The sequence below is a fragment of the Anguilla anguilla genome, chromosome 4 (genome assembly GCF_013347855.1).
Source record: "Anguilla anguilla isolate fAngAng1 chromosome 4, fAngAng1.pri, whole genome shotgun sequence".
NCBI lineage: Eukaryota > Metazoa > Chordata > Actinopteri > Anguilliformes > Anguillidae > Anguilla > Anguilla anguilla.
The window spans coordinates 53,580,123-54,138,741 of record NC_049204.1 but is presented as its reverse complement, the minus strand read 5'-3'; the positions used below and the strand labels follow the sequence as shown (position 1 = coordinate 54,138,741).

The 558,619-nt window shown below is 39.8% G+C and overlaps 6 protein-coding genes across 11 annotated transcripts; 3 read left to right on the top strand and 3 right to left on the bottom strand.

The window, feature by feature from the left end:
• Nucleotides 1-62,339: 62,339 nt before the first annotated feature.
• On the bottom strand, nt 62,340-87,028 carry LOC118224532 (receptor activity-modifying protein 3-like). The gene is made up of 4 exons (XM_035412027.1): nt 86,684-87,028; nt 73,733-73,762; nt 72,989-73,148; nt 62,340-64,838 (listed from the first exon to the last, which is right to left on the bottom strand). Exons 1-4 carry the CDS (start codon nt 86,733-86,735, stop codon nt 64,583-64,585), a joined length of 498 nt encoding a protein of 165 aa, XP_035267918.1. The 5' UTR covers nt 86,736-87,028; the 3' UTR covers nt 62,340-64,582.
• Nucleotides 87,029-100,846: 13,818 nt separating this feature from the next.
• LOC118225760 (polycystic kidney disease 1 like 1) lies at nt 100,847-124,361 on the top strand. Its single transcript, XM_035414659.1, has 51 exons — nt 100,847-101,008; nt 101,129-101,353; nt 102,246-102,365; nt 102,595-102,763; nt 103,449-103,688; nt 103,819-103,951; nt 104,127-104,330; nt 104,590-104,771; nt 104,967-105,170; nt 105,494-105,657; nt 105,750-106,220; nt 106,710-106,874; nt 107,090-107,263; nt 107,571-107,648; nt 107,936-108,078; nt 108,286-108,406; nt 108,519-108,642; nt 108,728-108,920; nt 109,392-109,448; nt 109,642-109,860; nt 110,186-110,446; nt 110,806-110,919; nt 111,043-111,188; nt 111,351-111,451; nt 111,573-111,765; nt 112,053-112,136; nt 112,257-112,464; nt 113,080-113,186; nt 113,408-113,624; nt 113,838-114,011; nt 114,660-114,779; nt 114,987-115,056; nt 115,149-115,252; nt 115,375-115,564; nt 115,943-116,081; nt 116,606-116,690; nt 116,961-117,149; nt 117,372-117,490; nt 117,621-117,731; nt 117,896-118,019; nt 118,225-118,308; nt 118,851-119,029; nt 119,226-119,460; nt 119,713-119,817; nt 119,952-120,092; nt 120,383-120,517; nt 120,858-121,088; nt 121,372-121,533; nt 121,974-122,141; nt 122,908-123,053; nt 123,306-124,361. The coding sequence occupies exons 1-51, from the start codon at nt 100,891-100,893 to the stop codon at nt 123,817-123,819; spliced, it is 8,460 nt and encodes a 2,819-aa protein (XP_035270550.1). The 5' UTR covers nt 100,847-100,890; the 3' UTR covers nt 123,820-124,361.
• A 1,665-nt stretch (nt 124,362-126,026) lies between these two features.
• LOC118224743 (protein disulfide-isomerase A4-like) lies at nt 126,027-132,322 on the top strand. The gene is made up of 10 exons (XM_035412405.1): nt 126,027-126,408; nt 126,924-127,101; nt 127,232-127,437; nt 127,684-127,822; nt 128,604-128,809; nt 129,370-129,528; nt 129,677-129,828; nt 130,636-130,792; nt 131,036-131,269; nt 131,678-132,322. Exons 1-10 carry the CDS (start codon nt 126,327-126,329, stop codon nt 132,091-132,093), a joined length of 1,929 nt encoding a protein of 642 aa, XP_035268296.1. The 5' UTR covers nt 126,027-126,326; the 3' UTR covers nt 132,094-132,322.
• Nucleotides 132,323-136,868: 4,546 nt separating this feature from the next.
• On the top strand, nt 136,869-160,248 carry LOC118225181 (histone-lysine N-methyltransferase EZH2). 5 transcript variants are annotated; one of them, XM_035413267.1, is made up of 21 exons: nt 136,869-136,931; nt 137,157-137,276; nt 146,789-146,912; nt 147,542-147,670; nt 149,923-150,042; nt 150,359-150,479; nt 150,656-150,838; nt 151,747-151,849; nt 152,367-152,530; nt 152,688-152,785; nt 153,335-153,575; nt 153,997-154,166; nt 154,655-154,749; nt 154,896-154,939; nt 155,069-155,194; nt 156,631-156,809; nt 157,307-157,402; nt 157,664-157,745; nt 157,833-157,913; nt 158,239-158,323; nt 158,662-160,248. In XM_035413267.1, the coding sequence occupies exons 2-21, from the start codon at nt 137,254-137,256 to the stop codon at nt 158,720-158,722; spliced, it is 2,325 nt and encodes a 774-aa protein (XP_035269158.1). In that variant the 5' UTR covers nt 136,869-136,931; nt 137,157-137,253; the 3' UTR covers nt 158,723-160,248. The 5 variants fall into 5 exon arrangements, with proteins under 5 accessions (XP_035269158.1, XP_035269157.1, XP_035269162.1 ...); XM_035413266.1 differs by having other exon boundaries at nt 136,891-137,276; XM_035413271.1 differs by having other exon boundaries at nt 136,892-137,276; nt 147,542-147,643; nt 154,899-154,939.
• A 538-nt stretch (nt 160,249-160,786) lies between these two features.
• LOC118225180 (cullin-1) lies at nt 160,787-192,544 on the bottom strand. The gene is made up of 22 exons (XM_035413265.1): nt 192,283-192,544; nt 180,483-180,883; nt 175,078-175,255; nt 173,535-173,702; nt 173,392-173,442; nt 173,082-173,172; nt 172,315-172,478; nt 171,783-171,945; nt 171,431-171,561; nt 168,066-168,173; nt 167,840-167,946; nt 167,323-167,371; nt 167,035-167,166; nt 166,248-166,365; nt 164,518-164,594; nt 164,219-164,350; nt 163,552-163,644; nt 162,959-163,006; nt 162,458-162,540; nt 162,188-162,293; nt 161,840-161,953; nt 160,787-161,554 (listed from the first exon to the last, which is right to left on the bottom strand). Exons 2-22 carry the CDS (start codon nt 180,620-180,622, stop codon nt 161,474-161,476), a joined length of 2,334 nt encoding a protein of 777 aa, XP_035269156.1. The 5' UTR covers nt 180,623-180,883; nt 192,283-192,544; the 3' UTR covers nt 160,787-161,473.
• An 8,122-nt stretch (nt 192,545-200,666) lies between these two features.
• cntnap2a (contactin associated protein 2a) lies at nt 200,667-512,031 on the bottom strand. 2 transcript variants are annotated; one of them, XM_035415431.1, is made up of 24 exons: nt 511,524-512,031; nt 384,292-384,402; nt 375,673-375,866; nt 356,417-356,564; nt 353,193-353,396; nt 351,720-351,904; nt 345,983-346,126; nt 343,186-343,444; nt 333,036-333,185; nt 326,932-327,094; nt 316,453-316,559; nt 315,020-315,139; nt 310,742-310,942; nt 272,334-272,490; nt 269,654-269,781; nt 250,385-250,555; nt 241,030-241,248; nt 235,049-235,285; nt 232,032-232,262; nt 230,289-230,422; nt 225,365-225,458; nt 205,511-205,741; nt 201,371-201,445; nt 200,667-200,896 (listed from the first exon to the last, which is right to left on the bottom strand). In XM_035415431.1, exons 1-24 carry the CDS (start codon nt 511,609-511,611, stop codon nt 200,697-200,699), a joined length of 3,951 nt encoding a protein of 1,316 aa, XP_035271322.1. In that variant the 5' UTR covers nt 511,612-512,031; the 3' UTR covers nt 200,667-200,696. The 2 variants fall into 2 exon arrangements, with proteins under 2 accessions (XP_035271322.1, XP_035271323.1); XM_035415432.1 differs by having other exon boundaries at nt 200,697-200,896; nt 201,371-201,442.
• Nucleotides 512,032-558,619: the final 46,588 nt, after the last annotated feature.

Here is a 558,619-nt window from a genome sequence, read left to right as displayed (position 1 = left end):
ATGCCAGAATGTGGGATGGTAATGCATCATGCCTGTCTCCAGTTCAACACGTTTCCCATGCTCCTCCAACAGAACTGTCCCACATCTGACAAATTACCGTGACCTGGAAACCTGGAAAAAGGATCAATTAGAAAGCCAACTGCGATTCAGGCCTAATTGCCCAATCAGTGCCCGACCTCACTAATGCTCTTCTGACTGAATGGAAGCAAATACCTGCAGCAATGCTCCAGCATCTGATATAAAGCTTTCCCAGAAGAGTGGAGGTTGTTATAGCAACCATAATGCTCTTAATTTTGGATGAGATGTTGGATGTCAGGTGTCCACATACTTTTGGCCATGTAGTGAACGTAGCATATGTATACAGAAGAAGCTCCTTAGTTTTAAAACTACATTTTAGCAACAATGTTGAATTTGCTCTGGGAGATGCGTGATATATCTGTCAGATGATGTGACAAATGCATCCAATAACTGCAGTCGTCAACTATCATTATCTAGGCATCACCACCTGAGGCCAGTGACATGATCAAATGTGATACATTTAATATCTCATATTAAAATTCAACCACAATGAAAATTATCTATTATTTGGAGATTAAATAACGAAATTAAAAACTTTTTCATATCAAAACTATACACTGAAATGCAGCACTGGAATATTCCACCTGTTGAGACTCCATAAAGCATTTTTTTGTCCAGAAAGTAAAGTGCTATGTTTTAAACACAGCCCATCACCCAGGTAACACCATCCCAACTGTCACGCATAATGGTTGCAGCATCATGCTATGGGGTTGCTTTTCACCAGAAAGGACTGGGAAGCATATTGCCACCAATAGCATGATGGATGGAACCAAATACAAGCAAATCCTCGAAGAGACCCTATTGCACTCTGTAAGAGATCTACATGTTGTGACAGGACAATGGCCTAAAGCACTAAGCAAAAGCTATAAATATATGACTTTTAAACAAAAAGATCAGTATCCTCGAATGACCCTTAACTGAATGACCCTAAATAGTGGTATGGCCTGAGAGGTTTTGTGTTGACTAAATGCTGTGTTGGCTAACTAGCGTCATCTAGTTTATGCATATTGCCTCTATCTGGTTTTTCATATATCCTCTTTTGTATGTATACTTCGATCAAGTACTAATTTCTTGTTGTAGATTCTGTGTCCCAGTGTCTCTGTTGCTGCACAGGGATGCAGAGGGAAGATCATCCCATGCTGGCCTAACAATACCACTTTCAGCAGCATCCTGAAAGGCTTTCATCCAAGCACTCACCATGTCCACTTACCTTCAGCCATCAGGTAAGAGCAGCGTGGCTAGTGGAATTCAGTGGAATTCAGAACCTTGAGTGAACCTGAGCTGCTGTGTCATTAGTCTTCCTGGTGGAACCCTTTAGCACAGCAGGCTAATCATATCACATTTTGCACAGAGTAATACATTTCTATTTGACAATATTTAAAAATGTAAAGACTGTACCACTCCTCTTCACTCATCACTACACCCCTTGCATGACCATAATCTGTTGATGCCTTAAAGATCCTGAACAGACAATCATGTACAGAATGAGCCTAAGAATGGGTGAGAGAGGGTGATGAGGTGCTCACCCACTAGGCAAAGTGGGAATTTAGCAAAAATGGAACAGATCACTAGGATGTTGTCTGCCTTAAAGTCCCCCAGCCACTCTGTGATGTGAACAGTCTGATGCATGCATATTCTATAATGCAATACAAAATAGATTTGTGTGTTGACATATCTGTCAATTTGCAGAAATGTATTCAAATACATGTTCAATTGTGTGCAACAAATTACTTGATGAATTAATTAATGCACACATGTTAGCGTACTTTGATCTTCTTAACATTTCATCAGTATCAGAGTATCAGTGTACAACCTCGGGAAGATAATGTCTGTACTACAACAAGTTATCTGCGCATTTCCAAATACAGTATCGTGGTTTGGATACACCCCTGCACAATGCACTCAGCTGACATCTAAAAAATTGAGAAAGACTAGTGGTGCTGGGAAGGGGGTGATCACTCAGGTTGCTTAGACAGTGCTTCCGGCAATGAAACTGTCATCTCGCGGTAAATTTAATGCTTCATCTTTAGCCACCAGCTCTGCAGTCACTCCTCACTTTTACAAGCCCCCACCTCCATCTCTTTGATTAACTCGATGCTTTCTTATCTCCCTGCGCAATGCCCTCCAAACGTACATACATTCACATCTGAAACCCCAGCCATTCCACACATGCTGGGTCAGCAGAAATCCCATGAAAGAGCACAACTTTGTTGTCACGTTGTAGAACTAATCTAATCTAATGAGGTTCTTTGCAGTTGAAAGCAGAGCAACTAACATTTTACAAATGCAAAAGTCACTAATGGAAATCTTCAATTGGAATAAATTAAGAAAAAAGGATCAAGTTCTTCCTCTCTGCCCACATTTATGGATAACTTGCACGTCTGATGCAATTGAGCTGTTTATGCCAAAGAAACGAATTACACTTTAGACACTTTCTCAGAGAGCATTCCATTATGAGGAGAACCTGAAAATGATTACTGATCTGAGTGTTTCAGATCGAAGAGCTATACATATACTTTATTTATGGTCCACAGCAATTATACAATTGCAAAATGAAAGTTTTCTAGAGCTCTCCACCAGTAATCTTCTGAAGTGTGAACGCTGTCGCATTGCAGACAGTCTGACCTAAAGTGAACCGAACAGGAGGAGGCATGGTGTGACTGAGGTGTGTGTAACTGTATTTGGATTGCAAAGAAATGCTTCAGGGAGCACACAGGCTGACAGCCACCACCCCAACTATGATAGTCTACTCTAGATAATTCTAGCAGTATGATTCTCAAATTCTCGTTTACTTGGACAGTAACTGTCACTTGCCTGCAGAACGCCAACAAATCTGACCAGAAGTATACCCTGGACTGTATCAATTTTACAAGAAAGCAGAGGGTTAGACACCCTCTTTTATCTCTATTTCAGTTCATTTATTTGGCTCAGTTAATTTACAGCAGCATTATACTGCGGCATTCTACAATATAGATGCAACATGAGACATATCTGAAGGCAGTGTTGTCATCGGGGCCTTGAATGGGACACCATGATCTGAGACTGTGGCGGCCACACAGGCAAATTTATTCATCTGCGGGAAGTAATGTACTGTATCGCTTATGTTGAATGAACAACTCAATACAGGTTTTTTCAAATTTTATATTTTCTAAACCTGCTTACCCCTGGGACCATGTCTGGACCAACAACATTAATGAGCAACAGAATTCTATCACTGAATCAGTAGAGTGCCTCAATTTTCACTCAGCAATGTCGTTAGTTATATATCTTTAAAAAACAAAAGGATATAAATTGAAATGTTAAAATTTTCAGTTACAGATGGTGATCTCATTTCGCAACGCTATCTTTCATTTCAAAGGCTACAACTTCTGAAATAAAATTTCCAATTACAGATGGCGATCTCATTTCCGAGTACATTTCAAAAACAATGCATTTCACTGGTGTGACCTAGCCACCAGGGCCCACGAGAAGGTGCGGCACTATTTATTATTCTGATACAAACAGACAGCTCATTTCCAGAAGATAACATCAGTCACGATGGCCTAAGCAGAGCCATGCTGAAAGTCCTTATTGTTTCTGACACCCAGGGGAGACGTTCTATTTCGTTCGCAGGAGCTAAAAGCCTGTCAGTCAACAAGCCAGCGCACAGTATAAAGCAGTGCCATTTGTGTGTACGAGGGATGGAGGGTCTGGCGCTCCTGCTCCAGCCCCAGCTAAGGAGGCCTCCAGTAGTGGGAGCACTCCATGTACAACCTATCCCCAATGGGTTTCGGGGCTCTGATATGGCCTGAGACTGTTCTATACTTTAAGAAGATACATGTAATACTGGTGGAAACCTGCAGGAAGGGACCATGCCTGTCTTTTCATGTAAATAGCTTATTTAGTTCTAATGCCTACGAGCTGATCCTGCACTTAAACAAAGAGTTTTGGGGTCTTTGTAACCTTTGATAAAGCAAAACATTATCAGAAATAGTAATAACCTTTTTTGATAACCTCATTAGTGTTACTAACAACTAGCTTGACATGTACTTGGTTAGTTACAAATGAAATACATAGGTTCGTCACATTAGGATGATCATTTTACAAGAATAAGAAATAATAATGCACATAAACATGTCTTGCTAAGAAAAGCTACTGGCTATCTATGTATAAATATAACAACAGACAAAATATGTTTTAAAAAAAAACATCAGACGTCAGAGCAAAAGTCAGACAAATAATTTCATGTTCATAATAAGACCCCACTTTTTGACAGACTGTCAGCTTCTTAAACAAATAAGGTGATGTGCATAATCGCGATACCATCTTCTGAAAGAACCTCTATAAAAATAAAACATTTCCATATTTCAAGGTCTGGTGTCACCTGCTCTCAGAGAGTGAAGCAAAATGAACCGCTCGGGATTGTGAATGCTCAGAAGGATGAATTATGCCTGACTAAAAAAACAGCAGTTCAAAAATGAAATTATCTTTAAAAAGAACAAAAATAAATGATTTCTGTTCACTTTTAAGAACATGTAGCTCAGTGACAGAAGCACTGTACCCATTTACCTCAGAGAACATAATTATCCTTTGCTCTGTTATTATTATTTTTAAGAATTTATAGATCATCTGGAAAAAAGAGGCAGAATAATTGCATTCTGGTCTGATCAAAGGGGTCATTGCAGCTAAAAGCCAAAGATTTTTTTCCTGCTTCTGATTTCTCCCATGTAAAATTGCCCCAGGACAAGGGCTAATGAAATATGAAAGAAAACCATAAGATGCTGCAATTAATTATTTTGCACATGTCCCCACACCCCAGAGTTCTATTCAGCTTATATGTTTTCCTTTTTCTTCCTTACCTACAAAGTATATGTCTCTCATTAAGTGATGGAGGATAGTCATTTCATACATTTCTGTTGTTTTCAGTTTAACTCATCAGTCAGTTTAGAGTCACAAACTCATAATATGTATTGTTGCCATCAACAGCTGAATGCAAATAGCGTTTTCAGCACAGGCTCATAATGCTCTCATATGGCGCCACTATCAGTAATCTAATGAGAAACCCACCTCTCTTGTCTGGATGAAAAATACAAACAGCCAGACCTTGAAAATCTGAAGCCAGTGTTATGAATATTAAGGCTGAGACATGCATCTAAATGTCAGAATGCATTGTTCTAGTCTAAAAGTTCATGGTTTGCTTGTGGCAATCTCCATAATGTTTAATGCCATATTTTGCAAATACAAGCAAAATATTATACAAAAAAAATGCAGTTCCATAAAATGTATGCCACCACTGCATAATGCCCTTTAAAGTAATATACAGTGGGATTCAAAATTACAGGCACCCTTGATAAAGATGGGCATAAAACACTGTATAAAGGGAAAAGGCAATGGGCTATATTGCATGCTCCTTTAAACTATATACAATTGCATACAGTAAAAACTATTACTCTGAGATAAAGAAAGAAAAAACTTATTTTAAAAAAGTAACACTTTTACTCCCCTAACAAACATAAAACTGCAGTTTTTTCCCAACAGGTCATTTTTTAAATAAGGATTGTTCCTGCAATCTGGACTAAGTCCATATTTTGCATTGTTGGAGTCTTGTCACTCTTCAGTAGATTTTTTAAAATCACCAACATATGGATTAGTTCGTCCATAGTCCCATGTCTTTTGTTGCGCAGAAAGTCATCTCTGTTACTCTTACCCATTTAAATAATTTAACAAAGACACTTGGATGTGTGCTGAAATTGCTGACCATGTAAATCGAAGGACAAATGAAAAGGGAAAAATCATTATCTGCTTGCATGTAAATTGTCTCGTGGAATATTTTCTCACAGAAAATTTTGGTCTTCATTGTGGGCAAGTGCATTTGATCTCTGCCAGCACCTTCAATCCTGGGGCACTGGTGAAAAACCAATTGCCTGAACAAATCTGCGGTCATGCCTACTTGTACATAAAACTGTCTAATTTCATCTGCATGCTGCTTTTAATGGATATCCTATTTCAATGACCCTATTTATGGGATAGTAAACAGTTGTGTGAGAAAAAAAAAAATCCTCAGGTGGGTATTTTTATGGCATAAGTGTATTCATGCCAGACAACTGGCCTTGCACCTGACTGTTTAATGACCGTATTTGAGGGAAAATAAACGAAATAAAAGATTGAGCAATGGCTTTGACAATAACCTAAATGAGCTTTTGGTTTCTTGCAAGCTCTCTGTTTATTGATTCTACTGGGATTGAAACTTTAAATCCCCAGCAGCACATGTCACCAGCCTTCCAAATTTCCCTGTATGCCATCTTTCTGCAATCTATTTTATCATAATTCTTATTGTTTAATCTCGCTTAACACTGTTGTCCCTCATTGCTTGCTGTTTTACCAATAATCCCCAGGAAGAAAATAGGGACAAGTTAAAGCAATGAAAGAATACCAGTTAGTCATGTCACTTTAACTCAAAGACAAGGTACACTTATGAGATCCAATAACAAACCATTTAACCGAGTGGTAACCAATCCTGTTCCTGGAGATCTGCCGTCTTGTGGGTTTTCACTGCAACCCTAACAAAGCACACCAAATTTAACGGCTACAGATCCTGTTGAGTTGCAAATTAGGTATGGCAAATCAGGGTTGAAATGAAAACCTACAGGATAGTAGATTTCCAGGAACAGGATTGGTTACCACTGATTTAACCGGAGTGAGAAAGTAAATTTATGTTAACAGCAATATTTTTTGTTCAAGAACTTTAACTGTACAATTTGCCCTTGAACCGTTTAGTATGTTGGATATTTTTTATGCTGAAAGATATGCACTTGTCTCAGGCCAGTGAGAGAGAAAAGTTTTTTCATTCACACGAGTGGATCTCTGTGCCTGTGCTTGAATCTGGGAAGAGTCACGGAAATGTCAAATGCTCTTGTCACTGAAAAACCTGAATACTGAGTGTCCTGGCAAGAGTGGTATTTTGGAGTAAGGTCTTCCTCATAGAGCCTTCTCAAGGTTTGTGCATTTTTGACAAGCTGGGAATATCTGACATCCTTTTAAAAATGTCGGTCATGAGGCATATTGCATATGGTGCTGTATGAAAATATTTGTTGTCAGCAAAAAAACTTTTTTTATTATGATTTTACTATTCCCTTTATTCTGACTCTCCGGGGAGGTTTGTCATCACCAAAAATCACAGCCAATTTGGTGAAGCGTGTCAAAATCCAGAGAGAGAGGCCGCAAAATATTTTTAAATGATATATTTTTATATTTAGAATCATTTTCCTTCTTGAACAGCTGCATGCTTGAATAACTGAATCACTGGCATGTTGCTCTCAAGAGGAACAAAAATGCATTGTGTGTCCAATATAAACATTGACCCATACTGTACAAACAGCTGAACACTGCAAGTTCCTTTTATGTGTAGCTATGCTTGCCGTTGCTCTGTGAAATATATTAATGAAACGTTCACAAAATCACTTGCCAAATTGACAGTAATCACAAAAGATTCCACTTATCAAATAACACCTGCTTTTTTGTAGTTTTCCGCCTTTTTAATGTGGTGTGGATTCAACATTATTACAATAGATCAATCCCTAGAATGAGTGTAAGGAGTTTTTCCTATATTTTTAACTGGCCTCCAGCACAGTTCTACAGATGTGCTACTGTTTTATTCTTCTGATCCTTCCTACAGTACATTTGTTCTTACCATTTTAGTTTTTTTTTTTTTTTTTTTTTGGAAACATGAGAGACCTAATGAGAGTGGTTAAACAATCAAGATTGTTGGAAATAATCAGGAAGCAGCAGGCACCACATATCAATTACTCGCCAATAAAAGTAAATTAATACGCAGTAAAAAATAAACAATAAAAAAAATAAATGCATCCATATAAAGCAGGTTTTTGTTTTAGCCCAGCGCTAAAAAGACACAGTAAAAGAAAAATGGATACATATAAGCCGGTTCTTGTTTTAGCCCAGCAATAAAAAGACACAGTAAGAAGACAAATGCATCCATATAAAGTAGGTTTTTATTTTATCCCAGCACTAAAAGGACAGTAGGCCTACAAAGAAAAATGCATCAATATAAAGCCGTTTTTTGTTTTAGCCCAGCACTAAGACACCTGATTCTACTTATGGTCTTGATTGAAGAGTGCAATTAGCTAATTAGTTGAATCACAAAGTTAGATTTTATTTAACTTTTTTGTTCAAGTTAAGTATTATATAACTGCTCTCATTTTTAATTTGGCCATTTCCGACTGCTTCTAACAAAACCAAACATGCCCCTGTACAACATTTAACAATACTGTAGCATGTCCACAGTTGTAAATAATTGAACTGAATTTAACACAAGTGTTGCTTGTAAACATCATTGTCAATCATTCTCTGTGCTTAATTAACAGCAATTACTTGATCAACTTAGATTATTGTTTTGATATTGGATAATTGGTTGAGAAGTGGTTTGACAAAGAAGCTCACAACTTCTGGCAGACGGAGGACTGAAGTGCCGTTCGAGAAAACAAAGGGAGACAAATTGGGCCCTGTTTCACATACGTGGCTAACTCAGTTAACCCGATTACTTTGTTGATATTTTGAGATTAACTCAGGATTTTCGCAGCACTGCAGTTGTCAAACTTCAGAAACATTCCTCAGAAATTAACGTTATCAGTAGAACTTCCACTTCATGCCATACTTCATTCTAATCAGAATCAGAATCAGAATCAGGTTAATTACCAAGTAGGTTTTCACATACAAGGAATTTGTTTTGGTCTGGTGGTGCATAACAGTGAACATAAAATAAAATAAATAAAATGAAATAAAATAAAATAAAACAAACATAGTACAATAAACATAAACATAGTGCAAACAGTAAACAGTAAACAATCAAGATAGTGCAAGGATAAGCATAGTGCAAGGGGACAAAGTGTTATATTAAGTACAGGTGCTATGTCTGTTTGGTGTCTGTGGGGGTCAGGATAACAGACAGTGTCAGTGGGGGTCCCGGGCCTTGTTGATGAGGCCAGCTGCAGTCGGGAAAAAACTGTTCTTGTGTCGTGAGGTTTTGGTCCTGATGGACCGCAGCCTCCTGCCGGAGGGGAGTGTTTGAAAGAGTTTGTGTCCAGGGTGGGAGGGGTCGGCCACAATCTTTCCTGCCCTCCTCAGGGCCCTGGAGGTGTGCAGATCCTGGAGGGATGGCATGTTGCAGCCAATCACCCTCTCAGCAGCGTGAATGATACGCTGCAGCCTGCCCTTGTCCTTGGCAGTGGCAGCAGTGTACCAGATGGTGATGGAGGAGGAGAGGATGGGCTCAATGATGGCAGTGTAGAAGTGCACCATCATTGGCATTGGCAGGTTGAACTTCTTCAGCTACCGCAGGAAGTACATTCTCTGCTGTGCCTTCTTGATGAGGGAGCTGATGTTCAGCTCTCACTTGAGGTCCTGGGTGATGATGATGCCCAGGAAGCGGAAGGACTCCACAGTGTCGACTGGGGAGTCACACAGGGTGATGGGGGCGGGTGGGGCTGGGTTCTTTCTGAAGTCCACAACCATCTCCACTGCCTTTAGAGCGTTGAGCTCCAGGTTGTTTTGGCTGCACCAGGACACCAGATGTTTAATCTCCCACAATGATGAAAAGAATGGTTCAGAAGATGAATGTGAATGTGCACAATGTTCTGGGGATGGAGATATTTATTTCCACAAAGGACGGCGCACAATTCAGGATGAAGTAAAACCGAAACCGACATATTCAGGCTATTCTCATAGGTTATGTGTTGTTGTTACTATTCATGTTATGAAATAAAAATGTGACTATGTATATATTCTACTATATTGAGTTTTACATATAACTGTAGGAATATAGCCATTGCTGTACAGGCATTACAAAACCTACAGTTATTCTCAAACTGTGTTTGATAGATTCACAAATTCCTACTTCCCCGCCATGCTGAAAATGCAGCTGGGCTAGTTAGCAGACTAGCCAGCCTATGGATCATACTTTATTGGTTCCAAAGGAGGTGTGCACCACCGGTGGTGTTGGAGGACAATCCTCCTCCTTGCCAGCCAATATCTTTGGAATTACAGGTGGTGGGCCAGGTTGTGACAAGCAGGCAGCTGTGATGTACCTGCTGCTACTGCTAGCTGGCTGATGGTCTGGTCTGGGAGCGGTGCTGTGGCTAAGGGTTACCTCAGCCTCTTCCAGACTGGTGCAATCCATTGACAGTGCTTTACAAAGGCACTGAAGGCACATTTTGAAAGATGGCTGCCTCCCTCATGTCCTTTTCTTTCTTTAATTGGCATTTAGCTGCTCCACTCGGTCAATGCATAGCTAAGCTCGGTGAGCAAGTTAAGGCTAATTCGAGTTTAGTGCTCACGTGCAGTCCCTTGCTGCCTCTTGCTATCTGCCACTAATGTCTTAATTGATTGGTCACTTCATAACCACAAACCAAAATCAATGTTTTATTCAATTTCAAATAATTATTGTATACAGTCATTGGCTTATATTTATTTCAAGTTTTTTTTTGCCATTTTGTTGGGCCCCTGCATTAATCCAGCTTTGATTCTAGAATAACACGTGAGACATTGTTAAAGATTAACATTTGTGTGAGTTGATTGACTTCCTTGTAGAATAATGATAACATATTCCTCCTACAGAATGCCAGAGACGGGTACTCTGCATACATTAATTTATAGCTCATAATAACTAGGATAGGATCCTGGCTCAGGATCCTATTACTTGACTGTACTGGCAATTCCATTTTGTTATTACCTGTAGACTTACTGGGTAAGGGACTTGTGCAAGCAGTCTCTTGCTTAGAGAATATAGAATTAAATTCTCACTAAGAAACAATTGAATCAAATCAGGTAATGTAGTTTTGTTGATGACAATTGGATATGCCCATTCTTCAAAATGCACTGATATATGTGTATGTGCCATATTCAATAAGCAGCAAGATCTCTGATATAGAATACCTAATAACAATGATAAAAAACCCACTTAGCAAATAATAAACCATCAAACAAAGAGAGGAACAAATCAATCATAATTACAGCTGTGCAAATAACTTTTGTCTAGTTACTGCATAGGGATGAAAACTAGGGCGAAGAACAACACATACAGTTGATTCCTTGAAAATGTTTTGCATATTGCATCCTATGCAAAGTGTTTGTGACAAACTATGAAACGCTTTCCATCCCTTCTGACTGGCACTGTTGTGTCCAATTAAAAACATCGACATCTTGCAAATAGTGTTGCTCTAAGGCCATAAATTACATTGATTGAGGAAACAAAATTAATGACGACAGGTAATAAACCAGACCATTTAGCATGGTCTTCATGTCACGGACCATGTAATAATAGTAGGAGATGTCAGGAGACAGCTACCAAAATCTCATACTAATTTGTATTGTGTGTACCAGGATGGACCAAATATTTAAAATCTAACATTCATCTCACTTTACCAGGTTTTCTTTACGGTATATGTGTTAAATATCTGTTTGGTTTGAGTTGGTCTTTTGAATTTAAAACTTTTTTTTACTGTACTTATTTATGCTGCTTTTAGTGTTTTCAAAATATATATATTTCATAGTGATATCTACATTATGATGTACACTTCTGACAAAAATGCCTACTGACTAGATATAACTGACAGTATACCTAGCTCAGTCAACACTTTCAAAAACAAATTTAGCAGCAATTTCATGGAAAAATATATAATTTCACTTCCTGTTTGAATTAATTAATTAATTTAATTAATCACTTACGTTTTAATTTGAATAAGCCCTGAAAACTAACAAGTGACTAACATGAAACATGCTGTTGAACTGAATGCTTGAGAAGATTTATGCTTTTGCAGCTGAATGTTATTAGGAGCCTTCAAGCAATATCCACATTACTTAAGATCATCTTTATTCCAACAGGCTTCAGCATCTTACAGCATTTTACCTCTAATATATGGACATGTACCATAATACATGAAGAAAAAGCTGTACTACTCGTACTCTTTCCAAAAATTCACAGTATTGAGGGTGCTAACATATCCTCCACAAAACTTTAAAAGCTTAAAGGCAGAACGGGTTTTGGGTGCCGTACATGACCCCTGGTTCAGGGGATGCCTGTTGTCATCATGTGTTAGAGACAGTTATTGGCTGTCTTAGTATTAAAACCCCACCTCGTTTCTACACAGTTTGTACTGAATTTATCCCTGACTATGTTGAGGTAGTTTAGCTGCTGTTGATGATCTTACAGTGTATGCCACTGTCATAAGGTCTGAAATATGATATGCTGCTGTGTAACTATGACAACACCATTAAAATCAAACACCTACTGTAAGGGGTGTCGTTCAGACCCTTCCTTCTCAGCAGACATATAGGCAACTGACCTTTTAAAAAGTAACATTTACTTGGCTGCTCAGAGAATGACAAGATTGCAATGTCCAGAAGGCTAGCCAAGCAGTGTATCCTCTAGAGCACCCACCAACAGAAATAAGGAAACTGGCCTTTTATAGGCTGTAGGTTTTCCAGTTACCCCAAATAGCCTGACCTTCATTACACAACCCTTAAGACAAATGTCATGTCTGCTAACCAATCAAACAAAAGTGACCCAGGACAACACTCACTGTATATTAGCTATGAGGCAGAGAAGGTTAAAGTAAGAGATCACTCCCAGAACACACCTGAACTATTAATGGCTGCCACGACTGGAACAGCAATCAGCTGAAAGTGCTGACAACAGGAATGTTAACCCCACCCTTTATGGGCCCTTGCAATATGTGCTGGCAGCAAAACTCAGTGGAGTGCATGTTGCATTGTCCTGACTCACTTTGATTCATTGTATAAATTCTTATTGAAGAACTTTTTTTTTTCAACTCAGGGATACAATGGCCTGTTTCCGAATTCCAAATAACATCCTTTTGGGTAAAAACTGCAACAACTGTTTTAGGAAAAACGTTACTTTATTCTCTTCTGGAAATTACCTTTGACCTTGGATATCAAGTGGACCAAGCTCAAGATATTATGTTTCATAAGAACATGAGTAACCATCAGTCTGACCTCTGGTAACTCATTTGCAATACTCAGTGGACATTAATATTTCCAATGGGATAATATTTTAGAATTACTGTTTTGTTGAAATATGAGGAACATGTGGTTTGAGTTAAATTATGAAATCTGAACATAGGATCCTGTAATTTATACATTTAATTTGTCAAATTGTGAAATCACAAAATCTTGGCTCAGGAAATGTGTGCCAAAAATGAGTCAAAGAGCAAAAATAGCAGTTGGATGTGCAGAGGCTGGGTTGTGCAGATGTTGGGTGGTGGACTGCAGACTTGCAAAAAAAAACAGGTGTTTCCCTTTCCTCAACAGCTGCTGATTCCACATGGGAATTGCCCAGAAACACAGAACCAACACTGGGGGCTCTTATCAGGGCTCAGCACAATTCCATCGTCAGAGTACATCCAAGTGCATCGATATTTCCATTAATAATTTCATTGTTTAATTTTTTTTGTGTGGTCTGTAATAGTATGCCAGTATAAAAATACAACTGTAATCTCGAAAAGCATCTGCCAAATTCTTAAACTGTAAATAATACAGCATTCATGAGAATTACAAAAATAATTACACAACTATGATAAAATGATTATGAATGCTTTACATATTTTGCTTATCTCACAATGTTATGGACATACAGAACATATCCATTAATGCAAATTGACCACTCCAAAATACTGTACATTCATTCCAACAAAACTATATGTATTATGTCACCTCCCAGAATAGATCAGATCTGAGGATCATTGATCCATGACTGCAGCACAACTAATTCATAATGCATTCAAAAGCACTCCAAAAAGCCTAGGCAACTGTTACATTAAGTGTTTATAAATGCATTGTATCATTCCTGATATATAGTGTTATTATCTCATGACACTGAACTGTGAATATTTGATTAACAAAATATTAATAATAAAATGGAATGACCCAAATATGCCAAAGCCTAACGTTATTTCTGGGAATGCTATAAAGTACCACAAATGTTATCCCATCAATAGTACAGTAGTCATTTGTATTCCTTATTTGTGTCATTATAGGCAGAATTGACAAAAACGTTATCAAGATGGTACTTATGATTCAGACTTAATACGAATTAACTATAAAATATAAAGGGGGCTAATTATAAATGGTAAATGGTTCACAGAAGGGTGCACATCTACTACCTGCATAAAGATAATTCAATATTCAATTCAAGTCTATTAATTCATTCATACCTGTGAATTGAAGTAAACATCTAGAATACAGTAAATGAAAAAGTTTACTCAGCTAGCTAGCTAGGTACCTTAGCTACACAGTTGAATCTTCAGCAAAGCATATTATTCAAATGTAAATATTTACCTTGACTGAGAGATCCACACAAGAATTCCAATGCCCTTGTACATCTGTACCTGAGCAAATGGCAAATAAAAGTCAAATAACATGTCTTATGTCTACCTGAAGTAAATCTCTCAAAGTCATAAAGAGCTTCCTGTATCTAAAGAAACAAGGTGTTTATAAATGAAAGCACAAGGAATTCATATACTGGTAAGCTTTTAGATTCAGAAGCCAATATTGTAGCACAAATCATTAGACAAAGATGACCATTCAATGATTCCAAGACAATCATTAGACAAAGAAATAAGGCACAGCTTCAAAGCCAAGATCAAGGTGTTTGTGTGAACAAAGACCCCAGCTTTCCATTAACAAGATGAAAGCACTTTTCTTCTGAGAGATGGTAATAATGGGACTTTGCCATGGAACCCCAAATATAGCTATACAACTGCTTTAAAAAAATTTGTTTGATATAATGTCAAGAAATGGGTTAAATATTATCTTAAAAGGTTGTTCCACAAGCAGGTGCACAGCCATTTTAGACTAGACATACAAGACATTTTACTCTGTCCTGATTGATGGCAGGTGAATAGTGCTTTAATTTTTAATCTCTAGCAGTTCAGCTCTGTGGCAACTCCTGGCACAGATGCAACAAGGGACAGTGGAGCAATAATAGTGTGTCTGTCTGTTCCCTTTGACACAAGTGGAACTTTACTCAGGAACTGTGAATCATTCAGGCACATGCACAGTGGCCCATCACCAGTACTAATGGCTTAACAGGCTGCAGTGCTGCCAGAGTTCAACACGCTGCGTCCGCCATTGTTTCTGTGCAATTGTTTATTTACCATTTAAAAATAAACCGTCATGCTTTGTTAGCTGTTTAGACCATGATTTAAATAGCTCTTTTCCAAAAACTCTCCCTCTGCCAAGGTAATGCGACTAGTTACGATGAAGGAGGGGGAAAGAGAAAATACAAATTGCGTTACAAATTTGGTATTGGGTTTGGATAGAAAATGCCATATAAAAGAAATGAAAAGACATGAGGTCACAGAGTCCATATATGCACATCAATGGCCAGAATTGTACTGTATGAGTGGCTAGTGGAAAATCAGTATACAGCACTTCTCAGAATCCAACATTCTAGTATGTAATTTCACATCATTGTTGTGCCTCTTATTGCCTCAGAATAATTATGTAATATGCTCCATCATAATATGACCCTATTAGGTATTGTGTGACTGTTCTTTTCACCTTTTCAATATGGTGCGCTTCATAAAAAAGTAATGAAAAGCCATCCATCCGGCAATGTACCAACAGAGAATTTTGTAGTTGAAAGATTCAAAGGAATAAAAACAATGCTGGGTGGCACGGTGGTGCAGTGGGTAGCACTGTCGCCTCACAGAAAGAAGGTACTGGCTTCGATCCAGTTATTATTGGTTATTATTTTGTCTCCGGGGATAGCATGACCCACATATGAATTTTATTTTGAGGCTACCTAATGATGTACCCTCCAGACAAAACAATAACATGGTTTGTTGTTGATCAGTCCTTTTGATATTGAGCACTACCAGATAATGTTAAACTAGCTTGGGAGAAGATAACTAATGCAGTTAATGCATGTAGCTTGCATATACAGTACTGGTGCAAATTGTGGAAACACTACCATTTAGTTCTATTAAAACCTTTCTGTTTTTCTTCCTTGGAGCTATTTTCATCTGTAAAATGTATTCAAATTATCTTCTTGACCATTAGTGCTAAAGACGTTCTGTGATCATCAGTAATTTGAAATAATGTACATAACCCAAAAGACAATTTTCTTTCTTTCATTAATATTATCTTTTATGTAGAAAAATACTGGACAAAGTGCTATATGTAAAAGCTGAGATACATTAGCTGCTCAGTTATGTTAATACAAACTAATACATATAGGTATGTGTAATGGTTATTACTTGTTTTACAGAAAGTCTAATTGTTTAATTTTTTTGTTTTATGTTGATATTTACATTTATTACAGTACATATTACATTTTATTAAGCCAAAAAGAGAAATTGTTGCTAAATATTGCATTAATCATCAAACAGTTTTTAAATGCAGCCTATCCATAATTTGTGCCATTACTGTAGCTATCATTTTAACTGCAGTCACTTAATTAATATGAAAAGATTGTTCACGTTGCGTTTAACGTCATCCATCACATTACAGATGGTTGTAAGAAAAAGAATGAGATACAGTACCCTATGGATGACAGTGCAGTATAAGAACAGGCAAAAACAATTAAAATCAGGAATAAATACTGGAATCAAAATAAGAAAAAAGAAAAAAGACAATGAACAATAAAATTTGCATTCTTTCTTCATGTGAGATTTATGTCAAAATCTCTATGCTATGAACATGTGTGCATTGCATAGCAAAGCCCTGAAATGAGCAATCTGCCATAAGATGGGCTGTGACTTGCGCCATGGATGTGATCTGAGCAGGTAGGAGGCGAGGGCACAAATTCCAGACTAGACACCAAATTTGCAATAAGCTGCACCAAAATGTCAGTGCTCTGCTCGAACTTGACTGACACACTCCCAGCAGCGGCCTCTCACTCTCTCACTCTCACTTCAGCACATGGCGAGTCATGCAATTACCAAATGGCTCAGGTGCATCAAAATCCATGAGGAGAATACCACTTCGCCGGCAACATGCCAGGCGCCAGCTGGAAAATAGAGCCCATAGGCTTAGACTGCATTCACACAATCTGTTTTTCAGTGAGTTCCTGCCTGTAGATTTAGGAAAAGGAAAAATGTGAATTAAGAATAGGGAGAAAAAGAAGAAAAGGACAATAGAGAGAAATTAAAAAGGAAAAAGTCAATTGAACACCATTAGTGAACAGTTTGCAGATGCATGTTTTTCATCAAATAAATACTATAGTACGAATACCTTACAAGATACCACCCCAGTGACCAGCATTGCACTTCTTACTGTACATTATATAGAAGTGTCAGGCATTCATGTAACGATTTTGTAAAAACTCCACTGCAAACAGTCCACCTTTGCCTGATTTCAGCATTGTGGGGCAAGAACATACTTAAAGAATGATTCCAAAATAATTCTATTCAGTAAACCTGTGGAATTGTGATCTGTCTTAGAATTACACTGGGAAGACATGATTGTGAAGGCTCACTCAGCTATTCTCCAGAAACTTGCTAAAAGCTGTTGTCTTTCATAACGCTCACAGTCTGTGCAATTTGTGTCAGCCATAATCTCTGAGGAGAACTTTAGAACTCCCTAGATTGCAGCATGCAGCCTTTTAAAGAAATTCCTGACCTTTTACATCGTTGAATGTAACATTTTTGCTCCCATGAATGCCTATTAAATGCTAGGATAAATATTTCGATCACTCTAAAATTTCCTATAAAAACAACAGAAGGTTAAGTTGTTGCGAATGCAGTCATCATCCATACAGTAACCCATCTATTGCTACCTCAGAAGTAATAGTACAATATAGTACTTGCACTATATTTTACATGCTTTTGTAATTGTATGTTTGTCACTGGTGTTCCATCATATCCTTCTGTCTTCACTTCTTAAAAACAGCATCCCAAATGCTCTTGACTTGGTGTAGCAAAGCTTCCATTGGTCCAAACCAACCTGAAAAGACTGTGTTCTTGTATGGTCCTGGGCATTAAAAGTGGAGCACACATAAATTGCCATTGTTTCAGCTAAAAGTGGATTTACATATATTTTATAACTAGCGGGAAGTGTTCCAAGCATTTTCAAAGATAGATATTAGAGGGGATGAGCCCCTGATCTTTCGACATGTCACTCACAAGGTTCTCTCTGTTCATCATCATCATCATCATCACTAAGAATTGAGCGCAAAAAGAGAGTACACATTATGAAGACCATTCTTTATTGTAAGCAGCAGAATCTAAGGATAAAAGTTGATGGGAAATTAATGGCTTTCTTTGAAGTGATCAAATTGATATTCAGTTAATTTAGTCTAGCAAGACAGAAAGCCTCTCTCATTATATGTATTAGAGGTTTGTGGTGTCTGAGAAATCATTATACGTGCCATAGTCCGCTTGCATAAAACTGTTAGAAATTATTTACCAATTTTAAAAAATCAGATAATTTTTATTTCAGGGTTTCCATAGAAAACTAATGTAGCATAAAACCCACAATATCTTTCAAGGTTCTGCATTCTAACTGAAAGATTCACAGCTGCAGTTTTGCTTAAGGCACCATACTGTAGTGTATGGTTGAGCCCCACGGCCTCTGATCAAATCTGGACCATGCCAGCGCTGGCTGGCTTTTTGTATGTTGCATCTGCACCTCAGGGCTGCTAGTTTTTGTATATTTGTGTTATGCACCTCAGGGCTGCTCCTTTTTGTTTTTGCATTTTCTTTTTGTATTTGTGTTTTGCACTTCAGGGCTGCACGTTTTTGTTTTTGTATGTTGCATCTGCACCTCAGGACCACTCCTTTTTGTTTTTGTATGTTGCATCTGCACCTCAGGGCCGAAAGTTTTTGTTTTTGCGTTTTCTTTTTATTTTTGTGTTTTACCGTACAGTAGAGTTCACAATGGCCATGAAAAACGGTTTGTGCCGAAAAAAATTGCTGGGGCATGCCAGAGCTAAAAATCTCCTTCTGACAGTGACTGACAGTGAATGTCATAGCTGGTGCTTGGTTGGTCAGACCTATGTGTGACACACAACAGGTTCTCTGTTCCATATGACACCATTGTCACTCAGAAAGCAAACAATTAGGCACAATACATTTGATGAGTGCAATGTGATTTGGATGAGTGAGACTGCAGCACAGTTTAATATGCTTTGCTACAGCAGAGTAGAAGCTTTGGGAGTTTTTGAATCTTATTTAAAGGCATAATATGCAGGATTTTAAACTTGAAACTATTATAAAATAACCATGCTAATGCATATCTATGAGGCACTGGCAATTTCCCCCAACCCGCCATGTTACTTTCCACCAATAATCAACCACATGTAGGAAACGGGAAATATTTGGAGACCATGATGAAATCAGACCAGTAAGAGCAGAAAGTATGATATACTGTATACATAAAGCAATGTTATACATGTTAGTCAACTGGCGGGTTTTGGATGGAGGCAGAAGATGCCATGTACTCAGGAATCTCATTCCAGAGCCTGCGAACAGCAGTGCAGAAAGACCTGTCATCCTTGGAGCAGAGTCTGATCTTGGATACAGCAAGCTTGCCAGTGTCAGAGGGGTGAATGGGGCGTGCTCGGTTGTAGTGGTTCAGGAGTTCACAGACGCTGTGAGGAGCAAGACCAGACAGAGTCTTGCAGGTCAGTAGAGAAACTTTGAACTCTATCCTGGTGGAAGAACAACTCTTTTTTTTGACATGATTGATGTGGGCTTGACAAGAAAGAGAAGAGTGAAAATAACACCAATGAAGAGGGCCTAATATTGCTATCACCCACAGTGACACTGAGGGAGGCAGCTTTTCTGAAATTATACTTTGTTCCAATAAATATCAGGTCAGACTTTCTGTCGTTTCACTTCAAAAAGCATCCAGCTTTTGATTTCCTCCAGGCAGTACAGTACTTGCCTAAGCATTATGTGACATATTGCTAACATATAAATTTAGTGCAGTGGACCCTGCAGTGGACTCTTGAGATGTTCATGTGTGACTGGTGCAGAAGTTGATTGACAATATCCCATGCAGACAAACTCATGTCAGATCATTGCGGTAAGATTCAAATCTCTGCAGTGCGACATCAGGCAGTAGTCATTCTGTTGCAGGACAACACCAGTCATTCTGTTCAGGAAGCTTGTGATTAACTTTTCTAGCACAAAAGTAGCGCAAAGATCCAACCGTGGTAAACTGAGAGACCACAGCCAGCAGCAAATCATTACTGATTCTGTCCAGGGCAATTTCACAACTGTGCTGTGCTCAGAAACCAGACTGGAGTGGTTCTAGCATATCATTGCCATACAGCTTAACTGAGATGTCCCCCCACACCCAAGTGCTAAAGAAAGGAAAGGGAGATTGGACATTTGACAAAAATGATTGAGGTTATAAGGACAAATGTCAGTTTTCTTTCTTTCTTTTTTGAGGTTGGTATAACTGCAGCAGTTTTTATCATAAATGTCCTAGTCCAGTGTGTCTTGAAAACAGTATTAAGAACAGGTGGCAGAACAGATAAGCATGGTTTTATCAGTGGAGAGCAGATAGAGTTCAGCTGACACATAGTAGATTTTATTTTCAACATACAAAAGGTCAGGGGAGAGGGAGCCGAAAATTTAGAGAATGAGCCAATCGAGGGTGAAGGTGGTAATGTGAGATAAAAGACAGATGAAGTACAGTCGATGTATGTCCTTCATTTTGAGTTCCTTATGACATTGCCCAGCAGATGGAGATGGAGATATGACCACGGTTTAAGAGGGTTGCTCAAGCTTGTTGACCACTGAGAAGGGTGTCATTCTTAGTTGAAGTGCATATCTCTATATGATCTCTTTATGCTCTATATGATCATTGATGGTCAGAATGCACATATGCAGTGAGGCCTATATTCTGCCACTGCCATAATAATTGGCAATTGTAGTGCACAGCTACTACAGAATTGTACAGTACACAGTGCACTGCTTGATGAAGAAGCATGCTCAGCCAGAGAAGAACACAGTCACTGAAACTTGTGTCAGGATCTTCTCTAAAAAAGGGGCCCAGTATAGGAATTAACTGGTTTTCAGCAAAGATGATGATGATGATGACTACCTGATATCATATGAATTGTATAACAATGTAGTGCACTACAGTAAATTTAGGTTATGTGGCTCTATATTTTCTCTTCAGCAGTTTTGACTGCACATTTCACTTTTTAGAGGAAAATAAATAGAAGACCTGTCTAATATGTCCATCTGTCACTCAAAGATGCCTTTGCTGTTTAGACATGCAGAATAATATTATGAAATGACAAACAGAGGAGCATTTATATACAGAAGCAAGATTTAATGGGGAAGCCCCATCAACCATAACATTTTCTACTTCATCAGTATCCAGCTCTGTAAATCCTCCACATCGGATTGATCCAAATCATTGAATTCAGTCATGTCTAACATTAATAAAAAAGTAGCCAAATACCTGAACAATTAACTCAGTAAAGGAAAGCTGCCAATGTTCACTTGTTCATTTGAAAGGAGATTTTAAACATGCAGAAAGCACTAAGGCTACATACATCTTTGTTTAGGTCCATTATGAAAATTATAGTCTTACTTCATGTACTGAAGAGATGAGCTCAGAATATTTTGGTTGTCATGGGGATGCTACCTGACGTTTTGGTCTGCTTCTTCTAGTCGCTTTTTATTATTTTTTTCTTGCCACTGAAATCCAGGGACCTATCACACGCTCCCTGTTGAGACTTCTTGAAACTTTCTGGTGCAGAGAGCTGTCATGTCCTCCAACAGCTTGAGAAATCTACTGTTTGTTTTGCATTTCCCTCAGTGGTTCTTCATCCGCCTGTGGAATGGGGAGTGGGGAGCACAATACTGTATCCCCATAAAACAATAAACACTATCACTTCAACACTGCTTATGGTATGGTAGAAATTAAAAAGAAAAAAGTAAATTAAAGAAAGTAAAAAAAAAATGTTATATGGGTTTTCAGAGTGTGAAAATAGGAATCAGAAAGAATGGGGTAAATTGGAATTAATTTAATCAATTAATTTAAGAAAAGTAAAACTTATCTGCTCCTCTGAATATTTTCTAAATTGTGATATCCTTTTTAATTTGTCATATCTATGTAAGATAAGCAACAATATTAAAACATACCAATTTTGGCTTTTTGGCAAGTTTATATGCTAATTTACTGTGTGTGTGGGAGTGTGTGTGTGTGTGTGAGGGGGGGGGGGGGGGGGGTGGTTATTGACTGATACTAATTTAGATTCAGCTGCAGAGGAGCTTTAGTCTGTGCCTGGTACAAAGGGCGCAAAAATGAAAAGAAAAAAAAAGTAGTTCTGCTCTCAGAGGAAAATTCCATTTCCTCACTCTGTCTGAAACCCATCAAGAAAGGTGGTCTGCCAGTCTGCAATTCCATTCCTCTAAAGGGAGTGCCATCAAGTTCTTTAAGCTGCAATTTCAGTGCTGCATTAACCAATTGTGCTTTCTTGATCTGGAAAGAACTTAAGGTGTCTTTGTACCTAGAAAAATATCTGCTGGGATGAGAGTTTTTTGTAATCTCAATAGGGTCATCAATGCCAGAGCACACATGGAGGACACATGCAAAAAATAATGTTTTCCTCTGAACCCCCATACTCATAGTATCTTCTGCGTACAAAAAAAAAGGGATTTGGAGGACAGCCTCGAGACAGATTTTATGCTCTGAAGAGTTGGCAGCAGTACACATTTTACAATGCTATACTGTCACATGTAGGTTTCTGGAATGTTGAAAAGCGAATATCATCACCAGAGCCATATTAACCCAACCTTTCAGCCTGTGACATAATCAACATTTTTAGTTCAGTCCCAAAAATACTGATTTGTACTATTTTTACCACTGCTTAATCTTGACCAAGTTTGGGCTTGCTGGCTCTGCTTTTGCCGAAACTGCTTTAAATTCAAACCAAGCTAACCCTCTGAGTCTCTGGATCTCCATTTCTGGCACATACTGTATCTATCTTTCATCTATTCATATTCCCCATTGAGTGACTCCATGTTGTGTATTTGTCCACAAAGGAAGCTAGAGGTTATAAAAAAGATTCTTTCACCCCTCAGTATGAGAAAATTTCCATGATTCTTAGCATTTTGAATGATTAATTATAAGCATTCTATCCTTAAACTAGCATCCTGGCCTAGGTCTGCAGCCATTCATATCCATCCCTTTACAAACTGTACCATAATCCTGACAGCAGCATCATGTTACACTGTATGTCTGCAACAGAGGCAATGGAAAATATATCTTTGTTCATTGTATCAGAACAAATTGTTCTTATTTCTGTAATAGTACACCAGAAAAAACATTGACATATATTCATAAATGTTTCTTGTCAGATGAAATAGAAATGCAAATTGAGCTGTTCATACTCTTAAACTCAGTGGGAGGTTTTCCAGTTGGTTTGGTAATTTCCATGAAAGACAGAAGCTCATCTGAACATCACTGAAGAAATCATAATGTCTTTTTGTTTCTAAAATGGTGCTATGCCTACACTTACCACTAACTTCAAGGATTTTATTTTTTAGGGATCACTCATTTTTAGATATTTGCAATAATATCAAACAAAAACTAGATACTCCAGACGTTTTATATCTGCCTCATTTACAGTCTGAATTTGTGGGATGTGAAAGGCTTCATTCTGGCATACAAAGACTTCATGCTTGATTATCAATTTATTGATGACTGAAATTTTATTATTTTTCAACAGCTCGACAGACTCAGCTTATATTCAAATGTTTGAAAACTGCATGTTAAACACTTATAAACTTCTAAAATACCATCCTAGCCTTTGGAAATGGCACCATAACTACGTATGTTCCTGTCACACATTTTTATCATATTTCCATTATGACAAAAATCTAAATCTGCCATCAAAGGCCATCTTGATTTACTATTCCTTGTACTATTTGTAATCCTCAAGAGACCTGTGTATATTTCTGCTCATGTTTTGTAAAAGGCATGCCGCACAAGGGCAACAAATCAGGGTTTTTGTTCTGTTTCATTCTTTGCGGATGAATTGACATTTAACCTTGGCCATGAGGGTGAATGGGCACAAGTAGAAATATGCTCGGAGACTAATAATAGATTAATTTCCTGTTTCATTCTTTAGAAACTTGTCCTCCTTTGTGGGATAACAAGAGCTGCCCTTTCTTCTGCTTGAATATGATGCCTAGCCCTCAGTACTCCACATTAAATACTGTTACAAATGCTTGAAAAGGTTTCATTTTATTCATTTAAATGACACATCGTAGTCAGACACATTGCAGTGCAGGATCAGTGCACTTCATTGTGATCAAAACTATTGATTTTTTTATTATGTCTGCATGCAAATATTGTGGCCAGTTTGAATTTGGCCTGGTACTGTAACATCCAATCTATAGGCTATTTCTATTAAGAATTTAAATCAAACAAATGTTATATTTGGACTACTAAGTCTATTTTGATTAAATACATGTATTCATGTTTGATACAAATTGGGCACAAAAATAATGTAGTTATTAATTTTTCTGTAGCAATATCTTTCTAAAACAAACGTTATTATTCAGTATTCATTGTTACAAAACACTCAAAATAAAGTGGAAAATAAAGGCCGATACTTCTGAACTGTAATATAAACTGCGATGACTGAAGGAAACATTTAGCAAGCAGGCAATTGATTAAAATCCAAGCTTCTTGGATTTATTGCCTAAAATGCATACAGTACATGTTGTGTAATTTCTGCATGGTGAAACCAAAATATATAAAAAATACCCTTTAATAAAAGCTATGAATCTGCATTTTAACCACACGTTAATTAATACTGTAGTCCCTCCATTTCATGGCATCATAGAGCCAAATCAAGAAAAAATATGTTCTTGTCCCAAAAATTATGGAGTTCAATATATATATATATACACATACACACACACACACACAGTGAGCTCCATAATGTTTGGGACAAAAACATATTTGTTCTTGATTTGGCTCTATGATGCCATGAAATAGAGGGACTGTGTATAAAAAAGTGCTGTAATTTCACATTTTCTTATTCATTTGGCGCTGTACTTCACAATTTTTGATTTGTAATCACACAATTCAGATGTGGTTTAAGCATTTATTTAATGGCGTTTTTATACATTTTGGTTTATCCATGTAACAAATTACAACACTTTCTTTATAAACAGTCATCCCATTTCAGGGCATCATAATGTTTGGGACAAATGGTGTTTATAGATGTTTCTGATTAGTCAGGTGTGTTCAGTTGTTTCCTTAATGCAGCTTTAAGAGAACTTTCAGTATCTAGTTTTTATTGCCTTTCGAGTCTGTCATTGGCATTTGTCAACACGAGGACCAGAGTTGTGCCAATGAAAGTCAAGGAAGCCATTATGTGGCTGATAAATTAAACAAAAACAATCAGAGACATAGGCCAAAACTTAGGCTAACCAAAATCCACAGTCTGGAACATCATTAAGAAGAAAGAAAGTACTGGTGAGCCAAGGAAAACCTCTGTGGTGAATACAATGAATTTGGAGGTATTTTGGTTGAACTTGAGCAGATACGATGCTTCAGTACTCTTCAAAAAAAGTACACACTACGCTAAGAAATGTATAAAATCGTTATGTATGAACAACTGAGAATATAATGCTTGGCACAAGTTAAACAGTAATCTATTTCATATAGATCACACCATTCAGGTTGTTGGGTATAGCTAAATCTGTTTAATGTAGTTATGAAGTTCAATTTTCTGTTTTTTATGGATCTACTAATGGAAGAAACATTGTAGAATTAAATAATATATGTATATATCTACAGCATACTGTTGCAAAATCAGTTTTAAAAATAATAATAATATGGAGAATCTGCCAGTGCACTGTAGATTGCGTACGTTCAACTTTCCTCACCAGGGACATTCTCACTGACATTATAAAATGAGCGAGTGAAACGGCTGTCAGGAACAAATCCTCTCATAGCTTTATTTAAGACTTAAGGGAGCATGTGCGTCTCTGTACATTTAGTCCTCATCAATGCGAACGGAAATGCTTCCCGAGGCCATGTCGAGGACCTGTCTTCTCACTCTCCGTGTTGGATCGATTGCTTGAGGGAAAGGCCCAGGCTTACATAAGCCCACCCGGAGGGGCAAGCGAGGGGGGAGAGGCGGCCAGTGCTGCAGTTCACTGTTGCCTCTCCACACATCATTTATTTGAATCTTCTGACAAGAGGGAACAAATGCAGGATATCCCGTACCCTATGCAAAATGGTCAGGAGAGGCACGTCATGCCTTAATCCCGTCCCTCAGACAGGGAAGAACAAGGACTGCGCAGGCACGGTTTCTGGAGGCTGCAACTGCTTTCCATGATCACCGGTGGGTGTTGCTGCCTTTTCGCCATCTGGTGGTGACATGAATGTACTGACATTTACTTGGGGGAGTCGCTGACTCATTCAGTGTGAGCAAGAGAGAAAGATGGACGTTGTTTACAGGGCTGCTTAGTCACAGTCAAAACGTGCATGTGTGAAGAGTTGTAACATGAAGGTTCTGACGGAGAAATGCAGTAAAAACACAATGGTGCTGCATGTGAAACTGAAGATGTGAACAAATGCAGAATAAGCACAATATGAGGATTTATGAAGCTGTGACTCATAGTACTCACCCACACGTCACCCACATAATACTCACCAACACTTCACCACATAATACTCACCCACACATCACCCAAATCATGCTCACCCACACATCACCACATAATACTCACCAACACTAAACTACATATACTCACTCACACGTCATCACATAATAGTCAACCATACTATACCGCATAATATTCTACCACACTTCACCACATTCTATTCAACCACACTTCATCACATAATATTCAACCACACTTGACCACATAATACTCAACCACACTTCACCACATAATACTCAATCACACTTCACCGCATTATATTCAACCACACTTCATCACATAATACTCACCCACACGTCACCACATTATATTCAACCACACTTCACCACATAATACTCAACCACACTTTGCCCACGTGACATTCACCTAGAATTCACCCACAGAGCACTCACTTTTTTGAGGGGGAAGGTCAAGCAATTTGTCATAGTCCCCTTGTCGCTAATTTTCAGGTTTTATACAGGAACGTTTGATTTGTGCAGGTTCAACAAACTCTGCCACGCATGACAATTCCAGTTCACTGCTTATAGAACCCTGTCAAATTAAATTGGAGGTGTGGTGGTTTTTTAGCCCAGATGTGAGATAAATCAGTCTAGCCAATTTGAAGTTCCCTTCAATGTGATCTTGCTGGCCATGACTCTGGCGGATGCTGTCTATCGGGTTTGATGTCATAAATCTAATTACAGCCTCACCATGATGGTCACAGCTCCCTTTTGTGTCTTGTTATGTGTATTGTCTTCTTCTAACGTTTACGCCAGGGGGCCCTGAGAGGACGGAGTCAATGTAGCATACTGTTCATTCAGACAGTGTCTTTTTCATTCAGTTGCTTCATTCAACAATTATTTATGGATGTACCAATACAAAGCTGGTGAAATATATCATGCTAACATGTTTAAGTAATCCGTTTCATTACAGCAGTTCCAGCAGAAAATGAGTGCTAACCTAATACCTGGCAGGTTGCAAGTGCACAACACTGTAGTACTGCTCAGTTCTAATGCTCTCCCATTACAGGAAGTGGAGCACACTTAAAACGCATTGAAAATGAGGCCCAGCACAGAATGAGAGATTGCATTCCAGAGCCTTCTATGTTTATGTTCTGTTCTTATTTTTATGCTTGGGATCGTGCTCATCTAAATCATTTGATCTCACTGTCTAAGCCATACTGCGAAGTCTTTTCGGATTTCATGGTGTATTGAGAAAACGTTTTTCAAGATCACTGCCATTGTCTAGTGAATGTGGTTGCATGATATACCATTTCCAAATGCATCACATTTAGAATGACACCTCTACCTTCCCTTGAAGTCTGTTGCACCCACTAATTTTGTTTATCTTCTGTTTATTTGGCATAACTGATCTTACAAAAGATGAAAAAAAGGTTTTGCTGAAATTCATGTTTCCGGCATTACCAGAATGTACTTAATGCTGTTGACTGGTTGATCAATTGTTTACTTACAAATTGCATTACATGATGCACTAATAATTGAAGCTTAGTTTAATCTTTACATTTTTCAGAAAATAAAACCCTTTGGTAAAGGTCCATTCAAGTGTTGAATTGGATGCAGTTAAAAAGACTACGCAAATTGCCTTTTCATTTGGAAACGCTTGATAAAGCAAAAACTTTCCACAGGTTTTGCAACCCAAGTATTAAAACCAGCCAGAATGCTTCACTGAATGAACATTGTCCATCAATAATAATTATTTTCTTGCCCTAATGTTTTGTACAAAGTCTCCATCTTCACACATGTTAAAAATAGCATCTGTAGCAATGTCCTTGACAGTTGCATTTAACATGTGTCACAGAGATCTTAAGCAAGAGAACTACTCCCTTATGCTTGTGTCCTCGAGACTGTAGTTGCTCCTTCCTGTCCAATTGATTGAATAGCAGAGGAAAATGAAAACGTGTCTCACACAACATGATAATTCTGCCTGTTTTCAATATTCAACCCAATATAGATCCTTGTCTCCTCATACAGCATTGGGGACAATGTCTCATTTACACTGAAAAATAAATCAGTTGGACAAACAATTTTTTAGTGTCACTGGATACCATTTACAGATGAGCACAATGCACTTGGTCTCACCAATGTGACAAATCAATAATGACAGTTTTAAGACGTGTCCAATGTGTGGCACATTTACCAATTCAAACACAAATGTGCCATGGCTTGTAAATATTTAAATATGATTGCTGGGGAAATTGTCTCTTGCAACTAAAAATAGGGTATGAGACAGAAAATTTGCTTCAGAATGGCTTTTCCAAATTATACAGCTATACAGCTCCACAGAGATTAATTACATGTATTCTGCCTTCAACAAATGTGCTAGAAAAAAATGTAAAAGATTCAACTGCTCAAAGTTCAAATAGCTGCAACCATTAACCCAGCGTAGTGCAGTTTATCACCTTCCCCAATCAGAGGTACTGGGAAGATGTTAAGCTTGCAGGAATTTGCTGAGTAATGTACAGGATACCTGGCACTTTGGCCTGAACTTCTACAGTAAGTGCAGAGAGGGAGATGTAGCTCCCTTCGATGCAGCTAAAGAAAGGGGTGCACAACTCTAGCCCTGAAGAACTGCGGTATCTGCAGGTTTACGGGGTTTCAATTCAATCAGCAGCCATCTTAGGCCTTGGAAACCAGGTGTGTCAACCCTTCAGCCAATTTGTGACTTAAATGAAGGACTTTAGTACTGAACCACCAAAACCTACCCTGCACACTGGCCTGCAGGTACTGTAGTTATACAACCTCGGGCTAGAGCATGTCCTCTCATTCATTTTGCATGTGTTGCTGCCCAACGGTGTAGCTGTACTACTGTTGACAATTCAATTCCACTATGATGAATAAAAACTGGCAACCAGATACCTTAAGAACAGAATTCACGAATGGCATTTTCAATTACTCTTGGGCCTCTGAGTAGATAGAATACCAAAAGGGGCTTTGTTAGAACTGGGAACAGTGCTGAGATTCCTCAGACGTTGTGATTCTTACAGTGTCATGGCAGCCTGGCTGTTTTCCATATTTTTCCTATCTGAACATGTATTGTGTCTCCAGATCCACCCAGGAATTAATGGCCATGTCACACTTTTAGAGGGAAGCAGAATGCACAAGCATATAACACAATGTAGGGAACTGCAGTTTAAATATGGAAACGTATGAACAATGAAAGTATCGGTATGATAACAATTCTTAGACATACCACGTACACACACACACAAGCATTCAGTAAGCTGCCTGGCTGCCAAGAAACAATTGACAATATACAGTATGCTAGTTATGAAAGATAAAGGATTTAAAAATTAAAATAATGGAAAAGTGAAAAATATTTGAACTAAATTGCATTGCAAAGACACCGGAAGATTTTTTTAAAATAAATGCTCTTCAACAGAAGGAAATTGTTTTCCTTTTTAATATCCCAGGCATTATTGGGCATATGTAAGTCAAGAAAAATTTACATCATTTTTCATAAAGTGAGAATGCAACCTCTATAGTACTGAGAAATGTAAATTCCTGTGACTTAATCCAATTATAATTTAAATATTGAAGCATCCGTCATAATTATGTAAATACAGCTTTAGATGGATGTAGGTCAAGCAGTACAATGGAGCTCTTTATTTGAAATGTTCTAAATTGGGCTGAAGATGCATTTCATGTCTGGTATCAAATATTTAAAAAAAGAACATGTTTTCTTTCTTTTTCATAACTGAAAGCCTCCACAAGGTGCAATGATTTGACAGTAAACCATAACTGAATGGCACTATGATTGTCAAAGATTTGAGGATAAACTGAAAAAGAAAGGTTGCACACTCGTACTTCTATGCAGTATTTAATAGCCAAAATGTACTCATCAGGGCTTTAACAACAATTATTTCACACATACATATGGGTTTCTAACATTGAATTCACCTGTGAGATGAAAAATAAAGACCATATGATGCTGATAAAAACCTGAATATATTATAGAATTTAGAAAAAGAGCAAACACAATTAAGTAATTATAAGGAATTAGATACAAAATATTTCTAAAAGCTATTCAATAAGAATTAATTTAGAAGCAGTACATATCCTGCACATACACCATGGTAAGACCAGATGCCACTATATATTGACCTACAAATGGACAGAATGAGATGACATTAGACAAGAGTCAGTACATGTTCAGTTACAAAAGATCATCTTGTAATTATATATATTTTTTACAACTTCAAATTTTATTTATCATGAAACAAGAAAGAATTTAAATTATGTTTCATTTATGTTTGTGATATTTTTTTAATGCAGGGGTATCTGGATTTTGATGACATCACTTCATAATAGTAACTGTTCTGCAAATAAATAGAATTAATATGTATAAATAGATTTGAAGCAACCATCTGAGCATCCTGGAAAGTTATAATAAAAAACTGCAAATGATCTGTTTGTCCTCAGTCCTTTGTGTCTACAAATCCCTAAATACAATGTTATGCTCCACATTTGCTTTCTTTCAGCAGATTCTAAATTACTTTTAATTAGATGAATCATACCTATTTAGAGGAATGTAGCCATGAATCATAGCCCTCTCAGCAAATATGTTGTGATCGGAGAGCAGATTAAGACTCTATGACTACAAGGAAGAGCTTCTCCTAATGGGATCTTCATTCGTAGCCCCAGGGTTGTAGGGTTTACTATGGATGAAAGATGTTCCTTCTCACCCAAAGCAATAAACATGCTTCCTAAAGACGATAACAACTGGGGAAGGGTGTAAAGGGTGTGCGTGCGGTGCGAAAATACTGTGTATTAATGATGGATCAATTCTGCTGAACTACAAATAATGCTGTGCTCTTGCTCAATCCCTCAGGTCAAAAACATCTAAATGTGCTCTTCCACGTGATGGCCACAGTTCAGGGAGCAGACCCCCTCTGAACACCAGCCACTGAAAATGGCGGATAAGCCTCTACAAAGAGGTGCCTGTCAGGCAGGGTGTACAATCTGCTAGCAATTACTTTTGGCGGGATGCGAGCAACAGCATCTGGAGCAAGTAAATGTGTAACCTCTGCCTAGATTGGAGATCCTGGAGTGTGTCACCTTTTCACTAAATTCACCCCAATTTTCTCGTCATTGTCTTGTTCCAAACCTGCTATCTATTATGCATCATTAGGCCAATCACTAAATGGAGGCATTGGGAGTGTAGTGAGATATATTTAGCCTGTCTAGTTCCCAGGCCCTCTTTAGCTTGATTAGAGTGGTAAGGATCTCATCAATCTAGCATGATGGGATCCTTACATGGGTAATGAGCATGGGCAATAGACAAATACAGGGAATATAAATGCAGGAATTCTGCCAGTCAGATGGTTCTGTCCTTAAATCAATAAGTGCTACAATTGATCCAGTTTAGTGAGGGCTGGAATTGAACTCAAGGGCACATCGATATTGCAGGCTCAGGACTGCAACAGCCCTGCTTTCAGCGCAAGAGCAAACATCATATCCCAGTGTACTCAGAAATATAGAGTGTCTTAAATAAAAGGAAAACTTGTCTTTCCTTGAGTGCCATTTTAATCCAATAAAAATAAGCTCAATCTGGATCCTGAAATCTGTGTATATACAATGTCGTGAGAAAATATTTGCCCCCTTCCTGATTTCCTCAATTATTGCCTATTTGTCACACTGAATTGCTTTTGATCTTTAGACAAAATATAATATTAGACTAAGGGAACCTGAGTAAACACAATGCACAATCAAATTGGATAAGAATTGATTTAAAACCCCAAACCGACAAAACATATTGGAATAAATATGGCAGATAAATTGTAAAATATTGTGGAGAAAAGAGATGTCCAGGGAATGTAATTGTTGAATGCTGCCAGACAAGTTTACTGGTGCAGCAGTGTTTCGAACTGGAGAGGTCATTGTTGGGTATAGCTTTTACATGGTAAGCTTGTATATGGCCCTGTATTGTGTATAATACCTGATGATGACCTCTTGAGTTTGAAATGTTGATGTGCTATTCAGCTTTGTCTGAGGCATTCAATACATGTGCAAATATATTTTCTTCACCAATATATGTATTCCCCTAGCACCTGTGAAATGTTTGGATGAACCAGTGGGTCAGTGGTAAAACTTTTAAAAATGTAAAAACAGTAGAAACCGTTCATTCAAAAGCATAAAAATGTTCATGTCTGTCACAGTGTCCTGTCGTTTTTTTTTAAAGCATGTCATACAGAATGATAATGCCAGCCCCTGGGATGCAAACATACTGCCATCTCTATAAAATATTGTGCCAGACATTTGTGAGTCCAATAAACCAGTAGGTATGACCTTGATTCTTCTTCACAAAGTTGTACAGCAGCTACCATCTATTTGCCTGCCTCATTCTCCTTGCTTCACATATGCTGGGTAAATATCATGTTCCAGATTTGGTTAGTGTGCCCAGACCACCAGTAATGGTATAAATATGTTTTACTTGCTGTCTCAATGAATCATAATTTGATTAAACATACCTACATTGCACACTGAGCGAGCATATTACCAGATTCCTTTGAATGCTCGGTCTTGATATGATACAGTACATTAGCTTGTTACCAGAAGTGGTTCAATGGCCTAGCACATTGTTGGTAAGTGAAGCTATATGACTGCACAACTACAGTATCTTTCCTGTGTGACTAAAATATTATAACATTATAGCAAAGGAGAATTAATTCTGCATGCCAATTTCCTTACAGCTTAGTGTTCTCATATTTTTTTATTTACTTCACTCGCCTCAGCTTTATTCTTGCTTGATAAATAAATTGCTTTTCAAAATAATACAATAATTAGAGAAATGATGTGGCCCTTTGTTTTATGAAAGAATGAGCGCACATTCACAGTAAGTTATGAGCACTATAAAACTGCACAGGGTCAGGTACTGACTGCACTGTTGGATTGTCAGGAATCCATAAATCACATTAATACTGAAATAACAGCCCTGTGACTTTCAGCTTGCTTGGGCAATGTTCCTCAAAGTCACGGCGTTGTTATCTTTCTAACTAATCTACTCTGAGAGCAGCTTGGTGAACAAGATGTATTAAGTTTCTCTGAAGTCAAGTTCTTCTTAATGAAATGGAGTATCCCTTTTCAAATCATTTGCACTGGTCTCTAATGGCAAAGGCAAATAATTCCATTTTTTTTTTAAATGAAAAGCTGTGATGAACTGGGCTGTTGTGTCAAGCGGTGTGATATGTTGCTGAATGACAGGGAGAACAGTAGGTTATTCCATGAAGGTTTGGGGTTGTGCCAGCATTGAGAAGATTGCAGGCTGTATTACTGATGGCCAGATTTGTACTTTTGGTATACCCAGGTGGAAAATGGCAGGTAAATTAATGTTCCCCTGTAAAGACGATGTCAGGGATGGGGCAACATCTATAATGTCAAACAACATTATAAATAATGTTGGCTCATGGTCACTCTCAACGCGAAGCTACTGTGCCTCCCTAAAGCCATCCAATAACCTCCTTGTGTGGGACACATGAAGTCTGAGAAGAGAAATATTGTCTTCACTAAGTTTGCAAAAAGCAAGTTTCTCAGTACTTGAGGTGACAGAAAAATGCAGACAGTGTTAAATTTATTGATCAGCCACTATTCAGAAGTTAAAGTAAGAAAGGATAGTTTCTTCATCAGTCATATTTTCACCGATCAAAGAAAACTGTATAGATGCTTGGTTTTGAGATAGGTAGGCGGGTGCAAAGTGAATAATACGATAAAAATTGTATGTGTACTTACAAATCCAGAAATACAAAACCCTGTGTAAAATATAAACACAGTTCCACAGACGTTTAATTTTCAGCCATGAACTGCTTTATTTGTGTGGAATAGTTTGAGTTAACTGCTGACTGTAAATTAATTTGATTTTTTTTTAAATAATTGATGAACAGGAAACAAATGTATCTGCCATTTCAATATTAAGTAGTTTGTTGCAGTTATTGAAAAGGATTTAAGCCTTTTGCATGTGAAATAAGAGGCAGGAGGATCTTTTAAAAATGGCCATCCTCATGGTCACTTCATGGTGGATGGCTTCTTATCAAAACAGCCAAAAAAGCCTTCCATTTCAGCCCTTCTTTCCTATCTTCTTCTGATAGCGGCACAGAGTAACTGTCTTCTAATGGGGCCAGTTACCAGGCGAACAAAACGGTAGGACATTTAAATTATTTTCCATTACTATCTGTCACCTTTTATTGCAGACTAATTAATGGAAAACTGGTGCTCACAATAGTCTAATCTAGCACATGGCACAGAACTGGGGCATAATGGGGATGAACGGTTGAGTAATTGTTTACAGTTTAGAATGCATTAGACATGTTTTTCCCCAAAACTTTCAAAGTATTAATACAGATGGAGAGCATTTTTTCCCAATTATTTGTTACCCTTTGTGTAAAAGGACAGTTTTTGAATCGTAAAAAAAAAACAAAAAAAACATCTACAACAAAATGACAGCATTTGTATAGCTGTATGTTCCCAGTGAGTGCGTAATGTCACCAAAAACATGAGAACATTCTTAAAATAATCGCATCTTTTATAAAAAAAAATAACAAATAATTCTTTAGTATCTTGTTTTATATAAATATTTTCCTCTGTTAATCTTGTAGTTCCACAGAACAGGCTTTTGTTTCTGTATGTTGCAAGGTCTGTAAGAAATTTTCACAACAGCAGCTTGTCTCATAGCTGAGCAAGATCCCTTTATGAAACAGCTTAATAGGTTAATGTATTACTGCAGACACTGACAAAAGCTGCTGCTTGGCAGTCTGGAGATATTTTGTAAGAATCGAGCAAATGACCTCTCCTTAGTTTATGGGTCCAGTCTTGCTGGAGAGGGTTTGTGGTTTGATTAAAAATGGAGCTTTATTCTGAAAACAGACCCAGAGCCAGGTCCTCCCCCCTCCCTCTGCAGGCACGACTTGGCCAGGACCCCTTGAACACTTCCTGCAACAATGCAGCAACCGCGCTCAGAAGGATGTATGCCGACATTCTAAAATTAGGTCTGGCCCTCTTAGGAGCTCCCTTAAGGGACTGCAATCTTTTACCCTTTAGACAGCGACAAGAAACATGCGTACTTAACCCTGTAGTGAACAGTCGCTTCCAACTGCATCGTTTATTCCTTATTTTAAGATGAAGATGAGAGGATCATCTCTTTCTTTTCTTACTGCTCCATTATTGCCGACACTTGAGCATTCTTGTCGATGATTATTTGTTGTTTGGTAGAAAACAACTTTGATAAAAGTAGATGGTCTTGTCTTACTCTGCTCTGTCGTGTAAAAATTTTCAAGGAAAGCAAAGAGAAATATTGGTGGTGCAGTTTTGCTCTGACAAGTGAAGAGTTCACAGCTAAACTGAAATGAACATGTACACCAAAAGACAAAATACTTTTGTTGTTTAAAATTTTTTGCTGCTGTTTTTCATTGATTTGTATTTATTTTCATCTTACTTTAGCTTGTGTAGCTACATAAACAAAATTTGTTCAAGGGAAGTAATTAGTGAGTTACGAATAGGAGATCAAAATGAACTGTTCATAGGTTTTCTGTTGAAAGTCAAATACAGTGGACTCCAGAATTATTGGCACCCTTGATAAATATGTACAAAAAATGCTAAAAAAAAAAAATTGCTACACTAAAAAATACAATTATTGACATAAGCTTTATTTTCCAACATGTGTAAACTAGTGTGCTTGATTAATGATTCATTGGAATCAACCAAAGTCTTACATTTTTTAATAAAATTAAAAATTAAAAATTCCCCAAAAAACAGGTTCCACAATTATTGGAACCCCTGGTTTAATACTTTGTGAAAACACCCCTGGCAAAGATAACAGCCATGAGTCTTTTCCTATAATTTGTGATAAGTTTAGAGAACACATTTGGAGGGATTTTTGACCATTGCTCCATGTAGAACTTTTCAGAATCATTGATATCTTTGGGTTTGCGCTTATGGACCCCCCCCACTTCAATTCAGACCACAGGTTTTTGATGGAATTTAAGTCTGGAGACTGAGATGGCCATTGGAAAACATGGATGTTGATTTCACTTAAGCATTTCTGTTTAGATTTTGATGTATGCTTGGAGTCATTGTCCTGCTGGACAATCTACCTATGACCAAGTCCTAGCTTCTTAGCAGAGACAACCACATTTTCTGCCAGAATTTCATGGTACTTTGTTGAATTTGTTGTGCCATTGATCTAAAATAGTGCCCCGGGACCACTGCCAGCAAAACATCTCCAAAATATCAATGACCCACGTCCATATTTGACTGTATGTATGAGGTGCTTCTCCTGTATGCATTCCTCTTTTGCGCCAAACATATCGATGATGTGTATGGCCAAAACGTTCAATTTTGGTCTCATCTGACAATAGCACTCTCTTTCAGTCATAATTCCAATGAGGTTTGGCAAGCTCCAGATTCTTGGTTTTGTTTATTGTGCTCAGTAAGGGCTGTCTTTGTGCCACCCTTCCAAAGAGTTAGTTGGTATGGAGGTGCCATTTTATGTTTTTTTTTAGACTTTTTGACGGCAAGAAACAAACCAAACTCTGCAATCCTTAAACAGTGATCCTTGGGTCATTAATGGCCTCCCTCACCATCTTCCTCACTGTCCGTGGGAACACCATGCACTTGCTTCCTCTTCCTGGCAAATTTGCAACTATTCCATATGTTTTACACCTTTTTATTATTGCCCTTACAGTGCTAAGTGGTATATTTAACCGTGTATGTCTTTTTTTGTACCCATTACCAGACTTGTGACGGTAAATTACCATGGGTCTCTTCTTAATTGACAGTTATTTGGCTTTTCCCATGCTGATGGATGACAAAGGGATTTTGTATGCTTGTTACCTCATTTTTATTCTCTAGTGTAACTGGAAGTGATGGAATGGCACAATATAGTTCCTTTAGACTGAGATGAACTAAATTAAGTAAAATTGTATTGCCAATTTGATTGGTTTTACTTACAATAATTGTTAGGGGTGCCAATAATTATGGCACCTATGGTTTTCAGAAAAAATTTTATTACTTAATGAAAAAACATTGAAGCATGAGAGTAAATGTACTGAAATAAAAGTATATAGTTTTCCCATATGTTTGAACATAACATATAGATTATTATCTGTGTCATTTATTATATGCAGCCTTTTTTCTTCATTTTTATTAAGGGTGCCAATAATTCTGGAGCCCACTGTACATGCTGTGACAGTTGGCTGCATGGTTCTGTTTTTCTCTATTTGCTGTTGTGTTGGTTGGTGGGGGTCACTGGGAAATGGGCCTGGCCTATTGTTGGAAATGTGCCACTAGGCTTAAAGTAATGACCCAATATTATCTCTTTGAAAACTGAAATAAACGTTTTTACATTAAGCAGTATCGTTGTGCAGTCAAGGAAGAAAATTCACCGTGCAAGATAAATCCAAAAAAACTGTATAAACTGTAAGAATGGCTGAAAACTCAATATGATGGTCTCTCAAGCAAGCTGATGTCCATTGTGCTGCTCCTAAGTTAAATCAGTGCCACTTCAGTTGAAAGTAATGAACCAGATGCAAAGGACCTCATAAGCACAGATTATATGTATAAAGAATTAGTACGGTCCCTTCCAAAAAAGAAGAAAGAAGTTGAACGATAATGCTCGGGCTTGGTCTCTTATAGACAATCCTCCTCTACAACAATATCAAAGGAAGCCGTAAATTAGAGCTGACTGTATACTGTGCTGCGGATGCATCAGAAGACTTTGAGAGCGTTTTCCTTCCAGGATCTATCACTTCACTGCCAAATGGCAGAAAACGTCCATTGGCCTAGGCCTCCAGAAGGCAGCTAATTGCGTTGTCATGTATCCCCATGGAAACAACAGCTGGCCACTGCCAGACTTACTTCCTGTTTCTCAAGAGATTGATTAGCCTAATACTATGCCGAGTAGCATTCTTTCCTTGCCTAGCATGCAGGGTTAAAAGCCATGTTTATTTTACGGCCAGGCAAGGCAAAGGTTGTTTCAGGGGGTGCTTGCAGTAAAATTAATCAGAAATGCTGCAAAGGTTGAATAGCTACAAAGGGTTTTCTTTCCGGACGTGACACATTAATCCAGACAACAATATTTTTTTTCTCTCCTAAACACAATAGCATAAGTGAATTTCAAGCCCTTCCCTTGGTCCGTCTGCAGGGAGAAAAAGGGCCAAGTGCAGCATTTTGTTTATTTGTTTGAACTAATGCCACAGATATGTGAAAGACATCAGAAGGTCATCTATTTTGATCAAAGCCGACTGCGAGCCATCGTCTCAAGCCCACCTCCCAGTGAGGCTGTCAGCAGATGTGGGGTGACCTGCAGCGTGTGCTCTTGGGAAACTTCACCTTTCACCTTTCCCACCACTAACTGCAAACCACAAACTAAAGGATATGTGAACTATTTTAAGTAAATAGCTGGGCATTAAAAGACAGTTCAACTAGCCACAAAGGATTACGCTCAAGAGTTGCTGATGCATGCCTATGAAATGTGCTCAAGTTGTGAAAAGCTGACAGTATATTCAGCACTACTTTCTGTGAAGTAACTCTAAACGAGGTGGAACATAAGGATATATAGCAGTTTTAAAAACACTATGTACAGTAAGGGTAGTGTATGTCACTGTTCAAATAATCAGTGATATTACCATAGTAGTTTAGGGTAATGTCTCTGGTGATAGCATGTACATCAATATGTTTTACCCTATGATAGTCTATGCCAGTTGGCTTATATTTTAATTAAAGTTTATGCAGAATTTATGGAGGGATCATGTAGTTTATAGGATTCTCCAAAGAAAACATCACTATCTGCTTTCTGTGGTTGGCCTGCTTCATGATGGAAGGCCTATCTTTGTGTGCTATCATGAGATTTCATTAATCACAGCTACAAGTCGAAGAGCCTCATAAGGTCTGTGCTTTCAGCAATGATGATAAAAATGATTGGCTGCTTGCAGCAAAACTCTTGTTGCATTCATGTGTCTGACAGATTTTCTTTCCACATGAGGAGTATCCCATGTCTTACATTGCTTTCATCTAGCCTGCTAAATGTTTTAGATAATTTTCAAAAATGAGTTCAAACACAACAGTGGTTTTTAGCCACAAAATTATTACCACTCTTTCATCATAAATTGCGGACTTGGAGATTTTAATCTAGTCTGTGTGCAAATTATGTGAATTCAGATTTTGGATAGTAAACATTTCAATAATAAGTCTGGTACTTTCACCAATAAGCCTGGGTTAATAAACAATGTAGTTGTAAATAAAGCATTCATAGGTGCATTTGTGCATGCTAGAGTCAGAGGGATAGATGAGTGAATTGGGTGTGTGTGTGTGTGCGTGTGCGTGTGTGTGTGTGTGTGTGTGTGTGTGTGTGTGTGTGTGAGTGAGTGTGTGGGAAGAACAGCTGTCCACATACAGCTTATTTCCTGCGTCCTAAAATATACTTCCATTCTTTGACAAACATAAGACCACATGCACATCCAGACTACATTCCTCTCCTATTTGTGAAGATGTACCCTGGTGGTTACTTCTATTAAACACAGCATTAACCTTTGTATGTCTGCTTAACAGAAATGTAGCATTGTTTTCTTTTAAGGAATCAATTTCCCATAATAAACAAGACCTTTTTTTTTTTTTTAGTATTTTTTGGTGGGGTGGGGGCTGGGGGGTAGGGATGGGGGGGGGGGGGGATTTGAGACCTACCAGAGCTACCCTGCTTCAACAGGAAACAGTGAAGCATTTACATAAAACTGGTAAAATGCAGATTGTGAATCCTATTAACTTCTCAAGAGCCATTAATTGCAGTACAGAGTGGATTTGAATGGACTCTAACTAATTAATTTTTTTTTTGTTCATGTTTGATCTCCAATTCTATTGAATTCAGTTATACCTGCCTGGAGTTTTGTAAATGTCAGAATAAATCAAATAAAATGAAATAGAAGTCTATGGTCTGCTGTTCCTTCTTGCTCTTTAACTTTCTCTTTGCTTTGTGATTCCCTCTGGAATGCTAATCCTTAGGAAAGAGGAAAAGTGGCCCTTTGTTGAGAACATACATTTTTAGACTTGGGAAAAACCAGTGAAAATGAAAATGCTTTTACAGGTGTCTTGAAAGAACCCAGTAACCCAACTATTCTGTCGTAACATCATGAGATACCTGGCAAGTTGCTGTCATTTCATTCCTCACCAATTAAATAAAATAAAAATGAAGATACTTCAATGCACCTGGTATGCTGCCATTATATTACACATTCATTATTTTGTGTATAGTATAACTGTAATTGTGTCATATAAACAGCAGCACAGTGTAGATACGCTATTTCAAAGACAATGAGTAGGACACATCCCAGAAGGAACAATTGTTCTCACAGCAAGTTTAAGACATCTGTGTCCACAAGTGCTTTGAATGAATGAATGAGTGAATGAATGAATGAATGAATACAACAACAACAAGCAAACAGGACACAGTTTATGAAGTTTTGCCCAAGTATCTTGCATAGAAACTTTAATTTCCCTAATGGTGCAGTTCTTGAGATGTTTTAATGTCTTTAAAGAATTAAGAATAGTCTGAAGTGGCAGAAGAAGGTAAACAAAACTCCCACTAGGAGGCAATTTTAATAACAACGGATTTATCTTGTGGTTATGTGGGGTCCTTGAGTACTCTCTGTCCCTTAGGCTATGGCATCTGCTGTACACTCTACAAATTAAGTTTCAAGTTCATAAGAACACACACACAAGCACACGCACACGCGCACGCACACACACACGCACCCACTCAAACTTCTATAAGTTCCTTAATCAAATTAATTTAGACAATTTCGAATTTTTGTGCTGTCTCACAATCTGCCTGTGATTGATGGCGTGACAAAGTTTTCTCTTCTCGACGCATTCAGAATAAGAAACTCAGCGAGGCCCCGCTTTGGAGAAAGCTGCTCTTTCCACGCTGAACGTTTCTCCTCCTATCAGTCCGGCACTCCATCACGCTAAATGACTGCATCTACTCCACACCGCCGCTAAACGAATAGTCTCGCAAACGCCCACGCCATCCTCCTTACTGAGCCGTTATAAAGAGCCTGCAGGGCGCAGAGTGCAGGAATCCCTGCTGTGTTTTTTATGGGAATTGTTTTTGGTTCTGGGAACGGTCGAGTAGGACGGGGTCCAGGCTGCTGCCGACTTTCGGGTTCCCTCTCGGTAGTCAAAAGAGTGATCGAGTGGCTGGAGGTCCTATGCAACCGCGCATCGGTGGCACGTCGAGATGAATGCCCAGTGAACCGTGCGATGAACTAAAAACTTTAAATCTGCCACCATTACGTCAGTGCAATTCTATGTCATATATGTATATTATTTTCCTCCAATTAATGAAACCCTACGTTATACTTTTCACATATAGACAGCGTCCTGATCACAGAGTTAATCTAGTTCTGTTTTATGCAATGATAGAGCTTGAAAAAGAGCACATGATTTTCCATGCTGCACTGTCAGTGCTCCGGTCCTGAGTAAGGCTGTAATTTCAGTTTAGGAATTTTGTGGATGCCAGAAGATGTGGACAATTAGTTGTAACTTGTAAGTCACAAGGAATATCCACTATTGATGCAATATCTCACAGAACCAAAGCACATAGAATGCTTTAACAGGCATTTATTTTACACTGGTTGTGATCTAGTTTGAGAGAGTGGGTAAATAAAACATTAATTTGTTCCCAAAATCATAACATTTTCAAATTTAGTAAATTATCAATTGCTTTCTTGGTGGCATTAATGGTTTTCAGTTAATCCAATTTTAGCTTTTGTTTTCTGTGACACATGTACAAAGGCAGCATGTGTCATACTGTAATTAGCTTTTCTAATAATAATATGATAAACTATTTAAATATTTAGCAGTTTACCACTGTGTTTTAATCTCCCCGCTTTGAATAATGTTTTTGAACTCCTTGATTAAACGACCACTTTAGAGGCAAGCATTGATAATTAGCATATGCTTTCATGTAATTTTATTTGATGCATGTTACGTGCAATACATCAGATCTATATGCTAATATGTACTGTATCTGTCCTAATAAAATAAACATAAAACAGTACATGCATGTGTGTTCTCATGTTCTTTATATTTAGGGAAGATGTCCTCCCTTAGTGTCATTTTTGCTCTGTAAAAGATAGGAGAGGAGAAGCTGCTGAATGGATGCTTATGGGGGCTTGAACTGGACAAGAGGCCATTGTCCGCCCTGCTACATTTTTCCATTACAATGGAGGCTTCCGGTGAGATCTTAACATTGGCAGGAGGGGCTTTGTGTATCCTAGATGTTTAGAAATGGTTATGAATGTGATTTGCTACAACATTGTTATTTTTATAGAATTGTTATAATTATTTTTCTTGAGGAGGACAGTCCTCTGTAACAAGTTGTGATGTCAAAATAAAGTGGTGCTTCAGTGGAAAACTCGTGCCCAGTTCATAAACACAAACATCTATTACTGGTATCAGTGATTAGTGATGTCATCCAGAGCTGCCAATCACTGAATGCAGTTCAGTTCAGTGTTTTTCTCTGTTTACTGTACATATAGCCTCATGTGTTCTTGAAATACATATTTTCAGTAAACAATAACAAAGATCATTATTTATATGCACATTTACATTTTATCTCCATTCAGATACTTTTTGTTTTGCTTTTTCTTTTCTAATTATTTTGCAACTTTAAGGGCTTTGCTTATCAGAATACCTAAATTAAGCACATTGTATCCTGAAAAAACATGAGTTTAATTAGATTTGATCCCATGGGTTTGAGAGGAGAAAATGCCATTGCATCCCACTCTCAGTTTTAAGACCACACAGTCAGCCAAACAAACATGCACATTCATTATTCCAATACAACAGTAATCAAAACATTTCCTCATTACTAGAGATAAGACTGAAATGGTCTGGAGGAGTCCCATTCATTCTGAGAGATATACATCATCATAAAACATGCCCGACTGAGCCTTGACCTGGGCTGGGGACTTAGTCGTGGGAACTTAAGAACTGCAGATCTGCACTTGCTTGAACATGAGAACTGCTGCTGCTTGGGGCTTTCAGCTTTTCCTGGAAGCAGTCCAGAGACAGGGAGAAGAGCACAGTGCTCTGTGGAGGGGCACACCCCTGGAACCAATCAACTTTTGTCTCAACTTTCTAAAAAAAGAAACATTTGTGTTTAATGGCTAGTCAGGCGTTGGTTGCATCCGTCAGACAATATGCACACGCTCAGTTGTATCAGTGGACCGACTTAATTTTTGACTCTGTGAACCTGCACATTATACTGGCAGCACAGTTAAGTTGTTATATCTTGGTTTGCCGGAAGTTCTGATTCTGGTTCTTCTGAAAAGCTTACATCCCACATCATAGTTTACATCTCACCCATGCACTCAGCACAGACAGGCTCCCTAGTTATAATCTATAAACCCCCGCCTAAATTAAAAAAAAATGTGTTGCTAGTAGCAACAATGTCCTCGCTTGCTGATTCAGCTCTCTCTCTGCTAATGAATGTCATACATGTACGTTGTACTCAACACTTCACTGTTTGTGTGAATATGCAAACTCTTCTGCTTGTGGGGCTATCGTGCTGGAATGGTATAGAGTGATGGTATAGAGAGAAGACCACAGCAAGGAATAACTTGTTTATTGAAACCTGCCTTCCATGGATAACAGAACTCATTTCAGTGGCATCTACAAATGAAACAGAAATACACTGCACAATTAATCAAGGCAAACACATCAAATCACGCTGATTATATCCAACAGTAATGCTCTTAACCAAAATAATTGTGATTAATAAAACTGTCAAAATAATATTATACCCTGTCATTTGCAGTGATAAACAATGCAATTTGTGCTGATTTATGTAATTAATCTGTATAATTTAATCCATCATTCTTTACATGAATGAATTTTAATACTGGTTGGAAATTCAACAATTTGCAATCATCAATCATTTCTAAGATCTAAGTCTAACCTTTTGCTGATCAAATATTATTACATATTAACTGATTGTGAGCATGTTTCTTATATCAAAAAATAAAATGCTTATTTGATTTTCTGAAGGTTAAAAATAATCGAAAAATGATATATTATATACTGTAATCACAAAATTAATTAGTTACAGAGCCTTGTGCAGAATAAATAAATTAATGAATAAATAAATAAATAAATAAATAAATAAATAAATAAATAAATAAATAAATAAATAAATATTATTATTCATTATGATTCATTGGCACCAGTCACTTTGTGTCACCTTTCTTCAAGTTTCCTTATTTTTAAAACATCATTATTAGGTCCTTGAATAATTTATGAAAATTAAATTATATCTTGAAATTTTTATTAAGAAAGTGAAATTAAACCTTTAAAAACGGCTATGTGAAACCATGCAAGTCAAATGAAAATACAAAATGTGTAGTGAAATTTAAAATGACGTCAATGGCAAGTTTTTTTATTTTTTATGTTTAAAAAGGGAGAATAAGTAGATAATTTTGAAATGTGCACATTGCACCTGCTATTAATTTTTTGTCCTATCACAAATGAGCTTTTCATCCCACTGAGATGTTTGAAAGTGTCAGTAGTCACCTTTCCCCCAAAAAGTTCAATAATAGTTGATGACAATTAATGTGGAAACTGATAAAAGTTCTTTGTTCTTCAACGTGTGTTTTATTGCCATATTTCTGAATCCCACACTTAGAAAGCTAGGCAACTTATGGAAGCATTGCTTCTGAATCCGTGTTGTCTGTCCAAGATCAGTAAATCACCAGCCTCATTTTTCTCCAGTTTTAGGGAGACAGAATGCAGACCCAAAAAGTCTAAAATTTTAATCTCATCCCCATAACAAAGGCACATATTGAGGGACTCAATTCTAAAATACTCCGTATCTCAGTCCAAGTTTCACAGAGTGTGGCAACATCAGAGTATAACAAGCATGTCAGCTGCTTTTATGATCCATACTGAAGGGTGGTTATACAGTACAAATCCCAGTGTCTGTGCTCCATTTAGAAATGAGCAAGAAATATAGCCATCTTTCTCATACTGCTCTCATTGTAGAATTTCAGTAATTACAATAACCTGTTAATTCAAAAAACACATTGTAAAAAAAGATAATAGTGAAAAGGATCATTTAGGACTGTGTGACAACACCAAGGAATATATCACGTTTTACCAAGACATAGACAGGTATTCACTGGAACATAATTTATTGTGTAAGTCACCCATACACCCACTCCTCCAGCATTTCTCAATCTATTTTACCAACAGTGTTTTGTGCTTTTGAAAGGTCAGGCATTCTTGCAGCCTGCTCAGGAAATAAGCTAGAACATTTAATTATTGTGATAACATCTTGGCTGCCATTCCATACTGTTTATGTGAGTTTGCCAGTCACCTAAGAATTTCATCTACAATTAATTTTTTGCCATCAAGATCTGAAGTGGTTGTTCTAAAAGCTCTCACAATACTTTCATAATTTTATTTGATTTGTGTCATATTATCAGGTCAACTGACCAAAACCCGCAGCTGCTGTTGTATCTGTACCAGGGACTAGGTTTTGCTTGTGCATTATTATGTTCATAAGAAAGGCAGAGGGGGAGGATGCAATGATCCATCTGTCATTAGCTGCTCTGATTTAATTTTATTAGCAATAAAGACAAAGCACAAGCCAAATAGCTTACTTTTGATTAGCCCATAAAAAAAACACCAAACATACATTTTGCCAACACAGATCGTTCATATCCTCTTACATTAAATTAAATGCTAACCATAAAATTAAACATAATTTTGAGCTTGATGATAAATGGAACGTGCACATACATACTCATCATACAGAAAAGTGAAGAATACACATTTTTATTTCCTATAAGTTCTATAAGGTTAAGGCAGAGTGGTTGCATTGCACATTGTGCTGTCAGTCTGCCTGCTCTGAGCAGTATGGCAGACCACCTCTCACATAGCAACTGAAGATTGAAATTGCTGAGAAAGATTGCATGGCACATTGGATATATGGGTTGAGATGACTGGTTGAATCCCCAGGGAGCAGCTTGTTGTAACAGATTTAATGCTTGTGTGGAGAGGACTGCAGTAAGAGATTCTTTGATTTGCACCTGTGATCCTGGGTTGGATTTGATGTCCAACCACAAAACATAAATTTCACCCAGCAGTGCAGTAACTGTGTCTTATTGTATTTCCCCAAAATATATATTTTTAAGACGGCAATAAAGGCCATTGGATTAGATTTAGTGGACAACCTAAATTGAACATAAAAAAGTTCACTGACAGTGTAACAGTTTTCTATCAAACTGCATGGCAGCTTCTTTGCAATTTACACCATTTAGCCTTCAGAAATGAACATGCCAACATTGTCCCCTTTCTCCACTGATATTTTCCCTTGCACTTAAACAGTTGCTCAAGCTTTTAGACAAGAAAATATTTTGTCTCCTATTAAAATCGGACAGGTGTAAATTGCTATTTTTCAATACACTAATGATATCTTGCTTTATTTTCTTAAGATTGGACACTCCATCAAAACATATGCTCTCCTTTTTGATACTTCCAGCTTATGGCCAGGTTATATGATAGACTGGAGAAAGTTGACTTTATTTCTTTTTAATTCAGCTGCACTACATCTGTTCGCTCTTTCATTACATTTATTCATTTAGCCTACATACTTCAGGAAAGCCGTATACCATACTGGTACACAATTCTAAAAGTGAATTGCTTTCAACTATTGCAAATAATCAACATTGGTTTCAACAGATGGTCTATTCTTCCATCCTTGCTCTTAGCAAGAATTTCTGTTATAAAGATGAATATTTCTTCCCAGGATTAATTTTTTCAGCTCTATGATCCCACATTCACCCACCTAACTCATTCTGGGATAAGTTCAATTCATTGATAAAAATAAAAAAAAATCTACATCTATAATGGAAACCAAACAAGAATAAAATCCACATTACAGCAGGGCAAATCTTCAGGTGACTTATCCATTCCTAATTTGAAATAGTATCATTGGGCTGTTCAATTATGTCTCCTTCAGGCATTGTTTGGTTCTGCTCCTTCTGCTAACTGTCATTCTCTTGAGAAAAGGCTAGTCCTCTCACACTATTCAGAAGACATTCTATTCGACAACCTATTAGTGAAAAAATGTATTTTAAATTCTGGACCCATTATAGCTAATATGGTCACTGCTTGCCGTGCGGTAGAATGGTTCATGAACTGTGGGGAAAGATGGCATTAGCATTGCATTACATGTATTTAGCAGAAACTCTTATCCTGACTGATTAGCACTTGACTTCTGCTTTCATATTGGCAAATAACCCCTGTCATCCCCATCTTGGCCCATCAAAGGGATTTACATATTGGGAGATTTATTTGGTCCTGATGGCCTGCTGTTTCCAGGATTTAAAGTCATTTCATAACTTAGCAGGCTCCTCTTTATTTTTATTCCTGAGGCTGATATACAGTCTCAATGCCTATGAAGTTTCCTGGAATAGAACCCCTGTCATCCACCCCTTATGAGAATGGTGTACTGATAATGCTGAGAAAAAAGGATGGATATCTATCATTTACACTCACTTACATGAAAAGAGTTATAAACCCCTTGAGATACTCCATTCCTGGAATTATTATTTACAGTCTCTCAATATACCGACGACATGGGATGACATTTGGCTTAATGGTGCCCTAGCCCCAAGGAATCCAGATCACCAGTGATTACACTTTAAAACATGCCATCACATTCATATAGGCTCAAAATACGAGATCTAAAATTGTCCTCTCTTGTGAATCTGCACGAATCAAAATATGTATCTGTCATTGTGATGGACAGGGGAGTGTAAAATCCAAAAAGGGAGCCCAGGGCCTGTATTCAAAAAACATCACAAAATATGAATACTGGAGTCTTCATCATTTAAAAAATCTTTTTGCTAATGACATAAATGGATCCCACTCTGTCCGAGATCTTCATTAATATAAACTGCTCATACAGCTTGGATAGGGCCAGTCTCACAGTGCCATCTTCAGAACCATGGAGAGCTACCTCTCTATAGAGAGAAGGGATGCTCTGCAAAGTGCCAAATGGGACCACAGGTGAGTATAGCTGGAAACAAGAAGGTAAGAGGCCCCTGGACACAATGGTGTTGATAGGTAATGTGTAGGAAGGAGTACATTCACTTTTCATTCATCTTTTTCAGCGAAAATGTATGTTTTAATCATGCAGCTTTTCAGACATGCTGCCCTGGGGTCTCAGTGCAATACTTCTCAGTTCTCACATCATCAACAGGTTCAGAACATGGAAGGCAGACAAACTGGTTGAATGTAGAAAGAAACCGATTTGGTAACAGATTTAATGACAGACTCAACTATGAAATCTGAAATCTGTCGGATGGCACATCAGTCTGGAATGAAACATGGAGGTGCAGTCTTAGACATTTGCAGCCAGCCAAACAGCTAGTAAATCTGCCCTCCTGACTAATGGAGGAAGCTCAACCCACCTGTTGGTGCTCTGAGAGATGCACAGGCAGTGTGCAAAAGTGTCTGTCTAAGCAATCCCGTCCATGTGAGGATTAACAAAGCTCAGGGTATGCTGAGCTTTTAAGTTAAAGGAAGCTCTCTGCTCAGGGGAGGGAGAACACAATGATTCAGCTGGAAAAGTGGTACCATCTGAATTAAAACCTGAAAAATGAGGGTGAGGTGCAAAGCCCTGCATTAAATATAATTAGCTGGCATGCATCACTAAGTGACATTAAATGTAATATTCCCAGCTATATGTAAAGGCCTTAGCAAATCAAGGAGTGGGCCAGGTGCAGCATGCTGGCAGTTCTAGGGCAGCTAGCCTCTTGGGATGAACATTCTGCTGACAGCTACTCTCTGTGTCCCACCTCTATGGCTCTTTCTTCAGTTTTGTAAAGGAAAGAACAACCATTTCTGCAGGGCAAATGCCCCCCTCCCCTCAGTACCACCGTTCTGTGAATGATAAGGGAGAAGACCTTCCCTGCATATCATTGGTCCCCAGAAATGGGCCAATCGCCCAGCCTTAAATGTTTCCTGTTCCCTCCTCATAGTAAGAGCAACATCATTGTTGTTTGTTTTCGCTTTTCGTGAGCTCAACCCGCTGAAGGCACGGAGTGGCTGAGCCTCCTGTACGCCCAGGCAGAGGCGCTTGTGAAAGGCAACAAGCTCCTGCAGCCAGCCGTGGTGCTATTGTGTTTTGTTGCATGGTGGAACAGAAGCAGGATGCGGGCCAACAGTTAACCTAAACAGTTTTTATCTGGCTGTATACAGAACGAATCTCAACAGACGAAAAGCACAAACACCAGATAAGGACGGCACATCCTTCCCAGGCTGAGCAGCTGAGATGTGGGATGTGGGCAGGGAGTTAAATAAAGCGCTATTGTGTGAGAGAAGCAACACAGCCATCTTCTGCATTCGCCTTAGTGGCGGGAGAAGCACACCGTGGAGGTAAAATGTGAGTCTGTGGATTTCAGTGGTGTTCAATCAAAGAATACTGTCATTCCACAGATCGAAAATCCTAATGCTCCATTAGATGGTGGGTGAAAAGTTCTCTGTCTGTAGGAGCAGGAATAACAAGGCCAGCATATCCTGTCCTAGTAATGTTTTTATGTGACACTATAACACTACCCATTCTATTACATATACTGTATATAATGGCTGTTGTAATTAATAAGCTTTCCATTCTATAGGGTTAAAATAGTAGTTATTTTCCTCCAACCAGTTATAGTTTCTTCAGGGAAACTATGCAATTTCTGACATATGATCTCTTGTTCATACTCAGATGAGAAAATCTACTACAATGAACACATATGTATATGTTTAGCTGGTAAAAAAAAAAAAAGAAAGAAAAAAAAAGAGGTCTACCTTTAAGCGCATTTTACAACAACCATTTAACTTTTTATACAAGCACGACAAGGTATTTTGTTTAAGGGGATCTTGTCTTTAAAAAGCTATGGTTTCCATGGCAATGTCATGTGTAACATTTCTGGTCTTGACTGAGCTGGTGGTGTTTAGTAAATACTGACTTCAATACATGTATCTTTTTAAAATGTGACTGGCACTAGCAGCTAAAGTGACCAACTTACTGCAGCCAAATGCTTAATTTAATCGAGTGCCAGCATGGGCTATATCACACATGGTTGTATGATGCGCAAGTTCTGGTACAGAGTATTGTCTTCCTGTAATATCTTCTCGGAAATCTATGTGAATGACTTACTGCCAAATTAGTGAAGTACAAAGAACATCTTTACTGCCTTTTATACATGTATCTCTTTAAAACGTGACTGGCAATGGCAGCTAAAGTTACCAACTTACCAAATGCTTAATTTATCTTGAGTGCCAGTATAGGCTGCATCAAACATGGGTGTTTGAGCACACAAGCATCTAGTACAGAATGTAGTTTTCCTCTCATTGTCTTTCTCTGATATCGGCCTGAAGGGCTTGCAGTGAGCAAGGTAGTGGAGCACGGAAAACATGAATAATGACAGATTTGATAATGCAGAATAAACAGGTCATGGGCACCTAGCCCAAGGGGATGGCTTGATAACTGTATCAACAGTAACTGTGGCATGCATTTATGCATCAGTAAACAAACTACGCACTGAATCATTAGTCACATCCTCAGAATTGCTTGGAGCAATCCGGAAACAGGATCCTAAGCAAGAGTAATATGCTTAAGTCTGCCTCCTTATTGATGACTCCACACCGCGTTTCCCATGTCCCTTATCTGGAGAAATGGCTTGTCTGGTCGCGTTCAGCAGTTCCAGGGAATTTCGGCCGAAATGAAAACGTTGCAAGTTTGTGACAGCTGCAATTGGGTCCGCAAAGTAATCTTCCTTGCCACAGCCCATCACTGCTGCCTAGCCTAGCTGGAATTATGCAGAACGATGCGAGAGCAGAGAGAGCAGGGGGATATTTTCATTTCTAAACCATAGTTAACCACCAGATGAACCATTGAATGTATTTTCAAAATTGTTCAGTTAAATTTATATTTTCATAAACATCTGATCTGTGATAGATTGGCAGCCTGTCCAGTGTGTATTCCTGCCTCTTGCCAAATGCACACTGGGATAGGCTCCAGCACCCCCCGTGACCCTGCTCAAGATAAGCGGGTATAGATAATGGATGAATGGATGAACATCTGATCTCTTTTACATTTAAAAGATTGTAGTTTGTTGGGTTTTTTTTTTACTTTGGGTAGTTTTAAGTGAAATCCAGGTAATTATGTTATGATGCAAATATTTAAAATATATTAAGATCTGAGACAACACTACTTTGGAGGCTGAAAATGAGAACTCAGTTCATAGCTCATTTTGATCCTCTTCTCACTCCATCAAAACCTTTCTGGATTGCCTTGTCTATATCTCCCCTATTACAAATATCTGTGATTCAAATGATGCATGATTGAAGATAACTAACAGTGCTTTGAAACTAAATATTTTGAGGACTGAAATGTTTTCCTTTATAGTATATTAAAACTGTGCCTGCACTCACCAAGGCAATTCGACTCTGAGGGCATCTTAAAATTTCATGAAAAAATATCCAGATGAACCACTCCTTCCTTGCACCCCTTTTTCCCTGGCCAATCACGGGTGCCATCGTCCACTTACACAGGTGCACAATCAGAGTGAAACCCTCTCTCCCTTCTAAATGACACTGAGCAATCATGCACTGCCCCACAGGATTCCCTGCCATCTTCACTGCACAGAGGTGAAAAATCCATGTCCAGAACAGTAAAAGTCCTCCCCAGTATTTTGTTCCTGTCACCTGGATGTTCTAATTACTGTAATTGTTCAGCCAGGAGGTAGAACTAATCAGTGAAAGCAGCTGGCTGAGTTTATGGGAGGAAGAAACACATGGCAGGAAACATGGCAGGACTTCCACCAGGAATTCCACTTTCCACCTCTGGTGCCTCTGGTCGAATCTGATTCTGGATGAAGGGGCATATCAGTGCACAGAGAGCTTGTGCTTTTTCTAGAGCTGGGTCCTCCAAGGCATACCTATTTTAATTAAATGTTGAATAGTATAACAATGATTTATTGCCAAAGGTTCTCTTAACTTTGAACAGTCTAGCCTGGTCTAGTAATTCTTTTAACACAAACACATTTTACATTTCACAACAGTGGGCAAAGGAGCAACATAGGAATGCCTAAGCAATGGATTTTTATGAGGGTCTCAAGGCAAATTTCAACCTGCTGAAAGGAGTTTGGGCTATTATTATTCCTACCCAGAAATTGCTTGCTATATGATTTGTTTTAAAACCCTATATCTCTGGGAGTGGACTCAAAATTGATTACCTAGAAATTGTGGTTTCCTCTGTTTTCAGATTATCCTTGGTAGCCAGGGCCCATTTCAATGTTGCTGACATTTGAAAGTACTTTAAATTACATTTAAGATTTGTGGCCAGAAGCATGGTTGATGGTCACCACATTGCCTGCTGTCACTCACAGTTCAAAAGAGCATTTTCAAAATTGTTTTGTAAAAGGAAAAACCCAAATTTGGGAAAGAAATGCATCAGTAAAAGCTCTGAGGATAATCCAGGCAGTGGACTGTTTAACAAAAGATAAGAACTAATTTGTACACCTGTAACTAGGTGCATGTGGTACCATATTAAAATTACAAATATCTGTGTCATTTCATCATCTATACAAACTTAATTAATATTACAGTGATGCTTTTCTTACGCAATGCAGTAATCATACAAATCTCTCTATATAATTATAAATATGGAAATGTGCTGTTTTGTACCCTGGTCAATGCATTTCTCTAAAAGCCAACCGCTCATTTACAATAAATTAGAGTAATTCTTGATATCATACATATTGCTGAATTGCTAGATGCTTGACATATATCCATTTCCATCCGACTGCTATAAAGCAGAATAATCATACTCACAGGGAAAGTAAGCACTAGTAGAACTGCATATAAACTTCCATACCATTGGTCCATGGTCACAGACAGGCTGAATTGTCATCCGTTGCAATATTTACCTTCTCCTGAGTGCGATTAACAGTTACCATTCCCTGCGATTGTAAATATGCTATGTGAATTATTTGGGACTGGCAGATAAACAGCTCTGTAGACTTGGTCTTATGAGCAGATGAACTGGAAACCGGGAGTAATCAGTAAATTCCATCAATAATCCAGTAAATGGATGACACTCATTCCTGTGTGAGGGAGTTGATTGCAGGAGCCATTCTGGGACTCCACAGGCAGGGACCAATAGAGAGGCTGTGAAAAATTAGCTCTGACATGTTTTGACCATACACACCAATGGTCTTGTGCATGGCCAGTACGAAGTCGCACAGAGTCGTGTTTCAGGGAGGGCGACGGATGATTGCACTGCTTGTAGCAGACTGCTCTGCACCTGGAGATGAATCTATCGCTCTTTCAGTGTCCAGAAAGGACAAGAGAAGGCTGCCGGCATGAACATGCATTCCAAGTATGCAGTTGATTTGCATTACTATACCCTCAACGACATCTTGGAATGCCTACTTGTGGCAGTTCTCCCTCAAAATCTGCCTGCTGTGGCTCTGTTTATCAAAATCATTTCCAGTATTTTCTCAGTCTGGGAGCTGAATTGTTCTTTTCAGAGATAAAAATGCTCTTATATAGCACATGAACAACTATGGTAAAATCGGAACGTTAATTCATATTAAAATTTACAAATGTCCCTTTGTCATTATAGGCTGCAGGTTGTAAACATAAAATGAATACGCTACTATAAAATCACTTAATCAGGTGTTGGGACACCACATAAGGCCAGAATTGGTATGTATGCATGTCTTCCATTTTCCAGTGTCTGAAATTCTCTTGAAGGAAAATGACATGAATATTCTGCATGAAACTCAATCAATTCACTCTGACCACATATGGATAGGTGGGCCACAGCCACCTACATAATACCCTGGCCCACCCATTTATCTTGACTGAACCATCACATCCAATTGTGAATGCCCAGCTGTGTAGTTTTGGCCCACCTGACTCTATGCAGGGCATATGGATAGAGCCAGGAGCCAAGTCTATGCTGGAGGAACAACTGGGACTTAAGTGTTAGATCCACGATATAAAAAGTTGCAAGTGCGATCCGTACCACATTAATAACTGATGTAAATCAAGTAACCACACAAGGACACCCAAACAGTTAGAAAGCGGATTTCACAAGTACTATAATGTGTCATGTTTTATGATGCAAAACACAACGTTTTAACCATCAAATCATCCTTAATGAGATATTTTCTGAGCAAGGACCATGGCAAGTTTTATCTTCTCTGCTACATTACTTTAAATTTGAAGCTACACATTGCCTCTGTTGTCTTAGTTGTCTGAGCACAAATATTAGTGTCAAGTTATCTCCAAATTCAGAAATAAAGTAAAAGAATAGCTTTGTTCTCTCTCATTTTTGAAGTTGAGCAAGCGCTGATTCAACAGCATTAATCCAAATCTTGCCTGTCATTTAACAAGGGATCATTTTCATCATGCACAAATAATGGTGCATGACTAATAATTACCAGAAATAGCAGCCATTGAGCTACAGATTAAATTGGTTCAATAGGCTAAGCTACAAATTTACTATGTATTTCTTGGTACAACTTTATCTCAGATCATAGAACTGAAGCGTTCCATTGAAGTAACATGGGTTTTGGAGTTGCAGAAATCTGCTTGTGTCTGTACAATGAAACAGACAACTTACATTATATATTTGTTTCCTCCCTGGATGTATGCTCTTGCTATATGTGCATGTATGGATTTTAAACTGTGATACAATAGCATGTTTGCTTACATTAAGGTAAAACTGCAATGCAGCTCTGTTCGATTAATCCTCCACAATCATCTTCGGCATATTTCAGCTTTCCAAGTTTGACATGACATTTTGCTGTTCATCAGCATATATTGTTCCCTTTATAGCTGGCATAGCCTCCATAGCATGTCAATTTGGAGACATTGATCATGCCACAAAACAGGGGCATTGGCTTGTCTGGGTCTACGTGGACAATTTGTATTTATGATATACTGCACATGCACAAATGAAAGGCTTTGCATTTAATTTAAATTCATTAGAATTTTCCTGGGTATTGAATTCCTTCCAGATTTTTTAAGATTCATTTCACAGCAGCCTGTGGTGCCAACTCTCAGAATGAACACAGCAATCTTTAATCCAGTTCATTAAAAATTGAGAAATGAAATGTTCATGTTTGGGATTAGATAAATCCTTCCTCATTGTTTTTGCCCTTTATTTTGCCCCTAATTCTATTGTGTGTTTAGGGGTTGCAGTTCCACGCACAAGCTTTGTGCAGTGAAACGAGACCAAGGCGCTCCAAATCGGAATTGAAAACGGTCTCGTAGATTTTTTTGGGAAAAATAAGCCTACACAGTAAAATGTACAGTGTTAATTCAGCTCAAGATTTGAATTAACATTGGACATTTTGCTGTTCAGGCCCTTAGCAGATATAAATTGGATGAAAAATAGTGCATCTGGAGAATAGTAAAGTGTATCTGCATGAATAACTACCCAAACTACTAATCCTTTCTGTTATATAACATGTTTACTGGTACTTTTGGAGGTATCTGTGAAGAAAAAGCTTCTGTAGGGAGTAACCTTATTAATTGGTAATAAACAACAAAAACCTTTCCTCTAAACAATTGAATTACTTATAAAATAATATAATTTCTAATTTTTGGGGAATATAGCTCATTGCCTGTGTTGGTTATTTTATATTTCTTATTTTTGGTCATCTTTATCAAGAGCACAAATAATGATGCTAAATGCGCATAAAATGGGGGGACTATAAAAAGGGCTCTATTTCCTACACAGATCGCCCGATATGGATGTAAATTTGGTGTTCTTTAACCTCATATTCATTATTGTTCTATTTCAAATCCAATGTGCTGGAGTAGCACCAAAACAACAGACATCGTATCACTGTCCCAATTTCTTCATGAGACATCCCTCTCCTTCACCTCATATCTGACCTTTGCTTTTGCTGCACAGGATTGCACTTCCAGTACTATGTCCGCGGCCTCATGCGTTTTTCCTTGGTGATAATGGTGATGGATACAGTTTTGATGCATTTTGATTGAATAACATTTTTTTTTTTTTTTGCTATGGTAAGAAAAAATATCACAAGATACATATCCCATGATTTTGATTTTTTATTTTTCAAATGGTTTTCTTGATACTATAAAAAAAAAAAAAAAAACAATATCGGTAGCAAAGGAAGACCTTTATAACTTGTATGCTAGAAAGGTTTATAGTAAAGCATCATGAAGTTACCTGTGTACCAATTCCTTCTCAAGTGTCATGACAAACCTCACTTGTATGGTGATTAAGAAAACAAGAGAGTCAGAAAGTAGGAGGGAAATGAGAAATGCCATGATCTGAACATGAGGGCAAGGTGCATCACCTCAGTATATAACGGGCAGTCCAGAACTTTGAAACAGGGAGAGACTACAGCAGGAAACAGAAGAGGTCTTAAGGAACGGCAGCCCGTGAAGCCATGAGGGGGATCTGAGACTGTTCTGACCTGTTCAACCGAGAAACAATACATCTCATACTTCATATTACTGGCAAATGGCAGTAGGGCCAGTTCTTAGCACCTCCATTAACAAAGGTTCACAAGTTCAGATGCAGTTTTTGTGATTCTTGGAGCAACTAAATATCCAGCCATTTATCTGTCAGAAACAAAAAACAAACCTTTCAGTACTAGAGATTATGATCTACGAATACGTTGTTCTAAGACCATATTGATTTTGCCCTGCCCTGTTTTCCTCCAGGGGTTGTCTTACTTTTATAAAAGAAAATATTTTCTCTTTAAAAAAATAAAAAAAACTAATGAATACAAAAAAGAAAGAAAATGTGTCATGAGGATGTGAGTAATACGTGCCCTGCACTCTGAGGTGAACATCAGGAACTGATAATGGGCATAGTGAATGACAAACAAGCTGCCATTAACTAGGGCAGAGCTAGTGGCCTATGCCTTACAAGAGAAGGGTGGATGAGCCCAGATCCAATGTGAATCAGTGTTTTCTGACACTCAGTGTTTTCAGTCAATATTTAATCAACGCTTTCTGACACCTCAGAAAGAAATACAAAACAGAAACGTAAAACAAGTTTGTCACAGTAAACAAAACTGGACATACACTGTAGCAGGATGATAAAATCCATGGCAAATCTAAACTGGAATTAGAGAATTTTTTAAAAATCCTTGAAACAGTGTGAAGCTTGGTATATACCTACACATGTCCATTACAGCTTGAGGACCAGCCTCATAGCACATTATGGAAAAAGGGCTGCATACTGTGGTGCTAACATTGCATTGTGCTGCTGCAATGTCATGAATTATTATCTCTTCACAAATGAGCAGTGCAATGAATAAAAATAAATCCCCAGAGACATAAGATGAGACCTATATGCTGATACCTGCAATCAATCCAGGGAAAAGTGTATTTAAATGACACAGTCAACAGTAAATGATGTTAATGGCAACGATGGCCCTCTAACAATGCGGGGGAGTGCAGAGAGTTTGTGAGGAAATGCATTCCATGATTAGATGCAGAGACAATGCCAGCTGCTACAAGTGCACAGAAATGCAATCATTGGGTTGTTTATTTCTTATTTTTATTTAGCATCAGCTATCTTGAAAATCTAACATAACATAAAATACACATGAATTCATTTGTATGTACATATGCTCGATGCATTCTCTTCACTCCCCACTCCACTTGCTTAATACCACAATACCAATTGATATTTTATCATTTAGCAGATGCAGTATCTGTGTTTCCATAACTTCCAAGATCACAGCAAACGTGCACTTATCATTAATCACGGATTACCAAGAAATAGTTCATCTATGTCACAACTTGCATATTACACATTTCATACATGTTAATTTTGTGTTTAGGACAAAATCTATTTTTATAAGGTCAAAAAGCCACAAATGTAATATAATTTAAAGTTGCACATCAACACAGTTATGATTTGTACTTACATTTGGGTTGAAGCTATTTTCATTTTGAAATGAAACAATAAATTGTAGTACTCTTTTGTCGTTCTCTAGGGTTTGTCTGATAGTGTTTGTTTAAAAGTGGATTTACAGTTGAACATTGCCATTGACTCCAGCTTTATTTTCAAGGAAGATGTTGAGATTTAAATTTATTGTCAGAAGTTGATTGGTAAAATGGAGTGGAGTGAGAAGCACATAATTATGGTACAATTCCAAGTACAGACCACTGTCTTGTTTTATGTTCCAGAGTGTGGCAAGGCATCAGAAGCTCTCAGCATTGTCTCAAGTTGCTAAGCATCAGTTCAATGAAGTCTCTTCCATCGCCACTCTTTATTGCTCATACAATAGCACAAGCAATACATGTCTGCATATATTATGGCCTTTTTGACATTGGACCAGATGGTACGAACACGTAGTTGTGATGGTCGACACGCAAAGCGCATTACAATGCAAGACATCCAGAGCCTGGTCAAATTTGTTGACTTCGGCTAACATCAGCACCTTTAACATTAGGCATTACAAAATGGTGCTTCAGCTGTGGTCATAATGGCTTGTGGTATGTTAAACTGCATAAGGGAGGGAATTCAGAAGACAGCCAATAGAAATGCTGATGTCGCTCCTTTCTTACGAAAGACATTACTTTCTGTGTCCTGTTCTCAGAACCAGTTACATGGGGCTGGTGCTAGGTTTTTGGTGTGTTAGGCAAGCCAATGAAGAGCAGTTCTTCTGTGTCTTCCAGTGTTACAGAAATCATATTAAAATATGATAGGGTCTTGTGCACACTGTAAGGGTGTGCCAGACATATAAAATTAGGAACCAGTGCCCTTAGCAGTCAGCAATATTGCCACCAATCTCAAACATGTGGTCTACCAAAACCAGTTAGAGGAAGCAAGGTTTGTACTGAGGCCAGCCTCAGCATAAATGGCATGTGTTTTCTGTAGAAGGCCCCGGGTGAACTACAAGACAAATGCAAATAACAATGTGGCCAGTAATTCATTTATCTGAGGAAAAATCAAAGATTCTGTACTGCTGCTCAAAGAGCAGAGCAGGGAAAATGGCCTCTAATGCCAGTTAAACGTACTTACGTGTGTGTCATTTTGAGTGCCTTTAAATTTATTGCTTTATTGTACCAGATTTCCTCCTATTGTCAGCCTTTGTTTGAGTTTTGACCTCAGTGACATAATAAGCACATGTTAAGCAGTGATATGAATTCTATGGAGAAATAATGACTGTATCACCGTTGTTCTGATTTTCTTTCGAAGCAATTCAGTTTGGTCTTAAAAATATTCAAAAATATTGTGTTTCCCTTGGTCTTTTTCTGTTTACACAGTTATTGTTTAACCATCACAATTAGACATCTGAAGCATTATAAACCAGAGAAATAATGGATACTATTGGACTGTGGGCGGTTAATATGAGCCCTTTGTGAGAGACGTTATGAGTAATGTTCCTCAGGAAACAGGAGAGTTCATTGCTTGGGGAACTGTTTTCACACACTTAACCCTTACGAAAAAAATCATTTGAAATTTACCGTACTCACTTGTGAAAATCAATTTCCACTGAATTTAACATTTCCATATGTGAACTGAAATATTCACAGGCAAAAAGAAAATGTCACATGTTACACTTGACATTTTCACATGTGAATGAAAATTTCAACATACAAAAACAAAACGTGACATGAAATAACCTGAAATTCCCACATGTGCCTGACTTATTCAAATGTGAATTACAATTTTCACACGTGAAAGCAAAACGTTACTTAAAATAGCATAGGTTACCTTTTCCTGCTCTCATCTTATACATTTTTGTGTTCACATGCAATTCTTGGACACGTGGTTTCTGAACATGCAATTTTTTCCATAAGGGAATGTGGACATCAGCAAGTACTGACATACAAAGTATTGACAAACCAGGCACCAAGTATTTTCTAAGGTTATGGTTGCTTGGTAACATGCCATAATCTTTTTTTTATTATTATTATTTGGGTATATGTGCAGAAAGAAAAGACAGGGTTATAGGGTAATGGTATTCAAAGTCCAATTATTACCAGTCTGCATTTAGAGTTAAACATATGATGTTGTCTTTTTTTCAATATTAATTTCATTGCAACTAGCTTGATTGGAACCAACTTACAATTGGCCATGTAACCAGTTGAGCAAATGTTTCTGCTTAGAAGATCCAAAATTACATTCCATTGTATCTGGGAGCTCCAGGAAGTTACTTTAATAATAATAATAATAATAATAATAATAATAATAATAATAATAATAATAATGTGCTTTGTGTGTTTTAACTCTTTAATTGTGACCATATTATTTGCATTGCATATATATTTGCATATATTTTTAATAGATTTTCTCTCCTTTATATGTAATATTGCACTGGATGATCAGTCCACTTAAACAAGTGGTCTGTTTGGGTCTGATTAATGATCAAGATTATCACAGATACTTGTGCGCACACTTGCTTCAGCAGCATGGGGTTCATTACGTAAACAGGAAAAAACCACCAAAGGCATTCTACATGAAAGAAAGTTCCTTTGATTTCGGTCCCTTTTGTACCGGCAAGTCAGGATGCACCACCCTCAATCTAGAAGCTGTATGTGGCCTCAAAATAAAGGCTAGAATTGTCCTTCAACAACACTAAAGATAGCAAATAGTCTCAAAGGGATTACACAAACAGGGTAAAACAGATTAATACACCATGTTTCAAAGGATGGAAGCTGAACTTTGTATAGAGTGTTGAGCTGAAAGAATGGAAGGTATCATTAACTTAATTAAATGTTGAACTCGAAAAAATGTTCTCTCATCATTCCTATCTTATCATCCAAAACAAAATTCAAAAACTGCTGCTTGGATTCTATGCAAATTGCAATTTAAAATATAATTATTACCAAGAGTTACACAGCACTTCCCTTCTGCGAACACATTTAGTTGCTTTTGGACAGTAATTAATAATTCAGAATCTCCTGCAAAGTCAGTGTTAATGCTGCTGAGGCAGCATAATCGCTCTCAAAATCCCTCCAGCATGATTGTGGCACTGATTCTGGTTCTCTCAATAAAATTAACCATCGGAAATTGCAGCAATTCGTTATAAAACCCACATAAACGAGTTTGGCTGCTGTATGGTTTCAATATTTTTTAAAAAACCCTGTTATGATGCAACTCATTTCATTACGATCCAGGCTTTGGAAAGCCTCCTCCAGGCTGTACAGCTTGTCTGCACAGAATATTCGCAGCTCGTGTTAATTGTTTGCTGCACTGAGCCCAACCAGATGAAATAATACCTTTGTGCATGGCTGGAGGGGGAGAGGAGGGAAGGGAGGTCGTGCTGGGGTCATGTGTACGAGACCATGTTTGTGTGGGAAAGGGGAAGACCAGGGCTGGGACAATGAGACCCTGATTTGGTGTTTAAGAGCTGGGATCACTGAGAGAAGCTCTAAAGTGAAGAGAAGGATTCTAGAGCTCTAAAGTGAAGAGAAGGGCTACTCCCAGACTACGAGGTTCATGAGGAAGAGTACTGATCTTTATATTGGTCTGTTTAAGAAAGAAAAGGGCTATTTCCTCAGGTCGCCGCACGTACCTAAACAAACACACAGAACCACACACACACACACATATGTTCCTGGAGGCAGAAACATCCTTTTTTTATTCGGGTTTATATATACAAAACAAAGCCTGGCTGACAGGGAAGGGCTAAAAGCAATGCAGCTGCAGCAGCATTGCCGTTGGTGGCTTAGTCATAACAATACAGAGCGGGGAAGTATGGCACTCTCCACAGTTCCTGTAGCTCTCTTGGTAAAATCATAGCCAGCCCATTTCCTTTAATTCTTTGCCTGCTCTGGGAAAGACGCTTATATCCTTCCTGCAGTTTGGCGCTTAACACTGGTGGCTTGGGGGAGTCATTCGTAAGGGCACGCGGCAAGACATTTCTTCAGAATGTACCATTGTCTTTTGTTTGTTTCTTGAGCCCATTTACAATATGGAGCTGTTTCTTTTCACATCAATAATGCCCCCTTTGTCATAGTATTTCATTGCAATATTTTTTCACTGTACAGCATTCAGGTTCTGGACATTCAACGTGATTTTGAGACATCTTTAATGTGTTTAGTTTTTCAAATTCACAATTAAATGGAAAAATATCATTCTTCGTTTGATACAGAGATTTGTTTTTGAGATGAGATTGTTGTCTTGGCTGAGAATTACCTCAATTATATATCAATTTTTGGCATTCTTTAAAAAGTACAGAGCATCCCATACCATATTATCACACCTAGGTGGTGAATACATTCTTCCTTTCATATGTGAAGCAACAACCAATCTTTGTCACTGTGAAATCCTTGTTTAGCTTTTCTTCACTGTAGAAATAAAAATTTGTTAGAAAATGCTGTTTTTCAACAAGTCACCATCTGTCTAAATGCATCCGTGTCTCCCTTGTGGAAATCAACAGAATTTAGTTTTTTTTTTTAAGTTTGTCTCACAATCTGTTTAAACATACCCATGCCTCTAAGAACAGCAGGAAACGCAGAACTCCCCCCCTCCTTCCTTCTATCTCCCTCCATTTTTCAATAAGCTGTCTCATTCCAGTCCCAGATCACCCCCCCCCCCCCCCATCCGTTGTGTCAATTCTATTAGCAGTATGATTGGAGGCCATCAAATCATTTATATATAAATGTAATGGGCGAATCTCTCTTTCATATTACGCTTTCAGTTTGCTTTTTAGCTTATGTACCTCACCAATAATCAATATATGCATTCAAAATTTAAGTCAGATTCAGAATTACAGTAACAATCACAGCAGTTTTTAAGAAGAATGTCTGTAATTATCTGCACACACCTTTGCCACCATTTTTTTTTCCAGAAACAATAATGTAGTGTGTTGAGAAGACAGAGTGCGGAGGGCCTGGATTTAGACCACCGACTAACTAACTTTGTGCTAATTTTGCGTAATATTCAATGAAGTGACTAATTCTAAAGACTCATTTAATTAAAACATTAAATAGCAGTACAGTACATGAGACAATGATTATTACTACAGAGTCAAAATTTGATGGTACAATACTCTGTCTAAACTGGTCCAAAGTCAGAGACTGGTCCTCTCACCTTACTGCTTGTGTCTCACCTGAACTATTACACACAGAATTAAATTACAGTTAGCTTCAACAGAAACCATGTTGAATTTTCACAATGTACACAGTGCAATCACTGACAATATTCACTCATAGTGGGGTCTCAACGAAGCCTCGAAACAACAATAAAGTAATAGCTTCCACAGATGCATGTTGCAAGCAGCTACACAAAGACAATGCAGTCATCTGGCCACAGTGGGAACACTGCACTATACTACAGTTTTGCAGACCTTAACGCATGAATGAGCTGCTCTCTCTTTCCTGGAAGGAACGTCCAGCTGGTGAAGAACAAACTGGTATTCTTTACAGTAGAGGGCACTGTACATTTCAGGGCTCACAGCCCTCACTCGGAGTTCTCAGTTCAAAATAACCTCACTGAGGGTATATCCAGTCTATTCAATAACCAAAAATAGTTAATGAAATGATACAGGCTCTTGTCTGGCAGTTCAGAGTCCAGTCACAGTTCACATAAGCAAATGGGTCTCTGCTTTACATGTTTCATCGAAGGACATGTTCATGAAGGCTCGTTTTGTCTCGAACCGGGCCATTAGAATGCCCTGGACTTTCTTCAAAAGGTTTTGGACGGCGATTTCATTTTTGGTCCCTTTTAGTCCCGCCCTGTGTTGATATGCACAAGAACGGATGAAGCGATGAGTTGCGCTGCGCTGTGACATCACTTCCTGGAGGAGGGGTGAGCGGAGGGATATGAGGCCACACAGTGGGTCCGCAATGCTAAGCCATGATGTCACTGCGCTTGCTGCACCACACGACCAGAGCGATCATGGCCAAGGTGAGGACGACCGGGACGAGGATGAGGATGGTTAGAGTGTCGTCTGGAGGGTCCACCCAGATGATTCGGTCTAGGGTGCAATTTGAGAAGAAGTGTTTGTGGATTTGGATGATGTAGCTTTCCACTAGCGGGTTGGGCCAGTAGCAGCCTATGTGGACTGCACTATCCTCTGTGCAGGTTGAGAAGAAGTTGTATTCCCTATGAAAAAGCAGACAAAACATATAGTTTTCAATGAAACAATAGATGCTTTGTATTCTATGGTACAGTGCAGTATCTTATGGCATAAGTGACTTTCTTCCTTAATGGGATTCATTACTTTTTGGAGATTCTATATTTCAGTTTTAGTGTGCATTTTCAACTGGCCCAGACCATTTTTGTGTGTGATGATGGATGTTCCATGAACAAGATTCTCACAACCTATATAATAGCTGAAATAAGGACACTCACCAGTCTGTGGTTTAAAGGAAGAACATACATATTAAGTAACTCAAAAACAGCTTGTAAAGCAAAGCTATGCCTGAATAGGTTGCAGCCTACTGGGCTGCTTTTAGACTTGTTAACTCAGCATGGCATAGATTTGACTGCAGTACACTTCTGTGTGCTTATTATGTTTCCACTTCATGATTCTGTTATTATATAACCAACCATCACAAGTAGATAATCTCTTAAAGACTAGTCCTACCCTACACTGAATCAGAATGTTGCATGATTTTCTGTGTTATCTCTGTTCACATAATATTTCTACATCCCAGGTTTGCATCAGTGAAATCTCACCCGTGGCTATAGCTTATGAATACACAGAACAGGATTCTCTCTCTTAAATAGTGTTTAAGGTACAGTAATTCATATTATATTAAACATTAAATGCAGTTTATTTAGTTCTTGAGCAGCATATCCACAGCTTCACCTGCACACTCCAATTCCAATGGGAATAATGGACTCTTGACCTGAAGGACATTTCATGAATGGAGTCTTCTGATATCCAGAGTATATAGTATGATGAAATGTACAAAAATAAATGAGGGCAAAAGTCTCTTAGTTCAGTGCACAGTGCTTTGAGGCTTTGGTGCGGCAGGGAAAATCTAACAGCTGCCACATGCATTTATGAATGCCAAAATTTGCACATTTCAGTCATAATTTATATTGCACAACACATCCATTCCATAGATTAATGTAGCTGTAAAATGCATTCTCGGTTTACATGAGGTCAGTTATTCCTGGAAGAGAACTTTGCTGCGCCTCAAATTAGAGTAGCCACACAAAAGTTAGAGTTTGTTGCATAATGCTAATGTGGTTAGAATTACATTTGAATTCTGCAAAGGACCGAGAGGTACTAAAGCCTACAATTTATGTTAAGAACCTCATCATAGTTGCAGAGTCATGCTGGCATCACAAGTTGCCTGGATTCACATTTCTGTTGTTGAAAATGAGGCACATTATTTTGTTTCACCCATACATAATTTAGTGGACATGAATTATGTCCAACAGCAAGGCAGCTTCTATAGACAGGTATGGGACGATGTTAAGATTCAGGTTCTTTAAAGTGGTAGTTTTCTTTCTCAGCTATTCTGATAACATTGTAGTTTTATGCATGTTTTTGAATGGCTCAGGCCATTCTGTGTGTAATGAAGGATATTTTTCTGGTGATCTGCCTCCTTTGCAATGGCTGGCATTGGGAAATTTGGGGATTCATGGAGCAAAAAAATGAACTTCAAGTAAATCCAAAGCAGCTTGTACAATGGCATTATGCCTTCAGAGGGTGTATGTGCATACACTGATTATTCTTCAAAAATAATGTTTAATCATATTTTTGGTTAAAACTGTTTCCTATGGTGTATGCAACTTTAAAAGGACAGAAAACTACTGGCATGATGCAAAAACATTTGTGTAGCCACAGAGGTACCCGAATCATATTTTTTGCTTTAGAACATAAACCCTTAATTGACCCGATACCAAAAGCTTCTAAAGCTGGCAGGTCATCAGAATCTCCTGCGGGTTACTCTCTTATTGCACATTAGCAACTCCTCTGTTCAATCAGCCGTACAAAACATACAGCCTTTTGGCAAAATGGATTCACAGCACAGCACAGCACTGTTTCTTTTCACAGTTGTAGAGTGGAAAAAAAGCAGTGCTGAGCTCCGTAATGAACATGCTGGTCTGAAACTTGTGAAATTGCGGGAGTATGGTATAACACTGGGACAAGCTTGCAGTGGGGCATTCAAAAGTAGTTGAAATCGTACAAAAATGACATTTAAAATGTCCAAAATGTTGGTTCATTGAGATGAAAATTTGGTGGCAGCAAGCAACATATTCCAAATTAAACATTGTTTATCAATATGCTTTATGATCATGCTCAGTTTCTCCAGATTTAAATATATCAAATTAATTAATTGAATCCAATTAATTAGCTATGCATTATTTAATCTAGCATTAAATGCACTCAATGTAGCCTGCGTATAATATTCCTTATCAATTACTTATGTAAATAATAAACCAGCTGTGGTATTGGGCACAATAATCTTTTGCAGTAAACAACTTGATTTTATCCATCCATTCCCATGCTATCATTGTGCTGTCTCATTGTACTGTATTTACAAACAGATTAATAATGCCAGTGAAAGCTACATATTATGAGGCACAGAAGTCTCTTTAGCCCAGAGATCTCAAAGTCAAATCCTGGAGGAACAATTCATGCGCCGGTTTTTCATCTGCTCATGCATTTAAGTGCTTAATGTAACTCATTGACTGGCTAAAGAGTCTGCACAACTTGTTTTCCAGGCCTAAATTGGCTGCTGATTGAAAGGAAATTTAAAAAACCGGAAGATACTGTGACGCTCCTGAACCCTGCTTTGGTCTTTTTTCCAAGAGATTAGGTTGATTGATATTTACAGATATTAAGGGTCAAGGGTATAACAATCTAGAGTATGATTGCAGGTGCCCTTGACCAAGGCACTGGCCTCAGAACTGGAGTTGGTCCCCGGGGGCAGCACTGTGGCTGCCCACTGCTCCTAAGTAACTAGGATGGGTCAAATGCAGAGGACAAATTACCCCACGGGGTTCAATAAAAGTGTATCTTAATCTTAAAAAGTAGTGCATTTTGCAATATTCTAAATCCCAAAGTAAGACTCACATAAGTTTATCTAAGGGCACTTTTATTTTGACCTGCATGGCCAAGACTTATAGATTCAGTACAAATTTTGTTTGTATTGATGTTTCTGGAAAAAAGTGCACAATTTTAAAAAACATAGTGTCAACACCTCAATGGTGAGTTGCTATTTAGGTTTGCAAAAAGGGGTGCAAGGTCTATGGACCATGCAAAAATATTGGACAAATAGCAAAGGGCTTGACATACATATGAAGCATGTCAATTATTGCTGTGCATTTTTTTTTTCATAGTTTAAATTTGAAAGAAATATTCTTGACCTAAAGTTGGTATTAATCTTGAGACGATGAAAAGATGGAACGGAAAAAACTGACATCTGTTTCGCTGAAAAATGTGGTACACTACACCACAAGGGATAAAGAACAGTGAATCTCAATAAAGGCATAATTAGTAATAATTGTTTCATAATATTGATCTCATAAGCCTTTTCTGCTTTCATTTTCATCATGAGACAGCTTCACTGTTTAAAATGCATGAAAATTATGTACAATTATGTACTGTCCGTGCATAGTAAGTACACTGATGCTTATCCAAGCGTATTTCTTTATTGGGTGTAACTAACCACAAAATCCCTTTTCCTAGTTACACTCTATATTATTTCACAGTGAAAAAAGACTCCATAGTAAGATCCATTAAAATGTTAATTAGGGTGTACATTAAGGAAGTTCAAGCAGAAGTGGCTTTACTCACTATTTTTTTCAAGTAATGACCAGCAAGAACATTGTTGTAAATTGCTCTTTGAATGAATAGAAGCAGGTTAAAAAAGAGTGAAAATAATAAATTTAGGATTTCATATTTTCAGCAGTGATAGTTAACTACTCAGATGGACAAAAGCAACAAGTCATTCAACACATTTACTATGTTGAGGTCTGATAGGAGAGGGACACTTTCAATCTTGTAAATCTATTCTCAGCACCATTAAAGTTTGTGTGATGTATTCAGTCATATGTAAGGAAAACACTTGTTCCTAGCTTCCCATTCACAGACCAAAATGTCCAAAAGATGTCATAGCTATAGTTCTAATTCACTTCTAAAAAAATGAGCATACGGTTATGAAGATGGACCAATTTTAAAATTGTGAAGTCAGTTACATACTATTTGTAACACAAGCGCTTTAAATAAAGACAAGAACCAAAAGAATAAGACTTCTCAGTTACATTAACGTTATATGTACGTTTTAAAAGCTGTAAAAGCCGTCATGTGTGACAGCAGTGATTGGAGATATCATACTCAATTCTGGACAGCTTATTTATTCAACCCTAGAAAATCTAAAAATATCCAGCCAATCTAAAAGAGGAGAAAGTTTGGGAAATAAGCACTAATTGAGGCCTATGGCTGATGCATGATGGGCTAAGGTCAAAAATGACCCCTGGGGATATCTGGAACACAAGGTCTGGAAAACTGTTCTCTCTACAGTGTGTTTCACTAAATGCGTCCTGCCCCCGTCCACCCCCTCCCCCAAATCTGTTTGAGAATTGGTGCAGTAATGGCCAATTTTTTATGAATCAGACCCACAGTGAATTATTATAACTGCATTTTTAATGGCTGCTCTGGTGTCATTTGGAGGCCACTCAAATCCGATCAGTTGACCTTGGAGGATCATCTGTTAGCAGAAAGAACGACTAGCCTGATTATTAGCGTCAGTTAGTCTTCATTACGACAGGATGTGGCCCTACTGTGCATGTTCTGCGAGGGCAGTATTCAAAGCATGCTGTGCTACATTTTAACCCTGTCCAAGACATTTCCCTGTGTGCTTCCATATTTAGTGACAGCATAACCGCAGTAGTGACAGCAGGTCAGGCACAGACAGGGGAGTGAAAGAACCTAGATTTAATTGATAATTATCCTGAACATTTTGTTATTGTGATGTGCCTGTTTAAATAAGGATCACTCATCAGGAGCATATTCATTTTTAACTTGACTGAACCTAATATGGTGGATAATCCTTTCAGTATTCAACCTGAATTTCTTTATATATACTTTATATAAACACAAACACACACACATAATGTATGTAAAACCAACTCAATAATGCTGGTACACAAGACAATTATTTAGACTAGAATCATCTGCAAACTGGTGTGGTCACAGAGGACACAGAAGGATGTGCATCATTATCCACTAAATTAGAATGCTACTGTTCATTAAGTAGCCTTTCCTTCACCTACCCACAACCCACTCCCACCAGCCTCTGAAGCAATAGCCCCCCATGACTACATGCATATCAATACTTTCACTAAGACAAACCAAGGCTGAAGTGCCAAACAAACATCTGGAATAACATTTTCCTTTGAAAATGAGAAATAGTTTTAAATATGGAGTTTCTTAAAATTCAGTAAGTACTATTTTTGATTCGCATTTGAATAGTAAATATGATATAAAATGCATAGCGGTTGCCCATTGGTGAAAAGAACCACTTAATCATTTTTGAAAACATCTGACTTAAGAAGAAAAAGCAAGTGAAACCAAACTAATTTTACTTCACACTTTCTGAAAATCTATGCTATAAGAATGTCCTGAAACTTCAATATTTCTTTTTAATGTGATAGCTGAAAATATCTGATTTGAAGGATCTTAGCCAAGGACTATTTATCTTTAAAATAGACTTCTCTTGGGATTATCCTCTCTGTATAAAGAATGAGTTTATCCTGTCTTCCCATAAGTATCTTGTAACATGCCCACACCAGTGATGCATGCATGATTCACATGGAAGGATACTAAGCTTATTTATAGATTGATGGGACAAATTCATAAACAATCCCACATTAATAGATCATCATTTGGATAACAGCCTGGTGGTTGAAAATGACATCATTTCCACAAAGCCTGAAAGTCAAAGGTGCTATGGCAGCAGCGACCATTTCCCTGTAGAGAAGATGTCTGCATCGTGTAAACATCTGGCTCTCCTAATGAGAAAGGACACAGCTGTTCTCTGCATGTGCCTTGAGCCAGAGGATGGAGATGGCTTCTCAAACTAACCTCCATCATGGTGGCTTTCAATGTGATCCACCTGCTTCATCAAAGAGACAAACTGAGTCTTTTCAATTCTCCAAGCTGCAGTTGGACACTTTACATGCACTTTACTTTCCATGCTATTAAGGTAACAGTGCCCAGCTGTATGAAAACTGCTTTTCAGTCTATCATGAACAAACAATGTAATGAAGTAGTTTTAAAGCTATGTAAGTTATCTGTGCAGTGTGAGTAGCTATAATATGAGTAGCTATAGCTCCCCTGTAGTACTGTGCGACCCACTATAACAGAATTTTTATTCAGTTCAAATACTGGATGCACGCAGTTCGTGCACACAATCCAGTGATGTCCAAGGATTTTCTGTGTTCCGCAGGATTATCCTAAATCATGTAAGTCATCTCACAATTATTTTTCTTACTAATGTTATGAGGTGGAAAAAGTCTAATATATACATTCAGTGTTTCAGACTTTGTTGTAATGTTATAAGTTTGGTTCTAACAGGTTCAGGTACAGGTTAGTTTTTTATTTATGTATTCATTAGTATTCTCATTAATGTGAGACTTGGACAAATATAAAAAGTATTTAAAAAGTACAAAACACAGATATACTGTATATTTTTACAAATATGTACACATATTTGTAAAATATACATTAGTATAAAGTTAGTACACTTTTTTGGTTATAAATAGTAGCAAAAACTGGATACCACCATGCCATACATTTGTGTGGTTTTTTTTCATACTCTGAGCTATTACCATGGGCAACCAGTAATCAGAGGTCTCCATTGACAATTCAGTCAGACACCAAGTTCAGATGCTTTTGACACAAAAGAAAAACCGAAAAGAGTCTGGCAGGTGACTCCGGAAGGTATGATATCCTAAAACTGACTACGACAACAAAGTCAGTGGGTTTAAACCAGGCCTGTCAAACTGGAGGGTCGCAGTGTCTTTGTGGTTTCCTTTCAATCAGCAGCCAATTAAAGCCTAGAGAACAAGGAGTGTGAACTCTTCAGCCAATCAAAACTTAAATTAATCACTTTTGCTGAAACACACAGAAAACCAGCAGGCACTGTGGCTCTCCGGAAATGGAGTTTGACACCCCTGGTTTAAACCAAAGAGCAATTATTTGTCCAATTATTGACCAGGGCAAGGCACAGGTATTTTTAGAGCAGTAGTCTCAACCAGTTTCATTTCAATAAGAGAAGAAATCTCCCATACAGCCAGAGATACATGAGGGGGTGGGGGGTGAAAGACACGACAGACCCATGCTGGCTCAAACAGTGGCCGCAGGTGCCACACTGGCCCCTGGAACCCAACGTTTGTGTGGGCAATGCCATGTCGTGAAACTGCATGACTAGAATCTGGGCACCAGTGGCCTACTCTCTCAAACAAAACATCTTGTGATATCCACATTGCCTCTGGTAGAGACTCTTGATTCACTGTAGTACAATTTCAAGTAAAATATTTCTATTCAGACTATGTGAGACTATGACAATCACAGCCTATGTGTAATTGCTGTTTGTAATTTGTTCCCTCTCACTAATTTATTCAGCTCCTTTCATCTTTATTTAACCTGCTGCATTCCCTGCTTTATCACATTAAAGACGATGCTTCAATGGGCAAGAAACAGCCTTTTTGTGAAACACTCCCTCACCAGGGAACAGGTTTCATTTTCATAGTTAATATACTTTTTCTATACGTTTATTACTAAAAACAATGTAAGTTATGAAACCACTACATGACTAGGTAATAATAAACATATTATTAAAAATATGAATGATGCAAAATTGTAATTTGGATAGGACAGAGCCATTTGTTTCCCAGTCCAAATTGTCCACAACAACATTTGTAAGATGGTGTTTCAACCGGCGTGACAACTCATGTTGTCTATTCTTTGTGGTAGCACAAGGGAAACTGAATTAGCTAGGTAAGTAAGGAAAAGCCAAGTGGTGAAGTTATCATTCACTCCTATCAAGCTGTTTGAAGTCAGAACAGGGGCTGATTATTTATTCACTTTTTAGGAGCTGATTGGCTCTGAGGCCAATCAGAGAAGCTGTACAAAGATGATAAAGATCATATAAGGATATAAAGATATTTATGAACAGCATGGAAAGCATGGGTGTTTTATCATATTATGTTAATTATAGTGTTTGCTTGCATCTCAGTGCATATTATTTTTTTAAATCAGATGTGCACACAGTGTGGAGAGTTCTTACCTGATAAAATGTGTTAAATTACACCAGTTCTGGGGGTCCACTAGCTTCATATCGCTCTTGAAAATCTCCCCACATTTCTCCATTTCCAACAGCAGAACAGTGTCATTGCATATGTTCACCCTGGGCCTCACTGTGGCCTTGGTGTTTATATTCTCTGTTGCTGGGATACAGAAGAAAAAAACATTTTAATGCTAAGTGCACACTGATGGATACTTAAAATCAATAAATGTTTATGATGATTGAATTTAAACTGAAAAGTCTAAATTGAAGTTTCGCAATAATTCTGTAGCACATTTCGGATTTGATTGGCAGTTTGTTTGAACAATGGTACAAAAACAAATCTAGTAAGTGCATTTATTTTATTCATTCTGAGATTAGCCAAATTGATTAATATAAGCTTTTGGAGATGTATTTTTTCTTAATCTAGATAATGGCCATTATTGAATGAGCATTTGTCTTAAAATTTGGTTGAGGATTAAAAGAGAGTGTTCATTGTAATCTACAAAAAGATAGCATGCAATTGCCAATGTGAACTTGCCAAATTCTTTGTGAAGAAAAAAAAAAGAATTGCATTAATGTGTATGTCAAAATGAGAGACAAATACAGATTGAATCAAGTCAAGCCAATGTCACAACTTTGATCCAAAAACCAGAATAGCAACAAAGCTATTCCTTTTAAGAAACCCTTAACTCTCATATACCTTAGAAAATGTTAGAAATATAATGAGGAAGAAATAGCTCTTACCTGACAGCCCACTTGTCATTAAGGTGTTCACTGAAAGACAAAAGCCCACAGTCAATCTGTAACCATGACAACAACTATGGCACTTTTTGACATCAGGTGTCAGAAACCTGAACTGTCTCATTATAAACCCATTGCATGAGAAGAGCAAAAATAATGAATGCAATATTTCAAGAGTAAAAATAACCTTTTGAATTATTTTATACAAACATTGACAATTAATTGGCATCATATTTTCAAAGATTCAACTGAATAACAATCCAACAAAAATTTGCAGACAAACATATATAGGAAAAAGAACTTTCCCAGATTTAAAAAAAAAAGTTAATTAATTGTAATAAATCAAATCCAATGGTAAATAGAAACACTGTTATAGGCATGAACTGTTTTGAAATCAAGGCGGTTTAAATTCGATCACGATAAACAGTGCCTCCCTTAATGGCCAGTTACTGGAAGCAGACACACACCATAAATACCGCTTACACATTCTATAAGTAGCAGACAGTATTTGAGTAGATGAAATGCTGGGAGCAATGCTTGGCTCTGTGTCACTGCAGCCCGACATCACTATTCTCTTGTGACGGGGGTATCGGTCAAACTCTCAGCCCACACCCCCCCCACCTCACCTCTGAGGGAATGATGAATATTTACACTGTCCTCTGCCTTGGGTTACTTCATGTAGTGTGCGGCCATGAATACTAATGTCGCTTGAATTGTATCCCCACCAGGAAGCCCAAGCTTTAATTCACTTTGCAATAATCCAGCTTACCCCCCACACACAGCAAGGAAAGGGACCAGCATGAAGCTCTGGGATCAGCCTCACATGGAGTGTGTGTGTGCGTGTGACACTGCCACCAAAAACAGCTGAGCCAACACCTGAAATCCCCGACAAACATGTAAGCACACTTCTACCCTTACGCTGCACTCATACAATGAAACGCCTTCTTTGCTTTCGGCTTGTGGTTTACAAGAACTTCCTATTTCATCACTGGGAATAGCTGAACTGAAGTCAATGAAGGAATGAGAGGGCGCAAAGGACTGAAACACGTTCAGGCCGTTGTTCATTTCAAGCCCACAGGGGAACAACTGTTATTTTGTGACACACTAAATATAGCAATTTCCTGCATCAGGATACAGAACCGTTCAAAGCCAAAAAGCCTGTGATCCTGCAGCATGATAAGTTCAAACGCTGGTAGTCCGGAGACCAAGGTAACAAGGGCCATCTTGTGAAACTTTTTTTCTTTCAGAAATCTCCTTTCTTCCCGCCTTTAGAAAAACGTCTCTCCCACTTAAATCACTAAAACACAGCGGGCTGTACTTGGAATCTGAGACGTGGGAAGCTCTGGATTCCTGGAGAGAGGGCAGAAAATACTATGTTCTCAAAAAAGAGCAAGGGTCATTTGTGCTTTCTCACATGCAAGATATCTCTGTGACTCACTTATTAGGTGAAGGATTATGTAATAGGGTTAACACTTGGTTTAGAATAACCACCAACCGCCAGTTATGAAATCACAGCGAAACAACAACAGTTAAATGTGAAATAAGCTTTGATGCTCACCATGGTGACATTAATATTATACGCTGTGTGTGTTTTGTCATGGCACTTATTGTAAAATAGATTTCTGTCTTTGTGAGACTTTTCGTAAATAAAGGTTAAAAGCATTAATAAATATCTTTAATATACAAGAAAAAGACAAAATTGTAAAATGCCAATATTTTGCAACACATCAGGATTGTGAGGCATGTGTAAATTTCACATTTCATACTGTATTACCAATGTTCCTGTACAACCTAAGATTTAGGGAAAAACAAAATGTGACAAACTAATCAATTTTAGCACAACTCAGTGTGTACATATGATCTAGCATTCTCACAGGAAAAAAGTGTGTTCACACAGGATGGCAAGCAGCAAGTAGGGTGTGCAGAAAAGTGCATTTACCAATTTACCAATGATAAATTATGATAAGACTCTGAAATAATGACAAGGGACAAAAGAATAACATGTTTGTGTCACAGACAGTTCACAGAAAGAACACAAAGATAAAGAAAAACAAACCACTTCACAATCTCTCTCTCTGTCTGTCTCTCTCTCACTCTCCATCTCCTACTGGGCAAAATGTGTTCATTTGAAATTGTTTGTGATGTTTAGCCATTATTTGTGTACTTTGTGACATTCGGCAGGTTTTCTTTCTCAAAAGTTTCCATTCCCTTTCCGCACAACAAAAGCAAACAACCATTTGGCTCGACAGAAATCTAAACGCTTCAACAAAGACCTGACGCTTAATGAAACACTTTGATACTGTGGTCAATGTGTCTTGTACAATTGCTGTATTACTTCATACAATAAGTTATTTTTCTAAAACAGTAGAAATGCAGTAATGCCAAGAATATCTTTATACATATGCGTTTTCAGTAGCGCAGCATTAAGTGCTTCTCTCTGACATAAAAAAAACCATTATGAGATAAAAACAGTGACAATTTCACAGGACTGTTTCTGCATCATTAAAAAAAGGCTGGTGACTCATGCCAGGGTTCAAATAACATTTTTCCTTATTTTGAATCTCAGAGAAATACAAAAGTGAGTAATCATTGAAAATAAAAGAATACTGTCTGCATTGAAAGAAGTTACATTGGAGTAATTGCCAGCATTTAGGACAATCATTGGTTGAATCCAGGGTCAACTGAATCAAAGTACTGTCTCTGGCATTTGCATATAAAATCAGTTTTGAAGTACAAAGTATTATAAATGATGTTAAACAGTTTCTGTGACCGCTATTTCATTTGACTCAATGGGGAAGGTAAGAGTATTTAGAGCATTTTTGTATGTTTCATGAGTTTTACCCGCGTCACCGTGAGCATGGGTCCACATTATGTCGTAGAACAGACAACATGAGCCTTACACCACAGATGTTTGTTGCGTGTAGTCCCCTACACTTCTACCAATAATTTAATTCACAATGCAAGAAAACTGTTGCCCATGAATTTATGGGAGTACCACAGCTTCTATACCCTCATAGAAATGGATCACACTGCAATATATTTTAATAAATTATTCCAACACACCACAATGTGTGGACAAACATGAAGATTATTAATGCTTTGAGATGCCACAATTTGTTTATATTGCTGTGATATATATTTATCGCTAAATTTTCCAGCACTCCATATATTTATAATATAATGCAGTATATTACACAAGTATAGAGTCAAATTCCAGAATATTCTGCATTGTCTGTTTCTTAGTCTTGTTATGGAAAAACACATCAAGCACATCAATATCGTACAAAAACTGTCATTCACCAGAAATTAAATTTCCGTAGCATGTGATCAGGTCTGTAACACAGATTCTTTCCTCCTACTGTAGTTAGTGGCAGGTGCACAGACAGAAAACAACTCACACCTTCTGAAACTTGGCGCTGTTTAATATCATCATCAATCAAGGTTTAATCTGGACTTGCGTAACCAACTTGAGGAGAGCATTTTAGAATGCCTGGCAGGCTCTTAGCACAACCGAGAAGGCAGGAATGTGGTACAACTTGAGAGACACTTCCAACAAGGATCCATCGCCTGTTTTGCACTCAGGGCTCACGTAAACTTCATCTTTATAAAGGTTTCACTACATTGGGGAATGGTGTCTAAGAGGCTGAGCCAATTATTGATGGCCTTTATGTTTGTACCCTTAATACTTCAAGGTAATTCGACAAATTCTCCAACAATAAGCAAATTTGTAATTGCCTCCATTCATTTCAATAAGTGACGATCCTTCACGTCTGCAAGGCATGTTGGGATAGCTGGTGATAGCTGGTGAAGCAACCAGAAGGACGTGGAACGCGGCGCAATAACCAATCAGATTAAAGATCCAATGTGTCAATTGTCCCCCATAAACCACAGAAGTCGGGCATGTGTTCTGTCAGGAGGACTAATTGTCTCTATTATTTGACATAGGCATTTACAAAGCAACGTGTCAACAACACTCCTATGTGACCGCCATAATGCAAAACAAGCAACTTTCTATTTGTCATGTCAGTCATTTGGTAGTTTTGTTAGATTTTTAGCAAATTAAACGTCTTTACTGGCCATAGTATGTAAGCGGACTACATTTCCATACAGCATTAAGTACAACGACATCCGTTTCCCTTTTATTACACCCACAAGCAACTGACTGTGGGAGGCGAGAGCGATGCCAGGCAATCTCGTTGAAGGATGTGTGGCTTTACCCTAAGAATTGCTACAGCATTATCGCCATGCGGCATGTGTTACTGTTGTTGTTACTTCACAAAACACATCACACAATCACCAAGACCCTGACATTTTTCCATGGCAACACACAACATGTGTATGGCCCACATCACACTTGTTTTCACTGTCCAAAAAATACAAGATGGAATAGCAGCTACTGTGGGTTCTTATCTCTGTCAAATCATACAGAGACTCAATTGCAATGTAAATATAAACGTTGCTGTTACTTAATGAAGTGAGTCTGTATTCAACAGCCAGTAAAATAAGAAGCCTTGGTCAATGTTTGATTTAGAGCTATTATGCCTGCCTTAAAGGGATAGTCCACTTTCTGGGGTATCTAAAGAAGATATTTATCTGCCAGCTTTACAATAGCTGGTATAGGGGCATTGGCGTGTTCATACTTTAAAGCAAGAAAAAACACTTCAAGCTACTCCAAAGCAGTTTGTGCAGTGATGCTATGCCAGTAGAGTTTGTACACACATATATTACACAATCTTCTAATGACTTACTATTACTGTATGTTAAAACCATTTCCTATAGCACAGGGATCTCAAACTAAAATCCTGAAGGGCCACTGTGTTTGTTTGTTTTTCTTGTGTTCCAACACTTAAATGCCTAATTTAAGTCAAATTAGCTGCTGATTGAAAGGAAATCACAAAAACCAGCAGAGATGGTGGCCCTCCAAACTGTAGTTTGAGACCACTGCCTTAGCACATGCAACCTGAGTCAGCTGTACTTATGGAAATAACTACCACAACATAAAAATGGATACTTCTGGTCATAATTGTGCATTAAAGCAATAAAATGAATGTGTTGAAATGTACAGCCTCTGCAAACATAACGCCGCTACAGAAGTTTTTTTTATCTGCAATTAACCATAAAGGAGTGCTAAAATGAAATTTATCTCTCCTTTTAATCTTAGGTCTGTGTGCTACTCAATACCTGGACCCAAGACCAGGTGGAAAATGAAGAGTCCACTAGCTGTTCATTCAGCTGTACTCCCAGTGAAATATAAGCCTACATATTATTGAGAACTGCAACTGATTTTGGAATGTTTCTAGAATGTCACGCTGCTGAGGGTCAGGAGGCCTTGGTTACATTCTCTGGATATAGGGCAGAAAACACGATGTAATATTCCTAATAGTCTGGAATCATATTTTAAAAAGGAGGTTAGGCACTGAAGAAGCTTTGAACAGAAATAAGCACAGTGACACTTTTCCTCAGAGTGAAGCTGACATCAAACAATTAAAACTTTAGGCGCCAATAGTCAAAACAAAATGGGGTAGTGGGGAAACTAGTAGCTAGCTACCTCGTTACTAGTTTCCCCATCTTTCATAAGTACTTTCCTCATCTTTTATTTGGATACCTTTCTGTCCAAACTATTTAGCTACCTCATTCATAGTTTCCCCGTCTTTTACTTAGCTACCTTTCTGTTCAAATGACTTATCCTTAGTTTGACAAATGAGGTCAAAATTTCCTCAATCTACTTCTATCGCGGTGAACCTATTGGATAGGACACCAGTACCTGAAATTTCATGTATCCCATCTAGACACAACCGTAAATAGTGTCATAGTCGTGTCTGGAATATTTGTACAAAGAGTTGCTGAACTCGTGCATATTGTCGATCACGCAGAGAAATGTGTTCACATTCCTGGCACAAAATTTACTTGAATTTGGGTGTCAACAGAGACTGTTTCACCAAAGTATCTCTGCTGTCAATGATCCTCAGTTGTGCTAAATCTGCACGCCCCTCACTGGTGTGGTGGGACCAAAAAAACAAAGAACATGAAGTTTATTTTAAGTATACTGACCACTGTGTTTGACTACGTATTTGCCGGTGGTTCATTTAAAAAAAAGTTTTCACATAGTTTTGAGTATACTGCCGATTTTACTCTCAGTCACTCTTACTTTCAGTTTTGAGCCTGGAATAATTGAAAAGCCATTATATGCAGTTTGTGCATCTGTGTGTGTATGTGTGTGTGTGTGTGTATTTAGAGTGAGCGTGTGAGTGCGACAGAGAAAAAATGAGAGAGTGAGCAAGAGAGAAAACTTGGGAGTGCCTGTGATTTATTTTTGCAGTCCATATACGATCAAGCTAAAGTGTTTTCTTTGGGAAGGAGGGGGTTGTCCCTTGATGGCTCTTGAACTTGTGTGAGCTGTTACATGTTACATGGAAAAACAGGAAGTTTAAATGACATGCCACCTATGAGAATAGTCTCCGTACATAGTTCCCAGTCAATCAACAATGTTGATCTTTAGAATTTGTATAAACAGTTTGTGGCACAGTAGCATTTATGTGTATGTAGCTATTGATAATTTCCTTACTAAATAGAAGGCCATTCAACTTGCATTATGCCTTAAATATTAATAAAAATTGGTGTGTTTCACAGCTTTACCGCTTTGATTTATAATGAAGCCAGTACTTGTGCGTTGAAAACCATTGTATCCGTGTCTGTACACAGTGTTTGACTTTAACAGGAATTACAGCCTCTCTGGTTTTCAGCAATTAGACCTAATGGCAGATCCAAGTTCGTTTTGCTTTCCAGAAGCACAAATAAACAAAGCATTAATTATTGTATAAATAAGCTACCTATTTCAATTTATCATTTGCTTTTTCACTGATGGAACTCGGATTGTCTTGCATCCTTCGATTGATTCAGCAATGTGGGTTTTCAAAAAGGCAACATGGTTTTAGCAACTGAAACCCAAAAAGTTATTTGTTCTTACAGCCATTGTTTGGTCTATGTGTGGTGGGCTTAATTAAACTTTTTCAAGTGGGGTTCACTTTCAAATAAGCTGTTTTTTACTAGAAATTGTTTTACCTTCATGCTGTGATTACTTAGTGCTGTAAAACAAAACAGGCTGTGGTAGAAAGGAGCAAATTCAATTCTGAATGTGACTCACCTCCAAAGATCAATCACATCTAAGACCTTATGTAATTGTTACACTTTGACAAGACCTTAAATTCTTTGTAACAGTCCTTGGTGTCTTTGGACACATGCACCAAGCAGCCCCAGCAGAACAGGCCTGTAAAGAGCAACAATTTGAGTGCACGTCTCTAGTTGTTGGATGCCTGCGGCTTTGCCGTCGATATTATCAGCTATATTACCTAAGATTTATTTTCTATGCCTTGAAATAGATTTTGGTTTCCACCCATTGCTTGGCCACTGGCTGTTCTGTAACTTTGAAGACTGTGTGGAGAAATCTGGGCTATGTGCGGTTGTTTACATTGGCCTTCATTGAGCCGACAAAAGCAAACAACCAAATGAAGCTGCAGACAGCAGATCAATAGAGAGCAGCAACGGCAGGATACACCTGTCAGGGCAGCGGGTGATGCGTCGACCAACCGTATCACAGCAGGGGAAAGTATAACATAGACATTCCGAGCGTCAGTCAGATGATGATTACAAGGTATGCGAAAGCCATCCCTCCGTGAAGCAACAGACCAAAACCATTCTAAAATAAGAGTTGGCCATGAGTATGAACATTTTATATCTGCGCAGGAATTAAGTGAAAACTGAGTAATCTTCTATACAAAAACTAAAGAGTAGACAGAGATTTCTGTCCATGGTTGCAGAACAGCCTTTTTGACATTTTAAGAGCAGTTATGACAGCATGTTTTAAATATTCCAGCATTTGTTTCAATACGCTACTGTTAGTTGGTAAGTAGGCTGCCATGTAACTGTAACTCAGTCTCATGACAATGAATACAAATAAGCACCCAGGGTCTCATTTTTTACCCGGTGACAACAAGAGGACATTGTTGTGACACTGCATTTGATTAATATTCCCATCTTATTTAAATTATCCCAGACAGCCTACACTCCCCTATTGTGCAACTGTCGACACACTGGTGCTGCTGAGATAATCCTGTAAAGTCTAAATCACCTAGGTCCTGTCAATCAGTCTGATGAACTCAGTATATTAAGCCTATCTTTAAATTCTAACTGGAAATCAATGACTGAGCGGCCTGTCCAGTTTCTGGGGGAGAAAACTACACATATAAAACCACATCAAAGTTGCAGAAGAATTAGCTTTTTATAAACAGCAGTGGTGGTGGCAAAGAAACTGAATAACTCTTGCAGAGTAAAAATCACAAAGGACGCCTAATTGCAGGAACAGGACACCAAATCACACATACAGCCCTGACAAAGGTGTAACATCACCAGTTTTCAAAAGTTGCATTTTACACAGCTAATGTGTTGGTTAGCACATATTCCCAGTTATTCCCATATATTCCCAAATGTATCTCCCCGCATAATGGTCTTATACAGTCCCTGCAACCACACATACCATCATGTATTATCAAATGTAGATATATAATCAAATATAGTATTGCAGCCAATGTCTGAACAATCTAAATAAATGCCCTTGTGGCTTCCTGCTCAAATCCAATGAGAAACGACGGAGACATATCGTAATGACCGCATCCTAAATTGAACTCCCACTTGTCTGTTGAACACAAGGGACAGGCTAAGACAGGGACTTGGGAGGACCCAGGCTGACAGGTCCTCTTAAAAGCATCTGTGGAAGACTAGAAAAGCTGTCTAACCTTGGAGCTGGGAAAAGTGTAAGAAAGGCAAGAGACCACTGAGGAGGGACAAGGATATTGCAGAGATCATGAGCTTTGCTGCACTTGGCAAACAAAAGCAGGAAAGGAGTGTTGGTGGACGGCCATGATGTAGGGAGACAGAAATAAATAGACCAGCTGGAGGAAAGAGAAACCAGAATGAAAGAATGACTGGCCAGCCCAAGGACAGATTTCAGAAGGAAGAGCTGCATTAACCCTTTCTGACCTATTGGATCCTAAATGATGGCGCCAAAACAATTACGGGTGCATTTGTATAAGTCAGTGTCTCAGGAAACAAGCCAGTCTGGTCCCAGCTAACTTTGTATACATGGTTACCAGATGCTAGTCACTTGCAATATTCATTCCATATTGCCAGTTTACATGATGCATATCTTCACAGACAAGAAACCCCCTTTTCCCCACATATGCTGTATATGTACAGTACATATGCTGAAAATGCATTGTAAACATTTTATGTGTGTGGAAGCCAAAACATGTCCCGTCCCATGCAATGAGTTGGCAGAAGCCAGGTGACATCATTCTTTCAATGTATTAAAACCTCACTAACTGGAGCCTGTCGCCACCCCCCTTGTCTGTCTCTTCCTGGCTCTGAGGGAGATTCTTTTTCTGAAGGATGTTATCCTTGACCATGCTGCCAGGGAGCTGGGAAACATCTGGCTTGAGATGGCTCATACAGCTTAGAATACCCCTCATTTAAAGTGGCAGTGAGGAACATCAAGCAGTTTCATTCATTCTTAAAAGCCTTCAGAACATAACACAGCCCTCCATTACAGAGATGCGGACACTGACGGGTATGCCGTAAGCCCATGTGTTTAAATAAATACCTTCTGTTTAATGGCACCCGATCATTTAAAACTGCTTCCAATTGACCCCAACATTACAATTAAGAAGATGGGAATTTTAAATTGGTCCATTAATGACCTGGTTGAAACAGGGAAATTATAGTGCTTGTGCTTCTAATTCTGCACTACTGTGTATCCATTTAAAATGACTATTGTGTATATATCTTACACAGATGCCAAGTGCTCATTTATTTATTGCTTTTTAATTTTCTTCCAACATCCACCTTACCCCCGAGCTCTGCAAATAGCAATAGGTAGGTGACAAAACTCCTGAAAAGTTAATTTCTCAAGAAAGGTTATCCAATGCTGAGGGATCTGCAAATGCAGACCATCAAGTCTTATACAGAGCATTTGCAGAGTTCACGCTCACAATGCAAGAACAAGCATTGAGCCCAGCCTCAGTACAAAAAGTGGAATGTCTGGTCTTTTCAGCGGAAAAACAGGACAGTTCTATGAGGCGCTAAAACATTTCTGCTCTGCACAGTGCTGGTTGCCATGAAGATTACCATTAAGAGCTCCATCAGTACCAGGAGCCAGAGATTCAGGGATCCCAGTTCATCTGTTTAAGACTGATATCATACAGGGTTGCTAGATGTCCTGAGCTAAAAAAATTGAACTGCATAATAATGTCTTTTGGACATTGCCACAGATGTAAAATTACAAGATGCAAATAAATTTACAGACTCTACAGAGATTATTATTATTATTGTTTTTGTTGTTGTATTAGAAAGGCAGGGCAACAATGCTACTGCTCACCCTTGGAGAGGTTCAAGTTTGATTCAATGGTTGTGAGAGAAAAGTCTTTAAACCGAGACTAAAAAGAATAGATTTTATGGCTTTTCATCAATATAATGAATCAAGTTTTTTGTATAGTTGATAGAATGCGCACAAAATACTGTTAGAAAAATACAATTAGTCCGGTGTCTATACTTGGACAAGGAGAAATTCACTTTCAGTTGAATGCAGCTTCAATTTAAAGACCTACACAGTCCCTCAAAGGCCCTCTTTTGCATAACAGAATAGACAGTGTGCCTCAAGAGCTGCCGTCACACTGAATTAGCTAACTAAAATTTTCCTCAACCTTTTGAAAGTTAACAATGTTGAAACATCCATTATTGTGCAAGGAATAAGGCTCTATGTGCTCAAGCCCACAGGTCTATGCAGAGCAATGAGGGAACTGTCTGACTGCTCCTCAATACCGTTTCTTCTCCAACTCTGCCCTCTTGCTGTGACAGAATGAAAGCCAAAGCCTTTGGTTCCCCTGCAGGATTACATTCATTAGCAACAATAGATTATAGGACGCGCTGATCCTTTTACATTGCCACAGCACTGATGTAGTTCTCTCTGAGCCCGTAGGCGAGGCATATGTGAAAATAAGATCGGCTCTCAACCCGTTTTATTTAAACTGGGAATGCAGAAGAGCTGTTAAAACGCTGGCAGCATTCAAATACAGCCTTAACCTTCGAAATGACATGACACTGCCTTCTCAAGAGTGAGCCAATCACTCCTTTCAACAGGAAATGTATTACTTGTCTTCAGAGGTGTGAACTTCAGTCACAGAGGTCATGGAAATCTGATGATATGAATTAAAGATTGATGTGGCTTTTTACAAGCTCCTACCATGGCTGAAGAACAGTGTGGGCAAAAATATTGTGATAATCACAAAGAGTGGTGACATAGGCTAAGTCTATTCAAACCCATCGTCTTTTTAATCAAATTGTCCCTAATTCACTCGTCACAAGTCAATGTCAAGCAATTCAATGCAGATTTGAATAGACAGTTTTTTTTTGTGTGTGCAAATAACACATTCAATTTTATATCAACTGTTTATATCCAGTGTTTTCTTATGAATGTTTGCTCTGTACTGAGATACTTGAAAAATGTTTTGTCTTTTTGAAAGGTGGATTTCTGTTTCCTGGCTGCTCTTGGTTTCAGTTTTGAAAATCATTCAGTTATGTTGATTTAAGGAGGGCATTCCTTATTGTTTTGTTGGTTTAACACAAAACATCTGATAACATTCTCAGATAATATGTAATGCATATTTGTAATGTACAAGGCTCACAAAATTAAATAATTTAAATCATTCTGGAAATGTATACACAATCACAAAAACGTCCCTGGTGTACAATGGTAAGTTTTTATTTTATTTTTATTATTTTTAGATCAATTAAACGTCAACTGTCCTGGTGGGGTCATAAACCTTTGTATTTTCCACAAGACATACTTTATCACAAGGTGCTTGCCAGTAAAGGTCTTTTCCAGCCACTGAATATAAGCGTATTATTTCAACATCACTGACCCAAAGCCAGCACATTACATTGAATTGCTCCAACCATCAACTGCAGAACAAGAACAAGTCACACACTAGAGGAACATGATTAAATATGAAGAAACATGTCTCCATATGTTTACCAAATTAATTTAGTTTTACTGTGCAAACAAAAAAATGGAAGCATTCAGGTTCCTTATGAACAACCAAATGCAATGTAACTGCTCATATCTGAGTTTATTAATGGTGTTCATGTCACTTCAAGGTTTGCTTATTTGACTCAGAGAAAATCCTTAAAGATATTCGTTATATAAGCGTGCCATCATTAACATTCAGTTATAACACCTATGTAGCCTACAGTATGTACGAATCAAAGAATATTACATCACCTTCCATTCACTCAGCCTCAACCTTAACACAGCTGGCAGTGATGGAGATGACCTCAGGTAAAACGTATTAAGCTGCGCACTATTACAGAACATTTTAAAAGAGTATGAACACAAATGCACTTAAGTGCGGCAAAATGTGAATATAACAATGAAATTATTCGGCTTATATGCTACTTATTTCTGGTTTATATTATTGAAAATTATAATCACAACGCTAAAACATCGTCAATACACGTGTTGCTATCTAGACAACAGCATTAATATTACCATGCGCTAAACAAAAAGCGATGTGTGCAAACAGATAACCCATTCAATATCCATAAACAACAGCTCACGTCTTCATGCTGCAATTTGAATTAATCTCAGTGTCAATCATTTTGCTGTAAATAAATACAAGTAGTCTATTGCAGAGATGTTTTATCACCGCTGTTGTGATCAATGTATAACGTCCTAAACTAGCATGGCATAAATAATGAAACTGTCGGGTATTTTTACACTACATCATGCCAGAACATCAGTGTCTCCGATCATTAAAAAAAAAAAAAAAAAAACCCTATCAACAGCATTTACGATATAGCCTATATTCTACTAAACATGGAATAAATACCCAGTAAGCTACTTACCAAAGATCCCGACAAGAAAAAGTTTTAGCACAGTGAGAGTATTTGTATCCATTACGATATAGATGAAGTTCCCACCACACAAATCGAATGCATTCAATTGGGTTTTAGCTCCGTAGTAAATGTCTGTTGTAAAACATGTTTTTCCTAATTGACAAGATATTTCAACATATTTCAAGGTTGCTTGTTTCCCTTTCCACTCCAATTGATATTAGCCTTGCCAACTAATTTATCCGAAGCGATTTATTTAGAAAGGTGTAAGCATAACCATTTTCTGTACTGCACTATGGACTTCTTGGTGCGGAGAACCAGTCAAGTGAGGGGCTGCGAGTCATCTAATAGTCACAGTGCACGAGCGCAAGGACGACGCGAGAAACGCCTGCCCACAGAGAGAGGAAGAAGGAGAACAAGGGGGAGGAAGGGTGGTGTGCGTTGTGTGAGAGAAAGCTCCCAAGAGGGAACGCTCAATGCAGTATAGACTATATTAGCCTACCTAAACCTGTGTACTTTTGTTGCCAGGGATGTTCTGCTCATCATAAGAGAGTTCATCGTAAGATAGTAACCGGGGAACTCTACTTTGGCCAGATCAATTGTAGATCAATTTTCAATCCGCTTCAAACAGAATAATTCCATCTGAATTTTACAGGAATTGGCCTAATGTGCGTGTCTAAATTAATCGCTTTATAGGCTATAGGCTTTTGTAAGCATGATTTGTAAGTAAGTTGAAACCAAATCACTAATTATAACTTTTCTAAGTCACTGAATTTTGATTTGACACTTTACCTCATTTAAATGTATCTTCTCTGGTACTCTAAACTGTGTTCCTGCTTTATGAATTAAACTGGTTATTCTTATTAAATTATCCAATCAATAGCTGTAAAGCTGTAAACAGTAAAGTCTTGAAGCTGAAAGGCAAGTTAGGATGATATTTAAACATCCTCACTTCATGTTCTTTTCACTTTCCGATATGACCTCAACTTCCCAAAGCAACCACAAGCTGAATTAATCTTGTGTGGGAGACTGCATGTGGTGGTAGTCTTGTTTGGAAGTAGTAGCCTACAAGCTTAAGGCAGGTGATGCCAGACAGTGTATGCACTTCTGGCCCATCACCTCACCTTAGCTTGGAGTGACAGATATTTGTTCCATTTGGACCATCTGTTCCTGTTATTGGTCTGAGACTTTGGTCAAAGCTTGTGTAGCACAATTGCTTGGAACTACAAAGCATGCTTTTCTAATCCTTCTCCTATTCAATTATAATAATGTGTTTTTTTGTGGAAAAAGCTACCTATAGATATGTGTTGTTCTTCCATCCTTTCTGTTGTTCAAAATCGAAGAATGCTATATGAAAAGGATCACTTTAGCGTAATAAACTTTCTGCAGCAGCCGACAGAGATCCTTTGAGAATTGAAAAATAAAATGTATCTTTTACTGAAACATAAACACACACACACACATTATTGGGTAGAGAGTAGGTCAGCCTAGCGCACAACAAGTAACCACAACACCCTTTAAGTGGCATAAATCTTTGGTTTAAAAGATGTCCAGGCAGACTGCTTGTGGGAAATCACCAACATGTTTTGTATCCTGGATAGGAAAAGTGTTAATGTTCCACAAAGATGTTAACTATCAGTTGTTGTACTCTGCCACATGAGTGGACTGGAGTACCTGTTTGCAAAGTCACACCAGCTGGGTCACACTACCAGTTCCCCTCTAGTATTTGATACAGGGTGGCTACAGGGTGCTATACTTTTGCACCTCTTGAGCATGTTGCAGTACACTAGTTACTTCTTAGGTAAAAAATGTTGCATACCATCATACACTGCCTAACATAAAACTTCTCACCTGTATTCATAAACAGTCCCTAACTTTGCAACTTGGGCTACCGTTGGTACAATGAAACAATACCAGATGTTTCTGTGTATCAATCTGTGTGCTACTGAAAGCTGTGGGACCTAAAAAAGAATTGCGACCATCAGCACCAGCTAGCTTCTGAAACCTGCTCAGCTCACATATATCAGTCTTCTGCATGATGTGCTGGATTTTCGGTGCCACAATACACTGTATATCCTGCCCAGTGTGATGGGATGGCTTAATCTCTTCATTGAAAGATGAGGTCAGTGATCCATGTATGCCAGTGGAATCACTGGCCGCCTTGGAATGATTGGTGCAGGCCAGGGCATGTGAAGGCTTGATCTTGCCAAGGCTAACAGCCTACGTCTTCGTACAAAAAAATTCCTCGTTTTCTGAATATGAAATTTGAATACTGCTCTTTGGCACCCAAAGTCACTCCAAATTCAGCCCACATCTATTATTATGTATATGAGGACCACTAATATATGGAGGATAACTAACTAATACATTATATCTGCACAATAATGTGCACTTCTCTTTATTGCTCAGAATAACACTGACAATAGTGCTAGCTAGTTTTCTAATCATCAATGCATTTTCTTTCACTGCCAGACAAGAAAATTCAACTGTATTTAATCTTACCTAAAGCCTGAAAAGGAGATTAGCAAAATAAAAGCTGCATTCCAGCCTTTTAAGTCTTAGCCTGGCATAACAGTAGGAAATCAAATACTGATAAAAGTGACAAGGAGAATATGGCACCTTCGCTGCAATTACACATTTGGCCAATAGAGGCTTCCATAACTCCAAATGCCATTTTCATCTTGAGCTCAATACATGGTTATCACTGCTACTGGTTCAATGTATGAATAATTTAGAGCTACTGTAAATGGACAGACAATGTCCTTGAGTCAATTTTTTATTATTTTTTATTTTTTCATTATTCTAAAGCAGGGGGTGCCCAATCTTAACCTAATAGGGCTGAGAGTAACTAATCATGGTCAGCTAAGAACTTTATAGGTAGATTCAGCACCCACAACTGGCCTGGCCTAGAGTGCTCTGATTCCCTTCCTTCATTGGCAGTGAACAAAAAAGTTAAATGAAATACACTGCGCTAAAGCAGTGTATTTAACCTGACTTCAAGATTTGAATCTAAACTGCAAACCAGCATGCTGGCAGGAATGTTTCTTTGTACTGCACAACTGCATTTTGTACAGGTAATTATTTGCCATAATATAACACCAAATTCAAGAGACAATGCATGAATTATTGAAAATCAATGTGCAAAATCCTCGCTTAGAATAGAATAGAAAACTTTATTGTCCATTAAATATAAAATAAAATGGAAATTTTCCTTCAGCTCATTGCAAGTGACACAGACAAAGGTATACACAAATTTTAAAAAAAACATAACATCAAACACTGGTCAACCGTAAGGTCATTATAATTATATAATAATATAATAATATAATTATTGTTGTAATATCACAAAACTTTAGCTCTCTGAGTCAGGGAATCAGTGTACTTCATTATATCCACCACACTCTCAGCAGAATAATAGTTCTCTTCATTTTGCTGTTGGTTCCACACCAGCCGTATTCAATAATGGCTGTAAGGGATGAAAAATAAATTAAAAAATAGAAGTAGGCTACCATTGCCAAAGTAAAAATAATGGATGTTATTATAAAAATTTTAATTTTGAAATCAGCAGAAGATTTTTTTTTTCTGTAGTTCACTGGAGAAGTTAGGAGAGATATGCTTTAAGTATAATTATCTACAGCTTTAATTAACAAGTGGCGAGGAATGATAAATCAATCAAAACGGTTCCCAAATTTATATTTTGTAACTCATTACGCTTCTTAATATTCTTCTAAATTATTTTAGTTGAGTTTAGTTGATGGATTTCCTGAACAAAGTTACGAGTGGTTAACCTTTCGCAGGCAGCCCAAAGGACTTCCAAAATGTGTTCACAATACTGTACTTCACTTTCTTTCCTAATGGACACCATTGGGATGGAGTTTTACCATTACGATTTTTTTAGTTGATAAATGATTCCAAATGATGGTGCATTCCTGTTGTGTAATTTTAATTGAACTTATTTTCAACTACACGTAACCTATCTGCAAAGTTCGTACTGATTTCTGTTCCTGTAATTGAATCAGCGAAATGGTCTGTCACTTTTAACAGTATTGTTCTTGGATTTAACGTCTACGTGAGACAGGAAAAAGGAATACAGTGCACCTGCATTTTTAGCAGGATTAGTGGAAAACACGCCCAACTCTCATCAGTACTCGAAATAAAAGCAGTTGCTATTCTAAGCATCCGTCCCGCACGTGTAGACCGAAGTGGAGCAGGTGTCCCGGAGTGATGTGAGCTCGTGGATAAAAAAAATGTACCTTTTCGAAATGGCACGTTTGTCCCATAGTACGACCCTACTGTATATCTTAATATTGTTTGCTCCTGTTGCTGCTGTGAACGACAGAGGAATTGGTGAGTGCAAAAAATGTTAATGAAACGTTTAATTTGTTCGAACGAGCTTTTTGACTTCGTGGTGTTTCTTTGCGTCGTTGCTAGGCGTACATGGGACTTCACTCCGCCTTGGTCAGGTAAAACTGGTCAATGAAATGTTTAGTTATTCGCGTATTGCTCATTTAAATTTTATGCATTCTCTCCAAAACGTGGTTTGCTATTTGAGGGAATATCACACCTACTCTAAATAAAGAATTACAAAGACATGACTGAATTTTCTCACATTTGCCTTTTTGGTTTAGCCTGCAGGTTTGGAAAGAAGATATTTTTCTGGGTTCAGATTTAGATTTCATATCTTATTAAAGTGTCAGGACGTTCTGTTATTTTCTAATCTACATGACTCTAAAATACATTTTAAGGCTCATTTAAATAATAGACCGGTACATTGTGCTTATAATAACCAGGAACAAATGCACCCTATGCACTTGTTCATGTTTGCCTTTTTAAAATGTATGTATTTTAAAATGCAGTATATGACTAGGAAAAGTACCTAAGGGTATGTGAAATGCTACATTAGTTTTGTGTGTATATTCCTAAAACACATAGTGCACTTCTGTTCTATGGCCTCACTTACACACTGATTGTGAATTATTACATTTTTTTTTGTAGACGTCTGCATTTGCAGAATTGTAATGCAGACTGTGTATCTGTCCTCTCCTAATACAGAGCTAAGGTGGTATTTGGGCTGTCGTGAATGGAACTCAGATGGTTCGTTTCAAGCACACGATGGACAAACACTTAATCCTGCCCTTTGCGCAAAGCATTGTCTTGATGAAGGGTAAGGGAAATATTTAAGCATTTGTCCTTTTCAAAATGCATCATTACAGACTGATGCAGATCAATATCACAATGTTCACGGGTGGCTTTCTTGTTATCTGGTATTTGACACGATGTGTTGACATGAACACATCTGAATTATTGGGGCTAGACAGGGCCATTCTCACTTTACACGCTAGTGTGTGTGTGTGTGTGTGTGTGGCGTTTCATGTCAGGCAGTTATGTGGGTACTCCAATGTGATAAAGGAAATATGACGAAGCAGATCACCAACACAATGACATATCTATGATGCTAATGGCTATATCTTTAAGCAATAGAAACATTTAATATGTGAAGATTGGCAAACAGTACACAGTGGTATTGATATCTATGATAGCATTACTTATAAGAAATATAGGAGGAAAGGATATATATGATTGTTTGTTTTGATGTGAGGCACAGATTTTACTGGGGGGGGGGGGGGGTGGGTGTTCTCCCTAAGCAGAGAGAAAAGTTGAGATCTTATAAGGAGAGTGAAACAAAGAGGTTTCACAGTAAATTCAAATTGAGTAATTTTACACCAGTTACTTCAAAACAATGAAATGCTTCTTCTCGAGGGGAGTGCAGTGAACTGCTCAGAGCATTTCCCAAGACCAATATTGGAGTCCAGACCATGTTCACCAAAGTATATTCCACATCTTTTATTATGCAGTTGCCCAGATAGATATATGGACAGGCATATACCTCACAGAAGAATGATGGCAGTCTACTAACCTTGAAACAGAGCAAGATGCATTGAAATAGAATTACAGGTGTAAGGTAAAGATAGCACTGAAAAACTGCTGTTGCTGTTGAATGTGCTGATTTATTGTTCAATAAAACATCACTTCACCTTGCCCATGGACACTGAAATCAAGGGTGAATATAGTTCTAGTTTTAATATGAGAAGTTAATCTCTTGGTTCGTTTCCTTTGACATTTAGCTTTCAGTGTAGGTAACAGTAGTACTAGCTGTTGCTGGGAATTAGATTTGTGAATTTATATAAAGGAAATCTTTATTTAATCACGAAATCCATTCATTCATCAGAATGAATAAAATGGCAGCAGTGTGAATGAACTGAAAGAAATGTAGTTTCATTTCAGAATGTTATACCCTGAATCAATGTGTAGCCCTTTTTCGTGTGGTTACATTTCTTCAGGCTCCCTCACATAGAGGTGAATTAATGATTTTGAGCAAACTTATTAAGTGGTAATTCATTCTGTTTAATTGCATTAGTGGCACATAATTACATTGATGTATGTTCGCATTGTGATGTTAAAGGAAAATTCCAGGCTAGAAAATTTCCTTTTAGCTTGAGCACTTATGTCACTAGTAAACATGTTGCAGTGATGCACAATTCATTCCAGGCTTTATTGTCTGGTATTTGTAATATAATTCACTTTATCATTATTCACAATATTTCACAGTATTTCACATGCTATCCTGTCAGGCTTCTGGATATGCTCCTGTATTACTTGGAGCTACTCTCACCACCCCCCTTTATCCCCCAGCCTGTCTAGCTCTCTCATCTCCTCTTCTGTGTACTCTGGCTCGAATAAACAAGGCTCCAATCTCCTCCGAAGTCAAACTGTTGCATTCTGCATTATTAACGCTGATAAATCAGTATGTCCTTTTGATAAATGATTGATTTCTGTCAGTAGGAGTATTGCAGGAAGTTGATTTGTGGGAATTCAAGGTAAAACCCCTGACTTCCCCAAATTAAACTGCACTGTACCTGCTGCGGCAATATAGCCATGTGATGTCAAGTCATCTAAGAACTCGAGTCTAGCTGCAGAAAAGTGCAATATAACACAACACTGGAAAATAGACCTGGGATTCATTTTGCATCACCAATAGGCAAATTATAGCAATGTCAAAGTGTAGGTTGTGGCAGCAGGTGGCAGTAAGATAAATGAAAGCTTGCTCCCCCCACTCCACAGGTATGATATAGCAGCCTTGTCCAGGGACATGTGCCACTGCAGTGATCAGACTGAATTGTTTTTGGAAAGTTGGCACAAGAACAGCACTGAGACTGTCATGGGTGCGGACAGTCTCACTGGGAAGATGTACAACACAGGATGGTGAGTTTCGCTGGTTCAGGAAGTCTTCGTTTTCCTGACCACAATACTCCTTTAATGAGCACTGGCTGTAATGAGTGCTGTGTCATACACTGCTATGGTTTAGAAGTGTTCATTTCAGCAGTGTCTATGGTGACTACTGCATAAGTGAGTAATGAGTTCTGCTGAAATGGCCACTACTGAAATGATCACTACTGAGATTAGCACGGCTGAAATAAGCACTGCTGTAAGGTGTGCTGCTATAAGGAACACTGCAGTGATGAGCACTGTTTTAACGAGCCTTTCTGTAATTCTCTCTACTCCAGCGAGTTGTGCGATAAAGGCCCTGTGTCAGGCTCTGAGGATCCCCCTGGAAACACCTCTCATGTGTCACCGTCTCCTCAGTGTCCCACCAGGTGTGCCATTTTCTTTTCATAGTAGAAAGTGACGTAATAAAAATAAGCAAGAGGAAATATCCATACAGTGTACAGTTCAATTTACCTATGACCCTCCCTAACCCTGGTCGATGTTATCCTACCAGCAATTATGCAGAGGTACTAGCCACAGTTATCAATGGCATATATTTGATCACAGATTGGGGGGTCTATCAATGCACTAGAATATTTACAGGATGAGCAGCCCCTATTAGAAATTTAAACAATTTTTAAAGTAGGATTGCTATCATTAAACAACATTTGGAAATGCTGAGCTTACGAATGTGAAACAGTGTATTACTGCTTGCTACCGATTTCCTGAGATATTTTACCAATATTGAGTGACTTTTTCTATTGTTTCAGGTGTTCAGGTTCCCTGTGCTTGCCCTATGGGGTTGACCCAGATACAGCAGCTGTCTACAGAGCTCTGGGACCTTATATTCACAATGTCAGCCTGTCAGTCAGGACTGAGAGGGTGCAGACTGATAGATATTTTCTTCTAGAGGTTTCTGGATATTTAGCTTCCCCTCATTGGCAGTCCATAGGTGAGGTCATTGCACATTTAACATGCAGATCTCAAAGGTGTACAGTTTTATGAAAATGATGAACTATGTCCCTTGCAGGGAATAAGCTCCATGCATTCATTTTCCTCAAATGGGAGTTAGCAAATAATGCACATTGAATTTATAGTGTTGTCTTCTCAATTTTATTACTTTTAGAAGTTTAGATTTTTGTTATTAAATAGACTGCATCTGAATTCTTGCAGGAATACAAGGGTTGAGTGCAGAGGACTTTTCATTAATTGACATTCTGTTCAACTGGACGCCTGGTGGTCAGAGCACATACAATGCCATTGCATCAGATGATGGCTTCTTCACTCTTTCTCCCAACTGGATTCTGGCCAACCCTGAAACTTACCACATAGGTATGGCAACAAGAACATATACAGTTGTGTAGGAAGAGGGCATGCATACAATTAGAAATTCTGCCACCTTCGTAGAGGTGTCTGTGGCACACTGCCAATGAAACCATGTGCTCTTCTGTGTTCCTGTTCCATAGATGTAACCGCTAGCAACAGTATCTCCACACAGTCTGCCGGTGTGGAGGTGACTGCCTTCCTGCCTAGCCCAAGAGCACTGGAGGTCACAGTGTTGCAAAGACCCCAGGACATCCCCTCCTGCACCCCTTTCCCAGTGGAGGACACAGATGCCCTACAGAAGGTCTTCCTAGGGGACACATCCATTCTCAAAGCTTTTGTGGCCATAGGAGTCAGCCTGGACTTTGTCTGGCTTTTCACTGATGATGCGCATTCACACCACTCCAAGGCCGACTGCCTCTCTCACCCTGAGTGCTTGACTAGCACAGTGGTAAGAAGATACACCTTTATTCACTGCTGCAATAGCCTTGGTGTAATATTTCGCATTTAAATATTTTATGTTTATTTCAGAACCATACATTTGAAAAAGAAGGGATTCATACAGTTACTGTGAATGTCTCGAACATCTACGGTTGGACTCAGAAAACTGTCCACTTTGTAAGTACTCAGTTTCAGTGGAGATGGCAGTCAGTTCACCTGTCTTATTCATTTCATTGCTTGTTTTGATTTTGCCATCTCCCTGTTCAGGCAGTAGTGAGGCGGGTGCTGTCCAACCTGACCCTGGAGACCCGGAGTGGGTACGTGCTGGCAGTGGGGCAGGAATGCTCGCTCGAGCTGAAGGTCTTCACCACGATACGCCAGCTCCTCTCGTTCAACATTACCCTGGAGCCAGGCTCCGCCCACACTCACCGGCTGACTGACAGCTCCCCCGATCTGCAGGCCCCCGGCCATCTGCGGCTGGTCCACACTTACGGCCCAGGGAGCTGCCTGCTCAACGTGCGCCTCTTCCACTGCTACAGCGGCGTGGGATTATTTCCTGTTTCCGTTACTGTGTTTTCCTCTGTTTCCATGGCACGTGCCAGCCTGCTCCACCCCTTGCAGGTATTCATGCCTATTCTTGACCTAAGGCCAGCCCTGACCTGGAGCACGGCGATCCCCACTGGGGTCAATTCCACCCTCATTGTGGTCACCCAGGCGGACCACACTGGTTCCATGCTTCTATGGACAATCTCCAGCGGAAATGCGACCATTATGAACCAGACCACCGAGGACTGGTTCCTCGTGCTCTCCCTGAAGGACGTTGGGCAGTACAATGTTAGTGTGAGAGCTTTCAACCCAATCAGCAGCGCCTCATTTCACACCCCACTGCTGGTCCAAGACGTGATATCTGGCCTGTCTCTTGTTAGCCTGAGCCCAAAGTATGTCCAAACTGGTTCCGTGGTCACTGCGCATGCCACCGTGGCTGCTGGGTCCAATGTGACATACCTCTGGGGGTTTGATACAAGCTGCAGCCTCGTGACAGCCTCAGGAACTGCCTCCCACGTGTTCAGCCAGCCTGGCATGTACTCAGTTACCATGACGGCAAAGAATGATGTGAGCCAAATTCAGAGCAATTCCGTGGAATTCGTCATTCAGGACCCCGCGGGTGGCTTGACTGTACATATACCAAGAACAGCGGCAGTGAACAACAAGAACATGATGTATTTCACTGTCATGTCAGGAACCAACTTGACCGTTAGCGTGTTTGTCAATGAGTCTGTCATTTATAGCAATGACAGCTACATGGCGGGAGTGGAGGTGAAGCTGGCTTTGGTTTTTGAACAGGAAGGGACAGTTCGGGTGTTGGTCAGTGCCCACAATCATATTTCCTCTGTCAACAGCACTGCCTATTCCCTGGTGGTGCTAAGGCTCAATGTGGTCACGATAGAACAGCTACAGGCATCAGTTGTGGGAGAAAATGTCATTCTTGTAGCAAAGGTCAATGGTAAGTAACCCATAATGTGTGCTTTTGGCAGTATGTCACATTAGCCCAGATATAATGAGAAATGTGGGGCAGTCACATTGTTCAAACGTCATAATTTTCTTTGAAAATTCATTTCAGGGATAATTTGAGGTAGAATTATAGTTATTTGATTTCTATAATCCAGACCCAGTGAAGAACAATGCTTTAGAAAAATATATTTGTGTAAATAAGCATGAGATGTTTAAAATCTGATGGGTTTCCATTATTGGACACACTAAGTTGGGTTTGCTTTCATAGCCAGCATTAAAAGCTTCCATTCAAGCAAATAAATTATAATAACAAGCCTTTCTTTAATTTGAGTCCTGCCACACAATGTCTGAAAAACAAAACAAAAGTGATGCTCTGTAATATATTTAACATTGAGAGCTGAATACTACATATTTTATGAGCAGTGAATGCCTGCTTGCATTCTATTTGATAATATAATCAAATACATTTTGCAGCTAATATGGCAAAAAATCAGAGAGCCTTTGTTTTAACATATTTAAGTTCTGAAAAGCATAGCAGACCTTGAATGTTTCTAAAACAAATAGTTTGTGCCCTGTACAAGCTTTAAGACTGTGTACTGCCAAGACATTGGTATACTTGCAGCAGAAATGCAATTAATGAGGTGTCACTTTCAAGAATTTCACATTCTTGACTACCATCCAAGAAAAGCTGAATTTCACCATCCCCTAACATCTAAAAAAACCGCTTTTGGAAAAGCCTTGTCAGTTCATGAAACAATGCTTTGTTAAACAGTTTTTGTCTGCTAAATCGGCAAAATCGTTGATGGCGTTCCATTTAAACTGAACATATGATTCAGGGTTATGGCTTGGTTCGGTAAAGAAGGCTTATTCTAAATTACTTGCTTTGTTGCAGGACATTTGCTGGCAAACATAAATCTCATGTACGTATGGACCCTTCCTCACAACCGTACGGTTTGCTCAGGCAGTCCTGTGGTGTCACTTAGCTGTGATGAGCTTGGCACTCGCCCAGTGAATGTGAAAGTGACAGACTCCGCATCAAACCTCACAGCTGGAGCACTGCTGAATATAACTGCGCTCAGTTCTGCCCCCTTGCTGTCACATCCTGCTACGACTGCAGTAGGGAGTCCAGTGCAGTTCTCACTCAAGGTACGCTTTCCAGAATTGTGCTGCCGCATATATATCTCTTTGAATTTATTGATGTTCGCTGAATCTTGTTGCTTGTTTTTTTGTTTATCACATTTCAAATCCACAAGCCATAAAATTTTTTGTTTACTTTCAATAATTAAATATTGATGGAAATTTCAGGTTCAGTTATTTTCATATTGATGTTATTGAACATTAAATCTTTTTTAATAATAGAAACATAAAATGAATGTATGTCTTCCAAGGGCTCAATTTTTTGTAATGAATCTGTGTTATGCTACAAGAGTTCATATTATGGTACTTGATCCTCTGACTACTGCAGAATTTTTCCCCTGGGAGTCGAGTGGATGTTAGTGTAGGTGATGGAAGCAAAACAACGGTATCATATTCTTCTGCCGAAAACAGGTGTGTATGTAAAGCACAACACTTTTAAACAAAAAATGTGATGCATAGTAAGAGTGTAGTGCAGTTTCCCCAAATAGTCACTCACAGTAGAGAGAACTGCCATGCTTTTCAAAATAATGAGCTCATTAGGGATAATACAGCCACTGAATCCATACGCTTATGTGTAATTAACATACAGTGATCTTTTGTTTTACAGCTTCTTTTATACTTACCCTAAGGCTGGACTTTACCACATCACCGTGGCCTCAGACAGAGGAGAAATGCTGTCTTCAGCTATAGATGCTCAGGACCCCATTGAAGGTCTTTACCTCATGGGCCCTAGACAGTTTAGCCTGCCTGTCAGGTATGTGCAGTATTTATGATTACGGCTAATAAGACTTCAGTTGAATAATGTTTATGCCAAAAACACTGGAGTGAGCTATCCTCAAGCAGGCACTGATACTAGCTACTTCACCTGGAGTTCCCTCCAGGAAAAATAAAGTTGTTCTGTTCTATTTGTTTCTATTATATTCTATACCTGACCTTAATCACTGTCTAAATCACTATTTATTTGTGGTTTCAATTGAATAATTTTAAGTTTTGTTCTGTGGTCTTTGGGGAATAAAATCAGAATAAAAGCCAGACGTATGCTGTTTTTGTTTTGTCAAAGAAATAACCAGATCCATTATTATGTCTTATTTCAAATTGCAGCCAGCTTGTACCATCTCTTGTGACTTGGGAAGCTACGATCTCTCGAGGTTCCAGTTTCATATACAGGTGGAAACTCACTAACAGGAGGGACAATATTTCCTTTATAGGGTCTGATCAGGTGTGTCTTTTGCACTTACGTTTAATTTGTAGTATCTCTACTATATAACATTCTGCTGAATGTATGAAATTATAATTGAATGTATTGTATCCTTATTTCTTGAGTTAGGTTTCCTGGTAATTTGTCTAACCGCCTCCTACCTCTGTCCCAGTTCACAGTGGAGGTAAATGAGCCAGCCCAGCTACAGGTGGAGGTGACTGTGGAGAACGAGGTCAGCCGACTCTCGGCAAACCTCTCCGCTTCTGTCTTGTATCCCTTCGTGAACGTGTCCCTGACGACCGCTCCGACACAGCTGGGACAGGCCAGCCTTGTGATGCTGACCGTGGTGCCACCACAGGAATATGTCCTCCTGATTGACTTCAGCGATGGCCACAGAGTCGTCTCCTCCTCAAGGGAGCACACCTCCGTGACAGACTGTTCCCTTTCCCCAATGTGTTCCGTCACCTTCTCCTTCCCTCACACATACGCCCGCACCGGTCAGTTCCACCTGTACGCGACAGTGTCCAGCGTCCTTGGTGCTGTCACGAAAACGGCCCTGGCAGCAGTAGAGGAACCTGTCGAGGGTGTCCTGCTGACCCTGACCACGTCCCCTACGATCCACCAGTCTGAATTCATCAATGCCACTGCCTCAGTGCGCACTGGCAGCGACATAACCTTCCAATGGGATGTCACCATTTTAGAATGCAGTGTGCATAGCCACAGTGACAGGTAAGGACCTCCATATACTGTAACATTCACTTTGAAGAGAGAATTATATTCACTTTGGCTTTCAAGAGGAATGTGATGTTCAGTAATAACCAATGTAAAAATATATATTATCAAGGGAGACTGTATGTATTTACAGTTTTAAGTAAAAATGATTAGTTCCATAATGGTTTCATTTAAGTGAAGAGTATAGCTGATTCTTGCACGTCCTCTTTAAGTGACTCTCAATGTCTTTTTCTATATTTATTACTACTTTTCATAAACATATTGAAGGCACCTATGTACTTTGTCGTGGATACGTGTGCTAAATTAGTGCAATGTCATTTTTAAATTTAACTGTTGTTCCTCTCTGTACCCCTCAATTCTTCACAGAAACACAAGCACCAGTTTCCTGTCATACCAAGCAGTGGTTCCAGGAACCCACAATGTGTCTCTGATGATCTTCAGTCCCCTATACACCAACCCTCTCATCAAACATCTGTCAGTTAAAGTGTGTGGTCCAATCAGCAGCGTTCAAGTCCAGCTCCCTTCTAACATGGATTACGCAGTGCTCCTCCCACAGCCCAGTGGCTCCCATGCAACCCAGGACCTCCTGTTCAGTGCTTACACCTCTACCATGGATGTCACCTTCATGTTCAGTTTTGGAGATGGCCCACCAGCATTGCATGGGAAAGGAGCCAAGCATCAGGTCTACCCTGGAGCCTGGTTCTCTAGATACCATCGGTTCACTCAAGGTAAAATTCCACGTCAGTCAGACGAGGCTTAAAAAACGCAATGTACTTCTTAATTGCTGTATCAGGTTGAAAGTCAAGATAAAATGTCTCCCTTGTTTGACATTTTTTATTTATTTACAGAGGGCACCTTCATCATAAGAGTCACAGCCTATAATGAATTCTACAATGCCACTGAGGTTCAGTGCTCATTTAATGTGGAGAAAATGCCAGCAAACTTGCACCTGACAGCAAACTCCAGCCTCATACATAAAGATGAAGTCATTCTTTTTAATGCACACTTAGTACAAGGAACCAATGCCACATACACTTGGAATATGGGTGATCAGACAACTTATGTTAACGGAGGTAAATACGTTTTTATTTCTCTTTTCCGGCAAACATATTCTTTCATCAATCTGTACTGTACCATCTACAATTGTTTGGGGGAAAGTCACTGTAGAGTTGTTTACCACAACTGTTTACATTACATTACATTCATTTAGCAGACGCTTTTATCCAAAGCGACGTACAAATGAACACCACTTAAATAGCACCAGGTGAAGCTACTCGAAATTAGCTCAACAATACGGGGCAGTTAAACACCAATCCCCACACAGTTTCACTAACGCCTTTAACTAACTAACAACAGCAAGTCAACTACAGATATTCTCAGCTAACGCCCAACTAAGCTTGCTGACTAGCAACAGTTGAGACAAGTTTTAAAAAAGATTAGGCTACCTAAATTACACACAACTATGTTCTCTAACTAGCAACAGCAGAAACAAATTAAGTTATGATACGCTTATCTGAATCGCGGGGGACGGCAGAAGCGACGACACAATCAGATGCACACTGTTGAACCACAGATGAACACCACTTAAATAGCACCAGGTGAAGCTACTCGAAATTAGCTCAACAATACGGGGCAGTTAAACACCAATCCCCACACAGTTTCACTAACGCCTTTAACTAACTAACAACAGCAAGTCAACTACAGATATTCTCAGCTAACGCCCAACTAAGCTTGCTGACTAGCAACAGTTGAGACAAGTTTTAAAAAAGATTAGGCTACCTAAATTACACACAACTATGTTCTCTAACTAGCAACAGCAGAAACAAATTAAGTTATGATACGCTTATCTGAATCGCGGGGGACGGCAGAAGCGACGACACAATCAAATGCACACTGTTTACAATGATCACAGTATTGAAAAAGTTAACAGGTAGCAAAGCCATAGCTTTGTGTTTATGTCCCCAGGGTCTGTGGTCTCTCACTTGTTTCTGGCTGTGGCAGTCTACAACGTGTCAGTAACTGCCCAGAACAGAGTGGGGAGCGTGACAGCCAGCACAAGTATCTCTGTGCTTTACAGGATACAGGGTATGTACACGCCACACTGAGTCGAGCTCTGTCCATGTCCATGTCCATGTTTTACCACTTAATTGTGCAAACACACTGTACATACGTAGCTCTGTCCATCTCTTTGTTTGAGTGCAGAGTACTTGCATGTTGTTCTGACACACACACTGCTTAAGATTGACTGGATGGAGATGCTGCCTCAACAGATGTTGGTTCTTTTCCCCCCAGCAGTTAATTTTGTGTGTTTCAGCTGTTGGGATCTACACAGATAAACGGGTCTATGCCACTGATACAGCTGTCACTTTCCTGGCCGTGACGCCGGAACCGGGCCCATTGGAGTTTCTGTGGTACTTTGGTGACAAACCACCACAGAGAACAACCTCTAAATCCATCACTAAGAGATATTACGTCCCTGGCAGGTGCAACAACGCTAGAGTTGGCTTCTCATTTGTTAGCTGAGAAATTACTATTATTCATTGGCGATGATGATGATGATGATGATAATAATAATAATAATAATAATAATAATAATAATAATAATGTATTTATTTGTTAAATAGCTAATTTGTTCATGCTTGCTTTCATAATTTGAATAATTTCATTTATTCTCATCTGAGACAGTACAAGTTATCTGGTAAAGCAAGGCTGTTGTTATTTGAAATTCAGACTTACAGATTGCATGTGAAAATTTCTAAGAATTTTCTAATGCTTTTTTGTTTGGTATTGCTTTGCGATGTTATTTTTTAAGCTGTACATCTCACAAGTCAATTCCCTAACAGGCTTTACTTGTTTACAGTCGTTCTAAGGTTTTCAAATTTGTATTTACCTCCCATCTGTAGGGTTACTTTTGATCTAAGAAGGGGGAAGGCCATATGGAGGCTTCTTTGAATACATTTGCATTGTTTCACCTTTCTGCTATCACCTTGATCCCTTGTTGAAGCTCAGTTTTAATGGAATTTTTATGTTTTTTTTTTTTAAGCTGCTTGCACCAATAACTAAAAATATCACAAGTGAAAAAAGTGAAAAATATCAGCACAAAAGGCCATGATTACTTCTTGTTCTGCGCTATCTAGAACACAAATGGCATGTTCTTTGATTTTTCAGTTACAATGTCATCGTCAATGCCTCCAATGGCCTGAGCTCCTTCACCTCAGACATCTATGCCATAGTAATCCAGCGAGAGGTCCAGTCCAACAGACTTGTATTCGATGCCTCGGTGATGCTGAACACCAGCGTGACCTTCAACTGTAGGATCAACCGTGGCACCAATGTCACTTATCACTGGAGCTTTGGAGACGGCACCAATAGAATTGGAAGGAACACCGAACAACACGTCTTCCACAGGTTGTTGCTCCTGTGGAGGTTGCATTTTCAACCAACCATCTATATTTAAAAGAGAGCGCATTCGGTCCTTAATTCTATGTAGCGCAAGTATAATGGAAAGATAATGTGACCTTTTTTGATCTGACTTCAGAACAGGCGAGTTTACTGTGGAAGTGACCGTGTCGAACCTGGTTAGCTCCGCCTCCCTCATGGGGCAGGTCTTTGTGGTTCGTCAGCCCTGCCAGCCTCCTCCAATAAAAAACATGGGTCCCCTCAAAATACAGGTAAAGTGCCTCAAGCCGGGGCAAGACACGCTATAGCCAGGTTGGTCCGGGTGGGAGTGCGGAGGTGTTGGTGAAGCCTGTATGGAGCTTGTGGATGTGGGATCAGATGAGACCACACCACAGCCTGAATTCCATGACTCCTTACAGCCTCACATCTTTCCCCATGACTCTGCAGGTACGACGCTACCAGACCTTGCGGCTTGGAGTCACCTATGAAGGAGACGTCCAGTGCAACATCTCCCAGGGCCTCCTTTACAGCTGGGCTCTCTATGAGTCTGGTGGGCTACGGGTGCAGCTCACTCCAGTCGAGACCCACCAGCAGAACATTGAGCTGCCAAACAACTTCCTGCATTACGGCACATACACGGCAATAGCTAAGGTATGTGCGTTTACAATCTCCAGATGAGAATAACGGGGTATTTCTTTGAATTTATGCTTATGTCTGTTTCAATGTAATGGGAGGTCATGGTTTGCTGGTGGGGGCTCAAGAGAAGGCTAAAGGTCTCTGGATTGAACTAGTATTTTGTATTGTGGGTTCTACATAATAGCCCTCAGGTTTAGAGACTGTACTGTAGATCTCTCCATTTTGAAAGGCAAAACTGCATTAGCATTGAGCTCTCTCTCTCTGTGCCCTGCAGGTTCAGATCCAAGGTAGTATTGTGTACAGCAACTACACAGTCCGCATTGAGGTGGTGCCTAGCCCCCCCATTAGCCTCATCTATGGAGGTACAAACATCTTCATCAGTAACAGAAACAGCACCATTCTCACACTGAATGGACAAAGATCATATGACCCGGATTACCCTCAGAGCGTCCTGAGGTATGGCTGACATCCAAAGTAAAATACACATTGTTTTAGATACCAAACCCCTAAAATGAGTGGATATTATATTCTTTTGGTGTGATGAATGTGTATGATGTAATTACCTAATGATAAATTAAGGAGGCCTAGGCTGTACTGCAGTTTTAGTACCTTAGCTATGCACTGATATGGTCCCTTGGCCTCTTTCCACAGCTTCATATGGAAATGTAAGCCAGTCAGTATAATTCGGAGCCCATGTTTTGATGAGAACATTCCCACGTCCTCCTCTGTGATCACGTTCCCGGTCAGTTCTCTCAAGCCCAGGTTTGACCAGTTCCAGTTCACGCTCACCGTGCAGAGTGGAGATCGAACATCCACATCTGAGGTGTTTATAACCATCTCGCCAAAGCTGAACAGGTGGGTGCCACAACTCCTGCTGTACAATACTTTCATCTTAGAGCCTTTCATCATCTTTGGGTTTATGTGCTTATGTCAGTATTTAAAACACCTTTCTTTTGTTTTCAAATGTCCTATTTTCATCTTGCAAGGTGAAGTTCCAATATGTACTGTGTCAAGTAAAATAAGTATGTTTTATTGATTAATTATTTGAATAATTGGTTGGTTGGTTGGCTGGCTGACTGATTGACTGGTTAATCGTTTTTGTATTATAAATAGCATTGCAAATAGAATTATTTGATACTTTAATCATGCGTCTAACCTGAAATTGGTCTTCTTTTCAGGAAGGTACAGGCTTTTTGCTACCAGTGCCAGGGGAACACAGTGAATTGGAATGAGCAGTTTTCTGTTGAAGCTCATTGTGAAAGCTGTGGCATTCCCCCAATAAATATTTTCTATACCTGGAAACTTTTTCTGGTGAACGCCTCAAGTAAAGTCATTGTTGAGGGTAAGTGAAGCTAGTTTTTCCTGTCTTGGCGACACCACCTGTAAATTTGTTGAATTTATATGATATCTTAATTGTGGTTCTGTTTCCTTTAGTTCCTTTTTGTAAGAATGTGGAGCTCAGTCTGCCTTCCAGGATTTTTGATGGCCCTAGCTTCGTTCCATTGCCAGAACTGACTCTACCCCTGGAGACAACCTCTCAGACCCCTGGTATTTCCTCTACTGTCACTGTTCGTCCATCAGCAGCCATCTTAACTGCCCCTCAAACCCCTCCTAGAGTTTCTACACTCCCTGCTTTCCCTGAGACACCTGAGATATCAGAGCACCCAGGACCTCAGAACCACAGTGGCACTGTAACATCATCAAACACGACCAGCAACACCATGGTCCCTAAACCAGCCACAGTTCCAGCTCTGCCCACCCGCCCTTTTATCCCCTTGTTTCCCCCCTTTCCCGCGTTCTTTCCTGAGGAGAACCAGCCCTTGGGGGGTCGTGCCAGACAGAGGAGGTCAGTCGAACCTCAGGGACCAGACTCCGCCCACGTCCATCTGGCAGAATCTGCAGCAGGTATATGAGTGGACAGTATGCAGTCCACTTCTAATAATAACCAACGAGCCTTTCGGGTCAGGGATAAAAGTCATCAGAGAACTCTTCAAATCTGTTCTTTCAGTTTTTTAGTTTCTGTGTTACATGAGTAAAAACACTCACCGCTTGTAGAAATTCAGTCAGCCAGTCAATAAATCAATATTTTGTTTGGCAGCATTTACAAACTTTGTATTACACAGTACTTTACTATGAAAAAAATTCCAGATGGGAAATAATAATATTTGAGCTATCCTGGGAAAACAGGAGAATTATTTCCTGACCCGTAACTCCTGGGAATTACTGGGATTTAAAGATTGAAAAATAGAAAGATAGCTCATTAAGACACTGAACCCATACTGACACAGACAGGGAGAGGCCTGTACAAGCGGCTGTTCCCATAACAGCTGGCTCTGCATATCAAATTTTTCATTATTTCATTAGACCATTGTCTTCCTGGCTATTTAATTACAGATTCTGGGCCTCTGCCTGCTGTGCCTGGGGACTACAGCATCCCTCTTCCCCCGTACTACGTTTCAGAGTACACTGTGTCTCCCGATGATGACATCATCACAGAATTTCCCATTGACTCTGACTTTCCCCCTATCTTTGAGAGCAGCAGTCCCATTGGGCGCCCAGGTAATCAGCATACTTGACTGCCTTTGTAAATATGAATGTGACATCTTTGGCGTTGATTTCCCCCTATGGAGAGGATTTATGTATTTGAAAGAATTTTATATGCAAATTGATTGAAAATGACATCAGAAGAATATCTGTTCTGATAACCATGCCTTTGTGTGTGTGTGTGTGTCTGTGTATGTGTGTGTGCATGTGTGTGCATTTGTGTGAGATAGGAGCGGGGTCAGGGAGCTCTAGTGGGGGTGATGTGATTACAGGCTCCAGTGGTGGGGAGGGACACAATCTGGTGGACCCCAGTACTCTGTTACTGACACGCCCTGAGAAAACTCTGCTGGATCTGGACAGAGAGCTTATCGACTCTGCTGTGTTCCAGACCCTCGTCTTCACAGGTACATGTCACAGTGTATTACTGACCACAAGCACTGACTGTTGGTCATTCAGTTGTAGAAGGGTGGCTGGTAACATGCTAAAATGTTGATCATAAAAACAATAAGGAAATCCTGAGCTAAAGTATGAGTACAAAATGGTGCTTAAGTAATTTACTGGTATTATTATGCTGCATGGCTTGCTATTTTTGTTATTCATTCGCAGCTATGCAGTGTGTGATCAGTTGTTTCCACAACCATAGTTGTTTCACAGTACATGAATTCTTGTTATGGTTTTGTATCCATTCTCTTTTGTTTCAATTCCATTCAGGCATATCCTCCCCTGTCGTCACATTTAAACCCTTCGTGTTGAAGGCAAAGAGCCTTTATATGCTGGAAGTGTCTGCAGGTAAGTCAAAACAGGCAGCGGGTCACTTTCTGGGGCACTCAGGGGTTGTGGCCTAAAGAGATTATTCTTCAAGTCATTTCTAAGCAGATTGTCATTTTTACAGTTGTCATATTTATTGTCAAGTAAAGGAAGAACTATGAGAGAAAAGTCCTTGTCGTTTTTCAGCATGACCTTGGGCATGTATTATACCTGGTTAGAGCAGTTTTACTGAAAGGCGTAGAAGGGCATTGGCATTTAGACCTGTGCTATGTGTGTCTCTTGCTGTGTTCTTTTATCATTGACAGCAGACTCAGAACAGGCCCTCCTGGGGAAGACCCAGCTGTTCTTCTCCACCAATGAGATTCCTCAGGGAATGATCTGTCAAGTACAGCCTAGTAAAGGCTATGAGATCCACACAGATTTCAGCATATTCTGCACCTCTGGGAAAGAGGTAAATATATTCTTACAGACACTTCATCAGTGAGTATGATAGGACACATAAGTTAAATATTTTTGTTCTTCAAGTAATGTCCTGACAATACTCAGTCATGTTGCTATATGTAGACAGCATATTCTTTTGTGATAGATCACAGGGCACTTAAGTATGTTTCACTCCTTTTCCTTCTGTCTGCCAATCCCACAATCCCCTATCCATTAGGACCTCCTTTATGAGTACAGCTTCAGCATAGGCAACACCCCAAGGAAGATCCTTTACCAAGGCCGAGATTTCCAATACTACTTCAACCTTCCATCTGGAGACCCAGATGATGACTATAAAGGTAAATAACTGGAAAATTATTGTAGGAGATAAGGGTTTCAATTCATTAAGTAGCATTTAGATTTTACAACTTCCAATTAAAAGTTAATAACCATGCCTTGTACTTATGTCAGTTACAGTATACACTGAAATACGGAACAGATTTGGAAGTGGAACCAAACCATGCCCTGTTAGTGTGAAGGTGCTGCCGATTTTCCAGAGGAACGCACCATCTGTCCACAATTCTGAGATAGAACTGTAAGGCACCACACATCCACCACTGCTAGTCTTTTTGCTGTTAGCACAACAGGGATTTTTAACCTCCATCTGCTGGTGTTTTTAGCTACGTGCATGGTTTGAGGAACCTCACCAAACTCGTGCAGATGGGCAGCTATGTTGAGATTCGCAACTACATCCTCCTGCTGACCAGCGTGCTAAATCGGCTGAGTCAGGAGTCCACTGCCTCCACAGAGCTGCAGACCGACACAAGGAGTGCCCTCATCTCTGCAGCATGTGACCTCACTATAAAGGACGAGGTAACAGCAACACAGTCATCCAAAATCTATTAAACTATTTCCACTTGAAGTCCCTCTGATGTAAGCACTTGCTGCTCTTTGTACATTGTGTTAGGAAATCTTTGTACAAATATTGAACATTATTATTATTATTATTATTATTATTATTATTATTGAAAAGGATTTTGTTTCCAAACCAAATCTTTCAGACTGTCCCCAATTTAAATGGAATCATTTGAAAGTTTTTATTTATGTGATCTAGCAAGCACTTGCTGCTCTTTGTGCATTGTGTTAGGAAATCTTTGTACAAATATTGAACATTATTATTATTGTTATTATTATTATTATTATTATTGAAAAGGATTTTGTTTTCAAACTAAATCTTTCAGACTGTCCCCAATTTAAATGGAATCATTTGAAAGTGGAAACATTGTTTGTTCTTATTTGGCTAAGCAGGATTTTTTTTCCCCCACAATCTTTATTGTCTTTTAGGGAACACTGGTTGATAATATTGACATGCTTAAGGAGCTTATGAGTGTCACTGAGCAGGTAAGTGTATCTGCTTCCAAACTGAAAGAGTTTATAAAATTGTATTCATGTTGAGTGTGGACAGCTCTGTCTTTGCCCTATTGGTACATCATCCATTTGGTTAGCATGTTTACAGGAAAGCAGGTTTCTTTTCCAAATCAAGGTTGTCACTCAGCATTACGGCCATGTGATTTCTGTATTGTCTGCATGGAAGGTGTCGTTCCTAAGCGCCAGGCTGGTGACCCGACGCATTCAGGATATGTCAGCCCGCTTCGGTGCACCCAGCATGCCGCTCACCTACATCATGGATGAGCGGATGATAAATGCGCTGGTGTCTCTGCTGTCCCATGTGCTAGAGGCCCAGCTGAGCTCCCCCGCGGGGGGAGTCCAGCTGATATCTGACAGCATCCGCACCACTGCCCACCTGCTGCTGGTGAGCGCTACACGCAGCCCACACAGCCGGCGGTACAATCACACACTGTTCCATCACCAGAGCTCAGCCAATTTCACAGACCTCCTCAGATTAAAATAAAAAAAAACAAAAACATGTTTTTCTAGCTTTACAAAAAAAATTATCATTTTTTTATCATGAAATACTGATGGTCGTAAACTTTGCCTGATGCATTTCTCATTTTTTAATCACTGAAACTACTGAAGGGAGTCCTGAACTGGCAAGAGATTTTATTACATTGAATATATAGTATCGTATGTGCTTGGTTTAATGAAAACCCTTTTATGTTCTTTTCTCTGGCTTGTAGAAGTATGTGCTCTTCAACAAGGTCTCTGAGCACAATGTGAGCACCAGCCTGATGGAGCTCAAGACCAGCCAGTACAGCAGCTTCCAGAACATCGCTAACAGCGTGGGCTCCTGCACGTTCTACCTCCCTCATGTGTTGGGTTTGCATATTAATGGGTGGAGTGGTACAACCCACAGTACCAACCCCCGAAACTCCTGCGTTGTCAGCCAGCTGATGTTTTTTAAACAGAACCCATACTTCCGGGGCAATGCACCGGCTCAGGTGAGGTCCTGCATAGAGAAGAACATGGTAATGTAGTGGCCCATATCCTGAAAACATAGCTAATGAGCAATAGACTAAGCCCTGCCTATTGCAGATGGGGTCCCCAAAACTTCTCCTGGAGAGCCTGCTAGAGGTCTGCTAGGTTGTATTTTCATCTGAAAATCAGTAACCAAGAAACCAGATGAACTGGCATAACTGTGTAATCAGCTGCTTTTATTGGTCAATTCAATGCTAGCAGCTGTGGCTCCTGGTATAGAGTATAAAAACTCCTGATTTTAAGAACTGTCCTGAGTGACAGTTCAGTCTTCCGCAAGCGTAAGGCCTATGAGGTGAGCATGATGACTCTTTTTATTTCTCAGATTAAGGGCAACGTAGCAGATCTGAAGCTGTACAACTGCACCACCAGGAGAGAGATCAGAGCGCGTTCTCTTTCTGCACCCGTCAACATCGAGTTCCAGAAAAGGGACAGAAATGTACGGTTTGGGTAGGGCTCCTGGCATCAGGAGCCCAGTGGGAAATAACAGTAAGGATTTTTTGTTGTTGAGTGCAAATGATGAGTTGGGAAACGAATGCTGAAGTTTCTCTCACTGCCGCAGGAGAGCAACTGCTTCTCTCTGCTGCGCAGTCACATGAACATTCATCAGTTCAACGTGACACCAGAGAACCTGCGGGAGGCGCTGCAGATCACCATAGAGTTCACCCGGCCGACCAGGCGGACCTTTCCCATAATGCTCCTTTTCAGGTGTGTGAAGACTTCCCTGGTGGCTGCCACAGAACATCAGATCAAATTGTCCAATTTTCTTATTAAGTAATTTCATTTCTTCACAGTATACTCACGCTGGTATTACACAACAGCTGTGTCATGGTGTAATTTGTGCTTATATTTCTCCTGCTGTTTGCACAGAATGTTTGAGAGGCCCACCCCCAGCTTGTACAACACTCAGAGGATTTATGGCTGGGAAGGAAACACAGTCCACATCTTCCTGCCTCCCTCTTCCCTGAATGGTGTGTCTTTAATTCTGTCTCCCATCCCAGTCCTGTGATACTTTTTTTAAAATGTGATAATTCTGTATTTCTAAACATTGCAGCAATTTGTTTCAGTTTGTTTTAACTGTGTGTTGAACAGATGCAGGCACTGGTTACTTGGCCCTCCTTAATGCAGACTACAGCAGAAGTCCCTGGAATAAGTATATATCTAATGCCGTAAACTACACCCTGAGGATTGAGTCCACACAGTGTTTATCCTGGGATGGGAGGGAGTGGAAAACTGATGGATGTACCCCTCTGGAGGGGATGTCCTCTGATAAAGTCAACTGCAGGTATAGATGGGGCACGCTGTCTAAAAATGTCGTCACCCTCACAAAGCTGATATTTGCACCATAAATGCCACTCAAATTGTGTGAAATTAAGTTAATACAACTTTAGTTCTGTCCTGTGAGGGTCAGTTATTACAGTTATGAAGTTCATCCATCGTGATGCCTTATGTCATATGTCAAATGGTGTTCACTTAAAGACAGTAGATTATACATTTGATTAATAAATACTGTAATGGTATCATGTTACTATTGCCTGCTTCAGAAATATATACAGTATTTTATTCTTTCAGTTGTAACCATCTGGCAACATTTACGGTGGCTTATCAGGAAATACAAAGCCATCATGAATTTACCGATGTGTCTCAGTTTACTGGGTAAGTAAAAATCCAATATCCTCCCCACATAGGCCTAAAGCATTACTTTTCTGTAATTTAATCAATACTGCGTTGTAATGTGAGACTCTTGCAGTGATGTGATATACCCTTATCTTGCAGCTTCTTCGATAACCCGATGCTCTGCAGTGTTATAGCAATTTCCCTGGCAGTCTACTTCCTCGTAATGATAGCATGCAAGTGGTCTGATATCCAGAGGGACAAGATGGCGGGTTCTGTTCTGCTAGAGGACAACAGCCCATCGGACAGGCAGCTGTACGCTGTCACCATCGATACTGGACTCCGCTCCAGACCCACCATGACGGCCAAGGTACGAGAGCACGCAGCACTCCTGCCAAGCCGTGTCACACGCTGTCAAACACACGCAAAGTCCAATTGAGTGAATGCCAGTGTGTATGTACCAGCTGTCACATACAGTGAACTGTAGCAGCACTGCTATGCTTTACCGTGCTGTGGTTTCATGTGGGGTAGTGATTTTGAGTATCCACTGGGCCACATCAGTGCTCAATGTTGTCTCCTTGAAGCAACTGCTATAATTGCAAGTCATTAATTTTATTTTATCTTTACTACTGCTATGGGCTAGCCAGCGGAGGATGTGCTCCCCCTCCTCCCAAGATATCTTCCCATTGGGAGGTTTTTTCTCACCATCATTTTAGCGTTTCTCTTCCCATTGAGGGGTTTTTTTTTTGCCTCACGTTTTGTTTTCAGGCTTGGTTTTTGCCAAATGTTCCTTTTTTTCCTTTCCTGTGAAGCATCTGTGCAATAGTGCCAGCGAAAAGCTCTATGCAAATAAAATTGAATTGAACTGAATTGTCCTGCATGTTGATGCTCTCTAAGGTCCTCAGTCATGCTCATAAAATGTCCTTAATGAAGTATGCTCTGCTTCCTATAAAGGGTGGGTGATTTGTGGTGTGTGCCTTCTCAGGTACACATTGTCCTGCATGGTGAAGGAGGAGCCTCACAGACAAGGGAGCTCAGCTTCTCGGACCAGCTTCTCTTTGACAGGAACTCCAGGCACACTTTCATCCTGAGGTACCACGTCTATAGTCCAGTCCTGCAGTAACTATATAAAACTCCATAAGCCCTTCAAAACTCCCTGAATATACAACTGAATTTGATTACATTTTTTATTCACGGGGAAGGCATTAACAGCACCTCATTCGCTGTAGCCTTTTGGATCGGGTTGAACCGTGTGACAGTTGGCAGTGTGGTGTTGAAGTGTCCACTGTAAGTGACGCCAGCGTGTTCCTTAGCACCCCAGACAATCTTGGCCCCATATGGAAGCTCCACCTCTGGCACACTAACGGCGGCCCCTCACCCAGCTGGTACCTCAGCCACGTGGTGGTGAGGGACCTGACGAGGGGGGGCAGCTGGTTCTTTCCGGGGGAGTGCTGGCTGGCCGTGGATGAAGGTGACGGGAGAGTGGAAAGGGAGCTGACCCCTCTAACTCAAGGATTGGGGTTCACGAAGGTAGCCCCGCCCACTCTGATATGATGTGAGCACATAATGTGTCTAGTTTTACTGTTATGCAGTTTTACTTAGTTTTACTTTAATTGGATGCACAAAATTAACCATGGTGGACTCATAATGGAATCTCTCTCTCTCCCTCTCCCTCTCCCTCCCTCTCTCTCTCTCTCTCTCTCTCTCTCTCTCTCTCTCTCTGAATGTGTGTATTTTGAGCAGTTACTGCACTTGAAGCTGACTGAGTACCTGGAGGACTTCCACTCATGGGCGTCGGTCTACAGCCGCCCCTCCCACAGCAGGTTCACCCGCGTCCAGCGCCTGAGCGTGTGCCTGCTGCTGCTGGAGGGGTACATGTGCGCGAACGCCGCGCTCGTCTCCCTGCAGAACGACCAGGTGAGTGAGGAAGAGAGTGCGCCAGTTCGGATACCAACACCTCAGTTCCGACTCGTCTCCAGTTACACTACAGGCAGTTGGAGCGCCGCCACCTCTCAAATTGATTTCACCTTTCTTGGGCCTTGCTCTCTGGGACTTCCTGCTCCAGCAATTTGCATTTTGATTTTTATGGGGTCATCTCTAAAGTCAATATATTCATAAACTTCAGAAGCATATTTTGTGAAAGTATTCACCCATAATATGAGAAAAATCCCATTAACCTTTGAATAATGGGGTTCCTTTTGTGTTGTCATGATAATACGTTAGGAAATAGAGTATTTTTGAAGGATGTCATCACTGTTAATATATCTGTAGTGAGTTATTTTAAAGCAACAGGATCAAATATCTTCACACATACTCGTACTCACATTTATGTGGTTCATCAGCTTATTGACCTTGATGTACATTGTGTAGTGTTTTCCCCATTAAAATATATTGTTTATCAAAAGTGTGTCACCAAGGTGAAATTGTACCCTATATTGCTTTAAAGCATCTTTGGCCAGTAACCGTGTGACCTTTCAGCACTACTGAATGCTAGACTAAAAGGTGTGTGTGTGGTGTTCTTAATGGTCTTGGTCTGCTGTGTCGTTTCTCACATGATGTTGGCAGTACACCGCGGAGCTGGGCCTCATTGACGTCTCCACCGTCTCCTTGGCGACTGGGATCCTCAGCACGCTGGCGGTGCTGCCAGTTGGGGGTCTGGTGTCCCTGCTGTTTCGTCTCTGCAAGGTCAGAGTGTCACGCAGCACTTTCACACCACCCGATTCGCCCGTCCTCTCGCCCTGTCACCAGCATGACTTATGAATGACATCAGTGGCAAAAAGCTGCTTATTTTCTCCCATTTGCCACAGCAGTAGTTGATGGTTACTTTGGCATTGGAAATCAGATAAAATGAAAATGTCCTTTCTTTGTGTTTGCTTTTCCTTCAAATTACAGGCATCCGGCAATAAGTATTGTTCTAGACAGCAGTACAAGACTAGAATCCCTGAAATATACTCTGTGGAAGGTGAGAGATTGATATGATTTTTGTGTGAAAGGTGAATATTATAGCTGTCCACAGCTCAGGGCCATCTGGTGACTCATTTGTGCTCTGCCCAGCTCATCGTGATGCTCTGCTGGTTGATGGCAGCATTTCGGAGTCCTACCTGTCCTGTCACAGCCTTCAGGAGTGTACGCAGGAGAAATGGAGAATGCAATGCAAGGTTCCTTTCTTTGTGAATGAAATTTTTAAGAGTCTATTTAACTGAAGGCTGTTTACGGCCATTTACATAGCCGTTGTTAGGATGGTGTTCAGTCCCAAATCAAACACTCTGGGTTCCCCCAGAGAGGAGTGGTGGAACGGCGTTCCCCTAGCCAGGCATCCATGCGCTACAGAGAGCTCCACATGGAGAAGCAAGGCCAGGCCACTGCATGGAACAGCTCCGGTGGCTTTGAGGATGGCAGCAGCAACAGCAAACCCATGGATAAGGACTGCAAACAGAGCCAGCACAACCTGCAGTCCGGCTGCACTGCAGGTATCTGAATACACAAGGAGCGGTCCTCCACCAGCATGTTACAACCTCAATCTGGGAAGAGCAATGAGGAGCTCTTGTTGTAATGGGCTAAGGGCTAATTACCTTCCCTTTCCCTGACTAAATTGGCAGAACATAACTGATAACTGTAGCAGTAAATCACTGAGAAAGTCATTTACTGAATTCCATTAAAGTGAGTGACATTATGATAAAACAGATGGGCCAAACACATTATCTTTGGAAATAAAAAGCCAATAAAATGAAATAAACAAACTGCCCACATGCTACAAAGGCATTTGAGTAGTAGTAACTGGTGCTGAAAAACCCATTACCTTTTTAAAACTGTTCTGTCTTCTCTTTTTCCTCTCCATGTTTCTCCAGAGCACAGCTGTGTGTTGGGCCAAAGGGAACATAGAAGCAGTAGAGTTGTGCTGCCCTCTTGGTGTCGCCATGTTACGTGGGCCCTGTGTTCGTCACTGACCCTCGTCTGCATTGTGATCACAGGAGGCTTGGGACTAAGGTAGTGACCCCAGCTCTTTACCTTTACCTTACTGTGCGCAGGGAAGCCTGAGATATTCACCTTATCCGTTGTTTCAGACGATATTCCAAAGACACCACTTGGACATGCTGTAACGGTTGCTCTGTAAATTTTGCTCTTGCGAATATCATAATAAAGGGGCAGTAGAAAATTATTACCTGCATTAAATCTATGAAAATTGACCTCTCATGGCCAATGACAAAGAAGTATTTATAGGATTCTATCTGAAATGTTTGTCAAAAATTATTTAATACCTTCTTGTTGGTCTTTGTTGTCTCTTTTTGGAACTTGTGCAGCCAGTCGTGAAGTCATGACAGTCTGAATTTTGACCATGTTTGTTCCTATGAGCACACACCCTGAGCTGGCCAGAGGAATCTGGTTCCTCCAAAGGTTTCTTCCTGTATGCCCTTCTACAACTATGCCAGGTTGTCCTTGCCACTGTCACCTTCTTTGTCAGATGCACTGTGTAGATACATTATCAGATCTTGCTGTGTCTTGTCCGGCAGATTCAGCCCCACAAAGAGTCTGCTGTGGATCCACTCTCTGTTCTTCTCCATGCTCTGCTGTGTCTTTGTGGTCCAGCCAGCCCTGGTAAATGGTCAGATCTTTGCATTTTGGATGTGAAAAGTAGTAGCAAATGCTCTGCCTTGATTGTTTATGGGTATTTTCTCCTGCTTCATTTCCTTAAATATCCCAGTGTAGATTTGTGAGGCAAGAAATATTTGTGATTTATGTATGATATGTTATGATATGTTACAATATAAAAAATAAAAAAATTCTAATTTTTTTTTTTAAATCCCTGTTTAACTGTTGTTTTCAAAACTATTAACTGATTTCTGAAGTCTGATTGTTTTCACTCAGATACTCATCATTGCGACTGCAGTATCCTTGTGGTACAAAGACCGATGTGACTTCTACTGTTGCTCTGATGAAACTGAAACTGCGGGAGGACTGCAGGAGCACTGGAGCCACAATGGAGGCCGTCTGTCAGAAATCTACCCGCTCAGCCTCCACCAGCACCCTCAGAACCAATACACACACTTTGACAGGGTAAGACTATAAACTGTCCCCTCAGGACCTCCAACACTATGAACTAAATGAAAAAATAGTGCTGTACGACACATTTCCATGGACACAGTGTAGTTATAATTCTGAAACGCAGGCAGAATTTCTATTCATGTGCACATACCTATTTATTCCATTTCTGATTGCCTATTCTTTAAAATAAGATTCCTTGACCCACATGATGATGGCCCCATTTTTGATTGGCAGGTGTTAGCAGCCCGTCAGAGAGCCCGTCACCTGCGCCTTACCCGCCCACCAACCCCAGCAGACCTGAAGGACACTCGAGACCGGATGAAGAAGGAGCTGCTCATTCGCAAAATTCTCAGGTCACCATCCAGGGTTCAGTGCAGATTCCCTGTGTGACAATCATTCCTGCATCTCTATTCACAGGATAGTGAATTTATCCACACATACGAGAGATTCCGATTCAAACCAAACCCTTCTCTATTTCTACAGGGAGGCCATATTGTATACTTTCATGTTGTCTCTTCTCCTGTTTATCACCTATGGAAAATCCTCGGAGAGTCAGTACCAGCTGAATCAAGCTGTCAGAGCTGAATTTACCAAGTAAGCGACCAGATTAATTGCACTGGTTCTCATACACTGTTTGACCTATAATAGCATCATTTCAAGTTTAATGCTGCAGTCTTGAGGTCGCCAAAATGATTTTCTATTGCTTATGTTTGATTACCCAAGCAACAATATTGCATTTTCTGTTGGATTGTTTCCAGGAACCCACGCAGTATCTTTCATGCCATAAAAACCCACAACGACTGGTGGAACTGGTCTTTAACTGCTCTACTGGAGGGACTTTACTGGGACACTTGGTACAATAAGGCCTCTACTAATACCAAGGTGCATGTCAAGGTTCATGTTCCTTTGTTTCTGTTGAAAAGCTATTGCATCTGACCTTTCATTGTTATTTTAAAAAATAAATCTGAATTTGTGTCATACCTGTCATATTTTCTGAAAACAAATCACCGAGTTTTATTTTCCGTCACAATGTGGATTTGTGTGTAAGTGTGTTTGGGTGTGCATGATGATTAATTTACATGTACAGGCAGGTGCTGTCCAAGGCACATGCATTCTGATTGGAGAACCAACTTTAAAAAAGATGGAGGTGGAAAAGAAAATAGTCTGCAAGGTAAGCATTCGTGATACAATATAGACGATAAAGGAAAAATATCTCAGTACCTGTTCAAACTGACTTGCATGTTTCCTGGAAAAATTAAACTAAAAGGCAAAATTGTAATAGACAAATATGAACAGTAGATGGCACCCTAGTTGCACTTTTAAATGTATCACATCCTCTCAGTAGCAGTTATCTCAGTGTACAAGACAGCGCCACGATTGCAATTATAATTATGATCTTTTTCGCTCCAGTGAGCCAGTTAAAATGGATTTGAGTGTTCATGACAATGCCAGAGGTTGCTTGAAAGGATGCTGATTAAACACTAAACAGACACACTAAACAGAGACACACTCTCCAAAATCACGTCTAGTCCAGCTCAAACCATTAAGACAATTAAGACAGAAAATTACTGTCTAGTGCTTGGCTGGGTTTTTTAATGAATGATCTTCAACATGGTACCTGTTACCACATAAGCCTTTGTGCAGTAGGCTACACCATCTAGGCCCTCTGCAGACTGGCCTAAGAATCATAAGCAACAAACACTCTGTCCCAAGGTTCCCAGATCCTCCAAAGGCCTGGTTCCTGAATGCCTCCCTGCTCACAGCCCAGGGGAGAGAGTCTTGGGTCAGCCAGAGCCTTCGACTGACCCGGCCCTCTCAGGCAGCCATCGCCACTGCGGACACGTTGCCTGTTATGAGGGGGCGGGGACTCGGGTCAGCCTAGGACCAACCAGGTCTGAGATGTCCTTATTAAGTCTGACATTATGTGTTATGAGCTCTTGTTTTGTAGTGTGCACATAAAAACCAAAAAATGAGCATTTCAGAACCAGATTTAGAATTAGCTAGCTTAAAGAGATAATCGGCCTTAAATTATGTTGTGTCTTTACTTTCCATGAACACAAACCTAAACACTTTTACTTGCATTATCAGGGCTGAAGCCTCAGTCCGGCTCCAGGAGCTGTGGGATAGAGGCTGGCTGGACAGGTACACCCAGGCGGTGATGGTCCAGTTCACCCTCTACAACCCCCCCACCAACCTCTTCACTAGCGTCTCCCTGCTGACTGAGCAGCCCAGCGCAGGGGGCCTGCTGCCCTTTACTTTCATTGAGTCCATAAGGGTCTACCAGACTGCTGGCCCCCTCCATTACGCCATCATGGCTTGCGAGGTGAGAGCACATGCTTTTTCCCCCCGAATTTGGTATACCCAATCATCTTTCAGTGCTCGTTTCTGTAACCTCGGCTGTTGAGTTGGGTGAGTGTAGACAAGCATGTGATGTCAGCCGCCATTCCTTACTAGAGGAAGACACTTACTGTGCAACTTCACAGGTGATGGGATGCTTTTCAGTGCTTTATCAATCCTGGCAGTGAGCAGGGATGATTTTTCACCGGGCCTTTTCTCTCCCGTTTCTGTTCCAAAGCTCCTCTTCCTGCTGCTCATACTGCTTCATCTCTACCTTCAAATATTTACTATGAGCCAGAAGGGACTGTTAGCATACTGGCGGGACATACGGAACTGGCTGGAGGTAAATATTACCACCTCACTGAATTAATACTTTCTGCTTTTATTCTGTTTCTACTTATATTCACCTTCCAGTGAGCATTTCTTGGAAATTGTACATTCTTTTAATTTGAATCAATGAATGTGCTTTTTTCCTAGGTCACCATTATCATCATTAGCCTTTTGTATTACATCTGCTATGTGAACCACTTCATTCTGGCTGTGGAGATAATTGACCTCTGGCAGAGAGAGAACTTCAAGTCATTTGTGGATCTTGGTTTCCTTTCCTCTTGGGAACAGGTTAGATGAGGTGTCAGATGGATTAGAGATGCAAGGCTTTTGCCTACATAGCTGCTGTCATTATTGTGAATTTAAAAACGTACTAAATTTTTAATTCTTCACAGAGTTCTACCAGGATGCTATGGCTTTTTCTAATAGAAATACAGTGGAAAATGTTCGCTGTTGATTGTTTTATGAATCATACAGGAATTGGCAGTACAGGTTTTCAGTCATTTTTAAAGTTTGTGATGTTGAGGTCCAGTGGACTTGTCATTTTGCTCCTGGAGTTCCTGACTCTTTTGTGCATCCAGCTCACCCGTTGCCTCCATGGTTTGATGCTCTTCCTGCTCCTGCTGAGATGCGTTTTCCTGCTTCAGACGAACAGAACTATGGCTCCTTCTGTGACACTGCTGAAGCTGTCCTTCAGAAAGCTGCTGTGGCCCCTGGTATAAAGGACATACCTTTTATTGAGTCTGATACATGTATCTCTAAAACAGTTACAGGCACAAACTGGATGAATCAGTTACCATTATAATGTTTAAAAATGTATGGTATGTGGAAGTGTGTTCTCTGGTTGATTACAGTATTTGCCAGCATTTGTACTACAGTAATTTCTAGCAAAATTCAGAGAGGTGGTATGAATTATTATGAGGGGAAAAATAACAATTATGCCATTCTCTGATTTCATCTATGTTAAATCACCTCAGAATATGCTCGCATATCAGTGGTGAGACTGCACTGTATATAAATACATTTTTTTTCTAATGGATTGTTGGCATGTTGCAGGTGGCAGGTGTCATCCTCGCGATTGCCTTCGCCAGCTTGGGGAATGTGCTCTTCCTGTCCAGCTCCTGCCACTTCAGCGGTCTGATCCGGTCCTTTCAAACTGTCATCACACATTGCCTGGGCATCAGCCAGCTGAAGGCCCCGTCCGCACTCTACCAGCCCAATAATGGCTCGGTCACTCTGCTCTGCGGCTCCTTCCTCTTCAGCGTGTCCATCGTCTGGACAGCACTGGTACAGCACATTAGCAATGGTCAAGGAGCAATGCCACATTTCATTTACTTGTGATTTTTCACTGATGTAAGGTTTATGTGCCAGATGCTTTTAACCGAATCAGAAAAATGCTAAAAAATATGAAAATGTTTTTGATGATGAGTCTGAGTTTTCTTTGCGGGATGGAGCAATGTGTGATAGAGGAAGTGGGGTTTTCAGGGTCCAAAACCATGATGCATTGGTGTGGACGTAATTTCATGTGAATAGCAATCAAATTTTCAATGTGTTTTCATTTATTTTAAAGATTACAGGAATCCTCACCTCCCTTGCAAAAACTGCAAAGAAGACTTTAAGCAGAAAATATCTGGTGACTTTCTCAGAGGTAGCAGCCTACACTCAGGACAGGCTTCTCGTGTTCCTCGGAAAGCGCAAGGAAAATTGGAGAGATAACCACACCCAGAGAAGTGTGAGAGCTGAAATACTTCAAAATCAAATTCACTTCAGATTGTTCACAGTTACCTTAAATATATCTAAACTTTGAACAAAGTATTTAGTTGCATGATGACCCTTCATGTGTTTTATAAGATTATTATAATCTGCACTTTTACTTAGCTGATGAACTTTGCCCATTGAAAATGTTCACTGAGATTTGTAGAAAGTGGGTATTGTCAGTGTTCGGGGGACAACCAGAAAATTAACGATTATGGATTTGATTGTCTCTAGTGCTTATTGGTGTTGTATGCCACTGAAGGTCAATGGAGGTTAAGAGATAGACATTGCTTATTCCTACAGTAGTGAATCATAATTGCACTGTACTGTGCACTGTATTGAGATGGTTCAAAAATATACATCATGCTGCCCTGACAGTGAGAAATGGCATCACATGGCTGTATTTCAATGTTGTAGCACTTCTACTTTGATGAATTTGAGAACCTTGTGGACGAGCTTCTCTTCCGGGTCAACGCCCTGTCCAATAGCCTGCACCACACCCTCCCCTGCGGAGAGCAGGGCTATAGGGAGGGGTACAGCCCCCCCATGTCCCATTCTGAATACATCTACAGCCTGAACTCTCAGGTATGGACCCAGACCTACTCCATCAATATTACCTCTTCTCAAACTAACACTAATGAATAGCAATGCATGCAAAAGTACATAAAATAAATTATTTAAACCCAAATTTACTGCAATATACAAATCCTCTTTTTTCTCTTTTTTTTGTATCCCCTGATGAAGGCAGTTACTGCCGATACGCATTGGGTTAGCCCAGAATAATAAAGGCTTTTTAAATTGCTAATCTGGAGATTGAGTGCCTTGGGATTTTTTCTCTCTTTCTTACATGGACACGAACCCCACCTCGCAATGAGCACCTCTCCGTTTTAAAACATTTTTAAAGCCAAGGCAGCATTCTTTTTCCTTCTACCTCTTTTTTCTATGTTCCATTTTGTGGCAATGCTTTGTGAACAAGCAGTATTTTAAGTTGAGCTTTGAGTAATTAATTATTTTTTTTTTAAAGTTCATATTTGACCATAAAAATGTAATGTGTACTATTTACATGTACCTTTGCCAAGTAGAAATTCCTGTATTATTTGCTTATTATTATTAGTCTTACTTGTGAATAAAGAACATGATATAACAAATTTACACCATAATTTGTACTAATAGGAAGGAAATAATGAGATGTGTATGTTATGGTATAGATCTTCTGAAAATGAGCAGCAACTTAATTATCTGTGAAAAAACTAACCATGATTTTGAGAAATGCATTTAACAGAGAGTGTGCATTGCCATGGGAGATAAAAATTGTACCATCATAAAAATCTTGTTTCTATATTGTTCATAGCGAGCAATTTCCAGAGAAGACAGAATGCGGTCAAGTGTGGGGAAAAGCACATCAGAAATGGAGGAGATGATCTCAAAGAACAATCCAGATATTTACCGTTTATTACTGCCATCTGGGGATGACTCATCCTATGAAAACAATTTCAGGTAAACACTCAGTTGTAGGAACAGTGGATTAGCAAGATATTTTTTCCTGGAAGTATCCTTTTGCTTTCATTCATTTTAATATTCAGTGTATTATAGAAAAAGACAGATATTCTTTATTAAATTGTTATCGGTTTACATATCAGGTTTTAATTCCTATACATTTTAAAGTGCAAGCAGTGGTCTACACTGCTTCGCTGTAGAATGCCAGGGCATAGGACTTTAAATGATTTTTTTATTTCTTTTGTGCCACAGAACAAAACTTGAGTTGGAAGCATTGTGCCACCTGCAGCAGAGCCAGCATAGTAACCGAACAAGCTCAGGGGGTTCTGTGGTGTCCAGCGGTCCCCTTCACACAGAGCGCCCTGAGGGGGTGTCCACATGGGCCATCCCTGAGTCCTCAGCTGTTCTACCAGGCAGCATTGAGGCCCCAGAGACCCCCAATGGAACGTCGCCCCGCTCAGACCACTACAACCTGGCGCAGCTTGGGGATGACTTGCCTCATGTCCTGTGTGGGGCCAGGTGTCCTGAGAAACAGACGGCCCTCTCCGGGACTCTGGAGAGCCAGGTGAGCCGCTCCACCACTGACCTGATGGCCAAGAACCGCAAGCTGCTCAGACGATCACACGCCACTGTTATTCGGCCCCTGGGTGGAGGCAGGGACGGAGCGGTCAGCCAGGAGAACTTAGAGGCCGGGTCCACACTCTGTTCAGACCCAGAACCATCATCACTGAAAGCTGCTTTTTGGACAGAGGAACCCACTGCTTGAGACTGGTTAGAGGGAAATAAAATGTTGGATGTGGCAGAGTCCAGTGGAAAAATGGGGTGACTCTCAGTATACACCTGACCTCTGTACGCTCATTTTGGACAATGTTCTGGTTTGTCAACGGTTAAGAATGCCAATGTCTTGTCAGAAAATATACCCCACAGAATGAAAGCAGTATATGCTTTCATAGTGCGTGAGAGATGAGGAATAGCGCCCATCTGTCTGGCTTGAAGGCTAAAGGACAGCAAATGTGTGGGTAAATTCAGGAGATCACTGACATATGTAAAAATGTTGAGTAAGGCAAGCCAAATTATAACACGGTATTATAATAATATTATAATACACATGTGGGTGATATATGAATGTTTTCTGACTACAGTATAAGATAACCTAGGTTTCTTATACTTATCTCATATTAAATTTTTCAGTCAGTGTATGCATAGAAAATGGTTTCCGGATTTATTGTATCATGATGTGATTGTACTTTAAAAGGGCTCCCTAGAGAATACCATATTTATTTCCAATAAATGCTGACATGTATGACAGTGCCCTTTCTGGTTGCCTTTAAATGCATTGCATTTATATTGAATTACCTTTTTCCATTCCATTTTAAAGGGAAAGAGTCATTATGTTATATTCTCGGAAATAAACTTTTCCATATAAATGAATTGTAATTACATGTAAATAAGCTAGCAATGCTGTTGATGCATACCAGTATATAGCTATATAGAAAGTTAAAATGTGATTGGACACGTGTTATTTTGAGTAATACATGCATATTTGTGCATGTATCAAAGCAAAATGTGTGTGGAATTGATGTTCTTCAAAGGTTGTATACAAAATATACCTGAGTAATCTTTCAGAATTAATGTAACGTACACTTATCAGTAACTTTCACATATTAATAATAACCCTAAGTAATAATTATAATGTGTATAGAATTGTACAGTAATCCCTTTCATACCTAGTGCTTACACCACACTCCATCAGCTTTCTTGGTTCAGTATTTCAGATTGTCAACAGGAGAACACCACACCCACTTAAAAAATAACCATCTTTTTCCTTGAAATGTATGTTATAACTCTTGATGCCGTAGTCACGTTAATATATCTCATTAATGATATTAAAACATAAGAAAAATCAGCTTGGGCTGTGTCCTGTGACATTCTTGAAAACAACATAGCCAGGCAGGACTACAAGACATTTAAAGGGACAACCATATGAATAAATATGGCATCTGACATGCATCAAGACTACCTTTAACTAAAATACATAAAAAAATATACAATAGTACATATCTTTTGTAAGTTATTTGTATTTGCGTCGCATGATTGAAAGTATAGGATATTAAACTTTCGTATACTTTAGTATATTGGACCTTCTGTATACACTCTTGTACAATTCCCGTGCAATAGAGGCAGTAGCAACAATGATCAACTAGAAGTCAGTACAACTCCGAGGTAGTAGCAACAATCATCAACTAGAAGTCAGTTGCAGTGTGGTTAGCCCCGTGAGACCCAGCGTTGCAAAAATGCAACGTATCTTTTCTGGCACCCTAGAGACACGATTTTTTGCCAAATATCAGTTTACAACAACGTATCCCAGTTCCCAAGGCTCTATACTATATTTTAGCATCATGTTTGGAGTGAAACATGTTCAACTGTTACACAGAGAGTGTTTAGAGCACACACAACATAGGCTCCCCAAAAAGATCCCCTTTGTCTCTCATAACATCAGGATTTTCCATCCCTTTCTGCAGAAAACTAAATACATATGGGGAAAAAAGCATAGGAAATGTGCCGGGGAACCCATGGTGGAAGAAACTTCCGAGTTAGTCAACAAAAATACGTCATCACTGTAACACTATATTGTTATAAATAGTTTTGACTGCTGAATGTCACCAGAATCCCCTCAGAGCCTCCAGCTGCACTGACTCATCATGTGCTGCATATTACAACTACAGACAGTCAGTAGCTAACGATTTTCATGGGGCTGCCAGTTTTGAGCAGGACCCGAAAGGTTCAGTATACCAGCGCAGCATTTAAACAGTGCTGTGTCTCGGTTTTAGGTGTGAGGGAATTTTTGTGGAATTGTCCAATAAGATAATTATTGTCCAACTAACCAATCGCGCTTTTGAACGTGCCGGATTCCCTGAATCGAGTGGCATTGGACGATTGGTGCAAAACCCCCACTGAAAGCCAATGGGATTGTGGCAAGTCAGTGTAGTTCAAGTTTGACACCCTGCTTTTCAGTAAGAAACCGTCCGGCAGTGCAGTCAGATTTTTTTGTTTGGTTTGACGTAGATAACGTTACAGTATGATGTCTCCTTTTTGAGGTGATCTCATTCTCACCATTTGGCTATTTTCTTTATCAACATCTGCTTTCCACAGTTTTGCATGACAGGGTAATCTGCTGTGCTTCATTCAAACTAACAGGATCGTAAAAGTCGTTGGAATTATAGCAACGCTGTATAGAAATCTTTGGAGTCTCTCGCTGGGAGATCAAGTAAAATGAAAAGAAAGATAATAATTTTATTTATTGTGTTGCTCGGAATAGCTCAGTTCGTCGCAGTGACACGAGGTGAAGAAGATGGTAAGTAGCTACTTGGCTAACGTTAGCTAGCTGACAGTGATTTGTGACTGGTGACACAATGCCCATAACGTTATTTTTGAACAAGCATTGGGGTTAATAACTTCATGCAAACTAGTTAACTATATACTAGTAATAATCTCCCAGTACTTCTAGTACATCACGTGCACCACACAGGAGTCATCAGCGTGTTATTTTGCATTGTGTAGCTAACTAGTTACCATAAATTGCATCTTAAATATTGAGTGCGCTCGAAGTTGTTTAACTGGCCTTTCCTGTGTAGCCACCGAATAAATTAATTTTTCAAGTCCTAATTTTTAAAACAACTCTCTTTGATTTTGCGAATATATATCACAGGCCACACAATGTTTTTTTTTTTTTTGTTTTTTTTTTCTTCCCTCTGCCACGGTGTGTTGGATAACCTGTACTGGCAGGCCGATTAGATCGAGTACTGATGTAGTTTTTCTGCTGAAGATAAAGTTTGAATTTGAACGTGATTTGTTTATCATTGTTTTCAGATATAGCAGAGGAAGAGGTAGATGATGCTGAAGAGGAGGAGGAGGAGGAGGAGGAAGAGGATGATGATGAGGACACTGAGGTTAAAGATGAAAATGGGGTGTTAATACTGACAGATAATAACTTTGACACTTTTATTGAAGATAAGGATACTGTGCTCCTCGAGTTCTATGCACCCTGGTAAGCATTTCTGCTCTGGAATGGCAGTTGCCAGTTACCACTTAAAAGATGGTGTCCAGTATTATCTTAATACCAGACCACTGACCAGTTAAGCCCACTGGCTCAATATTAAAACCATTCTTTTTTCCAGGTGTGGTCACTGTAAGCAGTTTGCCCCTGTATACGAGAAAATTGCTCAGACACTTAAAGATAATGACCCTCCGATTCCTGTGGCCAAAATAGATGCCACAAAATCGAGTGAACTTGGGAGCAGATTTGATGTGTCTGGCTATCCCACCATCAAAATCTTAAAGAAGGGGGAACCAGTGGACTATGATGGTAGCCGGACAGAGGAAGGTACAGTAATTTCCAAAATCTCATGTTTTGACTTTAAAAAAAAAAATTTTTTTTAAACAATTTATCTCCGCATTAAATTCAGGGAAAAAACAAAACACCTACATGTGATCTGGTTAAGAATCATTTTGTATTACTGAATCCGTACCGATTTATAGTTTTTAAGTTCATTGCATTTACATGCTTTGAAAAGCCATTTTCAAGTCTGGAGTAAAACAGTTCATGTTGTTCTCTACTCTTATTTCATAGCAATTGTGTCCAGAGTGAAAGAGGTGGCCCAGCCAGACTGGAAACCCCCACCAGAGGCCACCCTGGTCTTGACGAAGGATAATTTTGACGATGTGGTCAATAATGCTGAAATTATACTGGTGGAGTTCTATGCACCTTGGTCCGTCCTTTAAAGTACATTCATATTTGCATGCAAGAAAAAAAAACTGAGATGACCTTTTCAATTTGCATACTGTTTGGATCGTGTGAGTTAAATCTTTAAATCTGGGAGTTTGTGGTATAAGAAAAAGTTAAATATGAAATCAGTTGGGTATGGCTATTGAGGGAATTGTTGATTATTTTAACTTGGACTATATATATGTAGGCCTATGTGTGGAATTGCAAAATGTACAGTGCAATCTGATTCACTTTTTTAATAATGTGATGAATTTATAATTTTGTACTCCTTTGGTGCATTATCATGCAATGGAGCGGTAATATTATTAGTACACTTTCTCACTCTACTTAATGCAGAAAGATGTTCAATATGGGAGTTAGGGTTGTGTTTAGACAGTGTAAAGTTTATGAACTACAAAGACCTTTAACAGTCCTCCCAAAAAATCATTAATCATTTTAGCAGTAAATTCTGATTCTACCAGTTTGTAATCAAATTCATATAGAACACGTCAACTCCCCCATACAGACAGAAAGCTAGGGAAAAAAATTGTTTAAAGCTTATAGTATCAGAGGAACTAATCAAATAATTACAGAAATACATTCTACTGTTTGATCTCAGCAGAGTGGCACCAGGATCTTTTTACTTATTGCAGAAACTGTATGTTCACAATGCAGTTTGATTCTATTTGTTTTTTCTTTGGTGTATGCTTTCTGTTTGGGTCTTGTGAAGCAACCTTATTATACCTGCTTACTGTAAGTCTTTAACAGAAACTGTTACTCTGTAGGTGTGGCCATTGCAAGCGTCTTGCTCCAGAGTATGAGAAGGCAGCCAAGGTGCTCAGCATGCGCAGTCCTCCCATTCCATTGGCAAAAGTCGATGCAACCGTGGAAAATGACATAGCTTCAAGATTTGAAGTGTCTGGATACCCAACTCTCAAAATCTTCCGGAAGGGCAAATCGTTTGAATACAATGGACCAAGAGAGAAAGATGGTACGTGCTCAAACAAATGGATTCCATTCGCTGACCATAAAATTTAAACAAAACAGCAGTGCATGGTTAGAAATGTTTATATCTTTACAGCCAGGGTTTCAAACTGTGTGTATGCTGGTTTTTGTTAATCGCTTGATCAATTAAAGTGTTGAAAACATGTTTTTCGATAAACGCATCTTAATGCCGTATAAACTCATATTGCTGAATAGGGTAAATCATGCCTCAAGAGTGTCTAAGTTGAGTGTCTAATTAAGAACAATTAACTGCTTTTTATATTTCAGGGGTTGCAGTTGTGGTTAGAACAAATACTAGCATACACAGGTGTCCCCAAGTACCAAGTTAGAAAATTCCTGCTCTAGAGCTAAATTGTTGATTTCATGTTGCATTGAACACATCTTCCTATGGTTTGAAATTTAAATTGTCAGTTACTCAGAGAATTTCTCTACAGCCACCATGATGTAATGTCCCATGACACATCACAGTTGGACTCCTCAAGAGCACTGTAGGATTTTAACTTCTTTGGAAATCTTTACCAAAAAGTTCCTTTTCCCTCTGTACAGGAATCATTGATTACATGGGTGAACAGGCAGGGCCACCATCAAAGCATGTCCAGAATCAGAAACAAATTCAGGGATTCATAAAAGATGGAGATGACATTGTCATCGTTGGTGTTTTCTCCTCTGAACAAGACACTGCTTTTCAGATCTATCAAGAAACTTGTAAGTATAACTGTTGAGTGAACATGAAGGCCATTTCTTTAATATGACTGCCCAGCCATGGTTTCCTGGTTTACATCTAGGTTTTCATTTTGTACTGTCATTGCTATGTGGCGTGAAGTAAAGACTAATTATTGTGATTTGCTTTAAGGTAACAGCTTGAGAGATGACTACAAGTTCCTCCACACTTTCAACAGTGCCGTTTCCAAATTACTTAACGTTTCTCCTGGCCAAGTGGTTATGATCCAGCCTGAGAAATTCCAGTCAAAATATGAACCAAAGTCACATTTATTAACAATTCATGTAAGTTTCACATACAGTTAAATGCACATTTTTGGGACAGTGATACCATTTGTGTTGTTTTGACTCTGTGCTGTAGCACATTCAATTTGAAATAAAACAGTATATATGAGGTTTAAGTTCAGACTGTCATCTTTAATTTGAGGGTATGTACATCGAAATCAGGTGATCCATGTAGGAATCCTTATAAAGGAGCTCTTTTTATACATCCCCAATTTTAGGGGAGCCAAAGTAATCGGACAGATAACATTGCACTTCGTTGCAAATCCTTTGCATTCAGTGACTGCCTGAAGTCTGCAACTTATAGACATCACCAGATGCTGGGTATCTTCCCCGGTGATGTTCTTCCAGGCCTGTACTGCAGCCATTGTCAGTTTGTTTGTTTTTGGGCATTTTGCCATCAGTCTTGTCTTCAGAAATTTAAATGCTTGTTCGGTTTGATTCAGGACAGGTGCCTTACTGGCCAGTCAAGAACATTTCACTTTTTGGCTCTGCAAAACTCCTTGGTTGCTTTAGCAGTATGTTTGGGTCATTGTTCTGCTGCAATGTGCAGCGCTGTCCAATGAGTTGTGTGGCATTTGGTTGTATCTGAGCCCATAAAATGTTTCTGTACATTTCAGAATTCATATTTATTTATTTTTTGTTCTTCAATGTGCTGGGGAACAGAGCCAAAATGACAAAAATTGCATCACTGTCACAATATTTTAGCATTTCACTGCAAAATGACTTGTTTAACTATGTATTTAATCAGTGCTGTTTTCTATTACCCATTTGAATCATCTGTAGAACTGAATTATTTTCCTCCTGCAGGATTCCACCACTGTATCTGAAGTGAAAGACTTTTTTAAGAGCCACACTCTTCCATTGGTTGGACACAGAAAACAGAGTAACGATGCCAAACGTTACACCAGGAGGCCGCTGATTGTTGTATATTATGGAGTTGACTTCAGCTTTGACTACAGAGTTGGTGGGTGTTCATTTTTAACATTGCTGCACTAGCTTTTGATATCAAAGAGTAATCTGAGGGTTTAGAAATGAAGGGCTGTAAAGTGGCAAGCTGGTCTTGAAGATATCATCACCTGTAACTGCAAAAAATGCAACTTCTGAAATGTATTAAAGAACCCATGGAGGGAGGTCTGAATATTTACATCTTTCAGATTGCCTTGAGGATAGCTGACTATCCTATAATTGAATGAAATTTATATTCCAGCTACTCAGTTTTGGAGGAACAAGGTTTTGGAGGTGGCCAAGGATTTCCCAGAATACACTTTTGCAATTGCGGATGAGGAAGACTATGCTGATGAGCTGAAAGGCCTGGGTCTGAGTGAGAGTGGGGAGGAGGTAAATGTTGGAATTCTGGGAGAAGGAGGCAAGAGGTTTGCCATGGAACCTGAGGAGTTTGACTCTGATGTGCTACGGGAGTTTGTTGTGGCCTTCAAAAAAGGTTAGTCCTATTTAAATTGGCTTAAAGCACTCTGGTAAAATAAGTTATTAATATCTTCCTTATCACGTTGTGAATTCATGTACCCTGGAATTTTTATATAAATTTCCATGATATAGTAAAGCAGTAGACTTGTACCATTCAGCAGAAAATGTGATAATGCTTGATTGTTTCTCTTAAGAATAATGCTAAAAAAGTATTGTGCTGCTGCAAGTTGCAGAATGGATATCATGAGAGAAAGGATGACAACTGTGTTTTAATAGATAAGACATAATCAACTGCAAAATTCAGGCAAGGCATCAAGGATATAATGTGCTGATATTGTACACATACTAAATGGTGTATTAATTATTTGTAGATCGGGCTAAGTGTTGATCATAGCTTAGCTTGTGTGTGCTGTCCTTCCTACAGGAAAATTAAAACCAATCATCAAATCCCAGCCCATCCCCAGAAGCAATAATGGACCAGTGAAAGTGGTGGTTGGTAAAAACTTTGAAGAGGTTGTCATGGATACTAAGAAGGATGTCCTTATAGAGTTCTATGCGCCATGGTGTGGACATTGTAAGAAGTTGGAGCCTGAATATCTTGCTCTTGCTAAAAAGTACAAGCATGAAAAAAATCTTGTCATTGCCAAGATGGATGCCACTGGAAATGATATTCCTCATGAGAGTTACAAAGTAGAGGGTTTCCCTACCATATACTTTGCACCCAGCAACAGCAAGCAGAATCCTGTCAAATTTGAAGGTGGAGAACGAAATGTGGAGGTCTTAAGCACATTCTTGGAAAGACATGCAACAAAATTGTCACAAAACAGGGATGAACTTTAATCTCTGGAAATGACTAGGAACTGTGGAGGGGGGAAAACATGGGAGTGCAGTATGAAAGGAGTTTCTTCTATGCGCTGGTGCCATTTTTACTGATGGATTTCTGTTGGGTTCTGTTCCTCAGTATTTTTTAAATGAAGAAACTCCACTTTTCCAAAGCATGCACTGTATACCAGCTCTGAAGTATTTTCTTAAACCTTTTTAAATAAAAATTGAAAACGCTTTTGTTTTATTTTCTCTGGAAAATGGGTGGTAATTGAAATGAGTATATGCATATTTTTGGATTGTTATGATCAGTAAGGCTAAGGTAACAAGATAAACCTGGTACCTCAGTCCATCCACTTACACAGATCTATGAATTAACAGTACTGAAATATGAAACATATCTGAAGACCAATAATCAAGCAAAGCTGAAAATTATACTTTTTCTGGCATGGGAAAAATTATTTACTATTTTTGTAACTTAAAATAATTTCATGTATAGAGACAAATGTAATCTTGTATATTAAAAACAGTTCCCATGAAAACATGTTTGCTCTAGTAGCCTAAATAGCTATTTGTTTAGACTGCTGCTTGTTTCAGGGGATAGTTGTGTTAAAGTTTTCTTTTCACCATATGAAGCACATGTTCAATTGGATTCCAAACAGGTGAATGACTTAGCCAGTCAAGAATTTTCCAGTTTTGGGCTTTTAAGAGCTCCTTTGTTGCTTTAGCAGTATGTTTGGGATCATTGTCTTTTAAGTGCAGCCCAATGAGTTTCGAAGCATTTGCTTGAACTTGAGGTAATAAGATGCTTCTGTACATTTCTTAATTAATTCAGCTGCTGCTATCAGCAGCTACATCATCAATGAAGACAAGTGAGCCAGTACCTGTGGCAGCCATACATGGCATAACACACCCGCAACCATGACATATACATGTCACAGATGAGGGGGGTTGCTTTGGATCTTGAGCAATTCCTTTTTGCCTCCACTCCTTGCTGTTTCCATTACATTGATACAAGTTAATCTTGATCTCACCTGTCCTCAAGAACTTTTCCCCAGAACTCTGCAGACTCTTCTGGGTACTTTTCAACAATCCAGAACCTGGCCATCCTGTTTTTCCCCCGTAACTAGTGGTTTGTATCTTGCAGTGTAGCCTCTGTAGTTCTGTTTGTGAAATCATCTACAGACAGTAGGGACTGACACATCCACACCTGCCTCCTGAGGAGTGATTCTGATCCGTCAAGCAGGTATTTGGGGTTTTTTTCTGGTGTGAATTATTTGGCCAGAACTGCAGAGGTCCTCCTTGGATTACCAAGCCATTTGCGATTACTGAGCTCACCAGTACTCTCTTCTTAATGATATTCCAAACAGCTGAGTTTGGTAAGCCTAAGGTTTGGCCTGTCTTGGTTTTTTTTCTTCCCTCTTTTCTTATTTGTTAGTCTCATAATAGCTTCTTTGACTTTCTTTGGCACAGCTCCAGTCCTCATGTTGACAAATGGCAATAACAGACTCCAAAGGCAATCAAAAGCATAGAATCAAGACTAGATACAGAAAGTTCTCCAACACCTTGCACTAAAATGAAGCAATTGAACACAACTGTCTATTAAGAAATACCTGTGAACCAATTTGTCCCAAATGTTAGGGTGCCCTGAAATTGGGCTATGTATAAAAAGTGCTATCATTTCTAAATTGTGAAACCAAATATACCCTTGTATATATATTTCCACTTTATAGTTTTCCCAGTAGCCTAGATATGGAAATTACATTTTTAACATATTCATGTGAATGTTTTGCGTCAGTTACAAAGCAATCAATCAAAAGAACTGTCAGAAGTATTTTGTAAAGGTAATTTATTAAAATGATCGCGTTCTACAAACGGTCCTAGTCGTTAAAACGACAAAAGGCCGGTCAAAGTCAGTAGTGGTAGAGGGGAGAGAAGAAACAAGGATTTCTGTAACTGACTGTAGCAATCAATTGTGATTACCCACTACTTTCGGACCGTCCACATGAGCTTTGTAATCATGCTGTATATATACTCCGAAAGTTGCCAAACTGTTCACACTATGGTGGGTTTTCACCAACATAATCACTATATTGAGGAAAATGTTAATCGCTCACGGGGAGAACTATATTAAGTTAATAAATTCCGTATTCATTTTAGGTCGTATTTGCGCTATCGGAGTGTTAAGTTAACAACACGGGGACCCGAAAGGCATGATGGGAAATGCGATTGTTTACCATACATTCATTTCTGCAGGCTGTGGGGTCTTCAGATTCAACAATATACATCTGCAGCGTTCAAGCGGTACACATCTTTTGTTTCAGTGTAAGCCTAATTGCGATAAAACAAAAGCACATTAATATCTCACGAGTAATTATCACAGACAACTACAACTTGCTTTATTGCGGAAATTTCCTTTGAAGCTTTCGCAAATCTGTACAACCAATTCTGCATAATTATCAAAAGACTAGTCAAATTGCGTAGTGAGCGGGAGGGGGAAACAAACAGGGAATTAAGTTAACTGACTGTGAGAAATATCAATTGCAAGAACCCACTACAATCGGACCAGTCGGTAAAAGCAAAGGCACTCAAGTCTATTTAAACAACAACACGCCCATATATGTCTCGGTTATGGTTATTTCCACATTTACATTAGAATAAACAATAAAACATGTTGTGTTACATATCATTGTGCATTAATTTGCATTTATAACATTTTTAGGTTTATTTTGATATATTTAATGTACATGTATTACAGGTGCATGATGGGAAACGACCGGATTGGTTCGTGGTACTGCTGCTGCCTTCGTAGGCAACTACTGAAACAATGCAACCACGTTATTAGTATAGCGATACATGTACATTTATACAAATCCAAGCTATTGCCTTGCATACAATTGCGTAACGAATTTTCTTTAACATGGCGGGGTACTAATTAGCCTACATTTTCATTTAAAAATTGATTAGAACCGTTTCACAAACCAACCATCCACACACCCAATAAACCGTTTCAACATCTTTAAAATGTTCCCAGCAACAATATAACAGAGTGTAGGCTACTTCAGACACTTAACGGTTTAATCTGGCGTTAAAAAATAACTAAATTTTAAAATAAGATACACCACTATTGACCATTGGGTGGCGGTGGATATTCATTCGTTCTCGCAAGACGCATTACATGGGTCTATACGTTACAAGCATTCTACTTTGGGCTATTTCATTTTATTTTTTGTTTTCTGGGAATAACCTTCAGTGTACGTGTGTTATTTCTAAAGGTTGTACTTATGTAATCAATGACCCTGAATACAAGTATGTTTCGTTCCATGTTTTCGTTCAACCATTATTATAGTTTCCTCCAATATTTTCCACATCCGAGTATTAACACTTGCTTGAATGTTCTATTCTTCTTGGAACATGACCGCATATTTGACATTTAAAACTTATGAAGTCAAATAGGAAGTAGGCTCAAAACATCGTATACTTTGTTTTCGTTTAAACATAGAAGCACCAAAGCTCATATAGCTAATATGGCCTCATATAAATGCCTTTATTCTATCTCTGTATTTTTAATTATAGCGAATACATCAACGCGATGCGCCTCTAAATTTACAGATATTTACAGACATACAAACCACAGTATGGTCTGTGAATGTGACCAAAACAAAAAGAATTTACAAGAGTAAATCTATTTTGTTGGAAATGTGGACATACAATTTTTCGTTTGGAGTCTTCGTGGCTTAGCACACAGGACTGCGTCCCCTTCAACTTTTCATCAGGGCTTCTAACATCACCCGCACACACTAGTTTAGCGCAGGGGAGGTTTCTTCATCCTTTTCTGATCTAGGCCCTGAGGCATTCATGGACCCCATTACAAGTTTAAGTGATATATATATATATATACACACACCAAACCAAATATGTATAACTGTATATCAAGTTTGGCCAGGGACCTCACACAATATCTTCAAGTACTCCCTTTTGAAAACCCAGGGTTTAGCGTACAGCGTTGTTGAAATACAATTTAACAAATGTCAAGATTTCCAATTAGCAATGGACATAGCGAAGTAGTTTAACAAGCAAATCTAGTTCACCAATTGTTGTAGCTTAAATCGACTGCGTTATTCTCTTTTGGTAATATGCGCATCTGCCATGCACACCATGCACTTTCTGTCTCAACAATTATATACAAGAATAGATTGCTTAGTTCTATGCTTTTCTCAAATGGGCAGGTTTTGATTATGAACTAACTTAGACCTGGGCGGTCAACCCCCCCAAGCCTCCTTACTGTACAGGAAGTGAAACAGACATGAAAATCTGTAAAAACGAATTGAACCAACACAATCTTCCACTCAAATACTCTTCAACTTACAGTCCAGCTACAAATTATAAACATCCACTGGTAAGTAACGAGTGGATTCATCGAACTTGTACACTAATAAAACAAATTAGGCTGCCAGCTAGATATGGCCAGTTAGCTACCAAGTTAGATATTCACACGGATTTTCGACAACAAACAATATCATGGGATTGTACGACTGTCCTACCCGAGGAAAATTGTCGACTGTACATATTATTAAACTAGCACAAACGAAAAATAACAGTCTGTTTTTTAAGACAGCAGATAACATATTGTTAGCTATCTAGCTAGCTATCCAAGAACAAAGAGAACTTCTCCACATGTCTCCGACTCTTGGGCCTCCAACGCGGAGCTGCTGTTGATTGGACGACTCCCCGGTAGAATGCAACCTGTCAAATTAGTCAACATTCACAGGCCTGAATGTGGGCCTCTGTGATTGGGCTATGTGTTTGGCGCTCGTTGGGTCTGCAATCTCTCCGAAGTAGGAGGCGGATATTGGGTGAGGTAAAGGGAGATTGAAGGAGCGAAAATAGTTGCTGAAGCGGAAATATTGAGAAAGAGAATACATTTTGGATTGAACAAAATATATACATATTTATTTTTAGTATACGTATATTACCGAACTCAAAGCTATATATAGTTTAAGGTGAGACCAAGTGGGTGGTTAAGTAGCTCACGCCCGGCTTTGTACTAGGAGCTGAGTTCGCCGGTATTGTAATTGCAGACGCGCGGAGAGGTGAAAAGCCCCCCGCCCTCCTCCACTAATCCCGGGCTGCGGGAGGCTCGTTGACTGACTGATTGATGCCAATTCATTCCAGTGGATGTGGCCAGAACTCTCTTACAGGTAGGACTGAGGGAAATATATTTATCTGGCCTTTCGTTCACAGCATGTCTTACCTTTTGTCAACAGTTAGTTGAAATACCGATACCCGGCAAATGGCTAGCTAACGTTACATCCCTATCCAAAGCTAACACAAGCTTACTAGCCAACAAAATGCATGATTTGTGATCTAACGTTAGCTAGCTGGTTACAGAATATGTCGCGACGAGGTTTGAAATGGGACCAGAAGTATAAGCTCTGTCTTGCTGGATAGTTGGGATGTGACAGACTCTCTGTAGTGATAGCTTTTTAAACTGGAACTGACCAATCTTAATAGGGAAAAGGTGCTTGGAGAAGTTAAACAATGGCCAGCTAATTCTGGACGATTTTCTTCCCTCCACGCCGTTTTAACACAGTTAAGTGTTTAGCTTGCACCACAATGCATTTTTACGCTGTATAGATTTCACTTTAAACTCTTGGGTAGGTGGCACTAGCTGTCTAGCGACAAAACTCGACAACTGCCGGTAAGATAACGTTCTTCAGCTAGTTGAACAAAACAACTGGCTAGTCAATACTAAATGGTAAGGGGTACAGTTGGCTTGATAACGTCAGACAACTGTCTTTTTGGATGATCGGTTAGTTAAACTATAGTTAAGTTAAACGTTGAGTGGTTGAAGAGGCGCTGTAGGTTATCTAACTTAGCGAGTATGTTTCCAACCTAGTATTAATGTTGAAAATGTATCTTGTGCACGGGATACGTAAAAAATGGCTGCTAGCCAGATTTTTGGAAAGAGCAAAACAGATGTTTAATGTTTCCCCTCAGTTGAACTCGCTTGGTATTGATAGTTGACTTGGCTATGGTTAACTGTTTATATTAGCTATCTATAGTTTTATAAGATACATTTTGTGACCGTAAATACTTACCTTCGTATTGCCAACAGGCTTGTTGATTCTTCCATGCAGTTAGCGCTGCACTTTGTTGAACTTTCTATAGCAACGTCGGCAGTGAAGAAAACGTGAAAATTGTGATTATATTCCGTTGGTATTGCGATAATGCTCAATTAAATTATTGCTTTCCAGTATAAGCAAAACGCACAATGGAATCTGATTTGTGTGATCCGAGTGAATTTAATGTTGGAATTGAATGGGTTTAGACCATATTTTTGATGTATTATGGTGTCTACAGTTTACATTACATGTGAAGTACAACAATAGACATTTTACATTACATGTACTATTTTGCATACATTTTAACAGCAATTCAACAAGATGATTCTGATATTATACAGTACTTGGTTTAAATAATGTCGACGGAACATCATTCCTTAAAAAAAAAAGATTTGCTATTTTGATTTATAGTGAAAGTTCAGCAACAACAGGTGACAAGTTGGCATGTTGCCAGTTTATTCAGTGAAGACTCTAAGTGTATTGTGTAAACAAACTGATTCATTCTTGGTACTTCTGAGTGGTCTTGGGGTTGGCATGTATAATTGCACAACGTCTTCATGTGCAATGCTCACTCTTGAACTCTGTGCAAGTAGTTCCTTTTTATTGCCCCACTGGGTGTCAGGGAAAGACCTCCAACTGATTGTAGAACCTAATTGCATTTTGGGTGTCATGATATATTTGCTGTGTCAGTCATTAGTACAATGGCTAAGTTCCAAGGTTATAAAATGGTAACAGGAGAGAGAGTGCTTTTTATCTGGAAATATTGATATCAAAATGGAAGTAATCCCCCGTACATAAAAAAATAATACCTATTGCAAATCATCTGCAGTTAAGTTTATCATTAAATCTCAAAGCAGAACAAATGTAAATGCATAAATGATCATGAAAGGTATTAATTCAAAACATAAAACAACATTGTTTAACTTGGGAGCAATTATGCCTGGAGGTTCACCAAGCCCCCCAAGCAAAATGATGAAACAATGATTATAAAGCTAAAAGATAAACATATTGCAACTGGATATAAGCACTGGTTAGCTGTCAAAAAAGTTTAGTAGTGTAAATTGAGAATATGACATGAAATCAAAAATGACTAATGAAATGAAATGTCCCCCGATGACGGACTTTTATGTGGAATGTAAAAGCTCTGCAGCGTAATGTACTGGGCATCACCTTTCTGACTTGATTTTGGGAGAACTAAGTAGGAATCATTGGGGAGGGGGTTCTTATTGAAACTCTTCTATGGTGAGGAGTTTTGTAAATGCATACCTTACAAAATTACAGCAGATTACTTTGTGCATGAAAACATTCGACTTTAAGGACACATAGCGGCTGTTGGCAATAATTTTGGTGGCATCTTCAGTTATTTTCCTTTTTTCTCTCTGTCTCTGAAGCAACAGCGTCACCACCGCGTGGCTGCACTAGCAGATGCTGTGATAGATGTTTGCTATCTGTTGCATGTGATGATGCGTTGATCAGGTGATTATTTTTCACACTACTGCCATTTTTTTCTGTTTTGTTTAAATATCCACACGATGCACCATTTCCACAGTGCAAGCAATGGCATGCTCAAGCAGTGCATTGAATGAATGCTTCAGGCAGTTAAATGCCCATGACCTTTCAAAGCTGTCAAACCCACTGCCTTACCCTCTACAGATATCCTGTAAACATGTGTACTGTTCAGAAGCATTTCCTCTTAGTAACACACAATATTGATTGGCCTTATGGAACTTTTGTTTTTAAGAGTGAGTAGCCTAAATGCTTAATTGAAGGAAAGTTAAAATAATGTTTTTTAAAGAACCGGTTTTTAGAGTGTATTTTCATTGTTTTTTTTATTGTTGTAAATGATCTGTTTACTAAGCTACAGTATGCTAAGCTTCACTTCACTATGTGAAGCTTCTGTTAAGCAGTTTGTTCATTGAGGATGACTCTTTGCTGGGAAGAAGATGGTAGTTATTAGTTCCCATTCATATTCTCATCCACCGTACATTCCTTCAGATGTCACAAAGATACTTGGAACATCTTTTAAAGGAGTCAATGTGCTGTTGGTTATTATTCTTTTTTGTGTTCAAAGCTGCTCTAGATCTAAGTAGCCTAATGAACTGCAGCACTGGTGAAATGACAGGAAATTACTGGAAACAGAGCTAAGACAATAATTATTACTACATATGTGTGTATACTTAATATGTAGTACAATTTGTCGCTGCAGATACTTAATACATTTACCTGCTGTCTCAAACTGAAAAATTTGCTTGTGTCAATTTGATTATGATGACGGTTCATTTAGTTGCTGCATTGGTTTTCCAACATCTCTCTGCTTTCCCAGTTCTGAGGAGTGCCTGTGAGTTTGCCTGCAAGCTTGCTGAATGATCCTGTCTATACTACAAAACGGAAAAGCTGTGTGACTGCTTTCTACAGAAGGGAATAAATGTATTGTGACAATGCCACCAAGCACTGCCTTTTCCCTTTTTAAAATTAGCCATTTTATTTAACCAGCAAAAAAATGCTTATTGGTGTGGAAAGCATGTTGGGTGTAAACAGTGGCTTGATAATGTTCTGCCTGATATTATGAATAATAATGTATATGTGTGAGTTTTTTTTTTAAAGATTGGAAGTGTGCTGTTTATTTGGATTATTCTGAATTGCTACCAGCTTCTGTTCCAATGTGGGAATTGTGAATTAAGCAGTACTGAAACACTTGGTTTTCAGTGATAGTGCACAAGCTGTAAGACACCACACAAATGTGAATGGAACTACCGTACCTGCTTGTCTCCTTATATTTATTTCATTTGTCTGACACCCACGCATACACTCAAATTGTGTTCAAGCATTGTTTGTTTTCCAAGTAGCCTACTTCTAAGCATAGCAGGGGGATATTTATCTTAATTATTGGACAATGCTTAGAAAAATACAGGCTTCCTGTGAGTTTATATGTCGCTATAGTCTTGGCGAAGATTGTCAAACCACACAATGCATGTACAGTGCATTGTGGTAATGGCAACCAAAAAGAAAATATAATGGAGGCCAGGCCTCTTCTGATGCTGCCAATGCAGGAGACTGCGACGGTGTACTTTACCAGTTGATGCCTTAGTTTGAGAAACAATGATCGACAGCTATTAAGGGGCTTGACTTGAGCTCCAGTGTCTGTAACATCGCGCCATTGAAACTGTCAAAACAGGCCTGTTTATTTCCTTAGATGTGTTGCAACATTTCAGAGGTACATCATAATGCTGCCGGCCCTGATGTGTCCCATTCAATTTGATTTGTTTTAAGATGTTTCGTTTTCTGATTTCTCCCCAAAACGAAAGTAAAATCAATTTCTATTATTTCTTACCAATATTCCTGAAGGGCGGCCTTGGAGTTCTGCACAGACATAGTATTATTCATTCTTACTGCCTAAAAGTCAGGCTTAATAAAGAATTTATGTTTCCAAAAGACTTGGGAAAGTGATTTTGAATATTTAGATATTCCGCTTTGTGAACCAGAAACAATTTGAATGTCCGTTTGAATGGAAATAAACAGGTGTGGTCGCTCAGCTATGAAAAGTTTTTCTTTTTTCTTAGTCTAGGATGTCTTTGTTTAAATACAGAAAGCTGCACTTCCGAAATATAAAACCTATTTCATATGTGCTGATTTTACATCTCTATGAGACATGGCAATGATTTGGAATTCAGTTACAGCCATTATCCATTCAAAATAAGACATTAATCCATAGTTGTCTATGTGGGTGAAAAGGCTGTTAAAATCGTGTGAACATATTGTGGCTTGTGAACATTGTAATACAAATTTCACACCTCCTCCGTGATACGTGATTTGCTACTATTTAACAACATGTTCTTGCTCTGCTCCCTGCAAATGATGCAATACAGATATAATCTGATGGAAATTTTTAAGTAAGTGCGCTTGTTTGTTGCATCATGCAGTGGTCTCCTCTGACTAATCATTGCTACATTTATCACAGACATCATAATAATAACAACAACCACAAAATACAGTAAAGGAAAGATCCCAGCAATTGCATTATGGGCAGACCTGTGAACCTAAATGAAGTGTCTTGAAAGCATTCTTTGTCTCAGGTTAAGTGCGTAAGTGTAGCCTAAGTGTTGAATGTTTTTCTATAACGAAAAATGATTCTCTTTTACATAATCATTAATCTGAAAAAATGTGCTTGGTTGGTGTATGGGCTTTATCAGTGTGTGGGAATTGCGCTGTTTTCCACTGCTTGTTTTGCAAACCGATCAAAGGTTAACAAAGGTTACTCCTGTGGGTGTTTTCTGCCTGGAGCTGTTGTCAGCTAGGATATGAACCGGCTGTGTTAAAAATGATACCGTTTCTGCTGGGTTTTCATTTGTACCAAAGTTAAACAGGTTCTGTCTGTACAGTTACCACCTTTTGTCCGTATTGCATCAGATGATAAGCACATCTTGTCTGCGTTCTCAACGCTTGTGTTTACTAGAGATTTCATGTAGTTCTAGTACATGTCTTATTGCTTTTGCTTATGTCACTTCCTATTTTCACACTGCACAATTATTACTTTAAGGTTAAGACCAGAGCCAGAAAGAGTATGCTTTTCCCTCTCAGGGGAAATGGTAAGCTGGGGACAGTAGATTCTACTATTCATTTTTTTTTTTAAAGAGCTGAAATGGTTTCTTTCTTTGGTTGTTTGTTCCCTTCAGACGTGTAATGTAAAATAACAGTAGAGGAAGGCTGAATAAGTGGCAGACTCAAAGCTGTGGCATCACCCTTTACTTGGAACGGTTCGGCATGGCATCTGCTATTTCAGCAGTCATGAAACGGTTTGTGCAGTGTGAGAGTCGACAGCTCAACAGTTAACTGCAGAAGTGAGGTGGCGCTCGTGGCGTTCCACTCTACTGCTGACCCTGTTTGGATACTTCCGGAAGGTAAAAGCAGAGCAAACCTGAGTCAGCCCATGAGTACGGAGTGCATGTGTGGGCAGCTCCCCGGGGGACCGGGCCAATCCTGCATGAGTAATTAGCGAACGGAGGAGCGATGAGCTGGTTTTTGCGAATTCAGTGAGCCCACACTGGGCAAGGTGGGCATGCAGAGGTGCTGGCGTGGGCATCAGGTACACTGCTGCTGCTGCTGCTGCTCTGACTCAACTGCCCAGTTTGGTCTGCAGTCACCCCCACCCCCCACCCCCCATAAAGTTTTACTAAACAGTAGTGTATTGATTAATTCCTTGTCTGCAATTGAAGCCTTCTGCATTAGTTATTTTTAGCTCAAGAAAGTTAGGTAAAAATAAATAGGAATTACATATACAAAGAATTTGTGTTCTTTATTTCTGTCTGTACACAAAGGTCTAGAATTCTTGGTACCCTTGATACAAAATGAGCATTACATAGACACAGATAATGGGCTATATTGGGGAAAACTGTCATTTTGTTCTTGTACGAAAAATAAAATTAGTCAATTATTAGGGTAAATGTTTTTGGGCATTTTTTCCTCAAAAACACAAAAACAACCTCTAAAGACGCTTTTATATTCAATCAAAGTTAAACCTGCCGTGCAATTATACTTAATTTAATTTCAGTCTTAGGGAACTGTATTGTGGCCTTCCATCACTTGCTGTTTCACTAGGGTTTAAAATGAGCTAGCATGTGTGTCGGATCCTTTTGTCATTCATCACCATGTGCAAAGCCAAATGACTGTCAAATTAAAATGTTGTTAACCTACGCCAGTCAGGTAATTGATATAAAAAAGACATGAATTAAACAGCCACTTGCGGACTGTTAGGGCAATTATAAAATTTTCAAATACCTGGAACTGTTGCACATTTGCCGGGAAGAGGTTCCCATGCAAAGCGAGGAAGATGGTGAGGGAGGGAAAAAAAAATCCAAGGATCACATCTCAATTACTGTAAAAGTTGCATCTTGGGCTCACCAAGTGTCAAAATCAATCATAAAACATCGCCTCTATAACAACAAAGGGTTGAATGAAGAAAGTTCTTATTAAGAGCAGACAAAAAATTGGCATCTGGACTTTACAGATGTCATCGAAACCACGGAAAATCCCTACTCCCTCATCCCTACTGTCAAATAAAGGTGGTGAATTGCTGATGCTTTGCAGCTGTTTTGTTGTCAGTGGTCCAGGGTTCTTGTTTCTATCAGTGACATAATGAATTCCCCTAAGTACCAGGACATTTTAGCCAAGACCTGCTTTCCTCTGCCAGGAGGCTGTCTTAGCCATAGGTGGACCTCCCGATAAGACAATGACCCAAACATACCTCAAAATCTACACAAAAACAAAATTAACGTTTTAAAATAACCATCTTAGTCACTGGACTAAGCTCAGAGCTGAGGATGTCAAGGATTGAAAGGTTCTTCATGGAGGAATGGTTCACGATTTTTCCAGATGTGTTATCAAGCTTATCACACATTATAGTAAGGCTCTGTGGTGTTATCCTTGCCGGGAGAGGCTGCATAATGTACTAATCACATGTACCAAAATTGTGAAACCTAGGCCTATATGTTGAGCTCCATGTTTGGGACAAAGACATTTTTTCTTGATTTGGCTCTGTACTCTTTTATACTCTATATACTCTATTTTATATATAATCAAACAATTCACTTGTGCTTAATGTGCACATTCTCAGCTTTTATTTAAGGGTAGAAGCCTTCCTTAGCTTACCAGGCTCTTTGTGATTTCTGAGCACACCAGGGAGCTATTTTTTTCTTAATGATGTTCTGAACAGTTGGTTTTAGTCGGCCTAAGGTTTGGCCTATGTCTGACTTTTTTATTTCTCAGCATTATAATGGATACCTTGACTTTAATTGGCATAACTCTGGTCCTTATGTTGGCAAATGGCAATAACAGATTCCAGAGGAAGTCAAAAGCTTAGAATGAAAACTAGATGCTGAAAGCACTCCTATACCTGCACCAAGGAAGCAATTCAACACACCCGACTAATCAGAAACACCTGGGATGCCATTTTTCTCAAACATTATGGTGCCTTGAAAAAGGGGGGCGATTTATAAAAAGTGCTGTAATTTCTACATGGTGAAACCATATATATATATATAAAAAATAGTCTTAAATAATAGTAAAATCAAAATACAATTGTTTGATTACAAATCTAAAACTAGATTACAGAGCCAAATCAAGAAAAAAAATGTCCTTGTCCCAAACATTATGGAGCTCACTATATTTGAATTTGGAAAAACTTGTTCTTTAAGTTGATTCCATTGAATCATTAATGAAGTATAGCCTAATATTTTCCACGTGGAAAAATTGCAGTAGGCTATATCACAGTAATGCATATGTGGGATACATGCACACAAAGCCAGGATAAAGCCAACAAGGACACACAGTCCCGACACACCCTAAACCAGTATTCCAAAGCTATGTATTGCCTCATATATTTCCTGCAGCTTTTAATGTAAATTGGCCCTCAGTTTTCATCTCACTACCTCAGCAGAATGTGATCCCCTCCTGGGTGTTCTTCTGCTCCACAACTTGCAGCACCGTCTTTATCTGGTCTGTGTAGCAGTCCCACTCTTCAGTCGTGGGTTTTTCATGCCAGGAGGATTTGATGGCTTAATCCCTTATAGTTGGCTTTGTGTCTGATTTCCTTCGTCTTGTGCCAAATCATCCCGTTTAGATCGATTGCATCATCGCTGATCAGCACCCTCATATCAAGCGACAGTCATTTAGATGTGTTATTCTCACTATGCATTAAGATGGGGAATTTGTTTCTGATGGTGGTTTCAAGTCTGCCTGTTCTGCTAACAACCAAATTACCCATGCTAGCCATGCTATTCAGGATGACCTGTCAACACAGGCTTCCCCACAGTCCTTTGCACTGTTGTTTGAATTCAATTAAATTTGGTGATCTAGAGAGGAAAGAACAGTGAGGGAGATGTAATAGTGGGGGTACTGGAGTATTTGTGATGATGCAATTGCCTAGAAAGTTCTGGACAAGATAAGGCAGGCATGTGAAATAGACCACATTTGGGATTTTATTGTGTGGATATATTAAGTTGTATCTTGTGTGTAAAAGAGGTCAAAGGTTACAGAAGTTAATGTTTGTGCAAGAGGTGTTTGGTTGTTTTCCTTATAACCAGTTCTAGCATGGCTGGGTAATCTTACACTGTCTGGTGCCCAGTTACTGTTGACAGACTTAATATCAGTCTGCCCTCAGATGTGCAGGTGATGAAACGTTAGACGCGTTTCCAAGAATACCCTGATCATTTTTTTTTCAGGACTTACTGCAGGGCCCAGCTTTCCCACACAGGAATGTGTATAGGCTACATTGTATTTGGTGCACAGTCTTCACACTAAATTTGGTTTTAAAATGACTGCTTGTCTTAAGGAATTTAGAGGGTTGCTTGTTACCCAGTGTTACATTTTTATTGTATTTATTTTGAAACGGAAAGAAGAAAGCTAGAGTTACTTGGTACGAACTGATTTGAGTGCAGTGTCAGTTCCTTACACTCGGATGCGAGTTGCGCTTCACCTTCAGGCGAGCTCTAATGAAGTGCTGAGCCGTGAGCTCCATTTGGGAGCGCTGCTGCGTCGTTGCTCCCGCTCCCTCCCTCCTCCTCGCGCTGAAAGATGCGCCGCTGTCCCCGCAGGGCGACCATGGGCTTGACGGGGAAGAAATCGGAGAAAGGCCCGGTGTGCTGGAGGAGGAGGGTGAAGTCTGAGTACATGCGGCTCCGGCAGCTCAAGAGGTTCAGGAGAGCGGACGAGGTGAAGGTAAGGAACCGGGGCCGCCCCGCCCCGCGGTGAGTGAGACATCAACACGCTCTGTATACGGCCGCGTGCTGCTCGCTCAGCAGGCTGTAGATCAGCACACTGTGGCGTGCAGTGTAATTCATTTGTCAGGCCAGATTGAGGCTGTCCAATGGGACCGCTGTGTGGGACATAGGCCCGCCCACTGTCCCGTGTCATCACTGCTTTATTGTTTGCACTAAGTCAGCGCTGGAGTAGAATAAACTGATTCCGCTGTTCAAGGCTTGTGTAAATGAAGAAGATTCAAGTGGAAAGTACATGTAAACCTGGGGAGGAGAATGTGAATGTGGACCAGCGAGGAGAGATTGTGATAGTGGACCGTTGATTCATTTTAAGATGCTTGTGATGCAAAATAAATTGATATCAAATAGATTTTCTTGATGTTTCTGTTTTGTTCTCTTTGTAGAATAATTAAACGGCTCATCTGATATGTTCTGTCATTTGATTTTAACTGTGGATAACAAGCTTGGATTTTGACTGTATCGAACAGATCAAAATATAATAACCTTCCTTGCAGTTCAGAATGTCTTGATAAATGTATGTTCAGTATGTGAATGAAGTGTTCCCCCTGCCTTGTGTTCCTGCTGCTGCAGAGCATGTTTAATTCCAATCGGCAGAAGATTCTGGAACGCACGGATATTCTGAACCAGGAGTGGAAGCGGCGTCGGATACAGCCCGTGCACATCATGACATCTGTAAGCTCCTTGCGTGGGACCAGAGAGGTCAGCACTCACAGCTTCTATTCCAGGTTATCCGAAACTCACTGTGGAACAGCCAGTCTGCCTGCCCGCGGGCCAGCTCGCGCACACACGCAGACACGTACGTGCACATGGAGACACACACAGGCGCAAGCACGCACGCACCTCTTTGATCAGAGCTGCCATCTAGTGCATCGGAATTTAATGCATTCAAAAATGATTTGAACTCAAAAAGCAGGATGTTTTTGACAGTTCCCATTTTTCAGATATTACCAAGTTTCTTCTTCCAATGGTAAACTTATGTATAATGCAGTATTGAAGCATGGGTTGGGGTTGATTCCCCACCCCCCCACCCCACATCCAACAGCCAACTGACCAAACAGGTGGCTACGTTTCCCATTTTTTTCCCCCAGTGAATTAAATAACGAGTAACCAGTAAATAAAGTACTGTACTGCCATTCAGATGTTCTTATCCAGAGCAACTTACAATGCAATCACAAGTGCAAACATCAGGGAGTGATGTTTCAGTAATTCCCTAAGAGAGACGGCACTAGGACTCTGTTTTTAAGATGTGAGGGATGGAATGTGTGTTTATGTATTTTTGGGTTCTAATGGTTTTTACTTGTGTGATGGTGTATTGCTATTTTGTCAATGACTGTCATTTGGGGCTCACTCATAAATGAGTAAAGGCTGTTATGCATTCTCAAGCCTCTATGATAACTGACTGGTAAAATGAAATGCATCAGGTTTCTCTCCAGTAAATTGAATTTCACCAAGGCCCGGTATTTTAACATCCTCATAATGTCTGACTGTATCAGAACCCATTGGTGCTAGTGTACAGAGCTATTTTGAAAGACTGCCATAATTGTACATAGAAAAGCATTTGTAATTCTATTAGAGAAAAGTACAATTTACACTTGATATGTTGATTGGTAAGACGGGCATCCTAAATGGAGTCACGATGCCGTACGGTAGTTACAGCACAGCTCCCCGCTGAAGTAGTCCTCACAGTGTGCAGGGTTCTCGTCTCAGTGCCATTTCCAGTGTGTGTGTGTGTGTGTGTGTGTGTGTGTGTGTGTGTGTGTGTGTAACTGATGACTCAGCACCGCCGCACGCTCGCTTGTGCGCGGTGAGAACCGTTGGAGGAGACCGAACACCTGCGCCTGGTTGTTTACCCCCGGATAAAATTCTTCTGCTGATAAGTCTGGTCCGTTCGGTTTGAGGTTTAAGCGTCTGACATCTGCACTGAGGAGACATCTGCCAGCAGTGGTGTGGGAATAACGCCTGGGACTTTCACCTCTTATGTATCTCTGTTACCACCGCTAGCGACCCGCGCTCTGTAATGTGGACGTGCCCAGTGTCAGTGGTGGCGGTAATGGATGTGCCCAGTGTCAGTGGTGGCGGTAATGGACGTGCCCAGTGTCAGTGGTGGCGGTAATGGACGTGCCCAATGTCAGTGGTGGCGGTAATGGACGTGCCCAGTGTCAATGGTGGGGGTAATGGACGTGCCCAGTGTCAGTGGTGGCGGTAATGGACGTGCCCGGTGTCAGTGGTGGCGGTAATGGACGTGCCCGGTGTCAGTGGTGGCGGTAATGGACGTGCCCGGTGTCAGTGGTGGTGGTAATGGACGTGCCCGGTGTCAGTGGTGGCGGTAATGGACGTGCCCTTTGTCAGTGATGGCGGTAATGGACGTGCCCAGCGTCAGTGGTGGCGGTAATGGACCTGCCCAGCGTCAGTGGTGGCGGTAATGGACGTGCCCAGCGTCAGTGGTGGCGGTAATGGACGTGCCCAGCGTCAGTGGTGGCGGTAATGGACGTGCCCAGCGTCAGTGGTGGCGGTAATGGACGTGCCCAGCGTCAGTGGTGGCGGTAATGGACGTGCCCAGTGTCAGTGGTGGCGGTAATGGACGTGCCCAGTGTCAGTGGTGGCGGTAGTGGACGTGCCCAGTGTCAGTGGTGGCGGTAATGGACGTGCCCGGCGTCAGTGGTGGCGGTAATGGACGTGCCCGACGTCAGTGGTGGCGGTAATGGACGTGCCCGGCGTCAGTGGTGGGGGTAATGGACGTGCCCGGTGTCAGTGGTGGCGGTAATGGACGTTCCCGGTGTCAGTGGTGGCGGTAATGGACGTGCCCGGTGTCAGTGGTGGCGGTAATGGACGTGCCCGGTGTCAGTGGTGGGGGTAATGGACGTGCCCAGTGTCAGTGGTGGCGGTAATGGACGTGCCCAGTGTCAGTGGTGGTGGTAATGGACGTGCTGGCCCTTTGTGTCTCCCTGTAGTGCACTGTGGACAGTGGCTTCTCGGAGTTCTCCAAGCAAGTGATTCCCCTGAAGACTCTGAACGCCGTGGCCTCTGTGCCCGTGATGTACTCATGGTCACCCCTCCAGCAGAACTTCATGGTAAACTTCAACAGTTTCTACTCTGCTCTTTCTTAGCCATGCTTCATGCACAGTTTGGTGTGGCCAGTTGTAATAGGCCCGTCCAGTCAACTGCTACGTCCTACACACCTGGTCACCATCATCTCCTCTTTGCTCTAAATAATTATCGACTTGCACAGTTGTGTGGGAAGTCACTGTCCGTCTGTCTCTCCCATTCGTAAAGATATGCTTAATGATTAAAAGTGGCTTCTATTGTAGCCTTGGCTTTAATCCCAGTATGAGTAATTATTCAAATGTGATGACATTACACAAGTTAAGGTGGTCTGTTCTCTTGTAGGTGGAAGATGAGACTGTTTTGCACAACATCCCCTATATGGGGGATGAAATCCTGGACCAGGATGGCACCTTCATTGAGGAGCTCATTAAGAACTATGATGGCAAAGTCCATGGGGACAGAGGTGGGCGTCTGTAATGTGTCTCCTAAAGTAACGCATGCTGCTTTCTGTCATTGGCCTGTCAACATACAGGCTTTGTGAGAAAATAACTTGGGGAAGGCCTGTCATGTTACACACTTATTATTATTCCCTGTGTATAGGTGCATATGTGTTACTGAATCCTTTGTTTCCTGGTGTAGAATGTGGCTTCATAAATGATGAGATCTTTGTGGAGCTGGTCAATGCACTCAATCAGTACAGCGACAACGAGGATGATGAAGAAGAGGAAGACCAGAACGAGTATAAGCTGGAGAAGATGGACCTATGCGATGGCAAGGACGACAGCGACGACCCCAGGAAGGACCAGCTGCTCAGCTCCGAAGGTATGAGGTTTCTGGCTGTCACACACACACACACACACACACACACACACACACCCGATCATCTTTAAGGCATACGCACACACAAATCAACAACTGCTGACTTAGTGTTGGTCTGGGTTGTCGGCTCTCACCTAGATATGTCTGCCACAGCTTGATCTTACTGATTTCATGGCAACACCTAACACCATTTTTGATTTGATGCCATCATGATTTATTGATGCAGTTAGTAGCTAGGTTTAGAATGCTGTAGCTAGGTTTGTCAAGAAAGTTTTTTTTTCTTCACACTATAGGCAGTTACTGGTACTGCTATTAGGTTTGTGTTATTCAGTTGCAAATACTCCAGAACAAATGCTGTATTGTCTTCGCATTTGAAAAACAGTGAGACCAAGGTGCAGCTTAATTGTGCTGATGCTTTTCTCATGGTTGCTCTGCTCCCCACAGCCTGCTGAGGTTAAACAGCAGGATGACTGCATGCATTAGTCTGGAATTAGAGTTGTGCTCAAGAAAATGTATGTTTGTATGAATGCAGTTTTACTTATCCAGTTTATGTAGAGGTTTATTACTGAACAATAAGTCTGTTCACCAATTAAGCCATTCTGTTTCTGCAATCAAATTTGTTTTTACTTTGTAGGTTCAGTATCATTGCTGATGCTCAGACAACAACAACATTTTTGCTTTCAGCCTTGAATGCCGGTAAAGGTGAACCACTGGCAAAGTTTGGAAATTCTGATTGGCTGATGCGTTTTAAATTTCAGTCACGTGTTTTGCTTGGCTGATGTCTGCTGGGAGCTGGCAGACAGTGAAGTGCCACTTCAATGATTGTGGCTTCATCTGCATCCTGTTTTGCTTCAGGTTCTGCCAATTTGTTGGGTTCATATTGTGAAAACAACTCTGTCTCTTTCTTACAGGGAGAGGAAGTGAAAACTCAAAAAAGTTTCCCTCGGACAAGATATTTGAGGCCATATCTTCCATGTTTCCTGACAAAGGGTCTACAGAAGAGCTCAAAGAAAAGTAATGGTTCATCTTGCCATTTTCCTGCATTTTCAAGGTTCCCATAGTGCCAGAGGATCAATAGTACTTTGTAAACTCCAGCGATAGCGTCTCTGGCATCGATTAAGTGTACTGGCGTGATTAATCATCCGCAGGTGAAACTGTAATTAGGTTAAATCACGTTTATATTATTAATGATGTGGCTAGTAGCATCATCAGTGACTCCTGATGGAGTTTCCTGTAGTTTTTTCGGAAATCAGTGCTCTCTGTTCATTGATCCACCGTGCTGATATTTGCCTCAGCGTTGTCGAGGACCACTTTTGACAGCATCACCGTTTAACGAACAAAAAGTGCGGAGCGACCTAATCTGCATCGCTTCAGTACACATCCAGCTGTATAAATGGATGCAATGTAAATGCTATGTGAGTTGTGCAAGTCGCTCTGGATAAGAGCGTCTGCTAAATGCCTGTAAAGTAATGTAATGTAGGGGCAGCGCTGGCGGCTCAGATGAGCTGAGAGCTGGGCTCTGTGCTTTCAGGTACAAAGAGCTGACGGAGCAGCAGCTTCCCGGGGCGCTGCCCCCAGAGTGCACCCCCAACATCGACGGCCCCAACGCCAAGTCCGTGCAGCGGGAGCAGAGCCTGCACTCCTTCCACACGCTCTTCTGCCGGCGCTGCTTCAAGTACGACTGCTTCCTGCACCGTGAGTGCCCCGCCCGCCATGCTGCTTCTCCCCATTAGGCAGGGTAGTCCGGGCTCAGTCTCCAGAGTGCAGTGAAAGTATAACGCTGGTTCTGTGCTTCGTCTGCACCACCCCGTGTTTTGCGAAACGCTGTAAATTGTTTTGGTCTTGTCTTTAGCCTTCCACGCGACTCCGAACACGTATAAGCGCAAGAACATGGAGAACCTGGTGGACACCAAGCCCTGCGGCATCGAATGCTACATGTATCTGGTGCAGGCAAGTGTCACGTGGGACGTGTGAACAGGAGTGTGCGATACTCACCCTGTTTAAGCTTTCATTTCTCCTACACCAGTGAACCTTTGAGATGTGGGGAAAAAAAAACCATACTAATGCAGTGCATTACTCAAATGTATGTGTGAGTGTCAACTGTTTTTTTGTTATTCAGAATATCAGAAAGTAAACCTTGGATGCAAACTGAAAGAGCCACATCGTATTTACAACATAAGAAAAGTCTAGTTGGTGCTTTTTCCACTAGAATTATATATAGGGAGGATCCAGTTAGGACTAGAACATGATGCAAGATAATAGTGCATAAAGCAGCTCATGCTATTGCCGTGTACACACAGAACCAAAATGAGACTTCATATTATCCTATAAACCCATGCTATTTGCGGTTGAATTTGCGATGCTAATAAAATAACTGTGGCCCAACGTGGGCTTGAAATGTATGTCTTGTACTTGGCCATCGACCATGCACACACACACACACACACACACACACACACACACACACACGCTGACTGTGCCGCCCTCCTCCCGCTGCAGGACGGCATGGTGCGGGAGTACCCAGCAGGCCTGATGGCGGAGAGAGCCAAGACCCCGTCCAAGCGGACGGTGGGGCGCCGCAGGGGGAGGCTGCCCAACAGCAGCAGCCGGCCCAGCACCCCCACCGTCAACGCCGACACCAAGGACACGGACAGCGACCGGGAGGCCGGGGGAGACGCGGGGGGGGACTGCAACGACAAGGACGACGACGACAAGAAGGACGAGACCACCAGCTCTTCAGGTGAGCCCGGCCTTCCAGCAGGGCTCCAGCCCCCTCCCATCCTTTACCTCTTCATCACTTTAGCCCAGTCGGTGTTAATCCCAGAAGGGATTTGTCCCCGTCCCCTTGGCCAGTACATATAGGACGTGCACATAACAGACCTGCAACGGCAGAACTTTAAAATGTACCAATTCACACACGTAGGAAAATTAAACCTCACACAGTTCTGAAGTTACTAAAATCTGTCTGACTCTACATATGAATAAGTACATAAAGAATGCGTTTATTTTGTAATAAGTTCATTTATTAACGCATTGTTTCATACTTTATGAAATGTGTACATTGTTATGGGTTTAATGTAATGATAATGTTCTGAGGGGAGGGTAAATGTGTCCTGGTGTTTACCTCTCTCTCTCTCTCTCTCTCTCGCCCGCGCTGACAGAGGCCAACTCGCGCTGCCAGACCCCGGTGAAGCTGAAGCTGAGCTCGGAGCCCCCGGAGGCGGTGGACTGGAGCGGGGCCGAGGCCTCCCTCTTCCGCGTGCTCATCGGGACGTACTACGACAACTTCTGCGCCATCGCCCGCCTCATCGGCACCAAGACCTGCAGACAGGTGGGGCCGGGCCTCCCCCCCCCCCCGTGGCTAAACGGGTCCGATGGCGGCTGACTCCGCTCTGCTCTGCGCTCCAGAAGAGCACGCCGCCTTCCGTAATTCAGTCACTGCAGAACCGCTTCAGAGATATTCATCTGACTGTGCCTTTCAGAACGGGCCCAGAAATGCATGTGTTACCGAAGTGCCCTTTGCTGTGTGCGGTGCTCGTGCATCCTGCTTGTGTTATTCACCTCGTGCTGTCAATGGCAGCCTGTGTCAGTCTCACGAGTGAAGCTATAGCTGCCTACCCCACGTGCAGTTCCATGATGTAGCGTTTATGTTCTTCTACCCGTGTCCCAACGGACACGTTTACCAACCTGCGCTTAGCTTTGCGTTGACCTCGCTTCTCGTTTTCCTGTCCTTTAGTTCCAGTGCAGATGGCTGTGGTATCGATTGGTTGGTACCCACTGTATTGATGACCGTGTTTCCTTTCTCCCCGACATCCTCAGGTGTATGAATTCCGGGTAAAAGAGTCCAGCATTATCGCTCGCGCTCCTGCAGAAGATGTGGACACTCCACCGAGAAAGAAGAAGAGGAAACACAGGTAAGGACCATACAACAGACGCGCTCTCCATCTTTAAATGTGCTGGTTGGCTGCTGGGGTTGGCGCTTTTTGTGCATCTTGGTTTTTTTCCCTTCTCTGACATACTGAAGCCGTTCATTATGGAAATATTTTCTTTCCTACTGTTGTAGGTTGTGGGCCACGCATTGCAGGAAGATCCAGCTGAAGAAAGGTTTGTTCATTTTAATTGACCTAAATTTAAAAATTCAGTCAATGTGATCTTGTTAAATGTCTGCTAAAATGCTAAATGTCTGTTAAAATGCTGCCGCTGCTAAAGTAGTTCTTGATGTACTGTTCTTAGATGGCTCCTCCAATCACGTGTACAACTACCAGCCATGTGACCATCCTCGCCAGCCGTGCGACAGCTCCTGCCCTTGTGTCACTGCCCAGAACTTTTGCGAGAAGTTCTGCCAGTGCAGCTCTGAGTGTGAGTATACAAAATGGCTCCAAGGAGGCCAAAAAACTACATTACTAACTACATTTCCCATGTGCCCCTGATATCAGGGTCTCTGGTGAAGAGGTAGAGCATCAAAGGGATAATATATCAGGCACTCATGTCTTGTGGTCGCAGCCCTCGTCTTATTCAGAGCTTGTGTTTTTTTTTTTGTCACACTTGCTCTGCAAAGCCAATAAATCTTCTATCATTTTCCACTCTACCTTTAGCCTGTTCCTTTGCTCAGTCCACTTGAACAGTTTTTCAATTTTCCCTCTGAAGATTAAATTCTCATCTCAAAAATACCCTATAATCCATTGAAGACAAAGTAAAGGGCACAGTCTGGCTTGGGCCAATTCTGGAAAAAAAACCTTGGCTTGCTAACACAAGCCCTGCCAGACAAAAGTAAATCCAGTCCTCACAAAACAGAATGGAGCTTTGTGGTGTTTTCCCCCCAGTTTGCTTCCTACAGGCATTTACTTGTAAACTTGAACGCTGTTTTGCTAGCTAACCCCATTAAAGGATCACTGAATTTTGAGGGGTATGTTTTGCAGATCCACCGATTTCCATATTTCAGCTTGTGGGAATCAATTATGTCATTTGTGTAGATTTAGGGGACTTCTGTGCTCAGAATTGGACAATCCACAAAAGCTAACTGGTTGGTATATATATTTATCGTCTTTCCCCATTTTATCCCCAATTTGGAATCCAAAATCATGTGTATATATATCAGCGCTCATTCTTGCACCATTATCAATTTGTGCACACACAAGCTGCTGTGAAACATGTGAAGTGTCTGTTACTGGTTCTCAGTTCATAAGTTGAGCACGCACAGACGTGAGACAGGAACACGCTTAATGTGCAGCACTTCAGGCAGATTTGCAGGCACATGATTGGCCAGTTGGCAATGAGACCAACTGAAACCCTTCCATCACTGGCCAATTATATCGGCCTACAGGTCTGCTTACCACAGGCACTAGAACAGTGCTATTACAGGATCAGCCACCCAGCAAGTCTAGCTAACTGATAACTGGTTATTAAATAACTCTTACTGGCTTGTCATGTCAGTTGTGCAAATAGGCTTTTGCTCTGTTATGTGTAGTCACTCACTGATGATCTCATAATCGGTGCTGTAGAGCTCTGAAACACAGAAAGCTGTATCTGATGAACACTCTCATCCCTGCTCAGGGTACACTCGCACGCACGCACGTGCACACACACACACACACACACACACACACACGTGCACAGAGAGAGAGAGAGAGATGTAGACAGACACTCGCACACGCATGCACACACTCACACACACTCACACACACACGTGCACTCACACACACACACACAGAGGCAGTAACTCCTGCACTCTCATACGGACGTGCGGTAAGCCCAGCCTAGCAGTGAGTAACCCCCCCCCCCCCCCCCCCCCGCAGGTCAGAACCGCTTCCCCGGCTGCCGCTGCAAGGCGCAGTGCAACACCAAGCAGTGCCCGTGCTACCTGGCGGTGCGCGAGTGCGACCCCGACCTCTGCCTGACCTGCGGCGCCGCCGAGCACTGGGACAGCAAGAACGTCTCCTGCAAGAACTGCAGCATCCAGCGGGGCGCCAAGAAGGTGAGCGCCCCGAGCCTGCTCCCCTCCTCTCAGTTAGCCTGGGGTAGGGTGTAACGTCCAGTTACACACTACCCTGGAGTCCACTTATCTCTTTTTCCCCTGCCAGAGATTTTAGGTTGTTTTCATGTGCAAATGGGTTAAAAAAAAATGTAATTGTTACTGGTAAATCCTCTGGTTTCTACACTGTAAATGTAAATGCAATTTTACTAAATGAGATTTAGAGAAATCTTAACTTAAAATAGTCATAACACAATCAAAAAGAGTTTATCTTAAAAGTTGGAAGAGCAGTGAATATGGATTAACACGGATTAAATTGACCTAATCAGATGGTTCAGGGCAGCCAGCTTCATCAAACCATTTGAGTAAACTGCGCTTTTATGTTTTAGTGTGTAGTACTGAGAAGCAGTATGAGTTCCGGGAGCCGTTTGAAGTAAAGGCAGTAATTGATGCTCACGTTGATTTATTGGCCCTTGTTTGATGGGTAATGTCTCTCTCAGCACTTACTGCTGGCTCCCTCTGATGTCGCCGGCTGGGGCATTTTCATCAAAGAGCCCGTGCAGAAGAACGAGTTCATCTCCGAGTACTGCGGAGAGGTGAGTCCGCCTCTCCTCCTCCTTTCCCCGTCCCTTCTGGCTTGGGTCTCATGGGTTTCATTATTTTCGTGATGGTATGTTTTAACCCATTGAAGCCCGCGGGCAACTAAAGTTGCCTAAGTCTCTACCACTCTTTTTCCATCTGTGAATATTTTTTGGATCACTATAGATGCTTATGTTAGAAATCCCTGGGAAAAATCTGGGCATTAATGGGTTAACTGAGGGCTGACACTCATAATAATTCTGTTCCCCTTCGTGCAGATCATCTCCCAGGACGAGGCGGACCGCAGGGGGAAGGTGTACGACAAGTACATGTGCAGCTTCCTGTTCAACTTGAACAACGGTAAGAGCCGGGTCCGCTTTGCTAGCCCCGCCCCCTAACCCGGGCCGGATCACCGGGGTGACGGGCGTGCTTCTCTTCCCTTCTCAGACTTCGTCGTTGACGCCACGCGGAAGGGCAACAAGATCCGCTTCGCCAACCATTCCGTGAACCCCAACTGCTATGCAAAAGGTGAGGTGACACATGCTACACTGCAGCCAGAACTGTGAGGAAGTGGTGAGGCACTGTAAGAGTACTGTTCTAGAACCAGACCTGCCTGAATAGGGGAATATTGGGAAATGCCTATATGTTTCCGGTGTCAACTGTGTCCAACTCCTATTGATGGAATGTTTGGAAAATATTAGTTTTAAGTCTTTAGAACACAGTTATATTCAATTTAAATACGTCTCGTCCAGCCAATGGTTATGGATAACCTGATTATTATAATTACTTTTTGATTTCCATTTACCTTCCCTGTAGTCTGTTAAATATGACCTTCTCTTTCTCTCTTTCTTAGTAATGATGGTGAATGGAGATCACAGAATAGGTATTTTTGCTAAGAGGGCAATACAAACTGGTGAGGAGCTATTCTTTGATTACAGGTAAGCAGTGCTTTACTCCTCCGGTCTTTAATTATTGGCTATTCTGTATATTTGTGATATAGTGCTCTAAATGACATCTGGCTTTAGCATTATAGTAACTTACTACAGTGAAATGTGTCAGTAAAAATCTGTTATAGCACATCAATGTGTTAAATCTAAACCTTGCAACATCAAAACCCGAAAGACAAATTGTGGGCTTAAAGGCAAGTTTGCATCGAGGTTTTTATTTATTATTTTTAGAAAAGCTATTTGATGATAAAAATGGCTATAACTCGAGAGACGGAGGTTTCCTTAGGACATGCCGTGAAGGGACTCACTCGATTCGGCTCCTTTTCCAGGTACAGCCAGGCAGACGCCCTCAAGTATGTCGGCATCGAAAGAGAAATGGAGATCCCGTGAAGCCATATACCTCCTCTTCGACAAAATGCCTTATACTCTTCAGGAATTTTTACAATCGCGCGTTTTTACCATGTCTGAGCTTTGAGCACCAGAGCCTGTAGGGTAATGAGCGTTACCTGCTCTGCGTCATTTGTAACGGTGATTTCAGAAATCAAAATTTTTACTTACTTTTTTTCACATGGAAATGCCTGTTTTTTTTCCACACGGAAATGCCTGTTTTTTTTAAATCTGTCAAATCTCTTGTAAATCTACTACAGTCATGGAACAATTGAAAACAGACTTCAGTACTTGAACATTCATTCCTGTTTACAGTAACTTAGGGTTGAAATAAATCCATCTTTAAACTGGTAAGACTTATTTTTAAGGACCATGCTTCGAGGTTGGTGTAAACGTGCTGATGGGGGGGGGGGTGTATTTCTTTGAGACTACTGCCAGTTTTTTCTTATTTCTGATTACATTTATTGCACAACTATACTACAGAAGACTGCATACATTCAAACCGGTCATACTAAACGTGTGGTATGCGCACAGACCACATGGAGACTGCCATACGTAAATTGTGTGTGTTGTAACACTTTACAAATTGGTCTGTATCAATGTGAAAACCAAAGTCATTATTGTTCATACGTTAAGCCTGCATGTCATCTCACAAGTTGAATAGTATTTGCCTTTAGTGCTTACGCACACCGTTTAGCTGTAAGAGTAATAAAATGTTGAAATGTGAAGTATATCTACTGTGCGGGGTGCCTTAACTGAATGTTAATTTGCTCCAAAAAATCAAAAAAAAAAAATCACATTAGCCAATGTACCAGCATGTCCTCTTCAACTGTAGATGTGAGGACAGGAAACGTGACGGGGGGGGGGGGGACAGCTATCATGCTTGAATATACTCTGTGTCCCAGTGTTGTCTAGGTCATTAACATAGCTAACAGGGACACTGGTGCTCCGGAGGTATGGGGAGGGGAGGGGAGGGGAGGGGAGGGGGGAGAAGCATAAACTACACTGGCCTTTCTCCACAATTGCATCATTGTTTTACAATGGCCAGTGTTTCATTGTGTGAAAATAATGGTCGAATCCAGAGAAATCATATTGACCAGAAGTTTTTGTTCCTGAACTTAAATCTTGGAACAAATTTGGAACTGTCCCTATTTATTTCTTGCGGATTATGTAAACTAGTTTTGCATATTTTTAATTTATTGAAAACTTGGGCTCTGAATGATACAAAATGCTTTGGCAATACCAGGTAAAAAAAATAAAAAAAGGTTGTGGTTCTCTTCATTTTTTTGTGTAACAGTTAACTGATTTAATTTGTATTGAAACAGGAGTAATTTAACTTTTGCCAGGATGTGTACTTTTATATTTAAATGAATCATCAAAAACTGACTTGTCCTTGTTGTGTCCCTCCTGTTTTTCTGGAGGGTTTCTGTGACCAGTCCACCTCTGTTGCTGCCTCCGAATATAAGGTGCTGAATTTCAATGTTTTCAGGAAATACTGTTGAATAAAATAAATAAACATTGAAATTGTCTCCATGAGCCGTTGAATTTCTGGATCTGATTCCTATGCCGTAAAAAGTCCCGTGAGGTGCATGTAGCAATCGATATAGTCAAAGATATTCTGAATTTAGACTTTAGTCGGTGAAAAGATTGCCATGGATTCGCTGTGAATAAACATCCTTAAATATATAACAGCTACAACATGCTCAATAGACTCCAGGCAAGGTTTAAAAAAAGAAAACTCCAAATGACATGCTGATTTATTCTCAATCCCTTACTGTGGCAAAGGGAATTCTCATCTCCAAGGTGGTTTCATTTTCAGTCACATCGATACCAACAAATTCCCTTTCTCCACATGAGCGCTCAGTAATCTGGCCGATCAAAGATATTTCAGAGGCGAAAAGTACAGAATTTTCACACCCTATATTCATATCTTCTTTAACTGATGTCATAATGTATTTTTGGTTGACACTCGCGTTGCCACCCACTGCTATCTAGTCTGGCTTGGACGCCATTTTGCCCAGCTGGCTTTCAAATCATGCTGGTCTCGTGAAAGAATCCAGTCTCTTACAAGGCCTACAGAAACCTTTAATTTTTATTTATCACACATTTAAAAAATGAACCACACTATACAAATGGTTTTCTCGTAGCAGTTAACAATGCAGATTACACAGTTCTAAGGGCCCATTCCGACACTAGTACGTTCTCTGAAAGTGCTGCCAAAATTGCATTCATAAATTAGTTTTTTTTTCTTTCCTTTTTTTAAAATGTATTTCCTTAAATTCCAACAGCCACTCATTGCAGTGGCCTCAACAGCCATTTCATTATTTTAACTTATTTTATTTTTGCTTAAATGCAGATAGGCAGTAGCATGCAACACCTCCCCCTCCCCGACAAGAGGCGGTTTCCGACTCGGTTTGTAATGTTTGCTTCGCTAGGTACGGGTAGAGGTCTCGTGTCCATATTTACATATCAAAACTGTGTGATCCTGAGCAGTTCGGATGTGAATTTAGGACACTGGCTGGCAGCTTCCCCAGTCTCAGAGTTTTAAAGGGAGGTCCAGTTCGCGGCTGCTAGCCACTAGCCGCTAGCCGCCCGGGAGATTCCGAACGCCTTCTCTTCAGTTCGTCCTTTCCCGCTCCGTGCTCGCGTTTCTAACGTCGGCCGAATGTCAAAAGGAATCAAGTTTATTACTCAGAGACACTTTTCAGAAGAAAAAAAAAAAAGAAAGGAGGGGGGAAAAAATAAAATAAACATTTAAGCCAAGTAGCTGTAAGTATCCTTTTCCCCGTCAACGCGCTCCAGGTACTCCTTCTCGATCAGGATGTCGATGCATTTCTTTGGGGGAGAAAAGGCAAAAACAGACAGTCACAATGTGACAGAAATGTTGTGTTCTTGGAAATCAATACAATGTTCACACGCTGTTAGTCAAGTACGGTTTCTCACTACTGTTTCTCCAGTACGCTATACTGCTAATGTCAAAGTCTTGTGTAGCCTACAGTCCAGTGCCTGATCTGCAGAAATGCCTTACACCATGCTAATAAAGCTGTGTAGTGAGGTGAAACAGTACTGTCTGCATAACGGGCACATTGCTCCATCTCAGGGACAGGGAGAGACACTCACTTTAATGACAGGAACCCTGGGTTTAAAGCGAGAGGACAGCTGGTTCAGGACCTCCGCCAGGAGCTGCTGGTGCTTGAGGACTTTCCTCATCTTCATGATTCTGACGATGGCGGCCTGTGGAACACACACGGGTTAACTGAGAGCTTCACCATCACCACGGCAACAGGGAACTGCCTATACTGGCACTGGTGTCATGATAAAGTCAATTTTTGTAAGGTGTTACAGATACAGGTGGTGTTATAGTGCGTGTCTGTGTGAGGGGGTTGGGTGATGGTACAGTGTGTGTGTGTGGGGAGTTAGGTGGAGGAATTGTGTGTGTCTGTGTGTGGAGCAGGACCCTTCATGTACCTGGATGAGTAATTTGCGGTCCTCCTCTATGTTCTTGTGGGTGGTCTCCTGCTCCTGCTTCTGCTCAGTCTTCATTGGCACGTTGATGTTGACTCTCAGCTTCTTACTGCACATAGGACCACAGAGCCCATCGTCACATGATTACCAGGGCATAGAGACCTCAGCAAGCATATATTCATTTACATTTTACACAAACAGCATTAACAAGCTACGTTACAGCCTAAGCTACAGCATGCTAGCATACGTACACAACAGTAAGAAACCACTTACTTCTTATACCCCAGGAAAAGTTTTATTAAAGTGTCAGGCTTGAACTCCACCTCATCCACATTAGCATTTTCATCTTCCAGGACCTGAGTATCAACAGCACAGTGTTAATGTGATAAAATACAACCTAAAAACTACAACTAGCAATCAATTGGATTTTAAACAACTGCATTATTGCCATTATTTTTAATATGGTGTTAATTTCACACCATTTCTGCAAAGTAAACTTCACCTAATATATATTAATCACAATCTCCTTGTTAAGAATTTACTGCACCTTTATATATCATGATATGTACATCAAACTAGATAAAGCTTTTAAAACCTGCACTCTAGCAATCTATGAAAAATGTACTATTGTTCTGTTTTTTTTTCATTACCAGCAGTACCTATTTTCACAAAGAGAAATAGACTAACACCCAAGTGGCCTCTTGTGGACAAACTGAGAATTACACTTAGAACACCCCCACAAGATCTCAAAACAGGACGTGTGTTTGAGCTTACCAGTAATTTTGACTTTAACAAGATCTGCAAAACCTGCACCAATATGTCCTACAAAAACAAAGTGAGAAGCAAAGTCATAAAGTGAAAGACGCTTGTAGGCATGGAGACAAGAGAAAAGTCACCCTTTCCAACAGCACAGATTGTGCTAATGGCAGGTGGCCTGGTGGCAGTATTAGCATACTGTAGCAGTGTATCAGCACCACACTGTCATCACGCCCCTCTCTCTCCTTCCACCAGCACGCCTGTATGACATTCCGCATTCAAATTCTGCCTCAAAATAGTTCTACTCCAAATCAAACTCCCAACAGATGTCCGGAGTCTATGAGTGGGACAGTCCCTCCCTCTCTCACCCTCCCCCTCTCCCCATCTCTCTCCCTCTCCCCCTCCCTCCTCTCTTCGCCTCTCTCTCTCTTCCACTCTCCATCCCACCCTCTCTCCCCCTCACCCTCTTCACCTCTCCCTCCCTCCCTCTCACCCCCTCTCCCTCTCTCCCCCTCCCCCTCTCCTTCTCTCTCTCCCCCTCTCCCTCCCTCTCTTCCTCCCCCCCCCCCCTTCCCCGGTTCAGTGGGGGCCCTTGCACCCCTGGCGCTCACGATTTTGATCTGCGTGCTGTCGGTCAGCTGCTGGACGGTGTAGAGGTCCTCTGTGTTGTACTGCAGGAGGATGGCCATCTGGAATGTGGAAGCCTGGGGGGGGGGGGGGGGGTGATGAGCAGGGGAGACTGTGGTCAGGCGTTTATTCAGCTCAGGACACACTGGCAATTCAGCCCACATAATAAGCGGGTGCAGAGACCCCCAGGCACCCGGGCCCCACACAGAGGGGCCCACTCGGTCTTCTTTAACTCCCTCACCCGCCCCCCCCCCCCCCTTTATTTCGAGAGCACTGAAAGCAGCGTTCACTACCAGCGACAAGTCACTAGACTGTACCAAGTAACAGACTGAGGTTATAACATTGCCTTCATTCAATAGTAGTTCAGCAATAAAAAGCCCTTGTTTTACACTAAAGCACCTCTCTCACATTGACACAGACACACACAGACAAGGCTTACACACACACACACACACACACAGACATAGACAGAGAAACATACAGACAGACACACAGACACATACACACACACACACACACAAACAGGCATACACACAGACACACGCACACACACACACACAGACACAGACACACAAAGGCGTACACACACACACACACACTAATATAAATGCACGCGGGTGTTGCCTGGCGGGAGGTGGTTGCGTGTGTCACCTGCAGGGTGTATCTGTTCTTAAAGCAGTTGGTGACCAGCTCCCCTTTGGACAGGTGGTAGAGCCAGGTCAGCTTGCGGCCGCTGTGTCTGCTGGCGTAGAAGGCCGTGAATCTTTGGTAACTCCTCTCCAGCTGCGGGAGAGAGAGAGGGGGAGCGCAAACGGGCTTAAAGGAACACCGCGGGTCACAGTTTCGACCGCTACTCGACCAACTCAACAAGGGAAAGGGGCGCGCCGGCTAAGGCCTGAAACACGGCTGGAGCACGCAGGGAGAGGTCAGCGTGACGGGGGGCGGCTCACCTCGGATGGTAAAGCGAACGTGCACGACTGCTGGAAGGGCCAAGATCCTGAACTGAGGACCTGGATGCTGAAGTCCACTGCAACACACAACACATTTCAGCTTCAGCGTTCAGGGTCCAGCAGTAACTGTGCGCAAGGAAAATCTTTCTCCTTCACCCTGGCATAAAACCTCACCATTAGGGGAAACTGAACTGAGATTTATTAAGAAGGGAATTAATGCTATTATATTGCTGAATGCTATTATAAACACCTGATTGGGCAGGTTACACTGACTGGCCACATCACTGGTCTTCTCTACAGTACCTTTAGTGGCTATACAGACTGCAGCCACATCACTGGCCTTCTCTACAGTACCTTTAGTGGTCATACAGACTGCAGCCACATCACTGGCCTTCCCTACAGTACCTTTAGTGCTCATACAGACTGCAGCCACATCACTGGTCTTCTCTAAAGTACCTTTAGTGGTCATACAGACTGCAGCCACATCACTGGTCTTCTCTACAGTACCTTTAGTGGTCATACAGACTGCAGCCACATCACTGGCCTTCTCTACAGTACCTTTAGTGCTCATACTGACTGCAGCCACATCACTGGTCTTCTCTACAGTACCTTTAGTGGCTATACAGACTGCAGCCACATCACTGGCCTTCTCTACAGTACCTTTAGTGGCTATACAGACTGCAGCCACATCACTGGCCTTCTCTACAGTACCTTTAGTGGCTATACAGACTGCAGCCACATCACTGGCCTTCTCTACAGTACCTTTAGTGCTCATACAGACTGCAGCCACATCACTGGTCTTCTCTACAGTACCTTTAGTGGTCATACAGACTGCAGCCACATCACTGGTCTTCCCTACAGTACCTTTAGTGCTCATACAGACTGCAGCCACATCACTGGCCTTCCCTACAGTACCTTTAGTGCTCATACAGACTGCAGCCACATCACTGGCCTTCCCTACAGTACCTTTAGTGCTCATACAGACTGCAGCCACATCACTGGTCTTCCCTACAGTACCTTTAGTGGTCACATACAGACTGCAGCCACATCACTGGCCTTCCCTACAGTACCTTTAGTGGCTATACAGACTGCAGCCACATCACTGGCCTTCTCTACAGTACCTTTAGTGGTCATACAGACTGCAGCCACATCACTGGCCTTCTCTACAGTACCTTTAGTGGTCATACAGACTGCAGCCACATCACTGGTCTTCTCTACAGTACCTTTAGTGGTCATACAGACTGCAGCCACATCACTGATCTTCCCTACAGTACCTTTAGTGCTCATACAGACTGCAGCCACATCACTGGCCTTCCCTACAGTACCTTTAGTGCTCATACAGACTGCAGCCACATCACTGGCCTTCTCTACAGTACCTTTAGTGGTCATAACGATAGCATGCGTCATCATTGCTTCTTTGTGAGCCACAAATGTAAGGTTCCTATGCACTCTGGACCTTTCAATGCACACTTTGCTAAGGAGAAAGACCTGTTGTACAAGATATGCTTGTTAAATTGCATTACATACATGCTATCAGCCAGAATATCAATGTCACACAGGAGAAAAGACATTTCCCAGGAGCTCAGGAACACAACGCTCTACTCTTTTCAGCTGTCCTTTCATCTGGTAACCGGTGACTCCTCCCCTTTTCTTTCTGATGGAACGGTCAGGCAACCAATGGAAATGCTCCACTGAGACAGAAGTGGGACGCTGCCTACGGGCAAACTCACAGTCCAGGGGCTCAGAGTTGGAGAGGTGCTTTTTGAATTGCTCGTTCAAGTCTTTGCTGACGCCGATGTCCTGGAACATGCGCTGCAGTTTGGAGGTGTACTCGAACCCGCACGCTTGCTGAAGGGGGACAGGAGAGAGAGAGGGGAGAGGGAACTCACTCAGTGGTGCACAAGCTATGAGGCCACAGCATGTCAAAGTCTAATCACGGTGCTACCTGACCAATGGTGCATTTCAGTATGCTGCCCCAGTTAAAAGAAGGGAGAGAACACAAACAACGATTCCGAAAACTACACCGACAAATCATTCTGGTCATATTTCTGGTCATATTAGTGGTAACTAGTGAAGTTAGGAACTGCTGGGTCATCTTAACAGCAAAACAGTTCAAAGGACAACAGCAGGGTAACCATCTGACGCCTCCCATTTGGGTTATCAAACACGTACGCATAGTGATTACTCATGACCGAAAGGCGGTGATGTGAAATGACTTGCTTTAGCTCCGCAAAATGACTGAGCAGCAGGGGGCCGGAATGCTAATCGGCTGACCCGCGGGCTCCTGACGAGGCCAGGCCGAACGGCCGCTGCCGCCGATCGATGCGCCGTCGCGCTCAGAACGCACGAGACGCCAGGTTTTCCCGCGTCAGCGAGGCTATTTTGAGCCGGGCCGCGCGCAGATCGGACGGATGAACCCTTGATTACGCACGAGATGAGCCGTGAAGCCCGAGGAGTGCATAACGCTGGTAGGGAGAGGCCTCCGCCCCCCCTTGCTCCTCTGCCGGGGGGCCTCACCTTCAGTTTGGAGATCATGCTGGCCTCGGCGTCGTCGCTGGCGCTGTTCTGGTGCACCAGCCGCTTGGCCAGCATCTTGGCGTAGAACTTCTGGAACACGTCTTTGTCTTCGATGTACTTGAAGACCACCATCTAAGCATGGAGAGGAGGCCGGGGTATGGAGGAGAACAGGGGGAAGGGGGGATGGAGGAGAACAGGGAACGCTGGTTAACGCAGGCATTCTGGGAAAGACTGCACTAAGCCCCGCCCCCACACTGCAGCGACGTCAGCCCTCCCACCCAAACTCACCACTTGGTTGAGGGTGTCCTCCAGCTCAGCTTCTTCTGGGTTCTTGGAGCTGAAAGGATGTAAATATGCTCTCATTACACACTGTACCAAACACGCCTTGTCAAAAAGAACTTTTCTTTTAAAAAAATTAAATGCATGTATTACAAGGTCATTCATGTGATAAATACACTTCTCCCGCAAGAGCAGACACGACAGAGCTTTATTACTGGCACAGGAGCGGCTTGCCCCCGCAGCACTTGTTCTGCTGCTTCAGTCGAAGGCCAGTGACTCGCACGCCATAACTCATATCTCAGGACGTCACGCTCCGATGCGCCAGTCATCGTTCCATTTCGGAGGGTGGGCGGATGTTCCCAAATATTCCCCGGCCCTTTTTTGGTAAGCGTGATACGGCACGGCTGCCCGCGACCCCCTCGGGGTGACGCGGCGGGCCCTAAAGCGCTCGCCGTGATTAGCGAAGCCTGGCTGTGTGGGACGGGCGTTAGCCTAGCCGCGCTGCTCCGCTCCGTAACAGACTCACCTCTTCTTCAGCAGGGAGTCACAGTATCTGGCCAGCAGCTCCGGCGACTTGCTGGAAGACTGCGCCATCTTGGTCACCGCGTTGTTGTTGATGAACCGGCCGCAAGCCTGTGGTGGCAGAGGAGAAGGGGGGGAGGGGGGGCATAGGCCATGTCACACACACGGTGCCAAACCGCAAACGCCCGACATAGCAGCCCCCCCCAACGCTGATAGCCTAGTCAACATACCTTGTCTAGCGCAGCCACGAAACCGGCGTCGTTGTTGAACGCCGACATTACTAGTGCATTGTACTTCTTGTGCACGTCCAGGATGGTTTGAACGTACATTTTGGGATCCTGCGGGAACAGAGAAAAGATGCGGTATGTAAAATGTAGCTTGCATCTACTCAGGAAAAGGATGAAGAAGCACACTGGGCTGTGGGTGGGACGGGCCTGTGGGTGGAGCTGTGGGTCTGATGGGGCTGTGGGTGGAGCTGTGGGTCTGTGGGTGGAGCTGTGGGTCTGATGGGGCTGTGGGTTGAGCTGTGGGTCTGATGGGGCTGTGGGTAGAGCTGTGGGTCTGATGGGTTTGTGGGTAGAGCTGTGGGTCTGATGGGGCTGTGGGTAGAGCTCGGGGTCTGATGGGGCTGTGGGTGGAGCTGTGGGTCTGATGGGGCTGTGGGTAGAGCTGTGGGTCTGATGGGGCTGTGGGTAGAGCTGTGGGTCTGATGGGGCTGTGGGTGGAGCTGTGGGTCTGATGGGGCTGTGGGTGGAGCTGTGGGTCTGATGGGGCTGTGGGTGGAGCTGTGGGTCTGATGGGGCTGTGGGTGGAGCTGTGGGTCTGATGGGGCTGTGGGTAGAGCTGTGGGTCTGATGGGGGTGTGGGTAGAGCTGTGGGTCTGATGGGCCTGTGGGTAGAGCTGTGGGTCTGATGGGCCTGTGGGTAGAGCTGTGGGTCTGATGGGGCTGTGGGTGGAGCTGTGGGTCTGATGGGGCTGTGGGTAGAGCTGTGGGTCTGATGGGGTTGTGGGTGGAGCTGTGGGTCTGATGGGACTGTGGGTAGAGCTCGGGGTTGAATGGGGTTGTGTGTAGAGCTCTGGGTCGAGCTGGATGTGGGTAGAGCTCTGGGTCGGGCTGGATGTGGGTCCAGCTGGGCTGTTTCACAGCTCCAGCCCTGCAGCTCTGCTGGATCGGGGCCAAAGGTCGAGGGCTCAGATGCAGAAAGACAAACTGCCACAGTCACAAAGCCAACTCCAGCCACTCTCCACGCTGCCAACAACCCGCTCATTTACCCGCCCGCGGGCTCTGCTGAACACGTCCTGAACACTGCTCCCTTCATGCTCATTTCTGCTACAAGTAAAGCTATGCTTTTATAAATGACCACAGTGAAGGCCACTTCCCTGGTTCTCCAGAGCATGCCAGTTTTACTTGGACCAGAGACTGCTTAAAGAGGCCTGCGTTTTCCCCAGAAGGGAAGCTGAACTTGAATACCGCTAAGACCGCTACGGCAGTCTGGATCTGGCGCGGGTCCGGCAGAGAGACCCTGCCGATCTCGTCCCCTCCCCTCTGGCCCGGCGCCCTTGACGACACGCAGCTGTTTCTGCTCGGCCCGTTAGCCTTAACGGACGCGCGCGGCGGGGGCCCAGGAGCCGAGCCTGCCAGGGGCCGTGCATCGCAGGGCTGCCCGCTCGGGAGCAGCTTTGGGAGGGGTCATTTACCCGCTCCGATAGTCTTGATGGAGGAAGACATGCTAATTAGCGCCATAGGACACCACTACAAGTGCCACTGCAAATTCTGCCTCTAGTTTGGGACAAAACGGGGGCAATTCCTAAATCAGCTACAACCACCCTGAGAGGACACCTGGAAGAGCACAAACTAACACGGAATCTCTCAATACTTAACACGGTAATAAATGTCCCTAAACCTTTCTTAAATGTCCTCACCGCACACCGACCCATAAGACTGTGTGTGGCTTAGCCTCAGTTCTCTGTCCTCTGCGGTAGCTTAATGAACTCCAGGTGTAAATGCAAACTGACATCTAAATGAATGCTTAGGCCTACACGTGCATGCTATTTATTCACAGGTGGGAGTGACTGTATGACAAGCCTCCGTCTAAGTCATTTAAAGTACAAGATTTCCTTCCCCTCTTCCTGGAAAATCGACCTAACCGCAGGATTGTATTCAACAGCATTGACATTCAACAGACAACATGGAGGTGTTATTGAAAAAAAAACGTATAATGAGTTCAAAAGCTCAAAAATATGGTTCAGAAAGTGAAATCCATAGCTCTACATTTAATTTTAATTAATTTTGAAACTATCCATTACTGAATTAAGCCATCATACCGTCAAATTAAGCTATTAAAATTCACGACAGGTTCAGCATTTATGCCATTGAGCAGACTGGATATAATAGCTCATAAGTATTCCTGGCCTGCATTTCAGTACTGAGAGAAGACAGATCTGCTGCGGAGACAAACTGTCATTTAAACACACTGCTTTGAATGGCATCTGAAACACTACCGTTCAAAATGATAAACCAGCACAGCAGGCCTCTCTACTGCACCCATTTTATGAGCACTCGCTCCTGAAATTTACTGAGCACTAACTGGAAAAATAATTCTGTAGCTCATCTACCAATCGGGATTTATTATCGTGGTCTTATATTTCAACTTAAGAGCGCATAAGCTCTATGTAAAAAAAAAAATATTAGCACAAAGCCCTAAATGGACATAATTTCATCATAAAACTGCATCTGCATACCAACAAGCAAAATTGCATACATCAGCTTGTCTGCGTGAACAACAAAATAAATATATAAATGCCATGGTAACACGCAAGAAGTCATGGCAACAAAGCCCCACAGGAGCAGAATATGCTGCAGTTGTCTCTGACATGGACTGCCTTCCCAAAATTAATTCCAGTGTCCTCCCATTCCTTCTGCTAATTCAATTTCCATCAGAGGAGGAAAAAAAAAAAGACCATTCAGTTAAAGCGAGAAGCTAACCATTCTGTTTTTTGGCCAGACATTTTATAGTTAACGTAACAAAAAAACTGCCAAGCCTGACTAAGATTGGAGCCTGAAGAAATCCTGTTGCCAGGCAACACTAGTTAATTCCAGCCATGGCGTCTCCGTTTGCAACAATGGGAGGACGGAGGCAGCGCCGTGGGCCCAGGTGGGCCTGGGGAAGCGGGTAGGCCCCGCAGCAGTAATGGCCAAGCTCTCCCACGTCATGGGTCACAACCGTCCATTTCCTCTCCATACAGACACACAAGGTCACGGAATGCAATCACACACAGACAAAGCAAGTCCTACAGTGTGGGCGGGGAAATTCAGAGAGGACATTAACAGATTATTTTTTTTCCCATCGTTAAACAACGTGAGGTAAAAAATACATTAAAATAAAAGTGCTCTGCGAGGTACTGAATTAATTTTATTTTATATTTGAACTGAGACTTCATAGAATTCATCAATTCTAATATGAATCAGACTGACCCCCATTTTTTTCTGGCCCTTTCTCTATCCCACTGGGTAGAAATAAGCAAACAAGCCGGTAAAAACGTGGATGGAGTGGCCAGGCGTGTTCTCCTGCCCACTCTCGCCGCGGTGCTTACGTTGAGAGCAGCTTCCCCACACTTCTCAATGGCTGCCAGTCCCTGGTTGTGAATGTGCGTCTCCAGAAGCTTCTTCAGCTCTCCCAGGCCATCTGTGATCCGGGAGACCAGATTGTACATCCGGCCCAGGTCTGCGGAGCAGAGAGACGAGAGGCGTGAGACGGGCCCCGCACAGTCACGCTCGCACGAATCCGCCGGTCTCAAAACAAAGCCAAAACAAAAGAGTTCTGGGTACAGGCTGCTCCTGCAAGCCGCCACAAACGGCGGCCATTTTACGCGTAAACAGCTCCTGATCATTGAGGCGTCAGGCTGTGATTGGCGGGTGGCCGGGCCGCAGTGTGGCCTCTCTCACCTTCGTTCTTGTCGGCGTCCAGAAGGTTCTGGAACTCTGTGTGGAAGATCTCCAGGTGCTTCTCGATGAGGACCTGCTCGCACTTGCGCGCCAGCTCGTCCTGCGTGCTCTCGTGCAGGTACACCTGCACCCGCCGCTGCTCCTCCAGCAGCCGGGCCTCCGCCTGCAGAACGCACGCATACACACACACACGCACACACACACACACATACACATGCACACATACACGCACGCGCACGGACACACAAATGAGTAAGAGTGACCTGCCACTCAGGAGCCTGCTTTCCTCATTCCTCAGTTTGCCCACTATCAAGCTTCCATTACAGGACTGTTGTGGGTTAATAATTATTAGTGTACTTTATTAGTGTACTAAATATTAGTGTCTTCACTATCAGAGTAGTATATCTAATCCCCCACATGCTGAATAATTCCTTTACGCTGCAGGAATGACTGCAGCTCTGTCCTCTTGTTTACCATCTGAGCATAGCAACCCTGTCTCCATTCAGCTCAATGGACTTTATTAATGACCCACCTTTTTCATGTACTCAGTAACGGGATTTTGTTGCAGGAACTCTGTGCTTTCCCTCGTGTAGAAACGCTCGGTGTCTGCCAAGAACTGAGTCTCAAAGTACTCTTTGTAAACAGATAATGTGGGTCCCTTAGCGAAGGCATCATCTTCATTCAGGCCCAGCTCAACTGCGAGAGCAAGAGAGTGAGAGGGAGAAACATAAACACACTGTCACGCTTTGGGGCAGTATATCTCTCACATTCCCAATGGCTCAAGTGCTTCAAATAAGTGCATGCCCACAAAATATGCAGACTCAGCTATCTGGTGTCCTCCATCTGAAACATTTTTCCCCACAGCGAGCACTGAAGCATAGCAGCAAAAGTAGAAAATTCAGACCATATTCAGGTGGAGCTAGCACTCCTCAGATTTGTGTAGAGCTAGCATTTCCCAGGTTTAGGTGGAGCTAGCCCTTCCCAGATTCAGGTGGATCTAGCACTTCCTAGATTTAGGTGGAGCTTGCACTTACAAAATTTACGTGGAGCTGGCGCTTTCCATATTTAAGTGGAGCTAGCCCTTCCCAGATATAAGAGGAGCTAGCCCTTCCCAGATATAAGAGGAGCTAGCGCTTCCCAGATTTAGGTGGAGCTAGCGCTTTCCAAATTCAGGTGGAGCTAGCACTTCCCAGATTTAGGTGGAGCTAGCAATCGCCAGATTTAGGTGGAGCTAACACTTCTCAGATTCAGGTTGAACCAACGCTTCCAAGTGATAAGGAACTGTATGTCAGCGCTCACCGTAGGACTGGACCACGCCGCTGATTAGCCTGGTGTTGATGGTCTCCCCATTACGCTCCTTTTCAATCAGCTTCAACACTGCATTTGTCACCTAAGGCACAGAGGGGGTAAAAGGTGACTTCAGTTTCTCGGTCTTGTAAAAAAAATGTAAGGAATCAGGAATAATGTTAATAGAGAAGTTATTACATTGACAGCTATGACCCACACGTTGGCCGACCACCCAAAGAAAAAACACCCAAACACGAGAAACGATAATTTCACAACAGAAATACAAGCGTTTCAATTTCAGCAGTTGTGATTGGACACTCACTTGTTTATTCAAAGGTCTAAATAAGCATTCCCTCCATGTAACCAAGGCAAGCTGAAAATGAAGAGGAAAAAAAACAAGTCATTCTTCACTTTTCGGGAGACCTACAGAACTGAACAGACTGCGTCCGACTTTCCCGCCCTTACCGAGTAGATTTCGTAGATTCCTTTCCGGCCCTCGTCGCACTCGCGCCGAACCCAGTGTCGATTGAGGTAGGCACAGATACCGTTTAACACTTTGCTGGAGAATCTGTAGTCCTCCCACTGCTGCGTGTAGAACTTTAGCACACTCTCGTCCATCAAGTCTTCCCCGTCCTGAGGAGACATTAACAGTCACAAGGGGTGAAGCCTCAACAGAGTGGCTCACGGGCAGTAAGAGGGAAACAGCACCGCTGAGGTACAGTCATGTCCAGTCTTACAGGAGGAGTCATATTGGACAGGCTTTTGGGTCAAGCCCAGCTCCAAAACACCCAGTTCACCTGGTCAACCAAACATGATCTTTAATCAAGACCTTGTTCAGTTTAATCAGATGTTCTAGTTCTGTGCCCACATCATCCCTTCCCAGGTAAGACTGGACCCCCAATGCAGTGAAACTGGCTCAGGATGGGAGGGTGGCCAAAACCACAGGAAGACTGTCAGGCCAATGAACACCATTGACCAGACACACTCTGCCCACTCCTCCACAGAATATCAAGTTCATGACCGCCTCACCAAGAACCACACAGGATTCTCAAAGTTCGACACTGAGGGCTCAGCTATGCACGTCTTCAAACCAGCAGCAACGGGGTAAAATGGCAGAAGCATTAAAAAAAGCGGTCAGTTAACCTGATTGGCCAACACGAGCTCAGAGCAGAATGGGTTTGCGTGTGCCCTGAGAGGAGACTGATACTTGATAGCACATGACAGGAGGAGGGCACAGACAAGAGCGGCCATCGTACAGCACAACGAACAGGAGATGATTCGCCAGGGGTTCCAGAAAGAAAGATGTGCTTTGTCCTCGGGACAATCAGGGGAACCTCATCAAAAGAACAGGACCTTCCCTCAGGCTGGCATACAATATTATTTGCCAAAGCATTTGATACCCACACACTGAATTATACTGACCTGGCAATAGGTTAGTTCTCTTTGAACTTATAGGGAGGGCGTATAGTTCAGGTATGGAAAAGCCTAGCCTTTTGAAAGTGACATAATATGAAAAGAAAGGTGAACAATATCAATCCTCACCACAGGAGTGAAGGGGAAATAATAATTGGGCACTTCCTGTAGACAATCAGATATGTTTTAACTTCATGCTGGTTTGTTTTGCAATTGTATGTATGCCATAAAATTTTCTTGCGTCACGCAAAATTGTTTCCCCGTCAATTCTGGTCACAAATTATGGATAATGAGTGTTCAAGGTTTCTACTTAGAGTCAAACATTACATGTGAAAGTTATACAAGTAAAGTACTGTGGAAACCACTGTTTTTCTAAACATACCACAGAAGCAGATAAAATAATGGCTCTGATTGGTCCTTCTTAAATTTACTGTAAACACAGTTGTGCTCTAGTGTAGCATTTTTACCGTATTACATATTTCTAGAGCCACCCAGCATCCTCCTTGCTTACAAGGGCCACCACAAGATGGACTCATTGCTGTCTAAAAAAAAAAACAGCTAGTGAAATACTAAAAAAGACAAGAAAGGGCCTTACCTTGAGGAGGTTAGTCAGGTAGTTCTTCAGAAATTCCTTCAGTCTTTTGTAGAGCTCCAGTCCCACAAACTGGGCCCCGCCTGGGGTGGGCGCTTTCTTGGAGGGCTTGGAGGGTGGCGCCCCAGCACCCCGGGCCTGGTTGGATTGATGCACGCTCGTGCAATAGTTATAAACATGTCTGCGTCACCGGTTAGGGAAGCAATACGGCCACTTCACAGGTAGAGAGCCAACGGCCAACGCGTGAAATTACCCACACACCCCAAAATCTAATCACAGTGAAAATGGACTAAAGCCAGCCCCTTAGACATAAACATAACACAACAGAACAGTTAAAACATACACACAGACCTGGAAAAAAAAACACTTTTATTGTGACAAAATGTGCCTAATGGGGGCTGAGGAGGGCAGGTACTCGCTGCCCCAGTCATTGTTCTGGCTGTCAGATCCCTGCAGAAATGAAACGCGTTCGCTCAAACTCACAATACCGAGTCAGGTTTCAGCACGCGCGCCTCTGCCAAGAGAACGCTGGGAAAAAAAGCAGCACGAAAACCGCAAACATCCAGGAGAAGCCAGGAAATAACCTCCAGCCAGCTCGCTGCTCATTTAGGCAAGCCTGGGACAGATTATAAAAATCTATCTTTTCTTCTACACAAATTTTAAACAGCGAAATTTAGCAGCCGGGCCCTAATCTCTGAAGGAATGTGAATTATGCTGCAGCCTGAAATTTTCTGAAAGATGTAGATACGTCCTCAGTCACGCAAGCCTAAAAAATATGGCCCAACACGCATCGCGATTAAATTAAAAACAGCTCTTGACCAACTGCAGGCCAGCATGAAAGGTTCAATGCCTTAAAAAAAAGAAAGAAAAAAAAGGGGGGAAAAAAGTTCAGTTGAGCCTCCGGGTCTGAAATGGGCGTGTGACTTTATGTGATCCCTCACACACCGGCGAGCGGACCTGAGCGGGGTGAAGGCCGGCCGTGTCGGCGGCGGCGCCCGACAGGGCCCTTTAGACGGGCGCTCCGGCGTCTGAAGAGGGCACTTGGCGCTCAGCCCGCCTCTTCACAGAGAACGGTCCTTTTTAAAAACCTCGCCCGGCGTGGCTTTGAAACGACCCGCTCGCTTGTGGCTAACGAAGAGCCCCCGCCGCTCCGGGGACCGGGCTGGCGCGGGATCAAGGCCCGGCGCATCGGCAGCGCCCCGCGGAGCGCCCGATCCGAACCCCACGCGAAAAAAGTGCTTTCCCTCGGTTCAAACGAACCGAGTTTGGTTCAAGACAGAGAGCCGATTCCGTTCGTTAGCAGAAAGCGATGCCTACGGTTCCCTCTGCCTGCTCTGCTCGGGGGCAGAGGGCTGCTGGGTACTCGTGCTAACATTCGCTGCTAATCGCCAAATTCCTCATACGAGCTACAGACTGGACCACGTGAATCAAAACGGCAGCAAAACTTTTTCCCCTCTTGCTGCATACACCACCCCTGTGCTCACCAATATATCTGAGAAACTTTAAACAGAAGGTGAATAAACATGTGCACAAATAGGCTCTGAAACCAATGGGCTGTTCCCTTCACAGCACTACAATGCACATACATGGGCTGCAGATGAAAACATGTCAAAATGTAGTTTTCCCCACTTTGTAACTCTGTGTGGTTGAACCAGGCTGTTTCAGTCACACCTCTTCCTGGACTTTGAACTTGCGACTGTCCTCTTCTCCCAGTGCGGTAATCACATTACATTGGCACATTGGGCTAAATATTAGATAACTTCAAAAGGAACTACTGTAAACTCAATGGGGGGGGGGGGGGCACTTCCGAGGAGGGAGGCTAGCATTCTGTGAACCTCCTGGAACCCCAGGGCTGATTGGGAACAGCTGTGAGCATGAGAGCAGTTGGCGTGGCGGTGAACGCGAAGCCGCAGAGACGTTAAAGGGCTAGCCGAGGGCCGGGGGGACCCGCGCTGCCGCGGGGGGGACTCCGACGGGCAGTCCTCGCCCGCGCCTCCGGCGGAAAGGACCGCCGTGCCAGCGCTTCCACCGGCGCAACGGCCCGTCTTGTAATTAAGGGCAGGGCTGGAATTACACCCCCGCCCCGGATGACACGGGGGGGGGATGAAACACGACCTCCTTCGCCGAGAGGACCGGCGAGCCGCAGTGGGGGCACTTAAGCCAAACCGCGGTGTCCAGAAGTTTCCGTGAGGCTTTGCGTACACTTTGATGAACGCTCAGAGAAGGCGATCGCTCACTGTAATGAGAGGAACAGGGTCTGGCTCGCTCTCTCATCGAGAAAAATGACAGACATTAAGGATCCCACCAGGTTAACCGCAACAAAAAAAAAGACAGAGACATGGTGGCAGTTCAACTCAATATGTAAAGATAGGTCAACGTGCTTAAACATGACAGCAAAGTCATTAGCCTCAAAGTCCTACTTCTGCCACTGTTAGGCTATATATGACAAGTATCATAGTGCTACCAACGGCATGAATAACCACACACCACACACCCACACAAAAAAAAATGAAGCTACAAATGAGTTAAATGTATTTGAAGATGACATTTCTCATTTTTCCACAGGCTGAGGAATCAGGTAATCCATCAGGTGATCAGAATGTTTCCGAATTTCAGTCACAGGAATACACTTTCTTCATCTTTTCATGGTGAGAGCAGAATTAACTCAAGATTCATCTGAGATAAAACGTGTTTGAAAGACAAAAAATATTTTCAGTCTGTGATGGCCACCTCCGTTACACCTTGTATGCATCTACCCTTCCAATTGTCATACACAAAGACACTGCATACGAAGTGCATCTACTGGACGCTCCAATCAGCAGCTAGGCCTATATTCTCAGTTTAAAAGCACATGCACTGTCACACATACACCGCTAGGCACATTTACCATTGTCCATAGGGGAAGAGCTTTAAGATATGCATTCTTTGATGGATGTCAATACAATCCATTGCTGTTAAAACATACTTATAGTTTTAAAGAAGAGAATCCCTTTCTTACAGGAGTCCCCTAAGAGGCCATGCCAAGGGAGAAGAAACCTTCACTGCATCCATTCCAGCACAGAAATAAAAATGTCCAGTGTGTCTAATACAATTTTACAGGGCTTCACAAACAGTTGCTGGGCCAAAATTATTTCCTGGCTTTACAAAAATAAGTAAAATTAGACTACATAACAACCGTCCTGGGTGTATTCCTGCCTCCCGCTCAAGGCATGCTGGGATAGACTCCAGCGCCTTCTGCAATCGTGACCAGGAATAAGCGAGTATAGATAATGGACGGGTGGATGGATAGACTACATACTCCCAAATATTCAACTGAGCTCAGTAAGTAACCACAGAGCATTCTAATAACATGAGCTCTGTTCATCCTCTGTAACTGTGCTTAGGCCCTGATTGGTGTTCTTCCAGAGTGAATTTGCTGGATGAAGTCAATCACATCAGTGATTTAGAGTTGGGATGAGACACATCTTGATGTGTTAATTGTTTAATAAATATTTCAAAAACATGCGTCTGTACAATAAATCAAAAATCCGCCAACCTTTGTGTTTCATTCCTGTGTCAAATCTCTGTCATTTCTGTTATTTTCAGCAAATCCCAGAAGAGTTCTATAACTACATTTAACAATCTCTGCTCCTTCTCGGCTCAATCGCTGCATATAGGCTATCTGATCCTACTCATTTTTACACGTATGTATGCTTAGACACAACCATGCAGCCTAAATGCCATTTTAAATGGCTTTTGCCTGGCATTCACAGAACCCCTCATTAAAATCCAAATATTAGCGACACCCATTGCCACAATCTAGACTGTACTACTGTACTCTCACGACACACAAACACTGTGACAAGCGCACTGACTCATCCTTAGTGGAAATTGTGGATTCGCGAGGGAAAAGAAAGCAGTTTCCACTACGCTCCCTGCTAATGGCCTTATACTGGTACAACATGACCTCTTCGGGGAGAACCTAGTGTCACACCAAACAGCAGTGTGTAACAACACTGGGCTCGTGGCTAATGCTAGCGCCGAGGGACACTTTTTTTCCAGTATGGAGGGAAATATCTGCTGCAGAAAACAACACTGCAGCAGGCTTCCTCAATGAAAAGTGCCCATTTCCATCCATCTAAAAGCCAAAAAGACCTGAAGAGCAGTGCTAGTCTTGCAGTCGTTCTGCGGCGCGCGACACAGCCAAGACGGTGCAAACCGGAAGAGCGCGCCGAACGATCGGGTGAAACGAGGTTAATTAAAGCCGTACCTCCGCTCCCATCATTCATTCCCATCGCACGAGGGCAGAGAGAAACACGGGCAGTAAGAGCTCTGTCCGACCTGACCACGCCGTATCTGCAGAATCACTGCCGTAACGCTTCGGTCTGCACGAGGTGACCAGGGGACCTCAGAGCTCGAAATGCCGCACCGTCCGCAAACCCTCCGCCCTCCCCACCTGAAGGAGGAGCGGCCGTCCGGCGCTGCTCGCGTCCGTCGCTGACCGGTGTCAGCCCACCGCGAACTCTCCCAGCCAGTTAACCTCTCCTGTCAAGTCAATTCGGCTCTCCAGACACAAGGAGCTGAATGCTGATGCGGAGAATTAATTTCCACAGGCCCTGCTTTCTGTGTCTGAATGGTTCTTACAGCCAGACAGCAGCATTGTTAATGTTTGTTTAGCAGTCCGGTTGTGTCCCACATCATAACAAAATGCTGTTCCAGGGGAGACTTTTCATTCATTTTACTTATAAACCGTTTCATATTTTGCAAATGACAGTTTGACGGCCAGAGAGCTCAAAATGTTTTAACGTTTATGAATTCAAGATGTCTCAAGATGTCAACATTTCAGCAGCAAATCGAAGAGGACAGTAAACATCTTAGCCTTGCGATGGTATAGTATTCACAGTGCCAACTGCCAGTACTCCAGTACATATGGATGGACCTTGAAGAACACACAGCCTACCATGCCAGCACAAGCCTTCAAAGAATGGCTACTGAATTCAGACGTATACAACCGGATAATACTCAAGTGTCACCCAGGAAGCAGCTGTCCCCAGCTCAGCAACACAGACGGCACTGAGCCACTAATCTAGCCAGTAGGTCAATTTCTATGGTAGTAAGTGCTTAAGGACCTATTTATAGCTGCGACCAGAGGAAGCAGCCCGACGCGTGGCCACCTGCCTCAGTGACTGACTGGCTCCCTGCTACAATGTTTCACCATCAGAGGGCAAAAGGGTCAGCCAAGTAGGCACAAGGGGTCAAACGGAGCCCGTTCTCACTTTCGCGGTCAGGGGTCAAAAAACGAAAGGGTATCGGAGCCCGGCTGAGCGGGACGGGTGAGAAAGCCGCGCTCCGGTACGCGATGGCGGGGGCCCCCCGCGAGCCCCCCCGGGGGTGAGAGAAGGCGAGCCAGGCCGCGCTCGGGAGGATACGTGTAGAGTTCCATGTATCGTGACTTGGCCATGCTCTGTCTGGTGTACACCTGCTGTATTCCCGCCCGGAGATCATCCCAGATCTGGTCCAGTCCGATCTGTTTCAGGCCGTGCGGGTTCTGGCTCCTGTTGGACGACATCTTCTCTTCTCCTGCCTTTCCCGCTTTTCTTTGCTAAATATTCCTTCTTTTTTTTTCTTTTCTTTTTTTCTTTGAAGTTGAAAGTCACTCGCTACTCCACCATGAGGCACTATGCTTAAGGAACCACAATCCAAAAGAAAATGGAAAAAGGGGGAAAAAAAAAAAAAAAGCAGGGTCCTGGCGGTAAGATGTGGTCTGGGGGGGGGGGCCCTCAGACGCAGCCCTTCAAATGGCACCTAGGAGACCACCTCACCAACATACCTGGAGAGAGAGAGAGAGAGAGAGAGAGAGAGAGAGAGAGAGAGAGAAAAGGGGAGAGCAGAGTTAGTAAAAATTAGTTAAGATTCCCATCGCCTGACCCGGAATAACCTCATTCCATTCTCTGCATGTCATTGTGAGCACGGCAGAGGGAATGATATCATAAATTATATGATATTATATGATATGATATGATATTCTGGGTCTTCACAGAGAGGCATAACCAGACAATTCTTCGGATCAAAAAACATTCCTCTTGCTGACAAAAACCACCAAAGTCTCAATGTAAACAGAGTCCTGAGCTTTTTTTTTTTTTTTTGTATAAAAAGGACAAAACAGGGAGAGATTTACAAATACACTTTATCCATCTATCGAGCCATCTTTTTAATTCAGCATTTCCATGGTTAGCACTACAATTTTCAGCTCATTAAACGAAATGTCTTATCAACAACACAGATTCTTTTTTATTAGTTGTGCAATGCACATCTTGTTTCGTGCACACTTCATGTTATAAGTTTGTGGTTCTGAGGACAGCCCATCTCTATGAAATACTAGACAGCACTGTGAGGGATGTATTATGTGCATCAGCAGATAAACAAACTCAAAGTTGCTGGGCTTTTACACAGTCAAACCAGTGCCGAAAGAACGAGTGAGCTCAGGTTTCACTCACAACAATCCAGAGACTCACACCCAGAGGTCTTTACCAGGCAGCTCACTTCAGATTGCTACGATTCACACGTGACTGGGTTTACTGCTTCGTTTACGCACGGTCCCTTATACGACGGACCAAAGTCCACTACGTGCGTGAGATAACTGAAGTCCCATTGAGTTACAGCGATAAGCACCTTTAAAAGCCAAGGCAATTATGAGACCACAGACACTTATGTGGCATCTGGCATCAAAAAAGTCTTTGATGCCAGACAGAAATTGGCCAATGTACCCAGTTTTAGACCTGAAGAACCCTGGCACACCCTGGGCCAAGCAGAAACACAGTGTCCATGCCCTTTGGAAGCATTTAGGCAAAGGGCCACATCGGCTTCTGGAATTCATGCCAACTTTTACTCAGCTATTCAATTAGCCTAATCGTTTATTTACTGATACCTCAGCTACATGTCTTGATATGCTTGTGAATAACAGCTGAGGACTATAAGACACATCATATGGTGGTCTGACCTATGGTTAAATCCAGGGAGCATTCGGCTAATCATTTGCGGTAACTGGCGGCAGCAAGAAAACACCAAACCCATTTTTATGGGACTCTTCCATTCTCTTCCATATCCCATGGGCCACCCCACATGTAAGCCTGTAACTCTGAGGCAAAGCAGGTCGCTGAGGGGAAAGGAGCCAGGGGTGGGGGGGCTTCGGGGGGGCTATAAGGGGTCGGCTATGGGGGGGGCGCTACGCGGCGACGGGCGGCGATTGCGACAGGCCGGGGTTTATATTTAGGCCGCTGTTTCTGTTTTGTTAGCGGCGGGCCGCGCGGACGGGACAGAGCCGTGACCTCAGATGTTTACGTGTTGTGGTGGTGCTGCGCGCACGCAGGTCCCAGGGAGGCCTGGTGGGGGGGGGGGGGGGGGTGTACATGCCGTGGATCAGCAAGTGGCCAGCTGGGTCGGGTTTAACCCCGGGGTAAATATAGAGCCGTGCGCACTGCGGCTCTGCGTGCTGCGCTTACCGCCAGGCTGGAGGAGTGACGTCAGGCGCGCGGACCGGAGAAGACCCCACCCCCCCGCGCGCTTTTACCACAAAACCACAACCTCCACATCAACCCAAAGCCACTGAGGCCACGATGCTGACACCTCTTGCCAGGATCTGGATGTACAGACCACTCACTTTATTTACTTTGAACAATGACAGAACATGTGAACCGTAACCTGTACTTGACTGTCCCTTTAAAATCATTTCAAATCAAAAATAATTGTTTAATAAGAGTAGTATTATGGGTTGGCACTTCAGATATGGCACTTCCAAAGGCGTAGGCTGGTAGAAGAACCAACAGCGAATGGATAATGGAGAATGGATCTAGATGGAAGAAATCACCCAGGTGCCCAATACCATTCTACTGCATGTTCTACCTATTCTGACTAGTGTGCAGATACCGGCTGAAATCTTGGCCAGAAATCTCTCCTTTCCTCAATCTGCCGCAACATGACACACCTTCAGTCTCTGCGTCATTTATCTTAGTGACGTCCTGCCTAAATAAAACACAAAAAACCTGCTTCAGAAAGGCTTTTTTTTTCCCCTCCAGGCAGGTCAGCCAGGCAGCGCGGTTTGCAGCTTGCACTGACACAGATAAGAAGGGACTGCTCACTGTCTGTCTGAGAGCTGAGTGCTCCTGTGATCCCTGCAGGAAACAGCCTTCAAATCGGTGTGTGCGCCTGTGTGTGTGTGTGTGTGTGTGTGTGAGCCTGTGTGTAAGTGAGAGTGTGTGTGTGTGAGAGAGTGAAAGTGTGCGTTTGTGTGTGTGAGAGTGAGTGTGTATGCGTGAGGAGAGAGATAGAGGGATAGAGAGATGGAGTTCAGAGTTCATTTGTGTCAGCATCGCTCAGCAATGCCATCCTAAATGGCCCCCGCCCAGGGCAAACAGAGTGGCAGACCGGAGCTGGCACTGAATCCTTCCGCCCGGAGACGCCAGCGCAGCCCAGACATCCCAAGTCGCCGCTGGCCCCTGCATTCCACAAGTGGGTGGCAGTGCTTTTCAGCCCAATTCGCTGACAAATATACAACATGACTTCATCCCGCCCAGGCACACTGCATTTCAGCTGAACAGGATCGATGCTACACATGAACCAGCTACAAGTAAGGGAATCAAAGTGACCGTGCTCCCTTAATGTATTCAAAACATAGGTGTGCAGCGATGGAAAAAGGCGAAAGGTTAACCTCAGCCCAGGGCTACACTGTAAGATGCCAGCTTGCACATTTCAGTCTCAGAAGCTATAAGTGCAGTAGGTTAGTTTATGGAGTCCAGATTTTACTGCTTAAATTGCCTTGTAACAGAAATCCCAAATGATGTCACCATAAATCAGTGTGTTAAGACCTACGGATAATACAGAGCATGTGCAATAACATGATTGTCCGTGACATGTAAGCACTTGCACATTATAGGGTAGTTCATCATTTTTTATATCAACTAAGCTATACAGTAAATAACCCACAACAACTAAACTAAATAGATAAATAACTCAAATCACAAAAAAATTATTTGATATGGGCATTTACCCAAGAATGTGCAAATTCTTCAAATTAAGAAAAATCTGCTTCATTGACATCACAAACCGAAACACTTTGTGAAAAACGTTTTACAAATGCGATTCGCCTCTCAGGCATGAATTTGCAATGGCATGTCTGAAAGACTGCAACCAGTAATAAGCGACTCTAATTAGCACTTTTATGAGTGGAGGGCATCAAAAATAAAATAAAAAACACAAACCACAAAAACAAAAAGTTGCCAATTCATGAATGCAGTACAGTGGCTCAAAGGCTGGGTCGGGACTGTTCATGGTTCCCCAGACACAGTCCAGCTGGATCCTATATTAAGAATTGAAATAAAATTTGATGTGTTTAACAACATAATATGAATGACGAATGCTGTAGTTTTTCTTTAATTCAATTTCAATTTCTTGCATACTGCGAAACTAAAACAAAAAAGAAAATACGTAGTCCTGTTGTACTCTAGCCTAAATTACAGTAAATTACAAAGGTGTCATATTATTAAACACCCCCTAAAGGAATACACTATGACTGTTGATAAATTAACTAGCCCACTGTAAAAGCATGGATTGTTTCTAGTCTAGAAAAAAACACATGGTTGCATAACAATTTATCTTCACTATGTGGAGCTGGTTACAGGATCTATACCTTAACCTGTCCAAGAAATTAAAACACCCAACTCTGTCTCAGGTTTAATAAAACTGAAGCATTAAAAACAGACGTAACAACATCAGAAATAGCAAGAAACTGCTCATACTTTTTAAAAACCTAAATGCCAGTGCGGCTTACTCTGTACAGGAAGCAATTCAAAATAGGTCATCAGTGGTGGAAGGTGATCATTGTAGCCATCTGTTTTAGAGGCAAATGGGCAGACACAAGTGTAAATTTCAGCATTTTCAGACCTTGTAATGTTTCATTGCAAAAAGGTGATAAGTATAGTGGTTACATTTTTACATCAGCGTCATCATGCTGAGCCATTCATTTGCCTTTTTGCTCGTAAAAGCTAATTACACTGACAGTGATGCACAGAATGTTAAACTGCACTCTAACTTATTGCAGTTGGTAAAATGCCTTTCAAAACTTTCTTATACTAATGCTAATTAACATGAAGATCTAGCAGTGATCTTTTTTAGCACTGATCATGAAGATCTCTTCCTCATTTGTACTGTGTTTAAGCAAGGCATGCCCAGTAGAAGCAGTTTCAGTAATGAAATAGTCCCTGCTATGGGCTAGACCGACTCTTCCCTTGAGCTGATGGTGGCTGGAAAAAAGAAAGGGAAGTTTTCCTTTGCTAGGAGGCCTCTTTCCCCCTCTCCCTCTCTCAGCTGTCAGTAGGCACAGACAGTCCCCAGGCATACTGCACAATGAAAGAAGCAGCGGGCTGGCTGCATGCTATACGTGGTACATGCATGCTGGTGCACAGCAGCCTGGCTGCATGCTATACGTGGTACATGCATGCTGGTGCTCAGCGGGCTGTCTGCATGCGATCCGTGGGCCGTGCATGCTGGTGTGCAGCCTTCCTGCACTGAGTAGTCACTGCAACCTTGTTGAGGGTGTGAAATTGCAAACGCGTGCAATGCAAATGCTGCGATTCTTCTTTTTGAATTTTTCAGCCTACGGTGGACGAGACGTCAGATTGCCACACTGTCGCTAAGCACAATGGGAGGAATTTACATTGGGCTACCTACCCAGAAGGTCTGCAAAAATCTGCCTTGCATCACTTTTCTCATAAAAGCAGCCTTTTTCCATTTGCTTTCAGGAAAAAAAAAAAAACACCAAAACACATCCTTAGCCACACTTTACAGCACGTGAAAAAGGGCCAATGGATGTTTGGGTCATCATTCCATCTCTTGTCGTGAATTAGGCCTCCAATGAGCATTGGGTAATGGGCTTGAAAGGAGGGGAATATTTAGAGATGTGCATTTGTGTGTGCTACTGCAGAACTGGAGATGAAGACTCACGCTAAACTAAACACTGGACTGCATGGGGCATCCTGACTACTTTAGCATGTGTTCTGCATTTACAGAGCACTGTAAACTCACTTTGTAACTGCTAACTTCTGAATGCCTTTATTACAGAGCTTTAGCTTAACTATACACTGTAAAACTATTCCCAGGGTAATTATTTCCTTCTGCACAGGCATCACCTTTATCATATCTCGGCGTACCCTTCATGTAACCATGGCAACAGAGCTCAGAGACCAGGCATGGAATTTTTAATGGGTTATCCTTCTTACTGGAACAGAGCACCAACTGGAAACCCATTCCGTGGACATGAAGTGGAGAACGGTTTCGGGCTATTACAAGAACAGAGTAAAAGCATGAAATTTGTGATTTACCAAATTGAAGCAATGAAGAGAGATTGTGGGACAGAAACAATTGTCTTGTTTCTAAGCTGTTTTGTATTTAATACAATACTTAGGCCTGATTCACATCAGATCCACGGTAGGCAAAGAGGATGTACTGTTTAAATGCCATCCCAATCCATGCCCTCAAAAACATGGAACAAACTGTTTAATGTGACATAAAACAGAAGCAATGGGGGCAAATTTAATTCAGTCTTCAGCCTGTTCACAGAGACTTGTCCTGATGGCATAACTGAGTGACAAATTATCCATAACGTTCTTCAAAAGAAAGGATTTGCGGATAAGTTGGAAATTTAACATGTTGAAATGTTATGTTAAAAACACTGATTTTAGATGGTGTGGGATTCATTTGAAAGGCATCATAGTTATATTCTTAGATCTTGCGCAAATCTTTCAGCAGTGGTCGAAGCGGACTCCTCCACGTTGTAGGCCTACATCTCTGTTGATGAGTCCAAATGGTTTAGCGGTGAAGCTGGATTACAGGAGACTTGACGTTACTGAAACAGAAGCCAAGCCATCAAACGGGTGCGAAGGAACAGCTTGTCACCGCCATCAAATGAAATAGCTAAAGCTACATACGAGCGGCTCAGAGGGCGGGCCGGTCGTATTTTCACCAGGAGTGTGCCAAGCCGAGGGAACGGCTCCTCGGTCACAAGTACGCAGCGTCACGAGGACAAACAAGTTCCGCCAACAAAAAATCCCGTCGCCACGGCAGCCATGTCAAAACAGTTTGTCGCGCAACATGATGACTTTGCACAAAAACACCCGTCCAAGAATAAACCACTCCAGGAGGTCATGACCCGCTATCACTTCACTTCACTGTCAGGCGGATGGATGGATGCGTTTCCTGCTGGATCACTTCAGCTCCCATAGCCACTGCACCCCTCATAAACAATGCTGTTTACCCTGAAAATGAACCATGCATAACCAAGGTATCTGAGGTCAGCTGATTTTTAAGGGTGGGCAATGTGTAATCATACCACAATGTTCATATGCCCTTAGGATGATGACAACTTTGCTTTGCTTATTCATTTTTAATCTGCATCATGTTTGTTAAAAATGTGATTATGCGCCATAAGAGAAAGTGTGGAAATTTCAGACATCAAAGATGACATTATAAAAAGCACCGATATAAATTATCTGTATTGTGTGCTGAATAAAATCTGCTATTAAACTGACACATAAAGCCATAGATCACCCAGCTATTGTTTACTTAATATTAATAACATCAATAGTGCCAGGAGAATGGCACTGCACTTTAGCAATAGAGTTGGAAACATCAAGCCATAATGTAACTGGTACAGGAGGTAAAAATGGGCGCCAAGTCCTGTTCAAAACCTCCACCTCACTGTGACCAGAGAGTACATTCAAACAGCAGCCATGGGGGGAGGGGGGAAGCTAAAACAGAATATTCAGGCATGGCAGGAAACTTGGGAAAACCCACAGTTAATAAAAGTTCAAAATCAGAGCCAAATCAAACTTACAACATTACAGACAAAACTAGTACCTCTGTAGATAAACAAAACAGCCTTGAGGTTTAGAAGTACACCACACCAAATAAACAAAAACTGGCAAGATGTGCGATCCTGTCCATTACAGTAGGTTATCTAGTTCATTTCAGACAGGCTACAGTCCCGCAAATAATTAAAATTAACATTAGTCAGTCATCATTAATTTTAACGCTCTACATACACTGCTGACATTTAAATGCCTCGTAGCACATGACCCAATGCAACAATATTTCTTCTTCATCTTTTCCACTCTGGAAACAAGGCACGAGTGTGTGCACCATTCAATTTAGGCCTACCATTTACAACGCTGTCTACTTCAAAAGTTAGCTTGGCTAGCAGTAATCCCCAAAGCTACAAACATAAAACTTACAGGCCTACAACAAATTTAGCTCCCAACAGATTCATTTCTTCATATTCCTTTCTTCTGGGTTAGTGATAGGGATAAATTATTTTCCTCCTTGATAAAAACCAGAGCAGTTTCTTAGTGACGGCCATCTTTCTTTTATTTTACTCTTGTCAAGCAAAATAATCATTTCCAGATGGAGAAATAGAAAAATGGAAAATGAAACAGTCACATTAAGTTCATGTAAATAAGCACTTAGGACCCTTATCACCTCCACTTCTTTAAAAACTCTAGTCTTTTTCCCTGCCAAAATTGGTAATTTAAAAGTATTTAAGTACAGCACAGGCCTATTTGTGTTATAAAAATTATGCTTAAGGAAGAAGAGGAAAATGAGGGGAAACGTCCTATTCTAAAATCTCAATGCAAGCCACACTGGTAGCCCAACATAATGAAACTCAATCCAAGGACCTGTAAAGCTGGCTGTAGAAAAATCACCCTGCACTACTGTGCCATCAGTGAAGATTTAACTACAAGTAATTTACTTCCAATTTATTTCCAACTCAAAGCTTTTACAAAGAATATTGAACATATATTTTTTGCAACTGCCATTTGTTTTGATTCAGTAATCAAGGGTTTCAGTGCAATGTTGAACATTTCCGCCTGTGAGAGGACAAGGGTCACCCAAGGTAATGAAGCCTATTCTTTCCTGGTTTTCTGTCTGGCACAGAGTGCTCATTTGCAGCAAATGGAAGAAATATTGATGGCAGAATCAGACAGTCCAAATTACTCCACTGACAGAAGAGTTAAATCCCGGGCGTCTCTATTTCCTTTAGGGAAAGGAACAAAAAGAGGAACTTTTCAAAAGCACAGCCTGGGTTGTCCAATGAGCATTCTTTATCTCCAGGTCTCACAAACAAATCTAGAGCTTCCTTCACAATTCTGCCTAATTTATTCAACACAAAAAACTGGTATTCTTTACTTTCACATGGCCTCAAACCTCTGCCTAAACCAAGTCTGGAATTATCACCATAGTATCCTTTGCATCTTTGTTTAATTTCTCTAGCTTGGTCTGTTGTGCCTCCTTTTTGACAGGCCTTAATTTTGCCCTCTTGTCTTCACTTCTTTAGCTTCCACAGAGGAGATATTCTTTTAGTGTTTACTATTGCGACTGGGTCAACGGAGGTAAAGAACTCAATGTACACATCTCAGCAATATCCACTGTACAGTCATGAAACAGAAATATATGAATGTTTTGCTATAGCCATATCTTCCTCTACAGCAAATTTCTCTAATATTTTAACATTTCCTGCTAAGTAAATATCGGTAGTTCTAATTCAAGCTGAAAAAAATGTAGCAGTGTATGGCACAATAATGCCACCTTAGACTACATTTTAATTTAGTTTCTTTACTTTGATTATGCTTTTCCCAATAATAACTAACATGCTTACAATTGCAAGCTGAAGTCATACTACTCAAGAATCACAGGTCTCTGAGGCACCCTTTCAAATCATATTTTGTCTCAGGCTTATTGTTTCTGAGAGATTGTTTCCCAGCCCAAACAAAGTATGCTCTGTGGCTGTACCATAGCTCACATAACAACAATGTAATCATAATTCCTCATGCTGCTATAAAGAGACATAGAATTCACTGTCTTCATGGGATCTTATCTGAACATTAAACGCTCAATTTTATTATTTTAAAATGAAACCAACAACCGAGGCAATAAAGCTCAGGCCCAAAACTGTGCACATTCTTTGAAACTTGTATTGTACAACAAGGGGGATAAGACTTGCTCATGCTGACTTTAAACGGCTAAAATGTTCTGATGGAATACAAGGTCACTTATGGTGTGAAAACAATACCCTGCAGATGTCATGCAAAAATTAATTTGCAGTTTTATTTATTTATTTATTTTCCAGTAAGGCATGTGTACTTGCCAGTTCTGGTCATTGGACATGCAAGTAGCCAAACTTCATTAGAAGCGCAGATTCTGTCCTTACAATAACGTTTTCAACACTTTTACTTCATTACGCACAGACAACCTAAAATTTAGTCTGTCATAAGAAATGACCTCATACATTCCCTTGAGCAGCTCAACATCACTGCACGCTAAAAAAAAAAAAAAAAACTAGAAGAAAAGTGAGACTTGCAAAAGTAACACATGGGCCGCCTGGCATGAAGTAACAACGTAGTAACGTCAACCGGATACGAGGACGACGCAACTGAAATGAGTAGTAATCAATTTCATTATATTTAATTGAGATTCTAATTGAAATCATTGCTTTATTCAAAAGTGCTGGCTAAAAGCCACTGTTTTACGTGTACCCGCCAAGGTACCGCTATGTAGCCTTTTTATTTTGCTGCCAAATTATTAAATAAATATGAAGAACGTTGATCCTGTGAACATTACCAAATCGTCCGCTAACTTTTTTTTTTTTGCAGAAATGGTTAGCTACCTCAACTGTCGTCAAAACTGAGAGCAGCGTACATTCATAAGTGAATCATTTAAATAAATTTTTAGATGGTCACATGTCATAACAACCAGTTAGCTTTGTCTGCTGTGGTCAGTCTAGGGCGAACAAATGTACAGTACATTTAAATCCAGTAAGTTATCACCTGCGTCACAGTAAATTAGTAGAAACCAACCTATATTTTTCAGGCCATCCTCACTGGGGACACAGTTAACACATAAGCTATATAGCTAACGTTGAATAAACCCATAGCCATCTAAGGTTAGGTCGCTTGATTGTGAAATATTAGACACAGCTTAGCTACAAAGCTAGACAGATACAGTTACTGATGTTAATGTAACTAACAGAACTCCTCGGTGGTAACACCGGCATAGCTACGAATACAAGGACCTCCAAGAACAATTCACTGGCTAACATTAGGCTACCTAGTACCACGGCCAGCTAACCATAATAACATTTCTTTGCATTGAATGTGTAGGGCAACTACGGGCAACTTCATTCGTGTTTTGTTATTGTCTTGGCGTAGTATTACATTTTCTCTGGAACAGACCAACGCGTTTGTGGTCCAGCAATCTAGCTAGCTAGTCTAATAAGATAGAAACAACATGAGACGAGGACGACCAGATAGACAGCTAACGTTAACTAACGCCAGCAAAGATAAAGTAGCCAGCTCGTGACGTTATCTGAGAATAATACCACCTACTGTGAAATCTGGCTAGCAATAGATGAGCTTTCTTGTGAAATATGAATTCGGATAACGTTACGCTACCTAAGCGGATACGTCCATATGCGGCCTGATACACTAACGTTAAGCCTGTTAGCGAAATAGCTTGATGCACTACATATGCTAGCTAGCTTACGGTCAGCGACAGAAGGCGGAATTTAAGTTAGCTAGGTCTAGCTAGCTGCAAGCACCCGTCTTGCTAGTGAACTTAATAGGCAAATGTAGCAACCAGGGAATTAACGTTATAGCTGCCGAAAGCACAAAATTAATAACAATCCCTCCTTTGTGATTTCAATTATTAACTAAAGATAACCACATACCCAACTAGTACATTGATAGCAAGCTAGGTAGCTAGCTAGCCAACTAATTCAGATACGAACAAAAATAGAAACCTTGCTATTACCTATTTGTACAACAATGCATCCATGCATTGTCATTGACGCTGCACACCAGCTAGCGACGTTGTTCATATTGCAGTTAGCTACCCGGTTAGCTAACGTTAGTTAGCTGCTAGGTATTGTGGAGGCCTGTGACGTCCAAGGCAAGAATGAGCCTTAAATATCCAGCTATTCTAAATCTCGACATGGCCTCTTCTACTCTCAATGAGTCATGCATATACACAAAATATCCCCTACATAAAAAAACATTTATAGACATTAAAATTGAACTGGCTAGCAACGACGGGTATAGTCATCCAGCTAGCCAACCGTACTGTAGCTGGTTAGCCAGCGCTGTATAGATAGCTAGTTTGGTCCGAACCATTATGAAATGTCCTTACCATCGTTGAGCCGCCTGTCTGCCCCTTAATCCAACCATGGAACGTGGTTCCAATTTGTACAGTATGCACTTTCTCCACTTGTTTCTTTGCTATATTGGGATTCCGGTACCTACACGACTCTTAACTCTATCGCTGTTCCTCACTTGCTATAAGTGGCGCGGTGTACTCTACCGCCGCCGTTGTTGCTGCGGTAAAGTGAAAAATAATGTACGTCGCAAGAAAGTGTTCATATATATGTGCCCCGACAAAACCAAAGACACAGAGAAGTAGTTCCGCCAGTTACACGGCCTTTAATTAAACACATGGCAGATTGCGAACTACAGTACAGGATTTACGACTCGGTGTGTGAACCTGCGATCATATTGTTTTCCCAGATTCAACCCCATAAGATAATGCTTCCAAAAGAACACTTCGTTACGAGGTTTTCGGAATCCTCAAAGGGTGCAAAACTATCTACGTCCCAAATGCAGTAAACTGGGTTAGGCTTTAGTTTGGAAACTGGATTTGGGAGACGAGTGTGGTCCACGAGCTTTGCTAGTCTGCACTGCAACACTCATATACTTGCTGCAATGTTCTTGCTTAAATAAAAATATAGACTGCAGCTTCCGGAAGTATGTTGAGTATTTTGCATTGTTGTCATAGCAAAATAAGGAATTCTCAAACAGACATGTCAAATGTTCGCTGGGAACAGAATAAACACAGTGCCGTGAATAAGTATTTGCCATCAATTATTTTCCTCAGGTTCCCTTTGTCTATTATTACATTTTGTCTCAAGACCTGAAACTATTCAGCGTGACAAAGTATGCAATAATGGAAGAAATCATGTAGGGGTCAAATACTTTTCCTTGGCTCTGTCTGTATTATGTTCCCAGAGCATGGATAGCATAAGTGCACATAGCTAGAATTGGACATATTAATTACTTGAATTAGTTGCTGATTGATAGCATGGAGGCATGATAACAAAAGAACACTAAGAAGAACTGAATTGCATAATAATTAAAATAAATAAACTTGTAGAGAATAGGCATAAGCTCATTGTGGCCTAGAGATTTCCCTATAGGTACAATTGCAATAATGCATGAAATGTATCCGTCCATTATCTATACCCGCTTATTCCTGGTCAGGGTTCACAGGGGATGCTGGAGCCTATCCCAGCATGAATTGGGCTAGAGGCAGGAATACACCCTGGACAGGTCGCCTATCACAGGGCACACCCCCCATTCACTCACACATTCATACCTATGGGCAATTTAGACTCTCCAATTAACCTACCTGCATGTCTTTGGACCACGGGAGGAAATCAGGTTGGGATTCGAACCCGGGACCTTCTTGCTGTGCGGTGACAGTGCTACCCACTGCAATTTAACATAAAACAACCTAGATTGATTTCAGTACATCTAGAGTGAAAAGCTATAAGTCAGTGCCTCACCTAAATAGTCACAGTATAAATGAAATTAAGTTGAGTGGATGTTTTAAATTAATACAAGTCAGACTTGCATCATTTGTGATTTTGGCTGATGAAGAAAGCAGACCATTTGGAGATTTCCTCTGTGGCCTTGGTGGGGAGGGAGGAAAGGTGGGTTAGGAAATATTTCAGAATGGTGAATTCATACAGGTCTGTAAGGTCTTACAATAAAAAGAAGGATCTGTAGTATTTAATTGATTGCCTAGAGTCTTTGATGCAACTTGCAATCAGTAATCAATGAGAAAAAACAAGCAGCAAAACAGCACATTTAGCATTAGTCCCAACCAAGGTGTAGCATCTTGTTGGGAGGTGGGGGTGGAGAGAAAGAGGTGCTCATCATCAGAATGGATAGAGAAGCCACTGGCAGAAATTACAGATATGGCTGATCTGGATTAAAGGAAAACAGAAAGAACATCAGCTGACCCAAGTGATAATGCTAATTTATTTTTGTTTATTTTTTTATTTTCTTTTAATTTCTATTGATTTCATATTCTCAGAACAATGCTCACAGTTAGTCTACACACTCCATCTTCAAGAGGATCTCAGATACGTTCATTTTGCATATATTTGTCATTAACTTATGAAATGGTTGTTATTAAAGTGCACTACATGGCCAAAATTACATAGATACCCAAACATGACACCCATACGTGTTTGTTGAACATCTCATTCCAAAACCATGGGCATTAATACAAAGTTGGTCCCCCCTTTGTCTTTACAACAGCCTCCACTCCACTCTTCTGAGAAGGCTTTCCACCAGATTTTGGAACATGGCTGCAAGGATTTGCTTCCATTCAGCCACAAAAGGAGTGAGGTCAAGCACTGATGTTAGGTGATGGGCCAGGCTCGCAGTCAGTGTTCCAATTCATCCAAAAGGTGCTCTATGGGGTTGAGATCAGGGCTTTGTGCAGCCAGTCAAGTTCTTCCACACCAAACTCAGCAAACCATTTCTATATGGATCTTAGTTTGTGCACAGGGGCTGTACATTGTCATGCTGCAACAGGAAAGGGCCTTCCCCAAACTCGCCACAAATCTATCTTCACTGGAACTACGGGGCCTAGCCCAAACCATGAAAAACTGCCCCACACCATTATTTCTCCTCCACCAAATTTTACTCTTGGCACTCTGCATTCGAGCAGGTAGCATCCTCTTGGTATTCACCAAACCCAGGTTTGTCCATCACACTGCCAGATAATTAAGTGTGATTCATCCCTGCAGAAAAAGCATTTCCATTGCTCCAGAGTCCAATGGCGGTGTGCTTTCACCACTCCAGCCAACGCTTGGCTTTGTGCATGGTGATCTTAGGCTGCTAGGCCAGGGGAACCCATTTCATGAAGCTTCTGACAAACAAGTCTTGTGCTGATGTGGCTCCCAGAAGTAGTCTGGAACTCGGTGGTGAGTGTTGCAACCGAGGACAGATGATTTTAAGTGCTGTGTGCTTCAGGACTCAGCAGTCCCGTTTTGTGAGCATTTGTGGCCTACTACTTCACGACTGAGCTGCTGCTTCCAGAAGTTTATATTTCACAATAACAGCACTTACAGTTAACCGGAGTACCTGTATCAGGGCAAAAATTTGACAAACAGAAAGCAAAATGGCTGAATGCCAAGTAGCTCAGAAAACAATATCTTTAGAGCATGCATATCATTTCATAGCACAACTGAAAATTGCATACTGTGTCTCCACCTAGAGGCTCAGTGTGTTCAAATGTAAGGTACAATATTATTCATTTGAGAACAAAGGATGTTTAATTTAGAAAAACTGGCTAAGGAGACATATTTAGCAATTGTTATATAGAGGGGAAATCCGTCACCTGATTTTATTTCTTGAATTATCTGCGATTTATTTTTGAATAATAACAATTAATGTTCATGTCTTTAAAATATTGAATAATTTTTCAAAACTAGAACAAACACTGTTAAATGGGAAAAATCCTATATCTTTCTTTTCATTTTGTTTCCTCATGCATTGAGATAAAAATATATTTCTAAATAAGGAAACCACATATACATAACTCTTTTATGTTTTTTTTTTAAATAAAAAAATCCATGCACATACGTTTATTACAAATATAACTTACACATTTAAATTCATGTAGTAAAGAGGACTGGAGTATTTCAGCTACTGATATTCTGACACACATATTAAACATAAACATATTCCCTGATTATGAATTACCACGTAATTTTAGCTTTTGGCCACAAGGTGGCTTCCTGTACTGTATTGTTCTAACCGATGGTTCTAACACAGTGGCTGAAAATACCATCTTCTCTGAAAATGTGATTGACAAGATAAAAACCCACATAACAACTTACAGGTGAATATTATAGTGTGTGAATCAGAAAGAGGGCCTGCCTTTGGCTCCTGACCCATACATCTTATATGTGGCTGTGTGTGCACAAGTGTGAGTGTGAGGGAATGTGTGTTGTGAGCTGATACAACACAGTATTTCAATTAACTCATGGCAAGGCTCATTTAATGCTGTTACTTTATTCCAAATCACACAACATATTCCAAATAAGGCCTGGTAGATTATGTACGACCCTTTAAAAAAGAAATCAAATAAAAATGACAAATACCATACAATCATCTTTTAAAGAGACAGTGATCCCCTTTAATGGTTGACGCTTTGTAAATAGAACATTTTTCCTGATCTTCCTCCACCCTGATCAACTATTGAATTTTTTATTTATTAATAATGTCCTTTCTCTCTCTGGCACAGCACTCTCGCTGGTTGCTATTCACTCTGCACAACCAGGCTTCAAGTGACAGAGTAATTAATAAAAAATAATGTTCAAATGCATGTTCTGCAATTACCAGCCCATCAAGGGCTTGTCTGTATCATAAGAAAGTTAAAAAATATTTCCCCAAGAGTAAATATATGTATGATATCTCCACAATTGTCTACAATACAGTATGTACAGTTTCACATTTAGTGGTCATGCTGCCATTGAACCTATAAGTAAAATACACAAGCAATAGGCATAAAAAGGTCCATCATAAAAATATACAGACAAAATGTAGATAATATACTTCATAGATTCAATGAAGCCTAAATCAGCCATTTCATTGCTTGTATCCATTCCTAGTTATTTTTTTTGTAAAAAATCAATGTTTTTAGTATAGGCTTTCGGGGTTTAATAGGGCAAAACCAAGGGAATAACCCCTTTTTCATGGTTTTCATTTGTATTCACATTTCACTCCAGGTGTGCATGTGTGTGACTGAAAAGCAGGTGCTATGGGAGGTACGAGTACAGATGAATGTGACCGTGCAGGGGAACTGGGCTGTGCTCTGTGCTCTTCATTAGCAGAAGAGTGGTGATGGATAGGGAACACTGTCTCTGTCAAACCTTTCTTGCCTTTGTCACCTGAAAGCAACACACATCAAAGTCCACCTCTAGCCTTGAAAATTTAATAATACTTAAAAAAAAAAAAAGTTGCCTTCCGCTGTTGGGCATTTTTGCAGATAAACTGAACACTTACAACCATAAAACAAATAAAACTTCAAATTGTTCCAGCACAGTTGGCAGGAAACTACAGCATCCATCACCACATACTTGAACTGTACACATATATTACCTCTACAGGGCAAAGACTGTCTCCTCCATCTGCTGTTCCCACTCTCCAACACAAGCCTTTTCATAAAATGGAAGACACACAGACAGGGCTATGATCGTCTATAAAATATCTCCATAAAAATATATATATTTACATCAAGAAACAAGATGCATCATCTACTTGAAGTACCATTGTACAAAACAATCACATTGCATTGGCTGTATTTTTTTTGGGTGTATAAGGTTATACGTTTTGACATAGAAAGTATATGAACCATAGGTTTCTAAATGGTTTAACATAACTATTGCTATTGCTACATCCCTTGGTAGTTTTCCTTTCACATGAGTAGTGTCAAAAGATACAGAGAAAAACAAATAGCTAACTGAATGTATTGGCTCAACACAAGTAATTAACCAAACTCAAATCATATACAGTATTATGAAAAACATACACAAAAAGAAACCACACTACTGCCAGGAACAGTTTAATTACAACCATGACACATTTTTACTGTTCTCTGGAGAGATACAAAATGACCATTGTTGACCAAGGATATTAATCAATTTGTTCTGTATCCAAATTTAACTGACTGTATCACAAACCATTAAGAATTAATCAGCTCCATGACACATTTTTTTAACATAACTGTTAGTGCATAATGTGTTTGATGTTTACGATCCTCAAAAAAAGACGGTCAATGTGCTTTGATTGTTAAAATTTCTCCCCGTTCTGAGAGTTCACATTCATCATTCATGAGTCTTTTAAACAACAGAAGTGGATGGTGTATCTCAAGGTTCGTGAGTGAGAAGGGGAAAGATTTTAAGAAAAATGCTGAAATTGGTAATGCATTTCATACCTCGCTGCATTTGCTGTTAGACGGAAAAGGGGCTGTTTCTAGTAAGTCATATGGAATAGGAAGCTTTTGCTTTCCCAGCAGCATTCAGGTAAGAAGTGGCACATGGGTTCTTGCTTATCATAGTCACTCAGTGTCTTCTCTGGCTGTGCCAGAGGCCTTGGAGATGACGTCAAATATTACAAAACAAACAAAAAACAGTTTAAAAATGTGTTGAGTGGAGACGCACAGAACAGTTCCTGTTGTGGTCAGTTCCCAGTAGAAATGCCATCACATGCTCTTTTCATATTGATTTAAGGTATCCAGGAGCCTAAAAAAAGAGGGTAATATATTATCTTTTATCAATTAATACAAAAGCCTCCTGCTTCAGTGTCATTCTGTAAAACTGTGTAATGTAAGTCAGGGAGAATTCAGTGTTTGCTTGTCATTCTACCCCTCATAGCACATTCTTCTTCAGCAGCCACCACAGACTCTCTTCTCCCTGGCTTCAGGCTGTTCTTATGATGGGAGACATCTCCAGCTCATTAGCCGCGAGGCGCTGTAAGTCAAGTGGCAGCATGGGTCTGATTTTACTGCACAGCCATTGCTGTCTGCCACCCACAAGCCGAGGGGGGCTAGGAGACTGTGCCGCTTTCAGCACTGCTGGGAGTTTGCTCTCAGTCCCCCCGTACCCATAAGGGAGAGTCACCCTGTACCCATAAGGCACACTTTCATCCCAACTCTGACCCGTGCTGTGCTGCCAGCCCCAGAGAATACCCCACATATCACGTTGGTTGGGGATGTTTTTCTCTTCGTAATGGCTGCCTTGCACCCACAGAGGACTTTGGCCTGGCTACAAAAAGATTGTTTACCGATAACGGGGACTAGCTCATGTCGCAAACTGTGCCAATCTGTTCATTGGCTGTAGTATCTGCCAGTACGGGCAGACTGCTGGGAGCCTTTGCAGTCACAGCACTTTCCCTATAGGACGGCTAACCTGCTGTTTGCTAGAATTTGAAAGGACACAGACATCCATGGCCGTGTGATACAAATTGTGAGTTTTCGTCCATGTAATGGAGACAGTGATGTCATGGGGAGGGTCCTCAGTGTGGCACGGGGTTTATCTACACCCCTGTCTACCCTGGATGAGGAGGGCCAATAATGACAGCCACTGATGGCAAACAATAACAAAAAAACTGCTGGAGAAGAACCCACAAACTCTTGACTGCAAACCTGGGGTCCCATCAAAGAAAATACAAATGTCTCAAAAAAGCTGACACCAGCAAAACAATGGCAGAAACACACGATAGTTGGTGTAGTATGATTTCATCATATTTTGGCTGTACAATACCATCAAAGATAACATTCGGAACAATTAATACATAAAATGAAAAAAAAAAAGCTTCCTCTCATTAGCTCCAAGCAAATAGTAGCACAACAGACTGTGGTGGCACTGGTAAAGCACGACTCGATATTCTCGAAGCCATGCACTTTTAAACAGCTCTTATATGTGACCCCCCCCCCCCACCCCCCCACTATAAAACATAACCCTGATGACTCCTGTGTGTCTTCCCTTCCCCCTGATATCTGTACAGTGTAAAATCACATAAACTGAAGGCTAAGTGGCTGAATCCTGAAGGCACGCTGGATCAAGCCAGTTAACGTAATAGGATATTGTCATCACTCTCTCCTCCCCCTGATGACGGACGCAGTGTACAACCACACTGGTGCGTATGCCTTCCGCGTGTCACAGTACCACCTCATCCAAATGCGCAAACTCAGCCTCAGAGCGAGGCATTCTCGCCAATAGAGCTGCCTCTCAAAGACACAAAATGCAAATTGAAGACAAAACAAACAAACAGAAAAACATATATATAAGAATGGACTGATTGGCAACTTGAAAGAAACATAACTGGTTAACATTAAACATGGAGTTTTTCAGCAGACAAATCTGTACTGTGGTGCTGACAAACTTAACACAGGTTTGCCATGTTTTAGTACTACACTGCTGTATTCTTTGCTCAGTGTTGACCCACTTATCCCTGTAGATACAATCCAATGTCATCATTAGCTCAGTTAAACTCTATATTTATACTTTTATCATGATTTAATCCAAAATATTTACACAGGGCATTTGGCATACATGTTTCTGAAATACTCTATATACTGAAAGGTCATTTAGAAGGTTAAGGGATCGTGTATAAGTGTTCCTAGTCTATTACGATGTAAACAAACAATATTGTAGCAATTGCAGAGCAGATAATTCAGGATAAATTCTGGGCCTCAACTGAAAGAAAGTAATGACAATAATGTTGTGCTTCCACATAATTCATTCTGATTAAATATGCAAATGAGTCCTCAAGCTCCCAAACACAATATAATGTTAGAGACAAGCCAGCCACAATACATAGTTCATCACCGGGTACACCTCACCATTTCCCAGTTTTTCTGCTTGTGCTGATATCCAGAAACGGACTCAAACTGTGCAGAGACCTGTACACACCCCCACCCGCACCCCCAGCCCGCCCCAGCCCCCCGCCCCCCCCGCCGACATCGTCTCATTATATGAACCACTCCTTCTTGCTCTCGTCAATGGTCTCTGTGAAGTTGGGGTCAGTGCCTATGATGGCGGCGTCTGCGTTGTCCCCGGACTCCGTCCCCTTGGCCTCGTTGGTGTGGTAGGTGCCCTTGTGACGGAACATGTAGCGAATCAGGAACACCAGCGTGCAGAGGATGGTGAAGATGACCACAGCAATCACACCTGTGCAGGACAGACAGGCGCACTGACCATGAGGAGACCGGGGATTCTGACACACAACCACGGTTCACTGTGTTTTCCGGTGCTTTGTCCTTGTGCTCGCTCTGCCTCACTGTTATGACCACGATCTGAAACTTGACAATTAAATAACCTGTTTCCCTTTACATATTCAGAATGACCTGTTTTTAGGGTGGTACCATTTCTTTGTTAAACTTAACTATAAAATCCTATTTCAATGAAAAGTAAAATATATTTATCTCAGTGAAAATCATGGCCCCACCTTTGAAATACAAGCACTTATTTCAAACCGAAGTAAGGAGTTTGTGTGACTATGGTTGTAATAGTTGCATGTGGATATTTGTGGACAAGGAAATTATTGGACTCTTTAAAAATGCCAAAAATGACTGGGTAGGCAGGTAAAATACCAGCTGGTGGGGACCCCATGGCCACAGGGGCTGTCAAGGTAAGGGGACCTACCTCCGATTATTGCAGAGTTCCTGTTCACTCCATCCGGTATCACCCTCTCCTCATTGAATGGGAAGTCAGCACCTGCTGGAAGATATGAAAACAACAATTTCATACATACTCTCAATCACACAGACACTTTATACATAGTCAGCTAGGAATCCATCTGATCATTTTGCCCATACCTGTAAGTTTGGGGGGAGACAGGGTCACATGTCATGCCCAATATGTTCATATGAATTAATTGCTAGAACAGCTATTATGCTTGTGAGACTTGATGTTTGATTATGACTAAGAGCTCCAGCAGTGTGTCTCCCCTAAAGTTGAAATGAGACCTACACATATGATTCTACTAAATTAAATAAATAAATAAATAAATACATTTTGATCCCATTCTCTATCTAATGGATAAAGAAAGGTCAGATTTTAAAATGTGAAATATGGATTTTATCTCAGTCACAGTTCATAGGAGTACATTAGATTGGGTAATTTTATTACTTACCCTATGCGATGTCTCAATTTCAATTGTTTAGGTTCTGCTCTACACAAGGACCTAAGCATTTAGCAGAAAGCCACTGGAACTGTTAACCTTATTAGAACATTTTTCTAATATAAATTTCCCAAGATGTCACAACACCATCCACAGAATGAGAAAATGGGGGTAAAGGACAATTTTTAAAACTACTGGTATGCACTAATATAGATCCTCATGAGCCATACCTGATAGAACTCTTTGGTAAGCTACTTTGAGGTGGGAATGCCCCTAATAAATCCATCTGAATTATTTCATCATCAGTGCAAAAGACATAGGAATTCCATTAGCAAAGATATATACATGCAGAGATTATGAGACAAATAAAGAGAGATTATATATGTTTGCAGCAATACACCAGAGGGAATACTGTGAATCATCCAAGAGCCATGACACAGACATGCCATAATCCAATTAAAGCCCCTGTTTCAGAGAGATGATCTTGGCGGTTTCGTATTTCCCAGAGAATAACACAAAACCCAATTACAGTTGCCTTTCAAAGAGCGAAGATCCCTGCAGTTTCTTTCAGAAGAGAATGTAACAGCAATCAAGCAGCCCTGTGAGTTACACCCTCTCTTGGTTATATCCTCTCTCCCATTTCCATTCTCAGCAAGTCCAACCAGACCACCACAAAGTAGGGGCCTTCAAAATGGGTAGGCATTTGGCTGGATTTTGCAGTGAGTGCAGTGTGTATGTGTGTGTGTGTGTGTGTGTGCGCGTGTGTGAGTGTGTGTGTGTGTGTGTGTGTGTATCTGGTGTGTGTGCGTGTCTGTGTGTTTGTTTGCAGTTGTGTGTGTGTGTGTGTGTGTGTGTGTGTGTGTGTGTGTGTGTGTGTGTGAGTATGTGCATGCGTGCATGTGTGTGTGTGTGTGTGTGTATGCCAGCCCCATTGATGTTGGATGAAATATTCTGGCACTCCCAGAGATTAAGCAATGCTCCCCCAATAGACCCACCCTCCACTCTTCCATACCTGGAACAATCCCCTGCCCCCCTGCAGAAGCCTGCTGGGGTCAGGACAGCCCCAGGCTCAGTAAAGTAAAGCACACACCCACAGTGAGCAGTGCTGGCCACAGGGAGCATTGGTGCATTGTAATTATTCTCCTCAACTCTGGAAGGCTTGGCCACTCACCTGCCCTTTCCATCACATGCTGACTAGCAGGATGCTAGCAGACTGCTGTCTGGGTCGCTTGGGGAAATGCAAATGTAATGACACTGCTTTCTTCGCCATCGTCAGTAATCATCATTCTCCATCTTTGATGTTTTTAATGAACTACCATCATGCCAAAGAGCCTATTCACATTAAAACCTCAGAGCACGCTCAATGTCCTGGGATGCCCTGTGTAGGTCCCCTCTCAGGTGTAGGTTCGAATAAAAGAAGTGATCACATGGAATGATGCGAGTAAATAAAAATTTGTATTGAAGACTTGTATTGAGCTGGGTTCATTGTGCAACGAGGCAGCAAAAGAAAAAGTAGAGAGTAATTTGCTGAGGAGAGAACAGAAAGAGTGTAACCTGGCTCAGTCTCATTAGCACCGAGGTACTGCAGTCAGCAGGAGGGGTAGGGGGAGGGGAGGGATGGGGGAACAGAGCCTCCTGATTCTGCAGCCAGCTCTGTGAGGCTATGTGTGAGAAGAGTAGCAGCCAGGATTACAGCCCATCTACACATGCACACACATACACTCGCTACACCACGCTTGTGTGCATATGTACATGTGCACACACACACACACACACATACACACATACAGTCACTACTCCACGCTCGTGTGCATATGTACATGCACGCACATACATACACACACACATACAGTCACTACACCATGCTTGTGTGCATATGTACAGGTGCACACACACACACATACACTCACTACATCACACTCGTGTGCATATATACATGCATACATGCACACACACACACACACACACACACATACACACACCATGCTCCTGTACCTGCCAATATTGCTTCTATTGACTCCACTGATCTATCATTAAAGACCGTGCAACACGCAGAGAGGGCCAACTCGTGACATTGACAGCTGTATAAGGAGCACAGAGAGCAGATGTTCATGCTTTCCTCTCTCCTTAAGCTGTATTTCTCACGCTACATTAAGGCAGCAAAACCTTGCTGGGTGTGAAAAAGAGACGCAGCCTGGCATTTGGCTGTCTGCTGGAGGAGAATACCGAAGCACCTTCCACCGGTGTCTGTTCCACCACCGCCTCGAGGAACTCCCCCTGGCACGACCATGCAGACTTTGAATCTGCCGCATCAGGGCTACTGCCTCCCATCAGGCCCCTAGGGCAAGAGACTACACCTGAAGGAAGCCTGACAGAGCAAAAAGGGTGCATGACTGGGACCACCTCCAGCAGTAAGCAAACAGCCTCTTTTCAAGTGCTTCCAGTTTTATTTCCTCAGAGAGTGCCTGACTAAAGCCATAAGTGCAACAAAAGAAGAACAAGGATGGGGGTATTCACTAAATCTCCTCGGTTTGAAAGAAAACCATTGAAGTACTTTCAGGAAGGGCAAGATCCAAGGACCTAACTTAGCATTTAGCCATCAAACCATGGCCTCTAATAATGTGGCAGGGGAGTGCAATGCAAGACGCACTTTTGAAAGTGAAAGGCGAGAGCGTTTTGCTACAATGGTGCAACCCGTGGGGAGAAGGGGAGAGTATAGATCTCCTGTCTCAGGTGACTGCTTGACCATGCATCTCACACAGGGGTGGGATCGATAGGATGATCTTCCAAACGCTACGGTGGGGCAGCGATATGACCCCCGGGGGAAATTCAGCTCGGACCCAGCCTCTGAGAGATGGATCGCCACGGTCGCCACGGGCAGAGAAAGTCGAACCGGTGAGGATTGGCTCATGGTCTCACATGCGGCGTAGAATCTCACTGTGCTTGATGTGTCATTCAAAAATCTAATCAGAAAGACTAGAGTGTGTTTCAGAATTTAAATCTAGCTCCTTTAAGGCAATATGCACCTGTGTATTTTCATACTAAGAGCAAGGAAATTTTTTATTTTTACAGTGGCTGACCTTTATGAATGTAACATAGCTCTACTGGGTTGATAGTTACTGACAAGTACCTCAATCAAAGTCACAATGTCAAGGATAAATGAACGAAGTTTAACAGATTCAAAGTGAGTAACATCTAGCCACACAATTATCCACATCCACAGTGGCCAAATAAAAAAATGGACAGGCAGATGGTTTGGCTTCACCCATTCAGATGAGCAGACGGCAGTCACTGATGGTGAGACATTAGTAATTACCTACAGGGAAACAGGAACATAAGCTATTCCTCCATTTGCTGGACATTCAGTCAACGATCAGGCTTTGGCTTGTGCTGTGTAGATGGACATGAGCACTGGGCAGCGGCTGTGACACTCACATTATAAGGAACCTTTACGCAATTGAGAGTCTTGACTCTCCAGACATGGAAAAGCCTCCGAAACTTATCACGTCGTTGCTGGTGTGCATTTACGAGGACTACAGCAAAGTTCAGTGAGGGTTCCCATAAAGGCCAGGACAAATGCACCGGTTTGACCCAGCCGTTCCGTTCCTGTGTCTGTTTCACTGGGTTTTCTGAGAGGTGTTTCTGTGGGAGCAGCGGCCTACCTGAGTCCAGGTGCCAGGGGTCGGTGGCGGCAGACATTGGCGGGATGGTGAGGGGGGAGGCGCCGCAGTTGGACTCCACCAGCTTTCCTTGAACGGCGACGGGCGCGGCGATGCGTGACCTCAGCGCGGCCTTCAGGGGGGCGACGCCGTTGAACTGCACCCGCGACAGACAGCCCACGAAGCCCGGCGTGTTGTAGTTCTCGATGAGGACCGGGTCGATCGGACCCGTTTCTGGAACACAAGGATTAGGAAAGGCACAGATTTACGGCTGGCCGCTCTTTTTATACCACACACAAGTCTCATGTGGCCTTTCCCTTCAGCATGTACGCTAAGCCATAAAGCCAAACTACTGGAAAACAACTGGAGGAAGAAGAGGAAAAACATCAGTAACAGATTATGTTCCATGAGGAAGTATTAAAACAATAACTTACTATCCAACGATCAACCTTTGTGTTTAACAGAGTAAAGAAGGTGAGTTAATGTTTGCTACTGGAATTGGAGTGAATGAATGGAGCTAATGGAATTCATAATGGTTTGGAGTGAATGACATCATAACATAGTTTCTTTGTGACATTTATTTATCACAATGCCTACACAGATACAGCACTGTTCCATCTTTCACACATATGAATATTCAGTGGTAAACAACAGTCTGAAGATGAGCCATAAAATTCAATCTTCAGGCATTTTAATAACTCCTAGCCCTCCCTGCCTTCCCCGAGGAACAATTCCAAGCTCTTCTCCTCTCACTGCCAGCTTCAAAGTCTGGGTAAGGTTCAAATACAGCCCCCGGGGGAGTCGCAAACAAAGGCGTAAAATGCTAACAGCAGCAGGCAGGTACACTAAGGTATAAAAAAAGCCATTTCTCTGCACCTTGCAGAGTGCAAAAACTGCACTGTCTGGATTTGCAGCTTGTGGCAAAACACAAGGTCCCAAATGCAAAAGAAAAAAAAGAGAAAAATCATTGAAAACAAAAGATGTGCTCAAATACTACTAAAATATACAACAGTGCATGAGATGGTTCAAAACAAACAAGTGTTTCTGTGTGAAAACAATATTTCCTTACACTTATAAACTATATTTACATCAGCTAGAGATTTTCTCCAGAGGCAGTTTTACAATATTAAAATAGATTCTGCTTTATCTTCAGTCACTGGCTTAGTTTCTATTATTTTACAATGATTCGTTATGTGCCCAGTTGGGGATTAGATGCATTTTCTAAATCTTTACAGAAGCCTACCAAATCTTACCTACCACACCTTTATGACAACTAAAACTCTGGGAAGTTCTCTGTATGTTTTATACCCAAATTAAAAAATAAAATAAAATCAAAATCCAAATGCAAACATTCCAAACTTCATCAGGATGTCTGATTTTGCTCTTTTGCTACTGCCATAGGCTTTGCAAAGATTGAATACCAATAACCGCTATTTAAGGGACTTTAATGTAAATAATAATAATAATAATAATAATAATAATTATTATTATTATTATTATTATTTACATTAAAGTCCCTTAAATAGCGGTTATTGGTATTCAATCTTTGCAAAGCCTTATTATTATTATTATTATTATTACAATAATCAAACTGATACACCCATTAATTAGCTGCCATGGCTTCAGCTCTGGATTACTAATGAGTCCAGGAGCAAATATGCTGAGGTCACTTTTCAGGCAAATACAAACACCACAAATATAACAAATATAACTCGGAAAAGCACAAGGGACTGAAAAACATTTCTGTTCAAGCTCAGATGATGAAATGGGCAGTGTGCTGATAATGTGAATAGCTACTACAACCATGATCTGCGTACTTCACTCTCTCTTTGACAGCAAAGCAATACGTTTTGTCTGACAAAAATATCGTATGATAAACACAATTGAATTCTTCCTCAGTGTTCTTTATTTATCTCCATACAAGACCACTGAGCTCTGCAGCCTTTCTGAGGTAATCATGTCTGACACGCACAAGATAGCTATCAGGCATTACCAGATATTAAAGCTTTTTTTGGCATTCTTCTGGGAAACGTGTCCGTCCAAGCCACATTTCCCCTGTCTGTCACACTCAAACCTGCTGCATGTGTGACCATGCCCTTTGGTCTTCACAGCGCGCCAGAGGGAAAGCGCTTTGAGCTGAAGCGTGAAAGAACGAACAGCGACCAGAGCGGCACGCCCGCTATCAAACCCCGGAGATTGCGGCTCTGTAAACTGACAGGAGAGATAGCATCGGCCTGCGTAGAGACACTGAGCAAAGACCTGAGCAAAGACAGAGCTCGCTCCTCAGACATCGATTCTGTGCACTCTGCTTGCAACGCAGGCCGGTGACAGCCCGGGGTTCTGTTCAGCATCCGCAATAAACGTGATCCGACGAAGAAAGGTCACCCTGCGAGGTATTTTATCCACCATGTGTGCACGCGTTAAAACAAACAAATGCCCTGCACAGCTTCAAACACTGCATTAGAGCTCCCTTCTTAGGCTGTTTCAATTATATAATGTATGATGCAGCATCAGGATGGTTAAAAGGGGGAAACATCAAATGGAAGCATAACTACATCCACGTTTTTTTTAACCAGATTGAAATGGGTTTGCCTCTTGCAACTACAATTTACCCAAGTGACTGTATAATACCTGTTGATGAAGAGATTGTCAGTGCTGATTATGCAGATACCTTGCAATATTTCATTGCCACCATGCTTGGGCAGTGCATTGGAATATGTTTCTTAACACAACGTACACTTTCCAAGGTTGCATCAGGGGGTATTTGGCTGCCGCGAGCAGAGGACCGAGCAAATATGAGAGCAGATGGTTCAGCGACTATAAATACACTCAGGCATCTTGATTCTGGCAAAGAACCACAAAATATATGTAAGCGCTGGAAAGAGACACCTGATTGGTGATGCAGGGTCCTGACTCACTCGGGCATGTCCCTCTGGATTTAATGCATCAAAAGTGCAAACCTCTCAGCCATTTCTGTCTATGCAGAACCACCTCTCTCCTGCCCAACAGCTTAACAGGAGCGTTCAATTGCGATTCGAACACTGCATTTCTGAACAGCACTCCAATGATGGGTGTATGGTAAGTATGGTAAATTTGTATGTGTCATGTGATATATCTTCAACAGACTACATCTAATGCCAAGCAAGGTATTTAAAAAATTATTAATTAAATGTAATCTGGGTAAGCCAGAGCAGAATGCTGTGGTGTAAGCTAGTATCAAGCTTTTAACTAGAATGAAATACCCCCTAAGACATAAAATGGGAAGTTAGGGTGAGATTTTTGGCACAGACTGACAGTCAGCCAACTCTCAAGCCATATATCAATCTACCATGCACTAAGGGGTTTGAGTCCCCCGCCCATGGCACTTTCTACACTGCCATCCCATCTCAATTACACCTTTTTTAGCAATCAAAAAATGAGGGTGGGCTGTGCTCTCTTTCATTTCTGTATTTAGCCTGTGTCTCCACGTGGACCATGGCTCAGAGGGTCTGTGACTTGTCTGAGGGTGATAGCTCAGTAAGCATCCAATTTGTATACAAGACCTTGCAAGGTCTAAACGATTTCCTCTGGGCTAAACTACATCTCCTCCTGAGCGATATTTGGCAAATCTCTGCCTCGATTTACTCATTGGCTATTAGAGCTTTGTGCTGATAACATCCTCATGAATACTTCATGTGATCTCAGGTTTCCGCAAGCAGACTGTGAGATGCGATGCTTGCTCACTGTCTGAGGGCAGAAACTTAATACCGACAAGAGCCATTCTTTCTGTAGACTTTCTTTTTTTCTTTTTTTTTACTATGCGCATATTCAACAGACATCATCAAACAGAGCCAGGGGAACCGACTTCAAAAAGTCAAAATGAAAATGTAAAGTATTAATAGATATAAGGAATACTAGCACCACAGCATTTAAGTGATGAATATCATTTTCATGAATGTTTTTAATGGAAATATGATGAAGTGCCAAGTAGGTTATTCCAACATTGCCAGTGAAAACAGTGAGCTTATGAAATGACTCTGTCTGAAGAGAGAGTCCTACATAATTAAAATTCATCTTTCCTCATGGACAGCCTTTTCACTAGGAGAGCAATAGGTGCAGAGCAAAGGGTTTGAATATCACCACTGAAAAGATTCCCTCCACACCTCACTTGGGCATCTGTAAAACAAGCCATTACGATGCTCACCTCTTCAAGCTTGTCTGATTGTACGGGCACTTTGGGCCTCTGGTTGACACCCGTATTTATGTATTTAAAGCACGGTTTCTTTTTCCAGGGACATGTCTCCGTTGAGATTAATCGAATGCAGTTCTGTTGTGAAAGCCTGATTACCTGGGCATTTCCCATGGCTTTGTTCAAACAGCCCTGCTGGGGCACACCTACACCACTGCTGCTCACAATCAGGAACTTTCGCATACACGATTACGTTCTTTCTCCCCGTAGTGTTTTAATATTCAAGGCAGGGGCACGAGCTCAGCAAACGGAACTTTCATTACGGGCGCCTAGCCCCTGTCGCGCAAATCGTACCGCCGTGAGACAAGATTGCAGCCGTCTGCAGCTGTGCGATACGTCTGGGTGGGGGTGGAGGGGGACGAAGAACACTTCACCCCAGGTCACAGCGACGGGAAAGAAAATGGTTTTTCTTAATATTCAGATTGCCGTGCAGCTCTGCTTCAACCTGACAGTATGATCTTTTAGAAAGTATATACAGTACATGGTCTGCTATCCTTTCCTGAAGGGAAAGAGAAAACCTTGATTCTAGCTCTGGGGGCTCCTTATGCCATCACGATTCGAGTTCAGAAAATTGCTTTCAGCTGTCACAGAAGGAGAACGCATGGGATATTCTCTTCAGGTCGAGGGTATTGAGGCGGCGGGTAATTCGATTGAGGGGAAGTAAACGGGGGAAAAAAGGATAAGATTGGATCTGACCCACGGGCCGGATTCTGCGGGGCTCCTGGCTGTGTGGGGAGCACACCTCCTTTTCCTTCTGTCCTCTGCAGGAGAAAAAGGGGGATCACAGGGGGAGAGGGAGGGGGGGGATGGAGAGATGGAGGGAGGGAGAGCTAAAACAAAAGCACTTACTGCTACTGCTCCACGTGTAGCAGGTTAGGACTCCCACCCTCGTTAGAGCTACACGCCAGATTCAAAAACCGACAATATATGCTTTGGGCCAAAAATGACAATGGGTCAGAAAGGTGCTTCTTTTCCATTCAGACAATAAACAAAGAACAAATGAGCCAATCTGTCTCCCTGCTTGTTTTCCACAGGTACCACATCAGTCTCGATGAATAATTTACTGGCTCTATTGTAAACACAGGCTCCATGGAAAGACTCCTTATTGGAAGGGAGGTCGTCTGGCAGAGGGTCGGCAGAGAGGGGGGAAAGATCAAAGGTGTTCCCATGGAAACAAACGCAAGCTTATTGGGGAGGAGAAAGAAAAGGCAGACCCTCTGGACCCGAGGTAGAGCGATAATGAGGATTAAAAAGGATAATTTCTCACTCGCAAGGCACAACACGCCGACCCCCCCTTGTGCACTGAGCACAGCCAGTTAATTCGCAGCCAGCAGACTGAATTGATGCCGGGGCAAGAAGGCAGCTGCTTGTTCCCCCTCTTCTTTCTTCATTTTGCAGAGTGGAGAGGGGGAGGAGGGAGGGGCTGGGCTTTTCATATTGCTGCACGATGGAAGAAAATGTTAATGAACCTCCGCATGGGATAATGGCTGTCAGGCAATGTGTGACAACAGCAGCAGCTGAGCGATGCTACTGAAATGGAAACATTAAAAACATGCAGCCCGAGAATAAGAGATATAGACAGGAGAAAAAAGAAAGGAGAAAGACAAATAGAGAGAGCAAAAGATGAGAGAGAAGAGATACCAAGAGAGTGAGAGAGAGAGAGAGACAGAGAGAGAGAGAGAGACAGAGAGAGAGAGAGAGAGAGAGAGAGAGAACAAGAGAGTGTGAGAAAGGGAAACAGAGAGAATGAGAGAGAGAGAGAGAGAGAAAGGGAGAAAGTGTAATAGAGAACTGCACAGCCCATCCAAAAACAATTGTTGTGCATGCTCAGCACCCAGCTCACGCACCAGCTCGGTTAGGCAGCCCTCCTCACTGGGAACGCCGGTGGTTTTTACCTGTCCTTGCCGTGCCCTCCCACTGCAGCGGGAGAGAGGGCGCATGCATTCGCACGCGCGCACAGCTCGCCACTGCAGAGTGGCCGGGAGCCCGTGATTTAGAGCCACCGATCGACAAAAGGAACCGCGAACCCCCCCCCAGGGGCAGGGAACGGACACTTCGGACAGCTGCTGGCGTTCTGAGATGACACGAGCGAGCGACACTGACAGCGCTGCGGAGAGAGGTGTCTCATCTCTGCACTCTACTTGTGTCTTATTGGAGTCCCAAGTTCCAGAAACATCCCCCACTCCACAGAGATACCTACAAACCCCCCCTGCCCCCTCCTCCCCATATGTACATACACTAACCCCCCATTCGCAGTGTCCCTGTACCCGTTCAGCTCGGCATGCAGAGGCAGCGTTACCTGTTAGTGTAGCTGGGAAGCTCACTTTCTCTCTCTACCTCCCTACGTCCCAGGTGTGGCCCCCCGGACTGCAGCTGAGCACTGGTGATGCTGTTCAGGCCTCCCCCCAGGTGTGGGAAAAAGCCAGGCAGCAGCCTCCTGGATCTCTGCGCTCCCTCGTTTGTGTGCCTGCAGCCTCGGCTGGCCAGCTCAGAATGCAGCCCCAGCTCTCAGCCCACTCTCATTCATACGGCACGCGGCCAGGGGAAAGCCCGGAGCCCGGAGTCCGGATCGGGAGTCTGCGCAGTCGCTGCTGCTGATGACAGGGATCGGTGCGCAGCCCACACGGGGCAGTCTTATGGGAACAGGGGGCCACGCAGTGCTCAAGAACTCAAACAAATTGCAAATCCAGCCCAGCCTGACACTCACAAATAAATAAGTCGGCTTTATAAATGCTAGCTCATAAAAGGAGGCTCACAAGAAGATGCTGACAGAGGCTAATGTCAAATGCTCACTCCATATGCACAGCATGTTCCTTTATCTCTTTCCACACAATCTAAATAAATAGACACCAGATCCCATGCTATTGTACTTGTAGTTCCAAGGTGTGTGCAGATGGATTTCTCAGGAAATCAAGAGTGCAATAGAAAGATTTGGCATTGCTCACAGTAAAATACACAAGGCTTATGATATCTAATGCACACAGTGAGATGGTGTGACTGCAACACAATCCTTAAAAGCACCTGAGCCTGGTGATTTCTCGGCTGGAGACGTGTGACTAAGGGGGAAGATGGTAGGCAGGGGTGGAGGGTGCGATGTGTGTGGCTCACAGTGTGCGGAAACAGCGACAAGAGCACTGACAGCCACAATTTCTGTGCTGTCCAAGGAATCAGGCTTGGCTCCTAGTTTTACTGCCAGCGCTTGACGAGCACTGTCTGCATTCACATTTAATGGTGGGCTGTAAACATTGATATCTCGGCTCTGGTTATGTGGTAACCGGGTCATTAATTCCTCCTTGTTGTACGGATAAAATATGCCACAGTCAAAACAATCCTGACAGACAATATGACTGTCGTTTTCCAAATGAAAACGAAAATGAGGTGTAAATGGGGAAATAATCCGCATTGTAAAAGAACAATACTGCAAAATTTATTTATCATAAAAAAAAACCATGTGTTACTTAAAATCCATCTATACCATGCTAATAGAAAACATGAAAGGCTCAAAGCGTGACACAACTTTAGAACACAGAATGCCTAGCAGGTATAATGTTTAGAAGCACAGAAAATAAACTGAATGTAAAAAATCCCTCAATATATCATACATTTCAAATGTACGGCAATACAAAGATAGCTAATACAGAAAGACACACTGTAATACAAAGCACACATGTGCTTGCCCATACTTGTATGCATACACACTCACATGAACACACACACACGCATGCATGCCCGCACACACACATACAGCTCCAGGCCTGTATGTTGCTACGTGACCTTCCGCAGCTACATAGAAAGAGTAGCACTGGGTTCCTGCCGTGACCTAAATTGGGCACAAATGCAGCTGGCCCTCATCTACAGGGGCAACAATAAACGGTTTGATGGAGATAGCCCATTATCAGAAAACATCTGCGGAGGAAAAATCACCATGGAGGAGGACAGATCATGCAGATTAAGGCACACTGACGCAGATTAAGTCACACTGACTAAGTACAAATTACTCACGGGACCTGTCCACTTGGGTTTAAGTGAATCATCGTTCTCATCACCGCTAAATGTGAACCCATCGTGGGGAAATGGACACTTTGACACATGGCGTGGTTCAAACTATAAGATATGCATTCATACATATAGTGGCTAGAATAGGTACCTCAATGATTTAAAAGTTAAACGTGAGTCTAAAATGAACAGAGCCATCAGCCGTCTATGAATTACTAAACTGGTGATCGAGACCCTGCATGTCACGCACACACATATAATATCTGAAGATATGCTTTCATTAGAAGTCCAATCACTTCACAGATTCAATTTAATTGAATGAAAGCAGAAGAGGGAGAGTGTTGGTTAAATGAACTGTCAGTGTTGCTTTGATTTAAGAGCAGCTTTGCATTGATGATGGCCGGGGCTGTAAGGTATGGACTGCTGACCTTGTGGCCACAGCTCACATACGAAGCGGCTGAACACACACAGAGTGAGACAAGCCTAACGAACAGAAACAGCCTTAAAATGACAAAATTACACAGAGATTAGAGACACTAGAAAAATATTTCTTCAGTTGTATAACATTACAACTATTGATTACAAAGCAACATGTCTGATGTTCAGGGTGTATTCCTGCCTCTTGCCCAATGCATGCTGGGATGGGCTCTAGCACCCCCCGCGACCCTGCCCAGGATAAGTGGGTATAGATAATGGACGGATGGATGGATGATCTTAGCAGCATGGCATGAATCATACGTGGTCCTCCACAGTAAAGTGGACAGAACTATCTAACAATATCAGACGTTCATTAGGAATACATTAACTATTCAGAAAATTGAATGCCTTCATAATACTAGACACTTTTTGACAGGCCGCAATGCAATGCGGACAAGACTGACTGGCAAGCAATGGTAAGACGATCGATAAAAGACTAGCCAGTTTTCTGATAAACTACTCATATATTCCATTTACAAAACAAGGGATTTGAATTAAGTTATAATTAATACTTATGATATTAACACGGGGTTGGTTTTTGTTGCATCTTTCTGCTATACAAAAGATGAAAGCTATCTGATGTTAGATGATATTGACCATGGACCAAATGATGCTGATGCAACAGGAAACAATGCTTCGGTAAGACTTGAGAATGCAGGGCCTGATATCTCAGAACTTGGCAGTTTGCAGATAAATGCAATAATTCAAAGGTTTCAGCATTCTCTAGTGGGTGAGCTTGCAAATAAAACTTAAGTACATCTGGTTGGTGGAAAATGCTGACAGCCCCACAAGAAAAAACAAATTAAACATCACACAGGAAAATATACTTTAGAAAAAGACCATAGTTCTGCAATATAAATGGTAAAAAGCCTCAGAAAAGACTGGCATAGCACACTAAGTGTTTGTACTATTTGCAGATATGAACAAAAACAATAACAACATATATCTGCAAAGATATCTGCACCCCGCCACCTCCAACAAAACTTTTTTCACACATTGCCTCACACTCGCTGACCACAGAGAAAGCAAGAACTATCCATCCTGAGAAAAAATTTCTGTCCTCATTTATTCATTTATCCTGGGGGGGACAGTTAGGGCATTTCATTTTTAATAATATCTATGTTACTGAGATAAATGTGTAACTCATATGAATGTTTTCCATGTTGCAGGCAGCAGTACAGGCATTTCTTCCACTTGACAGAATATAGATTTTTTTGCAACCATCTGACACAAGATTGATTAAATGCACCCAGATATCAGATAAAAAAGGACACACTTGCTCAATGAAATTCATCTTCCCCAGCCATAGAGCTTCCCAGTAGACTCTGACACTCCTCTTTACATCATTATTTCTGGGCATGGGGATGTCGGAGACGTGGAACTCACTTCAAGGTGCCCTACATTCTCTTCCTTGAAATCACTGCAGGCTCCTTGCTCTCATTTTAAATACAGACTTATTATAACACAGTCCTGCACCGAAGGGCTCCTCTCTGGATGGGCTCGCACGAAGACTTTCCGAATGACACCTCAGCAGTGCGCAGAGGAATAATTCTTTTGGAGCCTCAAAGCCTGGGCTTCTTCTGTAAAATTAGACGGAAGTAGCCGGCCTCATTTATAGGACCTACTTAAAGGAAGAGAGCCTGTCACGTTCTGCAGGGAGAGGCGGGCACATACAGGGCTCTACCAATTAAGCTCGCTTCCACCGACTATGCCATTATAACTGACAAAATTGAGATTAGGCCTCAACTGCATATTTATCCCGGTTAGACGCGAGCACAAGGAGCTTTTTAAACGTGACAAAAGGTTCATTTTCTGTGTCATCTTACAGGCCATTAGATTTTTATTGAAAAGAATTATAATGCAAAAGCAAGACAATTTCAGGGCTGCACGAATGTGCCGGCAAAGCAAAATGAAAACGAATGGTAACAAAATGAGCTTGGAGCAGTTCTGAAATGAGGGACAGGCCTAAATCCTTTTCCGACATCATCTGCGCAGAATGATTTGCCTCTTTTGATTATGTTTACGCAATTACGTTTTGATTGCGGTTTAATGGCACTGCATCACGAGTCAATTGAAATGCGATGCGTTGGCATGAGGCAATGTGAAAATGTAAACACTTTATTTGAAAATAATCTATATGCAAATTCTCCAGAAACATTTGCGTTAATCATGCCTCGGCTTTGCGGGGAACTGTTTTGTCATTAGAAGAATTGCAGGAGTTGCACTTCAATTCATTTTACTGTGGTTGAGGGAAGCAAGCACACAGGCCTGAATATTTAACTGTATCAGATATGAAGTAGGACAAAGACCTTGTTTCAAAATTTTCCCCTATGGTGAGATGGCAGCATAGACAGTAGCTGCTTTCCTAGTGTGGGTGGGATGAATTAGGCAGCTGTGCCCAGCTCAGTCTCGCTCTTGGTAATGGAGCCCACTGCAGTAAAACTGAGCGCTAATCTGCAAGTATGATGTCATCCTTGGGGAACATAAACTTGCAGGTCGATTTAATTACCAAGCACGGTTTCCTGCAATCATCGCATTTCAACAGTTTACACAGAATTTAACAGCAGGCACCCATGTGGCACTATTGCTTGTATTGATTATTATTCAATTTTCTTATTAGCCGCAAACAATTGCTTACAATTCTGTATTCTGTTATTGAACCGCAAGGCCTTTGCAGAGATTAACAAGTTTCTGATGGAATATTCCCTCTAGTTTTAAAAAGATTGTTTAAAAAAATGGAACAGAAAAACTCCAAAAACTACATGGAAACCAAGGACTGGTCAGGAATTACCAATGAAATCACAACCAAGATGCATAACTGTTTACAAACTCTACATCTTGATCTTGAAAAATGAGTTCTATAACAGACAGGATTCACAGGAAGGCCATGCAACTCCTATTTAAAATTCCACTCACTGTATGTCCACACAAAGCAGTGTATTATCACGCGTTGACTTGCGGGTATTGATTTCTATGAACCAATAGTCCACGGTGAATGATATTGATGGAGCCGGTTAATCTACTCGCTCTGGTGTGCTGTGAACCAGGGTGGCCTGGGGTCCTGACTCCACTGTCGCGCAGACAGCCCTGTATGCACGTGGAATACAAAGCGGCTGACTAGTTCTCCCCTTCCCCATCACTTGCTTTCATGGAAACATAGCCCAGGTCCTCACACCAGGACAGCGATGAATCAATCCCGCATGTCTTTCGGTCATGAAGCACAACTGTGACTTGTCAACACCCTTAAATGAAACCCTGACACGGAACCTTACTCTGTAAGAATGATATTCTTTCTGTTTATGAACTGGACTGTAAGCCAATGAACACACTATGATGTTGTAAATGTTATTGCCCTATATTCTCATGAATTTAAGATGAGAGGAGCTATTGAATTCCTAGTCGTTCACCATTATAGGTCACCCACTGAATATGTATCCGCCAGGCTAAGAGCAACAATCATAAAACAGATGGATCTTTTTCAGAAAGGGTTCAGTTTACAGCAATCTCTGACACTGTCTGATAAAGATATCAATTTATTGTCTGAAGTCATGGATAAAAAGTACTGATGTGATTCATTCGATGTTACCCAGTCTGTGCTCATACAATGTACAATGTATGAGTGACAAATTAAAGGAAAAACCTGAATAAATGAGCAGAGAAACATAACGAATCCAGATGCTTCCATACAGGTGTATTGCGTGATACAATTAAGCAATTAACATCATATCATGCTCTGTGGAATGTATAAAAATGCTGAGCAGGCCCAGTTGACTTCAATTTTGGATCAAGATGACAAGAGGAAAAGATGGGGGGCATATTCCTGGCATGGTTTGGGTCAACTTGTCCCCTTAGAGGGAAGGGTCACTGCAAATAAATACAAAGTTATTCTGAGTAATCACCTTTATTCTATGATGAAACATTTCTATCCTGATGGGAGTGGTCTCTTCCAGGATGACAGTGCCCCCATCCACAAGGCACGAGGGGTCACTCAATGATTTGATGAGTATGAAAATGAAGTGAATCAAATGCCATGGCCTTCGCTGTCACCAGATCTCAACTCGATTGATCATCTATGGGTGATTTTGGACTGACGTGTTAGACAGCGCTTTCCACTGCCATCATCAAAACACCAAATGAGGGAATATCTTTTGGAAGAATGGTGTTGCATCCATTGTGTAGAGTTCCAGAGACTTGTAGAATCTATGCCAAGGCACATTGAAGCTGTTTTGGCGGCTTGTGGTGGGCCAACGTCTTACTAAGACATTTTATGTTGGTTTTTACTTTAATTTGTCACCCATCTGTATCTTCAAATTAAAAAAGAACCAAACTAAACAGTCATTCTGCAAAATAACAAAAATAGTGACGTTGCTTCAGCACATTACAGTTAGTCCTTATATCTACTCAATGTTTGCACCACATTTCTAACGGATATAGCCGCTACTTTAGTACATATCAAAATCAGTCAATGTGAAAGCTTATGGTAATAACACTTAACATGTTCCAGGGAGCACACCATCCATCTTAAGGGGAGGGGTATTAGTAGACTGGGCAAGGTGAGTAAGTGGCTGCCAGATCAGCATTTTCATGGATATACTGCACTACCCGTACTGTAACATGCCTGCCTCTCGTCTCCTATGTACACAACTTACAGCAGTGTCTGTACATACGCCACAGATATTATCAATCTCTCCGCCATCTGTCTTCTCAGCTTTCACATATATCCTCTTCTGGCATCATGTCACCACTTGTATGCTGTATATCAATCCCAAATCCTCTAATTCCACATCATTAAATTAACTTACAAATGCCCCATGTCTGTCTGCCACATGCATAGAGTGATACAGCATAGCCAACTACAAGTAAGTCCATAAGAATATTTGCAATGGCAAAGTTGTATAGTGGTTACGTCAGTGTTGTATAGTAATTAGAAAACTGGGCTTGTGACTTTGAGGTTTTTGGTTCCATTTTCAGGTACAGCACTTCTCTTGTACACTTGAGCTAGGCAACTAACCTGAATTGCTTCAGGAAATATTCAGCTGTCTAAGATGATTGTATCTCAAAGAATGTAAGCTGTGTAAGTTTCCCTGGAGAAGAGTGACTGGCAAATGCCTACAGTGCAAATGTTAAAATGTAGCACGAATACAGTTCAAGACACTCAGGGGTAATGACAGATGGGTCATTACTGAGAGGAGCAGGTAGAAAAATCAGGATGGAAGTTAGCGATACAATGCCTAGCGAATTATTTTAATCAGCCATGGATGATTGCGCCTAGGGCTTGCTGTGACCATGGGGCTAAATGATGAAGCTAACAGACAAATTAATTAATCGGCTGTAATTTCTGTCTGAACTGAAGACGGTCTTCCGGTACCCATTATAACACACACACGCACACCCACATGTTGAGAGACATACACCCATGTATACTGAGGCACACACACACACACACACACACGCACGTCTATTTGGACAATCTTGACTAATGTCCATGTCTGTCTGTATAGTACTCTAGCAGCTACTTCTCAAAAATGGCAATTCCGTATGAAGTACAGGATGAACATCCATATGACACAGATGGCCAATGAGATCACTTCTGCAGTCAATGTGCCAAAGCACTGCTCTCCTGCACTTTGATAACTATTAATGTTATTGAACTTGTAGATATGGAGGTGGTAGCCAAAGTTCATGGACCAATCACTGACTATGTAGTCTACAAAAGATACACCGATACTGACCATTCATTTTGTCATGAAAACATATGAGGAATTTCAGAACATTAAAAAAAACCATCAATCAATTCAAATGTTATTCTGTTACAAACTCTTTCATGAGTAATTTTCACATATTTGTTGGCTTTTTATGTCAACAGAAGTTATACCAGCTACACTATGATTTGTGCTTTACGTGATCAAAGATGTGTTTACACAAAAACAGTTTTTTTGAATGGGTGTTTTAAATGGTTTTTATGCTAGCATGTGTCATTGAATGCAGGTGGAAGAATGGCTTCCAAGTCACGTTTTGGAATTCACAATAGTGCATGTAAACACTGCATATCAAAACTGAATTATAATAAATTAAAAAGCAATAAATCCTCAACACAGAGCTATACCTCAAACGTTCATTTATTCCTCTTTGGGATCCTACATTCACATACAAGCGCAACTAATCAGCTCTGGTTCCACTAGGGGATTAATATTGGTTACCTGCCTACTGGTTATATCCTCACTACAATGTTTACAGCTCATTGGGAGATGAGGAGCCCTTAGGCATGTAGAATTGTTCTCATTCACCATGGCAACATGAACCCTGCTTCAACTGCAGGCTGAGATCAAACAGCACATTTCCAAGGACACAAGTGACAGGACATATTCACCTGGCCATGTAAAACAAATGGACCCTGGTCAAATTCTGACCAATCAAATATCTCAAAGGGAATATCAATGGCACCTACGTATGTACACACTACAGAATATGTGAGACACCAGAATTGGGTGAATAACCGTAAAAAAGGTTGTTCAAATTTTCTATGAACTATGCTTAAATCACATATGAAATGAAAATGAAATAATTGATGATACAGAAATTAATCATTGCTTGCTCACTTATAATTTGTGAATGCAACACCAGGAAAATGTTTCTTCTTTTGAATTAACTACTTAACAACCTTGTTGAGAACAGTCACCAGGGATGTGGCCTTTCTCAACAAGTTTCACTGGCAGTGAGAGAAACAGAATGATGTCAGATTATGTGACACAACAGGATAGGAGACAAGGAACAAGAAAAGAAGATGTATTGATTCAGGGGAAAGTGACAGGGAAGTTGGACTGAATACTTTGTCGTCACTGATTCAAATAAGTGACAGGCTTCTCAGTGTGTGCTGCGTTGAGACCCAGAGACTTGCTTTAAATTGGAAACATAAAGGCAAAGCTGTCCATGAAGCAACAAAGATCATGACTTCTGTGACTCGCCTTCAGCCAAGAGGTGGATCTATAACAAAGACACAAAGTGTATCAAATGATTTCCGAGTCTGATATGTACAGCAATAGTAAATCATTGTATTTTCTGGACACAAATAAAGGAAGAATATAATTGACATTATATAAATGTCAAGACTTTCTTTAATACTGTCCCAGAATGATAAAATTGAGGAAATCTGGAATTTTCCCCCACCTTTCGATCCAGCGCTTCACCACATTTCATTTACAGCTTTCCCTTAGCAGTAAATAATGGGGCAGGTAATACCTGGGAGAGATTCTGGTTTGTAGTTTACGACCTCACCTTGTCTAGGACAGCTATAAATGTCCTCTAGAGCATAGAGGACCACAGGCAGCACCTGTTTTATTCACGGTTCTGCCTTCCCTAACTTTAATCATTAATAAGGAGGCTGGTGGGTCCTGAAATGGGTGAGCGATGGCCCAGACGGCTATGAATCATGAGCCGAGCCGGAGTGACACATGACAGAAAACCGTGACTGAGGTGTCCAATCCAATTTCGATTTGAACGAGTCTAGTGCTGGGGCATGGGTGACTGACTGCTGGGGAGAGAGCTCCGATGAACCGCAGTTCGGCGCGACAGCAGCACCAGCGAGGCGCTCGCCTTCCATTCGTCTTGGCTGTCAGCATAAGAAAAACGGCCATTGCGGCTCTTGCCAATGGTGTGTGTTACACAGGGGGCGGCGCGGTGCCAGAAAGGATACACCTGATATGGAGAGGCACGGAGGTGCCCGTGGCAAGAAAACAGAGGGAGAGGGAGAGGGTCCATCTGTCTCCACTCATAGGGAGTCGCACGGCATCCTGTGCCCTTCAAACTGCCTGCTGCCGGGCTGTGCCTTCACCTTGGTGGGTAGGGGGGATGGGTCTCGAGGGAGGCAACAAGTACAATGCGGTCGATAGCTAGCAGCTAGGCGCTAAGAGCTGTTTAATCTGCTCGCTTCATTGGTTGTGCACTGCCCTGCAGCCAATCTCCACACCCCTGAGACTCTCACCTCGCCTTGGGAACACGGACTCACACACAGTGCATGGAATTTGCTGTCACTTGCATAAAAGTGGGTGACACTTTTTTTCTGAGTGTGCTGTCACCCACTGTGTGTGTCTCTGAAATAACACATAATAATTTGGAATGCAGATATAGGAGGTGCAATGTGCCATGTGAATGCTAACAGCTTTGGTAATTGCGTTTTGCCTCACACTTCCAGTGAGGGTTAGCAACAGAAAAATCCCTCTGATTCGTCAGTAACTGGGATGTAATGTTTGCAATGCATTGTAGGAATTGTAGTTTTATAAAACACTGTTAGTATTTACTGAACAACACCATTGCCCCCTTAACATACATTGTATTACTGCAATGCTGCTTTGTCCTTCTATTTTGCCTGAAAATACACAGTGACAACATCTATGACTGTGAAATGTTGATGTCAACCGTAATGTGACACATATAATTACCTGCTGTCTGTGGTCAGTAGAGGCAATGGTAGCCAGATTAACATTCCCCCTGTGTCACTGATCGATGATGGACCAGGGATAATGAGTTCAGGACTGTTCCATTGTTATTCAATGAGGGCTTGAAGGGTGTTTAATTATGGCAGTACAGCAGGTGTAATAAGCCTCAGTACAGAGAGCAAAGCAGTGACTTTTCGACAACAAGCGCCAATGTCAGAAAACATTTAGCAACCACAGCAGCTCTATTCATGATGCCTGCTTTCACTAAGACAGAAAACCGTTAATCAAGAGCCTCTACCCTCCAAAATTCATTCAACTGTTTCACTAGACAATTTATTTACCAGCATGATAATTTGTATTTCTTGCAACATTTAAAACCTGAAAATATGCCTCATAATCCACACATATTTTTAAAAAAAATATTGTCACTGTTCAATGTACTATAACAGAACATGTTACACCCATGGAAATATTTGTAAAAAAAAAATAAAAATCTTTCCTGACAAGTAGTGAAATCACAGTACAGTAATTACAGTATATGGACAACTGCATTTTTTAACTAAATTAGGCATGATGAATTCTGAAAATGCAATCCTTGTGTGTTCCACCTGCAAACAAAGAATTCTCTACCTTTCTGTTCATCTTTGCTAGAGAACACTGAGCCTTTGGTGCCCTCTAGTGTAAATTATTTATCACATGGTTCAACTAACATACAACCATAGACCAATAGAAAAAAACAAGAATGATAATTAATATCAAACTGGTAAATTGATTTAAAGTGTTATTTAAATTTTAATGTTTATTTGAGGATTTTGTTTCTGGATGAGAGTAAAAACACAATCTATAGATAACAAGACAGAAAAGCAGTGTCTTACAATAGCATACGCATCCTCCAAAATGTGTGCATAAAATTGATGCATTTTATGCAATTTTATCAGCAGGTAAAACCCTTCGCAACAATAATCTTCTTGATGGTCTCTTTCATACTACATTCATGGAAATTATTCCACCAATCATCTTTCTCCATAGCAGTTCCATCTTCAAAGGTGCCACAGGAGTAAGTGATAAGACTTGAACACCCTCCTATCTTCTGTCCTAAAGAGAGGGAATGTCTTCCTGAAATCTGCTCAGCCAAGATAAGCTCACCAGGGACTTATCAAACTCCCTGAGGTCTGTTCTCCACTGACATCCAGAAGCTGAGACACAGGTAGAACTGTCCCACTCTCCACATTTCAGATGAATCACCGGTGCCTCAGACACACGTCTAGGCAGGCTGGTCTCCCTGGCGACGTGTCTGCTGCTTCATATATATAATAACGGAATATAGCTTTTAGTCTGTGGGTGCCTGGTGCATTGTAATAGGGGTCAACACAGTCGCAAGCCATGAAGCCTGGTCCAACTTGAACATACCTCCTTGCAGGTTAAACTAACCTTCTAAACTAAAAGCCGAAAAAGCTAATTATGTCACTCTACTGCAAACTCCCGGTCATACAAATGACATCCTGGACTTGAGCCTGTGAGGACTGAGTCACATGGCAAAACCTAAGCCAGTGAATGGAGCTGTTGCTGTATGACTGTATTCTGCGTCTATGGTAGCTAAAAAGCAACAATGACACACAACTGCACATTAATAACAGAGCAGCTGTAAACATTGAGCTGAAACTGTTCACTGGTACCTTGACTTTCTAGCTTAATTCTGCACAGACCCCTTTCACCCTGATATCTGAGCATAATGTCTTAACGAGCCCAAGTGGCTCAAACGCTAATGAGCAGGTGTGTGAATTAAGCATACGGAAGTGCAATGAGAATTCTTGCTTTAATCTCACAGCGGGAAAAAGAAATGCATTCTGGTAACAAAGTGTACGAATCCCTGTCCCACACAAAGACACAATGATTCACAGTGATTGATATGAAAGGTTATGTCATAGCCGCGCTGTAGGAATAGTGACAGACTGAGTCTGGCCTCTACGTGTTACGAGACGCCACTCGACAGACAGCCGAGGATGAGAATTCCGTGGCGTGTCTTTCCATCCTTAAAGCAACAAAACATCCTTTGGACATCAGGGGTGTATTTCACGAACCCGGATTACTCAGTTAGCTGGATAACTGCACTGAATAAAACCTGGAACCGCTCTTTTTACATCAGTCCACGATCCAGAGGATTCTGGTTTTTACTCAGTATGATTATCCAGCTAACTCAATAATCCTATTTCGTGAAACAGTGCCCGGTTATAACTGGTTAGATGTTGTCATTTATTAGCAAGCCAGAAGCCTGCAAGTTCAAATCCACAATGGTACTTAACTGCATCAATATATATCCAGCTGCATGAATGTGCGTTAATACGTCTATGCCATGCACATTTCCTTGGATTAAATCTACTAACAAAAAGTGAATATGCTTTTCTGTATAATAGAATAGTTTGAACATTTGCAACATCCAATAAAGAAAAGAAAATAGCTACTTGATATATTTTACACCTCAGAAATCATCAGTCACAACAGAACATGAAACTACACTACGCTGTGCCTATACAGGTCGGCACATTACACAACAGCGGAGCAGGAATTTAGCATCATTCCTCCAGTAGAAACAGCCATGGATGTGCTACTAACTGTTTTACGAAATTAAAATGCAGTATATGTCACCCCTGGCAAGAGATTCTGATAAGCAAACTGTGCAATTTAAAAATACATAAAATTAATTATCGATTTTGTACTCACCAAAGACTTTGCCCAGAAAAAGCGTTTTGATCAGGTTGAATTGGGTGTCGGAGGCATCTGGAAGGGAGTAGCTCACTGGAGGATAGTGGTCCAGCTGGACAGAAAGATAGACAGACAGTTGGACAGACAGTAACAAGCTTTCCCTGAACAATGAATGTAACACAGCATTTTCTTAATAACTATGTGACACAGTTAGAATCCCAGAAGCTCTCAGACCTTCATACGACATCAGCCCAGTGGCTACCAAGTGTCTGGACCTTGTAGCACATAGCATAGAAAAACGTTTTCTCTGGTCTATGTCTCCCTCTAGTGGAACATAACATTAACATGCTTTCAGGCTGATATTTAGCACCACCTAATGGTCATATTATTTCTCTGAACATCACAGGTGCATCAACATTATAACATTATAATCGGTCATTTTGTACATATGGGTAATTTATAAGGTTCACTCTGTGTGGTACAGCCACCCTGAGTAAAATCAAGTTTACTTATCGATTTACAATTTTTCCACAGTTTTTATATAAAAAACATATACATTCATGATTTCCGATAAGTTTACAATACACTTCAGACAATCCAATTAAGGTAATGAAACATTTTTCCAAACACCTGAATTTTATAATAATGTCTAATATGAGTCACTCCTGTTGATTTGAGAACACATTTTCCCTGACACCAGAGAAGGGTGACTGATTACAAATGCTGTTACAGAGATGAGAGCACTCTCTAATTTCCTGACTGCATTAATTAGGCTGTTATTTCTGCTTTGCTTGAATATCTAATTAGCATAACTTGTCCTGCCCATGGTGTTACAGGAAGCAAGTCCACAAAATGACCTTTTTTTTTGTTCTGGCAGATACGACTCTTCATTTCCCCCATCAATGTTATGAAGTGCTTCTCTCTCTGCTATTTTGCTCCTTGAATACAAATGGCCTAATATAGTCTGAAGGGGCTGTGGAAAACAATGACTTTTGTTCCCTCTCATTTTGCGCGTAATTTGTTTGCGGGACATGTCAAATTGATAAACGCGACCTGTTTATTTCAATGGCTCCCAGATGGGTCCGCACAGGTAATTTGCCTGGAATTCCCCCTTTGCCGTGCTTTCTAGACATTATCTCGTTCCACTGCTCCATCGCACAGGGACATCGCCTCGTGTTTGCTCATGTTGATTGGGAGCATGTTGTGGGGGGAGGGGAAAGAGAGGGAAGGGGGGTAATGTGACAAAATTAAATCCCTTTCAGTTTATTTACCTTTATCTGGGAAAACAAATTGGCTGCGTTCAAAGACCGCAGCTTCTCGGAGACTCCCTCTCTCCACAGCAGCTCTCCATCGCTCTCTCTCTCTCTCTCTCTCTCTCTTTCTCTCTCCCGCTCCAACCCACGGCGGGTTTGAGCTGTTTGCGCGGAGAGGAAATGAATCGCCGACCGGAGGAGCCCTCCCGTCTCGGCGCTCCCCGCTCCTGCGCGACGCGACCTTGGGAAGACTATCTCTGGAGCGCATCGCGACGCGCGGCCGCCTCGGAGGCGGGGAGGAGGAAACGTCTCCTCAACTCCGGGCGGCTCTCCCAGCGCGCTCGCGCTCGCGCTCGCGTTCGTCTCACGCCTCCCGGAATCGAAAAAAAAAAAACGCGAGCCATGTACCAGAAGAAAAGAACGCCGTCTGGCAGCCCTCGTGAGAACAGAAAGCCTGTGAATCAGTGCGACACCCCCCTTTTCTCTGGAAGGTCATCTTCTTATGCTGGAGGAAACCCTTCTCTTTCAAATGCACTCAAAGTCAAAAAAGGACCCCACAGTCAGAGTCACAGAAAGTCTTTGATATGAAGATCGGCCAACAAAGTTTAGGAGGTATTGACTTACAATTACGAGATCACGATACCCTCATTTTCGAATGAGGGTGCTTCACTGTGCTGCAATAAACAAACAAAACAAAAAGCTATAGCCCTGCATGTACACTAGCAGAACTGATTTATTCAGTATTGCCGTGACAGCCATCTCACAGTTTTTGCAAAAGGGTAGAAATGATTTTCCGTATTCACAACACATAACAACACCCAGTCACCATATGTTAAGTCAGCTGTTCCGTTGCCTTGTTGTACACATTGAGTATAACAGGTGCTTTCCATTCCAGGAAACTCCTCTTCACTCATCATTTTAGTACCGCCAGATATAACAGATAAAAAAAGCAAGAAAAATGGGATGTGATGATAACATAAATATCAAAATGCTAACAGAACAAACTATTCCCTGAGGTTTGTTAGGCTCCAAATTAAGTTTTTGATCTCTCAAATTGAATACTAATTCTAGACTGTGCCCTCTCTAAAAAATGATTAATAGTTTAGCTTGCAAGTGCATTTTTTAAAAGTACAATATTAATAACTTAAGAGCCACAAATTCATTTGGGATTGTCTGGAAAAGAGGCCAAAAAGTATTTGAATGTGGGCCTCTTGGAGAATTGTTCAGGTGGTTGTAGCGCGCACATGCTAGTTACTAGGCATGATGCATTTATTTCAGACCTGGGTCAAATACGTATTTGTTTTGGATTCAAATACTTTTCTGTGCTCTATTGATCTTGTCTGGTGTAACTGAGCCTGCCAATTTGACCAGAAGGCGGGGTTTGCACTTTTTTTTTTTCATTGGTTCCAATACACCAGACAAATCAGTAAAGTGTAGAAAAGTATTTGAATCCAAAACAAATACGTATTTGACCCAGGTCTGATTCATATACAGACACTTGCCTTGGTTTTGTCCTGACGTATGGCAGCCTGGGCGCCTTTAAGGTGAAATGAGAAATGGGAAAGTTAATGTGCATTAAGGTGTGCGCTTCACGGCTTCTGTGTCCTCCCAGGTCATGTGGGCGAGGCCCTCATTGACACGATGCTGCCGGCGGCCGTGTGAGTGATGTGTCCGGTCAGCCATTGCAGCAGCTGTGAGAGCGCAGGCCGGGGCAGCTCAGGCTACGCGCCGCGCGCACATAAAAGACCCAAAGCAGCATCTGTCACGTGCACGCCGCTGCGCAAAAAGGCCGTTAAGCGAACCCCCCCCCCCCCCCCGGTTTCAATTTCGCGCAGCGTCGGTGGCCCTCCTGGACCCGTGGTGAGACTGACCGCTGCTCCCATCTCACCCTGCTCTTCATCCCTCTACCATCAAAGCAGATTTCACCCCTCTGCCATCAAAGAGAGAGAGAGAGAGAGAAATAGAGAGAGTGAGAGAGAGACAGAGACAGAGAGGGAGAGAGAGAATACGTGTGTGTATGTGTGTGTGTGTTTCATACATGTATGAGGGGGTCCTTTTTCCCCCTCTTCTGGTTGTAGGGGTCATTGTCATTTTGTACGTCCCATTGCTTTTGCAACACAAAATTACTTGTCATGCAAATAAAGTACATCTGAATTTGAATTTTAGAGAGACAAAGACACAAACAGAGGGAGAGAGAGGGAGTGAGAGAGAGAGAGAGAGAGAGAGAGAGAGGGAGACACAGAGACAGAAATAGCGAGAGAGAGATAGAGACAGAGAGAAAGAGAGACATGGAGAGAGAGAGAGCAGAGGGCTCATTTCATGCGAGGCAAGCCTCCAGCAGCACGCCTACACGTGAGCCCTCTCGCCGTTCAGAGCTCCAGATGTCCAAAATCCACAGTGACGAGAGGAAAAGACACAGGCGACTGCCCTGTGCTGCCGGCTCACTGTGTCACAGACAAGCAGGGGACCGACAGACGGCAGGGAGAGACGGAGACAGTCACGACGGCCCTTTCCTTAATGACAAACCACCCGTCAAGCTGTCAATTTTTATGCTGTTCTTCCATCGTCTGGGGCATATAGGACCGCTCTCAGAAAGAAATGATCTGTAATTTACCGTACAGGGACCATTACCCGGCATGCTTAATTGGATCCCGAAACAGATATGCCTGAAAATAGTCAATAGGCACCTTAAAAATTAACCCCCGGGAACACAGATACAGTGTAGCTGGACGTTCCGAGCACACTAATTCAGTGTGGCCCTCGATTTACTGCAGCTTCACACAACTGACCACTTTCCCGCGGTCTTATTACAGACTTGCAGGACCACCCAAGGTGCCTTTCTAAGACAAAATAGAGTCGCGTGTAGCCGCGAAGGCACTAAACGAATGGAATAAGCACCCCGCAAATACCTCTCTCCTTATTATAGCCTTCTCAGTCTTGTGCCGAACCTGCCGCCAGTTTGCTTTCTTCTCCACAATCAGGAGCAGTAGTGGGGCACGCATAATGGGGCTGTGACAGTAATGGGGGTTTGATGGCGGGGGGGCGGGAGTTAAATGGGCGACGGCATCGGGCGCGATGTCAACAGGGTTTTTATGTTGCGTCCGAGGAAGTGCTTTAGTATTGATCGCATCGGTGGAAACATATCTTGGTCATTTAAGCGTAATAAAAATCTTAAGCACACAATAATATTGATCTCTGCACAGTAGATCAATGTTACCTTTCAGTGACCTGGCCTCAGCACTGCACAGCAGTGTAATGGATTTCTGTAGCACAGAGAACCACAACCCCCTACAGCTCTTCTGAGACCCACAACCCCCTACAGCTCTGAACCACTGACACCCACAGCCCTCTACAGCTCTACTGAGACACACAACCCCCTACAGCTCTGCACCACTGACACCCACAGCCCCCTCCAGCTCTACTGAGACACACAACCCCCTACAGCTCTTCTGAGACCCACAACCCTCTACAGCTCTACTGAGACCCACAACCCCCTACAGCTCTGAGCCACTAAGACCCACAACCCCCTACAGCTCTGAACCACTGAGACCCACAGCCACCCACAGCTCTACTGAGACCCACAATTCCCTACAGCTCTGGCCTACAACTCCCCAATCCCTGTGCATCTCTGCCCTAAATCAGACCCCCACCCCCCTGTAGCTCTGCTTCAGAGAGCAGCCTGAGCCCACCTGCAGTCGGATGTTTCTCTGGACACGGGAGATGTTGACGCTGTGGGGCTGGCCGTTGGCCAGGTTGCGCTGGTCCGCGTCGATGGTGAAGGGCTCCCTCAGGCCGCCCAGGTCGTACCGGATCTGCAGCGTTCCTATCGGGGGGGTGGGGGGTGGGGGGGTGGGGGGAAGGACAGGACGTCGGACCTCACCCCTGCCAGTCACGCCCGTCACCGGGGCTCGGCAGGGGCGTCGGCGCCCATGTGATCTCAAGCAGAACGCAGCCAGGCCGGGACGTGCGCTATGCCACAGCGCACACGCCTTTCCCTCCGACAGCGCTTGCTTACACACAGGTGCGCCCGACTTCCTCTCTTCTGGAAACGCCGTCTCAAATTCAGCACACTGTGAAATTTCCGGTGCTGCGCATAACTCACAGGAGACAGGCTGTGCACTGGACTACCTGACACCCGCCTCGCCTCAATCTCCTCTGTGTATATTTTAGCGAGACTGAGGCTAATAAACGCCTCGTATCCGCTCCATCTGGGAAACAGTAACTTGCCTGTCACCCTGCTAACGTCTGCTCATCATTCTCCAAAAATTGAACAGCTGTGAGACTGATTGGCTGTGCTCCCTCCGGTCATGCCTTCCTTGGTTTTTACCTTAAGTGAAAAAACCCTCAGCCTGGCTCTAAATGTCAATGTTATACAGAGCTTTGTTCAGCATAAAACAATTTATGATTGTTAATATAAATGTCATACACCTGTGGACACAACAGAATAACCACTTCACAGCAGAATAACATTCTTCGCTATGATGAAAAAGAAAAATAAAGTACCGCAGTCATGCTTATGCCTCCCACACACAACAAAAAAACAAGAACAAAGCATGGACAAACACAAGAACAAAGCAGAGGAACATGGCATCTAACATCATTTCCATACATATTTTATGCAAAAACCTTGAGGCTGTTCTCAAGGTTTGTCCTTTGACTCGCTTTTACTACAAACCAAACACAGTCATACAGTTTATGTCTTCATATTAGCTGCCTGGTGTTGGACTCCTCGTGAAGTGAAATGGAGTGTGAGAAGACCTGGCTGGGAGGAGCTTGTAATGATGACAAATGAGAAAGAAGAGCTCAAAGATAAAGAGAAGAAAGAACCAATGAGAGAATAGTGCTTAGGTGAAGTTATCTGCATCATAAGAGAAACCAAATTTAAGTAGGGCATGCTTTCAATTTGAATGTAGATATTATGGCTCTCGAGCTGGTAATAACGATGTCATATGTAATCACACAGTTCATCTTCACATTTGATATGTGTTTGATATTGTTTTTCAATAAATGAATGAAAGAATAAAAAAGTGTTTACTCAGGTTCATTTAGTTTAATATTCCATTTTGTCTTAAGATCTGAAACCATTTAGTGTGACAAATATGCAATAATAGAGGAAACCAAGAAGCGGCAAATACTTTTTCACTGCTCTGTATAATGTGGCTCTATTGGTACACAATATACATTAACAGTGGTAAATCTAAAAGGGGCGATGACAGTCAAAGCATTTAACTGGACTTTAACATAGAGGAACATTGAAAAGTTCATAAGGGGAAGGCCATTAGATGCTAATATCTTGTTGTTCATGTTTTCACAAGCAGGGGGTGATGTTAGCCCTTGTTCACACAGTCTGAATGGCTGTAGGGAGAGGAAATGACTTCTGAGGACCCCACAACCCGCATCTGACCCCCCACGTCAGTCACAGCGAACCTTACCATTGTGACGCAGGACCACTGCCAGGTAGTCCTGGGTCTTGGAGCTGATGTAGACCAGGATGCTGGGCGTGTTGGACGTGCTGAAGCTAAAGGCCAGGTCCTCCTGGGTCAGGTTGGCCTCTAAGGCCAGATTCTGGGAGAGACCCTTGCCCTCCTTGGTCGCTGCTGGTGCAGCCTCAGGCATGAAGCTGTACCTGACCAGGGTCCCTATCTCAAAGAAGCCACCAACATCTGAAAGATACACACATGCATACATGAATGCACACACACACACACACACACAAATAAAAATATTCACCAGCATGAACTTACTCAGAAATACTTCAAAAATAATACAAAATATATTCACCCAGAAATTTGTGTTTTGTATGACCTTTCTAAATTCCTAAATTAGAACTGTAATCCAGAGATAGTCTAATATAGTAGTCATTTAATGCTAATGAGATCAATTACATTTTTCAATGAGTTTCAATGATGAGATCAATGAGTTTATAAAGGTAATACATCAATAAAAATAAAAAAACATATTCTTATAATCTTACATCACCATGTCCATCCCCTCCATGTTTTTATACCTCTTTGTAAATAAAAACCACTCAGTGCTCTTTCTGTAGAATGCAAGCACTGCCGCAATAGAAACGTTTAAGCAGAGTGAAATGCAAACAGAATTCCCACCCGACAGTACAGTAGTCAAAATCAGTGCTTTGATTTCCACTCAGAGACCATTATAATAATAATATGTGCTGCCTGAGACTGCCTTGTTTACCTATTAAACAGGCAAAAAAGGGACACTTTCTTTCTGTGTACCATTACGTCTATGTTGGCGTGACAGAGGGATATAGAATGTCTCTGTGGGCTCCTAAAATGTAATGTGTGCAGATGCACCATTTGTAAATAAAAAAAATGGCATGGACAAAAAAAATTCTATGTTATGAAAGCCATATATAAGGAAAACGATGCTGTGCGCATTTCGTGGGGAGTGAACAGTCAGAACCATGGGAAATCAGGAGGGCTAATGGAGTAACCTCCATGCGTAGGGATTGGATGAATCACACCATGTGACTAACACCATAAGCATTCCCTCTGGGTGCTATATACAGAGTGGAAGAGGTTTATTCCCTATAATGACTGACCACATTTATGTAGTCACACTTCTCTAGGGGCCTCCTTTCAGTGCAGAAGTCTTCAGGATTTTAAAGGACTATTCTCAAAAAAAACGGCTGGATGTATGGCTGGATATAAAGGGAGTCGCCATACATCGGAGCATCCACAAACGGACATAAAATAGTTTATAGGATGTCGTAAAGTTTTTGACTGCAGTAGCAATTTATAATGTGCCCTGAAAATCACGCCTGTGGAAGACCAAATGAAAAAAGGAATGTGATAAAATAGATTAAATAAGATCAAAACAGACAGCAGCTGACTTGTTCCAGGATTGGAGCAGGAGGTACTGTAGGCTGTCTGCTAGGCCGTGCTCTCAAACCCTCATTTCTATTCAGCTGCACCACCGAGCCTCTTTCTCTCCGTCCAGAGGTCCCAGGGCTGTGCTGCTTTGGCCTAATGCTCACCTGACCGCCGTGACACCTACTCTCCACAGACGACAGTGAGGAGAGGAACTGGAGAGAGGGATGGCGGTAAGACGTGACTCTAGCGTTACTGTTTTTATACCACAAGACTTTTCCCACATCTTCACAAGCAGACTGATGACTATCTCAACTTCTGGTATTCACAGGCACGTAATATGGATTTTTAAATTCCATTATTCCTTTATGATTTTCTCTTCTCTCTACCGTCACCATTTTGTAATCTGACTTTTTTGCGGTGTTTGGAAAGCCCTGGCTGTCAGGTACAAACACTGTATGCCATGTCAGTCTCTTTTCTGTCCTACTTGTCATAAAAAAAGAGTATTTCATCACCCAGCAACAACTGCTTGTCAGTGAATGGCTTTTACCTGAAGGTATCCACACAGAGGAATGCATTATTGACAGCTGTACCCTGTGCGCTATGTGTAAATATGTATAAAATGCAAATGTACGCGACCGTGTCGCAGTTATGCGTGCGTGTGTGCATATTTCAGGCACACACAAACTGCGAGCGCCAAGCCAAAAGAGAAGAATGAAAGAGAGAAAGTCTTCAGAGAGTGGTGGGGCAGGAACACAGAGCCATCTTTACCCCAGGCCCTACATCGCTTGATCTGGGTCTCAGCAGAGCACAGACACAGCCCATGAGACCTTTTGATGTCAGAAACAACATTTCCATATTCAAATATAGAGACAGGGAGCTTGTGATGTGCAGGGCACATGCTACTTAACCCATCTCTCTCTGACTCATTTGCACAATCTGTCCTGCACACCACGAAGAGAGATGGAAGCTTCTAGAAATGGATTGGTTGTGGTAGATATCCTGTTCAGTATGTAGAGTTCTTATAAATGTGTGACTTTAAAAGCTTAAAATGCAAACACTCTTCAGTGCCTATACACGTTGTTATGAAGGGTCATTTAATAATAGTTAATGAATGTATAAGGTACTTTTAAATAGTTATGCATTCTATTAAGTATACACCTTTTCAAGGTGTATACTTTGTGTAAAGAGATATTAAAAAGTAAAACTGTTCACTTTAACTATTTTTTTGCTGTGATTATTGTAAACAGTTGTCACACAGATCAGACAAATAGATCTTTTTTGCAGTTTAGAGAACTTTGATAATTGCTGATGGCCAAACTGCATTTGTGAATAAAGACACTTAATTGTAGGCAAAAATGTTGTTTGGATCAATGCCATAATGTGACATTATTAATTTCTCCAGGAACTTGCCTATTCACTCTCTGTTCAGTGTTTACTTCCAGAACAACATTAAAATTAATAAGTAATAATGTAGTTCAGTGTCTTGTGAAATGCCTTTATTGCTGACAGTCTGTGCACACAGGCTTTGATGCAATCTCAAAACCGTTTTAAACAGTTTTAGTTTGATCAAACTATGCAAATTGCGTTTTGGCTGAAACCACCGCAGAGCTCACCTTTAGTGCAGAAAGCTCCATCGTAGGCCGTGGACGTGCAGTCGCAGGAGTATCCGTTGTATTTCTCCACGCACTTGCCTCCATTTCGACAGTACATCCCATAGCTGGTGCAGTGCCCGGAGCAACCGGGCTTCACCCCAGGGGTGACCTTTGCTCTCTCCTCCAGGTCAAGGGTCACGCCATTCATCTTAAGGGAACGGATGCATCCCAGAAAGCCCCTCTGTCCTCCTGCTGCGCCTTCGAGTTCAGTGACAAGAGAGATATAGCTTTAAAAAGAGCAAAACCCTTGAGATTGCACCTTACTGACCCTGACATACTGCTAAAAGGCAAAATACCAGCATGTACACTACGATAACATGATTAACACCATCAGTTCCAGGGAAAGTCCACTGCAAAGAGAGATGAGCTTAAAAGGCAGAGGATGGCAGAGCCTTTGTTTACAAACTCATTGAAGCAATGCACTCTGGGATACTTGGCTCATAAGTCCACTTTCTGAAGGGATGTCGACTTGCAGTATACAGGGTCATAGTTGTGATCATTCTTGATTTGCATTAATGTATATCGCTCAGTTAAATTTGAGATATTTTAAATTGATCATTAATTTATCAGTTATCAGTTTTCCAGCAGAGGTTCCTTTTAGGTTATTTCATTTATAACTTCTCAAATCATAGAAACAAACAGAAAGAAACTGTTAAACTCTGTATACCATCCAATAGATGCAATGTGTGATATTATAGCTTTGCACAGTTAAAATTTCCAAATAGTTTAAAATAGCAGAAATATCAGAAACCATTTATGAACAAAGTCTAACATATTTTTGGTTACTAATCAAGCTCTATGGAATTCATTTTAAGGCTAACAAACTGTGAACACAGTCTAATTAGGTGGTACTTGAGAAAGCCTGTTGAACAGACCATAAAACATTTCAAGTCACAGAAAAAGTCAGATTTTATTGAACACATTCACAGTGTTTTGACAGAACGCCAAATTCATTGCTACCTGCAGGGGTGGGGAAGTATCCAAGCTTTTATCACATAAAACTGCTTTTGGAAGTCTGTGCATACAAGTGGGCAATACCACTCTGCCATATTCAGCCATAATGTGCAGATTCTTGCAAAAAAGTGAAACTGCATAAGCAAGATATTCCAAGTATCCTTTGATCCTTTGCACACATTTGAAAGCTTAATAGCAACTGAAGAAAATTCAAATAGTTTAGGTGTTTTGGAGTTTTTAATATGTGAATCAATCTGGCAACACATATTGATCCAAAATGCATGCTTTTTTCCTAATAGGCATTATGCAAATGGCAGCAATGCAACACCACTATTTCATAATCAAAGGGTTACTATCGTATGTGATCTCAACACACAAGCTGTACATCCACAAAACAGCAACAAGCTACAATATTTCTACAGGATTATATGCATTCAGATATTAAATAAATAAAATATTCAACCATATACTAATATAACTTCTCATACAGCTATATGGAAAATGGTCATCAAGGAAGTGAATTTGACATAAATACTGGTTCTGTCATTTAAAAAAACCATCAGATAAAGATCAACAAGGTACTGCACTGAAAGGAATTTGCACCTTGTTGAATTGTAATGCAGCAAAGACCTAAGCCAAGGCTTGAAAAGTTTGTCTCATTCAATAGCAAAAATGCCTTCATGGCTCTATGACGTACCCACCGAATAAATTGAATTAGAAGAAAGTACCCATTTTGATCAGACAATGAGTACACATTAAGAGGATTATGTGACCACCACAGCTGTGAACATTATTTGTATATAGACAAGAAGAAAATTAATTCTGCCACAAAGGAGGAAGTCATGATAATCCAAGGTTTGATATTCTGCATTATTAAAACCCTCTCCAGAACACTTAAAGGATTAAAGAATAAACAAACCCTAGAAAAGTAACATCTTAAGGGTGCCTGACTAACAGCTACTTCAGGAAAAGGCAGAACTGGGCAGTAATCTGGGAGAACATATTAAATGTCAGCATTCTAAAGGACTCCATTAACATTTTACTTTGTAGTTTAATTTAATTCCTTGATTTGTGTAATGCGTTCCTCTGTTGCCGCGATCTCTCTGGTTGTGACCTGGGAGGTTATTAAACTGAATTAAACAAACCCACAGAGTCTTGAGCTAATAGAGCTGCAAGCTGATGACACTGCATTTCACGAGTGGGAAAAGGGCTACATTAATATACGAACGGTCTGCAATTAAAGCCACAATATTCTATTATTTAAGCAGCATCCCTTTAAAGAAGCACACAAACGCACTCCAGGTCCTGGGCTAATTGATGCCATCAGGAACACATAGATAGTCTGCAATTATCCTCTGTGATGTGACTTTCTTCTGTAATGCTGAAGTGTAAAAGGGCACGGTTGAGGAAGCTCAAACATTTCTTTAATTTTTATAAAACATTTTGAGAAGAAAGGCCTCCCTGACACAAGATGAGTAACAAAGCAGGAATTATGGGAAGACCACATCAGTGCTGAAAAGCGAGCTGTACTGTCACTCAAAAGGTTCGACAGTTTGTCAATCGACGTCTGAGTTCTAGTCATTTCAACATATTAAACAGCATGGAGACAGCACTTAAAACCAAATAAGATTAAAAGAAAAAGGGTCAAAAAGACCTGATTTTCAGTTACAGGAACAAAATCATCTCTTGAACATACTCATTTCCAATTAATAATAATTAATAATCATTTCCAAATAAATAAAATAAAATAATCTATAATAATATTTAATCGGATATAAAATCCTTTAAGATACAGTATATGATCAAAGGCCACTCACCACTGAGGTAAACCTGAAATGAGTTTCACTGTAAAAATAAAGTAAAAGAATCACTGTAAAGTTGTATAGTATACTTTGACCCCTTGCTCAATCCAGGTCAGGCAACTACACAGTAAAATGATAAAACAGCTCTTACAGAGCACATACGGTAACACTGGACATTTTACTGTGTACCAAAGCTCTCAGGTCCTGGCTTGGCTTTTCTACCTTTTTTGTTCAGTCAAATGTGTGTATATAAAGGATAAGCCTCCCTTGATATATCTAACAGTATATCAGGTGAAGACACACATGCATCTAAATGTTTCCCTATCCTGGTCTCAAATTCAGGAGCTAATCTACCATGCATGCCCTTATCATACAGACTATTGCCATATTTGCACGAATCTTCCCCTCTGCACGTGAACAATAACATGAATGTGCGCATGGAATCCAATGTTCACATTCAAACAGATCCGTCCAATTTGATACAACATCAGCAGCGGTTCCCTCTCTAACTCCTACTGAAGCTGACTGAACGCCACGGGCAGACCTGTATCAACTGTGAGTGCCGTGTTACACACAAAAGTTACCTACTGTCCTGACAGGTCCAGGATGCCGGCTTCCCTGCAGACACCCGTAAGGACAGAGATGAGGGTGAGATACCCAAATGGGAGGCAAAATAAGGTGAGCAAGCAAGCCAAAGGGAGACAACAAGAGAGAGAGAGAAAAATCATAGACAACAGAAGGTTAAAATAATACATGCAAGATAAAAAAAAATAATTCAAAAATGATTGTCAATGGATAAAGAAATGCAGTAAATTAAGTATGGAAATAGATTCGTTCAAAGAGCACATTTCAAAGCGCTGGTAACATTGATTGGAAGGTATATTTCAGATTTAAAGTGCTCCAATTTTTTTAATTTAATACACATACTGTATAGGACATGCATATGAATAAAAGAAACCCTCAGGAGGCTGAACATAGAGCAAGAGCAAGCGTGTTAAGAACTGCAGAGGAAAAGTCGTTTATAATATGTCATGGGACTGAGATGGAGCCAATGGAGAATGCATTGTCTGGATGCATCATAGCAATAAAACGTAAAAAAACAGACAGCATGATGATGGTGAGGCAGTGAATTGACAGAAGTTGAAAGCAGAGCAAAGTGAAGGGTCATTCTGATCTGACAGTTGCGCTCCCTTGCGCTGGCTCCAATCAAAGACAGAGGGTCAAAGACTAATACTAAATAGCTGGTAACTTGGTCATTTCAAAAGATTAGTTTTAAAGGGAAGCAGTTGTCAAGGATTAGGACCGGTTCCAAATGTCTTTGATGTCAAGTTTCATTACACTTGGCCCAAATATTTAATGTCAGCATTAGAATGCACGGCTCATGATTTTGAATTAATCTGGACAAAATTTAATTTTCATCCTTTCCGAGGCCAAATCCTTTGTTGACAGAATAGCTCATGTAAATGAGGTATTTGTAAAAGATACAGAAATTAGGAAACAATGAGCAAAGCTTTTCAAACATGTCATTTCCCCAAGGTTCCTGTAATTGTCTATTATGCAGTTCACTGTGCTAGTATGCAGTGTAGTGGTCTGTGGTGCATTTTTGTAGGGAAAAACACAATTTAAAATATAATTCTGAATCATTATTCCACTGAAAGCCAACTTTATGCATGTCATAAAAATAATATAGATTTATTAATATCTCAAGTCAGTTTTTACAATAATTTTAGTGTAAAACTAGTTTGAACTAGTCTGCTAAAATGCAGACAAGATAAGAGGGGAGTTGCATTGCAAGGTCTACCTAATGTGATTCAAAGTCATTTGTGTGAAAGAACGAGCTGAGAAATCTAATGGCCCAATGGAAGTTTAAAACAGTTTTAAACTGCTGTTTTATTAAGAAGATCCTCACTTGAGCTGAAAGAATCGCTAATACCTTCAAAGCCTTAATGAGACTTGCAGCTAATGGCAGCAAGAGGTTGTTATACTGGATCATTTTGATTGCAGAATAAACTTAAGCTAACCTCTCCCTATCTACCACCATTATTCGATATCCATGAAGGTCTATGTGCAAATGTGAGCTTAAATCAAGTTTGAGCCAGGGCTTATGATGTCAAATTAATAGTTTTCTCCATTACGCTGCTAAATTGACTTTAGCTACTACACAGTAAAACAGTTGTGAGAGTTGGCAAATATCAGCACGGCCAGAATATTACAACTGACTACCTACTTAAATGAGAAAAAAAACAAAAGTAGCTTTAGGAAAGAAATATTGGCAAAAAGAGTTGGCACTTTTGAAAAGCAATCCTCTAAAGGAATGAAAGCACTGAATAAACTAATTTTATTCCTTTTAACCTCTATCTATAGCACAGATTCAAGTTCACTTGGTGGAATGGTTAAAAAAATAGCAATCATTTCAAACAAAAGCAAGCTGAAAAGGCTCAGAATCTTGCGAAAAGCATATCACACATGAATGGATTCATAACAATAGAACTGCTAAATCCTTACACTTCAACTAATTGTTTCCTTTGTGCCACACATACAACACAAAGTACCTATACCTGCAATTACACAACACAGTGTAACATAAGAAGAAGAGATGCTTCTCCAAATACTGTCTCTGCAGAAAAACTTGATCTTGAGGTTAGATTTATCAGGTTACACCACTGCTTGACATTTTCTATGATCCGTTCTGTCTGTCGAGATAAATCTTGGGCTAAAGTCCTCAATATTTCAACACGACTGGGATAATCCCTCACAGATCTCTGCCAGTCTGAGTGTTCCATTTCATCATTACTGAACCTGTGTTATTGTCACGTTATCTCTCAGTTCCTCCCTTCCGAATGTCATGATCTCGACTTTGAACAAAAGGCAGGAGCTTGCATGCTTAATACATGGTACACTTCATGCATGTATTGTGAAACAGCAGGAAGATGTCTCTGAACTGAATCCCTGAAGCTGTGGTTTGTCCACTTGTGAGTAAGGCAGCCTAGGGAGTATGCGTGTTTTCCTGATCTGTACGAATGCATGTGTGCAGTTTCCTTGTGTGATTGCGTATGTGTGTGTGTGTGTGTTCGTGCCTGCATTTGTATTTGTTTGTGTATGTGTTCTTATGTACTGCACGTGTGTGCTTGTGTCACATACTGCTAGTTTGCGGAGGGGGAGGGGGAGGGGTGCGGGTTTTCTTACCCACGTAAAGCTGGCTGTAGAGTTCCAAGCGGGTGTGGCCCTGGGGGGGCGCCGGCCGCACCTCCTTGTACTGCTGATCCAGCTGCAGCACGGCCTCCTTCACGTTGCGCTCGGCGCTGACCCTGTGCCACTGGTCGTCGCTGAGCGGCGTGGGGGACCGCACGTTGAGCTCCACGGGCCCGTTGCCCACGTCGAAGGAGAAGCACACTACGGTGGGCGCTGCGGAGAGACGGGAGCCAGCACTCGCTTTTTCAAAAAGAAATTCAGGAAGAGCCACGAGGGAGATCTGGAGGCAAATGTTTGAGACTTTACTTTGCTAATATAATTTAATGTCTCTGCTTTGAAATGAGCTAATTAATTAATATATCGAATGTGAAATTCATTAAAAGTCCTCTGCCAAACTCAATATGAATTTGAAAATCAAAGCAGAGAGTTAGTGTTGGGCCGGTGTCCTGAGCATTCCTCAGGCATACTGGCACTGACGAAACATAGCAAACGATTACAAGATTTCACATTTCATTTAGGAATGGGTCTAGTCTTACAGAGAAGCGTGGGGGGTGGGTAATAAGGCCTTGTTTATATCTGTGATCCACAGTACGGAGTGGAAAGAGCTTGCCCTTCCAGCAGTGTTTGAAATTGAAGGCAATATAAAAGAAGAAATTTTATTTTCTGAGCATGTGGAACAACACATTTTAATTTAGTTAATTTTTCCGGCTAAAGGAAAATGGAGCAGCATACTCAAGTTGGTTATAATGCACACTCCGTTGTGTGCAAGTATGACACAAGCTGGGTGTGAACAATTTTTATTTATTTATTATTATTTTTTAAATGTTGAAATTATGTTTTCCCTGCAAATAATCTACAATCTTAATTGTTCCGATTTCAGCTGCCACTAGAAATGTTTTTAAACATGGCTTTCTTTTACCAATGTTCCCCAGAGAACAAATTAATTATTATTAATTTGGTTTTCCAGAGAAATTCTTGAAATTTAGCTGAGAGATGAGATTTGACATTTATAACAGTGATAAATAAGTTCAGTAGTTATGCCCATAAACCAACTGAAATTATCTGAGTTGAGATCAATGATTTGTTCTGAAATAAGCCCTTAGTTATTAACAGAATTCACTCGATGCATTTTGAAGAACTGAACATTTGTCATAAGAGAAGCTCCTGTAGAAAAGGTTGTTGAATACATAAAAACAGTTGGAGGCAAGACATTTTATGATATCAGGCACCAAACATTTTCAGAGGGCCAATGTTGTGAACTTGATAACACAGCATTAAAAACTAATATTCTCAAACACAGTTTTGGATTGAATGCCTTGTTTGCTAAAAGCTCAGTGAAACTTTAGTGAAGTAAGTATTTTTGATATTTATATATAACTGATTTGTGCTGCAGGTATTGACCAGCTTGGGGTTATTGTTCTTTTTTTATATTTCCTTCTCATAATAGGATTTGAAAAATAGCCACCCGACAAAATTCAAATCCATTCTTCACTCCCAGACAAAGGATTTCTCTGCTATTACATAGCAAGGCTTGATAGTTTGTTTAGAAGTTTTCAAATGCAACTCAGTTCCCAAATGGATTCACACTAATGATTCGCAATTTTAATATTCACATTCTTCTATGGAGCCGCATGACACAAGTCCCAGAGGACTGTATATTTATGGTAGGAGAGGAGAGTGCTGTTTGAGAATTAGACAGCACAAGGTGATACTTGTTGTGGTGTGTCATTTTTGGCCCCAGGGCACTTCATCATTGCAAAGTCTCTTCCCTTAAGGCACTGCTTAAACATTCCTTTTTTTTTAAACATGCAGTTAGCTTAGACAGGGGACCACAGTCACTCTGTCACAAACCTAAGAATAACTTTTTCTGTTGAAGTTAAACAGGTCACAGATGTATGACTGTCTAAGATGCCAACATTTGAGACCTTCCTTATCAACAAATATACAGACTTACTGTAGATGTCTTACAGAGTGAATAAATATTTACAATTAATGAATATTTATTACTACGCCCTTCATTATTTCAGGTATATTTATAGTACCTTTGTTGGTCTGGGGAAAGAAGATGCGGAACTAGTTTAGCACCAGGGGAATGCACTGCATGTTATGCGAATCCTACGTGTAAGCTGTAACTGAGCATATTCTAATGTTAAAACCTTACTGTGCCCATATACCATATGAACCACATCTTTAGCGTTATTACTCTCAATCTGTAATTTTAGGCTGCATTTTGCAAAATTGCTGGAGCTCCATATTGGCTGCTCATTTAACGCTTGGAAAAACTGAACAGGGGAGTCACTTGGCGTAGATATCAGGGGACTGCATCAGAAAGTCATGGCAGACACAGAGGCACCCACGGTGGGCAGGGGAAGAGCAGAGTCAGGGGTAGGCAGAGCCCCCCAGGCTGCCTGCCACTTTTGTCATACCAGTGTGGATGCGCTCACAAAAGCTGCACAGGCCCACCGTCTCCTCATTAACTCGCCATCCATCTTTATTAAGCCAGCAGTCTCACTCAAATAACCGGCTTTCCGCACGGCTGAGCCCAAATCTATAGCCGCCACGTTGGACCGGCCCAGTACGTGCCGCGCTGAACCTACACTCAAAGCTACCGAAATGAAACTAAATCTAGGTTCCAGATTTCAGCAATGAACTGAAACCTATGGAAAGCTCTCAAAATGTAAGTTCTCAGCTTTAATGCTGAGGCTAATTCCGTAGCTTCCATACAGATCCTGAAACAACAGCTTGCACACTGTGCCCGCTTATGGCTTCCATTCTGAGCCCAAAACCATGGGACCCAGACCCCCAGCTTCCATACGGTGCATAAATCCATGGATTCCGCATGGTAGCCTAAATCCATAATTTCCATACCGAACCTAAATGCACAGCAATTTCCCGCAGTATTAGGCTGGTCACTGTCCATGCTTGCATAATGGTGTTTCAGCACTGTGATTAAAGCACTTTACGCTGGCTTTCTGTCAGTCCGTCCCCTGAGCCTAGCGTCCATTAAGGCTGATGTCATAGCATTAAAGAGCGGAGAGGCGTGCCGCTAGTAGCTGCAGCCCAGCAGGGGGTGCCATTTCCCTGTTCATAAAATCCGAGCTCACACCCTGTACTGGGAGAGGACAGGACTGTCCTGCCAATCATGGCGCCACCTGCTTGGAGCAGATGTTCCAGCTGAAGGGAGTGGCAGTTCCGCTTTCTTACTCCAGCACCCCCCACACCCAGCACACACCAGGCTGCAGCCCGAGGGCATCACATCAGCATCATCACCTCTGCGTCACATCAGACTCGCCTCTCTGCCCATGTCTGTGGCCGTCCCTCTCAAGTGCAAAAGGTACAAAAAAACATACACTTAAAAGGAGCTAAGAGTTGTGGCTGAATAAACGTAATGTGAAGGCAGTGGATTTGGCTATGCTAGCGTGTGTGTGTGAGTGTGCATGTGCATGCGTGTGCGTGTGTGTTTGTGTGTGTGTGTGTGTGTGCGTGTGTGTGCATTTGCATGTGCATGTGCCTGTGTGCTTGTGCGTGTGCGTGTGTGAGTGTGTTTGTATGTGTGCATGTGCGAGTTTGTGTGCACTGGAGAGTGCAGGTTTGACAGATGCGCAGCGGCTCGGGTGACAGTGAGCTGTGGGTTCCACCTTTCTGACCCCCGTAACAGGACTGGCCCTGCTTCAGCACTCCAGCAGCTGGAACACAGCACCCATGAGGTCCTCTGCCCAGGACTGATGGCACTGCTCCAATCTCAGCTATTCAGACTGCCAAACTGAACAGGCTGTCCTGAAAATAGCCGCACTTCCAGCGGGGGAAGACTGGCCCATATCTCTCAGCTACAGTAACACACCGAAGGTCTGATCTGCAAAAAGGACTGTTAATGTAATCACATATTTGAAATTGAAATAATGTTACTGCTGCTTCTGACTAAATTGCAGCATGTAACAAACATTTTAATAACTTAAAACAAACCATAAGGAAACAATGTTCTCTTGTTCAAGCATGGTCATGGTTGGTGTAAACTCAGGGATGATCAATATCATTAAAAACTTTCCACTGTGTGAAAAGAGCAATGTGTTCCATTATCATTTTGAATTTACACCTCCAATACCTCACAGATGGATTTCAGAACAATGACTGCAAGGATAGGATCCTCATCTCTGTGATGACACTGAGTAATGGACTTGTTCCTGTAAATAATGCAGACTATCAATATCATTAAACTTTTGTATTTCTGATTTTAATAATCGCTACGAGAACCCTACACTCTATTAATACTATCAGCTTCCTTTAGTTGACACCACTGTACCTGTTTAGGCACTGTGTAGTATTATCTTTTGCACAGTATGTGCTTCTTGCACATACTGTACTTAATGACTGGAGCTAAATTTTTCTGATTAAGTTTGAAAAAAGTAAGTAAACAAAAAAATGACAGGGCCATCTTTCAGGTGGATTTAGTGTGCCATAAAATGACCTCTCTCAACTAACATCAGTTTCATAAACATGAACAAGCATGAACAAGGTTCTCTTCCATTACACTGTTCTTTACATTGGAGTCATTGGAGTCCTCAGTTTTAGTTTTTAACCAATCACCAACTGTTCCTTGTCTCATAAGTAGCAATAACCAGCTGACAGCAACAAATATGCTCAAAAATGTCCTAACATGTAGGTTAAATAATTGATGAGGAGATAGATTATCAGAGCAGTAATGCAACATGACCCATCAATCAGAAGGATTTCAGGTGGCCCCTTGGGTATCACAGAGCTCTGAAGGAGGCATTAAAACTGCTTCTTTGTTCGTCTTCCTTTGTTCAACAAAGTGCTGCTATTTTCGAGCAAGAGCAGAGAGACGAAATACGTCTGAATGAGCTCACTTGGAAATAAGGACAAAAGCAATCCGAAAGAGCATTTGAGAGAATTCATGCTTAGACCACGTCAGGCAAACAATCACTCAGGAACACTAGCGGTAAACACTAGAACTCATCAGTGGTCTGGTATGCAGGGTTAACTGGAAGCTTTCATAAAACCAGCCTCTCTCGACATGCTTTCCAGGCTACTAAATAAAACACTTCTCACTTCTACTGTAAGCACTCGGTCGCAGAGGTAGATGGGAAAAGCATCAGTTCTGCTGAATGTGAAAACAATAGCCCTCCATAAATCAGAACACGATTACTTTGCGCATCAGTTATTCATAAAAAAAAAAATATATATATATATATGTATATATATATATATATAACCGAAGGTATGGGAAATTGAACTGGGTAGGCCTATTTGTTTTTCTGCATCATAAAGCAAGATGGATTGGCTACACATGTCGCTCGCTCTGTTTTGTTTCATGTGCAAATGGAAACAAAAACACGGCGCGCTTGTTTCATGACGCTTGAGAGGGCTGAAGCTATTTCGCAGATAGAGGCCCGGCTGGCTGCTGGGAGAGCTTGCACACTATCTCAGGCAATAATTGTTCTTACAGCAAAACCTGCAATCTCTGTGTCATGTCTTCATTAAAGATGCATTCAGGCATTAAAGAGGGGCTGGCTGAAGGTGGAGGAACCTTCATCTCCGTTGGCAAAAAAAGGCAACCCGAATTCTGAATATACCCTGACCATCAGAGGAAAATACATATTCCAGAGCAGCCAAGAAATCAGAATGATTTCACAAACCGATTACCTGGATCTACTGAGGAGTGATCTGTGATAAGAATAGGAAAATAAGATCTCATTGGCTCTTCCCAGGCTCTGAAGCAGAACCACAGGCCGACCGCGTTAGACTTTACGTCAGCACTTGGAGATGACAGCATCGCAGTTTGCCCCCTTAAAAAGAGAAATGACACATTCAAACAAAACCGATTGAAAAAACAGGAGAGCGAGGCAACAGCAATTAAGCTCGGCGCACGATTTGGAGAGTGTCCAATTATAAAAAAAAAAAGAAAAAAGAAAGAAAAAAAGGGATGCAATACACTTGACGATGAATCAAATTAGCACTCCAGAGCCCAGCACTGCTGACTGGGAGAGTGTATAAAACATGAGACTATGGAGCTTAATAAATAAATTTTCCCCTGGAAATTAAAGCTCTGTCATGCCTCTGTATCTGGCATAAATATTCAAAACCATGTTGATCTTGTGAAATATTGCGGCAGACTGTTCAAACGAATTCCAGACTGTGTACTGGAGAGATGGAAGAAGCCAAAATGCTGTGCAGGTCACACACCTCCAACACCCTCGCTTAATTATGATGACGTACCATGGAGCAATTCAGTCACAACACAGCGGCTTGCAATACCCCATTTCTGCCAAAAGAGGGCACCAGCACAGCTTCAGTGATGTTTTTGAACAAGTAGAAGATGGAAAAGATGAAAAGGAATGCACTTATTTAGATAAGATTTCACCCCCAACATTTCCTTAACATCCCTAATCAAAAGGGTGTGGTGACATACATTTGAAAGAAACGTTTTGATAATGACCATCATATTCATCAAGTGGACTAAGCCTTCTGCTAGCATGTACAAAGCAGTAGGCTGGGTAAAGCCACAGCCACACTCTCACAGAATATGCCTCACAACTGCAGGGAACATCATTTTTCAAAATGCATTGAGCGCAACAATTCCACAAAGTGATACTTTCTCTCTGCACCATGTCAAAAATACAGATTTGAAATAGATTTCTCTCTCTCTCTCTATCTCTCTGTCTCTCTCTCTCTCTCTGTCTCTCTGTCTCTCTGTTTCTGTCTCTTTCTCTCTCTGTCTCTCTCTGTATGCATATTATATATATGTTTATACTAGAATCCTTACTAGAGGCCCATTAAATGAATAATTTGCCACTGATAAACAGGAAATTTCAATTTGAACCCTGAATTTGAATCTTTGGTCTGATGCTGTGAACTCTAGCTGTGAGCATTCACTGACTGCCAGCCTGTTTTCGCAGTTTTTAAGGGAGTCATTTCATGCTCTGACTGGATTTGACCAGATTTAATTTCTAGTACGAGCACAAGAAAAAGCCACCAAAATAAGGAGAAAAGATTAGGGTTGGTGCAGAAATCGATGAGAGACGTCATTGAGAGACCTGGAGAGGTTCAATTTCACAATCTCCTCTTGTAGCTCCACGCATATTGCTGCCCCGGATTCACAACTAATCCCCTACAGGTCTGAGGGCCAATGAGAACTGCTTGTCTTGGTGGGGTGGGTGGGGGGGTTAGACAGGAAGTAAATACAAGGCTTACTAGTTTTTATCCCAGACCCTGTTTATGCACACTGACACACTGACTTTTTGTGGGAGTTGCAATATCATTATGTTCCGGGGGCCCACCCTGCGAAGCCAGTTTTGGAGGCACACTCTGTAACCCTGAGAGATACAGCCAAGGACAGCCATGCCTGCTCTGTTCACATCAGGCTAGCCTGACTGGCCAGGCGAAGCTAATTAAATGCAATATTTCTCCATGTCGAGGGAAACACAGTGCTACATCTGTATAGTTTTAAGTTCTTCGCAGTATTTAAGGAACCTGACACACAGCTCTTCATATCCAAATGAAGCTGAGGCTGTTGATAGGAACATGGTTTAAGTTTTATTAAAAACATTTTCAAAGGTCTCCATTCTGAATGAGGACAACCTAGGAGTCACTGAGAAATACTAATACTGTGGTGATGTAATTGTCACCAGAAAACAGGAAACCTGGGAAGTCCATAGACACACCAGAGCAGTGAGTAATAAGTCCCTCCGCCCCAGTGTCTCCTCAATACTAATGATACCACAATTTCTTCTGATATTGAATATGAATTTGCAATGAGGCAATTACAACCCAAGGCAAGCGATGCACAGTCCTTAGCACACTTCTCCCTGGCAATGCAGTCAATATACACATAATGCTTGCCAGCGACAGCCTGCTTGCCTGGTCTGATTGATGGCATGCTGTCACCTGCCCCCCTGAAAATGTACAAAATAGGCCCTCCCTGCTCTGTCTTATCCAAAAACTTGTGACCTCCCCCCCCCACCCCCCCAACACCCTCTACTGCCATCAGGTTAACCAGTAGGGTGTAAAAATAATGAGATTTTGAGAAGTCATGTCTGAGTCATGTAAAAAAAAAAAAGAAGAGGCGAACGTAGCGACCAACTATCTTCGCCAAAGCACCTCAGCAGGGGCGACAAAGGGGGGAACATGGGGGTCCGTAATGACAGATGGAGCCTGAGACCCCCTCTCCCTCCTCCTGCTCCGTCGCTGCCCTGAGAGAGGAGCTTGGGAGCAGCCTTCTGGAGGAGCCCTGCCTCCTATCGATCGGAGCCCCGAGCGGGAGCACGGGGAGGAAGGAGGAAAGGAGGGAAAGGCTGCCAGGGACGGACCTCACAATGTGGGCCGAAAATTTCAGGGCTTAAAATCTGGGTGGTGGCCTCAAATTTTGGACAGCTCTGGGTGTGACTTCTCTTCAGAGAGAATGTGCTGGATGCCCACGTTGTTTAAGTGAGACACGGAAGGACATATGAGTTTTTTTGGGCACAGTCGGCCTGAAAAAATAAAGAAGGAGACCTATTCCAAGCGTTCCTGCTGGTTAGTTTTCCAAATCAGTTCCCATTCCTTCAAATCGCTTTCTCATGGAAAAATTGGAGGCAGAAACATAATTTGTATCACTGACTCCTCAAGCATTGGTAAGTGATTTGAAAGATTCACTTGGTTATTGAATAAACAATTTTCAACCCATGCATAAAGTCCTAGATTGATGAGTGAGGTGCAGGCAGGCTGTGTACCAATTTAAAGAAATGATTAAATTAACTGTGCAAATTGTACGCTCAAAGCAGAATTCAACCAGGTAGTATAGCTTTTCCTTGGAATCATCCTTTGTGCTGTCCTGGGTGTAGTGTGGAAGCAAGCCTCCTGGACTCTTGGCATGAAGGGAGCTGTGTGAGAGAGATATTTCACCAGCTTCTACCTCCCTGTTTTCATTTTGGCTGATATGGTAACACTCCGGGCAACTCATCCAGCATTTCAGTACTTAATTATACAGCCTATTTACTAATCCCCCCCAAAAAAGCTGATTTGGGTAAATAAACATTCGCAAGCAATTACAGGAACCGTTTTTAAACCAGAGTCTGTTCTTGGGTAGACCCAGCATTCAGAGTTTGATAAAGAGCAGTATTTGCCAAATCTGAACAAAAGAGCATAACGAGGACATTTTAATCGGCCTCAGAGAAGACACACTCTGTCACAACAACACAGAGTCGGGCCTACAGGAAAAGAGCCTGTTCTGCACCTGACGCGGCGTTCACACACACGCTGCTAAAAGCGCTCGCGCAGCACTTCTGTTCAGCGCCGAACATCACACCGCACTGCAGGGCTTTAAACTTCTGAGGGGCACAGACGCGACACGTACATTTCAGCTCCAGGCGGATGAAGTCCGTGTTGCCCAGGTTCTCCAGGAAAACGCCGTACGGGGCCGAGGTCTTGAAGTAGAAGGAGATGTCGGCGCTGGTCTCTCCCTGGAAGGTGGAGAAGTGGAGGTAGGAGGAGGGCGTGGTGAAGGACGCCGCGTTCCAGTAATTACCTGCGAGACAGATGAACGGACAGGAAAGGTCAGCTTCTTTTCAGCAAGTGATCAGAAAGCCAGCATGAGAAAGCCCGTCAGCAAAGTTTAATGCTGTGCAATGCATCCGGACGTCCTCTCATTGTGTGAGCGGTAGTCCCTCATAGCCCAGGCAAAGCTCAATTGAATTATACATCAGCTTGCGTCCTGGATCTATGAATTTGTATGAATACACAATACAATTATGCAATCCCCAGAAGAGACGCTACACACTTCCAAAAAATTAGATTAAAAATCCTTTCACTGTCAAATCACGCCAGCCTTCACTTGGCAGATCAGAGGGTTGTCCATTTCTCTGCCTGACTTCTGACCACTGGCAATCACTGATGAAATCCTGCCAAGTCCCATCCCAGACAGTCAATGATTTCAAATGTAGTTACAGTAAGTTATAGTATAAGCTCTATATTTCGGACAGGTAGTTACTATGACACAGACAAAAGAAGGATCCTAAAGTTGCACAGAAAGACTTTCAAGATTTCTGATCCATATACCATTAAAAAAACAAATAAGCTAAGCAAAATGAGAGGCTTGTTGCTGAGCAACTGAAGTCTCTGGCTTTCACACTCACTATGTAAAAGTTGTCATTGCCTTTTCTGTTTGGGAAGGGGGGGGGGGGGGCATTTTAAAATACCCAAAACTTCCTTCCGAAAATCATGCTGGGGTGAGAGCCCTGTTGGACTGAATAATTCAAACGTATAGTAGGTAGGTCTGGAACTGTTTCTGGGGGCCTAAAACAGATGGGTTCAGATTGACAGGCAATCCGGTGGAAGCTCTCTCTTCATTCAGTCAGTCAACATGGATTCCTGGCTTTCACTAGAAGTTGTGGAATAAATCACAATCACCCCAAAGTACTGAAAGGAAAATAATGTGAAGTGTACTTCCAGGCCAATAGTTTCCCAACCCCCCCCCCCCCCCCCCCCCACCCATGCGTGTGCGCTAGCTTTCATTCCAACCACAACTGAAATTTTAACAAGCTGATAATTTTTCTTCATTTGGTGCTTTTCATGTCTCATTTACCCTCTTATGTTACCCACGTTATGTCAGAAATAGCTATGCACGCCATGAAGAATAAAAGTCCCATGTCCACATTATGCTTATTGTGCTACGTAGCAAACAATTACATAAAAATGTAAATATATTTTTTAATTGACCAAATTAAAGACTGAGGTGAATCATCTGTCAGAGCAACAACAGTGGGAGAGACGAGGGGTGAACAGTACCAGAGTCGCCACTTTTTTATTCTGTTTTAATATACAATACCTGCCTGTCCTATAATTAAAAGACAACATTTACTTCAGTGCTATCTTGCTTTACTTGATAAATGAGTTTTTCCACACCTTTACACACACGTACACATGTGCCCGTGCGTGCATGTACACACGGATGCATGCACACACACACACACACACACACACACACACACACACGTGGGGCAGAGAACAAAAATTTTAATTGAAATAGATCAATGCACCTTTAAGAAAACAAACTTGCCATGGTAGATCAGTGTCGCTACGATGGAGGGCAGGCACTGAGAAAGCACATGCTTATGAAAAATGATCCGCGGTAACACTAATAATTTATAGGACAACGGGTGTGACTTATTTTATTACCTAACTGCTGCCTGGAAAGGGAGGGAAAAGTTTCATCACTGATTTTCCTTCTCTATCTCACACACACACACACACACACACGGACGCACACATGCAGACATGCACACAAACACGCGAACACGCACACACAAGCACACTGCTCAGAGTGCATGACCGAGAGGAATGAGAAGCGAGTGACAGAGAGTGTTATTCATGGTTGGTGAACACTTGGACTGCTCTCTGCTGGATCATTTCCTTGCAGGCAAATCTCAGCATGGCAGGGTGGACCTTGATAAGTACACAAAACCACCCAGATGGACCCACTTCACAAGAGCATTTTTTGCACGGCATAGAAGAGTCAGCCCGTTTACATGCAACTGAGAGTTGTCTGTCCCTAACATCTGTGTAAGAACAATGCAATGTTCGCCTCTGTGCTACGGAGATGAGATAAGATGAGATGAGGTCCACAATCCCGCAAGGGAAGGCCCAGCTTATCAGCAAGCCCCAGAAACAGCTTCGGAGTTAGTCTGCCACACACGCCGGCAGACTCTTCTCTGCTGACTCACAAACTGCATGTGTGCCTGTTGTTTGCCAATGATTTTCTGTTCCTTCTTACAGGAAGAAATAGATTATTTATTTAAAAAATACATATATTTACTTTGTTGGCAGAGAGGCAAGATATCTCAGAGGGTTAAAAGAGGACAAGCCAAATTCATGGGGCAAAACAAGCCCAAAAATTGTGATTCGATGCTATAACACTTGTCACAAGGCAATAAATACTTGAGAGAAAATGAAACAAATCATGAATTTAGCAATTACGAAACAATTGCAACACAGCACTCACCAATGCATATAAGAAGGCATAATGCAGAACTCTCAATTGTAGGTCTTAGCCATTTTATTTTCTTTTCAAATTTTCCCTCATGCAACTGCCATCTTTTTCTGCAAAACACTTGGGCTCTCTGGACAACTTCACACAGGAGGTCAGAGCTTACAGCTGATCCTTCTCCCTGAATACCGTCCCCTGACTTTCTCTGTCTGAGGACAGTAAGCACTGTTCTCGGGGATGAATAAATAAATAAATAAGTAAATCACGCCTTGACATTTACAATGGAATCAGTACATTTTCCTTCCCGCCCATGCTCCCATTTGTTTTGAACGCCTCTCCTTGTCACCGTCTGCACTGCTTAGACTAATGTGAAAAGAAGGGCAAGCTCCATTTGTTATTGCCTCTCATGGGATCAGACTCTGAAAGTGGGAAACTGACTCACATAAACAAGAGAATGCCAAACTGGTCTCCATTTCCAACTTATTGGTTGGTTACAGTTACCCAGATGAAACCTTGCCCACGTCGTCTTGCACAGTGTATGCACGTAGGTTTCTGTATGTACTGTATGTTTGCCTGTTAGCGTCTATAAATGTTTGTGCAGTACACACATCATATTGGCTTCAGATTGAAATGATCACACATGACCTGACCCAATGTGAACCAGATCTTATGGAGAGATTCGGTCAGCTTTTACTAATTTACATTATTATTTCCTTTATGGGCGGTGTGAAGGTGCAGTGAATAGCTCTGACACCTCACAGCAAGAAGGTACAGAGTTTGAATTCGGACCTTTCTGTATAGAGTTTTAATCTGGACCATGAACCTTTTTGTGTAGAGCTTGAATCACGCACACCCTTGTCCACTTGGGTTTCCGTCTGGTTCTCTTGTTTCCTCCCACAGTCCAAAGGCATTAAGTAGGCAAAATGGAGACTCTAGCCATAGGTATGAATGTGTGAGTGAATGGTGTGTGAGCCTTGCAATGGATTGATGACCTGTCCAGGTTGTATTCCTGCCTCTTTCCCACTGATTGTCGCCCCTCACCCCCCGCCCCCCCCCATTAGAAAATGGATGGATTTCCTTGTTTTTGTGACAAAAAGTATTTTTTTGTCTTACAGCTCCAAGCTTGATATGTGGTTGATAGACCACAACAAAAAAAAAAAAATGGAGCATCGCGTAGTTCTGGCAGGTCACGAGAGTCAAGCGCTCCGGCCGAATCAGCGATGGCTCAGCTGAGTGATGTTCGCCTATCACAGTACATTCACTAACAGGGCGGTCTACTTAAACAGGCTCCCTCTACTCATTCGGCTGCTCCTCCTGCATGCAAGCGCTGCACGTTGCTTCGTAAATCCCCTCCACCACCCCAGCTCCATCCCCATGCGTCAAGAATTTGCATTCTCCATTTCTATGTGTTAAGAAGTTGTACTGCTCCATCCTTATATGTTAAGAAATTGCATTTGCTCCATTCATGTGTGTTAAAAACTGCTTTGCTGCTGGATCTGTTCTGTGTGTACCCCCTAAGGGGGGGTTTGGCTGCTGGCCTCCCGGCCTTATCCACGCGGGCTGCGTGGTTGGCGGGAGAGCTCCAGAACAGAGCCATACCGCCAAACATAACTGTATTGCCTTTATTGTCAATAAAGTTCTACTTGATGACAGTGGTCCTGACAGAAACTTCTTTATGATATTGTCCACAGGTGTATTGACAGAAACATAACAAAAACATAAAAACTAAATCTTGTAAAAGTATTTTATGTTAAAACCACTGTAAAATCTAGAGTAGTAGAAATGAGTCCCAAGTGCTCCGGAGAACTGCTCTTACACAGAAGTGTGCTTTCACCACTGTCAGAACCCTCCTTCTCAGGATATCCACTGAGATGATAACTGAATAAGCGCAGGAAATCCCCTTCACTGCTAATGGCATCAATGCTGATTTACCGGAAAGGAGCACCAGCGTCGGGTGCACACTTACCACACTTTACAGTATACTTACAATCTTACAACTCTGCACACTAACACTAGTTCTGTGCTGCAAACATAGGCTCTTATGTGCTCGCCGTCCTTGTTAATCATCCGCCCTAATCTATCGGGGGTCCGGCTGCCATACACCACTCATATTGACTTCAAAATACCTGCACTGGCAAGCAATGCTCGGACTCATTCCACGCCCAGAATCCTATTTCTCTCTGCAGGCTGGTTCATGCCCTGTGATCCTTCTCTGATAGTTTCCAGTTTTCTCCATGGAGAAGACTTGCTTATATTTGGCTTTGGCTCACCAGTGATGGAATGAGTTTAGTACATAGCACAGGAGAGCAGAAGGCTTACCTATTTACCAATTCTGAACTGCACTAATTTGCTGGCTGATTTGGGATCTGTTGCTAACGCCCTTCTGCTATTTTTGTAATTGTACACAAAGTTGACATATAGTTGCTATTCCCGATTAATAGTATAATGAAGTTACTTTAGTATCTGTATTGATTGAGATGGCTCTGTGCTGCCATTTACGCAGATGAATATACACTATGATGGCTTATTTCTTATTCTAACTTTTCAGTGTAATGTCTAATGGTTTCTTAATACACTTTGATGGATTTCAAATAAAAAGTGCTTTCAAACTAATTTACATTTAAATGTATTCGTTATATCCACTGCTTTTAAAATGTATTAAGTAATTAACACAGAGAACAAAAAACTAGTGTTGACAGAACGGGGTGTTAAAACGGAAGTATAGAGGTAATTATTGAGGTAAAAGTATGACTTGCAGGCCATCATTTTGCATATAAACAGATAGAAGCTTGCTGTAAAGAAACCCCTCAGGGCTGTTTGCCAATACATGGAAGATGTTATTAACTTCACAGGTGCCACGGGACGGCAACATGCATAGGAACATCCATCACTTCCCTTATGAAAAAAAGCACAAAAATCACAATTTCACATGTGGGAAAGAAAACATGTGCCTTGAAATAGCACAGGTTACCTTCCACTCCGCTCTCATCTTATAAGTGGGATTATATTTACAGTTCACATGTACTCTTCACATTTTGGGTGTTCACGTGTGGTTTCTCTTTCACACCAGAAATCCTATTGCTTTCCCCATATTATTTCATTTGGAAAACAGACAATGTACTACTAATCAACTTGAAATAGAAGCTGCCAAATTTTTATTACTGGAGAGATATCAATGAAATAAGGAATGCATCATGTAATGCAGTGGTGTCCAGTCTTATCTGAAAAGGGCCAGTGAGGGTGAAGGTTTTTGCTGTAACACCTGATTTAACTACTTAGCTGATCATAGTCGACCTTAATAAGTAGAAGCAGGTATCTTAGCGGCTAAAACAAAAGCTGCACCCACACCGACCCTTTTGGGATAAGACTGGACACCCCTGATGTAATGAATTGTAGATCAGACTGTCAGATGGGCCAGAGGACACGCTGAGTTTGCAAAGAGTTCAGATTGATTTTTATTGAAAACTAAATAAAAAATATTTTATGTTTTGGTACCCTGCAGCACTGATATTAAATAATAAAATAAAATAATACAGTAAAAATAGCAACAACAACAAAAAAACTAACGAGTGTGTGACCTCAGCTCTCATTTTTCTTCACACTGCAGCATCTATTGTGTATCTGATACAATACATGATTCTTTAAAAAATTGCAGATGTAAGAGCTCTGCATTTCTAAACTGACAAAGTTAACAATTACTCTACCATTCCTTTAGTGCTCCAGTTGCGCATTTGAATAGCTTAGAATGACCCCATTAAAACTTAGCTGCAAGTGAGGTGAAAAACCAAGCTCTTGACTTGTTTTTAATTTAGAAATTGAACAGATGCTGTTTGCCTACCAGGGCCAAAAAAGATTATAATATGAGTGATGCAAGTTAATGAGTGCCAAGTAAAAAGGCATGAGAGTCTAAACCGAATAGCTTTGTTAAAGTCAGAACAAAGTTGATGTTCATGGAGGTCAGGGTGGCAGCACAATAAAACAGTCTGACTAGTGCCTGCGCAAGCATCGCCAGATGGCAATGCTCATTTTGGAAAAACACATCGATTCAACAAAACAAGTGATAATCCAAGTGCCAGTGAACATTGAATAGCAGCACATACACGGATGGGTGAGGTGCTGTTTTACAAAAGTAAATGAATAAGTACAATTCACTGTTTTGAACACAGTTATGCGCCGTTCAATAAGACCTGGAAAATGAAACCTTCTTCGCAGGAACGCATAAATCAAAACACAGCACGGCTCAATTTAGGATACCAATAGCTGATTCTCTTCTAACTCACATCGGAGCCAGTGCTGTCTACGAAACATGCATCATTATGTGAGGAAAACCAAAAATGTATTTCCAGTAACACTGTCTGAAACTGCTTTAAGGCCACATATTTGAGTTTTAAGACTGACTTATAAACATAGTGTACACTTGTATTCCCATCTGCTGACTTCACTAGAGATCAAAGAAATAAGGAAGACTGATAAAAAATGGGGCTACAGCTGTAAAAATAACTTTTGCAGATTTTTTTCTAGTTTTGCTGCCAGACTGTGGGGCCCTTGCAAACACTGGAAAGTGAGCACTCATCACACCATGATTGCCTGGTTAATGAATAACCCTTTGGCCTACTGTGTCAAAATGTTGCTCTCCTGCCATGAGTACTCATTATGTAGTGCCATTATTGACATCAGTGCCTATACAGACTATAATTCGGGTCTTCTTTTTTAAAGTAGTCAGCCTTTTTTTCAGCATTCGCATGCATTTTTTTTTTTTTTACCGTAAATGACAAGAATAGAGGATTCCAGAAATATGCTTGCCATGCCTGGAGTAACACCAAGGAAATGACCCCCCTCTCAGAAAAGCACTCGGCTTTCCATTAACGTTTCCCAGTTGAAAATGAGATAGGCCATTCCACCGAAATGCTTGGAGATGCAATTTTAGATGCTCTGTTCTTTTATTGTTGCCTCAACAAGCATACAGTCTACAGTAGATACTGTCCCTGCTCTTCCTCTATACAGTAAGGCAATGCTGAATCTTTAGATGCAGTTTGGTGATTTGAAAATACAAAGATTTGAGTTTTTTCATGAAAAGTTCCAAATTAATTTTTAAGAATTTAAGAATTAGCGCTGGCAATACATGCTCTTACTTTTTTAGGAGAATATAAAAAAAACAAACATGACCATGTACATTCCCTTCAGTAAATAACCATTCAGACATTGCATATTTCTGTTCTCTCAGGCAGTGAACCAGCTTCCATTCTCAGTGATCAATGTGTTTTATATGCTCAGAATAACAAACAGTGGTAGCTGACAGGGCCATAACCTATAGTCATAAAATTCTGCACAGAAATGCTCTTTTGATCACATGTGAAATGGACTCCACTAAGTTTAACGATTTGTATACAATTCAACTGCAATGGTCGCAGCTGAATTTTCTGTTGCTTTGCATTCTTTGCATGCTAAAGTTGTTTTGTTTTCTCACCTTCTGGTGGCTATACAAACACAGTAGGAATTTGTTGAGTCAAAAACGAAGATATTTATTTGAAAAGATCAAGCACTCTCTCCTGTAGTATTTCAAAGGATCTGTTCAAATCACTTGTAGCCAGCAGCCATTCGACTGTGCCCTATTGCTGCTGAATGCCTGAAGCTAAGCAGGCGTGGGCTTGGTTGCCACTTTGAAAAGGAACCTCCGGGCAAAACTAAGAGGCTGCCCATAGCGATGTTAGGCCAATGGAGGACAGTCTGCCACCGGGATCAAATGACTCAAATGGCGCAGTGCAGTAATGGGGTAGCGGCAAGCGCTTTTCAGATGACACATTCAGATGAGTCATTAAAGATGGCATTTATCACAAAGGATACGGGGTTTCCCGGATGTCTTGGCTGAATTCCAAACCCATTGCTTCTACCACAAAATAATCCCCCAATTTCCCTCCAACTGCACCTTAACCGTGCGGTGAGCGTAGAAGACATAAAATGTCTGCCGTGCATCTCCCAGGTGGACACCACAGACTGGTGGTGCTTGGGGTGAGTTTCTCAGACCATGAAACCTGCTGTATAAAGGCAATCCATTTCTAACACAAGGGTAATGAAGGCTCATAGGCCAGTGTAAGCAGCACTTGGAGACGCAGACTGGCAACTTCTTAACATGCTCTTGCTCCCTCACTTTTTCCAGACCGGTTTTCTGTCATGCCCAGACGACAGAGCCGGAAAAATGCCACACCTCTGTAAAGCATTCGCGTTGGTTTTGTGGCCCTTCTGTTGTGTCTGGTTGTCAGAAAAGACACGGGACTAAATTTGCACGGTTCAAAAGGTTCCTGGTCGCCATCGGGCACTCATTGTCGCAAGCTCTTAGGCCTCCATTATACCCCCAGCTCCATGGGAGACGGGCGGAAAGGGCAGACACTTCATCATTTGATGTTTATTGCTGACATTCACTGAGTTTCCCCCTTCCTCTATGGTGTTAAAGGAAACCCTTTGATTCAACATGTTCTCTGTACTGGTCCTTGCCGCTGGAGCTGAGAAGCCTGTCTAATCACTCCATTGTACTGTATGGACAGTGCAGTGAATAGAAGCATCTAAAAAAAAAAAAAAAAAAAAACTATAGGAATTTTTTGGATTGCTATTTATGGCAGCTAATGCACTACATGCACTTCTAAACTGCACTGTTTCATACTTCTTGAAACCTACCTACACAACAAGCATGAGCATAAGTGCAAAGAGTGCAAGTTATAGAGGACACTGAAAAAAGACAATCCCATTTCAGAGCATAAAAAATGGATGCTATTGGTTTTATTCTTGAGAGAAAGAGAGAGACCACAGATCAGAGACAGATAGACCAGACACAGCTGCTGGTTATGATACAGTAAATGTATGACCATCAGAAGCGCTACATGCACATTTGCAGTTTGAGGATTTCTGGTATATGGGCCGTTAGTGGATTTTGCGGATTTTGAGAGGGATCCCTGTTATGAAATGACTCCCTTGAGTCGCTTGCTATTTCAAGAAAAGCAGGTCTCAAAAATGACACTGAGCTGACAAACTGATAAGCTATTTAACCTGATACTTAATAATAAAAATTAATATATAATTCTTTCTATACCATGACAGTAAATGTTAAATCACTTTGAGCAGTTCTGGAACCTGAAGGTGACTTCTACATCTACTTTTCTGCCAGCTGTGACAGACAAATGTTATTGGCTCTGGGAATGAAAATGCTTGACTGTGGTTGGGTCTGGCTTAGCCACACCCACCACACTCAGGCACATTATTGGGGGATTCATATCGGCTCTTTCCATCCTTTGACACCTCAGCTACAGTTTTGTGTCCTGCGGTTGTGCTGAGTGCAGACTAAAGAAGCCTGTTATTCATGTTCAGGGGAGTGCATGAAATTTTATAGGCTTTTTAGAACTCAAGGCCACACAAATTTTTCACCGCTGTGGTGATAAAATAACACATTACAGGAACATTTCAGACATCTGTGTTATATGTTTCAGGAGTGGAGCTGCGTGAGCTTGGTACGCTCTCAGCTGCACTCTGATGGTACTTTTTGACTAAAGTAATTTACCAGAAATAAATTACAATTTCGCACAGCTGCACTAAGACTGTCAGTTTTCTAACCATGTAGGACACAAGCTTGCAAAAAGCTCTTGTCCAAACTGATTATAATAAGAGCTTGGTGGGGGGTGAGATACAGGAATCCAATCATAGAAGGCTGGATGTTCAAGTGGATAATTAACGAAGCATCTATGGTGTCATGCAAAACTAGAAAGACGGCTGTTTTGATGCGTACCTTTGACACATTAGAAAGTGTCATATTCCACAGTGGAAAATCTCATATGATAATTTTGCAATAAATTATGTTGTTCATATAAACAGAAGGAGGTAGCCCCTGCAGTGCTATTGGACTGATTTACAAATAAAATTGAAGATGAGGGGATGAGGGCCATTATGACTATTTTAAAGCCATAGCAACGCAAACAGGTGTATTGTGCAAGTTATAATAGTTTGCGTTCCTGCAGGATCAGTCTGATTTATTTGTTCTTTTTTCTGTCAGTGGGCAGGCATTACAGTGAACTATCTTTGTGACCCTATATAACCTCTGACAGTAAGGGAGAGGATGTGATTCGTTGTCAGGCCAAATATCTGCCTCTCCTCTGTCAATCATCTTTCATCGGAAACATAAACCAACAGATGCGGGTAACTGAGGGGGATGAAAGAGGGGGATGAAAGAGGTTTATCTTGGTGATACGATAGACACAGTCCTGCTGTACATCTGTAATAAAGATAGAGAGTGGTCTCAAATCACTTCATCTCCCACACAGAGAAAATGCAAGAGCAAAGGTTCTGAAATATTCTTTTATTCTTGCACACCGTTAAAAATACAGAAAGCCTGCGGCTTTTAAGTTCTGCATTTCTTTTTCTTTCTTTTTTTCCTTCTTTTTTACAGCAGAGCATTTGCGGAAAAAAAAAAAAAAAGTATAGGCCTAGTATATCAAGGCAATCAGATTCAGTGTAGTAAATCAATATCAAGGCAGAATTCTGTCCAAAGGTGACTAATATAATGATATAATAAATGTACGGAACACCTTTGTGTTTAACCATATAAATGTTTAATACAATTCCAAAAATACATTAAATCCTCATTAAGGAGAAGCTATAGCATCTCCCTGAGTAATCATAGCAAGAAGTTGAGAAATCATCAGCCTGCCACTGTGATTCACTCCCTCAGGGGAGCTGCAAGTGAAAAATAGAGTGAAGCAAGGTGATATCCAAGGTCTATTCCCATCATATTATTAGGTAATAATTCAATTCCAAATTCCTCTGTTAACATGACAATACTCTTGCATTCCTGGGAAAAAAAATGTCTGCCTCCACGATTAAAATGGAGTGAATAACTACGAGAACAAAAAAAGTAGAATATTAAGTCATCATAATGGGGGCTCAGCTTTATTAGAATGGATAAAAAAATTTAATTTCTTATCGTCAGCATATTTCCCACTGGCAGAATAATGTACCAAGGTGACTACACACACAGTATATATAAAGATGTGCCCATTTGCAAAGGAGTTGGGCAATAGTTCTGGATAAGTACTGAAGAAAGTATTTTAAGATGGAGGAGGAGGAGGAAGATGAAGAGGAAGAATAAGAAGAAGAAGAAGAAGAAGAAGAAGAAGAATTCCTTTAAATCTAGTTTATAAACAATGACATCACCTGTCACAACTGTTCAACAATGAATGAGCTAGCTCATGACTTGGATGTCGGGTTGTATAGGTATCATAATTTTAAAGGTCTGCATAAGAATAAGTGTGTCTTGCCAATCCCATAAAACATACTAGGAGGCATATCCAGATGTAGCACCAATACTTTCTGAGAGAAGACTGTGGCCAGCAGCCATGCAGACGACACATAAAAGATCTGGTCTTGCCTTAGTTGCCCAGGGATGAAGGAATCCAATTAGCAGGATACTGTCTACCTTAGCCAGCAAGAGCAACTGCCCTAGTCTCCTGGGGACCATATGATCCGACTGTGCTACCAGTGAGTTGTTCTCCAATTTTATGGAGGACGAACAGTAATGGGACAGGCATATAACCGAGATTGGACATTAAAACCCCCAAAACAATGGGGACAAAAAAGGTTGCTCAAAAACATGGATGCTAGTGTTTAGCATTCCCGTGGTTATGAAAAATTCTAAAAATACACATGATTGAGTTCTGCTTTTGCACAAAACAACAGCATTCTGACATGAAAATTCTCAGTATTTAGGAGGCTATTATACCTCAGATCTGAGTGTTATAAAATATCAGTTATGTTTTCAAAATTCAGCAATAAGTAAATCAACTCAGGTTTTTAAAATATGCATATTATTACTAAGCACACCAGCATCATTAAGAGACCAAATAGCTTTGCTCAGACAGACAGCTCCAGACAGAGGGCCTTCTCCTGCACTGAGCCAAGCTTGTTGTGATCATGACAGATGATAGCATAAAATAAGAGTAATCCATCATGCAGGAAGTTGAAACCTGAAATAATCCTGTTTACAAGGCTGGATCCATACTGCGACCCATTCATCATTCACCAGAGGGCTTTCGTGTCGCAACTTCACCAGATGGCATTCTGACACACAACTGTTAAACCTGTGCTCCTTAAAACACATGCCATCGTAGTGTCCTAAACAGGTATACGTCAGGTTTGATTAAATGGGATAATTCATATTGCCACCTCTTTACAAAATTGATTTTTGTGTTTGGTTTAACTAAAAAAAAATTGCAGAATAAAATTCACATTTATGAGCAAACCTACAGTACTGTTGAATAAAGGGAGATCCTGGCTATAGGTTAATGGAATATGTTCTTCACCTAAGATTTGTTTATTTGGACTTTTGTGCAGTGCTAACAACAAAAACAAGCACACCTTGAGACTCCCAAGGATAGGTGCTCAACTCTACTCTTCTACACTATTTGCAGAGAGTAAAAACTGGTAGAATGGAAAGGAATTACACACATTTATTCCTGAAAGATGCTCTTTGGTTGGATGCACACTACCACGTGTGTTGTCCACAAGGCACAAGGAAAGCCACTGCCTCTTCTCTAGCACGGTTTTGGGGCTCATCACTGAACTCAGACCAAGTATAGCACCTGGGAGACCCCTGACAAGCAAAAATAAACCACTCATCGTTTCAAGAACATACTCACCCCACTCTGTTCTGGGCCTAGTTTTGATTAAAGTTATTTCAGCAAAATCACCAGTCAATATTTGTAATCACGCTCACATGGTCATTATGGTTCCAGTGCTTCATTAACAATGAGATGCATGATGACTTTAGGATTCATATCACAGGTCTGAACCCAGAAAAAAAATGACTTCCCTACTGGAGGTCTTGTTCTTGGGTAAAAAGGGATAAAATACTCCCAACTTTCCACGTAACAATTATGCTTTGGTTTGGCAGTCAGAGGCTTTTGTTGGTGACACCACCTTTACACAAAAACTGTATGCAGCTTTTGTAGCTATGTATATGCTCTTTGGGCAATATTTTCACGATAATAACTGTCTAAGGACTGCTGTGTCAAGAAAAATGATATTTTGTCATGGCAAAGATGGCATTCAACTAAAACCTTTGTGCTGAAACGAGTTCACATTAGTCTTAAGACTATATTGCTTATGAATATTCTATATTGAACTGAAGCCTCCCAGCATGACTAAAAGCACAGTTATTATTGTTAGGAGTAGTAATGTAAGGGGTGCTAGCTGCATAACTCTAGATGGCATGTTTGGAATGTGGTACTCACAATCTTACTGATTATTGTCTTGGAGAGAGTGCAAAAAATGTTGCATTCTGGTACGGCACTGAATGGTTGCAAACTGAATCCTGGTAGGCAGTAAAGTTTATTTATAACCATTATCAAGACTCCTAACTTTAAATTCAAACAAGTTATTAAATTAGGGATGGTTATTTTAGTCCTAAATTTTCTCTTTTCTTCCTTGTTGATAAAGCCGTCAGAGCCACCCATATTTCTGAAGACTCAGTACATTAAATTCTCCAAAATGTGAGAAACTCCATGGTTGCATTTTGGAAAAAAAGGATGCTGCTTCAATATGCCTAATAGCACGGTCCTGCTGAAGAACCCAATTTAAAATTCTATGCAAGAACGCGTTTTATGAGCTTTTGTGCGGTTGTGGAGCAGAGACCCCGGGTGATCATGTTTAAGATATTATTAGCGTTCCCAAGCGGGGAATATTCTGAGCTGTATTTCAGCCAGATGGGCGGTCCCCAAATTACCACAGGAGGAAACCAGGCTTGCAACCAATAGGACAAACAGAGTACTGCATTTAAAGTGAGAGACAGGAAGCACAAAGCACTTACAATGAGAAGGGAAAAGTGTACTCAAAATACATCTGGGTTGCATTGCATATGGCTGCCAAATCAGTTTGAGAGAACTGCCCCAGGTAACACGGTGGCATGCTCAAGAGGAGGGAGACTGCATTCATTGATGAAGAACACTCATGGAAAATAACGAGCTGACTAAAACGACAGTCTGTCTTTCACCATACTGTCTATCAAACGTGGAGCGGCACATAATGACATACTTAGATCACTGGGAAAACAGATACGGATGCATACAACAGTGCGGGAAAGTGCAAATTGATGCAGTGCACCTGATGCAGAGATCACTGTGAAATAATGATTGAAGAGCATTCAATCGCGTGTGATTATACTGCCCATTTTCTCACAGTACACTTGAATATCTGCCTACCTAAAAGAATTCTGTCAGGAACCCTTTAACTACAGTACATATAATTAAGTAAGAAGACTGACAACAACAACAACAACAACAACAACAACAACAACAACAACAGAATACTTCCTTTACAGCATACACATATTATTAGGGCTTCAAGCGCTTGAACATTGAATGATAGTAGAACATCTCTTCTTGGATTATACCGCAAAAACAATAGGTTTGGTATACATAATCTTGTGAATAAGCTTTACCAATCTGCCAGTTAAACCACTGAAGTCTGACTGAATATACATTTTTAATTTTTTGGAGAACAGTTTTTTTTTTTTTTTTTACTTTTTTTTAACGAAGGCTTTTGCGTTTGTGAATCTGAAAAACTCAAAACTGCTGTGCATGTTTATTGGACCAAGATACATTACGGGAATGTAAATCATCGCAATTGGACAAACAACATGGTTGCCATTTACCAATGAACTTGAATATGGGCAGTTATCGGTTATTGGCAAATTGGTTATAATGATATAATGGTGTGACCTATCATAAGGAAATTTTATATTCAGGTTAAAGCCATACTATGCAGGATTTTTACCTTGAAAATATTATAAACTAACCATGCTAAGGCATATCCATGACGCACTGGCAATCCCTGTCTTTCTGCACTTTCGCCAAATTCAGAACCTTTACCTGTATTTGTAATTCGAAAATGTGTTTGGGACGTTTCTGGGTGTGACACTCTTTTCTGTGTGGGGAGGGGTGGGTGTGGCTACAGAACCTGTGGTCTGGAATCAGGTTTCAGCGGAAGCAACAAGGAATGAGCTAGGCTCGTTCAAGAACTAGAGTTAACCTTGGAATTGGTTACTTTCGTACTGAAGAAAATGAAACAGTGCCATTGACTCCTTCGTGCTCTGAAAACTATTTTGAGCACAATGTTGATAACATTAACTTATTGACTTTAGCAAGAAGGCAGAGGTCATTAGGCCAGTAGTGATTAAATAAGTTGAGATTGAAAGAGTAAAATCAAATATCTAGGTATCATAATTGACAACAAATTCGACTGGAATAAAATTCTATTTGTAATTTCAAGAAGGCTCAGTCAAGACAGAATTTTATCATATTCTTTGATTTTTGTATTACTATTCTTCAGATGTTCAATGGACCCCCAACCACCCCAATCTTAATATTTGTATTAACCACCCACAGTTGTTGTTAGTTGAAATGTCACAACATTGTAAGCTTACAACATTAATGTCTGCAAAAGTTTCATAAAAGCATTATGCTGAGGAAAACCAACCAACAGCCCACTTCTTTTCTTTATTATTAAAATACCAACTGCAATTATGCTACTCTAGAGTCTGAAAAAAAAACTGATTTTGAATCTGTCTCCACCTACAGCATAATTTTGAAAGATGTAAAATAATATAGTCGTGACCAAGATTACTTTTAAGCAAAATCCTCTTTTGTGTTATTGTAAATCTAAATTGAAAAAGAAATGTGTGTGCATTGGTTTGTTATTCAATAAATGCGCATATGTTAATTGAATTATTCTCTACCTAAAGTAAAAAAAAAAAACTTTTGACCTGTACTGTATATACAGTAGACCTTTAAATATATACAATGTTTCCAGCTTTGCAAATTGGAGGGGAAAGAAGAACTGACTGCCTGCACCCATGAACACATACATGCACACAAAAACAAACAAACACAAGTGTGCATGCCTGCATACAAATACATCTACCTCCATACAAGCACGTAATACTGAGGTACTAAGGTGATAAGGCTGGACTACGCCATATTCTAAGCAGATAGACAGAAAACCTTTACAAAAATGTGTTAATACGAGTTTGATATCATCTAAAAATTGACTATGGAGGAACATAAAAAAATCGGATGGGTTGGTAGTTGCTTATATGATAGTTAATGTGGTGGAGAAATAGGTGCCATCAGAAATTCGCAAAGTTAGAGTCAACACATAATGGATGGAGCCTGTTAATGACAGAAGTTCTCTGAGTAATCAGAGATAGAAAGCCTGAACCAAGCTTGGCAAGTAAGACCGTCGGCACATTTGCACATGGGTTGCGGCTTCTCTGCCAACCAGTGCCTTTGACTTCTCAAACCAACTGTCTTTTAAATCATTAACATATTATTTATAAATACTGGTAATTTATACTTTAATTAAAAAAAATACTTTAATTTATTTGATGCCAGTAGGATATGCAATGTGTTCCACTGATTGGTTTTACTTCATAATGAAAGATGGAAGATATGAACAGTGTGCTGCCTGTTGAACAAAAAATTATTTTGTAACATGTTGTATACATGTCAAGTGCAGTCCAGCAAAAAAACAAATTTAAGGAAAAAATAATTTGGCACATTAAATTACTATCCGCAGTAAAACAAATTAATTTGGTGGAATGTTCAATATCAAAAAATGGTTACCACACCCCTAACAGCTGCCTCATTTACAATTTCTACCTTCTGGTAACTTAATAGCCCATGGCAGTGATATTAAGTTCCCTTAAAGGGTTATCTGTCTCTATTAACCATAGATGCTAATATCCTAACAAATGCATACATTTCATCGGAGAGAATCTCTCAAAACCACTCCTGTTAATAATATGAACACGCTACTGTTTAATGGCAAATGCCATCAGGCAAATGCATTAGAATAACCAGTTTCAGTAGCTTTTACATGATGGCCATCTTTACAGTAGTATACAAACAAACATGAAAAAATATGTCAAGTCCACAAATTTACTCTCAAGACTTAGAGTATTACAAATGTATTACAGTTCACAGGATGTACTGAATATACAAACTGCAAACTACAAACTGATTTAGTCAAGCACGGATACTGAATTACAGTTAGAATCTCCACAACCAGACATTAAAACAGCCTTTAAAACAACATTGCCATTCAATTTCGGGTCCATAATATGATGTTCTATAAAGTCATATAAAAAGCATAAATAAATCACACAGTCCTCCCATTGTACTTTAAAATGCACCACTGTAAAAACAGTGATTGGCAATCATAGCTTAAATTTGCTTAATAAAATAAATAAATCATTTTCTTTTTACCCAGCATATGCATGTGCAACATAATGAAACCCCATGTTAGGATTTTTCAAAGAATGACTGGGCAGTTAATACATAACAGCCAGGGCAGTTTATGTATAAAAGTCTGGAAAATATATACAAGTCTGGACCATTAATGTGTAACAGCCAGAAAAATAGGAAAACTGGGAAAACGCATACAATAATAACATAAACTGAGGAGAATACACGACTGAATCTGATGACACACAACGAAGCACACATTCACACCGATTAAAACCGTGCTATGTTTGTGTCGCGTCCACTGTGTTTTGCTTGCTTTGAATAAAAGTTTACCATTGCGGCTTTAATAAGCTTATTACCATTTGCTCTAGTGCTTAGTTCCCTAATTTTGCGTTGTTGGCGTAAATAATTAATGGCACGGCTCCACACAAATGTGAGGGAAATAAACGAGTCTTTAGCGCTCGGGAGACACCATGCTGAGAGGTATTCACAGCCCTTCTTGGTTGTACACCAACAGTCTCAAGAATTATTCAGAGCGCTACGGTGTAGGTCTAGTGGGACTTTCCTGAGGGAAATTCATATAAATTATCCAGAGGGCTATAATCTTTTCATGAAACTGAAACCAAAAGCTTATTCAGACATTAGGCTCACCTATCACATAAACCACGTTTTTTTGTGCTGGATCGTGTACTGAGCACGATACATTCATAAATAAATGATTAGATTAAAAAATGTTACTGCACTAGCTGCATTATGAATACTCATGTGTTAACCCTTGCTAATACTAATGAATATTCCAGCAGCCAAAATCTGCAGTTTGACTTTTTGTGCAACATAGAAAAGACAGCGAACAAAAGTGTTGAGGCAATAAACCAACTTACACATGCATAATTATCCCCATCTAACAAGAGGGAACTCAAGACGGCAACAATTTCACAATGAAATTTAGCATGCAAACTTAGCATGCAATTTCATCCAGCATCCAGCATTGACAGCAGGCAAATAGTCCACATCGTCTGCGTTTCAGTGCAGTGATTTTCAGTTTTCTCTAAGCTAGTGCTTACTGAAGAGACACAAGCCTTCCACTGCTTTGTATGGAGTGCATCATTTATAGAACTCAGGGCCTAATTTCAGCTGGATAAAATGGTGTCTTCTTTTTTGTTATTGTTATGTTTGGACTGTGCTGAGAACAAGTGCAACACTGATTATAAAAAACAGGTTGGCGTGGATTAAATGAGAAGATATTTGGCAAAGGAATGTATTTTGAGTAGACACACACACACACACAGACACATCCTTCTGCATTCGTAGGCTTTTTGCATTTTAACAGCAAACTCTACACGCATATTACGAATGAACTTACTGTCCCCTTGACAGCGTAAAGGTCCGACAGTCAGCTTTGCCTCTGAGCCTGGTCGATTTGTGTCTCCAACAGCCACCTGGTTGACAGGTAAGTGGTCTTTATACAGCAGCAGTCCAGAATCCTCTCTCCTAGAGAAAATAAAGACGACCGATAAGACTATGGAATATTATCCTCTATTATGGATATTAGGCATGTCATTTTATTGTGCACCACAGAACATAAGTTAAACTCCAACCACCAAACAAACTCAAACTCAAACCACCAAACAAACCATTATTTTCCTTTTCCATTTTATATTTTACCCTGGATGGAAAATTGAGTTTGAGAGTCTTGTGATTTCATACAGCCACTCTTATCTCAGAAGCACCTGCACACAAATGCACAGATGGCTTTTCTGAACAGACAAGGGATTCAAAATTAAAGATGGGAAAATGTTTTTTTTTTTTTTAAGCTCTGCCCCTAGAAATAAACTATAGTTGCACATATGGAGAAGCAATGTGCTAATAAACACTGTTCAACAGAAGTGTGGGTTTAGTTGTGTTAATGATTCTGTGGTGCTGGTTGACCATAAGCTGTCACCTACTGAAGGTGATAATGTACAAGTGAATTTTTACAAGTACAGCTGATGAAATCTCTCTCTGATGTGTAATTAAGGTACTCTGTTATTTCAAGTCGCATATAGTAATAGCTGAGTGCAAAAGCTTCTACGGCACTACAGATTATAGTGACTGGCGGCCCTCTTTTTTCACCTAACATGGAATCATAAACTGTGTTTACAGTCACTGCTTTGCCATCCACACTTGAGGAAGGAGCTCCAAAGTTGTCGGACAACACACTCCTCTGACGCACATACTCACTCGTGAGGCAGTGACCGGTTTTCATTCTATAGGGCACAGAGTACTACAGGACAGTTAGCACTGCTAGGAGAGAGAGGTGTCAATCTGATAGGAGTTAGTTAGCAGAAGACAAAGAACCATTCGCTTCACCCATTCTTACTCAAACCAAATAAACAAGTGCTTTCGGCTCATTTGATATTTTCACTTTCGTGAAATTGCTATTTGTTATTTTCTCATGTTTTTTTTTTGACAAATCAACAATTGGTGACATTTTGAGTTACTCATATGATAGATAAAATGGCTTTACTTGACATTACTCAGACAATCATTTCATTTTTTCCCCCAAATGGACGAGGCATTTTGCACAAATAATGTGTGCTAAAAAAACAGATGGCAAAACAGCAAGCAAATGTTAACGGGAACATTTGTCAGATTTTATAGAAGAAAAATCCTTTTGAAGGTGGATGGGGAGACAGACATTCACAGGGATGGGAAGCACAGGCTGAACAGGACATTACACTTTATTTCTTCTATAAGTTATTTCAATGTTAGACATTGTATATCTTTATAAGTGCTGCGTGCCAGTAAAGAGGTAGCATTAATGCCTCGTGTTCCCCTCAGAATGCTTGAGATGAATCACGTCCTTGAAGAAAATAAAACATTATAGAAGTGAATAAATCCACTTTGGAAATACACTGAAAAACCTGTAAATATTTAATGTGGGGTCTTTGTCAGGCCACCTAACAGGTCGCAGTGCTGTCTTTCATGAACTCACTTTGGAAACATTAAACTGTGCGCAGGATATTTTTCCTTTTTCTAATTCACCTTTTGCCCCACACCAGTGCTTACCTGTGATTATGAATACTACATATCCTGATACAAATTTTTAATTTCAGCACACATAATTGGATGAAACTCTGTTTTAAAGGAAGGACTAGATAATGGTATTATTAATAAAAACACACATTACGTGTAGTGAACTCCTTAAATTACATCCCGAAATCAATTTATGACTGAACGGAAAAGGGAACCAGCACAATGAGAGCTGTTTATACCTCCCATCGCACCATCTCTTGGCCGTTCACAGACTAATTGGCATTTGCTCATATTGTCACAGCTGGTTTAAATTGCAGACCTTTGAGCTCAAAGCCCAGAATTCCCATGAGGATTCCTTTCCCTTGTCAGCGAGCAGTCTTTACTGCAGTGGTAATGGATAAAGGAGAGAGGTGCACATTGCCACGGTCCCTTTCCACTGAGGATAGCTGTTATTAGTGTGGCCTCCAGCCTAGTGCTTTTGTGAATTCCTCAACGGACCTGTCACATTCCAACATGCGGGAGGGGTTTCACAGACAATTTGCCCAGGAAACATTTGACAGACGACCTTGCCTGTTTCTTTCGCAATTACTCCAAGGGCTCCCGTGAAGAGAGACCACACATATCACTCCATGTAACACACCCATCGGAAATGTTTTTTTTTTTTTTTTGTTTTCACTCAAAAATTTTATATCTGTATTTGATAAAATCATTATTTTTCAGGTACTTTTTTTGAGGTCAACTGTGACAGTGGCACTTCAGCTGCTTTTAAGGAACTGCAGGGTAGCATGTAGAAGTCAGATGTAACAAGTGTACAGAACAAATCTACTTTGAAGAAAAAAAGTTTCCCATCATGCACAGCTCCAGATTCCTAAGGAGTAGGCTAAAACAGGTTGGACACGAGGATTCGCAATGAAACGTATCCTCATCTCCAGCCTATTTAGATACATGTTTGTGGCTCAACACCAGGGCCACTGCAGAGGGAGCACTGTGAGACCGGCATGTTCTGTTCTGGTGCCGCGCACACTCACCACTGCTTCTGGTCGGCGTCGCAGTTGCAGTAATACTTGGGGTCGGTGCAATTGCGATCGATGCCACAGGCGCACTTCTGGATCCCAGGCCCCGAGCCACCCCAGTAGAAGTGCTTCTCGTTGCCCTTCCCTACCCACCACGTGTACGGCGTTCCCTCTGCAAAGAACAGCAAAGACAGGACTATATGAACAAAACAATGAGCGCGACACCACGTGAGCACAGGTCACACACACCAGCATCTCACACCAGCACTGACTGTTAGCCACTTCCACAGAACTGTCTGTTCAAATGTTATCAAATCAAATTTAATAGTGATAATAAGTTAAGTGATTCCCATTATCAATCTACTAATACCAATCAAGCTACAGTAGCTAATCAATCTATCATTAACAATCAACCTACCATGCCCAATCAATCTGCAATTACCAATCAATCAACCATTATCAATGCATCTACTATTACCAATCAATCTACCATAACCAATCAATCTACTGTTAACAACCAATATACCCTAGCCAATCAATACTAGTGACAAACCCCATTGCAATATCTTCAGCAAAGTATCTCTGATATCTTCGGAGAACTGGAGATAAACAATGTGTTGACAGTGATATGTCCACAGGAAAAAAAAAATATATAACCAAAACAAATATTCCACTGACTGCTCATCAGAGTAGCTGACTCCAAGGTGAAGGTTTCAGATTTTTAATATATCATGCAATATTGTCTTGCATATCTCTGATAACAGCACAGAAGGTTTGAGGGCAACAGGGGACTGCTATGCATACATTTAGCATATCAAGCAGTTAACCTCATGAACTGTGGCACTGTAGAGAGCGTCCTCAAAGAAAAAAAATAAAAATAAAACTCAATATTAACAATTTTATAAAACCAACCCTGAAAACATCCTCAGTACTCAATATCTCAGTTCTGAGAGTATATTGGACGTACCATTTTATGTACCATTGTGTGTGTGTGTGTATATATATATATATATATATATATATAATGATAACTGAATCTGAAACACAGTAAGAAAGTATATAAAAATAAGTGCTACAGTCAGCACATGTCCTAAAGGCAGAACCTCTGTCCTCTGTATGGTTCCATAACCACTTCAAATTTAAATTACAAAGTAAATCTAGAACATTAAATATTAATATGTGAAAACTATATTTCAACATACCATATTTGACATATTTATAGAAATAAATTCATACCTAACTATTTAAAACAATAACAACAACGACAATAATAATTGTAATAAAACATTTTATATAGCACATATCATCAGAATAACAATGGAAGTGAATATTATGCCTTCTTATCATTAATATAAGCAGGTGCAATGCCATTATTATTGCAAGAATATATGAAGAAAGAATCAAACAGTTCTGAGGAATTTGCAGGTAAGGGTGCCAAGAGCAGACAAACAAGGCTTCATCTTAGCTATGATTTCACCTAAGGAAATTTTTGAAAAACTATGCAAAGATGCAGTATTTTGAACATGTGAGATAGACATGTCTCAAGTTGCAGGAAGGATCTGCATTTTGATACTGTCTATTTTATTTACCAAGAAGTTTAAGCGTTGTTCACGTTTCTCTGGGTATGCTTCTGCTCTGACGCTTGGGGAGGCATCTGTGGCAAGGTCAATCACAGAGAAAAGAACCCTCCAATTGGGATAATTTTTGTTGATAATGTAGTCCTAGCATTTTAAACTACCACAGTGAATTTTCAAGGCCTGTATTTTCTGTCTGTCTGTCTGACTGTCTGTCTGCCTGCCTGCCTGTCTGTCTGTCTGTCTGTCTGCCTGTCTGACTGTCTGTCTGTCTGCCTGTCTATCTATCTATCTATCTATGACTTTCTGTGAAAATTAATTTCTGCTAAGTGAAGAAATAACTGAACACAACATTAATGACTGGTAAAATACAGATAAAATAAAATACAATAACCTATAATAAAATAGGTTATTCAGCCTTCTTCAAGTACAGAAATGCTGGCAACATAAATTGCAGGTGCTCCAAATCCGTTAAGCTCTTTTGTAACTTGTGGTTTTACCTCTGCTGTTTCACAGCTCACAGTAATCTAGAAACAGGTATAATTACAACTCTCAAGGTAAACAGAGTGGTTACTTATTAAGAACATTAGCATTTCAACTTGCAGGAAATCTTGATATCACGGGGGTGGCTGGTGTGCTTAATTTGAAGGCTGCCTCTTATTAAGGCATTCATTAACTATGTGCCACTAGAATAGATGATCTTACCATATAACCAGATTTACACAGAAAAAATCGCAGCTCTGCAAATGGATAAAATTGCTCATTACCCATGGTACCCATACGTGCGCACACACAGACACATACACGCAACCAGGGTTTGACCACTGTGCAAGAACTCAATTTGAATGAATTCCATTTGCTAGGGCACTTTCAGGCTAACCAAATTTCAAAGCAAAAATGGCACAAAAGGCCTTGGTTTACCAGCCCAAACACCGAGCAGATGGACGGCACCGCTGTTGTAAGCACTCTGTCTCAGCAGGAGGAAAGCATTTATTAATGGAAGAATCAATGAAATAAATAAAGAGATGGGACAGATACCCCTTCAGCCTGGAGACATTCTTCATGCAAGTTAATTAGCAGCGCACACACCTGCTGATCTGGAGCAAAACACAAATTAAGACCTGCTCATTTAGATCCTTGTCCTCCAGAGCACGTTCACTGGCGTTGGTGGGACGGAGCACACAAAGCCTGCAGATGGGCAGGCTGCCAGAGCCCCCCCCCCCCCCCCCCCACACACACAGACAGGCAAACACACACACACTGGCTCAGGCCCATTCAAGCACAACTCCGCTAAATGGGAGAAAGAAGTCAATATGGATGGGTGAAGGTTTGAGGAAAAAAAAGGGGTTTCCAGACTGAACACTGTGGCAGCAGAGAATGCTAGGGGCAGGCGGGTGGCTCCGGGTGTGGGGTGGGGGGAGGGGGGGGAGGCAGGCAGGTCGACACAGGTGCACGGTAATGAGCCGACATCAGGCAGTCAGGAAGCAGTCACCCGCCACCCCTCCGAGCAGGAAGTGAGGAGCACAGGGGGCACCACCCGCCGTGGCCCTGCGGAGGCACGCGTCATTAGGCCTGGGCGCTGCCACGCTAGCATGCTAATGAGCTCACCTTTTCAATCCAGCTCAGTTCACATCACGTCTAATCAAACAGACATTTACTACTGCACTCTGGCCCGTTCAAATTAATCCGGGAGGCTCAGGTTAAACAGGGTAGAAAAAAGTTTCTTCTGCACTGCAGCGCACCAAATTCTGATGGGAAACGCTCATTACCGTGTATTCATCCTTCTAAAACTAAATTGTATTCACTGATATGGAGAGAGTGGCAAGGCTCTCTCCAGTTTGTCTTTGTATAAGCGTCTAAATAAGTAAATTCGACAAATGTAAATGTTGGAATTCTTCAGAAGTCTCATTTGATGTGCCCACAAAATGCCACAAAATGGCAGTTTTGTATTCACAGAGGGGGAGTTTGCAATAAACACACTTCATGTCCTGGGTTACAAGCTCCCTTTTCAAAGCTCTTTTTTATTTCTGATGCACAGAGGAAAAAGAGGCGAGTTATTCCAATGACAAAAATATTAATGCCCTAAAAACACAAGAGGGGGAGAAAGCGAGCAAGAGAACAGCTGTTTCAGGATAAAGGCTGAATGTGATTCTCTTGTTCACCATTTTCATATGTTTGCCTACACACAGTTCCCTGGTGGGAGGAATGTGTATTGTTCTACAAATAAACTTCAAAACCAAACTGCAAGGATGGTTCCCTTTATTCTTCTTCTAAAACTCACAACTTGGGTAACATAACTAAATCCTGCAGCAGAAAAATCGATCAGCAGCACCGAAATCTCATTTCCATTATATCGAGTTATTTGTCCTTTGAAGCTCTGTAATACCATTTCACTAGCAGATTTTTATCACTGTGTTACTCCAAAGGACAGATCCTTCAATCTTTATCTACCCCTCTAGTTGTTTCAGATTTCCGCCCAAAGACAAGAAAATAATGGAGAGTGGCGTTTTGACTTCGATAAAGGGAATTAGAGAGAGAGAGACGGAGCCCTGCTGTCCCATGTAAATGACAAGATTTTAGCTCCCTATATTTGGCCAGACTGACAGCTTCATTTAGCCATCAGGCAGATCACAGGAACGGCTCTCAGCTTGAGTCACGGGCCTTGAGAACCATTATAGCATTACGCATGTTCAAATTCGCCCTCACAGAAGTATGCTTGTTTGCTCCTTCCTTTCATGGAGAGCTCTCCACAGGGGATTGGGTCGAAGGTGAGGGAGAGAAGCTCATCAAGGACTTCTAAATTGGGGAGCGAGGCCTTTCTTTAGAGAGAGAGAGACGAGAAGCCACCGGGCCACCGCGAAGGCCCCGCTGATCGAAACTCATTAAACGGTCAAAATGGCTGTTGTGCTGTTCCTCGGAGTGAACACCTCAGTTCGCTAGCTGAACAAATTACTCCTGCATAATAAAGTGCAAATCACAGATGTTTGTGAGTAACCTTTCAAGAATCAGTGTTCGCCATTGATCTCTTCCTTTTTAACCAGCCAATCTTATTACTGTACAGTACAATGCACATTATGGACTACAGACAAACACTGAGTATTGTGTTTCTCAGATGAATATAATTCTACAGCTGTAAGTGGATAATCCTGGGGCTTTGTCTGCGGTGTTCTCTTTCTCGTGAATGATACAAGCACCAGATAGTCAGCACATATGGTGTGACCTCAGCACAATACATTTGACCAGGGCAAAAAAACAACACCAAATGTGTTTATGAACAACCTTAAAAACTGCTCAGAAACTTTTCAAGAATGGCTCCCGAAGGGTTTTCTTGTCACAGCCACAAGTTGTGACAGTCTGAACAAGTCCTGTCAGATAGAAGTCCCTTAATAAGATCTGTATTGATCTACTGTATGACTTTATCTAATGCAGTTAGGTTTGACTTCCATTGGAGCGTGATTTATCCTTGGGCACTTAACAGTTTACCATGCTGGTTCATTTTATTTCCTAGGGAATTCTTAATTGAAACTTCAGTGATATGTAATGTGGCAAATTCAGGGTCATTACCCTCCTATATGCACAAAATAATAGGAAAAATGGACCTCATTATGTTGTCTGCATTTCTAACACCCATTAAAACCTCCTCAAACTAACATAAAATGATTATAAAGGGAGGCAGCACGAAATAATAGAGCCAAATGAAAGGTCTCTAAATCACACATTAAGAAAGGGTGAGCAGAGTTAGGCCTGAAATGTGCCCAAATTTATGACATTTTACAGGAATACTGGAATAAATGAGCATAACATAGTTACACTTGACATGTTATGGTAGATTTTAAAGGAGAACAGACCTGGAGTCCATCGACACTGTCCTCGTCTTTGATTTCCAAATAAATTTAAGTAGATTTGTTTTTTGGTTTACAAAAAAACTGCATTTGTTTGTAAGGCAAAATTGATGACAAAGGTTGGCTGAATTTGGGCCATATTGTCACTGTACTGTGGGCCGCATTGTTTAAATATTTGAGACATTACCAAAGCAAATTTTTAATGCATACCAAGTTACAGGTATTATGTACATATTCCTGAAATGTAAAGCAAAAAAGGAAATGATTGTGTTCATACGCTAGCAGTTTAGGTGATCACGAGCAAAATTACTAAATGAATAGCTAAAACAAAATGAAGACTTCGGCATTCACCTCTTTATATCATCTTTATCACACTGAAGTTAAAGCAATGGTAAATATGTCTGAAGCTTGAAAAATATGAATGATTTCTGTTTCTGATTTTTGCAGCTTCAGATGTTGTAAATACCTTCACTCGAGGGAACTGATGCTCTGAATTGCATTAGCAATTCACACCCTTTTAGCCTGGGGAGACAGAGACCTTTTTATTTTGTACTCTGACCATTTGAAAATGGGAGAGCTTTGGAGGGTGACAGACCTAGTGTGAAGAATTATTAACATGAATCAACTGGAAATACTTTCCTCTGAAGTGGGACTTGGACACAAATGAGGTCATTGATCAATCCGCCGTTGACAGCGAAGCTTTTTATTGTTTATCGCCAAGTTCCCTCTGCAGGTGCTCGATTGCCTTCCGTCGCTCTTATTGTGTCCCACGCTATCCTTGAAAAGCTCTTTAAAACTCTTTTCTAAACTCCATCTCACTCCCACCTTCCCCTCCCCGGCCCAATGCACCAAGAATCTCCTCGCTTAGGATTTCTCTCTTATTATAATTCATGCTTTTTGTGAAGTGAGCCAGCACCCTCACATTCCCTGATAAGAAATGATACCGTATTTGTGTGAATCAGTTCCTCATGCAGTGTGATTAGCGTTGATACCGGCTAGCGACTGCAACCTGATTTGCTGAATTTATAATCCCTTATCAGGATTCTGCGTCCGCACCTTCCAGCCCCACCAATTTAGTGTCAAGTTTCCTCGTACAACTGACCAGCCGTGCATATTAAGATAATTATTTAGGCCCTCAAATTGTCTGTTGTTTCAAGGCATTTAGCATCTGGTGTGTTAGAAAGGTTTTTGTTTTTTTTATTAAAAATTACGGGCAGACAATCGGGCAGATGTGCAACAGAGGCTGCCTGCTTGTGTAATTATTCAACATGACATTGATGCTATTCCTCTGCTAACACTATCATTGAAACAGAACAAAACAGCCACTGATAATTAAGGAGAGCGATGCCGTTGGATGGAGGTAAACACACGAGGTGCGGTGACTCCAGGGTGAAGGTGACTGAGCGGTAAGACAGAAAGGGACTACAGCCAAGTATGTTTGTCCACAGAACAAATCACTGAATAGGAGCTTTTGTATTATTTGCAGCAATACTGCTGTCAGAGGGCTATTCGACTCATAATGCTCACTTGTACATACTCATACGTTAATGATCAATCTCCAGGGTGGTGTTAACCCTCTGAGGTAAGCCAGACACATTAGGGGGTCAGGAAGACTCTTCATTGCTTTAAATATCGAGCAATTACTGCAGACCTGAGGCATATGTTGTCTTCGATTCTGAGGTCCAATTACAGACTGAACATTATTTCATTATTTACCTCGTTGAAACAAGGAAAACAGTTTGAAAATTTGAAAGCTGCCATAATCAAAGCACAGACAATTATATATCTGACACGATGAGGTCAATACCGCAGATGAGATCATCAGCTCAATGCGCCAGCAATCAATAAAGGAATTACTCCTATAGAAATGCACGCCTGCACTGAGCAGGGCATTTTAACTGAAGCTGCAATATTGGTTTGTGGGCTTTTGAAAAAGCACTGCATACACAGGACGCCATTTTTCACCAGTGTGAAGCCGGGCTTTCAGGAGGATGGATCTGCATTTATGAGCTGGCCATCTTCTGACATAAGCTTTACAAGCCTTGGGACCACACAGGAAGCAAGTTAAATGTAGAAACCTGGGAACCTACCGGAAATCTGTATAGCTGTGAATAAAAAATTCAATGAGATATAGGATATGTTGCCACAGAGACGCGTCCAGACCTTGTTCAACACAACGCGAAAGTGACATGAAGCTGTTATTACATCTAATACATCCTACATCTGAAGGGACATATGCACGATATTAAACTAATGATGTGTTGTATGTTCGGGACCATGCGTGGTGTCATCACATTTTTTTCCGGCAATCAAGCAATTACTTCTCAGGCATATAATTCTTTTTGACAGGAAAAAGTTTAACCAAGAGTGAGAGAGGCTACTCAATCAAACACGGTGACAATCAGGAGCAACCGAGGTAAACAATCAGTTCCAACCCATCCATTACATGAACAGAAAAGAATATCCTGATGGCAGTGATGACAATAATACTAGATTGCAAATGCAGTGCCTTAAAAATGTATATTAAATGCACTTCACAACAAAGGACAGGCGACTCCTCTCAGTCACCAGATCTCATGGAGCAGTTACGGTATGAGATATACAGGCATTCTGCAGACATTGCTAGTCATTTCGCATTGTATTTGAAGTACAGTTTTGAAAGGCACCCAATCCATTGTAAAGGACTTGGATTAAATACTGCATCCATTCCAGTCTAGGAGCTTTGATTGAAATGTTGAAGTATGAACTTCAGGAAATGCATTCATCCTCTGAAATCCAAAAGCCAAACACCCTTTCATGATAAATTCTGTCAATAGCATAAGTAGCACGTAAACAAGAGGAAAAACGAAGGATTGGCAAATTGTGCTACCTCTCTGCATGCAGCATGCAACAGTCTTGTCAGTTTGGTAGCTTCTACTAGCCAAAAGAACTCCCCCTACAGCAACAGCCTTGCATATATCAACGGTAAAAAAAGGCCCTCAAGGCCAAGTCAAGGAGTGGCAAACTTTGGTCGGAGAGGTCCCAGAGTTACAAAAGGGCGAGCTGCAGGTCATGCGAATGAAGCCTCAGCCTCTCCTGGAGCCGTTAATAATTCAGAGTGTTTATACGATGGGAGCAAGCCAGAGAGGGGCCAGGGGAGGAGGGAAAGGGGAGGGAGAGAGAAGTCACTTCTCATCAGAGGAGAGAAAGAGAAGGATGGATGCTCAGAAACCCGGAAGGGCTGCGAGACCTTCCACTGTGCAGGCATGGATAGAGCTATCTTCTGACATCTCATACTTTATTTTAAAATAGCTTATTTTAATTGTTTTCTATATACTGTATATGTTATTATGTCCAGAGTATATAACATGCATCTCAATGTGTGCTGGACTTGTCCCCCCCATCCCTCTTCCCCCCTGCCATTGTTGCTATTTGTTGCTGTTTTTGTGAAATAAATAAAAAAATATTGATCACAAAAAAAAAGAAACCTAGAAGGGCTGATCTCCCACCTGAGTTGATCTAACCAGGTCAAGACTGCAGCGATAGGAGAGGAGAGAAGAGGAGAGGAGAGGAGAAGGAGAGGCGAAGGAGACTGAAAGGAAAGGGAATTGGGCCTCTCATTGAGCCATCAGACTGCACTCTTCCTCCTTTACTCTCCTGAGAGTCCCCCTCAGCACCCAGAGGACAGCTCTGGCTGTCACACCTAAGAGCCTGTGCTTGTTATTCTGCCCATTCAACAGACCTTAACAAAGGCAACAGACAGCCCAAAGGCTGCGATGCTCCCATTGGAGGATCAATCTCCTCTGACTCTGAGCACAGCAGGTCCGGGTGGACTGAAATAGAGCATTTCTGATCACTTGATGGTGAGCTATCCCACAATGCAACACATTGCCTTCAAGAGATCAAAAACGCGTTAATGCAGCCATTATGCAGGGCTAATTGAAATGGCAGTTTGAGAAAATAATGATGCGTCCCACACACCTGCAGTGCGTTAATGACTAACTGTGTTGTGTGAAACAGTACTGCCCTGTTTTTTTCCCCCTCAACAATTCCAGCCTCTTGTCCTGCATTTTTGTTGAATAATTATTTAGGGAGAGCAATCTTTAGGCTCACTCTGCTGAGAGCACTGCTCTTGGCCGGCAACTAATTCCACAGTTGCTATGAAGGCAGTACAGTTAAACAGCAGAAGTGAATATAGAACTGAGTAATAATTCATTTCTGGATGACTAACAATTAGCATGGAAGGACATTAACATTCAAAATATGTCCTTTTCCTTTCTTTGGTGTTTGCAGGGTTGGAGTGGTGCATTGCAAACAATTATACCTTCATCACTTCATGTGAGTATACAGTTATACCATATATGTGAAGTGTGGGCTGAAAGACTTAAATTACTAAATACAGACTGATATAGAACATATTTATATCTGACACCACATAATGTAAAGCAAAAATGAGGCACATCTAATTGGATTACATTCATGAACCTGCTTGACCTCTTCAGCTCCACAGTTCCCCTGATAATAACAGTTGCTATTAACCCCTCCAAATCTACAGACAGCAGAATTATTGAAAAAAATTAGCAACATGTCTGCATGTTTTATAATGACAAGGAAAAACAAACAGACAAAGAGAGATCGTATGGGAATAGTGAAACGGAAGTCATTTGGGTTTTTCGACGTGAAATCATTTAACACTTTCAATATTTACTGGGGAAAATGGAAAGAAAGCACATGCAGTTGTTCTTTCTGACACAAAACTGGAAAAAAGAAAGTTCAAACCGAACAGACCTGAAGTATATTGTCTAGTTGACAGCATAGAATTAGAGAGAATAGTTATCAAATACCTGCGGAACAATTTGACTGCCCCCAATGCTTTTAAGAAAAGGATTTTTTTTCACCCAGAGCAAATTACTAAGCTGCAAGATAATAAGTGCTTCTTGACAGAAGTAAAAAGTAGCATGCCTCTCAGACATCATGAAAAGTAGATTATTACTATTATTACAATTGTAAAAATTAGCTGTCGAAGGTTGATTGAGATTGCAAATGTACTCTGTCCCTCTCCAGTTGCTTGGGGGGGGGTAACAAATAAAAGTCAACCACAGCGCAGCTGCAAAAGGTCATACAATGTAGCTGTACTGGTGAAGGCGGGGAAAAAATAATAACAATTTCACAAGGCAAAGACCGTCATAAAGTAGCGACCTAGGGGGATGGCATGGGGATCTGAGCAAAAGCAAACAAAGTGAATTGGGTGTGCAGGTTGTCTGGGCGTCGGCCAGGTCTTATACATGGCGCAGGAACACCTGCTCATGCTGAGCGCAATACTGCTCCCTCCGCATGCTCCAGGCTCTGCCATGAATGGGCATCCCACCAGCTGCGTGAGAAAGCTAGCTGCCCTACGGCTTCCCTCCTCTCGCTTATCGAAGGCAGCATTTCTCTAACAGCCAAGAAAAAGGGAAAAACAAAGGAACAACGTTTTTATTCCGAACACTGCTCATATCAGCACAAACAAAGAGTGAACCCTTATGTCCATTTCAGAAACAAACAACCCTGCGGGTTAAGGGTACAGAGTGGAAGATCCATTCTGAAAAGGTTAGGCGTACAGTTCTGGCAGTCCTACGGTTTCAAACTCCACTGCTTAGTGCTCAGTTGCATTTCCTCCCCACTTTAACGATTCATCACAGAGCTTTGTGTTTACATTTGTCAATCGCTCAACCTTTCAGTCTAGGAGCCGAGGCTGAGTGTTTTAGGGGAGGAGAGGGAGAGTCAGCAGCCAAGCAGACAAAGTCAGTCACTGCAGGCACGGCCAATAAATTCAAAAAAGAAACATTCGGGAGACATATTCCGGAATATGAAATATATCTGTTTGTGTGATGAATATGAAAAACCAGCAGAAAAAGCACTTCCATGAGCCCTACACATCAAAGCCCTCTGGCTTCTGCTGCAGCGACATGCTAACAAACATGACTCAGCCGGTACTGAAGCAATAGTTATCATCTTGATATATTCTTGTCATCCATCAGAGGATTATACCATTTATTTCTTTAGAGACGAATGAGAGACCGCAATGGTCCTTCACGAATCAGTAGGTCTGCCTACAGTATAAACCTCTAAATGTTTAAAAGTTGCTTTATATGTAGGAGCCCGGTACAAAGAATCTAATTTATGATTTGTTGCTCCAACAGTTTTAAATCACATAGGACAATGCTTGTGCTTAATCCTGAGGAACCCATAAATATTCAACAAAGGCGCTCTCATTGAGGTGAAAGCAAGGTGAATTTTCATTCTCGCAGAGGCCTCCGTTTAAACCCTGCTCGCGGTAATATCAGCACCGAAGCCACCGCCTGGGTTTAAGCCCAGAGGTTTTGTTTATGCCCTTCATTTTTACAGACAATCAAAACGGTAATCCGATGGTCACGCTGAAAAAATATCGCTCCGCAGCGGGCTTCAGCATACGGCAAAGACAGACCGTACATCACGATCTTGGTGAATATAACTCAGGCTGCCAGTTAACTCCCTAATTTCTTCTCAGTTTTCAAAAAAAAATTTGTGCTGCATGGTCCAAGCCAAATTAATTTTGTCATTTTCTCTTAACTGCTCCGTAGGGCTCTTTATTGGCACTCCTCTTTAACATTAACCATTATTGGGCATTTTTTGTGGTGGACAGTTTCCTACATATTGTGCGCAGTGAATGCATAATCCAATCTGTACCTTAACAAGCACTTGCGATAAATTTACAGCACACAATAGCATCTTTCTCTTGTGATAAAGGTAATGGGGCACGGGCTAGTAAAATGTCTGGGAATGGCTGTGGAAATGGGATATCTGGTGCCAAGGTGTTGTGTTGAAGGCTTTGCAATTCCTTTAGCGAGAACAGATATTCGGAGCCTACAGGAGATTAAGGAAGAATTTTTGAATATGTTCTCCCATGCAATCTAAAGCCTGTCCTCTGACTTGTCACCAGGATAACTTTGTGATGTCTGCTGAATATGTTTTCAAACACCTTTTGTCATAACTGTATAACTGTATAACATCTGGAGAATCCGCCCCTTTCTCACCACCTACTCAACCCAGCTCCTGGTCCAAGCAATGGTTCTATCCTGCCTGGACTACTGCAACTCTCTTCTGGCTGGACTACCGGCATCTGCCACCAGACCCCTGCAACTCATTCAGAATGCTGCGGCTCGTCTGGTCTTCAACCTCCCCAGACACTCCCACGTCACTCCCCTGCTCACTACCCTCCACTGGCTGCCTGTTATAGCTCGCATCAAATTTAAAACATTGGTCCTAGCATACCAGGCAGTCAAGGGATCAGCCCCAGCATACCTCCACAAGATATTCAAACCCTACATGCCAGCCAGATCCCTCCGTTCTGCTACCTCAGGACGCCTGGCACCTCCCCCTCTTCGCACCTGCACTTCCAGAACACGTCTCCTGTCTGTTCTGGCCCCACGATGGTGGAATGACCTCCCCGTGGAGGTCAGAACAGCTGAGACACTGGCCCATTTCAAACGACGACTGAAGACTCACCTCTTTAGGCTGCACCTCTCCCCATCCCTCCCTACCTCCCTGTAAATGACTGTAAAGTTGCCTCTGTATGTAATGGGAGAAACATATTGGGGACTGCTACCACCTGTACAACATCAGAAGCTATGAGCAATGGTAGGAAAAATACAAAGACTCCGCTACGCAATGGCGCATAGAGTCTAAGCCCAATCAAGTCTGAAATCATTAATACAAGAGGGCAAGGTGAGCAGGGGGACTAACATCTAGGATGAAGTACAGTCCCAAACTACCACTGAAGGTGTAATCTCCAAGCACCATACTGACAAAATCAAACACAGCCATCTCCATGGAATGACATCACATCCTCCTCTACTGTATATTTTGCCAAACCTTTCTCCAGCTGAAATGAAGAAACCCAGTTTACTTTGCTGATATATGGAGTCTTGGGGCTAAAGCAGTGGAGTGAATGCTTTGGCAGGAAGTTAGCTGGCTGGTTATCCATAAGCTATTGTTTGTGATTTAACTGTGTTTGTGGAACAGTGGCAGTTTCAAAGCTAATGGGGGGAAGGAATTATTAATTATGTAATTTGTTTTCTTAAGCCTTCAGAGAAGTAAATTTTTTTTGTCACACAAACACCCATTTATCAGACTAATGAGGCAGCCATACTTTAAAAAAAAATGTTATAAATGAGCTGATAAAATATTACCAACCAATACTTGTATGAATCTCTACCGGAATATCCATCTGTTTAAATAATATTCAATTACTCGACTCTTGTCTCAGCAGGCTGGTAGGGTGTGACACATTTTGCAAATTACTCTCCTGATCTTACTGGACCTAATATATTTAATGCAGAAATATAACAGCAGGGTAGTCTCAACATGCACTATTTTTAAAAAATGAAACAGTTTACAAAAGGATATAAATCAATACAAAATGTAACCACAAAATATATGTATTTAAACATATGTATATTATGATTGTACTGGTATTTTCATTTCAGTAATTACATCACAGCTTATGGCTGATTGACTAACAGGCTGAATGCAAAATTGGAAAATTCTGTAATCCAAAGGAAATCTTAAATTGAGCTCATGTAACCTCATAGAACAATAAACGCATTCTATTCTCGTACTTTCTTTCAGGCACAGACAGTTTATGAGAACAGACACTGCTGAGAGAAGCTGTCTGATCCCAGAGAAAGGGACCCTTAAAGCTTTAACCTGCTTTCAATCAGTCTGTCACTTTGGTTGTTATATGCAGCAGAACTAGAACGGAAATTCTGGGAATTTCATTTACAGAAAGAAACCAAATCTCATTTAATCAGGTCACGCTGTGTCACGCTCAGCAAGTTGTCTGGGGAACGCAGGGTAAAAGCAGATCTTTAAATAAAGAGCATACCATTTGCGTTCCCAGCCTCAATTTACTGTACAATACTCAGACACAGTCCTAATGAAATGACAATGAAATTGAGCTACCAAAGATGGAAGCCACTCAGTCAATATGATAGAAAAAGGCAAGGAATGGGAGTCCAACAACTAGACTAGTACAGCTGTAAAGCATATTTAGTTTCTAATTAATTACCTTGCTGCAGTATAAGTGGCGTAAAAAGTCAACTTCCACTGAAGCAAGTTTAAATTTAGGCTTTTTTTCTCATCCCTGTCAAGTGAATAATTTCAGCGCTGAAACATGATCACAGTAGATAATACATCTACAGCCATAGCAACCCTGTAACCATTGCTTATTTTACTGATCACATTCATACAAAATGTGTACATATGTTCATTGGTCCAAGCAATACGGTAAGCAAATTAGCATGTGATATACCAATGTGTCATTCACTGTTGGGTCAAAATGTGTAAATAGCCAACAGGAGAGGGCTGAACTCCAACTGTGTACCATATTAGAATTTTATATATATTTATAATTTTCATAATGCATGATCCCTGAGTTGCAGATGTGCTTTAATTGCATTTCCAAGATCTAAGTGTAATTCAAACAGTGTCTCCTCCTTTTAGGGTGATTCAGATGAACTGGTTTTAGCCTAAATGTTTTATGGGCAGACTGTTGAAATGAATGAGACATCAGCAGCACAAATAAGACAGCAAGGACTATCCAGTGTACTGTAGTTACTTATTGATCATGGGATCCTTGGAGCTTAATTTGAATGTGTCAGTCTTGTGCAAACCTTGATTTTTCCTGAGCGACTGAATGTATTCTAACAAATCTGGAGGCCATGCTTAACCCTGGATCATCACTGCTTGCAGCCATATTTATTCCTGTTCAGTAGGATGTACTTGGTGCTCCTCTTTTCCTTGATGTACTGGGTACCATTCATTCCTCTGCCTCGTATTGTTCTTTCCCTTTAATCTTACTTCTCACCCTCTGTCCCTCTGTGCCATTGCCTTGATTACCCTCTGAACTTCTTATCTTGTTTTCCAGCAGTCCTATGGCTTACTGCCCCTCCAGCTCCCTCAGTCACTCTCTGCTTTAACCTTAAATGTCTATCCAGACCTGCAATTGATTCTCCTTCTCTCTTAGATCTCGGCTCTATTGACTCTTTTCCTTATAGGTCTTTTTATGCTGCTGCAGTATGCACCCATTCTCATTTCATCCCTGATTCGGTACTGGACCCCATTTGCCATTGCACTTCTAGTCCTGCCTCAAAATCTATAGGTTCTGCTGAAATGTAAAGGAGGGATTGAAACTGCCCTTACTGCTGACCTCTATCATCATTCCATTTTGGGGAGTTAAAAACTAATCAGCTAACATGAACTACAGCTTTCCTAATTAATATTACTGACATTTGTATAAATGAATAAAGAAAATAATAAATAAATAAACAGGTGTTTGGTGGCGAAAATCATCCCACACAGGACTTATCCACCTTTTTAGCAGCGTTTGAGCAGTCTGAGGAAGACATAAGGATACACTGAAACATACCTCTGTACCTGTGTTTTTTTCTATAACAATAAATGTCCAGAGCATTCAGGATTAATGCACCCCTGCCTCTCCACTGAGTGCTGCAATGCTGGTTAAAGTTAAATAATCCCAGAATAGTTTTTCACTGTTTAAATTCTTGCATTTGTTGAACACTTCCCACTGATGTATGAAGGTACCTTTGAACAAAATAAATACTTATTAAACAGCCTATCTATTTATTTCATACCTTCACTTTCTTTCCAAAACTCTTGGAAAAGCTGGCCGGTAAGTGCTGTCTGTCTTTTACTCTCAGCATTACACGCCACATAATGGATAACAGCATATCCATCACAGCTATCCTGTAAGTTCTGTTCTCAGTCAGTGAATAGTACTACCTTGTCCTTAAATGACTCCCTTCTCAGTGCTTGTCCAGTAACTCTTTCATCTGTTAGGATTTTTCTTTTGTAATGTGGCCACAGTGCTGAAAGAGCTTTAAAAAATAGCTTTAAAAATGGAGTGTCATACATCATCTATCAATGGCTTATTCTTGTTGGCTAGCCACCAGGCCAAAATATCTTTAAAATGGAGTGCTGTAATTCACCTACCAAATAGTTTCTTGCTTTTTCAAAGCACATGGTTTAGTTACATGTGAAGATGAAACTTTTGATGAAGATATTTTGAACCAAAGTCCAAATATTCTTGCAAATTGTGATATCATTACACTGACAAACGATTGATGGATTGTGCTCCGTCTTCCACAAACCTGCCAGATGTTTCTGTATGAAGCTCATACATCAGACTGTCTACTCTATCCGCATAGCCTCTGATGGATTTGGTGAAGGAATCAAATGTTTTTGTGTAACAGTGTGTTATAAAATCAATTAACAACTAAAATGTTCCATTTGGATCTTAGAATACCTTCATGTTGCATGCATGCTTGTATTTAGCTTGAAATGACTTGTTTCCCCATATCCAAAATGTTATTAAGCGGACATATATTGCATTTATTTTTCTTTACTGAAATAAATTTAGCTTAATAGATTGAATCAAAGTGGATAAAAGCAAAATGTGGATAAAATAAATGCCTCTACAAATTTACAGGCCATGGCATTTAGACAGATATGTTATTTTAAGATTTAAAAGGTGATATTGGCCACTACAGTAAAAGCACTGACCTAACAACATGAATGATAACAATGTTCATACTAATCAGGGCTGAACAAAGGCGTATGAAGCATGACCCCCTGCCTCCCACTCCCCACCCAAAAAAGGCCTGATGACCTCATGGAGATTTATTATTAAAGAATATATATTTTAAAAATGAGTCTCACTCCCATAATACTATGGATTAGTTGGACTGTATAGCTAAAATTGTAAACACTGATTTAGCTTGGCAATGTATAACCACCACTTCACTCAGTAGCAGGACAAGTCATAGGTGACAAAGCTACATTTCTACAATGACATTATGCAATTTGAATATTATTCTATGATGTACCCACAATGTAATGATTCTAATCATATACAGACAAATAGACTATCCTCATGGATCTATTTTCTTAGCCTCTGTTGTAACTCAGCTGCATAAAATGTCAACAAATCATCACCGAGTTACTGAAACTAGCACCGAACACACCAAAACAATCACCTCTCTTTCAAAGTCACCTCTTGCAAAAACTCCTCTATGACAACAGGCAACTGGGATTGTCCGATATTGTACAGTATGTACACATGAACCTGTCTGCTTCGTGAGAGGGCTGGTCAGTGATATTGAAGATTGGTATACACTTTGGTTTATTTATAAGTATATATATGAAATAATTATATATTTGAGTCTGAATATAGAATTTAAACTACTTGTGTATTGATTCTTCCAGTTGCTGCAGCTAGCGCAAGTGCAATCTATGGGACTGGAAAAGTTTGGCATTACCTTTGATATCCAGGATTTAAAAATACTGTACATGTTTTATAAGCACTATGTGAGTATGTGGCAGCTTGCTGGTACTGTGCACATCTTAATTGACTACTTTCATCACTGTTACCGAACTGACACGCACACATCAGCCTGCACACTTTTGCCTTTTTACGGTTACACAATCAGACCCCATGAAATGCCCTCACCACAGGAGCCTCAGCTTTGGGTATTCTGTGAGACTTCAGACCTGTGCCGCATGTGATTTGTGTAATATTATGATTATGGTCAACGCATGAAGCAATACGTTAATTTATTTTTAAGTATAACTGCACATTTTTAAACAAATCCATCCAATGTTTCTGGGCAGAGCATGCTTAAGTGTGACACTGATCCACTGCATAAATAAGGCTAGGCTAGCTCTTTCAAAAAGAAAGGGATTGCTTTAGCACAGAGATAAAATTCTCGATTGATCAAGATAAGAACCTTCTGCAAATCAGAAATACTATACTATAAACTAACTAACTTCATGTTTAATGGATAACAGCGTTAGTTCTGTTTCCTGATGTAATTAGATTTAATTCGATTTAAGGAGCATAAAAGGAGGTGTAAACCTTTTTCTTCCCATATTTCAAAAACAACATACAGTTCCAATGTGATAACACTGCCAAGGATACGGTATGCAAATGGCAAGCTGACTGACTGTGCAAATAGTTTATGTATTGTGTGGCTTCGCATTTTATGGGCCTGGAAATGGGTGGATGATTACAACCAATTTGCAGCCTATGAAGTGTACCCACATACTTGTTTGGTTACTTTTATGACACGTACATGTCATAATGTCTTCATAAGCCACTCTGGATGACAGCATTTGGCAAATAAATAAATATTCATGGCCACAGTACTTAACATCAGCAATAAGGCACTTTTGGCTGGTTAAATAGTCATTAATGGAGAGATGTTTGGTCTTTCAATGCAGCTGTTATCTGTCATTTAATTTTGAAAGCACTTCCTTGCTGGTAAGAGATCAACTCATTGGCCAGAATGTGATAGAAATGTGAGATGTTAAATGGATGGAGTACTTCTTTGTAAGTGAAGATATTTCATTTCAGCTAAATCAAACATAAATTGCTGCAAGTCAATACACCAGATTACAGTTTACAGCTGCTAATGCATTTTTAAGAAGGGAAACTGTTTCAACAGCAGAGTTTGGTGACGGAAATTTTCAGTACTACAGCACATTCATGTTAGTTTTTCAAGTTAGTTTTCTCAGTCACCTTATCCTATACCTTATGACCTCAGACTGTAATAAATAAACACAAATTATATTTTATATTTTTATTTTTTATTATACTTAGCATATAAAAGATATACAAATTAATTTGTTTGATAAAATTTTACAACAAATATTAAACTGTATTACACTGTTTTACTGTGTTACACATAGAGTATTGAGAATTTAATGAGCTGAGGCCGATTTCATCATCATCTCATATGCCTGTACGTGAACGTAAACCTTCACTTGATGAGAAGCCAGGAAAAAGCAATACATTAGTTCCGTCTTTCTAGAACAGGGATGGCTGTTCAACATTATGAAATGCCTGCATGAGAACAGGTTGCTTAGCGTAGTTAGCAGTGCTGTGGTGCCAAGAGAGGGAAAAGCAACCAAGCTGCATGAGACAGCAGCAGGTCTGCCTGGGGCCCACTGAGTAATGGAGATCACACTCTACTCTCCAGGGTCAGGAAACAGAGAGCACTGGGCTGCAGGGCCTGATATCTCAGTCTGTGTGCGTGCTGGGGGGAGCGGGGGGGAAGGGGGGGGGTGCAGTGTCCAAGTCTCTGTTGGCAGGGAGCCGCTCTGGACCAATGACCTCAGCACAACTGGAGATAACGCAGCTTTGCGGAAGTTGCAGCCATACTTAATTAAGCCAAGCTTTGCATCATGACAGCACTTTCTAGCACAGTTAAACAGCCTACAGTGCAATCCGAAGCTTAGCTTCATCGAATGCCTTAGCTACACGTTGCTGCAGACACCATCCACATTCACTGAGCCCAAAGTTGGCGTGTAATCAGAGGACTCGGTTCAAATTAGAGACCAGAGGTATGTAATCAAGGATGCACCAATAAATACATAAATAAAAAACACGTTGTTGTGATGTGATGTTGTGTCACGTGAATAACCTGGGGAGGCATCTCCCTGCCAGCAATGTTTTTGCTGTAATGGAACCACTGAGGCCTGTCTTGGGTAAAAAAGGAAGCAGGTCAATCATGGATATAAAACACAGGAACACAAAACCTTGCATGACAGCTAAGAACATTACCTATCCAGCCGCCCACTTTAAATGGACCGGTTACAGAGCCAAAAAAAGACACTGTGGAGACAAAAGACTGAATTTTGTGCCAGAATAAAAAGGAGGATTAACTGAACGACTCACTGCAGGCAAACTGCATATTAATAGACGAATGAACAAATTACACGGGTCTTCATCCCACTACGACACAACAAATGAGACGGGAAACAACAAAAAGCAGTAAAAAGCAGTGGACTGATTATTACTAGAACATTTACATCAACCTCAGAAGGAACTGTTCTTGGCAAAAATAGCCACATCTTTACAAAATGATTAACATTATACCGCTGTGAAAAAAAATGCATTTTATCCCTTCTTTTGGTAATCGCTGTTCTCTGTTTTAAATGCACGAGGATGCAGTATAAACAATTAAATTAAAAACATTACCTGAAGTAATAACTATGTTAAATTTATGGTGAATAACCGAAGCTGAAAATTTTAGCACTGAAATACAGAGAGCAAAATAGGGGCTTTTAGCACTGAATAGACCTGGTACAAGTAAAGGCTGCAAATATCTGTCATTCTGCCTGTCTCTTAAACAGCTCTTTTATCCAGTGAGATAGGAACCCAACAGTGCTCAAGATGTCTGCGCTCCATTTATACATGAAGAGAAACGGGGAGTTAGGTATCGACACAGAAACAAGCTGCATTTTTTGTCAGGAAAAACAGTATGTTTCTTTTCATCTTTTTGATTCTGTCTATGCGAAACTGCAGACAGATAGCTGTTTATGGAAATTATACAGTGCTTTTCCAAAAAGATAGGCTTTAAACCATCCAGTGCAGCAGTGTGAGATGATTTAAAAAAAAAAAAAAAAAAAAAAAAAAACATTACATATTTATTTCACCTTGTGGGGCTTTGAATGTCAGAAAATCTATTATCTGATGCTTTTAAAATGATGTCAGTTTAAAACATATAATAATAAGTGCAGCTAGGCAGAGTCTTGCAAATCTATTGCTATTTCCATAGGGGCTGTCCACTTATGCCAAGTTCAAATGACCTCAGGCTGGGGAAAAAGAAAACAAGATTGGCTAGAAGTGTACATGGTCACTCTCTGAAATATGAACAAATGGGGCTTTGAACAAAGAACCTTGATGTCACAACTGAAAGGGAATGTTCACTTGACTAAAACTGTTATCTGTGGGAACAAATGTGTATCTTTAAGGGAATATGATTCCCTTCCTTATTGTTTATCCTTTGGTGGATACTCTCTCAGTGTTTTAGACCGCAAGGCTGTCATTGTGAGATAAAGATACTGTAAAGTTGCAAGAAAAATGTATTGGGTAACAATCAGTGATAAAGCATCCAGCTAAAAACCAGAGGCAAGATAAGCATACAACCAATCAGATACATACAGTAATACAAGAAAATCAAAAAACAGAAGGTACTTAGGAACAACCATATGGGCAATAGTTGAACAAACACAAGAGGAGCTACAGTATAACAGTATAACAGCTACAGTTAATGAACATGCATAAATATAGCTTAATCTATGACATCATATTTCATTACAGGGTAAGGGTTATTAATGTGTTGAAAGTTACAGAGAGACAGGAGATGCTCTTGCTCTGTTAAACTTATGAAACCCTTAGTTGTTGCCTTTTTTTTTGCAGAAAAAGGCCAAAAAAGATTAAAATTATGTAAAAAATGGTAGGTATGAGCAGGAGAGAAGGGACCAAAAAATACAAAAATAAAGGGACCAACATTACGTGCATCTATCTTTCCATTTTTACAGCAACACATATTAGCAAAATTACAAATTATCACTCAATCATCCAAGTGAACACATTCAAATGCTAACTGACAAGGACAAGTTAGCATTTCTGAAGTTCTGAAACTCAGTTTCGTACTGTGGAAAAGATCCTAACACAATGAAACGTACAACAAAACTGAAATGTGACCATTTATAAATTCTTATTGTGTGAAGGATAAGCAATCAAGAGTAGTTCTACAGTTCTGATTGGCAGAATGGAGCTGATTGCACCATCGGCGAGTCACCGAGGATAAGACACATTTAGAATCTATGGACTCGGTAGCCAGAAATTGCCCATCCACCAGAGATTTAACAGCACAGATTTAAGCTTATTTTTAGGGTCTATTAATGGATTGCAGGTAGGAGGGGCTATGCCTTTCTGTCACTGGTAGGCCACCTACCTTCTCTAACAAGCTCATATACTTGAATCAACACTGTAGGAGTTAAATAACAGCTTAGTAATAAACCAACAGGCCTGGCATATTAAGCATTCAACTGCATGTTGGGGAATGTTATGGGAATTCCATTGCAATTAAGTGCTCTGATTTGTTTCAAAAGTCTACTGATAAACTTGTTCTCAATGACATCTTGTGCTGAACGATAAGCTGATTTTTATCAATATGCTATGACTGAACTTTCTGCACAATGCTATTGTTAGTCTGGGCAGAAGCCCCTCTCAATCACTGGCAAGCAAGACAGACAGGAGATTTGGATCCGGTGCAGATTTTTCAGGCGGGACGCTCACCCCCACCACCCCGCCAACCCCGCCAACCCCAACACGAGCCACAGGCCTTGCAGAAAAACAGCACGGCTCTGCCTTTCATCGTCATCGCGGCCGGGGCATTAGGACATGGTTCAGTGGCCCATCGCACGGCTGCTGATCTATCTTCCATCGCCCTGTCACCCTCTCTCTGTCTCTGCCTCCACCTTTCCACCCGGCCTGACCCGTGGCCGGTGATCTGCTGCTTCCCGTCAAAGGTGCATAATGGAGAGTACTTACCAGCCCGCGGCTGGGCCAGCGGAGGGCCGACAGCATTCGCTGAAGCCTCGCTCGTGCTTCTTAATTGGCTTCTTTAACGCATTTTTATTGTACCGACCGTTACTGTTGTTGAGGACGGTTTCCAGGAGTCAGAAGTCATGTCTTTTCTAATGTAGATACAGCACACGCTTGGCTTCCTCGAGGGGCGTCAACAGCAGCGGTGTGTCACGCCAGGAGGGCAGGTTAAAAGGCTCTCTTCTGAGCCTTTCATTTTTGCCAGATGGTATTCATGTGCCCAGCTGTTTTACTCTGGGACACGTTTAATGAGCAGCTATAGGTTATGGAGCATCTGATTTTCTAAAATACAAATAAAACTAGCCTGGGTGGGGGCTTGAAATACATAAAACAGAATGAATTCTATTGAAAATCAAAGGTAAAATCTGTTATTTTTATGACGCCCAACACAGGGCTGATCATATTCAATTCCCACAAAAAATTTAGAATGGCCAATCATCTGCAACTGCAATCATTTAAATGTGTGAACCCGATTTGGGAGAGTGCAGACATCCACAGTTCTCCCCTGAAACACATGGTGTCACCAGCTGCTTCTTTTCACACCGAAGACTTGCATAGAGTGGAGTCGGTGGAAGACTTTTCTTCTGTGGCTTTCTCTGCAATCTAGGGGCACCTGATGGGCCAGCAGGGGGCAATATGCATGCAAAATCATATCTGACTGAACCCTCCCATTTCCTGGGTGACACAATTGCCAATTGCACGTTGCCCTATGGAGCTACCATCCACAGTCATCACTGGCACAATCCGGATTTATTCTGAGGTCATAAGGCTCATCCATCCCTAACCAAATAAGCCATCCAGCAGCCTGGAAAATAGGTTCTTATACAGCAAATCAGCACTACCGAGACTTGCATTTATGGAAATACGAGTGGAGGTAAATTAATGTTTTGACACTTCAATGTTCAAGTGGTGTGAGTTGCTCCTATAAAAGGTCAATTAAAATTAGATTGCATGCAGCACTCTCTAATGAATACTGAGCCTAACAATTTGGTTTACTTGTACTAAACAACAGTCTGAACCCAGTTTCAGTTCAGTAAATTGTGTGTTCTACCAAGTGGTGCCCTGTTTTTTTTACATTATGATAAACATGAATGTGTAATTCATAATTGTACCTGTCCAGAAGTACAGGAGCTCACTTTACTCATGGTCGGGTATACAACGCAGACCGTGCAAGTGCAGACTGTGGCCGGTAGGCCTGCATGGCAATGCATAATTGGCTCTACAACTGTCTCATTGGGCACCCACTGACCTCCGCTAGGAGATCGGGTGTGTTCATGATTTGAGCTGCACATGAAGCGTCTCCCTGGACTCATGTCTGCACAAGCCTGACCTGTCGACCGTGGTGTGACCAGAAGCATAAGTGACATCACACGCTTAGTAAGACCGTTTGTCCGCACTCTCCCGAAACTACGACAGAGGATGTGACGAGTGCCGCATCGTGAGCTTGGCAGGGAATTTCAAACTGGAGACAAACGGAAGAAAAATCATAAAATACACCTCACTTTAAACCTGTTCTCATAGATTTCATGTTTCTCATACTGATTTCAAGCGGACCACTACCCTGTAATAATCACCTATGCCAAAAAGATCCTCTTCTGTAACAGGTGGCAGATGAATGTGACAAATTGGTGACCACTGGCAGACAAGTGGGGCCGCTGGAGTCAGATGAAAGAGAGGGCGTTAGAGCTGCACTCGGTGCTTTCCCATGGCTCGTGGGAGAGGGACTCCCCCAGCAGTGGGGCAGCGAAATGAGCCAGAGCTCCAAAATCATTCAGCCTGTTCGAGACACTCCCCGCACATATGGACAGAGCGGCGCCAGAGCGCTGTTTCATGAGCAGACCACATGGCCATTAGGGCTTCACACAAGAGAGGGCCGGACGCCAGACACTGCAACTGTGAGCATTTGACTTCCTTTTGGCCAATGTGCTTCTGAAAGCAATTTATAATATGTACTAATCAAGTACAAACACACACACACACACTCATACCCACACTTGCACAATCACGTGTACAGTGACACACAAATGCATGCACTTACCATTTATAAATGCAGTCCATTTACCATTTACCAAACACACATGCAGATACATACTGTACATATTGAAATAAGAAATCAAAATCTGTACAAACATGCTCCAGGCATTTTCCTCCCCAGCAATCACTCAATTGTTCTCATTCTAATTGTGTGGGTGTGTTTGCTGAGGAATATAAAGCTGCCTTCATAAACACAAGCACCTAGCATCAGAGAAATGCTGAAAATGTATCCTGCTCTAAATGTACAATGTTCGGCTTTCTCCAACCATCTTCTAATGCTGTTCTAAAGTTCTGAAGACATTACAAAAAAAAAAAAAAAACTGTATTTGTAATGAGAACACCGTGCTCCATTTCTGACAGCAACTACTGCTATTAGAGAAGAATTTTGATAACAAAAGTGCTCAAGGCTAATTCAGATTATCATCTCATAGCGACATTTTGATATTAGTTTTACTTTGCAGCACCTTGGTTTTTGCTCTCTTTTTGTTTTTTTAAACCAAACCACCTCTCAACTGAACACATTTCATGACACAAATATTGTTGTAAAATGTGTATTCTTCATCAAATAACAAAAATTGAAACTCCAATAAACCTTATAATAGCACCATTAAAATATGTGGGTAAGAAGTTGATTGTTTGTAAATGCTCATTTGGGACTTCTGGGTTTTTTTTTATGAACTGAATGCCACACATTATAGAAATACATAATATGATAAAATAGTGATCAGAATCCACTATGGTTCAAAACAGAGGAGGCTAACTTTACCTGTAAACTGATTATATTTCCCAACCTGTTTCAATGTAGACAGCTTTGAAAAATAGCTGAATAACCCAGGACAAATTCTAGAATAAGTTAAAAAAAGATTGATTGTGGTTATATTAGTCCTTAAATTACAAAACTGTCTTTTCTCTATATTAACAAATAAAATGAACGATTGGACATAAGTAGTCCTTGTTAAATTTAATCAAGGCATGTTGACACCAAAAAGATCAGATAGTGACCACTGACTATACACTCTTGATTTTGACCTTCAAGCTAACCTTCATTAATCTTTCCCCCGTGAAATCTGGTGCATTACGTGATCAATATGAAATTCGTCCATTTATAAAAAAAAATGTTGTTTTGAAAACTGATGAGATTAAACTTTCTGACACAATGTAAAAAAAAAAAATGCGACCATGACATGTTTAAGGGGAAAAGGATTAGCTGCCATTGGCTACGGAATATTCAGACAATTATCACACTTAGTAGTTCAGAAAAATAAATGGAAACAGGTTGAGAGCAGATATCAGCATAAAGGTAATATTTCACTGTCTTCTGTTTTAAGCTCACATGCTGCCACAGATCAGAATCATATCTGCCACAAATGGATTTACAAAAATGAGAATTCCTACAGTTATATGAAAAAAGTGGAATTAAGTCAGTCCAGACTATATGAGACTGTATCAGATTTACTGCATCCATGTTCTAGAATATATACCTCACACATGGGGGACAGCATTTCCATGGTAACAATGCTGCTATCTTTAAAGACACTGCACATGTTCATTTATTATGTCTGTGGAAACCCAGGCTTAAATAAACTTTCATTACTGATTTCCACACTCCACAGTTACTGTTATTCTCTGAAGACAGGCAGAATTACTTTCAGAGAGCTCCATCAAAGAAACAAAGACAGTTTTCTTATTAGCTGAAAGCAGAGTGCTGACTAATATGAAATATTGCTCCACCAAATGGGTTTCCAAAGATTTAAAGTGTGCACAATGATCTTGAATATAAAAGCCTTGAGTGTGCTCGCTCTTACATTAAAAACAGAAGCATTTGTCTTTTGGCTGCAGTGTAAGAATATGCAGGAAAGGAACATTCATATTTATCAATTTTAGGCATGGTTAGGTTGATGCTACTCTGAAACGATCTGTTGTGTGCAGTCAGCTAGACATCACACAAAAGGAACTTAAGAAGCTGTAAGAGACAAAGCCAGAAAAATCTGAATGCAACTCCATGAAGGACAGCGTGAAGAAACAACAGAACTGAAAGGAGTAGCCAAGTAATAGCAAAACAATACTAAGCTGGTACAAAACATTTATTAGTTTAGGCTTATGTTGGACAAAGTCTGTGCTGCAGAAGTCTCAGAAGGGCCTCTGCCAGAAACCAATCTATTCTTCGCCACCAACTTTTGTCTTTTTCCCCCTGCACCCAGAAGGTTTGTGGAAGCAGAACATAATCGACTTGTATAAAGACCGTTCCTTACAATTTTGTTTTTTCATTTACGTAGCATTTGTATAATCTCTGGGCCTGATATTCTAATCCATTCCCCCCCAGTTAAATCCCATCCATGAAAAGCCTGGAAAATAAAGCCTTGTGTAAAAGCCACGCTGAATTTGCACATTATTTCACCCGTTATTGTGAATTCACAGTTTATAATTCAGAATAGCATTTCCAAGAGCTCAGGGACAGACGTGAGGCACGGGGGATGCTAAACTCTGAGCTGTGTGCTTGAGAAATACCTTGGAGCAAGTGGAGAAAACAGGCTTATGTGCATATGATTGTATTGCATAAAAACAGCATGTTTCTTCCTCATTGTGCTCCTTTTCACACAAGAATAACCAGAGACACAAAAAGCTTGACACTGCTGATAATCAGTTATTACTGTCATTCTTATTAGAGTTGTTATTCTTTAGATTTCCCATAATACAGTGTGATTCTCACCTTAGAGTGAGGATTTGGTTCGTTTGCAATGCTGTCAATTCACAATTCAAGCTCTGGCAGATATGAACAGTGCATTACTTGTTCAAGTGCCAGCCCAAGTTCTTTCAAACAGAAAATTTTCCTCACTAAATTTGACTCTGTTAGTGTTTAAAATAGAAGAGTATGTATATTTTGAAATACCCACTGTTTTATTGATGTCATACAAATTAAATGAACATGGAGGTGACAACCCCAAAACCATGGTATAGGGTCTATATAGTAGATAGATATGAGAAGATGGCGAAGATATACTTTATTGAACCCCGTGGAGTAATTTGTCCTCTGCATTTGACCCATCCTTAGTTACCTAGGAGCAGTGGGCAGCTGCCTCTCTTGTGCTGTGCCCGGGGACCAACTCCAGTTCTGAGGCAAGTGCCTTGGTCAAGGGCAGCTGCAGGAGGCACCTAACATGCATGTCTTTGAAAGTGGGAGGAAACTGGAGTACCCGGAATAAGCCCACGCGAACACGGGGAGAACATGCAAACTCCGCACAGAAAGGCCCCAAGCCGAGATTCAAACCCAAAACCTTCTTGCTGTGAGGCGACAGTGCTAACCATTATGCCACCGTGTCCACCGTAAAGTGAGTGATTGTGAAAACTAGTTAATGACTGTGCATCTGTGATTATTATGTTCACAGCTGCATTGAAACCAGTATATTCAATATTAGCTTGACTCAAACAAAAGCTATGATAGCTGGCTAGCTAGCAACTGTGGGAGAAAAGGTCAACTACAGCCAGCTAAGCCTGCATCACCTCAATCTAATGTCAATGGGGGACTGGATTATTTGTGTATGTGTAATCATTTGATAATAGAATGAAATATCAGAACTTTTCACTGAATAGGAAGAGCCTCTTCCATGAGCCACTGGTAGTTATGGATCACAAAGTCCTCATCAAATCATCAAATATGTTATGTAGCATATTGTACTGGATCAATCAAGCAGACTAAAGTCAATAAATGATCTATTTGAATTATAACTAAAATATTAATATACATTTTGGCATTGTGAGGCATACGCATAAGTCACAAGTCTTCCATAGTTTTTTTATAGTCTACTAATTTTTAAAAAATAGTTTTCAATAAAGAATTTGTGACAAGTACAATTGTAATAGGGAATAGCACTGCAAATTGGCATGTCTCATTTATTTTTTCCACTTCCTATGAAGGATTTAATGAATATGGCACAACTGGGACAATTATAAATAATGCATTTCCTCAGAAATTCAACATTAAAGGAATATCTGACTATGAAAAGTAATCTAAAAAAGAACAATGCAGAGGAGTATTTATATCTAAATGTTGAAAACTATGTTAATTACTACAACATATAATACTATGAACGATAATATAACACATAACTATTGTTATTTCATATATGTATGTTTTTCAAATAAATCAGCGCTTGTAAATGGTCCCCAGGGACTATAGTTGGACAGACTCACCATGTGAACATTGTTTCTATGAGAAAAATAATAATAATAAGGAGTTTAGCTCACTGAAATTCATAAAATAAATCCAACTTGCATGGCCCGATGTCTCACTTTTTAACTTGGCAAGTCTAACTAAACACCAGATGGTTAACCAGCTAATTTCCGACTTGTAAGAAAAAATACAGTTCCAAATTATAATGAATAAAGAAACATGACATATTTGTAAGGTAGGCTGCTGATGGGATATAAGGTATGTCTTAAACTGACAGGTTTAAGAAAATGCTGAAAAATGGTGAAAATATGTACAGTATGTTAAACAATCATAAACAACTACTGAATTCTACTGAAGGGCATACAATGAAGGTGGCACTGCCACAGACATGGGGGAAGCACAAGCTTAACTTAGCGATCCAAAAAATAACTCTATAATATCTCTCCTTCTCTTGTTTTCACAACGGCAAGAACACTAAAATGTTTCAGTGTCCCATAAAACATGATAAAAATGCAGCCCTTCAAAAACAAAAGCTTAATTATATCATTCACACTGCAAAGGAAATGCTTCAAGTTAAATGTGTGGAAGTTGAATTTCTTATCAGTTACATAAAAGGAGAATAAAAGCTATTTGAATAGCTTGATATTTTTAGCTGAGATAAAATGTAGGGAGAGGAAAGCTTCTTTTTGAGCAATGGCAAGAGCACAAGAAAATACAGAATGAGGAGATGAGGACAGACCATTCAGCACATCCAAGCTCATCATTTATAAATTACCCAAAGAAACAAACGATAGCCATATTCCAGAAATACGGCGAGGATAAAAACACAAATGCGCAAATGAAATAACAATTAAATTGTGTAAGCTGTGAAGCTTAGAAAACAAATGCAGCCCAGCTATAAATTCAAATTCCAAACATAATTAAATATCAAGACCAAATAAAGGAGTCTAGAAAGCAAATTAAGCCTCAGTGACATTATTTAACACAAAAACCAAACAGAAACTGGGTATTGGATATTGTTTCATGAAACATATACTACTAGCACAATTCATGCAATGGTACAGTATTTTATGAGATGATATATTATACTATAGGACATGTTCCTGTGCTGTTTAATGTAGTTTATGTAGACATTATTTCCACCTAATCAATATGCATGCTGGATGCAGGAAAACCTTCCAGTTAAGCTACACATACTGTATTCACCTCATATTCCATCACAGCTGACATGGTAGCTGTGATGAAAGGTCATCAACAGTAAGGCATGTCATGCCAACTTCTAATACATGTGATCTTCATTGGACCTGACACAGTGTTTTTATGAGAAAAAAAATAACAACATCATTACAGTTTATTAAGGTGTAATCATTGAGTTATGACTGGTGTTATTGTATATATGAGCTAAAAGGCTAAACGGAGCTCAATGGTACCATAATGAATGGTAATATGATAATAAATTTGGCCAGCATCTGTTCAGGTTAATTCAAAAATAAATACCCCATGCAAAGGAACAAAAGAAATGCAGAGATTGCTCTCGTCTCTCGGAGGTGCACTCCATTGACTGGATGGTCACTGAGAGAAGCCACTGAACCAACAGACATAAGCATGGGTGACCACGGTGATAGGGAAGCAGCTTGTGTTGTCCTAAACCATCTGGAGCAGGCAAGCCAAATGGTGGCATGGAGTGCTGGCAGCCCAGCCCAATTAACTGGAGAGTCCTCTTGGATCCCATTTCCATGGTATCGGCACAAAGGGTAGGCTTGGTTACAGTCTGCCCCATTGTTATGAACTTTAATTTTAGCTTGGAAAATTGGCTTGGAATCTGCCATAATAACTTAGACATAAATTATGCCACTCAAGATCTGCACAGGAAGTTTCATGGCCAGGCAGATACTCTGAATAAACTGATAGGTGGAAGCTGCCTCATGCAGTAACCACATGGCCTACTGAAAAAGTAAATGTAACCCCCCTCGATGTAAGTCTTAAGACTGAGAGACGAAGACCCGCATCACCCAAAGGGGCCTAGAGTTGAGAGAATGATAATCTACAGTGTGACTCATTTTCTGCCTTCAGGCTGGAAGACAAGATTAGAGAGGGGCCATTTTTCGAAGTTCCCGTTCTGTCATTTATTTTCACTTCCTGGAGGGCAGTCTGTGTGTTTATAAATTACCAGTCAGCAGTATGGGTATCCTTGTCAGGCTGAGACTCTGTGAAATATTTCTAAAGTGGGATTTTTTTCACTGGGCTAATTTCCTTTCATTTCATTCCACACAACTGACTGTGTCACCTGCCACCATTTCAATAACTGCCCAGTATGGTGAAAGGTTTGACACATGACATTGTCAATAAAAAGTATGACAACATTATTGAGGGTAATGATGCATTCACATATGCAAGCCCCATTGCAGCATTTCAATGACTAGAGTTCAGAGCTTCAGACAAGCTACGCCGTCTCATTGTCACCTCTAAAATGGAGCACAAATCTCTTGTAGCACTTCCATGAAAAACTAAGAACAATCGTGGCAGATCAGCACTGAATTACAGCTGTCAAAGCCTTACATTCATTTGACAGTGTACAATTTTATAAAGTACAAATTCAAATACAACAACCAATAAACAGACAAATATATCTGATGTGCACTGCATCTGAACACACTTGTTTTCAGTAAGTAAATCAAGGCCAGTAAAGTAAAAGATTTCAAAAGAGTACGGGATAATGTCAAATGTAAATAAAAGTCAAATTTAAAATTTCAGAGACCTTTGCCAGATGATCTTCTTCTACTAAGTTTTATTAATCCACATTGATCAACCTATGAGTCAAATATGCATGTCAACTCTGTATTGTGGCACTGTTTTACATGAATATGAACAGGATACATTTGGATTTGAATACTTATTTTTGACATTTCTTTAAAAAAGAATTTATGAACTGTTAAACAATAGTGCTTCAAAATGAACATTTCCTAAAGGTTACCACTGAAATACCACCATAATTTGATATGATTGAAGATATTATATAACTGTACAAACCTACTCATGAAAAGAAACTATCAGAATTATACATAAATATAATAAACCCGGAACAAAATTATTACTGCTGCTAGTGTTCTGAGAAAACTGAATCAAAATTGAAATGGTAATTGATTGACCTTATTTCCAAGCAGCCTTGATAGATTTAATTAATATAGAATGCTAGAATTCACCACCACAGCATTATGAAAGTTCTGAGCACATGGCTGATTAGACCACATCTTCAAATAGGCAATGTTTCAAATGAAGGAAATGTTTAGTGTCATTTTTATAAACATTTCCTGCATACATACATTAAAAAATTCTAAAATAAATAAAACAGAAAAAACAATGTGATTCTTTAATAATAATAATAAAAAACATGTATGATATAATTGACTAGAAAAAATACATGGGGCTTTCAAATAGGTGCTTTCAAATAGGCCTTTTTAACTTACCCTGGGGAGTCATCGACTGCTTAATTGAAGATGCGAATGGATTGATTAACCTGGAGAACTTGGCTGTCATGGTTAAGAGTCCAGGTTAAGCCGGAGTGTTTAATTTGATGCTGTGAGTAATAAGCAGGGAGTGCAAAGGACCGAGGGGTTCTGTGTGTGAGGACTGGCAAGGGCGTCAGGCTAGTGAAAGCACAAATGAGCGAGTGTAAAGTCTGATAATGTGTAAAGCGTAATCAGTCTTTACATATGAACTAAAACACAGAGATCATCTCAGTGTAATCACTGGATTTCTTCTGCTCTGATAGCACAACCGTACCAGTTTGTCACTTCAGTAATTGATCTAGAGCGCAGCACCAGAAAATAGATCACAATATAGAGCATCCTCATTGGCAGCAAACAGAGGCCATCTAGCAAGTAATGGCAAGATATGACGAGAACCCCCCTATGAGAAAATGTGCTACAAAGGTCAATGTTTGAAAAGGTCACCAGGCCTTAAATGATTTTACCATAAAGGCACTGTCTGAAAGCACAACCTCAGTCCCATTAAGGACAGTCAATTCGACAATCTATTCAAAACAGCTTGATATCTTTGCCTTCAGTGTTGTAGATTCATGTATAATCTGAATTTCACCATTCTCTTTAAATGGGTCATCAGAATTAACACACATTTGCTTAAGGAATAACTTAGTCAAAATAAAGTATGGATGATGAGTCCTTCACACGTAAGAAAATAGGCCATATGATGCTGTCTTTATTTTTTTAACAGTTTTTTGTCATGCCCTGATTGGTATGACTGCACATTTTCATGATGAAATGCTTTCCAATGGCACATACTATATATAGTCATCTACTACACAGTGTGGCATAATTAAAGGTTAACAAGGAAAACTGGATGAAATGTGATTTGTTCTCATGACAATTTGAATTCAATTAGTGACTAACACATGACCTCTCAATTTCATAATAAACATAAATATTGTTTTAGCTGACAAGTTGAAACCTCAATGCAACGATGGCAACCAGTGCATGTCCAGTCCAAGACTGCATGGCATGTGTTCCTTTTCATTATCAAGGATAATTATTTTCTCAGCTTTCTGGGAATCCTGGCTGCATTTTTGCACAAGTCAATGATATCTTCATCCACACACTTGTACTTGTATTTTCACACTTTCTTAAAAAAAAGGAAGGCATTTGTCTTCAACAGGATCTAAAAGAGCTTAGTCGACTGTCTCTTACATGTGTAATGGGTGGAATGTCACATACAGGTGTGTCCTGGTAAAGGGAAATTTAAGTCTTGGGAGCCTGATGAAATAACACAGGCAAGGATACAGAGTATTACTGACGTTAAATCTTACTATTTCTATGGTCATATATACAGTGAGCTCCATAATGTTTATTTCTTGATATGGCATAAAAATACCCTTTAATAAACGCTGAGAATGATCACTTTAACTGTGAACTGTTTCATTACAAATAAAAAGAATTGTGGAGTACTGAGCCAAATCAAGAAAAAAAATATGTCTTTATCCCAAACATTATGGAGCTCACCTTATGTCTTTGTCCCAAACATTATGGAGCTCCCTGTATGCACTTTCTCTTATACAGGAGCATATATGTTCATATATTAGATTTCTATGGTTAAGGTTACTTCTAAGGTTACTTCAGGAAACAGAATGAATGGTAGTGGGGATTACAATATTCATTTCAACCATGTTTGACATCTTACACAAACCACTTCAATAAAAATAAAATAAAATACAGTTATGCCATTGCCTAGTCAAGACAAAAAATAACCAAATTACCAAATGAACCCATTTTGTACATTAATTTCAGTTAACAAAGTTCAAACAGTTTAATTAACAAAGTTTTGGGAAAGTCATATTAATTTCCTTTTAATAGGTGTCAATGTTATAAATTGCTACCTTTGCTTCCAGCAGTAATAACATTTATTCCCATTCAGTGCAGTTTCTGGAAATCATAAAATCAGACAGGCTGGATCTTGCCAGAAATGTAAAATATCAACTTAGTGCAACCAATATCACGTTAAGTACGATGTGTTGATGTATTTTCTTAGAGAGCACTCTTTCCTTCAGGCTAGAGATCAATCATAATAAAAGCATCAAGGTGACGTGGCACAGTTCATTTAGGCTGTGGAGTCTTACAGAAAGGAGAGCATATCACAGACCTTCAGTAAATACAGAGAGATTGTGCGAACCTAGTGAGTAGGAATCCATTTCAGACACATGCGTCCATGTGAACATGTACTGCTAGACCAGTACATATGCATTGCAACAAGAGTTTATGTCACCTGATCAGTCACGTGCTGCACTTAATAGACCTGTTTTCCATTTCAATGAACTCAGTGCTTTTAAGCAGACAGGAAATGATTCTAGATGATGTGGTATCAATAATAGATTTGTTTTAGCAGAGAAGACAGAGTGCAGCTGTTACCCCGTCAATTATGCAAAGTCTCAGATGTTAATTTAAAGAGTGAACTGCAGACCCAGGAGTCCTTAAATCAAACCTCCTCCTTGAGTCTCTCGCCGACATGGAGCCAAAAACCAGGTTCGAGCCACACTGAGATGAGCAGCTTTCTGAAGGTGCTGAAGGAGACCTTGACATGCTCCGCAACTGCGGTAATTGCTTACCGTGAATAACTATCATTAAATGTCACTGGACGATAACTGCAATCAATTGTCCAGAGCATACAGGGATGGCTCCCCTGTGCTGCCTTCGAAAGCAGCTTTGTTTACCATAACACAAAGGGACTGTCCTGATTCATTAACTTCAGACTGAGTCAGTTTTTCCGTGTGACATACAGTCGGATAATCATTGTTGAACACAGCTAATTTAGCATTAAAGGGTACTGTTAAAAAACAATTGGTCTCTCGTCACCTCTATGAGAGGCGGTAAACAGAGCAGCGCCATCGCTGCCAGCTGAACGAGGGATGACTAAGAGAGTAGAACTGAGCCAAACACCGCGCAGCTCCTGTTCTTCAACGAGGGCTAATGGGGGTCAAGGAGAAGCAGATTGGTGGGTCCTGCGGTGGGGGCTAGACCAAAATGGGAAGGGCAGGGGTGATGAGAGCCACCTCAACCAGAGAGGGGAGTGCGGATCATGAAATTAGGACAATTACAGAAGCAGTTCTCAATTACTGAACTTAATGCACCTTGGGCACAGTTTTGATTTAATGCTTCATTTGCCAGAGGAATACTGGCCCTGTATTAATTCAGCTAAACCTGACAGTCAATTTATAAAGCATATTTTTGGAACTTGTTTTTTTCTTCTTTCTTTCTTTCCTGTCCATTTCATTCATTTCATTCCAGGACATTAATTGGACATTCCTCTGCCCCCTCCCCACCCCCCCCACTCGGCTCAAGCCCATCCATCAGATTGAGGATAAACTTTTTAATAGGAAATTGCAGGCTGCGTGGCACTGTCACACTGCATTCCTGTAAGGTTAATTGACAGGTTTTGGTCTAGTGGTCTAATACCTGACTACTTAAAATACACTCACAATCATGCACAGGCTTGCGCACAGGCATATATGAATTCAGACTTTACCAATCAATGGTTTCAAGGCAGAATTTTCCATTTCTTCCCAGTATTCCTCCTGCTACATCCCATCATTTGTAATCATTGATACGTATGGTATGATAAACAGATACCGCAGGTGGCAAAAATGAGCTTGTAAGTTTCACGCATTTGCGGAGCAAACAATCCAAAAGAAAACAAAATGCCTGGGGTTTATTAGCCTTGTTTACAGGCAGGAACTGACCCTAAATGAACAAGGACACCAGCAGAGGACACCGTAATGAAAAAGACACATCTGAATCCTACATTTCCTGCTGCAGTATATCCCTGTAATTTCATCACTCTGGATGATTGACATAATGAGAGGGTGCACTAAACACCTGATAGCTTAACTATCTAATCTGTCCTTCATAAAATTTATGTAGGCCGGAAGCGGACTGTAGTCAGAAATGGCAATGGGCTCCCAACTGAAGCCGGCAAAGTTCACCCGCACTTTTCTATGCCTTATGAATAATTTCTGCTTCATGGGGGAAGTCAATACGAAAGTCACGCAGACGACATTAGCTGGACGTTCCGGAGCAGATAAATCTCATTATTACTGGCTATGCTAACAGCTTTGTCAATAGGAGAGTTTAAATGATTAAAAACCTTAATTCCAAAGACAAATGGATGTCCTCCGCCCAAGGATATGTGCATTATAAAAGTTATGCTCTATAGAGCGAAAAGGTAAATAACATGGCCACTGCTCATTACGGGGAAACAAAAGATAATGAAATTTTTGATAATTGGTTCTCCATTTTCACAATTAACGATTTAATGGGTTTCCATTTAAAATAAACTTTGGATAGAAGGATTTGCTTCTCTAATTCATTATAAGTACCACAGGTTAGTATAGATTGAGCCAGGTAAGTTAAATTATTGAAATCATCAAATTATTTACTTGGCAGATAACCTTGTGCATGATGACTTTCACAGAATACATTTTATGTTAAAGTGCAAATGAAGCAGGTGTTATTTTTAATAAGTAATTCGGGTTAAGCACCTTGCTCAAAGGCACAACAACAGTGTTCCACTCATAAGCAATAGGTACTGCTGCTTTAACCACTATACCACGCTACTGCTCCTAGCTTCTTAAACAGCCCATACTGTAAATATAACACAGCTGATCGAGAAGACCATAAAATCCCAAGCTTAATGCAACAGACACATTAATTTACAATGTGCGTATTTTCATGATTCATTCCTCAATGTGTCTCCCATAGCAAGCACTGTTTTGATACCCGTCAACCCCGTGGTTATGCTGTGAATTGTGTAATTATTAACTACAGTGTTTCCCTTCACATATATTTAACAACCCACATCAATCCACATTATGGTCAATTCTTTCCCCCAGTACTGATTTATTGGATTTAAAAAATGTCACGATCACAATTGCTCAGTACAAAAAAGAGCGAGAGAAAATATTATGGGACAGAAACTGAGCCGTTTAGAACCATAGCAGAAAGGAACAGCCGGCAGCCCACTTTTCTGCTGTGGCTTCTTGTGAAGGTCTGTTTCAGAGGGCACATTTGATGCCGCAATGGAGATGAGACTGGGACTGGAGCACGGGAAGCCGGTATGAAAACGGGCACTGTAGGGAAGGGACGGGCTGCTCAGACTTTGGATTAAAGGTAGGTTAGAGGGAGGCTGAGTGGAATACTCATAGTTAGGTTAGTATCACAAAAGCTGTACCGATTTCATCCCAAAATCAACAGTTCGTACTGCGCACTTTGTGTTTGTGGAGGGGAAAAGTGCTGGGAGCAAATTCAACAGTAAAGGAGAGAACTGAAAGGGAATAAAGCCACACAGCCTGAGGAGATGCGGCAGAAGTGAATGAGAGACAGATCCAATTCAGTTTATAAAAGGGAGCAGTTGATGTGGGCGAGAATTATCTCGGAGTGCTCCTACAGTCTTTCCTGATCAGACAACATCAAGCATGAAAGTCAATAGCACAATCCAACAAAAACAGAAACACCACATGGTCAACATTGGAAACACACTGCACAATCTGGACCATTTGACAACATCAACAGAAATCTGGGAATGTACTTCAGTCTGTCTAGCTCCTTCTGCCTCCGATGAAGGCAATGCAAATGGGCTTGTCATCATTAGCCTAAGAACATTCCTAACAAACTCTGAGTACACATATAACTCTGCATCTATCTGTATATCATGGCATGTATACACCTAAGCTTAGTCACACACACACACACACACACGCACACGCACAGCAGCCAGAAACACACAGACTTGCGCTAACGTGCGCGCGTACGCACAGACACACTTACCGGGGGTGTTGAGCAGGCGGGACATTCGGCAGGCGTAGGCCACATGCTGCTCGCAGTGCTCCGCGCTGCTAGTGATGGCCGACACCTGCTCCATGGAGGCGCTGTAGTTGAGCTGCAGCACCGTCCTCTTCTCCCTGCTGGAGCCAGTCACAGAGGTCTGCGGAGGGAGGTTGTTCATCACCGTCGTCCACACCTTGTCCTCTGAGGCACAAGAAAAGTCACATTTAACGTATGATCCTAGTTAAGGCCAGGTTAGCAGTAGCGGCTAAGCATTGTAGTTTAGCTTCCTTTTTTTAAGCAAAGTATTTCAGTATTTATTTAACTATTTATAGTCTTTTTTTTTCGTGTACAAGGTACAGACGCGGTGACCGCAACATCCCCCTCAGTTCTGAAGAGTGCAGACAAGCACATCTCCTTCAAAGCATGTGCTGCCAGCTGCTAGCTTTTTCTCTCTCTGCAGTTCATCGGTTGAGCTGCACAGTCTTTTCATCAGACGAAAAACATTTGCAGAGTGCTGTTGCCGGATGAACCAAAGAAACCACTCTGGCACAGTAAGAGTGGGACAACCGTGGCTCAGTCAGCACTGGCACAGACAGGATTTGATACCAGACCATAGGGTGTGCCACTCCATTGAGCCAAGGTTTAATGTACCTCTGCACTGCATTACATTATGAATTATATGCTCCGTGTAATTTTGCTACCTACATGAATTTATTCTTGGATGTGTTTATGCTTTTCTAAACTCATGAAATATTTACCTATAACAAGGACCTTCACTGAATCAAGGGATGAAGATATAAAGACTAAACCACACCCGCTTTAACACTTAAAACAGGCTTTGTTCATTGGAATTACTGTGAACTATATGCTAGAACTAGCTAAAGCATCATCCCAATGAAATGCTAGTTATTTTAAGCAAATACATATTTCAGACGATAAAAATGTGGAGAAATTGAGTAAGCCACTGATATTACTCATAATTGAAAAATGCAGCTAATTAATACCCAAAGGGTATTCTGCAATGGGATGTGAAATGGTAAAATGTAGCTTTGCTAATGAAGATGTCTCACCTTTCAAAACGGCACATGGAAATTATAAAATAGTAACGTCTGAAGGAGGCCATGGAAATTCTCACAGCCATTTTAATGTCATTTCTGCTACATTAATTCATGTCCATGCAATTGTTTGGTTGTCTTTATAGTACTGTTGTAGCTACTGTGCTTCGAAAGCAACATTACCTGCAAAACTGCATCAATTGAGTACAGCGTTTCATTTATTTCAATCCACTCTTCAGTGAAACATCAACTGTACTGTGCTGTTATGCCCAATGCATAAAGTACTTTTGAAAGAAGAGTAGCAAGCCCTCCAGTCATGAATGTCTTCAGTGGGTAGAAGTGCACAGAGGTATGAAACCCATGTTGGAAAGGTGAGCTGCGTTGAATGATAAAATAAAGTTGTAAACCTTAAAACACACAGTATGGCCATTATAAAAAACCTAAAACACTGGAAAAGATGCAACTGAGATAGCGATTCTGGGTTATGAGATAGCTTTAGAAATATGATCCATTGTGAAGCGGCGTGGACATGTTTAATTAATTCTTAATTACGATTACAACTAGTTGTCCTTTAGAACACATCGCGATTGTCGGAAACATGAGACGCATGCGTGCAGCTCCAAGTGAACTGAAATAAATCTAAAGGAATGATGAAACGGTGCAATTGTGGAGGCACACACGTCGTGTTAGAACGATCTCAGCAAATCCCATTCCGAGCACAGACCCACAGCTGACGGGCTGTGGCGAGCAGGCAGCCGAGCACGCTCAGTGATGTGAGAGCAATGCTACGCGGCAGCGGCGCTGCTTGATTAATGGGCGCCAAGTCCTGGCTCCGCTGCCATACCGACTGCCTTTGTGATATGAAGGGGGTCTGTCTCCGGCGGTGCGCCGGTGCATTTGAATAAGTAACTCAGATGCATACGCCCGTCGGATATCTCCACCTGGAAGAAATATTGATGGCATCGCCTCGTACACTCCTGAACGTATCCGTGGCAATTTCAATACCTTCAGACCTGAAGCCCCAAAGTCTTCCAAGACAAAAGAGGCTAAATACTCGACCAGCAGATGAACTGCCCTTTAAACACTCGAAAGGGAGCCAGCGAGTACTGAACACAATGGTACTGACATTCACAATTGCTAAATGGTTAGAAAAAAAAATCCCAGTTTTTTCTTTGTGCTTATTTTAAATAGTGATAATGACTAAACTAACATATCACGTAACACAGTGTTAGTTACCACTCACCTGTAAAAAAAAAATTAACCCTTGTTTGTAAATGGTAATGATGCGAAACAGTACATTAGTCCATAAACATATTACAATTCACCGTGATATGGAATTCATTTCCATAATTTACTCTTACGAAAATAATCAAATTACTGGTCTGTGTCATTTATTCCTTTTCTATAATTATTTTATTATTTCCCATTAATTGTTTATTCATATTCATTTTCAATAAACTGTTTTAGCATTATTTCAATTCTTGTTGCATTCATGTTGTCATCATGTTGTTTAATTAACCTCCTCTGACAAAATTAATTCAAATATGGAGGCTGAACTTACCTTGAGAAAAGATCTGACCCAGCTTTACTGCTAAATTGAGCTGGTTTCCTTTGAGCTGGCTATTTTCTTCTCAATAAAAAAGATAGTGAACCAGGTGAATATGACTGGGCAAGGTTAAAGCTTAATCTGTTATTTGCATTTTCATTTACTGTTTCTGATGACTTCTGTTTACGGTCGTGGCTATGCATGACCCCCTGTGCTGACAGTAATAAGGGGAGCAGAAAGTGAGAAGTGAAGTGAAGAGAGTGTTTCATAAAAGTACAGTGTGAAAATGAAACACCTGGGTTTTAAGTGGTGCTGTCACGACCGAGTGGACACTGACGCAAGGTTTGCGAGCTTGTTCCTTATCGATCAGTCACTATACTGTCTCACCCAGCTGTATGGAATTGACTTTCACCTTCTGTGCTGCCAGGCAACGCCCTACACGCTTCAGTACACCCAATAAATCACTATGCTCATTTGAAATTGACAGGCTTTGCCAGTCTTACGGTAGACTTAGGATTCCTTATGAGCAGGAATGTTGATGCCACCACTGACTATGAAAAGCTGATGAAAGTCCAGGAAGTAGGACTGTACTCAGGCTCATACTGCATTTCCATAGAATGAATACGAGTACCACAGCAGGGCCCCATCTCTAATGGTCTTTCCTGCTAGAAACTATTTGATAGGGCATTTTATACTAATTTACAAAAAGACAATTTGAGGTTTAGATGATGCAGACTGTGATTGATGTGTTTAAGACTGGAATGTGTAGATTTAAGAGTTTTGGGTGATAATAGGGTGCTCTTTCTGATGTAAATATGAAATAGCTTTCTTGGGAAAATAGGGCCGTAAATCCATCCAGCATTGATTCATTTGTGTGCTGCTGGCATCGCTTTGATAGTCTGTGTATCACTAGTTAGTGAAATTCTATAGCTGTGACTCCTCAGCCCTCAAGGCAAATATCTTTTTGAGACTTCTTTTTATTGCATTATTTCCCACATAAACTAAATCACAACCCCGGGAAGCTCAGGGATCACGGGCTCCTGACAGATAAAATTTTTAAAAATATATTTGTTTTTATATTATACAACTATATTAGATCTAACTTAAATGAAGAACAAAAATGAGATTTTCATCTGTAACAAAAATGGCTGTCATATTCGTATACAAACCAGTTGACATTCCATTTGCTATTTATTACCTTATCACAGAAGTGCCTACTTTAACAATAAAAGTTAAAGTAGAAACAGAATTGCTCTTATCCCTTCCCCCACCATCTTGTCAACTGAAGGCCAGAGAATTATGCACACAATTCCAAAAAAATCTAAACAATCATCCGGTAACCATCCCAGTATCCAACCATTATCCAGATTTCACTTCCAAATAGAGAGGAGAATGTGCTCAAAAGTAAGCCAGGTATTTTGAAATGAAACGGCCCTTTTGTTAAGTGCAAAGTTTGAATTCATTGGGTCTTGAATAAAATAAAAAACATGAACTGCATCTTCTGATAATAAACTGGAGAGCCTCCCAGGTGGCTAGTACTAGTCCATGATGTAATGATAGCCCCCATAATCTGAAACTTAATCCTGATTGTAGTTCTTCTGAATGAGGGGCAACCCAGAATCGAGCAAAAACACACATATTGCACATCATTAATTTGCTTAATTACCAGTCCCTTACCTGTCATGTTGCAGTTGACCCTGAAAGGCCCAAGAGGACCACTCCCATCCGGGTCAATCCAGTAGGTGTCTGACATTTTGCCGAGGTGCTTGTACGCTTCACAGGACTGCTCATAAACAGCTGCACCAGAGGAGGTAAGAAAACAAAACATGACAATTACAAAAATTAGAGCCACATTTTAATGGAGTGACCTTACTCTGCTGCAAAAAAATAAAATTAAATTAAAAAAAACAAGCAAGGAACCGAGTTCCATCATTTTGGATCATTCTGATAAGTTTTTGATAATTTTTTTAACCTGATATTTTATCAAACAAATATATAACGTGCTTGTGTTGCAAACTGAGCTTTATTAAGTGAAGACACATGCTAGTGTGCACTCTATTGTGCTTAGTTCACTAACATTTAATTGCAATGTTTTGAAGAGTATGAAAAACCCTTTGTCTTTAAGACCACATACTACGATGATGAAAAAGAATCAAATGCATTTCACATTAGACTAGTTAACTCTGTGAGGCACACCTATGAGTATAAGACCGGACAAAAGTACGACACAATTCCTTACTTTACTGCAATTTGCATGCAATGTGGTACTGGAGGACAACAGGGTACTGAACTATTGAATGCATGAAAAATACATGTTTTCAAACAAGGCCAAAAGCTTTTCATGAGCTTTTCTCTCCACAGCAGGCCCTTGTCTTGCACAGACAGCAGAATAGTAAATAGAAGAAACTAGAATCCCTGACGGGTTCTTTTTTTTTGCTAACCTTTACAGAGTTACCCAGATGGTGTTAAGATCTGGATACTGCTATTTTGCACAGAAAAAGGCAGCTAGCAGATGCTTAAAGATAGTCTGGTAGCATAAATTGGTACCCTGTACATTCCAAGACAGCACAAATGTTCCATATTTTCCATACTAATTAATGAATAGCAACAAGAAAACTTTCAAATTAGGAACTTGCTCATGTAAAAGTTGGCAGCTACTTTAACAGAATGAAACAAGCCCATGCTCTTTTAAGAAATTTGCTTAGATTTAAGAAGGTTTAATAGCCTCATTACTCAAAGGCCCTATATGCAGTGTGGCCACAAGGTTACATGGAACAACCAAGGAGGTTGCGCTTGTTACAGTCAATGACCGTTACCTTCAGTTTTGTCCTGAGCTCTACCCAAGTTGTGGTGAAGAGATAACAACGGGGAATGACAGAATGATCCAACATGCAACATATAATGCAAGGATTTCTGTGAGGCAAAGGAATGTCTGAGCGGGTGAAAGGAAAGTGATGGAAAGACAGTAAGGAACACACAGGTGAATTTGCATGGGGGTTTAATGTCCCTGTGGTGATTTAGCAACACTGGAAACACTGGAAAGAAATCCAGTCCAATAATAATAATAAGAAGAAGAAAAAGAAGAAGAAGAAGAAGAATGCCTCGCTCACAGGTGTGACACGTGGCCCCTGTGTATCCCGTCCCATCACACGCGCAGCTGAAGCTGTCCCAGGTCTGGGCGCACCTGCCGCCGTGTTCACAATGGTTGGGCATGCACCTGGAGAGACAGGGAAACACAGCACACGCTTTAGTGGAGCTCACAATGGAGAAAAACATAGCCGCCGCTCAACCGATGCGATAATAGGTCTTACATACTGACGTGTGGGTTATAATGAAAGAGTGCTTTGCATTGCTTTTTTTTCTTATCTGTCAACTGTACTGCTGTGTAAAGATGTAAAATCCCAGGCGACTATGGTATCACATTTCAAGTATATTAACTGTTCATTCAGCAGATTCCTCTGAGTTAGTGCACGATTATAACTTGATATGCCCGTGTTCTTTTTAGACATTTTATTCTTTACAGATTAAAAAGAAATGAAGGCGATCACAATAAAAAAATCTCCCAGTGGTATAACGTATGTCTGTGAATTAACAATAACTCGCCTTCCTTGCTGCCTGCCGGCATTTCGCCAGATATATCTGTTTCACTCCTCTCGCTGGACTGCCTCCACCTAAACTGCCTTATACATCATCTGCTGGAACTCAGCAAGCCTTGTTCACTGGGGACCATCTGGATTGCTGCATTTGGGCACGAATGTGTCAACAAGCTCTTCAAAATGGCTATTGGGAGAGCTCAAAATCTGATACCTCCAAGCAAATAGATCCAGTGAAAGCAAGCATATCTTGTCTTTTTGTGTATAATTCTGCCCTCAGGTCCCTGTCTGGGGTCTGGGTAGTTTGTTTGTTCATCCAAAGTCTGCATATCTCTCTCTCTCTCTCTCTCTCTCTCTCTCTCTCTCTCTCTCTCTCTCTCTCTCTCTCTCTCTCTCTCTCTCTCTCTCTCTCTCTCTCTCTCTCTCATCAGCAGTTCCACATGCTCTGTAGTTCAAATGTGTCACTCCTCAGGGACAGGCATACCCTCCTCCTTGCTAAAGTGACATGGCGATGAGTCTTTAAGAGGGTGTAAACTCATAAAGCCTCTGGTCCCCTGCCAATCAATTAACTTCTCTAGTTGAATGACACCTCCTTTTCTGTAATATAAGCCTAAATGTGTATGTGTGTGTATCCGCGCGTGTGCGTGTGTATGCATGTGATGCAATTTAATTGGACAATCTACTTTAGAAAGTGTTTCAATACACATTGCATGGTTTATAGTGCTTCTTGTGTCCACATTTGCACATCCTGCCACATACAGCCAGCCTTTGCATAAAAAATCTGATGGGGAAAAAAATAAATTCTTAAGCACATATTTTTAAACAATGCATTTCAGTGCAATGAGTAATTTCATTTTCCAGCCATGCAAATTTGGACTTAGTCGTTTATTAAACCTTTACACCATGGGGCCTATTTAACAGTCAAGGCACAATTGTGAAACGCTAGCCAGAACGGAAGCCGGATTAGGGCGTGTCCAACTCAATTTCGGTAATTTCACGACACCAGGCTCTAGTGCAACTACTGCGCAGCTGTAAGAGAGGCTGGTTTGACAGGAATAAAGTGTGGGAGGGATGGGGGTTTGGTTTCATAACTGCCAATCAGATTTCCCCATTTCTTTCTCTTTAAAAACAGTGTGGTTATTGCCACAACCAACTGATAATTTTGTCATGGCTGAAGAGCAAGCATTATGAGCATTCTACAAAACAAAGTTGAGACTGAATAGGTTCGATTTTCATATTCTCAACCCCCCTCCCCTCAAAGAAAAATAATTTTCCATTTATATGCCAGCGCTTGTTTCTTTGGTGTCAAATTTTGTCTAATGCCACTATTTAAAACAAACAAAAACAAACCCACCACTTCAACATGTCTAATTAATTCCAGATTAATTTCTAATTAATTTCAGACATGCTCTTGATAAGAATGCACACGCAGTACAGAAACAGCTCCAATGCCAACCAGTCCCAGCTTCCTTCTTGTTTTCATCCATTTGTACACAGCTTTTGTATTTTTTACATATGTTTACACAGCTAGATATATACTGAAGCAATTCAGGTAGAGTAGCTTGGACAAGGGTACATAGGCATCATCCAGACTTTATGAGGGCTGCATTGTCATGTACAACCTGAATGACATAGACATCGGAAATGCATTTTTTACACTCCAAAGGTTCGGTCAGTCATTAACCTAGCCCTGTCAAACACACAATAAAAGGAAGTTGTCAGTGTGTTCTGGGCTGAATGCATGGAGTAAGTAGCCACTGTTGCCTAACAACCACCTGTAAATGAAGCTTCCAGTTACTGCCTCAGAGGGTGTACTTTTGACTGCAGTGACAGCAAAAAGCTAACAAGAACGAGCGCACCTACATGCATTTAACAAATGAGTATCACACACAATTTGACAGGTGCAGAGCCGGTCTCCCACGTATCTCTCATTCAAATAGCTCACATTGATTGTGACTGCATAACTAAACACAGCTTGCATATTAAACAGTCAAATGGAAACAAACAAAATATTTCTCCCATCTGTGTTATGTATTCATTGTTCATATGGACAACACATTCATTATGCCAGCAAAATAGCACCATGACCCAGGATTTGAATTTAAACCTGGACTGGGTTGGTTTAAAATGCAAATGTACTACTGGCCATCAAACCTGCACAGCGCTAAACGTTTCTATTGACATGCACCCTATTGTGACGCCCAACCCATGTTGATGCAAACAGGTTTACTGCAGACCACAAAACTACCAAACCTGGCACAGGCGGCAATTTTTCCCTTTGCAGGAGATGAAACAAGCAATCACACCCATGCCCAGGTGCGAGTGTGCCTATGTTGTCACGAAAATAAAGAACCCATGTCTTTTTAAACCAAGCAATACATAAAGACAGTGTGCTAGAACTGAAGCACAACTGACTGCATATTGTGAATAGGAACCAGAAGTGCTGTTTAATTTGAAGAGGGAGGGGGGGTGGGGGTTTCACTGAGGGCTCAGGCTGGCTGAATGTTTTGAGATTGTTCTGGAAAGACAAGATGCCATGCCCACTCTGGCAACAGATGATTGGATATATTATGCTTTAACACTCTTAAAGAAATGCACTTTTCATTTCAGCAAAACACTGACTTTGAAAGATTGCAGGCGCCCTACTAAAAAACACATTGCTCAAAAGGCACCATAGAGGAAACTTTAATCCAATAAAATCAAGGGAATGTATTTGATTAAAAAGCTTGCATGTAACTAAGCTTTGAAAGGCCAGTTTGTTCAGTTCCTTCATGCACCCTGTTAATTACACCTGTAGTTAACATTCCAACACCTTATACAAAAAAACATAAATTGGAACCCATTTTAAGAAACACATTTTAAGACGTGTCTTCGATAAACCACAATTTTAGGTGACATTTAAATCATTCGGTTATTCTCTGCCTGTATGCGAAGATTACAGTTATCAGGATTTCAAAAAGAATCATCCAAAAAATATACCCAACAAAAGATGCAATAAAAAAAACCTGGTTGCAGTGAGGTAATAAAACAGGTACTGTCATTCCTTCCAATAACCACAGAAGACAATAGAAGAAGACAGTAGGATAGAAGACAATAATGGAAGAAAAAATGTGTTAAAATTATGACTACTGCACATTAACAAAAACGAAATGCAAGTTAGCAGCTTTTTCAACAAAAGAGTTATTGCATTCATTCCATTATCAAAAATATTTGTCTTGCAGGTGCTGCAGTCCTATAAAATACTGTATTTAATTTATATAAAAGATCATTGTCTACAGATCACATTCATATTAAAACTCATGCTTGAACTCTCTCCAATAATAAATGAATGCCCTACACTTAGAAGGACACCAGAGAAATGCCCATTTTAAAAACAGTTACCGAGCACGCTGGGGGGTGGGGGGATGGGGGACAAATCATTGATGATGACGTCTGGAAATGATAAAGACACCATCCCATGTGAATATGTGCAATTATACATTTGAGTAATATTATATCTTTACTGATCTTCATGAGGTTTCATTATGCCTAATGTGTCAGAAAGTCACCAGTGTCAGAATCAGTGTTTGTGTACATTTCATCCTAAATTTTAGAGTTCTCATCGATCGCTGACTGTACTTGTCTAAAGGGAATCTGTATGACTTCAATCTTTAAAGATGACGTTCAATCTGCTGCTGTTTAGGAGCTGGAACAAGAGCAGATTCAAGTTCTATTACAAACAATGGCTAAAATGAGATAGCTAAGATCTGTGTTGGAACAAACCTCAGTGAACAATGAATATCAAGTGGATATGGTTGCCTTAAAACACTTACAAGTGTCAAAATAAAATGCAAAGGTTTAATATTATTCATGCACAGCTGGTCCACAAATCAGGATTCATATCATATTCTAAGCACCATAAAAGATCAATATGGGAAACATTCCTTCTAAAATATCTGTTCTGAAACTACAAAGCAGAGTCAGAATCAATGTTATGTTAAGTTCCGCAAAAAAGTACACAAAAAGATTAGCATTAAGCTGCAAAGTTCTTTTATTTATCTTCCTTCTTGTCACTGTCTGAGCGAAGCCCTAATTAAAGCTCCAAAGTTAAAACAATTAATGGCTTCACTAGCTTCTTCACTGGCGTAATTAGGAGACAGTCATCTTCAAAGGTGTTTTAAATTAGCAGAAGGATCAAAACCCAAATCTGCAAATGATAATCTCCAGCTCGTTCCTATAAAGAAATCTGTGCTGAATACAAAGTGCCTCTACAACTCCCCCTTCAAGAGGGCCATCTATTGCATGTCAAATCCATTCACACACTTGGCACGTGACACAAAATAAAATCACGGCGCGACCCAGTCCGCATAAGCGCTGATTAGTTGACCATCTAAGGACGATATTAGCGCTGGTGCTAATATAAAATGCCCCTCCAATCCATGGGGTTTTCCTACACATTCTTGTTTCAGTGATGTAGATGTCAGGGATGGTGCTGTTAATTTGACTTTTCCAGTTTAATTGGATTATGTCCTCAACAATCTCCGTCAGATCCACTGAGGCATAGGAAGAAAGGTAATACAGAAAATTTTCTCAACCAAGGCTGCTGGAATATGTTGGTGTTTTACATATAGCCAACGGCAAGGGGGCAGTGAGGACTATTTTTAAACCAATTTTTATCCCGCATTTTTTGTGGTATTCTTATGTGGGATGCCCTGTCATATTTGTAGGACTATCCAACCATTACAATAACCTCCATTAATTCTGGGCAGGAATAAGCATGGGTCTGCTCTGAAGTGTTCGCTGCCACCCACTGCTTCTTTTTCACAACTGCAGTCCGCCGGCTGTGCTGTGCTGCGCAGCTGCTGCAGAGAAACGCACGTCACACGCAGCTGGGGCAGCCAGGCTGCTGGTGCCCAGTCAAGCAGGGGACCTGTGCCATGAGATGGGGACAAACCAGCCAACTAAAATCTTCTCATCCAAGGAGATGCTATGGACAATTATGCACTGCCTTGAGGGGCTGCTGGCCAGTCAGCACGTTTATGGTCAGGGTTCAATTTTAGTCCATGGTGGCAAATCACCCTTGTGAGATTTTCAGTCAGAACAATGCAAAAAGCTACTGTACTGTTCAAATGTGTATTCAAAGATTTGGGGATTTCAACATAGTTATGCAGACTCAACAGTGTATCTACAGTCCTGAACTGCCACAGAGAGAGCGAGAGAGAAAAAGAGAATAAAATACGAAAATAAATAAAACAAAACGGAATCAAATCACAAGACAGATCATCCATTCATTAATTAAAAATAAAAAAATACTCAACAGAAACATCCGTCCACTCCCTACACACCCAGCACAAAAAAAAACAAACACAAAAACCACAATAAACTAGTTTGTTGTAGCCCAGCTCTAGTACCACCCTTCCTTTAATTAAACCTCTAAGAACACTCACCAGGTCTACTCACCTGAACCCTGGACCTTGTGGTGCCTGCTGGGCCAAATGGCTAATTTGCTTTGGCCTACAAAAAACTGTGCAACACCATAGTGACAGACTTAAGGGACCAGCTTTTACCCTTATACTAATGTTTTGAGAAAGTTCAGCTTTGTAAGGTGTTATGGTTATATCGTGTGTGTGTGTGTGTGTGTTTGTGAGTGAGAGAGAAGGAGAGTGGAAGACAGCGATAGAGAGTGAAAGGGCTGTCCGCATGGGAGGGGGAGAAGTCTGCATTCTGAACCAGGCAGCACATTGAGTGAGGCGGATGTGTCTGATTGAAGGCAGGGGACCAGACATGGGGCCTTTTCTGCTCTGCCTGTTTATTCTCTGATTCCAGCCGCGGGAATAGAAAGTGACAGTTATATAATGCAGCTATTATGGGCAATAAAAAGTAATAATGTTGCCTTAAAATGCGGACAGAAGATTAGCCATGTGGTGGTGACAGGGGCGATGCACTAACATGCATCCTGCCAGGGGGTGGGCACAGTCAGACCAACTCCCCTCCCCTGACATGCTACAATTTAGCTTAAATGCATATTGACGGCCCCTGGGGATTCATATGAAATACTGGGCTTCCCCCTTATCCGCATACAAAACCTTTATATTCAGACACTCCATTATGCTTTGATTTTCGTCGATGCCTTTGTAGTGTTGTAGTGGTTATGTGCTGGATAACCACACTGATTCAAACATGACCACAAAGCTTATGGAGGCACAGATACAGATACAGTAGTTTCAGCTCAGGATCTGCAAACAAATTCTGTTATCTGGAAGCAGGAGAACATATACTCAACATAGCGGGCGACATAGCTCAGGAGGTAAGAGCGGTTGTCTGGAAGTCGGAGGGTTGCCGGTTCGATCCCCTGCCCTGGGCATGTCGAAGTGTCCCTGAGCAAGACACCTAACCCCCTAATTGCTCTGGTGAATGTGAGGCATCAATTGTAAAGCGCTTTGGATAAAAGCGCTATATAAATGCAGTCCATTTACCATATACTCCAAATTAACTGGAATATAACTGCATGTGTGTGTGTGCATGCATATGTGTATGTATTGACTGAGAAAGTGGAAATTATTCTCATATCAGCTTTGTAAGGCACCTAATATAGGCCACAATAAAGTGATGCAAACAGTGTAGAGACAAGTGGCTTCAGCTTTTGTCATCTAATTGCATACAAGTTCAGTGAGAATGTATAGACAGCACGACCCACCTCCCCATGTAATGCATTTGGTTTTTTTCTTCATCACTGTAGGGACTCTAATTGCAGCAATCAGTGGTATGCAGCCAGAGGAAAATGACCAATTATAAAATTAAGGACAGGCTGAAGAGCTTGTTGGCATGGTTGTGCAAGTTTCTTAACCATGGGTGTCCAATCTTATCTGAAAAGAGCTGTGTTGGTGTGGGTTTTTGTTCTACCCAAGCATTAAAACACCTGATTCACATAATCAAGGTCTTGATTGAAGACCATGATTAGTTCATTAGTTGAATCAGAGTCGTAGTTCTGGGCTAGAACAAAAGCTTAACTCAAACGAGCTCTTCTCAGATAAGAGACCCCTGTGGTAATTGAATGATTAATTTACATTATTAAGGTAGTGCAGTGTGTTGATTGCTTAACAAGCAGCTTTAGAGAGTCCTATATCGACCACTTTGTGTTAAAGAATGGAGTTATGGGTTAGAAAACAAGTCAGTAAAAACTCATGGGTCTAATTATTCTAATAATTGCAAGGGTATTTATTTTGCAACCTAGAGCTTTGCTGCTTTTGGTCCCGAAAATCAGCAAAAGTAGATTACAGATTAAGGGTGTGCATCCCTGGTCCTGGAGTGCCACAGGCTCTGCTGGGTTTTTGTTTTCAGCCTGCAGTCAGCAACCAGTTCAGGCCCAAAAAGCAACGTGAGGAGAGTTTGCTGTGTAATCAACTGTTCTAAATGGTCAATTAAGTGCTGAGTAATGACAAAAAGCAGCAGACCATGGGTCTCTCCGGGGCCAGGGTTGCGTCGCAGACCATAGAATATGCAGGAGTCGTTTCCAATGGAGGATGGGAGCCACTGCCAAGAAAATTAATAATGTCACATAAAAGATAAAATTAATACTATCACATAAAACAGGGGCACCCGAGCCAAGATTCTTTTGATCTATCACTGTCTGACAAATGAATCACAACCAAAGAAGTCACCAACTTCACTATTAACAAAAATATCGGTTATAATTGATGGCAGTTTCACGTGGTTGCACGTTTTAGCTGCAATGCCTTCTCGAAGGTATTGCAACCACTGACCGCCTTGCAGTTGAAATGTGAAGCAAAAGTTTGTACAGAGACAAATCAAGGAGAACTTTTTACTCATTACATGAGTAGGCAATGCAAATCCATTAAATCTCACATCCCAGGCGAACCAAGAGCTTCCTGCCCTTGGATAAAAGAAGCATTATGCCTTAGCTGGTTTTAACAGTAGGGTACATGGCAGAAATGTGATTTAAATAAAAAGCAGCATGATGCATATCTTCAACATCATTAGGTATAAAAAGGGTGATTTTTTTCAACAAATGTTCCACTGAAAGTATAAAACCAAGGTCATGGTAACTAGGTTCTTTGTTATTACTGCAGAATCCCTATAATTATACCATTTCTGTAGATCTGGCAGTCCAGACCATTGACACAATCAATTACACTTGGGTGAACAGCATTGCACTGTTATGGCAAATGGCAAGAGCAATTACTGTGGTGTGCAGCAACCGTAGCATTTTATTTAAAAAAAATATAGCAATTTACACTTTCTGGTCAAAATGTTCTGCTTAGCATTACATTAAGCTACCAAGACATTGTGATTTTTTATTTATTTACTTTCTTAATGAAGGCTTCCTGTTATCTTACATTTACTTGCTTCCTGGGGAAATTATAAAATTATTTATTGCAGTTTTCAGGTCAATTCATATTTAATTTCCTCACTGCAAGAATGACCCTGGTTTTAATACAAGCTCAACAGCCATGTTCTAAGTTGACAGGGACAGGATTGGTCGTTCCTGTTTCTAATTTTGTAGTCCTGCTACATTGTATAGAGGCTGAAAGCCTTCTGAGCCTTCCGAAGAACTTATAATGTACATATGCCAGCTTGGGGATGAAATATAGGCAACTACAACTATGCGGAGTTTAAAACATAGAGTGAATAATTAAATTGGACATGTGGCAAAAATATAATAATTAACTTCAGTGCCTCACAAAGTCTTCAGATAGCACATCCCTCAATGGATTATGTATGGTATGGCAGCTTTTATTACTGTACTTCCCCTATGCCATGCACAAATAAAGTATTTTTTATTAAAGCTTGTTTAAAAACCAAATGCCCAAATGTAATCATTTGATTTACTTGAATAGCTAACTAATGACTTTTATCACAAGTCTGTTTCCTAAGCTACCCAAAAACCAAATTTTTTGGGCAAGTACAAGACTGAAGTGAGCAGTCCCTGAAAATGACTAGGTTCCACTTGGTGTCTAAATAAGAAAAGAATGAAATGAGTGTGAACTGTGATGCTGTTAAAATGAACACACTTTCAGCTGGCATTAACAGCCAGCAGCATATATTGCATTGGAGTTGGGTGTTGTACAGAACTGGTGGAGAGAATTCAGGGCACTGTTTTGTTGACTCTTAATTTAAACTACATTGAGCACCACTCAGATTGAGTATACAGTATTTTACTCTTCAACTCTATTCAAGTTAACAGTTAGAGTTTTATTGTATAAGTCATCAATCATATTTAAAAACAACATAAAAAATTGTTGTTGACATTTGAAGGAATAGTTATAATACAATCATTGCTGAATTCACTAACCCAACCAAACAGCCCACCATCTGCTGGGGCAGGTATTGGACTTCATTGATTATTTCAGCTAACCAGAAAATTTTCACCTGTGATTCACAAGCGAAAACACATGATTCATACAAGCTGTATCACAAACCAGTACTTGTGAACTCCGACAGCATTGATCTTTGACTATTTTCTTTCATATTCAAGCCCATAAATATTTGCGCCACTTTCAATTTGCTTCATTAAAACTGTGTTGACAAGCTGAAGCATGGATTCATCAAGTGGACTTTATTCATTTATTAGCAAAGACGTGATTACAGGACTGATTTGCATTTGTAAATTGATGTGCCATTGATAAACCATAACAAACACATTATGACACAAGCGCATGCTATGCATGGTAATTAATCCCCTGGAGGGTGGCACTGAATCTTAGGCTCTACATTCTTCAATGGACTGAGCATATGCCATTTTATTTCTGCATGTCAGCTGAGCTGTGGGCATTGTCCTGCTGTGACTGGGATTGAAGTACATCTGCCCCCAGCAGTAACCACAGAGGGAGCAGAGAGGGGTGAGCTCCAGCAAAGCCAAGCTGAGCTCCGCTGAGCCTAGCCCCCAGCCACAACAGGCCTGCCCAGGTCCACCCCGGTGCCCAGCGTAACTGCGGCACTGCCCACTGTCACAGAGGTGGCACCGCGCACCCCGGAGCGGCGCTGTTGCCGGGTTACCTGTCTATGATGGCGCACATGTCCAGGCTGATGTTTTCGAAGGCGCCCAGCCTGTCTTGCTCCACGGCGTGGAGGTCAGCCAGCTGCCCGTCCACGTGGATCAGCTGCATGCAGCCTTGAAAGGAGCGCTGCGTGGGCACCGGGCTGGAGCGCAGGAAGTAACCTGTGAGGGTCAGAGGTCAAGAGAGGACTCAGACACCTCTCCCACTGCAGCAAACAACTGAAAACCTTGGGTCAAATTCTGAGGCTAGATTTGACATTATATGCCATATTGCTTCAGAATGATCTGTGATTTGAGAATGACCACAATTCATTCATTGTTCATATGCAGTAAGAAAAGTAATTAATAAATTAAATAATCGATTAGAAATCTGGCAGTCTATGCTTAAATATCCAACAGTGAATACAGTCTCTTTTTCAAACAAGCCATCTCAAAAAACATCAGAGTAAGGCATTTTACACTGTACAGGTATTTTTCAACCCTTTGACCAGCAATTAACCTGTGTATATTCTGTTATCTCGTGACAGGTTGACATGCACATCTAAAAAATAATAAAATAAAATAAAAAACTTGTTGATTGATGTATACTGTCATCTTCTCATGATGACTGGCCATCATCATGTGCCACTTCTGCACAGTGATTGTTGTCTGACCTGAAACCATGGAGACACTTCCTGAGATTACAGTCCCGGATGGGCAACAAAGATGTGCCAGTGTGTGAGGTTTTTGGGGATGTAAATGTAACTCGGTGTACACCATGAAAGCTAGCAACTGCATGGCCAACATTTGGAGGACAGGATCAGCATAGAACAACCTCATCTGCTCCATCCAGATGATCAGGCTTCAATCGCAATTAAAACAGAACAAATCAAAACCAAACCGAACTAAAAGAAAATGCTTGAGTGGGTGGTCACATCACCGCGTTTGTCTGTGAGTACCCATTGAGCTTCAAAAATCACAGAGCCCACTTGATGTTCCACAGACAGATTACAAAAGCTGGAGGGAAGCCATTTGTTTAAGATGTTTGCAGGATCCCGATGTTTTCCTTGCGAGCTCCGTGCTGTCAGAGTGAAGAAAATTCCTCAGGTTTTTCAGGGACCAGCTGCCACGTCTGCCTTGCCCACCTGTCCGCGAGGATACCTCCGCGAGCTGGGGAAGGAAGCACCCTCGCACGGGCTCCCTGGGCCGTTAGCGCATACCCTCGAGGAAGCCTGTCCTCGGATGACAACGTACGATCCGAATGCAGAGCCGCGCTCTGGAAATGTCCGCTCAGGGGCCTCTCACAGCTGCCAGCTCTCAGAACTCCCTGGGAAAGTGCCAGGGGCTTGTGAGTGATCAATGAACGGATAGACAGATCGCAGTGGTGCTGAGATGCAGGACCCCAATCTGCGCTTCTGCCTGTGAGTTTGCCTGTGAGTTTTTTTCCCCTACTGTTTAAAATCTTTTAGCCTATCGATGTTCCTGAGGGGGCTCCCATTCCCTCTTGAACATCCGCTGTGCCGAGCCCCTAGAAAAAAAGTCTGGCAGATTAATGAATACCAGCACACAATGCATAATTCATAACACGCTGATGAAAATTCCTTTGGGAATGATACAGTGCCAGGAAAGCATCAATATGAGTGCCAATGTGCATACATTTTTTTTAGTTTGTTTCGTTTTGAATGTTTGCAGTTTTGTTGATCCTGAAAGTGGAATTTTTTTTTTTACAAAATGATTATGTGGACTGTGACTGTCCTGAACATGTTGGTCAACACATGCTGTAGAACTCACATTCCTCAATTACAGTAATTAATAAATCAGTGCATTAGAGGAAAGTCCCGGAAAACCATAATGATTTGCGTGAATGAACATTTTGATCATGAAAAGTGATAATCGATGACATTAAATTACATTACATATTGGTAAATAAAAGATAGAAATCAAGTAAAGATAATTCAATTCATGATAGATGTGTTTAAACTTTTTTCCAAAAGTGTAGCATAAATATAATTCCATTCAGCAGTTTATTATTAAATATTATAAAACCTAACACAGTGTGCATCAAAAAAGGAAACAACAACGTATTTCACCGAAAGATATATTTTGATGTATTTATCAATGTTATTTTTTCATATGATCAGGCTATGTATAATCCAGCAGCTTTTCAGAATTCATGTCAGGGCACACAGCTATTGCTTTCTACATGTAGTTGGTGCAGGCACTGTAGCCATGTTTCTCTGTGAATTGGGTTTCTTTTCGTGCAAAGCCCTCTTCTATATTTAGAAATTCAATCTACAGCTGGCTTAAGTCAGTCCGATACTAATTTTTAAAGCCCATCACCAGAACAGCAAAACCATTCTCCGTAAAATGGGTTTTGGGTTTGGGACACTGGACTGAAACAGAAAGCGTTGAGGGAGAAGAGACCTATCCATGCTGCCAACTTGAGACTTGATCCCGGTTCGATTACAATGTACCTTCCGGATATAAATCTCTGCTTTGTGCCTAACAAAAACGTGTTGCAGATAGGAATTATTTTAAAAGCCACAGTGAGAGTCAAGGAAATGCACACCTTGAAGAGACAAATGGGTTGAACACCATATACTTTTCATGTGATGACTGGGAGTGACTGACAGACATCTTTTGCATTTATATCTCTGATAATAAAGAAACAGGGAATGACTTTTTAACCCAACAACTTCATAGCAGAAAATTAACTCCTGCTTTCAGAATTGTCATTTATTCCTTTGATGATGTCCACTACAGGCTAACCTCACCTCTGTCCACCAGGGGGTTACATTCAGCTTTTGGGTCAATTTCTTCCTTAAGAGTAGATATTTCTGTATTCTAGGGATGTCTACGCACTCAGAGTCTAAACCCTTCTATCCTTCACAGTGTAATACTTGACCTTGCACAACTGGGGGACAGCGATAAAACACATATCACTCACAATGACACGCCTGACCTCAATTCTGGAAGGAAATGCCAAGATTAATAAAAAAAGGCTCTGCTCCAATTCAATGTGACTTCTCCTGTAATGAGAGCTGGAATATATGTGGTATATATCGATGCTGCAGACAGGACCTTATCTTCCACAAACATGCCTTATAGGCTTTTCTCTTTGCAATGATGCGAATAAAAACACAAACGTACAGTAACAGAGTGTTACTGTCTTGCATAATTACCACCTCATTTACTATTTCCTTGATGCCTCAGTATCTTGGAAGGTTTATGTAAAACTTACTATCGAAACGACTGACACCAGCTATCCATTGTCTCAACTGTTTGGTTCAGGTCCCCTCTAAAAAAACAACATTTTTTAGCGCTTAATCATTTTAAAATTATTTTATTTATTCAAATGTTCCTCAAAAGAAACAGGGGAAAAAGACATTACATCTCTCTTGCACATATTGGAATTATAAGTTAAACCATTTAAAACCAGTTGAATGGTAATAACCTTGAAATCTCTACATCTAGTCAATGCTAGTCTTATAATATAAAGCAATATAAAGCAAATAACATCGCTGTGGCAACACTTTTGGATCTTTAATCATTTAATCGACTGAAAGCCTTGTACATTATAGGTTGGGTATTTATTTTCATAATAACAATTCTGTGTAGGATTTCTCTTCTTGTCCACTCACTGTATCCCTTATTTAATGTATATTATCTATAACTTATACAATGGTGTCATTTATAATGATTTTTTAAACCAAATCCATGCCACTTACCTGCAGCAATAAAAAGGTTCTTAATCTTTTTTTTTTTTTTTTCAAAAAACCTGTTCAATGGGAGAATAAATTGCCTTGAAGTGTGTGTGTGTGTGTGTGTGTGTGTCTCTGTGTGAGTGTGTGTGTGTGCGCACGCATGTGTGTGTGTGCGTGTGTGCACATGGCTGGAAATTCATACTCAGAGGTAATGAGGCTGGTTGATAAGGGACAATAGTTACTCACAAGCTGTAATGTAACAGAGATGAAACCCCTTTCATTAGCCATAAGCATACAATCTGGTCCAATGACGATTAGTTGTGACCTTACTCTCACTATTAGGAGCTGAGTACATGCTTATATTTGATGATTATATTCTGTTACATTTCATTTGTGATAGCTCTTGTGTAAGATCAAATCTCTTATCAGTCTCAAGCACAATAACACTGGCTCTAAGGGAATGCTCTAACACAATAAGCAACACCAGGACACAATTTATAATAGGTTATTTTCTGTGAGGAGGAAACATTATATTATTTCCTTTGGAAGACAAATTTTATTATTTTCATCTATTTAAATTTGAATGTGACTTTTGCAAAGTCGATCAGTTCCTTGAAATTAATGGGAAATTTTAACAGGGGTAGGTGTTCTCAGTAGATATTGGGGTAAAAACCCTCTAGTTTGCAAAAAAAAAGTCCACCTATTTTTAAAATGGGAAAAAATCAGTTGTAAACAAATCGGGCAACAGTTTGTGATCAATAAGAACAGAAAGGTTTTTTGATCTAATTTTCTGACCACCGCTGGGAAAATTTTTTCAAAGCTGAGATTGGCCAGCAGTCTGAAGCCAGGCCTTTCCTCCTCCACATTTTAGTAATTCAGACGATGAGTGTGTTACGGTGAGAAGGAGAGAATACTGTACTTTCACTCAAAATCAGGTTGATGGTGCTATGCACTGCAGCCCACCAAACGCCAGATAGCATCGCATTAGAGAGTATGCATTATTGTTGTTATTGATTTTTGGTAGGGCTGTTTTTGTTCTGTTCTTAACTGACAAACTATGAGGAGACTGTTAGCTGGAAGGAAGGAAGGCCAATTGACCATAAAATACTGCTCCTGTGATTTGGATGAGTAATCACTTCTTGTTCTGAGAATAGAATAGAGCAGAATATAACAGAATACAGTATGTCTTATCGTCCATTGAAAATTTTCCCTGGTCTTCATTCCCCCTTCATAAATTTAACTGAAAAATAACAGTTAATTTATTCATAACGTGCATGCATATAGATCTAAACATGAGCATGAGCACATTTCATACTTTTTCCAGGTGCGCACAAATGCAAAGTTTGTTTCAGCACTGCTCATCCAAAACGAAGTTAGTCATTACAGCGACGAACGACTGCGTATAATGTGATGACAGAAGCGTGCCTTGAGCCACAGAGACAGTGCAGTATTCCATTTTATTAATATAACTCATTATGCATTAGAACAACTGTGCCTTTCCATGAATATAATATAACACCTACAACCTGAAAATAACTGCAGTGGGAACAAACTTCTCAGCTTCTCAGAACTCAAATTTGCTGTCTGAAGAGTCTCATTTAAGGGAAATTTCTCAAGTCACTGAGTTTTAATGGAAGTTCAGTTAAATATGACTGCACTCATATTTTTCAATGTATTAAAATTCACAGTGGTTTCTTCTTTAAGCACATAATAGAGAAGTCATGGTATTGTAATGTAGATTACTCTGGCACTCTTTGCACTTCCAACTACAAAGAAGTTCTTTGTACAGAAACCTCTATGTGGAAGACAAAAGGTTGAGGCAAAACATTTAAATCATGCTTTTTTCAGTTTCAAGTTTTAGCAAATTTAACAGCAAATAAAACTATCTAGCCTTTGGACTTTGAGTATCTCCCTACATTTACACTCTGGACTACAATCTGCAATTAAGATAGGATAAAAAAAAAAGTATTAAATAGAGCTATCAGGGGTGCATCCAGCTAAAGCATGTTTTCCCAGTGCAGTGATGCACTTCACTGCCAGTAATCAAATCCTGACTGTGCTAGTGGTGACTCTGGCAGGTAGCCCCAGAGGCTAAAATGTGACTGGCTCATATTGATGCCCATAGAGGAAGAGTTTCAGTCAGCACGGCTGTCTCCATACATAAAGGCAACTCCACCAGTCAGTGGCTGCAGTCCACCCCTGCAACAGCTGCAAAACCGCCACAGTGTCTGTACCACAGTGACTGTGGAGTACAGAGTTGTATATAGTAGCAACTGTCTGAACATTATTAAGTGGATGGATGTACATGCTAGTCTCAGCTCTCCCAAACTTATGGAAAATGCTGCAGCAATAAGATGGGTCAACAAATTCAATCAAGCGTTCCAAATTCAGAGAAGAATAATGAGTATTAAAATATCTACCTCCAAAGTAGTACACGCCTCCAGTCTGAATCTGAATAGGGGTACTGGTCCTTACTGCAGAAGCATCATCTCCATCAATGGTCAGCATGGCAGAATTCTCCTTGGCCAAAAACCGCACATCATGCCACTGGCCATCATTCAGTCCAGAACCTACGTACAGGAGACAGTCATTAAAGTTTTGGTTATCAGATTTCATACAATAAAATGTCCACAGTTAATTTAACTTTAACAGAGTTTATATGAGTCCAATAGGGACCATCAAATCTGATCGTACACATGATTTGTGAATGCGGCCCAGTGTTTTTTTTAAATCTCCATACCAGAATATGAGGGGGAAAGAAAATTCTGTTTGGGCCAGAATTTTTTTTAATTTTTATCATCACCGTTACATTACTAAACTTCTTAATTTTTGCAAGGCATAAGATTCAGCTTGGCACATTATTAAAGAAAAGCCCACCTTTAAGATTAGAACCACATATCAGAAGACATCTGAATTACTTCTGATTATACTTCACAGAATCACACAAATTTGTTTGCCTGCTATCCAGCTTGTGCTTGCACAGGACTAAAAGAGGATTACTGCCATGTATATGTGTATTATCAGAACAAACAGCAAACAAAGGCAGGAGCAGTTTGCACAGGCAGCAGTAGGAGCAGGCAATTGTGAGAAGGTTAAGCTTCCAGCCATGACACTAGATTAGAATCAACTGTGGAATTTTTGCCAATGTTTATTCTTTATTTCCAGTTCAGTTTAGTGCAACCACAAACACAGCTGAAGTCAATCATTAGCAATCTTACCAAATTACGTTAAATCATTCTTGAATTGATGAATTTAAATTAAAACTTACTTGTCTCTTTCATAATGAAAGCAATAATAATTTGTGCTATAGAAACATGTCATCTCAAGTTTGATATCAGATACAAACAGTTCCTCAGAGTAGTCTCAGATGCGATATCAGCCTCCATTAGAATTATGGGACATTTCCACCAGTGCCATTTTACCTCTTTATATTATTTATTATGGACAGGTTCCAAACATATGGTGAATAGTCTTAAAACACTGACACATTATCACAGCATGGGTTTCTTCAATGAACATAACAGCAAAAATGTTTTTAAACAATTATTTAGCTTTTTCAAAAACGACTTTAAGCTATAAACCAGATTTGGAATGCACACATTATTCTAAAAATACCCATACCATATGCTGAGATTTGCAACAGCAATTTCAAAAAGATGACTTCAGGAATTTCCATCAGATGAGCAAGCATTTTCTGAACTTCTGGCCCAGGGTTAACACCTTTGCTGTTACTTTTTTGATTTGACAGCAAATATAAATAAATCACAGACCCTTGATATTTATTCTGCAGCCATTAAGGAGGGTAAAAACCATCAGCACATAATAACCACAGTGCACACCAGCTATATAAATAAATTCCCTTACACCACAAATCATAAAATAGGGAAAGAACGTCACTCATTTGGGGTCCCAGCAGACCACTTAACCACTATCTGTAACCGAGCAGAGTACAATTTCTCACTTTCCGCAAGGTCACTCTGCCACTCAAAACATTGAGAAATGATGGGGGACAATACTCTTGCAAAAGGCTGAGAGGGAGGGCTCACCTATCTCGTCACAAGCCATTTATAACCCACACTAATGATGAAGGGACATTTTCTCACCATTTGCATGCTTCATACAGACAGAGGCAGTGTTGATAACGATCATGTTAATATAACAAACAACAGAAAATACAATGCTTGGACTGGCCATAATATCAGCCCCACACCAACGGCTATGTAAGCCCAGGAATCACCACAGCTCAAATGAATACACTACTGTCTAATAAGACAGAAGATCTCCGACAAACATACAACTTCAACAAAAATATGAAAGATGGCAAACGAGATAATGAGTGGTCAGATGCCATTTAAAGATGTGTCACAACATGCTGTCGCTGTATTTGCATCTTTCTTGGCACAATTAGGCCTACTTAGTTTATTTAGTTTACATATTATAGCACTCCAACTAGAATTGAATGCTCTCAGTGCTGAAATAACAAGCAAAAATAACATGAAGGAAGGAGCCAGCTACAGTAAGAACACCTATACTGAAATGGTAAGAACATGTAAGGTGCGGGTCCAGCTTGCAGTTGCATGCTATCATATGTGTTGCCTTCCAACAAACCAATTAATAATACATCATTCTTATGGCAACAGTATTGTGAGCCCTTTAGTGACTGTATACAACACAAATATAAGAAATGACCATATAAAAATAATTATGTGACAGGAAAGAAAATGAATTGTAATTGTGTGCAAAACACTTTTTAAATGTTTTCTATTTAAGTCCAAACAGCATTAATTACAGACCAGCTCTTTAATAGCTGGAATTAAATAACTCTGCAATACAATTACTGAACAAAATTAATAAACCTGCACTGTAGGGCATTAGTAGGCTAGCAGTGAATAATAAAAATAATAGAAAAAATAATAATAATTTGGCCATACACAGTTAATAAAGTCCAGACCTGGAGGAAAGGTATACATATACTTTTTTTTTTCCCATTCGAGGACCATTAGCTCTAAGACGCAATTATTACATAAAATGCAGGTGATCCTAAAGGTTGATGTTTCTTCAAGTTCCTGCCTTCTCTGCCCACGGCCTGCTGCTGCTGCTGCTATCATCACCTCCACATTGACACTGAACACCTCGTATGGATTGTGTGCAATTTCTGCCACTCCATAAGAAAGGGCAACCGCTTGTTCTCTTCACATGACTTTCTCCCACAGAGGGGACTTGCATTCACTGAACAGAGCTAATTAAAGAACTCTTCTTAGTGTAACATTGCACTGCATTCTGACAGGTTTTCACAGGGTTTTAATGAATTACTTAATTAGTTAACATCACTTAAAATGTGCCATGCCTCTCTAACTTTTTTTCTGTTTAATAAAAATTTAACAAAAAATTGGGTTGTGTGGGACAACATGCCATGTGGTTTTAGGTGAAGGATTGGGATTGATTGTCTCACAATAAAAAAAAAGTGTATGTGATATTGTGACAGCCTTAAAATGGGTTTATGACAGCTGCTGACCTGAGCTGTGGCAAGCTGCAGCAGCACTTCAGGAGGGGTGGACTCCAGATGCAAGACCACGAGAAGAGGTCTACCAAAGAGTTTCTATGCCCCAGGGTCAACTCGCCAGTGAAAACAGTGTAGTCTGCATTTCCCACTGCAGGGACCCCAAGATACTGTACCTGTGCTCTATACAGTGGATGACATGGAGAACCGCCTGCTGTGCTTTGAGCAGATAACCAGGATGTCAGGGTGGCCAGAGATGGAGTGGGAGTGTCACCCTGTCACACTATCGACAGTTAAAACTCTGGAGGCCTGCAGCGCTACAAATTAGTTGGCTTCCAACCGCTACAGCTTCCAACTGAAGCCTGACATCTCCCCCAGAGATGTACCACATGCGGTTTCGAGCCAGCAGTACACCACCAGGAGGGACGACCCAATGAAACCTGCCTTCACTTCGAAGGCCTCCACCGGTGTATGGATAGAGCCAGAGACGTGTACGAAGGAGAATGTTTGAGAGCAAGAGCGAGTGCCAGTGCTTTGATTTGATTAGCTAACATAAAGGCAAAATTGTAATAGCCTTAGCTACTAATAGCTTAGCCTTAATAGCTTCGTACATTGTGTACATAGATACATACTGTATACTTAGTTATGGGAATCACTGCACTGACCATTTTGTCACCCTGCATTGTAAATAATAAACATCTGCACACTGAAGGTGCTAATGCATCCTTGCCATCATTTGAAAGGCGGTTAGCTACCTCCACTCAGTACTGTATATGTGACACACATATCTGGTAAATGGTAATTTACATATCTCCACAGGTGACAGCAAGTGACTGAACCCACAGCTGAGACTGAGAGAGTACATCCACTTATTTACAGAGTCCAAAATAATGCATTTACACTGGTAAAAATGCATTTAACATTAGTTAACATTATAGTCAGTAGCAGCCTTGAGTGGTTCTGAAGAATTGTCTCTCAAGACTACAGAGCTGAACATAATAGTGAATTGGTTTGTAATAATGTATATTTAAATGACATAAAATTGAATGTCCTAATTTTTACTTGGATTCACTGTAATTTCTTCTAATTGGATTGCTGAATTCCACTGCCGATATAGTACCTTGTAATATTATACACATTCATACCGTTACATAGAAAAAAAGTGACATTATGTGAAATCAAACTGAATGTCATTTGTAATTTCAGTCCTGACCCACCCTGAATTTTTAACCATATATGAAACCTTCTGGCCTCAATACTAATATAAATGTAGATGCATTCATACATAAAATACATATTTAAACTGTATATAATCTGTGAAACTGATTCTTATAGTCAGAGCAGTTAGAGGAAACCAAGATTTCCATCACAAGATGGCTGCTACAGTTATGCCATTAAGAGGGATTCCTGTAAAAGTTCTCCTCCACCAAGTATTCAACATTCTGCAGGAATGATTAATGACATTCCCTTTCCAATCAAAGAGACTGCAGTAAGACCTGCAATATGATAAGGAACCTTGATTTTTTAAATGAATACAATCTGTCATATGGAAATGGCCGAACTCCAGTTGGACGTTACTAATATAACACATATAACACATACGGACCAGTAACATGGTTTTCTTTTTTAAATATAATTATAATTTGCAATATTAATGCATAGATACAGTCCACTCCAGAATTATTGGCACCCCTCATAAAATGAGAAAAGATTCCTGTAAAAAAAAATGAACAACACATACAATGAGTCACATTTCAGGCTGAAACATATTTCTACCATAATTTTTCAAACACAAAATCTTTTATTGAATAGTTCAATATTTTCTGCAAAACACAGGTCTCAAAATTATTGGCACTTCTAATATCAGACGAGGTTGGAGATCTCTTTTATGAGGCAAAATCGGACCACTCCTCAATGAAAAAAATTCAAGATCTTTGATTTTTTAAGGTTTGTGCTGCCCTCTTCAATGGACTGCCCCTTTCAATGAGAACGCCATTACAAAACATTGATTTTGTGTTCACGCAACCATGTCTGCATGGAGTTTGGGCTAAAATATTCTGGTATTTAGTAGAATTCATTATGTCAATCTTATCAAGAGCCCCTATACCACTAGCAGAAAAACAGCCCCAAAGCATCAATGGAATACCACCATGTTTTACTGTGGGTATCAGGTGCGTGGGGGCAATATGCACATGCCTACTTTCTAGTAAATGTAGAACTTTTCTAGACTTCTGAAACCTTTTGATTATTGACTATGCTTAGTGGTATTTTCAACGGTTCATTTAATTTTAATAACTGTTACCTGATCTGTGTAGGTCACCAACCATCTGTTTCTTCTGAGCTGAAATCTCTTTAGCCTATGGTGATGGGTGACAAAGGGATTTTACATGTGTGCAACCTCATATTTATACCCCAGTGAAATAGAAAATGTTGATATATTATTTAGGGCTGCCAATTATTTTGCTTTTGAGAAAACAATGTTTTTTATAAGAATGTTTTTATTAGAGTGAAAGTAAGTACTATCCCCAGATGCTTATGCAGAAAATTCAAATCATTATACAGCATGTATTGTTTGTTTTATGCAATTATCTATGCTAATATTCATGAAGGATGCCAATAATCCAGGAACTGACTGTATTTGTGATGAAAATTCTGCTATTTGATATCAAATGAAAATTGAACAGCTTTGTGGTCCCGGGCAAGGTTTTAAGACTGTGGAGTCGAAAGCCTGGAGACAATGCCCTGGCACATCCATGAATAAATGGCTGAGAGAGTGAAGCCACAACCGGGTTCGAGCAGGGAATACATCTGGCTGCTGTTTCATGCAGACAACTGGAAAGAGAGCATCCCTGTGAACTGAACTTACACTTCACTCCAGCAGAACGCCTGTTTATAATTTTCACTTTGCAAATGCCCAACAGTGATTTATTCATTTGTAATCACTGAGGGATCTGTGAGATAAGTCACATCATTAAAGTCTGCTGAGATTGTTCACAGGGAAATAAAATGCATACGCCCAACTCACTGCTTTTCCAGTTTTTTTCTTTTCACTTTTTAAAAATGTATTTTCAACTTAACATTGCACACAGCAAAAAAATTATATCTGCCTGTTTTCACAAAATGTTGCTAATAGGTATGCATGTGTGGAGGAACACATTCATATCAATTTATTTAAAACTCCAAAAAAAAAAAAAAAAAAACCTATGCTTTACTTACTCCCACACTTTTGGTTTCAAAGTATCATGTGGCAAGGAGGATGCAAAACTGATAATTAAGACGAGTGACTTAGGTGCATTAACTGTCTTAACTACTACTTGTATTTTTTCCACAGACTGCGTTGTTGCCGTTCTCGTTGTTAGTGTTAATCAGTTTAACCTTCAGGGTCCAAGTTGAACTATGCGGTTGTTCCCTGTACTTGGACCGGTACTTCTCTCTAGGGGTTTCGTCATACTTGTTCCTGGTTATGGTTATACACTTTGTTGTACGTCGCTCTGGATAAGAGCGTCTGCCAAATGCCTGTAATGTAATGTAATGTAAGAATAAAAACTGTAATAAACGGTTGACAAAACCAGCAGTTCAGTGCAGTTTGCAGTTTTGACACAGTTTCACAGTTTTCACAGTTTCAATCCAGCTTGGTCCTGCATGTTAGTGGTAAAGAGAAAAAAGTACCATTGCCAAAACCAAACACAATTTCATTTATTTGGCAAAAATATTCTTAAAATTGGTTATCAAAATGTCATCAAATCCATCATGGTCATCAGTCTACGACCTGAATATTTGAAGTGGGTCATGGCAGTACACCATTTTGGAAAGTAATGATCTAGATGATGACCATAATGATAACATATAAGCTCATTAGTAAACCCCAGACTCTGTGTCTCAAGTCCGAATTTTGAAAATAATATTTGCCCCAAAAAAGGCCATATAGTGTTTTGATAAATCATCCATAAGGAACTCAGTTACAATATAAGCATATAAATAAAAACAAAAATGTTTTACTTTAATTTAATTTTATTTATCCTTGCAAACGGAGGGTTCGCAATGCACTGAAAGCATATTTTCAGTACATTGTGATCTTGACACCTGTAAGTAAAATTATTGGTTGTTAAAAGTAGAATCAAAAGTTATATTAAAGTTTAGTATTAAAATACATAATACCATATTTTCTGTAAAAAATGAAGATAATAATACATCTTGGAACACCTGTCAAAAGAGAAATCATCTTAATCTTAATTGCTTTCTTGAAAACACTTAAATTGTACAGTCAGGGACCATGGAAACAACCTTGGTATATGAAACCTAATTATATGTAGTCAGTAGTGAGATCAGAAAACATCAGCCATCACCTTCCATAGGATAAAGTAGGCCTATTATGTCAGCATAATATGCTGTCTAAAAGCCCATTCGTAATTTAGAACATTATTATTTCTTTTTTTTTTGTTCCAAAATGAACAATATACCAATTAGGAACCGAACATGCAACAGTACCACGGTTGCTTGCAACCTCTTATTAGTGCCAACTTTATGTGCCACGCTTGACCTTGACAAAGTAAGTCCCCAGACTTCAGGCAAACTATTTTGTACTGTGCCAGTGAATGTGAACTGTTAAACAAACTGAAGTTGAGCAAAAGGTTTGATCTTAAATGAGGTGACTGGTTAATGTAAGCAAACAAGGCAATGCTCATTTATTTTCATTCACTGTAACAACACTGCCCATTGTCATCATCAAAAACTGCAAGAGCTTTAGTTATTATTGGCATTAAATAATGTGTTTGTCCCATCATAGTCACTGTTGAAGGTTCAAATTTAACAGACAAATATTTTTGAATTTGTTCAACAAATTTGTTCAACAAAATTCAAATGGAATTTTACAGACTGAGTTTAAAATATATGGTTTAATAAATGAATGAATCAAAGATTCAACTCATGGTTACTGTTTCAACTGGTTACAATGTAATTTGATAAAGTGAACACAATAAATACATTAATTGCAGCTACGTAACATCTATAACAATTTTTTCTAACCTTTTATTGGGTATATTTTATTTGCTGGTAGGGCTAATGTAGCACTGGGTAGCAGGCAACCATTCATGCCAGCAGACTCAAAACAAATTAGCTTAGGTGGAGAGTCAGGGATGTATTAAATCAATCAAATCAGGAATTGGTTACAGTATGTAGGCAGATATAGAATGTGGCTAAACCAGAGGGGAACGCATTTATTGTGTGCTGAGTGCTATGGGATATTTCTTCAGGGTCAGGGCCTTGACTGAAGACCTCACCTATATTTACTGGCAAACAACTGCATGTGATTTTTACACGGCGTTCACACTGAGCAAGTGCAAACAGCACTGCATTATACAACATTTTATTTAACTGCATTCCAGTATTTCTATAGAAGAAAAAAAAAAAGTATCATACTAGCGCATCAGTAAAATACCGAGCAAATACAGTCAAGGGAATCTGCCAATTACCCATGAATCTCTTTGGAAATCATGTTTAACTACAGACCATTAAGAAATACATGCTCATTTAAGGGAGCATCGAGCTCCTTTTCATACCTTCAAATTTAATTTAAGGAAAATGGGAATGGAAATAATCTGTTTATATGGAGCAGGGTACTAAGAGACAAGCAGAGCCTGCTCGTAGGCAGGCAGGCCATGATGGAATATACAGAGGCGGATAACAGCGCAGGCCACCGCAGTATAATTTAACTGCCCTCGAAAAGCCACCATGAACTCTTTCCCCATCTATTCCACGCCATGAAGTGGGGTTAAGTTAGACTGCCGGTTTCTGCTGCCTCACACTGAGATTGATGGGGAAAAGGACTACAAAGCCTTCCCTAGGTCTACAGCTGCTTTCAGTCAGTTGTGAAGACATCCAGATATGACCCTTTCCATTTATGCAATTACATTTCCTTTCATCATGGTTTTATGGAGCTTTTATGGACTCTAATCTTAAGATTGGTTACCATTAAATATTAAACAATAGAACATTGGCATTTCTGTGACACCCAGTGGCAATCTCTAAAACATCAAACATGCAATTTATTTATTTATATACTTATTTTTTTATTCATTAGTTAATTCATTCATTCAGATATTTCACTATCCTTTTTGATGCAAAGACAACAGCTGCAGTGAGTAAAATGGCTGTAGCAAGCCGTTGCAGACTAATTTCATGTACTAAATACACATTATTGAAATAGTAGTAGAACACTGGCAGCATGAAGAGAGTTCTGTTTATGAGACAAACAGCAAGGCCAGAAACATCAATTTCTATTTCCATCAGTCTCGGTCAATTTAATGCTATGCTCCTGCAGTACTAACAGATGAATAAATCATTTTAATATTCTATATACTAAAAAGATTTGATTTGGGCAATGGAACTTAAGCTGTGTGCTGTTACAATATGTCTCAGACATTTTTGCATTGTTGGTAAAGAATCTTGCCACATTGTCACAGTGACGTTAAAAGAATACCACTGTATGTGCCAGCTGGGGAGTTCAGTAGACTTCATTGTGAATTTGGATGCATTTAACAGTAAAACAGAAAACATGTAACAAAGTAAAAAAAAACTTCTCCAAAAAACCTGAGCATAAATCTTCCTGTAAATAATGAATGATTTTGTGAACAAGTAAATGAAGGCCTTTCAAAATAGTGAAATGACATGCCACACAATATTTTAGCATGCGTGTTACTTTATAGCTGTACACAATCCTCAGTAAACTGGTTACTGCTATTTACTTTCACTATGGATGGCCCAAATCTTTAATATTCTGCTTACTCTGCTGAACTTTCCCATCAGCAAGGAAAACCCCAAGTGAGTTCTTAGTTCACCTGTGCCTCATTGGTGATCTTCAAACAAGAACAAAAGTGCTACTTCACAATATTATCATATACTGTAAACCCGTGATGGAAATATGTCATTGCTTTTGCCAGTGTAATTTTTAAGCTTTTTCTACTGTTCAGTTTGTAACTGGGGAACAAGTTTTGGGATGTATTTCCTCTGGTTTCAGGTTAATAAAAGGTATGAATCGTCATGGAAACAGTATGAGGAAAAGCAAGCCTTACCAGATGATATGTCTATGCGTGTGTTCTTCTTCTGTGTGACATTGATGTGTACGCTCACTTTGCCTTCGTTGAGTGCCACTTCGACCATGCCGTCGGCGAGTGTACTGAAGAGCAGCAGCCCGTTGGCGTTCCAGGTGCGGAACTGGAAACTGACTGACACTACGTCATGGTTTCTCCGCCCAGGTAGCTGGAGGTAGCTGGTGGCGTTGAAGAACACAGGGAACATGTGGGACTCCACACAGGTGAAGCTCAGGTTACGCTGTACATCCCCACAGAAAAAAAAAGAAACACAAAACACTGTAAAGGCCCGATCGACCAGTGGGATTGTTAGACGAAACTCAGACCCCTTAACTGACTGAACAATCCTATACCTTGGGCAACACAATCGGCAATTGCGCATTGTATGAGCTAACAGCCACAGTCCAAGACTGGCATGGTCTAGGTTCAATCCGAAACTGTGGTGCTCATCAGTGGACCACAACTGAATGAGCCACCCAAGCAGCCCCTCAGTATGCTCATTTAAAATCTCATCTAAAAGAACCCATTTTCACCACTCACGAATATATGACAATGACAGGTTCTGTATATGCCTCCATGGCAGCACAGAATTTAATTGACATTTTACAAACCCAGTTAGAATTCAATCAATAGAGAAAGGTGCTTCACTTGATTCAGTGTTTTAAATCCCCCAAATTCATGGCAGCTCAGTTGATAGTCATTACATAACAGTAAAATGTACTGTACTGGTCCCAATTGTTGTGATTATGGATCACTTGCTTGCTAATCATTGGCCGTTTTCCCATCACAAAACAAAGATATTTCCAACATACCATAGTGCTTACTGTAGGATCCAAATGGAGTGAAGAGCTCATCCTTATTAAGATTAATAGCCCCAGTCAAGTATATTAAAGTGCCAGCTCTAATTCTGTCTAATTATTCACATGTTTAAAGTCATTTATTTAGAACTCTAATCAAAGCTTTTCACTCTCACTCTCCTGAGTATTATCATGAATCTTCATTTTGTTAGACAATGGCCAACTTCAGAATATTTTGCAGTTGGTTAATTATTTCAAAAGAGTTTCAAAGCGCTGTGCTGCATCAAGTGAAGGTATCTAATAGTATACTTCAACAAGTGAGTTACTTTCATAATAATCTGGAGTAAGATTACATGACAATAAATGACTTTCAAGCATATGACATTCCTAATACATACAACAAATAATTTCTAATTAATACTAAGCAACTTTTTACCACTATTTTGACATAGATAGTACAATAAAAAAGGCAATGGATATATAAAAAATATTTGAAAAAGAGCGAACAGAGAGGATATTATAGTCCAATGAGCTGTGGGATAATGCTATAGAAGATTCCTTTACTCCTGATGAGCACATCTGACAGAGAATATGGAACATGAACATTATACAATGTGCAATGAATGGGAATTAATGCTGCTTTTATTAATGCTGAATTGACATCTTGACATTAACAGAAATCCATGCAAAGACAGAACCATTGCCATTTCATATTCACAGGCTGACACAGACATGAAAACTTCCATCCCATAAGAATCATGACGAAGCAAGCCAACCCCTTTCCACTAAAATAGTGCAAATTAAGCCTGAATAGATCCAATTGCAACATATTTAAAAAATAGAGTATTTAATCAATGTGATCATAATGAAATGGAAATATCATAAATTGCATTTAGTCTTTCTCAGCAGTTCTTCAAATATTACCAGCCACACCTCACCAACATATTTTCAATGTGATTTATTGAATTTGAATACAACCATTCCTACAGAAATAATAAGGCTTATTTGCCTGCCCAGCAAGCATATCAAACTGTAAAGAAGAGGGGACTCCGTTTGTTTCCCCTTGGTAGATAGGCGACTACTATGTCAGAGTTAATAGTTTGCCACTATGAGTTATAGTCATTTAAAATGTTGTGATTTGTTAGTAAGCGTATAACTTCAAAAGTTTCTCTCAGTGTTTTTCTGTCTATTTCACACCGTATGATCTTCTGACAAATTATTATTTGTTTGCCAAGTGAATGTCTTACCCTCTATTGCTCTAATTTATCATAATTACTGCATGAGCCAGCTATTTATGAATGGAATGACACTACATTTCCCAACTTTTCACAGTTAATGGCAATCAAAGTAAAGGGCTAAATTCTTGAGGAAATTTTGTGAGCCATCATAGAGAGAATGGTTAATTGAATTGCAATATTAATGCAGAAGGGCCAGACAATGTGGGACACTAACATATTCTGTTAAGTTAGTGCTTTACTCATGCTGAAAAGGTCAGACATCTCAAAAGCCTTTATGTCCTTATTCAGAAGTAGATAACCATGATTAGAAATATCGGTCACAAAGCATAAATTATGGGCTCGCACAGTGCTGACTTGACATCAGAACTAAGGCACAATAGACATGCATAAGGATTAATTTGATAGTTAAGAATTCAGTTTTTCTCTATGATAGGTACTCAGTGAAACATTTTTTCTAACAAAAGAGCTGTTGTCTCTGGGTCATCTCAAGCTAATTTAAAAACTATACTGAAAAACCTTTCTGTTTGCAAAACATACAGCCCAATCAAGTGCAACATAATCCACAGATGATGATGAAACACATCAAATGGTTATAAACCCCAAAAGGAAAAAGGCACGTTTCAAAATGTGTGAGCTGCATTTCACTCACATATTTTTGAAACATACCTTTTTATTTTCAGAACTGGCATTCGATAAACTCAACAGCATTAGTTTGCCACTAGAGATGGCTAATTAAGGACTCACAAAGCTTGATGTGTCTAGTTTCTTCCTCCGGGCGAGGTCAGTGATGTTATCACCATTGTAGTTGATGCTCTCCATGCACCCTTTGAAGTTTTTTCGGCCTCCTGAGCTTGGCTTCCCTGAGTATGGCATTCCACCAAAGCTGAGCTGGAGGGATTAAAAAATATATTAGACCAAAGTCTGATAAAGGACTCATTAGAACAACTGGAGCTGTTTTTTTTTTTTTTAAGCATTCTACATTTGAGAGAGTATGAGTGATAGAGAGAGAGAAAACACAAGAAAGAGAGGCGCTTGGGGGATGGGTGTGGAATGTTTTGTGTGTTGTGCAACTGCCGTTTTAAAATGAATAATAGAAAGTGGCTCTAACTGTGAGCCTTTCACCAAAATCCTTTCAGAAAGTATGCACAGTTAGAAGCCTTCTGGATAGGCTAGTTTTAAAATTTACAGACAAATCACAGTTTCATGACACACTCCATTTTAAAGTATTTCTGAAACATGACAATTATATGCAATAGAATGGCACAGAATAGGGAACTTCAAGTGGTACTGAACAAAAGAACACTTCGGCATTGTCGAGATGCCCATACTATTTTGACTTGTGATCTACTTTGACAATGGCCAGCACAACGTGATCTACCAACCAGTAAAATGGTCCTTCTGCCAAAAGTCATTGAAAATTTGTACCGCAAGGGCTTTTTATGGTAGTTCTAACATTTAAATAGTGTGGTACTGGCTAGAGTGTGGCACAGAATGCAGTAGAAATGATCCAGTAATCAAAACAGAAGGAAGCATGTAAAACAAAAGGCCAGCATAGGTTCAGAATTATTTATTCTCATGCTATACCAGCATCACAGGGCCCTGGGGAAATCTGACTGCTGGTCCGTGGGTTTCTCTCTTATAGTCAGTGAGTGCTGAGTTCAGCCAATGGTCACTACAAAGTTTGTGTAAGTATGATGATCAGCAGTCAATCTTCTTGATTTAGCCAACTGCTGCAATAAATTTAGCTAACAGAGAGTTGTTGTTTGATGTTGTTTTTCCCCTTTGGTCATCCTTCATGGATTATTGGCTCATTTTGATAAATGATGCTAGTGATGCCTTCTGCTCTGTTGAGCCACATTACAGAAGCAACACAGACAGAATACTGACAGAGAGGTCTGTTTATTTTAATGGTGCCGTGCCAGATGTGAGAAATAAATCATTAAACAACATTCAGGAAACAAACATTCAACAAAAAGAACCACGTCAAACGTTCTGTGGATCAGTGTCAGCTGCAGTGGGGAATCCTTCCTGATTCAAGCAGGGAACTCTAAGCACATCAGCCAGAACCTGAAAAGCAGCCCCCTTATGACAAGTCTGGATTCTGGAGTCCCCCCAAATGCCAGGCACAGTCGGTTTTATGCCCCTTGTTCATTGCCATTGAAGGGCGGCAGCTGGGGAGGATAATCACTTTGAGGTGATGCTGGTTAACGCAGACTCTGTTGATCCTCCCCCATGGGATTTGCTTTTATGGTGCTGACCAAGGTCCAGAACAGCCGGCTTGGTGGTGATGACATGATGGAACTTCCTTGGTCGGCTGTGGCATCACCCATTCTGTGCCACAACATATATACAGCTTCTTAATTTCAATATTAAAATAGACACAAAAGACTTACAGTCTTTCAGTATTTTATTGAAAAATATGGTCATATATTTGAATGAAGTCAACCAGGTTTGTATAGTCAGGACAGTAGCTGCAGGTAGCTAGCCTCAAGCAGGCCTCCAAATGGGTGTCAGTCAGAGAGGACTGTTATTTGGATTTAATAATCTTCATGAGGGAAAATGCTGATCCACATACATAAGTTGAGCCAAAAAGTGCTGAAAAGTACAAATGAATTTCGCAATTGGCTCAAGTAATGCAAAGTCTTGGAAGCGTTTGCCTGACGTTTTGAATCTGCTCGATGTAGCGAGCACTATCAAGTTGTGTGCAGTCCTTCACTTGCTTTTCCAGCTCAGATTTGGAATTTCCCCAAGTCATGATGCTGCAGCTTTGAGGACAGTAATTCCAATTTTTGCTTGAAAGCATTAACTGAGTTGGTCAGTTTTGTCTTTACCTTGTAGCTCTAAATTCAGCACATTCAACATGTTAGTCAGATAAGTTAAAAACAGTAAATATAAGAGCCATTGCTTGTCATCCAGCTGTTTGTATTCTGCATGTTTTGAGACGAGGAGAAAATCCTTTATCTCTAAATCTCAGCAAAAATGTGCTTAGCCATCTCACATCCGTGTACAGCAAGAGCTCGGTGTGCTCAGGCTTCCTCCAGGTAAGTATGAAACAGCTGTCGTTGAAGAGATCTTGCTCAAAATGAACAGACAATTTTCAAAGACACATCCATGCCTGATTTACATGTTTAGCATTTTCGAACATAATGCTTGCTGGTTTATCACACAGTGATAATTAAGGAAGTCAGGAAATGAGTCCTCCTCCTTGCATTTTTGTCGGGCCATTGCAACCTGTTGAAATGGCCCACCATCGAAGGTGCTCCTTCAGTGGTGATTGACACCGACTTGTTTGTCTACAAAATCCTTGAATGTCCAAAATCCTTAAATGTGGCAACACTGTAGACAGTTCTTCTTTTACCGTCATGTCTTAAAATACCATCCTAATATAAAAGCATAGACATAATTGTGCTGTATCGCTGAGGTCTGTTGACTCATCGAATAGCAGTCTGTTATGTCCTTTCAAAGCTCATCTGCCATTGCCTCACAGCAGCATGTAACTGCATTTCTTACCAGCTGAATGGCTTTAACAGTGGATACTAGGGATGCACCGATATGAAAATTTCGGACCGATACCAATTCTGATTATTTGGGGGAAACATTGGCGAATACCGATGCCAATTGCTTGGTGGTTCTGCTTCCATAAGTTTTATGAACAACAAAATCTTTCCATTCTAATAAACACAATTTGAATTACACAACTTTAAATTAGTGCAACAAAGTTAAACATTTATTTTTTATGGCATTTCTTCACATTCATCTAATTTAAAATGCATTCTTCCAACTGAAAATGCATTCCTGAAATATCAGTGTTTCCCCTAGAATTTATTTTAGGACTGGTGGTACGCGCTGACAAACCCCTAAACAGATGTGGCATGCAGGGTGGCATATTGACATGGTCGGATGGTACAGCAGGCAGTCTGCAATTTACATTTGCTTTCAAATTTGTGTTTGCTCTGTTTATTCAAGACTTAAAATGATCACAAGCAAAGGGTAACTTAATACACTGCGTTTCTTGAATAAAAATAAGCTGTGTAACCTCTGCCACATTATAATTAAGACTCCGCAACTGCATGCAGAGCATCTTTAACAATGTTACAAACAATGTTACATATTTTTTAGAATATTCAGTAAAAATATATTAGATAATATTAATACATTCAATCCTTGGTTATCTGTCCCCCGCATTGGAGTTTTTTCCTCTTTTAGGCCATGCTCACGTTGTCGTAAAATTTATTTTTACCGTGAAGAATGCCTGACTAGTTTATATTTTGGACAGAGGTGAATGCAAGCGAAATCTATCACTGTTGCAGCATATTTGACACAAGCAATGCCGGGAGATCTGTCCAGAATGTAAACAAGTCAGGGATTCTTCACTGTAAGAGGAACTTTTACAACAACGTTCAACCATACCAACACAATGTGGTAACGTTAAGTTGACAGTGCAAACAAGAAACATACACTGAGGTTGCGGTTCCAAGAGAAAATATTAAAATATCAGAAACTTACTTTCACTTCGCCCAGCAGGGGTAAGTAAAGTAAATGGACTAAACTGACAGCAGCATAGAACACAATGAACTGTTTATGAACAAGTTCTTATACAGTTCATTTATAGAACACTGCTGTGACATGCAATAGTTTCACAGTGCCCCACAGAGACGCCCACACCATATGATTATTGTTTTCCAAATGAATGTATATTTGCTGCTATTTCCAACATTTAAAAAATAAACATATTGTTGCCTGGTAGCCCATCGAGTCAGTACAATTATAGGGGCAACATTGAATATGACAAACGAAGTGAATCAGAAAAGCACCTCTTGAGATAGAAATAAACAAAAGACTATTTATTTATTTATTTATTTTTTTGATTGACAGGACATAATCGGAGCTGACCATCAGTTGTTTTCAAACAACCAAACGATGGTGACTGCAGTATTATCGGCTGATAACAATCAACGGCCGATCAATTGGTGCATCCCTAGTGGATATTATTTCAGGTTTAAATCCTGAAACAACAAGACTGCTGCCTCGACGAAGGCCTCTTTTATCATTTGTCCATATTGAAAGTATTTATTGTGTTTAACTATTACATGACTCACCCGGAATGATGCTTCTTTGGTTGCCTTTGCTTTTGAGCTGTGGGAAAATAGACTGCTGGGCAATTAACTAAGATATAAGCTATTTAACTTTTTTATTTATAGGCTCTCTTTTGGCAGCAAAATCACAGTCGCATTTCTTGTTAAGTGTTCGAAAATATCTTTCCATATTTCCTTTCTTTGGATTGGTGCTGCTGGTTTGGCAGATCAGGCAAACACATTGTGAGATTGTGGAAAAAAAACAAAAAAAAAACGTGTCACACTCTGGTAAGTGGTAAGGTTCTGGCTTTTTGTAGGCCTACTTGGTGCTGCACTCATTTCTGGATAGCGTATCATTTTGATGGCTGACGTTAGCTAATATATAATCCAGGCTAGTCTCGCTATGTTTGGTATGTCTTCGCTAAGTTCTTCTGATCATTAGGTACACTGTTAGGTTACTAAAGGCAAACAAAAAAAGTTAGAAAAAAAGTTCCAAACAGTTCCCAACAGCAGCAAATTGGCCCCATCATATGCCAAGCCAACTAACTCAGTAAGTCAGTCAGCTGGCAAATGTTAAATTCAGGTTGGAACTCATCATCAGTTCATTCAGGATCTGTAATATATTTAATTTAACTGATTCATGTCCACAAGAGGCCTTCAGACCTTTAGCTATGTAACTATTATATTTTTATAAAGGTAGAATTTTAAGGGAGTTATCTAAACAGGATGGAAAGCAGTACAAATTAATGTACTCTCCATATTTAAGGTATGCTGATAATCGATATCCATTAATCTTTGGTTACATTTACATCTTGTAATACATTTCTGGCATGGATAATTGTTCAGGTAAGAAAAGAGAGTAATTTACTGCAATAGCAACATCTGAAAATTAAACAGGAATCAACCAAAACTCAAACAGAGCTCATTCCAACACAGGTAATGAAGAAGAAAAGGCTAGACTTTTTTAAACATTGTATAAACATGTGCTTCTGTTCTACAGACTCTGTGAATTGACTCTAGAGGTCTGGAGAGAGTGAAGTGGTTAATGTATATCCCACATTCACTTCCCATTGAAGGAGTCAGGAGACTGAGGCCAAAACTACAAGTGGACTACAATTGCTCCCCACTGCACCTTTTTAAGTGTCTTTGAGCCAACACAGCTTAAGTCTCATCTGTCAAGAGATATGAAGATGCCTTTACAGACAATAAAAAAAAACCACAATGTTTTCCTGCAGTACATTCTGTTAAGCTGGGTTGTTTCCAAGGTAATAGCTCTGGGACAAAAATACCCTTGCAATGTGAATACAATGAAATGGTATAGTGTGTTTAAATCATGTCCAATGCACCCTGTCGTTTACGTATTAATACTCTATTTGGAGAATAGCTCACTTTAATGACAGACTTACCTCATAGTCCAGGTCGAGATGGTCAAACTCTCCATTTGTGCGGAAGTGCTGTGTGTGTCTGTCCAGGGTGAAGTTGACATTCCGTCTGTAGCGCTCGATGACCACTGAGTGCCAATGATGATCGTCCAATAGGCTTCCACTTGTTACTGATGTGTGCCCAAGAATGGAGCCATACTGATTACTGCCTGTAGTTTGGACAGCAAGGGGACAGTCTCCGTAAGTCAGTCATGCACTGATGTTGCATTTCATGATCATTTACAAATTACATTGCTTAAAGGGCCTTTATTGACAGGGTCACTAAAGAGCTGGAGTAATGAATTTAAAACAGCAGTAGGCAACTTTTTCAATGGCCACAATGTTATTTAATAAAACTGGTTGAAAATCATAGCACCCATTGAGCCTGCCTCCTTGGCAAGCATGATTACAAGATTACAGACTGGTATAGTCACACTAAAAATGTCAGATCAAAGATACCAGGTAAAACAAAAGAATCTTTATTGCTGTTGTAGTTTACCAAAAACACACACACACACACACACAAAAATTCAATTTAGTCACCCAGTTCAGTAGTTCATGAAGTGATGGTTTTGCACGAGTCTAAAGTTAGCAAAATATTTTTATACTTCTAAATTGTTGAACAAGGCTTTCCTCTACCTCAGACAAACAGTTACCTGAAACACTTAGCCCCAATTTGGTGCTTTTTTGGAGGTTTTACATTTCTAGACATCTAGACTTTTCTGACAGCAACATTTACAAATATGTGAACGTGAAAGGTCAGTCTCATTGCTGATTGTGTCATGGCATGAACCAGCAAATCTCTTTGATTGGTTCATGTTGTAAACCACATCATTTTTAGAACAAGAACTCAGGCCCAATCCATGGTTTTAGAATGGAGAATTTGAGGATAGAAACACATACAGTGGAGGTTGCTGGAGTTTTCTCACAGTCGCTCTTTCCACGATTGTTACCATGTAAGAATGTTCCCCAACAGCTGTCGAAAAAGTTACCTGCCGCAGCTTTAATCAAAAACACTTTTTTCCAGTCCTTACATAGCACATAGTTCCGAAATTTGGTTGAATTTTATCTACAAAATAACAAAGAGAAAATACAAGCTTCTTCTTTAGAATTACGTACAGAGTGTGAAATAATATAAAATGTAATAACCGTTAAGGGCAAAGTGCCACTGTGGTCAGATCTAAAATTATTTAATGCGTGAGATACTTCCCACAAGGAAAGCAGAGTCTGACGCAGCATAACACAAAACACCAAAGTCAATGTGGCGTGACGGATTCTATTTTCCTCAGAGTGCCTCTGCTTTCTCTAACCGCTGCTGGAAGTTGCGTGCAACTCAAGGCCACACAGCGCTGTCCCTTTGCCGACAGTGGAGCACAGAGCAGGCACTTCACACCTCACCTGGTCTTAGACAGATATGTCAATAGATACCTGAACAAGAGATAATCATTTAAAGGCTACCCAGGTTTATCTGCAGCACCAGCTTGGCTCTCTTCAGCTCCAGGGTGATATAGTCTCCCTGCTGTCCCTCTCCATGCAGGATGACACCCTCGCTCTCCGAAGTTTTAAACTTCAGGGCAATTACGTCCTTCAGAATCTTCATCTTCTTAATTTTGAAGCGGTAGGAGATCACCCCTTGGCCGTCGAAGTTTATCACATCCGCCCCTGAAGAGGAGAAGGAAGATTAGGAGACATAGCCTATCTGGTGTCACGCCCATTTTAGGGAAATGATGGCTTGAATGACTGTACAGCAGATTGCCTCTCCCTAACCGTGGACCAGGTCACCGATAAACTGCACCTGGAGTCTTGTGATAAACCACCGTGTGGCAGGAGGAAATTACATTGTGCCCCCATCAGCTGACAAAGTCTTCTTGGTTACAGCACAAAGGTGATTATATTGCCTGGCTGGTATACTAAGTAATGAGCGCAAGCATTTTGAGAAAAAAAAGCTTTTCAGCAGATTTCAGCTTCAAATGTAAAAACATAAAATCACATTCTGAACAGCATTAATATTTATGAGGCATATTAACAAATGTAAAAAAATAAATATATACACAAATATACATGATTTTTCCACAAAATCTAAGAAAGGAGTGTTGAAGGAAAATTAAAAATGATCAGAGTTGTGTTGCTAGTGGTTACACACAGTGACACATTGCAAGCAGCAGGAGTCCAGTGTGATATGCTTTTTCTTACTCTGCTTAAAACGCGATTGATTTCCGTTGATCTATTCTTAATTAAAATGTAAATAATAATGTTAATTTCTCAGTGGGGTAAATTATAACTCACTCAAAACAACAACTATCAGCAGACACACTGAGATAAAATTGGAAAATTAGCACTATTTGAGACAGAATGCATACACAAAATAAATAATAATAAAAACATACAATTGTTAATTATGCACAGTTTATCTGGTGCTTCTCTTGGTCATCAATCCAATGTTTATAAAGTCAGTTACAAAGGCTTACTATTATTTGCAGTTATAAACATTCTTGTATACATCACTGATTATCGCTTGTTGTCTGAAGATAACAAGTATGTATGACGTTTACAGAATGCATTATAAACATTCTAATGTTTTAAATATGGAGTATAGCTACACAGGGAAACATTTTGTTTATTTTATTTAATATAAGTTTTGCATGCACCATATTTGTAAAATATTCAATTGGTAATTCTATGCTATATTTCAACCAGACTGATTGTGTCATTCATAAAATTAGCTTTATATTACCAGTGTCAATGTGTGAATGATATTTTCTTAACAAAATAAAAGCAGCAATGATTTAATAAACAAGCATAAAAACACTGAGGGAATTGTCTGGCCTATGACTGTTACTTTGACAGGGTATGTGTCCATCCAACTGAATAAAATATTAATAATATTTCCCTTCTCACTCTCTGCTGTGAACTGATTACCCTAGAAATGTGTGACTACATGTTGTGTCAAGACAGTTAGGGCATTCCTCTGTTCAGTCTTCATGGTGAGTTCCCTTCTCTCCCATCAAGACTGTGTTCATTCATTTTCCCAGATCAACAAGGTCAAGGTACTATACACATTCTCATTGCACACTTCATCTCAGGGTCAGGCACTGCTTATTAGACCTCTTTCAACAGCCAAGCAGACTATCATTATTTGTTCACTGCACATCTCATATATGTCACCCCTATATCTCTTGTACTGACACGATTTTTTAAAATAAACTAAGGTCCCTGTCTGGGTAGTTTGTTTGTTCATCCAAAGTCTGCATATCTCTCTCTCTCTCTCTCTCTCTCACACACACACACACACACACACACACTCTGCACACACATGTGTGTACATATGTAGCATTAAAAGGCTCCAGAGTTTGCTGGCATATTTTTTATCTGTTTTTTTCAGCCAGCTGTCTCTGTTTATCAATGCCAATGATCAGCAGTTTTTCAATCACATGGGAATGCGAGGGTGCTCACTGGTATTGAGTGAATAGGGATGATATCCGCACTGACAGGAAAATCAACCAACATAAACAACTCAGGCAGGAAGAGATATGAAGAATGTTACATATCTGAACCCACCGTATGGCACTTACATCCATCATAAATATAAACATTAGCAAAGGAACGGCACAGACTCACTTTCATTTACCCTATCATTAATTCATAGATATACACAAAACCAAATGTTTTTGTTTACTTATACTTGGAAGCTATCTATGTAAATTGGTCCCACTGCAAAATGTTACAACACATTAAAGCAGTGATTTTCAGTCTTACTTCCCTGCTCTTCCTTTATTAATATTGGATTGCAAAATTAAATAGAAAATGCTAATCACTTTTTCTGAAATGTGAGGCATTTCAATTTAAGCTAAATTAATTTATACGTAATTGCAATTTGTTATCGAGATCAGTTTTGCAGTCCTTAATCAAATCAAAGTGATGAAATTGCCAGGGGTTAAATCCCTTAGTAAAACCGCTTATGTTGACACTTTGTATATGCATAACATCTTCATTCATCTTCTTTATAAAATTAAATCAAGAGAACACATAACTATATTACATTTGAAATGAAAAATGATTGCTCCTTCATTACATGAAAAAACTGTATCAGGATTTTCATACATTGTGTAAATAAGTACTGTAAATCAGAATTAGCATTATACAGTGCTTGCAGTTATCAAGTAGGTTTCAGTATTTTCCATATAACCTAAGACTGAAAGATGGATGATGGATAATATGATGATATATGCATCCATTAGAACACATAATGTTCCGTGACTTTAAAATGCACACCCCTGGAAGGCTTTTAAAAGATTTGGGACAACTTGCACGATAAATGAGTGCATCGTACCCCGTACCATAAAACCCATGTGTATAAGACACAGGTTGTACATCAATTTCATCACAAAAAAATGGTGGTGCAGCTAATATATCAGTGTATCTTTCCAGGTTTCATGGTAAATGTTTGAGTTATAAGTGAGAAAAAATTAACCGCCAATAGGAAATACTGCATTCTTGCTTACATACGTGCTAGGAATGTTTACTAAGCCATTACAATAATAACATATTGCTTGTTGATAAAACATCTGTGCACCTGATATTTTGAAACTGTGACCATCTGGTCATCAAACCGTCATGTGAAAGCAAATGACAAGGCAGTCTGGTCAGGTGATGTCTGACATTGTGGGTAGATTTGAACTTACAATAAGGACAGCCATAGATCTCTATCCTCAGGCCAATACGCCCTTCTCCACTCCAGTCCAGAGGAACGATACGCAGGTACCGGGCAACAATGGAATGCTGTAAGTCATGTCGGACCACGCTCTCGGTGTTGGAATTGCCTGAAAATGCCTGTGAAAGGAAGAAACCAGTCCTTGAAAAATACAACATCAGCTGAACTAAGTTTAGCTCCAGTCACCCAGCATGCTAAGTCATTTTATTTGTACGATTAAAACTATGACTGTGCCACAGGATGCACACACTGTGAAATTAAGAGCTCTTCAGGCAATCGTGAAAACCCCAACTGCAAAACATGACATGCCAACAGAGGAAATATACTTGACTACTTGCCAATTGCAATTCTAAGTGATTCGTTTGGAATGTACCATGAGAGAGCAGATGCTAGTTCCTGGAGTAACAGGAGAGGAAAATAAATTGAGCTGAACAGAGGCTAAAGGCCATATTTACTAAGGATCTGTGGGGCTTTTATAAACGCTAATGAGAAAAAAGTGTTTGTCCAAATTTACTAAGGTGCCGCACGAAAGGTTCATGCAGGTAAAAAGAGAGAAGCATCCTTAAAATTGGCGTGTTTGGATTAATGCATATGAAGTTTAGTAAGTAGATCCCAATAATATGGAAGGACGGAATGGAAATTTTTGCATATGACCTCCTACAACTTATTTATAATGGCTGGTGGCCATTGCAGCAAAGGTAATTGCATCTGTTTTTTAATGTAACATCTGGGATAAGCAGATATGAACTTCCTTACGACACAAGATCGGCATGGCGGCAGTTGCCATTCTTAGGAGGAGACATCATCAGCCTGGTACGTTTGCGAAAGGACAGTTTCTCAAAATCGAGTATCATGTGTTGCCATGTCAAAGGAGAATGTGAGAATAACCTACAGTTACTGGATGAGCTTGGAGAATCCGATTACGAAATGAAGCCACGCCATTTATACAGGCACAAAACTAGTTTCAGAGCTGCATTTCCTGGCTTCTGGGTCGTTCAAACACACAGTCATGATACGAGTTTGCATTTTGCAGGCCGTATTTTCAAATTTCGTGTCGCTGGTGCTAAAAGCCATGCTGCATCGAATGTCCTGTTATATCACTATTTCCGAATAATCGAGAGGCCCTCCCAGAAATCAAATGGAAATTCTGTACCATTGCTAATTTCCCAAACGTGCTAGGTGCAATTGACAGCACACGTGTTCAGCTGAAACCCCTACCAGAAAATGAGCTTGTGTGCAGGTACAGAAAGAGCCTACAGAAGCACACAGATGTGATTCACTATTTTTTCTCCTGAGCATTGTTTGAGTTTTTCAACTTAAGTTTTTCCCATGCCAAAATAAATCTAATTTAAAAGGATAGTACACTCAAATTACGCAATTCTATATTGATTGTCTATGGGTAGCAGTTTCCATAAACTAGTCCATCTGCTTTTGCTTCCACGCCGCGGCTAATAATGGATTTCAGGGTAAAATTCCACTATTGGATGCAACATAGCAGGAAAAACAGAAGGGTTAGTTTGTGGAAGCTACTACCTATAGACAACTATTACAGAATTATGAAATTTGGGTGAATCATCCCTTTAATTAATCATCTTATTATAAGCCATCTTTTCTTTGGTGTGTCGCCAAAAGTCTTGCCACATTTTTAAAGTAAATCATAGATCCGTTCACTTTGCTCACAGTATTTACTTTAGTTGCGTTTTTCTTCTTGCTGGAACATGCGTCTTAAATACAGGCAGTGCATTTAAATGAACTTGCAGCAAGCAGTGTTCATTCAGATAATCAGTCTTAGTAAATATTCCGCTAAGTTTAAAAGATGCGGTAACACATTTTGCAGCCCTTTCAGTAATTTGCAGCATGCTTTGTAAATATGGCCCAAAGTCACTAACACCACATGTTGAAAGTGCTCTGCGTGAGTATGATGCACAATGACTACAACTGAGTAGAGGTGAGCATCTTCTTATGATGATGATTGAACAGCAGATGCATCACAAGACAGGCATTAATGGACTTGAAGGCTTTTCATGATGATGTGAACTGTAAAGAACAACATTATAAAGACTGCCTGGAGAATTCACTCTAAACAAATAAATACCTGGAGAAAAAATAAACAATAGTATTACACCTTCCTCACATTATTTGCAACAAAAAAAAAAACAACTTTCAGTTTATCGACTTCAGCCGTGTAGACTGAAGTGCTTTCAAGTTTGATGCTGTCTGATAAGTCACTTAAATCTTGATTTTATATTTATAGCTCTAGGAATTATGCTGGTGCTTGTGAAAAGTTCAAACTGTGAGAGCTTCCTTCAATGACGTCTTCCGGAAAGACATACATTCAGGCAATTCTGACAAAAAAGAGTGTATAAAATACATTGTTATTACTTAATATTTTTAAATTAAGTCAGAAACTAGCCACATGCTCAGTGAGAGAAATTGTATTTTTCCAAATGATTTACCTGAATGGCCAATTTAAATAAAAACATTCTTTTTTCCAATTCATTTTTTATATATATTTTTTGTACACATCAGCTCAACATGACAATATCCTGGTTAATTTTGAAATAATCTGGAGACAATATAGTTGGTAAATGTTGGAAATACTTTATTAGGACGTGTGACAGATTCCATGATCAGTTCTTCACTTGAAGAGTGAATGCAACCAAGGAGATCTGAAAGACATCTCTCATGTGTAGGACCTAAATAAATGGAGGTCAGGGCACATGAGAAGGAGAATTTGGGAGATTAGTGGCCCTTTTGCCTGTGTGCTGTTGGCAGTCTCTTATGTCACAGGGAGGTAGAGATTGAACTATCTCCCCATTCAGTAGGGGGGGACATCAGTGACCAGACAGTGTGTGGGATTAGAGATAAGCAGTGGAACACAGTGAAGCTAAAATGATGTGGATTATGGGAACCACAGCAAGATGGCAGCCTGAAAATGGACTTTATTGTGCAACCCGGGCTTTCTTGAGGGGAAGAATTGCCATTACAGATGGCTGTGTGAGCCTCAATATTTACACTTAAGCTTAGTGCTCTTACAGTATACTCTACAGTGGCAGGTGGCTGGGGAGAAGGACTGTTCAATTGATTTTTTTTTCCTTTGGGCACAATGAAATGCAAACCAATATTTCAGAGGACTACTTTTGTAATTTTTTTAAAGACTTGTGTGCAGTGCTTTAAATCGTTGCATGAAAAAGCATCAAGCTTTCTTTGCCATGTCTTACATTCCACCCAGCCACAAAATAAAAAGAAACCAGCATTCATCTGGTCCCCTCCTTCCCACAATCAATGCCCTTGCGTTCTCTGCTATGGTTCGAATCCCTCCCTTTCTTCTTTATAACTTTGGGTTGGCCAGAGTTCTAAAAATTAAATCAGGAATGACTCAATCTGGATGTAGTTAATTCCTATTTCAGCCAAAACATCAAATAGTCAGCAAGTGTGTAATTAGTTGGCCAAATGTGAAGCCGCCCCAGAGAGCTTAGCTGTCTAGTGTGTTGTTTAATCAAGCACCTTCACAATTTACGGCACAAAGGCCAAGAGGAGATAGCAGCTTTCTTTCATTAATAGTGGGTCCCGGATTCAGGCATCAAGCCAGCTGTAACTATCGCAAGTGACACATTTATTGGTTTCCTGTAGTAGAATTAATGCGGTTGTGCCTGCTTTTGTGACAAGGCTCAAGAGACTATACAGACCTCCTCTTTTCTAATAGCCGTAGATTGTCCTTTGCCAATCAAAGCGTTCAATACTGCCGCCAAACAATTGACATGCAACCTGGAGGGGTGTCCATCTCAGGCATACCTGGATCTATCAATAAGTAACATCAGTCTTGGGTATGAGGTAAATAGTTATTTGCAACCACTGTTTATGTGATCTGTACGTGTTAAATGACCTAAGTAGGAAATAATTATTGCTACGTAGGTTCTAAGTACAACGCAGGTACCGGTGCATACAATGCAGAATTTGTACCTGACTTTGGTCATAACTGCATTTAAATGCTGGATTTTTATGTCCCGTATGCAGACTAAGGAAGCCAATTAAGGTTTGCTCTTCATCTTATTCCCAGAAATAATCAAAACAATGTGTACGAGGCAAACACATGGTCAAGCAAACATTTCAATGCCTCATAATCTAAACTGGCCTTAATTGTGAAACTGTCAAACACTGTCTCCCAGATGTATTTACTCTCAGTTTGCTGAGCATTGCTATTTGTAATTGGAATGCAAATAGAGGTATTATGACAATCACTGGCAAAGTAATCAAATGGAAATACATGCCAAAGAAAACTATTCATGTTAAATACCAGTCATTTTCTGTTTCTGGTGAGGATTTCTCTCAGATCTCTATGTACACCTTTTCTACAGCCTGTCTTGAGGCCAAGGCTACAAAAATATAATTTAGCCACTCAAAACCCCAGGGATCCCAGGCAATCTCTTGTGAATACTACTATAGACAGTTTTCCTAGAGCACCAAATACTGTACTGTATATATATATATATATATATATATATATATATATATATATATCTTATCAGGGCCAATGGCTGAATTCTTTGGATTCATCAGTATGATGGCGGGAGGCCAATGATGCGACACATGGATACTGTATTGTTTAGCTTTTATCATCATACAATTGTTTGTGTTATACAGTACCTCTTGCGGTCAAAAGAGGGAAAGCAAAACGCAGGCAGGTATTTCAGAGACCATTATCCTCCAACAGAGAGCGTTTGGCACCTTTTCTAGTTTCCAGTCACTTGGGGCTTTTTGTGACATATGAAGTGAATACAGTCCTCTTCTCTAAGCACAGGGTACCTCCTTCAATATCTGGGCGAATGGCAGCCACATACATATCTGTGTAGCAGTGAGCTGTGTTTCTGAGGCAGTGTGACACATTACAGCCCCGTAGTTCTCCAGCGAATAAAATCGACAAAGCCCAATATCACAGAGCGTCCAAAAAAAAAACAAAAAACAAACCCTGAACATAGCGAGGGAATTACATAGCTCAGACACCAGCGATGCTAAACTAGATTATACCCTGCGAGTTAAATACATACTCCAAAACAAACCAAATGTTATTTTTTGCTTTGTCACTTTAAAAACATGGCATGAAAAAAAAAATATGGGAACAAACTGTCCAATTTTTCCAAACAATACTGAAATGTACTGACTGATAAAACATGGCTGGTCATCTGAAATGTAGACGGGGGTTACAAAACCTTTCCAATAATGGAATGAAGCAACCAACTGAACTAGAAAAAAATGTATGTCCATGTATTGAAATGAAAGAGAACATATATCCTGTATACGGTACTTCACATTCAGACCAGGCAAACATTTTTGTTCCAATTCATAGAGACATCATTTCAAATTTGAGAAAATCACTAAATTAAATTAATTCAAAGAGTAATGTGTAACTGTGTGTCTGCTATTTGACAAATTAACAGTAGGCTACTTTATATGTACTCTATAACTGTATTTAAACTTTTCACAAAATTCATGAAATTCACAAGCTACTTCTGTTTGCAATATGGCCACATTATCATCTTAGAGACAAAATGGTACATACAAATACATACATAAAAGTTAAAAACATGGGTATTTATAAATGATTTCTAAAACACTGACAAAAGGCTTTGCAGTATAATAGTTATAGTATGTTAGAGTGCAGGATAAAGGTTGATTTTATTAAACTGACTAATCAAGATAATATTTAATGGAGTTATATTTCTCACAGGTGCATTATTACTAGTTTCAGAATTTTAATGAAAGTGATCACTTCTTGTTGATGATTAAAGGTATACTGTACACAATGTGTGTATATCTTGTAGATCCCCTTTAACTTAACACCATGACATGCTGTTAGGTACGGTCTGGGGTATACATGCTAAGACACTGCGCATTCAGTGTTCCCTGTGGGTTTCTGTTCAGGTACACTGGCTGCTGTCTGCACATTTAATTCAAGCAATCATGAGGACTGACTCCAATGCTCATGCTCGTAGCACAATTGCCTGTAATCTCAGTAGTATCCTAACCTTGAAATTATTCCACCAGCCCAACACATTCCCATTCAGCTTGGAACACAAGGTTTAAATAAAGGCAGGGATAACCAGAGGTTTTATCCACCTTGCATGTAAGTCAAAAGAAGATCTTAATTGCAAGTGTGAGCGTGAGAGAGGAGAAGGGATTTAAGGTAAACATCCCAGGTCTCTTCACAGATCTCAGCAGGGGCCTGTGAGAATGGCCTGGATGTATGGAATAGCTGGTTAAATGCATACATCACTGAAGACCCTTCACCAAAGTGCTACGTACAATATTCAGCAGAAGGTCTGGGAACGTCCAGCAAAACATCAGCTGGGAGAGGTGGCCATGCTGGGAGAGGTGCTCGCAGCTCGTCAACTATAAAGTTAGAGGTAGGTTTCCTCGGGGGGGGGGGGGGGGGGGGCGTGGGGGGTGGGAGGGGGGGGGGATTACATATAATCAGTTAATCGTTAATCAGTTACCAATCTCCCTAATGAGAAAGAAGGCATGCGTGTGGAATTTAGCCGCCACACTTTGTGCATGTTAAGGCATGAGTGGCTGTCAATCCATTTTCTAAGGCTTTATCACACTTTGTTCCTCCAGGGGGATGCTTGTAAACAGGCTGTAGGCTGGGAGTAATTAGCTGTCTTCTATGAACCGGGCTGATAAAAGGTACATCTGAAAAAGCAACTTTATACTTTCACCTTCACGATCAAAAACTTGTCAGCTCTTTATAAAAATGTGCTTCTACCAATAGCAATTCAATCGTAATGTTTAAAAATAAGGATAATATTGGCAACAATTTTTTTGTGTAAGCACGATTCTAAAATACGATTATGCTTGCCAGCTATGCAAAATGCACTCTTTTTAATCATGATGAAATTTAATAGTGGAAATCAATCTTCATATAATTAAAGGATCTGGGCTTTAGTTACATTGGACCACAAGAAGCTTTACTTAATAAAAAAATATTAGGTGAAACTCTCAAAAGTGCATCTTATCTTTTATGTGATTAGATGCTCATTATTCTAGTAGTTGTTTGGCCCTTACAAACTATTTTACATGATTTACCATTGCATTTGTTGATACTTCATTAAGCATCGATAACCGCAAAATGTTACAAAGGGGTAAAATACATTGGTCATTCTTTTCTGTTCGTTCAACTGGATTAAAAGAAATCAGCCTGAGAAATTAAAAAAGACATTTTGCGTTATGAGAATACATTTTTTCAATGGTTGGTTCCAAAAAAATAATACATTCCATTTCTTTTTGAGACAATATAGCAGCTGCAAACAGTAAAAATAACACTTGGGAGTGCTAAAGTGAAGGAATTATCAGATTGTGAATGAAATTAACTTCCAGCAACTGCTTGCTGTGAATCTGAAACTGTGTAACTGTAAATGAGCAATGAATAATACACTCTTTTTTAATTCCCAGCTATAAATAAAAAAATCCACATCAATCCCAGCAGTTTTTTCCAAAGGTAGATCTAAGCAGTTGTCGATAAGGATTTACTATAACATTTACCCTTATCCAGAAGGTCAAAATCAAAGCTTCATCACTGTAAAATGATAGTGTTAAGCTGTATCATATGGAGCCCCTAAAGGGACCCCATAGGGGCTCCGTAATGATGCCTACTCACACAGTTGTCTTTTTTTTTTTTTTTTTTGTCTACTTTCAGGTGTCATTGTCTGCTTTCAACCTATTGACTTACACATAGTCATTTGTCAGGGAGAAACTTTGGATTTTTACTTTGAATCAAGTCAATTTTCAGGTCAAGCGACTTGTGTGAAAATGTGCAAAAACAGACATTAATTGTATCATCATTGTACCAATAGCCCAGCACTGAGTTTTTAACAGTACCTTTTGGCACGCAATTGCTCACCTGGTTGGTGCTGTGAAGGATGAGCCTTCACCTGTGTCAAAATGTACAAGGCTGATGTAGATACACTGACTGACACCATCACTAGTGCCCTTGCAAATCCAGAACTCATATATCTATTATATAAAACAATCAGACTTATTTGGAAAAAACAAAATAAAAGAGTTAATATTGAGTAATAAGAGTTAAGATTGTTAATAATCCAGAGTTCCAAGTGGCTCAAACAGTTAAGACATTTCCCACAAGCTTGGCCATATAGTTTTAAACATTAATGGCTTGAGTATGGATTAAATCAGCTATTAATGACTGGGTAGTCCACAATACATTATAAAATTACATTTAAACTGGCCAGAGGTCCTCAGGTTACTGCTGAACTACATTCTCCAAGTGCCCATATGCCCATATGTCAGTTGACATATACTCCTCCCTTCTGATATCCTGCAGTACTGTAAGGCCTGTGGTGTGGAAAATACTGACTGCCTCATGTAGGTGGCACAATGGTGTTTTGAGAGCCACAACTGGCTATTCAAAATTGGACAGATTAAATCAATGTTCACTACTATGAATAGGAGATAATGGACATAATGAAATCACTCTGAATGCAAGAAAAATATATGGCTGCCTGGGAAATTTTCAAAATGCAAAAATTATTATTTTTATTCTTTGTCCTTGAGAATACTTAATAAGTAAAATGTGTTTGAAAATGCCCATTTAATAACTGCTACACCTTTGCGACCCTATATTTGTGTGTGTGTGTGTGTGCATGGGCGCAACTAAGTGTACAATTGGGGGGGGGGTCACACATGTATGTTTTCCTTAACAAACGGAAATAAATTGAAAATAAATAGGAAATAACAAGAGAGATCCGTTGACAGGGTTCATAAAAGGAGGACATATTTAACATATTTTCTACTGTATATTGGGGGGGACAGACAGGTATTTGCTCAGTATTGAGGGGGACACGACCCCTCCAAAGAATGTGTGGTTATGCCCTTGTGTGTTTGTGTGTGCGTGTGTGAAATTACATTTTAAAACTGTCATTTCACAACAGGATTCGGAAAGCTTACCTCAAGGACTTAATACAAGGATGCACTCCTACGTTAGGTCAATGTAGCTACACAAAATAGCTGTATGGTCGACGTGAATGCTTGAACGTGTAACATCAAAAGAATGACGAAGCGGGGCCTGCCAAGAGCACGAGGTCGCCATCCAACACAAATACCAATACCAACGGTACCATGTTGACTTTGTTCTACAGAACAATTCCCACAAGTGGGTACGGGCAACTTTTTTCTCCTACAGACGGCAACACTGCCATATAGATTATTAGGCAAGGCAGAAATGGACATGCAGGGAGTTATTTTTAAAAGAGCATTAAGGCAGGCCACCATGTAATTTGGGCCCTACTACTGACCAGTGAGGGACTCACTTCAAAATGTGTGCTGTCAGCACTGGCTAATGGCTTTGAAAACAGAGCAAGCTTCCTGTTTTAGCTTAACCAAGTTAACCAAGTTAACCTTTATATTTGCAAAGCAGATCAGTGTCCCATCACACATGACATCTCTCTGCTCCTCTATTCTTCCTCTGCTTTGCATATAAGAACATCCTATGCCCTTAAGAAAACCAAATACTGACATATCCCTTTAGAGCTAAACATTTGAATATATAATTTCTCTCCAATAATTCATACAACTATGTCTTGTTATAAATAATTAAGTGTTAAGTGTTATTTGTTTAGAAATTGTATTGTCTGTTGGGCTCTACCGATTAAGACAAACTAAAATGAAAGGTTTTCACAAAATTCTTAATCTCAATAGGAGGACCTAGATCTACCTCTGAGGTACATAAATAAGATTGGAATCCTGCATAATAGCCATTTCACCTGCATGTATAAATTATTTAAAAGTTGTTGGCTGGGTGTGATATGCTATTACAGAGACAGATTTATACGATTATAAAATAATCTAGAAATAAATCAGTTTCAATACTCTTTTTTTTCCACACCCTGAAGCATTCCTTTCAAAAAGGCAGTATTTCACATCAAATGATACAATACACATATGCAATACTTCCTGGAATTTCACAAATGCATGTATGTATTGCCTTGAGGTAAACAAACCAGTTAATTAGTTAATTATATCCCTTCAGCAAAATTGTCAAATAATCATTTTAAGAGTTTTATTCTAATAAAAGAAGAGTCCTCTCACATGAGATCACAGTAATTACCCTCTTCCATCAGCATTATATGAATGAATTAATTAGACCAACTACAGACCAAGACTGCATCAGCTTCAGTAGTTTGACATGGGATATAGGGCTGCTGATGTGTCCTGATTTATAATGTTGCAAAACTGTCCTTCAGTGCTAAACAAATTAAAACTGCTCCACTGTTCAATGGACAAGACAACCAGTTGGTGAAAATAGTTACAAACGGTGTGACTCCTGACTGCACTGCCTATAGTCTAATGAGAGGCTGTAATATCGTTTTCTCTCTATATATATTAAAACATTTTTATCAGTTTGATGATTCTAGAACTTAGCCATATGCTGCAAAAAGGAATCTTGCTTCAACTTGAGTCAAAGTTAATGTACAATGTTAATTAAATCCAATGGAAAACAATATTAACATTAGTTACAGACAAAGTACAGCTACAGTGTGAACTGTAAGCCTTATGGGTGAAGTAAATGGGTTAGCATTCTACCTGACATTGTTCTTAGTTCAGTTAAATTCAATTGTATTTGTATAGTGCTTCATACAGAGACACTGACACTGCACAGAATAACATGTATAAATATAATATGTAGTATTATACAAATTATTTTAGTGCCTTTATATCTATTTCATAGCTTTCTAGCAGATTTATAAGCAAATAATTCACCACAATAACTACAGAACCTACATCCACACAAAAGCTGCCATCAGGGGATTGAAGGTAAATAAAGCACTGAGAGTTGCAAATGAACCAGGTTGTATTTTGCTCATCCTCAGGAGTGGGTGCATGATTGACACTGTGCAATGAAGGTAGAATAAATTGAATTAAAGAGAGCAGCAGGATGCATCTTGGGATATTAGTGGGAAAGAGAGACAGTGTCAGTAATTTGACATCTCATAAATCCTAAATGCTGATTCGTGATAAGCTATCCAAGAGCTGATAATAGGCAAACAGATATAAAAGCAGGCTCATTCATCATTTACAACAGCTGCCGTAAAAAAGTAAAAATTAGATATATTATAGAAGAAAATATTTCATATTTTTTAATTCCTTAAAATCTACGTATTTCCAACGCAGCTTGGGCTGTTCATATCCTCTTGTTATTTATGTTTTTGTCACTCATTATTATCTCTGCCAGGCGAGAGCCTGGAGGGGATTATGCGTTTGGGCGCGTGTGTGTTTGTTTGTGTATCTGTCCGCAGCTAATCTCGCATACTACTGGGCTGACCGGCCTAATACTTGTTGTGCATGCTGAAAGCAGCCCAAGGACCTGAATTCTCGAATATTTTGCAAATCGGTCAACGATAAGTATTTTTCCATCTCCTAATTTCCATCATTGTCCATTGAAATGCATTGAGTGCTAACTCCTCACTCCTCCTAACTGGCTGGTAGGGGCCGCAAGTGATCAACAACTCCTTCCGTTTGCAATGAAAGACCAGCGATGTAAAATGTCAATTTCAACATTAAAATTCCAACAAAATAATCCGCCAACTAATGGGGTACGTTAATGTTTGAATCTGTGGCAATTATTTTGTTGGTATTTTCACGTTGAAATTGATATTGTACATCACTGGTTTTTGGAATTGTTCCTGTCCAGATTTGAAACAAAAGTGCCAGACTATAACGTCAACGTTAGCTCTGTCTAACATATCGTGGCTGATATGAATTAAATTAGCTAACATCACCACCTTTAGTGTTACTTTACTGAATCGGCATTTTTGGGATTTTCAGTGGCACATGGTAAAAACTTGTAATATTGTATTTGTCTGGTTGCATTGGTTGTGTAGCCTCTAATGTTGCATCAGCAAAGCTAACATGCCTGGCGGAGATCTGCACTCTACTGAGTGCACTCTTCTAGTTGTATTTTTTGTCATTGATAACTTGTCGTTGCACATTAGAGCATCCTATTTGTGTTTGGACACCAACTTTTTTTGAGTATATTTGCCAAAAAAATAAATACAAAATGTAATAAATAAAAACACACAGACATGACTATATCTTTTCATACACCATTGAAATTTCCAAGATAATATGTCCCAGATTTAATGAAATAAAAAATAAAAAATCATGACCACCCTTCTCTTTCTTCTGAATGACCTTTTTTTCCACAGATGCATAGCCAATCAGGTTTGGAATTAAGGTGTGCTGGTCATGACACAGCTAGTGCAGAAATGCCTGAGCATTCCAGGGACTTCTGTTAAAGCTGAGCATGCTTTTTTTCCTCAGCAGGAACATTGTAACATTCTAACTGTAACACTGAAAACAGCACTGAAATAAATCCCCCATTGACACTCAGATGCTCACTAAAGTGACATTTAAAAAGATTATTAGATAGAATATCTGGTTCCATGTCAAAATCTTGAAATTGTGAGAAAGAAATATTATTCGGTCTACATTGCATGTCTCAGCGAAAGAAACTTTGGCATTTATATAAGCTCCATGGCAACTCCATTTCTTAGCTTTGCTGAGCCGATGTACATCTTGACCTGAAATTCAGCTGCTAGCATGCACCAAAGGTTAACAGAAGTAATGTCAGAACCCGATCCCGTACCACAGCGAAATAAAAATAAAAATAAGTCCTTTCGCCAAAGGGTGCCATTTTAAATTCAGAATTGCAGCATAACCTTTTTTGAGATTATTCTTGTCCCCTTCCATGTGTGAAAACACCACTTATATGAAAATTATGCTTTCAAAAATGAGCAAAAGAAATCTTTCACTCTGACCTCTCATCCCAGGAGTGTGGATAACTATGGACCAGATGTTTAGTGCGTTTCTCTCTACTTCTCTCCCAACAACTTATCTCCAGGGTGTAAACACAGTTGAGAAAGTCTCTTTATTTATGTATTTTTCCATAGTTCTGAAATGGAAAGGTATTGAAAAGGAGAACGTCACACTTTTGATGAGTGGGACATTTTTTCCATCACTGCACAATGGATTTTAGTCATAACTCATGCTGCAATTTTCATGCATTCAAATGACAACTATTTTCTTCCCGCCAGTGAAGTCTCAGATATTATTCTTAGGGATGCAACAAGTCACAGAGAATATTGTAATCCTTAGCAATATGCAAAATGTTACTTTACTATAGCAATAGAACAACTGTCAACACTACTCTCCTACTCAATAGCACATTTACTAAATATTTAACTAATTAATGAGATCACATCATGGTGCAGTATTGCCACCAGCTCCCCAAAGTAGCAATATAAATACATGTGTCTGGACTTATGGAATGTAATAAACAAAACATACCTTTTTTGTAAGGAATGGCTATCTTAACTCACACAAATTAAACAAGCTCTATTCCAAAACACTGCTACCCAACGTTTCCTAATTTATTTCATGTAACACCAAAATCGTCAACAATCTCCTTCAAATTCAGCTCCCAGTCTCAAACGCTCTCAATAGAAAGTATAGCCGGTCCAACCAGTCACTCCTGCCCTATTCTGCTTCTCAAATAGTTCTTGATTAATTTTAAAAATGAGTTTTTGAAAATGAGTGCTCCGCTGTTGCAACAGTGACAGCCAATGACATAAACAAAAACAAAAGCAGTGCAGTAGGCTACATACCTCCCCGAAGATATACGTTACTGGATGCAGGATAGTGTTCCACTTTGGATAAACATTATAAAATGAATGTGCTTATATGACTTTATGCTGAAAACATGACTTTGCCGTAAAAACTGCTTAGGAATTATTTAAAGTTTGATCTCTTGCTTTAAACTCCAAACACGTGAAAGGCATTATAAAGCCAGCAGGTAATCTGAAACCTAGTAAGCATCGAAAATATCCTCCACTGTACACAAAAATGGCCTGAACCCATCAAAACCACACATCAAACAATTCCAGGAAGTCTCTTTAATGTCAACTTTACAAACGATTCAGAGCTTGTGTTGGGAACTGACTTTGCAATCTTGGCTGAGGCCCAGTGGAAGATAACAGCACTGGATATTGTAAAAATAATACCTTCTCCAAAACTGGGATATAAACCAAGTATCAGGACGGTATTGCTACTGTATATTTAATACATGTTGAAGTATATTTAATAAAAAATTATGAAACACAGAATTAATTATCTTAAATCAGAATGTGACAATGCTTTTAATGCACAATAAAGCAGAATGTACAGTTAATTAAACTATCGAAATATTTAAAAACGGTAAAAATCATAAACATGTAAAGAGCACCAATTTAAAATTTTAAAAATCAATTCTGTTCTCATTTCAATTTCATGGTTCTTCACATTCTAAAATATTTACCCTATATTAGGTAATATGTGCAAGGATATACTGAACCTAACAAAACTCTGGTGATTTATTTATGTTTTGCTGTTTCTGGTGATTTGTTTTATGGTTTAAGATTCCAGTGACTCAATCGTGTGAGTGTCGGTTCTAAAGTATATTCCCTATAGCCACATGAAAAGCTGCCATTGATAAATCTCAGTTTCAATTAAAACTGCTGAAAAAGGAATTCCAAAATGGAAGGTCAGCCTTTATTATTTTTCACAGCACTCTGCAGCCCATAGCATCCTTAGCCCTCATTTCATAGTGATGCAAATGTGTCTAGCAGTTAAGCACCAGGGAAAGGAACTCCATAATGGAGTAGCATTAATGGGGAGGACCAGTCAACCAGTTCTTCATTTGTTGAAGTGGATGTATAATTATTTTTTATATTTTGTTCATGAATTTGAAGGCTACTTTTTGAAAATGTCAAAGCACAACTCTTGTAAGGACTGAAAATGTGTTTTGTCCAATCCTGATCAAGGATTTCACCTAAAGTAGAGCAGGCGACTGCAGTGGTGTAGCTGCTGGTGCTGGACACTTGGTTAACAATACACCACATGCCAAAATGAAATGGCACCATCTTGCACCATGTTTGCCTAAGATTATTTTCTTTACATTTTGAAAGTGCACAAAGCTTGTTTGTTCTGCCGTCTCATTTAGATAACAATGCAAGATTTAGAATCGAATCAGTAAATGATTTGAGTTACCTATTCATTGCTTCGATTATTCATTAGCTGAGTGGGCTTGTCTGTATTCATTCTTATGACCGTGGTTTGTGACTCAAAAAGTTTGTGATTAGCACTGGTGCTGCCCTGTATGTATTTTATTAGAGACTGAAGGAAACAATTGAACCGGAATGCATATTTCCCGGTATATCAGATTCACTCCATTACAGGCTCCTGTTCAGCACAGTGACAACACTGTGTATAATAACTAGTCTAGTTACACTACTGGGCTAAACACAGCCTATTGGAAATAATGTTAAATAAAAGCTATCACAAGTCTACATCCGCTGGTACCCACCTATCTGTGAACTTTTGTGAACAAATGGCAGTAGGCCTCATATCAAATTTGGCATGAATAAACAGACTAGCTGGCCAACTTATGAGTTATCATTTGCTTTGAGTTATGTTAACGTGGGTGAATTCAATGTTTTTTTTTTCTGGTGGTAGGCTGTGTGTTTAGGCTACATAAAATACATGATTAAGTTTACACATAATGAATTAATGTGCAGAGGACTTTAAAAAGTCACATTAGTTTTTGTTTAAAACAAAATTAGCCTAACATACAACGCATGGGGACCAAATGGATGAGGACACACTACCAACACTGATTTTTACATCATAAGGACTAATACAAGTATCAAGTTTATAAGCCTACTTCTTATTCAAGAATGTATTATTTTTTAATAATATAGGTTAAAAAAAGTGTGAAGTTATTTATAATGCAAGGGTACTAACAGTAGCAGTAGGGAGAATGGCAGATTTGTTCAATAAATAGATGCATTAGTAACCTAACACCCACAATCTAAACATACAGATGATTACCCAACCTAGCTTGGAACATGCAGTAATACTGAAACTTCATTGCTTAGTCCATTGAGCCCTATTGACAAGAGTGGTCTGTGCAACAAACAAAAAAAACACATCTAATATACAGCAATGGGCAGTGAGCTGCTAATGGGAGTGGTAAAGAACTTTAGCATGAATAAACAGACTAGCTGGCCAACTTATGAGTTATCATTTGCTTTGAGTTATGTTAACATGGGTGAATTCAATGTTTTTTTCTGGTGGTAGGCTGTGTGTTTAGGCTACATAAAATACATGATTAAGTTTACACATAATGAATTAATGTGCAGAGGACTTTAAAAAGTCACATTAGTTTTTGTTTAAAACAAAATTAGCCTAACATACAACGCATGGGGACCAAATGGATGAGGACACACTACCAACACTGATTTTTACATCATAAGGACTAATACAAGTATCAAGTTTATAAGCCTACTTCTTATTCAAGAATGTATTATTTTTTAATAATATAGGTTAAAAAAAGTGTGAAGCTATTTATAATGCAAGGGTACTAACAGTAGCAGTAGTGAGAATGGCAGATTTGTTCAATAAATAGATGCATTAGTAACCTAACACCCACAATCTGAACATACAGATGATTACCCAACCTAGCTTGGAACATGCAGTAATACTGAAACTTCATTGCTTAGTCCATTGAGCCCTATTGACAAGAGTGGCCTGTGCAACAAAAAAAAGCCACATCTAATATACAGCAATGGGCAGTGAGCTGCTAATGGGAGTGGTAAAGAACTTTAGCTCATAATTATTATGAACCTGATTTTGATAGCTTTGAACAATTAGCAAAAGCACTCCAATTTTAAATGAGGCTGACCCATTAGCCATCAGTTGCTTTTCCTGACTGCATGGCAGCTTGATCTTTGTACCCTCACATGAAATCAGTATGGTTGATAATTGGGGAAAATGTCAATGAAAACAAAATGTCTCTGATCTCTTGGTTATAAGCTGTAATCAATAAAACCAAGTCTCTCTAAAAATGTGACTAAAATTGAATTATTAAATGTGCACTACACAATGTTACTATATGACTGCATCAGGCACAATCAAGTAAAAATAAATGGGTCACCCTTAATTATATTCCTCTTGCATAATATTAAAGAACTTCAGAACACACTTTAGCTTAAAAGCCAATTATCTGATTTCTTACTTCAGGGTAACTTGTAAGGGTACATTGAGGTACCCTAATATATGCTATGTCTGTTTGAACTTCATAGCCTGGGTTCAGTTAAGAAGGAGATTGAATCAGTTGCTTGTGAGGAGTCCTAAGGATGCGTAACTGCTTATGCATCGGGAAGAAAGGAGACTGCTGTGAAGCACTGGAAGTAAGCCTGCTCTGCACGTGTCTGTGCTGTGTGGCAAAACATTGTGACTCCCCATGAAAGTCAATGAGGGTTATCAGAAGTTGAAAGCAAATTAAAACTTCCCCAATGGCATTTTGACTCTCGAATGTATGATCATTACATTTGTTATTAAAAGCAGAATGTGAATTTATGCTTAATTTTGTTGGTAAATCTACAGGAAATAAATAAATTGAATATGTTTTCCCTCATATAAAATACATGGAGTGCTATGGCATAGAAATGTCAGTTCTGCTTTGTAGCAAACAGCCCATTGGCCCAATTCGATCAGCTGAGACGTCAGCTTTTTATCCATTTTTTGCCAGTGCGCAGTTTTGCAGAATTAACATCATTTGTAGGAGCGCAACAACTTGGTTATACATTTGGAACAACACATAATTTTTACAGTTACATGATTTGCAATGAAAATGCAAATTTTACATGACATTATTTGATCATGAAACAGACTGTGCATACAAAGTAACATTTGAACAAGTGACAAGCATTTTTGAAACAGCTGAAAGAACAGTGACGTGAGAGAACCGCTTATGCCGGGATTGCGATTGTGAAATGGGGGGGTGGGGGGGTTGCATTTCCACCCTATCAGCAGTTGGGGGGGGGGGGGTGGCATGCACCTCCCAGCCAAGACCCCCCCCCCCCCGCCCCCCCGAAAGGTTTCTTAGCTCTAAATACTTTGCCCAATGTAACATTGCAATGGCAGTGATAAGGGCATATTTCAACACTGTCCTGAATATTTTAAATACAGTTCAGGGATTCTAGTGTTCTTTCACAGATATTAACACAATTATATCACGTTGCATGCACCGTAGCATATAGTTACAACCAAGAAAATAAGAATAAATGTGTTATTTTTTTAAAAGCATTATTTGGTAATATACACATGTACAACTTCTGGAGGTATAATCCCACTGTACAAGCTAGCCCGGAGTTACTTGAAGGCAGTTTTGTGTTTTAGGCCAAGACCCCTTAAATGCAGTGGTTGGCATAAAGTGCATGGAGTATGAGCCTTATAATGTAATTGAAAAATATAAAACCTCATGCAATTTCAGCTTTTACTGACACAGCACATCAAGGACTGAATGCACCACTGATCCAGTGTACCGTGATCTGCAAACAATCCCAAGCCCTGACATAATCATGCAATTTATCCTCCACGTTTTCCCATCTCCTGACAATGTGACTGTGCCTCAAATGCAGGTGTTTGATTTATTGATATATGACTGGAAGGTTCAAAAACAGAATAGATTTTTATTCTGGGGGGAGGGGGGGGGGGGGGGGGTGGGCTGTATAATGATGGGCTGAGACAATTGCTTTGAAGTACCTTGAATAAATACTGTAAATTAACTCTCTCCCCCTTCCTTACGGTAGCTTCCCAAGCAAGCCAAAAAAGTCACATGTTGTTCCAGGCTGCAGGAACACTTGCAGTTGTGGGAATGACAGTTTTGCCTATTTTGCCCGCAGAGAAACAATATTTAAGTACATTCATCTCATATCAAAGGTCAACACACTCAATAAAACACTTCAGTTTTGGTGACAGGGTGTTTACACATGTTTACTTTGACCTTACAGTATGTCTGCAGCTGCAAAGATTTTCATGAAAAGTACTGTGACTTCTCATGATTTACATTTAATTATTTTACATTGTATTTATTTAATAGCTGGTATTTGATTTAGTGCAGCTTTGGGTTTTAACACACAAGTTTGGTGATTCAATTATTTTGTCTAGAAGTGCCTAGCATATTTCAAATTCTTCACATTATTATCCCAGTGACTTAATACCTAATACTTATGCCGTCAAAAGGCCCCCTAGCTATCAGCTTCATATGAATGAAAATTAAAAGTTATTATGCTGTTAGCTGAGTATGCTGTTAATTCTATAACACAATTGACTTACCCAGATGTTGCCATCTTGGTGGTATGGTTTCCAGTTTCTTCCTGTATCACTGTAGAGGAGCCTGTATCTTGTCGTCCAATCAGAGCTGCTGTACCTGCCCTGTGTTGCTATGGAAGATATTTGCTTCCGGCTGCCTAAATCCACCTGCAGCCATGGATAGTGGTCACTGTCCAGAGGGGACCAGCCTCCAGCACCTGAGAATTGGAAAACATCCAAGCACACACAGGCACACAGACACCCAGACACCCAAACCCACAGACACACAAACACACACACACACACAAACATCAGTGCAACAAGAACTGATCTGTACTCAGAATTTACAAAATATGCTCATCTGGTGATGAAGTAATAATGGCTTATATTTTGATTGGCTTGGGCTTGCTGCCATACAGTTGAAGTATACAGTGTTAGCATTTCCAAACCCTGGTAATGCATATAATATTTTTAGACAGCATTTGTAATCTTCCTGAATTGTACCAACAAATGACAGTGTGTCCCTGTGTCATCTGTTAAGTGCCTGCGTTCTCAATCAGCTTCTCAAGGATTTCCGATTCATCCCCAATCCTGGGACAATTCTCCTATTAAGCTCACAAACAGTGTATGCTACAATACTGCAAAGTGAATACAGGGAAACTGAAGAGGCATAGGAAAACCACAACTCTTTTAAAGTACTCCAGCATACTACCTGTTTTGTACATAACACAGAGATGGGAAAATACAGCCTAACATAATTTATTTAATTTTTTTAATTCACCTTTTTAAAAGCCACTCAAGATTTTCTGATGTTTGGTTGAAAAAGGACAACAAAATAATACACACTTATTACTTGGAACTTCAGCCTGACCACATAAACATGGAATATCATTGGAAAATCAATAGTTCTAAACGTAAGCTTGGAACCAAGGCGACAGACCTAAAAAAAACTGGCAGGGCAATGGGTGGTAATTACAAGTTCGTTGTTGGAGTGTTTTAACTGAAAAATTCTCAAGGAAATAAAAAAAAAAATGAAGACAGCCTGGAGGTCTTTCCTGCCATTAAGAAAACCCACAAGGCCAGTTGGAACTCTGAAGCAGCGTGGGGATGCAGGAAGGGCAACAGATTGGGCCGTCCAGCTAGCGGGACCGAATTAAATTTGGAGAGGGGCAGAGGAGAGCCGGGGGACAGCCACTCCACTGCAACCTGCCATTAAGGCAGATGTTTGCCAGAGATAAGGGGGACAGGAGAAGGGCGCTGGAAGGAGACAGAGAAGACAGCTGGGTGAGAAAAAAACAGGTCACCATTAGAAATACAGCCCAGGGAAACTTTGTGATACTGTACAATATCTGATGAGGCTGGTAGGTCCTGAGAGTAGGGGAAAAGTAGAAATATCAGTCTTTAAATTAGAGGTGATAGCTGCCTTCTATTCTGGTAAGATTTTTGGAGCTGTTCTGAGTCTATTCTATGTCTATTCCACAACATATATTCTATATTATTAATGATATTAATGGTTGTGATTATCTTTTATGAACCATTGAGGGACTACACGGAGAGCCAGATATGAACTGTCAGTGTGCCCAGAGCATTGATTTTTATCTCCGGGCAGACATTTCAAAATGGTTGCAGTCCCTGCCAATCAAACTGGATTGTGCAGTCTCTATGCTTTTCAACTCTGCCCTCTTCCTTCACTCCTACATAACCTAACAAAAAAAGTTATTTAGAAAAGACCAAGTACTGAAATGAAACACCCTCTTATGACTTTAGAAGCATTCTTTCCTTTAAAGCAAGTATTTCTTACTTTTAACATGGGTGATCAAACCCAATTTTCCTACCAATTACAAAAGAAATGCGGTGTTCTTTGTACTTCTGAACATAATTTGACATATTCCATCCACGGTTAAACCCCAGGATCTGAAGTGTTCTGTCATTATCTATTCTTTTTTTGCAGTAGGGAATCACTGACATTGCATAGCTTATGTCTGACAAGCAAATTACTTTAGTGCATAGCATGTGTAGGCGTGTAGCTTGATCAATTCAGAAAGAACATGAAAGAGACTGGACAGCATGCTACCTTAAATTGCTAAGAGAAGGTGATAAAAGCATGAGACGCAGGTACTAATGAGTATTCCACACGGATCAGACAATGACAGATTCTTTGACTATTCAATCATTCCCAGCAGTGTTGGTCATTCTGTTTTCTTTACCAAACACACTTACTGCAAGAAAAAACTTGACGAGAAAATAAAAAGACAACATTATGCCAAAAGGTGGCATGAGGAGGAAACAAAGAGGAACAAACTGATCATGCTGCAGACCCTGTGTTTCAATGGCATGGTACATCATATTGGTCTTTTCAGTGAATATGTGAAAATATATCCATTTTTATTAAATAATTGCATAGCCTGCCACAGCTCTTTGTGTCATTAAACAGATCATAAATGTATGTTCATAATTAGATGCATAATTAAATATTGTGCTGCACCGAAACTGAAAATGTATGAGACAGTGCATGTGAGTCTGTACATTTATATGTTCAAAATCCTTTCATACCGATACAAAAAAAAGGAATTTGATTCCCTTGGGTAATTGATGTGGACTTGAAGGAGTGTCAGAGGATGAAAAGAAAGAAAATGAACTACAGGGATCACTGCCTGCATACTGCTTATTAGTACCCCAATCTCATGCTTGGGCACATTGGTATTCTGCAGATTTTAGATTACTGAATGAAGCAGTCAGTCTCCACATGGCGCAGTTTCTTCCCCTACACCGCTCTGAGTCCCCTCAATACCTGACTGGCTCCCACTCTCATTAGCTTCCCACTGGCTTCCCACTGCACTCTGCAACCCTTCGGGCAAACTGCGCGATCACCACCCACTCCTCCCCCCACCCCCTCCCAGCTGCAGGGGACAAACAGGTTTCCGCTCAAGTGGGATTTGACCTTTTCTTCCTCCGAGTGCACCGGGCTGCCTGCTATCTCACAGATGAATTGTCTCTAAACAGACACCTCGGCTGAAAGAGGAGAAAGGGGTCACTCGTTCAACCTTCAAGTCCGCAAGCTAAATTATGTGTGTCTGCGGCATTTTGATATGCTAAAGTTCATAAATTCCAATTTATAAATGCTCATTGAAGCGAACAAAGGCATTGGAAATCTTCTATGTGTTGACTCGACACCTCTTCATGATTACAGACATAGTGAAGATCTCTAAACCTTCTGATTTCCCCCAGCATCTGAACCACGGTAACACATCTGCGTCACCCCTCACACATGGCTTAAGCTTGTTTTACCTGCTTTGGAAATTACCAAAAATTCATTTTTACAGAGAAATTCAACACGATTATCTACATGGGTTAACCTTAAGGCACACTGGGAACAGAAACAGAAGAATAGAGGAATAGGAATACTCTTTTAGAACAGCAATTTCTCACAAGAGGAAGATCTGCACAGTGGTGACACAATAGAAACTGATTCTAGAAAATTTGCTTCCCTTGATTTGCCAACAATTTGTTCTTAATAACTCCATGGCACAAAAACAAACGTTGCCATCATCAAAAATGATTTCTCATAACTATTTGACAACAATTGTATAAAAATCTTTTTGACTTCCCCACATCAAGGGCAACATTCACAGAAGAATTATTTCAGTTATTTTAATCAGCTTTTCCAGAATTATAATTAAGACTATATGCTGTAGGGACCAGACATGGAGAAATGAATGAAGAAAATGTTACACATCTGAAAACATTTTTCTCAAAAAGGAATGAGGCAATGGACAAATGCATGCTCAGAAGTTCAGAAAATCCAATAGTAACCTCATGCACTACATGGGAAACATATCATCTTCTCAGTCTGTATCCAGATTCAGTGGAAAACTGGAAATTCGCAAACCTGGAGAAATATATTTATAATGACCTGCAGTTCAGCACAAAAATAGGGCTGGCGACCATAAGCAACTTGTACCATCTCCTAAGACAATTTTATCAGGTATTATTGTTGCTTACGGTGTCCAAAATACACTGTTTCTTGTTATTGGCAGTACCATTATACACACACAAGCACACACGCATGTACACGCACACGCACATGCACGTACACACATACACATAATTACAAGATAATTATATTCCATAAAACTCTGAATTCCAGGTTGTATATTCTAACACACGCATCGACGTTGTATTGTGTTTAAGTTTTCTTCCCCCTGAAATAGTTGGACTACTGTAATTGATATTCTCAGGAGATGAGAAGGTGGGGACTTTGATGGACATTTCTCTCAAAACAATATGACATATTCTGTCTGCTTACTTCTCCCTGTATAAGGAGCTTTTGACATTACATGGACCCAGTCAGAAGAATACCAATGGCAGTGACCGGTGGAACTCAAACCAACCCTTAGCATGCCAGACTCACAGTTACATTACATTTCATTTTTGTTTTGTTTTTTTGAAAGAAAATATGAAAACATCCATAAAATAAAGTAGAAGATAAAACATATAAATAAAGTTTTTGTTTTCATCTTAAAATGATAGATTACCCAATGTTTACCAAAGTAAACCATCTTAGTAAAACAGGCTACCCTAGTATAGTGTGCTTCTTTTGTACATTATGATATGTTAACAGCTCTTTGCAATCTAGATGCGTTACTACCACATATGATAGCTATGTTGCAAGGTTGAGATGACAGTCACTGAGCAATTTCTCACAGCTAGAGTGTTTGTAATTGGCTCTCAAAAGCTACTGGGGAAAATTATTAACCCTTGTGTTCGGTTTGGGTCAAATTGAACCCACGTACATTGGCTCTGGCTCCTGCTCACATATGATGCTAACCAAAAAATGTACTAATTAAGATGCACGTGCAAAAGGCACATTACTTTAAAATCCCAGTCCTAGATATACTTGAGTCAGGCTAACAGCTTCCCAGGTGTTAATAAGTAAACAGAAACCTAGTGTTAACAATATTATATGTTGGTCTATGTTGAAGTTAAAGAATTTTATCATGCGTGAAATTTATGAAGTGTTATTGAAGTTAATGGGCTTTGATCTGTCTTCAGAAGCTTGGCTAACGTTTTGTTGTTTGTTGTTGATATTTAAACCACAAAAAAAAAAAAAAAAAAAACATGAATTGAGGATCCCAGACTCTCTTCACCGGTAAACTAGTTTTAACATAAGGAATCATTTTTCAGGTGTTTTAAAGTTTGATAAACATTGGGAGAACTATCTCTTTAATAGAACAATTAGCACCAATTCTGAAGTAAGGGAACAACACTTTGAAATTAGACCACTAGACGTGGAATGTCAAATTAAAGACACATTAGGACAGATTACAGATTGTGCATTTAATACTGAATGACAGTTCGAAATTTGGACAGATTTTGTCCTAGGGATAACAATTTATACATGGAAAGCATGGCACAATGAACAGTTTTTCTATTGGCAAGCTGGTTAATGCTGACGGGAAAAAAAAATGCAATGGGGTTGCATTTGAGAGTGCTGGGAAATGTTGTGTTTTTATTCAAATAGGGCAGTCCTTTGAGGCTAGCAGGCCCTGACAATGCATAGGAAGGAATAATCCAATTACTGGCTGGAAATCAACAAACAGACTCAGCGTAAACAGTTCAAAGGGTTTCTGTGTGTAATGCATTGTTGTTAAGTTAGGTATACGGGGAAAAGCTGAAATGTTCTGGAAGTGTTATCACTATTTGAGCAACGGCACATTGGTTGATGAGGCATAGAAAAATGTCATCACTGAAAAGATTTCCAGCTATCTGGTGAGAACAATTGCAAAATAAAAAAATAATAGGAATAAAGGAACATGATATTCAAGGACTGAATCACTATTCTCTGGCTAAACAAAAGATGATGCCAATGATGGTAACAGAATCTATAAAACACCATTTAGCTTTCTATACGTTCTCATTTTAGACTGTCACCCATCAAACTACAGATAGATATGAATCCTGCATGTAATTGATTTTATGCCATCTTGATTCTATTCCCAGAAGAAAATCTTAGTAAATTGACTTATCAAAAAAGATTCCTATTATTGCCAGTGCGTTTACCTGGAAAGCTTGTTTGTATCCCCTCCAACCAGACATGTGTGCAGCTAAGTGATGTGTCAATGGCAAAGAGAATGTTAACGCTGGCATATGGAGAGCCTGGTTTACTCATTAGGCACTGCGGTCCTCCATAATAGTGCCCATCCGCGTGTGGATAATGAGGCTGTCGGAGTGACATCATCCCCCGGATGCCTGGGAGCAGAACCACGTCCAGAGGGGACAGTGGGATGACAGACACTAAGAAAAACTCCGGTGATACCTCAAACTGGAGGCCTCATCACACGCTACGTATAACCAGCTGATGGTGCTAGAGAGATAGCCCCCAAACATGGATCAACTTGCGTTTCATGTTGTTCTGACACAACCTCTTATTGCGTGAATGATGAAATCCATTACTTTTCAGAATTTTCATTTATAGTATTACATTATATATTAATTTAACGTTATGCCCATTTACACTTTCCTTGGATATAAACGCTGTTAGCTGTGCTTCATTGATGCTTTGCATTCAATTTATGATTATTTCTTTTGCTATTAATTGGAAGGTGGGTGCAAGTCGAGGGCCTAATTATTTCTGCGAAGCACTGAAACCACAGACAGGACAAGTGTGACTTTTTTTCCGAGTGCTCCCAAGATACCGAGCCATTAGCATGCATTTAGCGACTGTGGTACAATTGAAATAATGAGAAAGTGAACTCTGATAAAGTGAAGGGCGAGAGGGTGCGATCTCCTCCGTGCCGATAACCTCTATACTTTTCCCCGAGTTATTCCGAATGGAAATCAGCGGGGCGGCCGCCTGACACGCGGGACGGCGTGGAGCGTCGCGGCGCCGAGCGCACCCGCGTCGGCGGTGGCGGACGTGCGCTCCGCTGGCGGTGACGGGTCCGGACACGCGAAGCGGCCGCGGCCGCGCGGGGCCCCACGGGCGCGCTGCGGGCGGGAGTCTGACAAAGACTCCCCCGCCGGCGGTGAGCTGCGATAAAGGCGGACCCAAAGGGCAACTCACACCGCTTATTTTCACAACATCTGGTGGACCGCAGCAGGCAATGGGTCACAGAAAGCAAACACCCGCTATATTTAGATTTACTACCGGCCCATGTTAATAGATGACTCCCACTTCTCAGTATGCTAAATGACAAATTGTACACACAGTGAACGCACAGTACTCATCCATTATTTTACTCAAAAATATTCTTGTTTCGTAAGCCCTGATGGCCGCAAATTGTTCATTTTTTCTAGGATTAAAAAATATTAAACTCACATTATACATATTTTGCATTGAATTATTCCTACATAAATCACAAATAATATTATAAAATGCTACGCTTACACTTGCTACCACTATTGCCTGTTTACTAAAATTGATTACTGTTATTTTCACACATATTGCCACTGGTGACTGCTAACGCGTTTTCAAAAATTGATTACCATTTTTATCTTGTTGAAGGACCATCAGCGATGTAAATTAATTTTATAATATCTGGAAGTAATACTCATAATAATTAATTACAGACATCACATTCCCCTTGAGATACTTTGAGGTATTAATAAGATTTCCATTTGGAATGGAGACAGCATGCTGTACCAAGGCCTCATTTTAGGGAGCTGACACCGCTCTCACATAGAGCAATGATCATTGCTCCCTTTAGAGCACCATCTGAAGGCCAATACCTCTGCATGATTGCATCAAAAGGATGAATTACCGTGTAACATCTCGTGTGTTGAATTCTATCGACTACACGGAGAAAATTACATTGACAGTAATGGCAGCTCAATGTGTGTGTGCGTGCGTGCTTGTGTGCGTGTGTGTGTGGGTGTGTGTGGGCCTGTGTGTGTGAGTGACAGAGAGACTACTTGTAATGCAGCTGTGCTAGAATTGCAAGGATAACTAAATATCCCCAAGTAAAGTACGGTTTCTGATTTTGATCCTGATTGAATCTAAGAGATATACTGCAATGTGTTAGAAGCAGCAACTTAAATCAACACTTGTGAAATAGAGGTCTGATTAGTAAATTGAAATCACAGATGGGAAGGAGGGAATCACACCATCTTTCATTTAAAAAAAAAAAAAGAAGTGAATTAAAGTATAGAGCAAATCTGCCATTAAGGTATCCTCCAGTTAAGTGAAACAACATGGAGTTTTACACCAAATTTCCAGTAATTAAAGACTGTTTTCATATATATCCATTAGACAATTATGTCCAAAATGCATTTCACTATTATGACCTTATAAGGCAATATTACACCTGACAGTGTGCTGCCCTCAGTCATAGGTGACAATATTATGGCAGAGAATCTGTGAAATTGAAGATCATGAAAAGCTCAGCAGCTTGAGAGTGTTTATTGGAGTGCCGTAATGAGAACGAAGGCACAGCGATGGGTGACGACTTCTCTTATCTCCAGGCAGTCACATGGCATTGCGGAACAGGCTGCCACCGAGTCGGAAAACGCTGGGAATTTCTGGGCGCGCTGAGCCGCGACGAGGATGCTCGCGTGAAAGCGCGCCAGAGCGGCGTTCGCCTGTAATAGGACCTGCTTTCCCAGTGCCTTGGGGACGTATGGTGGGGATTGGTGGGAAGTTTTTACCTCCTCTCTTGTTCAGCTTGGCGTACACCGGTGCGTAGCTGCTGGAGAACACAGACGAGCTGGTGAAGGCATTCTGGGAAAGGGGTGTGGCCAGGGCTTCGTCACACTTGGCTAGAAGAGAAACAGAGACAAGATGGCATGAGTACAATCCAAAAACATGCTTACTGTACATAGACGCATAACAAGCTGAATGATATGGATGAATAACATTTGCAAAATGTACACGTGTAACTGTTTAGAGAAGATCATAAAAGAGGATCACACATATATTTGAATATTACTGCTTCACTGAAATCACAGTTGAATTTCATTTTTGTGGCCGTATTATTCCTTTTCAGTCTAAAATACATATTTGATGAGGTTAAAGCTGATCAGTGAGTGCAATTGCGAAATAAAATAAAATCTTTAACTTACTAAACTCAGATAAAAACCCATTAATACAAGGGGGAACAGAAAGCCCTTTATGAGACCTCTGGGACTGGTCGTGACATTGTGAACACCAGACACCGGAGGAAACCCATGCACAGAGAACATGCAAACTCAGTTCTCACACAGAAAGGCAACAGTGCTACCCACTGCACCACCACGCCGCCTCACTTTAAAAGTAACTGGACACTCGCTGTTAAAGGCCACTGTACTGTAGGTTACGAGGGTGCCTTTTGAAAGTCATTTAACTCATTTCATAGACATTTCATTTTGAATTCATATACAATTAGAATTTATGACTTTGTTGAGACCACAGTCCACACCGAGTTACCAGCAAGTCACTGGGGCATGCTCATATACTGTATTTCATCCACTGAACGTCAGACACAAATCACATCTTGAGAATCAGCAAGAGCCCTGGACTCTGGACATCAACCATTTCATACCTGGAGGAATGTAACGCTTGACCCCGCTAGCATGGTAGTTCATCACAAGTTCGCCCATTAAGGCTCCATCTGAGCATAATGAGTGTTGCTGTGGTAAAAATAAAATAAAATTCAAGGTGCTCTGGGTGCGCTATGCAATATGTCGGTGTCTGCTTGGTGAACGCACAACGCCATAATTCTTTATTTTTAAAAAAGGAACTTGTGATGTGCTAGGTGTGCTAAGTAAAGTGCTAAGGGAGCACCCGGCACTTGATAGCATGTGTGGAATGCAGTCTTTTTTGGCTTTGCTGGCACACATTTGGTGCACTAGATGAGGAAGCAGGGCCATAACTTCCAGTAGATTGGGTTTATGTATGAGATGTAGTTTGTTCAGCCTTTACATCATTGGGTGAAACAGACAGTGACTATGCTGCTAGAGCTGGAGGAGCTGATGGTAGCTGTAATGGGTATCTGTCATGTTTCAACATGATTAAGACTCCTCTGCCTGTGTTCCCCAGTCAAATCAGTCCTTGGACTGGAAATATTGAACTGAATTGTATGCCAAGGGAGAAGCATCACTCCCTGTTTCATCGTAAAATGGACTTTTTGACAAATTATTTTCCTTCTTCTCTAAAAGTCAATTTTGTTTCTTAGTTTTGTTTTATTTTATTTGGCAGGTACTCTTATCCAGAACAACTTACAAGCCATCATGGCTGTGCACATCAAGGGTCATATTGTAAGAGATGCAAGAACAAAGTATTGTTTTAGGATAAGATACTATATAAATAAAAATTAATAATAAAAATACATCAGTAAAAACCCATAGCAGGAGGCACTGCGAATGCCTGCTCAAAATGGTCATGAAATTTAAATGAACATTTATGCAATGTTTCCTTCCTGGATTGAGCAGATTGTCACAATTAAGACTCCCACAGTAAAACTGCAGTTAGTCATTAATTCTATCACTCACTGTCAACTAGTTCTAAACTGCTGCTGATGATAAATGCTTAATGGATAACTGATGTCCAGTAATTCATTAAGTACTATGTAAGAACAAAACTAGCCTAAATACAAAAAATAATATATATAGTACACACACACACACACACTATATATGATACTTCAATGGAATACCGACTGGCACCCCATCGCCCGGCTCATAGTCACTCTCTTTCAGCAATTGAGCGACAACTTTATGCTCACAACCAATACTGTTTAAGGTTTTAACACAGAGCTCTTGATAATTTCTTTTAGCCTCGGGTTCATCCGTTTATTCCTCTGCTAACGGATAGCGATGTGTCTTGAATGCATGCCAAAAGGAAAGAGCTGACAACGACCCAAGGAGAAATCTTGCTCCAGAGTCCAGCTGAGCTTCAGAGGAGTGTGGACTCTGAATCTCATTCCGCGAGACAGCCACTGTGTAACACAAGGATTAGCTATTCTGCCTTAAGGCTATTCTTCAACACGGTTTAGCTTCCCACAGTTACATAAATTACCCAACGACTGAGTGCACTTCTTACAGATTTGAATTACAGCCACAGCCTTTCTCTCACATTATACGAATGCATTACATTATTTTGATTTTTAATGTACAGAAAAATGACTATTTGCAATTCTGTGACATACAAAACACAACCCTGAATGCCCGAGGCAAGACACAAAAACTGCATTGTTGTTTGCATTACTTAAAAAAAAAAAGTATTTTATTTGTATTTTAAATTCAAACAACTGTAATAACAGTGTAATAACTGCTTTGAAATTCAATTCACTTTTTCATGGATATTTATATGCTGCCAGTGATTTGTGTGCATTACAAATATGTTGTGCTAAGTCTACAAAATACAAGCTGATATCTAACAAGGATCAACTATTTGCACAATGTTATGCCCACCATGAGTAACAACACTCATCACCCCAGAGTAGAGACCACGTCATCACTTGCAAGCACCAAGAGCTCAGATCACTGATACATATTGAAAAGATTTCTACTGCAGTATTAAAGAAATACCAATGGTCAGCTGAGCTTTGTCTCCCTGTGACTTTAATCTGCATTGTATATCCGTTATAAACAGCAGTATATGACTTGTGTTCCCTTTGACTGTGTACATGAGCGTCCTAACAGGGATAGAAACATTAAAGCCGACATTACTGTTTGACATTATGATAGTCATCTACACAGGAGATGCAGGGATGTAACAGAACTGTGAAATGGTGTTTTGTGAACAGTGAAGATTCAGCATATTCAAAAGGTCTGCACTATTCACATGGCCCTCCTGACTTTAGAGCATCTCTTTGTCAAGGTGAAATAAAAATGGAACTAACTATGTTTTAACATCGTCTTGATGTATTGTAAAATCAGCTAAGCATTATAGCATTTTTAAAAATGATATTATTTCCAGTCCATTTTTTCTACATATTTAGAGAGGGAAAAGGGGAGCTAGACAACATAAGTCTGGGTTACAAAACCAATTAAGCAAATGGAATATTCCTGGGAGTCTAACGCTTCTTATTGTTTCATTGTGAAAGCAAAGGTGTTCATCATTACAACTGCCTTCATGAAGTGTCCATGGGGGAAAACTGGAAAAAAAAAATGGTGGGGAAAAATACTAAAAAATAACACTAACAATCTTTCAGTTTGTGACCGGGGAAACCTGCCCTGTGTAATGGAGAGAACCCACCGTTGCCGCTAGGACACTACTTTAAAAAAAAAAAAAAACGGGTTTTAGCTGTGTATCTGTACAAATGAAAAGTCACTACTTAATTGTTACTGCAGCATTTCAATCTAAAATCTAATTTTGAAAATAACTACTTTTTTTTTCCATGAGCAGTGTATTGCCAATCCCCTGTCAATTATAATAGTAATGATCTATTAATGATCTATTAATGTAAAACATAATTCTCCCTTAGTATATTTCAGTAATTTACACATGGTAAGGCAATGTCTCAGTCACCTTGCCTGAGGAAGACCTGAGCATCAGAAACATATGCATTCTAGTCATTATCCTCAATTTCCTGCTTCTTGTTCATTCATATTCTGCTCTGATTGCCCCATCACAAAGCAGTTAAGCCAAATCCATCTAATATATCAATTTCCTTTTTAATTAATTATGCTGCACACTGACTTTAAATGTATGTTTAGTAGTTATAATGACATGCTACTGGACCTGGAAGGAAAACTGTGTTTATGTATGATATAACATTTGGTACAAAATTACACAGTAAGGTTGCACATGAATTTGACCACCATAGTTCACAGTTTGGTCACAAAAATATGTCTTTGCATCACTAAGTGTATTAATGAGCATTAAGAAAAATGTAGATGACTGCAAGACTGTGTTACCATTGCAGACACTTGAGAATGTGATTTGTTTGTTAGTCGGCAAATTAACAAAGGTACAGTTTAATTTGAGGATAAACTCTAGCCTATTTATACAACTTCAGGAACAAAAATTTGCCTTTCTCTAAAGGTCACCTACAGCACCAGCCTTATTGTTAGGCAATACAAGTTAGACATTTAACACAAGAGTAACACTTACTTATTATTATGTAACCTTTATGTTCCCAGCGACATAAATAATCTCTTCAGAAAGGGAGACCTGGCCAACAGGCATCTCACTGAATAACAACATGCACAGCACAAAATGGAACACACATTACAACACATCTGTTCTCAGAACGTCTCTGTTTTGGAATAGATATGGCATTTTCAATTGTTTCACTAAGCCTCGCAGATAGCTCTTATGAATGTGTTCATCTTACCTAACACTGAAATGAGCAGCCCACCTTGCATTAATGCAACTTTAGCCCACCGTACCAGCCCAACTCTCATAGTCATCTGACTGAGACGAACGAATGAGTTATTTTCCTTGTACAAGGTGTTCCTGCGCCAGGTGTGCATACAAATATAACAAGTTCAGTTCAGTTGCAATTTTTAAATATACTTTCTCATATTTTGTTTTTTTCTTTTTCCAAATATTCTGCATAGGCACAGTAAATGTTATATATTTTCTGGTTACAAATACAACACCCACTTGAGTTTGAGCCAAATATCATTCAATTAATATGAATAAAATTATTTTAACATAATTTCCTTTTATAGTAATGCTTTAATCTATTAACATGACAAAATAAATCCTACTGCATTTATCTACAGATCACTTATTGTTAATAATTCAAGACTAAGAGTAACGGTGCTCTGAAAACTTCTCACAATGTAATACCAATAATGTTACACGGGATTGCTAATTAAGGTTGATTTGTGACCCTTCATATGAACTTCAGTGCTTTTATTCACTGAAACTGACCTGTCTCTGCTAAGGACTGTACTATTCAGAATTAGCACCCAGCCCAGCTGACTGATCTGCTGTTACCACTGGTAATGAGATTAGTTTACTAGAGACAAAATCTGAGGATGTATCCAAGGATGTCAAACTCTTTGTCGTCGCCTGCTTGTTGGATGAAGACTCACAAAGCAATTTTAATCAATTCAGAGCTTCGACTGATTGCTCTGTCTACTTGCTTTATGTGATCCCACTGTACGCAAGGTCAAGTCTGTTTTTGCTTGTCCAATTCAGTAAGCATCTGCCAAAGTCAGATTTGCAATGTCCCTGAACCATATCCTCCTATGTTATACCAGTACATCAAGCATGGATGATGGATACACAGGGATAAAACCAAAAGCCTTTCAAATAATTCAGCTCTCAAGGTGATCTGAATGCCAAATATATTTCAGCAAAGTTATAATCCATAACAAAGAAGAAATAAAAAAAAACTAATTTGATAATTAAAAACCAATAAATATCAGGTAGGCCTCTGCTCTAATTGCTCTAAAGTGCGCTAATCCGCAAAATGTGATTTGTCCTGAACTTTCACATTTTAAACACGTGTAACTTCGTTATTTACTAAAATAAATTAAGAGTTCTGTTTAAACCCTTAAGAGCAAATAAGGCCACTACCTTAATGTCTTTTGAACCACTGGCAATGCTATGCAAATATGATATCCTTTCAACCACACTGCTTTGTTTTTTACAACTAGACTAGATTGTAATATATTCATGAAAATAGGTAACAGCATTAAATCACTGGGTTACAGTGTTTTACATATAATACACTCCACAGTTTGGTATTCAAACCTGACTATGAATACCTACTCTGGCTACCGGCCCTGTGCGACTGTGTATAATTATGGCAGACCGCACGATTGTCAGTGGTATTGTGCAGTGAGGGAGAGTTACTGTCATCAGGACTGTCCTCAACTGGTCACACAGGCACTGGTCTTATCACTGCATGAGGTGTAGTCCTCAGATGCAATGACAGTACAGCACAGTTGGTACTATGGAGTAAAAAGAAGAACCAATAGACAGCAAGGACTTCTGAGGAGAGTTCCTGGTTATCTGCATTCACATTTCATGATGGAATGTATCCAAACAAATCATGCAAACTGGGATAAAAACCTGGTGAAAAGTTGGGAAAACAAACAAACAAAGAAATAATTCACACCTGTCATATCTGTTATTAAATAAGCAGAAATGCAGTGCACAGTGAGAAAAAATGTTTATTTTTAGCATCCAGACTAAGTATGATACATTCTTGACTGACTGTGGATAGTTTATGGTGATTTATCATTTCAAATAACACTGCATTACAATGTAGGCTAAGCAAAGAGTTTTATAGACAGATTGACCCGTGACCTTCAAAAAAAGCCCTGACAACCTAATGTAAGTGCAACTGTCATTTGTACTGCCCATCCCGATGACTGCCTCTCAGTGACGTTAGGTGGGTTGACAGAGTCTCCACAGAATGCAACCTGCTTAGTGGAGATAAGGGTTACTCACTCCCCCTCATGGAGGACACGGCCTTATGTCCTAGCAGTGAAACGTTAGCTTTAACAGTAGTGAAATGAAGAGCTATAGGACTGTGCTTTCTGGAATCAATGTTGTAGGGCACATGGGCGCAGTTAACGGTGGGGCTAATGAGCACACTGGGCACGGCTACTGAATGCTGGTATTTTTGTGACTAGAGGCAAGGAATGCACAGATGAAAGCGTGCGGAACATGTTGAAAATGGGCTGGATTATGATGAAAATTATCAGTGGGTGTGTTGCAGCTGAATTCACTCACAGAGTTTTTAGAGCTGATATCAACACACCCTCATCCACCCTACTTACTGTTTTGGAGCTTGAAAATGATTTGCTGCTTTCATTTTACGAAACAGTGTATTGTATTGCTGGTACAGTCAGCATGAATGGTCTTTAGCTCCTGTCCATTGATGGAGGCTGGCACAAGATGCTTCCAGGGGTTCCTGATTCTTGCTGTCATACACTGGACCCCACCCTGACAGAGAGACACACTAGTGGACCACTCCCAATAGCCCTGCTCATCAGAAGAGTACAGTGACCTTTTTTAAAATAAAGTCAGTATCATGCTGATCTTGTTCCTTGAAGGCTGGATACTGAAGGAGGGAAACTACTAAAGCCCCCAGGTGTAGGAATCCCAAAAGGAGTACCTGCAATGCAGTTTCCATGAGGACCAATAGGTGCATTTATGACAACCAGCATATTCTACTGCTTGGCCTGTACATAGAGAGGCAGGACTTGGATGTCTCCACCCTATCAGGGGTTTTGACAGTCTTTCACTGCAATTGAATCCTGACAAGCAAAGCAGAATCCTGCTGGCTAGGTCCATACTAAGCTCACGAGGGTATAAAAATAAGAAAATTCACTGCATGACTAATAATCCTTAAACCTTAAAGTCTTAGGATACATTATCATTGTGCAAGTGTAAGGGATGGAAGAGAGGTGTAAAGGCAGGAAAAAACTGCCTTGGATAGTGAAATTTATAGTTAAATTGTACTATGATGTGACTGTGGAATGGAAGAAGGCTCTAAATCTCAGAATTTGGCCATTGTGAACCAATTGCCAGGGCAAACTGACCACTACACCCTGGTGATTGAGAGCATCAATCAGGTAAAAAAAAAACTTACTGAGGGTCTATTCGGTGATTTGCAGCAGCACAGGGATGCGCACCCCATGGTCCAGAGTCAAATCATAACCCTGCCAGGGCTGACTGTGAACAACAACCCTGCAGGGCAACACATAATTGATTTTTTTTTTTTTTTTTTTTTTTTTACACCATCCACACTCCTTCACAATTCTTTCTTTATTTAGACAGGGATAAAGGTGACAGATTGAGACGGGATCAGGGCTCAGATGGTGCCATGACAGGGAATCAAACTCCTGCGCACAAGGGGGGGACTATGCTGCCAGAAAGCGGGGTCCATTTTGTTTTCTAAAATACAAGTCCTGTTAATGTTCCCTCACTGGGTCAAATATGTACCATAAAATACTAATCTAACAGGGTAAAGGGTACAATGGGCAAACCTTTGAGGGTACTGCCCCAGTGACAAGCCATTATAGCTCAATATGTACATTTTTTGTATATATATTTCTTACCGCGCACATGAAATGTCACTGAACCACCCTATGGACAGTGCCACAAATCTTAACACGGTTTTAAATTTGCCCAGGGTGGGTTTCATTCAGCAGGGGACTTGCTACAATATCTAATTGTACATAAGTGCACTATAAAAAATATAAAAAATAAATAAACTGCATAAAAAATGGTAACATGCACGGCAGAATTCCCAGTAGATTTCCATGAATTTAGAATACCTTAAATGTGAAAATACAGCTAACCTGTAAAATAAAAGTAATTGTCTGTACTTGAGGTTAATTATTGATACAAACCTGTATATTTATATGAGTCTACTTCAAATGAGTTTGTTTAAACATTAAAATAAGATAGCCTAAGTTATTCAAAAGGTTAATTACCATTCAATTACTGATATTGACCTGTTGATTTCACATGAGAGTCCCCACTGAAAATAAGATCGCCTTCATATTAGTACAGTGTAATTTCAAATTCTAATGTTAGAAATTAAGTTGTACCGGAGTTTGACCCAAATGCTTGCTTCTGACACCAGTGCAGTGATTGCCTCCGTTGAGAGACTACTAGGCATATCTGTGATAACGCTGATGTATCTACATTAAGCAGTCAAGCAAGTCTTCAAACCAGAACGAGCAAACAAACAGTGGGAAATACCCGAAGGGCATTCGTTCAGCTAATCAAAAGAACCTATGGTTACCCCTTTAGAAACACACACAAACTGCCTTGTGGGCAATATTACTGTGATGTCACAATGCAAATCCAAACAACATTGCACAGAACCCAATTAGCCCTTTGGTGGCTAGGTAGCTAGTTTGGCTAGCCACCTACTGATAATTTTAGTCATTGAAATACATCACAATACATAAAGCCTTTATTCAAGAACCCTAGTCAATCAGAGTAAAATAATAGCATTCAAAATGTACTCTAAACAGGCTCGCAGTCTTTATTTAACTTTTAAGATTATGGATTTTTTAGTGCGACTAACCAGAATAATAATAATAATTGTAAAAAAATATAAATAATAATAATAATAATAATAATAATAATAATAATAATAATTAGTATTATTATTATTATAATTCATAATAATTAATAATAATCCGGTTGCATCCCGTCCCATCTGGGAGTCAGAAAACACTAAGGATAAAATAGTTTTTCTTTCTTCCAACTACATAATAGGAGGTTATCTGTTTGACAGTCTGTGTGAATACATGCACATGTATGCAGTGTTGTTCATGAATGCATGATGTACACAGTTAAATGCAGCCATTTACCAGACACACTGATCCAGAAAAGCTTCATTTTTGTAATTATTCGATAGAAAGGTTATGGCAAATATTTCAGACGCTCCGCAGTTTTAGGTGAGTACTTGGTTGGCAATAATGAATGACTTTATTACAAATACTACCTGGTACTGCAAAGCTGCACTCACATTCAGATCAATTCCTTTCAAAATGAAATGTAAGCTATAAGTCACTGTACACCACATTTCCTTTGGGACAGAAGAAAAATGCCTTGGTCTGTGCCTCAGCAATTGTCAACGCTAAAGTCATGAATTAACATGGGTATGACTGTTGGTACTGGGGACATCTATATTTTCTACATCATGTGCAGCATAAGAAAACAAATTTTCCAGCTGAAATCTTACATAGGCAACTACTCTATTACTAGTGGTCCTGTCAGTAAAGCAGTGAGTACATCACCTTTATATTTGACATTTCTCATAAACGTGTAAAGTAATTTACCCAGAGTACATTTACTAAGCACTTTGAAGGAAGTAAACTTGGTTTGCTGTCTTCTTTGCAAGAATGCAGGTTGCAAACCTGTCCCTGAACGATATGAACACAAAAATCCAAGCTACAAGTTCAGAAATATACGTAATTGTGCAATTCCTTGGCTGCATCTCGATATTTGTTCATTGCTTCCTAATCTCCTTGCTCCCTAGCAGAGAACTCCAATGTTCCTCTACAGCTCCTGGGCTGCTACATGACATGTCAGAAGTAGATAAGTAAACAAACATGTTCATGGGACACCTTAAAGGACGAGATAAATTGGAGTTGTATTTATAATTCTCTGTAGTCACGGAACACCTTATTAAAAATAAAGCAAGAAAATCTAGATTTAAAAAAGGAATTATCTGTGGTTCATTCTGCTTAATTAGTCTAAACAAAGAGTAATAAGCAAAGAGTCGAACCAAAATTCATTTCCAAACTGCTGCAGTCCATTCTGTTCTAATGGCAGTGGCAAATAGCCCCAAATGGCAGAGAAGAGTAGTCCTTAGCTGTTCTTATGTATCTAAGCCAGCACCACTCGGCTTGCAGGCTAAAGAACAGAGTTTTAACATTGAAGCTGTACCTTTGAACATGAAAAGTACAGTTTCTGAAAATATCCAGCTACATACACAGATAAAGCAAATGAAATAAAATAATTAAAGTTTACCTGGACAAGGACATCTGTTAAACTATAACAAATGATATACTACATCACAATGTTGGCACATTGACAGTTTTCTCCTGAGCGACTCAGAAAGGAAATTAAAAACGTAGGCAGGTATACAAAGGAAGCAGTACACAAAGAAGACACAATAGGCACATTCAAAACCACTAACTATGCAAATTGTTCACAGTACAATAACAACATCAAATTAAAACAAATACAGCAAGAAGTTGTAAAGAGCGATACTACTAACGGAACACCCAAATAATTAAATCCACTCTCTAAAAAACTAACAAAACTACTTTCACTTGACTGAAAAGAGAAACAAATACGCAAATGAACCATATACATGTGTTTGACGTTTATAAATGGATGGTCCTATAAAAAAAAAATAATTCAGATACACAGCTGTGCAAAATAAATGGACTTATCTCCAGCACTGCTTAGCATTTGATACAGCTAACTATGGGGACTAAACCTGCCTTGAATAGCAAAGTTTTTTTTTTTTTTTTTTCATACTTCTTCCCAGAAGCAACACTACCATATTCTTGTAGTGTGTGTCAGGAGATACCATGTGTGAAATTGTTCCTTGGTCACTATGACTAAACAAGGCTGACAGAGATCAAATTAAATGGTAAAGTGGGTGCTGGGAAAGGGTGGAAGAGGGGAAAACCTCTTGGCTTCCTGTTTCAATTATTTATTTATTAATTTTTTTGCTATCTAATCTGAATTCACTCTCCACAACCGGGAAATAATTTAATGACTACATCAAGCTAATGAGAGCATTTCACAATGGTACCTATACAGTGTTAGTAGACTTAGATTCCTTCTGGAGGTGAAGTCAAGAGCTTAATCCTATCTCTGGTCTTCATTAGAAATGAGAAAACATCCCAGTACTTTCATCCTGCTACCCTACGCTGAATGAAGAAACTGCCCCTAAGACCTGTGAGAAAGTGCCCATTGATCTGAACTACCCCCTGCAATTTTCCCCTTTTAGCACTATTGCACAAGTGTCAGATCAGGACACTCTAATAACACTTGTTGTTTTATTCATTTTTGGAAAGCGCTCAGCTGTCCCTTGTGCCATGTTATCAAATAACATGCAAAAATAAAAAATGATATAAAAATTACACACACACACACACACACAATCATAGAATACAAAGGCTAGAAAGGCAGACATTATTTCAAGTCTGCTCTGCCTTTTGATTAAAACGGTCAGTTGCATTTGTTGATTAACCCAGTTCAGAAGAAAAAATCCGAAGAAAAAAGCAGTTCTATTTGTCTGTCTTTTATCACAGATTTACTAGTATAGAAAAAAAAAACATTGTTTGATATTTTACTCTACAGCACTACCAAAACACCACACCTATTTAGTTTCTATTACAGTTTTTATTTTGTTTTAATTTTTTTTCTGGCTAAGTTATGTGATGCAGGGAGACATTGCAAAGATGATTTGGTAAATGTCCAGCTAACATTTTGTTTTTTTTACATTTTTGGAAAGCCTTAAAACTGGAGCTGAATGCCTGAATCTCCCTCTTCCTCTATATATCTGTGATTAAAACCAATCAGTTCTGAACACCAAACAAATGTGTAATCTCATGGCAAGAGCCATACTGAACACTGGGCAATTCTGTAGACATATATTAAATGTTTTATCGTTGTGCTGTATTGTTTCATTCTCCAATAAATATCAGCTGAAGGAGAAGAAAACATGTTTTGTGGCAATTAGGCAATTAATATGCCAAACAGTAGGGACTGTGCACTCAGCATTGGTGAGATTTAATAACGCACACAAAATGAGGTCTCACATTCTTAGTTCTATCATCACACATATTAATACAAAGCCATTTTTTCGATATCTCTGTTCCATTATGAAGGATTATAGGCATGAAGGTACTGGAACACTGGTGCTTTATTTGTAAAAAATCTAATATCTAGGATTCTGGTCCATTTCCTGTGATGGTCTACAATTCCACCCCAGTAGGGGTGATGACACATTTGACATTATCTGAGTCATGAGTGACACTAAACCTGCAATGAGATTCAGTGCAAACATGCATTATAGCTACTGTAGCTACACAGCAAAAATGTTCAGTGCTAAATCAACTCTTACAAAGTATACATGGTCACTGTTGGACTCACATGTACTTTATTACAGATGAATTAACACCGGACATTTTACTGCGCAAAAAGTAAAAATGAATTAACAAATGAAGGCACAGGGATCGGTGGGAGGGAGGGCATTTTCAGTCTTCTAATCACTTAGCTGCGCTGAGCTTTTGCCTATTTGATTCCCACTCCCTTTATTCCACAGGGGGAGCTGACATCTTTGAGCTCACCGTTTGCTATTTGATTAGAGGCACATGGGGTCTAAAACAGACAACTGTCTGCATCTCAGCCACATTGCAATACCTCTGCCGTTAAAAGCTGGACAAGGATTACATTCAGTGACACCTGCAGTCAAGTCATTTCATTTCACCAAGAGCAACTTAATTCAGTATAAATATCAAACTCAGATAACTTGGGAGTTTGTGTAGAGTTACTGTACAGCTTCTGAATTCATTACATGTTTTTGTTACTTAATTATAGAAAATCTCTGAAGAGACAAGGCTGACTCTTCTGATACGACTAATATATCACAGGCACATTTGATGAATTGTCTTCCTGCTGTAGTGTTAAATGAGACTTCAATGATTTGCTTCACCAGTTAAAAGACTTAATTTCTCATGTGGGCAAATTCCAAGTAAAAGGACCATACCTGCAGTCAGTCCACCTTTACTGCCACTGTCAACTCAATGTGTCTCTAATATCTAGCTACCTTTAGAATGTAAGGGGGGGGGGGGGGGGGGGGGGGGTTACAGCACTTAAATATTAACACATTGTAATGTGTCAATCTATAGGAATAGTAGTTGTATTTGGAATTGCAATAAGCAATACATTTCATTTTTGTCACTAAAAACTAACTATAATATTAACCTTTTAACTTAATGAATCCACACAAATGGATGCAGGTGTTACTGGTAATGCAGGTGTTACTTGTACCTTGTAATCACATAAAAGGTTTTTCAAAATTTTATTTCTCAGTTCAATCTGCACATATAGGCACAAACCCAGAAAATGAACTATCCCTTTAAAAAACATAAAAACTCAATTTACAGCCCAGATAGCTATTCATTCAACAGTAGGCAATCTAACTCTGGATCTGCATAATAGTTAGAAAGCACAAGAAATTGATTTCCAAGGCACTAGAGTATATGGGTAGAGTTGAGGGAAAAACAGCAAATTGTCCCTCTTTTTCCAGGTTTACGTGTACTTTTATCTGCTCACACAGAGCTGGAGCTGAAAGTAATTACTGGAAAACTCTATTAGTGGATGACCTTAGTCTCCCTGACCGATGGTGCAGATGAATGAGAGACCTGCTTTCCCTGTACAGGTTAATGGAAGTGTAAGTTGGGTAAATTCACTGTAAAAAATGGATGGCTGGAAGGGAATTAGGACCGCATGCAGCCAAACATTGGGCTATTGCTTTTCCATCACTTTCTTTACTTTTTAAGTTTTTAAGTACACGAGTGAGTGAATGAGTGACCGGTGAGTAGTCAGTAAGTGAATCAAACAGTATGAAAGAAACAAAGAGATATAGCAAAGCTTGCACACATGTGATTCTTATGATTGAGTCATGCACCAGTTTATGTGTGGTGAAGCAGTTCTGCATGCAGATGCATCACCTAGACAGAACATCAGCCTGTCACAGGTCTCTTACCCACAATGCATTTCTTAAAACACCGACAAACCTTAGGGATCTGGACAGCAAACCAGAAGGGAACTATGGTCAGACTGTCCTCTGTCCAAATTTGTAGATAACACATAATCAACAAAATATTGCCATACTGAATATGAAAGAGAATCTATCGAAAGGTAATCTTTATTAGTTATTCTTATTGTAATGTTCATGCCTCATCAATGCATGGTTAATTAGACAGAAGATTAATTTGTTATGCACATCTTGAAATTCTTATGAAAAAAATAACAGCTTATATAATGGCACTAATTTAGCTTTTACAATTACATGCAATGTGCACCAATAATTTGTTTGAATTTCTCATTAGAAATGTCAGCATTGCTTGAATATTTAAACATTTAAAACTGAGAAATTTAATCACCCTGACAAAATTATATTACCCTGGCAAAGTAAGTTTTTTTAAATTTTTTTTTTTATGCACGGATATTGTAATGGTTTATTTAGTCACACGAAGGAGTAGATTTATAAATGAATCATAATGTCTCATGTTAAAAAAAATGTCCCAGGTATCACAAAGATCTGAGCTTTACAAGAAAAGTGTCAGCTCATAATATGACACAAGATTGAACCAAATATGTATGTATGTACTGTTAATGAGGGCCAGGAATTTCCTCTGTGTTCAAGCTGAGGTATTCTTCATTAAAATCAATATCTCTCAAACCTTTGATCCAGATCTACACTCTGCATTATAATCTGCATCTCATTATGAAGTCATCTGAGTCAATTAAGCAACAGATCAATACAGAATTTTAATTTTGTGATGTACTCTTAGAATTTGCTCACTCTGACCTCTCAAGCATGGGTAAAAATTCTTCAACTCAAAACTGCATCTTGGAACCTTGCAAGGTTAATATTCTGAAAACAAGCACCTTTGGAATATTAATTTAATAATAGGCCAGGCGTTTTTCCTATAAACTTTGAGGCATAATATTGCTTCAAAGAACCCTTTAACCACTCAAGGCTAAGGTTTAATGTAAAAATGCTTCTTTTTCTTTGACTTATAACAAATTTATTTAAATATTAATTTAAATTCACAATAGAACATGGAATCTGAGCAGAACTGGATAAAAAAGAGAAAGTCTTACTCTTTTTTTTTAAACTTAGCTAATTGGTTTAGCTTAAGTTCTTAAAATTTCTTAAATTTCTTACTTAAAAAGCAATGGGAATTATTACATACATTTTTAATAATCTTAATGAAAATTAAATTCTATAAAATCTATAAAAAACTATACAATAAAAAATATCAGCATTTTCCTTTCCATCAACTTTAATTTCAGAAAAATTTAAGAGAGCTGTGTTGTCTGTTGTGCAGTAATTACAGTCAACCATTCCAATCTCCGTTCAACACACTCCTCTGTGTGCAGTCTACTGTAGAACGTGCAATTTGACAAGCTTTTGGATGGTGATGCTCCTTTGACATACAAGATAAAGGCAAAGCACAATTCGAATGATGTTATAATTAAGAGTTGTATTATGGAAAAAAAAGTCTGTGTGCATGCCAGTCATTCTTTTGTTGCCACAATTCTGTGAACATAGTCGTAAAATCCAATGTTAAGCACTTTCATCTGTAAACTTACCACCAACTAGTTAAGCTATTTCACGATATATATTTCACAACACCTTGCGCTAAGTCAAGTTCTCAAGCAAATGTAAATGATCATCTAAAAGATTTATTTTGGTGCACTTTTTCATAAATGGTTTTGAATTTGAAATATGCAGCAAGGAGTTAGGTTGGAGTGAAATGCAAATCCATTGATAAAAATGACCCTCTCGGTCTCTCTGTGTCTTCAAAATAACTCATGTCTGTCAATACAGTAATCATTTCCACTCCCCTGAGTACAAGTTCAGAATGACACATCATGTTGGAAATACAGTATTGACAGCATCAGGGCACAGGTGACGTATGAGGGGAAAGTATACAATAATTCACTCGGAGTTCAGTATGTAGTGTACCGACACATCCAGGCATTATTGATTTAGTCAAAGCCCACTGACGAGTGCCATTTTAGCTTCCTTCCTCCAAGCCCTACTGTATGCTTTGGGGCAGTGCCTCTTCCACGGGTCTCTGGTGGAAGCGCTGCAGCATTTTGGGTCTGCAACCCCATCAATCATCCCACAGCTGCAGTGTGGCAGTGAAGGAGACAGCCGGCAGGGCCTCCGTGATCAGGCGGCCATATCTCCTGCCCTCCGGGGAAAGGGGGGGGGGGGGGCAGGAGACCAGGAAATAACTGCTGTCACTCTCAGGCCGTCACGAGAAGCGCTAACCATGCGCATATGCACGCACGGACACTCGCGCACACAAGTACACCCAAAGTACACACCGCCATGGTCTATGTCCAGCAGATTGATGGTCTAAAGCTCAGTAAATACCCATGATTGAAAAGGAGGAGGACTGTACTGGAAGGGGTTGTTTTTTCAGTGACAGGGCGATAGCAGTTCGATCTTAAATGACAGGGAATCAAATCAGTGTGGCAAACACATCAGACCTCGTTCTTAAAATAAACACGTTTCAACGTCTGCCATTGTAAGCTGTAGTGTTTATCTGGTGACACTTAATGGAGATTAATTTTGGAACATCCAATTGTCTGGTTGCATAGCAACTGTATAACGCCAACCCACAGCCTTTCATTGTTTGCACTTTACTGATGAACTGTCTGCGTCGCAAGACAGTTAGGTGGAGCACGATATCTATCACTGATAAGAACTTAAAAGTTTCTTACTTGTCTTGTCTTATCCAGCTCTACCCATAATAGTGCACACTCCACACAGCGACAGTTGGGGAAAAAACAGACAATTTTACACAACTTTGATGCAGTAATATCTCTGAGGATGTGGCCATATGTAATGGAACATAGCAGAGATCACAGTTAATAAGCCAGATAGGGGGTTGCAGACCAGGTAGTCACTTTTGACACAAGGGCTTTGACTGAACACATGCTTCATTTTCAAACTAAATCAGGTAGCACTCCTTAACATATTCAGGGGAGAGGTCAACATTGGTGCGTATCGTGGCAAATGAGCTTCTCAAAAATATAAAAGGATGATTTCCCAATTAAAATGAATAAATAAAAATATTAAATATTACCTGTCAAGTGTAATATTAAATATTACACTTGACAGGAAATATGATCGAGAGAGCAGCCATCTCTTTTCCTTTTGAAAAAACCTCTTACTCACTATTAGAAAACTTAAGCCACACATAAAGTATTACCTGGGCAGACATATCTTTTTCTCAGGTTCAAAAGGTAAAAGCCAAAATAGAAAGAAAAATAACAAGTAACAATCACCCAGTGAGCAGGGCTCCTAGGAGTATGGTTATCTTTTATTAGCACAATGGGATAAAACAGGTTTCCACAAAGCAGGTGGTGAAAACAAATGACTATACCCACCAACAGAGGCAGCTGGACTGATTGGGAATTTTGCCAAGAAAAAAAAAGATATTCTACAGACATTTATTTCTTTCCCTGGTCTAAAAAGCTTCACAGAGCATGGGCACCTACAGCTGTAACTTACAGCTCCTGTGGTTTCCCCTGTTTTGGCATTTACCAAAAAAATGAATCAAGAACATGCTTATTGTAAGCTTTCCTCACTATACACCTTTATGAACTTTGATCAGTATCAATGAATCATCCTGGTTTCCTGTGGACCATTCAGAATGACTTAGAATTTGTAACTGAAGGTAAAATTGTTTAAATAACCACACACTTAAAAATAAAAAAAGTAATTTCATATATGTCAGTATAGGAATTTCTATAACAAAAAATATTTAAGACCAATATTGACTTTATAGCAGTCCGAGTGGAATTTAATTTTTAGGGGAAAAAACTTTTTTTAATTGTATTTTTATTCATGTTACTAAATAACAAAAATAATCACTGTAAGCAAGTCCACTTATGAACAACACAAGGCCCGTTTTTTCACCAGGAATAATGGAGAATATAATAATTAGCTTGCCTGCCTTATCTGGTCATCTCTTCGGTGGAAAATCCATGTAATTAATCATTTTAATTCCATTATTCGTGGTCAAATGAAGAAGTCTGATATAAGTACAAAGATAAGATTTTAATATTTAATATTTAAAATGCATTTTCCATACCAGGTTTTAAATATTGTTCAAGCTGTGAAAAATATTCACAGCTTGAACAATATTTAAAATTTTTCAAACTGATGATTTCAAAAAGGTTCTGAAAATCAAATTGCGTAAGATGATCGTGTCAGTTGAGTCTATGGTATATCATGAACACTGCCACAACTTGGGGGAATGCAGAATGTCTGTTGCCATGCCAATATGCATGACATATGAAGGCATCTGGGGCACTGTTGCAGGTAATTAACTTGTATGACATGCTGACAAGTTTACAATAAGGAGGATATATCCTATACTAATCGAGCAACGTGTTGCTTTAGGCAGGCCATGAAAGTGAAGCCCAGCTCTGGGTGAATTGGCTGATGGCTCAGCTGATTAGTGATGTTCACCGATCACAGTCCATTCACATAACAGGGCGATCTATTTAAATGGCTTCCCCTACTCATGTGGCTGCTTCCTCCTGTATGCATGCTTGCTGTAGACAGCTAGACTAAGTGCATAGTCATGGACTACACACAGTAGAGAGTATTGCGATTTGTTTTTGTATTGCTTTTTACCTCTAGGCTCTCTTTACCCACAGCATCCAGGCGACCCATTAGGGGCCAGCCACAAAAAGCTTTCCTTTTAAGGGACAGTGTTCCCGATATTGAGACTGCAGCTGAAATGGAGGTCTTCGCTGCTATACCTCCTCATTCAAAAAGAGCGCTGCGTTCGTGTCCCTTGCTGCAGCCGCCACCCCCACATGGGGATGACACCGTACTCAAGCCCCGGAAGCTTCCTCCTCTGCGTCATTGGCTGCCGTGTCTGTACAACTGCGAGCTGCAGAGGGGTAATGTCATCAATTTTGCTAAAATTCTTCTGTGCTCTGAGCCAAGCCTTAAATGCATGTTGATTTGGGGGAGAAGTCTCAGTCAGGCTTAACGATAGTGATGTCAGACTTTCTAAAAACCTTACATGGCTGAAAACGAAACTGTTTTGGGTGTACCGGGACGCTTAACTGGCATTATTTCTAACCTATCTATGTCCACTGTTTTACGAATATCACAAGTCTTTCTGCTGATGTAGTCATGTCCGCACAACAATGCGTGATTTACTCAACACGAGTCAATGACAAAGTTATAGTTGAGTTGTGTGCAGTTTGCGTGTTCACCTCATGTCCGCTTGGGTTTCCTCCCACATCCAAAGACACGCTGCCAACCGATCCTGTATAATTGAAGGTTAATAATGGTCCTAGTTGCAGCTGGATCTGTTGTGTGTGTACCCCTCTAGGGGGTTCTGCCGCAGGCCTCCCTGCCTTATCCATGCATGCATGCGTGGATTTCAGGGGAGGGCTCGCAGAGCAGAGCCATACCACCAAACACCGCAGTATTGCCTTTTAGGATTGCTGAAAAAGATTCCAACTTTGACAACAGTGGTCCTGACTGAATTACACGCCATCTGATTTGCTGTAGGCCAAAAAACAGTTCATGGAGAATTACTGCACACCTTCAAACAAATAAAATAAATGTAAAAAATGAAAAGGCATATTCTGTCACTCAAGCCTGTATGCTCACACTGGATAAACTGCGAATACACTGACCAGTGCCTGTATCAGTTAACTTATTATTGCATTCCCAACTGTTTTAATCAATTACACCATTCAAGGAGACAGCTTCAGTCAATAAAGACAGTCTACACTCCTGCACAGTTAACTTTCTATCACAATGAATAGTAATGGTCCGGCAGGTACCTTGTAAATAACCTGTGACATCTTTTATGTTTTGACCAAATCTGTTAATTCTTAATTGAAACAAATGACGCTTTAAACATTTTCAACCTTTTTTGAATAACAGGTTAAGCTATTAAGCACCAAAAAATCCTTTATTTGCAGTCTCTGAATTTCTGAAAGCTCACTTTTAAAAAATTAAGATAACGAAAGGCATTTGGGGTTCATTATGGTGAGTATTCTTTAGTCATCAAGAAAAACCCTGAAACACCCTGAAACACCCTAAACCATCCGAAACACTCTTCGGGAGGCAGGCATGAATGTGACAGTGACTACTGTCCACAGAAGACTTTACCAACACAAATACAGAGGCTACACTGCAAGATGCAAACCACTAGTCAGCTGCCAAAACAGGATGGCCAGGTTAGAATTTGCTAAGAAGTACCTGAAAGAGAGTGCAGAGTTCTGGAAAAAGGTATTGCAGACAGATGAGACTAAGATTCACTTGTATCAGAGTGATGGCAAGAGCAAAGTGTGGAGGCCAAAAGGAACTAACAAGATCCAAAGTACCCCACCCCCACTAATTTTATTACATTCATTTCATTCAGAGCCCTTTGTACTTATGGCTCATATACTAATCAATATGCCCAACTGTACATACAGTACCATAACATTGCATAGGGACCTCTGACTTTAAGTAAACTTGACTCATGTTATAGTACATCTTTGTACCAGGCCAAAAGCAATTAAAAATAAATCTTACTCTTACTCTGGCTTTAATTGGCAGCCTTTTAATCTCAGAGAACCTTGGTTCGATTTATAATACCTGCCTGCATGAAATGGATGGTCCATAAGACTGCACTACCCTTATAATTAGGGTACACCACACAGTATACTGTATGTGCCTTGTTAGAGTTGAGTTAACACCACTTTGTTAGAGTTCACACTGCACATTTTACTGTGCAGTATGTCCCAATTACAAATGATTTACAAGCTACTTGCAAATGTAAATGTACCTAGGTGCAATATTAAAGTGCCATTCACATTTTTGATTATCTAGCTGTTCTGTGTTCAAGTTAAGTGTGATTTAAACCCCTGACACATTTGAACCCATCATTTGTGACACAACCAGATGCATTTGTCATCAAAAACAACACTGTCACAAGCTAGATTACCGATGTATAGTTTTCACAATTTTTAATGTAGCTAGCAAGAAGACCTTTTTGCTAACCAGTTGAAAATCAGCCTAGGTCTTTATACCAAAGAATGCATAGTCATAGTCTAGTCTTTCCACAAAACATTTTCTAACTGATTACCTTGCATTGCTTAGAGACAGGCACAATAAAATGAACTCGATGTGCTCCACTACTTTAAATTACACCATAGCTAAACATCCCAACATAAGTGTGATTTCATTCAACCATGGTGGCACATTACAGACTAACTGATGCATGCAGTACTTAAACCAAATTATTGAGTCATTCTTACTTATAAATCTCAAATCTTACTTATCACATGCCAATATTGCATCACAGTCTAGTCTACCAATATAAATTGTGTGCAATGTTGACAACTAATCTGCACATTAGAAAAAAATGAAAAAAATGAACCGAGGATACTGAGGGATAAATATGGACAAAGTAGAGGCCACCACACAGTTGCGATCCATTACTTAAGCAAATAACATACCTACACGTGTAGGGTCAAGCTGGACAGAAATGACCCAATAATTATGGCTAGCATAGCTACAAGTGAGGAAGTCCACAACTTTGAAAGAAAGGCAATTGTTGGAGTGCTGGGAGCCTCAGTTACCAAGGCAGCTCAGCTCGTTGATTTACCACAAGCAGTTTTAACATCCGTGAGAATGGAACTCTGAGGGAAAGACATCACCAGCAAAGGGCAATAGTCGGCAGAAGTGCATACCGCTGATAATCATTTATGTGCCGTAATCTGATTAATTCCAACCTGGGGTGCATTAATTAACTAAATTCATTTGAACCAGGGGTACGAGCAGCTGGTTTAATCAAAAACAGTGGTGACCCAATACCCTATTCAGAGTCTTTACATCGGTGCGAGCAAATTAAATTTTATTTTAAATTATACAGGTGGTGTGCAATATCTTGATTCAAATTCAAACCATCCTTATAATGTTCTGAGGAAAACAAAATGCAAATCTAAATTTACAAGAAATAATTATACATTAACACAAGATGGTCACTAAATATTCAAAATGTTGCACGAGGAACAAAATGGCGTATTTTCTTAGACCTGTTTACAAGAAATGTGCCGTAGTGTGCCAACTGAATTTGTCCATTAAACATTGCATTGTATGCCAAGGGTAGGCAGTCAGCCAAACAATTAATTGATTTATTGAATAAACAATGAGTATAAATGAAGGCAGGTGACCATGGGCTGCAGGATTGTTTCTCATAGAGACTCAGAAACTGAATCACACAGTGGCACTCACGGAGGGTTACCAAACCCAGAAATAACCATCAAAATTGAAATTGATTTGACAGGAAGTGTTAACAAACATCACATGACCATCTGAAGTTTGGTGCCTCCTGATCTCACTAAAAAGCACAAACTAGCAGAGTTTAGCAGAAAAACAAAATGTCTGACGCAGGGCATAAGTGCCCTGGCAGAGAGATAGCCCAAGGGATCTCAACGCCACTAGTTCTGAGGACCCCCATAGAATACTCAAGCACTCCTGCACTATTCTCTCAACAATGAGCTGTAACCCTGTGAGATCCAGACAGTGATGGAACTGATTTTTTTTTTTCTTTTACTAATACCTTGTAGGAGGCCTCCGATGGAGAATATGTTGAAAAATTGAAAAAGTTAAAAATGTAACACTGGGCTCGAGTGGTAGCAGTAAAGGTCATGGTGCTTCTCAGTAAGAATACTCAAAGACAGTGCAAGTTTTAAAACTAAAACTCTATAGTTTATTTGTAATGATAACATAACAAACGCACGTTGAACTTTTATTCTGATTTTATTCTCAAATAATCATATTCTTTGTCTTCAAATGTCTCCATGTTTCCCTATTCAGTGTGATACAAAAAAGAAGCAGTTCTTGTGTATTGCCTGCTAATACACACATGGCTGTGTCCCAATGTTGATTAATATGACTTCAAAGTAAGTCTTACTTTGCTTTGTTGTACTTATTTGATTATCCACACGGAGCTAATTTCATTACTTCAAGTGGTGGAAAATCCAGATGTTATGGGTTATGAGAGGGGAACTGCTTGAGGAGCCTATGTTTTGTGTACTCTAGGCACACTTTGTGTAACAGTTGAAAATGTTTCAATCCAAACATGTTTCCAAAATATAGGATAGGGCATAAGGAAGTAGGAAATGTTATTCTAAACTAATATTTGACAAAAATGGTGTCTCTCAGGTGCCTGAAAAGAAATGATTTTTTTGAAACACTGGGTCTAACAGGGTTAAGGTCATGTGAGCCAGCAAAATGCAATCTCTCTGGGGAATTTCTAATAGGAACCTAAGCTATAGTACAAATAGGAACCAAAGCTATTGTATAGCACCGCCTCTTGTAGAGTTTCATGATCATGGTCACAGGTGTAGGGTCTTTAAATCCATTTTGGATCAACAGGAAAAGACAACGTCACATTCACATGATCACAGTCAGAAAGACTGTTGATACAATAAGCCTATGTACCTTCCAACGACATCGACTCCACACGGCTTCCATGAACAACTCCCCGAAAGAACGGAAGAACCCTTTTGCCGCATATGCTAGGAAAACTACACTGTCTGTAGAGGAGACCAGCCTCTATAGACAGCCCATCCAAGGGACACTGTCCAAGCCAGAGTTTCCTCAGACAAACAAGTCACATGACCAACCACGATGACTCATCTCTGCTCCAGTCGTAAGACTGGCAAACATCCAGGTACTAGCCTAGGAAAACAACAGTTCTTTATTTTCAATGAATGCAATCGATTGTCTTTAATGCTGTGCCAAGTGAAGGGTTGGTGAGGTTAGGGCGACATCTGCGGGCGGAGAGGGAGCGGTTCAGCTGGCGTTACAACCCCAGATGTGTGCAATGACAATTAATTGCTAATTGCACACACCTGGGGTTGTAACGCCAGCTAAACTGCTCCCTCTCCGTCCACAGATGGCGCCCTAACCACCCCTCCACAATCATATTGCTGCCTAGCTTGCCTCGCATAGCTCACATATATACTGTATTACTAACATTATCTTAATCCACCTTTCTTTTAACCAAGCGATCTGTGCATGCAATCTCCTCTGCATGGATATATAACCCATTAGATATATGACCTTGTGTATTTAGAAGGACAAGGTGTACTGGGATTAGCTAGATGTAGCTAACTCCAGTAACACCTAATACATGCATTTCCCCTGGTACTCAGGCAACGTTAGCATCACATGCCAAAGCCTGTTCATACTTCCCTCCATCACAGTATCCTTTGTTCTCCTGCACCATGTGTGCTGGTGAACACACACACACACAACCACAACAATCCGGTCCCCTTTCCATATCCACCCTCATTTACTCCTTTAGGATTTTTATTTCAATGTGTCTGTTAGTTTAATAAATTCTACCTTGTCCTCAGATTATTATTTGAATAAATGTTTGAGCCTTCCACCTCCAAGAACGTATGCATGTTGTTAAGTTATTGGTTATTATTTGAATATTTAATACTCAAATTCATGATCATGGTCTGACAATTCGTTTTATGAGACTGTTTAATAATGAGTCTGAGGTTTTATATTTGTATATTAGGTACATTCTTTATACTAGTTGGTGCTCATATGGGGGTATATGTGTAAATTCCTGGCATAGTTGGCAACCCCTTGTAAGGCTATGTAAATTTATATTCATATCCCCTGCATTACTTCATGCCTAAGTGTGAGATTGTTAAAACTGACATGTTTTAATAATATATTCCCACTATTCTGTACTTAGTGGAGGTATTTCCCCAACACAATCTCTCGTGACCCGTGTAGAACCTTGAATATTTCCTTAAGTCATCTTCGTCCACAGTGATTTCACTATCCACTAAACCAATAGGCCACTAAAATCCGTATTTACATTTTCTAAATAATTAAAATTGAAACAAGCATTCTATTTCATTATTGCCAATTTTTCATTAAATCTGAGACATAGTAATCTTGCCATGAATTAGAATTTTCAAGAAACAATGTTTACCCTTCAAAATTGACAAAATATTTATCTTAAGTATGATTTCTTCTACATATGTAAACACCCTATTAATCTATAGTATATGTTTTGCAATTTAATACATTTAATGGTCTATTTAGCCTGAAGCAAATACCATTTTAAATGTTTATTCATTCAGTAACTACACAAGATTGATTGACTTCTCAATTCATGCTCAAGCTCCAGGCTATTTACACCATACATGCAATTCAGAGAGCAAATTATTTTTGTTACTTTTTTCTTCAGTGAAAAGATGATAAAAATAATTAAATAATATGTGTGAGTTCATTTCTACCGTATTTCTACTGTTGGTGGGATGTTTATTAAATATTAAAATAATGATGCCTGGAGATAATTATATGCTGTGATACCATCTAGGGAAAAATGTTGCTAATTATTTTAAAATACCAAAATATGGATGCATTTGAGTAGACCATCTGCCTTAAGAATGATTCAACCATCACTACATCACCACAAAAAGGGTTTTTTTTTCTCAAGTATTTCCCAAATTAGCCTCATGTATAAGGTATAAATGTAATCACTACAACAAATCAGTTATGACAGTGGAATTATTTAAAGCCTTCATGTCTTTAATCTGGGGTAAATTTGAACAGTAGGCTGTATCTGTAATGAATGTTATCAGGGAACCCTTGTCCAGGAAGTGTTTAGTGCAGTCGCCAAATAGTTTAAGTCACATGAAATTACTACACAGGAATAACCTGAAAACAGCAAAATAAAGAGAACAAATTAAATCATATATATATATTATCTCTTAATATATTTCTTAACTTGCTTATTTTTGTTACACTAGGATGGTAGGAAGCAACCAGCAATTTTCCCATCATATGATATTGTCCCAATGTTGTGTAAACATTTCTGGATCTAGCATGTTAGAAATGTGTGACTCAACCAGACACACACACTTAAAATGAAAAAGGCGGGTTGTTTATGGATGAGAGACAGTGTCAATCACTCAAAAAAATGTCATTTTCTTTGGCAAAACACTCTAACTTCTAGCACTGTATGGCAAGCCAAGCAGGTAATACTTGATATACAAGACTAGACTCTAGACCTGAGATATGGCATCAGATTAATCCAGCAAGGTTTGCTTTGGTTTTATTGATTTGCATGTGTGCTTGAAGAGGCTAAGGGGTCTTTTCAGATTTGGGTGAGTGAAAGTCGGAAGCTTAAATAGTACTTAAGTGATGGGGAGCTAGATATGTGCATGGAGTGGAATTTGAGGGTGCATCCCAGGTTAAATTTATTTAATATCCAGTGAAAATTTGGGCTGTGGCAGGACAGCACCTATTGGCTGGGAGCTGCCTAACTTGAGTTAGGCGGTAGCTCTCCAGCGAGATCTGGGCATCTCTCCCACCATAAACAACCTCCCCAAGTGCTAATCTCCACGGCAACTGAGAAAGGGCTAAAAACCAGTAACTTCTGGCCCATGTTGTTTTTTATCCACATAGTGAAACTGGAGATTTCTCTCCAGGGCAAAAATATGCAGGGCAAGCCTGAATACCTGCTTAGGAAACATGTATAACTTGAACTTACAGTAGAAAAACCATCAAAGTGCATGTGATAACCAGAATTCTGAGTGTGAATAGGGTCCTAAGGGCATTTGATTGAATCCTGCCCAGAATATGTTTCAAATTAACTCCTCAATAAAACCGCACAGCAGAAAATTATATTGCAACAGATTTTTCATTAGATCTACACAATCAATGAATCCCTGACACAAGAGCAAATTACTTTATCATTGCAAATGATTATGTATTTTTTCATATTCAAGACCTCCATGAAACACTAGTTACACAATGTTCAGATACAGCCTCTTATGTCCGGTCTTTGAAACAAGTCTATTCAATGTGAAAGGTCATAAGTTTTGAACACATTTTCCTGTGGGTGAAAACATATTATTTAGTAGTATGTTACAATATTCATGTCTGCTAACCCCTCCTCCTGAGGACCGTGCGTTTTTAATGATTTGCCCATATGAACGGGACTGTCTTTATTAGGCCAGGGTGTCATTGAGAAGAAACCATCCTCAGACTAGAATGAAGAAACTGGCGTAGTCATCAGCAGTGCTCCAGTGGGACTTCTCTGCCGTCTCTGAACTTTTTGCAGAGTGTTGTAAAGAGAAGTGAGAGTATATTTTCAACTGTTAAGTACTCACAGCAGTGGAAAATATTTATTTAGAAAAATGCCATGCTTAAGAAGCACCTCAAAATTACTCAAGAAACACAATAATTGTGTTTCTTGGGTTTTTTCAAGCTGCTTCTTAAGCATAACATTTTTCAGAATAAATCTTTTCCAGCAAATCAAATTAATTCATGAATTTCTGGCTCAGAATCACCCAAGGGCTGAAGACTACAACTACAGGACAGCAAATCAATGAAAGCCTGTTAAATTACTTTAAGAGCTTTTGGGATAAGGTTGGAAGAATTCCTTTCTGTGCAATATGGAAATATCTCCAGTGGGGAAATGATAGAGAAAGACAAAATAGGACAAAAGAAAAACGACCTGGACCTAGAATTATAATGAAGTCAAGGAAGGGAGGAAACAAGACGGGTTACAACAGACAGAATTTTATAACGCATGCGTACAGTATGTATAAAAACATGCAAACATTGCACAGATGTGCTTCTGTAAAATTGAAAGGATAGCTACGTGATTACTTACATAATGAATACCACCGCTACATCATATAAAAATGTAGCAATGACTGACCGCATTCCGATGTGTCAGAACAATCTCTCATGCTCTAAAGTAAGCATTTACTTTGTCTTACTATTTTGTTTTGTATCATATCTGTGCCAATAAATAAACACATGTTCGACCTTATCATAATACTGTTTTCTCAAGGATTGACAAATGTTGTTTGGAACCACAGCCTCACCAACTCAAAGAAATAACGCTTTGTTTTCATAATGCAACACTTTCAATTGACCTTTAAATTAAATGAATTATGAGGACAGGATCATAGCATACTTTATGTATTCTTTGTATTTTATCACTTTCTTTTTTGTCAGATTCAACAGAAACTAGGTGATGCTAATGGGGAAATGGTGATGGATCTAGAGTAAGCAAAGGGAAATCAAAAACAGAGAACAAAGTGCTAGGTGCTCAGTAGTGAACAAAGTGCTATGGTTTTTATAAAAGGTTTACTGAGGCAGTAATGCATTTCCTGAAGGATTCAGCATGCGATTCCTTTATTCATTCACTTTGAAAACTCTCAACCAATTTCATTACTAAACTTGTTTCATTTATTGTGTGAGGCTGGGGAGCTTGCCTTTTATAAGGCTGTTTTAAATCAAAAATAAAAAGGCCTGGTTGAGAAGGGTGGCAGTTAATCATACTTGTAAGTTAGAGGAGAGAGGTATTCAGGGGAAAATCTTTTACTAAAGCCCTAAAAGAGCAGAATACATGCGTGCACACTTAGCCCAATGAATATGTCCTTCGCACTTAAATCAGAAGACATTCCAGTTGAGATTTCAGGGATGGATTAATCAAAGGCAGCACAGGCCTGGATCACAGAGATTCTAAATAAGTATGTCTGAACAGAAATGGAGATGAATCTCCACCATCTCCAATGCTAAAGGACATCCATCCTTCATTTATCATTGAGAGCTGGTCTGCACAAGGAAGGAACTATGGCACATATAAGTTTCAAGGGTATTCTATTAAGAGTTACATACACAATTCTGTGTACCAAAGACACCTGTCTTTGTTTCAGCCACTGTTGTTGCCTTTCATAAAACTGGAAATATCACCCCGCCAAGTCAAAACAAAAACAAGTTAATTATGTTTATGAACTAAATATGAAAGCCCATGAAAACAGCAAAAAAACCTGCTGTCTAATCTCACTATTGTAATATACCATGCCATTCAGCTGTGTGGGACATTTTAGCATCTGAATTTGGGGCGCGCTGAGATAACACTATATGTATCTGATAAAACCAACAACTATATCTGTATTTTTATTTGGCTAGAGAAGCAGATGACCAAAAAGTCCCACACAGCTGAATGGCATGGTACATTACTGAAGTGAGAAGAGACAGCAGTTATTTTTCTTAGATACAGGGCATGGAAGCTCTGTGAATGAGCAAGATTGGCAGATTTATAGTCTAATTTACAATGCCATTGCAATTGTTTGTTCTTTCAAAGCACCAAAATCATAATTTAACACTGACATACAGTATCATTATTCATACAACATTACAGATCATAGCTTTTTAAAGCTGTTTTACAAAAAACACACCTAGATATTCTAAATGATTAGCCATTATATACAATTCACATTTTATGATAGTCTCTGTATGAGCAATGCTAGTGTTAGCTCTAGCTGCATCAGACACTGCACGTATTGTGGGAGCAGGCAGCTGTGTCAAATGCTTAGCAACCAAAACCGTAATTGTAATCTGTTGCAGTTTCATTTCTTATCCATGAGTTAAAGCAAATGCAGTAAATTGATTAAAAGCACTGTACCTGACACCTAACGATTTTCTACAACAATCTGGCACTTCTCCCTGATGAAATGTGGAAAGGGTTGTTCAATGCTTGCATGTCTCACTCGGTTATTTTTTTATTTTATGTTATTTTTTAAATTATTTTATTTTTTGCTGTTCTGGTCCTCCCTGGATTTTCTGCCATCATTCTGTCTAATGTTTTACATAAAAACACCAACTGTTTGATCCATGTCACAGAGAACAGGTAAGCAGCATTATCTCAGCTGAGGCCATCAAAGACAAAGCAATACTTGAGTCTTATCACAACGAAAACTATGCTTTCTCGAGGGGGGTTTCACAGACAAAAAGCCCAGCCTTATTTCAATCCCTAATGTTTGGATGGAAAGTGTTTCCTTAAAGTTAAATGACATTTTTCACAAAGGAGCTGATTTGCAAGAAAACCTGTTGTAAAGCACAGAATGACTACAAGGCCATTATACATTAATTCTGCTTTGTTTTGAATTTTGAACCCACATCTCCTAATTATTACTCCTAATCATCATTCCAATTCATACATTTAAAATCCATTTCCTTGATGCATCACTATACATAATAAACAAAAGAGGAATAAACAGCCTAATCAGTGTCAATCATTGCTGAAAAGTTAGCCTTCACTCAAACCACGGGTCAACTCCACTCTCCCGACCCCACAGTTTCACGTGCCCTATTGCCCCTAAGTCTCTATTGGTTTTCCACTCAGTGCAACCTGCAGGCATTCATTGACTCTGGTGCTTCAGGCAACTTTTTTTGCTCTCTGGCCTGCAAATAGAAAATACCTCTAGTCAACCAACCTCTACCCCTGCCTGTGGTTGCCTTCGATAGCAGACCCCTAGGTTCTGGCCAGGTAAAGCAACTCACCTATCCCCTCCTACTCAGAGTCCGCAAATTCTAGCACAAGACTATCCAGTGCCAAGCTCCCTAGCTTGCTTTGCATAACTCCCACATTAGCTGGTCGGCAGGTACTGTAGTTAAGTGGAGAACCAACTGAACCGCTCACTATCTCTCTTCCACAGCCAATCTCCCCAGCTCTCAGTTACCTGTGTCTCTGAGTTCCAGCCTGATCCTGTGATTGGTGAAGAACCTGATTTATCCCAGCCTGAGTATTGGGACTTTTGCTATGTCTTTAGTAAGAGACTGGCCCCGAAGTTACCACCTCATGACGCTTACCAAAAGCACCTCCTGATTCTGTTGATGGTTCAACTCTTACCTCTGTGCTCCCCCTTCCAGTCCTGAAGAGGGCTGAATGCCCTTTGTGGTTTGGACTGACTACAAATCCCTGCCATACAGCCAAGATGCCAAGCGACTCAACTCTCACCAGGTGGGCTCTCTTCTTTAACTGTTTCTGTTTCACTATTTCCTACTGGCCAGATTCCAAGAACCAGAAGCCAGATGTTCTTTTCAGATAATTTGATCCTTCCAAGGTGGAGAAGCACCATGAGCCCAACATCCCAAGTTCCTTTGTTGTGACCCTGGTCACATGGGCTATCAAAACTCTGGTGAGGGATGCGCAACGCCAAGAGCCCAAACCCAGGGAGGGACCCTATTAACCACCTCTTTGTCCACAGTGCTGTGCCTTCTCAGGTTCTCCAGTGGGTTCATTGCTCTCGCCTGATTGGCCACCTCAGAGTTTAACAAACCCTGGACTTGTGAGAAGGAGGTTCTGGTGGTTCAATTAATTTTCATATGTGTTCAAAACATTATAAAAAATGTGCAATTTGGAGACAATCTTGGAAAAACCTTTAAATGGTCATCTAAATTAAAAGCAAACCATTACATTTAATTTCCTCTGAGTGGTTGGCATCCTTCAATTTCCAGATAGAAACCAATGCAATGTTATGTGATTGACAAAGATGAACCCAGATTGAACAGATTCATATGTTAATCCAGTACAGCCATAATAAATGTCATTCAAAAGTAAAAATGAATGACATCACTTGCGTGCAGCACTAAGAGCAAGGCTTTCAGCCTTTTCTGACCCAGGGACATCCAGTTGTCCAGGGTCCATTTGTAGTTCACTATCATTTACATTCATGAGTTGGTGATGTTTATCTCCATCCACAGTAAATACAATATTCAATAAAGCATTATACCTATACATCATCTATCATTACTAGCATTATCCCACGGCTAGGAGGATAGTCTTTGCCCAGCTACCAGCTAACATTTTCTCCACCCACATTCAACTGTGCTTGTCAAACAGATGATTGAGCTTGTTTGGTTGTTCCTCACTTATTCCCATTAACTATCTTATACACCCTCCCCCCCACCATGAATTCCAAGGTCCAGAAATATCTTCTTTCTAGACACTGCACGCGTAATGGTAATTGTGTGTGCAGGTGAACATATATCATTGAGCACTTTTTGTAAGGTTAACCATCAGTGGTCTGTTTTTATGTAGTAATTCCACAGATCAGTGGTTACAGCAGCAGTGGGATGATCCAGTATGTGTTTCAGGTTATTTTCATGTACTCAGGAGCTGTCACAACAAAGGTGCAAAAACACAGCAGTAATCTGAGAGACATATACTGCAATTTCCGTCAGCGAAAGCAATACAAATCTATTTTCAATCTGTGTAAGGCATTTCACCATTGAAGGTCAGAACATTGTGTATGAGATTCTCCTGTACTGTGTGTGTGTGTGTGTGTGTGTGTGTGTGTGTGTGTGCGCGCGCGCACACGTGAGTGACTGTGTGGGGTTTAAGTGTCTCATTATGCCTCATTTAATCCTAAAAATACTTTTTTGAAGAATTTAAGAGTATCAAGGCTGAAAGAGACAAGACTTTCTGTAGAAAACTATAGCACTTTACTTGGCAGAAGTTATAATGAGGCTTTCTGAAACACATTACTTCATTCACTGGCATGATAGGCCTACTGCATGTGGGTTCAATTCAGGTAACATGGAATTACCTTGGTCAGTCAGTGGGTTCTTGTTCAAACTCAATTTGTGATTAATTATGTGAAAAATAACTCAATCAGTTACAATAATTTGGGATGACATAAAGTCAAGTTTCACAATTAATTCTGACTCTTCATCACTTACAGTCTTCTGCTATATCTGATTAAACTATCTGGGATATGTCTCTAGGGACACAAATATACAGTACATTAGAAAGATATCTTGGATACTTCAGCATCTATTGGATTCACATCCTTGGGGAACAGCTATAAGACAAACAGTTCTCCTCAATGCATTAAACTTTTTTTATTTTTTTATTTTCTTTTTAGTAAAGATGAAACTTTATTTACTTGAAGCCCCTAAAGAGGTTTCCACAAAGAATATAATAATCTCTGTTTTACAGCAGTCTCATAAGGGTATTATTGATGTAGAGAGTTACTCATTCATTTGTTTCAGATGTACATGTTGTCACTGCAATGATTCATGGGAGACCTTAGGTATGGGTGCTATCCTGTTACCCCCTCTAAAGGCAATCCTACTTCCTTCACCATCATCATCACCTTTGCTATCATTCGCCATTGTTAATATATTTTATATTACAATAAAATATAATGCTACATAATAATAGCTACTGTACAAAATTTTATTTTAGAATTTAATTTAGTATAAGAGTTAATTTGATTCACAGAATAAAATCAGTGAAAATTAAATGAAAATGCTCGCTGTCTTGTTGTGGCACCCTTTCAATTTTTCTTGAAGTGCCTTTTCATATTATACTGATACAAAAGTATTTCAAATGTCTGCCTGTGTCATTGAAATGACAGCTTGCTAAAACCAGCTCTGCTCTAGCTAGTTAGCTAACCCATGATATCATAATGACATGAAGCTATCTAGCAAACTAGCTGGTAGCTCAACAGACAGCTAATGATAACACAGCAGCATGTCATGGAACTTATATTTTAGGATGAAATGTGAAAATTCAATAATAATAATGATAATAATAATAAGAATAACAACATTAACATTAATATTAATAATAATAGTTATTATTATTATTATTATTATTATTATTATTATTATTATTATTATTATAACATGGGACTTGCTGGCTTGTTTGAAAGCTAGTAATGGAGACGGGCCAGCAAAAAAGTAAATACAATCTTGGGCCTATGGGGTGGAACTTGATTTGTTACTTCCGCTAGATATGTGAGTAGAACTTATGTCCATATTTTTTGCACACTTCATATTCATATACTAAATAAGAACCATTGCACAGAAAGATATACTGTCAGTACACGGTACATACGTTAAGTATATAGTGCACAGTATTGGTATTCAGGAATGGTCATATATATATATATCGGCTCGCTCGGAACAGGAAGTCAATCCCATATTCACAGCTACGGGTCAGCTTTCACATTACATTTCAGAAGTGTAATAAAACCAACTACCCACCCAATCCGTTGAAGGCAAAGGATGGGATCATGAGACAATTCTTTTCTTTAAATGATATGAACGGGAGATTAAAAAATGACCAAATCTAGTTCAACAAGAAATGTAACAAGTGTACACTGCATGGGTTTGATATTTACTAAGCTGAGCTGCATGTAGTTAATGCAAGGGATCTCATTATGTTGAGATGGGTTTAAGGGCTCAAATTAGGGTTCAGCTAGGGTTAGGGTTAGGAAAACGGTAAGTCTGAGGGTTGAGGCAAGTTTACGGTTGTGTTCAGCAGCTTGAAGAAAGGTTGGGACATGAGTTTTATTGATTTTGAATATAAGCAAAAAAAATGTCTAGTAGCATGTGTACCCTTGACCATACAAAATGTCTAATACATGCATGTTTTTCTTAGGGAGAACATTTTTCTTTTTTAAATGACCTCATACATATGATTTTGCATTTAAATTATAGTATTCATGATATTTACCTTGTTTTCCATCCATTTTAAATGGGTTTTCAGGTGTTTTCAATGGTACCAATGGCTTCAAATTAGAGTTAAGGGCTCAAATTAGGGTTCAGCTAGGGTTAGGGTTAGGAAAACGTTAAGTCTGAGGGTTGAGGCAAGTTTACGGTTGTGTTCAGCAGCTTGAAGAAAGGTTGGGACATGAGTTTTATTGATTTTGAATATAAGCAAAAAAAATGTCTAGTAGCATGTGTACCCATGACCATACAAAATGTCTAATACATGCATGTTTTTCTTAGGGAGAACATTTTTCTTTTTTAAATGACCTCATACATATGATTTTGCATTTAAATTATAGTATTCATGATATTTACCTTGTTTTCCATCCATTTTAAATGGGTTTTCAGGTGTTTTCAATGGTACCAATGGCTTCAAATTAGAGTTTAGGGCTCAAATTAGGGTTCAGCTAGGGTTAGGGTTAGGAAAACGGTAAGTCTGAGGGTCGAGGCAAGTTTACGGTTGTGTTCAGGTTGTGTTTCAATGGTACCAATGGCTTCAAATTAGAGTTAAGCACCATTGCTGTCAGCTGATTGTCTCTAGCTCCAATGTAATCAAAAGCCAAGAACTGTGCTGTTCTGACGGTCTTATTCAATGACCACAATGGGTCCAGCAAGCAGTGAAATTCATAATGCTTACAGGACATTTCATTTCTGCCTATACAGTAGCCTTCCACTTGCTTTTTTGATTTTTACCTGACAGAAGAGTGGCAGTTACTTTTCCCTCTGGCCCAAACGCACTACCATTATTATTTTTTTATTATTATTTTTTTATTTGAAGGGCATAACCTTAAATTGTGATATTTTAAGTTAACCTTAGTCTTTGAACAACAAACTGTTCACTTTCAGTGGACTTTTTTTTTTTTACTGGTTACTGTTTAACTTTGCCACATAAAGTATTTTTTTCCCTTCTCTTAAAAAGAACATGGGAGTCCACTCTCCTTTTGTATTTTTCCTATTTATTCAGACGGGGAAACACAGCAGGTTACAGATAGTGATGGGATCACAGTACAGACAGAGTAACAGACAGGACTCGAACCCCTGCCACGCAGGGAGATGTGTAGATAATTTGGACAGTCACGCAGCACAGTCTCACTCCAAAACTAAAACTCATCAGTATGAAAATAGAATACTTGCTATGAACACACATTTTAATATTTCAAAAAAGAGCATACATTGTCTCTCATGACATTGGACCACAGATTCTATAGACCGACCAGATACTCAGCTCTGTATCCCTATCAATGGAAATTGTGTCTCTACCAGTGGGGCTGAACCAATTCAATGGGACATAAGCAAGAACAGTCTTATTGCAATAGACTTCCTGTACGTATAAAATTGATTGTTCTGCTCCTGACAGCAGACTGGCAGACTACTCTTCCTAACTGTGCTGATAGAGCATGTACGGTAATGATAAAGCATGCCTAAATACAATAGAACGTTCATATGTCATTTTAATAGCATTTAGTCTTCCACTGACATAAACATCCTTGATATTTAAACATTGCAACCAGCCAACTGTAATTAACAATGGCATTTCATGAAGCCTCTGTGGTTCAATGTTCCCAAGTCCTCAAAGTGGGCTGTTCAGTAGGATATGTAATTTCTACATCTGTTCAGCCAACAAAAGTGTCTGTTTCTGCATCTGTCTTTTGAATGGAAACCTAGCAGTGAGCACAGCATACGCTGCAAATTGTGTTAAAAATTTTTTTTTTTTTTTAACTGACAATGACAGTTCTGTAGCCCAATCCATTGGTTCTCATTATACATCACTTTAGCTGAAGTCACATTACATACTGGAACACCCTGTAGTTATGATGCTGAGAGAATGGATGAAATGCAAGAGTTGAGTACCTGATGAATCTAATAGATCTGTCTTTACCTAGCCTATCAACAATGATATCACAGAGGTTTATTCAACAACGTATTGAAGGAGCATGTTGTAAAAGCCATCTTAAAATGAAATAATCAGACATGTATCAGAGGGGAGCAGTAAAGAAAAGCTGGATGCTAGCTGATTTTACATTTCCTGCTATGAGAAGGTAGTAAGGGCTCTGTGACCTGGAACAGTAATACAGTATAATTAAGTTTTGGTGCAAAGTTAAATTTCCATTTGTTGCACATGTAAATATCATTGAGACAGATCATTTTTAAACTGTGAAGACATCACTCACTCTCACTTACAATGTTTCTTATTTTTTTTGTTGGTTTTTTTTTTTTTTTTTCTTATCTATACCAGGTGAAAGGGGATATCTTTAATCGTCGGAAACTACCTTGTTAACTCACAGCTATATATCATAGACTCTTTAATTGTAGCCACGGGGGTTGTCTGTTGCCGTGGATTCCCCCACTGATTGTAGTATGAATATGTCAGTCGGGGAATAATTTGATAATGATTTATTACTTACAGCTGAGTTTGAAATTGTAATGGAGATGGAATGCTGTGAGAGATTTCTTTTAGACTTCCCATTAGTGAGTTTTTTTTCTCTTCTTTTTTTCCCCCCCAGCCAGCTTTATATCATCTGGGAAATGCATTTTCATCCATTTTGCCAACTCTCCAGTGTGTTCCTCATTTTACATCCAATCACACCTTGTACTACTAGCACAAGGCAAAATGCATGCTGGACACTCTGGAAAAGTACTAAGGGAAGTTTAAGCATATATCATCGTCTCAATAACACATCTTTTTTTTTTTTTTTTTAATGATCAGATCTTTGTAAGATGTGATAGGAAATTCCAATGTTCTGGAATATTTGTCCCAAGTATATTCAAGATTAAGTATTAAGTTATATTTTTGAGACTATATAAAATATCGCAAACATTTATGTACAGGCATATACACTTGCTGTCTGGTAAAGATCAAGTCAAGCCAATATTACTTTCCTATTTAAGATTAATTTGGGAAATACACAATACTGGGTGGAGATTTCAATAGATTGACACTTTACTGTTACTGGACAAAAATGGGACAAAAAACAAAACCATTCCGCAAGCAGTAAGGCATTCTGGGTAAATTCAAAACGTTTTCTAACACTAACACGCTGAAAATCTTCCCTATAGTCCCACGAGTTAAAAAGCACAATGTGGCATACAGCACTGTCATTTTGGGAGACAGGACTTCCTTCCTAGCAGTGGAAAAAATGTCTACAGTTGGAAAGATATAATACACCACCCAATAACCTCTCTTCCTAGTTGTTTTCATTGATACAGAATGCCAATGGCCCATTTCTGAGATGCATAGCCTATGTGCTGTTTCTCCAATTTTCACTCGACACTAATGCATGTGCTACATGCTTTAATCAATCTTTGATGCCCAACAAAGATTCAAGACATCAAGACAGTTCTTTATGACATGTTAATGATTTCTCCATGCTATGTCATGCACTGATGTGCCTAACAAATGAGCACCAACAATTATACCCCATTAAAAGAACATTAAGTTTCCTCTCACATGTCTTACTTATCCGTAATGTCTTTTTTGAGAGGGAGCATATATTAGAAATGAGTGCCTTTGGCAAGATGAAATCTAACATAAATGTGCATTTAAAAAATGTATAATTGTTAAGTATACTGTCATTGGAAAAGAGATCAAGGCCAGAATTGTGATGTTGTTTTCTATACAAACAGTGTTGAAAGAGGTTCAGCATTTAGTCAATCCAATACAAACAAGAGAACACACGGAGGGGCATATTTGCTGGAAAAATGGAGATAGAAGCAATACGTTTGCCAAGAAGACTATAGCTTTTTGCTGCAAGGGAACAAGACCGCTGTACAGTATTCAGTAACAATTAAGGTGTTGATAAGCCTAGGTAATGGCTTTTCTACATATAAGCTTCAAAACACACATTTCTGTCCAATAAATTACAGTATCCACGTTTACTTGGATTGTTTTAGAAAATGTACAGTATGAACAGTATGTCAAACAAAAATACAAACATCCAATCAGATTAAGTGTGCATGTAAGAATTACATTCAGAATGTGGTCATGTATTTATTCACAATGTCCATTATGATTCCAAATATAACGTTGAAAGTTAAAGTATCTTTAGATCATTGCAAGACATTATTTAAACTAATGATGCTTCCATTTAAAAAAATGTCTAATCTTAAATAAACTTGTAGATTAGCAGATTGTGTTTCAGAGAAGATTAAAACAGGTTGGATGAATTCAAAGCCTTCAGATTTTAAGCAACGAAACAGTAATTGATTCCCAGTTTTTTTTTTTTTTTGTTTTTTTTTTCATTTGCATTTTCATGTGCATTCCCAAATGGAAAATCAAATCAACCTGCCACCAAAGCATTCCCTAATCCCCTGGCTAAAAAAAATGTTCTCTCCATCCCCACCTTAGCTACTGTACTGTAATGAGCGTTTTGGTGCAAAATGGTTGCCATGCATTACTCAGGTGGGTGCTACACATTGGTGGTTGATGAGTTGAGTTCCCACTCATCACTGTAAAGCACTCTGAGCGTCTGGAAGAGTGCTATATAAATGAAATCATTCATTCATTCATTCAACATACTGCGTTGTTCATCTATTAAAGAACTGCAAACAGTAGTGCTTTAACAGTTCCCTTTGTTGTCACATTGCACGGCATTCCTAGCAGTGCTTTTCTTGGTCGGAAAAGCAATTGCTTATGTTGTGATAAACTGTACTGTTGTGTTTTGCTTTGCGATTTCTCTTCTTCAGAAAGCAGGCAGACTCCTCCGTTCTGCAAAAGCTGACAGAATTGTTTTGAGGGATGCTGACAGTTTCCACTTCTCTTATGCTCTGGGAACATCTCATAACTGATCCAGGGGTCTGTATTGATTTGACAGCACCGTTTCCCTCTTTTCTCCTCTGTTCTTGGAAATATCAGCAGGACCGAAACACAAGATCTGTGGCCTTGTATATGTACAGTGTATTGTGAATGTCAGTTTTCTTAAAAAAAAAAAAGTTTATTTGTTTTGGGAGCCCATATTCTAATGAGATAAAATGTTAGGACACAGGTGGAAAGTAACATAATTTCTGTATATATATATATATATATATATATATATATATATATATATATATATATACATACATATTTAACATGGCCTTGGATAAGGAAATAGTGAGCATATTCTTAGAACACGTGCACAATGACATACAGTAAAATATGTCAGCAAGATAATTTTGTGTAATTTTGTGTAATACACACATACAACTACAATTTTCTTCCTACCAGTGCTCTGGGCAGTTTTAGATGGATTCCAGCTCATCTCCTCGACCTAATGTAGCATATATAAATAATGTTTAAATCAAATTTGATCTAATGCACTGTTATACTGCCAGCTAGGTTTATAGCATGAATGTGTTTTTTAATCATATTTCTAAGGGCTACTTAAACAATGCACATTAAGTGGCTCATAATGCTTTCAATCTAATTTCATCTAGAGAACAACATAACCCACAGCAACACCTTTAGACATCTTATTGATTCCCATCTGAGAAACAACTTAACTTAATTTAAATAGACTTGATTCATTAAATATCAGTACGTTAATGCCTTGAAAATGCTGCATATGGGCACAATAACACAATTTATATAATAATTGAATTCTAAAGTATTCTAAACTTGAAAAGCGAGAGATAGAGAGAGCTTGACTCCCAGCTAGGGTTCTGCACTTGTACCCTTTAGCAACAGCTCAAAAGGAGATGGTGGAAAGTTTGTTTTCAACTTTACAACAACTGATACAGTATATGGGGATTTGTAAGCTTGGTTTAAAGCAAGACAAAACACTTCAAGTATCTGCAAAGAACCTTGTACAATAAAGTTATAACCCCAAAGGCAGGACATGAATATATTACCTCCTTATTTTCAGAAAATGACATTTAATATTATTTTCAGTTGGAACCATTAACTATTGCACATGGAATATGCATGCAAGGAAGTACGACATGATATACAAACGGTTATTCATATTTATAATAGTGAATAAACCCTATAAAACAATATATGCATATGTACAGCCTCTGGAAACAACACTGCTGTACAAGCTGCTTTGGAATTACTTGAAGTGATTTATTTTAAACCACAAACCTGCAAATATTCTATACTCGCCATTGAAAGCTGACAGGCTGTCAGAAAGTTCTGTAAATATCTAAAATGTCCTCCATCACACTCAAAAAATGTCTGAATCAATCAAAACATACACAAAAACTGAACTACTATTTTAAGAACTAATCCTTCAACCTGAACTTCTTCAGTAAATATCCATCTGTATAAATAGATCGTACAAAGAATGTAATCTGTGAACGTTGCTGGACAAGACTGCCTGCTAAATGTTGCAATGCAACTCATTTTATACATGAGTTCATCTTTTGCTAGCAGCATTGAAGAAAAACATGTTTAGTGAGCATGTGCACTTGTGTTCAAAAGAAAAGTTGCAGGAGACAAATATAAGAAAAAAAGTAAAAAATTTCAAAAGACAGGCAATACCAGATAATCATGAGAAATACACAGACGTGGAAAACTCAATGACACTGCATTACAAGTCATTACTTGGAGGAGACAGCAGAGAATATCTATGATCCACAGTAATACAAACAACATTCTAAGAAGATTCTGCCGATTCCAGGAATAGGTTGCAATGGATGCTTCTGTGCTACATGCCCAGCCACCACCACAGGTTAATGTGTGATTCACAAATACAAAGTTTTAGGTGGTTTTATTTATTTATTTTGACAGCAAGAACAATTGTTCTGAAAGATGCACAATGAATCACATTACATTTTTATGTCAGATTTTCCACACCTCATATAGCCTCAAACATCTCTTCAACTGAATCACAGAGAATCATTGGGGCCACCTCACATAATGTTGCCTGCTCTGCTTGTGCAGTGTACATAATTTGCAGAACCGTTAATGATAACAGGTTGCTGTCAGTTTGTATTGTTCTCAAAATGGCACCTCTAATGAGTGCACAGCTGTGATGAGAGCTGGCTGTTCAAACTCACAGTAAAAGTCATAGTCCAGGGCTTTTCCCCGTCTGTCTCCTTCTCCCTGAGACAAGGTGACATGTCCACCAGATGACAGTTTGGGGAAGAGACGTACCACCTTGAGCCTTCCATGCCAGATGTTAATGACTACTAATTGCCGGAGAAATGACGTAGGCCGAACAAGAGGCTTCCAATTTGCACCTGCAAATCTATCTCATTACGGGCAGAGAAAGCACAGCTATGTTATTTGGCTCCGGCAAGCCTATCAAATACATTCAGACCATTCCCTGATTGACTCCACTGACAGATTGTGTATGGACTCCACTGACTGTGATATGAGTTTCTTCTTCAAAGGCAAAATGCAGAATTGCTGGCTCCTTATATTTCTAATCTCAAAAGTCAGTCACAATCTGAGATGTTAGATTTGCAGACTGCACCATTAAATTAACTGATACAGTGAAAAGTGACCCTGTTCTCTTAAAAAAGCCTATGATGAGTAAGGTTTGCGAGAGACATGCTGAGCTATGCGAAGTAGCAATGCCATGAAAAGTTTTAGTTTATGTTGATATTTCTTCACAGTGTAAATAATTTGTTTGTTTTCAGTGTGGTAATGCTATTGTACAAGCCAGTAAGCCATTTGTGTAATGGATTGGTTGAACAAACAGTTTTGTGTTTATGCTGCAGTTACTTGTGCTGATGCTGCACAGGTTGAAATTTCTTGTTTCACATCATAAATATCAGAGGATAATTATATGACATTGATTTGCCTGTTTGAGCTGAGCAATCTTTTTCTCATTTTCTTGCATTAATGTGTTAAATATTTTATTCTACGGCAATGAAGAAACTGCTAAGTATCTCCAAGATAATACTTTGCAAAGCTAACTGCACAACAAACAGCATAACAAAACCTTTGAATAAAAAAACTCCATATTTAATTTTTAAAGCAAAAATTGTGTACCAGTTTTGCTGCTGACAGGCCGAGCTAACGCAAAATTTTATTTTCATGTTTGTAGTCCCTGACGCACATCTATAAAAATTACCAGACACAGTGCAACTTTTCTATATACTGTACTGTATCAGTAAATTGCTGGTTTAGAATAAATCCATCATCACTCACCTTCATGCCTTCATGAGAAATGACAGGGATGTGAATGGGTGTTCTACTTTTATGGAGTCTCATTGAACGCGCATATGTTTGTCCTGGACACATTAATCCATTCAACTTGCATTGGTGGCATTAATATTGTTTCAATTACCTTCTTTTCCCTGCTGCTTTCTTCGCAGACTGCTATTCATGTTTGTTGCATTGTTATGGACACACAAAAAAGAAATGCTGAATGATATTAGGAGTAGTTTCAGAAAGCTGAACAGGAAACAGAAAACAATATTTAAGTTCAGCAATTATTACATCTAATAGACTGTGTACATACATACACAAACATTAAAAATCAGATACGTAAAAAAAACTATTTCCTTTAAAGGTCGATTTCTTGGGCCTATGAAAAAGAATGTGACTGCAACAGGACAAACTACTAGGAACAGTGTTATACACAATAAAACATATCCGTTGTGCATATAGTCACAATATAATGTTACAAATGTGTCCAAGTATGGAATGAAAATATTCTTTTCAACTCGGCTTGTCAGAATATAGCATTCATGCCTTCATGGTTGTGGTTATGAATTACCGAGCCTCTGTTCACGGTAATGGCTTGCTGGCCCCTCATGCCTTTGAATTAGGAACATACAGAATTACATACAGAATGTATGAATGACATGCTGAATGTTCTCAAAATGGTATTTTATAAAAAATGTATTATGACATTGCCAAAGAGTAAAGGCTTTGAAAGGTTACTTATTTTAAACCTTACATGCAACAGCCTTGAAGCCTTCTTTTATGCTTTATGGTACTGTCACTCCAAAATGAAAGATTTGGCATACATTTTGAATACATTATCCTTGGAGCACACATTCCTTTGGAAGAATGAACTATGGAATGAGAGAAAGCCAAACCAGCTAGTGCTGAGCAATGTATAAGCAGATATTGGGCATTGTATGATTAATTCCTTCTATTCAGAAAGGAAACATGTTTTTTTTTTTTTTTTTTTTTTTTAGTGTTTAGACTTTTCTATATGACCAACTATATCTGAACACCCCTTGGTCTAGGGCTGTTTTCCATGGCTTGGGCTAGGCCCCTTAGTTCCAGTGAAGGCAAATCTTAACGCTACAGCATAGAATCACATTCTAGATGATTATGTGCTTCCCCACCAGTTTAGTGATGGCCCTTTCCTGTTTCAGCATGACAACGCCCCTGGGCACACAGCGAGATCCATATGGAAATGGTTTTGTCAAGAACGATATGGATGAACTTGACTGGCCCACACAGAGCCCTGACCTCAACCCCATCCAACACTTTGGGATCAATTGGAAAGCCAACTGCGAGCCAGGCCTAATCGCCCAATCAGTGCCCGACCTCACTAATGCTCTTCTGGCTGAATGGAAGCAAATCCCTGCATCAATGCTCCAACATCTAACATATATAGCCTTCCCAGAAGAGTGGAGGTTGTTATAGCAGCAAAGATTGGACAAATTCTATATTAATGCCCATAATTTTGGATGAGATGCTGGATGTCAGGTGTCTACATACTTTTGTCCATGTAGTGTATTTTGAGCCACAGAACCCCTGCTCACTGGACTTTTTTTGTTTATCACACCACACTCTGTGCAATTTAGAGACTACAGCGCTTGAAAATCCCAGGAGGGAAGCTCTTTCTGGGATGCTGAAATCACCCTGTCAGGCACTAATAATCATACCATTGACAAAGTCACTTAGATCACACATCTAACCACTTCTAATATTTGGTCAAACAAAAAAAAAAAAAATTCCTCACTACATCTGCATGCTTTTTTTGATGGGTTGTGGCCAAATGATTCAATGTTTGGAGAAGCAGCTATTTGCGCTAACGAGCAGGTGTACTTAATAAAGTAGCCAGCGAGTATCATTAAAGTGGAGGCTCTCCAGGGCCCATGTTCACCACCATTTGTGGCTATTGTAATTAGCGTCATGTAAAAAAAGTCCATTTTAGACCCTCATACCACAACCACAATGGGATGCTTTTTCCATTGTGCTTTCTTCCGTCTCATACATTATGTGCACAATTAAAAACATTGTAGCCAATAATGAAAACGCCAAGTAGGAATATGTTCCATTGTTCTGCTATGTTCTTTAACAAATTCCAGGGAGGAAAGAATATTGTTTCTGACTGTCATTCAGCAGGGAAACATCTCAAATTTATGCAATCTGCATATGCAAGGGAATCACATGCTAATTGCTGCAGAACATTTTTTAAAGATACAATATATTATATATATATATATATATAAAGTGAGCTCCATACTGTTTGGGATAAAAACATATTTTTGGCTATGTCATTCACCTCATCCGAATCCAACTGATCATGTGTTTCATATGCTGAAGAGGAAATTTAAGGCAACAAGCCCACAAAACAAGTAGGAGCTGAAGACAGGCCTGGCAGAGCATCACCAGAGAACATACTCAGCACCTGCTGATGTCTACGGGTCACAGACTTCAAGTAGTCATTACATGCAAAGGATATGCGACCAAGTTCAAAACATGACTACTTTCATTTACATAGCATTAATATGTTACAAACATTATGGTGCCCTGAAATGGGGGACTATTGTACATATAAAAAGTGCTGTAATTTCTGCATGGTAAAACCACAATTTATAAAAGTACCTCTCTCTGAATAAAAATATAATGATTAGTCTCGCACATATGTATGAATAAACACCGTCTTTCTGGCTAAGAAATGTTGGGAAATGTTGATGTGTTCGTGTAAATGTTCTCATATTAAAAACCTGACTTAGAATTAATCACTGAAATATATTGCCTTTCTTCTTGTTGAACATTTCCAAAGCAGCTCTGTTATGTACTTCTGAATTTAGATCAAAAAGTTAAATGCGAGAGGAAAATCTTGCATCATATATCTGAAACACCGTTGCCCCATTTATGATATTTAGTCTTTCAGTAATGGATTTTTTTTGCCACTCACTCATATAAGCAATCTTCATGTAAGGGCTGGGATAATGTTGATATATGATCTCAGACTTCCATCTCAGTATATATTTCAAAGTTACTGCTGGCTTTGTGGCAGCACCTGTAACTTTTTTGTTTTTCTTGCTTGCCAGCCGTGCAGTTAGGAAGCCTAGCTGCGAAGCATATTACTCCAAGAAAGCATATTCCTTTTTAATACCACAGACATTTTACTGTAACCTCTCCTAATCTAGGATTTTCTTAAGGCTTTTACATAGTCTATAAGTACAGGGCGCATACGCTGTGCGGACGGACAGTCCGCAGTCGTTTGCCCTTTCATAGTCCAGTCGTACCACCGCATACCCAAGCCCTACATTTCCCGCAATATTTGCGCGTCGTTTTCCTTTTCTGCCGGAAGTTACACTGTAAACAACATGGCCTCGTCCTTGCCCAGCGTTGTGCTTATTTCTCTCCATGAATTGTTGTTCTTCTGAAAATCTTTATAATCCCGTTGGGATGAATCGTATAGGTGCCTGTACCTTCTCACCTCTTCAGCCAGTCTCTCTTCAAATGTCGACTTCATGTCTGTTTTGCATATTCCGCATCACCGCGTGTTTCCGGTGCCACATGAAATGCATGTCGATGTGAAACAGTTTCATACCGAGCCATGATTTGTGTGACACCGGTACGCGTACGCTAGGTACACGCGGTCACAAAAATTGAGCTTCGCACGGACATGCCCAGGCAGACGTCACTCGTCATTTTGACCACGCGGACCCCAGCGGAGTCCGGTCTGTGTATGCTACGTCTGGACCATGAATTGGCCTTAACACTTTATCCTGAACTTAAGTCAGAATATTTGTAGTTTGTTTTATCAAACCAGCTTTTTGTTGTATTAGTCATGTAAGTTAATATATCATCATAGAGACAGATACAACATATCACTAGAGAGACAATTACTCTGCGGTAGAAAACATTATGTGTATCATACATAAAATCAATATTATCAAAGCTCAAGCAACTTTTTCACATGATAACCCATAAACACATGCACATTCTCAACAGAACCTTAAGTAGTCAACATAAATCTCTCAGATTAGAAGCCAGAGATACAGTGAGTGGAAACTAGCCTTCTTGCTTCAAACATTCACCCCTGCCCGATTTTGTTCTGTGGAAGCTTGTGTTTGACTATGGATGTTTTCTTTTGCCATAGATTCTATTGTAATTGCTTGCAAATATTTCATCCTATTTTCTCTTTATATCAGCTTACCTTTACAATGTACTTTGCCAGTACTATATACTATACTGCTCTTCAGCCTAGCTGTAGTTCCCATAACAGGACCGAGGAAGAATCCAATATCTTTGGTCATGGCTGATGTACTGCAATTTTCATCTTTTTTACTGAGCACATATTAAAATATCTTTTCAACTACAATCGAGCAGAATTCAGTTCAGCTTTTCATTCCCAATCCAGCAGAACCCAGTGTATTATTTCATCAACAATAGAATTCATCTTTTCATCTACAATTTATCTCAAACTGATTTTATTTGATGTTACCCACATTTATTGCAGAATCCCATTAAATTAAGATTTAATAGTAATGTATCTCTCAAAATGCAAGACTGAACTCCACATTCAATATAAAATCTCTGATGCCATTAACTTCAACGTATAAATGTAAGCAAGTTTAATGGTTTGCAACTATGCATTCAGTTGTGAATGAAATTAACTTTTTGGGAGAATTTATAAAGAACATAGCATTGAATTAACTATGGAGCAATGACTTTAAGGCTTATGTTCATTTGAGTCAGATTGATCTATGTCTGAATGAGGCCTTAGTCACAAAAATTACCCTGTGAAGTTATACACAACTACAATAATAAACGTAATAATAATAATAATAATAATAATAATAATAATAATAATAAAGTCATTATCCCACTGTAGTAGCAAATTTGAAGCAAGTGATCCTCATCTGAAATATACAGTAAAAGGTCATATCCCTGTGTCTGGATAGGGTCACCTACTCACTTCAAACACACATTTTGTTTATATTTTATTTCTTTGATTTGGCACGTACTGCATTCTTAACAACACGCAGCAGGGCCGGCCCTCTCTCATCAGAAAGTTTAAAACTCCATCTGACAGAAAGGGGCGGGGACAAAAGAGGTTGGCAGTGAAATTTGAAGAAGGGAACGGATGGAGATGAGGAGGCAATCGTGTTTGTTTTTGAATTGCGCAATTTTAAAAATAAGTGTCACCTAATCGGAGACCTACAGATGGGTCTGCATACCTGATGGAATTTTGGAGGGGTAGCTCCCCGCGCATTTCGTTAAACTAGTTATGTATGTTTTTGTTTCTGGATACCATCTGTTTATTGGAAGGACTCCTTGGGGAACATCTGGCTTCTCTTTCAGTGTGCTGCCTCTCCCTTGCCTACATTTGTTTCTATTTTTTGTTTGTTAGTTGCCCACGTGCATTTTATTCCACCAAAACCATTAAAATGAAAGGAGAAACAAGAAACAACAGAGCCAGCCAAGAGGCCTGGAGGCAGTTCTGCTACAGCCCTACATGGTCATCTTCCTCTCAGCTAGTAAGGGGGAGGGGGAGTGGTGCTGCCTTGGTAGATGGACCCCATTTTGTTTCTGTTATCTTTTGCTTGGTTTATACACACACACCTTTTCACCACACAACATACATTAGGTTAGGGTACAAATCTTAATCCATAGAGTCTAGCTTTAATTGTAGCACTAGCTTTTAGGTTATAGCTCAGGTGGCCAGACAGGTTTACTCGACACCTGTAGATTTGAAGCTTGTAACACCTACTAACACAAATCAAGCAGATCTAGTCTTACACGCCACACCATATGACTTTTTTATACATCACTAAATCCTAACTGCCCTCTTGGGCGTTAAGCCTGTAAAACCACTGTCCGGTGGGGTGTGTAAATTCAGTATCACTTGTAAAATGCAAAATAAATGAAAACCAAACTTACCTGTCAGAATCACGCACAGCAGGCATGCACAGCACATAGAGGAAAGAGAAAAGAAAATTTCAGTTTTGTGTGAACATGATTTATAAACTCTGCTTAAATAAAATAAGTGCTCAGTTATTGTCATTACTGTACACGTTCTACAAATGAAATAGAATCCATCCATCCGTTATCTAACCCGTTTATTGCTGGTCAGGATCGTGGGGGGCTGGAGCCTATCCCAGCATGCATCAGGCAAGAGGCAGGAATATACCTTTGACAGGACAATCCATCGCAGAGCACACACACCATTAACTCACACACTCAAACCTATGGGCAATTTAGGCTTTCCAATTAGCCTAATCTGTATGTCTTGACTGTGGGAGCAAACCAGAGTACCCAGAAGAAACCCATGTGGACATGGGGAGAACATGCAAACTCCACACAGAAAGGAAACACCGGGGATTTGAAACCGGGATTTTTTTTGCTGTGAGGCAACAGTGCTATCCACTGTGGGAAGTGTGAATTTCTCTTTGAAATAGCACTCACTGGCTTTCCACTGTCATCTATGAACAGCACAAAGGAGACATTTACATGTACAAATTAAATAACATATTGAATTTGTACATGTAAATGTCACTTCAGTACTCATTTCTCCTTGCCCGAATATTGCTTTGTAAAACTGGTTTAAGAGCTGTCAGTCTATTTTCATCACATCAAACCATATTTATGAAGTCTCTTCACTGAGAAGGGCATTGTAATAAATAGGTTCACCATTTTTCTAAAGCAGATGACCCACTGGGACTTCCAAAACAATAAATATTCTCCTCATGGGGTCCCCATAGGCACTGGTTTACCACAATCACAAGACTAATCGTATAATAAGCGATGAAATGGAACCTTCATAAAAACAATTTGTTTTCCTAACACATGCAGATGAAGGAGCGTAATATGAATTAAAGGAACAAAAACGCTTTCAGCGACTAAGTGCACCAGCATCAACCTGATACACAGCACACAGACAGATTCAATATATTCCGCACAGTTCAAGATTTATCCCGTAACAGGAACTCCTGACTTGACGCCAGATGCAGTCCATTTAACCAGCAATGCCCACATTGTGGCACTGGCGAGTGGCACTCGGCTAAATCATTTCTGCAAAGATGACAAACTTGGGGGATGGAAGAAAAGTAACTGCTTTTCTTTCACCCAGAGTATACATTCCTTGAGGCTGTTTGGGCTTTAAGACCCCTCTCTGCTGCTCCTTCTACCCCTGGTGACACAACAGCACTAAACACAAATAATTGGTGAAATCAGTGAGTTACTGATGTCATGGAATATGGTAGTTCTTCCCACATTTGGCTTCATTAAGCCTTATATATCTGATCACCCTTTATCATATGAAAATGCATAGATAGTATATGTTTTGCAGCATATGTGTCTGTGTGTTTTGGCAGATTTGTATCGCAGATTAGATGGATTAGATTTGTTCTTTGACAGTTCTCAGGAAATTTTTTTCAAGCAGAAGTGGAAAATCACCAATATACTGTGTAGGGCAGACCTTTTTTGTGGCAAGGTATACAAGGTACAAAAAGAAAAGTGAAAGAGCAGAATAATAAAAGGGAATTCAATTCCCACACACTGCCACCGGGTTTATTTATTACTGAACTTTGTAAGGGCAGTACGGTAATTGTATTTTTTAATTAATTGTGTCCTGTCCCAGCAGGCATTATGCAATTATATTTAGTAATATTTCATGAGGTTTGAGGGGCTATTTTGTCATGAGTCTATTTCTCATTAATTGTAGCAGCATTACTGCTGCTACTCTATAATTTCTCCTCGTTTTGAGACCTTATTTGCCAGCAGCCGAGCTTATGCATCATAAGAAAAAATATCACGAACCCCAAATAATATGAATCCCTTTATGATTTGTTAACAATATATTGCATGTTATGTACTTTAAAAAAAAGTTTTATTCCTTTAAAAAAAAACTGTTAAACTGTTTTGCCTAGCGACAGTTGAGCACCGTTAACCCTGCTGTCTATTTCAATTATTCACTCTAACCCTTAATCTTTTGTAATGCAAGACAAAAAGTAAAAAAAAAAAAAAATACTTTTTTTTTAAACACAAAGTACACTTTATGCAATGCAGGGGCATGTATTATTCTGTTTATCCCTGAAAAGAAAGTCTTGAAAACCTTTTTTTAAAGGGAAGCAGCATTACCCATGCAGATAATTTTTTCACTTCATTCTCATCTGAAGTACCTTCACTATCTAAAATATTTTAAGGTATTGCTGTTTATTTAAGAAACTGCTATTACTTAAGGAAAATTGACTTGCGCCTCTGACTTTCTTGGCTTGAGTCCTAGATGAGGCACTGACATTTCACACTCATGTGAGGCGAATTGTTTCGGTTAGTACCAAACTGTAAAAATGGGATAGGATAAAGGTGATCACTCAAAATGACTTTGTATAGATTTGCAGTGACCCTTCTCTGACAGAGTCACCGGACCCCCTCACTATAGGGGTTAAGCATTCAGGCCTGTACTGTTCTCTTGGTGTACGCCACACATGCATTCATCTTTGTAATGAGGGGTTTATGCACAGCAACCCTGCTATAATATCCCTCTCTATGTAGTTGTCGATGAACAGTTCTTTCTGACACAGTCTGATCATGTCCTGCGTTGACATTCTCCGTCACCCGGAAGAGTTCCTCTTCTGTTTTTACTTATATATCACTAGTGCACAAGCATCACGGTCATCGAATGTGTTCTTTCGACCACAATTTCCGACCCTATTTACTGACGTCTTTCCCATAGATCTAAATGCAGATGTCACTTTAGTCCTTGTTCCTATTGAAATACTAGCCAATCAAGCAGTATTTGTGACTGAAGCTCCTGTCATCCATATTTCAAAATCAATTAAATCTTTTGCCATCTCGATCCAAAATCGAGGTCAACTGGGCCTTCTCAGCATTTTATACAAGACACAGAGCATGACAGGATGTTAATAGCTTAATTGTATCATTCAGAAGACCTGTATTGAAGCATTTGCATTCATTATGTTTCTCCACTCATTTATTCAGGTTTTTACTTTAATTTGTCACCCTTGGAGTTATATATTTAAACCTACCTGTACTTACAGTCTTCAATTACAAGTAAATATATGAGACAAAAGGAATTCAATTTAGCATAGCACTGAAATGTGTGTCATCAAGAGTTACCACAACTGAATTAACTTTTAATTAAACAGCCGGATTATCAGAATTGACTCTTATCCTTCAGGAATCACAATTCAGGGCAAGTTTTATGTGTACTCCCTCCAAATGGTTTTAGAAGTCCTCAGTATAAATCTACGTCCCTGTTAACGGGTTCAATATGCTTCACACATACTTTTAAAAGACATTGGGGATTCCACATCACAAGGAAGAAGCCTGCTGTTTTAATTGTAGTTTATATGCTTGCTGTATTACACGGGCACTGATTTAAGTGAAGGCTGGGCCTTCAGATTATGTCAGTCCTCTTGTCTGGTGGGGGCCTAGATTCAGAGTCAGTTCTGTATGGACACAGACCCAAGCAGAGAGGACAGGCTTTGAGGTTCTGAATCAAAATATGATTGGGCTATATACCACAAGATTAAAGTTTTTGCAACAAAAAGTTTAAAAATATTTTTTTTCTTTTTTTAGAACACAAACAGACAAATTATTACATTATGATGGAGGAATCAAGGCCAATCACAGTATAAATCAGATGGAAATTTGAGTATAAGAGTCCACAAATATTTTTAGATCACATGTGGCAAATTTATTTATATGTTGTACATAAAGAAACTCATGGTTTGATACCACTATTCTGGTATGCAATTTTTTAAATGACCGCATTAATGGGCATACATATAACAGCTAAGGTGCAGTTTACAGAATGCATCATTTTACTGATTTTTACCCAGATTAATATTTTTCACAATGGACACATACTGTTTGTACTGATATTCCATAAATGCAATAAATGTACATGCAGCCAACATTTTAGAACAGCATTTCTAAAATGCATTCAGTGATCAGTGCATCCAGGCAGTCAGATGAGACAGGAAATGATCGCCATGCATAAATAAATCATTCAATATGTGGCAACATCACATGATTTGGAGGAGAACGACAGATGTGTACACTCTCCCAAATTGGCAGTTGGGATCATGCATGTACGCAGCTGCAAATAGCAAATAGTTAATTGGACATTCCTAATCAGAGAGTGAATTGGACATGTTCAGCCCCATGTTGGGCGCCAATATTAACATTTTTAAAACATAATAAACTGCGTCAAAATCGAAAGAATAACTGTTTATAATTTTAATTAGTTTTTTTTTTTCAACAGTAAATGCCCATAAATATATGTTTGTCCTATCTGGTCCTGAAATTTCCCATGCTCACGTCTACTTCGAAACAGTTCTTTTCCATACATTAACACAACATATTACTGCGTGAACATATTTTAACTAGAGAGGGTCTGATGCACCAAAGAATTGTCAAATTGTACAGAGCATTGTAGTGGCAGGTCATCACTGCCCATTTTATGTACACTACATGTATGTATCAGTGAGCAGTGAAAATTGTTTTTTTAATCAGCTGGTTGAAAAAAAAAAACTAATAATTAATCATAGTAGACCACATCTATGACAGTAAGAGACACACTGGCTTTCCACTACAGTGCATTATCTATTTTACCCTTGACAACCATCTGTATGGTCCAAAGCAACCACATGATGCATTATTGTCATTCCGCTACCATCCTTGGCTCCTTATTGCATTCCCACCATCTGACTGTAATCAGCGTCGAACATGGTTTAACCAATACCACCACTGGGTAAATAACGGCTCCACAAAACATCTCCCATTAATGCCTCTCATTTCGCTTCATTAGTCCCCGGGCACTCCTTCCAATGAGATCATTCTTTAAATGCACACAACGTGATGGATACGGATAATCACGCATCGCCCGCAACGGACACATTACTTCAGTCTGAGAACCTTACCGCGTATCCGTTTTCATATTATGCGGGCTCTGAAAGATATCCATCAGATAATCAATTACAGAACTTTTTTTGTGGCACGGTGCTTAATTACCTCTCGTGTTCCCAGAGCCATCTGGCAGATCTAACGGCTCTCTCCAATCCTCTGACATGACTGATTGATGTCCCCATGTGACGGAGGCCCCCTGTCGCAAGCAATCCCCGATAATACACTCAGCCCGCTCCCGGGAAGAGGACTTTGTTTTCAAAGTGTTCATTCAGCATTTGTCATCTCTCATTTCCCTCCCTCCTGTCTTAATACACATTGCCGTGGCTCAGTCCAAAATGTCTTCATTTATAGGCGAAGATAATTCCATCTGATTAAAAAGGCACCTGGGGTGGCTCTTTGTGAAAATTAAACCCAAATATGTGATCGGGTCTCGGAAGGCTTTTACAGGGTTGGTGCATGATTGATGAAGCCAACAGAACATATTCCCTTCAGTCAATTTTGCTCTCTATAAAATATGATTATTTCAATACATAATTAGATATACATGCTAAATGCATTGAAAGGTAAACTTCTAATTATTTTCAGACAAAAAGCTGCTCAATCAAATAGATCATTTTTAAGCCAAGACAGGGAAAAATACATGAACGAAAAATATTTCAAGATACAGTAGCGGATAGATTTGATTGAATCATGATTATCACGACAAAATTAAATGAAAACGTTCATGGCTGAGTGATCCTGGTGCCAAATGAGATCATTCAAAAAAAAAATTAACTTGTCCAAATTCATGCTGAGGACCCAATGTGGAATGTCTCTGTCCTTGGAGTTAAAGCCGACTGACACTGGCAGGTCTCACTTATCACTTATCTCTGTGTCAGCATCTTGAGGGAGGAGGAGAGGTGGCTGATCGGGCTGCTCTCTCAACTCTAAAGGTCAGTTTGATCAGCTGTCACATCTCTTCCAATTCTCCCCCTGTCAATAAACACCTTTGAGCTCTGACTGTATGTAGTGGTGTGCTACTCTGAATTTTTGAGAATCACTAAGTCACCAATTTAGAAATAAATCACTTTTTAGGTTTTATTTACCAGTGCAAATTCATATGAAGCAAATTTATCCCCTTTATGTGAGTAAAATACTTCTGAGATTACTGAGTTTTGTATTGATTTGGCTCTGTACTCCACAATTATAGATACGTAAGCAAACAATTCACATGTGATTGAAGTGCACATTTCCCGCTTCTATACAAGGGTATTTATATACATTTTGATTTCATCGTGTAGAAATTACAGGAATTTTTATAAACAGTCCCCCCATTTCAGAGCATCAATGTTTGGGACAAATGGCTTCACAGGTGTTTCTGATTAGTCAGATGTGTTGTTCAATTACTTCCTTAGTGCAGGTATAAGAGAGCTTTCAATATCTAGTTTTGATTCTAGCCTTTTGATTGCCTTTGGTGTCTGTTATTGGTGTTTGTCCACATGAGGACCACAGTTGTGCTAAATGAAATTAAAGGGAGCCATTATGAGGCTGAGAAATAAGAAGAAAAAAAAACACTAAGAGGCATAGGCCAAATCTTAGGCTAGCCAAAGCCAAATGTGTGAAACATGATTAAGAAGAAAGAGAACTCATGGCCTTTAGGTTGCATTCAGACTTGGCACTTCCATGCTTTAATCTATCAGTCACTATTTTCACCTTGTTATGGTATGTAATGTCTGGTTATTTCTACAATTAAGCTTCAGATGCTAGATGGGCTAAAGATACTCTTGAAGACTTAGAAAAATTCCAATTCTGCAGTGAATTAAATTAAGGTATTTGGTCCTAATTAAATACCATTTTTTTAGGCTGCACTGAAGACCACAACCCTGAAGACAGATGTTAATGAAAAATGATTAAGTTTAGCCTTTTGCAATGCATTACGACCCATTTACACTAAGTAACATTTAGAGAATATGCCATATTTGTGACAGGTTAATATTTATTGTTCATTTGCGGCAGAATCACTGAAGTAGTCTTGAGTCCAAATTTAATTTAAAAGAACAGCTTGCATGTTGCGCAATGTTGCTTTTATAGTTTATGTGGTGTGATGCCACTTAATTCAAAAGTGATGGAATCACATTTCTGCGTATCAGCCTGAGAAGTGACACATTTTATCCAATTTATGCCTATACAGCTTTTTAAATTCTATTTTTAATACAATACTATATGCTGCAAATGCATGTGACTCAGTGAGTCAGATGCACAGAATTGTCATCAAGGATATAATTTCTTGTCTTCTCTGGTGCCTTTAACTCAAGTAATGACTAATTCCGATTTATGACACCAGCTGTCACTTTTAAACTTTAAATAAAATCCACATGCAGGTGTGTTATGAACAGATGTGTCAAAGTATTTTTTTCTTGGCTAATTTGATGGACATTCCATGGTGACATTTGCGTAACTCCCGTCCTGGAGTATTTTTTAAAAACGATATTATAACAAAAATACTGCATTATTATTATTATTATTATTATTATTATTATTATTATTATTATTATTGGTACTACTGAGGTTATATTAATGTAACTCCAAAGTAAAAACAAGAAAATGTGCAGAGGCAGAAACCAATTGATACATATATTTCAGTTATTGTTTGAAAATTTTCATTGTTGACTCAGAAGCCTGGAATTTGACAGCATGCATTAAAAAAAAAAAATCAAATTACAGTTTACAGATGACCAAGCAATGATTTACAGGTCTCAAACAATAATCCCTTAGGCTCAAAGATCCTGCATTTTTTATCATTGCTTTGGCCTCTGTAGACTGTCCTTCTTTGATCAATTTGGGGCTGACTGAGTTTTAATGAATCATTCATACATTTTTTATACGTATCCTATAAAAAGTATGTTCTTATGTCCTCAAAGTATGAAACTGATTTTCTACTTTTACTTGATTGTGGTGTTGGTTGACATGGTTCACAAAGATATATTCTGACATACAAGCAATTTTCCATTATATTTTTATTTATTTATTTATTTTATTCTAGAACAGCAGAGTGTCAAGTGACATTATTTTGGATTAAAGCAGCAATACAGGCCATTTTTAAAGCTTTTAAGCGTAGAGGTGTCCTGCATCAATCCATTCTACTGGGTTATCAGGAGAGCAGGAAAACCACGGTGGTCAAAATGACCTTACATTGATATTTACAGAGCAGTCTATGAAAAAGAAAATGTCGGGTAAAAAAAAAGGACACAGTCCACACTGATCCAAACAAGAAGGCGAAAAGCAAGCGATTCCATGGCCCAGCGGGTTGACAGATAAGGCCTTCTCTGAGGCAAGTTATCTTATCAAGCGGACACTTTCCCACTGACTCTCTCAAACCTCGCGATCCCTACCCTCTCATTGACAGAGACCCGAGGACCAGCTCCTTTCATGCAGAGACACATCTCCCCTCTTTATCTTATCAAATCTTTAATATGGATTGTGTGCTTCCTCCTGAGATGGATTACATTACCGACCTCACTCTCACATTCTGCTTGACATTTACACAACTGGAATTTTGATGGCAGGCACAGCCAGCGCCACAGAATGCACTTATTGAGGAAAGGAAGAGAGAGGCACCCTGGGAAAAAATAGAATGTTTTGACACAAGCAATGCATTTGGGAGAACCTCCAATGGCACACAAAACCCAAGGAAGATATTTTTCACATCAAAAAAACGTTTCATACATCATTGCATTTCAATTCACACTAGTTCAATATTTAATAAGATTCTTTTCTCGATAGGTAGTCCTTCAAACTCACAGGAAACAAATATATCTGAGAACAAAATAAGGTTTTTAATGCTTGGTTTTTACTGAGCAACTCTAAAGTAAGTCACTTGTTATTAAACAAGTTTTTTCTATACATTCATTGATGATAGTCTATTGACTGGCCTTTCTGTAATCTTTTAGACCATTCCTAAATCAAAAGTCTTTTTAGTTTGAAAATCAATATTTATCAGTCAAATTAGCAACATGAATGGGAACAATTCCTGCACAAGCAACAAGCTAAAGACTGACCAAGCCTGCAAACTGGGAAAAAATGAACACTGTAAATGTAAGATAGCTCTTAAATGTAAGGATTCTTTGCAGGATTTTGGATATGGATCCACAGAAGTGCAAAGCATAACACTCATACACACTGGCATACATTGTGCATGAATTACTCTTGAGTAAATTTCTTTTTTATTAAATTATTTAATAAATTTGGGGCCCAATGTGGTGCTGGACATGTCCAGTTCCTACCCTGATTTGGAATGTCCAGCTATCTATCTGCAACTGCCGATTCAGGAGAGCCTAGATGTCTAGGGTTCTCCTCCAAAACACATGGTGTCACCAGCTGCTTCAGTTACACAGAACAAAGATGGAGGAAGTCCTTTCGTATGTAGCTTTGACATGAAGTCCACAGCTGCCTGATTGACCAGCAGGGGTCACTAGAGAGCAATGATATGCACACCCCTAACCAAGCAAATTGCACTTTGTCCAATAGAGCTACAGGTCAAAGTCAGCCCTAGCAAGGTCCGGAATCGATTCAAGACCACGGGGTTCACCCATGCACCACAGCATGGTGCCTTAACTGAATGAGTCACCAAGGTGCACCCTTCAGTCATTTAAAATACACACATACACAAACATATGATTCAGATACTGCAAATGCTCAAAGAAAGTTCCTGAGTCCTGTAAATGGAAGGACAGTGCTAAAATGTGCCTAAGCAGCACTTAATCTACTGTACCTGAACAGTTTTTTAGTAATCTTTATTGATTCTTTTTAGATACTTGTTTACTTGTTTATAAATATCTTGTGTGTAAACAAACAGACAAATCTGATTTTCCCTTGTCAGATGAATGTTACATTGTGCCAGCAGTTTTCCACACAACCTGCATGCTCCCAAATGCCAGCTCGTAACAGATGTCCTATTAAATTGCTGAATTAAAACAAAGTGTGAACAGGTCACCTTTCTGCTCTCTCAAAAGCACACTGCACTAGAATGCAGTCTGAAAGCTTAGATTGTCAGTAACGATTTCTAAGTAGCCCTGTCCAAGTTGGTAGGAGTGGTCATCTATTTACGGAGGATAACATCCCCATGTGCAGAGTCCTTTCATCATACCATTTAGGCCTTGATTTAATCAATGTCTCTCCTTAGATATGACTCACGATATATGATGATATAACATTTACGTCGTAAATTAAGTACGCCGTAATTTTAATTTTAAAGTCCCCAAAGCCCGATGGTGTTGCTCTGGCCTATCTACTGTTAAGAGGAACTCTCACTTGCTGTCTCTCTGCAGCTGTGTGTGTATCTAATTAACAAACTTGGTATTGACGTCTGAGCGGCACCATCAGTACCTTCAGTAGTTATGTCTCTTCTTGTATTGGTTGTATTACAACATTCAACATTGTAAAATATATTTAAATATATTCAAACTTATACGTTTTTAAGGAATATTTGGATGCTATATTTGGCAAACACTTATGCACTGGAATCTATGCTCAGGAACACTGTATTTTGCCTTTTGAAAGGTAGTTCTATGGAATACGGAAATTGTTCTATGACCATATCTGTATAAATTTGAACCTAGTTACCGCAATCCAAACACATTATTTCTGATCTCATTAAATCTGAAATTATCTTGAGCAAACTTGGTTGAAAGGACTTCAAACTCAACTGGGCTTTAGATTCAATTCACAGCTTTCCTGGTCTGCAAAGATTTGCTCTTAAAATATTGATGTTGACTTACAATATCCTCCTGCTTATGCGTCATATCATTGGAGCTTTATTTCAGAGTTCATTTGAATACGTTCTCATTTCTTTGGCCACTTGGCTGCACACCACAGATGTCTGCATCTTGGCAAACAGTCTCCAAAAATTCAATATCAAATATTAAAATACTGTCGCCATGATGTGCTATATAATACTCATAAATATGGAGTTGGTTTTGGCAGGATAAAATGCATGAAACCCCAGAAAATCGGAAAATGAACAATGCTTGCTACCTTACGTAACTGAAGTAACAACGCCAGAGTCTAAAGTTACATGATGTACAGGCCCTTAAATTATACATAAATTAAATGAAAATATTATAAAATAAAACTATCTAGAAATAAGATATAATTTCAAGGTATGAATTGCTTCAAATAAGTCAAAACAATTAACCAAAATCAGTATCTGGACTGTATTTTGATTGTGTTACTTGCACAGGGTGTCTCTCCTTGCATTTAGTTATTATTACACTGCTTCAGCACTTCTGAGTCAATAGGGAAATCTGCACTTGCCCACAATAATTCTATCAAATCTCAATCGCAGGGAATGCCACAGGGTATCTTTACCTGCAAAGAGATCTTTTGAACTGACAAAGCTTTCGTATCCAGACGCTTTAGCGTTATCCTCGTCTGATTTCCAGGCTAATCGTGCCGCCCCACAGAGACTGCCGGATAGATTGATTTGTCAGAGCATAAGGGACCGCCGAGAACAACTCGCAGCAGTCTGGATGATGATGAACGTAAGGTCGTCCACAGGACATTCACCACCGAATGGGACTGTGCTGGGAACAGTGAAGCTCAGACATCCATTCTTCCCTTTAATTAATGTGAGGGAAGAGACACAAAGGGCTCTCAGTAACCTGGGAAAGCTGTCTGATGTACCAGAAGGTTGAGGGGAATGAGCAAGGCCCAGATGGGCCAGCACCATCCAGGGAAATGTTGCACGTGTGGTCCCTGTTGATGGGGCTCTATGCAAAGAGAAACTTCTGTTTAGTAGTCTGAGGGTGCAGTGGAAAGAGTTACTTACTTTCCATATGACCTTTGTCATTCTGCCATTGACATTTTAAATACGCTCACTTCCACCTCTGTCACTGCGGCCAGTAACATTAAGTGAAATGGGGAGGGATAGAGAGAGAGAGAGAGAGAGAGAGAGAGAGAGGAAATATGGTCATTATCTTGGCCATATGCAATGCTATAGAGTAGACCAGTCACACCTGTGTACATCTACTCCTGTGCTATACATCAGTGTAATGTCTTTACTATCATATAGTTGAATAGACATTTATCAGATTCATGTCTAAAATGTTCAAGCAAGTTATGTTTTTAAAATTATACAGATATTTTACATTGGATAAAATAGTTGAAATATGTTGATCAATGTATCAAACATTCACAAAGTAGATCCTCTGTAAATCAATATATTTGGATGAATTGATAACAATGAAACAACGGGACACTAGAAGTGATATTTTATAATGTCCAGTTGTCCTTCACAAGCTTGTTCGCAAAACAACTGCCTTTGCCAATTACATTAAAACACTTTTTTTTAATCAATGAGGACAGACAGGGAGAGAAACGAAGCAAGGACAGCAGTTATGTATATTAGCTACCTCATCCTAGACAAAGTAATGGGACCAAAATTAGTATAAAATTTACAGAGCAAAGCAAATATTCCCTCATGAATAGGTCTTCAGTACATCCCTATACAAGCCTGCACTAGACAATGTGATCAAAGCCAGTCTTCTATGTGCATTAGCCAAACTTACTACCATAACAGAATGCAAAATTGAGCCTTTGTTTCCTGATAAATGCATCACTTATAAGATGAATAAATACATGAACAAATAGATGAATGAATGAATAAATTAATAATTTTACAATCACCTAATGTTGCACAGTTGGGTACATCTAGCAAGGATACTACTTATCAACAGAATAAAAAAAAATAAAATAAAAAAAACCTTATAGTAATCCATGAGGACAAATTAATTACAGTGCAAATTCAGCCAGTTCCTTAGTTAGAGAGGTTTATGGAAGTGCATGATTAAGAGTACTGGAAACCGGGGCTGTAGAATTCCTCTGTATGTAATATTGCATAAGGGTATTTTCAAATTCTGCTAAATGCTGAAGTGGAACTTCAGCTTCACAGGAAAAATCCTGAGTGGCTAGCACAGGGACTGTGGATCAAAGTTACAGCACCACAAAAAAAGTTCATCTGCACTAATAGAAGCCTCACATAAAAACCTAGCTGTCACTAATATGTCCTAGCTGTCCATAGTTGATCAAAATGTTACACTGCTTGGGTGAATTCATGAGCGATTTACTATAGATCACTGAAACAGGCTTTACTTGTGGAAAAAAGAGAAAAAACTGGACTATACTTCATTCATTTATTTTTAATTCTTTTTGTCAGACCCTTGAGGCTGGCCTAGAACAATCATTGCCTGCAACTGAGAGAGTAAGCGACTGCCTCGCTTACTCCTCATTGTTGAAACCTGCATGTGTGGCTAGTGATGCACCTGCGTTTCTTGCTGAACTGCCAAATGCAAGAGGCCTACTGTTGTGTGCAAGGCATGTTCAAAGACACATATATTCCCATCCTTATCCTTCCATCCCTTTAAAAGATTGTGATTGTGTGACATGCCTCTCCACCCATTGACTTTGATGTCAAATAACACCATATTTTAGCGTCTAAATCTGCATAGTCATATAATCATACTCAGGATTCTGTTTAATTGTCACATCTTCTTTAAAACGTCCCAAGAAGTTACTAAAGTGAGCTCTATAAAGTTTGGGATTTGTTTCTTTTGGACAATCTGTAATATTTTACTTTAATTGGCTTCACATTTCATCATGTTGGTCTGGCATTCACTCTTATTGTATGAGTTAGCTAGTTAGTTAGATGGTGTAACGCAACTGTTGTGACAAAAACATCATGATACTGTATACATCTCATATGTAATCCCTCTAATTACAGACCTATCAAAGGCTCATTTCAAAATATGTACTGTCAAATCTAGCTGTAAACAAATGATGAATAGAAAGTGAAGCTCGTTTCATCACATGAAAAGATGTAGACTGCTCACTGTAGACAACAAAACAGTAAATAGTAGACTAGGCTATGCTTTGCTGAATAATAACAAATCTATGAATTATTTAAAAAAGGCTTTGTGAAATTAGGCCTATTGTTCATTTAAAATATAATAATATGAAGCATTTGCTGCACAATATATACAGAAAGTCCTAAAACTATAAAAACATTGAGCTACGTAAATCCAGACTTTTCACAGGCCATTTCAGAAATGGAAAAATCTATATGGAATTACGGACACATCACCATAAGTGGGAATATATGAAGCGGCTCCCAAAAAATAAATATCGACAGTACTTCACTCTACTTTTACTTAAGCATTGCTCTTGCCAGTTTTGTACGTGTTTAAGAAATTATTTTAAGTGTAGAATTATTTTACAGTTTTGTGTGTTTACCTGTAACTATTGCAACATGACTGACATTCATTATCTCCTTGGCTTTCAGTACAAATGCCAGTAATTGATATACCAATTTGTATTTCTGATGAACACACAAAAGAAAAAGAAACCTGTTGTTGCATGTGTATGCGTGAAAGCAGTGTATAAAAATATCCACATTCAATTGCTTATCAAGCTTTCTTTCCATAGTAACATAAAAAGCACCCTGAATGTATGCCTCACAAATTTCATATCATTTCAGTATCATTACGAGAACAGAGAAACTACTGCAGGTAATATGAAATAAAAGGGCATTGTAACAGGTTTGCAATACGTTTCTCTGCTGCAGATTTCCATTAAAGCAATCCGATTGATCACACTATACATATGGGTAAAAAATCCTTCCACGGCTTCATAGCTCAGTGTGATGTGATTTACATTGTGCTACGGTAAATCTGGTCCAGGTTGACATTACCTCAGTGAAGGACATTTAATACAGTAGATACTGTGCGAGAAATCAGATCTGACAGAGTCTTTGATTTCGTCATGAGCCTGATAAATGTGTGCCTTACACAGTTTTTCTCCCCATAAGCATCAACATGCTACTTTTTGCCAAATGTACAGTATTGTTTCCATTTAAATATGGAACAAAAATGTGGCATTCAGTAACTGTTTTTTCTGATATAGTGCTCTATCTTGGACTTGCAAATGTCTTGCTAGTTTCAGACAGACACAGTCGTAACTTTCATACGCTATTAAAACACAGCAGTAAAGGACCTTGCACCCATGTGGGCGGGGTATTAAAATGAGGTGTGGTCATGGTAACTGTCAGCGTATTGTTATTTTGATGCAGCCGAAAGCATTTGCATTATGACCAAACAAAACCTGCTCTTAAGTCAGGTCACAGTTGCATTGCTATTTTAAGGGCTCAATATTAAGATAGTAATGTGCCAACAGTACATAGGTGGGTGCGCAATGTGCATACACACTCCTGTCTGTTGCATGCAGGGGCATGCAGAAATAAGCATAGCAAGACTACAATGTGAAAGATTATTATTATAATATGTCATAATGAATGGTTATAATAATGACCCAAATTAGACAAACACAGTATTGACGAATGGCTATCAGTTAAAGACATGCCAGATGACGTACAATATATAGTGCATGAATTGTCATTCAATGAAAAACTCAAGAATACACATACTGTAGCCTAATAGGGAGGAGTTTTGAGTACTGAAAATGCACTTCAGTTTGCATAAATCAGGTGGTACATTACAATACAAATTTTACAATTACCCAGAGTATAGCTCTCTGGTACATTTTGCTTATAATAAGCAAGGTGCTATGTGTCCAGAATACAAATAAATCTTTTATTCAGACATTATGCCGTGGCTAGTTAAAATATTTAATTGAAGTTAAAACATGTTTGTATAGCGTGGACATGTGTTATATTTTTGTAACATTTTGTTACCAATACCTACTAAATCGCAATCGGAAACAATAGAGGCGAGAAGAAAACTTAAGTACTATTTGCAGTCATTGTCAGTTAGATGCTGTTTTGGCAGGCAGGCTAGTACAAGAATGAAAACAGTGTACAGAGATTTATTTGCAGCTATCTAACATTAACGTAGTTAACATATATTTAAGTGGAGCATTAGATATGCCAGTAATAACCACTGCTGTAGAACTGCAGGAAATAAAATTAAAATCTGTAACTAAAATTTCTGTAAAATCAGTGATATTTGTCTTTGTTAATCAATGTTACTGCGTAATTATTCTAATAACCCTGCTTAGCTGGTTATCAAAGCCGGATTTTATGCTTCCTCCCTGCTCTGTGTACAGAACATTACAAACCTGCCTGTGCTCATAACGCCCTCTATTTCACCCTCATATTCAGAAATAGCACCGTAGCGTACTTTACAAAGTGATTCACAGTCGAGAGAGATTTTCTCAGAATGTCATTTATCAAGGGAAGTCTAGACTATGTACAACAAGTATTTTCTTTTTTGTTTGTTACTTGTCACCCATTCCGGGAACTATCAAGGTCCCAGATCCTGAACTATTTTGCACAATGGAGAAGAGGGTTATAGCATGGCGGTGAACTGCATGTTCAATTAATGAACCGAAATACACCAGCAACCCATCCGAGGAGAAATCAGCTGGCAGAAGAGCTGTTTAATCTATAGCCTGGGTAAGCAGACAGAATGGTTTATTTGCTTGAATGAAGTCTAAAGCAATGAATATTGCATTTATTGGGACATTTTTAATCACCTTAATGCATTGCAATGTTTTTCAAATACAGTCCTGGGGATTCACTGTGCATGATTCTTTTTTTTTAAACCTTATTCTTCGTTCTGTAATTATTTTTTTTAAATTACAGTGACCCGATTTCTACACTTTCAGCAATTAAAAACCAACTGATTTCACCTGTTTCTCCATAATGGAAAAAAACGGTTCTAAAAGTCTCTAAAAGTAAGAAAAATAAACCCAGCAAAATTGGGTGTGGTCATGTCCTAAATGCACTTGTGCATTGCGTTTTAGACCTTCTGTTAATACCTTCTGTTAAGAGCCCATAAAATAGTAACAGTCATGCTAATATTTTGACACTGTGCAAGGCATACTGTATTAATGCCAGCACACTTTCAAGGTGTTTAATTAGTCACTTATTTTAGGCAGAGAACAGTTTGGAGCACATGTGCATTTGCTTAAATTCTGGCTTCCATATCATTGCATATATCACACAAAAGACCTATCCTTCATCCAAATAAGATAATGGTGACAATGACCATTTTTTGCCTTTTTTATTTCAAACTGTCTTCTATTTTCATATACTTTCTGTGAATCTCTTAAGCAAAATGAGTATGGAAAATGGAAACCGGTTCAAAACCATCATAAATAAGTCGATGTTTACATGTTGTGTCATGAAAATTTCTGTATCCTTGTTCAATGAGAAACATCACTGCATACTATAACGTGTGTTAGAAATGACCCTATGCTGATAACCCACTTGAATTGTAACTTGACATTTTATTAACTTTTGAATCCTTACACTTGCACCTCTCTAGGGGATCTCTTTGATTGTGAACAATATTTTGAAAAGGTTATAATGATACAGTTGTGGTTCCAATACCCAGTGCCCTTTCCCATCCCTTCCCCATGAGCCTACCCTAGTCAAAGGCGGTAAGATATTAATTCCCAGCTCGCCACCAGCCACCTGAAGTACACGCTTTTTTCAGGGTCTCCCTTCGGCCTTCCCCAAGCCTCATCACATTCCTGCATAAGGCTATGAACTTGGCCAACAAAAGAACAAACAAAACTGACGGGAAATGTAGGGAACAAAATGAACATACAAACACACCAAAAATGACAACATAGATAAGGAGGCATTTCAAGTAAAAAAGAAAACTGGCAGAAATCACTGGCATTCTCAATAGAAAAAGGTAAATCCAGGTGCTATTATTATTATTATTATTATTACTGACCTTGCTGAGGACATTTACTATTTGCATAAACAACAGTAATTTGGTTAGATGTAAAGCGACAGAAAAAATGTGGAATTAAACACAAGATGTTCCATCTTACGGAATGAAGAAGATGAATTGCAGTCCATCGCTTAAGAACCCTTGATGAGTGATATAAAAATGAGATAACACTGATGGAATGACACATTCAAATGCAGCAGAATAAATCTGAATATTTAAACAGACAGGAATGAGTCACTAGAATTTCAAAGATGCATAGTGCCAGATATTAAACCATATTTAATTGCATTAACAGATTAATGGTTGCAGACTGAATTAATTAAATACATTAGCACATGCCTCTAAAGGTTATTTACTTTTGTTTTACAAAATTGAGGGTATGTCTAATACAGATTATTGTATGCCCCATGTATAGCAAGAAAGCAATTCATTTTTGCAATGAAGCAGCACTGTAGATGCTTTTGATGTTTGGTTTTTAAATCAGTTATACAGCATGCATCATTCTGTTTTTATTTCATGCAATACATGTGCAATACATACTGAGATGAATATTATTTGAGGAAACATTATTCTCAAAATGTATTTGAAGCAGCTGGTGCATGCATTCTACACATACATCATTAGTTTAGATTTGTGAATGGATTCATAATTCAGAATTCCCCATTGGATATAGCTAACAAATAGCCTAATGCACAAAACTAACTCTCACAAGGGAATAATTAATACTACTAATAATATTAATGAGCACACGTCTATGAAACCAACAACAGACAAAGCAATTCAAATGAAACATAATAAAATATGATACAGCTGCATCTATATAGCATAGTCTATATTAAACATGAAGTAAAAATAAATAGAACAGAGGAAGGTTCTGTCCTGTCTGTTGTTGTGCATCTGCAAAAAAGCCCTTGCTATGTGCTGTTAAGAAAAAAAGACTCCAGTTGGCCAAGCACCATCAACCCTGGAAGTTCCATCCATCCAGGTGAGTTCCATAGGCTTGTAGAATCTATGCTAAGGTGCATTGAAGCTGTTCTGGAGGCTCGTGGTGGCCCAACACCTCACTTATGACACTTAATTTTGTTTTGGTTTGTTCAGTAGCTTGTCACCCATCTGTGTGTTTATGTGTGTGTGTGTGTGTGTGTGTGTGTGTACCTCAAAGTGTTTACCATCATCATTTTCACAGCACAGATATGCAATAACTAAATCTGAAATATCTGTCAATTTCCAGCTCTCTGGTTCACTTGATTTGAGAGGTTAGAATTAAAACTAATATAATAAAACCTGAATTAGCCATACAATGAGCATCAGAGCATCCATCCCAAAATTGTCCTGATTAATTATTGCCAATTCAAATCATGGAGCCATTTTTTATTGCTTTATCAAGTAAAAAATGGCATTATGTCATTATATCAAATTGCAACTGCTTGACACATAATTGCATCAATATGCCACAGAACTACAGTGAAAAGCACTGAGACTACAAAGCTGTTTGAAGCAAAAAGGCAGATAAACTACAATAAGATGCAGCAACTCAGTAATAATGTGGATACTAGCATGCCATTTTAGTGTACTTTATTTATACAACAATATGGAACATTTTGAAGTACATTTTGGAGGTCAACTGTTTGTGAACTATTGTATTTTCATTTTCAACTGAACTGCAAAATGTACCATTTTTACAATACTGCCTTTTGTCCTGCATCATAATAACCTTGGTAGCAAGTATCTTGAGTCAATATCCTACAGTACAATATAAATTAATAAAAAAAACTAATTAATTAATTAAACATAACCAACAATACTTACATTGTATGTACAATCCTGAATTGGCTTTAAACTGTTAAACACTTCATTTATCTTTCAATTTTACATTACATTACAGGCATTTAGAAGACACTCTTATTACACATCTATTACACAATTACACTATTTTTTACAGAGCATTTATATTGTATCCATTTATACGGCTGGATATATATAATTTTACTGTGGGAAATAAAAAAAGAAAAAAAAAGAAACAGTTGTACGTGTCAGTGACACCTAATATTGGTACCTGTTTCAGAATCCATATATAGGCTGTCACAGCTTAACTCAGACCTCTGCAACCCTTTACTTTGTAGAATGTCACATTTTGCATTTCACACTAACAATATAAAAAGTGCACTGGAAATTACAGACAAAAAACTTTTTAAAGTGTGGTTTCTATTGCTGCACGGTGCATGGGAACTTCACCTATGCCATGGCAGTGCTTTGCAACAGAAATTGTCCTTCAAAAAGCTACAGTACTGTATTGTATGTAATTTCATATCAGACTAAATAGCCTCACCAGTGTGTGGGTCAGTGAGGTCTGTTGCTGAGGATTCAAATATTATCTCAAAGAGTCTCTGTTGGGAATTGTATTCCCATTTCCCTGGAAATAAATTATTTGGCATTTCTAAATGTCCCTCAAATGAAGTATGTGTCTGTAATAACACATTAAAATGCTCCCCTAATGAAGTGAAAGGCAGAAATACCCCATGGTTACCACACTGCAAGCAAAAGGAAACCATCCTGCTACCACTTTATAACCATCCTGCATTGTTATGTCCTTCTCAAAAGAAGTCAAAGAAGTAAATACCAATGCATTTGGACCAGCCAAAATTTGCTTTCTGCATTTAGAGCAAAGTTAATTATCTCTGCAGGATGAAAATGAAAGAAAATGTGTGTGCGTGCTTGTGCTTGCATGCTCGTGTGTGTGTGCGCATGCACGTGCTAGGTCTACTCGTTCCCCGCCAGGTATTTTTTATTTTGACAAAATAGCACAGTCTTCTATTCACACCTAGTAATGGTCTTCGGTTCTGTACACCACACTCCTTGCTTCTTGTTTCCGTGTGTTTCCTCTACATCCTCCAGAGTATCGAGCTTTAACTCCAGTTTTTGCAGCCACCATTCCTCCCAGCCTTTTCTCTCTGTCATACATCATGACTCATGGCCGCATCAATATCCCTGGCTGCCGGCTCACTTGCAGTCAAACGGTTTTTCAAAAATGGAAGCTGACAGCATAATCATATGTAAAAAATGGAAAGAAAACCTGATACATTAGCTTTTCAGTGTTTTTCAACGCAAGGCCCCCCTTTTTATGGGGAGCTTCCAGTAAAATACAGCTCACAAGCCGCTTTCTGGCAGTAACATGGCAGAGGTGGTTAATAAAGGCAGGATTCTCGAAACAACGCCAAACTTTGGGAAAGAAACACATTACTCTGGGCGTTCGGATAAATGCAAAAGCATTCATGTTCGAATAAATGCAAAGCATTATCCAATCATGGCATGAACACTAAGCAATGAGTCTAAAACTACCAAGTCTCTGTGGAGCACAATCTCCATTCCCAAGCAAATTCATCTGTGTGACAAATCTTCCGTTAGAGACTTGTTTGAATAAATATTTACCAGTACTGTTAAACATTTAATGTTTTTGCCGTGTTAATTAGCCTGATGGTACATTTTTTCCACTGTTGTGAAGGCAGCACTTTAAAATGCATCAGAGTACACAGACAGTAGTTGCATTTCAAGCAAGTAAAAAATGTGTGAAGGGACAGCTGAAATACTGCATCTCACAATATTATTCAGCTAATCTGCGCATTCTTCATGTATGATGGACAATAACATTTTCCTACAGCAATAAAATTTTATTTTTGCTCATTACCTTTTAAACTATGTCATTTGAAATCAAGAAAAATATATAGTTCTAATTATCGACCCTTCCCAATAATTAGTCTATTATTATATTTTCTTATAATTATTCCATCTTCTTATTATTCAAATCTTTATTCATTATTATTATTATTATTAATGTGAATTTCTAGGAGGAAACCCTTGAGCCAGATCATTCAGAATGGTGTAATCATACTGAATCTACAGCACCAATACAAAGCCCTATACTGCTATGGAACCATAGTCATCAACAACATAAAACAGCAGAAGCAATCTTGCTGCATAGACTCAACCACGCAATAACAACAGAGCGGAAGAAATGGGTAACTTCCATATCATAAGTCCTGGGAGGGAGTTGATTATTGTATAGCATAACCATGTGTGGGTGCATTATTGCCACAGTTGCACAGTTGCAAGAGAAAGAGACTTGCAGAGAGTGACGTTGCCCTAGTACCCACTCTGCATACACTTTTCTTATATATCAATATATTGACCTTGCAAACCAGTGCTAAAAACTGTAAATGCTGGTTGAAGAGTCAGTTCAGTTCATTGCCTGCTTCATTTGTTTTGAGGAAATTAAGCTGCTACAATTAAAAATGTATAATAGTACCTTATGTTTTTTTTTCATTAGCAGTTCTCTTTGATATTTGTGAATAGTCATTTTGGCAAGCTTGAAAATACTTATCTATTTAAGACAATACATATTTAATGTGACTGATGCTATATAATACAGTATATTGTGTACAGAACAAAGCTTCAAGTGTCAGATTATGTATGTATATTAAATACATTTTTGTCTGGTAGGGCTAACACATAATACAGGTTTGTAATGCAAGTTTGGAGTCTGAAAAGTTATAATGCAATTATAACAGCTTTATGCTCACAAATATATGTAATTACAACATATACCAGAATTATCCCATCTGTGATGATCCTCATATATAACTATAACTAAAATATAACTAAATAGCTTGAATGAAATTTCAGTTGTCTATAATCGAATGCACGAACTCATGGACCTGTAATAGAACAGCAAAAGAAAAGGTCTTGAGCCTACGTCGTGTTTCCTCATGAACAACTCAGGCTCAGGTCTTTGATCTGTGATTAAACTATTTGTCACAAGTATAACTTAATATGCTGTCTAAAACAGTATCAGCTTGTTTAATGATCACATGAATCTTCTGATTCTTAAAATCAATACCAGTTCCCTTGTCGCTAGTCATTTTTTTTGCCATGTCATGAATGATACCAAGAATCATGCATGCTTGGAGATACTAGTCTATGAGTCTTTTTTCTGCCTGTTTTTTTATTAAACCTCTAAAATGGAGCTGTCTCAGTGAAATTATAATTACTATGACATAATGTGGAAATATAAAACATTACTCAAGCGTTACAGCACATTTATATAAATAAGGCAAATATAATATTACAATCACTCAAGATGGCACACATTATTGATACACTAATTATTGAACTGACAGCTCACACAAAGTGTCACCCACATTCATCAAATACTGTGTGATCAAGAACCTGTACTTAGTGCTCTACTTATTCACATCACTATCTATAATTGAAAACACATTTATTTGTCCTTTACACACACACTTGGGCAAACACAAAACGCTCACATAAACAGGACATAGAGGTTGTATTGGGATTTTGGGGGTTGTATACCTTTTTCTGCACCCCTCAGAGTCACAGTGGTTTATGATGTATGACTACTTAAAGGCTAATATTTTAATGCTTTCAGAGAGAACAGGTACTACCTCAACTTCAGTGAAACCCTAGCAGAGCATAGATAATGTCCCAAATGTCTTCTAAGAATAAAATATCTTTATCTTGTTTAAAACAATGCACATGGAATATAAATCACGGCTACAACAAGTGTACATAACATGAACAAAATTACCTACACTCATACAGTTTAATTTTGGCTCAGAAGTACATGTCCAGTTCACAAACAGATATTTTTTACATTTTTTATTCTATAAATTTACTGTTAGATCTTTTTTTTCATTTAGAAACCTCAACTATCTGCAACTATGAAGGAGTGACTAAACACAAATTCAGACATACACAAAATAAGTGACCTCAGGTTTCAGTATTTCAGCTTGATAAATCCTTTGAAACTTGATAGCTTTCCATTGTTACACCACTTGTTGTCCAAGAATAAAAATTCCTATGTACCTCTTTAAAATACATGGATATAGGCAAATATCACATTTACATGTTGTCAAAAGTTAAATCGGGGATTCAAACCTGCCAGTAAAATTCATATTTCATAATACATTTGGCTCATGCTTACACTAAACAATGTATCAGAAAAGCAGTGTGATTCATCAAAGAAAGAGTCAAAAGAAAACAATGACTGAAATCAGTGAATCTTCCAAAACCTGACTACTGTTTTTGGGACCTGGATGACTCAGTCGTGCCTGCATAGCTGATCAAAGACAGGCCAGAATTTAAAACGATTTATAAGTGACTCAATCCCATTGTTTCACAGAAAAAAAAGTGTTTAAAAGCCAAGAAGGTGGAACTTCCTGCCCACTACAATTCCTGCATACGCTTGCAGTTTAGAAACTAAACCACAACATATGGAGAGACATCAACAAGGATGATTAATAATTAAAGTGCACCATTTATTATATTTGTGCAAGCTAGAGTTGCCCTTGTTGCACTCATTTAAAATGGCATGTTTACACGAATGTCAAGTAAGGACATTCCATGTATATACTTATGATAAATACTGATAAAAAACAAATGTAATCACGAAAAACAAAAACATCATCACAGAGTTGTGGATTGACCCATTTCTGGTGTTTGAATTAATTCACGGAGATAATGATTTAGAGGGATAATGAACAAGCCAACACCATATCCTCCATATTAAAGGCCCAGTTGGAAACAGATGAATCTGATGCCAAAGCAGGACGTGACACAGGGGTGTGCAGACTGACCAAGCCCACAGATTTCAGCTCAGATACCGGAACTGGATTTGCCTGAAAACACACTGCGTCAACAGTAAAGCTGTTGCAAGAGCCTGTCTACACTGTTACCAGTCCGCAGGCATTTATGACAATGAAATTACTTTGGTTAAGTCAATAATGATTTATTTAATATTTACCCTAAACATAGATCATTTTGGCATGCAAGTGCACTTCACAAGATACAAGGTGCAAACATGTGAGATATGTTATGTGGTACCATTTGAGAGACAGCAAAGGTTCATAAATGTAAAAGCTAAGGAGCAGTTACAATGGCTGATGTCCTATTGTGAAATTATGATTCTGCAAACCACCATAATGCCACACTTTTCACTCTGATGTTGATAACAGAAAATAATTAAACAACCAAGATCAAAATCAATCATTGAGCCATTACATCATCATTCTGCACATCCATTATCAATGCAATGCTAGCAATTTATTTTCTAACAAAGATTTGCTGTTTGGGAGCAAGATGCCCACACATTTTCTTGATTCACTGTTTCACATGCAAGCACTTCCCCAGGCTCCACAACTGCACAGACATTCAGATAGTTCACTTGTGGCATTCTCTTGACAAACCAAGCCACTTCAACATCTGACCAGTAAAGTCACATTCCCACCCTTTCAAGTGAGACACTTGGGCTATTAAACTAAGCGCCGTTGTGGGGGCTTCTCATAATTGCCACTTCCGACAGTGTGAAGATAAATGTCATGTGGAATGGCAGGTAATCTAACAAAGGTGATAAAGCTGACTTCCGCAGCTGTCTGTTTCCACATCTCAGTGCTTGGTTATTACCTTCTGAGCTTTGACTCAAATCAAACCTCATTCCAGGCAAATATGACACACCTGGCAATAGAAACAAGAAAAAAGGTCATGCTAGTCATTGCTCTTACGGCTTCCATGTTGTTTTGTGGAAGCCGTATGCGCTGATATCTGCCCCCAAAGATTAGCGGTAGGCGTTTCTTTTCAGGGACTCAAATTATTTGACTCAGTTCACCGAAAGGATTTCTTTACAGATTCGTTCACTGGTTCCTTCTCTGCTCTCATTCAGACACTTGCAAACGAGAAGTCATGTCGTGACTGGTTCAGACTCTTGTTCTCGTTCTCATTCACTGACTCTTGTTCTTTGTGAATGAGAACAAGAGTTGGACAATGACAGAAAACTCTAGGTGGCTGCAGACAGAACCCAACTCAGTCATGCAGGCTCATTCTGAAACTGGTTTAGTAAAGAACTGCTCAGAAAAAAGTTGCCTACAGACCTCTGTAGGTGAATTCCAACAGTAGCATTTAGCCAACATTTAAAAATATATCTGGGCATGTTTTCATACAATTTGGTAATGTAGGATGGTAGGATTTACTGTTAGTTTGAAAATAGGTGGCACAAGTAAATTGTCAAAGTGTTTATTATAACAATATAGGCTGTATTACGAAAACAGCACAATATTTAGCAGTGTGGAACTATTTCTAATGATGTGTAGCTTTATTGGTACAAAATTCATTGGGGAATACATAGATCTCTAATCAGTACCCTGGTCATGGTCGCAGGAGGTTCTGAGGCCTATCCCAGCATGCATTGGGCAAGGCAGGAATACACCCTGGACAGTTCGCATCGGGGGCATACACACCATTCACTCACACACTCATACCTATGGGCAATTTAGACTCACAAATTAACCTACACTGCCTGTCTCTGGACTGTAGGAGAACATGCAAACTCCACACAAAAAGGCTCCAGCTGGGATTCAACCAAGGACCTTCTTCTCACCACCGGGCCATCCCCATTGGGGAATACATACTAAAAACATACTTTTTTGTTCACGTTTTATTTACGTTACATTGTATCATGCAATCAGAACTGGGCTAAGCCAATTGTTTTAAATTTTTTCAGGCAAGTGTTCCATTGCTGCAATACAAAAAGGGGGAGGGAGAGTAGTAGAACTGCAGGGACTCACTACCAGTTCAGAAACAGTTGCTTTCATTCACATTGGCAGGAGAGGCTTTGAGAGCATGCCCTGCTCAAGCGGATCAATGCTGTCGTAGGCTAATGGCTACTACAGGTGAAAACTGTTAGATAGGAGTAGCTGTAGCTTCAGCAAAATGCAAGTTTGCAACTTAATGAGTGCTGAACCAAAAGAATGAATCATTACATGGATGTGAGACAGTTTGTTTCATTTACCAAAAAGATTAGTTCAAAAAGAATGAATCATTCACAAATGACCCACCACTACCAGCAACCTGCTTTCACATCCTGACAAACAGTGAAGAAGATCATATTCCGCTGATTGGTATCAATAATAATGAACACAGCTCATCTGTGCTCCAAGAAGGAAAGTTAAAATTCAGACATATTCAGCTTTGGTGCTGAGCTGTGCATCCAATGTCCAAACATATAAATTAAGACAGAAAGATGTCAGTCTTAACTGTGTTTGGGTCTGCTTTTTTTTTTACTTTTTCAAAAAGGTTCAGTCAGATGCTTCTGCAGAAGATTTCAGTATTCATGTATTCACTGAATTGCTAAATAAATGCTGAAAGCCTTGCTAATGAATAGAGCATGCATAATGCAGCCTCCATTTGTTGACTTCCTCGCCTCTCTTCGCATAGGTCAGCGAGACAAGGTCACAGCATTTATCACATTGCAAAGTCCATGGCACAGTAATGAGAGACCGATCTCTGGTACTCAGGAGTAATGTGTTAGATAAGAATTGCACTGTGCCGCTCAGGGCACTTGGGTTTTCTGATCCCAACAAAATGCAACTACTAATGGTTGTTTGACATTGCCTCTGCAGTATCATTCATGGAATTCATTCTTTTGCCTGTGTGGGGTTGCTTAGCAGACCCACTATAGGTGATTGCCCTGGTATCGGTGAAGTCTTGAGCTTTCGCTGGGTACAGTGAACAGCTTTGACACGACCCAAGACAAGAACATCACTTCTTCTCTGTCTAAGTTGCTCTGGGTGGAATACAGTCCCTATACTATAGAGCTCAGATGAATACACGTACGGCCATCAAATAATATTCAATATATGTAATACTGCAATACTATTATCTGCTATGGCCAAAGCTGTATTAATGACTAACCCTGTCAGTAAATCTTTAACCATGGTTTTGAGATACACAATATGATTAAGCGACTGTTGTTTGTAGAACATCTGCAAACAAATATCCATAACCAGAAAATTATATTGTTCTATATTAGGCTACATATTAACATTATAATACATAGAACATTACATAATTACCATGTCCTCTTAAGTTTGTCCATGCTATTCTATGACATTATGTGACACCAGATTTGCTTGCCCCAACATACATTTAATGTCTATACAATAACTGTTGCTCCACAGAGCAGTACTAAGGCAAGCAGGGCTCTGTCAGTGCCACTAAATGTTTGTGGTATTTCACAGAGGGTGGTGGCGGTCCAAAAGAACATAAAGCTCCATTGCCCAGAGCCCCTTTTTCACAGAGCTCTCTCCCCTGCTCAACAGTCAAAACATTGCTGCATTAGCTTTTGACACAGCTTCAGCCAGAGTATGCTACCTCAACAAGAGCCACCTACCTTAAAAGATCATCGTGATAACTTAAGGTGTGGTCTCATACACTTTGAGAAAAATGAGGCTTCCTGCCATAAATGGCAACACAATTGATACATTTTAAAGGTTCCTGTGATAGGATTTATATTTTCTTCTTTTTTTTTCATTTTAGTGAGCAATGACTGTAAACCATCCAATGCATGAATCCAAAATAATTTTTTCTTTCTTTCAAACCGGCAGCATTCAGCTTTTTGAAAATCTTTCTGTGTAAGTTGCCTGATAATTAATACCCTTTTTAGAATCCCAAGGAGCCTAATTGTTTCACCACCAATCCAATCACCAATTAATATTTTTTTTAAACTTTTTTTGTTAAAGCTAGTTAAAATAATTGTCAATTTTCTCTCAACATACATACAGTAATGCTCCTAACATTACCCACTTTTGAAGTGACAATGAAAATATCAATTATTATTCTGTGAAGTTTCTTAATGAAAATTTCAATGTTTGATCAGTGACTGTAAACTATTACTGCAATATCATTTTAATGAGCTGACAAAACATGGAGTGGAATAAGGACTGTTATGTAAAATAATGTGTCCGTCCAAAGATTTTTTTAGTTCTCCATTTTAATGTTAGATCACGCTGATTAGATAAGACATCTGCCTTGATATCCCTGCTTCTGCCATGATGTGGGTAGCCAGTTCTGCAGTGCTTACAGGTCATGGAGGAGGGACTCAGATAAGCTTTCATGAAGCAGTTTTAGTAATTCTCATTCCATGCCTTGGTTGCTGACTATCTTCAAATCCTGTTTAACACATCTGCACTAATCAATTAACCCACCCCTCCCTCCCAAAAAAAAACAAAAAAAACACCCACAAGGATGCCATGCTTGTGCTCCAACCCAGTAAACAGGGAGGATTGTGGAAAGCTTAAAAGCAGCATTAGGCAGAGACCAGAGATCACACAGCTGGCGCAGATGGGAGAGAGGACCCATCACTGCTTGGGATCACAGCTGGTGTTCTTTAATCTAGTTGGCCAGCACTGGAGCTCCTTCCCCTGCCCCCACTGGGAGTCAGCGCTGTGCTGCCATCCACACGCTATGCTCAGAAACGAGCGCTCTCTGAGCGTTTCCCCCTTCAGCGTTTCGTCCTGCCGGTCTGTACTGTCTGGCGGAATGACCTGCCCTGTCCTTATCAAGGACTAGTCCACTACAGCTGCTGTAAGGGGGCGTGATAGCTAAAGACTGTACAAGTGCAGGCCTATGGAGGAAAACAGCTGCATACAGTCATTTAATCAATCCAGCAGCCAGCTTCTCAAATATGTGTTAGAGGAGGAAATAATTGATGTTCAAAGAGGAAGGTCTAATGGCCTACTCACTGAAAGCTCATTTAACCAGTAATAGATGACAGTAATCACTAGTTCTGCTAGAAAAATTGCATGTCATCATTTTGTTTACACTTTAATTATTCCCCAATGAGAAATGCAGTTCAACATTTTATGTAGGAAGGAGGAACACATACATGCAAATGCAGCAATAAATGCTGATATAAACCTTTCCTTGGCACAGTTTGGAACATCGGAACATATTCCCAACCTTTCTCTAGGCCAGCATAGATTTCTATTCCAACGGCGAAAAAAAAGGGCCACAACTGTTCCCGTCAGAAACGTGTTATCACTGCGCTGTGTGCTCTCCACGATCTCCACAATAATCATCATTTGCTGATTCGGAAGTGTGGCATCAGTGCGTCATCTTCCATCTTCGGTGATCTGTGCCAGCTTCTGGGAGCTGACTGAGAAGCAGCTGTCTGCCTTATTTCATCCACCAATCTGCTTCTGTGAGCCAGTATTTTCGTTGAGCAGAAATACAGTGCCAGAGAAAAGACACTCAAAACCCCAACTACCATCTATCCATCAATGGCTTTCCATTTATACCATCTGTGTATAAGGCACCCCAGGACTAATATAGAGAACACAGTGCAAGGTAGTATGGCTGGGACACATTGGGAGTTTCAAGGGTGAAGAGGTCAACACCATAATAATATGCAGGTCTACCAAGGTAGAGCCCACGGCATATATAGCAGGGTTCATCCTTAAAAAGTGTAGCTTCACTCAGAAAGTCCTCTGCAACTGAGACGTGTGTTTGTGCGTGTGCGTGTGTGTGTGAGTGCAGGCCCATACATTAGCAATGCCATCAGTGTAGCAAGTGCCTGATTGGGATGACAGATCTTAGTCTGGAGTTCAGGGTCAGAACTTCCATGGGGCATGACTTATTCAAATTAGAGGCCATGAAGAAAAAAAAAAAAAGAAAAAAATCCGCTGACATCTGGTGCAATTTCATTGAGCTCACCCCGTCTCACCCTCCCCACCTCAGCCCTCTCCTCCCCCCCCCGAACCCACCCTTGAAATTGTCAGGAGTTGCCAACATTTACAGAACTCCTCAGCGGGCTGTAGGATATCAGGCACCCGGCTCGCGATTTGCCTGACAGACACTGCTGAGACGCGAGCGGCGGAGCCTTGTTAGCCCAGGAGCTCCGCGGAAACAATTGATTGCAGCGGGTCGCAGCGCTGCGTCGAGCACCTCGGGGAAAACGGGGGGGGGGGGGGGGGGGGGGGGGGCAGGGGAAAGAGTGGACGCCTCACAGCGGCTGCTCTGGCCAATCCCCGGGACGGGGCTCTGGCTTTTTAAACCGGTTATGAGCTGGGTCTCCAAAAACTCACACTCATTTACTCAGTCTGGCAGCCGCGCGCCGCGAGAGTTTAAGACTACAAAACCGTGTCGGCACGGCCACTGTGTAAATATATTTACCGATTTAACACTGGGAGGCAAACACATTACTGCTCTGCTCTCGTGGTCTCCTGAGGCAGGCTACAATTTTAGGGATAGTACCAGCCCAATATTTATAACAAGTAATGGGCATTCCAAATACAATATTGGCTCAATCAGTATGCAGTAAGAAAGTATCCACGTTCACAGACATAATTGTACCAACTGTTTCTGAGGCAGTCTGTGTTGGGATATTTACATGTGTTTCAGTTCAAATAAATATTTGTTTAAATTGATTTTCTTGGCAGAAAATCCATATCCAAAATAAATTAACTAAAAGCAAGAGAAATATGATTAATTGAATGATTTAAATGATTCTTGTTGATAATGAGTCAATATGTAATTATAGGGAGCATTTTAGTTCAGCTTGGAACAGAGAGCTTGCATACAAAATGTTTAATATAGGTTCATCACCGTTAAGATAATGCACTCAGTAATTTTGTAAAGCTTTGTTTCATTCTCTGAGTGCAATTCCATAGTTGTTAAGTTCAAATGGTTGCATTGATATCATCTTACTAATGGCCAGGACCATAAGCTTTGCCAACTCAAACACTGCAAGTTACCACAGCTTGGGCTTAATGTCATTTGTTTGCCGATGGAATAATATTGGAAAGTCTTCTGAAGTCATTTAATTAAATGACTCAACTAAAGGGACTGACTTGAAAAGGTAGGCACTTTTCAAAGTAGAACTCTTTGTACCTGCTGAACATTTAAGTGGGCCAGAGCAATGGCCGGAACTACTGTACCAATTACCACACCCATTACTGAACAAGTCTTTGTCTAAAAATATTTTTAAGACCCAATAGTACGGAACTCATGCCTAAGGTGATTTCTTTTTTCTTTCTTTTTGTTTTTACACGTCTACATTTGCAAATGGTAATAACATTGACCTTCCTAACTCAGAGCTGTGTGTCAGACTTTTTATACAAAATGTGCTGACTACATGAAATGTGCAGACTTCAGAAAAGTTTTTCTGTGGCCATAAAAGTGCTAGTGCTACACTAGTACACTTTATATTTGATTTTAAGTCTTATGCAAAATGTGACATATATTTTATTGTGTTGACTGGACTATTGCGCCACCTATGGGCGAGTGAAAACGTTTCATTTGATTTCAACTATTAATACTATCCATAAAAATTGCTGGAAGAAAAACAATTACACTGAAATTTCGATGCAACTGAAACAGAAGATTCCTTACATTAATTTGTTGAACCTGTCAGAAGATCAGAAGATAAAAGGGATTTACAGTCCATAAGCATCACACAAATCAGGTTTGTGCATAAGCCAAGAGGCAGAGTGAAACTAATTCATGTTCATATATGAATAAATCATGGGCTTAGTTCCAAATTAATGTGAAGTTCTCTGAGCTCATTTTCATTTTGGAGATCCATGCCTATTTAGTGTTTTTATATCACTAGGTTTTAGTTTCAGTTTCAGTTTCAGTTAAATGCTGCAATCAAGCACCTTTGCGTTAACAGGAATAGAGTTGAAACATAAACGGCAAATGTTCTCATTCCACATTAAAACTTTTTTTTTTAATGTGGTCTTTTCTCCTTTTTTTAATGAGTGGTATGTTTCAGCTTTTTAATGAGTGGTATGTTTCACCACAGCTGGCATGTTTTCATTTACATTTACTGTATGAATTAACACTTTTTAGAATCACAAGACTTCATAGTCACATTCAGTGGCATTTTGTACTTTTCAACCTGGGAGTAGCTGTAAACTGCATGCAAAAAATTAGGACTTCTTTGAGTGCGTACATTATTTATGGCAGCGCCACTGAAGCACGTTCCAGCTTTAAATCACAACCGCCAACTGGAACGCCACCCAAACGAGATTGTGATTTGTCACAAGCATTAATGCTCCATTGGTTTATTAGCAAAGCATAGCCACAGAGTTAGGAGGTTTTATTTCAGTGAAGTTTGTCAGGGTAGTAATATTGACCCTGACACATAAAACGAGCTTCTTTGAAACTCTCATTCATATACTCTCATTAGCCTCCCAGACAAAAATAGTGATCTTCAAATATGAAATATCAAGCTGAATATTAAGTATTGCTCATTTAATTTTCTGTGCACTGCCGGTAAAATGTGTTTTGTATGCCGAACAGAGGCAGAACAGATGCAAAGACTCACCTATGAGCAGAATACAATGCCACTGCATAATCAATAAAGACATGAAACAAAAAATGTCTTTGAAGGCTACTTTTGCAGATATCCCAATTAGACCATGTGTTGGAACATCTCACTACCCATCCAAACCCCTACGTTATCATCCAGTGGGGCCTCTAGGTAGCTCTAATGCAGATGATTCATATTACAAATGATGAAATCCCCTGCAAACATATGTCCGACTGACAAGATTTATTACCAGGTAACTGCAAATATAAAGATCTCCAAACAGCATCACACAGCCATATACAAGACTTTCAGTACAAGCAGTGGATGATCCCTGTTGTATCCCTGAGCATTTAGCTATGTGCTCCTGTTGGCCTTGGCTTGCTTGCCATTGTTTATCTCCCACTCTCAGGCAGGTGAAAAAGCATAAATATAAATAAAACCTTTTGGCATTCATATTCGTTTCTTTTTTTTTTTTACTGACTTATAATTTTTTTTTTTTTTAAACTATTCATAAACTAGAAAAGTATCCTCCAATAGCACACTCCCAAACAAAATGTGCACATTTCCCTCTATGCTGTGCTTCTTTATGCCACAGTATAACAAGCAGCTGTTTACAGATAGGGTCAGTCAGCATCTGTCGGGTAGCCTGGCTTCACAGACCTGTCAGCCAGCCATGCTAAGCCTGTCTGAACAGCAAGTGCTGCAGTGTTGCCAAGACACCCCCCCCCCCCCCCCCTTCTCCCCTCCACGCCCCCCAAGCCAACCATGCACACCACACAGCCATGCCCAGCACTTCCCACTTTCTTTCGCTCCCCGCATTAGCAAGAGTGACAAAGTGCCCCCAGCCTATGGGAGCAAAGGCCTTTCCCGCACGGCAAACCCCACCGCCACTCACAGCAGCTTCTCAGAGAAAAAGCTGCTGTCAATAGTGAAAAGCATCGACATGTCTGAACTTGTGATTATGCGATAGGGCCAGTATTCAGAGCCACAAAAGAGCTTCTGAATACCAACCTAAGATAACAAAATAACATTTTTATATAAAAATAAAATTGATTTAGAAATCTTGCCAAAATTGTTCTCTACTAGCACTCACGATACACAACCTAACAGTGGTGTGTCTTTCACAGTACTACCACAGCTTCAATGGCAGCAGCAGATACGTACAAGTTTCACCAATTACACCTCATTAGCTTTCCTTCATTGACCAAATGACTGACTTTATTTAAGAGGGAAGGGCCCTGCCACAAATTAAATACTGAAAAAAACAAAGCAAGCTAATTTTAACATATCGAAAGAGAGAGCAACAAAAAAAACAATAGAAATGCCATTTCAGCTGAATGAGGCACACGTACATGGAAACAAATTCAAAGTAATGATGGAAAACACTATTATTCAAATACAAGTGTCCAATTCTCACACATTCTGAGATTTAAAAAGGTTAAAACAAATTACTCAGCTAAATTGTTGTGTTCTTCTGAAGCAAAATGTCTTTCTGAAGGTTTAGAAAGCACGAGTGTGAAAATGGTATTAAATATACCTGGCTTAAAAGCAGAAATGATCATCATATGGATCATTTAACATATCTAGCAAGAGTGCCCTTGTGTGCGCGTGTGTGTGCGTGTGGGTGTGTGTGTGTGTGTGCGTGTGCGTGTGGGTGTGTGTGTGTGTGTTTGCATGTGGGTGTGTGCGTGTGTGTGTGGGTGTGTGTGTGTGTGTGCGAGTGTGTGTGTGCGTGTGCGCGTGTGAGTGTGTGTGTGTGTGTGTGCATGTGGGTGTGTGCGTGTGTGTGTGGTTGTGTGTGTGTGTGTGTGTGTGTGTGCGTGCTTAAGATTTTTTGTGAGTGTAATTGGCGAGAAATGACTGCCTGGCAAACTACATGACGGATCAGATATTTACAATGCACACACCTCAATATTTAAGTGTTTTTTTGGAGCACTTTTGTTATTAATTAATTACCTTCAGACGCTGCGGTGCCTGTTGAATTGATTTCCCCACACATTATTTATTTGCTTGAAAAGTGTGGTATAAACTGAAAAGACCTCAAGGAATCAGCTTAAAGGAGGGTATCCAACCATCAAATTAAATCTGCCCTTTTTTACTTCCAGCTGTCTATCAAGACAGATGGATTTATAAAACTTGTTCAATTTGTAAACAAGTTTTCAGGAACCAGCCACCTGCCTAGTTTCAAAACCTCAGACATGATACCATTACCTTAATCATCAAATAAAGTGCTCTGTTTTCATTATGTGCATGCATACAATGCATACATGAAAACATACGTTCATACATTTTAATGTATGTAGGTTATTATCAGAGGCTTTTAGAGCAGCATGCAAGCCATTAAGGCAGTCAATCTCTTTATTGTAAAGCAGTTTGTCTTTAGACTTGTAAACTCTCATAATGAAGTCCAGGCACAACTAGCGCTGGTGTGGCTTAAAGTTATCTAACATAATGACATGCTGACTTCACCCATTAGCAGCAAAACCAAGAAAGCAGCCTGCTGATAAGTCCATTGTGTCAGCTCTGGAATGAACCGGGGTGAATTCATTTATGGGGGAAGTGGAGCCTGCTACTGCTCGGTCACCCCAGTGCGTGAACTTCCTCTCCGGTAAGAAAACTCATCATGACTGTCAGTAGATGAAAAGCTACGGCTTAGAAAATTTGGACATGCAATCAATTTTTTCTTCCGGCCCTGCTAAGAAAGTACCAGAGTCTCGTGTGACCTCTGTGCAGGCAGTAATGCTAACACTCACAGGAGCTGGGAAAAGAAAACAGACGATGCAAAATAACTATGAGCTGCAGAGTTTGGGCAGCCAGGTGACCTAAGTATCATGCCAATTAGAATGCACTGGGCTGTATATGGTGAGATTACAAACACACACCAGTCGTAATGACCTCTTTGTCACCCCGCACCCCACCTCCCAACTGCTCGAAACTTTAATTCTTTTTGTGACTGCGATTGGTCTTTTTTTTGGAAGGGCTAACAGAGTGCATGGAATGGAGATGATTTTTTTTAAATGTTCAATGTCCTCTTGTTTCATCCTCTCACTCTCTCTCTCCCTCCCCTAGAAAATGAATGTTCACGACTGATATGTGCACCATCTGTTGATGTGAATGAACAATGTGATCGGAAAGGTGAGCGAGAATACTGATCAGCAGGAGGTGTGGTCCAAGATTACTTGGTGATAACAATGCGACAGCCCTTTGCCTCTGATTTATTGCACATTATCCCTGAGGAATTAAACTCATTTCCCTCTAGCAACAGACATAAATTATGATCAGATAGAAAACAATGCCGGCTTTGCTTAATTTCACTTCTAATGACTTTGGGTACCAGTTTGCTGCTTTTGTTAAAGGCATAAAACATGCCTTTAACAGACTCAAACATTAAGCAAATACAGAAGTGAATCTCCAAGCGGCTCTACAAAATCAAGTAAGTGTCTGCAGCCATTTCAAAGGCAAAGCATGCGGTACAGTATGTGTATTTCTTTATAGGTACCAGCCTGGACTGGCCTGATATAAAATCTTAAAACTATTCATTACTCCCGATCTGATTTTTAGACACCCATACCCATGTCAAATACTCATTTTAACATTAATATTTACTGAAGCAATAATGATTAAGAATTGTGCTTCAATTATGAAGCAGCACCAGTGTCCACCCAAGGAGTTTAACACTGTTGTTGCGGTGCCACTTAACTAAGCAGGTTTTTACACAAGCACCTCTGACTGAGCTTTACCACACTGCCACGTACGGCTACACTACCACCAAATTCAAACACCTCCACCCCCCACAGAAAATTGCTAGTTGACACTGGGGGACATGACAGGAGGAGCATTAGCACAAGGCTGCTGCTCGGCCCTGGACTTCACGAGCTTCCAGGCCCACTCCCCCCTGCTTCCTGTGCAATGCCACTGGTTTCATCCCTTCTGAAAGCACCACTTGCCCTGAGGCAAGGCCTGGCTGGATAACAATCCTCACAGCTCTGCTACACCAGAGGCCCAGGAGCACTGCTGTTCATGAAATTCTTAGCAACCTACGATGTATGCCTGGGTTGAGAGAGAAAGAAAGAGAGAGGTGGGGGGAGGAAGGGAGGGCGGGGGAGAGGGGGGGGAGGAGGTAGGCAGAGAGATGGGACACCTCAATCACTTTCTGCTGAACTGCATCTGCTCCCTGCCTTTACTCTGTCACTGTCCCCTTTACGGACTCAGCAGTCCAAGCGGAAAACAATGACAAACAGGCCATAACCCGCCAGCATGAGGCTGCCGGCCAGTGGCTGTGCTGAGTGCCATCTGAGCCATGTGCCACACGGGCAGAGGATATTTCTCCCCACACTCCTAGCTAAAAGCTGTTCTAATGGGAAAAGCCTCAAAGGACGAGGATTGGCAAGATTTAACCTTAGCTGAACTCCTCCAAACTCTGCCCGTGGACACCAGCATCCAATGGTTTGAATTGATTGAATGGATGTGCTTATCATTGAGGCAATTGGCATGTTAAAAGAAGACAGGGTTGGATCTAGTATGGTTTCAGTAAGTCAGTTAATATGCTGTTCTAAAATTAAAAATTAACATATTACTGTTATTTATTTTCAGCCTCCCATGATTAATTGAAAACAGCACCTCCTAGTGGCTCAGATCTGTGGTTTTATAGTTGGACAGCAAGTCTAGATATTTACATGCCAATTAACTGAATAGAACAGCGATGGCATACAGTAGATATTTACTTGAATATTAATAATTCTTTATTTGGCAGAATTTTCATATTGCCATGGAAACCACAAAAACCATGTAATGCAGAGATAAAGATATATGGATGTGGCATAAAACATAGAACAACAAGTTTGTCATTTTCTGTTTTATTTTATTTATTTACTGTGATGCACAAAAACACAGTCTCCTTCTCTCCTGATGCTGCAAAACTGCCAATTTCCAAAGAGAAAGATATTCAGGCCATGAAACATTCATCTCTCGTTGCAAAAGTAGAGTCATTCTGAACTTTTATTGTGTCATTAATAAAGAAAAGGCACAGAGACACAAAAGTGCAGGCCAGGGAACTTTCTGGTGCAACAGCTTTCAGGCTATTAAACATAAATTCACAGAGCTGAGGGTCAAACAGTCACTACCTTATCAACCCTGGCGATAGAAGCACTGAACTATACGGATTCATCACGGGTATATTTCACAACTGACTACAGTAGTTTTGACAATGTATCAGGGTTCACCCAGGACCACTGAAATTCAGTTCTTAGCATATTTCTGTTCTCATGGACAAAGGACAAAACAAGGACATTATAATACTTACAGGAAGATACAAATGTATTCCACCCAAAATATTCTTTAGTAATGTCATTACAGCTGCTGAAAATATCCTCTTTTTAACAACAAGGTCAGTCAGACATATTTTTATTTTTAAGGGAGTAGTATATATATATGTTTAGATTAATACAAATTTAACAAGAAGGAGGGGTAGTAAAATACAAACTACATACATGCTTGTAGTCTGTGGTTCCAGCTATTTTCCCAATTTATATATATAAATGAAAAATATATCAGATACATTATAAACATTATTTACCTGTCCATTCATACAATATGATTTCCTAATTATTTTTTTTAAAAGTGTATAACGAAAATACAGTATGCACTATCAGTATACAAGTGCGTTGCCAGATGTAACTCACATCTATCCCTGATGTGAACTCAATGATGCTGATAAAGCAGTACTTACTTCCTATGGTCCAGACTTAGAGACTATAGCAAAGTGGGCACATGGTCAAACAAACCTCCAAACAAATTAACAAATTTGAAAACACAACGGCATTTCATAAATTAAAACACAACAGCAAAATAGAAACCAGAAGGCAGAAGTTCATATGTGTACTGCCAAGCAACAGTTTTAACTTAGAAAGTGATTTATAGAAATTGTGGTTTCAGACAACAAATAATTATCCCAGGGACATACTTTCATTTAATGCTGTTAATGCTTTGCTTTGCTTTTGTTAAAATAACATAAATAAATACAAATAAGTCTAAACTAAAAAAGTAGAGGCAACCCTAAAGCACACATTAAATTAATGTTTTGTTTGCTCTTAACCTCATTGTCATTAAGGACAGTGTTTATTTCATCTCTGACATCTCTGACATGCTGATTGTAGTGCACTGTTGTTGTGACTGTGAGCAAGGGGACAGGAAATTAAACTCTTCCACCACACTGCAAAGGCCCTTGACTCCCGACCCTCAAAGTTTCAGACCCAAGACAAGCACTTTAATCACTTACTCTGTGACTCAGACACAGTGAGTGAGTAAGTACCACCTCAGTCAGAAAACATATCTTCATAATATGCAATCATTGTTTTCTGACAATAATGTGGCAATATTAACATGTTATATAATAGAGACCCACCCCCACCCCCCACCCCCTCCACCACACACACGCACTCACACACAGGCATCACATTTACCACAATCAATGCCGCCTTAGGCTGTCAAAATAGATCTGTCCCATATTTATTTCTGCAGCTGTTATCCTATGAACACTGTGCATTATGTAACATGTGAAAGAATAAGGTGGGCCCACAACACACAGACTGTTATAGGTGATGCAACATCTCGGTAAGATCTGCGTAAGACGGGTAAGAACCAGCCAAGCGGCGAGCGGCGTTAACCGGCCGCCGCTCGTCAAGCCTACGGCATCTCCGCTGGATTATGAGCGGAAGAGCGGTAGAGAGCCACGGCAAAGTTGTAAGGGAATGGAAATGGCTGCCGTGGGGCCCCTGCCTCCGAGCATGCCTCTGATCAAGAAGGCATCTAAGAGCTGGTAAAATGCAACGGGCACGGAGCAACCCCTGGAATCATGAATGATTTAAATGCAAAAAAAAGCAACACTCGCATGAATAAAAGAATTGTGCTAAGGACATGCTGGGTGCCTGGAGTAGCACTACAGTGCAGGAGCTGGGTAACAGTTTTATTAGCCTCATATAGCAAACATTGACAGTTTAATCCTATCATATTACAGACACCCTTCGCCACAAAAACAGTGCCCGCATTGAATAGAGCACTTAGACTAAACCCACGGTAAATAAGTATAGTCATATGCACATCACCAGGTGCAGGGCTGCTGTGTTTCTCCACATTTAGTGAAAGGGTGAGAACTTTAGGAATTCTGGTGACAATTTTAGGTTATACTGCAAAATTAATTAACACAGCACATTGCCAGGGGCAACAAAGTTATTTGACAAAAAGCGCAGAGATATATTTAATCCCAAATGAGCATGCTAATTTGTCACGTTTTCCATTTCCATGTCACTTGGCTGCCTCGCACTGTGTCATATGTGTTCCTTCAAACTAAAAGCACTTAAAAGTTGTTAAGTGGTGATGAGATCTTTTCATTCACAGCAAAATGTGACACAAAGTAACCTTCATATAATGCAACATATGCCCAGGGCTACACACAGGAACAGAAATGATCATTTCTGTTCCTTATTACTAAACATACATGGCTATGCAGACTCCTAATAATGCCACGGCAATCTAATCAAATGCACCACAGGCTCACTACATGCAAGGAGCACCTTACCAATTTAAGTGGATATTGTGTAGGTGTATAATGTTGCATGGCATGGGTAATTATAAATTGGAAGCAGGAATGGAATACACTATAAATCATTCAGATCTTTCAACAAACTGTAAATGTGACCTTTAAAAAATCATTTCCACACTCTAAGAAAGCATTTGCGAATGCCATGCGGTTTCACGGTAGCCTTCACTTTCAAAACAAGACAGCACTTGAATGAGGAAAACAGATTGCGTGTGTTCTTGATTTTTAACTTGTATTGCAGTGTGAAAATATCCACTTGTAATTAAAACATTCAGGCACATGCTGAGCTTCTACTTAAAGCTCATGAAGTAAATTGGTTATATGTATTTTATTAATTTCAATTTGCTGTTTTAATGAATCGTGTTTCGCACCTATTTATAGGAGACTTCAGTTGCATACAAATGTGATCTAGTATCAGCTGCTTTGTAAAAGATTGGATATGAAGTGCTCTGTATATAGCATCCATCAGTCCCTTATCTATACCTGTTTATTCCTGGTCAGGGTCGTGGGAGGTGCCAGAGTCTATCGCAGCATGCATTGGGCGAGAGGCAGGAATACACCCTTGACAGTTTGCCAGTCCATTACAGGGTATGCACACACCATACACTCACACACTCATACCTATGGGAAATTTAGACTGTAAAATTAACCTAACATGCATGTCTTTGGACAGTGGGAAGAACCCGTAGTACCTGAATGATACCCACGCAGACACATACAACACATACAACATGTAAACTCCACACATGCAACACATACAACATGTAAACTCCACACATGCAACACATACAACATGTAAACTCCACACATGCAACACATACAACATGTAAACTCCACACATGCAACACATACAACATGTAAACTCCACACATGCAACACATGCAACATGCTCCCTGCTCTTCTTCAATTTTTCTTCCTTTAGCAGTTTAAGAGCTTGTCAAAATATTCAAGGGATTGCCATTAAAGTGTTAGCTCTGGGTGAATCAAATTCTGACGTAGAGGGAAAAAAATTTTTTTAATAGCAAAAGATTGTGTTTGAAAACATACAGCTGGTAGCGACGTTTCTCACACACAAACAGATGCAAACTGAATTTAAAGTTTCAGAGTTAATTAGTATAGAGTTGTCTGAGGATATACTGTATGCACACAAACCCACACACTTATAAAGTACAAATAGATGTTTATCTCTAGGTGGCCAATGCATTTGCTAGATTGCTATTACTTGCTATTGCAAATATCTTTGCATCCGTAACACAAGTAAAATATTTCTCTTTCCGAGATCACCACAGGCAACAAAAACACATTGTAGTAATAATGCAAACCAAAAGTCAATCAGACTTAGTAGTAGCTAACCAGAGTTAGTAGTAGTCTTTGCCTTGTAAATATTAGTTGGCCCTAATTTACCCACGTGTATCCATTTTGGTGCACTACCATTGCATGCAAAAAAAGATCTGTGCCACTACAGAAAACAGGACATAAGGCATGGATAGTATGTAATTAAGAAGTGATTAACAAAATTAGCATTCAGAATTTGCTACACAGTATTTGTTATATTGTAAGATATACCTCTGCTTTTATTTGTCTATCTACTATTCAGTGATATTCTGCAAGCTGTTGCATAAACTTTAACATCTAGCACCAAGGCAATATAAACCATGCCGATTGAATGCTCCTTGAGGAACATAACCACGCAACATCCTCAGTAAATTGAAATGTTTGGTCGTCAAAAATGAGATCAACCCAGTGTAGAATTAATTGTCTGTCTGCCTCGTATCCTTGCATTAAATCACACACACACACACACACACACACACACACACACACACACACACACACACAGACACACAGAGGGAGAGGGGTGGGAGGGCAGGTGGTGGGGTTGAAATGACATCACAAACCAGGGTGGGAGTGGTTGAGATCTGTCAGCTGAAAGGGGGGTCATGCCCCCAGCCCCCCCCCTAATCTCTGGCTTATGGGAATGAGTAAGTGTACAAAAACCATGGTTTGCAAAGTTAATCTTAATCACTTCCCTATAGCAACTAAAACTATAGAACTATGGCGAGGACAAAAAACTGAATCTGAAAAGTGCAAAATCAATCTGTACAATTCTTGGCAAAAAGAAAATTACATTATTGTTTTCAAAAAGTTGGACACCATTGCAAAATCACACACATGAGATACTTAATATAATAATTATGTAATAATTTCATGTGCACGTATTTATTTATTTATTTATTTAATGTTCTTTAAGTTAGATAAGAAAAGGGTGAGAGAAGAAAGAAGAGGCTTTTTTCACATTGTATTTCCTTTATATTTTTAGAGTTCAAAAACAAGACTTCACACAGTTGGCAAACTTGGCAGCTGAAGCCTGTTCAGTGGAACAAAACATTCAGCAACAAACAATTCTTATCCTGAAAGACATTGAAAGCTGAATCATGAGGACAGTTACCGATCCTTGATGTGAAGATGATATGCTGATAGTCTGTAGAAAGGCTAGGATTTCAGCAAGTGACTATATTTCAATAACATGAAACCGACAACGGAAAGGAAACACTTCAGCACTATAGAACTGCCCAGGAGATAGCTCCCCTACAGAATAAAAGAATCCTCATGATTCAATTCCAGTAAAATGAACTTGTGAAAACCATAAATTTGAATTAGCAGAGCATTCGTTAATACTCTATGGCATAAGTGCAGAGTAAATTAAATTCACTCTTTTTTTTGTGGTATCACACAATAACAGCACACAAATTAGAATATTCTGTGCTAAATTATCTTTTGAAGATTGTTTAGCAGGCCCGTACTGGCTGGAATAAACAAAATCAGATCAGTTAAGGGAACCAGTGGCAATTTTGTTGTAAACAAACTATCTTCTATATTGTGGCTTTTGGCAATAATATGCTTTAACAGGGTTGGCTGCACTTAAAATCTTTGAAAAAACATAAATGGAACAATTTGCTCTCACCACCTTGTCTTTGACATTTCATTTTGTTTCATTTATTTATAATTTTTTATTTTTTTTTTAAGTTGGCACCCAACTCAGGGCTTTAAATGTCCAATTCCCACCCTAATTTGGAACGTCCACCTGCCTCCCAAACCGTGTTCATGGAGCAACTCCCAATAAACAGGACACACGGGTATCAGATCTCAGTGCAGACCCACGGCTTTCCTTTCATGGTTCAGACACCTGTTTCTCGCTACACACATTACATTACATTACATTACATTACAGGCATTTGGCAGACGCTCTTATCCAGAGCAACGTACAACAAAGTGTATAACCATAACCAGGAACAAGCATGACGAAACCCCTAGAGAGAAGTACCGGTCCAAGCGCAGGGAACAACCGCATAGTTCAACTTGGACCCTGAAGGTTAAACTGATTAACACTAACACAACGAGAACGGCAACAACGCAATCTATACACACCATCCTAAGGTCCAGGCTACAGTTTGTCTATGCTTTCATACAACCAGACGTAGCCTGAACCCTCTGTGTCGAAATGTACCCTTGGCAAGAGCATATCTAGGGGAGACAGTCTTTTCTCCTTTTTGTTATATGGTCACACCGCCCTCTATCGCTGTTTTGCCATGACCACGTTGTTCAAATGCAAGAGCTCTACAGCACATTTGAGTAATGAAACCAGTCACTGAAAGGTCATCTGTTTTGCACCATCAGATGCATAATATCGTTATTGTGGAGTCTAATAAATTCAAAACTTCTAAACTGGACCAGAGACAGTACAAATGCAGTAAATGCATTTGGGAATGTGGGCTGTCCAATACTTCACCCTCAGGGGAAGATGAAGGGAATGGTGCAAAACAGCACAAAATGTGTTTAAGGCTTTTTAACCCATGCTGTCTGATTTAGTATAGATTTGGACTGCTTGCCATTACCTGTGAGTGGGTGTTTCATTATAGATCATGAAAAACTACATACATTGACTGTACTCAAATTTTCATGAAATATGAAAATATGAAATTTCAACAATACATATTGTATTTGTAACCTTGTGTACCCAAAAATGCTTAGTCAGTTTTCTGAATGCCCTACCTGCCCATAAAGAAAAAAACGGGTTGCATTTATTGGAACATATTGTTGAAACCACTTCCAGCCAAAACAAAAAATTATAGAAACCTTTATGTTCCCGTTTCCCCTTCCTTACACATTGGAACTTTAAAAGCATAGACTGTTCTTACAGTGGGAGCACTGACCCCTCTCTTCCACTCTTTCAAAAACAGATTGCAGCACTTAAATGGCACCTAGAGTGGATCTATGAGAAAAGGACACCCAGGAAAGTTATTTGTCCTTCTCTCTCAAGTGTTTAGAAAGGACACCATTTTGGTGTTTCAATTTGAAAATTAAATAAACAAATGTAGTTTCTCTTCTTCTACACCCCTGTATAAGCATATACTCTGATTCAAGTTGGAATAAGCTTGCATGAGTAAAACTATCACAATCATTGTACTAATATGACAAAGAACAACATTATTGTTCATTTGTTTATTGTATTATTATTTTTATGAACATTGCATGATTCTCCTATCTAAGAGCATCATCATGGTTTATGTTTGCTTTGGGATGAACTACCTGTGGCGGGTTACCAAATTGCTACTGCAGTACTCTGCAAATTTCAGTCCTGATTTACTGTAGGTATAGGTCCTTGCACTGCACTGCACCGACATGTCTCCAAATCCTCATTCCTCTCCCCACCCCTGCCTGATCGCCCAGTACGGTAACCGCTGACCATCTGTTTGCCTCCTCACCCCTCCCACCCTCCACCCCCCGCCAAAGGCCCATTCATTTTCATCCTAGTCTGCTCAGCAGCAGAATGAACTGCCCATCTCCATCTGAATAGCAGAGATCTGTTGTCATCTGAAGACTCACCTCTTCAAAATGTCTCCAAGTTACTCTAACCCGACCTACTACATTGTTATGCTAGCAAATCATTGTACTGTCTGTTTTAATAACTGTGAAATACACTGTTGATACTACTACAACCCCTATATTATTAGTATTAGTATTATTATTATTATTATTATTATTATTATTACTGCCACATTTACTCTACATTTACTAGTATATGTATAGACCAATGTGAAACAAAAATGTGAAATGGTCGTAATCAGAAGCTGTTATTAAATGAGCAGATACACACTGGTCAGGATTTCAATAAATCAACATACAATTCAACCATATTCAGTCCACAACGAACCAACCAAATCATCAAATTTTTCTTCATAGTTATTTTAATTAAAAAGTCTGAATAAAACCTACATGACAATTAGTAGGGAAAATGTAATCTGCGTAAGTCACTGTGGATGAAAGCGCGTGGTAAATGGTGAAATGTAAATGCAATGTAATGCGAGAACAGTCCATCTGCTTTTATGACATCTCATCAGATTTTCTCTGGGGAATCTTTATGAAAATTAGTTGGCAGCCCTCCTCAAACAGGCTACCTGGCCGTTATGTTACCAGGAAGAGATTCAAGGACCTGCAGACATGCAGAAAAAAATGTGTCGCTAACTTACTTATGCTCGATGGACCTAGTTCACGGTTTCTTTTAGGGATGCATTATGTGGTAAAATGCAACATAAATTCAACCTTTTATTTTCCTCCCCTGTCAGATGAGAGCTGTGTGTATGAAAAATATAACAACCAGTTTAATGTTGACAACATAATGTTAAAGTCATGAAAATGTGGCACATTCCACACGGCAGTCTATCACTCTGAGATATTAGCTTTTTCTAAGTGATGTATGGCTGGCACAGAGCCAGCTCAGAGCAGATTCATGTTGCTGAAATAAAAGCAAAAAAAGGAAAATAGTCACACGTGCTTTGAGAAGAAAACATTGGTCTTCCTCCTTTATCATCAATTACATCCCTTCATTTTTTATTTCAAATTTGCTTATTTTGGTTTGGCAAAGGGGTAAAATATTTCATGTCACAATGCAGCAGATCAACAATTACGGAATAAGATTTAAAAAGCATGGGAAACTCCTGGATGAGCTGTACACAAGTCTAGCAGAGATCTCGGTGGAAGAAGCCCATGCATGTAACTCTGTCTGCATTGCAACATTTCTGATGTAACTCTGAAAAGAAAGTGAAGTTAAAAATTGAGGAAGCAAAAAACATTTAGCCTGTAACATATATTCAAAAGAATGAGTTTCTTGCAGAGGCAAGCTAAGTCGGTAAATGTTCTCTTGTGAAGACTGCTCTCAGCAAGCGAACCCAGCAGTGCAACAGCGATGGCTTATTGTTATGCGAAAATGGTGGAAGAAGCGTACAAGTGTAGTTCAGCTCCATCACCATTCAAATCTGCTATTACGTTAATGGGTCTATTCTGAGGGAGAATTCAATGCATTTGATTCTATTTTATCTGGGCCAAGAAAAACAAACAACCAATTTAAGAACAAATAAGACTCCCTTGGGTTTAAACGCATTTGTTGAACCAACATTTATGGCTCCAATGCGGCTGAGTCACTAAAGGCACTTAGTGCAAGTACTGTCTGGCCCTACGGTATGTACATTAAAGAGCCATGCTTCGGTTATGTCATTAGCTGACCATGACCAACACACAAGAAACTACAGAACAGCTACAACTGGATATTCCACATTAAAGAAAATATAAATGTACTGTATCTCACTTCTTTTGCAAACATGCAATTTATTTGTCACTGTTCAGATGACACCACATTTTCCAAATTCCCCTCGTGAAAATAGAATCCAAAAAACAATAAACGTGCTTCACTTCTTTTGCAAATTTGTAAAATTTATGTCACTGTTCGGATGCCACCAACTTTCTTTTATTATTATTATAACATTTTCTTAATCAGTACATTGTTTAGAATAATGATACGATATGCGTTAACATAGCAGTGAGTGTTTATGTGAGAGACCATTTTGCATCGTGCGAAGGTGCTGAGAATGCTTCGTCATGTGCGCTGCCTAAACTGTGGTGTCAGCAAGGCGCGCACCTGAGCGCCTCCCCCGCGCACATCACCAAGGCCAGGGAGGAAGTAGCTGTGATCAGTGGGCGCTCTGACATCACTGCTGGTTTGTCAACAGATGATAAATGGGGTACGCAGAGACGGAGTGTATTAAAGGCGGGGAGGGCAGAGATGTGCTGTTCTGCAGGGATGTGAGAGGAATGAGAAGCCTCGGACTGATCAGGTGCAGCTGCCGTGGTGCTTTGTTATGGGAACAGATGGAGGTAAACACATTAGAAATGATCTTGCTTTACCAGCAGTTTGGCTGGGCAAGATACAACCGGTAATATGGATTTGACACTGGCAAAAGGGCGAATGGACTGGGATTTCACAAAGAGAGCGGCAGACCAATGCGAATTTTGCCTCTTTACAGTTCAAATAAGAAAGGTTTCCATTTCCAGGACCTTTGTGTGTTTATAATTGTCATTGATTTGAGGGTTTAATTTCTCACTTAAATGACTGCAGTAAGCACAACATTTACAGTAAATAAAGTAGCCTTTTACAATTCCATTTATTATCATATCGGGAAATCTTCAAGAGAAAAAAAAACAAGTAAACATTGTCAGCCATAATTCGTAGGAGTAATCTTGGCTGAACAGCACGGTTTGCCTACTGATATCAGTCTCACATTGAGATCCTGCATATGGCACCTAACAGGCCGGTAAACCTTAATATTAGGATCAATTTGTAATTATAGCGTTCTTTGTCTTAACCAGCATCCCTATCACCTTCCATTACCAACCAATCACACCCATTTGCTTCACTTTATTTATTCTTAAGGCAACCGCAAACAATTGAACTGCATTTCTGAAATTGGCTTAGGCATTTTCTACTTAAGAGCTGGCAGAGCTTTGACTCTGAGCCTGGAACCAGATCAGTGCTGAGCAGATTGCATTTATTTTATTTACTTTATTTATTTATTATTGTCATTGTTTTTTTTTTATTATACAATTGAGCTCCAGTGTGGAGATGTAGTTGGAGAAGAGCTGCAGTGGAGCTGATGTCGGCCATGGATCTTTTCTTTTGCACATTAAAACAAATGTATATATATATACAAGTCATTGTTCTAAGTCTAAGCGGGGCTCTGAATTAAAGATGAAGAACCTCTTAATTGAGTATCTGCCTTTACTACACTGATTCATCATCTGAACTGCAGATCCCAGGCAAGTTTTTGGCAGGTCTAAATAAAATCAAATAACTTTTGACAGTGTATCTTTTTCACTTAACCTCTTCGTGCAAGCCCCCCTACCTGGCAGGACACAAAAGTTGTGAGATTGCACAACTCAGAAATTCAGTGCTCCTGCAAAAAAATGATGAGTGGAAACAACAAACTCTGTTCTAGCTTTAGTAGTAGATGATAAATGACAACTAAACCTGTCCAGTCTCATCTCTTGCAACTAGTGTGACACATTGTCTATCTGGGAGTTCATAAATATATCCTTTCACCACCAAAAATTTGTATTCTGTCATAGCAACAAGAAAAAGCCAACAACAGCCTGAAGGTATGCCAATATGTTTGTGAAAAAAGCTAAATGTGTGAGAACTGACCAGATTCGGCATCTGCACAAAGGGGGTAAGTTCAACCAATGTGACTTTTATTGTTTCGGACAGTGTTCAGACGAGATGGTCTCACCGAAACAGACTCGATTTAACATGAACATAAATAAATAAAAACTATTTTTAATTCAAAGATGTTCCTTCAATCATTGAATACAAAAAAACTGAAGCTGGATGAGCAATGAAATCATCGCAGAATATCAGTCTTTGAGCTTGGTGCATCTGCCATTTTGAATTGAGAAAACTATTAAATAAATCATGTTTTAGGCCACGATACAATCTAACAGCAAATGACAAGCGGGAATTAATGACTGTGCCATAAATATCAATCATTAAAGTTGGTGGCTGTGCAGAGAAAACTAAGGTAAATTTTTTGAGTAAACTACTCATTCAAATGTGCTGCTTTCAAAAAGAATGATGGTTTGCTTCCCAAGAGAAAGTCTGGGGTACAACATAAAATTTAATTGGAAGAGAACACCATCAGTGAATGCAGGTGCATTTTCATATGTACTGGCAATACTGAAAAGTCACATTTCTTTTCTACATTCTTTTCAAGCCAAAACCTGAGATTGTTTGAATAACAAGGATTATCTGAATAATTATTTAAATTATTATTGAATACAATTTCTGCTAATCCCCATTGTGTCTCACATTGTAGATTTCTTCAAATTGTGTTCTAGAATGCAAATTATAAGACTACATTCTACTTATAACAATGTATTTAATCACTCCCAGGAATAAACTTTTAGACAAAGAATAAATTTAAAAGATTTTTTAGATTGGTTCAGAAAAGGTGAACGCACCAGAGGAGTTGCAGCCGTGCATCCCAAGAGCAGCGGGCTGCTATCAGTTCATGACCAAAATCAGAGCACGCCCAGGCTACACTGCTTCCACATAGCTTCCAAGCACTCAGCAGCCAGCAACCCAAAGAGTCTTTCCTGAAACTCACAGCGATGGCCAGCTCCCCCCCCTTCCCCCCAAACAACTTAGCGCCTCCAACACCCCCCGCCCCCCCAGGGAAGGAGGTACAGTTTCAGAGCCAATGCTAGAAAGCCATGCTCCCTGTAAATGCTCATTCCCTGCTAGCTTTGTTGCACAGATTCCACTCACGAAGGGGAATTGGGCAGCTCTCATCACCCCAGCACTCCCATAACCCTGAAGCAGCGTTGCATCACTGGCTGTTTTCAGCCCAGCAGTGATTAACAGTGAGTGACAATGTTTTGCAGACAGGCACAGTATATTCCGTTTATAAATTTGCAGGACACTACCGACCTAATGTTTTGGCAGGATAATAAAATGTAGGCGCAGTTAAGGCCTCCAACAATCTCCTACTCAAATGGTTCAGTTTGTCTAAGCAAACAATCCAGCCATCTACTGCTGTTTATTATTGCAGAGACTTCCTCCAGCTTGGAAGTGCTTTTTCCAGAGTGTGACAACTTAATGAAATATATTGCACTGAATGGGAAAAGTATTGTTCGCAGGACTGTGTGCCATAAGTAAATGATTAGTGATAAATAGGCATTGGTGGCCTTTTTCCACAGTACAAGGGATGCGCAACTGAGAGGCAAAGCAATATTACCTTCCAGGTTCTCTGCCTACCCTTCATTTTGGGATGTTGTAATGAACCCGGAGGCACAGACGCTCACAGACAAAGAAAAGGCATGGAGGGGGGAGTTATCACGGGACATCAGGGGTTTTTGCAACATCACTTTCTCACTGTCAGGTTCTGCCCGGTTTCTTCATCCACAACAACACAGGCGGGCAGGAAGCAAATCTCACTCGGGTGACAGTAGCGGGCGGGTCGGCTAGGCCTCCACGGCTATAGAGGTGTTCTGCCTTGTTTTTATGTTCTTTGGGACATTTCTGTTACTCGTTCATTTCCCTGAACATGTTCTGCCTCCTTTTTTTTTCTTCCACGGCTGTCTGCTGGCGTTGTGTGAAAACCTACCGCTGCGCTCGCTGTCTCCGCCTGTAGAATTCTCTTAAAAGGCTGCACCAGCACTGCATGTCGCACCTAACACGGTGTCACACAGACTGATAGCTGGGAAATGCCTATGAAATCCGATGCTGTGCTACAATTGCTCTTAGTGCAGAGCATGAAAACAGACATGCAATTATTAGGAAAAAGTTAAGGGTGCGCAATTTTGCTCTGGCATTTTGGCTCAACGACTTTATTGTCATTTCAGTTATAGCTCGCATGACATCCCTCTCGAAATATGTGAATCACTTGCAAATAACAGCCGGAGGTCAGGGTCAGCGACACCATCACACAGACCACCACACTGACAAAGCACAAGGAAGGGTTATTTCCTTATTCATAAATCATTTATCCCTGCCCTTCACAATGTCTATCCTAACTAGACATTCCTAACTTGCTAGAGCAGATACACGTAATAACCTTAACGGTTCTCTTTTAAGCAAAACAAGTCTTTTGGGAGGCTTAAACAAGTATGTTTAAACTGAAAAAACTTTGTAAGCCATAATTTTATGCATATACCTTCTTTTAACAGAGTGCAAAACAGAACATAAAGTAAAAAAATAAGAGATCCAGTTTGGGAAAAAATAAAATGAGCAAATGACTGAAGTATCCATCTCCTTTTTATGTCAACTGAGGTGAAATTGTAATTTTAATACCTGGAGCTTAGATGCAGTATGGAGAAAGGTTTTGTGTGACATTGTGTGACCACCACATCCATGAAAATTGTATCCTCCGCAAACAAATTTCTTTTGGATAAAATTACATTTAGGTACAGCTAATGTTACTGCTCTTAACAGGCAAAAAAATATATATTAACATTTTAAGATCAGTATATTTACAGCTCAGATGTTTTGGGGTATTCATTTTCTTTCCCAGTTTTTATCACTTGCGAAGCTGTTTGTATTCAGGATGTTCCTATACTGAAAATGTTAAATTAGCACTGAAACACGTGAGATGCTGTAGTGCACATTGTTCTTTTTTGTTGCGATTAACACAATGCACTGACAACAATGAGGAGTCGGTGCACAAGCAGGGAACTGAGGGTAACAACTGGCTGCGTGCCGTATCCATGACCCGCCTGTTCGTGTGAAGAAGCACGAGCAACAGCCTGCACTGGCTTTTCGAGCGGCTATTATCTGAGCACGGGAGCATTCCTCCGCAAAATCCATTTATCGCGTCTGCGGTGCAATAGAGCGTCCCCGTTTTTTAATTGCGCTGTGGTTTGCCCCGCCGGCAGGCAGGCCTGGATCCGCACGTCTCCCCGCGGCGGGTGATTGGACGAGGGAGCGCCCCGGCAAGCAGACGGGCAGCGACGCCGCTTTACACCCCGCCCCAGCTCCACCCCCCCCCCCCCCCCCCCCCCCCGCGAGCGAAAGCTAGCCGCCGACGCGACAGAGCGTCCCTCCCGGCGGCGCGTGCCAGCGCGAGGAGACCGCGGCCAGCTGCTGACTGATTAGCTCTGATCGGCCCAAACTCCATTGACCTCAATGGGGAAGTGCTGAGTAAACAGATGGTAAAAACCTGACTGAATTAGTTGCCGGGGCCATTGCTACTGTGGGCTGCAAACACAAGCCTAACGACTGTGTGACAGGTAGCCTGGCTGTTGCTACCCTGACTGCTGCTCACTGAGCTGAATGGAGCCTGACAAAAACCACTGCAATGTTCTTTTACAATAACATTGTCGGAAATTTCTGATCAGAACTTCAATGGGAAATATAGTGACACAAATTTCTATGTAAGTGGGTCGTTGGGGTGGGGGATGGGGTGGAGGTTGAGCTGTTAATGACAGGATTACAGCGAAACAGTAATTTAAATGAACAACTAAGGCATTTGGTCCAGTGATATGTGCATCTAATGACCGTGGCAAACCATCCTCACAGAATGTTAATCTAATTCTCAATGGTAAAAGATACTCAAACGTGATACCCGAAATGTAATCAGAGCTGTAACATTCGAGGTCATGCAAAACATCATGTAAATGCATGCTTTCATGTAAATCAAATAGCTGCGGGGACACACAATTAATCTCTTAGCTAGTACAATCCAGTACGCACGCACATGCTGCCTGTCTCTTAAATAAAATGTGATTTTATCCATTCGTCTGTGCAATACGGGCTTCTATTTACCCCTTTACTATATTCTCTCACAGCTCCAGAGCACCGATGCTTGTAAAACACAAACGGTGCCAACACCACAGAGTGACCCTTTCACCGCAGGGACTGACAAACCCCGTCTGCGGCAAAGAGCGCTCCCCAACATCTAATCCCGGATCAAGTCTCACATTTCTGCTGATTTCATTTCCACATTATATACAGTACTTGCAACCGGCCCAAAAACACAAGCCAGGTAGGTTGGTCAAGCGAGGTTAAACCGCTGAAGAGTTGGGACCCACCAACAGTCAATCCCAGGGAGGTCTGACGAGGGTGAACGGGTGACCTCGTTCCACCCCCGCGGTTAATTAAGCATTCTGTCTGCGACTCGCCGTAGAGTTCTGTGGCTTTAGAGCATGCTCGGGGAAGGGCAGTGTGGGAAATGTCAGGATTGAGGAACATGCCTTGGCTGCACTTGAACAGCACCAGCGGAGTATAATGTCTTTAGAAAGCGAGCGAAGTGGAAATGGGAGCCTTTTTTGAGGCCAGCCCTCACGTGTGCCGCCAATGCGCCGGACATGATTTCAGGGGAAGTGTCTTTAATGATACACTACACATACACAGAAATGGATCTGCTGTGGTTGCTTCACTGTTACGATCAGCTAAGCATTCATTTTCCCTGACATTGACAACAATTGTATAGACAACCATACAAAATACATTATTCTATATTATACACAATTACGTTTTAATGTACAACCAAGATCCTAGGTACTATCACGGACACGCAATCCTGTAGTTTTCTTGTGACAGAAATCTGACAGTAAATTGGCTTGGGTTAGAACTTGGAAGAATGACTGAAAATCCAAGCTGTTGTATGAAGTAGAGCAGGACAGCCAGTAGAGGGCACTCTGCCCTGTGGACCAAATACATCCAATACCCGAGAGCAGTGATGGATACTTTGTGATGAAAGCAGATGTCTTTCTGTTGAAATGCTCACAGTGATCATGAAAGAGCCCTTAAAATCAAAAGAGTGGGTTTGTTAAGGATGGATGGATGACTTCAGACAATTTATAGCATTGGAAGAACAATTCAAACAAATGCACCTTTTAGAACCTACTGCATTCTTCAATCACTGCCTGCATTCATCATGTGGACAATCTGTGTGAGTTAGAACCCAGCAAATCAAATATTATGAATTACTCTGTGTTTAGGCTGGCTGTTTCCCCTGCACGCTGAATCCCATGATATCGATTCGCCATGGCATCGACCGGCATTGTGTATGCAGTCTGGAGTCACGGGCTGACAGGAGGGTCCCGTGAGGATGAGGAACAACGTAGCGCTAGGGATCCATACAGCGCAAAAGCCTGTCAAAAATGCTGACCAATAGTCCTTAATTCAGCTCGCTGGATCAAATCAGGGTCTAATATTACCGCACTGCTGACACGGTGCCTGGCAGCTCTTTCCTCCAGCCGTCCTCGTTTAGACAGCAGGGTCTGCAGGTGCAGGGACTCTGGATCCTTCCTGCCTTCAACTTCTCAAATAAAGACCAGGCCCCTTGGACTTAAGACACTACAACCCTCTCTCAGGGCCATGGATATCTCACAATTACAGTCGGCGTCTCCCGCACATACACTGTATGACCAAAAGTATCACGACACCCCTTTGTCTAGGGTTGTTTCTCATTGTTTGGGCTAGGCCCCTTAGGTCCAGTGACAGCAAATCTTAATGCTACAGCTTACAATGACATTATAGACAATTCTGTACTTCCCCAACAGTGTGGGGAAGGCCCTTTCCTTTTTCAGCATGGCAATGCCCCCGGGCACACAGCGAGGTCCATAAAGAAATTGTTTTGTCGAGAACGGTGTGGAAGAACTTGACTGGCCTGCACAAAGCCCTGCCCTCAACCACATCCAACACTTTTGGGATAAATTGGAAAGCTAACTGTGAGCCAGGCCTAATCGCCCAATCAGTGCCTGACCTCACTAATGCTCCTAGTGAGATCAAATCCCTGCAGCAATGCTCAAACATCTAGTATAAAGCCTTCCCAGAAAAGTGAAGGTTGTTACAGCAGCAACTCCGACTTAATGGCCATCATTTTGGATGAGATGTTGGATGACAGGTGGCCACATACTTTTGGCCATGTAGTGCACCTGTACATCATCATGGTAGGCAAATTCAATGCATTTGTTCACAGTAAAGGGTGCCCCAGTGGGTTTTCTGAAGGGCTTGTGGAGCCCTCTTCTTTTTAATTTCAATTCATGAACAGAAAATGGCACATACTTCAATATCAAAGGTTTTTCACATATGACTCGATTGCAGCTTTACAGGAAATTATCAATTAATCCCATCATCAGACAGAAAATCAAGGCACTTATTTATTATTACCTCTGCCAAAAGAGTTAATGGGGGTTAGGTTTTCACCCAAATTCCATCTTTCCGTTTGTCTGTCTGACTTCTAGCAGTATATCTCCAGAAGTTATTGATGGAATTGTATGAATCATTAAATCTTGGAAAACTTGGTAAGGGGGAAAGAAGCTCTCATTAACTCTTCACACCGATTAGTCGAAGGAGATCTTGGCAGAGGGCATGGCTTTTAAAAAAAAAAAAGACATATAACTTCCAAACGGATTCATGTAACACCACAACACATTGTGGAAAGGTTGATCAGAGGGCAAGGAAAAACTGATTAACTTTTCACAGCAATTGGCCAAAGGGGCCGTGTTGGTGGGCATGGCTTCTCACAAAAAAAGGTACAGTATGTGACTTCTGAACAGAAATTTGTGTGCCTATCAGCAGGGGAGAGCTCATTTCTGGCCACTGAACAAATATGTGCTGATTGGCCACGTGGTGTTGTAATGCCTGACTAAAATGCTCAAAGGTGGCTAGAATTTAAGCAGGCATATCTTATGCCCGATTTGAGATGCAGTCATGAAAATGTGTCCTCTCTTGATATGAAGGGTATGGAAGAAATAATGAACTTTTGGTGAATATCGGACCTGTGGAACTGGCATATTTTGAGAATTGCATAGGGTTGGCAGAGGTACAGTATGTGTTCTGATGAGTGCCATCTTCTTGTTAGAGTAATGGATCCTAGAGAAGTGCTGTCTATGTAATATGATTTGACATGGCAGAGTAGGAAATGTGGCTCAATCCTTCTCAAGTCAATGCAAGATAAAGGCCAATAAAAAATCTATGTTCTGCAATTTATTGCACAATATAAAGATCTAATACTTTTCTCTAATTTTTACTAAATTACTAAAGAAGTAAATTGGTAATTTAGCACGAAAGAACAACCTTGTCAAATTAGTGTTCCAGTCATCAGGACTTCTTAATGAAAAATTTAATTTGAAAAGCTCTCAGTGACTGATGAAGCTAGGAAATAAGATTAGGAACATCAGCACTGCAGAGCTGCTGCAGTTAATTTTGATGGCTTCTGTGAAAAATATCATGAGTTATTAATGCAGCCTTAAGACTAGATGTCAATTTATAGAAAATTTGTCTACATATAATGACATAGTAAATTCAAAGGTCTTCCAGAGTGGGAAGAGGAACCTCCACTATTCACTGCCTGCCCTAAAGCCATACAGGTTTCCTAACAATAATTAAATATTGCCTCAGTGGTATTAAAATGCCAGAGGTTTAAAGACCCAAGTAATATCAGTCAGTCAGTATTAACTTAATTCCCAAAATGGCCCTCTAAATGTCCTATTGCCAATGATAAAAGAGGAGGGGAGTAAAGGGAATATAGCTCTTATTTTGAATACTGTAATATTGCAAACTAAGCAAAATAACTTTTGCCCTTAAGCTGACCATGTTTATCACTCCTGTAACCTTTAGATTATATTTTTCTAATAAAATAGAAAATGAATGTTGCCTTTGAGCAGCATTTTTCTTCCGATGCGTTCTGAGAGTTCTCCACAATTATTCCTGTGGAAATATGTCACTCCAGCGCTTGCAGATCTCTTAAACCCCGTACATATTTTCTGAAAAAGCTGGCAAGGGCAGGAGGGGGAGGAAACTGATGAACTTGAGAACTGATGTGAACCGGATTTCTGCTGACCCACCCTTCAGGTAATCTAACATGGATGCCCCCCAACTGTGCTCAGAGAAGCCATGATAGATTTGATGTCACATACGCACAAAAATAATATCAGGTGATAAATTCAGTAGTTTAAAGTTAGGTCAGAGCAAATAAATTCTGGTTTATAGCCACAGAGACAGCAACAGTTCAGTGGTCTTATGAGGTGACAAACATCCTCACTGATATTTGGGCAGATGAATACGCCATGAGGTACAGTATACATATGCATGTTTAAAACAAACATGTTTCAAGAGTGTAGGAACAACAGCAAAGGGTGACAGAAGGGACACAGACTAATCAGAACAAATGCCTGAATCAACAAAATGCCTAAATGTAATGATAATACAATAAAGTTTCAGAAGGTGAATTACTAGCAGTATATTAAACAACCACAATTTGAAAAACAACTCTTTATGACAACGAATGATAGCTTCAATATTTGTTACTAAAAACCACCTGCTCCTCCACTTAATTGTGTTTTTGTAGAAGAACAGCATGCATTGTTCTCAAGCTCTATCTACTGAATTCAATATCTCATTCTCTATAGTCTGTGTGCTGTTTACTCAGTTTCTCCTTTGTATATAATGCTTAAATTGCCTGGGCCAGAGCTTTTATATTGTACCGTTGAGTACAAATCTCTTGCATTATCCTTGGCAACTTACCGCCCCCCCTCCCCCTAACACAAAGAGCGTGAAGGGGGACTGAAACATTTTGGTATTAAACCTCCCAAATTCACACATAGTTGACATTAATCATTTGGAATTTATTTTGGTTGAAGTGTATAAGTCGTATTAGATTGTGTAATGCCTGTGTCCTCGACTGCCCCTTCTCAGAGATGATTGTCATACTAATCACTGTCAACAAATAAATTTAGTTTCACCAGTTGTAACTGCACATGAAGATGTACTGATATAGTAAGCATAACACTGCATAGGTAAGAATGATTAAGATTCTTGTTATTAATGTATATATTACAATTTTTGTTTTTTTGCTGTTTATTTTCACCATTATATTGACATACAATGTGCGATGCACCAGACTGCACCTCTTTGGAATGAAAATTCCCTGTGTGAGCCTCTTCAAAACAAACTAGTAATGAAATTGTGTTTAAAGTTTAAAAAAAGGTTTTGTCAGATAGTGATGAAATGCCTAGGGACCAAAGGTGTTTTTGTTCTAAACACGACACATTTTGCGCAAGATATTTATACAGCAGTGCTTCCCAGGACCGAGAGGATATGGCTGAAACCACAACTTTGACAGCCCAGGCTAGCCAGAGCCTGGGGCAAGGGAGAGACGTCTCTCTACCAAGGCTGCTGCCGAGCCTGGGAAGCTGTACGAGGGTCACGGCTCCATGACCTCATCACACTGGAGGCCATAGGAGCCACTCTTTGCCCCCCAGCTTGCCTTCACACCCTGTCTGCTTTTAGGCAATTAAGGTACAGGCAATAAAAATCACACTCTGTGATTCTCAGAGGAAGAGACAAATTTGCCGCACAAACTGCACTGATCCATACGCACTGTCTCTGTGAATGCTTGTAATGTGGATCACTGCCTTCCTACCCTGGGATTATAAATGTTCTCCTTTCTCAAATAGGGTTGGAGGGAGGAATGATTTATAAAGTCATATTTCTGAAAGATCATGATATCTGTGCAGTAAAATGTCCAGTGTTAATTCAACTCTAACAGAGCACAAGAGTCCAACAGGGACCATATGTACTCTGTAAGAGTTGATTTAACACTGAACGTTTTACTGTGTGCTTAACCATCGTAAAATCCTGACCATTTACTGAGATTTTGAAGTGGTGTTTCTACTACAAACTCTGTTGACCCAGATCAGTGGAAGGATTATGTGTCACTAGATTACTTAAACCCACTTAGCATTTAATACCAGTCATCGACATTTGATAACGTGGTGGGAGCCAGTATTAAAATGTGATGGGGGAGAGCATCCGGAACGACAGTTTTCTCAGATTTTACTGGAAGACTTAACGAAGGAAACGTTGTACGTCTTATTTTTTTCTTTCTCTCTTGCTTTGCGGATGCATGTGAGTGTAGGTGTTATTGGAGAGCAGAATGGCAGTTGCCTAGTATCCATTTTTTTTTTCCTTTCAAAAAGCTAACATGATCTGTTAAGGAAAACAATGCCACACGAAATCACTCCTGATTTTCTGAACCAAAAGGAGTCTGGCACAAAATGCGCCAGCATGTTTCCTGTCACTTCCTGCCGTCAGATATCAGAGAGGAGGCCTGTGTCGAGATGACAAGTCAGTAATAGGAATTGGGAGACGTTTTTTAGAAAATACTTCAAGGTGGAAGCACTTTGACGGTATGAAGGGGGGTGGGGTGGGATAGGGGGTTTGCTGCTATAAGTAAAACGGCAGCATAGCATTAGTGGCTTTTCAGCTTTCATAGTAGAGTGTTTGTATTCCAGCTGTGGAATTGCGTTTACGGAGCACAAGCTGCTGGAACGCTGGATTAGTGCTGGCTGATTGATTCTCGGGCTGTCCGTGCCCCCCACAGGCACTCTGCTCCCCTAGCCCGGGTGTGACACACATTCCAACTCATCCCCCTTTTCATACAGCCCCGGAAACGCCATGGGAGAGGATGCATTTCCACTCAATATGCCAAGCAACAAGATAAATAAAATAATAAATGAATGACAGTACATTTCCTCCTGGAATACAATGCACTCAACCTGACCGCATCACACAGAAGCAAGGGCACTGATGAAAATGTGTTTACAAGAGGAATCCATTAGGAAATATGTGTTTATCGGACACTTGCAATGCATTTCCAATACATCTTATACCTTGCTGTATTAAAAGCCACCATAGTTAGTCACTCTCTCTTCCTTAATGCTTCCTGTCCTTAGATCTAACAAGTATACAGGCAATAGAACCCTGCAGTGTATTCCCCATTTCTTCACACAATATCCCTTGTGTTCTCAGGAAATTGAACTGACACAACAGAAGACACGGGGGAATAAAAATATGTTCCAAACATTTTTGCTACAGTGAAAGCACCAGACGGACCCTGAAAATCATCCAGTACAATGGTCTATCCTGGTCCACCAGGTTGCTTGCCATTGCAGAGCTCACTGGTGCATTCTCACTAAAAAAGCACCAGTTGATTTTGACATTGCCGCAGTTTTAGCTTTGTCTCTGACATAGCATTGCATTTGGTCCTCATGTTGAGAGACAACAGCAACAGGTGTGTAGATGCCACACATAGAATCAACTACAGAGCTTTCATTAGCTTTCTTGTGCATGAACTAATGATGTAACAACACACAGCTGGCCAACAAACAGTTCACCTGATGTGGATATAAACACCCTCAAATTAAAGCTGACAGTTTGCACTTTAATCTAAAATGCATTGTTTCATTTCAAATTGAGTGTGCTGGAGAGCCAAACAACAGAAATTGTGTCACTGACCAAATACTGCACCGTACATGTGAGAACAAAGCTTTTCAAAAAAATCAGGTACGCTGGAACATTTTTTCCAGTTTCCAGTTTTTTTCCAGGAATTTTTTTTTCATTGGGTTGGGTTTAAAATTCCAAACCATAAAACTACAAATCAGACAATATTGTCGATGGGGGGGAATACCAGAGAGGTTGGGCTCTATGTGATTATCTTCCGCAGATGTGAATATCATCACAAAGCACTTAATTTCTCATTAAACTCTCAGAGACTCTGAATTTTCAGTTTAATTTTCAGGGTACTACAAATGGAAAAACTATGTATATCACTGTATTAACACTTTAGTAATGCAAGAAGTCATCTCAACAAAAAGTTTACTATTAGGTGAATTTATTGCACAGGCAATTATTAAAAGATTAGGTGAATTTATTGCACAGGCAATTATCAAAAAAATAATATTGGCAAAGCCATTGCAAAGCCAACTTTGCATGTTCGTATCCTCTATTAATAGATCTGATACAATATATTGATAATAGAAATGTATCAGATGTTGGCATAGGCACAATGCTAATTAAAAATTATATTTATATCAAGCATATTTTTTTATTTTGGGAAGTTAATATATTCTCTTCTCTCCAGCACCCACAAGCACCAGTCGCTTTTCCAGACACAGGTGCTGCCAAACCATTGCAGTCCCCACACATATGCTATTGAATTGAATGTGACTAGAACATTTTAAATAAAACTGAAAAGCATGATTTTTGCTTAAGTAGAAGCAAAGTATCCAAGATAAGTAATGGCTATTTAGGCAATAAAATACATTTGCTTGTGAGCAAATTGGAAATTAAATCTTTTATGTTTATATAATCAAGTGCAGCAATTTGTCACCCTCAGTAAACAAATATTCAATAGACAATAAGGCCAAAGCTTAGCATATTCTCTTTGAGCTGCTGCCTCTCCACATGTTTCAATGCCCCCTGCTTGTTGGATATACAGTGGTAGTTCAATGCTCATAATGGTAAATGTGATCAAAATGGCAGCATCAGCAACATGTAGCCTTGAAAAAAAACAAAATGGCCAAGGGTGATAAAGGTAGCCATTATGACCAGGGATTTTGAACCAACAAAAACTGCTTTTCTAACACTGAATAGGGCAACGAAGAATCAAGCCATAAAGCAATATGAACACGATAAACAGGGAAAAACAATAATGCAGTCAGCCATTTCCAATAATGAATATGTATTAACAAAAAATGAAAAGCTCATAAGTGAAACAGCTCCCCTAGGATGCAATTCCAAGGGACATTACAGAATCAGTATTTATCTATGGGGCTGAAAGTTTCTTTGTGCACGTGCAAGAATTTAATAAAAAAGCGAATCAGCAACATTTTTTTTCCATCAATGGAAAATACAAAACCATAGCAGCATTTCAAAAGCAGTTCATCACTCCCTTTTCTTTAATCCATTTAGCCATATTTCAGACTGAAATGATTTAAATGGAATGCAGCTGACCAGCAATGTGGTGGCTTTAGCAAGAGTCATTAGAGAAAACGCCTCCGGATCGCCAGTCTGTTATGGTGTAGTAGATGAATTCATTGCAGAGGGCACATTAAAGCAGTGGTTGTGTGCATGAATTAATTAATGCAAAATGAGAGTGTCAAGTGGCTTAGAACCGAAGAGTCAAAGCCCGTTCATTATTTGAGGTAAAACAATGATGACACTGGCTTAAATAGCAAGCGCTTCCACCTACTTTACACTAGGTCAGAGGTGCTTGTGTCATCGAAAGGCTGAGAATATGCTTTTGATTTTACATTGAACAACTCCTTGGGATCAATTGGCTACATCTCTTTTGGTATTTCACACTGTTAAATTATTTAAAAATAACTATCTATGATGAATGACATTTGCATGTTTAATAGTTAATGGTGAGGATATGTCACCTGCTCTTGCGTACAGTGATTAAGAGACCTTTGGGATTGCGGCTGACATTGCCTCAGAGAATGACAGAGGCCCTTTTGGATGTACATGCATTATTTCCTTCATTCTACACAAAAACCTGCAGTCTTTATCTTTAAGATTAGAATCAACGGCCCATGCGGTATTAAACAACACAATAAAATGTTCAGTGTTATATAGACACTGATAGAGTATATTTGATCTCTCTTGGACTCATATAAATGCTGTTAGAGATAAATTAACAAAATTTTTTTACAGTGTACAAACTAATCATGACAGTGAAACATCAATGTGTAGTAAAGCCTTTCGGGTGTGTACTTGAATTAGTAATAAAAAATGAAGTGCCCATCATTAAAGGGGATCATGCTACATCAAGACGTTTGCTGTTTTAGGTCAAACATTATGAGTTTCTACTTCACACTAGGATGGTGCATGGTGGCTTGTCCTAATTCTGGCTAATGCTTATGCAAATTTGATCTATTTTCATTATTTAAAAAATTAGGTCACTCGAGTTTAAAAGTATGGTAACGAGATGCCATTAATGTTTTTGATTTGTTTGATATAATGTCTTTGCAAATATAGGGCTACATGTATCTTTTATCACTGCGGAATAAAAAGTATCTATCTATCTATGTATCTATCTATCTATCTACCCATCAATTTTAAGATGGACTGGTAAGTGTAAATATAAACTATTACTCGCTCACAAATTCAAAGTAAACTCAAATGCTCTTGAAAAAATGTACATTTTCATTAGTTATTGAGGTGTTTGAAAGAATGCTACAAATGCTAAAGATACTTCAGAATTATTTTTATTCTATATAATTATACTATATTACTAATGACATCCCCCCCCCCTAAGAAGCATTCTAAAATAACCCTCTGCCATGTGTGAAAGTGCAAAAATGCAAAAATTACAAGAATTAACAGATTCCAGTTTCCTGGAACTTTTTTTTTGGGGAGCATAGTTCCTCAGAACTGTATTATGGACCACTTCAATTCGCCTGTCATGGATGATGGTTTCACTTTTTTAAGACACTGCCACACAACGTATTTACTCTCCAGAAATAATAAAGGTATCTAAACTGCCACACTTGGGTACAAAAGTAATATAAAACAAAAATCAAAGCAGGCATTTCAAATTGCTGCACATGACTTTGCCAAGAAGCATAACAAGTACTTATAATAACATACAGGTAACTACATTATAAAGTATATATATTATAAAAAATTTTAAGTATAGTATTAAAAAATACTACATCTAAAAATGTATTTCAAGGTCAGTAATAGGAATTCACTCAAAGCAATATGGTTTTGACTGAGTACACTGGATGATATTGAATGTTTTGTGGCATACAACTCTAAAGGCATACATTTTGCCTGGAGCAGTTCAGCTTTGTTTAAATTAAATTGATCTGTTCTTGATTACTGCAGACTGCATTGAGGAGTTGCTCTCTCAATTTGTTTTAACAAGCTATCAGGCTACTTCACTATAAGAGCAAAGAATAAAAAAACATAAAATACATAATAGCTCTGGGCCATTAGCCACAGACACAACAAAAATTGGTTGAAAGAACCATAATTTCAGTAAATATTTATCTATCCCTATTCTAACGACAAGGATAAGATTGCAAAACTTACATCTGACCTATTTAGACTTGTTTATCGGAGGAACTTGAAATTGCATTCAATAAAAACTACTTAAAAGTAAGCAAATAAATAAATAAATAGTTTCATTAGAAAAAATTTGGAATCCTTAGTAACATTCAGTAGAAATGGAATTACAAATTGGATACTTATAGATAATTTTGTTTCATCTTTACAAGTAAATATAAATATTGCAGTGTTCTGCATTTCATAGAAGGACCATCTAACAGGATTGTGTCTGTAAGATACAATTTTGATCAATGAATCATCGATACATACTCAGCCACGCTCATAATATCTCGGCCTGTTATTTGCATATTCCTCTTCTTAAATGCATATGCATTAAGGAGAGAAGCGCACCTTGCGATGACTCAGGTAGATCACACGCATACTGCGCTTCTCGCTGCGTGTGCCACTTTGATACATAAACAGCATGTTTCTTGGACAGAATGTGTCATATCTCCATTTGAAAATAGTCGCAAAGAGCTCGGTAAATCCGGCCCCGTGTCTTTTAAAAAATACTTTCAGCTTCTCCACATCACCAGACACCACTCAGTATGTATGCATGCTGTGACTAAGCCAGTGGTTTCAATTTTAGAGCTCATTTATTCATACCTTCCGTACCCAAATGCAGATGCCTGGATACTCCAAGCCTCATCTGAGGAAATCACCATAATGTTTCACCATGAGAATGGTGATAAAATGAGAAAAAATAATTATCTTTGAAAACTAAATGAAATTTTATTCATAGTTACATTTGCATTATCTCAGAAGTGAAACCTTAATAGATGTTCCTTGTGGCAAAATATTACCCACTCAAGAAAGTTTATTCTCTTCTGAAAGTTCCACTGTGAGTCAAATACTGGTGTCCCAGCTTAGCTACTGGGCACCTGAAGAGGGCTTTGGAGACAGACACATGCTCACAAAACATACAGTGAGTATTTCTGTTTTATTCGTAAAATTAATTAAATTAAAGGATTAAAGTAAAACTCATTTTGAATGCAAGGATGTACAATGAGATACAAGAAGGGAACAACCTGAGTATGGCCTCACTTAAGTGATCCACATTGGAACAGAAAAAATAACTTACAGGATGGACAAGCTTGCTGTTGAATACGGCTATTAGCTGGGAAGAAGAGATTTTATTAGAATGTTTGTGGTTAGAACAATATTCTCAATTTTTTGTATTTATCAGAACACAGTACAGTTTAGACTGCAAAAAAAGAGATTTAACTGGTGCCCACATGTATCGCAGTGTCTCCAACCTGGATTAGTGAAGTATTCCCTGAGCCTGGACCACTGAAGCAAACTTACAGTTTTACAGGTGATCCATTTGGAATTTGCTTTTAACAAATTTGACGTATAAAAGCACATGTCACATGGTAAGCATGCACCACCAGAGCTAGTGATTATAGTTAAAAAAAAAAACATTAAGTGACATCATCAAGGTGCATGCCGCAAAATCTGTGAGCTAAATGGAGAGAATGTTGTTTTCGTTAAATGGGAACATTGATGTGTAGTCTGAAAAGGTGGGCTTTCAGACATTTTTGGAAAACGGCCAGTGAATCAGTCATCCTGAGTGGGGACGGTCGGTCCACCATCAGGTGACGATGGCAGATGGCCGTGTGTCAGTGGCAAAGAGGAAACACAGCTAGGTAAGCTGAAAGGCTGGCTCTGAACTCGCTGGGAGCAAAGCTACTCGCTCATACTGCATAAGGGCTCAAGCAAACAAACAGTCCAACGTGACACACACACACATGAATGCTCACAGCAATGAAAGCAGGCAAGACCACAATCACAAAGAGGACCCAAGCTGTCCTGGTGCACACATCACCAGGGGAGCCTGCACTGCTCGCCAAACTGGGAACCATTTTCATTTTAAAAAAAAGGTTTTACCACTTTGATGCAAAGCAATATTGAACAGTCTGTCAGTTAAAGGGACATTAGCCACATTTCGCATATCATTAATCAAATAAATAAATAGAGTTCAGTGTCTTGTGTAGGGTTCTTAGACTTAGTGATATATGCATCCGTGGACTGAGGCGTTTGGTTGCCAAGATGTTCCTGCTGTGTTGCAGCATTATTCTGTGCCTGCATCAGATACCATAATCCTGAACTCTCAAGTGTCATTTAAGGGTTTTGAAATGGCTAATCTCTAAAGCTCAGTTTAACCTAAGCACAGGTGACATGCATAATCAAGAAAATCTTCATTACTTTTTTTCCACTATCTGCCATAGATATAGGATGACAAAGATGAGAATGGCTTAGTGTTGTCAAAGGATGTGAAGACAAATGACCACAATTAGGGGGATAGGCCTCTACATTATTTACACTGCTTTTCTGTGGCACTGCATTCATCTGCACCATACCACTATTGATTTTGTATTATACTGCAGTATACATGGGCCTTTGCCAAAGGCTTATCAGCATTTGAGCGAAATGATCTTTGTGATACACTGTGTGAAAAGAACAGGTACTGTGAGGTACTTGCAGGCACCCTGGACTAATGGATGTTTACCGTTGCCTCTGAAATGCAGTCACCTTCTCCAAATTAAAAAATACAGAAGAACACAGCATTCGTCTTTGGAATTATTTAGTCACATTAAGTTTCCTATAAAATACATTTTTAAAACACTAAGCTGAAAAACAAACTAACCAAAGGGATCTTTCCGAATAATAGCCAAGGAGTGCACCACTAAGCACAATATCTCGGCTAGTATAAAATATACAGTGAAATGCAAATTGCATCACTTATCATTATATTTGGGACACTTTAATTTGCAGTTAGGAGTTAATATCCCCTTCCGCTGCAGCAGGGCTCCTGGCACTCTTGTTCATGGTATTCATTTTGTGGAATGGCTGTCTAAAGCTTTGTGTACATAGCTTTAAAGATTTCTCCATATCTTTAACGCAAGCTAAAAGACAGCTGAGCCAGTCGTACTGAATCTCACTCAAGGCCCTTCTGTGCAGCATCGGTATAGCTCCTAGTACCTAAACGTCTTGTTGGGCTTGTTCAGCTCAGATTCTCTGAACCCTCCATTAGGCTTAATGTACTCATAGTCACACAGCCTACCTGTGCTAGCACTGGCTCACATTGTTTTAAAAATGCCAGGCTTACTCCAGGGATACAGAAACAGGTCAAGCGGCGCTTTTTTAATTGTGTGCTCCCAAGGGAAAGAGGAAATAGTGTTTGTTTATCAAATTACCCTGTAAGCTAATGGGCAGTTTCCCTGGTGTATCACAAAAGTAACCAATATGAAGGCATTAACAGCTTTCAAAAACGCATTCAAGGGAAAGCCAGGGCACTGCCTAAGCCTCTCCACTGTGGCATTTGTTTACTCTGGCAGTGCAGTTAAAGGTACATACGATGCATTTGCAAAAACAGTCAGCTGGAACATCTTTTGTTATGATGCTCAGTGTTGAAATGGCCATGGCTGCGCTGTTCACTCTCCAAGAGTAACAAAATCTCCCGAGATGCATGTCACCCAGTTCACCAAGTTTGTTTTGTGATTTCTATAATGGAGGAAAGGACAAACCATCAGACCATCGTGCTCAAAAAATTAAAACTGCACTACAACTGGGTTAAAGGAAACACAGAGTTTATGCTACACTGCACTGCAGGCAAGTCATCATTACACAGTTGTGTGTGTGTGTGTGTGTGTGGGGGGGGGGGGGGGGGTCATGGGGTAGAGCAGGATCTTTGTGTCTCTGGATATAAATCAATCTACATTTGTCCTCAAATTTGGCATACAAAGAAATTCATGCCAGATGTTTTTGTTTTTTCAGTGCCAAGTACCATTTACAATTTCTGAACTAAAACTAAACTAACACTTGCAGCCTCTGCTGTCCTTTGACACAGGGAATGTTTTTGTCTGTCCATATTTGACATTATTATTAAATTGATTTCTGCAATTAATTCAATTAATTCCAGTGGTTCTACTTCCAGTTCCAGCAGTTGCAGAGTATATTTAAAGCATAATGTGGTTTGCTCTCGAGGTGAACTGAAAGTGAAAGTGTCCTTTAGACAAAAAAGTGTTGAGTGCAGCCTTCTGCTTGAACAGGCTCCTATTATATTACAAAATGCAGTAATCCCATTCAAATTGTAATTAACCTGACTCAATTACCATGTGTCACTTATATTACCAAATACACTAGTTACTTTGGCATTTTTAATTATTTTTAATTCAATAATTGGAATTTCACTACAGTTTGTCACCTTACATCTATGGCAATATGAAAATAATTTCAAATTGCAATACATTTCCTGGCTTGCTTAGGAATTAAGGACTACCATGGAAGCATGCCAAGCCTTTCCCTTCTGTACTACCATCATAAAACTGTAAGCCTACATATAAAACACCTGCAGTAAGACTGGCTGCAAAAAAAGAAGAAATCAGTGCTATTACCAACAGCAATGTATGAAAATACGAGAATAAACCCTGAGAATAATCCATGAAAATATACCAGTTCTATGTCCATGCCCTGACAATCACAAAGACAAATGCTAGATTTGGAATTTCAACATATAAATGACTGCATAAAATTATTTTAATCATGGTATGAGGGTAGCCACTGGATCAAAAAATTGTTATTTTCTAAAACAAGCATCTTATTTCCGACCATTACAAATCAAGCCCTTTCCTTTGGCTACACACAAATTGTTCATACAGTGATACTATCCCTAGAATGCAGCTTTGTTACCTAATCAGGGTATTTTAAGAACACATTGGTAAGGTAAAATATGGTGCTATGTGCAAATTGTTTAGTCGGACCAGAACTGAAGTTACCCAGTGGTATACCCTAAAGATCCACAAACTATCACAACCACATTCAACTGTTTAAGTTGTCCATGCATCACAAAAGCAGTAGGCTACATTTGAAAGTAATTATCTATTTATGCTTTCTCAGCCAGTAATCCCACTGACAGAAAATGTAAACATCACATGCATTGTGAAAGATGAGCAAGTTAAATTAATTGAATTATTCTCAAAGAATGATGGATTCTATTCATTTAAGTTTCTAGTTCAACAACTGACAAAATCATGATTCAGGATGAGAAAAAATCAAACAAAACAATATGCAGTGGATTCAGGGCTTGACCACCTTTTATTCAAGATTTTTTTAAACTGTAGTAGATTTAAAATGTCTTCCTAACCCTAACCCTAACCCTAACCATATAATCTCATTCAGGTGACACCATTGTTTTCACAAATGTAAACAAATGGTCAGGAGTTACCATAGAGACAACAGACCACTCCCCACGGTACCAATTTCTACAGTTGACCAAGAAATCTTTGTGAGCCCATTAAAGAAGTTAGGTAAATTATAAAACAGACCCCCTCCAGAATGCATTTCTCCCAATGTGCCATCCCCAAAATGTAGCCTATGATGAATGTTGGAGATTGTAGAATCAGAACAGAATTGTTTGCTACTATGACATATCCTTTTTTAGTAGTTTGTTTAAGAATAGACTTTGCTGATACTCATGTTTACCAAAAGAAGCAAAAGAAGATTGCACTAATACCTAGTTGTTCAATAGATCAATAAATCCTTTAAAAAATAACATAATTTGATTTTATTACAAAGCAGACATAGGCTTTTCACTTTTAGGGCCTACATTTGCAGCACATCGAAATGATACACTTAAATGTTTTTTCCTCATCTTGTTTCGTATTGCAATCACAATATCCAACATGTAAATGGAACATTTTGCCCCTATTGCACAGCTATAGCAGTGGCCTCACTGATCCTAATCTAAAGTCTCTCAATTTTAATCTCCCTCCCCTCCCAAAATGCATTTGGAAGTCATTGAAAATCACCTGCGTTCCACAATACCATCAACCTTTATTCCACTTCGCTGACGTTCACTTAGATAGTTTAAATACAAATTATTCAGGAGGATTACTGGATTATTTTCTTTTTTTTACAGAGCAAAATGGCTTAGCAAATGGAGGGCATTTGCAAAATCTGATTTAATATTCCCTGAAACACGGGGCAGGTTTAAATCCAGTGAATGTTGTTTCATATATAAGACTTAGTGTGATATAGGCCTACGTCCTGGATGTATTTGTGCTGTAGTCTATAGAATATTAGACCACCACAGTTTTAATGTAGCACAAACTGATGGCAGCACAATCACAATGTAGGAAATACATAAAGGGGTATAAAATAATCTCTTATGAAGTGGAATAAAATCAAAAGACAATGTGGAAAAAATGTGGCTTAATCTTGCAAACATTTGGCAGAGCATAACGATATTCAATACAATAGTGATGACCATACTGTGTATAATCCCTCACTGACTATTCAGATTATTATAGAGAAATGTGTCACATATTTCTCAAATTGCTACTCCAACAACATAAGGTTGGTTGCAAATGGCAGTTCAGTTCAGAGTTTACTCACAAGTGCTTCAATATGGAATTTACCAGGGAATACACCCCCACACACCATTTGTTACAAGAGATTATATGCCCATCCACTCTCTATTCTCCACCAGATAATCCCAGATCATTATTACGACAAGCGATAACAACGTCAAGCAATTGTGAACAAACCTACAAACGTACAAACCTAAAACCACAACTTCATGGCCTAAATCCCGATTTTTACCACACCGTCAGCTCAATTTATAAATCTTTCTTGCAAGAATAATGCATAGCCTCACAGAACACAGCACCACAACATTCACAGTGAATGACAGTGGATCTTCACCATCTCAGAACAGAAAGCAAAGGTTAAGGTGGACTGCTTTTAAAAGACACATAGTGGTGTTTTACTTGAACAGCTAGCGCACTGGATTTGAAGCTCTGTGCGGTCATTCGTGAAAGGACTAGGTCCACTTTAAGCATGTCTGTGGCAGACAGTCAAGACTGTTCCAGGTTATTTACTGAATGGCACACATTTAGTTTTCACCCCCCCGCCCCCACCCCCAACAGAATAAATTACCTCAATAGAAGGCTGATATCTCAATTTGTTCAATGCTGAATAAATTAGTCTGAGGAACTTGTTTGTTTCCTATTCAATACGTAGTCCTATGATCAGATTTGTGTTAATTTCACTGCTATGCTTTAGAAATTCACAAATAGTCAGGCATATAAAAACAGATTATTATTGTTTCGCTTTGGGATGCACATATTTTGCTGACAGTTGGATACCGTATCCATCCACAGGTCCCAGGGCAGTAATGTGTCCTGTTGCAGGGGTCTGAATCCTAATCGTGTCAATGTTGACTCCAGCTGGAATAACTGTGGTGTCAGAGGACATTCACAGCTCACGGAGCAACTGACTCCTCTAGTCAGTAATGCTCCAGAGTGTTTAATCCTCTGGTGTAATGATGCAGCTCACCTGGTGACTTCAGCATGACAAGCGACAGCAGCCGCTACTCTGTGCTCTCTCACATTGGAAGAGGAAAATTTATTCATAATATATTTGTTTCATTGATTCAAATTACATGTTTCAAATTATATTCTGTGTGTAAGATTCACTGCACACAAGTAATGCTCACACAGACACACGGGCACGCACACACACAAACACACATACACACACACTCACACACTGTCGCTCTCACACACACATAGAGGCCATGACCATATTCATCTTTGCAGAAGGTTATATAAACTGTCCCCTCAACATGTGTATAGTAGTAAGAAGGTGGGTCTCTTATCTTTTTTATCAAGAATATTGCTACATCAATGCGACAATAAAGATAAACCCATCCTGCATGTATGGACTTCCCTACACAAATGCGCCACAGAACTGAGTGGTGCTCACAGGGCTGGTTTATGTGTCATACATTTGCATACACAGGCTTTGATTCGTGTTTGCATATCAGGATGCCTTTCTGAGGCATCAGCACAATTTACATACACCCCGTAAAACCGCAAATGAATCAAACTGCCATGCAATGGTTGTCCTCGACCCCCCTTCAAATTGCTTTCATTAATGTGGAGACTCTTCTCCCTGCTCTCTCTTTAGAGGGTGCCGCCACTTGGGTACGGAGCAGAGACCGTGGCATCGACTGTGAGTTTGTCCCCGGAGCAGCTCTCTGTGCACTCACTCATGTATATGCTTCCCAGGCTCATCGCCCCCTTCTTCCCAGCCTTCTTCTCCAAGTTTGTTCTCATGAAAACCTCATGCCAGTGGTAACAGGGCCTGGAGCCCAGCATTTTGTGCGTTACAGCCCCCAGGTGATGACGGAAGCACAGCAAACTGCGGTCCTTTGCAGCAAACAAATGTGGACGTGTCGGATGCAGAACAGTACCGATGCGCACGGTTCACATCCCTAAAACTTACTAACCAACACAAACAATGCTTCTTCACTACATGGAAGATGTGTGTATACTCACTTCCGCAGTTATTTTTTGACATGCAAAGGTATACTCGTGTGCGATTTAGTCTAAAAACATGTTGGGAAAGGCAAAAAAACACAACCAGGGACTGCAACAAACCACTGTATTTCCACAAAATCGAGCCATATTGAAAATGAGTGGGTTATCCATATGGTGCTGGAATCTCTGCCCTGGAAGACTATAAATAAACCTTCCCAAGCAGAGATGGAGGAAACATGTACACTGCAAAACTTTTCTTTTGAGATGGCATGAAATATATCAATAAAAACATAAAATAAAATAAGGACATGAGCAAAAAAATAAAAAATAAAAGGAAGTCGGTGACCCTGAACTGCAGCAGATGTTTTGCATGCAGACGCTGATGGTGATCAATGAAGGAGACATTTGCTGACGTGCAGATTTAAAAGTGCATTTCTCAGTATGAGTACTGCACTTTAAAACTCGGTGCCAGAGCCTGCACCAAATAAAAACCTCCACCCGTCACACACCTGGCACTGACACAAATCCTCTGATCCAGTGCCGCAGAGAGAACATCAGCACTGGGCTTGTACTTAGTACATGGGCCATCAGTCAAACTTTTAATTAATTTGGCCCTCGGTCTTGCTTTTAGTTAAAATGTCCAAGGCACCGATGGAGGAGTTTAAATCAGTTTGGTAGATGAGAGATGTGTACACAAAGGTCAGTTTGGCCTCTTAGCATTGATAAACCAACCCCCCCACCCTCCACTCCCCACTCCCCCCGGCCAATTAATTACATGCGACATTTCCCATGACTGAGATGGAACTCCTATCTTCCCCTGCATACACATGGTGACTAAGCATTGCATTTTCCAAAATATATCCACTACTTATAAGTGTTTAAATTAACCATCTCATTTGCATGTTCATGCGAATGGCACACATTAACTCCTCACTGTTGCTCACACAAGTAATTTGGAGAAGTGCAAACAATGTTAGATACTTGATCTTAAATCCAAACACATGCCAATGCATGATATCAAATTCACTTTGCTGGTCACTGATTACTCAATTCACTGATACACTACACACTACACACTCCTATCTCTCTCCCTTCTTCATCCTTTTCCCAGTGCCCATTAAGGGGGCATTGAGTTACCTTCCCTAATGGCCTGACCCAGGAAGTGAAGGGCACATGAGATTACACTGCAGCCAGCCGGTGAAGAAGACAAGCATTTATGGTATTTTTCCAACCAATCAAATGTTTTAAATATGAAAAGTACTATGCATAATTGGTAAGTAACCTGACATGTAACCAGCCACTGTAAAGTAATTTAAATATCAATGATACCAGACTTCATATAACAACTCCCTGTAACTTAGGTCATCTTTGAGATGATTAGCCACCTGAGCAGAGCTTTGAAATTCTGTGCAGTTGCTGTCTCCCCTCGAGCGCTCATATTAAATTTGCCTGAGAGCTGCACTCCTGACTCCACCTGGTGATTCCACCAGACATCACCTCAGCCATCTCTCTCTGGGCTCCTCCCAGTCTTTGACTCTAAATCGGCTCTATCAGCCGCTGTGGAAGTTGTTCGAAAGGGCTTAACTGAGATATGAGTATGGTGCAAGCAATACAGCATAAAACCACATAATAAGGGATACACAAAGTATCTGTACTTTCAGTAAGTATTTACCAATGACACAGTGTGCAACATAAAGGCATTACTATAGCTATGCCTTTGTCTACTTCATTTTAACAATCTACCAGAGAAATGATAACACGTTTTTCGCCTTTTAGCTTTGTGTTTGATTTGGAGAAACAAGAAAAGAATATATAAAAGAATATATATATGAATGCAAATATAACCACCTTCAGTAAGCAATATATATTAAATTGAATATGACTGTTTTAATATCTCATGCAACAAAAGAAGGGCACAAGTCATATTTGTATGGGAGAATTTCATCTTCATTAACACAAGTAGACCAATCAAAACTCTTCCAAAAAATTGGCTGCATGCTGGAAAGAGAAGACCTAGCACATGTGATTCTAGGGGCTTTCTATCCAGATATAACTTTAATGTATGACAACTGTTAATCTTATCTCAGCCCAACACAGAAATCAGAAACTAATGGGATTTGGACTGGCATTTTATAATAGGGACACATTTCATTAAAATAACGTTGTGCATTACCAGCTGGCTGGGCTGTCAGTATGCCTTTTGTTGTTCGCTCATTGATGTTATAGTGGCTTGAGTATAACTGACAGATTATGCAATTGTGAAATGGGACATTGCTAAATGAATTATTCCATTTGTCACCAGGGTTTTATATAACTCAAGACTCAGTAAATGATCCTTTTTTCGGGGGGGGGGGGGGGGGGGTTCCATTATTGCTTTGAAATACATTTTTTGTCACAAAATTAATTGTGTCCCAAATGTCATAATAAGAACAACAAGAACATACCGCACTACAGACAATGAAATTGATGCCAAAAATGTGTTCTTCTTCATGTAGCTATGAGGCTATAAGGCCCTGTAAAGTAGCAGAGACAGGCTGAATGCCTAACAGAAAGAATTAGGTAAAGCCGAGATTGTACGTGCTTGTACAGTATATTCTCCAAGCAAAATGTACATGCAAATATGTTTGCCTGTAAACAGCAATGCGCTCCACAGTGGATTTTAAGCTAGAGAGAAAAGCGAATCGAAGGTGGCCTTGTTAATTCATGTAATGTAAATTAGTCTAACACTCCAGCTAATTCAGGTCTGTAAAACCAGGCATTTATTTTTGGCAGTAAATCTCATTAAATTTAGGTGCTTCAAGGATAATGTTACCTGAATCCCTCAATTAAACTGACTTACACTTCTCTTAGTGTTTACAACCCTACAATTAAGATAAATCTTTTGTTTTGCCAAGTTGCAGGTATGGTTTAGGTAGCATAGTCACTTGCAATCCTTCTGTTTACAATACCATCTGAAGTCTCCAATTACTATTCTTAATATTTCCCATCCAGGCAAACACCCATGCAACATCACAAATGAATGGTCTCCATTTAGAGGGTGCCAGTTAATTTATACTCAAGCAGTCCAGAAATAAAAGCCAATTAATACAGTAAACATATTAGCGCAGAATCAAATGAAAAGACTAATTACTGCATGCAACCTCAATTTGCTCAAAAATAAATAACACAACACTACAACAGGGAAATGAGCTTAGGTGTTTTGCATTACACTACAATTTAAACTAAAGCAATTAATCCTGTGTTGTAAATGGACACGTGTGCTTGGACGACGGCTGTAATATAAACACAATGGGAAGATGTACGAGTATCTGAAAAGTTTTATGACTTTGAAAACGTACGAATAGAAACATCTCGAATAGAAACTGATGTTTGTATTAACGAAGGTGTATAGTTCTCCCTCCTAATTGAAAACAGAAATGTAGCATTTCAGTTTATACTGATTAAAAATGAAAATATACTGTAAGCGAGACACTTTATTTTCAAGCAACACAGAAAAAGGCTTGAACACATTTCCATGGTATGCGTATGCATCACATACATTGTGATTTTTTTTTTTTTTTTTTTCAAATGTTATCATAAATGCTCGTATTGGAAGAATGTCTATTGCCCCTCTTCCAGTCTAAAAATTATAGCATTCCGTCAGAAGTCCTAGTATACCGCTATTCCGATTCTCCCTCTCAATTAATGGACTGAGAATGCATGCAATGTCTCTAGTACATTGGTAGAAAAATCTCTTCCAACCACCAACTGAAATTCCCGTGGAAAGTTGATACTAGGAAGCTAACAGAAAACGATTAAAACCCAACAGTTGTGAGCATAAACGCGATTCGTCAATAGCCTACACTTGGCAACCTACCGGTACCCACGTATTAGCCAGAGAATTATTTTTTGGAGCAACCACAATATCAGTATTCTTGAGTGATTAAAGGAGTACCATGGTGATTTTCACACTTTCTCGGTTTTATGTGCTATTTGCACAAGAGGCATTGAAGAAACACAGTAAGCAAAGTATTAAATATGTCCGTTCTGTATTTTTGGAGAAATATGCGTTTTAAATTCATCGTCCTATTTTCAACCGGTTGAGAAAGTTGTCATTTTTCTACGTCACGAATACAGTAACCACTCCCATTTCCACGCCCCGTAAAGAAATCTTACAGGACACACCGTCCTGCTGTTCAGACAATGCAAATATTTGACTAACGTTAGGTTCACTTAAATTAGAGTGCCTTTAGATTATTTCTGGTTATATTCATTTAGCTAGCTAGCTAACGTTAGCTAGCTAGGAGGTTTGCTTTCATAAGGCAATGTTATCGATAACGTTAGCTTACTAGTTTGCTTTTATGAGGACGTTATAGTTGTGCTTTTATCTTAACTTGGCTAGCTAGATAGCAAAAATTATAATTGGATATAAGTCAACGTCCTTACCTTAGCTATCTATCGATACTTGATATACTACTAAGCTAGCTAGCTTGTGAAAATTCAGTCTCCCAAAGAGAGCGTATCATGGGGGAAGCTATAGTAACGGGGCACGGTCTGTCAATCATAGGTAACTGACAGTTCTCATTACCACGCCCAGACGGTTCGGGTGAATTTTTATAGTGGGAAATTTAGGCTTAGAAAAATACGTTTTAAAGTACATTGAAATGACTGAAGAATAAAAAAATTATGCACATTTGTTTTGTTGTTGCCTGAAGACAACTGGGAAGTGTCACGTTCAACCACCATGGTACTCCTTTAAAATAAAATGAGGAGACAATGTGAAACAGCACGCAATTTAACATCACGGACTGTATTCTAATCTACTGTAGATGATGACATGACGATGATACACTTGAATTGTTGACTAATCATTATTCCTGTTCCCTGGTGATTCACTAATCTCAATTCCCTAGTAAAATCGCAGGAGTGCAGATGGTTTAGATTCGTATTTAGTTTCCCACTAAAACGAATTTCCAATCATAAGCACATGTCTTCATTTAGGCTGTGTTGTGGTTTGCAGATATTGTGTAGCAAGCTGTTCGAGTAAATACAATATGTTACTGCTTCTAAAATATATACAAATTTTAATTAGAATGAGCTATCGCAGTAATCTACAGTTAAATTAAACGATATGCATATCTTTGAAACAGAACAGCCAATCTATGATATGCATATCCCTGCCATGAAACTTAAATGAAAGACGCGTACATACGCTATGAACATACTTCGCGCATAGCTTAAACTAGTGTATATCATGTAATGGGCTATTCTAAAAATCACATAGCGTACTGTAAGTTAAATGATTTCAACTTATATCCACTGCTATCTGCGAAGGCGTCCCAATAACTAACAAGAACCGATACCATTTGTCAAAACCACCAGGAAAACAAAACTTCGGAAACATGCATGAAACAAACTCAAAAGCTCTTATCTTCGAAACACCCGTCAATGATGATGATGTAACAGACTTAAATGTATAAAGACTAATAATGTTTTAAAATAAATATGTAGTCTATCATTTAGAATATTGTACTTTCAGTTCACATTGACAACGCACACGCTTACTCCGCGACAAAAACATAACCTTTTGTTTTATAAACAACAGTCACCGTAACTGCCGGTGCTACCTTTACCAAAGTAGGCTCAGCACCACTGAAGAAACGACAACTAATGGAATAACTGAAATAGCAAGATAACAACCTCGGGGTTGGCATCCTGTCCGTGAGTTCACATTTTTAAACACACTGACGCCTTGGAATTCATTGTCACTGAAAAGAACCATTTAGCGCTGGAGCACAGAGAATCTGTTACTTACGGGATGCTGGGAGAGCTGCATTGAAGCTGCTGATGCGGCTAAACATCCAGAGCAATAGCGTTATCCCTGCTCCAGGAAGCCGCAGCATCTTCACTTTTACACCGGTGTCAAAATGTACAAAGGAAAATGCGTATAGTTAAGTTCTGTCCCGGTAACAATGTTGCCTAGTTTCTTCCTGAACGCAGTCTGTCCCTGTAAAAGTGTTTCCCACTCGCTCGGTTTTATGTGCGACAAATAAAGAGGAAGATACTGCCTCTGCGGTCTAACAAACGTTTCTCTACAGTACTGCTCGATTTGGCTGCTCCTCATATATTAGCCCGCAGCACTCAGCTCTTGACGACAATAACAATCCGGGGTTCTAGAAAATATTTTCAAGGCATATGTTCCGACTCTTAATATACAGACAGTGTTTATCACACTATTGAGACAGCCCTTAAAACGCCGTTAGCCTAACGAAGGTCGCTGTCCAGGTGCAGAAGTTATCAGTAACCGCGTCCTCTTGTTCCCCCTCCCCCCATTTATTGAAATTGGTATAGTCCACCAAACACTGCCACAGTCCTCATGGGACAGAAGTCAGTGTGCGGACTGGATTTCTCTCCGGTCTTTACGAACGCATGCAGAAGATAGAGTAGTCTCATCCGCAGTTGTTATTATTATTATTATAGTTTTGAGTATAAATAATAATACTAATAATACTAATAATTAAATAGTTGAGAGATGATGAGATGGCTTGGACTTATCTTTGCATGAGCAGGCACGTGTTAGGTTGGATACTCCAGGTGCCTGAGGATCTGCCCCTTCTGCCCAAAGTGCCTAATATACCCCTTTGATTTGATTAAATTATATTTCAATATTGTTCGTTTATTTAGCAAAAATGTGTTGTACAATAAATGTGTGTTCTACAATAGTTTTCCAAGGTAGCCGTTCTCTTCTCTCACTTTGAGCACCCCTCTAAAGAGCTCTGTACAGCCCTGCTCATCATGAGAAATGGCCATAGTCTTGTGGTGTTGCGTAGAAGGAACCGGCAGATATGTGTTACAGCTGTGACATCTGTCAAGAACAACAGCTGGACATTGATGGCTGCTCTGAATCTCTTCAGTCCATGTGGAGAGCTACAGATGGTGAAAGAGAGTGACAGACCTCCCCAGGTAGGAACAGCAGTTTTGTTTTTCTGAGGTTCAGCTTCAGGTACTGAGCTGCCTTCTAGGATGAGACGTCTGCCAGGCATGGTGGGATACGTGAGCCCACCTGTGTCTCTGAAGTGGGAAAAGATAAACTGAGGGCGTTTTCACACCTGTAGTTTGTTTGCTTTGTTCCAAATCAGGGACTAATTTGTTGCAGTGTTACATTTACCCCTTGGTTTGGTTTCTTTGCACATGGCAATATTTCTTAGCAGCCAACAACAATTTGTGAACAAACACAATATGCAAGCAAATTGTTCTTTTCTCAAGCTGTTCACGTAAGTGATCATCCACCCAAAGTTCAATGAGACCTTCTACCTGATTTTGCTCCAAGTCCACCCATAACAAATTTTTCCAGCACTTTGATGTTGTATTAGCAACTTTACCAAGTCTTTTTCTGCAAACAAATTTGTTGCTCTACTGTAACTAATCCATTAATCCATCTATCCATTATTCAACCTGGCTAGGGGCGTGAGGGGGCTGGATAGGTGATCAATCCATAGCAGGACACACACCATTCACTCACATACTCAAACCTATGGGCAATAGTGTGCTATTAGCCTAACTTTAATGTATTTGGACTGTGGGAGGAAACCAGAGTACCCGGAGGAAACTCACGCAGACGCAGGGAAAGCATGCAAACTCCACACAGAAGAGCCCCGGCCTGGATTCAAACCCGGAATGTTCTTGCGGGGAGGCAACAGCACAACTGCACCATCGTCCTGCCCTTGTCCATAATTCAAAGTGTGCCAAGCCCATCCTGTACAGTGATTTGGGTCCAGTGGGTTGGATTGCATTCTCTACAAAGGAACTGCTCCAGGTTTCGCTTGAAAGTGTTCTAAGACTGCCTTATCTTGATGTTCTCAGTCCAGTTGTTTTGATATGCAATTCCTGTGTTCATATACAGTATGCCCATGCGAGGAAACACTCCAGGGTTCCAAATAAAAACTATAAACAAACTAGGTATGAAAACTCATATGTCATCAGCATAAGAGTAATAGGAGAGGCCACATGAGAATATTTCACCTCTGAGCAATCTGTTGTATAGTGAGAAAAGTAGGGGACCAAAACCAAGCCTTCAAGAACCCCAATGGTGAGTTTGCATAGTTTAGATGTAGATCCTCTTTACAGCGTCTGGTAGGAGTGACCTGTTAGGTAGGACTGGAACCATGAGTGCAAAGAGGCAGGGATGCCAAGCTCAGCAAGGGTGATGAGGGGAAGCTGGTGGTGGACCATGTCAAAGACACCGGAGAAGTCTAGGAGGATGAGTACAGATTACAGGCTGGCAGCTTTTACAGCATGAAGGGCATCAGTAATGGCGAGGAGTGTTGTCTCAGTTGAGTGGGCCAGCTTGAAGCCTGACTGGTATGGGTCAAGTAGGTTGTGCTGAGTGATTGAGAGAGTTGGTTAAATACTGCACTTTCAAGGGTTTTTGATAGAACAGAGAGAAGGAATTTCAGTTCAGAATTGTTTTTCCCATCTACTGGGTCTAGTTTCTGCTGTTGAAGGAGGGGGTCTGTCAAATGGCAGATAGTCCAATATGATCGCATTATGGTGAAAAACATGTTAGCTTGAGGAGATACATCTGTGTCCCATATTTCAAGCATCTGTAGTGAATTATTGTGTTTGTTATGAAAGACAATAATATTAAAATTGTGTTTAAGCAGCAACTAATGATACCATGATGCATTATCAATAACATAGATGGTGAACAACTCCAATAGCCTGCAATTGCAGGTTTTTTACAACCCTTTGTTAAAAATGAAAAAAAAATTAAAAAATCAATAGTCAGGGTGGTCAGTTACAAAACAACATATTAGTGATTTTGGTGGCTTTCAGTCTTCATTGTGTACATGAGCACCAGTTTATCCTCACAAGGTACTCATACCATATAAGTTTTGTCTTCAAAATACTTAACTGCGGCTATGGGTCTAAGTGGACCATGGGTCACTCAGAAATCCATTGCCGAGATGGTTAGAACCAGAGGAGGAGGAAGAAAAGCCACCGCTGCGGGGAGCCATGTCGGAGGCAGAGGTCATGGAAGGGGCGGCCTGTGCTCATCACAAGGAGGAACAACAAGGTGGCAGTGTAAAATTACTCAAGGACAAACAACAAAGTGGCTGTACAAAAATAAATAAAGTCAATGAAAGGCCATCCACAAGGGAAGAAAGGGGAAGTGAAAGAAGACAATGAAATCAGTGAGGCCCCAAGTGTTGGACATAAGGCCATGTAATAGAGATTTAATGTTAGAAAGATCAAATTATACCAGCTAATGCAGCAGTTACAAATTAATCGGGGAGTGTATGAAAGAAATGAGGGAAATGAAAATGATGTCCTATATAGATGCAGAAGTTGATCCCGATATCATAAAGGAATCGTGTGTGTGTGGCTTGGAGGAAGGGGTCAAGAAAGGACTTGAAAAGACTGTAAGTATTGGATTGGAGGGACTTCTTAGGTGTAGATTTTTAGAGAGAGATTTTTGGATTCATTGTCAGAACATCAGTACAACAAACTCACACCTTCACAGATTTTTGAGAGTGAAACTTTTTTCATCGACTCCAGACTTTTTCTCTGAGTCACAAATCTCCTCCGGTAAAACTACAGGGAGGTGCAAAATTTGGGAGGTGGAAAGGGGGGGAGGGTGGGTTTCTTTTATCATTTAAGTATATGATTAATTTTGATTCTATATTTTTTGATTCTTAGTAATATGCTTAGCTAGAGCTTTGACCCCTGGGCTAGGGTCACACATATAACGTAAAGAAGCAGTAAGTTGCATATTACCTGTCTAGCTGTGAATACATGATAGGAGCTCAAATAAACTTTACTCATATTTCTCAACAAGAACTCAGGAGTCGAGAGGTCTGTTTGAATTTTGTGGAACTTTAAAATGTGCATAGATCTCACATGGACTCCAGAAATTGAGCCCATTACTAGTGATGTAAAGACCTGATCACTGTGCTAGGGCGGACCCACATTTGCCATCAGTATTCAGTATTCACTCCCCTATAGAGCAATTGAGATTCATGAGATTGGGCCCCAGTGCAACTCAATGCAAGTTTTAGCCAGTGTAGCTTTTGTTGAGACAAAGGAACATACCAGACAGTTGAAATATGCACAGAAGGCATATATACAGTAGACATTTTCAATGTTAAATATGAAGTTACATATTTAAACAAATGTTATGCCAGTCATCCAGCTCCGGACATTAATTAGAAATATATTCTTTGCATATTTTCATATCATAAAATGGTTTGCAAAAAAATTGCACAGTGGAACGCTCAGATTTACTTTAATCAATGTTTTTGCTGAAAGAGACAGTCAGTGTTATTTTTGTGACACTTCTGGTGCCAGTGATTACCTCTTGTTCACAGCAGAACTTGAAGAAGCCACCATCTGCACACCTCTGAGAACAGCTGGTACCACGTATCTTTTCCCTGACAGAGACCAAACAAAGACCTTCGTTCTACCATGTACCTTTCTAGTAAGCAAAATATTTATTTCCCTTCTGTGCTCAGATGATATTGGTGTGAACCCATTATTACAGAAGCATCAGGTAATGGCAATTAAACACATACAAAGCCCTTATCTACAGCACAGTTATCAGTTGAAGCAGTATCAATTCTCCCTGAAATGCAGAACTTTACCACCGTGTGGTGCATTTACCCTGGGATGTGACTAAAAAAAAGAATCAATTCTAAATTTTTATATCTATGCAAATGCTGTTCGAAAAAAACATATGGTTATTATTATTATTATTATTATTATTATTATTATTATTATGTAATTTACTCATATCTTTATTTATATATTTATCCAAGCCTATTCTGAACAGTCAGGCCATGTATGAATATTTTAGAGCCCCAGGAGAACATTGCACTTAAAGTGGTATGCAGTGTGTTCGAATACAAGCAGAATGAAACAGAATTTCTTCAAAATATGCAATCTCATACAAAAGCCAAAAAAAAAATTTTTGTCATGAATTTCTCACACTGCCTAATGGGTTACTCAAGTTTCCATAAAAGGAACACAATTCCTCCTATAGTGAGCTTAGTCTGAGGAATTGGTTTCTGAGATGTTTCATGGCCTTAATTAACTTAAACGAGCCAAAAGAAAGAGACTTCAGCAGAAAAAAGTAATGCAGCTGATAGTGATCAAATGCATTATCTTGAAGTCCAATAGCGTATTGAATTGGAGCATTCAAGGCATTGAGGGCAAGTACCTATGTTCCTATAAAATCTGTAACTGTCATGACACAATAGCACTGTATAATTGTTGGATGCCTCATCTAATCAGTACAACAGATATTGAAATAACTTTAGCGAAACTCAGCTCATGGCTATCCACTATACAAGGAGTATATGTGTATTTATGTCCAATTAGCTCATGTAATTATAATAAATAGTTTGATTCTGATTCAGTATTCACCATTTTATGTTTTACACTTTCATTGCATTTAAGCATAATGAATACATAATAAAAAGAAGAAGAAGTCTACCTCTCAAGGTTATTATACACTGATTTGTACATGCTTTCCAGTTCTTTAATAGTGTAGTTCAAAGTTCAAAGATGGGAGGTGTAGTAGGCCCTGGAACTATTTTGATCAAAAATTGTTTTGTACCAGTTAACAGCATATGGTTTGACAATTTACAGTATATAAAGGACATGCACTGCAAAAAAAAATGATTCTGTGGTTCTGTAGATTTTGCAATAATGTCCTTTCTAAAGTATATACAGCAGAATTGTGATCGTGATTTCGTGGCAGTTATTTGTGTTCATGGCATTTAAAATCTGCAAATTTTTCTTGTTAACATATGCATCCTGTTTGAATAATTGAGTATTGAGTGAATCCAGTCAAATTTAAATAAGCAGGGTTTTCAACTGACAAGCATTTACTGCTTAAGTGTGCATTTTTTGGATGTAGCTCACAATCCAGCCTCCATTTTCCTTCTTACTGTGCAAGAAGCTGCTTGTTTAAGGTAAGAAAGCCTATTCGATTCATACTGCAAATTACCCATGTTACATCATATGAAACCAACACACATTTTATAATGTAAGTTAAGGCTTGAATGTCACTACCTAGCTAACGAGTTAATGTTAGCAAATTAGTGAACTCTTGCTAGCTATCTAATGTATCCAACAAATTCTGTTGAAAGAAATATAATTTATGAATGATCACTGGTTTGGCTTTAATGAGCAATCGATACCATGTAGCCTTATGGATCTTACCCTTGTTAGGGAGGTCAAACCTATTTAGGCGATTTTTTAGAAAACATATTTTGACAGTTTATTTTTTGTGTACAATGTCATATATGGTACAGTATAATCAAACAACAGCATATAAATCACTAACTTGCCAGAAAATTAAAGTTGTTTGCTTTAATGCAATTTTTAAAATTAGCCGCTTCCCTCTTGTAACCACTCTCATTGGAGAGAGTTTTATTAAATTAAATTAAATTAAATTAAATCATAATAATTATAATGTATACTGTACAAGGGTATTGACTGTTGAAACAGCTGGTTTCAGAAAATAAAAATATTTTATGTAATCCTCGCTTCCCCAAAATAATTGTCAATGAATAATTCTAATATGCAAGGTATACCCATGCATAATGCATAAGCTATAGTACAGGGCCTATAATCAGAACCATGAATCAAAAAGTTTTTTGTTTGTTTATTTTTGTTTTTGTTTCCTGTTACAGTACACAGCATTTACCAATTTCCATATATTTTTGTCAAATATTTTGACACGATTTTATTTTGCTTTGCTGACTTCACACAAGAGAGCAAACACATTGTTCATTAAAATACACAATTTCAAAGCCTCTTCTGAATGGAGGATTTGCAAAGTTAACACCGTTATTGGGCAAAGTATATACTGCACTCTGCGTGCCAAAACATCCTTGCCCTTTAAATGTCAAGCTAGAAAATGTCTGGCTTGTTATTTCTACTGTTGTTATGTTGGAGGGTCAGTTTTGTTGTCGTAACACAGATGCTGTCCTCATTCTTTCAATAAATAAAATCCACTAAGATTAACTGTTTAAAAAAAAAAAAAAAAGTTTTTCCTTATATTGCAAAGATGTCCCTGTGAATGAACTGATGGTACCAAGGGAATATTATTTTTGTTTTCCCATTTAGCTGTGATATAGTCTGTGTATTGTTTTATTTAAAAGAAAATAACTGAGTGTCCCAGTTGCTGTAGGTACAATAGACCTTGAATTGAGATCAGATCTGAATTGCTGCATCATGCCATTAGTAATTTTGCACATCTGCTTCTTAAAGAAATTGAGCATTAGTAGTAGACCACTACAAGCTCAAATATTTGCTGTGGTTACTTGTATCTCATTAATGCATACCCATTTTCAATTAATACCAGGAGGCATCCTAACACTGCAAAGCAGGTGCTTTTCAAATATGCATTACCAGTAGTTCCTCTTGTTAAAATAGAATTAATGATAAGTCATCTGTATTCATACTACATTTTTGTGTGCAGGCAACACAATGGGTGGGAAACAAATATTTAATTGGATTGCCTCATTCAAGAATGTTCATGAAGTTAAATATTCTGAACAAGTCCTTGGATGAAGGTTCCATCAGGCATTGGACTATCAGGAATGTGTCATTTTGGTTCATTTTCTTTGTGCTCTAGGTTCTATAGATCCTTCATAGTGTTGAGATGGAAGCTTCACGCTTTTGAGAACTGATTATGCCCTGAGATGGTACTGTGGTTAACAGGAAGATTGCATGTTACTTGAGCAGCAGACAATCTTACTTTCCATTCCTTTTTTCATGCCCTCAGGGTTAAAAAACCAGAACCACTCTGAAGAAAAATGTGCTTGCATTATGTTAAATGGCACATGAGGGGGGGGGGGGGGGGGGGGGGGGGCTGGTGGCTGACTGCTAGCACGTGCCGTTTCCTCTTCAAGCATGGCTTTGGCTGTCTGTTTCCCTTGTCTTACAACCATCACAAGCATTCACATCTTGCTGCCACAGCACTGTCACCATTTTGTAAACAGAAGGCTACTGTCATTAATCTGGATTTATGAAAGCAGATCTGCTTGCACACAACTATCACCGGGCTGATCATTTCCAAGACAGTGGGCACATTTACATGCACTCTAATACTCAGATCTTACCCCAATTTTGGCAATATTCTTCAATACCGATTAGTGAAATGGCCATGTAAGCGCCTTTATCTGATTATCTTTACTGGCCTAAGGTCATAATTGGCGTATTCAAAACCTGATTAATACGTTTGGATTGCCCAATCTTTTGATCTATTGTTGCATGTAGACATTTTACTCTGATTTCTTTTGGCTTTTTGAAACTGTGCATCTCAGATGGAAGTCGAAGATGAAAACAAGCATGGCCACCATATACACCATTTCCGTTCAGCATACACCAATTATGGAAAGAATCCTGTAATCACAGCTATTGGAGTAATCACATTGCTCATATCCATTTGTATGCAGTGATTTAATGCAAACATAAACTGATTACTCCTAATAATTTGGATAATGCTGTGCATGTGTATACATAGTCAAACATAATGCTGTTTTTCTCTTCTTTCTGTTGGTATGTGCACATTCCAAAAAACTGCCTTGTTCATCATGTTTGATAAAATAAAATGAACACTGTTTGGTGGAGTTGCTTTGACAAGTTTGTGCTTTGACATGTTTGTGCATATTAATTTGTTTGCTTTGCTTATTTTCCCAGTAAGTACAAAAATGTATTCCTTTAATAGTTAAATTAAGGTGTGAATAATGTTGGCAGCAAAGTTAGCAGCCATGCCATAATGGCACTCATTTATGGAGAATGTAATCAAAATAACAGGCAATCACATATCATTAAACATTTTTAAGAGGCCAAAACAGATGCAGAAATTGGACAGCAGAAAACAGACAAGCTGACTGATGTTAGACTCTCTTTTAAATTTAAGCACAAAATGATAATTTCTTGAAAATGATTATGATGCTAAGACCTCTTCATGCTGTTTGAATCTAAAAAAGCTAATATTTAACTGCAGTACATTTTAGCAATTGTGTGGACTAGCCATAAATTGTGAGATTTATAATGGTGAGAGCAATAATAGTGAGAATGCAATGTAGATTTCTTAGCATAGAATCAAAATAACCAAGACCACAGAAGTTGTTGGAAATTGTGATTTTATTACACAGAATTGCTCTGGCATGATTGTTATGTAATATTAATTAATACTGTGTCAGATAAAATTATTTTTTAAGAGTTTAATTATTAAAAAGTTGAACATACATCAAGGTACATTAAAGCAGACAACCACAGGTTGATTGTACACACTTATAATGTGTTTATGCAACATTCCTCAATTGTGTTGTAAGAAATAGACCACACTCCGTGTTCTTGGACCCCACATTTACCTCCTGTATGCATTGCAATGATACATTCGGTTACATCTCATTGAATCAGGGATGGCTCTGCCATCAAAGGAGATTGTTTTGGAAAACAGCATGCGTGGCATACGGCCTGTAAAAAAAACTCACTGACAGTGTTCACTAGCGCCTGTTATGAAATAGCCACGCAGCAACTGTTATCCCAGGGGAATGAAATGAATCCTTGGAGAATTTTGCCAGGAGACGTTGTTGCAGAATAAAGTTCAGTAAGTACCTGCACGTGAATAACTCCAGGTCGTGTTTTAGCAGAAATAGCTGATTATTCAGGGAATGTTAAAAATGTTGATATTTTTAAATAAGCATCTCATAATAAATGTGTCAGATTGTGAATAAAATCACAGCTTGAGGCATAAACACAATCGTACGTGCACAGGCACAGGTACACACACACACACACACACACACACCAATTAATTTGAAAATCTACTTTTAATAAAAGTGTGTTTATTTAAGGGGAGAGTGGTGGTATAAATTTAGGTTTGAAGAAAAAGAATATCACGTAAGTTTGAGAGGTGAAATGAGATGTGTTTCACTGGAGTGATATTACCCAAGTCCTTTCTAATGCTGGGTTTATAAAAGTTTAATGAGACTTGGCTGCTGATTAATCTTGCTGCGTTTTGGTGTTGTGGCAGTCTACAAGGCCACTACAAGGCCAGAGAACCTTTTTCAGATGGATTTTAAAACCTTTTCCTTATAGCATGGTGATTGCATTCTCGTGACACTTCATAATGAATCCAAGTGTTTCGATCCTGGTATTAATGGTGAGGTGTGCTGCAGTATGAGATTACTGTGGGGTTATGGAAAAGTGCATCCCACCTGGACAGTTTGGTAATAGCTCTATAATCTCGTTCTCATATGGTGACAGGTGTTCATATCCTCATTCTACATTTTCATTTAAAAAATGCCAAATGCCCCGGTTGTATTTCAAACAATATTTAAAAATTATTTTGGGTAAAGGACTCTAAATTTGTTTTTACATGCAAATGATGTTTTGTTCTACTTTCATGAAACATTTGCAAATAAGACTCTTTTAGCAGCACACATTTGTATGAATCAATCTGGACATCTCCATACAGTAGATGCTTCTGACAGGAAACCATTTACTGATATAAATCTACACAAATTACATTGTCAGGAGTGATTTGTCAGGCTTGGCCTGCCTGAAGCTCTGAGGACAAGCCTCACTACTAAAGAAATCCCCAAGTATCAGCAATGAAATTAAATGAGAGGGAAAATGAGGACAGCTGTGACAGAGAAAATACTGCTTTGTTTTTAGCGACTGTTTTATGATTTGGGGAAGCCCCGCTAGCTATAAAAACACTGGTGAATTTTTACCTCCTCTACTGTGCAAAAGCAATACTTCTAACATTTTTTTTTAAACAAGTACAAATCAAATTATAAATACATACATTTTAACTTAAGACCAAAATCAGGTCTTTTTTACTGTCATTGTTAATTTTGTTTTTATAATGCCAGTTACACTCTATAACATGCTCTCTTTGGCCAGACATTCACACAGCAACATCATAATTCAATTTCCACACTTTTCAAAGGCTTTGAATGTGGGCACAATGGAACACACAAAAAAAGATCAAGCTGTTTGTTTTCGGTTAAAATCCTTTGAACAAGATAGACTTTTAAAACCAGAGTTTCAGCAATCCACACAAAAGTACCTTATGCAATGTATTCCACCTTGGGACATTTTCAGCTCAAGAGTGAATAGGTTGATATTAAAAAGTTTTCAGGACAGCACTGCACCAGCCAATCCTCTCAAAAAAAGAAGAAGCAGTTCTGATTCCAGAAAGTGGATTTATTGTCCTCATATCTCATTTTTCAGCCTTTGCTGAGGGAGAAAACTGTTGGGTTGGCTAAAAATTACCCTGCACTAAGCAAAACCATGTTTGTTTTAATACTTAAAGTGGTATTTGTTTTGTGAAAGCAGTTTCATCTTCCATGCCTGGACTGTCTGATGGTTCAAAAAGGCTCACTTTATCGACCACTGTGTTCAGCAAGCATTCGAGAGCTGGGGAGTGGCCAACCTTCAGTGCAGTCACTAAGTGCCGTAGTCTCTCCAAGACTGATGAAATGGGCTGAATCCCAACACCAGGCTGTAGGAGATGGAATTCTGTTACTTGCATCATATAAGTAGGTATTTCATATGGGAACTGGAAAGCAATTTACAGTGACTAATGAGGGAGCATGTTTATATCATATTGGATGGCATCCACTTGTGTGATACAGATGTTGGACATGCAGCACATGTCAATGGAGTGACAAAATGGAAGTCCTTTTGCCATAGCTAGATGAACCAATGTTGAACCTCAGGAGATTCCCTTATGTCCAATCATTGATGTTGCTATGGATTACTCATATTCTTTGATGCAATCACTTATCAAAATTCAGACTTCTTGGGCTGGTCAGTTTGCCAAGATTTTAAAAGTCATCACTTTGCATTCAAATGAGTAGGTTTCTCTGGTTGTGGAATGGAACCACTATTATGAATGCAAATTTTCCTGCATTTTATTTATTTATTTATTTATCATGAACAAATTTGTCTCAGGTGACTGTTCCTTTTCTCCTATGCCACACCATAACGCTCACCACACATCAGCTGAGATGTAGAGAGACTTATACCGCCCAAAAATTATTTTAATTAACTAGATAACCTGAAGGTGGCACCAGATCTGACACAGTGACATCACTGCATCACTGAACACCCCCACCCACCCATCCCCTCTGCCAGCAAACATAATTTTCTGCAGCAAACCAACTTTCCTGGGAGGTCTCCCATTTCAATATACATCAAGTTCCGCCATGCTTATTAGGGTTGGAGCCCATGATTGTCCATGAATAGATTCAAATGTGCAATATATTGTATGTCTAGTTTTCTCTAATCCTCAGTGTTTCAAAATGCTATTATTCCGACCAGACCGCCCTGCCTGCATTATAATCTCAGAAAATTGTCTGAAAAATATTGTTCACATTCCTGATAGATTGCTTAGCCTTGATGCTGTTTTTTTTTAAACAGTCGTATAAAAGGGATTGCACAAATCTGTAGCACCGTCCCAGAATATAAGCAGGGAAGTTTTCTTCAGGACAACAAAAACCTCATCAGTCTTTGTCTTGCAAATGCATTTGTTTTTCCTTGCTGTGTCTCTAGATTCTCCTCAGGCAGTTGAAAAGAAAAGCTGCTCTTTCATATGCCTGTTCACTGTGCACACCTCAGAGACAGCTGAAAGTAAACAAATTCCCCCACACCTGAAGCTATCATTATTATGCGGTCTTCATTATTATGCTGTTTTCCATACCTGAGAGTCAGGTTAACATCAACATCAGTTAACATCATACCTACTTTTATGTTATACAAATATGATCAAAGTTTTTTTTAATGTATTTTAATATGTTTATGTATTTGTTTAAATGATCAGTTTAGTATGTAGGCATATTCCCAATCCATTGCTCTGATCTGGTCCTATGAAGCCCATCACTCCATTGAACCGATGCACACATCAATGTTTGTTTATTAATGAAGAATCATGTGTTTTATAGGTTGTATTGTGTCACTGTCCCAATATTTCTGGATGGCACTATATATAAAGCAGAAGAATGCAAATCACAGCAAAAAAAAAAAAAGCAGGGTAGTTTTAGGTCTAAGAAAAATTGAATTTTTAAAATCAATGTTCCAGTTGCTGTTGTGATTAACTGTATGGGACAGCTTTGTGTGTCTGTATATTCACAACACATCAAGACATTTGCTCTCTACCAACACCCAAAAAGAGGAAAATTGTCCCTGATGCTCACTGTCCTACAGGAATCATATGAGTGTATATACGTATATTGCAAAGGTTTCAGACAGATATGGCATAGAGGAAACATTTGATCTTTTAAGTCAGCTGTGATGGCTTGCCAATTTTTTTTCCATTGTATTTTTGGATCTCTCCTTGTGCAGCATGCATTTAAATTAACCAAAACCAAATAAAAATGCAGAAAGCTTCTGTATTCCCTGCAGTCAGTATAAAGAATCACCTGTTCCCAAAAAAAATCTATACACTACACACATCTTCTCAAATGTTGATATCTCTATATTTGAAGCTGCATATTCATGGAAACTAGAAACAATTCCAGTTTTACGGGGGAATGTGTTGAAGGTAACGCCTAATAACAGATAAAAAACGAAATTTTCTACATGTGTGCCCCTAACCCAAGTTTATTCAATTGTGTCAACTAATGGTTTGTGGAACACTATAGGGATGGTTGTTATTGCCATGACAGAAATGACATAAAAGTCAGACTCCAGACAAACTGCCTGTACACAAATCTCCCACACAAAGGAACTATTAGGCGTTCCAAATATAAAATGAAGATTTCCTTGATATGGAGTTTTTTGATTAGTCAACTTCTGAGGCCCAGGCTCAAAACCTCTGCCAAAGTGTAATTAAACTTTCGGCAACAAGATTAAAGACCTGCTGCTCTGAGAATCTACGGTTGATAAGCAGGAATTTGCTGGCTGCACAAGTATAAAAATGAGTTAAATTCAATGTGATTTTTGTATAATACCTATTAATATCAAAAAGTGCAGATAATTGGTGAATACTTTTATGTTCATTAAAGTATTCTTTCACCACCAAAAAGATACACCCAACAATAGCCTTAAGGTATGAAGTGAAAAACACTGCTCAACGAATAGTGAAATAAACAAGAGGAATTTTTTTTGGAATCATGCCATGTCATTCTATTATCAATGTCTGCAACTAAATACGGAATAAATATCAAATCTTACCATTGGTTTTACATGTAAAGATGAACTATACAAATTGCTGGATGTCAGGTCTATTCAAACTAGCGTTTACACCAGGAACGTCAGATATGGCAATATAGCAGGGGAGCTCAATTGTGAACATTTCAAATTAGTCGCTAAGTGGCTTCTTCAGGTCACACGACATTTAGGGGACGTAAACTATGAGGTCATTTGTTGTGAAACAACTTGCTCATTTTAAAATGGGCAGGGCTCACTTCAAACCCAGGGAAGTGTGCAATTGGATGGAGGGAGCTACGGTATCTGGGGTTTCTCTTGGGGCAGGGACAAGTCAGTCCTTTGGTGGATAAAACAGTGGTTCTCTCTGCTTTTCCCAACCCAAGTCTAAAAAGCAAGTGAGGTCGTTCCTGGGGTTAGCAAACTATCATCGCTCTCCTGGACTTGGCTAGTCACACCGGTACCTTGACAGACCTCGCGGAGCAGTGGCAGGCAGCATTTTTGAAAGTGAAAGGTGTGCTTGTGTGGCGACGCTCTTTTAATGAGCCCAAACTTTTCCATGCCTTTTCTTCTGCAGACCAATGCCTCAGATAGAGGACTGGGGGTGGTGTAGACTGGAGATGGATGAGGAGGAGCGACTGGTCCTCCACTTCAGCCGCAAGCTCAGCCCCAGGGAGATTTGGTACAGTATGATTGAAAAAGAATGCCTTGCCATAAAATGGGCTGTGGTGACTCTCCAGTACAACTTCCTGGGGAAACCCATTGACCTTTATTTATGCCCCCCTACAATGCCTCCACAGAATGAAGGACACCAACTCCAGGATTATCCAGTGGTGTCTGGCCCTCCAGCCATTTTGTTTCCAGGTAATCCATCGGCCAGGGTCTGTTAACACTTGTACTGATTGCCTCTCCCGGAAGGGGGTGGTATCAGTCAAGCTGAATGCACCTTGGCTTGGTATTCTGATGTTGGAGGAGGCTCAGTTTGCGTGAAGGAACAGGGCAATTTGTGGACTACTGTTTAAGTCGGCACTCACACCTGGATTTCATCATGAAAATTTAATCAGGACTTAAATGCGTGCACAGTGAGAACTCACACCACACTGAGAGAGAGAGACAAAAATATCAAGAAAAAGACCAGGGTGAAAAGCTGTCATGTTGGTTTGTTTTTTTTGTTGTTGTTTTAATTAATTATTTTTACCTGGATCCTGAGAGGGCGATAGGAGATGCCTTTTTACTTTGTTCATTTTATGAATTTGGGGAAAATATTCTCTCTTTCTCTAAATGAAATACCGATGAAAACCAGACACTCCCTTGTGAACTTGCTTCAGAAACAAAAGCACAAACATAAAGAAAACACCCTCCAAATCAAGAAACGATGCAAAGAGAAGAACAGCTGCAAAACCAGTTGATACAATGGAAGTGCTCCGCGCTACTTAGGGGGGAGTCGCACAATGGAATGTATTCTTGTTCAGAGGGGAACACATCACGACTGCTTTTGACTGACACATTGACCAGATGTGTGGATGGATGTCTGAAGAGGGCAATACAAAGTGAATAAATTAAAATACCCATTCTGTAATTCTGTAATTCTGTAAATTATTATGGAAAACCAACAGGATCTTGTGAACTACAGGTTGTAGTTGGCGATGGGCACATTAGCTAACTAGCAAGTTTGTGTCACCTCACAGCAGTTAGCTGGGTAAAACTAAACTAATGTTAGTTACCAACCTGCGTCTCTGGTCTCTTCTTGCTGGAGAGCATTTGGAGGGCATGTTTGTGCTTTCGCTTTTGAAGCAAGGTCATCCATTTTTAGATTTGGAGCGTGTTTCCCTTTATTTTTGTGCTTTTGATTTTGAAGTGTGATCACATAATTCTAAAAACAATCACTGGGGCTAAGTGGAGGGGTTGGGGTGTTCAAAGAGCGACATGACTCTTCAGTAATTACATTAGGGGTGGAGGAATTCAAGCCTAAATTCAAAAAAGTATATTCAGGACAACATTCAATCTGTTCTTGAATGTGACTTTTATTTCTGTGTTCAAAAATGGAAACATTGGGTGCTAACTGTAGTCGTTGTCAGGGCTGATTAAGACAGAGGGCAGAATGTGGCTCAGGCTAGCCGCATAGTTAGCAGATTTGTTTTGTGTTTATTTGTGGAACTGACGCTGTGGTTGCATTCTGGAATAGGTGTCCCTATTTCCCTCATGATTTGATGACATGTTTGGCAAAGATGTTTTGCAAATATTTTTCGTTCGTTGCATTTTTTCTTTCAAATGTAAAATAATCTTGTTTATTTTTGTCAATGTTGATGCTAATGTTGATGCTAATGTTGATGCCAAGTTGGCAGATATGAAACAATACTGAAACATTTATCAAACTGGATGCATGTGTTTGGGACTATATGTGCAGAGATGCAAGTGGGGTACACAGTTCACTATAACATAGCTCTGACATTTAATGATCAGAGCATGAAGTGAAGTAAAGCAGAATTATGTTATACTTTAAAGCACAAGAAGGACCTTGTTTTGCAGGGCTTTCAATCTTAAGGGCTTTCAGTCCTTAAGATCCTTAAAATCCCAGCTGCTGGTATCCAAAGTTTAAACTAACTTTGCCACCATGTTTACAAAGACATGACCATACTGCAAAAAAGAACATTTCATTTGATAGTATAAACTACAATTCAGACAATAACCATTGTTTTCTTGTCTTAAGATTAATTTTCTTACCTGTCACGATTATTTTGCCACATTTAATATTACATTTCTTTTTGTAAGAAATCTTACTATGTAAATTTTCCTTAACACATTGTCAGATAATATTTAGCTAATTTTTCCTTTTTTATCAAGTCATACTTATTTTTTCAGTGGGATTTTTATGGTGTGTATCTTAGTTCTATGAGCTGAATTTAGTAGCACTGCAAACAGTATCAAATTCCTGTGAAATTCTCTGAAAACTGCCAAATCTGAAAACTTTTAAAATGGACATCTGACAGGTCAGCATGTGCACTGATCACCTGATCCCAAAGCGGTCATTTAGACCGACCCATCACACCCAGGGTTGCCTGCACGGAGCGATACACGCCCAGTTTTTCCAGCACAACAAGACAGGCAATCAAACTGACAGGAAGCTGTGGGGAAGCACAGGAAGAGATCTCTTTAATGCCCCCAGTTCTGCTTCCATGCCTCTTATTAATCTCTCACACGTGGGAAACAATATACTGGGAATCCATTTGACTTCATCACCGTCAGGGAGTCCATTTGGAACAGGCCAAAAAAGATCATCATCATTTCTTTCTCTTTTCCATTGCTACATCTAAAGCATTGCAGTCAGTTTCTGAGCCACAGCATGAAAGTGAAAATAATAGGGTATACCAAAGGAGGCATCCAGTATTTGTTTTAGGTACTGGCAGTAATGAACCAAGCTCACAATTGCTCAAAAGCGCTCATGCAACAGAGGTCAGTTTGGTAGGTGTTTAACAAATGAACTTCTCAACAACTATTGTATCATTGAACCTCACAGTTTAATCTCAATGGGATATGCTGGAAGAGACAAGGATTTTCATTTCAATATAATATTTCATCCAATTCATACTTAACAGATTTGCTTTATAAACCTAACTATTTTTCCAGAAACAAAATAAGGCACTGTGAAAATGGAAGAATGAATAATTATTTTCTGAAGCACAATTATTAAAGCTCAAAATAAATCTTTTTTTTCTGTACAGGATAGCAATTCACAATACAATGCATTCATACACAACCCACCAATCAAATACAAATACTGTATACAAAGCATTTATAGACAACCCACCGATCAAATATCTGAGCTAAATACAGAACAAAAAAATAAAAGTGCTTGAAAATCTTATTAAAATCTGTGATTTATTTATTTATTTATTCAATCATTTTTTAATTAAGTTTTTAAATTAATTTTTATTTTTATTATTATTAATTTTTTTTAAATGTGTGTGTGTGTGTGTGCTATTTATTTATTTATTTTATTTTATTATTTTATATATATTATTTATTTTAATTTTATCTTTATTTATTTAATTTTTATTTTATTATTTATTTATTTAATTTTTAAAATTGTTTTTTTTTCTTTCATTTATAAGGATTCCGTTTTTAAAAATGGTTTATTTTGACATCCGTTAGAGATGACAGAATTTGAGAGTCCTGAATAACCTTCCCACATCCCACATGTGTTAATATATCAGATGTTCTACCGTAGCATATGCATGGTTCTCTGTGTTTCAGTATCTTCACTTGGCAGAGAACCTGTTGGGTTACAGCTGATTCTTTGCTGTTCATGAGCTGCTATAACACTTGAATTGCACTTTTTAGTCTTGCTAAGGTTGGATTACCACAGTGTTATGAAAACAAAGTCACCCTTCTTTATGTATTATATTACACCAGTTGCTACTTTAAAACGTTTTTTTTCTGCAACAGATTGTTCTGATAATTAGTGCTCATACAAGATTAATTGAAACACAGCTGTCTCACTACAGTTCCATTTGTCCTGTCATTAAATCCATAGTATATTCCAAGAAATACTTAATTGGTTGGGACAGATCAGAACCATTAGGGTACTTTTTCAGTTGTAAGTTGGCCCTCCTTGCATGATGTAGACAATTCATCATGCATCATGCTGGCAATGCCTCATCTTCTCTCTTGCACGCATACTACACTACAGTCAGACACACATTAACATAATGTAACTGGCTGACAAGCTGTCATATCCAAAACTTGAAATAAAAATGCAGACCAACTACATTTAGTACTGACATCTTATAGCATCATACTGACAATAATAAACACATACTTCAAAGTATGCAAGTATTCAAGTACTTCAAAGCATCGTTGACTGAAATGAAATGAGTAGTATTGCCTTTATTGCACTACTCGTCGGACCTACAGTGTCCAAGAGAAGAGAAAATGATAAGTAGTATCAAGTGTGCCTCAATGCTGTGACAATGAGCCAAATCCATTTTTTCTTTTCGTTGTGTGCAGCTGTGTTGTTAGTCAGATAAACTTGGAAAAAAGCAGCCCATGCTGTTGAGTGGCTCAACTGACATACACATTTGCCAGAAATGTATGGCTATATAGTTGTAGGTGTGAGCCTAGCCTATGGCTATTTCATTTCTTTGTCTGTGGTGATAACTACGGACAGTGGTAGAGAAGAAACTGCCCTATCTGTGTTGATGCCACTTGATCAATCAACATGTACTTGATGACACCTATTTTTTTTTTTAACCTCAAACTTGAAATTGCTTTTGCAATATATAGTATTGATCCAGACTTACCCAACCATTTCCATTAAATTACGACTTAAGATAATAAAAAAAGATGCACACCGAACTAGGACAATTCAGATTGCATCATGGAAAGATTCAAGAGTTTGGTCTGCCCTGTTTCCAAAAGCATAAGCACATGAAGAAAAATGTTTGCTGTGGATCAAGCTGTATGGATTTTGAAAGGTGCAACCAGAGCAAACCATCAATCATGTATAACAGAAAGCACAATGTGGACATGTGAAAAAAAAAATTGAATGCTGAGAACATGACATGAGGCTGTAAGTATGCTTACATGTTTTATTCTGAAATATAATTGGCTTTTTAAATTAGCACAGCCACCACAAAATGCAAAGTGGTCAATACCAGCATTTACAAGAGGTATGTTTGGAGATGGAAGATGAAAGACCGCAGAAGTTTCCTTCTCCCCCTCTCTACTGCAGCCTCCACCACCCCCCCCCCCCCCCCCGCCCTCCCCGCCCTCCCCGCTACCCCCTCGGTTTGCAATATAGCAAACACACTCTCACCCCCCACCCCCCAGTTCACATGAGGTCATATCTCCACAGATCAGATGACCGCCAAACCTAGGGGAAGCACGGAATGCATCACCAACACATTGACATCCCATAGCTATGACTACATTCATTTTCTGGTTCCATTACAACCTCCTGACATTTTATCGTTTTTCAGAATAATAAAATGAACACTATTTGGCAGAACAACTGAAAATAGAAGGGGTAGTGGATTAGCAGGAGTAAAAAAGTGAATAATCGTATCTGCAGAAGGCCTCCCTCTAACATTCAGTGAGAATTATAGCAAATCATATTTCAATGACAACAGATATCCGATCTGGTTAATCCCTCTCACACATTGAGACAAAAAACCTCCATGTCAGCAGGTTTCAATAGCATTTTAAGCTTTTAAGCACCACAAGTGGATAATGTGAGCACATGCATCTGAGGTAAAGGTCAAACTGAGGATGATGATGATGATGATTGAGTTTTAATGAAATTATACTGCAGCATTGATGGATAAAAGTGGATTTACAGATGATGAGGGAAGGGGGCAAACTCATGTCAGTCACAATAAAAAGCTATGCTTGACTGCGTCAAAATGTACACCAAGCCTCAGCCAAGGCATAAAGGGATTAATTCAACCAAATTGACAAGGAGATGACCAAATGGTTGGATTTACTGTGCTAACTTGGTCATTAGATCAGAAGACAACTGAAGGACAGCATTGCCTATGGTACAGCTCATCGGCTGGTCTGGAGGAGTGACTGACCCCCAAATGGCCCACTAACACACAGCTGCTGGCTAAATAAATGCCATAAGCTGGTTTGGGCAATCATAAAAAAGAAATGTCTGATGCTGGAGTAACAAGAAAGTTGGACTTGTTAAACAGAGATATTGTGGATAAAGCACAATATATATTGTGCTTTATCCATGCTATATAAAACACAATATAAAGTGCACAGTTGGACTGGCTAAGCAGAGACATTGTGGTTAAAGCACCACATGGGACCCTAGGCATAGATTCTGCACTACTCCATATTCAATCGTCTTCACTTGGATGTGCCAAAATACTGAGTACCTTTATGACTCTGAATATGGAATTTCATATTATTCTATAGCATTGCATTCTCTGCCAGAAAAATCTTGAAGACCTTCATTGTATTTGCACAGGTATACTACAAAGGTGTCAATGTAAAGATTTGACAATTTATATATCTTGTATTCTGAAATAAATAATCTTCTTTATGTTTTTTACCAGCCAGTGATATATTCAGATCACATTGTCTAAAACATGTTTTACTTTATGCTACCAAAATCTGTTAAGCCAATGACACCAACATAGGATTTTATAGATATAGCGTTTCTTGGCACGGGCAAGGAACCCCATAACCATGTCTAATCCTGCAGCTGTTCTGCTGTATGGCTGTGCAATTTGTGTGTGAATTTTTAATAAAAAAAAACATTCTTTGGTCAATATCTAATTTTCTCATTCCACAGGGTAGAGCAGTAGAGGTTTCCCACATATAATTTGTTGTTGAAATTGCACATCTCTGTTTTGCTAATATCTTTCAATGCAAATGTGTAATTTATTGGTGGGCTGGAGGATTGCAATTCCAGAAGACCATCTGCTTTTTTGACAGGCATTGGACTGCTATTCGTAAATTTTAACCAATCCCTTGTTATGCGAGGAGCTCTTTCCTCTCACGCTGATAGGATTGAGAATATTGTCGGAGAGCTCATCCGGCCTGTCACAAGGCAGGTTTCCAAGACATTTTTTTAACGTCTCAGTTTTAAGTTAAAGGGAAAACCTAGCATGTTCCAAAGTTGGTCATAGCTTTTTGGGAATTGCTGCATATTAAGCACCTGCTCAGCAGAAAAAAATAACAGATAAATAAAAAACATGCAGCTTATTAACAGCATAGACCCATCACCAACAACACTTTCAGTTTTAAGAGCAATGATGGTATTAATGTTGTGGATAATTAGGAAACACATAGTCCTTTTTTCATAATGTGGTCTAACAATGGTTTATCACATCTTGTAATCTTCTCAACTGCATTGGTCCTGAGCTACTGGGGAGGGCCCCATGACATGAAGAAGTTGTTACAATGGAAAAAGATGTCATTTTTTTAAGATGTGGTATTTTCATTTGAAAAATAATTATTTGCAACAATTGTGTTACATAATTCACACCACTAACAACAAAGCATGATCATAATTCACTTTAATGAAGTTAAGTGCTTCTGTAATATAAAAAAACAAAGATGTGACAAACCATTCAAAATATCAGTATTTCCACCCTTTTCATGAAGTGGAAGAAATGTGTCATAAAAGAAGAAGGGTGGTATTTGCCTTAAAAACAAAAGAATGCATGCATTTTGGGGAAGAAGAAGAAATTCTCTGTAGCTTGCTCTGTGCTTGAGCTAGCATGTTATAAAATATTGAGGGCTGTGCTATGTGGAATGAATGGGAGAGGTGAAGCATTAGTATTTTTGCCCCACTTTCCCTGCAGCTTGTTAAAAGCAATTGTCTGGCCAATTTGTCACACTGCCCACGATGTCTCCTCCAGCGCAACCTGACGAGTAACGGAGGGAAGCTAAGTGAAGATGAATGCCACCAAAACCACCCTGCCCAGGCCTAACATTTCACTTAACAAATGATCAACAAAGTAAAGTAGAATCACAATGTTGTGCAAAAGAGCAAATGACAAATTGTGCTCCCTTAAAAAAAAATGCACACACCCTTCCTTTGTTTTCTGTGACATTTGTGAACATGATATGTCAATCTTATACGTTTTTTTTTTGTTTGTTTGTTTGTTTTTGCTAACCTAGTCTGCGAATCAAAAATGTTTGTAGCAGAAACAGGCACATCATGAATTACCTTGCTAGGCATAATGCTGAAGTCAGTTTGTATGGCAATAGCAAAGAAACAAGGGACCTAATTAACTTGACTTACTATTCTTTATTCACTGTTTGAATTTTCCCCTGCCCAGTAGACTAGCAACACTTTTGTGCAAATAATATCACTTATCCTTTTCCTAAACTGACAAATGAGCATCTATTTCCTCTAATCACAATTCACTACTCATTATTAAATTATTAAAAAATAATTGAGGAAAAAGGTTATTTCTTGCGAATTTCTCTGAATTATGTGTAATTTAACCTCCCTTTCAAAATCAGTAAATGTTGTAATGGAGCAAACAGGAATTAAAGAAGCTTCGGAACAATAGGATTAATTGTAAGCGACTCATGTCCCATTCATTCGCATATAATTTATTTTAAAACCACTGGGCCAAAAATATTATCAGATGTGAGGACACTCCCTTTACTGGAATGAAGTCATCAAAATACGTAATTATACTCCCTCTCTGTGGGATTTTTCTTTTACATGTACTAACTTATGCTAGATAATCTGTAAAATATTCATGACAGGTTTCATAGGATTCATTCTCAAATTCTGCTCCCCATTTAATTAAAAACAAGCCACAGGGTGCCCCTATTTTGAGAATCCAAACACAGTTAACAAACACATGATGCAAACAGAGTAAAAGCAGTGTATATCAGAAAAAGTAGGCCTGGTACACAACTGATGTAACAGTTATGTCAGGTATTTACATTTGAAGTATGCAAAAGACATTCATGCTGATACACAACGAGTTCTTCAGTACGTTATACCTAAACAATTAAGCCATAACTATACAGCAAATGTGCATGTTTCACAAGACAGTCTATTGACATTTAATTTAATATTATGTAAGTAATATTAAGCATTATACTGTATACAGTACTTTGTCATATTGTTATTGGTAGTGGTGCTGTTCCACCGGTCTTAATTAATGTTTTCATTATTCATAAAAATGTAAAGAAAAGATTTTCAAGGGCACAGAGAAAATAAGCATTTTTGTGTTGTTGTTACAGTGTGCCAGCTGTGGTCTGCGGGGTGCATCTTAATTAACTGTAGTATCACCCAGGAAAGGGAGTGATTTCATTAGGCAAGACGTCCATGTCTCATTTCACACCAGCGAATCCCTGTGGCCAATCGGGTGTCCACAAGCTGCCTGTAGAAGCTAGACATGAAATGCCCTCCTCTGACTCAATGCCTACACACGCCTGGCAGAAACTTGGCAGAGCAGAAATGTCCAGAGAATAGAAATTACAAATGTTATCCAGATACAAATATTATTTACACGCTTCCAGCCAACATTACTGAACATTGTGTAACAAATACAAAAAAAATATCCTTTAGTTACCTATAGGATCTGTATATTTAGACATTTAGCCCAAAGCAATGCTTAATGGATTAACTCTTCTTGTCCCCTAAGCAACTTACATGTGTATATAACAAGAGATATACAAGATATATCAGAACAGTGCTAAATCTGGATGATCAAAGAAGCCAGTCAGTGGTCTGCAGTGTTTTCACGTCATCTTTTGGTATCGCCTCAGCTCGCTTGGAATCTCGACAGAGGTGATACCAAAAAAAGTACCAGGTACCAGGTACTATCCACACCTTTGTCCGATGGGAAACCAAAAATGCCGAGTCGAGTCGAGCCGGTACCATGCGGTGGAAAAGTGACTTAAGATGCCTCTTGTGCATGGCAGGAAAGCAACATTGATGTACCGCTCCATCTCTGGTGAAGTCGGGTTTGGGATAGGTGTTATAAAAAAGATTTTAAAAGATTAGTTTGTTTTGCAAAAATAGATCATCGTAAATGTAGTTCTTGATAAATGTAACATGGTCAATAATTTAATGTATAATGCAGCTACCGTAGACATTTCAGGTTTGTAATGTGCAATTCAGTCCTCTATCACTTCCCAAAGGAACGAAGCATGATAACTTTTGCAGGAAATATTTACAAAAACTGTTTTTGAGAGTGCTTAGTTAAAAAAAAAGTTCCGGGTACATTTACCTTGTCTGTGAAAGACAGTTATGTGAGTTATGTGAACCTGTATTAAATCCAATTACCTTCATCTATGCCTAAGATTAATTGAATGCTGCTATCAATAATAGGTTCATAATCATCTTTATTAGCCTAGAATTTTGACAGTCTGATCAGTGAAGATCAGCAAATGCTAAAGGCATTCAACGATTTTTCTTGATTTTAAGCAATTTAATCAGACCAGCTCAAGATATTCAAGAGCAGTAATCTTCCTTTTCCAGCTCCACTGTCTTGAGAGGACAAACACTAATAAAGATGAATGCTCCAGGGCTCTTATTTATACACATTAATCCCTTGCTCATAATGCATTGGCATTGGCATTGTGCTAAAGTTATTTTTTAATAAACCAAGTGAAGCTAAAGCAGGAAGAGAAAAAATAGTTTGTAAGAAAGCACTCTATCGTGAAATATGAGCTGTAGTGCACTGTAACAATCATGGGCCTTGCAAAGGAATAAAAGTGGGTTTATGTACTGTATTACAGAAAAGGTTATAGTACACACAAGGGTGACAATGAAAAAAATACATTTGCAGTCATGGTAGTATTAAGCATGATACATAGATAAAAATGGCATTGTCATCAGTAAGCTTGTCTTCATGGGGAGCCTGCACCAGACATACACGTACACCATCTCAAGGGAATTAGGAACACATGGCATGGGCTTCGGCAAACACAGCCACCCAACCACAAATAGACTATGACCAATACTCAGCTATTTTATTTCTGAACAAAATACTAAACATTATCTCTGGCAGAATCTAACTGTTTTTAGTTAATATATACAACAGCCTGGGTGAAATCTCAATTATAACTATAACTAATAGTCTAGACATAGCCTGACTGTGTTTATAGCCTCTATTTTGAATGTAATTGAATAGTTAACTAGCTAAATTATCCATGATAACCAACCATTTTAAACAAAAGCCGAACTGAATTTTTATATTATGTATATTAATATTACTGTTAGTATTATAGTTATGTGCCAACCACGTAACTATATACAAAATGTGGTGGCTAGCTAATTAACCCATCGCTGCTGCTACACTACGGTCACATTGCAAACCTGTTCACTGCTGTCCCCACTAGCACAAGGTCCTGCAGCCATCCAGGTCGATGACACAGCACCTGGCCCCTCCGTGCCTGCTGTGGGGAATGTTGGCTACTGCAAGGGGGGGGTGGGGCTAATGGCTGTGGACCGCCACAGGAGTGCGGCACACTGTGATTGCTGATGCTAGGGGGCACTGACCACTGCTCACTGCTGCTGGGGGGGGGGGGGCGCTGTTGTCTGCAGGCTGTAGTGAATCTGCAGGGTGCGGTAAATGCTGCAGGCTGCTTCTGGGGTAATCACGGCAGCTGTTGGGGAGCGCTGACGAGCATGACCAGTTTCTGGGGTACGGCTTAATTCATTCATCTAATCTACTAGATTTGTCTCAAAATGAAGCTGAGACAATGTTCCAAATACCAATACTTGGGCTACAATATCCAGACTGTAATGAAAACTCCTGAACTTGGTATGTATTGTGATTTTATATATTGTGATTTTTTCAAGCAACCTATTCCACATTAATAAAAAAGAAAACTACCAATGTCTGTATCCTTGTTATCTACACTCTCCCAGATAAACCTTTTGGAATCAGCCCTTATTATAAATCCACATGAGTGATAATGTTTATCTTTGAGTCACAGCCAATCAGTAGATTCCTCATAGATGGCCAGAAAAAAACAAGCTGAATTAGGACTTTTGAAATAAAAATCAAATCATTAACCCCATGTCAAGGGCACTGTCACTATTTCCAGTTTGACGTAATGAATTAATTTCAGATTTAAATGGCCCCATTAGTTCAAATCATAAAGCAGCCAATCAAGTTATGTCAGCTTATGAATGGAAACCGATAGAAATGTTTCCACGCTGCCAGATGTCAATCACAGCCTCACCACTGGGGCACTTTGGGTCAACTGTTGTCCACTTTTCTCTATTTCCATCTATAAGCTGGTGTAATTACAGATATAACATGAAAGTACAAGCCAAGATGATTAATTCTGACAGACTCCAATTCCAATGGGAGAACATGCCTGCTGATTATTCTTTTTCTTGTCAGAATATATTTAATATTTAAAAAACCTGTCATACATCACATTTTGAAATGTAATGCAAGAAAAAAAAAATATATATAATATAATGTAGCAATGCAGTCATTAAATAACTTCAAGATTAGAATGAAATCACAAACGAAGAGATCCTATAAGCGTAAATATTTACTCTAAGTTGAACTGCACAGTAAAATGTCAAATGTTACTTCAACTGAGTTGGTTTTGTCACAGCCTGAACTAGGGTAGAATCAAATGAACTCTGTTAGAGTTGAATTAACACAGTTAACAGCCATTTTACTGTTCAGATTCCATGTTCTCATTCACATTTTATGTTCTTTCTGTTCTAATTTGCAACAGTGGATTTGTTGTTTTCTTTGGTGTGTGAGTATGTGTGAGTGTGTGTGTGTGTGTGTGCATGCCTTTGTGTGATAGCAGGAAACAAAACAGCTTAGCTAATATTTGCCTGAAAATATTTGTCTGCTCAACATTAGGAATCCTAATCTAATTACTCTTAAGCTGTTTGTATTTACACATTTCCCATTTCCCACATTATTACTGTAACATAATGATAATATGTAGCCTAGTAAAAGTGAAGGAATACAGTATACTAGTATATACAACATACAAGCAGAAGAAAAAAAAATAGTTCGGTACTAATGATCCAAAGGTTATAAAAAATTGAGTGGAAAGTATCAAGTATTAAAAAATGCATTGTTTTTTGGAATTGTAAGTAGCAGTAGTTCTAACAGCTGTATGGTGATGTAACAAAATTTACATAGAATATGTATATATATATATATATATATATATATACATATTCTATGTATGTATATAAAAACATTATTCTTACTGTTCCTTTTGCCTATTCTATTTTAAAATCAGTTAAAATTGCAGTAGATTAAAAATCCAGGGTTATAAAAAGTGTGTGTTAAAATGCTTTTATGTAATACACTTATGAACCAGATAACTGACATAACAACATGTCACAGAAAGGTTTCTATCAGTAATAAAGTCTTGATATCAAAAAGTATTCAGTAAGTTGCAGTATATCCATGTAAAACATGGTTTTAATCAGCTTTGCAAGTAAATGCATGAAAAATTGATATAACATGACTATCACTTATTCAAATTTGTATAGTATAACTAAAATAACTGTTTATGCTGACTATGTTGATAATGTACTGATATTCATGCCGTTCGAATCATGGCATTCAAAAATAGATTCAAAATGGTTGTATTGGCTCAGTAGTCAATACAACTGCCAAAACAATAATATTTACAGATCTAAGTTTAATCATTAACATCTAAGTTTAAGCCTTAACATTCAAAATCTAGGGAGAAAATATACTATATTGTTTCCTGGGTCTCAATTCTCATCCCAAACCAAATTAAATATTTATGAAAAATGTTCCTAAATCTCAACGGATTGAGTCTTCAGAATCCGGGACCACATGGGGTCTTCGCTGTGAAAAAGTATGCTAATTATTAGCAGGCACTGTCTCCAGGTGACTGGCACACGTCATTTAAGATGCAACACTTACAATGCAACAATGTGGCCCTTGGTGGTTACTTGAAAATATATTTGTTTTTAAACAGTGCCAAAGATAATGTTCTATTTTAAAACAAAGCTGGTGTCATTGTAATTTACAAACACTGCTACCGAGATCATCATTACTAAAGCATGTGCCAGAAGTGTATCATTTAAACGCTGTAAACTACCATTATAATTCATGTTAAAAAGGCAGAAAAGTACCTAACAATTTTCCTTTTATTGCATTTTTTCCCATTATCAACAAATCAAATTTGAACATTGCACAAGGCCATGGCAAAGATGTGTATATTTAGCCATGATGATGTTGTAAGCAGTACAGGGTGTGGGACATAATGAGTAGCTAAGGCTTAACAGTCAATAGCACATACAGTACTTTATAAAATGATGTGTCTGAGTCTACTATTATATTTATATCTAGTGTGGTTAGTTCAGGAACTCAGTAAGTCTATCACAATGCTTTTGTGCAAGCCTGTTCTGACATCCATTTACTGTACTTATAGGCTTCCAAAAGGCACTTTACAGATTGCAGTTTGTTATTTCTTGTTAGAGAGGAATTACTGCACTTCAAGGACATGTGAATAAAATACTAAAATAGACAACAGGTGTTGATTAAAGAAGCTGATTAACAAGAGCTGATAAAAAATCAAGGTGTTGGAGAGTTTGTTGTCCAGACCAGTTTTCAATAAAAAAAAACTGAAATGACACCATCATTTTCAGGACATTTACTTGTAAAAATCATGGTGGTAATGAGTTCAGCAGCCAGTGTGTTAAAAATAAGTTTCAAAATATTGGCATTATATAGCTCATGCTGTTTTTATCACCTACAAAAATAATTCTCAGTGTGAACTCTAATGCATGGTAGTTCAGTTAAGAGGTTCAAATGTCTCATAACTTAAACACTATCCACCATTGGATAATAGAATCATTTGACTAATGGAATCATTTACTTATTTTGTCCTGACAAAACTTTTTTTTTTTTCTTGTTTGCATTCTTAGACAAATGACCTGAAACAAAACTATAATAGTCAGTGCTTATACATTAATAAAACAGAATAACATCTGCTATCATGGACAAAGTTTATGGACTATAAGGTATGCCAGCAGCAAGAATATATTTATCTAATTCTTTATTCAGTATATTTTTCCCCACAAATGGTAATTTTGTAAACTGCTTCATCCTGTTTAAAACATCTTCAACCTACACACTTTGCAGCAATGCAGACAAGAGATTAATCCTATGGACTCTTATGGAAATTTAACTTAAAAATAGTAATTTAAAACATAACTTCTGGTCATTCCTAAAAATCTATTCACCTTCAGGAACTATATCCTTCCAGAAAAATCTAGTTTGTGTCAGTAGAGGCACATCACATACGTCTCCTCACAGATCCTACCCACTGGATTTCTACTTGCAAAAAGTATGAACATCCGAAAAACTTGACCGCACAAAAAAATTCAACATGCAAAAACTTCAGCAGGCAACCAAAATTTAAACGCGCGAAAGGTTGTGCAAAAGGTTTTTGCTTGTAATAAAATATGTTTTGATTGCATAATAAAGACACAAATTTAACTCCATAAGCTACACGCACCACACTTAAAAAATAGAAAGTGGAAAGAAAAATTGGGAGAATGTGTAAACAAGCTGCTGATTATGCAATGACAAACAGTAAAGTAGCAATTTTTGGAATTAAAATCTAATTTTAACCAAGATTTTTGCAATGTTACTTTTATGATTTGATTTTCAACTGGATTTCTGCATTATGCTATTTTTTCAACCGTTTCGCCCATTGTTTAATATTCCAAATAAAAACAAATTCCTGGATATGTTTTAACAATGAGCCTTATATAGATTAATTAATCTTCACATTGCTGATTTTTTTGTTAGTAGATGTTTAATATTGTGGACATTTAATATACAGTTTTATCACCTTCAATTACTTTGATGGCCAAACTTAAAATACAAAAACTCCCATTTATATACATTCACAATGAATGCTGCTTCGGCAGGGCTGAGGAATCATAGTGAATGGGACCATCTCATCAGCTTAACTCTTTTTTTTTTTTTTGAGAGATCCGAGATTGTTGCAATGAAATGAATAAGAATCCTCTAGATAGAAATATATCTCTATGCATTATGCATTGAATTAATTTCTTGACTACCACACTTCCTTTTTGCCCTGCTCTTCGTGTCCTGTTTCATTCATTTCATTCACACCCATCATATTAAAGATACAATAGTAGTAACCTCTTCTTCAAGGTAAGTATACCTGTGGAGTCTTTTGAGCAATGTAAATGTGCCTTACAAGTCACGATTGCGTGGCTGTCTTGAAAATCTGTTGCAGTGCCAATGGAAGATCATCAGTACCTCAAACCAGTCTATTTTCTTTGTAATTAAAATAATTATTCCATTAAACTGACACGCACGCACGTGCGCACGCATACTTCATCCAAAAAACCTTGCACAATGCATAAAAAACCTTGTTTTTATAGTGTATATTGTTTCCTAACCATGTTAAATGTGTATCCTTAAATTCAATTTTGGACAAAAGTATCTGCAAAATGTATAATTGTGCGTTTGGAGACTGTAGTTAAATCTGATGGTGTGTGTTGTTTAGTCACACCTCCATCCATAATGTCAGTCATGTCCATGTCCCTTGTGTATCCAGAAGCTTTTGTTCTCTAAACTAGAGCTGTAAAGCAAATTATGCAAATTACGAGACATACAAAGCATACCGCCAGTTAAAAAGCAGAACTCAAAGCTATTGCAAACGGTATCTCAATCCAGGGTCACACACATACTTCCATTGCCTGAACTGCCACTGGGCATACAAATGCAAATATCAGTTTTTCTCCTTGAAAAACTTGATTTTAAATGAATAAACAAATGTGAATAATGAATTCAGTTAATGAGATGAAGTACAGGAGAAATAAGTGTAGTAATGGACTTAAGATGTGCATCCCTACAGAATCTGGAGAAATGTTTCTCTGTTTCTCAGCCCAATCTTAATACTGGTTTTATTTTCTATTATTATTATTATTATTATTATTATTATTATTATTATTATTAATAATAAGCATTTTTAAGATATTTCACACTTTTAAGTACAATGTGTGAATGTAAATTTATGGTAGCGTGAGACTGAAAATGAATTTGTTGGCATACAGCAATCCACTCATCGATTTCAAGTTTTAAGAAAGTTGAGTAGAGGGGCTTAGCTGGCAAAATTGGAGATATTAAATGGGTCATTTATATGTAGGGTACATTTTAAAAGAAACCTCCACTCTAGCGTGAGCTGAAAGGTGGTATGGAGCTGGTTGGTATCTCAGACAAGGGATGATCTTTCTGGCTCATCTGTATTCTGTATTTAAATATTTCAGTAGCCTTATAATGACCATTGCTCTAACCATACATAACAAATTGGTGCGCTCTTGATCCAAAACCACTTTAAGGTGCTTATTCAAAAATGATTTTATCAATATTATTCATTCTTAATGTTGTCGATTGGTTTAAGTGGCCAGATAACTTATTTATATGGGGTTTTTCTATCACAGAACTTGGGGAAAAAGTAATGTGAATTACTAATGGCAGATATCTCATTACTTGCCAGAATTAATGGTTTTATATTAAAAAATGAGTTCAATTCAAGTGTAAGGAGATCTGGGGCTAATGTGGAAGTGAAGTCAAGAGGCCCATTTCCCCCTCAGGATCCAGAAGGACATGTTTTATTTAATTCTCATTTCCTGACTTGGAGTAATTCTAGAAACCTATACAGGCCCCATCTGGCAATAGAGAATGGTATGCTGATTTTCCTCTTTACCAAGATGGCAGAGCTTTACATAATGAGCAGGAATTTCTTTCACAGTTACACCAATAGTGAGTGTCCATACAATTTCCAGACCATTGGGTTGAAATCGAATACAAAATCTGCAAATATAATGAAATGATATGTATGTTCACCAGCAATTACTGATTACAATGGGTCTGTTGGTGCTGCCTGCAGTTTTTGGAAGCGGAGGACAGGATGAGATTATGGCTAATGAGTAACGGCTAATAAATAATAATCTTATTTATTTGTTAAAGTGGTGAAGTGTACCTGTAACATTCATAAGAAAAGCAATTCATATAATTTCTCTCCCTTCCTTTACCACTGACTGGTCTGCATGTTGTGTGTGTGTGTGTGTGATGTGGTTGTCACTAAAGATGTTGGAGAACAACCCTATTTTGCACATAGTATATAAGCTGATATCTAAATGCAATGTGGTCACACATATGACCAAAAGTATGATTTAAAACACATCTATACATGTGCATTCAATTTGAATCATTCCTGAACTAATTTACTTTTTGCTGTGTTCTGTCTTGCATAATTTATAATGTTGATCTAAATTTACAAATGTGTTGATCTACAGTCCATTACCTGCAGTTCATTATATATTTTGTTTGAAGATGGCATATTAGAATTATTATTCTCTTCATAACAGGGTGTGCTAATTGACCTGCACAGTACTAAATTGTTGGTTTTCAAAAAAACATATGATGAATAATATATTTCACATCAGTTCACAGTAGGACTTTAAACAAGAATTTCCATTAAGAAATTTCCATTAATACAATTTCATCAAGTGTGTTACTGTGCTTGCATCTCGCAAGTTTGAAACTGTGGAAAACGAGATCCTTTACTCATTATAATTACAAACCAGCATATCTCTTAATAACGAAAAAAGGGATCTTGTTATCAAGAGAAACATTCTTATCTCGTTATAACAAGAAAACATAGCCTATAAAAAATTACACACAAAATGTATTCACTGGTGGCCAATAATTCAGAGAATGGCTGATGTACGTGACTTAATAAAGTTTCGCTTTTGACATGGTGCGATTCTGCTATCCTTGAGCAATATAGATGGAGTTGTAATAAGTATGTATACACTAAGAATAATTCTGAAATGAGGGGCTGTATAGAAGAAAGGATCAGCTCAACTCTTATTGGCCTTCACTGAACAAATTCCATGAATAATTTCAATAGGCTATGTTTATTGATAGGAGTAGCTATTATAATATTTATGTATGATAATAGCTATCTGTAATCCCAGAAGTGGGTGCTCTTGTGCTGTACAAAAAAACCTGTCTGCAAACTGTGCCTTTTGATGAGTAAACAATGTGCCACCCTCTCTTTAAAACATTATGTTTACCTCATTATAATAAGATAAGAACGTTTGTCATTATAATAAGATCCTTCTTTTGTTGTAACAAGATACTGATTGGAAAATATTTTTTTCACTGTGGCAGTTATGTGCTGTTGAACTTAGCAGTAGTATGACTTGCCAATATTTTTTATGTCTGTCTTTTCCATTTATTGTCCCAGCTTTGTGAGTTTCTTGTATTAGCACATCATAAAATAACATATCATGAATTTTTACCTTGTATGTGCATGCATGCTGTACGTGTGTATGCAATACAGGGTGGGTATATGGAAGTGAAATAGCCTAACATTGTATCCGGCAGACCCCACTCCCTAATATGATAACACAGCACTTTTCTCAAAACACCAAAACAGAAGTAAAGGAGAAATAATGTGAGATACTTACCTATGTTTCGGTAATATTGGCGATGGGATGGCAGTGTAGTATAAAGGTTAGGGAACTGGTCTTGCAATTCCCAGGTTTTAGCTGTTATTCCCTGCTGAGGCATTGTTGTTGAGCATGGTACTTAACCTTAACTGCTTCACTAAAAATTTATCGTATGTAAAAGAATGCAAGCTGTGTAAGTCTCTCTGGATAAGAGCGCATGCTAAACTGCCATTTACATTTTACAACATAAATTTGCATGGCATGTAAGCACCGTTTTGAGGGAAATCCCGTTATATTTACGGAAGAGATGGGAGACCAGTGTTGATTCAGCAGCTGTTTCCCAAATGCATACATGCCTTGCGGCTGACGCTCTCACACGCTATATGGAAACAAACATGAATTAAACTATGCTTGTTTTTTTTTTTTCAAACACTATTTAAATAAGCATGTGGACCTGTGTTTGGTCTCAGTTTAGCACAGGAATACTGATTACTAGTGCTGCAGGCTACTAGCAGATATATTCCTTGCACTGAAAACCGCACACTGTGTTGCGCCGACTAATCATGTATATCCGTGTCCAATTATCTTACTGCTGCTCAATTTGCTCAGTAGCAAAAGTGCACATGTATTTTGGGTGGCTGGAAAGCATCAGACAAAAAAAAAATTGATGTATTCCTACTTCATTCATGATTGTTTCCTTCATTATGTGTTGTAAAAGCTCAATGGTTAAGTAAAAATGTTGTGAAATAAATGACCATACACATACTATTTAGGTTCTGTACTACAGGACTATAATGGGGGTACATGAGGGTAGGGAAAAGGTAGCCATATTCAGAAATAGGCAAGAGTTTATCTGTACCTTATATGTACTTCTGTTTTTTTTGTTGACATTGCAAGCCAATAAGGTTTTGATGTTCTGTAATTATTTACCTTCTGTAAAGGTAGGTTGGTACATTTTAAGGAGGGCCTTAGGGTATATAAGACAGCCTTTGTCAGTGTGCTAGGAGGTGAGTGTAGATTGTGATTGCTGCATTGAGCAGTGAGCAAGAAGGCTGTCAGTTATGTGAGACAGTTCATTTTTAGTTGTGTAAACTTTTTGGTTTGCTCCTTTCCGATTTTGTTTCGTAAAATACTAGAATCGACTGGAATCTACTCCTAGTCTACAGCTTGCGCTTCCATCTTGGAACATTGAGTGAGTCATTCTTTTTAAAACCACAGACTCCCTTTGAGTTGATCTGGTCCAAAATAGAAAGGACACCATGTCATGTCTAATCTCCTGGAGAAAGGATTTGACCTGTGAAATGCTTAACACGTCATGATTTGTGCTGGACTGTCCAGGTTGTGTGAGTGGCAAGAAAATTGATTTCTCCTGCATAGCTTTGGCAGGAGCAGGTAAATGAGCGACCTGCACACACAGAGGGGTAATGACGCAGGCGAGTACAGAATTGCAATTGCAATTGCTGTGAAAGCCTAAATTAGAGTTAAATTATCATGAAAAGGTGCACATTCTTTTAAAAAGCAAACAAAAAAATCAGCAGTTGCGTGTGTGCAGTAAAAAGTTGCGGGTTCAGCAGTAAAAAAGTATTCCATATTAATTCTTTCCATCACCCCGTTATACTGTGTCACTGTAATATATTGCTCCAGCACTGTTGGCAGTTTAATGACTACACTTTCATTATCTAAATTTTCATAAACTATCATGCAGTCTAAATACATGCCAGTCTATTTTTTGAAACCCAGTTTCAACCCAATGTAAATACTTAGTTATTATCAATCAAAAATGGCTGATAAAACATTTGCATTGTTGGAAATAATTCTCAATAGAAGATGCTTAGTATGAAGTGACATTCTATGCTTTTTACAACAAGGAAGCTGCTAAGCTTGGCGGCATTAGCAGCCAAGTCACTCTTTGTTTAACCATTTTCTCATTTCCCATGAGTTCTCAATGGCTGGAAAACTTGTCTATGAATTTCCAGGTTTTCCAGGATGTGTTAACCCCAAGCAAGTAAAGCACCAGGCTGGAAGAGCAGTAGCTACCAGAAAACTAATTTTACTAACTCAATAACCAGAAATTAAGCAAAATAGATATTTCCCAAAGGGAACCAAAAATGATTGAATGTGGGGTTTTTTTTAACCCATTTTTGCATGTTTGCAGACAGTGACGACTAGTCATACTCATGACGCTAGTTTGCCGACTGGCTAGCTGAACTGCCTCAATAAGATTATTTAACTAATTACCTCATGCAGTTAGAGGTAATTAGCAAGCAGGTACTTGAATTGTAAATTAAACTGTTCAGTGATATATTTCCAGGGGATTAAATTGATGTCGTTTCAGTTCAAGAGTATGAATGAGCAAAGAAGCAATATAATGCCGGGTTTACATTTGGCATGGAGATAAATTTGTATTTTTGTTGGGTGCACAAATGATCTCTAAACAGTAGTAATATAGATCTTTCAGTAATCTGTTACCAGAAAGCGAGCAGTACAAAATGTACCTGGAGAAAAGTCTGTCTTTTAATTTTTATTTGTTACTTTTTTACCATGTTCTTTTTCTTACATTCTTAGCCTATGCTAATGTGGGTGGCTTAACCCCTTAACCTGTGGTTCTGCAATTTGTTACTTTGAAGTACTGTAGGAACAGATGTGAGTGGTTTCCCTGTGCTTGTTTTGCTGGAAGTGGATATAGTCCAATGAGGATAACTAATATTAATGGGCATCGGGGAAGGAAAATTATGAAGTATAATTAGAAGCAGAAGTTGACTAAGAATTAAAAGCAGCTGAGAAACAAACACAAGTAACTCAAGTCTCAGGCTTTATAGTGTGGCTGTACGGAGATGTCTGAATTGAGTGTGTTTACATGAGGTCAGAGGCTACATAATATTTGGGAGAGAGAGTCTGTGGTTATTATAATTATTTGTGGGAAATACTAAGAAGTGTTGTATCTGTATGGGTCAAGCCCTGCCAAGGCATAATTTGGCAGGCAGCCTAACCATCATCCAAATTCTAATTAAAAAACAGATTGACAGGTGACAGATTACCAGTGCTTCTCAGTGCATGGTCCTGGAAGCAAACATCAACTCTCTATAAAAATACAAAAAAGTAATGTTGTGCATGATGTTATGAATGAATGCATTAAACAATATACTCACATTCAACATAATCTAATACTTTACATTTTAAATAATGCATTTTTGCAAGGAATAAACAGGTTATAGTACATGCATTATTTCCAGTGGGACAAAATGTATGGGGTCTGAAATATTTTAGGTGTCCCTACCACTCTTTGCAAAGTTATGTATGCCCTGTCAGCACATGCAGCCCATTGCTCACTGAAGAATCACAGCATGGGGAGGAATTACTGCTGGGGTATTGTGATGTGGAAATAATCATTTTTTGCAGCTGTTCTGCCCTGGCTTTTTCACTGTGGATGTTGGAATTCCATTTCCCAGCTTTCCTCAGATCAGGCTATGGCACATTTCATCATGTAACTGCCACGATGTCAGCGGTAGGAGACCATGCACATACAGCGCTGCATTTTTTACACGTACTGTGCAGCGAGTGGCATAATGTACACACTGTTTTAGAGCATTTGTATGCTTACCCACTTAATAAATACAATAATCGGAAGGGAACTTATTGAATATTGGATTATGAATATTTAATTTTCTTTTTCATGTGTCATTGATATGTGCTTTAAGTATTTACTCCTCTACACACTATGCTGTTAACATATTGGGACAAAACACCTAATGCTTTACTGATGTGTTTAAAATCACCCTTTGAACCCCCTTGGATTTCAGTAATTTTCATTAGTTAATTAATTAATTTTTATTCTTTGCAGCACACATACAAACCTTATATTGTATTCCTTGGATCTGTAGCAATATGTAACTCACAGCAAAAAGCTCAGTAGCCATAGCGTCTATGTGCATGGAAGATCAGAAATACTGAGACCAAAAATGCAGTTGAAACACGCCTTTAAGCTCTTCCTAAGGTTAAGGTATAATGAAACCCACATTCAGAAAAGGTCAACAAAAAAAACATAGCAGATTATTTTTGTACTTTTATGCCAAAATAAAAAAACTGTAAATTGAAAATTCCTCCACAGAGGGACCTGTTAATGTGTTTAAACCAAGTGATTTTTATTTATTTATTTATTGCACTGGTAATGAGTGCTTATCTGATTGTGAAAATGTTAAGTTGAACAAACACATTCCCTCACCCTTTATGTCATTAGCTTTATCTGAAGGACAACATGGTGGAAAATGTGGGAAATGAATGCCATGGCTAAGATAAAGGGCTTGATTTTTATCAGCCAGTTCCCGGCATGGTTTCGACACAGTAGGGTCACACCAGAGCATTTCCACACACCAGGTCCAAATGGGCTTACCAGATAGACCCCGAATTTCTCTTTAAAAACACGTTTATCACTTTATTGAGCATGCTTCAAATACAGGCCAAAGGGGACACAGGGTGGGGACCACAAGCAATCAGAGCACAAACATGATTAATGTTCTTAAATGATCTGGGCAGAACATCACCCAAATCTTTACAAATTGAGGGTTTATTCTTTGATGCGTCTATTCACAAGCTTATTTATAAATCATAATGCACATATAAATTAAACATTTTATCTTAAACCACAAACAATCAGGTATTGGCAGTTTAAAGATTGCTATTCGGGGTTCCTAGCCCCTGAGATGCAAGTTGATGGATGGCCATGCCTTATTCTAAGTAGCACTGGGAGTCAGATTACTATGAAAGCTGTTAGTATTTCCTTCAGTTTGTTGTTACTAAAACTGCTGAAATCATCCTAAGACATATACATTTGAAATACACTTGCACGCACACATGCTGGTACACGTACATGTACACACATGCAGGCACACGTACATGTGCACACATGCAGGCACACGTACATGTACACACACACACACACACACACACACGCTCTACCAGTCTCCAAAGTCTGAATGAATTTATATTTCGTGGCTGTTAATTAAATATCAAGTTCAACTTAAATGAATTGCATTTGCATGCTATATTTCTTATGTGAATCCTGTATGATGTCACTTGTCTTACATGTAAAATTAACAGTAAAAAAGATTCGGACTTGGAGGGCATAACTCAAAGGGGCTCAGATTTCCCCCAAGAACCATAAATGGGAAAAGATTCCCATCCAAAGATGAGAATTCAGTGGACCATGCAGTTGTGTTCCATGGCAACAATGGCTCACACCTAGGTTCCGCAAGAGTCACTCATACGGAAACATCCATCAAGCGCAACACAGTAAAATGCCAAGTGTGTCCAGAAACATGATGGATTTTGTTTTCTTGGGCTATGATCAGCTGTTTGTTCTCACTCTTTAAGGTGTGAGCTCAGCAATATCCCAGCTCATGGTGTACTGACCGGCACATTCCTAAAATCCTCCCTTATCACTCTTGCTGAAGCTGCTATGCTGCTGCATCATTTTACAGCAGACTGAGCAGGCGTTCAGCTCCCCTGAATCATCTCAAGCCCTGCCAAGATTTAGCCTTGGCATCCCATATCAAATTAAAATTCACCTTTGTTTACTGCTCACTGAATAAGAACCTCTTTCACCAATGAACCTTGTCTCTTGGAAACATTTAAGTGTCAAGGTCATTGGTGTATAACGCAGATGAATATATTTGTAGTGAAACAACAAAGCTATTTGCTGTGGGTAGACATGCTTTCCTACCGCTTAGTATTATGGTGCAAGTCCCTGGACAGCATCACATCAGGGCTTAGTTTTATGATATCCAATAACAAACTGCATTTAAATTTGCAGTCTGTTATGAATGGTAACACTTTTCACACCGATTGCACATGAAGGACATGTCTGTTTTTTGAACATTAAATGTAAACTGTTAAATGTTTATAGTAAATTTACATATGCCTGTAATGCTCACCAGCTGGGGTAGTTTGTCTGCGAGCAAAGAAAAGAACATAAAGTTGTCATGTAACACTCAATAGCGAAGGACAGTAACAAATACCTCTGATGTATGGTAGAGAGGTAAATGAAAGTGCTATATATATCTAACACAGACAATTTAATGTTGTAGCACTGTTCTAATCAGATTATAACCACCATCCCTGCAGATAAAACATCTATTAAGTATTTATGCAACAGTGAAATCATACCACCCCTCAAGCCCCCTTCTACACCAAAAGGCATGAACTTGACTGAGAAACTAGTGAAAATTTGTTGAGCTGTTGTTTCTGAGATACTGGCATGTCCATTTTCAGAACAGAAAGGTTCTTTTGTAGAATTTGCCAGAAGGAAGTTATGAGGACAATGTACAGTACAAAGAACTGCTGAACAGTGTTCATTTGCAACAGAGTATGCCTCTCCCATACCCTGAAGGTCACACTGCACTGAATAAAGTTAAGCTTTTACCTCATTTAGAGGGTAGGGAAGGAAATATAGCTGGCAATATAGCTGGCAAACTGGAAAGAAATAAAGAAAAGAAAGAAAGAAAGAAAAAAAATATATATGTATATATATATATATATATTTAAGTGTGTATGTGTGTCACAGTGTAAGGCCATGATTAAACAACAAAAACTCAAAAATAATGCAAGAAATCTTCTACTGGTAGGTTCCTGACATCCTCCCCTTTATCGCCTCCCTTGTGAGCTTGTCCTAAATTTCTGTATGATGATTTTCCTCCTCCTTCATGTTGGCCCATGCCACCCCCCACCTAAAGAAATTAACTCTTGACCCCTCTTCCGTCGTTCACTACAGACCCGTCTTTCTGCTCCCATTCCTGTCCAAAACTACTGAATGCGCCGTCTCTTAACAACTCTATACTTTCCTCGCATTTTAACTTGTGGGGCTCACATTCATTGGGGTTCAGACCTGGCCACTCAACAGAGACACCACCCATCAGCAAGGCACCGAGTTACTACACTCTGCTATAGCAGCCCCTCTCTGTTCTGTCCTCATCTTTCTCGACCTCTCCGCAGCCTTCAACGCTGTTGATCATCAGATCCTTCTGTCTTTCCTCGCCGCAATGAGAATCCATAACATGGCCCAGGATTGGTTTTATGTCCAACCTCAGTTGTTTGTTCCTGCCAGTTTGCCTGGGGTGGTGCTGTTTGAACACCTTGGAGCATCTCCACAGGGGTGCCCCAGGGCTCTGTTCTTGGTCCCCTCCTCTCTCAACATCAGATCTCTCAGCCCTCTCATCTCTGCCCATGGGTTGTCACATCATTGCTATGCTGATGCTGACATTCAATTCTTTCTTTGCTTTCCTGCCCCAGCTGACCAACTGACAGATCTTGAATTGCATGAATGATATCTAGAGCTGGGTGGAAAAGCACAAGCTAAAGCGCAACTCTACAAAGATCAAGATCTGAGATAATAAAATAAATACGATGGCAGTATTTACAAATACAATAATATATGTGTGACAAATACATAATTTACTAATACGTTTGTGCGCCTGTGCAAAGTTGTTGCAGAGATGCAATTGACAAACTTATTGATGTTTTATTTAACAAATGGTATAAATAACACTAACGCTAGCTTAGTTGGGAGTTTGTAGTAACTTCATTCAAATAGGCTTGTTTAGCATTGAGCCTTATTGATTTGTCCAGGCTGTAGTTGAACAACGATAACCAAATTTGATTTCCTGAAAATAAGCCTATTTCTTGTTCAAATATTTTATTTTTACTTTTTTAAAAGGAAAATCCAAATACTATTAACATACTGATCACGCTATCACATTAAATAATTAATAAATGAATTTCTTATAACAACTTCAACAGTGGAAATAGGAATACATTCAATGTAACTTTATTCATAATTCTTTTTCTTTTTTTACATTACATTACAGAATAAAAACTTAAAATCTACATGCAATATTAATGTGATTGCAGATACTGTATATAATTCCGTAAATAGTCAAACTTGTAGAAAAGATTCACAATAAATTCTGTTTAAACAGATATAATTGCTAGGTTTTTAAGCATAATCAAACCATGTACAGACAGGATAGAAAACCTTTGCATCCAAGCAATGGCAAGACAGGTGAGTATGGAGGAGTGAATGGCAGTGAGATTTCTCAGTGCTGATGCCCATAGGCATTTGACTTCACCAGAGTAGAGGTATGGAATGAGAGAAACTCAGACATAACCAATCAATGTGCAGAGGAGAGGGAAAGACAGTTTGTAAAGAGAAGGCTTACCTATATTCCATGGAGTCTGTGATGTTCTGGGTAAGGACCCACACGCAGACCAGGGAAATCCAAAAAACGTTGTCTTTAATCAGTCCGAGGTTCGAAGCCAGGTAATCAGAGAGAGGACGGTGCCGAATCGAGTTTCCAAAAGAATAGTGAAAAGACAGGCAAAAAATCAAAAACCAGGAGATCAGAATGGCGAAGGTACAAAGGGACAGGCAAAAGAGAAGTCAAGGCAAAGCGAAGGTCAAACCAGAAGCAAACAAAACCAAAAGGGGCAGGCAAACTCGAAGTCGGGCAAAGGGGTGTCGCAGGAATCTCGATAGACAAAGGCTTACTAATAATCGGCACAATGAATTCGATCAACATTCTGACCATGAGCTGGTGGAAAAGACTGACATTTATACACTGGGGAAGGTAACAATCAAGGAGGGGTTAAGTGAGTGAGGGAGGAGTAACAAACAACATCCAGGTGAAGAACATTAGGAAAACTAATTCAATGACAGGGGACTGACAAAACGCGGACTGGAATAGCATAGACAACAATGATAATAGACGGCCTGGGTGAAGCAGGTAAACACGTGCAGAGAGAGAGAGGTGCAGTTAGAGCAAGAGACAGGTGCAGGCAATTGCAGAACTCAGCGTTAGAGCAGGCTAGAAAGAAAAGGGGCGGAGCTACAGCGCAGCATGGAAAAGGGGAGACTGGTTAATGTATTAGTATAGTGATCTAAACTATCAAAAACCCAAAACTAGTGTGTGTTAGTCCATTAGTAATATTCACATGTTAGTATATTAGTGAGGTTAGTACTTTACAATCTATAAGTTAGTAGGGATTAGTAGAAATTAGTAAAACTAGAAATAAGCAGGAAGTAAAGCGAGACTGGAAAGAAGGGGGGAAACCACGAAAACCCGGAACCACCCGAATAGTGAAATCACACAAGTACAGGGGAGTGAAGCAGCTCAGGGAACACAGACACAGAGACAGTACTGGGGAGACAAGTGACCGGAAATACAGACTACAACAGAGTCTTGCAATAGCATGATGCAGTTTATGGGAATTTTTAAATGGAATGTGTGCAAGGAAAACATCTGAACTGTGAATGAGCCCAGTCTAGAGCAGAGAGGTTGGTGCCTCTACAAGAGACGTGAGAATCAGCTAATAAGGAATAAAAATGCACATGTGAAACAGGGTAGAGGCTCTGCTGTTCCACAGTTAGAGCATATCAGTAGAGGGAAGCCACTGCGGGATTTTCACATTTGCGGATGAGGAAAGGAATCCATCCCTGCATTGTCTGTAATCAGGATGGGGAGATACTGGAGAGGTGTCTTATCCAAAACAACAAAGGGTTGGGGTCAAAAACAACAAATGAGTTCAGAGAACTGATGAGAATCAACTGAAGCTCAACCAGGAATGTGCCAATAATAAGGTGGGTTTGTCTGAAAATAGACAGGTGAAAGAAAGTGAACCAGGAAACTCAGACAACAGAAGTGAAGCATAGATGCTGTGTTTTAGTTGATAAAATATTCAGGGTTGCCTCTTCCTCATCATGGCTAGGGTTTCTGCTGTGTTTACAGCACAACTTCTATTCAACTCTCCTCCAGTTATAACTTTGGCCTGGTCCTATTTCAGTATTACGCAGTCAGGAAATCCTAATTCATTAATTTAGGGAAAGAAAATTAGCAAAAGGAGAAATGTATGACTGAAATGTACACAGACAAGCAGTAGCATAGTGTTCATTTCCCAAGTGTGTAAAACTACACATTGGAACACAACCCCTCTAATTTACTTTAATTCTTATGTGAGAAAAAAAAACCCCATCCATTCGTAATTTCATTGTTCAACTTTTTTTTCTAAATCAACTGGGATTTATACTGAGGACCCCCTGTGTGTGAGAGGGAATGATTGACAGTGTGAGAGCGAATGACTGTATGTGCTGATACCTAGTTTTTAAATTATGATTTTCGAGAGAGAGATGATATAATTAGATATGGCAAACTTGTTCATAGACCATGCAATACTACGTTGTTATTAAGAGGCCAGCTCTGGTTGACCTGACCTAAGAAATACTGCCTGTTTCTGTCTCTCTCCCCTCCACAGGCATCAAAGGGAATATCCTTCGGCAATTAAAAGCCACGCTGAGGCCCTTTTCTATGCATACAAATCTAGTGTGTCCTGGTGTCACCTCTACTGGTGAGCTCAGCTACCTCCAAAGAGACAATAAAACACAAAGCGTATTAGAGCCCAGTATGGCCACAGAATACTGGGGAGGATCATGGTTTCCTTTCTATTTTAAGTTTGAATACCATTTACTGTACTGCCATTTGTGACTGCCAATATGTGACAGAATATCATGAGGATCATGGTTTCCTTTTATGTTTTAAGTTTGAATGCCAATTTCCATCCCTCCATTATCTATACCCGCTTATCCGGAGCAGGGGGGGTGCTGGAGCCTATCCCATCGTGCATTGGGCAAGAGGCAGGAATACACCCTGGGCAGGCAACCAATCTATCACAGGGCACAGACACCATTCACTCACACCTATGGGCAATTTGTTGTAACTGGTTTAACAGGGGAAAACTGATAAATGTTCACTGACTGAATACATTTGCCTAAAACAACATAACGTATATGCCTAAATATGGTCCATATCATTGTGTTTAAAATAGCAAAACATAATTCTCTGTACATTTAGGAAATCTTAAAAAAAATCTAAAAAGTTAGAAGAGCATTTGTATGTATAGTAGGTTCATTTGGGGAAAAAAAAGAGATAAATGTAATTAAGCGAAGAAATTAAGAAAACGCATTGATGATTAAAAATAGGGTCAGGGTTCTGGGTAGGCTGGCAGCCCAGGCTTAATTGTGTTCATTAGAAACTTCTGGAATTCCCTCCTATAAGCTCTGTTCATTAGTGGATGCACAGGCATACATAAATTACAAAGAAATCACCAAACATGTAGAACCATGGAGAGTTTGAGTGGCTCTTCAAAATAATCATTAATCAGTAACAAGACTTGGTTATGTATGTGTTGCTAATCGTGATATCGGTCAAAGCAGTTTTGTCATTTATATTTTATTTCTTTTTTCTCTCCTTCTCTGAGCCTCATTGAATAAGTTTATATTTTCATATAGATGTCCCAATTATGCAAAAATAAACAAAATAATTTGAAAGAAAATATGAAAGAGGACTCTAATGAAGCTAAATACAAGCACAAAATAATGCATGGCCCTGAGTAATGAGAGCCCTCCAATCTCATTAAAAAAAGTATCTTTGATTTAGGCATATTCAAGACTTGCTCTTGTATACAAGCTACTAAGAAATGGAAAAAAGCTTGAATGTCTGTGAGTGTTCAGTAAACAAAATTGAATTAAAAGATGGTAAAATCTGTATGAATATAATTTTATATCTTGATTATGAATCCGTGCTAATTTAAGCAACCTTGAATAGCTGTTTTGAGGCAGAAATCTTTCCATAAAATTTTAAACCAGTCACAGGTATGCTTTATATGAGATGAATATTACTGTACATTGTATTATATATTGATGGTAAATATAGAGGGCGGGGGGGTTTTACTTTTATACATGCACAGCTGTACTACGGTAAGACAATTGATCCATGTGAAAAAAATATGAACTTCCTATGGAAATTACTGTAATGGAAAGGAAATTAATCTGCATGTGCTGTTAAATCTACCCTCATCTTCACCGAAGGGAAACTGAAAATATTGCTTTTGAATTCTGGTTGTAAGCCATCTGAAATGTAGGCCTATGCTTAATGTAAAAAATATATTCATCAGCCACTGCAAAAATAGCAATTATGAAGAAAGCAAGCAAAAATACATATCAGAAAAGTGTGGTTATTTTGTGCATTTCCAATGAAAATGGACATGAACTGCTGCAGGTTGGTAAATTAACAAAAAACCTATACTTTCTTTCACGTACAAAAAAACATGTGATTTTCTTATTACTGTGTTAGGATTTCATGGTGGCTACAGTACAATAAACACACAAATCCTGAGGTCTGTGTATTTACAAAACCACCTTTGTTTACAATGAAATAGCCAATGTGGAAAATATGCAGTAAGACAATGTGGGTATATTAGAAACCCTCAGAGATGTTACCTATCATTAGAAGAAAGCAAGTGAAAATTGATTATAAGTGTAATTCTTGATATCAAGGATTCCTGAACACTTCAGCAACAAGGTTACTTAAGAGCACAGGGGCACATGCCTTTATATGATCAGTATAAGTATAGGCTAAGCTTATGTGATCAGTGTAAGTATAGGTAATGCTTATATGATCCGTGTAAGTGTGGGTAAAGCTCATTATGGTCAGTGTAAGTATAGGTAAAGCTGAGGAAGAACATGATAATAGGTACACGTATATGTCCTGTGAGGATACATATATATGTCCTGTGGAGAAGAAGGCGGGAAATGGCCAAAACAGGTTTCTTCAGCGAGTTGTAATTGAGGGGGTTGCAGATGACTGCAGTACCTGGCTGTGCTTTTTTTTATTTATTACCCCATTCACAAGCCTTAATTGGCTTTAACAGCGTTTGTACTGTGTGTGGATTTATTCAGA

What these genes read in the sequence shown, in the direction of transcription:
- LOC118225180 (XM_035413265.1), bottom strand. Translation starts at nt 180,622, where the DNA reads ATGTCGTCCAACAGGAGCCAGAACCCGCACGGCCTGAAACAGATCGGA. An exon ending in CGTTCGCTTTACCATCCGAG is followed by an intron (nt 164,351 to 164,517) that starts GTGAGCCGCCCC and finishes TCTCTCCCGCAG; the next exon opens with CTGGAGAGGAGTTACCAAAG. An exon ending in ACCGCAAATTACTCATCCAG is followed by an intron (nt 161,954 to 162,187) that starts GTACATGAAGGG and finishes TGTGTTCCACAG; the next exon opens with GCCGCCATCGTCAGAATCAT.
- LOC118224743 (XM_035412405.1), top strand. Translation starts at nt 126,327, where the DNA reads ATGAAAAGAAAGATAATAATTTTATTTATTGTGTTGCTCGGAATAGCT. An exon ending in GACACGAGGTGAAGAAGATG is followed by an intron (nt 126,409 to 126,923) that starts GTAAGTAGCTAC and finishes CATTGTTTTCAG; the next exon opens with ATATAGCAGAGGAAGAGGTA. An exon ending in CAGCTTTGACTACAGAGTTG is followed by an intron (nt 130,793 to 131,035) that starts GTGGGTGTTCAT and finishes TTTATATTCCAG; the next exon opens with CTACTCAGTTTTGGAGGAAC.
- cntnap2a (XM_035415431.1), bottom strand. Translation starts at nt 511,611, where the DNA reads ATGCTGCGGCTTCCTGGAGCAGGGATAACGCTATTGCTCTGGATGTTT. An exon ending in CAAGCTGAACAAGAGAGGAG is followed by an intron (nt 375,867 to 384,291) that starts GTAAAAACTTCC and finishes TCCAATTCTCAG; the next exon opens with GTGCTGGAGGCTGGTCCCCT. An exon ending in GGTGCTGCAGATAAACCTGG is followed by an intron (nt 351,905 to 353,192) that starts GTAGCCTTTAAA and finishes TCCAAACTACAG; the next exon opens with GCAGTAATCAGTATGGCTCC.
- LOC118225760 (XM_035414659.1), top strand. Translation starts at nt 100,891, where the DNA reads ATGGATGTCACCTTCATGTTCAGTTTTGGAGATGGCCCACCAGCATTG. An exon ending in ATCTCGCCAAAGCTGAACAG is followed by an intron (nt 105,171 to 105,493) that starts GTGGGTGCCACA and finishes TCTTCTTTTCAG; the next exon opens with GAAGGTACAGGCTTTTTGCT. An exon ending in TCCAGAAAAGGGACAGAAAT is followed by an intron (nt 110,920 to 111,042) that starts GTACGGTTTGGG and finishes TCACTGCCGCAG; the next exon opens with GAGAGCAACTGCTTCTCTCT.
- LOC118224532 (XM_035412027.1), bottom strand. Translation starts at nt 86,735, where the DNA reads ATGGATACAAATACTCTCACTGTGCTAAAACTTTTTCTTGTCGGGATC. An exon ending in AATGACAAGTGGGCTGTCAG is followed by an intron (nt 73,149 to 73,732) that starts GTAAGAGCTATT and finishes TCTGTATCCCAG; the next exon opens with CAACAGAGAATATAAACACC. An exon ending in AATTTAACACATTTTATCAG is followed by an intron (nt 64,839 to 72,988) that starts GTAAGAACTCTC and finishes GCTTTTTCATAG; the next exon opens with GGAATACAACTTCTTCTCAA.
- LOC118225181 (XM_035413267.1), top strand. Translation starts at nt 137,254, where the DNA reads ATGTGGCCAGAACTCTCTTACAG. An exon ending in ACAGAAGAGCTCAAAGAAAA is followed by an intron (nt 151,850 to 152,366) that starts GTAATGGTTCAT and finishes CTGTGCTTTCAG; the next exon opens with GTACAAAGAGCTGACGGAGC. An exon ending in GAAGATCCAGCTGAAGAAAG is followed by an intron (nt 154,940 to 155,068) that starts GTTTGTTCATTT and finishes TACTGTTCTTAG; the next exon opens with ATGGCTCCTCCAATCACGTG.